This window comes from Homo sapiens, chromosome 9, assembly GCF_000001405.40.
Source record: "Homo sapiens chromosome 9, GRCh38.p14 Primary Assembly".
NCBI lineage: Eukaryota > Metazoa > Chordata > Mammalia > Primates > Hominidae > Homo > Homo sapiens.
Genome location: NC_000009.12, coordinates 120245012 through 120732598, shown reverse-complemented (window position 1 = coordinate 120732598; position 487587 = coordinate 120245012). Strand labels below are relative to the sequence as shown.

General features: G+C 42.7%; 2 protein-coding genes, 1 long non-coding RNA gene, 1 other non-coding gene and 1 pseudogene across 21 annotated transcripts in view, besides 15 other annotated features; 4 read left to right on the top strand and 1 right to left on the bottom strand.

The window, feature by feature from the left end:
• Nucleotides 5950-6039: an enhancer, noted in NCBI's record as "active region_28893". NCBI's record gives its function as "activates an Ori minimal core promoter by ATAC-STARR-seq in GM12878 lymphoblastoid cells {active_cell/tissue: GM12878}" and the evidence as "EXISTENCE:reporter gene assay evidence [ECO:0000049][PMID:35858748]".
• AHCYP2 (adenosylhomocysteinase pseudogene 2) lies at nucleotides 10619-12010 on the bottom strand (annotated as a pseudogene).
• Nucleotides 17592-18441: a silencer, noted in NCBI's record as "silent region_20223". NCBI's record gives its function as "represses an Ori minimal core promoter by ATAC-STARR-seq in GM12878 lymphoblastoid cells {active_cell/tissue: GM12878}" and the evidence as "EXISTENCE:reporter gene assay evidence [ECO:0000049][PMID:35858748]".
• On the top strand, nucleotides 18129-131788 carry MEGF9 (multiple EGF like domains 9). Its single transcript, NM_001080497.3, has 6 exons — nucleotides 18129-18841; nucleotides 73024-73225; nucleotides 109844-109983; nucleotides 120060-120203; nucleotides 124589-124858; nucleotides 126958-131788. The coding sequence occupies exons 1-6, from the start codon at nucleotides 18241-18243 to the stop codon at nucleotides 127407-127409; spliced, it is 1809 nt and encodes a 602-aa protein (NP_001073966.2). The 5' UTR covers nucleotides 18129-18240; the 3' UTR covers nucleotides 127410-131788.
• Nucleotides 39050-39860: an enhancer, noted in NCBI's record as "OCT4-NANOG hESC enhancer chr9:123455017-123455827 (GRCh37/hg19 assembly coordinates)". NCBI's record gives its function as "activates a minimal SCP1, AML or CMV promoter by ChIP-STARR-seq in naive H9 embryonic stem cells {active_cell/tissue: H9 hESC(naive)}" and the evidence as "EXISTENCE:reporter gene assay evidence [ECO:0000049][PMID:30033119]".
• Nucleotides 47910-48054: an enhancer, noted in NCBI's record as "145 bp enhancer 171 fragment used in the MPRA reporter construct; PK_construct_3428". NCBI's record gives its function as "activates an SV40 promoter by MPRA in HepG2 cells {active_cell/tissue: HepG2}" and the evidence as "EXISTENCE:reporter gene assay evidence [ECO:0000049][PMID:23512712]".
• Nucleotides 47977-47987: a transcriptional cis regulatory region, noted in NCBI's record as "NFE2L2 motif; enhancer activity is reduced when this motif is scrambled". NCBI's record gives its function as "necessary for full MPRA enhancer 171 activity {active_cell/tissue: HepG2}" and the evidence as "EXISTENCE:site-directed mutagenesis evidence [ECO:0005528][PMID:23512712]".
• Nucleotides 77304-77363: a silencer, noted in NCBI's record as "silent region_20222". NCBI's record gives its function as "represses an Ori minimal core promoter by ATAC-STARR-seq in GM12878 lymphoblastoid cells {active_cell/tissue: GM12878}" and the evidence as "EXISTENCE:reporter gene assay evidence [ECO:0000049][PMID:35858748]".
• Nucleotides 152198-152760: an enhancer, noted in NCBI's record as "NANOG-H3K27ac-H3K4me1 hESC enhancer chr9:123342117-123342679 (GRCh37/hg19 assembly coordinates)". NCBI's record gives its function as "activates a minimal SCP1, AML or CMV promoter by ChIP-STARR-seq in primed H9 embryonic stem cells {active_cell/tissue: H9 hESC(primed)}" and the evidence as "EXISTENCE:reporter gene assay evidence [ECO:0000049][PMID:30033119]".
• Nucleotides 152215-152344: an enhancer, noted in NCBI's record as "active region_28892". NCBI's record gives its function as "activates an Ori minimal core promoter by ATAC-STARR-seq in GM12878 lymphoblastoid cells {active_cell/tissue: GM12878}" and the evidence as "EXISTENCE:reporter gene assay evidence [ECO:0000049][PMID:35858748]".
• On the top strand, nucleotides 152432-343724 carry CDK5RAP2 (CDK5 regulatory subunit associated protein 2). Of its 18 annotated transcripts, NR_073556.2 has the most exons (39): nucleotides 152432-152679; nucleotides 160558-160622; nucleotides 164211-164278; nucleotides 181697-181807; nucleotides 186809-186885; nucleotides 193435-193558; nucleotides 196073-196227; nucleotides 202459-202621; nucleotides 203802-203855; nucleotides 204674-204793; nucleotides 207521-207613; nucleotides 213954-214172; nucleotides 214713-214842; nucleotides 241122-241292; nucleotides 245162-245305; nucleotides 255149-255249; nucleotides 260721-260851; nucleotides 262379-262488; nucleotides 264602-264739; nucleotides 271852-272027; nucleotides 273977-274149; nucleotides 278726-279143; nucleotides 284473-284704; nucleotides 288857-288979; nucleotides 292627-293200; nucleotides 295072-295304; nucleotides 309858-309906; nucleotides 312639-312811; nucleotides 317440-317559; nucleotides 321125-321241; nucleotides 323283-323472; nucleotides 324131-324252; nucleotides 325351-325587; nucleotides 328486-328563; nucleotides 329528-329793; nucleotides 331714-331857; nucleotides 337961-338087; nucleotides 342812-342858; nucleotides 343307-343724. NR_073556.2 is itself a non-coding variant. In NM_001410994.1 (38 exons), the coding sequence occupies exons 1-38, from the start codon at nucleotides 152621-152623 to the stop codon at nucleotides 343361-343363; spliced, it is 5679 nt and encodes a 1892-aa protein (NP_001397923.1). In that variant the 5' UTR covers nucleotides 152432-152620; the 3' UTR covers nucleotides 343364-343724. The 18 variants fall into 18 exon arrangements, 13 of the variants coding, with proteins under 13 accessions (NP_001397923.1, NP_060719.4, NP_001397921.1 ...); NR_073558.2 differs by lacking the exon at nucleotides 214713-214842; NR_073554.2 differs by lacking the exon at nucleotides 214713-214842 and having other exon boundaries at nucleotides 160558-160625; nucleotides 262382-262488; nucleotides 325353-325587.
• Nucleotides 242021-242520: an enhancer, noted in NCBI's record as "H3K27ac hESC enhancer chr9:123252357-123252856 (GRCh37/hg19 assembly coordinates)". NCBI's record gives its function as "activates a minimal SCP1, AML or CMV promoter by ChIP-STARR-seq in primed H9 embryonic stem cells {active_cell/tissue: H9 hESC(primed)}" and the evidence as "EXISTENCE:reporter gene assay evidence [ECO:0000049][PMID:30033119]".
• Nucleotides 242521-243022: an enhancer, noted in NCBI's record as "H3K27ac hESC enhancer chr9:123251855-123252356 (GRCh37/hg19 assembly coordinates)". NCBI's record gives its function as "activates a minimal SCP1, AML or CMV promoter by ChIP-STARR-seq in primed H9 embryonic stem cells {active_cell/tissue: H9 hESC(primed)}" and the evidence as "EXISTENCE:reporter gene assay evidence [ECO:0000049][PMID:30033119]".
• Nucleotides 319897-320693: an enhancer, noted in NCBI's record as "NANOG-H3K27ac hESC enhancer chr9:123174184-123174980 (GRCh37/hg19 assembly coordinates)". NCBI's record gives its function as "activates a minimal SCP1, AML or CMV promoter by ChIP-STARR-seq in primed H9 embryonic stem cells {active_cell/tissue: H9 hESC(primed)}" and the evidence as "EXISTENCE:reporter gene assay evidence [ECO:0000049][PMID:30033119]".
• Nucleotides 329229-330197: an enhancer, noted in NCBI's record as "H3K27ac-H3K4me1 hESC enhancer chr9:123164680-123165648 (GRCh37/hg19 assembly coordinates)". NCBI's record gives its function as "activates a minimal SCP1, AML or CMV promoter by ChIP-STARR-seq in primed H9 embryonic stem cells {active_cell/tissue: H9 hESC(primed)}" and the evidence as "EXISTENCE:reporter gene assay evidence [ECO:0000049][PMID:30033119]".
• Nucleotides 341994-342494: an enhancer, noted in NCBI's record as "H3K4me1 hESC enhancer chr9:123152383-123152883 (GRCh37/hg19 assembly coordinates)". NCBI's record gives its function as "activates a minimal SCP1, AML or CMV promoter by ChIP-STARR-seq in primed H9 embryonic stem cells {active_cell/tissue: H9 hESC(primed)}" and the evidence as "EXISTENCE:reporter gene assay evidence [ECO:0000049][PMID:30033119]".
• Nucleotides 351882-352090: a silencer, noted in NCBI's record as "fragment chr9:123142787-123142995 (GRCh37/hg19 assembly coordinates)". NCBI's record gives its function as "represses an EF-1alpha promoter that drives an FKBP-Casp9 reporter gene in an ReSE screen in HepG2 liver carcinoma cells {active_cell/tissue: HepG2}" and the evidence as "EXISTENCE:reporter gene assay evidence [ECO:0000049][PMID:32094911]".
• Nucleotides 363542-363742: a silencer, noted in NCBI's record as "peak7326 fragment used in MPRA reporter construct". NCBI's record gives its function as "represses an SCP1 promoter by STARR-seq MPRAs in K562 erythroleukemia cells {active_cell/tissue: K562}" and the evidence as "EXISTENCE:reporter gene assay evidence [ECO:0000049][PMID:32103011]".
• On the top strand, nucleotides 365744-410384 carry LOC105376253 (uncharacterized). The gene is made up of 3 exons (XR_002956934.2): nucleotides 365744-365931; nucleotides 373261-373402; nucleotides 409812-410384. It is a non-coding gene; the product is annotated as an uncharacterized LOC105376253 (long non-coding RNA).
• A 77164-nt stretch (nucleotides 410385-487548) lies between these two features.
• MIR147A (microRNA 147a) overlaps nucleotides 487549-487587 on the top strand; it is a 72-nt gene continuing 33 nt past the window's right edge. Inside the window, exon 1 of the primary transcript NR_029604.1 lies at nucleotides 487549-487587. This exon is cut by the window's right edge and continues 33 nt beyond it. This is a non-coding gene — a primary transcript (microRNA 147a).

Sequence of the window (487587 nt, the reverse complement as noted above, 5' to 3'; positions counted from 1 at the left end):
CCCAGCACTTTGGGTGGCCAAGGTAGGCAGATCACTTGAGGTCAGGAGTTCAAGACCAGCCTGGCCAACATGGTGAAACCCCATCTCTACTAAAAATACAAAAATTAGCCAGGTGTGGTGGCACAAGACTGTAGTCCCAGCTACTCAAGAGGCTGAGGCAGGAGGATCACTTGAACCCAGGAGGCGAAGGCTGCAGTGATCCGAGATCACACCACTGCGTACTCTAGCCTGGGACGCCATGAGAGTTTTTATTAAAAAAGGAAAGAAGAGAGAGAAGAGAAGAGAAGATCAGTTCCTGAAAGCAAGAAAAGGAGGCCCGTGAAGGAGGTGAAGCTCATGGTCTAGCCTTCTATAGTTCACAAAAACTCTTAAGATGTAGGCTTCCTTCTCTAGTTGCCTCTGCCCCAGGGGGCTCCTTGAGAAGAACACTGTGCTTTGGGGGAGCAGCAGACAAGCCCCCCTGAGGTCATCTGGCTTAGAAACAAACCTGGGATGGGTGTTTCCTGTTGGATTGGAGAACTGACTGAGCTGCAGTTACAGTGGAGTTGCCCCAGTGGGCATCTGGCCTTCACAGTTAGCACCATGATGATGCTGTGATTTCTGCTTTGCTGTGGCTCTGTTTCTCTGGAAGCGGAATCATCACCATGATTTAACCTTTAGCCCAGCTCAGCGCACTAGACTGTGGCTCAGACCAAAACTTCCTTTCAGATTTTCTCTCTCTCATTTGCTATATTCTACCCATTCCAGCTTTTTTCTCCCTCTCAAACACATACGAAGCTTGTGTCTGTCTATGAGACTTTGCATTTACCATTCTGTCTCCCTGGTCTTCCCCAGCCTGCCTCCTCGTTCTCATTCAGGCCTCAGCTCAATGTGTACCTTCTCCCAGATGGCTTCCTTGACCATGCTTGTGAAAGTGACATGCCACCCCGGAGTCATTTTCTATCCCATTATTAGTCTGTGTTTTCTTCTTAGCACTGTCATTTTCTGAAATTATCTGATTTATTTAGGTACCCATATACTCTCTGGCTCCCTAACCAGAACATAAACTCCATGAGAACAGCAACAGAGCCTTTCTGTTCTCTGCTAAGAGCTGAGAATAGTGCTGGCACATACAGGGGATCCATCCAAGGATCACAGGCAGAGCCGTCCTTGCTTTTCCTCATTTGGCTTTAGAGTTTTTCTCCTAAGTGGTATACAGATATTGGCTTGGCAGGGAACAGAGCCAGGCAGCCAGTCCTGCATGCAGACCAGGGTTCCCGCCTAATTTAGCAGCTTCACAAGGGGTGTGGCCTGGGCTCCAGGGATCTGAGCTGGACCCAGTAGACAGAAGTTCACAGAGATGGGCTTTAGTGTAATAGCAAAAGGACTTGAGAACAGAGCTGACAGGAGACAGAATGGGAACGCCGATGCTTAACTGCACCAGTTCCATGCCCATCCATCCCCCTGTGGTCCACTCGCCACCCTCTGCTTCTGTGCAGCCTGCCCACACACCTGCAAGCTCACTGAGCTCATTGGTCACTGGAACTGCTTCCCAGCACAGAGGGTGGGGATTCGGCATCACTGGGGGAACTAAATTGGATGGTCTCTGTGGGCCATTTCATCTCCTATTTCAGGGGCTTGGCTGAGAGCAGTTTATTTCTAATCCTGAGGACTGCAGGGCCTCCAGGGAGGAGAGGGTGACAGACTGGGTTAAGCTGTTAATGGTGCTCTGGGGTTAAAGCTCAATGACCCACAGTGCCAGTGCACTGATTAGTGACCACATCCGCCCACCTGCTGTTTGCTTAGCAGGGAGAGCTGCTCTTCTGAATCAGGAATGCAGCACCAAGAAGAAATATGCATTCCAGGCCTGGTTCTGCTGCCAAGTTATCATGTGAGCTTGAATGAGTCCTTTCCTGCTCTGAGCCTTGGTGTGTCTTCCTGGAAGAATGTTTGGATTAGACCTAGATGCTTTTTTTTTTTTTTTTTTTAGATGGAGTTTCGCTCTTGTTGCCCAGGCTGGAGTGCAATGGCACGATCTTGGCTCACTGCAACCTCTGCCTCCTGGGTTCAAGCGATTCTGCTGCCTCAGCCTTCCAAGTAGCTGGGATTACAGGCATGTGCCACCACGCCCAGCTAATTTTGTATTTTTAGTAGAGATGGGGTTTCTCCATGTTGGTCAGGCTGGTCTCGAACTCCTGACCTCAGGTGATCTGCCCGCCTTGGCCTCCCAATGTGCTGGGATTACAGGCGTGAGCCACCATGCGTGGCCTGACCTAGGTGCTTTTTAAGGCCATCTCTTCTAACTCTAACGTTCTAGGATTAACTGGTGAACCTCACACATGAAAAAAGTTCCATCCATGGCAAGAGCTCATGCCCAGGCTCCAATTCTTCAGCAGATCCTCTTTCTTAGCTGACAGCCTGGAATGGAACCAAGACCCCTGACCTCTGTCATCGGCAGCTCAAGTCTTCTCGGAGAGTCTGTGTTTATTCACAGCTCTGGCTGGGCAGCTGAAAAAAGTATGTGATCTGTCAGTGGACAGATCCTGAGCTGTCCATCAGGAGGGAGATGAGCTAAGTCTAGAAGCCACCTGGGGGCTGTCCCACCAGCGCCCCCAACAGGTCTACTCATCCAAAGGGCAGGAAAGGGACTTTGTGCCTCTGCCTTTGATGGTGTAAGGACTCCTTGGGCAACATTTATGCCAAGACCTCGCTGTATTTGGCAGCCTTAGGGAAGCCTCCCTGTGGTCTTAAACCTGGAGCAGGAAGGAAGTGTAATGACAAGAAGCCTTTTCGTGAGGCCCATGACTATTTCATGATGTGATAGTTTCACTGCTGATAGTTTCACTGCACTTTCCTGAAACTCAACTCATCTTTGGCACAGCCATGTAGGAAGATCAGGGAAGCCTGACACTGCATTCTGGGGCCATTCTTTGTCCTGAGCCAGCAATTTCTTTTTCATTCTGTAGGGTTCTTGTAGGAATGAAAGATTCAGAAAGCCCAATAGTTGAGTAAACATTTCTCAAGCATCTTCTCTGAGCTAACCCCAACTTGGGAACTGGGGATTAAAAATGAATTTATTAACTTTTTAATGTTCTGTGCAACATATACACCTACACAGACACAGGGCATAGATTCTCTATTCATAGATGAATAGGCTTTTCACAAAGCATAAATCTTTTAGATCACTGCTAAATGGACTGATACACTGGCTTTAAGGGAATATACTTCTCATGTTTGAAAAAAATATTTTTAAAAAGTCAGACATAGTCCCTGCTCTCAAGCAGTTTGGGTAAAATCCTTTCATCCCTTTGAGCTTCAGTTCTGCAAAATGGGACTGTTGATCCCATCAAGGGCTGCTAGATTTAATGGATCAAATCACAAGATGCCTAGTTAAATTTGAATTTTAAATTTAACTGGACATCTTGCATTTTATCTGGTAATCCTAGCCCTGCCCAAACTAGGACTTTTATAAGGTACAGAAGGAATAATATGTGAATTAATAATGTACAACAGTGCTTTACAGTTTACGGAGTTCTGTGTCAGCGAGAAGGGTTTGGATTGAATGACTTTGATGTAAGGGGATCTCTTGCAGGCTTATGATTGTATTCTCATGATGAAGATCCTGAGACATGAGGAGAAAGACTCAATGCTGCATCCCTTGAGAACACTTTTAATTCCAGGACAGTGAATACAAAACCCTCAATGGCAAAAGATGGAGCCTGGAGCAGCGCATGTGAGAAAGCCCTGGGGTTTTTGGCTCACAGAAAAATCAAAACGGGACCCCTTAGGATGTAAACTCCATCTGCGTCTTCTGGCCACATCCTGGAAAGGATGGTATCCAGAATGCTGTCATTACTCAGACTCCCACTGGAACATTAAAAGGGACAGGAATGGGCCTGGTTCAAGGAGCTTGAAACCAGTGAGTGTCCTGGCAGGGACAGGAGTGATGAGAAGCGTCTGAACTGGAGATCTGTGGACTCAGGGGACATAAGCCATGGGCTTCCCATCCAGCATGGGTCCTGCTTTCTGGAAGGTGCCACTGCCATCCGAGGTTGCCAGCAAGCCTTTGTTTTGGTAAAGGGCCCCAAGGTGACATTCTTTTTCGGTCACTGTCCAGCTCGGAGAAGTGGAACACCAACAGTAGCAGCGATTGTTCAAAATGTGAAGGCTGAAAAAGGCCTTAGAATCCCCACTCTTTTATTTGTTAATTGATTATCTTACAGGTGTGAGCCACCTGTAATCACAGCACTTTGAGAGGCCAAGGCAGTCAGATCACATGAGGTCAGGAGTTCAAGACCAGCCTGGCCAACATGGCAAAACCCCATCTCTACTAAAAACAATACAAAAATTAGCTGGTCATGGTAGCATGTGCCTGTAGTCCCAGCTACTCAGGAGGCTGAGGCAGGAGATTTGCTTGAACCCGGGAGGCAGAGGTTGCAGTGGGCCGTGATCGCACCACCGCACTCCAGCCTGGGTGACAGAGTGAGACTCCGTCTGGAAAAAAAAAAATCCCCACTCTTTCCTCCTTCTATCTTAGCAATGGGGAAACTAAAGACAGGGTGGGGAGGTAACCCACCCAAGACCACATAATAAGTTAGGTGCAGAGCTGGGACCAGAGCCCACATCTGCTGCTTCCCAACTCAGGGTCAGATTCACGTCAGCCCATCCTTTCCCGAGATTCCCTCTGTCTGGGCAGGCCCTCCAAGCAGCCACTTTTTTCCAAGGCCAATAACCCAGAGATACTGCTGAGAAGCCTTCATTTTTCACAGGGAGGAAAGGCAGTTATTTATTATAATAGTAGTGATGATAATCTGCTTGGGGACAGCACTTTATAGTTTGCAAAATACTTTCATGTCATTTACGTGACCTCCCATCAGTTCCTACCTTCCTACACCTTATACCTCCTGCACCTGTTGTCCGCCCCTAAATGTGCGGTGACGTCCCACAGTGAGGCAGTTTCTTGCGGTGTTTGGAGCATAGTTTCCAGCGCCAAAATGCATGCGATTAAAGCCTGGCTCTGTCATTATGAGTGTGATCTGGGGCAAGTTATGTAACTGAGGTTAACTGTGCCTCTGCTTCTTCGTCTGTAAAGTGGGGATGATGGTAATAGGATCTACTTTATAGGATTCTTATGTGAGAATTAAATGATTCATTTATGCTTACAACAGTACCTAGCACATTGTGAGGCCTTAACAAATATCAGCTGCTATTACTACTACTACTACTACTACGATTGTTATTATTTCAGAGCTCTGTTCTATAACCCCAGAGCCCTTCTGCTATTCCTGTTGCTCCTTCAAGGCTTAGCTCAAACTCCCCTCCCCTAGGAAGACTTTTCTTTGATTCTTTCCCCTCAGCAGAGTTCGATGTTCTTTAATATTTACTGCACTTACTTAAATGCATTATATTTGCCTATTTTCTGGTCCATTTCCCTGACAAAGCTGTGATCTTCATCTCCATCTTTATCCCCAACACCATGCCTAGAGACAGGCAGGTATATGTGCTTAATTGATGTTTGTTGAATGCATGAGTGAGTGAGTGATCCTGTGGATTCCAAAATCTAGGAGTAACTTTTTATTTCTGTCTTTCCTTCACCCCACACCAATCCAACAGCAAGTCTTGACAATTCCACTTCTAAAACAGATTCTGAATCTGCCTCTAAGCCAGTCCAGGCCACCATCTTCTCACGCCTGGACAACTCAGCCTTCTGGCTGCTATCTGTGCTTCTGTCCCTGCTGCTCTATAATCTGCCCTCATCTCCCTGCTTAAAACGCTCCCTGACTTCTCTTTGCTCCTAGAATGAAGCCCAGTCTTCTTCCCTGGCTACAGAGTCCTGCCCTCTAGCTTGTACCACTCTCTCCTTCACTTAATATGCTTCACCCATTCTGGTTTCCTTTCTGTTTCTTTCCAACTTCAAAGTCTTGCACTTGCTGTTCCTTCCAGTGTTGGTAGAGTTGACTCCTTTTGCTTTCAGGTTGAATGTCACATCTCAGCAAGGCTTTCCTTCATCACTCTAAGGGGATATTATTCTGTGTCACAGCACCATTTTTATCTCCCTCGTAGCACTTGCTTAATCTGTAAATATCTTGATTATTTACCCATTTATTTGTTAATTGATTATCTTACTATATTGTATGCACCTTTTTTGTTGTCTTGTACACTAGGGTATCTCTATATCAGTGTTTAACACATTTCTGCTGAATGAATGAATGAATGATTCCTCCTAGCAACACAATAGGTAGACCAGGTATTGTATGCTTATTTTACAGCTGACAAAACTGAAGGTTAAAATAGGTGATTCTTGCTCTAAGTAACATAGGCTGGAAGTAGAGCAGCCAGGTATGCTAGATCATGGACTTTTCCCATTAGACCATTTTGCCTTGAAGGGAGATGGATGGAGGGCTGGGAACCCATCTTGGCTGATTCATAGATAGTTCCCCAACATGGGACCGGATGACAGAGATAACAAGTTCCTGCCTCTTAAAGAGGTCATGCTGCCAGTATGTGACAGTTCCAAATTCCAGACTGCACCTGACACATTGCACACACCCAATAAACACTCCATAATCATAAGAAAAGTTCAGTGGCTGTTTGAGAAAGGAAATCACACCCATGGGCCTGACAGGAGGACTGATCTACTAGGACCCTCTGCAGAGGCTGTTCTAATCTGGGCCTGATGAAATGGGAAAGATGTTTCTAATTCCTTTACACAAATGTGACCTAATTTGGAAGATTTTGTAATTCCTAAGGTCCCAACTGCTGCCTGAGAGCAGATCCTGATTATTATCATTTTATTATTATTATTATTATTATTATTATTATTATTATTATTAGAGACGGAGTCTCGCTCTGTCATCCAGGCTGGAGTGCAATGGCATGATCTCGGCTCACTGCAACCTCCGCCTCCTGGGTTCAAATGATTCTTCTGCCTCAGCCTCCTGAGTAGCTGGGATTACAGGCACCTGCCATCATGCCTGGCTAATTTTTGTAGAGATGGGGTTTCACCATGTTGGCCAGGCTGGTCTTGAACTCCTGACCTCAGATGATCCGCCCGCCTCAGTATTGTCATTATTTAAAATCTTGCCATGGCCATTGATAAGAAGCTGGCAGCAGGGTGCCATTTCTGTGATTCTAGGAGGGAAATTCCTGGAGAGGGAGCCTGGGGACATAAAGAGAGCCTTGAACCAGAGTCAGAAGGTGGGAAGGTCCATCGGTGTCCAGCCAGTAGCCTCTAGGCCTCTCACTGGCCCTTAGCTGCCTCCTTTGTACTGACTGATTTGGGTCTGATGGTGGCCTGGGAGTCAGAGGGTTTGAATATGACCCTGGCTCTTGACAGTGTGGGATCTTATCAAGATGCTTTACTTCTGTGGTTCTTGGTTAATTATCTGTACAAGGACATGTTTGAAGGGACTGATGCCAAGTCCCCTTCCAGCTGTGATAGTTGCCATTTTTGTGGTCTTTTCAGGGAAACAGTTGCTCTTCTAGAAGTGGATTTCCTTATTATCGAGCCCCCAGAAGCCAGCAAGAAATCAACATGCCTACCTCAAATAGTTCAACAAAGGGCATCATAGTCCTAAAGGCCTAAGGATTTCTCAGAAGGAGTCAAGTACTCATTCCTGCCAAGTACTCTCTCAGTCCTAGAAGCTACCCTCTGACAGGCACACACTCCAGCAAAGGAGGCTCTTCAAAAGGGCTGAGGCCATGGAAATCAGAGAGTATGACTCTTCTGAAAATCTAGAAGTTCTGGGCATTGAACACAAGGACATTGTACCCTCCTGACCTTGACTGACTATGTGAGAAGGCAAGGTATAGGAAAATCAGACATGTACCAAGGTCTTTTGAGTGTTCATTATGGGGCAGACTTTGGCTCAATGCTTTATATTCATTTGACTTTGAGGCCTATGAGATAAATTTTATGATCCCCATTTTACAGAGGAGGAAATTGAGACACAGAGCTAAAGTGACTTGTCCAAGATTATACAGCTAGAAAGACCAGATTTGAACCCGGCATTCTTTACTGCTAAACTACTGTCTCCTCTAATAACGACAGCAATAAAAAATACTCAAAGTTGAGGAACTATAGTAGGCAGTTGTGGAAATCTGGACCTGAGGTCTAAACAAATGACTACAAGTTCTATGCTTTCGTTTGTTAGCGTGGCGATCTCGGACAAGTCATTTGACTACTTTGAGTGACAACATACTGGCTTGCAAAGTGGGGGTAATCACTCTTTCTACTTCACAGATAAGGCTAAAAAGATTAAAAGGGGAATGCACAGTGGTTCAAGCCTGAAATCCCAACACTTTGGGAGGCTGAGGGGAAGATTGCTTGAGACCAGGAGTTGAAGACCAGCCTGGGCAACATAGCAAGACCCCAACTCTACAAAAAAATTTTAAAAGGTAATGTGCACCTGTAGTCCCAGCTACTCGGGAGTTTGAGGCAGGAGGATCACTTAAGCCTAGGAGTTTGAGGCTGCAGTGAGCTATGATTATGTCACTGCAATTAAGCTTGGGTGACAGAGCAAGTCCCTGTTTTTGTTTTGTTTTGTGTTTGCTTTTTAATTAAGAGGCACAATGTATGTGAAGTGTTTAGAATTGATTCCTGACACATAATAAGTATTCAGTAAATGTTAAGTCTCCATCATTGTTGTTATTGTTGTTGTTACTATCAACGTCTTTCCTCCAGAGTTGTTGCCAAGTTCACATGAGATGATGCCTGGGAAAGCTCTGTGCTGTGCACCTGTCAGTAATCCCCTTTATTACAATGATAGCAACCTAAGGGATAGAGTTATTTGTGAAGGTCTAACCCTATTCCTCCCCCAAATGGTTCAAATTCTTTGTATTGCAGCCAACACTGATGACGAGTGAGGGTTTGACTTGGTGCCCACTGTGAATGACGTCCTTCAGTAGATCTCCAAGAACTGCAGCAAATGCTTTTCTGGGCTTATTTTAGCATCAGAGGGCCTTTGAAGCAGGATTTCAACATTTAGCTTCATTGTTTGGGGATGGTGCCTTGCATTTAATGTAGGTTTACAACTTGAGCCTTCCTTCCTCTCATCATCTTGAGATACCATGAAGGCAGGTCAGGGATGTGGTTGGCAGAGACATATCTTCAGATTCAAATGAATTCTGTTGTTGATTGTTATTGATTTTGAGAGTAATAAGTGCTCACTATTAAAAAAACTGGAAAATGTAGAAAACTATGAAGGAGAAAAAAGTTAAATATCCATAATGCAGTCACTCAGAAAAAAAGAATGTTAACATTTTGGTGTATTTCCTTTTGGTATTTTATTCTCTGCACATATTATCATTTACACAATTTGGGAATCATGGCATAAATAGTTATATTAATGATTTTTTCCACAATTTTATAAGAATTTCCTTCATAAGTATCTTTTTTTTTTTTTTTTTTTTTTTTTTTTGAGACAGGGTCTCACTCTGTCACCCAGGCTGGAGTGCAGTGGCACCATCTCCACTCACTGCAACCTCCACCTCCCGGGTTTAAGTGATTCTTCCACCTCAGCCTCTAGAGTAGCTCAAACTACAGGTGCAACGACGATGCCAGGCAAATTTTTCTGTATTTTTGGTAGAGATGGGGTTTCACCATTTTGCCAGGCTGGTCTCGAACTCCTGAGCTCAAGCAATCCACCCGCCTGGGCCTCCCAAAGTGTCAGGATTATAGGCATGAGCCACTGTGCTTGAGTATCATCTTTTTTTTTTTTTTTTTTTTTCAGGCACCAAGATTTTTATTTACCCACCTTCCTGCTTTCTTTTAACATTAAAACCATATTATTCTCTTTTTGAACCAGGGTTGTGATAGGAACCATCTTGTTACAAAGTAGTAGCAGATCTATGCTTGCTTTTATGTTTTTATAGCCCCTCTGGCTGTCACTTCTCTGTCCTTTCTCAGTTATCCCTTTACAGTCTATTCTGACCCCTGTAAAACAGGGACTAAAAGTACCAACCTCATTGTTATGAGGTTTAAGAGAAGGCCCAGCCCTAAGCCAGGCTCTCAGGAAAATTCAAACAACAGTTCCTCTTTGCCTTTCAATATAGCTCCTTCTCATCTGTCATGGGCTGGGGAACCACTGAACCTGTAAACCACGGGTATAAGTCCACAGACCAGGAACACGGTATAAGTCCACAGACCAGGAACCTTACCTGAATGGTAAGGTACATGGGCTTTGTGACTCCACTACCAACTTCCAAACTAAGGAAGGACTGACTGGGCGCCAGTGGCTCATGCCTGTAATCCCAGCACTTTGGGAGGCCGAGGCATGAGGGCAAGAGATCGAGACCATCCTGGCCCACATGGTGAAACCCCGTCTCTACCAAAAATACCAAAAAAAAAAAAAAAAAAAAGGAAGGACTGACTTAGTGAGCAGTTCCAAGACCACTCAACTCATGGTTCCTTGTGGATGCCTCCCTTGTACCTCCATCATGACCAGGGCTTGAGGAGGGGCCTCTCAATTTCCCCGCCACACTTGATATAGTGTTAGGGATGCAGCAGAGGCCAAAAACTGAGTGACCAGCCCCATCGATGGGGGACACTAACCAACCAATCACAAAGTTGGTGCCATTTGCTCTTAGGGAGAAGAGGCGGGGCCTGAGCAAGGACAGCAGCTGGAAAGTGAAGGGCAGGCCTGACTCTCAGCAGCAGTAGTGATCCGGCTTGAAGGGGCCATCACGGGACGTGCTCAGCTACTGGGCTTGCTTCTCAGTTAGCTTGGTCAATTTCACGTTCATCTTGCCCAGGGGGGCGCCTCAGCCACTGCCTCATCCAGCTTCTTGGGCAGGAAGTGAACCCCAATGGGGTACTTGTCTGGGTGGGTCCACAGCGCAATCTGCACCATCACCTGGTTGAAGGAGTTACTCCCCACAAAGCTGGGGCGGCCCATAGCACAGCCCAGGTTGACCAGCCAACCCTCAGCCAGCACGATGATGTGGCACCCATTCTTCAGCCAGTACCAGTCCGCCTGGGCTTGATGTTTGCCTTCTCCACAGCATTGTTGTTGAGGCACCTGACATCGATCTCCACGTCAAATTGTTCAGTATTACATAAGATGGCATCATCCTTCATCTGCTCAAAGTGCCGGCCAAGGATGATATTGACACAGGTTGTGGTGGTGACAAAGATGTTGCCCTCCTGACAGGCCTCGTCCATGGTGGTCACCTCATAGCCTTCCATGGCAGCCTGCAGTGCACTGATGGGGTCAGTCTCGGTGATGATTATGCAGGCCCCAAAACCCTGCAAGGCCTGGGCACAGCCCTTGCCCACACCACCATAGCCTGCTACCACTGCTACCTTGCTGGCAATCATCACGTCTTGGTCCACTTGGTGCCATCTATAAGGGACTCCTGGCAGCCATAGAGGTTGTCAAATTTTGCTCTTGGTGACGGAGTCATTGACGTTGATGGTAGGCACCTTCAGGATTGCACTGGCCATCATCTTGTGTAGGTTGTGGACCCCGGTTTTGGTCTCCTCAGAGATGCCTCAGATGCCCGACATGAGCTGTGGGTACGTACTTGGTGTGGATGAGGTTGGTAAGGTCACCCCCATCATCCAGAATCATGTTGAGGGGCCCGTCCTTGAAGTACAGTGTCTGTTCAATGCACCACGGGTACCCCTCTTTCATTTTGCCCTTCCAGGTGAACACTGGCATGCCAGCCTCGGCAAAGACAGCCACTGCATGTTCCTGGGTGGAGAAGATGCTGCAGCTAGACCACTGCTCCTGAACACCCAGGGAGAAAAGGGTCTCAATGAGGATGGCCGTCTCCACAGTTATTTGCAGGCAGTCAGCAATGCAGGCACCCTTCAGTGGCCTGGAGGCCGAGTAAAGCTCCTGCATGCCCATCAAACCCGGCATCCATTCTCCACAATGTCTAGGGCCTTGTGTCCCCAGGTGGCCAGGCCGATGTCAGCAACTTTGTAGGGCAGTTTGTCAGACATGCTGGCGGCACCTTTGATGGACAAGGGCAAAGGGGGCTGGGCCATAGTCTGGGGACAGGCACTGGGTGGGCAGTGTTGGGCAGGCAGTGCTAGGCAGGTGAGTATCATTTTTTATAGATGTATAGTGTTTCTACATAGAAACATCATACAGCACAAAGTACTCAACTAATCCTTTGTTAACTGTTTAGATTTTTCTAATTTTTGTAATTATATAACACTCTGGTGAACATTTTTGTACATACATATTTACATCTGATTATTTATTTCCTTTGGATAGATTCTTTTTTTTTTCTCTTTTTGGGACAGGGTCTTACTCTGTTGCCCAGGCTGGAGTACAGTGGCATGATCATGGCTCACTGCAGCCTCGACTTCCCAAGCTCAGGTGATCTCCCACCTCAGCCTCCCAGGTAGCTGGGACTACAGCTGCATACCACCATGCTAATTTTTAGTAATTTTTTTTTTTTTTTTAGTAGAGACGGGGTTTCACCATGTTGCCCAGGCTGGTCTTGAACTCCTGGGCTCAAGTGATCTGCCCACCTAAGCCTCCCAAAGTGTTGGGATCACAGGCATGATCTCCTGTGCCTGGCCTTTGGCTAGATTATTAAAAGTAGAAATAATGAGCCGGGTGCAGTGGCTCACGCCTGTAATCCCAGCACTTTGGGAGCCCGAGGCAGGCAGATCACCTGAGGTCGGGAATTCGAGACCAGCCTGACCAACATGGAGAAACCCCATCTCTACTAAAAATACCAAATTTGCTGGGCATGGTGGCACATGCCTGTAATCTCAGCTAATTGAGAGGCTGAGGCAGGAGAATCGCTTGAACCCGGGAGGTAGAGAGTGCGGTGAGCCAAGATCATGCCATTGCCCTCCAGCCTGGGCAAAAAGAGTGAGACTCCGTCTCAAAAAAAAAAAAAAAAAGTGGAAATAATGGGTCAAAGAGTATAAACACTTTTAAGGCTTTCTGGAAAGGTTGTATCACTTTATATTTCTATCAACAGTGAGAGACCATAACAAGTATTACCAGTTTGTAAAAATTTTTGCCAAATCAATAGGTTAAAAAAATGGCAACTCCTTATCTCAACTTGCAATGCTTTAATTACTCAAGTTGCATATGCAGTATTTCATATTTTTTAGTCATTTGTATTCCTTTCTGTGGCTTGTCTGTTAGTGTCCTTTGCTGGGCCGACTTTGTGAACAGTGGCCCCAGTAATCCTACAGTTGTCTGCAGAAGATGCCAAACCTTGCATTTAGCCACATCTGATAGGAGGCCAGCCTCCAGCAGGATTAGAAATAGTCCATGTCAGCATTGCTGTTTCAATGAAACCAGAAAGGGGAAAGGTGTCTGTGTTTTATTGGAATCTGGGAGATGAAGTTATTTTGCTGAGCCCTATGTATCATATCATTATACCTTCTTTTCTCACTCCCAAAGCTTCTCTTTTCTTAAATGCTTTTCTAGCAGAAGGGTTAAATTTGGTGCATGTGTGTCCTTTCCTTCAGTATGTGTTCACTGACCTCCTAGTATGTGCAACACATAGCGGCCACATTAACGACTGTAGTGTATAGAGAAGAGCCTGGGCTTTTGAGTCACAAGGGCCTTGGGCAAGTCCCTTAAGCTCTTGGAGGCTCAGTTTCTTCTTCTTTGAAGTGCAGATGACAGCCCTGTCTTTGAGGAATAAACGTGTTCCGAATATAAAACTCCCGGAACAGCATCTGCCACATCATAAGACTTCACAGACAATTTTTTAAAAAAATTTTTTCAAGATGGAGTCTTGCTCTGTCGCCCAGGCTGGAGTGCAGTGGCACGATCTCGGCTCACTGCAACCTCTGCTTCCCAGGTTCAAGCAATTCTCCTGCCTCAGCCTCCCAAGTAGCTGGGATTACAGGCGTCCGCCACCACGCCTGGCTAACTTTTTTGTATTTTTAGTAGAAACGGGATTTCACCATGTTGGCCAGGCTAGTCTTGAATTCCTGACCTTGTGATCCACCCACCTCGGCCTCCCAAAGTGCTATGATTACAGGCATAAGCCACCGTGCCTGGCTCACAGACAATTCTTGAGCCATTTCTGTGTATTTGACACTGTGCTCGGTGCTGACTAATAAAGTGAGAAATCAGTTGGGGCCCTTTAGAGCACCTCATTTGCCTAGGAGAAAAGTCAGGCTGCACATTGGCTCCAACAAGGCCCACTCTGACCCCTGCTGTTCTGTGGTCCTTCCCTAAGCCTTTGGCTCCAGGTCTCATGGGCCTTAGCTACAGTTCTGGGGCAAATAGGAAAAGTGCCAGTCAATGTTCTGTTACACAGAGTGTCACAGCTATAATTTTTATTTTTTCTTTTCTTCTTACCATTATGAGGATTTTCCATTTATAGTTAAGGGTGTCAGTGGGAGCCAGCCAGCCTCAGTTTGATTTCTAGCTCTATTATTTACTAAGTGACCATGGGCAAGTTGCTTAACCTGTGACCTAGTTTCCTTAGCTGTAAAATGCAGATAATAATAGACTATAGACTGAATGTTTGTGTCCCCCTAAAATTCACACGTTGAAATCCTAACTCCCCATGTAAAAGTATTTGGAAGCGTTTGGGAGATGATTAGGTTATAAGGGCAGCGCCATCATGAATGGAATTAGTGTCCTTTTAAAGGACACCCAGGGAGCTCACTGAATCTGCTGGTGCCTTGATCTTGGACTTCCCAGGCACCAGAGCTGGGAGAGATATATTTTTTGTTGTCTACAAGCCACAATCTACAGTACTTTGTTGCAGCAGCCCAAATGGACTAAGACATAATAGTACCTATTTCCTGGGGTTTTTAGGATTAAACAAAACAATTCATATGTAGCTCTTGGTATAGTGTCTAGCATAGACTATGAGCTCAATTATTTACTATTAATATTTGCTATACTGTCTTCATAGCTACACTTACAATGACTTTCTAGGATTAAATTTAACAGGTATAATAATACCTTTCTTTGATGACAGATATGTAAGGTATTTCCAATTTTTAAACACAAACATAATTCCTAAGAAAGTCATCTTGTAGTTTAGAGATTAAGGAAGATTTAAGATTAAGGAAATTTAAAAATTAAATGTTGAATGGACATTAACACATTTAAATTACTGGTATCTTTCAAAAAAATTCAATATTTTCTATACATATGACAGGCTAATATCCCATCTTAAAAGCCCCGGCATGGATGATCCTTGCCTAAGGCAGAGAGCTGACCTGAATCACTCGACAAGGTCTCCTAGTCATTTGCTCTGTGGCTCTCCTGGCCAAGAAGCTGCATCAGCTTTTTTCCCCTTGCCAGAGAACCTCTGATACAGCAAAGCTCAGGGCCAACCCAGCATTTTTCAGATATCATTTGGAAATATCAGGTAGGGCAAGTGTCAGGCCATGTCACCTGATGGGGAACTTATGGGGCAGGGGTTTCTGCTCTGGTCCTTCAGCCAACAAGTCTCAAAGTTAGCAATGGTATAACAAAAATATGAACCTACACAGCTTGAGCACCGTCTGTGTGCTAGGCTCTGTAAAAACATTCTCCTCAATCCTAGTCAACAAATGAGAGACTATTTATTGGCCCCATTTAATAGATGAGAAAAGTGGCCTGGCGCGGCGGCTCATGTCTGTAATCCCAGCACTTTGGGAGGTCTAGGCCGGAGGATAACTTGAGCTCAGGAGTTCGAGACCAGCCTGGCCAACATGGTGAAACCCCGTCTGTACTAAAAATACAAGAATTAACTGGGCCTGGTGGCAAGTGCCTGTAATCCCGGCTACTCGGGAGGCTGAGGCAGGAGAATCGATTGAACCTGGGAGGCGGAGGTTGCAGTGAGCCAAGATCACCCCACTGCACTCCAGCCTGGGCGACAAGGGTGAAACACTGTCTCAAAAAAAAAAAAGTGGGGGGGAAAACTGAGGCTCAGAGAGGTGAAAGGTTTCCTCCAAGGTCACAGAGTTGGCAGTCATGACCCAAGTCTGTCTGACTCTAAAGACACAAGCTCCTCCCACAAGCACGACAAGACCTCAATTAATTCAATTTAACCAGCATGGGTTGGCACTTACATGTGTTGCCCCTGCTAGGTTCTCAGAACAGGGAGAACATCTGACGTAAGAGACAGACACATAAATAACAAGTTCTAGTATTAAGGCTGATGCATGCCTATGAGAAGTAATAAAGCCATGTGGGCAATACAATTTATCCTGTTGTATATATTTCTGAAAGCCATCCTTAATCCTTTTAGGAAGAGGCAACGGAGAGGTAGATTGGTAGATCAGGGCTGTAATCAATGCATAAACAAGGGGTGGTGGGGAAATGAGAAGGGAGAGATTAATTCCCACTCAAATCCAGGAATGTCTTTTAGAGAATGTGACATTTTGGTTGGGGTTTGAAGGGCCAGGGAGGGTCAGCAAGGGAATATGGGGGACTGGCATGACCTGTCCACCCTCCCAAAGCAAAGTAAAAATAGAACCTTGGTTAGTGCTTGCTAAATATTGGTCCTGAAGACAGAACACTCACATTCTCCCTCATTCCCGCTGTCTTATATACATAGACCTATCAAGACACACCCATAGATAACCACAAATGCAAAAACACAGAAAATACACAAAAACACACACCAGTACACATGCACAGATTATTAAGACACAATATATGAAAATAGATACTAGCTCCCATACTCATAAACTCACACAGATACATACAACACTCATACACACAGACTCACAAACATGTTTATGCATTCATACACAGCCTCCCCCACCCACTACTCATGCAGGAAAATAAATGCATGCTTTAATTAACATACACGGGTTCACACATAAATCTCATCCTGCTGGTCTGGTTGAAGACCAATGACTAATGGGAAACCATGCACAAAGCCAAACATCACGTAGGGGAGGCCGGGATTGGGTTAGCAGTGGGGCTTGAATTAAGCCCCATCAGATGACAAACCCGCCCTGCCTGGCTTCCTCTGGAAGCTGCTGAGCCGAAGCAGCAGCGCCTGACCTAGCTCTGGATCCTGGGCGGATGATGCGAGGCTGCGTGCCCGAATTCCAGCTTGATTCAGGGTTTAGTGTCATCCAGGGTCAAGCTCGGCTATTAGCCCCACCCCAACCCCTGCAACCAGCCGGAGGCTCTGGGGGCACTGAAGGGCTGTGGCCTGGGGCTGCTTTCTAATCCTGGGCTTGCCCTGGCGCAAATGCTGAGAATAGTTAGCATTAATGAGGGTTACAACAGTGGGCCAGGCTCTGGGCTAAGCCCTTTACGTCCATGACTTAATTCTCACAACAGCTCTGTGAGGGGGGTGGGGGGTGAGGGGTGTCCTATCATCTCCATTTTAGTGGTGAAAAAACCGCGCTCAGGCCACAAAACCATTCAGCAAAAGACATCAAGTTGAGGTTCAACCCTGTCTGATCCTATTCTTCCCGGGGTTTAGGTAAGTGTGCTTGCGAGCCTGTCTCCTCCACGCAGGAAGCTTGCACCTTCTGCCCTCAGGGGTCTCCACCGCCCGGTCCCGCCCCCTTGTCCAGTCTGGCACAACACCTGGCCCACAGCAGGTTTCTGGTGAGGGCGTGGGTCTCGGTTCAGGGAGGCCCTCAGCAAGGGCCTCAGCTTCCCCATCTCTGAAATGGGAATGGCGGCAGAGACCTCGCAAGGCTGCGACCAGGCTCTCTGGAGCAGCAGAGGGCATGCCAAGCTCTACATCGTCGCTGCCGCTGCCCTCTCCCATCGCGGGGTTCCCGCGCGGTCCCCGCCCGAGCTGGGGTGCGGCGCTGGCGCCCCATTGTTCAGGAGGGCGGGGATGCTCCCGAGTGCTGATTCCACCCCCCGCTCGTGCTCGCAGCCCGGTGGAGCAGATGACTAGGCCCGGCGTCTGCCGCGCGGGGCGCATCCTTTGTCTGCTCCGCGGCGCCCGGTGCCCGAGGCCCGCGCCCCACTCTTTGGGCAGACAAAGCCGGGGCCGCCGCGAGCCCGGCGGGCTAGAGCTGGGCTCGCACCACCCTTCTCCCGCCTCACGGACCGCCCCCTCTCCTGGACGTCCTCTGATTGGCCTACGGGGCTACAAAGAGGCCGGGAAGCGGGCGGATCACGTGGGCGACTGTGGCTTCCCATTGGTTAGGCGCGGCTGCCAATCGAGGAGGGCGGGCGGTCCGCGCTCGGTCCGGTCGCTCCCTCCGCGCTGGGGCCCGCCCGCGGGGCCGGCCGCCTGTCAGAGGGAGGTGGCGATGGTGCGCCCGGTGGCGGTGGCGGCGGCGGTTGCGGAGGCTTCCTTGGTCGGATTGCAACGAGGAGAAGATGACTGACCAACCGACTGGCTGAATGAATGAATGGCGGAGCCGAGCGCGCCATGAGGAGCCTGCCGAGCCTGGGCGGCCTCGCCCTGTTGTGCTGCGCCGCCGCCGCCGCCGCCGCCGCCGTCGCCTCAGCCGCCTCGGCGGGGAATGTCACCGGTGGCGGCGGGGCCGCGGGGCAGGTGGACGCGTCGCCGGGCCCCGGGTTGCGGGGCGAGCCCAGCCACCCCTTCCCTAGGGCGACGGCTCCCACGGCCCAGGCCCCGAGGACCGGGCCCCCGCGCGCCACCGTCCACCGACCCCTGGCTGCGACTTCTCCAGCCCAGTCCCCGGAGACCACCCCTCTTTGGGCGACTGCTGGACCCTCTTCCACCACCTTTCAGGCGCCGCTCGGCCCCTCGCCGACCACCCCTCCGGCGGCGGAACGCACTTCGACCACCTCTCAGGCGCCGACCAGACCCGCGCCGACCACCCTTTCGACGACCACTGGCCCGGCGCCGACCACCCCTGTAGCGACCACCGTACCGGCGCCCACGACTCCCCGGACCCCGACCCCCGATCTCCCCAGCAGCAGCAACAGCAGCGTCCTCCCCACCCCACCTGCCACCGAGGCCCCCTCTTCGCCTCCTCCAGGTGAGTCCGGCGCTCCCTCTCGGGCAGGACCCGTCCTCACCTCAGCCCCGGCAATCTAGGGTTGGGCTCTTGCCTATAATTTATCGTTTGTTACCCCAAAGACACCCCAGGTTCCGGCTCCCGAGGGGGGATCCCAGGTCCAGCTAGTCTCCCTCCCGCCCCCGATCAATCTGGAAAGTCTTTTGTCCCCCGTGGGCTGTGCTCCCTCGGGAGGGGGTGGCTGCTGGGTGGAAGGCATCTCATCTTCTTCCCAACAGGGCTTTCTGGCCTTTTTCAGAGACCAGAATGGGCGCAAACTTTTGGGTTGGGTTCGCGCACCCAGCCTCTCTGCCTGGGTTATTTGGGGAAGTTTGAAAGCCCGCATAGTACCTCCTTCAACCACTGGGTCAAAAGCTGAGGGTAAGGAATTCCTCCCAAAGCTCCAGTTTCCCTGTTCATTTCTTCTTGTTTATGTAAATATCAGATGTGTGTGTATGACAGGTGGAAGAGAGGTAGTGAGAGGATTTTGTTTACAAACAGTAGTATGGACCACTTGAGGGCAAAAAATAAAAACAAAAAAGGCATTGTAATCCATGTTGTCCCTGCAAATAAGTGGATTCAGTAGGTCATTTGGGACAGGTGTGTATCTAGGCTGAGCACATTTACAAATTAGGTTAAATCTCTTCCTCGCACCATTTTTTTCTTCCACAATTATAAGGTCAACATGTTTGGCCAAATACACCATTTAAGCAAGGATGCCTATTTTTGTCTCCTTAAGCCAGGATGTTCAACTTTGCTGATGCTGATATATGCCAATTTCTGTTTGAGCCCACGTAGAAAAGGCTTTTCTTGCTGAAGTCTTCAAGCAAAGTTAAAGACAACTCGTATTCTTTCCCCGTTTAAATCTTAAGTGGGCCTAGGACTAAAACAAAACAAAACAAAAGCCTACTTTGTCAGAACGTTTGGACAAAAGTTTCTGAATTGTCTTGCTTTGAGTTGGGGTGGAGGTTTGTCCAAATCCTTTGTCTAGCTGGGTCTCTGACCTAAATCTTAGGCTTAGTGATTTACTGTGGAGTCAGGTATGGACTTTGGACTATAATTGAGTGTGTAGAGAATTTTCCCACATGGTTATGAACCTTAATACAGTCTTGATCCTTGGGTTGGAGCTTGGCAATGACATAAGTAGGATTATTCACCCATAAAAAGCCAAGTGTGCATCTCTTCCAGCTTCAAGGAATGCATTAGCTAGCTGGGTTTTACCTGTAACCCCTTTTGGCTTTCATATAGAGAGATTGACATATTACTGAGAGACAGGAAGCATAGTGGTTGAGAGTATGGACTCTGGAGTTTATTCTTAGGTTTGAATCCTAGCTCTTCCCCTTGTTAGCTGTGTAAGCTTAGGCGGCTCACTGAAGCTCTTTGGACTCAGTTTCTTTGATTGTGAAATGAAGATAATATTATAGTAGTACTTAACTCATAAGGTTGCTGTGAAGACTTTTTTTGTTTTTGTTTTTGTTTTTTGAGACAGGGTCTGGCTCTGTTGCCCAGGCTGAAGTGCAGTGGCACAATCTTGGCTCACTGCAACCTCTGCCTCCCAGGCTCAAGCGATCCTCCCACCTCAGCTTCCTGAGCAGCTGAGACTACAGGCGTGGGTCACCACACCCAGCTAATTTTTTGTATTTTTTGTAGAGATGAGGGCTCACTATATTGCCCAGGCTAGTCTTGAGTTCCTGAACTCAAGCAGTCCTCCTGCCTCGGCCTCCCAAAGTTCTAGGATTTCAGGCATGATTCACTTCACCAGGCCTGCTGGGAAGATTAAATAAGTTAACACTTACTGTGCTTACAACAGTTCCTAGTGTAGAATAAGCACCGTGTGTGTTAGCTATGCTTATGACCAGGCCTGTGGGTGTGTGTGTGTGTGTGTGTGTGTGTGTATGTATGTATGTATAGAAAGCATTTGAGAAAACTAGTAGGGACTTGGGGTGATTTTTATTTGTTTTAGTAAAATATAATAGAAAAAGAATGAATTAGATTCTCTGGAGTTTTAAGCATACAGTAGCATTTAAGTAGAAAGATCACTTACTTTGGTTAGTATCTGATAAATAAATCTGTGTAATTCATGTTATTTTACTTTTACTATTTTTGTGTTGTTATTTTTCAACCCCAAAGGTAACCCCTACTGGCAAAAAAATATAAACAACCAGAAGTCCACAAAGGAAAAAGGGAAAGTCACTCCTTCACTGCCTCCTAGTTTCAGTCAGTCCCTAGAGGTTACTACTGTTAGCAATTTGTCAGATCTTTTTTCAGCTGTTTTTGCTGGGCATATATGAACATACACACAGGGTATTTAAAAATAGATTTTAAAAAATCAAAATGGAATAATTCTATACATGTTTTGCAACTTGTGGTATTCACTTAACTATGTATCATGGACTTTTAAAAAAAATATCGGTATCTAGGGTCTACTTTATTCTTTTTAATAGTTGCATTTTCCAGGGTAAGAATGTATCATAATTTATTTAACCAAGCCCTTATTTATGGACACTTAGATTGCTTCTAGGCTTCACTTTAAAAAGCAGAGAGGAAGCAGCACAGAGTATTTTTGTTAAATCCATCATCTATTTACTATATTCTCTAATACTTTCACTGGAGTTGCTTAGAATCCAATTCAGTATACACTGCAGTAAAGCTGGATTGAGTAATATTTGTCATCTGAACTGTTGTTCAAGGCTTTTAATAATTTTCATGAACTAACATTATACTTACGTCTGTGATGGTCTTTGGGTGAAAAAATCTTGGAAGGATGTCCAATTTCGATAACTTTCCTGTGTTTTAAATATTAGGTAGTTTGTACTTCTCTGTGAATTCACTCTAGATTGCCAATATCTAGTTCTCAGCAGCTAAATTGACTTTACAGTGATCTGATCAAGTATGGAGCATGGGCTCCAGTCTACTTTAAACAGAAAACATATCTCTTTGGCAGAAGGAAAACTTATAATTGAATTTGAGACAACTGGTTTGGCTTGCAAAGTTGGATTCCCTGGCATTTGAGAAGATGGTTGTACAGTATTTTTTAATTTCAACGTTCCTGTAAGAACTAATGCCACTGATAATATATTATTTGATTGAATAGGTCTTATAGATGCTTTTTGAATTAATAATAATTTCTTTCATGGAGATCTAGCTGAGAGCTCTTGCCTGCCCCTCAGTTAGGGCCCTTTTTTGTTTACAAGGACACTGATCTGCAAACTGAAACTAATTGCCCAGCAAGCAGGCACTTTTTCTCCCACAAACCCAGCAAAACATTCACTGATTGGTTGGCTGGGTAGGACTTTTTTTTTTTTTTTTTTTTTTAAGACGGAGTTTCGCTCTTGTTGCCCAGGCTGGAGTGCAATGGTGCTATCTCGGCTCACCACAACCTCCACCTCCCGGGTTCAAGCGATTCTCCTCAGTCTTCCAAGTAGCTGGGATTACAGGCATGTGCCACCATGCCCAGCTAATTTTGTGTTTTTAGTAAAGACAGTGTTTCTCCATGTTGGTCAGGCTGGTCTCGGATTCCCGACCTCAGGTGATCTGTCCACCTTGGCCTCCCAAAGTACTGTAATTACAGGTGTAAGCCACCGTGCCTGGCCCTGGGTAGGACATTTTAAGCAGGGTGAAGAGAGATGCTGTGATACCAGAGGTAATAATAATCAGTAAGACACTAAGGTAATGACAAATGTTTGATTTTTTTTTTTTTTTTTTTTGAGACGGAGTTTCGCTCTTTTTGCCCAGGCTAGATTGGCTCACTGCAACCTCCACCTCCGGGTTCAAGCGATTCTCTTGCCTCAGCTTCCCAAGTAGCTGGGATTACAGGTGCGCACCACCATGCCTGGCTAATTTTTGTATTTTTAGTAGAGATGGGGTTTCACCATGTTGGCCAGGCTGGTCTCGAACTTCTGACCTCAGGTAATCTGCCCACCGCGGCCTCCCAAAGTGCTGGGATTATAGGTGTGAGCTGCCGCACGCTGGCCCAAATGTTTGATTTTAAAAATTATGGACCCTTAGGGGTAGATAGGACTTTAAATGCCACTACCTCCTAATGTGGCTCTACATTTGAAGAAATATTTCCATAGGCTTAGCTGAAATTTCTTACTTTAGTTAACTGATTGATCTGGCTCTGCCCGTTGGGGCCATGCAGAAAAAGTTGGCTGTCTCTGTGCCATGACAGCTCTTACAGGTTAGGGGACAGGGATCATGATCCCTCTCTGTCTTGGCCAAATAATTTCAGCTCCTTCAACTGATCTTTATGTGACATGGTTTCAAATTTTCTTACTGTCTTGGTTACTTCTCTTCTAGTTTTTTTTTGTTTTTTGTTTTTTTTTTTGAGATGGAGTTCCACTCTGTTGCCCAGGCTGGAATGCAGTGGCACCATCTCAGCCCACTGCAACCTCCGCCTCGTGGTTTCAGGCAATTCTGCCTCAGCCTCCTGCCTAGCTGGAATTATGGTGCATGCCACCACACCCTGCTACTTTTTGTATTTTTAGTACAGACAGGGTTTCACCATGTTGGCCAGGCTGGTCTCGAACTCCTGATCTACCCGCTTCAGCCTCCGAAAGTGCTGGGATTACAGGCATGAGCCACTGTGCCTGGCCCTCTTCTAGTCTTTTTCAGTCTTTCTGTGTCTACCAAAATGTGAAACAGAGCTGAACATAATACTCCAGATGTGCTCTAACCAGCTTGTAGCAGAGAGGGCAGTTGCCTCATTCCTTCTGGATGGGGTACTGATGTTGATGTGGTTAGTTCCTAATCACAGTAGCTTTTTGGCAGCCGCATTATGTTGTTGACTCATTGAGCCCATTAAGATTGCTAAGCTCTATTAAAATTTATTTATTTTTAAATATGTGCTAGGTGAGTCTTCTTTCATTCTGGACTTGGAAATTCTTATAATTTTCTAAAGTGTAATCTGAGACATTAACTAAATTTATAAGATTGATTGTGTTAAATTCAGTTATCCTTTTAGATCCCAGGTTTGTCAGTGTACTCCACCCAGTTTATTTGCATTTACCTGCGGTGTGTTCCTATAGACAGAGTCTACGGACAAGTTAGGGCAGATTATTCTTACCTCATAGGGCAGAATAAATTTACAGATGATAAAACAATTTGGAAGATAAAGGATAATAATTTAGATTAGTTTTAAAGGGTCTCTTTCAGCTCTAAAGTTCTGTGATGATTTGGTCTGCATGATTCAAGGCATATTTATGTCCCCCAAAGAACCTTAATTATTTATTTGTTATCTGAGTGATGAGAATAGACTTTGTTTAAGCAAGCCCTAGAATTTAGAACTTGAAAACTCTGACTACCATGACATGTAAACAAAATATTACAGATGGATTATTTATTTTTGTTTGTTTGTTTTGTTTTGTTTTGTTTTTGGAGACGGAGTTTTGCTCTGTTGCCAGGCTGGAGTGCAGTGGTGCCATCTCGGATCACTACAACCTCCACCTCCCCGGTTCAAGTGATTCTCCTGCCTCAGCCTCCCGAGTAACTGGGACTACAGGCGCATGCCGCCACGCCCAGCTAATTTATTTTTCTTTGTATTTTAGAAGAAACAGGGTTTCACCATGTTGCCCAGGCTAGTCTCAAACTCCCAACCTCAGGCAATCCGCCCACCTCGGCCTCCCAAAGTGCTAGGATTACAGGCATGAGCTACCATGCCCAGCCTGTTTTTGTTTGTTTGTTTGTTTGTTTGTTTGAGACAGAGTCTCACTTAGTTGCCCAGGCTGGAGTGCAGTGGCACCGTCTGGGCTCACTGCAACCTCCGCCTCCCAAGTTCAAGCAGTTCTCCTGCTTCAGCCTCCCTAGTAGCTGGGACTACAGGCATGCGCAACCATACCCAGCTAACTTTCTTGTATTTTTAGTAGAGATGGGGTTTCACCATGTTGGTCAGGCTGGTCTTGAACTCCTGACCTCAAATGATCTGCCTGCCTCAGCTTCCCAAAGTGCTGGGATTACAGGTGTGAGCCACCACGCCCAGCCAAGATGGATTATATTTGAAAAGAACATCCTAGGAATATAGGACTCTCTTAACTGTACTGGAAAATGTTTTCATCATCCTAATATTCTCTAATACTAGATTCAGGATCTTACTTACTCGTGTTTCTTTAAGAAGATGCCATTTATTTTAAGGAAATACAAACTGTCTAGGCTTCAAAGTTAATATAGACCCCACAGTCTTTTATCTAAAACCTCTGGGTTGGATGTGTTTCAGAATTTAGATTTTTTCATTTTTTCATAAATACATTCCAGTGAATTGGGAGCAGCATCCTGTAATCAAACACATTAAGATATCTGCAGCAAACTGCACGTATCTTTACAGTGAGTGTGATAAATAAAGACTTTCAGTAGCCTTTGCTCAGGTCAGGTTTTATTTGCATTTGCTCAGGTCAGGTTTTGTTGCCAAATGTATTCGGAGTAGGTCAGATATTTGCCACCAAGTGAGTTACAGGAAAATTTGTAGTTTCATAGCTTCTGGTATTGAGCATCAGATTTGAGGGATTGTGGACTACTATAATAGTAATTACAAGCACACTTACTATGTTCCTGGCACTGTTCTATGTGCCTTATATATATTAAGTCATTTAATCTCCAAAACAGGAACTACTAAGTTAGTTACTATTATTATCCTCATTTTATAGATAAGGAAATTGAGTTCCATAGAAGCCCAGCTCTGGCAGAACCTACATTCAAACCTAGTGGGTCTGGCTCCAGAATCCATATTATTGGCATTTAAAGAAATACAGCTACCTAGAAGAGTAGGAAACCATTTTGCTAAAAATAATTGGTCCTTGGATATTAATCTGGGAAAACTTCTACTCTTCCTTGGCGTTTACTGTCTTCATTCCACTGTGTGCTATTCATTCATCTCCCAGAATTTTCTTTTCTTCTTTCTGTTTTTTTCTTTTGAGACAGGGTCTCACTCTGTGTCCCGGGCTGGAGTGCGGTGGCACAATCATGGCTCACTGCAGCCTCAACCTCCTGGGCTCAAATGATTCTCTCACCTCAATCTCCAGAGTAGCTGGGACTACAGGTGTGCACCACCACGCCTAGCTAGTTTTTGTATTTTTAGTAGAGTTGGGATTTTGCCATGTTGCCCAGGCTAGTCTCGAACTCCTGAACTCAAGTAATCCACCCACCTTGGCCTTCCAAAGTACTGGGATTACAGGTGTGAGACACCGTGCCCAGCCACCTCCCTGAATTTTCTGTTTGACAACGTTTTACAATTGTTATATTAAATTATAGCTCTTATTGTTTCATTAATTAGGTTCTAAGTTTTTCTGTGATGGAGAGATTTGTTCATATTTTTTGGGGGGCCAGGCCCCCCAAATTTATCATACCTTATGCCTGACCTAAGTGCCTAGGTTTTTGTAGAAATTCCTTAGTCTGATTAGTTTCTGGAGCAGCATAAACTCCAGAACATTAGTTTCAAATCTTCTGTATTATGTCCCCAGGAAGCCTCCTGGCTAGTTGAAAATTTACACATTGAAATAATCTAGGTCTTTTTATCTTGATTTTTAAAAAAGACCCCTAAAATTTAAGTGTGCATAATTTCTCATCTTAGCATTTCTAAACATGTGTATTAACTTCCAGACATTCTGGCACCCTTATAAAAAGAATAGAAGAAAAGTATTGCAGTGCTGTTTTTACTGATGAGTAAATTATGGGTGGAGAGAATTCTGCTCTAGGGTACTTAATAGAGCAGAAGAAAATAAAAATGTAAGACCTTGTTTAGCTGAAAGACAGTGTTAGATGATATTTTAAGTTATAAATAGCTTTAATCCTTGCTTTTTCCTTTATCTTGATTTTTGTGTGGTTTTTTTTAGGTGTGATATAAAAATCCTTATTAGTAATGTTGACATTATATTACAGGGACCTCTTCTGTGATCACTTAGGCTTTTTTTCAAGTATACATTTTGATTTATCTGTTTTTCACTAGAAATGACTACCCTGACTGCCCTGGTAACTTTAAAGGAGGATTTCTAAAAATGTGATGAAGAAGATAAAGATTATGTCTGGATACCTAGGTTTGAATCATAGTAAAGGTTTACTAAAAATATTTATCCTTTTAGATGTATCCATGTGAGTACATGTGATAAATTTGTATCAAAATAATCTCTCTAATAATGCCACTGTTCTACAGATAATTATGGTCAGAAAAATCTTTCCCTATTATTTTGTCTTCATTGAAAAAAAAAAAAACCTTTCTTCCATTCTCCTTGCTCATTTTTTTTCAATTTAAAGCCTTCTATGCGTTCCTCTCACTCATATCTTTTATTTTTAGCCCCAACCATTCTTTCCATGATCTTTAAGGAACCAAATTACCCTCTCTGTTTAACAATTTACCACTTTGTCCTCCTTCAGTGCTTCCTCAAAGCTTAATTCTTCCAAGACGTCTTTCTAGATGAACAAAAAGTCCTTAAAGATGTGTTAGTGTCAGCATGCATGGCGTTGAACAGTTTGCACTGAGAACAAAATCTGTCTTTCTCTGTGACTTTCACTTTTTTCCTATTGATTTGTTTTTGGTCTATGTAATTTAGATTATGAAGCCTTCTTAATATGAAAATGTCATCCTTTATACAATATTCAGAATGCGGTATTCTCTCTTTTTGAAAAAAAATGGAGAAAAGATTTTCTTTTTCCACTGGGGTCTTCTTTATTGTCCAACTTATGCCCCACCTACCCCCTGCCACCTTCTTCTGAGGAACAATAAAGAAAAAACTTTCATAATAGAAGTTATCTGGCTCTAAAAAAAAATCAAGAACTTTGAATAAGTAGCAAATTTATTTTCCTATTTATGAATAACATGACCTGTTTTTGTTGGTAGGTGGTTTTGAGATGCATACCAGTATATAATTAATTTCGTTAAGAAACAAATGTTTGATCTTTTGAATGACAGAATTTCCCCATTAGAAATATAATTAAAGTTAATAGTGAACAGAGTGCTTTTAATATTAGCAATTAACAAGTGTGCAGTGCATTATGGCTTACAAGGTGCTCTTAGAATGTCTAAGACCTTGCAATTCACATTTTGTTGATTTCTGCATATTATATGAATGAAAAAGGCTTATGTCCTCTGTACTTTTATTGGTGAATATTGATCAAACCTTTATAGGTTTTGTTGGGTTTCAGATTTGATATTTTGTATTTTAAACCATTGTCTTTTAAGTTTATTTTGTTAAGTGTAAATCTTGTCTTGTTTAGCTGCCCATATTTATATGATGAATAAATGGTATTTGGAGAAGAGGACTGTTTGCTTTATATTTTCTTTCCTAGACACTATACAGGGCTGAATGTTGTGGAAAGAGCCCAGAAGTAACTGAAAGTAAATGGTCATGGAGATAACAAGGTGAATCACAGAACTTGACTGTGAGGGCTCATGTGAATTTCATCTCTTTTTTTTTTTTTTGAGACACAGTCTCGCTCTGTCGCCCAGGCTGGGATGCAGTGGCGGATTCTCAGCTCACTGCAACCTCTGCCTCATAGGTTCTAGCAGTTCTCCTGCCTCAGCCTCCCGAGTAGCTGGGATTACAGGTGCCTGCCACCATGCCCAGCTAATTTTTATATTTTTAGAAGAGGTGGGGTTTTGCCATGTTGGCCAGGTTGGTCTTGAACTTCTGACCTCAAGTGATCCGCCCGCCTTGGCCTCCCAAAGTGCTGGGATTACAGGTGTGAGCCACCGCGCCCAACCTCAATTTCATTTCTTCGTATTGAAATATTTACTTCTTTCCTAGTGTAAGAATCTCTTTGGCATTATCTTTTTTTTTTTTGAGATAGAGTCTCACTCTGTCTCCCAGGCTGGAGTGCAGTGGTGCCATCTTGGCTCACTGCAACCTCTGCCTCTTAGGTTGAAGTGATTCTCCTGCCTCAGCCTCCCAAGTAGCTGGGATTACAGGCACCCACCACCACACCCAGCTAATTTTTGTATTTTCAGTAGAGACAGGGTTTCACCATATTGGTTAGGCTGGTCTCAACCTCCTGACCTTAGGTGATCCACCCGTCTCAGCCTCCCAAAGTGCTGGGATTACAGGCATGAGCCACTGCACCTGGCCCAGAATCTCTTTGGAATTATCTTAACCTGCTATTTCAGTTGTACTACTTCAAATCATTGTTTTAATAGCAAAGAGACTTACACTGTTACCTTTCATTTTTAATCTGATATTTAACACTTTGGCAGGGAAGGTAACTAATATTAACTGAGCACATATTATATGCCTGATTACCTATAAGGATTTTTTTACGTACATCGTGTCATTTAATTCTTAAACAATGCAGTAGTTAAATCTTATTAACCTTACTTTATGACTGGCAAACACTGGGATTCAGAAAGTTAAAGTAGTTTGCTCAAGCCTGTCAGGCTTACAGACTCCATGAGGGCAGGACTTCCATTTGTTTTGTTCACAGTTATACCTCTGCTGTCCAGCCCAGATAGATTCTTAATAAATATTTAGTGATTGAATTAGTGAAAAAGAAGGAACAGTTTGTAGGTATACTAGACATGCATTGTATTCTTGAGGAAAATAATGTAATCATGCCTTTCTTTTTAGTTTAGAAATCAATGTTTCTCTCACTCATAGTAATATGAGGAATAGTTTGAGAACCTGCTTAGGACAAGTGGAACTCCTTGAGATCCAGCTTATTATATTAATGATTCATTTTTTGTTTGTAACATTTTCCCTTGTATTTTTCTTAAAGGAAGAACAACAATGGACAAATGAACATTTGATGACTTTTGTAGAAAGGGTAGCTAAGTTGCAGAAGCTGAGCACTTGTCTGTAAGATGTGGGATCCTAAGTTCTTTCATTAGTTCTTTTACTAGTTATCTGTCTAGTAAAAGCAAGTAGTTTTATCTGTTAAATGAGTTAGACTAGATTTGTGATTTTTAAACAGTATTATTTGGGGACCCAGGGTTCCTCAGATGTGTTTGGGAGCCATTATAGGGACTGGAGAGGCCAACAGGTCTACTTCTGGACCTTTCACACCCAACTCTCACCTCTCACCTCCACATCACCACCCCCACTTACATCAGCTCTTCTTTCATTTGGCTTATATTTTGGATTTGTCCTTTCAGTAAAGATTTTTGAAAGAGGAATTCTCCTACTCTAACATTTTATGATAAAGAAATTTGGTAATTTATGAACTTACATTAAAATGTTTACATTATATTAAGCAGCAATATACATATGAGGAGAGAAATATACCAAAATATTAATTAGTTAAACCTAAGTAATGGGATTATGGGTAATTTTAATTACCTTCTTTGTGTTTTTCTGAATTTTTAAAGTTTTTTCGTGACTATATCCAATTCTAATTTTATAGTCTTAAAAATAAATGAATAACATTTAAAAATGAATAAAAAGTTCTGATAAGCTTGGTAAGTCTTTACTTATATAAGATCAAGTCAGATGATATTACCCAGGGCCACTTAACTATAATTTCTGTCATTGACTAAGCAAGTTTGATCTATATCAGGGTATTTGTTTAGTCTAAGTGAGTCAGGGTTTTGAATAAAGGAGACTATTCATGCAGACTGACAAATCTTGAACATACAGTAGGAATGACATATCTAAGATTTGGTACCTTTAGGCAAAATTTAACTGAGACCTTCAGCAGAGGCTGAAAATTGAGAGCTGGCTCTTTCTCCATTTCATTTTGTCTAGGTAATTTTTTTAATTAATTAATTTTTTATTTTTTTTTTTAGAGACAGAGTCTTGCTCTGTCGCCTAGGCTGGAGAGCAGTGGCGTGATCTCGGCTCACTGCAAGCTCCGCCTCCCGGGTTCACGCTATTCGCCTGCCTCAGCCTCCCAAGTAGCTGGGACTACAGGCGCCGGCCACCACACCTGGCTAATTTTTGTATTTTTAGTAGAGACGGGGTTTCAGCATATTAGCCAGGATGGTCTCGATCTCCTGACCTCGTGATCCGCCCGCCTTGGCCTCCCAAAGTGCTAGGATTACAGGCGTGAGCCACTGCTCCCCACCTTGTCTAGGTAATTTAAAGCATTCACTTGAACATTACTTAAAGTAGCTTATTGAAATAGATCTTGTTTAGATTGTGCAAAATTTGAATTCATGGCATTGTTCATAGTCTTTATCAATATATTTGATTATTTCTTCTTTAAAGTTACTGAGCCTCCAAAAGTTTGGTTTCAGTCTGTCCATATGTTTTCCAATTAGATCAGACGGGATTGCTGTTATACTGGTAATATAACAGCTGTTCTATATGATACCTTGCCAGGGAGACAGCTAAGCATTAAGGGAAGGGAAAATTTATTCATTTGGAAAAAGGAATACATTCTGCCTAGTCATAGGGAAAAAGATAAGGAGTAGGAATGTTGTCAGCCTGGCTGGAGAATGTTAAATAACCTTTATTTACTAAATTTTAGACCCTTTAGATAACTGAGTCTGAAAACTTATTTCAGTCTTACATGCTTCCAAGAAACTGGCATATTATCACAGATCTTATTAGATTTTTATCATTTATTTTTAATAATCTAGTGCTTTTACTTGATACATGTGAGCAAAAAGAAGAGATGAGAAGTAGTAGCATTGTTAACTACAAGGAGGATATCATATTTCCTACTCCTTTTTAATTTTGGAAATTGTTTTTTTTTTTTCTTTTTTTTGAGACAGGGTCACACTCTGTCACCCAGCCTGGAGTGCAGTGGCGTGATTGTGGCTCACGGTAGCCTTGACCTCCCGGGTTCAAATGATCCACTCACCTCAGCCTCCCAAGTAGCTGGGACTACAGGCGTGCACCACCATGCCCGGCTAATTTTTTTTAAACTAATTTTTTAAATTAATTATTATTATTATTATTATTTTTGGTAGAGACAGGGTTTCACCACGTTGTCCAGGCTGGTCTCGAATTCCTGGGCTCAAGCCATCTGCCCACCTCAGCCTCCCAAGTGTTGAGTTTACAGGCGTGAGCCACCGTGCCTGGCCTGGAAACGGTCTTTAAAGATGAAATTTCTTTAAAAATATTCTAGGAAAAGTGTAGATGTTATTCACTCTGAAGGAAATTGGATAACTTGAATAGATTTTTAGATTCTCTTAAGTCCTATTAATCATTATAGGGATTGGGAAGGGTTATTGGAAATAACGGGGGGGGAAGGACTTGCATTCCAATATATTTATCCTGTTGTGTTTGTTTATTGAGTCTTGATGAGAGGAAGGCATTGGGCTTTTTCTGCTGTAGATTTTTCATGTGATTTTATATTTATTGTAATCCTACAGTGTGTTTTATCAGTTCTATATGAATAGCACTAACATTATAGTCCCACCATCTATTGATGTTATGTGAGTTATTGAATAGTTATAAAGTGTACCAAAAACCCAAAGCAATCTAGTTGTTGGGTATTATTATACTGAATTGTTGGTGTATTGCCTGCAAACCTATCCTGTTCAACTGGTTTTAGTTTTTAAGTTAGTTTGTTGCTTCAACTTGTCCGCAAAGGCAGGGCTGGATGGTCCAGCTAATCAGTAGAATCGAAGTCAGAAGAACTAAATTCTAGTCTTTCTATTCACTTTTTGAGTTATTGAGTATATTTTTTGATGACTCTATGACTCAGTTTCCCAGACTATAAAATGAAACTTCCAGTCACCAAAGGTTTTTGAGAAGTAACACATGTAAACTACTTTGGGCTTTCTCAGACATAAAGGCTTTAATATTCTTTCCAAGTTACATGGTTTATATTAGCTTATAATGGAATGTGACCAAGATAGCTTTGATTAAACACAACAAAGAAATAAACACATTCATTTATATATGGCTTCTTTACACAAAATATATTTTTATGCTATTTTGTAGTTGACATATTTGTATAATTTAACAATTATGGTGTTTTCCAAAGGTTTGAGGTCCTTTAGTATTATTTTTCTTCCCCACTACCTTGAGAAAACAAAATAATCTTTATCTCATATTAAACTCACAACATATATAAGTTGTGCTTTATGTAATATTATTTTTGGTTGATCTGTTTAGAATGGGTTCTACTTACTTTTTTTTTTTTTTTTTTTTAAGAAACACGGTCTCACTCTTTCACCCGGGTTAGAGTGCAGTAGTGTGATTGTAGCTCACTGCAGCCTCGAACTCCTGGGCTCAGGTGATCCTCCCATATCAGCCTCCTGAGTAGTTGGGACTACAGGCATGTGCCACCATGCTCAGCTAATTTAAAAAAAAAAAAAATTGTAGACATGCAGTCTCGCTATATTGCCCAGGCTGATACTATACTCCTGGCTTCAAACAATCTTCCTATCGCAGCCTCACAAAGTGTTGGCATTACAGGTGTGAGCCACTGCACCTGGCCAGTTTTTTTACAATTATAAAAATAATCTATGTTCATTTTCTACAATAAACATTGTAGAAAATGAAAAATAGAGAAAAAAGCTGTCCCATAAAGCTTTTTTAAAATCACTGATTGAGTTTAATATTTTATTACTGCATATATTGCTTCATTTCTCATGATAATAAATGAGATCACTTGCTTGTTATGAAAACAGAGGTGCAAGTAGGATTTAACAGTCTTCTGAAGACCAATATAAGACAGATCAAAATGTGAAAAAATTCACCACATTTAAATTATTTATCATGTCACCAAAAAGAAAGTAAATCTATTTTGATCTAAGACCCCATATGATGCTTTACTTGAGACTTGGTACTCCCTGGCAGAATCAAGTCAGTGACTGTTTTTCTTGTGTCTGATCCAGCACAAACATGATTTGTCTTTGGTTCACGTGGCCCCTGAAAGCCCAAAGCAGCCTGGAACAAAGCCAGACATTTGGTATTTTTCAATACTGTGATGAGAGAAGACAAGGTGCCCATCTGCCTGGCTTGTACGTTGCCAAAAGGCCTAGGTGCTACCCTAAAGAATATGCCAGAGAATGACTCTGGCCTTTAGGAAACTGGTAATGATTACTCTTCTCTGAATTTTGAACTTTGAAATCCAAGCAGTAATGAATCATAGTGTTATTGAGAGGGGATTAAATTGATCAATGCATGTAAAACCCTTAATTCAGCAGTGCTTAATAGTCAGCACATACATTAATAATCAGCACATAGTAAACACTCAAAACAGTTTTTGAAAAACAGGGATTTTTCAAAGACAGCAGTGAGAACTTTGTCTGTTAATTCTGGATTAATTAATTTACCAACTTCCGTCATATAATCTGTAGACTGGTAACACATTGGTAATCAGAAAGACTTGCATATTGTCACAGATCAACTCTCTAATAGGTGGTTCTAAGGTGCAGGTTAGTAACAATATGCTTGAGGCAAAGGCTACCTCCTATCCTTCCAGAATGGCCCAGGTCAAGCTAGAATTATCCTGTGTCATGTTGCCAGTTACAGCAGTAATGGTACTGCTCAGAACTGGACTAAATAGAAGACATTTTAAAAAGGCAAATGCAAAGATGGAAATCCCCAAAACAGCCATTGTCCAGTTCTGGTGAGTATATACTCCTTGGGATCTTATGTAGGCCCTAGCTACAAATGACCTAGTAAAGTAAAAATAAAATTGGGCTCGTAGAAAGATGTGACCACTCTATTTTATGTTGGTAGCACATTGATATACACCTATTATAACCTATTATAACTTATACTTTCTAACATTACATAGTTGCATACAGGTGCAAGTCACATAATCTTCCTGGGCTTCTATACTATCTTCTGTAACATGAGTATAATAGTAACCTACCAAATAGGGTTCTTGGGTGTTGGGCCTGGAATTCAAAACTAGCCCTCTGACTCAAATCTGTGCCCCTTTTTTCCTTTGATTAAACTGTGCTGCATTGCCAAAGCAGATGGGAGTAGCAGAAAATGAAATAAAGCATTTAGTAGTTACAGAGCACATTTTGGGTTCTGTTTTTTTTTCACCTCCCCTATCCTCCCCCAGCAAACTCATACATTTTCTGTCTCAGCACTGGTTCTGAGATGTACACAGTGATCCAGGTTCGCTTTCAGTAGCTACTGTGAAAATCAAAATTAGATCAAAGAGTGTTTCTTGAAGGCAGATATGGGTGTGGAGTGGAGGTTGGGAGAGGAGATAATGGTGGAAATTAAATGAGGGTAAGCAGGTAGAAAAGCATGGCAAATGTAAAGCAGAACTGAATAGTAACTATGTGATTGTCTATTCAGCACAAAGAGGATCGGTGCTAACAAGAGACAATGTCATGCTTATTAGCATTTAGCAAGTAATACCACATACTGTGAAATGGTAGTATTGATTGTTTTTGACTTGACTATAAAACCTTTCATCTTTAACTTAATATGGACTCTAGACCAAGATGCTAATGCATAACAATATTTTGTAAAAAAAAAAAAAAATAGCAGATGACGTTTGATTATATAAAAGTCATAGAATAGACTGGGCGCGGTAGCTCACGCCTGTAATCCCAGCACTTTGGGAGGCTGAGAGGGCCAGATCACTTGAGCCCAGGAGTTTGAGACCCGCCTGGGCAACATGATGAAAGTCCTTCTCTACAAAAAATGCAAAAACTAGCTGGGTATAATGGCTTGTGCCTGTATTCCCAGCTACTTGGGAAGCTGAGGTGGGAGGATTGCTTGTGCCCAAGAGGCAGAGGTTGCAGTGAGCCAAGCTCATCCCACTGTACTCCAGCCTGGGCGACAGAGCGAGACCCTGTCTCCAAAAAAAGAAAGAAAGGTCATAGAGTATCAGACTTGCAAATGTGATTCATACTCTGCCAGTCATTTCAGGGTGCATTCCCCTTCCTTATTTTGTAAACTTCTCTCCTTACTCAAAGGTTAGTTATCTCTCAGATCAGACAAAGGAGCAGCTGTTATTCAACTATAGATCCAACTAGATTCGAATATGTTTTCCAACTAGATTACATCCTACAGGTACATAAGTACAGTGGTCAGATCATACTATACAACTATAGATGTGGAGAATACATATATAAAGTAAAACCTCATCATATTTGCCTAGTTAATCATTTAATATACTATTTATGTTTCACTATAATTCTCCTATTACTCACTGTTAAAGTGAGCCCAGCCCATAGAGCTCAAGTTCTTTGGTATGATTTAAAACTCCAAGATGTCTGCCATCCTCATTTCTTGTACTTTTCCCCTTGTGCTTTAAACTCTAGCAGACTGAAATGGCTTATATTTTCCTTCAAATACTATGCTTATTTTCATTATCATTATTAATAAAGCAATCATCTGTGAAGGTTACTCTTTGTCAGATACTAAGAGCGTTAAATGAATTTCCATGACCTCATTTAATTATCAAAAGAACCTAATAAAAAGTTTGTATTATTATCCCCACTCTACCAAGCAGGAATTGAGGTTTTGAGAGTTTGAATACACAAAGCAGGGTTTCATAGCTAGTACAATGTAGAACCTTGATTCAAATTCAGATCTGTTTAGCTTTAGAGCTGCCTCTCCTAATCACTAAGTTAACTAGATTCTCCTTATTTTGCATGTGCTGTTCCCTCTACCTGGGATGCCCTACTCTTCAGTTTCAATAGGGGTCTTAATTCTAAGCAACAGAAATCATTTATTGATTCAATCAGGATTGAAATTTATTAAAAGGATATTGAGGAGTTCACAGAATCTCCAGAGGTACCAAATTCAGGCCACGGAGTTAGAGGTAATAGTCAGTTGTGTCCATTGAATATATGCCACTGACATCACCACTCACACTGCTAACCTTGGGTATTGGATGTAAGAACAAGTGCTACTGCCACTTGTCATACTCCATCCATCTCCCTGTTTGCCACCAGAGAGAGGGCCTCCTGTTCATTCCTTTGAATCATTAGTTTCTAATTCCAAGCCAGGTAAAGGTGCATCTGATTGTTGGAACCTCAATGACTGGCCCATGCCCTGGCTGCAGGGGAGGCCAGAAAAACAAGAATCTGACATTATGAACCTACGTGATGCGGTATCAAGGCTTAAAATATGGAGAATTCCTCCAAATAGGAAGGGATTCTGAGAATGGTGGGAAATTATACTATGATACTAGGCTGACAAAAAGAATGACACGTGTCTACCCACACCCTTTCTTTGGCTACCTGCAAACTTATTTGTCCTTTAAAAACATCCTTACAGCCTCCTATTATACTTCCTAACATTACATAGTTTTTGATTATTTGCTTTTTTTTTTTTTTTTTTTTTTTTTTGAGATGGGGTCTCACACTGTCACCCAGGCTGGAGTGCAGTGGTGTGATCTGGGCTCACTGCAACCTCCGCCTCCCAGATTCAAGCGATTCTCCTGCCTTAGCCTCCCAAGTAGCTGGATTACAGGCACCCACCACCACTCCCAGCTAATTTTTTGTATTTTTAGTAGAGACGGGGTTTCACCATTTTGGCCAGGCTGCTCTTGAACTCCTGACCTTGTGATTTGCCTGCCTTGGCTTCCCAAAGTGTTGGGATTACAGGCGTGAGCTACCGCGCCTGACCTTTTGATTACTTGCTTTTTAAGGACCCTTATTTTAAGTATTACTTGTCTATGTAACTGACTCCTCTTTACCTTTTCTCAAGTAGCCTATAGGCTGTGTCTTATTGATGTTGGCACTCCCTAACATGTACATAGGATAGTGTTCAGCATGTAGTAAATACTAAATAAATCATTGAACAGCATTGGTGCATAAATTGTCCCTATTCACCACCAGCACTAGAATGTAAGGTCCATAAGAGGCAGGGGTTTTTGTCTTTGTCTCTCTCTCTCTCTCTTTTTTTTTTTTTTTAAACCACTATATGGCCAGCACCTAGATTAATTCCTAGCATGTGGTAGGTCTGTGGTAAATATTTGTTAAATAAGTGAATACCCCTAAATAGTAAATTATCTCTGGGAGTGATGCTGTCAAAAAGGCCTTTGAATGTGAATGGGAAATTCAAAGCACCATATTATAATATACAACTAGACCACAAACAGTGAGGACAGAAACTGCCTTATTCATCTTTGGTTACCTCTTCTTCCTATCTAGAAACATAACCAGAAAAGGGCAATTTGAAATTTTTTCCTAGACCTACCATGATAGTCACTAGCCACAAAAATTGCCTGAAGTACCTACCATACCTGCTAAACATGAAACTTTCTTTTTGGCCTCCTTTTGTGTATAACCAGCTGTATCATGAGATTGCATCTACTCTGGGAAGAAAAGGCTGTTGGGCAAACTGTCTTGTACTTATGTTTAAAAAAGTAGAATAACCTAGGGCAGTAGAATCTCACTTTGAAGAAATGAAGAAGTGGAGGCCCATAATTATGAAATGATTCGTATAAATGTAAAACACTTAGAATTCCTGGCATAAATTGGCCTTCTAAATATTAGCTGTACTTTTTATTGCATATTGAAAACTTAGTCCTTCGGACTTTTTACTTCACTGCTTCCAATCCTTTTAAATTCTTCATTACCTCTAATCCTCTCAATTCTGTTGATAAGCAGTGTTACCCAACTTTACAAATAAAGAACCTGAATCTAAGATGAGGTTAAGTTGTTTGCCCAAAGGTCACAGCCAAGTGCTAGTTAGCTGGGATTCAAACCCAGATCTATCTTATTTCTTAAGCTCTTTCTAGGATGGCAAAATGACATGCTAAATGTAGGTTGAGTTTAATGTGTTCTATTATATCCTTCTAACCACTGTTAGTTGTAATGCATCTTTTGCCCCTGCCACCTTTGCTTCTCTTTTCTGATTTGTAGTCATTATTTTACTGTCCATATCATATATCTGTTTACTACTCTCTTCAGTTTTTCTCCTGATTCTTTGGAGTAGAAAGTATGCATTTTACCCAAAAGAAAAAGTACATCCTCACATACTGCTCTGTCCATTTTACTTTTACCTTTATTTTTTTTTTTTTAGCCTAATTGATTTGTACAGTGGATTGGTTTCCAGAGGAGAAGACTTGGATGTCTGTTATGAGTCAGATGAGTAAAGTTATACATTAGCCAGGATGACATTTAAGGGCTAATAGCCTACATCCCCAAACTAACAGTCATTTTAGCCAGTGTAAAACATGAAACACAAGTTGGTCAGAAATAGAGACAATAGCAAATAATGGTATTGAGTTGCTACAAATGCTTTGCAACCTAGTAATGTACTTTTATATGTATCAATTATTTTTAACTTGTGAATAATACTGAAAAATTCCAAATGGATTCCAGACATTTATTGCCAACAAAAATGTTTACTTAAACTTGCTGTTTTAGAGAATTATTTTTCTTAGCATATGGTCTTTCTTGTTAATAGCAAGCCTTTTAACAGTTTATCAGAATGTAAGCATTTCTCTTTGCTATACTTCTTTTAGTTGATGATCTTGTGTAATAGAGCACTCATTTAGAAATACACACACTTAAAATCTGTGATTAAATGGTCTTCAGGGACTAAAGCCACAAGCAGCAGGATGCTGTTGCTTTCTGTTTCCTTATTGCTTAACCAATCTGCAATGGTATCATCCTCTTTTTCCTTTTTCTTCTTCTTCTTCTTCTTCTTTTTTTTTTTTTTTTTTTGGTTAACCAGACAAAATTTCAAATCCTCTTTATTTTTTCTTGCCATGCTCAAATTGGTCTTTAACAGTGCTTCACTAAGATGCTTCTGTTTGACTTTACATTCACTTTTATTTAAGTAACAAAGAAAAGGGTGTGCTTTTGTCAATAAGTTTACACTGGGCTTTCTGTTATACAAAATAAGGTTCTTTTACATTCATCAGATCTTTGTTAATCACCCACTGTGCACCTAGCTGGGCTAGATAGATACTGGAAAGACAAATAAGACCTGGTTTCTGTCATTGAGAACATAGCGAAGGATATGGAAAATTAGACTACAGAATGGTAAGTTCTATCATAGTGGTATGTACTACAGAAGCAAAGAGAGGACTCCTTACCCAGACTTTTAGGGGATGAAGGACAATGTCAGGAAAGGCTTTCTGTGGGATGTTTTCTCTCAGTGGAGTCTTGAGAACAAATAGGAATTATTCAGGTAGAAGAGGGGAAGGACACTCTAGGAAAAGGGAGCAGCAGCCTGTTGAAAAAGTACAGAAGTAAGAGAGCACATACATGGCCCATTTAGGGAACTGAAGTCCTGAGTGGCTCGAGTAGGGGAGGAAAAGGTACATGAAGGTGGAACAGGGAATGAAGAGATTTGTGGCTGGGATGGTCCAAAGTTGTCAAATCATGATGTGCTTTCCATGTCATGCTCAGAAATTGATTCTAAGAGCCATGAAGAAGTATAAGCCAGGAAGTGACATGGTGAGATTTGTGTTTGGAAAGATCAGTCTAGAAACTGCAACATACTTCTATAAGTGTAAATGATCATCAGAGAAGATAATTAGAGGGCACTTACTGTCTCTTTAAATCTTTTCCATCATTAATTTTGGATTAAATGCTAGATAACATAATAATAGAGGGTTTATGAATTAGTTTCCTGTCTTCTGTTATTAAGCAAACATTTGAAACCTATTTTACTTGTTGGTATAACACATAGACTTAGATAATTAAAATTAGAGACTTGACAAAGCTACCAATTGGTGCTGGACCTCTTGATGGATCTGATGTTAGGTTAAACAAACACAAGTGCCTTCTGTATGCCAGGCAGTGTGCTAGGAACTGAAGAGAGAATGGTGAATGACTTAGGCATTCACAATCTAGTGGAGAGACAGATTCATACACAAATGCAAGTGCTCTAGAATACTTATGTATTAGATTCCTTAATGTACATTTTCACTTTCAGTCCTTACCTTAAACTTAAATATGGATGAGGAAACCGAAGATAAGAAGTATTTAACTTACTCAAGATCATGTAATAATGAGTGGTACATAGCCACAATTCAGTATTCGAAGTACCTAACTCAATTTATTCCGTACCATATTATACTGCTTCTCTTGACAAGGCAATGCATATGTACTTTTGAGCCTGAAGTAGTTTTCTTCCTCTCTTTTCTTAATTCTTTCTAATGCTACCCAAACCGGTAATGTTCAGCCTTGAAGTATCCAGTCATTGTTGGTTAAAAGTGCAGGCTCTGAAGTCAGATTGTCTGGATTCCAATCCCAGCTCCATCACTTACTCCCTGTCTGTCAGCCTACATCATAGAATTATGAGATGATGTTGGTAAAGCACTTAAAACAGTGAAAGCACAGGGAAAGAATTCAATTGATGTTACTTAAAATTGTCATTGGAATAGCAATTCATCTACTTTCCAAACATTCAGGAAATTTTGATAAAATGCGTTTAAACTATCCAACTTTATTGAAGTTAATCTTGGTGAAGAGCTTTTGCCTAGTGTGCATATTTGAAATCTGACTTCTTGTTCAGGGCATCAGTGGCCTGTGGCAAAGATGCCCCAAAAGTATCTAGGAAAATATGCCTGTGAGAGTAACGTAAAGATACTTAAAAACTTTTGTATTGTGGAAAATTTTGAATATATACCAAAATTAACAGAGTAGGGTTATGACCTTTCTCATATCTCTCACCCACCTGCACAACCAACTATCACTCCATGGCCAGTCCTGCCTCATCCACACCCCTATCCATTTATGTTGCTAGAGCTAAATCTAGAGACTTGATTGATTGATTGATCATTTTTTGAGACAAGTAATGAAAAATGGTGGCTTTTTTTGTTGTTATTTCTGGCATTGTTAAATACCTAGTAACTCAACTGAGGATGAAAACTGGCAACATAAATACTCCTGGAATTGTTTGGATAGGGTAGGATACAGATTATTACCCAGTTTCTACATGTGAAGAAACTATGACTCAAAGAAATGCTTATCAATGGTCATATTAACTGCAAACAACTTGTGCTAAAATGTGTCATTGGAACCATGCTCATTCCATACATATTTATTGAGTTCAATAAAATATTTATATTTCTTTTTAAATGTCTGTGGCCAACATTATTTTTATAACAAGGGCATTTTTATTTTGATTACCTAATTTCTTCTTTTGTTATGTTAGAATTTAAAGTACTTCCCTCCTCCTCTGTCCTATCCTAATTTTTAGCTAGTGGAGTGACTTTAGGGATAATACAGAGGAAATTTTGGTCTCCAGCAGAGGGTCAGTTGCAACTATGAAAACAACTCAGGCAAATGGTCTATTGATAGTGGAACTTTTCATTATAAAAAGTTCTTTTCAAATTCCAGGATATTGGTTGCTTGGTCACTGAAGAGTCTGTACTACCATTCAGTAGCACCCTGGGTGTCTGAGCAGACCTGGTTAGGAATGTACTGCTCATTTTGAATGAAATAAATAAAAAGGATAGAGAAGCTGCCCCAAGCATTGCCAAACATTCTACATCTGATGTATCATTGATACAAAACATTAGTCTTTTAGAGTATACCCTAAAATACAAATAGTTTTCATTTTGAATGTTGCCATCTTTGACTATAGCCACATATCCTTTAATATATACACACACACACACTGACTCCAGGGCATTGATGAAAGTTCATTGCTTTCTTGGTCTCTGGGTGAGTAAAGTTGTTTTAATATGTCAGGTTTGGTTTTGTCAACAAAATACCCCAGTGTACTTACCTTCTTTATTCCCATTCTTTAATTTTTATGTCCTTGGACCTCGTAATTTCCCCAAAGTTTTGTATGCCATTCCCTCAGCAGCAGAAGTAATAGTGCTTGATGAAGTATGACTTTGATATTAGTTTAGTTATATATCTGGAATGTTTATTCCCCTGGGCTTTCCAACTGAGGGAGCCCAGCGTGAACTCCTTCTTTGGAAAATATCTGAGTGGGCAGACCCATTTGCCACATTACCCTCATTGTCTGTCTTTGTTTATTCAGCTGAAAAGCAAGTACTTGCCTCTTACACAGCCAGTCATGAATCTTAGAGTCTCAGAAGCTGTTAAAACGGGTAGAAAAATTGTTATGGGAAGGGAGAGGATGAAAATTGTTATCAGGTATTGACATAATGTGCAAGTAAAGGTGCTGTCTTAGAGAAGAGCATAATGACTTTAGGTGGTTATAAAGCACAACTCTGGCAACATTTTTATGGGCCCAATTTATTAGGGTCTTTGATTTTTATACAATTTTCCTACCTTCTGAGTAAGAGACAATGATAATTCATTGGCACACATGATTCATTTTTACTACAATAGGGGAAAAACTAGGTTTTTAGGATATGAGCCTACCATCTGGTGCACAGGTAATGATAAATATCCTGTGGTCATAATAACATGCACATGCTCTTGGCATTTATTTTTCTGGCTATCTTCATCTCTCAATTGGATTTTTTTTAGCAGGCTGCTAAAAAGTCTCTTTGCATTCATTCTTTCCCTGGTCCATTTTCACACTGTAGCCAGAATTATGTTTCTAAGATGTAGATCTGATTATTCTTCCTCTCTTGTATAAAATTCTTCCATGGCTATCCAGTTGCTCTTAGGAAAGTCCTTCACCTGTCACCACTTCTTACCCCATTCTGTGTCCCAGCCACAATGCACTTTTTCCAGTTCTCTATAGTACTATGCTCTCTTTTGCCTTGATGTTGTTACACATGCTGCTCCTTGCCTTGGGGATACTCCTCTCCTCTACCCTTAGCTTAGCTATACCTCCTCATTCTTCACGTCCATGCTTAGATATTTCTTCCTCTAGAAAGTCTGAATTAGGTGGTTCTCCATGTGCAAACACATGTACCATAATGTTCTATTCATATTTCTGTTTCAATACTTATCACACGATATTGCTTCTTTGTTTTTCTCTCTGCTATAAGACATTAAGCTGTATAAGAACAATGACCACGTCTGTCTTTCTCATTGTTGTATCTCCAGCACCTAGAAATTGTAGTCTGTATTTCTGGCACAACACTAGTTTGTTGATGATTGAACCAGTGATTAATGTGCTTTGCCAGGAATCTTTTCTCTAGAAACCTCAGAGAAGAATTACAGTTCTCTGGTTTTGTGCTCTGCATATTTTTCTATCTTCTATTCATACTAATTCAATTATCAACAGAACATTGCTTTGAACCTTTTAAACCTCTCTACCTTGCCCAGAAGCACGTGTAAAGAACATGTAAAATGAAAAACTCCTGCATATACTTACCATACGCTTCCTATGTCCATCCTATCTAAAATTGCACTCCCACAACACACATGTAGTTACTCTCCACCTCCATCTCCCCTGTCTCCCTTTCCTGCTGTTTTTCCTCCTTAGGATTTAACTACCTTCTAACATACTAAATACTTAACCTATTTAAGTAACTAATTGTGTGTCCATTTCTAAGATGTAAGGTCCATGAGGGCGTTAATTTTGGCCTGTTTTGTTTACTGCCACATCCCTAGCATCTGAAATAATGTTTAGCAGGTATATATGAGGCAATATATATTTGCTGAATGAATGAATATATTCATGCCCTTGGATGTATGTCTTTTTCTTTTTCACTTGATTTTGGTGCACCTGATACAGCCCTGCTGTTAGCACTACTGTTTCTTTTCCTTCCTTATTTTGCAGACTTTACAGTTAGTCCTATTTGGGTCCATAATCTTGGCTACCCCAGGCAGAGATTCTGTTTTTCCATGTTGATTGGCCCAGGTAACCATATCTTCACTTGAATCTGACCTTCAAATCTCCTAACTTGATCTCTGAAGCCCTAAGAGAAGTTGTGTGTGCGTGCGTGTGTGTGTGTGTGTGTGTGTGTGTGTGTGTGTGTGTGTTGCGGAGAGGAGATGATGCATTCAGAGATAAGTCAGATGCAAAACTTGTTCTTTTAAAACCTAGATAGGACAAATAGATGATTATTTCTATAGTACAAGTTTGAGTACGATGATATTTGTTTATGAGAAATGCTAACCAATGGGGAGAAACTTATTCTTCATTTTAAAAAATATGAAATAAGTTTTCTGAAAAGTATAAAAAGTAATATAGTGAACATCCCCTGTATACCTGCCTCCCAGCTTTGTAATATCTGAATTTTCTCCTGTATTTGCTTTGGATTGTTTTCATTTTTGAGATAAAATATTAAATATGATCATAGCCTCCTGGTGTTCTTTTTTTTTTTTTTTATCTCTTTTTCTTTCTTCCCTACCCAGATGTAACCACTATCCTGAATTTGGTGCCATGCATTTAAAAATGTTTACACACACACACACACACACACACACACACACACACACAGTGTTGTGTTCATGTTTCAAATTTTGTATAATGAACTCTTACCATGCTTTTTTTAAACTCACCATTTTATTGAGATTTTTCTATATTGTTCCATGTAATTCTGCTTTATCAAGTTTGCTGTATAGTTTCCTACTGTATGAATAGTCCACAATATCTCATTTTTCTTATTGATAATCATTTGAGCTGATTCTACATTTTTTGCTTTTTCAAGTAATGCTGCAATGAACAACATTGCACATGTTTTCTTCACTTGTAGGTGAGTTTCTCTAGAGCAATACGTCTCAATTAATGTGCATAGGAATCACCTGAGTACCTTATGATACTGCAGGTTCTGATTCAGGTCCTGATTCAGTTGTTCTCAGGTGGGCCTGAGAATCTATATTTCTCACAAGTTCCCAGGTAATGCAGATCCATAGACCATATTTGGAGTTGCAAGGCACTGCTAGGTTCTAGAATATGCACATTCTTCTCTGAAGAGGTTATACAAGTTTATATTTCAACCAGGAATGTATGAGAGATTTGGCTGTTCTAGGAGTAGCCTCTTTTAGATGATTCTATAAATTTTATGTGTAACCATTCTCTCCTTAAAATTAGATATTTTTTTTGGAGGGAAAGCATTAAAACATATAGCAGAATCACTTCAGTGGGTAGTTGGCTTAATTTCAGCATTTCTCAGGAATTGATCTAAATATATATATATACACATACACACACACACACACAAACTATTTTATTAAAAATTCACCTGTTTCCTTTTTGTTCAAATAGTTACTCTGTTTACCATTGCCAACCAAGACAGGGCTTTGACTACAAAATGAACCATCCCAGAGAGTTGAAAGGGAAGGAAGACTGTGTGCCAAGTACTATGCTATATTGTTTCATTTAATATCCACATTTGTACAGGGGAGGGAGCTGAGGCTCACAGCAAAGTGTTAGAGCCAGTGTTTGGATTCTAGTCCACCTGACTTTAAAGATTGGTGTACTACTCCTAGCTTCAGTTATCTGTAAAAAGGAGGTAGTGGTAGAGCAGATAATCAGATCTCTAACTTCCAGCACTTTAAGATTCACTAGCTTCTAGTTAGGGAAGTAAGGAATGCCTACCAGCATACTGTATCATGATAGCTCCCTCTCTCCTTTTCAAATTATGGGTTAAAAAACATATAAAGCTGACCACTGTAACCATTTTTAAGTGTACAGTTTGTTAAGTATATTCACATTGTTGTGAAACAGATTTCCAGAACTTTTTCATCTTGCAAATTTGAAACTCTGTATCCATTAAATAAGAATTCCCTCGGCCGGGCCTGGTGGCTCACGATTGTAATCCCAGCACTTCGGGAGGCCGAGGCAGGCGGATCACGAGGTTAGGAGATTGAGACCACAGTGAAACCCCGTCTCTACTAAAAATACAAAAAATTATCCAGGCGTGGTGGCGGGCACCTGTAGTCCCAGCTGCTCAGAGAGGCTGAGGCTGGAGAATGGCATGAACCTGGGAGGCGGAGCTTGCAGTGAGCCGAGATCACGCTGCTGCACTCCAGCCTAGGCGACAGAGCAAGACTCCATCTCAAAAAAAAAAAAAAAAAAAATTCCCTCAACTCCCTTTTCCCCTTCCCCCAAGCTCTTGGCAACTATCATTCCAATCTGTTTCTGTGAATTTGACTACTTTAGATACTTCATAAGTGGAATCATGGAGTATTTGTTGTTTTGTGACTAGTTTATTTCACTTAACACAGTGACCTCAAGGTTTCTCCATGTTGTAGCATGTGACAGGATTTCCTTCATTTTTAGGGCTGAATAATATTCCATTGTATATAGATGCCACATTTTCTTTCTTTATCCATCAATAGACATATGGGTTGCTTCCACCTCTTGAGTATTGTGAATAGTGCTGCTATGAATGTGATTGTGCAAGTATCTCTTCGAGGCATTGCTTTTAGTTCTTTTGGATATAAACCCATTAATGAGATTGTTGAATCATATATGGTAAATTAATTTTTTGGGAAACTGCGATACTGTTTTTCATAGTGGCTGTACCATTTTACACTTCCACCAAGACTGTGGTGATAGCTTTTAATGGTACAGAAAGTAGTGAATGGGATGTATGAAATCAGAAGTGAAGTAGAAAGAATTGGCAAATTCTGCTAGTGTGGAAATAGATATCATTTAGCCATAGTCTGTTTCCCTTAGATATTTTATCTAACATTGCCTGTTTCTCCAAGACTATTACTTCAGGAGGGGAGGAGGGAGCCAAATTATTTCTTTTTTGATATATTATTGACCATTGGTCTCTGAGAATATCCGAGATTGTTAACATCTAATAGTGCCTTGGCAATAATTAGAGGAAGTTCGACGGTTGTGTTTTGTATTTTTCTCTGAAGGAGTGTGCAAGAGTATGATGTTGATGTAAACATTGTGATGAGCAGGTTAGGAGTATGTCAGGAACATGGAATGCAATCCTATGTCTGTATTGCTTGCAGCCTTGAACAAAATCTTCAACATCTTGATGCTTCCAAAATCGCATTTAAAAAATGAAGCCTCCCGGCCGGGTGTGGTGGCTTACGCCTGTAATCCCAGCACTTTGGGAGGCCCAGGCGGGTGGATCACAAGGTCAGGAGATCGAGACCATCCTGGCTAACACGGTGAAATCCTGTCTCTACTAAAAATACAAAAAATTAGCTGGGCGTGGTGGTGGGCGCCTGTAGTCCCAACTACTCAGGAAGCTGAGGCAGGAGAATGGCGTGAACCCTGGGAGGTGGAGCTTGCAGTGAGCCGAGATCGTGCCACTGCACTCCAGACTGGGAGAGAGAGCGAGACTCCGTCTCAAAAAAAAAAAAGAAAAAAAAATGAAGCCTCCAATCTGTTTTAGTATTGTGACTTCTCAACATCAGTTTTCTTTTGAGGATCTTAGTGTATACATGGCGTATATGTGTTGGCAGGGAGGTGGCTGAGTTCCACTAATGGCGTGTGCAAGAGCAGGAATGATCAGTGGTGTTGGAAGAGGGATTTCTTCTCTACTGTGCCCTTCTTTTTGAATATAAAATGTTACTCAAATGCTTAGTCACGATGATAAAGCAAAGAATTTCACAGCTTGCAGTGTGGAGCAGTGTTTATACTGTATAAGTGTTTGATAATAGTGAAGTGTGGCAGGAGAGTGGGAAGAATTTGTCAACAAGTTTTGAGGATTAAGAGGATTAGATAGGGAACACAAAGTAAGATAACCCCCTTTGACTTCTGAAAGAAAAAAGTAGTTATTTTAAAATGTCCTTTGGAATGACTCAAGGCTCAGCTATTTTACTTGCTTCTAGAAAACTGCAAATCTATTAAACTTCTAGCACTGTAGACAACTGCAGACAGGTATATTTTCGACCTTGGAGTGTTTATTCAGAAAGCAAGCAGACTTAATTTCAGTGTATAATATACAGATAGACCCTACTTACTGTGCCATCTGTATGTTTGAAGAAGCAGCCTTTACTAGTGACTCTGCCCAAATTCAGGTTCTCCTGTCAAATTGCTACAACAGTTTGTCAATAAACCTGTAGCCCTAGTCTACCTTCTCTAGTCCTTTCTTCACACTGCTCTTAAAGATGGTCATGACCATCTGACCTTGGGAAAATTAATTTCTCTGTGCCTCTATTTTCTTATTTTATACCCTCTATGGTAAAGGTTGTAACTATCTTATAGGTTCCTTGTACATTTTTATTTGTATTTATACCTGGATTTTATTTTATTTTTAAATTTTTTTCCTTGTAAGTTTTTTGTTTGTTTTGGGGTTTTTTTTTGAAGCAGGGTCTCACTCCTGTTGTCCATGTTGGAGTGCAGTGATATGATCATGGCTCACTGCAGCCTCAACTTCCCAGGCTTAGATGATCCTTCTGCCTCAGCCTCCTGAGTAGCTGGGACTGCAGGTGTGTGCCCCCACACCTGGCTAATTTTTTGTATTTTAAGTAGAGACAGAGTTTTACCATGTTGCCCAGGCTTCACACTGCCAGTTTTCAAACTGCTATAAAGAACTACTTGAGACTGGGTAATTTATAAAGAAATGAGGTTTAATTGACTCACAGTTCCACATGCCTGGGGAGGCCTCAGGAAACTTACAATCATGGCAGAAGCCGAAGGAGAAGCAAAGACCTTCTTCACATGGCGGCAGGAAAGAGAGCTAGCAAGAGCAGGGAAAACTGCCTTATAAAACCATCAGATCTTGTGAGAACTCACTCACTATCACTAGAAGAGCATGAGGGAAACTGCCCCTGTGATCCAATCACCTCCCATCTGGTCCCTCCCTCAACACATGGAGATTATGAGGATTACAATTTGAGATGAGATTTGGGTGGGTTCACAGCCAAACCATTTCGTTCCCTTTGGCTTATGGCCAACTTTTTGGGTAAATCAGAATGAATTTTGAACTATGTAAAAATGCATATTCCTTAGTACCCCCACCAGAGATTTCTATTCAGTCGGCCTAGGATGGGACCCAGGAATCAGTGTGTTACTGTACTCTCCAGGTGATTTTGAGGCTGGTGGTACCAGAACCTTCTTTGGGGAATCATTCCATGTTGGATGAAATGCAGACTCTTTAGACTGCAGTTCAGGGCCCTAATATACCTTTCTAATATGTATATTCTCCTATTCCTCCCTATTAGTCTTTGCTGCAACCATAACAAGTACATTTTCTCTACTCACTCTTCTCCATATGCCCCATGTATTTTCCCAAGATAGTATGGCATAACTTTGTAAGCAAATATATATTTATTCCTAGTAATCTACAAAATATTCATTTAATACTATGTGTAAGGGCTGGGTGCGGTGGCTCATGGCTGTAATCCCAGCACTTTGGAAGCTGAGGTGGGAGCATCACTTGGGCCCAGGAGTTTGAGACCAGCCTGGTTAACATAGCAAGATCCTGTCTCTACAAAAAATAAAAACATTAGCTGGGGATGGTGGCTTGCTCCTGTAGTCCCAGCTACTCGGGACGCTGAGGTAGGAGGATGGCCTGAGCCTGGGTGATCTACAGTGGACCATAATCATGCCACTACACTCCAGCTTGGGTGGCAGAGAAGACCCTGTTTCAAATATATGTGTGTGCGTGTGTGTGTGTGTGTGTAAGAATTGGTTGGGGATGAATGTGAAACTACAAAATGTGGAACCAACCTTCCCTTTTTTGAATATTGGCAAATAGTTCCTAGGTTATACCACTGCACACCTTAGGATAGCATTTTTAAACTGACCTTTCCTTTTGTTCTCTTTGTACTACTTTTCTCTGAATGAATTTTCCAGGCATTACAATGAGCAAATAGTTCTAACCTTTAAGTTGCTCATCTGGCCTCTCTGTAAACAGGGACAGTAAGGCAAATCTGGTCCCAACCTCAGAAGCAATTGGCAGTACTTGAAATTGAAGTTATTTTCTTCTTATGCTTTCTGTTATATTACCTATAAGATTAAGCCTTAATCAGGCATTAATGAATTATTTTGGGTATTTTGAATTCATTAATAGGCCTCTGATGATCCCTTTTAGTTTTTAATTTTTGCAATCTGTAGTAACATCTAAGGATGCTACTTTGCCAAACAGATTGCTTATAATAAAAATGTAGGGTAGAGAAAGGCCACTGTCATAGGTGTTTTTTGTTGTTGTTGCTTGTTGTTGTTGTTTTGCCTTGTATCTTCTAATTCTGAAAACATCCTTGTAAGGTTCATTACTCTAATTTTAAGAAAAGTCTTTACAAAGAGGACATGACATTTGAGATTGCAGAGCTATAAACAACGGATTCAGATTTGCACCCAAGTCCCTTTACTTCATAAACTAATCTTCCTCTACTGTGGCCTGGAGCTGGATTTCAAGTTATTCAAATTCAGTTTCCGTGTTTGCTCTCCCTGTCCCTGCCTCCCCTTGGACTTGGGATATTGTGATAATGCTGTAAATCAAAAAGCCCATATAAATTGAAGAATAGTTACCAACATAACAGCTACTCTATATTAATAGGTATATGGTAATTAGGATAGAATACTCTTAAGCCTTCTAGGCAGTACTTGGTTAATTATTTTAGTATTACACATACTAAATTTGATAGTGGCCTGATAGAGTCAAATGCATTCTTTTTTTTTTTCATTAGGCACATAACCCATTTTTATTATAAAAAGAAATGCACATATAAGTAAACTTGTCTTGTGCCATCCCTCCCCCAACCCCAGGCAGTGCATCTCGCAGCAACAAAAGTGACTCCTTCCTTTTGTTTAAGGAGAGGATGCAAAGAGTAAAGCGGACTTTGTCTTGCATCTTGGATACAAGCTCAGCCACAGTAGTATAGGGTATCAAGCAGAGCTGTGAGGCCCCCATTCCAGGACCTAGCTCCCAGACAACATTTCTAGACACACCCTGTGCCAAAAGGGAATCTGCCGCCTTCAAGGGAAGGACCCAGTCCTGGCGGCATTCATCACCTACTGACTAAAGAGCCCTTGGGCCCTGAATAACCAGCAGCAGTAGCCAGGGAGGACACTGTGGGGCCGTGGGCTCTGAGATGTGCTGGCTTCAGAGGCGACCCAGCACATTCCCAGCTGTGGTGGCTATGGTGAAAGACTCCTTCTGTTTGAGAAAAGCAGAGGGAAAGGTAAAGGGGACTTTGGCACCTTAAGTACCAGCTCATCTATGGTAGGATAGAGCAATAAATGGGCTCTTGAGGTCCCTGACTCTAGGGAGCCTAGGCCTAGGCTCTTAGGCAGCATTTCTGGACCTGCCCTTGGCCACAGGGGAGCCTGCTGCCTGGAAAACAGAGTCCCAGGCCTGGCAGCATTCACCACAAGCTGATGGAAGAGCCCTTGGGCCTTAAATGAACATCGACAGTGGCCTGGCAGAACCAGTGGTGGTGGTGGCCACAGGAAGAGGCTCCTGTGCCTGTGGAAAGGGGGGAAGAGTGAGAAGGACTTTGTATTGTGGCGCGAGTGCCAGCTTAGCCACAGTAGAATAGAACATCAGGTAAACTGCTAAGACTTTTTACTTCTATCCCTGGCTCCCAGACAACATCTCTGGATACATCCAGGGTCTAGGGGAGCTTGCCGCCCTGAAGGGAAGGGCCTTGGGAGAGATCCAGTGCTGTGGTGGCTTCAGGTCTGACCCAGTGCAGTCCCAGTGGTGGTGGCCACAGGGGTGCATGCGTTACCACACCCCCAGTTTCAGGTGGCTCAGCACAGGGAGAGAGACTTCATTTATTTGGGAGATGGTAAGGGTAAAGAATAAGAGTTTCTGCTTGGTAATCCACAGAATTCCAGATCTTATCCAGGACCAACAAGGCGGTACCTGTATAAGTCTGCAAAAACCAGTGTTACTGCATTTGGGGCCCAAGTCCCTTCGAATACCTGGAAAGCCTTCCCAAGAAGGAGAGGCACACACAAGCCCAGACTGTGGAGACTACAATAAATACCTAACTCTTCAATGCCTAGACACCAGTGAATATCTACACGTATCAACACCATCCAGGAAAACATGACCTCATCAGATGAACTAAATAAGGCACCAGGGACCAATCCTGGAGAAACAGAAATATATGAACTTTCAAACAGAGAATTCAAAATAGCTGTTTTGAGGAAACTCAAATTCAAGATAAAACAGAGAAGGAAGTCAGAATTCTATTAGAGACGTTTAACAGAAATTGAAATAAGTAAAAATAACAGAAATTCTAGAGTTGGAAGTGCAATTGACATGCTGAAGAATGCATCAGAGTCTCTCTCTTTTTTTTTTTTTTTTTGAGACGGAGTCTCACTCTGTCACCCAGGCTGGAGTGCAGTGGCACAATCTTGGCTCACTGCAACCTCCGCCTCCTGGGTTCAGGTGATTCTCCTGCCTCAGCCTCCTGAGTAGCTGGGATTACAAGTGCTTGCCACCACACCCGGCTAATTTTTGTATTTTTAGTAGAGACGGGGTTTCACTATGTTGGCCAGGCTGGTCTCAAACTCCTGGCCTCAGGTGATCTGCCTGCATCAGCCTCCCATAGTGCTGGGATTACAGACATGAGCCACTGCGCTGGCCAGAGTCTCTCTGTCTCTCTCTCTTTTTTTTTAAATTATACTTTAAGTTCTAGGGTACATGTGCACAACGATCAGGTTTGTCACATATGTATACATGTGCCATGTTGGTGTGGTGCACCCATTAACTCGTCATTTACATTAAGTATGTCTCCTAATGCAATCCCTTCCCCCTCCCCCCACCCCTCAACAGGCCCCGGTGTGTGATGTTCCCCATCCTGTGTCCAAGTGTTCTCATTGTTCAATTCCCACATATGAGTGAGAACATGCGGTGTTTGGTTTTCTGTCCTTGTGATAGTTTGCTCAGAATGATGGTTTCTAGCTTCATCTGTGTCCCTACAAAGGACATGAACTCATCATTTTTTATGGCTGCATAGTATTCCATGGTGTATATGTGCCACATTTTCTTAATCCATTCTATCATTGATGGACATTTAGGTTGGTTCCAAGTCTTTGCTATTGTGAATAGTGCCGCAAAAATAAATGTGTGCATGTGTCTTTATAGCAGCATGATTTATAATCCTTTGGTTATATACCCAGTAATGAGATGGCTGGGTCAAATGATATTTCTAGTTCTAGATCCTTGAGGAATTGCCACACTGTCTTCTAAAATCGTTGAACTAGTTTACAGTCCCACCAACAGTGTAAAAGTGTTCCTATTTCTCCACATCCTCTCCAGCACCTGTTGTTTCCTGACTTTTTAATGATCGCCATTGTAACTGGTGTGAGATGGTATCTCATTGTGGTTTTGATTTGCATTTCTCTGATGGCCAGTGATGATGAGCCTTTTTTCATGTGTCTGTTCAGCCAGAGTCTCTTAATAGTAGAATTGATTAAGCAGAAGAACTAGTGAACATGAAGACAGGCTATTTAAAAATACAAAGTCAGGCTGAATGCAGTGGCTCACACCTGTAATCCCAGCACTTTGGGAGGCCGAGGCAGGTGGATCACTTCAGGCCAGGAGTTCGAGACCAGCATGGCCAACATGGCAAAACCCCATCTCTACTGAAATACAAAAAAATTAGCCAGGTATGGTGGTGCACACCTGTTATCCCAGCTGTTCAGGAGGCTGAGGCATGAGAATTCCTTGAACCCGGGAGGCAGAGGTTGCAGTGAGCCAAGATCATGCTACTGCATTCCACCCTGGGCGACACAGTGAGACTCTGTCTCAGAAAAACAAACAAAAAAATCCCCCACAAGTCAGACAGTAATAAATGCTGGTGAGGATGTGGAGAAAGGGAAATCTTGTATAGTGTTGGTGGGAGGGTAAATTAGTACAACCACTATGGAGAACTGTTTAGAGGTTCCTCAGTAAACTAAAATTAGAGCTACAATACAATCCATCAATCTCACTGCTGGATATATACTCAAAGGAAATCCATATATCGAGGAATATTTGCATTCCCATGTTTGTTGCAGCAACTGTTCATAATAGCCAAGATTTGGAAGCAACCCAAGTATCCATCAACAGACTAATGGATAAAGTAAATGTGGTGCATATACACAATGGAGTACTATTCATCCATAAAACAGAATAAGATCCTGTCATTTGCAACAACATGGATTTGCAACAACAACAACTAGAGGTAATTATGTTAAGTGAAATAAGCCAGGCACAGAAAGTTAAATATTGCATGTTCTCACTTATTTGTGGGACCTAAAAGTTAAAACAATTGAACTCATAGAGATAGAGAATAGAAAGATATTTACTAGAGTCTGGGAAGAGTAGTCGGGGGTTGCATGGAAGGGAGGTGGGGATGGTTAATGGGTACAAAAAATAAAATATACTCTCGAAACATGAACAATTAACTCTTACTAAGTGGCAAAATTAGTTTTTTCAAAACTTTGAAAAATGTATACTAATGGAAAAGTGGTGGCACAAAAAGATAAGTGTTTTGCCTAGGTTCAAATAGAAGTTTGATAGCTTAGTATAGTCCATATCCAGAACTCTTGATCCCAAATTAGCACATTTCTTTTAGAGAGATACTTGTATTGTTTTAGTTATGAGAGTGCATTTGAATAAAATAAATGGATGACAAATACTAACTCATGATTGTGTCTTTGGCTTTGAACAGTATGTTAAGGTGTACCAGCTGAAAACAAATGCAAGGTGTTGCCAATTGATAATTTATTTTGTAGCTTGAGCAACTGCTTCCCTCCTACCCCACACCATTTGGTAATCATTTGATTTGATTTCACTTGCTTACAGAAAAACAGATTGGAAAAAAAATGCCAGACGCAGTGGCTCTGGCCTGTGAACCAGCACTTTGGGGGCTGAGGTGGGCGGATTGCTTGAGCACGAGTTTGAAACCAGCCTGGGCAACATGATGATACCCCATCTCTATAAAAAAAATTTTTTTTTTAATTAGGCTGGCATGGTGGTGCACGCCTGTAGTCCCAACTACTTGGGAAGCTGAGGTGGGAGGATAACCTGAGGCAAGGAGGTTGAGGCTGCGGTGAGCTGTGATCGTGCCACTGCACTCCATCCTGGGCGACCGAGGGAGATCCGGTCACATACACACACACACACACACTCACACACACGAAAAGAAAAGAAAACACAACTGCATTTAATAGTATTAGGTAGAATTTCTTCTTCTTTTTGCTCCTTATCTCCTCCCCTTCTTTTAAAGGAAGAAGTGGTGAAGTGAAGTGAAATGAGGAAGGGTATTGACGTAAGATAAACCTGGATGTGAATGTTGTCTCAACCACTTACCCGCTAACTCTGGTCTTGGGCAAGCACTTAGCTTCTCTAAGTTTTAGTTTTCCTCTTAATAAACTGGGACTTGCAGTCTCTACAGTTGCAAGGTTGTTGTAAAGCTAAGTATTCATGCAAGTAAAATGTGCAACAAAGTCCGAGACATAGTTAGTAGATCATAGTAAATGACAATTATTTTTATTATAATAGTAATAAGGTTTACCTAGGGATTAAGATAAGCAGTTGTATGAAACAGTTTGCTGTATTTTATCACAAGCTGTTGTGGAGGAAACCCAGAATTATATCTGTTGTTAGCCAGATAAGATATGACCTTTAATGGAAGATCTCATAATCATGTAACTTAAAAACAGAAATCTTACTCAAGAAAATCAAGGGGAATACCATTAGAAACAATAAGAGAGTTCATCAAAATGTCTGTATGGATATCTCAAAAAATCTAATTGAATGATTATTACTAATATTGATTAGAAGATACAATGGAAAAAAAAATCACAGTTGTAACCACTACTGCCACCACTACTACTAATGATAAAAAGTTTAAAAGTCATCATAACAAGATATGTATGAAACTCATATACATATTTTTTAAGTTATAAAATTTCACTGATATAAAAGAAGACTGAATAAGTGGAGACACATGTTAGTGCTCATAGATGGGAAAATTGAAGTTTTTTTTGTAGAGATGGAACCGGTTTTGCCATGTTGCCCAGGCTGAACTTGTGGACTCAAGTGATCTGTCTGCCTTGGCCTCCCAAAGTGCTGGGAATGCAGGCCAGAGCCACTGTGCCTGGCTGAAAATTGAATATTGTAAAGCTGCCAGTTATTGATGCATTAATTTTTAGGATAAATGGAATTACTGGGGAAATTACAATGGGAATATTTTTGGAGGGAATGTGGCAATAAAGTTTAGGTGGAAACATTAGTAACTATGAACAACTAAAGAAATGTAAAGAAGGATAATACATTAGTGAAGCACATTATAAAGCTGCAGTTATTAAAACTTTTTTATGTGCTGATATAAGAATAGGTTGTTTTTTTTTTTTTTTTTTTTTTTGAGATGGAGTCTCGCTCTGTCGGCCAGGCTGGAGTGCAATGGCGTGATCTCGGCTCACTGCAGCTTCCGCCTCCCAGGTTCAAGCGATTCTCCTGCCTCAGCCTTCAGAGTAGCTGGGATTACAGGCGCCCGCCACCACACCCGGCTAATTTTTTGTATTTTTAGTAGAGACAGGGTTTTACTATGTTGGCCAGGCTGGTCTTGAACTCCTGACCTTGTGATCCACCCCCCTCGGCCTCCCAAAGTGCTGGGATTACAGGCATGAGCCACTGCGCCTGGCCAGTAATTTTTTTTTGAGACAGGGTCTCACTCTGTTGCCCAGGCTGGAGTACAGTGGCATGATCACAACTCACTGCAACCTTGACCTCCCAGGCTTAAGCCATCCTCTCACTTTAGCCTCCTGTATAGCTGGAACCACAGGTCTGAGCCACCATGCTGGAGTAATTTTTAAAAATTTTTTATATTATAAAGATGGGGTTTCACTATGTTGCCCAGGCTAGTATTGAACTCCTGGGCTCAAGGGATCCTCCTGCCTCAGCCACCCAAGTGCCGGGATTACAGATATGACCCACTGCACCTAGCCAGACTAGGTCCACTTAATAGATCAGACATAGATTCTGACGTGTAAAAATATTCTCATATGTAATATAAAAAGGACCATGGTTTAGCCATTCACCAGTCGAAGGACATTTGGGTTATTTCCAATGTTTGGTGATTATGAATAAAGCTGCTATAAACATTCAGTTACACTTATGTGTGAACTCAGTTTTCATTTCTCTTGGGTAGATACCTGGGAGCAGTTATTGGGTCATATGGTAGGTATATATTTAACTTTATAAAAATTAGCCAGACATGATGGCTGGTGCCTGTGGTCCCAGCTACTCGGGAAGCTGAGGCAGGAAAATGGCGTGAATCCAGAAGGCGGAGCTTGCAGTGAGCCGAGATCGCGCCACTGCACTCCAGCCTGGGTGACAGAGCAAGACTCCGTCTCGAAAAAAAAAAAAAAATAGAAACTGCTGGCCTGATGTGGTAGCTCACACCTGTAATCCTAGCACTTTGAGAGGCTGAAGAGGGAGGATCACTTGAGGCCATGAGTTTGAGACCAGCCTGGCCAACATAGCAAGACCCCTGTCTCTGCACAAAATTTAAAAATTAGGCAAGCATGATGGTGTGTGCTTGTAGCCCTAGCTTCTTAGGAGGCTGAGGCAGGAGAGTCCCTTGAACTCAGGTGTTTGAGGTTACAGTGAGCTATGGTCATGCCACTGCACTCCAGCCTAGGTGACAAAGTGAGATCCTGTCTCAAAAAAAAAAGAGAGAGAGAAGAAAGAAAGAAACTGTCAAATTATTTTTCAAGCATTCCCATCAACATTGTACTAGAGTTCTACTTCCTCAGCATTGTGGTATTTGGTATTGACAGTTTTTTGAAATTTGCCATTCTCTTAGATGTGTAGTAGTATGTCATTTTGGTTTTAATTTGTATTTTCCTAATGAAAGATATTGGGTACCTTTTCAAGTGCTTATTTGTCGTACATATATCTTCTTTGGTAAAGTTTCTAGATCTTTTCTCCATTTTTAAATTGCATTATTTCCTTATTGTTGGGTTTTCAGGGTTCTTTATATATTCTTGATGCAAGTGCTTTGACAGAAATGTGATTTGCAAGTATTTTCTCCCAGTCTATGGCTGTGTTTTTATTTTCTTAGCAGTCTTTTGAAGAACAAAGTATTTCATTTTAATAAAGTCCAACTTATACATTTTTCTTTTATGGATTTTACTTTTGGTGTTTTATTTGTAAGCTCTTTGCCTAATGCAAGGTCAATCATATTTTCTTCTGTGTTTTCTTCTAGAAGTGTTATAGTTTTACATTTTACATTTAGGGCTATGATCCATGTTGAGTTAATTTTTTTTTTTTTTTTTTTTGAGACGGAGTCTCACTCTGTTGCCCAGGCTGGAGTGCAGTGGCACGATCTCGGCTCACTGCAAGCTCCGCCCTCTGAGTTCAAGTGATTCTCCCGTCTCAGCCTCCCCAGTAGCTGGGATTCCAGGTGCCTGCCACCGCGCCCAGCTAATTTTTTGTATTTTTTTTAGTAGAGACGAGACTTCACCATCTTGGCCAGGCTAGTCTTGAACTCCTGACCTCGTGATCCACCCACCTCGGCCTCCCAAAGTGCTGGGATTGCAGGCGTGAGCCACCGTGCCCGGCCTATTGAGTTAATTTTTATACAAGGTGTGGTTTATGTCAAGTTTTAATCTTTTGTTTATGGATGTCCAACTGTACCAACACCATTTATTTAAAAAAAAAAAAGCATCCTTTCTCCATTGAATTGCCTTTTCATCTTGTCAAAAATTAAATTTGTTAGATATTTCTGAGGGTTTATTTCTGGGCTCTCTATTCCATTGGCTTTTGTGTAGGTTTTTTCTTTTTTCTTTTTACCAATAACACCATGTCTTGATTACTATAGCTTTATAGTAAGTCTTGAAATCAATTATTGTGAGTCCTCCAGCTTTGTTGTTATTTGGCTATTGAGGTTTCTTTGCTTTTTCACATATATTTTAGAATCAATTTGTTAATATCTATAAAAAATCCTTCTGGGATTTTGATTGGGATTTATTAAATCTATAGATCTAATTGTTTGCATTATGTCTTCCATATTTTTAGATCTTTTTGTTTCTTTTTTCATGTTTTGTAGTTTTTAGCATAAAGGTCATACACGTTAATTTTGTATGTAAGTATTTCATATTTTTGGAGCTATTCTAAGTGGTATTAAAATTTTAAAAATTCCATCTGTTCATTCATAACACATAGAAATACAGTTGATTTTTGTTTGTTAATTTTGTATCTTGCAACCTTATTTTTTATTTTTTTGAGACGGAGTTTTGCCCTTGTTGCCCAGGCTGGAGTGCAATGGCGCAATCTCGGTTCACCGCAACCTCTGCCTCCTGGATTCAAGCGATTCTCCTGCCTCAGTCTCCCGAGTAGCTGGGATTACAGGCATGCACCACCACACCCGGCTAATTTTGTATTTTTAGTAGAGACAAGGTTTCTCCATGTTGGTCAGGCTGGTCTTGAACTCCTGACCTCAGGTGATCCGCCTGCCTCGGCCTCTCAAAGTGCTGGGATTACAGGCATGAGCCACTGGGCCCAGCCCTTGCAACCTTATTAATGTCATTTATTAGTTCTAGGAATTTTTGTAATAAACATTTTTTTCTACATAAGCTTTCATGTTATCTGTGAATAGAGACAGTATTTATTTGTTTATGTATTTATTGAGACAGGGTCTCATTCTGTTACACAGGCTGGAGTAGAGTGGTGTGATCATGGCTCACTACTGCCTTGACCTCCTGGGCTCAAGTGATCCTTCCATCTCAGCCCCAGGAATAGCCGAGACTACAGGCATGTGCCACCATTCCTGGCTTTTTATTTATTTATTTATTTATTTATTTATTTATTTATTTTTCTGTAGAGATGGGGTCTCACTATGTTGCCTAGGCTGGTCTTGAACTCCTGGATTCATGTAATCCTCCCACCTTGGCCTTCCAAAGAGCTGGGATTTTATACGTGTCGAGCTACTACCCCTGGCCCAGTTTTGTTTCTTTTTTGATCTGAAGACCATTTCTTTCTTTTCCTTGCCTTATTCCACTGTCTAGGACTTCTAATATGATTTTGAATAGGAGTGGCAAGAGAGGACATTCTTGCCTTGTTCCTGATCTTGGGAGAAAGTAATTAGTCTCTCACTATGAAGTATAATGTTAAATGTAGTTTCTTCATAGATACCCTTTATTAGGCTGAGAAAGTTTCCTTCTATTCATAGTTTTCTGGGCACTTCTCCCATGAATGGATGTTAATTTTTTAAAATCTTTTCTTGCATCAGTTGAGATGAGATGGCATTTTTCTTTAGTCTGCTAACAGGATGGATTGCACTGATTAGTTTTCAAGTGTCAAACCAGTATTTCTGGAATAAATCCCACTTAATCTTTTTATATATTGCTGGGTTCAATTTGTTGTTTATATATTACTGGTTATTTTGTTGAGAGGTTTTTGATCCAAGATGTTCACAAGGAATATTGTTCTGTAGTTTTCTTGTAATGTTTTTATCTGGTTTTGATGTCAAAATAATGCTGTCCTTATAGAATTAATTGGAAAGGATTCGTACCTCTTCTGTTATCTGGAAGACATTTTATAGAATTGATGTTATTTCTTATTAAAATGCTTAGTAGAATTCTCCAGTGACGCCATCTGGGCCTGGAGATTTCTCTTTTGGAAGGTTTTAAACTATAAATTCTATTTCTTTAATAGGTATAGGACCATTAAGGTAATCTGAATTAGGTTTTGATAGCTTGGTTTCCAAGAGATTGGTCCATTTCATCAAAGTTGTTGAATTTATGTGCATAGAGTTATGCATAATATTCCCCGTAGTGATGTCTTCTCCTTCATTCTTCATATTAGTGTCTGAAAACAATAACAATGATTTATTTCTCATTCTGATGGTTCTTCTCCTGGTCTCTCTTGGGCTTACTCTGGCTGTATTGGTAGATTGGCTACAGCTGGAGGATCTAAAAATGGCCTCACCCATATGTTTGGGGCCTTGATGGGGATGACTGGAGTAGCTGAGACTTGTCTCTCCCTGGATTCATTGGGAACCAAAATGATCTGCCATGTGGAAGTGGAAGCATAAGGAGAGGACTTGATCATAGTAAAATCCTCAGTAAATGCTCATGGATTTATCCAATGACGTGGAGACCAAAGAAAGAGTTTCAAAGAGGAAGGGGTATCAGTATGTCACATGCTGCAAAATAGTTAAGCAGAATATGGCCTGAGAAGGCTATTGTTTTGTTTTGGGTTAGTAACTTTTGAGAGAGCATTTTTAGTAGAGTTTAGAAAAGATTGCAGAGCATTAAGAAGAAAACGTGGTGAAGAAAAGGAGGCAGTCTGTATTTTTGTTTGAGAAATTTTATTTAGAAAATAAATGCTAGTTAAATGGAACAGGAGACTAAACAGAGAATTGTGAGAGACCCAATGCATATTTGAAGGTAAATTCTGTAAAGAGTGAAAGCTTGAAAAGGCTCAAGTAGGGGGACAATGGGAGTGGGCAGAGTAGAGTCCTGGAAAGAGCTCTGGGAGAGGATGTGATAAAGAGCGCAGTTGGAGGGATTGTTTGGTCTTGGAAGGAGCTGGCTAGCCTGAAACTGGAGGGAAGGTTAAATTGATGGGAAAAAGCAGGAAGAGAGAAAAAGAAGGTCTCAGTTTCCATGAAGTTGCAACCATTTGCTGGTTGTACAGTGGGATGGAAGACTTAAAGAGAAGCTTGGAATAGCCAATGCTGGCAATGGATATTGAAACAGTAAGATAAATCTAAGGATTTAGAAGCAGTTCTAGGGACTTAGTGAAAGTAAAACCTTTAACACACTAGGTCTTTATATTGTAACTTTCTCTAACAATGCTCTAGGAACACGGTAGAGGATACATAGTGGAAGGTACAAAGAACTTTTAGAGGCCGGGCACGGTGGCTCATGCCTGTAATCCCAGCACTTTAGGAGGCTGAGGTGGGCAGATCATTTGAGGTCAGGAGTTTGAGACCAGCCTGACCAACATGGTGAAACCCGGTCTCTACTAAAAATACAAAAATTAGCCAGGCATAGTGGTGTATGCCTGTAGTCCCAGCTACTCGGGAGGCTGAGACAGGAGAATCGCTTGAATCCAGGAAGCGGAGGTTGCAGTGAGCTGGGAGTGTGCCATGGCACTCTAGCCTGGGTGACAGAGTGAGATTTAGAGAATAAGGGTGTTTAGAATGCTAATGAGTAAAGTATTTGAGTACATGATCCTGTATAGTAAATATTTTTCTATAATCTAGACTAGACTTCTCTCTTTCTTCTACCTTTTTTATGACTTCAGGAAACTTGTTGAATTATTCCAATTCTGGATTAAAAGAAGGTCCCTTCTGCCAGAAAATTGTAAAAAGCTGTAGTTTAACCAACTCTAATTCCTAATCTTCCCCAATCCCTTATTTTAGAGCATTTATTGTCATATCTCGTTTCTGATATCAATTTCTGAGAGCATTTTCTACATTTTAAGAAAAGTAGGACATCTGGGGAGATAAAACAGTAAATATCCTATTCTGATACTGTCACATTTTTATCTCATTTCATCCTCAGAAATAACCATATTAAATATATTTGCTGTCATTTTGCCTTATGTATTTTGAGACTATGGTATTAGATATATATCTAATTTAGAACTACATATTTTTAATGAATTGTACATTTTTTTATGTAGTGACCAGACCTCTTATCTGCTTATATTGCTTTTTTTTTTTGCCTAAACATCTATTTTGTCTCATATTAATTAATGTAGCTAGCTGTACTAGTTTTCTTTTGGCTAGTATTTACGTGCTTCATCTTTTTTCCATTCAGTTACTTTTAACCTTTAGGTATAATTCTGTTTTATGTCTTTTGTAAACTGTTTGTAGCTGGATTTTGTGGGTTTTCATTGAATCTTGAAGATCTTTGTCTTTTAAATTGACCAGCTCTAATTTTATTTTATAAAATGGAATCTGATTTGAACAGACATTTATAGCTATTTACTGATCAGTACTGTGCTAAGCCACTATGAGAAATGTGGAGAAATATGAGAAAATTTGCCATCATTGAGCAATTTAAAACCTGTGATTTTCCCTTAAAACATAGTATATACATTCTAAATTTTCAAAGGAAATTGCCTTCTGATTTACTTATTCAGATTATTAGATATACCAGTGGGTCAATTAAAAAAAAGTTTTTGTAAACCAAAAACAATATACATGGCCATATATAATTTGACCTTTAATTATTTTTCATGATAGATGAAAAGAATTAGCCACATTTTGTACATGGAGACACTGAAACTCAGAGCAGTTAGACTCACTAACAGTCCTAGAGCTGGTTAATTAGCAGCAAAGTTTGATTTTAAAGTGTTCTGGGTCTGTCTGATTGTTGGCTTCTTAAAGTGAAAAGACATGGACTTTGGAGTTACTCATTTTGGGCTTCAGTCTCTTCTTTGGTACTGATTAGTTGTATGATTTGTTTCATCTATCTGATACTCAGATTCCTTGCTTAAGGTACCTGCATCACAGGATTATGGTGAACACTAAAGGAGGCCATTTGTGTCCAGTTTCTTGTGTGATGTCTGATATATGTATAGTATATGCTTAATAGCTGGTAATATCATCATTGTTATTAGTAGTAAAAACTAGCCTTTACAACCTTTTCCAGAACTTGTCATCTTGTCTCATTAATTAGATGAATTATCTCTGAATTGTGGAAAACTGGCAGTGAGCCAGGGACAAGCACTAACAACATGATTTTTAAATGTGAGACAGAAAATTTTCTACAAAACCTGGGTTATGTTGCCCCATTTATTTCATATGGCTACCCTAAAGTTGAAGAAATGTTTTGCTCTAGTAAATTGTGACTGGGAATTTTAATTGATACATTTTTATTTTCAAACAAAACTTAAAGCTTTTCTTTAAAAGTAGTGGCTTTAATACTACACATCTCTACAAAGTCTAGTTTAAAGAAATTCATCAGCTTTAATATTAAGTTTCCCAAGTTTTCAAAGATTTGTGGCAATACCTTGGCATAACATAAATGTGAAATGTAAATTGAGTATTAATGTTACTCTAGAGTAAGACTCTCAAAACAAAAACTCTTGTGTTGATAATTCCTTTTCCCTACAATGAGGCTTTTCTGAGATTCCTTTTCTTCAGACCTAAAACATAAAATATGGTCCAATAAAAAGTACATTTTGAAATACACCATATACTTAGGAAATCAGGCCTGTAGTCAAGATAATATAGTTTTGTTGGTTTTTTTGTTTGTTTGTTTATTTTGAGACAGGGTCTTGCTCTGTCACCCAGGCTGGAGTGCAGTGGCACGATCTCGTCTCACTGCAACCTCTGCCTCCCAGGTTTAAGCGATTCTCCTGCCTCAGCCTCCGGAGTAGATGGGATTACAGGCACATGCCACCATGCCTGACTAATTTTTGTATTTTAGTAGAGACGGGGTTTTGCCATATTGGCCAGGCTGGTCTTGAACTCCTGACCTCCGGTGATCTGCCCACCTTGGCCTCCCAAAGTGCTGGGATTACAGGTGTGAGCCACCACACCCAGCCAGTTTGTTGGTTTTTTTAAAGACTCATTCGATGTACATGAAGAGGTTTGAATTGTGTATTCCTACTCTTGATTTTGACAATATTTTTCCTTTTCAATTCAGAAATCAGGAATGATGTAATTTTTGTGGATCCAATCCTAGGCTTGTGAAAATGGGTGAAGTTCTTTGTTGGATAGATTAGATAGATTGAAAGTTATATTTACATGCATTTTCCTGGTCTTTGTTTAAACAGAGTAGGGTTTTTAATGATCAATCTGAAAAAGAAACAAACAATTGCATATGAAAAAAGGATAGTAATCCTATACATCTTTATCTTTCATTTTTTTCCTCTTCTCCCTCATTGTACATGGGAGCAGTTGCAGCCTAAGACTTAAGTTGGAGCCAAAGGGAAAAGAAAAGATTGTACTCCTTTTAGTAAAATAGCATTTTAAATACTAAAATGTTCCACAACTCCTTATGCAATAATCAGCTGAAGCATTAATAACTTCCTGCTATCTTAAATGTAACAGTCACTTTGAAAAAGCCTCAATCATTAGTTGGGTCCCCTGTGGACGTTAGTGCCAAGTTCAGTTGAAATAGTTGCTTGTGGGACACCAAGGCATCCTTCCAGCAAAATTTTAAAAATTGAATCTAGTAAGACCTCATTGCTTAAAAAAATTTTTTTGCATATTTTAAAATTTATATCCAATGAAATTTACTCATTTGATGTGCAATAGTTCTGTCAGTGTTGATACATGTATAATCAAGATGTAAAATGGTTTTATTACCCCCTCAAAATTCCCCTGTATTGCTCCTTTGTAGTCAGCCCTTCCCTCCTGCCCCCAGCTCCTGGCAAACCCCTGATCTGTTCTCTTCCCCTGGCTCCTTTCATTTAGCATAATGCATTTAAGATTCATCCATGTTCTTGGATGTCAGTGGTTTATTCCTTTTTATTGATGAATGGTGTTCCATTATGAGAATGTACCATAGTGTATCCATTCACTAGTTGAAGGACATTTGGGTGATTTCCAGGTTTTGGTGATTATTAATATCACTTATCATAAATATTTCTGTACAAGTTTTTGTGTGACTATAACTTTTCATTTCCCTCAGATAAATACCTAGGAGTGGAATTGCTGGGTCATATAGTAAAGGTATAATTAACTTTATAAGAAACTGTCAAACTGTTTTCCAAAGTGTCTCTACTATTTTGTACTTAACACCAGTAATTTTTGAAAGTCCTGCATGCTTGCCAGCAATTAGTATTGTCAGTTTTTTTGTTTGTGTATTTTAGCCATTCAAATAGAGGGATACTCATTGCCTTTCAAAGTACAGTTTTGCTTTTGACTTCCACTGAGTGGATGTTCCTATAATATTTGCATTGTGTGTGCTGAGAATAGAACTATTTCCATCTACTTTTGCAAGTCAGACTGTAGTTCCAACTGTCTAAAACTATGATATATCTTTTGGACTTAGAACTTGAATGGCCAGTGCTCTGATAAATATTATAAATTTAGGAATAACTTAATACAGGTTTTTTGTATTCTTAATAGATAACAGTATTTGAAGATATTAAAAAGCAAGTGTACTACCTAAAGCAATTTATAGATTTAATGCAATCCCTATCAAAATATCAATGATATTCTTCACAGAAATTTTAAAAAAAACCCTAAAATTCATATGGAATCACAGCAGACAAAGCAATCCTGAACAAAAAGAACAAAGCTGGAGGCATCACACTACCTGACTTCAAAATATACTACAAAACTATAGTAACCAAAACAACATGGCATAGGTATAAAAACAGACACATAAGTCAGTGGAACAGAACAGAGAATCCAGAAATAAATCCATGTATTTACAGCCAATTGATTTTCAATAAAGGTGCCCAGAACACACATTGGGGGAAAGGATATATTCTTCAATAAATGATGCTGGGAAAAATGGATATCTATATGCAGAAGAATAAAACTAGACTTCCTATCTTTCATCTTTTAAAAAAATTAACTCAAAATGGATTAAAGACTTAAAAGTGAGATCTGAAACTATAAAACTGCTAGAAGAAAACACAGGGGAACTGCTTTAGAATATTGGTACTATACAGCCATGAAAAATAATGAAATCCTGCTATTTGTGGAAACATGGATGAAGCTGGAGGTTATGTTAAGTAAAATAAGGCACAGAAAGATAAATACTGCATGTTCTTACTCATATGTGGGAGATAAAAAAAATTCGAGCTCATGAAAGTAAGGAGTAGAATTGGAGCTGGGCGTGGTGGCTCACCCCTGTAATCCCAGCACTTTGGGAGGCTGAGGCAGGCGGATTACGAGGTCAGGAGTTCAAGACTAGCCTTAACAACATGGTGAAACACCATCTCTACTAAAAATACAAAATTAGCCAGGTGTGGTGGTGTGCCCCTGTAATCCCAGCTACTTAGGAGGCTGAGGCAGGAGAATCGCTTGAACCTGGGAGGCAGAGGTTGCAGTGAGCCAAGATTGTGTCACCACACTCCAGCCTAGGCTACAGAGTGAGACTCCATCTCAAAAAAAAAAAAGAGTAGAATTGGAGGTATTAGAAGCCATGAAGGGTAGGTGAGAAGGAAGGATGGGAGGAGATTGGTTAATGGATATAAAATTATAGCTGGATAGTACTAAATGAGTACTGATGTTCTGTAGCACAATAGGGTAAATATAGTTAACTGTAATTTACTCTATATTTTCAAAAAGCTAGAAGAGAGAATTTTGAATGTTCATAGTACAATGAAATGATCAATGTTTGAGGTAATGGATGTGCTATTTAATCTGATCATTACACATTGTATGCATGTATTGAAATATCACTCCGCATTGCATAAATAGGTATTATTATTGTGCATCAACTAACAATAAGAGTGAAATTGTTGTTGAATGAATGAAAAGGACTCAGAAATTGAGTTTTGCAAAGGTATTTATGCAGTTTTGCAAAAGGCTGTAGATTGAATTTCAGGCTGTCTTCCTGAACCAGATTCCGGTGAGTGCTCTGTATTAGTTATAGCCACCAGTAGTCTTCTAGTAATCTATGCTTAAGTGCGATAATTTTGTAGATAGAATTTCAGGCAGTCTTTCTGAACCAGATTCCTGTGAGTGCTCTGTATTAATTATAGCCACAAGTAGTCTTCTAGTATCTATGCTTAAATGCAATAATTTTGTAATCATTTTAGTTTACCAGCAGTATTGTTGTCAGGGTAACATTTCTTTGTTCTAGGAGATTTCCATCATGACTGAGGACATAGTTATTTTATTTTGTTACGCAAATTTTTCATTTACTGTTTTTATGGTTTTTTATCTGCAAAGGGTTAACACACAATTGTTCCAAACTGCTTGAGCATTACAGATAATTTTAGCACTCAGAAATGACTTCAAAAAGAGACACAGAGAGGACACATTCATTAGGACATACAATCACAATTAGTATTTTCCAAAAACTCCCATCATTAATGCAAACAAGCTGAATACCAGAACATACCAAATATTCTCTATGAGATAGATGGTTAAAAATTGAATGAAGAGAGAGCCTACCAGGTATATTAAAGGCCTAGAAAAGGTCTTCAGTATGTTCAAGTAAATAATCTCTTACCAGAGCAAATGTTTGTGCACAAAGGGAGGGCAGGTGGGGGTAGGTGGCAGGGGAACTTATGGGACTTGTAAACAAAATCTTTTTTTTAGGGCTAAAAAATTTTCATCTCTTGGCTTTTGGAATGTTTGAAAAAGTGCAGGATTTGATTTTCTCTGGGACTTTATGTGACTATCTTCAAATACTTAAAGCAGTTTGGCAAAGATTTTAGTTTCTTATTCTTCTTCAGGGTGAAAATCACTATATTTTATTGTTCTTCAGAAGCCAGGCGATAAAAGGAAATAATGTTGCCAAGATTTTGCTCTCTGTGAGAACATTTACATTACCCTTCTCTAATTATTTCTCTATAGAGTTTTCCAAAGAATTAAAGGGCTGAAAGGAAACCTGCTACTCACACGATAAAGAGTTTATTCCATATTTACTTTTAGGCAATTGAATGAGCTGTTCGGCATCTTATTCATACTTGTCTGCAATTAGCTTTAGGTGTCCTCTTCATATTGTTTCATTCCCATTAACATCCACACTGGTGACTTGCCATTAATCATGTTGCAGACTCCTTTGTGCTGCTCTGGTGTCTAAGATTCTAACTCATTAAAAAGTCAGCACTTCCTCTTGTCTTTGGTCCTTCTCATTGCTTCTATCAATTGAAACTTCCTTCCTTCTTTTTCATATTGCCACCTTTTTACTAAGGGGATTGCATTATTTCTGCATTAACTCCTATCTGGTTCCGCACAAATGTCTAGACCTGTGAAGGGTCTGAGATTTTACTTTACTTACAAGCTAACAAATTATCCTGGCACAATTTAGTGAATACCCAGAGTGTTTTACATTTATTACTGTTGCTTATACTATTCATTTAACTTGCATCATTTCATTTAAGGTCAGTCACTGGGACGGGCCTTAAGTTCTGAGTTACACACAGAAAAGATGCCCATGCTCCCTGGCACTTGGTTTACTTTGTATTCTCTTCCTTTCCTTTGGTTTTTTGGGGCAGAAGTATTAACATGATAGTGCCTTTCTGTCTTGATGTGTCAGCCCCCTTCTTATCCCTGGGGTGGTCTCTCTTGCTGAAACATTTGCCATTCACCCTGCTACAGATAAACTGATTAGTACCAAGGATATATAATTAATAAATGCTCATTTTTCATCTTCTCTGAAGCCACATCCTAAATCCTTCTGTTTTTACCAATGTATTTTAAGGCACACATATTGTTAATGAGTGGAGCCTGGTATAAGTAGAATATCGTCTTATTCTCTACCTAGATGAACCACAACATGGATTTCTGCGTAACAGCCCACTAATTCTGTTTCCCAGACGTTATTCAAAGCTGCTATAGTACTAAACCCATTTTCAGGCTTTTAGATCTTATCCGCAGGATATAACGAAGCTATAGCCTGTGAATCTAACATCTGAATTGCATTTATTATTTTATCTGATACCACTTTCTACTTTTTTCCAGCTGTTGTATTAATTATTGCAATACTCCAAAGCACTTCCAGCTTAAGTATTGGGACTGAGTGGTATAGCTACTATTATTATGCCCTGTTTACAGGAGAAAAAATAAAGGCACGCAGAGCTTAATTAACTTGCCTAAGGTTATAAAGTTAGTGAGAGAGCCGGATTTAATCTTAGCCGTCTACGTCTACAATCTGTGCTCATAACTTCATAACTCTTTGCTTTACTGTCTCTTCAAATTATTGTCATTTGAGAGGTTTAGGTAGTAGATATTGTTATGGATTCATAATAGGGGCAGTACAGTTAGAGTTTATGGAGAAGTGAGTTTCAGCTGATTCTTAAAATAGAGAATAGGTTTGAATATGTGAAAAAGAGCATTCCAAGATGTACAGAATAAGCAAAGGTTCAGAGACAGGACTAACCGGAGTATGTTCAGGGAATAATGAAGATATTAGACTGACTATAGAAATAATAAATAACCAGTGAACTTGGTTAGTATTGAAAGTTTATCCATTAGAACTTCACTGGAAAAAATATTAAGTGTTTATATCTGAGTTCTTAAATTCAATTGGATTCTTTTGAAGATACTGCTAATCTTACTCATTGGGAACATTGACTCAGTTTTCAGATGGAAATACATTAGTAAGGAAATAATGAAATAAAATTCATAGTTTTTATTGTAGAAAATTTTTTTTAGTATTTTCATTTTTTCTTGAGCTAGTTCTACTGACACCAACATACTTTGATTAGTTAACTGGTGATAAAATAGGTCCAGCAGGAGAAGTTGGATGTAATTTGAATTTCTGCCCGATTTCAGAAGAAAAATGTTAAGTGTTCTGGTCATTTCTGGTGGAGTGAAGGTCTTGTTATGAAGTTGTCATTGGCAGGTTTACAGACCACTGAACGTGGCTTTGTTATTTACAAAAACCACAACACACATACGCAGAAAGTAGCTATCATGTGAAAACATGTAACTCTGTCAAAGAAATGTCATGTTTATGTAGCCTAGTGAAAATAAGAATCTTGATTGTAATGGGAAGCTGGTTCCTTTCCTAAGCTTGAGGCTGAAGAAATGTGAATTTTCCTTTGGGTTTTGTGAACCACCCAAGTTTGAAATAGACATAAAATAAACAAATAAGCTGCCAATATTTATTTATTTATTTTACGTTAATTATTTTTTATGAGACAGGTCTCACTCTGTCACCCAGGTGGGGGTGCAGTGGCAAGATCTTGGCTCACTGTAACCTCAGCCTCCCAGGCTCAAGCGATCCTCCCACCTCAGCCTCCCGAGTAGCGAGGACTACAGGCCCATGCCAGGATGCCCGCCTAATTTTTGTATTTTTTTTGGTAGAGACGTGGTTTCACTATGTTGCCCAGGCTGGTCTCAAACTCCTGAGCTCAAGTGATCTGCCCACCTTGGCCTCCTAAAGTGCTAGGATTACAGGCATGAGCCACTGCCTGGTCTATTTATTTGTTATTTGTTATCTTTACAAACTAGAAGAGCTGTGAAGAGCAGGGAAATAAAGTGACACCAAAGGTTAGGAACTGCAGAAGTGTGGGAGGTATAGAGTTGGCCAAGTGGGAATTTCTTTGAGGAATCTTTTGTTTTGACTTGTGTGGATAAATAAGCTGCTTGTGATTACATAAAGAATTTTGAAGCTTAATTTCCTTTTCTAGAATGGAGAAGCAAACCCCTTTACAACTCTCTTTTTAAGAGTCTGGATTTGTAGTTGTCTAGTAGCTTTTTGAAGTCATCAAAAATAGTATCAAAGATTATTTTTTCCAAGCTAAACTGTGTTGGTACAGTGCCATTTTATATAGTGCCTTACCTATTTAGAACTGTAATTTGTACCATAGATTTCTCAGGACCCTTTAAGGGTAGGATCATAGCTATTTTGGAATGGGACCTATTCCTAGGATACATATGTTAATACAAAGTCCTCTGTTACTGCTGTGTCAAACTATGTTGAAAACACTTTCCTTTTGATAAAATGAATAGAGGCAGTAGCAAAAAATGAATCCTAACTGACCTTTAAATGAGTCTTTGCATTAGAAGGCTAAAACTAAGGGCTTCTCAATATTTTTATCCAAAGAACTGTCTGACTGCGAAGAATAGTGGACAGGGGTGTGGTGGGGAGGAAGTGGGGATGGTTAATGGGTACAAAAAAAAATAGAAAGAATGAATAAGACCTAGTATTTGATAGCACAGCAGATAGACTGTGGTCAATAATTTAGTAATTTATGGACAGTAATTTAATTGTACATGTTAAAATAACTAAAGGAGTATAATTGGATTGTTTGTAACACAAAGGATAAATGCTTAAGGTGATGGACACACCGTTTATCCTGATATGATTATTACACATTGCATGCCTATGTCAGAATACCTCAGGTACCCCATAAATATATACACCTTATACACCTATGTACTCACAAAAATTAAAAATTAAAGTATTTCTTTCGAAAAGTGAAAAAAGTGAAACCAACAAACAAACAACAAAGAACTGTTTGAAATATACTTAAAAGAAATGTTTATTTTCCAAATATTTTAATTTGGGAAAGACATTCAACTCACAGATCAGGATGAACCTGTAAACTTTCTCCTCTGGTTTTATTGTTCATCATTTCCTTACTTTAAAGTTTCTATTCTTCATTAATTTCTTCCTGGGCAGAACACATTAGCTTATGATTCTAGCTATGGCACAATCTAGTATGACCTTGAATCGGTTGCCAAAGTTAATCATCTGAGCCTTAGGCTTTTGCTGCTATACAGTGGGATTATTTATTATTTAACATGTTGTCATTTCCAACATGTGCCCTTAGTGCCATGTAGATAAGCCTGCCTTTGGTGGCTTCTAATTCAGAAAAACTAATAATACACACACACACACACACACACACACACACACTGTCACACACACACTACATAATTTATGTACTCTATATGTTTCCTGATTTAAGTAAACTAAACGGGATAGAAAGTAAATTTGAACTAGAGTTAATTTTATCTATCCTTACAAAGTTGTCATGAAAATTTATTAAGAAAAATAAAATAGAGTTCATTTTATTAAGAGGGCATTAAATCTTAGTTGGTAATGTCTCTTTCCTTCTTTCCTTTGCAGAGTATGTATGTAACTGCTCTGTGGTTGGAAGCCTGAATGTGAATCGCTGCAACCAGACCACAGGGCAGTGTGAGTGTCGGCCAGGTTATCAGGGGCTTCACTGTGAAACCTGCAAAGAGGGCTTTTACCTAAATTACACTTCTGGGCTCTGTCAGCCATGTGACTGTAGTCCACATGGAGCTCTCAGCATACCGTGCAACAGGTAAGCAACAGAGGGTGGAACTGAAGTTTATTTTATTTTAGCAAGGGGAAAAAAAAGGCTGCTACTCTCAAGGACCATACTGGTTTAAACAAAGGGGGATGAGGGTCATAGATTTACAAAATATTTTATATACTTTTATTCTCTTACTTTATATGTTATATTTAATGTCAGGATTTAAAAACATCTAATTTACTGATTTAGTTCTTCAAAAGCACTAGAGTCGCCAATTTTTCTCTGGGATAATTTCTGTAAATTTCATGGGAAAAAATTATTGAAGAATAAATCTGCTTTCTGGAAGGGCTTTCAGGCATGAAACCTGCTAGGAGGTTTAGAAATGTTCTTATGTTTATTAATATACCATTGGAGTTTGAGGAAATTTGTTGTTTGGTTTATTTTTCTCTCTAATCAAAATTCTACATTTGTTTCTTTGGACATCTAAAGCTTAACCTGGGGGTACCCTAATTTATTTAACTAGTGGTAAGTAGACTGGTTTTACTCTATTTACCAGTACATTTTTGAGACCAAAAGTAGATTAAGCAGGAATTATCTTTAAACTATTATGTTATTTGGAGGTAATTTAATCTAGTGGAATAATGTACTGTTATCTAAGCATTTGCCTTGTACTGCACTGAAAGTAATTATTCTTTGACCTTATGTGAGGCACTTGGCTTTTTGTGGACCCCAAGTCAAAAAACTGAAGAGACAGTATTAAATAATGAAAAAAATAATGACAGGTTATACTCAGTGTAACCTGGGTATAACCCAAGATCTGCTGCCACTTAGGAGCTGTGTTCCTTGGGCAAGTAATTTCCTTTCACTGAGCTTGTTTCTTCTCAAGGTTGTTGTGAAGATTAAATGAGTTGATATATATAAAATGCCTAGCACATGTCACTCAATAAATTCTGGTTTGTTTTAATTTCAAAGGAATATTATGGACTGAAATGAGAGAACATGTTTTAAGAACTTTTAGCTCCTTGACAAAGAAGTGCTTTATACTTTAGCACTAAATATTTTAAATGCTTTATAAATGATATTATACTGTTATGGAATATTGTATCATATTGTAGTTTATTAAAAATGTAGAAGAGGCTGGGCGCGGTGGCTCACGCCTGTAATCCTAGCACTTTGGGAGGCCAAGGCGGGTGGATCACTTGAGGCCAGGAGTTCTAGATGAGCCTGGCCAGCACAGTGAAACCCCGTCTCTACTAAAAATACAAACAAATTAGCTGGGCGTGGTGGCACACACCTGTAGTCCCAGCTACTCGGGAGGCTGAGGCAGGAGAATCGGTTGAACCCGGGAGGTGGAGGTTGCAGTGAGCTGAGATCGCGCCACTGCACTCCAGCCTGGTGAGAGAGGGAGACTCTGTCTTAAAAAAAAAAAAAGTAGAAGAGAACTTCATTAAGAAGTTTATAATTTCAAATGCAGCAATAATCAATGCTTCTGATGCTTAATATTTTAAAATAGTTATTTGTCTTAATTTTCACAGCAACTCCTTATATATAGGTTACTAGGTCACAAAGATAGTAAGTGCCAGAGAAAGAATTCCAAATTAGGTCTTCAATTCCAAGTCCAGTGTCTTCACTACCATAGCATACCGTAGCATGTAGATTCTATAATGAGAAAACTGATAATCACTCTATTCTTTGAGATTGAGAATAGAGTGGTAGCTTAACGCTGTTCCCTCCACTCCCCCTAAAACATGCTCATACAAGTTAGATTCAGAAGTTTCACATTGCTTACCGTTTTAAAAGATAAGCCATTGTTAAGTTTGTTCATTCTGGTGTCTCATGGAGTGTCCACTACTTTCTTTGGAATAATATTCTGCAAACATATTTGTGGAGAAATAGAAAAGTGTTTACTTCTAGGCCCAGTGCTTTATTAGAAGAGAAAGAAATAAAGGAAGGATTAAGAGAGAGTTTTATAATAGAAGCTGTAAAAGAGGAAAAAACAGTAATACTGATATTTATGTACTATCTTACTGTATTCATAATTCTACTGCAAATTATTCCTGATTTATCTTTTCTCTGACAGTTAATGCTACCAAGTTTAATGCTGAAACCCTATCCTGAAAATAGGTGGTAACCATAAAGTAATGGAAAAGTACACTAGACTAGTAATCTAAAGGCCTAGGGCAGGGGTCTGCAGAGTATGGCCTATGAACCTAATCCACCCCACTGCCTGTTTTTGTAAAGTTTTATTGGAACATAGTTCCATGCATTTATTTATGTATTGTCTATGGCTGCTTTTGTGCTATAGTGGCAGCATTGACTAGTTGTGATAGAGACTGTATGGGCTGCAAACATAAAATATTTACTATTTGGCCTTTTTGGAAAAAGTTTACCCACGCCTGGTTTATATGGTGGTTTATATCCAATCATGGTGGGTATTTTTAGGTAATCATGTAACTTTAGGCAGTTCACTTTAACCTTTATTTTATTCATTATTTTATTTTATTTTGAGACAGAGTCGCACCGTATACCCAGGCTGGTCTTGAACTCCTGGGCTCAAGCGATCCTCCTGCGTTGGCCTCCCAAAGTGCTGGGATTATAGGCATGAGCCACCATGCCTGGCTGAATTCTTTTAAGTGTTTGTCTTTTTATTTGTGAAGTGGAGATAATAATCCATGTCCTGTCCCTCTCCTGCATAAAGTTGTTTTGTCTTAAGAAGCAGGATAATGCATGCATAAATCTTCTAAGCTGCAATTGCTAGACAGATAATACAAATAATTATGGGAACCATTATTGAGCATATGCTATATGCTAGGGCACTCTACTAACTACTTGATGTGCATTATCTCATTTAATCTTTTTTTTTTTTTTTTTTTTTGAGACGGAGTCTCGCTCTGTCTCTCAGGCTGGAGTGCAGTGGCACGATCTTGGCTCACTGCAAGCTCTGCCTCCTGGGTTCACGCCATTCTCCTGCCTGAGGCTCCCAAGTAGCTGGGACTACAGGCACCCGCCACCACGCCTGGCTAATTTTTTGTATTTTTAGTAGAGGTGGGGTTTCACCGTGTTAGCCAGGATGGTCTGGATCTCCTGACCTCGTGATCTGCCTGCCTTAGCCTCCCAAAGTGCTGGGATTACAGGTGTGAGCCACCGTGCCCAGCCATCTCATTTAATTTTTACAAAAACTCCCTTGAGGAGAACATTATTATTTTCCCATTTTGACTGAGAATTTTGATGTTTAAAGGGTATAGTTAACTTGACTAATTTTATATACTAAAGCTGCCATTCAACCATTTGAACAAATGTAATATGTAAGCAGAGTCCACCAAATGACTTCACAGTTCGTGTTTTTCCTAGTAGAAAGCCTCTTGGTATTTAACACCCAAATGTCCTAGAATTCATTATCTCTCAATTCAGTGTGTTTTGGCAGATCATTATAAAATACATATTTACATTTATGTCCCAGAAATACAGCCAAATACTGCATTTTAAACAAAATAATGTGTGAGAAGTCTGTGTTAAATTCCAGATATAATTGGTAGACTGTCAGAATCACATGTCAACAATTTGAAAGGTGCACCAAATATCAACAAAGAGGATATGTAGCATGTTACTACTTGTAGCCACTGTTAACCTTAGGAATGGTTTTTGCTCAGGAAGTGATGTTTTCAGCATTTTATATCCTAACATTGGAGTTTGTTACTTTTGTATAGGTGCTTTACTGTGTTTTAGTTACACTTTAGGAACTTGGTTAGTTTTTTGGGGTTGACATGAAATGAATTGTAATTTTTTTCATTTAAAATTGATAAATAGGTTTTTTGTTAGTATCTCATGTGGAATATGTGATATTCAGTGATGGACGATTCATGCAAGAGGTGGAAGAGACCTATAATATTATTACTACGTTACTTAATGGTGGAGATATGTTGTGAGAAATGTGTTATTAGGCAATTTCATTGTCACACAGCATCATAGAATGTACTTACACAAACCTAGATGGTATAGCCTGCTGTATACCTAGACTATATAGTATGGCCTGTTGCTTCTAGGCTACAAACCTGTACAGCATGTTTCTGAACTGAATACTGTAGGCAATTTTAGTACAATGGTAAATATTTTTGTATCTAAACATAGAAAAGATACAGCAAACGTATAAAAGATAAAAACGGCACACCTGTCTAGGGTACTTACTATGAATGGAGTTTGCAGGACTGATGGTTGGTCTGGGTGAGTCAGTGATTGAGTCATGAGTGAAAGTGAAAGCCTAGGATATTATTGTACACTACTGTAGAATTTATAAAGTCTGCACACTTAGGCTACACTAAATTTATTTTTAAAAAGTTTTCTTCAATAGTAAATTAATCTTAGCTTACTCTAGCTTTTTAACATTATGATCTCTGATGTTTTAAACTTTTTGACTCTTTTTGATAACACTTAGCTTAAACATAAGTCCATTGTACAGTTGTACAAAAATATTTTCTTTTTTATATCCTTATTCTATAAGCTTTTTTCTATTTTAAAATTTTATTTTTTACTTATTAAACTTTTGTGTTAAAAACTACGACGTAAATATACACATTAGCCTAGGCCTACACAAAGTCAGGACCAATAGTACTGTCTTCCACCTCCACATTTCATCCCACTAGAAGGTCTTCGGGGGAATAACATGCATGGAGCTGTCATCCATGATAACAGTGCTTTCTTTTGGGATACCTCATGAAGAAACTGCCTGAGGCTGTTCTAGTTAACTTTTTAAAAATCGTAGATGTACACTCTAACATAACAATAAAAACTGTAGTATAGTAAATACATGAACCAGTAAGTCATTTATTTTCATTATTAAGTATTATGTACTGTGTATAATTGTACATGCTATACTTTTATATGATTGGCAGTGCAGTAGGTTTGTTTACACCAACATCACCATGAACACATGAGTAATATGTTGCAGTGTGTTACCACAGCTATGATCTCACTAGGTGATCGGAATTTTTCAGCTTCATTATAATCTTAAGGGACCATCATGATATATTCCATACGTCATTGACGGAAATGTCATCATGTTGCACCTGACTGTATTATTTTTCCCTGTTCTATATGGACTATTTTCTATGTGTGCCTACCTGATAGCTTCTGTTATCCTTAGTAGTTTTCCTTTTTTTAATGAGGTAACACATGGTTTTATATTATCCTCATAGCATCAAAGTGTGTTGATTTCTAAAATCCTTTATCATCTTCTTCTAAGTGAAATCTGGAAGGATCTTCCTTCCCCTGCAGCTCATGCAGGTAATGGTTGTTTTCTGTCTCACACTCTTACTTCTGGACCTGGAGTTGCAATAGATATCTCTCTTACTCTTCATTGCTGCTCTCAGAGTGTTCTTCCCAGCCTCCGTCCTAAAAACTCCTTTGAAGCTCATGGCAGCAGACTATGCTGTCACACCTCCTTGTTGCTGTTTCTACTCCTGGGCACCAGCCTTTATTTCTTACACTTGGCTCACTGTTATCTCTGGCACTACACTTGCCATAATTTTAGATGATTGCAGTATCTATAGATGAGCCTAACAATACTTCAGCCTCTCAGTTTCTTGACCTCTCTTCCAGTAAGTTTTCCTCCATGCTCCTTCCAGTCTTTGTTTCTTTACTTGCTGTATTTCTTGTTTGTCTTTGGCATATTAAACTTCTGAGATAAATTTATACTTCTATTGGTCACAACAGAGTCATTTTTTTAGTTTTAAAAAATATTATTAAAAAATAAAGGCCGGGCGCGGTGGCCCACGCCTGTAATCCCAGCACTTTGGGAAGCTGAGGTGGGTGGATCACCTGAGGTCAGGAGTTCAAGACCAGCCTAGCCAACATGGTGAAACCCTGTCTCTACTAAAAATACAAAAATTAGCTGGATGTGGTGGCATGCGCCTGTAATCCCAGCTGCTTGGGAGGCTGAGGTGGGAGAATTGCTTGAACCTGGGAGGTGGAAGTTGCAGTGAGCTGACATAGCACTATTACACTCCAGCCTGGGCAACAGAGTGAGACCCTGTCTCAAAAAAAAAAATAAATAAAATAAATAAAATATTATTTCAGAATGTCAGGCAATTTGTCAGAACAAGTAGTGTATCACAGAAGTAGTTTAAAAGCCTGTACTTAAAGGAAGTCTTTATAAGGAAGGCTTAGGAGCTCTAAATCCACATAGCCCTAAGCACTGAATTTCTTAGTAGGAAGTTAAATTGACATGAAACTAGAACAGAAATGGAAAGTTGCAGGACTGTGTACTTTGCAAGAAGATGTGGATGAACTCTGAGCAAACAGCTCTGTGTTCTGCTCTGCTAGAAATTATATGTGAGTGGGTTAAGGGAGAAAGGAAATTGTAGACAAGTAGTGTGATGACGTGTAGTAGAAAGGGAGCGGAATTTGAAATTGGTAGACTTGGATTCTGTTCTTGGTTCAGCCACTGGCTAACTATGTGACCTTTATTAAGCTGTTTGACCTCTCTGAACCTCATTGCTTTTATCTGTAAAATAGGATTAATATATCTAACATGAAGGATTTTTCTGATAATTAGTACAAAAATACAGTTAGATAGAAGAATAAAGATCTAGTGCTTGGTAACACAATAAGGTGACTATAGTTAACAATATATTTTGTATATTTCAAAAAGCTAGAAGAGTAGATTTGGAATGTTTCCAACACAAAGGTCATTACCCATTGTATGCTTATATAAAAACCACATGTCCCCTATAAATATATATGACTATTATATATCCATAAAAATTAAAAATTAAAAAAAGTTTAAAAGAAGAAAACTAAATTGTGCACATACGTGTGTGTGTGTGTGTGTGTGTGCCTGTGTCCACTTAGACTGGCACGTAGATTCAGCTCAATAACTCTCTACTAGTTGAATCTCTTTTTGGTTTTTTGGTTTTGTTTCTGTTTTTTTTTTTTTTTTTTTTTTTTTAAGACAAGATCTCGCTCTGTCACCCAGCCTGGAGTGCAATGTGGCTCAATCATGGCTCGCTGCAGCCTCAACCTCCTGGGCTCAATGGATCCTCCCACCTCAGCCTCCCAAGTAGCTGGGACCACAGGCATGCACCACCACGCCTGCCTATTTTTTGTAGAGACAGGGTTTTACCATGTTGCCCAGGTTGGTCTTCAACTCCTGGGCTCAAGTGATCCATCTGCCTTGGCCTCCCAAAGTTCTGGGATTGCAGGCAGGAGCCACCATGCCTGACCTGTTTTTTTTTTTTTTTTTTTTGTGTGTGTGTGTGTGTGTGTGTGTGTGTGTGTGTGTGTGCTTGTTTGTTTGTTTTAACTGAGGAATAGAATTAGTGTTATACCAAAAAGGAGGATTAAATCAACCACCCTTGAGTATGAGTAGATTTTGGGGTATTTGTTTTTTGTTGGTATGCTAGGGAAGAAGTTGTTCATTATAAACAGAAGAAATTCTCTTATTGTCTTCAATTTTTATTTAAAAACCTATTATACAGGCCAGGCGCGATGGCTCATGCCTGTAATCCCAGCACTTTGGGAGGCCGAGGTGGGTGGATCATGAGGTCAGGAGTTCGAGACCAGCCTGACCAACATGGTGAAACCCCATCTCTACTAAAAATACAAAAATTAGCCGGGCATGCTGGCGGGTGCCTGTAATCCCAGCTACACAGGAGGCTGAGACAGGAGAATCGCTTGAACCGGGGAGGCGGAGGTTGCAGTGTGCCGAGATCATGCCATTGCACTCCAGCCTGGGCCACAGAGCAAGACTCTGTCTCAAAAAAAAAAAAAAAATCCTATTATACCTTTTAAAATTGAATGCTATATATTTTAGAATAATAATAGCTTAAACTGAATACTTGCTAGGCATTATCCTAAGCCCTTTGCAGTTATTAATTTATGTAATTTTCATAGCAACCATATAATGTAGACACTATTATTATTATTCTCATTTGTACAGGAAAAAAAATGCAAGTTAGGTAATTTGCCTAATTTGCTGCATAACTGCCAGTAAGTAAAAGAGTTGGAATTAAAACATTTGCAGTCTGGATCTAGAGTATATACTCCTATCCACTATGCTGGTACAGCCTTTCTCAAAATCTCAGATATTGAGCAAAGAGAGTGAGTATTGTAAGAAATTCAATGCTGTGGTGCAGACTTCTTGATATTTTCTAAAAATTTCTTCTAGTTGTCTTTTGGTAATCAGACACTGACCCTGGTGTGATGTAGCTCATGTTATGTAAATAATAACTCTTCTTTGTAAGGACTAATCCTAGTTTTGGCGTAGTAGAAATTAGAGCATGAAAGGACCAGCCCTTTGATGAACAAATACCAATTGCAATATCTGTTATATTGCCCTTCCTTTTTATTAGGCACTTTGGAATATTGCTTTTGCTCTTGTCAAGAAATTTATAATCTAATCTGTGCAAAACTATGAAACACATACAATACAAAATAGTTTATGAATATCTGCTTAATTTGTAAGTATAGTAGTTCAGAGTAGAAAAAGAACAGGAGTAAGTAAATTAAAGTGTAATAGGAAAGGCTTTCCATAGGAGGTGGAGGTCTTACAGGTTATGATTTAGAGTGGCAGAGAGATGAGAAGACCTATCAGGAGAAAAAAAAAAACATGAAAATTCCAGTGAATTTCCTGATTATACAATGACATAAGAAATCTGATATCCTAACACCAAATTCTCTTCTGTTGTGACCTCTCTGTTCTCTTTTAAAAAATGAGAGTAGAAAAGTGGATTCAATTCTATCCTGATTCCCTCATATATTGAAAGTCTATGGAACTAACAATTGGCTTTTAAAAAATTCATTTCCCTATTCTTTATGCCCATATATTTCAGTGGGAGTCACCCCAGTGAGGGTAGATTTTGGCTGCAGGAGCCAGATGTGGGTTGAGCAATGTCTTTGTGTGCAAACACAAAGTTCTTTATGTACTGACGGATGTCCACCCCCTCACATCACCATTGGTGTTCCAACCTGTTTAATTGGAAGGAGTTGGTGTACAGTATCTGAACTTTTCAGTTTTGCTTTTGAAACACATTTCAAATGTTTTTCCTGATTTATATTTTGACATGTGCTTAATAAATGAATAGAGAAATCAGGTAGCATTTTATCTCAAAAAGCAGTATGCTTAGTGAATGCGTGAATCTCAGTATAGTTCTTAAAATGTTATCAGGGATGCCTTTATATGTAGACAATTGCACATTGATTTGAGGCTTTTTTGCCACTACAACCTCCGCCTCCCGTGTTCAAGCAATTCTCTGCCTCAGCCTCCCAAGTAGCTGGGATTACGGGCACCCGCCACCACGCCCGGCTAATATTTTTTTGTATTTTTAGTAGAGACGGGATTTCACCATCTTGGCCAGGCTGGTCTTGAACTCCTGACCTTGTGATCCACCCGACTCAGCCTCCCAAAGTGCTGGAATTACAGGTGTGAGCCACCGTGCCTGGCCTGATTTGAGACTTTTTAATGTATTCACGGTAGGTTAGAGTACAAGGTGCATCATTTTAGACTGTCTTAGATAAAGAAATTCTGTATTGGATAATATCCTTTTCCATAAAATCTGTCGTTGCTGCTACACAGTAAGTCCTCCTCATCATCGTAGGTTCTTGGAAACTGCGACTTTAAGCAAAACAAGGTACAACAAAACCAATTTTACCGTAGGCTAATGGATATAAACAAGAGTTCAAGTTCATATGCATATTTCTGGTCATAGAAACATCACCAAACTATCAAAAAAAGACCAAAAACACTTCTAATAATAAACATTGAAATAAATGTGAACTATACATATATGTAAGAAAAATTAATAACAAGTAAGAAAATTATTTACCTAGTTATTCCAGTTTAGGGTCATGGGTGGTTGGAGCCTGTCCCAGCAGCTCAAGGTGCAAGGCAGAACCAACCCTGGACAGGACACCATTCCATCATAGGGTGCATTCACACACCCCGCCACACTCAATCATCCTGGGATGATCTCAACTTGCCAGTTAGCCTGACATGCACATCTTTTGGATGTGAGAGGAAACCAGAGTACCCAGAGAAAACCTAGACCGACATGGGGAGAACATGCAAACTCCACACAGATAGTAGCTTCCACTGGGAATCATTTGTCTTCAACAATGTTGTACTGAAACTACATTATTTGAGGACTAGCTCTACGGTGTATCTTAAAATTTACAGTCAGCTTTCCTTATCTGTGAGTTCCACATCTGCAGATTCAAGCAATGCAGGTTGAAAATATTTTTTAAAAACCAATTAAAAATAACAGTACAACAATAAAAAATGAAAATTTAAGAAAACAGTATAAAACAACAATTATTTACATAGCATTTACATTGTATTAGGTATTATAAGTAACCTTAAAGTATCTGGGAGGACGTGCATATGCAAATACTGTGCCATTTTATGGAAAGGACTTGAGCATCTGAAGACTTCGGTATGGTGGGAAGGTCCTGGAGCCAAGCCCCATCCCATGCTCAGGGACAACTGTATTTACTATTTTGCATTTTAATTGTGGGAATGTGCCTCAGGTTAAAAGGCAAACTTATGAAGTAAACTGATGCCAAAATAAATTTCAAATGGAAAGATGACAAAACACCTCGGAGGCTTACATTCATATAGGGCTCTGAAGGTCATCTCTTGTGTAATACTGGACAGTAACAGCTGCTTTTGCAAACTCTTATTTACTACTTTGCCTATACTTCTGGAAGATTGAGAAAAAGGTTATTTGATCACTAGAAACAATTAACAATTTAGAAAAACTTTGTCATTTCATTCATGTTTTATTTTTAAAAAGACATTGCATTTGCCAACCATATGTCAAAAGATATTACCTCTATTCTCAAGGAACTTACTGGCTAGTGGACTTGCAAAGATAGACTTGCAAACATTCGGGGAGATCTTAAGAGAGGCAGTTGCATTTGGATTGATATTGAAGAGTGAGTAGAAATTTGTATAAAGAAAAAGACGTCTTCACTGATTGCAAGTGGTTCACTATTTCTTGAAGACAAAGTTTGGTAGTAGTGGGGAAGAAGGGTTGAAAGGAAGTAGGCAATGACAGGATGACATTTTTGTCTATTTGTCTACTGTTATATTTCTGACACCTAGAACAGTGATTGGCACATACTAGATATTCAGTAAATACTTGATGAATGAACAGAATGAATGAATGAAGAATAAACGGGGCCAAACCATGAAGGCCCTGATGTGCCTTGTAAATACGTTTATCCATTGAAGAATATTTAACAAGAGGTGACATCAGACTTGTTTTTTGGAAAAATTAGTCTGCCAGAAGTCTGGTGGTTAGAAAGAGTGGGCTCAGGCAAGGAAACCAGATTGAGAAAGCTGTTGTAACAATCTAAGCAAGAGAACTTAAAGGCCTGACTTAAGATATTAATATTGGCATTGACAATAGTGCTGGAAATGAGAGAATTTAAGAGATATTTGGAAGATAAAATATACAGTACTAAATGGTTGCTTGTCTATGGAGAGAGAGAGAAAGAGAAAGAGAAAGAGAGATGACTCCCATGTTTCTGGCTTGAGCACATAAGTGAAGAGCTATTCTATTATTAATAACTAATTAAAGAGTACAGATAGATAAGCAAGTTGGAGGGACATGATGATGTTAGGTTTCAAAAATGTTGATTTTGAAGTGACTATGGGATATTCAGGTAGAGATGTCTGGCAGACACTTGAAAGTAAGCATTTGTATATTCGTTGTGTGTCAAACTCAAAATCTAATCTAGCATATTCTTATGCTATTTTGTAGGAAAGCAGAACAATACTTCACTTTTTTTTATTTTAAGATAACTTTACTCTGTACCCCAATTATTCCTGCAATTATACCAATCTCTAGTTTAAATTGCCTTTATGGTACACTTGAATATTTTTTTCCGTGAAAGTAGACTTTTTAAAGGTAGCCATCTTGATCAAAAGTAGGTAACTGCTTTTAGCCTTTATCTTATTGTGATTCATTTGATTCAATAAATGCTTGTATAGGACCAAATGGTTTATTTCTTAGAAGATATCAAGTATGTTAAGTTCATGGAAAAACAAATTAAAGTTTGCATGTTAATAAATGGTCAGAGAGGAGCTTGTTCAGAAAAAGGCACTGAGTGCATTGGGATTTAAGTGTAAATAATGCGTATCTAATACATTCTGGAAAGCTCTATGTTTTTTTCAGTGGATTTTTGTCTTAAAGTTTCCATTCAATACAGGGCATAATCTGCCCTCCTAGTCTAATCATTAACTAGATATCAGCTGTAGTCAAATGAATGAAAAAAAAAAAAACTTTTTTCCAGGTCTCGGTGACCTTTGTGAACATTAACATGTCACAGTGTGTTGATATTGCCGTTGATTAAACATGTTACCGTCCCTAAACCATGTTGCAGACTCCTCTACTTATTTCATTTTATTAAGTTAGTTTTAGGCCAGTTTATAATTTTTTAAAGAAATATCTTAAAATTTTGTTATTTATAGTATTAGATCATTTATTTCATTTTTGTGAGAAGCTCCCCTCTAAATCTGTAGTTGAATATATGCTAATAGTATAAATAATTAAGTTTCTATAAATGCAGTATTTGGTATTATGGTTTCTGTTGAATAAAATAAATACCTTATACTAAATACCGCATTTATCTGCAGGTAATTTAATAAGCCTTGTGAGAGATAAAAGATAAATAAGATAATGGGTCTCATTCAAAAGGAGCTTCTAGTCTAATAAGGACACTATTAAATATGTGTAAATAGTTACAATACAAAGTAAAAATTGACCCACATCACAAAATACAGTATAAAGATAAAATGTTAAGAGGATTAAGAAGCTGGGAGACATCACTTATAGCTGGAAAACTCAGAGCTGAATTCATTGAGGAGGTAGCTTTTGATCCCAGCTTTGAAGGAAGGAAAGGATTTAGACATACAGAAGTGAAAAAAGATGAGAAAGGACTTTACAGACAGCAAACAGCAAGATTAACATCTCAGAGATGGGCTTACTGAAGATGTCAAGTGGAAGAGGAGTGGGGACAGGAGATGAGTCTGGTAAGTCCTGTTGGGGTCAGGTCACAGGGAGCCTTTAGGGCCAGACGGATGATTTGGGTTTTATTCACAAAGCAATTTTTAAGCAGGAGAAAGATCAACACTGGATTGTAGCAGTAGGAGAATGAGTAGATGTAAGTAGGGAGAGATTGGAGGCAGAGTAAAAACTAACAAGGGCCAAAATTAGGGTAATATTAGTGAGAATGGGGAGAATATTTAAAATATGGAGAGTAGTCAGAAGAGTCAGAAGGGTGATACGCCATGACAGCCATGTTTCTGTGCATAATTCTGTGGAAATTTTGTAATTTTTGCATTAATACATACAAATCTAAAGGTAGTTTGTATTTCTAAGTTGAACTTATGGAAATGCTTAGGCACAAAGTTCCTTCTCAGGCCCACACCCTCTCCCTGTGCTTACCATTCTTCCTTTGTTGCAGGCTGCAGGAATTGAATCTGCTTTCCTATGCTCCAGCAATTGCTACCACCCACTGTATCCCATGGGATTTTTATTCCTGCATTAGCCTTGCTGCTGAGTGTCAAGCAGTGTCCCCATATCCACATTCTTTCTGCATTACTGAAAAGAAATCCAAAGGCCCTTTACCTTTTAAGAGTTTTTAAAACTGTTAATCTTTATAAGGAGGCCTTTGAGGGTAGCAAACAATAGATATTGGAAAGTTGAAAGCTTATATAATTGACAAACTTTACTTCTTTTATTTTTCCAATTAATTGCTCTGGCCCTCATATGCCTAAATAGCATAAAGTCAAGTACTCTCTCCTCTTGATGCAACACATTATCAACAGGTAACTAATTGTCCTATAACTCTAGGGGTCAGTCCTCCTGTGATGCTAGGTATAAAAGGAATGTGATTCTGATCAGTTCACTAATCCTACTGTTTCTCACTGCTACCTGGAATTGTTGGGGTGAAGCCTGGTCCCTGAACAACCTAATGGATGGATGATGCTTGCTCACAACTGTGATGATGCTTTAACTGGTCCAGATCCTTGCAGAGGCAGCAGTGATTCTTTAAGGGAGGATGAACCCAATCCCTTAATGCCACATTCTTTCAAGGATGCTCTAAATTAGGTCTCCTAGGTTCTAGATCTTAACAATCAGCTCCTTCAGTTTATATATGCAGCCACATCTCATTGTGTAAGCCGGTCCCAAGAGTACTTTTTGAGGACATTTTGTAGAATCTTTTCACTAACAAACCTCAAACTTTCTTCCCTCCCCAGGGCTTAAGCGCCTTTCTTTAGTCACTCAAAATATAAAGAGTCTTGTTAAACCCTTATCTCAGGACAGTAGGGCCTGTTCATGCTATACTTATGTAACTAAAGGAAACCCAACTTAAATGATTTTTCACAGTCAGGAGGATCTGCTTCAGGGTTATTTTCCTACCTCTACCCAAATGGCAAAGCAATTGCACACTTCTCTTGCTAAAGAAGAAAGGAACTACAAATTTAATCTTTATAAACATCTCTCTTATAGGGCATTTTACTATACTTAATGTGTTTTAAAACCTTACGAACATGTAGTGTTTTCCTGTCTGTAGTTTGACTTCCTTCTGAGACAAAAATACCACACAACTTGACAAATGCTTCTGACATTATTACTACCACTATCAACTCCAGAATGAACAGCACTAACATTTACCGACTGTTTACTATGTGCCAGGGTAAGTGCTTTATATTTACTGTCTTGTAAGGATAAAATAACAGTTAATTGAAGGTGATATATTCTATTTTACAGATGAAGAAACTGAGGCTTAATTTGCCCCAAAACAGACAACTAATAAGTGGCAGAAACTGGCTCAAATTAATATCTGTCTGACTATCCTGCCTTCAGTGGGTCCTAGTGTTTGTTAATTGGTTGGCCGAACCACTGCTTATTTTCAGTAAGCCTGATAGCCATCCTTTAAGTTTAGCTATCATACAAACAGATTCCTAGCATTAAAAATTATCCTCTGTGTGATCAAGGTAACATCACTAGCAATATGTCATGAATATTATGTATCCCTAATGTGATGAGATGAGAAAGATACATTACATTTGTGATAGTCTTCCTCAAAATTCATAACCTCATTCTAATTGTGACAAGAGATCAGACAAACCCAAATTGAGGGAAATTTCACAAAATACTTGTCAAGTTCCCTTAAAAGCTTCAAGGTCATAAGAGACAAGAAAAGACTGAGAAACTGTCAGATTGGAAGAGGCTGCGGAGACATGACGAGTAAATGCGAGACAATATCCTAGATTGGATTCTGGAACCGAAAAAATGGATACTGGTAGAAAAATTAGGGAAATCTGAGTAGTTAATAGTATTGTGCCATTGTTAATTTCTCCTTTTTGATAAATATGTCCTGATTACATACGAAGTTAAACAGGCCGAGCCTCATGGTGCCTCACACCTCTTATCCCAGCACTTTGGGAGGCCAAGGCAGGAGGATCGCTTGAGCCCATGAGTTTGAGACTAGCCTGGGCAACATAAGGAGACCCCATCTCTACAACAGATTACACAATTAGTCAAGCATGCTTGTAGTCCCAGCTACTTGGTGGTGCATGCATGTAGTCCCAGCTACTTGGGAGGCTGAAGTAGGAGGATCGCGTGAGCCCAGGAGGTCAAGGCTATAGTGAGCCATGATGGCACCAGTCTGGGCAACAGAGCTAGATCCTGTCTCAAAAAAAAAAAGAAAAAAAAAAGAAACATTAGTGGAAGCTGGATGAATGGTAGATTAGAACTTCCTGTACTATCTTTGCAACTCCTCTTTAAATCTAATATTATTTCAAAATAGAAAGTTAATAAAATTGTTATTTGAAGCAGTCATTCAAGGGAGTATAGACAGTATTATTTATTTGAGGGCAAAGTTGGTCCTTATGGTAATTCTTAGCCTTAAGTACAGAAGAGAAATTAGGATAAGGAAATAAACTTACTTTGTTGACCTGCCATTTTAGATGTATGACATTGTGGTTAGAATGTACAATCAAATTCATAGCCTATTTTAATGTTCTTTTTTCTCTGCAGTTTAAAATGAATAGCTTCTAAGACTCATGTTAGTAGACTTAGGCTAAAATAGAAGGCCTCTTGTTCCCACAGAGAAGGCTTTGTCTTCCTCTCTATTCCCTGAAAGAAAATTAAATCAGCATGACTTTTTCCATCTCAGATTTTTTTTTTTTCATAGCAAGAAATATGTTTCCTAGAGGATGGAGATAAATATGGGACTGTTCAGCTTTTTTTCCTCCCTGGATGTGATTTCTTCTCAAAATACCTAAATTTGTCAATCCTAGAGGGAGACTTGGACTTGAAGTTTCTTTAGATTTTCCATAAAAAGGGACACAAATGCTTCAGCCATGATTATTTTGACATAGTATATAGGACTAGTTTAAAAATTATAAATTCCATTATTATGGCTTTGTGTAGATTAAATGAATATTCTGGTGTGATATATTTTGTGTGTTTCAACAATTTGGGGTTTTCAATTTAGTTTTTCAGTTTGGGGTTTTCTACATACACTACAGAAGGAACATAGGCATGTTTCTCACATTGCCAAAAGCAGTAATGCAAGTATGGCTTATATTGTCAATAACAAAATCTCTTCCTTCTCTTTTGCCAGTTTCCAACACATATACCATGACCATTACTTTAATTAAGTTTTACTTTTGCTGGCCTTGAATTGATTTTCAAAGGGTTCTGCAATTGAATAGAATGTCCATTAAAACAGATATTGTGGATATTTGAAGGAAACATTTTTACAGAGAAATATATTAGCTTTCTTGACTAACATGTTCACCGAAAGAAGCTGCATAATCCAGGAGAGGCAGCAGGAGGAACAGAAGGAAATTAACATTCATTGAACACTTTAAACCTCCATTCTTGATGTTTTACACATAAAACCTCTCTGACTTCTCAGACAACTCATCCATTTTGTTCTTAGCAGCTAAATTACTTAGCGACATGGCATAACTAATAAATGGCAGAACTTAGATTTGAGCCCAGATCTGTCCGGCTCCAAGTCTCTTCCCACTGTACCCTGAAATAGAATAGGCAAAATTAGATATGGCAGTGTGAGCATCTCAATGTAAGTGCAAGGCTAGCTGTGGGTGAGTATGACTCATCAGTTTAGGTACTGGCCTATGGAAATATAAATCTAGAAATCAGACCTGGGCTACAATGAAAATAAATACTGAACAGAAGGCAACAATAAAAATTGTTAAGAGTATACATACAGAATCATTGGAAAGGAAAAGGCAGGAATTAGGGCATTAGAAATATTTAAAGCTAGGTCTGTGGTTTGGGTGTCAGAACATCTGACTTGCTTGGGTTTAAGTTAAAAGGCAGGCATTTGATATGTGAGAAGTCTGAAAGCAAGTGTCATGGACCTAGTCATTGTGGTGGAAAGTGGAGAGGCAGGGCCACTGAGACCAGGAGCCAGGCATTGAGAAACTAGGGACAATAGTTGTAATTAATCATTAGGAATATAGGGGACTGAGGACAAAGGAACCAGTAGCAAATGGGACTTGACAGACCGCTGAGGTTGATTGCCTTAAGTACCCTCTTCTTAGGTTAGAATTGATACCAAATTCAGGGTTCATCACTATGCCTGGAAGTGGAAAGTAAGTAGCTTTACCAGTCAGGGATAGGGATATAAAAAATAGAGTGAAATAAGTACAGTTAATTTAGTAGAGTAGTTCTCTAATTATGGTCCCCAGACCAGCAATATCAGTTTAACCTGGAAATTGCTTAGAAATGCAAATTCCTAGGCCCAACACCAGACCTATTGAATAAAAAAGTCTGGGATAGGGCCCAAGAATCAGCATGCTAAAGTTTCAGAACCACTGATCTATGTTGGTGGCTCTGAGTGTGTTGTCCTCAAAACCTAAGGTCAACTTATGCAGATGCAAACTAGAACTAAGAAAGAAGGGTTTTTTTTGAGGCATTTCAACCTCTATTCTTTGTTTTTATGAGAATTGTATAAGCTAAAGAGGCCCTATTCAGTAGGGTCATGATGGAATATTGGGGTTGAGCAAAATGGATTTTTCTTTGAGGGCTAGGACTTTTTCTTTCTATCTGCTCTTCTTTATCTTACTTTAATGAACAAACCTGAGGGATCACTGTCTTACAAGGTTGATTGGCCTATCATGGGCTAGTCATTGAATGTCTCATTTTGCTCACCTAGAATGAATATTCTATTTCCAAGATTCTAAGAGGTTTATTTAAGTGTGACATAAAGTGTCAAGATTAAGTGCATGCTATTCACAATAGCAAAGACATGGAATTAATCCTGATGTCCATAAATTGTAGAATGGATAAAGAAAATGTGGTACATATACACCATGGAATACTATGCAGCTGTAAAAAAGAACAAAATCATATCTGTTGCAGCAACATGGATACAGATGGAGGCCATTATCCTCGGCAAGTTAATGCAGGAACAGAAAACCAAATACCACATGTTCTCACTTATAAGTGGGATCTAAACATTGAGTACACATGGACATAAAGATGGGAACAGTAGACACTGGGGACTACTAGAAGGGGGAGGGTGGGCGGGGGGTAAAGGGTTGAAAAACTACCTATTGGGTACTACCTGGGTGATGGGATCATTCATACACCAGACCTCAGCAACACAGTTTACTCATGTAACCAACCTGCATATGTAGCCCCTGAAAAAAGTCGATAAAAGTCTAAAGAAGAATAATAAAATTTTAAAAAAGATTAAGTACATGGAAAATATTAAATGGACTGAAATGAAAATAAATATTGCGCTTAGAAGTCATCAAGAGTTAATGAAGAAAGCACACATAGACTTTGGAGCCAGATTATGCAATCATTAAACAAAGTTTGCATGCCTATCACATGCCAGGCACTGTGCTAGGCACTGGGAATATAGCAGAGGAAAAAACACATAAAACCCCCCTGATTCCACAGAACTGACATTCTAGATGGGAAGAGAGATAATAAACAAGAAAATAAAATTTATGGTATATTAAATAGTAAGAAATATTACAATTTCAGATAGTGTGGCTAGGCAAGATATGTTGAGAATATGACATTAGAATAAGGAACAAAAAGAAGTAATAGAGCATGCCATGCGGATCCCCTGTGGAAAAGTATTGCCAATAGAGAGAACAGCAAGTAGAGTCCCTGATGCAGGAAGATGCCTGATGTATTTGAGCAACAGCAAAGTCATTGTGGCTGAAGTGGTATAAATTGGGAACAGGAGTTAGGGGGTAGTATGTAAAGCAAAATATATACACAGATATCCAGAATACCATTCTTTTGATTTATCTATATTTTCCAAAGTTTTTATACAGAAACATTGGAGAGAGGTAAAGCTATAGTAATCTAGACAGGGTGGTATTGGTTCAGGATAAACAAATAGATAAAAAAGAAAGCCCAGAAGTAAATCATATGTATAAAGACATTTGATATATGGCAGAGGAGGTACTAAAGCTTAGGGGCATAAAGGGTGGATTTATCAATGAATCGTACTAGAGTTTTGGCTATCTATTAGGAAGAAAATGAGTTTGAACCTTTCACTTATATGTTATGCAAAAATAAATTTCAGGTAGATCAAAGACCTAAATGTGAAAGACAAAATGTAAAATGATATTGGGGTAGAGAGGGATTTCTTCAACAATAATACTAAAATAATAGCAACACTTAGGTAGTTTTTACTCTGAGTCAGGCACTGTTCTATATATGTGCTTACCACATATTAACTAAGTTAATCTTAACAAACCTGTGAGATAGGTCCTCTGTTAGACAAATGAGGAGCTGAGGCATAAAGAGATTAAGTAATTTATTTAAGGTCATATGACTAGTGGCCAGGATTTTAATCTAGGTATTCTAGCTCCAGAGTTCCTATCTTTTTTTTTTTTTTTTTTTTTTTTTAAAGACGGAGTCTCACTCTGTCACCCAGGCTGGAGTGCAGTGGCACAATCTCGGCTCATTGCAACCTCTGCCTCCCGGATTCAAGTGATTCTCCTACCTCAGCCTCCCGAGTACTGGGATTACAAGCGCATGCCGCCATGCCCGGCTCATTTTGGTATTTTTAGTGGAGACAGGGTCTCACCATGTTGGCCAAGCTAGTCTCAAACTCCTGACCTCAAATTATCCACCCACCTCGGCCTCCCAGAGTGCTGGGATTACAGGCATGAGCACCGTGCCCTGCCCAGGGTTCCTACTCTTAACTATTTCACTAAAATACTCTCCAAAATATAAAAAACATATGGGAAATATTTATACATTCAACTGGATTAAAAGTGAAAACTTCTGTTTGTCAAGAGACTTTATAAATGAAATGAAAAGACAAGCCACAAACTGAGAGAAGATAATTACAGCATATGAAACTGACAGATGATTACTTTTACAGAAGTATATAAAGAATTTTTACAAGTCAATGTCAAAAATACTTGGACAAGCTGGGCATGGTGGTGCACACCTAAGCCCAAGCTACTCAGGATACTGAGGCAGAAGGCTTGCTCGAGCCCAGGAGTTCGAGGCTGCAGAGAGCTATGATTGTGCCACTGTATTCCAGCTTGGGAGACACAGTGAGACCCCATCTCTAAAAACAAACAAAAAATACTTGGGCAGATTCCTCATAAAAGAGGAAACTCAAATGGCCAGTAAGGGTGAAAAGATGTTCCATCTCATTACTAATCAGAAGAATGCAATTTAAAACCATGTTGTGATGCTACTTCAAGGTGCCAGATTGGCAAAAATGTAAAAGCTGATAGCGTCAAGTATTGGCGAGAATATAGAACAGTGAGACCATTATTCCGTTGCTGATGGGAGTATAAATTGTTACCACCCTGTTGGAAAATAGGCATTGCCCAGTAAAATTGATCATGCCCAAATATTGCCTACTGACTACTCTACCCCCTATAGGGTTCAAACCTCAAAGACTTAGAACTTGGGTATAAAGGACTTAGGCTTCAACCCTGTCAGTAATGTTTCAATTTAAGCAGGTTTTTGTTTGCTGATCTGGAAACTAAGCCACCATTTATGCAATCGTTTCTCTGAGAAAATGAGTTCTAAATTATAGGCACTACAAGTTAATTTTTGGAATACAGCAAATACAAAAATTAGGTATTAATAATTACTTTTTCAGCTGGGTGTGGTGGCCCATGCCTGTGATCCTAGCACTTTGGGAGGCCAATGTGGGAGAATCACTTGAAGCCGGGAGTTAAAGACCAACGTGGGTAACATAGTGAGACCCTGTTTCTACAAAATCAAAACATTAGCCACGTGTGGCAGCGTGCACCTATAGTCCTAGCAACTCAGAGGGGCTGAGGCAGGATGATTATTTGAGCTCAGTAGGTCAAGGCTGCAGTGAGCTGTGATCGCATCACTGCACTTCAGTCTGGGTGACAGTGAGACCCTGTCTCAAAAAAAGAAAAAGGTTAAAAAAAAATTTACCCTTTCACTAAACATCTCTTTTACAATGGTTACAAAAGAATACAAATATTAACATATTTGAGAAGCAACTTCTTGGCAAGATACCTAGACCCTATATTTTGTCTCTACATTTTCTTTTTTCAAAATGACTTATGAAGTGCAGAAACTATCAAATAATGTAGTACTTTTTTTTTTTTTTTTTTTTTTTTTTTGAGACAGAGTCTTGCCCTGTTGCCCTGGCTGGAGTGCAATGGTGCGATCTCGGCTCACTGCAACTTCTGCCTCCCGGGTTCAAGCAATTCTCTGCCTCAGCCTCCTGAGTAGCTGGGATTACAGGCACCCACCACCATGCCCAGCTAATTTTTGTATTTTTAGTAGAGATGGGGTAACACCATCTTGGCCAAGCTGGTCTTGAACTCCTGACCTCATAATCTACCCACCTCGGCCTCCCAAAGTGCCGAGATTACAGGCATGAGCCACCACGCCCGGCCTGGAGCACCATTTTTTTTTTTTTTAAAGCAGAATACATACTTTATTCTTTAAAATTTCTTCTCTCTTTTTTTTTAAACTTTTTTTAGTATTTATTGATCATTCTTGGGTGTTTCTCGAGAGGGGGAATTTGGCAGGGTCATAGGACGATAGTGGAGAGAAGGTCAGCAGATAAACATGTGAACAAAGGTCTCTGGTTTTCCTAGGCAGAGGACCCTGCGGCCTTCCACAGTGTTTGTGTCCCTGGGTACTTGACATTAGGGAGTGGTGATGACTCTTAACGAGCATGCTGCCTTCAAGCATCTGTTTAACAAAGCACATCTTGCACCACCCTTAATCCATTTAACCCTGAGTTGACACAGCACATGTTTCAGAGAGCATGGGGTTGGGGGTAAGGTTATAGATTAACAGCATCCCAAGGCAGAATTTTTCTTAGTACAGAAATGGAGTCTCCTATGTCTACTTCTTTCTACACAGACACAATAACAATCTGATCTCTCTTTTCCCCACATTTCACCCTTTTCTATTGGACAAAACCCCCATGGTCATCATGGCCCATTCTCAATGAGCTGTTGGGTACACCTCCCAGACGGGGTGGCGGCCGGGCAGAGGGGCTCCTCACTTCCCAGACGTGGCGGCCGGGCAGAGGGGCCCCCCCACCCCCCAGACGGGGCGGCTGCCGGGCGGGGGCGCCCCCCCACCTCCCAGACGGGGCGGCTGCCGGGCGGACGGGCTCCTCACTTCTCAGATGGGGCGGCCGGGCGGAGGCGCTCCTCAGTTCCCAGACGGGGTCGCGGCTGGGCAGAGGTGTGGAGCACCATTTTTATGCTTGTATTTTTTCTGTTTTAAAAAAAACAGTGAAGGAAGTGAAAAATCACTGTCCTAGTTGAATTAAGTTAACTGTTGCAAGTTGTGGCTCTGGAAATGTGTCACATTTGATTTTTATGCCTTTAAGTTTTACTTCTGAGTTTTTAAATTTTTGAATTTTATTTTGATAAGATCAGTTATCACAAAATATTTTTGCACTTAAGCAGTACTCTTTTTGAGTATTATGAATTTCTGGCCACCACTGTCACAAATGTGTACAGCCTATGCCACTGAGATGCTTACAGTTATTGCTGACATTGAATAAAGATGAAGAATCTTCATGAAGACTATACCACTGCACCCAATTGGAAACAGAGTCACCACCACCTTTTCAACCAGCAAACTAAAACCCAACTGCAGATGAAAGTCCTTATCTATGGAAGCCACTCTAGAAAGTTAGGAAGAGGTAGGCTGGACGCGGTGGCTCAAGCCTGTAATCCCAGCACTTTGGGAGGCCAAGATGGGTGGATTACTTGAGGTCAGGAGTTCAAGACCAGCCTGGCCAATATGACGAAATCCCATCTCTACAAAAATACCAAAAAAATTAGCCAGGTGTGGTGACATACACGTGTTAATTCCAGCTTCTCATGAAGCTGAGGCAAGAGAATCGCTTGAACTTGGGAGACAGAGGTTGCAGTGAGCCAAGATCATGCCACTGTACTCCAGCACAGGTGACAGATGGAGACTTCATCTCAAAAAAAAGGAAGAGATGATTGTTCCACCAGGTGCACAGACATCAACACAGGGACACCAGAAATATGAAAGAGCATGGAAATAGGTTGCCACCAAAGGAACGTCACTTTCTAGTGGCAGACCTGCATGAAAAGGAAATCAACTAATTGCCAGAAAAGGAATTCAAAATTATGATTTTTTAAGAAATTGAATGATATACAAGGAAATACAGATAGTTCAGTCAATCAGAAAAGGATTTATGATGTGAATGACAAATTCAACAGAGATAGAAATCATAAAAAAAAGAACCAACCAGAAATCCTGCAACTGAAGAATTCAGTGAATTAAATTAAAAAATACAACAGAGAGATTCAACAAAAGAAAGAATCCAGCAAAAGAATCCCTGAACTTGAAGATAGGTCATTCGAAATTACCTAGTCAGAGGAAAAAAAAAAGAGAGAGAAATATGAATGAAAAAGAGTAAAGAAAGCTTACAAGACTTATGGGACACCATTAAGTGAACAAGTATTTGTATTGTGAGAGTTCTAGGGAAGGGAAAAGGCATAGAAAACCTATTTAATGAAATAATAGCTAAAAAATTCCCAAGCGTGTGGAGAAATTTGGAAATCCAGTTTCAGGAAGCTCAGTGGTCCCCAAATAGATTTCACACAAAAAGATCCCATCCAAGGTACTTAATAGTCAGATTATTCAAAGTCATATACAAAGAGAGAATTCTAAACACAACAAGAGAAAAGTGTCAAGTCATGTATAAGGGAGTCTTCATTAACCTAACAGCAGATTTCTCTGCAGAAATCTTACAGGCCAGGAAAGAATGGGTTGATATATTCAAGTTGCTAAAAGGAAAAAAAAAGTGAACCAAGAATACTATACCCAGAAAAGCTATCCTTCAGAAATAAGGGAGGAATAAAGTCTTTCCCAGATAAGCAAAAACTGAGGGAATTCATCACCACTAGAACAGCCTTACATGAAATGCTCAAGGGAGTCCTACATCTGTAAGTGAAAGGACAATAATCACTATTATGAAAAAACACAAAAGTGTAACATTCACTGTTAGAAAAGATGGACAAAGGAGAAAGAGAAGAGAATCAAACCTTATCACTTCAAAAAAACCACCAAACATCAATGATAAACAATAAAGGCAGAACAAAGGAAATAAGGATATACAAAGCAACCAGAAAACAATTAACAAAATGTCAGCAGTAAGTCCTTACCTATCAGTAATAACCTTGAGTATAAACAGATTAAATCCCCCACTTAAAAGATATGGACTGGCTGAATGGATAAAAAGATATGGCCTAACTATATGCTGCCTACAAGAAATTGTCTTCACTTGTAAAGACATACACAGACTGAAAGTAAAGTTATGGAAAAAGATATTCCTGAGGCAGGAGAATGGCGTGAACCCCAGGGGGCGGAGCCTGCAGTGAGCCAAGATTGCGCCACTGCACTCCAGCCTGGGCGACAGCGAGACTCCGTCTCAAAAAAAAAAAAAAAAAAAAAAAAAAAAGATATTCCACACATATGGAAACCAAAAGTGAGCAGAAATAGCTATGCCTAAGTCAGATAAAACAAACTTTAAGTCAAAAACTGTAAAAAGAGACAAAAAAGGTCATTATATAGTGATAAAGGAATTAATTTAGCAAAAGGATATAATAATTGTAAATATATATGCACCCAACACTGGAGCACCCACATATGCACATATTATTAGATCTAAAGTGAGAGTTAGACTCCAATACAATAATAGTTGCAGATTTCAACACCCAATATCTAACGTCTCAACATTGGACATATCATCTAGACAGAAAATCAACAAGGAAACATTTGATTTAAACTGCACTTGAGACCAAATGGACCTAACAGACGTTGACAGAACATTTAATCCAAAAGCTACAAAATGTACATCCTTTCTTTTCAATAGCACATAGAACATTCTCCAGGATAGACCACATGTTAGACTACAACACAAGTCTTAACAAATTTAAAAGAATTAATATTATATCAGGTATCTTTTCTGACTGTAATGGAATCAAACTAGAAATCAACAATTAGAGGAACTTTGGAAAGCTATACAAATACACAAAAATTAATATACTCCTGAATGACCACTGGATCAATGAGGAAATTTTAAAATTTCTTGGAGCAAATGAAAATAGAAACGCAACATCCCATACCATGCTATGGGATAGAGCAAACACAGTATCAAAAGGAAACTTTATAGCAATAAACACTTGTATTAAAAAACTAGCAAAATTTCAAATAAACAACCTAATGATCCAGCTTAAGGAACTAGAAAAGCCAGAAAAAACAAAACTCAAAATTAGCAGAAGGAAAGACATAATAAAGATTAGGGCAAAAATTTTAAAATTGAGACTAAAAAGCAATACAAGAAATCAGCTAAATAAAAAGTTGGCTTTGAAAAGATAAACAAAATTGAGAAACCATCAGCTAGACTAACCAAGAAAAAAAGAGAAAAAACCTAAAGAAATAAAATCAGAAATGAAAAAGAGGACATTACAACTGATGCCACAGAAATACAAAGGATCATTAGAGGCTATTACAAACAACTGTATGCCAAGAAATCTGAAAACCTAGTGAAAATGGATAAATTCTGCTTGTATGGAAACATGCAAGCTACCAAGACTGAATCAGGAAGAAATGGAAAACCTGGACAGCCCAGTAACAGGTAATGAGATTGAATCAGCAATAAAAAGCCTCCCAATAAAGAAAAGCCCACTGGTTGCATTCATAGCCAAATTCTACCAAACATATGAAGAAGAACTAATACTAATCCTCCTGAAACTATTCCAAAAAATCAAAGAGAAGGGAATTCTCCCTAACTCATTCTGTAAGGCTAGCATCACCCTGATACCAAAACCAGACAAGGACACAACACAAAAAAGAAAACTACAGGCCCATATCCCTGAATAACATAGGCTCATAAATCCCCAACAGAATACTTGCAAACCAAATCCAACAACACATTAAAAAGAAAATACACCATGATCAAGTGGGATTTATACTAGGGATGCAAGGGTGGTTCAACACATGCAAATCAATAAACGTGATACATCAATCAACAGAATGAAGGACAGTAACCACATGATCATCTCAGTGGATGCAGAAAAAGCATTTGATAAAATTCAACATTCCTTCGTGATAAAAACACTCAAAAAATAGACAGAAGAAACGTACCTCAGAATAATAAAGGCCAATATGACAAACCAACAGCCAGCATCATACAGAGTGGGGAAAAGGTGAATGCCTTTCCCCTAAGAACTGGAAAAAGACAAGGATGCCCACTTTCACCACTCCTATTCAACATAATACCAGAAGTGCTAGCCAGAGCAATTAGGCAAGAGAAAGAAATAAAGGGCATCCAAATTGGAAAGGAGGAAATCAAATTGTCTGTTTGCAGATGACATGATCTTTTATATAGAAAACCCTAAAAGCTCCACCAAAAAGCTCTTAGAACTGATAAATGAATTCAGTAAAGTTGGAGGACACAAAATCAACATAAAAAATCAGTGCTGTTTTTACACAGCAACAGTGAAATAGTGGAAAAAGAAATTTAAAAAACCAATCCTATTTAAAATAGCTCCAAAAAAAAAAAAAAACACTTAGGAATAAATTTATCCAAGAATATGAAAGATTTCTACAAGGAAAACTATAAAACACTGATGAAAGGAAATTGATTAGGACATTTAAAAAATTAAAAGATATTCTATGTTTATGGGTTGAAAGAATTCATATTGTGGTCTGGGTTCTTGGGAGGCCGAGGTGGGTGGATCACCAGGTAAAGAGATCAAGACCATCTTGGCCAATATGGTGAAACCTGTCTCTACTAAAAATACAAAAATTAGCTGGGCGTGGTAGCATGCACCTATAGTCCCAGCTATTCAGGAGGCTGAGGCAGGCAAATCACTTGAACCTGGGAGGTGGAGGTTGCAGTGAGCTGAGATCGCATCACTGCACTCCAGCCTGGCGACAGAGTGAGACTCCATCTCAAAAAAAGAGGAGGAGGAGAAGGAGAAGGAGAAGGTGAGGAAGGAGAAGGAGAAGAAGAATTAATATTGTGAAAATAACCATACTACCAAAAGTGATCTACAGATTTAATGCTATCCCTATCAAAATATCTATGGCATTCTTCACAGAAATAGAAAATACAGGGCCGGGCACAGTGGCTTATACCTGTAATGCCAGCACTTTGGGAGGCTGAGACTGGCAGATCACTTAAGGTCAGGAGTTCAAGACCAGCCTGGCCAACATGGCAAAACCCCATTTCTACTAAAATTACAAAAATTACCCAGGCATGGTGGTGCACACCTGTAATCCCAGCTACTCAGGAGGCTGAGGCAGGAGAATTGCTTGAACCTGGGAGGTGGAGGTTGCAGTGAGTTGAGATTGCACCACTGCACTCCAGCCCGGGTGACAGGGCAAGACTCCATCTCAGAAAAAAAAAAAAATGCAATCAAATTCATATGGAACCACAGGGGACCTCAAATACTCAAATTCTGAGCAAAAAGAACAAAGCTGGAGGCAACACACTGCTGGACTTCAAAATATACTACAAAACTTTAGTAACCAAAACAACATGGTACTGGCATAAAAACAGACACATAGACTAATGGAATGGAATAAAGAATTTAGAAATGAATCCACATACTTACAGCCACTTGATTCTCAGAGGTGCCAAAAACATTCATTGAGAATGGGACAGTCTCTTCAATAAGTGGTGCTGGGGAAACTGGATATCCATATGCAGAAAAATGAAACTAGACCTTTATCTCTCACCATATACAAAAATCGTTTCCAAATTGACTAAAGAACTAAATGCAAGACTGAAAACTATGAAACTACTGGCAGAAAACATAGAAGAAATGTTTCAGGGCAGTGCTCTGGGCAGAGATTTTGTGAAGACCTCATCAGCACAGACAATAAAAGCAAAAATAGACAAATGGGATCGGATCCAGTTAAAAAACGTTTGCACAGCAAAGGCAGCAATCAACAGAGTGAAAAGACAATATGCAGAATGGGAGAAGATATTTGCAAACTATTCATCTGAAAGAGACTAATATCCAGATATCTTCAAACACCTCAACAACCAGTAAACAAATAATTTTAAAAATGGGCAAAGGAGCTGAATTAACATTTCTCAAACAAAAACATACAAATGAAAAGTACTCAACATCACTAATCATCAGAGAAGTACAAATCAAAACTACAATGAGATGTCATCTCACCCCCATTAGAATGTCTGTTATCAAAAAGGCAAAGAATACATGCTGGCAAAGATGCAGAGAAAAGGGGACTCTTATACACTGTTCTAGTGGAAATGTAAATTAGCACAGCCATTATGAAAAACAGTATGGAAGTTCCTCAGAAAACTAAAAATAGAACTATCATATGATCCAACAATCCCTCTACTGGGTGTATATCTATAGGAAAGGAAGTTAGTATGCCAAAGAGATATTTGCATGCCCATGTTTATTGCAGCACTTCACAATAGCCAAGATACAGAATCAACCTCTGTGTCCATCACCAGAAGAGTGGCTAAAGAAAATGTGTGCAATGGAACACTAGTTAGCCATAAAAAAGAATGAAATTCTATCATTCATGGCACAATGGATGAACTTGAAGAACATTATCTTAAGTGAAGTCAGACAGATGCAGAAATACTGCATGTTCCTACTTATGTGGGAACTAAAAATGTTGATCTCATAGAAGTAGAAAGTAGAATAGTGGTTATTAAAGGTAGAAAAGGTGGGAGGGGAAGATAGCCAAAGGTTGGTTAACAGATATGAAAGTATACATATAGGCTTTGTATTGACATACCACACTGTACCCCATAAATATGTACAATTGTTATTTGTCAGTTAAAAATAATAGCAAAAAAGGCTACTCAGCAATGGGCGGATGGTCAAGGTATACTGAACTGTACCATTAAAGAGTGAAAATAGCCATAGACAATACGTAAATTAATGACTGTGTTCCAATAAAACTTTTCTTTTTTTTTTTTTTGAGACGGAGTCTCACTCTGTTGCCCAGGCTGGAGTGCAGTGATGCGATCTCAGCTCACTGCAACCTCCACCTGCCAGGTTCAAGCAATTCGCCTGCCTCAGCCTCCCGAGTAGCTGGGACTACAGGTGCGTGCCACCACGCCTAGCTAATTTTTGTATTTTTAGTAGAGACGGGTTTCACCATATTGTCCAGGATGGTCTTGAACTCCTGACCTCAGGTGGTCCATCCTCCTTGGCCTCCCAAAGTGCTGGGATTACAGATGTGAGCCACTGCACCCAGCCAAAAATTTTTTTGGGGACTGTCTCACTCTGTCACCCAGGCTGGAGTGCAGTGGCACAATCTTGCCTCACTGCAACAACCTCCGCCTCCCAGATTCAAGCAAGTCTCATGCCTCAGCCTCCCGAGTAGCTGGAATTACAGCCGTGTGCCACCATGCCATTAATTTTTGTATTTTTAGTAGAGACGATGTTTTGCCATGTTAGCCAGGCTGGTCTCGAACTCCTGGCTTCAAGTGATCTGCCTTCCTTGGCCTGTCAAAGTGCTGGGATTACAGGCATGAGCCACTGCACCTAGCCTGTGTTCCAATAAAAGTTTATTTAAAATGTGTCTCAGGCAGGATTTGGCTCTGTTGTTCAGATTAATCATCATGACTGGGCCAGGCACAGTGACTCACACCTGTAATCCCAGCACTTTGGGAGAACAAGGCTGAAGGATTGCTTGAGCCCAGGAGTTTGAGACCAGCCTGGACAATATAATGTGAACCTGTCTCTACAAAAAATAAATTTCAAAAAGTTATCCAGGCATGGTGGCACATGCCTGTAGTTCCACACTCAAGAGATTGAGGTGGGAGGATATCTTGAGCCAGGGAGGTTGAGGCTGCAGTGAGCTGTGATCGCACCACTGCACTCCAGCCTGGGCAACACAGTGAGACCCTGTATCAAAAAACAAAAAACAAAACAAAGTCATCATGACTGGAGTGTTGTACTCATGAGAAAAGTTTTCAGAGGCTATGAGATTGTATCATTGAGAGGTGGTTATTGTTTCAAGACAATTCTCTAAAGATCTCTTGTGCTTTTGCAAGCAGAGGCACTGCCTTGTTCTGGACTATTTATTCAAGGATATTTGCATAGCAAACTGCCTTGGAAAATAGAGCTAATATCTTCCTCTGGAGTAAAGAACAGATTTGCCACTGTCCAATATAATAAAAATAAAGTCTCCCTCCTGGGCAAAGATCAGGTAAGCTCACTGTCCATTATAAAAGATTTGGATTCTCTGAGTTTGGGGTTCTTCTTCTGTAACAACCCACCTCATATGCAGGCATCACTGGCCCTCGTTGCATGACCGTTGGGAATTGAGGTTTGGGGACATGGTGTAAATGCTGATACTCTACTCTAGCTACTGCTTTTGTTTGGAGGAATAAACTGTCCTCTGTCTCTGAAAAAAAAAAAAAAAAAAAAAAAAAAACAACGACAAGAATTTCTGTCTGAATATGGATTTCCTCTAAACATATTTTAGACTATTTGCCCTCAAAAATACAAGGAATGTTTAGCATAATAGCCCAATGTTTTCAACAATAAAGCTATCCTTTTTTTCCTCCAGAAGCCTCGCTTATTGCATAATGATCTTTTCCATAACTGTGGAAAGACAGAGGAACACTAAATTCAGATAATCTTTTGCCAGAAAGTCCAATTATTAAGTTTCTTTTAACAAGAGGAGAAACTATTATTTTCTTACCTCTACAAAATCATGACCCAGACATGAAATTAAGAATTTTTAATAACGTTTTATTTTATTTTTCCATATAAAACCTTTTTGTAGTTGGAAAAACTTTTTCTAGCTACCTTTTAAAGTTCGATTTTAATATATTGAGCGAGTTTATAATCAGCAGTTTGGTATTACTGATTTCAGACTTTTAATTACTAGTTTCAGTCTCTTCCCAAAGTAAATTGTTTTTTAGTTATTTAAAAATAGCTTAAAATGTTATTTTTAAGTTCATTTTTAAAAGTGGAGGAAGAAGAAAATTGATACATTTCATTATCTCTTAATTGTGTTTCTTATTGTCTTCATGTCAGAGTGTCAACATGTGTAATGTCTGAGGAAGAAGGAAAGGGGAAAAGCAAAAGTTCCCAAATGACCACAAATGAATTAATTTTCTCTAATTAGAACTATGGGCTGGGCGCAGTGGCTCACACCTGTAATCCCAGCACTTGGGGAAGCCCAGGCGGGTGGATCACTTGAGGTCAGGAGTTCGAGACCAGCCTGGCCAACATGACGAAACTCTGTTTCTGCTAAAAATACAAAAATTAGCCGGGCGTGATAGTGCATGCCTGTAGTCCCAGCTACTTGGGAGGCTGAGGCAGGAGAATCGCTTGAACCCAGGAGGCGGAGGTTGCAGTAAGCCGAGATTGTGCCACTGCACCACTCCAACCTGGGTGACAGAGCAAGACTCCATCTCAAAAAAAAGAAAAAGGAAAGAACTATGTATAATTTTTAATTATTCTGTAACTGCTTGAGTTAAAATTGATAATGTGATACCTAAAAATATACATACACACGTACTTTATATCTTGTAAATCTTAGGAAGAAAATAGACTTTCTTGATAACAAAAAACATGCCAAGACATTTAACAATTTAGAAATAAATCATTAACTAGTTGGTAGAAAAGCAAGTCAGGTCCAGCTGGCTTTGATCCCACCTAATGTAGGATTTTGCAGATCCTTTCTCTTCTCGATTAAAATTTTTTCCCCCAAAACTGTTTCTACCATGTGTTTATAATGTGCTCTCTTTTTCTAGCCATATTTTTGCTACAAACTAGTAATTATCCTTTAATGTTTTGCTTTTTTTTAGTTTTATTAACAGAATTCTAAAATTTTAAATTACTTACAAATTTTAAATTTTAAAAGTAAGTAACTTAGTCTTCCCTGTCTTTGCCAACTGGGAATTCTAACCTACTTTCCTTAGAATTCTCAGAAAATATTTAAGATCTAGGATCACTGTCATCATGTCCATAGTTGCTTTCATTTTTGAGTACTGAGTATGTGCCAGACACTGTGCTAAATGCATTGTGTATGCAATTTTTAATATACTACAAAGGTTGGTATAATTGTCTTCACTTAACAAATGAGAATACAGAGGCCAAGATAGAATGAATACTTTGTGCCAGCTAGTCACTAGTAGAGCTGGAATATGAACCAAACTCTGTTTCCTCGGGCTGGTTTTTTCCATAAACTCTGATACTCCTTTCCTGTATTATACCCATCCCACCTAATCAATGTGACTGTAAAATAATGGAAATTCTGAAGCTTCTCCACCCACTCATCTTAAACAGAGTCTTTAAAAAGGTAATTTGGCTTGTATTCATGTGACATAGATATGTACCATATCTTGAGATGATACACCAGTGAATTTTCTTTTGAAAAAGTAATGACTATTAGTGTTGTAAAATATGTTTTTATTTATATACACTTAAAAAATGCTTTTTTCTAAAGTGTTAAAACCTTGCAGGAGTTGTTCACACCCATGAGTATGTAAGTTCTATAACTGAGCATTACTACCACAAGAAAATCTGAGAATCCCTTTTGGGATAATTTAAGAAATGTGTAGTATATGCATAGTTACACTTAATGCAGCGTAGCTCCACAATGCTTATGCTTCGTTTATGAATAATTCTATATTCTTTTTTTTCTGATATAATTTTTGTGCTATCTTGGTACTTTACTAGCAACATGTCATTAAGACCAGATAAGCAAATTTTATCTTAAATTGTTAGCTGATCTCATAGTACAGATGTCTGATTTCTATTTAAAATCCAGTTCTACACATTTATTCTCCAGTTATGAAGCTGTGGGTTTTGGTTCTTTCATTTCAAATCTATGGATAAGCATAAGTGGTCTGTTCACAGCCTTTTTTTTTTCTTTTTTGGTTTCATTGCATTTATATCATTGACCTTTGCTTCAGAAAGCATTCAAGTCTTTAACAGAGAGAGACCATGAAAGGGAGTGTTGTAAAGTCTTTATTCTACGAAGGAAGTCACACAGGCAAAGCTTTATATTTGCTGAGTGATTTCTTTTCTTTCTTTTTTTTTTTTTTTTTTTTTTTGTGAGACAGAGTCTTGCTGTCACCCAGGCTGGAGTGCAGTGGCGCAATCTTGGCTCACCACAACCTCCACCTCACAGGTTCAAGCGATTCTCCTGCCTCAGCCTCCCGAGTAGCTGGGACTACAGGTGTGTGCCACCATGCCCTGCTAATTTTTGTATTTTTAGTAGAGACGAGGTTTCACTATGTTGGCCAGGCTGGTCTCGAACTCCTGCCCTCGTGATCCACTCGCCTCAGCCTCCGAAAGTGCTAGGATTACAGGCATGAGCCACTGCACCTGGCCGATTTAAATCTTTTTTTTAAGAGACAGAGTCTCCCTGTGTCGCCCAGGCTGGAGTACAGTGGCTATTCACAGGCCCGATCATGGCACACTCAGCTCAAGAGGATGGCTTCAATTCCCTGTGATGTCATTTCCTGCCTAACCAGTCAGCACTTCTGGCTCCCTGGTTTCACCCCACCCACCAAGTTGTCCTTAAAAACCCTAATCCCTGAATACTTAGGGAAACTGATTTGAGTAATAATAAAGCTCTGGTCTCCTGCACAGCTGGCTCTGCATGAATTACTCTTTCTGTATTGCAATTCCCCCATCTTGATAAATCAGCTCTGCCTAGGCAGTGGGCAAGGTGAACCCATTGGGTGGTTGCAGGATTAGTCTCCTGTGTTTCTTGGTCTGTGGGGCTTTATGAGAGACAGGTTTAATTTGAGATAAGTGGACCCAGCTGTTTATTCCTGTTTAACTGCAGTTGGAGTAGTTCAGGCAGCCTAGAACTCCTGGGCTCAAGTGATCTTCCTGCCTCAGCCTCCTGAGTAGCTGGGACTATAGGCATGTGCCACCATGCCTGATAAATTTAATTCTTATACATGCAGAAATTGGCCTTGGGCCATGAATAACATGATGCAAAAGCACTAGTAGTGCAGCCTCACAACCAAAATTCCTCACTTCATTTTTTTTTTTTTTTTTTTTGAGACGGAGTCTCACTCTGTCACCCAAGCTGGAATGCAGTGATATGATCTTGGCTCACTGCACCCTCCGTCTTCTGGGTTCAAGCAGTTCTCCTGCTTCAGCCTCCCAGGTAGCTGGAACTACAGGCACACACCACCACTCTGACTAATTTTTGTATTTTTGGTAGAGACGGGGTTTCACCATGTTGGCCAGGCTGATCACTGGTCTTGAACTTGTGACCTCAAGTGACCCACCCACCTCAGCCTCCCAAAGTGCTGGGATAAAGGTGTGAGCCACCACGCCCGGCCTATATTTTCTTTTAAAAGAGAGAAAAGCACCTTTTTTTTTCTTGTTGTTTTAAAATCTGGCCATGCATGGTGTCTCATACCTGTAATGCTAGCACTTTCGGAGGCCAAGGCAGACGGATTGCTTGAGCTCAGGAGTTTGAGACCAGCCTGGGCAACAGGGGAAAACCCTGTCTCCACAAAAAATACAAAAATTAGCCGGATGTGGTGGCGCATACCTGTAGTCCCAGCTACTTGAGGGGCTGAGGCAGAAGGACCACCTGAACCCAGGAAGTTGAGGCTGCAGTGAGCCGAAATCACGCCACTGCAGCCTAGGGGACTAAATGAGACCCTTTCTCAAAAAACAAAAACGAACAAAAATCACCCAGGAAAAAATAAAGCATGGTATGTACACTCAGACAACTACTTTATCAAGATTCATTAAGTCACTTTAAATCAGCAATTAAGGAGCAGATCCTCCAGATAGAAAGTCTTTTAGTGCCCCAAGAATTATTAAGGGAAAACCCACTTCAGGAATAGCAACTACTTTGGGAACATTGGCTATATTATGGTTACACAATATTATTAAGTGATTTTGTGTTCGAAACTAATACCTTCTTCTTGTAGGTTGTGGGTTAGGCAAACACCATCATTGAAAGTAACTGTTTATCCTTTTGTATATTGAATAACATATTTAGAGGAATGAGGAGTAAGCATATTTTGATTAACATTTTAAAAGCCTTGGAAATAAGCTGATGAAGTGTTGTAAGCCATTCTTTGAAAGGTACATTATGTTCTTTATAATTTTCTGATAGTATAGAGTGGCTTCGATTGACTGGTTCCTTCTTATTGAGTCATAAAATATTCCTGAATTTTATTTTTTATGAATACAGGTTTTCTTTGCTAGATCTTTAAGTACCTTGGGATATTCTTGTGTAAGACCGTATATGTGTGTGGCTTCTTTTCTTTTTTCTTTACTAAATTACTTAAGATTCATAGATTCATGCTTGATAGTATAAATTAGATAATGTAAATTTTTGTTGCATTTTTAAAAACATCTCCTATACTATGATCAGTACAAATTTTATTTAAGCTTTAAACATCAAAATATTTGGGCTTCTATCTCTGAGAACCTTTGACTTTGTTAGGCTGCAGCTTCTCTTCAAGCAATAAGATTTCTCAGCCTTTGTTAAAGACCTGAAATTTACTTGCAGTGAGAAAAGAGAGCAAGATTTATTGTGGACAGGGCATAAACACCATCACTGGAGTCAGGACCTATATAGATGGTGAATTGTAATGCTTTGGATCTACAGAATGAAGCTTGATACCTAAGTGGATATCAAGTTATTTGGCAGACAAATTTCTTGTACCAATTTAGAGTCAATCTTAGGAGTAGATAGTATGGTGGGGAAAAGTCTGGCTTTGTATGAATAGACTTGACTTACTAGCTGAGGACAGTAACTTTATCTGAATTTTCTCAGTAGTAAAATAAGTATTATGACCCTCACCAGGTAGAACTACCTTGAGGATTAGAGAAAAAATATATTTATTGACATAAGCCCTCAATAAATGATAGCTCATTGCATCATCATTATTACTCCTGCTTTCAAATGCCTCCATTTTAAATTTTCTGTAAAATTATTTGTTAGCTAAGAAATTGCATTATGCAATACACTAGACAGCTTTTAATAGCAATACAGAATTTGATAGGTGATTTATTTGGACACAAGGCTTTGAGATATGGTAAGTATATATGATTTACATGAGCTGGGCTTTCTTTCCCTTCTGGGGTGTTACTCAATACAACTTTTAAATTGATTTACTTTTATTCATTGTCTTTGCTTTTATTTGCAGTTCTGGGAAATGCCAGTGCAAAGTGGGTGTCATTGGCTCTATATGTGACCGATGCCAAGATGGATATTATGGCTTTAGTAAGAATGGCTGCTTGCCCTGCCAATGCAATAATCGGTCTGCCAGTTGCGATGCCCTCACAGGTACGTACTTTCCTTAACTTTGTCATGTAATTATTCCACTGTTCTTTTAATTTGGAAATCTTTCAGCTATAGGTTGATTCTTCTGAAATAGTTTGGAAGGGCCTTTATCTTCTAAGTAGGATGTACTAGATCACAGCAAGCCAAACTCCTGCTACAACAAACTTGAAAAAGTACGTAAATTAAAAAAAAAAAAAAAAAGTCATATACCTATGGAGGCAAGGAGAACTATAGGAACTAAAATTCCAGAAAGGTTGGAACTCTTCCTAGGTAAACTGATGATCACCAGCCATTGTCTTTCCAGGGGACATTTGCTGATTCTGAGCATAGGCAAAGAATGAGCTAGACCCAAGCAAAGGAATTCTTTAGGAAAGAGATACAAGAAATGTTTTTGGCAGTCATTTGAGGCTTGCATGATGGTTGGAAACAAGAGGATCCCCAAACACAAGGCCAGCTTTCCCACAGGATATTAGCCGACTATGCAAAAGATGGAAGGCTGGGCCAGAAAGGTAGAAAAAAATCTCTTTCTCTTTCAGTCTTGTGCTGAGGAGACAAAATCCCTTTAGAAAGAGAGGGCCTGCTATGACATTCAATTATCTCCCCCTCAAGATGTCTTCAGACTCTGAGGGTGCATGCAGTGGGACCTAAGCTCAAATTACCAAAGGCCAATACAAATCTCTCACAGTCTTTTAGGGCTAAGGAGACACAGGCTTGCTAGGCTCTGACCAAGAAATAGTAAGGAACCAGAAGTTGATTAACTCATACTAAAATTACAGTCCACCCTCAAGCCGCCTCACCTTCTGATTGGATTGAAGTAATTCTCTCATTATATCTGCCTAACAGATGAAAGGGGAGCCCTCTCTGGTTCTTTTATATACTGTGTCCGGCATACAATAAAAAATACTGGACAATGCAAAGACAGAAAAATGTGACCAATACCAAAGAGAAAAAAAATGAGCAATGGAAGCAGACCTTTAGGTGATCTAGGTGTTAGAGTCAACTTAGAAAGACTTGACTAAAGTTAGTATTTTCATACAATAAAGGGAAAATCAGACAAAATAGGTGAAGAGAGGCAAAATGTCAATAGAAATTGGAATCTCTAAAATATCAAATGAACAAACTGGAACTGAAAAATACAACATGTGAATTAATAACTCATTGCATTAATCTAACAGTAGATTGTACACAGTGAAGACAAAGTTAGAAGACTTGAATACAGTACAATTAAAAATATCCAAACTGAAGCATTTCGAGAAAATATAATGGAAAGAACAGAGCAGGGAAGATGTGGGACACAGCCAAAAGGTTTAGCATAAATGTAATTGGAGATCTAAAAAGAGAGGAAAGTGATACTGGATCCCAGTAATATCTGAAGAGAAAATGGCCATGAATTTTCCAAATGGATTAAAGGTGTCAACCGACAGATTCAGAAAGTTCAGCAAACCCTAAGCAATATAAAACAAAGAAAACCACATTTAGGCAAACTTAGTCAAACCATTAAAAACTAAAGCCAATTAACTTCTGATCTTAGTTTTCCTAAATGTAAGAATTAAGTATCCTTCCTTGGAAACATTTTTTTTCCCAAACAAACAAGCAAAAAAAATCAGGACACACTAGTCTGACAAGTACAAGTGTTTTTATGAGAACAGGGTGGCAAAATACTTGAAGTCAAAAGTACCCTGGAAAAATCGGTTGAAAGTTTTATTCTTCATTCAAATACTCTATAGTAAAACAAATTGATTTAGAAGAAATTGTTTTTTTTTTCTTTTATGCGATCTTGTCTCTGCCTATTTGCCAGTTTTATCTTGTGGCGTTCTTTTTCTTTACATCTGTGATCCAGTCAGACTGGCTTTTATTTCTAAAACAAGGCATGTTCCCTGGTCCCAGGGTTCTCATATATGATCTTTCCTCTGCCAAGAATGGTTTTTCTAATCCACCTCTACCTCCATCCTTGACCCCTCTGCCTTATTAAATCACATTCTTCCCTCGAGTCGTCAATTAAAGGCCACTTCATTAGAAAGCATTTCCTGATGCTCTAGGCTTAATGGTAATTTCCTTATTATATGCTCTCACATATACTTGTATTTTTTCATAGCACTTTTCACAGTTTGTAATTGTATATTTATTTGTGATTCTGAGTCACATATGGCTCACTCATGAGGGCAAGAACTTTTTTTTTTCACCATTGTATACACAATCTCTAGCATGGAGCTTTAGCATATAGTAACTACTCACTAAATTTTTATCAAATAAATGAACAAATGAATGGAAAGGCGTACAGAGGAAAGATTATTTTCAATACTGAGTAACAACAGGAATACTTCATTATACTGAGTCGATTAAAATTACTCCCTAGATCTTTTACAGTACCGAAAAGCAGTCTACATTGCTGATTCTCAGTTTTAATTTTTCTTAAGGCAACGAGGCCACTGTCTTTACTGTCATGTAAGTGCTGACCTGTCCTTTCTCTGGAGATAATTTAAGGCAAAATAATTCTTTTCATGGTTATGGTTTCTAAAAGCAGCTAGTAGTGAGAGAAATAAATGGGTTCTTTGTTTGGAATTATAATAAAAGTGGAATCCAACGTGAAGGAGTGCAAATACTGTATTTAAAATTACAAGCTTTATATAAAACCACTCTCGTCAAGTGACTTTATTTTCAACAGTGCTGTGATAAGGTTGCCCTCTGGTGGCCACTTACTGTGTTTTCACAGTCCTATTTTCACCCCCTCTACTGTTTTGCTATACCTTGTGTTTTAGATTGAAGTAGATTTTCAAAGTACTCTTTTTTTGTGGTAAGATATATTTGGATAAACATTTTGGAAAGCAATTTGACAGTAAGTATTAGAAATCTTAAAAATTGTTCTTTGATCTGGTAGTTCTATTTCCAGGAATCTATTCTAAGGAAAGAATTCTAAATTCTTAAGAAGGTTATATTCAGAGATGCTCACCAAAATGGTAGTTACAATTTTAAAAAGTTAGGCAACCCAATTTCTCACAATAGGGTATTAAGTAAATACTGTTATCTAGGCAGTATATTATTAAAAACACAGAAAACCAAATGTTGACCTTACCTTGAGCAAGTTGCTTAATCTGTTTCTTCATCTATAAATTTGATATAATAGCAGTAACTGCCTAGTGGGTTGTCGTGAAGATTAAATGCAATACACTTGTACAGCCTTTATATAGTGCCTGGTCCATCACAAGTAATCAGTAAATGGTAACTGTTACTATGTTCTCGATAAAATGTTTTGTTTTGTTTTGTTTTTTCTGAAACAGAGTTTCACCCTTGTTGCCCAGGCTGGAGTATGGTGGCGCGATCTCGGCTCACTGCAACCTCCACCTCCTGGGTTCAAGCGATTCTCCTGCCTCAGCCTCCCAAGTAGCTGGGATTACAGGCGCCCACCACCACGCCCGGCTAATTTTTTGTATTTTTAGTAGAGACGGGGTTTTGCCATGTTGGGCAGGCTGGTCTCGAACTCCTGACCTCAGGTGATCCGCCTGCCTCGGCCTCCTAAAGTGGTGGGATTACAGATGTGAGCCACTGTGCCTGGCTGATAAAATGTTTTAAAGAATGATATATAGCAATATGAGAAAGTGAAAGAAGCAAGGTATAAAATAACTTATGCCATATAATTAGACTAGTTAAAAAACAAAAGCCAAACCCCTGTAAATGAGGAAAGATTACAAAGAGAAGTACTAAAAATCTTTTTTTTTTTTTTGAGACCGAGTCTTGCTCTGTCACCAGGCTGGAGTACATGGCACGATCTCGGCTCACTGCAACCTCTGGCTCCCGGGTTCAAGCGATTCTTCTGCTTCAGCCTCCCAAGTAGCTGGGATTACAGGCGCCCACCATCACACGCCCAGCTAATTTTTGTATTTTTAGTAGACACGGGGTTTCACCATGGTGGCCAGGCTGATCTTGAACTCCTGACATTAGGTGATCCACCCATCTCGGCCTCCCAAAGTCCTGGGATTACAGACTTGAGCCACGGAGCCCAGCCTAAAAATCTTAATGAGAGATTTCCTAGGATGATTTTTTACCCCTTTCTACTCCTGTATTTTTCTAGATTTTCTTTATTAAGCACGTTTCCCTTAAAATGGAAGTGGGGGGATATTATTTTTAAAACTGGAACTTCATGTTCATATAATATACTTCCTTTGAAAATCCAGTGTACCTTTATGTATTCATAGTGTCCCATGATGAGTAACTTGACCTGAGCAGCTTGACTGAGTTGACCAATCCTCTACTCCCCAATGATACTTACTTCAGAGTATCATGCTTTCCTAGTTTTTGTGCTACCTAACCAGCTTTTCCTTCTTATTTGTTCTACTACATCTTCCTCAGTTCAGCTCCAAGCACTGGAGTGCCTCAGGGCTCAGAGCTTGTCAAGTTTGTCTTTGCCATTTAAACTTTCTCCCTAAGTGGTCTCATTCAGTCCCCTGGATTTAATTTGTATTTGTTTGTTTGTTTTAGCTCATTTTCCCCCTTAACCCTGGATTTAATTTAAATGCCATCTATATATGTGCTTATTATCAGATTTGCATTTCTCCGTTGATCTCCACACTCAAATATCCAACTGTCAAATATCCACTTGTTTTAATTGGCATTATATACCTAACACATCCAAAACAACTTTTTTTTCAACTTATAAGTTAAGCCTGCTCTATTCATTTCACCAAGTTACTCAGTCCCAAAGCCTAGTAGTCATTTTTGATTTTGCTCCTTTTTATTACTGCAAATATCCAGCTCATCAGTATATTCCATCAGCCCTATCTTCAAAACATACCCTGAATCTGACCACTGTTCATGACTTTTATTGCATCATCCTTGCCCAAGCCACTGTCATCTCTTTGAACTACTTTGGCACAGTCTCATCTGGCCTTTCAGCCTCCTCTCTTCTCTCCCTATTCTCTGATCCCCACCCCACCACAGTTAGTCTCCACATAACAACCAGAGCAATCTTTTTAAAATGTAAAACCAGATCATGTCATTTTCATGCTTAAGCCCTCCAATGGCTTCTCATCCCTTTTGGAATAAATAAAATTCAAACATCTCTCTATGGCCTATCTGGTTTTACATTTTCTGGGCCCTGCCTTTCTCTCTGACCTTATGCCCTGTTACTCTCTCCCTTGTTAACCTGGGCTCCATACTGGCCTTCTTTCAGTTTGACAGGTTAAAGCTTGCCTTTTGTTCTATAAAGAGGGTAAGGCATTTCTTCCTACAACAAAGCACATTACTGTATTTCAGATAGGTTTATATATAAATGATGAAATGGTAAAATAAATAAAGGAATAAGGAAAGGTCTTTTTGCAGGTAACAATGTATGTTTTCAATGTTTTGTCCCTGAATTTGGCTGGAAAGGAGCCCTACATTCCTTTCTTTGACTATTTATTTTCTTGGTTATCTCTACAAAGATTTTTGAGATGCTTAGTCAAGGAGCATGAAAAAATCATCTTCAGGAAACATTCCTTTTTCTTTTGATCCACCCTTTGGCCATCTTTCAGCAATGAGAATGTGAGAATGTGAGTTTTAGGGCAGTATTGTTATATTTTGGGGGGTTCCAGGCAGAGCATAATGAACAATGTTAAACTTCAGCTTATTTTTATGTATCATTTATCATAAAAGAAAGATTCTTAGATTTTAGATTTAAAGGAAACCTTAGATTTCATCTAGTTCAGCTTTTAAAATTTACAGATGAAGAAATTAAGACATAAAGAGAAAACATTATGTCCTATGGAATAGTCTTTCACCCTTTGAAATGCTCACATTATATTAAATCGTTAGCCAAAGAATTATTATCCCATTTTACAGATTAGAAAAGTGAAAATCAGAGAAGCTGTTTGCTTAAGGTAACTTAGTTTGTGAGAATTTCAGCTGGAAATGGAACACAAATTTGACATTAATTCCCATACCACTTTTTTTTTTTTTTTTTTTTTTTGAGACAGAGTCTTGCTCTGTCACCCAGGCTGGAGTGCAGTGGCTGATCTGGGCTCACTGCAAGCTCCGCCTCCCGGATTCACGCCATTCTCCTGCCTCAGCCTCCCGAGTAGCTGGGACTACAGGCACCCACCACCATTCCCGGCTAATTTTTTATATTTTTAGTAGAGACGGGGTTTCACCGTGTTAGCCGGGATGGTCTTGATCTCCTGACCTCGTGATCCGACCGCCTCGGCCTCCCAGAGTGCTGGGATTACAGGTGTGAGCCACCGCACCCAGCCCCATACCATTTTTTAATGCTATGTTGCCTCTCACAGAGGAGTTGTAAGCTATTAAAGAAGCAAATTCACATCATTAGTTTCTACCGTATATAGGTTTTAAACGTTATGGTCTTTATTTTTATTGTAAAAATAAATAATTATTAAATATATATATGAAGTGTTTCAAATTGCTTGAGTTCTTGAAATATTTTACAATGTGTATGTGATATATTTTACAGTGTGTTATTTTACAATAAGAAAAATCAAGGTAATAAAAAATAAAAGTGATGCATGTATACTAGAGATAATTTCTAGACTAGAGGGAGAAAAACTCTGAAAGGGCTATTGCCTCTCACGACTGTTGTTAACACTTTGGTTATTTATGTCTGGCCTATCTTTAATTTATTTGTTTTCTTTCTCTATAGTTGTACTTTAGGTACATGCACCTTAAAGCAATGTAAACAGTGATTAATATTTAAGAATCAATGAATTTTATTCTTTTTTTAATTTATTTATTTTTCTTCTGAGACAGGGTCTCGCTCTATTTCCCGGGCTGGAGTGCAGTGGCATGATCATAGCTCACTACAGCCTCAACCTTCCAGACTCAAGCGATCCTCCCACCTCAGCCTCCTGAGTAGCTGGGACTCAGGCATGCACCACCGCACCCAGCTAATTTTTGTATTTTTTGTAGAGACAGTATTTTGCCCTGTTGCCCAGGCTGGTCTCAAACTCTGGGGCTCAAGCAATCCACCTGCATTGACCTCCCAAAGTGCTGGGATTACAGGTTTGAGCCACTGTGTTGGGCTAAATTTTATACTTATACTTGCTTTCATTTTTACTTTTGAGATAACATTGTTTACCACGTAAGGTTATTTTTTTTTTACTCATTGATTTCTCATTGCAGGGTATGGCCAAAAAACAAACACAAATAAAAAATTCTTCTGGAAAAAATATTCTGGTATAAATGGCTTAAGAGAGTAGAATTATATTGTGGTAGTCACAAACATGTGGAGTCTTATTTAGAATAGTAAAAAGCCCCAAAATAGTAAACATATAAGCCCAGTAGCCCTGTAGGAGTAAAGGATTACAAGTGTGTGTGTGTGCATGTGTGTGTGTGTGTACACACACATGCACACACACACGCTTACATATATGTATTTATTTATTATTATTATTTTTGAAAAGGAGTTTCACTCTTGTTGCCCAGGCTGGATTGCAATTGTGTGATCTCGGCTCACCACAACCTCTGCTTTCCGGATTCAAGTGATTCTCCTGTCTCATCCTTCTGAGTAGCTGGGATTACAGGCATGCACTACCACACCTGACTAATTTTGTATTTTTAATAGAGATAGGGTTTCACCATGTTGGTCAGGCTGGTCTCGAACTCCTGACCTCAGGTGATCCACCTGCCTTGGCCTCCCAAAGTGCTGGGATTACAGGCGTGAGCCACCATGCCTGGCATATACATATATACATATATATATGTATGTATGTATATATGTATATAAAGGGTAGCAACATGACCTTTTCTTGTCACATCAGCTATGCACAAAGGACTTATTATTGGACTGCATCTTACCCTGAACATCCAAATTTTACTATGGAACTGTTAGCTTTTTTTTTTTCAGGTATTTTTTATATTAAAGCTTAGCACTTTATCAGAACTTTTTCTCTTAAAAATTCTTTGTATTGAACATTTTTAATAGGGGGAGAGTAGGTAGACAGATTTCACACATAATGCAGGTTTTGACGTGTCCAACCTGAGGAACAGTTTAACTTTTAAAATTGTTTTATTTTTAGAGCAAAACTCCAGTTTCCTAGTATGTATTTTTCAGCTGTTTTTTATTGTCACAAAGATACATAGCTAAAGAGAGATCATGATACAAGAAGATCTGAAAGAAGCCAGTACCTAAAGTGTCTACCACAGCATGAATATATACTACTTTGTTATGTGGGAAAAATGTCATTAACACTATCAGGCCTTTACAATTACATGATTGAAAATGATGATATTTACATACAAGTTTGATTTAATGTTAAGTGTTCACATAAACTTTTGAAGGTATCTTTCACAATAAATTTATGAAGTTTGGGGGAATTTTGCTGTAGTCAGTTAAGAATTGAGATTTACACTTAGGGAGGCCTACATGGGCGCATCACTTGAGGTCAGAAGTTCGAGACCGGCCTGGCCAACGTAGTGAAACCCTATCTCTACTAAAATACAAAAATTAGCCAGGCGTGGTGACATGCGCCTGTAATCCCAGGTACTTGGGAAGCTGAGGCAGGAGGATCACTTGAACCTGAAGATGGAGGTTGCAGTGAGTGGTGAGCAGAGATCATGCCACTGCACTCTAGCCTGAGCCACAGAGTGATCTCCGTCTCAAAAGAAAAAAAAAAAAAATTGAGCTTTTTAACATGTAGGTTGATGACATTTTCATTCTTTTGTTTTTTTCAAGTTTTGCTTCAGTTGTGAGACCATTTTATTTCACAGCCTTATTCTCTCTCCCCTTTTAAAAATATTTCTGCTAGTAAGGAAAAGAAATCAAGACTTTTACGAATAGTTTTAGCATTGGACTGTAGTTAGCTTACTTTGTAAAATGTCATTATCTTCCTAGATTTCTATGTAGAATTTACTCACTAATTTCCATAATAGTAGTTCTGAGTGTCCCTTTGAATCTTCCTGGCCCCATAAGGAAGGAATGTAAATTATGTTACACTTTCTCATTTTGTATTTTCAAATGTTATGCTGCTTCCATGTCTGTAGAACATCCTTACTAATAGAGTGCCAAGGGAGTATTATTACAAAACCTAACTTTGTTTTGTTTTTTTCTTTTCTTTATTAATTGTTTTTATTTTTACTTTAAATTTTTAAATATATAAAGCTATGGAGAATAATATAACAAATATCCATGCACTCACACCCAGAATTATTAATAATAAAGATTAACATTTTGACATTTTGCTTCATATTTATATATATATGTATATAGTTACATCTTTGAAATAGAAAATTTCAATAAAGTTGAGGTCCTCTTTTCCTCCGTAGTCCTGTTTTACCCCCCTCCCTCCACAGAGACAAGCAGAGTGTAAAATTCCCCTATACCCTCGCAATCCACATTTTAATTTTTACCTCATGTTTATATCCATCTGGTTAGTGTACTCTGTATCCATTTGCTTAGTGCGCTTAGTGTGGTTTTTAAATTTTAATAAGTATTCTCTTTCTGTATGTGTTATTCCCCAATTTGCTTTTCAACCAACATTCTTTTTAAGATTTAGGCTGGGTGGCTAATCTAATGGCTCATGCCTGTAATCCCAAAACTTTGGGAGGCCAACGCAGGAGAATCACTGGAGGCTGAGAGTTCAGTATCAGCCTGGGCAACACAGTGAAATCCTGTCTCATAAAATAATTTAAAAATTAGCCGGGTGTAATGGCATGCTCCTGTAGTCCCAGCCACTTGGGAGGCCCCATCTCTAAAAAAAAAAAAAAAAAAAAGATTTGTGCATGTTCATGCATGTATGATTAGTTCATTTATGAAAATGCCACAATTTATCTATTCTTCTATTAATATGTATTTGGATTGTTTTTGTTTTCTCCTTGGCGTATAGTTGCTACTTTTGGTATGTAATCAGATTAACCAGCAAGGATTTATTGAGCCACTAATCTTGTATCCCACCTTTCCCTAAGGAGCTTACAATCTAGTAGGGGACACAATTCATAGACATGGCAGTATAGAAATCAGGTGGGGTAGAAATTAACTCTATCCAATCCCTATTAGTTTTTCTTTTTCTTATGATCTTTTTGTTGCAGGCATGATTTTTGAAAGTTACTTGGCTTTCAAGGTAAATCTTTAACTTTTAAAAATAATTTGCTTCTTTTAGGTGCTTGTTTAAACTGCCAGGAAAATAGCAAAGGAAATCACTGTGAAGAATGTAAAGAAGGATTTTATCAGAGTCCTGATGCCACTAAAGAATGTCTTCGCTGCCCTTGTTCAGCAGTGACATCTACAGGCAGCTGCTCTATAAGTAAGGCCTTTCTCTAACTTTTCATTTTAGAGGGAAAAAAAAATCAGTTATCAATAGGTATAAGTTGCATTGATGAATAAAGTTCTGGATGCTATAGGTGAAAGGGAGTTATAAAAACAGCAAAAGTTTTCCTTTCCAGGAATTTATAATCTAATCCAAATATATATATATGTGAATGAGACTTAAAGTGTCTAAAAACCTGCATAATGAGTTAATGCAGGAACTTCAAGACTGAGCAACTTTTGCTCACCTATTTCAAGGTAACATTTACTAATTAGTTCCTCCTAGATACCGAATAATGTTGACTAATTGCAATCTAATAAATATAGTTGACTCATTTAATCCTGATATATATATTAGTTATCTATTGCTAAATAACCTATTACCCTAAAATTTAGTGGCTTAAAACAGTAAGCATTCATTATTTCACATATTTTCTACTAGGACTTTCGAAGCAGCTTAGCTGGGTGGTGCTGGTTTGAATTTTTTCCTTTCTTTCTTTCTTTCTTTCTCTCTCTCTCTCTCTCTCTTTCTTCCTTCCTTCCTTCCTTCCTTCCTTCCTTTCTTTCTTTTCTTTTCTTTTCTTTCTTTCTTTCCTTTCTTTTCTCCCTGTCTGTTTAAATAATAGCTTTGTTGAGCTGTAATTCACATTTCATACAATTTAAGATGCAAAATTCAGTTTTTTTAGTACATAGTCTCAAAGTTTTGCAACCATGACCACAATCAATTTTAGAAGTTTTCATCACCTCCCCCAACAAAAGGACCTAAAAAACAATCCTATAATCATTAGCAATTACTCCCTTTTCCTCTGGCCTTAGGCAACCACTAACCTACTTTTTCTGCTCTATGGATTTGCCCATTCTGAACATTTCATACAAATGAAGTCATTCAATACATGGCCTTGTGTGTCTGGCTTTTTTCACTTAGCATAGTATTTTCAGTTCATTCATGTTATAACATGTCTCAGTACTTCATTCCTTTTTGTTACTAAATAATATATTATTGTGTTATACCCCATTTCATTGCTCTCTTCATCAATTGATAGACATTTGTGTTGTTTCCACTTTTTAGCTATTACAAATAATGCTGCTGTGAACATTTGTATACATGTTTTTGTATGTACATATATTTTCATTTATCTTCAGTGTATACCTAGGAGTGGAATTCCTGGGTCCTGTAGTAACTATGTTTATCCTCTTGAGGAGCTGTCAGACTGTTTTCCAAAATGAGTACACCATTTTGCATTCTCATTCTCACCAACCCTGTATGTAGGTTCCAAATTTTCCACAGCTTCACCAACACTTACTATCTGCCTTTGTATAATTATAGCCATCCTAGTAGATATGAAGTGGTATTCCACTGTGGTTTTAAGTTGCATGTTCCTGATGGCTAGTTATGTGCTTATTGTTCATTCATATATTTAGAGAAATGTCTGTTCAGATCCTTTGCACATTTAAAATTTGGATTATTTATCTTGTTATCATTGAGTTGAAATAATTCTTTATATATTCTAGATACAAGTCCCTTAACAGATATATGATTTATAAATATTTTTTCTATTTTGTGGTTTAATTTTTTGCTTTCTTGATGGTGACCTTCTTAGCAAGGCCCAATTCAAATGTTACCTGCTTCATGAAGACTTTTCTATACCTCCCAGTAGGAAATTATCCTGTCCCTCAAGCTCTCGTACTACAGTGCAATATCATGTATTTATGTATAGTGGATGCACCAAGAGGGAATAATTACTTTGCCTGGAGTGGGGGAATATCAGCAATGGCTTCAGAGAGGATGTGACATAAAAGCTGAGTCTCGTGATGGGAGTCTGCATTTAGCAGGTAGACAGGAGAAGGAAGGACATTTCAGATAAAAATATCAGTAGGAACAATGGTACAGAAATCTTAAAACAGCTTATTTGATCAAGAAACTACTTAAGAATGGCAGAAACAAAGTATAAGGCAGAAGGAGTGAAACATCAGGCAGCACATTGAATGTCATATTTGAGGTCCAGTTGGTCTGCCCATGACAGGCATGAAAGGCTTTCACAAACCTTAATTTCAGTCCTTCAGTCTATTTCATCAGGAATTCTTTAGATTATTGTTGCTATAGTTGTTGAAGTACAAAAATGCTGTAAAATATGGTACTGTTGTAAGCTGTAACTTCATTGAGAACAAGGAATATATGCCTTTTCACTAAGAATTTTTTTCCTGCATATTATTGTTTGCATGGGTTATGAATAATTCAGCTGCCACCTTTTATTGCTGAAAGTAACCTAAGTATTTCTGGTTTAATTCCTTTATTTGAAATATGGAAAGCTGAGGCCCAGAGTTTAGTAACTTACTTGAGATCACACTACCCACTAGGATTGTAAGTGGTAAGTTAGAATTCTTTATCAGTTGCACACTCTGGGAATATACTAAAACCATTGAATTGTATACTTTTAATGGTTGAATGTTACGGTATATAAATTATATCTCAAAGCCATTTTAAAAAGTAAAAGTGAAAGATGAAAGGAATTCGTTTTTCTTAAAGAGCATCAGAAATATGATTCATTGCCACAAGTTCCATGACCACTGTAAAGTATTCCTGCTATAATAACATTAGTCTGTGTTTAGATAACAGGGTGATCCTGTTAGTGTAATTATAATAGTAAATTCTAAGGAAAGAACTAATCTATCTAGCAGATTTAAAAGATGACTTGTTGATTATTAAAAATTATTTATTAAATATAATTAAGAATCCAGAATTGAAATCCTATGAAGAATAAAAAAGGAAACAGATAGGTATGAGTTGTTATGTTCCTACTGCCTAAAGTGAAATTACTCAGTAGATACATATTGAACACGTGCTATGTTTTAGGCACTGTGCTAAACATTGGCGATAAAGACAGAAAAATGTCAAATAGCTCATAGTTTAATGGGAGAAACACACAAGTAACTAGGTAATTACAATTTCAAATGACATGTGTTACAGTTAAGCATAGACTAACCCTATCCTAAACTGAGGGAATCAAGGAAAACTTCTGTGCTTCTGAGAAGAAGTAATACCTGAGTTAATTCCTACAGATTGAATTTGCTAACTGAACTAGAAAGAGAGACAAGAGGATGTCCCATGCAGAGAAAGTAGTATGTACAAAACCTCAGACAGAAGAAAGCAGGCAGTATTTGGGTATTTGGGAGTTCTTTTAAGCCATTTAATGTGCCTGAACCTTAGGGGGTGGTGGAGTGTGAAGTGAAGAGAGAAAAGTTGAGAGAAGTAGGCAGAGGTCAGATTATGAAAAGTACTAAAAATTCTATTACGTTTTCACTTAATCCTGAAGGAGTTAGGGAACCATTGAAGAGATTTCTCTAGAGAAGTAACATATTCTTATTTACTTTGAAGTTCAAAGTGAATGTAGGGGTGCATTGTGATAAAAAGAACCATGAGGAAGTAGCTACAATAATCTAGGTGAGAAATGATGAAGGCTTAATCTAAGATCACTCCAGTGGGAATGGAAAGAGACATCCGTGGATTGGAAAGACTTTAATCAGGTACAATTAATATGAATTGATAACTGCTTAGAAGGGACATATGGAGGAAGAGGATTGAGAGATGATTCTCAGTGTTTTGGCTTATGCAAGTGGGTAGATGTTGGTACCATTCACTGAGATCTAGGGAACATTGGAGGAAGACAGGACTCAGGAAGGGAAGATACTGAGGACAGTGTTGTACATGTTAAGTTTGAGATGTTTGTGGATCCAGGTGTACAGGAAGTTAGTATATAGTTTGGAATTTAGGACAGAGATGTAGACTAGAGATACACATACACATATTGGAATTGTTGATGATGTCAGTGGATGAGGCCACCCATGGAAAATGAGCAGAGAAGAGAAAGAAACCAAGAATAGAAGTCTGCAGAGTACCCACATTTAAGTTTGGGAGGGATGGAGGAAGTTTTTGTTAAAACAATATTTTATCCAATCTGTCATCTATAAAAAGAAGGGAATAACACAATTATGAGAGTGCCAACCCATCATAATCATTCAGACTCCTTATGTAAGCCTATTTATTTTGCTCTCTACATGAATAGGTTCTCTGGATGGCCCCATCATTCCTACAATAAGCTGGAAAATTAGTAAATAGATTATAGATTATTAGTTTAATTAATTAATAGAGATTATTATATGTCTCTAGAGAGGAGACAGTAGGGAAGGTTTATAAAAAACAAATTAGAAACAGGGTCTCATCATGTTGCCCAGGCTGGTCTCAAACTCCTGGGCTCAAGCGATCCTTCCACCTTGGCCTCCAAAGTTCTGGGATTATAAATCTTTTTAAGGACTAGTAGTTGTTTTGCATTTTTAATTGTAGCTTCAGACTGTACTAAACTATTTTGGCATTCTCTCTTTTAGAATCGAGTGAATTGGAACCTGAATGTGACCAGTGTAAAGATGGTTACATAGGCCCGAACTGCAATAAATGTGAAAATGGCTATTACAATTTTGACAGCATCTGTAGAAAGTGCCAATGTCACGGCCATGTGGACCCAGTTAAAACTCCAAAGATTTGTAAGCCCGAGAGTGGTGAGTGCATCAACTGCCTCCATAACACCACTGGGTTTTGGTGTGAGAACTGCCTAGAAGGTTATGTTCACGACCTCGAGGGAAATTGCATCAAGAAAGGTAAAACTTCACCTAAGTGATTGTAAATTTAATATCTAAAACTAGCAGTGAAAAATGGAAGGCTTTGTAAAACCTTCTAACCCTACCAGAGGAGTTTCTGGAAATAGATTTTGATAGATATTTGCCTAAAGAGGTTTCCTTCCATTCCTGCTGCTCTTCTGACACTCCACAGTCAACTCCAGAAATTTGAGGACCAAGACAAAGTCATTGCGACAGTGAGACAAAATGTTCTCACATTTTTCTCTTCATCTATTTTTATTTTTATGTTAATAATTTAAGAATCCTATCATTTCTTTTATTCTTTGCTTCCTTTATTCTCATCACTTTGAGGGATCATCAAAGGTCTTTTGAAGTAGGGACATCTAATCTGGTTAGAAGTTCCAGCTGAGAAGCTGGAGTTCATTCTAGCATCTGTCCTAACTTTGGGCCTAAGTTTCCCCATGTACAATGGAGGAAATAATAATATTCCTTTTGAATTTTAAAAGCAAAAGTTATCCACATGGCAAAATATTTCTTATAGGAAAGCTCAGTAATTAAAATTAATGATTATGAATTCAGGATGAGTTAGGATATTGAGGGTTTATTAGGTCACAGAGAGATTGGACCATGCTGTTCTACAAACCACTCTTTGATATTCTTAACATGCTGAACACGAGGCTGATGAACAGTTGGTCTATGGCAACTGTCATCTTTCTGCCATTTTCTTGATATCTTTATACTGTAGTGATCAAGGCAAAAAGATTCAGATTGAACCCTATTACTAGCTAGAGATCCTGCTACTCAGTTCTCTTACCTATTTGGGAGGCACACTTTGTCCATAGTTAGCTGACAGAACTGATGATTTTTCTTATTAGCTAATAGGTAATATATATAAACTTTGCCTCTTTTTAGAATAAATTGATATGGCTTTCATGGTGAAGAATTATAATAATAATAGTAATACTTTTATTGAGTACCTACTATATGCCAAGCACCGTAAGCATTAAATGTGATAATGCTGTGTAGTATATTATTTCATTTAATCCTTCCCAAGAACTCAGCAAAGTTGATGTTATTATTCACATTTTACAGATAAGGAAACCGAGCTTTAAAAAAATTTACTTATCTGTAGCCACACACTTCTATTTGATTCCAAAGCCTTTAGTCCTTCCACCAAACTATGCTGCCATTAGAAATACAAAGTATAATACCTAAATTATAAAGTAGCTGTAATCTACACAAAGGAAGAATTCCTACACATGGAATTAAGGAAAGCTGTTTTCTCTCTTGGCTGATGTCAGCCTCAGACATTTAAAATTTGTTTTTCAGACATAACTAGAGGTATAGTTTTCCCTACACCTCCTTTGCAGATAATTATTTTACCTTTATGAAATGCCATCAGACTTGTTAGACTTATTTTTGTTCAAATGATTGCCATATATCCCTGTTACTTTTAACTATGTGATTTAGAGCTCAGTAGTGACAAATTTACTGCCTTTGCAGGAATTTATATGATTTTATCTAAGAGTAAATAAGAATGGAAAACTCCAACACTGGTATTTTCCCAAAGATTTTTTTTTTTTTTTTTTTTGAGACAGAGTCTCGCTCTGTCACCGAGGCTGGAGTGCAGTGGCATGATCTCAGCTCACTGCAACCTCTGCCTCCCAGCTTCAAACAGTTCTCTGCCTCAGCCTCTCGAGTAGCTGGGATTACAGGCACCCGCCACCACGCCCAGCTAATTTTTTGTATTTTCAGTAGAGACAGGTTTCACCATCTTGGCCAGGCTGGTCTTGAACTCCTGACCTCGTGATCCACCACCCTCGGCCGCCCAAAGTGCTGGGATTACAGGTGTGAGCCACCACGCCCGGCCCAAAGATTTTAATGTAGATATTATACATATTGGAAAACAGCCATAGATGTAATAATCTAGCTTTCTAGACCCTGATTCTTACCCTTATCACTATATTTCTTTAAACATTATTTTTAACTTGCATTACCTTAAAGCAGAATATCATGTTAACATCCTACATCAACATTCACTCCCATGCGTATTTCTTTTATTGTTTCTCAAAACTAGATAATTTTGTCTTTTACATTTCATTCTCTGTTTTTATTTTCAGAAGTTATTCTTCCAACACCTGAAGGTTCTACCATTTTGGTTTCCAATGCCTCTTTGACCACATCAGTGCCCACCCCTGTTATAAATAGTACTTTTACCCCTACAACCCTGCAGACTATCTTTTCAGTAAGCACTTCTGAAAACAGCACTTCAGCTTTAGCTGATGTATCATGGACCCAATTTAACATCATCATTTTGACAGTCATCATCATTGTTGTGGTGCTGCTAATGGGATTTGTGGGGGCTGTATATATGTACCGCGAGTACCAAAACCGGAAACTCAATGCCCCCTTTTGGACCATCGAGCTGAAAGAAGACAATATCAGTTTCAGCAGCTACCATGACAGCATTCCCAATGCAGATGTTTCGGGATTGTTGGAAGATGATGGCAATGAAGTGGCTCCCAATGGGCAGCTGACCCTGACGACGCCCATACATAACTACAAAGCCTAAGGAGCTAGAACTGTTCTGAATTGTTAAACCACAGTGCTTGCTAAGACAGAGTCAGCCCCTGGGCCAGACAAAGCCTGGCTAGAGTTTGCTGAGAAAGCAAAGGCAAATAGTGCATCTGAAATTTTCAGGTACAAATTTGTAATGCGCTTAGCCTATCTATTGCTCTTAGTTTTCCCATGAAGATCTGAAGCGTTCACTGTCATTAGGACTTGAAGTAAAGTATATTTTTGTACCAAACCACATGGGAGTATGGAAAGGCTGAACCCCATAGTGCAGCCCAAAACCACTTTGACCTCCAGATAGACTCCTGGGGAAGCATTCACCAAGCCAGTGGTAACAAGATGATGAATGTGGAGGGGGAAAAGACTGCTGGAAGACTTCATCTCCATTCCTGAAACATTTTTTTTAAAACAGTGTCAGGGATTATATTCGTTTTACTATACAAAAGGACATCATTGAGGAAAAGCTTGTTTCTAGGCTGTATCACAGTAAATAATCTTGATTGTTTCTAGAACAGGGGTAGAAAAGTCCCAAGATCTTCAGAAGGGCTTGGTTTTTTCCTCCCAGGATTCTTGCTCAGTGATGAGTTGAAAGCACAGGATAAGCTTCTAAGGGAGGAAGGCAGCATTGGGGAGCAGGAGGCTGATGGTCCTCCTCAGGGTCTCAGTGTAAATGATAAATTGTCTAAAAATAAGGAATATTCCTGCCTCTAGAGAAATAAGGTGTACATAGTTAATGTAGCATATCTGGTCGACGTTGTATTTGTATCTATTTGTAAAAAAAAAATCATGTCATATTTTATCATCTGGAATTTATTTGTACAGCAGTTAATGGTGTTGTAAAAAGAAAAATATGGGGATTGCTTAAAATACTGTAAAATAGATGGCAATATTGCTAGAGCTGGGACTCTGGTGAGCATCCGTCATTTTTAGTCCTTCTTGAGGACATTGCTGAAATTTATAAGAGGTCGAATGTTTCTTTCTTTCCTTTCTCAGTCTAAAAGTAGAGTTATATGCTCTTTGACTTACTATGATTCAAGCAATAGATTTTGAAGTCAGTAATCGTTAAGCTGGGACATAGGATGCATTCTCCAAAAACATTAATCTAATTAGACATTAGCCACCCTATATATTTTACATAGATTAATATAAAACATATCCTCATTAAAAAATGTTTTTCTTGAATGTAAAAGATAGTCTTCCAAAGGATAGAAATATTTTAGTTCCAAGAGAAAAGCCATCATATTACTTGGGATCTGTAGTTTTCATGCCTATGAAATATTTATAATCCTCCCTCACCCCAAATAAAAAATCTCCTACATGTGAACATAGCCTGTCACTCATTTGCCATGAGGTATGTGCCATCTCCCTGCAGTGCTATAGTTCTCCCATTGTCTTCCTGTCTGGTTAATGAGCAGCTTTGTAGATGGGTGTGTCTAGTTAGTTCTTGCTTTTTGATGGAGTTTTTTCCTAGAGGCCAACTACTGTTGCTCTCGTTTATTATGATATTGACATTTTGGGTTAAGCAAGGTGGGTGGGAAAGGTGGTCAGATGTTAAATATAACTTATTAGGAGGAACAGTGAACTGTGAAGTGGTTAGAAAAAAAATAAAAACTTCTTATTAGATTAGACCTAGGAAATTCAAGCTGACCCCTTTGCCTAACTTCCCTAGAGAAAAACCTAGAACTTGGTCATCCCTTTATAGGAGACCCCTAAGTTGTTCTCAGGGTTTGGAGATGATGTTCTGGAGGGAGTACAAGCAAATAATCTACTTCTGGTAATCTGAGGGTGCTTTGCGTATTTGGCCATTGCTCAGAAGAATAGAGGTTACATTATATTACATTATATGAAAATTATTTAGTTTTTCTATAGCCCTTTGTAGTTTGCAAAGCACTTTTCCATATGTGTGTCCTCTCTTCCACACCATAGCCCCCTGAGGAAGTAATTGTTGTCCCCATTTTATAGATGAAAAGGCTGAGGCACAGAGGAGCTAAATATCTTGTTCAAGGCTATACAATGTGTGTGATTATTAGGCTTGGAATCAGGGCCTCTAACTCTAAAGCACATGTTTTTTCAACTATATGCAGAAATTGCCTAGCCATGGACACAAGAAAGCTGGGAGGAAGAGTTCTACTTGTGGATGTTTTTAATTTTTTTTAAATATCAGGAGCAATCCAGGGCCATACAGCTATGAAGCACTTAGTGAAAAGAACACAAGAAGATTTACTAACTGAAGTTAGTATTAGTGATTAGAAAACAAAACTGCCAGTTTGTGCTTCATTAAGGTGAACTCATCTCTCCAAGCAGGAAGGGAAAATTTGCTTTCCCTAGCAGTTGCTGCATATGTGTGTACAGACTGCACAATTCTAAGAAATTGTGCAAAATGGCATACCTGTCTTTCTCCCAGATACACCGCCCCCTGCCCCCCCCAAAAAAGGTCAGGATTAAAGGTGGTGAGAAGTGAACATTTATTAAACAGAAGTTAAACCAATAGAGAGAAAGGAGGTTTGTTGGAGTCTAAGAGGATTTTGACCATGTAGAAATTCCTTGAAACAGACCTTAAAAGGTATTGAAAAATTGAATCACAAAGAAAGTTTACCTTTAAATACTTGTTAATGGCTCCTAGATCATGGTTATAATTTTTCTCAATGGGAAAAAAAGTCTTAAAATTTGTTTTAAATAAGATCCTCTAATGTCTCGAGCTTTTTGATTCTGGAAATAATTTGCTTTAAAATATAAATCAATCAGAAAGTGATCTACCACTGAAATCATTCTAGGAAACTAGCATGGGATGCACTGCACAATGTTCTTTCCTCTAAAGGCATGGGCCCCATAAACTGTGGCATCTGGCAGCAGGATGCCATCAGTCCTTTAGAAAGCCTAATTTTGGGCCGGGTGCGGTGGCTCACGCCTGTAATCCCAGCACTTTGGGAGGCCGAGGCGGGTGGATCACAAGGTCAGGAGTTCGAGACCAGCCTGGTCAACATGGCGAAATCCCGTCTCTACTAAAAACACAAAAATTAGCCGGGTGTACGTGCCTGTAGTCTCAGCTACTTGGGAGGCTGAGGCAGGAGAATCACTTGAACCTGGGAGGCAGAGGTTACAGTGAGCCGAGATGGCGCCATTTCACTCCAGCCTGGGCGACAGAGCAAGACTCTGTCTCAAAAAAAAGGAAGAAAAAGAAAGCCTAATATTGGGAGAATGTTTGTGTAAGGATTGGAAATCTGTTTATTTTTAAATAAGATAGCACTGATGTGAATCTTATTTGGAAATTACAGATACTGCCATTAAGCGATGCTTTTATCTTCATTAATTCATTTTGGTAAGCGCCTATGCATTTCTGATGGTTAGGTGCCCTAGGTAGTGTTAAGTATGTCCGTGTCCTCCCTTACTCCCCTCTCGCTCCCTCTACCCTCTATCCCCTAGGGTTCTTTTATTAATGGAATTTCTCCAGTTATAGAGAAAAAAATGACATTTGAAAACTAAAGCTCATTTATATTAATACTAAGGTCCTGTGGGCCTAGTGCGTTACTCTTCCCAGTGATACCTAGATTTTAAGAGTAGAGAACAGAGGAAACATGGGATGAGAGGAGAGAGGTTTTTTAGACAACATTTGTAGACACCTCAAATTATATCACTGTTCTCTAGCGCCAATATTCCCAGGTAAATTGACCATTAAAGCAATACTCACTGACCTACTAGTTTATTTTGGTCAGCTGAGTACCATCAGGATATTTAACCCTTTAAGTGCTGTTTTGGGAGTAGAAAACTAAAGCAACAATACTTCCTCTTGACAGCTTTGATTGGAATGGGGTTATTAGATCATTCACCTTGGTCCTACACTTTTTAGGATGCTTGGTGAACATAACACCACTTATAATGAACATCCCTGGTTCCTATATTTTGGGCTATGTGGGTAGGAATTGTTACTTGTTACTGCAGCAGCAGCCCTAGAAAGTAAGCCCAGGGCTTCAGATCTAAGTTAGTCCAAAAGCTAAATGATTTAAAGTCAAGTTGTAATGCTAGGCATAAGCACTCTATAATACATTAAATTATAGGCCGAGCAATTAGGGAATGTTTCTGAAACATTAAACTTGTATTTATGTCACTAAAATTCTAACACAAACTTAAAAAATGTGTCTCATACATATGCTGTACTAGGCTTCATCATGCATTTCTAAATTTGTGTATGATTTGAATATATGAAAGAATTTATACAAGAGTGTTATTTAAAATTATTAAAAATAAATGTATATAATTTGTACCTATTGTAGATTTGTTGTTTACTTTTTTGTGTGGTCAGAGTTGTTTCATGTCTTCAAATACATGCCAAGGATCATTTACTTTCAGCCCACTTCATAAAAATCTTTGAACTCTTCATTTATTGGCCATGTATTTTGTTTAAGTTCATTTAAAGAATGTTTTCTACTTGGGGGGAAAAAAATCCATGAAGAAGATTCCCTCTCTTAGAGGAAAACAAAACCTGAGAAGAAAATATATTAACATATATTTTTGTTTGTGCTTTTGCCTATTCCCTCTGACATCCGTCGGATTTTATAGAGAAAACTTGCTCGCTTTGGATTTCTTTGTCACACATATAAAGAATTTCCTTTCTTTGGTAGAAATCTGAAGAGAAACCATATTCTACCTGTTTATTAAGTAACTTGTAATGAGAGTACATCTTTTTAATATTTTAAGCTACTCTTGAAGAACCTGTATTTTGACAAAGCTAGATGGTGTTTAATGGGATGCCATCTGAGAGATTCCTTTATTTGAAAAAAAAGAAAAAGTCAGGCATTTCTTTGTGCTGAGAGCTTTATAAACTTAAACTGTTTTATTCAACTTCAGTTGGTTAACATTTAAATTTTTAAACTCTATTTTTTCTTTTCTAGCCACACAAGAAAACAGGTTTTATCACTTTATAATAACACCTTATGTTTATACATGTGGTTCTGTGATGTATATGAATTGGGTATTAAGGGAAAAGAATAAGCATGGCAGAAATCTAAACAAATTACAGTTTCAAGAGAAAGTATATATATACAAACAAGTAAGGACATTTGCGAGGTTGCATTATCAAAACTGGTTGTATTCATTTTCCATAGGAGTATAAAACATCTATGTTTTAAAAAAATTCCACATGCTCCATTATAATTAAGTCAGTAACTTCAAAGTAACAGTGTGCTTACTTATATTTTAAAAGTTAAGCTGAATTGGCCGGGCGCGGTGGCTCACGCTTGTAATCCCAGCACTTTGGGAGGCCGATGCGGGTGGATCACGAGGTCAGGAGATCGAGACCATCCTGGCTAACACGGTGAAACCCCGTCTCTACTAAAAATACAAAAAAATTAGCCGGGCGTGGTGGTGGGCGCCTGTAGTCCCAGCTACTCGGGAGGCTGAGGCAGGAGAATGGCGTGAACCCGGGAGGCAGAGCTTGCAGTGAGCCGAGATTGCGCCACTGCACTCCCGCCTCGGCCACAGAGCGAGACTTCGTCTCAAAAAAAAAAAAAAAAGTTAAGCTGAATTAAAAACGTTTTTCATGAGATGATAGCATTAGGAGTGTTGACAGGCTGAAAATCAACATTCTATCTAAATCAATGTTAAAATTGCAGTTTTACCTATAAGTTAGTCTTTCAAGGCAATTTTATGAGGAATTATTGTAGTAATTGTACAGGCTTTCTAGTACTTCCGTGTACAAAATGAAAGCCATCAGACAATGTTAAATTTACAATGTGCTGCTTGTTTGTATTAATAATAAGTAGATTTTAAACCTTGTCTGTTGAATGGAACACTGCACTTCAAACAGTTGCAAAAGAAAACAGGCAAAATGTTTTCTTTGTATGTAATAAGAGTAGGTTTGGGTAATAAAAGAAGTATTTGGGAGGAAATCTTCTTTTGTGGTTTCCTTTGTGTTGTTAGACAAACTGCTGAAATTGTATATGTCAGTATTGGTTCTTTCAATCTTTGACCCAAAGAAGGAAAAGTCTCAGCTCTTGCCACGTTAATTACTATTCCAATTCAACCATGTTAAACTCATACAATTTCCTACATATGCCAGGTTATATGATGTCTTCCTCCTTTGCTGGTACTGTTTCCCCTACCTATAATATCCTTGAGAATGCTCATTCATTCTTTGCAAACCTTTGATAAAGGAAAGTTGATCAATTCTTAAATTTGTACCTCCATTTTGCCTAATGAATACTTCTACTACTGCATATATTTTATTATAAATACTTGTTAGTTTGTGCCTTCCCCAGTGAACTCTGTATTCCTTGAAATTAGGAGCGTTTATTCTTCTGCCTCTGGCATCTGGCATGTTGCTGGTACATTGTGGGTGCTCAGTAAGTGATGGTTTATGTACAAAAGGTAGTTGACAATACAAGAGTTGGTATGTGAACTTATTTGTTGAAGTATGGCAACAAAACTTCTATTCAGTGGATACGATAATATTTCTTATTCAAGAGAGGTGTCAATTTTACATAGGCTTCAGAGGTTCTGAGAAACCCTTGAAATTTCATGCCGTTTTGTTTATTGATGCAATTGTGTTTCTTTTTTTCTGGAGAGAAGACCCATACTTTAATCATTGTCTCAAAAGGATCCATGATCGGCCCGGCACAGTGGCTCATGCCTGTAATCCCAGCATTTTGGGAGACCGAGATGGGTGGATCACCTGAGGTCAGGAGTTCGAGACCAGCCTGGCCAACATGGTGAAACCCCATCTCTACTAAAATACAAAATTAAGCCAGGCATGGTGGCGGGTGCCTGTGATCTCACTTACTCAGGGGGCTGAGGCAGGAAAATTGCTTGAACCTGGGAGGCGGAGTTTGCAGTGAGCCGAGTTTGTGCCAGTGCACTCCAGCCTGGGTGACAGAGCAAGACTCTGTCTCCAAAAAAAAAAAAAAAAAAAAAAAAAAGATACATGATCCCCAAAGGATAAACAACTAATTGAAGGATTATTACTTCATTTTTCAGCAATCAAAATCCTCCCACTGAATGCAAATTGGCACAATTGGTAAATTGGTCTTTATTTCAGGAAGTCCACTTCTAGGAAATCTTCATAAGGAAATGACCTAAAAAGCAGAGGCTCCACAAAATTTTTTTTCAGACTGGTGTATAAAGTTTCAAAACTTGGGAATAAATTCTAGATGTTCAAGAACAGAGATGTAGCCTGGCACGGTGGCTCACACCTGTAATCCCAGTACTTTGGGAGGCTGAGGCAGGTGGATCACTTGAGGTCAGGAGTTCGAGACTAGCCTGACCAACATGGCGAAACCCCGTCTCTACTAAAAATACAAAAATTAGCCAGGTCTGGTGGCGCATGCTTGTAATCCCAGCTACTTGGGAGGCTGAGGCAGAATGGCTTGAACCTGGGAGGTGGAGGTTGCAGTGAGCCGAGATCATGCCATTGCACTCCAGCCTGGGAGACAGAGTGAGACGCCTTCTCAAAAAAAAAAAAAAAAAAGAATAGAGATGTAGTTTAGTGCATATACTTCATGAGATAACATACAGTCACTAAGAGGGATTAGGGAGAATTATTAAAAACTGAATCAAAGTTAAATGAAGAAAAATGGTTTGTTTTGAAGATGTGCATGTAATTTCACTCCTGGTATATAGTTTAGAGAAACTCATATATGTGCACCAGAAGCTGCATTTCAAATTCTTCACTGCAGCATTATTTATTATAGCAAAATAATTGGAAACAGTCCAAATGTCTGTCAGTAGAAGAACTGTGGTCTATCCATATACTTTGAACAGAATTTTATGCAGCCGTGGAAAATGAATGAATTACAGCTATATACATCAATGTGGATGAATCACAAAAACAATGTTGAGCAAAAAAAAGTAAGTCATAGAGGCCAAGTATGTAATCCCAGCACTTTGGGAGGCCGAGGTGGGCAGATCACTTGAGGTAAGGAGTTCGAGACCAGCCTGGCCAACATGGTGAAACCCCATCTCTACTAAAAATACCAAAATTAGCCAGGCGTGGTGGCAGGCACCTGCAATCCCGGCTACTCGGGAGGCTGAGGCAGGAGAATCGCTTGAACCTGGAAGGCAGAGGTTGCAGTGAGCCGAGATCATGCCACTGCACTCCAGCCTGGGTGACAGAGTGAGACTCTGTCTCAAAAAAAAAAGAAAAATTAGCACTTTGAACTGAATGAAAATGAAACAACATTTCAAAATTGTGGAATGCAGCTAAAGCAGTATTTAGAGAAAAGCTCAGAATGTCTATATTACAAAAAAGACTTCAAATTAATGACGTAAGCTTCTATCTTAAAAAGCTAGAAAACGAAGAGCAAAATAAACCCAAAGTATGCAGTTAGGAAATAACAAAGACAAGAGCAAAAATAAAATAGAAAACATAAAATGAAAAACAGAGCTAAAAGCTAGATCTTTGAGAAATTCAATAAAATTTATAGACTTCCAGACAGATAGATAATCAGAAAAATTAAGAAAACACACACACACACACACACACACACACAAAAACAGTACCAGGAATGAGAGAGGGGAAATCACTATACATCCCATAAACATTAAAAGGATAATAAAGGGGCCAGGCATGGTGGCTCATGCCTGTAATCCCAGCACGTTGGGTGACCGAGGTGGGGGGATCACTTGAGGTCAGCAGTTTGAGAGACCAGCCTGGCCAACATGGTGAAACTCCGACTCTCCTAAAAAAATACAAAAATTAGCTAGGCATAGCACCTGTAGTTCCAGCTAAACGAGAGGCTGAGGAATGAGAATTCGCTTGAACCTGGGTGGCCGAGGTTGCAGTGAGCCGAGATTGCTCCACTTCACTCCAGTCTGGGTGACAGAACAGAGCAAGACCCCGTCTAAAAAAAAGGATAATAAAGGAAGTTTATGCCAACAAATTTGATGACTTACGTGAAATGTACATATTCCTTCAAAGACACAAACCATGCTCACTCAAAAAGAAATAGATAACCTAAGTAGTCATGTTACCTTTATTTAATTTAATTTGTAGTTAAAAACTATTTGTTTGTTTATTTATTTATTTTTGAGATGGAGTCTTGCTCTGTCGCCCAGGCTGGAGTGCAATGGTGCGATCTCAGCTCCCTGCAACCTCTGCCTCCTGGGTTCAAGCAATTCTCCTGCCTCAGCCTCCCAAGTAGTAGGATTACAGGTGCGCGCCACAGTGCCTGGCTAATTTTTGTATTTTTTGTAGTAGAGACGGGGTTTCACCACGCTTGCCAGGCTAGTCTCGAACTCCTGACCTCGTAATCTGCCCGCCTTGGCCTACCAAAGTGTTGGGATTACAGTCATGAGCCACACCGTACCTGGCCTGTAGTTAAAAACCTTTCACAGGCTATGTGTAGTGGCTCACACTGTAATACCAGCACACTGAGAGGCCAAGGCAAGAGGACTGCTTGAGCCCAGGAGTTTGAGGCCAGCCTGGGCAACAAAGTGAGACCCCGTCTGTACAAAAAAAAAAAGAAAGAAAGAAAAAAAGAAAAATTAGCCATGTGTGCTGGTATATGCCTGTAGTCCCAGCTATTTGGGAAGTTGAGGTGGGAGGATCACTTGAGCCCAGCATTTTGAGGCTGCAGTGAGCCGAGGCTGCACCACTGCACTCTATCCTGGGCAACACAGTGAGACCCTGTCTCCGAATAAACAAAAAACAAACCTTTCACAAAGAAAACTCCAGGTCCAGATAGCTTCACTGGTGAACTCTAGAAATATTTAAAGAAATATTACCAATTCTACACAAACCCTTCCAGAAAAACTAAAGAAGCAATATTTGTCAACTCATTCTATGAAACCAGCATTACCCAAATAAAAAAAGAAGACATAACAAGAAAACAACAGACCAATGTCTCTCATGAATATAGAGAGAAACATTTCTAAGAAAATTCAAGCAAATTTAAGTACAACAATACACTTTAAAAAACAGTACTTCAAGGCTGGGCGTGGTGGCTTCTGCCTGTAATCTTAGCACTTTGGGAGGCCAAGGCGGGCGGATCACCCGAGGTCAGGACTTCGAGACCAGCCTGGCCAACATGGCAAAACCCCGTCTCTACTACAAAAAATACAAAAATTAGCCAGGCGTGGTGGCGCATGCCTGTAATCCCAGCTATGTGGGAGGCTGAGGCAGGAGAATTGCTTGAACCCAGGGGGTGGAGGTTGCACCACTGCACTCCAGCCTGGGTGACAGAGCAAGACTCTGACTCACACACACACACACACGCACAAATAGTACTTCATTACCAACTGGGGTTTATCACATAAATGTAAGTTTGGTATAACATTTAAAAATCAATCAGTGTAATTCACAAAGGCTGAGAAAGAAAAATAATATGATGATTACTTCAATAGCTGTACAAAAGGCATTTGGCAAAATCCAATATTCATTCATGATAAAAATGATGATGATGATGATACTCTCTTGTGTATTGTGATATAATAAGAAATATAGGCTGGGCACAGTGGCTCACGCCTGTAATCCCAGCACTTTGGGAGGCCGAGGTGGGTGGATCACTTGCGGTCAGGAGTTTGAGACCAGCATGGCCCAACATGGCGAAACCCTGTCTCCACTAAAAATACAAAAAAAATGGCCTGGCATGGTGGTGAATGCCTGTGATCCCAGCTACTTGGGAGGCTGAGGCAGGAGAATCATTTGAACCCAGGAGATGGAGGCTGCAGTGAGCTGAGATTGCGCCACTGCACTCTAGCCTGGGCAACAGAGCGAAACCCTGTCTCAAAAAAAAAAAAAAAAGAAATATATATTTGGGTCTTTGTCTAGCTCCCAGCTTTTGTGCAAGTTTCTAAATGATAAGAGCTGTAGTAGCATCTTAAGTTATATTTGGTTTTTGCCCCTGGCTCTTGTAATAGGTCCAGGGTGATAAAGGTGAAAGGAACAACTTTTGTTACTTATCATAAGTCCCTGTTGACCACACCTGAGTTATTGAAGTGACTTTGGAAAAGCCCCTCAAGATGAGGGTGCTGGTTGCCAGAGGAATCAACTGTATGTTTGGAAGATTGAAACGTTTAGCCCAGGAGGTTTTTTCTTTTGTTTGTTTATAGAGAGGTTCTCACTCTGTTGCCCAGGCAGGAGTGCAATGGTGTGACCTTGGCTCACTGCAGCCTTGACCTCCCAGGCACAAGTGTTCCTCCCGCCTCAGCTTCCTGAGTAGCTGGGATTACAAGTGGATGGACTATAAGTGGACACCAGTACACCCAAATAATTTTTATTTTTTTTTAGAGACAGAGTCTTGCTATGCTGCTAGGGCTGGTCTTGAACTCCTGAGCTCAAGCAATCCTCCTGCCTTGGCCTCCCAAACTGCTGGGATTATAGGCATGAGCCACTGTGCCCAGCTAAGGCCAGAAGGTCCAGGCTGCAGTAAGTCATTATCTTGTCACTGCATTCCAGCCTGGGCAACAGAGTGAGGCCCTGTCTCTCTCTCTCTCACACACACATACACACACAGACACACACACACACCCCTCACTATATGTTAGTAAATGAATAAGTGAATCAGCCGTATCACAGTTTCTACACTCATAAGTACAATAAAGGTGTGTAAGTATACTGCAGTCTGCAGGCTTTGAATTAGTGCAAACTTAAACCAAAATCCCAATAAACTGTTATTTTGGAAAGCATCAAGTCACTTGTAAGTAGGGATGTTTGTGAGTGACCCTGGGAACATACAGCACAAAATTCCCTTCGATGGAATGGTGCTGATGAAGCTCATTCCTTCGGTGTAGAGAGAGATCACGCCCACAGACCTGACTGCATGTCCTCAAACACTGCGGCCTGTGCTGACTGAGTAGGAAGCAAACATAGTCCAATATATGGATGCTTTTGGTGTCCTCCCCTTCCTGCCTTTACTTTTACTCCAGAACCAACAGGCTTCATCTCAGCTTTTTAATTTCCCCAAAACATTTTCTAAATGAGCCATTGTTATCTTTAATCACCATGGCTAGGGGGGATTATCCAGCCTCGTTTGAAGAAGCTATTTTTTGCAAAGAGATGAGATCCTTCCAGACAAGGATAAAGACATTAATGTTGTCTATTAAGATTCTGCTTTACTCAAGATAATAATTTTAGGGTAAATTAAGGAAATTGTATAGACGCCAATGGGCCATTAATCCCCAGTGGAATTGTCTGAAATGGAGAGGCCTTTAAATTTGGAAACAAGGAATTTGGCAACAGTTACATTTTGAATTTCCTTCAGTTAAAATGAAAAGGTTTCAATGTTAACAGGTACTGTCCTGGGTAAAGAATTTTATTTAGTTACAATCTGTATCTCAACTTTTTGTATTAAAAGGTAGAGATCATTAAACCTTTGAATTAAGAGTTAAAGTATCAGTTAAGTATACTAAGGAGGAAGCAGAAACATACCAGAAAACCTAGGCTAAAGGCTAAGTTAGCAAATGGCACCCAGTTGAGCTATGAGCTGCCCAACAAACAGCAACATAGATTATTTACCTGTATTACTGTCTAATTAAAAGGTGCATACTGGAACATCAACATAAAATCTATTTTTCTTGGTTCTAAAAGATAATAGCTTATGGTACAAAAAGCATCAGCTTTGAAAGTGATATGGACAGGAGACAGGGAAATACTGAGTAGAAGAGAGCGGTCCCCGGCAAAGGCCCCACCCTCAAGCCTGGAGACCTGCAGCCCTAAGTGGGAACAGGCATTTCTGTTTTCGTGCCCAAAAAGTTGCCTTTTTGCCCACCACACCCCCTATCTTGTACCCATATAAACCCCGAACTCCAGGCTCCGGAAGCAGACAAGCAGGGGAGGAGATGAGATAGGCAGAGGAACTGCGGAATGATGCAACAGAGAAAGAGAGACGAAGAGGAACATCTGAATGCCCAGAGGAGTTTGGCTGGGGGTGGTCAGAGAGGAGTTCGGCCACTGGATGGGCAGGCTCCAGGGGAATATCATCTTCCTATTCCATTCCCCCTTCCAGCTCCCCATCCATCCCTCTAAAAACCACCTCCACCACTCAATAAAACCCCACATTCATCCTTCAAGCCCATGTGTGACCCGATTCTTCCAGGATGCTAGGCAAGAGCTCACAATACAGAAAGCTATCACACTGGCCCTCTGCCCTTATGAAAAGGCAGAGGGTCCATTGAGCGGTTTAACACTCAAGCCGTCTACAGATAGGAGGGCTAAAAGGGCACACTGTAACACATGCCCACTTGGGTTCCTGCAACTGCCTGTCTGTGTGTTCCCCCTTCCCTCGGGGGTTTGAGCAGTGGCAGTGACAGGCAAGCCACACTTGCCTTCACACGTCCTGTGAGAGGGATTGGGGAACCCTCCCATTTCAAAAGCAGAGAGATATGGGTTCTAGTGCAGGCCTCACAACTGTAGGATCTGGGGCAACTTAACAGATGGCTCTTCGTCTTGTCGCCATTACCTATAAAAGTAATAACTTTTTAGTTATCACTAAACATGGGGTTTCGCCATGTCGCTCAGGCTGGTCTTGATGCTGACCTCTTAGGGTTGCAGCAAGGTTAAGTGAAAACCTTATGTGGAGCATCGCAGCACATGCAAGGTCTATAATGAATAGTTCGCTTCCTCTCTCCCTATTATTTAAGAGGTCTTTAGGCTGGGTGCGGTGGCTCATGCCTGTAATCCCAGCATTTTGGGAGGCCGAGGCAGGTGGATCACAAGGTCAGGAGTTCAAGACCAGCCTGGCCAAGATGGTGAAACCCTGTCTCTACTGAAAATACAAAAATGAGCCGGGTGTGCTGATAATGCGCCTGTAATCCCAGCTACCCGGGAGGCTGAGGCAGGAGAATCGCTTGAACCCGGGAGGCAGAGGTTGCAGTGAGCCGAGATCGTGCCATTGCACTCCAGCCTGAGTGACAAGAGAGAAACTCCGTCTAAAAAAAAAAAAAGAGGTTTTAAATAAAAACTTTACAAAAAATGCAATGTTTTTCTATCTCTAGTGAGTGGATAATTGGATCAGGTACCAGCTAGTTTGCTTCCTGACTAGAAAACCAATCTACAGCCCAGTATTTGAGTAAGGCTACTCTTGGGTTTTGGGTATACTTAAATGAAATGAGACACCTCCCTAAGTTGAATTGCTGCTGTTTCTGTGTTTTCAGTGAGTGGTCTGTGGCCAGGACGGCATCCACAGGAGGCTGAAAGAAGCAAAGTGACATGTTGTTGGCATTCTATGGTTCCACAGGGATCCATGAAGAAACGCCATATTTGCCTATGGGAAATGGGTGGGAAACTGGTATTGTGAAGCGAGGAGAGCACAGGCCTGGAAGTCTGCCCATTTTGGGTCTATTCTTGCTCTGTTATGCACTTGTAGAGTGAACTTGGGCAGGCCGCTGAATCCATCTGGATCTCAGTTTTTCCACTGGTAAATCCAAGAAGTTTCGTTAAATGTTCTCTGTGAGGACCTTTTTAATTCTTGTATTCTATTCAGTGGGAAGATAAGGGTGTTCAGAGTAAGATAATTAATTCTGGTTAAGATTTATTAATTCATTCTTTCCTCAATATTTATTAAACACCTATTATCTGCCAGGCACTATAAGAGACCAGAGGGTATAGAGTTAAAAGTTCTTGCTCTCCAGAGTAGCCAGACACAAGAGTATGCACTGTATGATTCCAGTCCTAAGAAACTGTTGAAAGACAAATCTTGGCTGGGCATGGTGGCTCATGCTCGTAATCCTAGTACTTTGGGAGGCTGAGACTGGAGAGTAGCTTGAGTCCAGGAGTTTGAGACCAGCCTGGGTGACATGGCGAAATACTATCCGTACAAAAAATACTAAAATTGGCTGGGTGTGGTGGCATGTGCCTGTAGTACCAGCCACTCGGGAGGCTGAGGCGGGAAGATCGCTGGAGCCCAGGAGGTCGAGGCTGCAGTGAGCTGTGATTGCACCACTGCACTCTAGCCTGGGCGACAGAGGGAGACCCCGTCTCAAAACAAAAACAAAAAAACAAAAAACAAAGGAAAGAAAGAAAAAACAATTTTTTTTGTTGTTTTGATACAGCATCTCACTCTGTTGCCCAGGCTGGATGGAGTGCAGTGGCGTGATCTCAGCTCACTGCAACCTCTGCCTCCCAGGTTCAAAGGATCCTCCTGCCTCAGCTTCCCCAGTAGCTAGGACTACAGGTATGTGCCATTATGCCCAGCTGATTTTTGTATTTTTAGTAGAGATGGGGTTTCGCCATGTCACCCGGGCTGGTCTTGAATTCCTGACCTCACGTGATCTACCCGCCTTGGCCTCCGAAAGTGCTGGGATTACAGGCATGAGCCATCGCGGCCACCTCATGCCCCACTAATTTTTAATTTTTTCTTTGTGGAGATGAGGACTCCCTATATTGAGTAGGCTGGTCTCGAACTCCTGGGCTTCAGCAATCCTCCTGCTTTGGCCTCCCAAAGTTTTGGTATTATAGGTCAGAGCCACCATGACCAGCCCAAAAAGACAAATCTTTAATGAGGAAAAATAGAACAGTGAGGCCGGGTGTGGTGGCTCATGCCTGTAATCCAAGCACTTTGGGAGGCTGAGGTAGGTGGATCACCTGAGGTCAGGAGTTTGAGACGAGCTTGGCCAACGTGGTGAAACCCTGTCTCTACTAAAAAATACAAAAATCAGCTGGGCGTGGTGGTGCACACTTGTAATTTCAGCTACTCAGGAAGCTGAGGCAGAATTATTGAACCCGGAAGGCGGAGGTTGCAGTGAGTCCAGATCTCACCATTGCGCTCCACCTTGTGTGACAAGAACGAAACTCTGTCTCAAAAAAAAAAAAAAAAAAAAAAAAAAAAAAAAAAAAAAAAAAAAAGCCGGGCACAGTGGCTCACGCCTGTAATCCCAGCACTTTGGGAGGCCGAGGCGGGCAGATCACGAGGTCAGGAGATCGAGACCATCCTGTCTAAAACAGTGAAACCCCATCTCTACTAAAAAATACAAAATATTAGCCGGGTGTGGTGGCAGCGCCTGTAGTCCCAGCTACTTGGGAGGCTGAGGCAGGAGAATGGCGTGAACCCAGGAGGCGGAGCTTGCAGTGAGGGGAGATCGCGCCACTGCACTCCAGCCTGGGCGATAGAGTGAGACTCCGTCTCAAAAAATAAAAAATAAAAGAACAGTGATTTCCTGAGGGGGAAGGGAGATTGACTTGGACTGTAACACCAAGGAACCTTGTGGGGTGATGGAAATGTTTCACATCTATGCTAATACAGTAACCACTAGCCCCATGTGGCTATTTAAATTTTAATTAAGATAAACATTTTAAAAATTCAATTCCTCAGTCACATAGCTACATTTCCAGGGTTCAATAGCCACAAGTGGCTAGTGGCTATTGTATTGGACAGTGCAGATTTAGAATACTGTATTTCCATCATCCAAGAAAGTTCTGTTGGAGAGTCGTGTTCTACCTCTCTCTCTCTCTTTTTTTTTTTTTTTTGAGACTGGATCTTGCTCTGTTGCCCAGGCTGGAGTGCAGTGGTGTGATCTCAGCTCACTGCAACCTCCACCTCCTGGGTTCAAGAAGTGATTCTCCTATCTCAGCCTCTGGAGTAGCTGGGATTACAGGCACACAACACCATGCCCAGCTAATTTTTGTATTTTTAGTAGAGATGGGGTAACACCACTTTGGCCAGGCTGGTCTTGAACTTCTGGCCTCAAGTGATCTGCCCGCCTCAGCCTCCCAAAGTGCTAGGGTTATAGGCATGAGCCACCGCGTCCAGTCTGCTATTCTGTATCTCTTGATTCTGATGATGGCTACATGAGTATGTAAGTTTGCCAAAACTCACCAGAATGTATACTTGAAGTGGGTACACCTATTTTGTGTAAATTCTATCTCAATAAAGTTGATTTAAAATATTAACATTGGCCAGGTGTGGTGGCTCATGCCTGTAATTCCAGCACTTTGGGAGGCCGAGGTGGGCAGAACACCTGGGTTGGGAGTTCAGGACCAGTCTGGCCACTACAGTGAAACGCTGTTTCTACTAAAAATACAAAAATTAGCTGGGCATGGTGGCGCACACCTGTAGTCCCAGCTACTTGGGAGACTGAAGCAGGAGAATGGCTTGAACCTGGGAGGCGGAGGTTGCAGTGAGCCGAGATTGTGCCACTGCACTCCAGCCTGGGCTGCAAGAGTGAAATTCTGTCTCAAAAAATAAAATGAAATGAAAATAAAATATTGACATTGCCTCTCCTGGCCTCAAGGAGTTCACACTGTGGCAGCCAAGTTAACAATTACAGAGCTAAATGTCACAATGATGATAAGCTCAGGGTATGCTGGGAGTCCAGAGGTGGGACATCTACCCAAACTGGGTCCCAAAACTTTCTCTTAAACTGTTGTTCAGAGGACCCTAGGACTCACAGAGAAGGGGAAGGAAGCATATTTTAGACTCTAAGAGTCACTGGCATGTATAGTTCTTTTGTGTGAATTAGAAAAAAGGCATCCCTGCTTTGGGATAAACTCACAGCTTGTCCAGCACAGCACGGACTCAATTTCAGCCTCCACTCCTCCTTTGGGTGGATGTGCTTGTGTAGGGCACAGCCTGTGCAGTGTACTTGGTGGCATGTCACACACACAGGAGGACACATGCAAGGAAAAGGGGACTGTCATTTATCCCTTTAAGGAAGGAGGCACTGCAGCTGCCACAAGTGTTGTGTTCATCCTTCTCTAGTTCCTGCTCTGTGCTCTCAATGTGAATTCACTGCATTTAAGGGAGATGCAAAGTTTACCGTCCCCTCCTGCAAGTCACAAGACATTAAGTACTTCTTTTAATCTGCAAAATGTCCAGACAGTTGATTAATTCAATTACCCTTCTCTGCTTAGAGCTATTGCTGCTTTACATATTCAATGTGCAGCTGGAGAGGGTGCTTGAAAGCACTCTCTGGCATCCTAGGATAATTTTTCCAGCAGCTTTTAGATCTCTGTTAGCCAGACCCTGGATTTAAGTGGGTGGGGATGTGGCCATCGTACTGAGGATGATCAATTTAGGTAGGAGATCTTGCCGTGGGACATATCTCTGGCTCCTGCAAGTTTCAAAAAGCTCAGGAACCACCTTTTGTGAATCAGGAAATGGAGGTCCAAGCTCCTCTCTGTCACTAGCTTGCTGTGTGACTTTGGGAAAATCGGTTCATGTCTCTGAGTCTCAATTTCCTTATCAGTAGAAGAATGATAACAAACTTGTCTTAGAGCTGTTGTGAGGTAGAATCAAGGGATGAAGAATGTGACATGGGCTTTTTAAATAGTTGCATCAAGTAGGGATTTTATTTGATCTCTGTTGGCCTTCAAACATGAGGAGCTAGTGCACATAATAGTATGTACAGGTTTTTATCCTGCTTTTGCAGGGCATAGGTCTTACTTGTAAAACAGCCTTCCCCAACTGCTCAATCAGAATGACTCAATCCCTTCTGTGATCCTAGAATCTCACTGTTCTTTTTCTTTTTCTTTTCTTTTTTTTTTTTTTTTTGAGATGGAGTCCTGCTCTGTCACGAGGCTGGAGTGCAGTGGCACGATCTCTGCTCACTGCAACCTCCACCTCCCAGGTTCAAGCGATTCCCCTACCTCAGCCTCCTGAGTAGCTGGGACTACAGGTGCGTGTCACCACACCCGGCTAATTTTTTTTGTATTTTAGTAGAGACGGGGTTTCTCCACGTTGGCCAGGATGGTCTCGATCTCCTGACCTTGTGATCCACCTGCCTCGGCCTCCCAAAGTGCTGGGATTACAGGCGTGAGCCACCGTGCCCAGCCCTGTTATCTTTCTTATACCAACAAAGTATTTAAAATGTTTTGCTTTGTTTCATAATTATGTATGTGCATTTTCACCAGCTTCTTGAGGACAGGTATTCAGTGAAAGGCACTACGGCCTAGTGGTTAAGAACATGGGCTTTTGGATGAATTCTGGGTTCAAATCCTGTCTTCACAACTGAGCTACTTGGATGGTGTCGGGGCAAAACTTTCCTTTAACCTGTCTGGTTCAGTACCTGAGGGTTCTGTGTATTAAATGGACAAAAGACAGATTAACAGGAGAAAAGGCATATTAATTTTTATTAATAGTTATGTGCACAAGAGTTCATAGAAAAGAAGTGAAACTCAAATAAGTGGTTAGGCTCAAGGGCTTTTATCCCATTATAGCAAAAGAAGGGAGTGTTGAGCTTCAAGGCTGATAAATCATGGGGAAGTGATTAGGGAATATATGGGGGAAACTAATGGTAGACAGGGAGGAGGCACATGTTCACAAAGGGGAATTTATGTCCTGCTTCAGGGTAGAAAAGGAGAAGGCAGAAAATTCTTTCTGCATCTGTTGATTCTCAATTGTCTTCAGCTCAAAATAATCCTTATGCAAAAGGGGCATATGTTGGGATGGCATATTTTGATCCCCTTCAATGGCCAGGCAACTCTTTCTTCTCTTTGTACTTCAGTTTTGTCAACCATAAAGTTGGAGCATAATCAGTTCTTGTTTCATAAGGTTATTGTGAGGATTGAATGCAAAGTATATAACACAGTACCTGGCACATAGAAAGAGCTTAATATATGGTAGCTAATTTTAGTTATTCATGGAACATCACAGCTGAAGGGGCCTCAATGTTGTAGTGTAATGCACTCAGCATACAGATAAGAAAATAGGCCCAGAGAGTTGAACTGGGAGATTGGTATTAACCTTATATTATGTTGATGTGTGTTACCATCCCTAGTCCAATAATCTATATTCTATTCCTTTGATATTTGGTATTTCTCATTCCACTTTCCATCTTGAGAAAAAGTCAGGACTTGGAGTTAATTTGACAAACTGGCATTGAGCATCTACTATGTGCACAGCCTGGGGCTACATGTTGGGCCCAGAAGGCATCACTGACTTGATCACCCTGCTCTTCAGAGAAGGCAGTGGGTACTAATTGAGAACTGGTCCTAATAAGGACTGCTGGTGTTGAGGGTTGGTTGGTAAGAGGTCTTGGGAGCAAGGGGGCAGATGTGTCTGCCAGAAATACTGCCAACTGTGGGACCAGACAGGCATGGGTTTGAATCTCAGCACGGCCATGGTTTAGAAGGGCAGCTTGGGCCAGGCGCAGTGGCTCATGCCTGTAATCCCAGCACTTTGGGAGGCCGAGGTGGGCAGATCACGAGGTCAAGAGATTGAGACCATCCTGGCCAACATGGTGAAACCCTGTCTCTACTAAAATTACAAAAATTAGCTGGGTGTGGTTGTGTGCGCCTGTAGTCCCAGCTACTTGGGAGGCTGAGGCAGGAGAATTGCTTGAACCCGGGAGGCGGAGGTTGCAGTGCCACTGGACCCCAGCCTGGGTGACAGAGTGAGACTGTGTCTCAAAAACAAAAACAAAAACAAAAACAAAGCGTGTCATTGCCATGAAAGACAGAACTGTCAGAGACTGGAGGAGAGTAAGGAGATGTAACAAGTAAATGCAGTGTGGAATATTGGATTGGATCCTGGACCAGCAAAAGGGAATTAATGGGAAAAGATTAAATTTAAATAAGATCTGTAATAAGTCATATTGTATCAATGTAATTTCTTATTTTTGACAATTGTGCTATGGTTGTGGAAGATGTTAATATTTTAGAAATTCTTTGTACTATTTTTGCAACTTTTTTCTAAGTTTGAAATTATTTCTAAATAAAAAACTAAGAAAGAAGGAAAGAAAAAAAAGTGTGACCTTTGGGAAATCTCTTCCCCTCTCTGAGCCTTTAGTTTCTTCTTCTGTAGAGTAGGGCGATCAACCCAATTCACTTCACAGCATCATGAGGATAAAACGGAAGAGTGCAAAGTAGTAGCATTGCGTATATATTGATCCTATAAAAAGTTATTTTTGCTGTTAGTAATGGCAGTGCAAATGTCTTGATCTGTTAAAGCTTCAGGAGGGTTCTACCCAAATGAAAAACATCTGACTGCAAGCTACTTCCTCCCAGCCATTTGATATGACCTTGTCTGAGGAAATAATAATGCCAGCTTTGTGGTTGGGTGGCTGTTGTCAAGGAGATAGCCCCAGATAGCCCAAACAGCTGGTGGTAGTGACGTCACCTCTAGGTTTGGCAGAAAGATCATGGTGAGACAGAGACAGGACAAAGGCCTCTGTCTCTGAACATGAAACCACTACAGTAGCAGGAAAACCAACTTCCAAATAGCCTTTCCTTTGTGCAATTGATTCTATTTTCAGTTTCTAGGTTCACTAAAGGGTTTAGCACGCAACCCAGGGACATGGTCATGCTGAACAAGGCAATGGACTAATCATAATGAGAGATCCTAGGCTGGGCGTGATGGCTCATGTCTATAACCCCAGTACTTTCTGACGCTGAGGTGGGAGGATCATTTGAGCCCAAGAGTTCGAGACCAGCCTGGGCAACATACCAAGACCCCATCTCTACTAAAAATAAACAAATTAGTCCGGCATGGTGGCACCTGCTTGTGGTCCCAGCTACTCGGGAGGCTGAGGTGGGAGGATCACCTGAGCCTGGAAGGTGGAGGCTGCAGTGAGCTATGATCACTCTTATTGTACTCCAGCCTGGTTGACAAAGCAAGACCCTGTGTCCAAAAAAAAAATTAAATAAGTTAAAAAAACAACCCAACTCCTCACAGGTTCTTTCATCTTCAATAATGTCTAAGGTATTCAATTAGATGAGGCAACCATGTGAACTCAGCATTGTCCTCCCCATTTTACACATGAAAATCGAAGTGTAGCAAGGGGAAGGAACCCCAGGTCACAGGATAAATGGGAGGAGTTTCCAGAGTCAGAATCCAGGTGTCCAGACTTCCAGTTCTGTAAACTGCCCACACTAAGATTCACCTCTTAGCCACTTTGAAGCAGTTTCCCAAGGAGTAGAGTCTGGTGAACACAACCCTTAAATACTGTCGTCTGGATGTAGACCTTGCCTCTTAGTACTAAATTCTAAAGCAAAAGAGAAACCCAAATGGGGATGACAGGTTGCCTGAAACAATCAAGGTGTTGGAATTCAAAGGGCCCTGGTCTCAATTCCAGCTCTGGCACTTACCAGCTGTAGGACCTTCAGTAAGTAGTTTTTACCTTTTGCAGCCTCAGTCTTCTCAATTGTAAGTCAGATAGTAGCGCCTCCTGCAGAAGGTTGTTGGGAGGGTTAAATGAGGTGGTGCATGTAATATGCCTGGAACAAGTGACGTATAAGACATGCTCAAAATGTATAAGTTCTCTTCCTTGTTTATATTCTCAAGAGTTTTCATTGGCTGGAGATGCAAAGTTAGTTCTTTCATGTGGGAAGTGTTAGCCTCCCTCCCCAGGAGAGAGTTGGTTGTATGTTAGTAGCTTTGAAATAAACACAGAAGCCAGGCACAGTGGCTCACACCTGTAATCCCAGCACTTTGGGAGGCCGAGGTGGGTGGATCACCTGAGGTCAGGAGTTCGAGGCCAGCCTGGCCAACATGGTGAAACCCCGTCTCTACTAAAAATACGAAAATTAGCTGGGCGTGGTGGCAGGTGCCTGTAATCCCAGCTACTTGGGAGGCTGAGGTGGGAGAATCGCTTGAATCCAGGAGGTTGCAGTGAGCTGAGATCGCGTCACTGTATTCCAGCCTGGGCAACAGAGCAAGACTCCATCTTAAAAAAAAAAAAAAAAAGAAATGTAGAAATCACCTCCAGAGCTGTAACATCCTGAGAGACCCTGAGAGGTTCAGCCCTCTCATTTAACAGATGTAGAAGCTGAGGTCCACAGAGAAGTGATTGGCCAGGCCGGGTGGGGTGGCTCATGCCTGTAATCCCAGCACTTTGGGAGGCTGAGGTGGGTGGATCACCTGAGGTCAGGAGTTCGAGACCAACCTGACCAAGATGGACAAACCCTGCCTCTACTAAAAATACAAAACTAGCCGGACGTGGCAGTGCATGCCTATAATTCCAGCCACTTGGGAGGCTGAGGCAGGAGAATCGCTTGAACCCGGGAGGCAGAGGTTGTGGTGAACCGAGATCGTGCCATTGCACTCCAGCCTGGGCAACAAGAGCAAAACTCCATCTCAAAAAAAAAAAAAAAGGTGATCTGCCAAAGATCACAGAGTTGGTGGCAGAGCCAGGGTGGGAATCCTGACACCCCAACTTCCCTGCTTTTGGACACACCTATCTCATGGGTTGAACTTACTGGCAAGGAGTATTGGTTCCTGGGCTTCAAGGACTGCCCCGTTCCTGAGGCAGTGCACCAGGTGTGCTAAGCTTTCCCTCTTTTTCATGCTTTTATCATTGCTAATTGTGGGTGTGGTTGAAGATCTAGAGAAAGAAGGGGGACAGGCAAATAATCGCGGGCTTTGGAAGCCTAACTAAAGCTGAGAGAGAGACAGAGAGAGAGAGAGAAAGAGAGAGAATGAATATGAATCTGGGATACACAGAATTACTATTGACAGAGGTCCTAAAAGTATCTCTGATTATTCTCACAAAAACCTTGCAGGATAGGTATTGGCCTTATTTCCAGACTGATTGATTGAATCACTCATTCATTTAACATACATTTTCAAATAGCTGCTGAGTGGCAGACATAGTGCTAGGTGTTGAGGATATAGCAGTGAACAATTCAGAATATAGTCCCTGCCCCATGCAGCTTCCAGTCTAGTGCAAGGAAAGACATTTAAAAAATGATTTTACACACACACACACACACACAAATTGCAAAATATGGTAAGTGCCACAAAGGAATAATTTGCATTGCTAGGAATACAAGAAGTGGCTTGATTTAGATTAAATGACTAGGGAAGGCTTCTTTTGAAAAGTATCAATAATTGGTTAATTACTTAACTGAAGAATGAGGGCCTGGTGCAGTGGCTCAGGCCTATAACCCCAGCACTTTGGGAGGCCAAGGTGGGAGGATTGCTTGAGGCCAGGAGTTCAAGACCAGCCTGGGCAACATAGTGAGACCCTGTCTCTATTTAAAAAAAAAAAAAAAAGAATGAGGAAACAGGGTGAAAGGGGAATTGTTCAAGATTACTGGGAAAGTCACTATCTATCCACTCACCAACCATTTCAAGTTATTTTCATCGGGCTCTCTCACAAGGGCCTGCAGAGGAAGGAGCAACACTGAGTTGAGGAGGGGAAGGTTAATTTCATTGCTTAAGCTCTGCCAAGATTATCTAAGTGTTTGGTGATTGCTATGTGCTTTAAGAAAGGCAGCCAAGGGGCCGGTGCTGTGGCTCACGCCTGTAATCCCAGCAGTTTGGAAGGCCGGGGTGGGCAGATCACGAGGTCAGGAGATTGAGACCATCCTGGCCAACATGGTGAAACCCCGTCTCTACTAAACATACAAAAATTACCCGGGTGTGGTGGCGCAAGGCCGAGGCAGAAGAATCGCTTAAACCCAGAAGGTGAAGGTTGCAGTGAGCTGAGATCGGGCCACTGCACTCCAGCCTGGCGACAGAGGCACCATTTCAAAAAAAAAAAAAAAGAAAGGCAGCCAGGGTTATGCAGAGAGCCCTCATCTAGTTGGCAGGAGCTGCAGACCCCCACTCCAGTTGAAAGACATTGTCAATACTTAATTACTTTGGGAGAGTCCTTTCCTCTTGCTGGCCCTCAGTTTTCTGACCACAGGTGCCTTTGAGTCCTAATGGTAATAAAAGACCAATAGGTGAGAGACTGGAGTGGGAGTGCTGTTGACCACTGGCTCATGGGAATGAGTTATTTGCTTCAAACTAAGTCTGCAAATTACTGTTTGCCTTGAGATTCCGCACGTAGTATTTTTCCAAAGCAAGGCAGCACTCAGTTATCTGAGTTTCAACTTAAGGTCAAATCCCAAAGTTTTGGGGTCATTATTCTAGAAAAGCAAACACGAGGTTAGGAACTTTGAGGATTCCTGAGTGGCTGTATTCATTTCCATCTCCCGCGTAAATTAACGGACTAGGGCCCGCTTTGGCCCTCAACAAAGATGGCACCCGCCCTCGCCTCTCCCTAAGTGCCCTCACAAAAAATGGCAGCCGGCCTTTTTTTGTCTCTTATTTTTGCTTGGCTTAAGCACGGATGCTTTGCCCTTAGTTAAGATGGCACCTATCCCCGCTTCCCTGCCCGTCCTCTGGCGCCAGCCGGTCGGCTTCACTGCGTGCGCCTCCGTGACCCCGCCTCGTTTCCGTAGGAAGAAGCGCCGGGAAAGATGGCGGCGTCTGTGGTTTGAATTCCAGCGGCGCCGCCAGAGTCTGAACAAGAGCTGGGGTGGAGGGGGCGGGGACCTGGGGAGCCCGGCGGGTCGCTATCGCGGGGGGTACTAGTGGCGCCGCCGCCACAGACACCAACGCTGTCGCCACCTCTGTAGCCATGATGGACTTGGTGTTGGAAGAGGACGTCACCGTCCCTGGGACGCTCAGCGGCTGCAGGTGCGGCCGGGGCATTGGTGGTCGTGGTAACCGGGCCGGGGTTCCAGCTGGTGGGATTTCGTTCTAACGCGGCCTTGGGGTTTGCTCTTGAGGGTGTCTGGCCAGGGGCAGTGTGTGGGGTGGGTTCCTTCGGAGAGGGTCTCTGGGGGGCCCACCACCTGACACTCTGGAGGGCTGGGAGCCGCGACCTGCACCACAATTGCCAGTAGCATTGCGCCATGTACTTTGTAGAGCGTGTGAAGAACAGGTAAGGAGTTTTCTGAAAGAGTAGGACGAGGGTGGGGCCACTTGGAGTATCCCGTTAGTGGGGATTGGTGGAGAACAGGGACCTTGAGGGCACCTGATGGTTCCTTCTGGTTTGAGAGTTTGTTTTCATTATGGAGAGAGTGTAGCCGGTATGCCCAGACTTTGCTTTTTGGGTCACATAGTGGCCACCCAGGAGGCAATGGAGTGCAATGATTAAGAACCTTGGCTAGAGTTGGACAAAACTGGATTCAAATCCAGCCCTGTAAACTGACTAGCTGTGTGACCTTGGTAAAGTGATTTCACCGGCTTTCCCATCTGTAAAATGGGCTAGTAATATCCACCCAACAGAGTTGGGGTGAGGATTAAAAGAGGTGATGCCTGTCGAGCCATTTGCTTGGCAGGTGTAGTGCCTGCCACATAATCAGTGCTTAAAAAATGATCTTGTGTTGCCATTAGTGTCATTATTACTACTGTCATCAAAGGTGATATGAATCAGGGAATAATGGCCAAGAGTGGCCTCCCATGGACCTGCCCCAAGAGACTGTGGGAGTCCCCATTGCTGGTGGAGCTGGGGTCTGGTAGGAAGGCCTAACAGAGCGCAACTCTGCTCCACGGCTGGCCCCTGTGGTTGTCCTAGACTCCTGGTTGGAGAGTGAGTAGAGGGAAGAGGAGGAGAGCCCTGACGGAGAACCTGCACTGTTTATCCAGCTCTACTATGGACAAGCTGCTGCTTTTAGTCAACAGATCCTAATTGAAAGGGTGACCATGTTATTTATTGTGCTAACTGGGACACTTAAGAGTGAAAAGAGCCAGGTGCGGTGGCTCACCTGTGTAATCCTAGCCCTTGGGGAGGCCGAGGTGGGCCGATTTCTTGAGCTCAGGAGTGTGAGATCAGCCTGGGCAACATGGTGAAATCCTATCTCTACAAAAACTACAAAGATTAGCCAGGCGTGGTGGCATGCACTTGTAGTCCCAGCCGCTCGGGAGGCTGAGGCAGGAGGATTGCATGAGCCCGGAAGGTTGATGCTGCAGTGAGCTGTGTTCATGCCACTGCACTGTAGCCTGGGTGACAAAGTGAGACTCTATCTTTAAAAAAAAAAAAAAGGAAAGTGAAAATAATTAATATTTATGCCCGGGCAGCAGACATAAAGAGGGCCTATCTTGGGTAAACCTGGACAAATGGTTTTTCTGTTTATTGAGAACCTTCATGTATGAGGCACAGACTAAGATGCTTTGCAGTTCCTGTCTAATTGGGTCCTGTGATATTTCATCATGCCCTTTTCTATCTATTTTACATCCACTGCCCCAATATATTGGGAGTATGGCTTCTCTCTTGTATTGTCCTTTGCACCTCTAATAGTTTTTTATACTACAATTTGAAAACTATTTTTTATTTATTTATTTTTTTGAGACGGAGTCTTGCTTTGTGACCAGGCTGGAGTGCAGTGGCGCGATCTCGGCTCACTTCAACCTCCGCCTCCCGGGTTCAAGCAATTCTCCTGCCTGAGCCTCCGGAGTAGCTGGGATTACAGGAGTGCACCACCGTGCGTGGCTAATTTTTGTATTTTAGTAGAGACGGGATTTCACCATGTTGGCCAGGATGGTCTCCATCTCCTGATCTCATGATCTGCTCTCCTTGGCCTCCCAAAGTTCTGGGATTACAGGCGTGAGCCACCGCGCCCGGCGTGAGAACTATTTTTTAAATATAAATCTGCTCTTCACAGTCTGCTGCTTTATACTTTTAATGCTGCTTATTGCTGTTATCATAACTTCCATTATTATTCTCTCAGATAGCCATTCTTATTTCAGTGCTTTTTGGCCAGACACTTGGGTTTTGGGGTCCCAGGCCTAGCTGGGTTTTAATCCCAGTTCTGCTACTTAACAACCCCTTGATCTGGGGCAAGTCACTCATCATCTGTGAGCCTCAGTGTTTATCATCTGTAAAAGGGGTTGGTATAAAGCCTAGGGTTGGCATAAGGATTAAAATGAATCTTAAAAAGTTTAGCTCAGTGTCTGACCCAGAGTAACTACTCAACAGATCAGCAAATATTCTCCTTTCCCTCATCTCCCTGCCTTTGCAGGACGTAGATACTGCATACATTCCATCTTAACCATTTTAAAGCATGGTTCAGTTGTATTAAATATATTTGTATTATTGCTCAACGGTCACCACTATCTATCTTCGTAACTCTCCATCTTGCAAAACAGAAACTGTGTCCCTGTTAAAACAGTAACTCCCTATTCCCCCCTTCTCCCAGCCTCTGACAATCACCATTCTACTTTCTGTCTCTATGATTTTTTTTTTTTTTTTTTGAGACAGGGTCTCGCTTTGTTGCCCAGGCTGGAGTGCAGTGGAGTGATCTTGGCTCACTGCAACCTCCGCCTCCAGAGTTCAAGCAATTCTCATGGTTCAGCCACTTAGTGGCCGGGACTACAGGCATGCCCCACTACGCCTGGCTAATTTTTGTATTTTTGGTAGAGACGGGGTTTCACCAGGTTGACCAGGCTGGTCTTGAACTCCTGGCCTCAAGTGTTGTGCCTGCCTCGGCCTCCCAGAGTGCTGGGATTATAGGTATGTGCCATTGCGCCCAGCCTGTCTCTATGATTTTGACTACTCTAAGTGTCGCGTATAAGTAGAATCATACACTATTTGTCCTTCTGTGACTGGTTTATTTAACTTAGCATTATGTCCTCAAGGTTCATGCGTGTTGTAGTATGTGTCAGAATTTCTTTCCTTTTTAAGGCTTTTGTTTTTAATTTTTTTTAGAGACAGTCTTGCTCTGTTACCCATGCTGGTCTTAAATTCCTGGGCTCAAGTGATCCTCCTGCTTCTGCCTTGCTAAGAGCTGGGATTACAGACACAAGCCACTGTGCCTGCCCTTCACTGATATTTTTATTGTCCTTTTGATTATAGCCATCCTTTGGGTGTGACATGGTAGGTATCTCATTGTGGTCTTTTTTTTTTTGTCGTTGAGACAGAGTCTCACTCCCTTGCCCAGGCTGGAGTGCAGTGGCGCAATTTCGGCTCACCGCAACCTCTGCCTCGTGGGTTCAAGCGGTTCTGGTGCCTCAGCCTCCCAAGTAGCTGGGACTACAGGCACGTGCCACCATGCTCGGCTAATTTTTATATTTTTAGTAGAGACGGGGTTTCACCATGTTGGCCAGGCTGGTGTCGAACTCTTGACCTCAGGTGATCTGCCCGCCTTGGCCTCCCAAAGTGCTGGGTTACAGGAGTGAGCCACCCCGCCTGGCCCTCATTGTGGTATTGATTACATGTTAATGGCTACTGATGTGTTGAGCATCTTTCCATGTGCCTTTTAGCCATTTGTTCACTTTCTTTGGAGAAATGTGTATTCAAATCCATCGTCCATTTAAAAAACGTGAATATATTTTGACCCAGCAATTCCACTTCTTGTCATCTATTCTAGAGAAATCCTCATACTTGTGCATATGGGACCTTATAAGGACATTCATATGACATTGCATGTAAAAGAAAAACTTGGAAACAAATTGAATTATCATCAGTAGGGGATTGGGTAAATACACATCCTTTCAAAAGTATCTTTCAGACTGTGGCCCGTTGGTAGCTCATGAAATTCAATTTAGTAGGTTGCAACCAGGATTTAGAAAAATAGAACAGAATAGAAAACATTTCAAGGATGAAGGGTAATAATATTTCTTCTGTGGCTCATGGTCAGTAAGGTTTGAAGAACACTGCTGTAGAAAGCTTTGTAGGAGTTGAAAACTTTGAGGCATATCTATTTGTACTGTCATGAAAACATCATGAGGGCATATTAAGTAGAAGAAGGATGTTGTAGCATGATGTATACTGTTTGATTGCATGTGTTTTTAAGCAGCAAAATTGAAACTATCTATGTAAAAACACATAAAAAGTTCTGGAAGTTATAGGTCTTTTTGAAAACAGTGATTACCTCCTAGGCGGGTTCTAGATGGGAGCGAGGAGGAGCCAAGGAGAACTTTAGGCTTATCTGTATTTTTTTAAATTTATGTATTTTTCTCTAATTAAGAATAAAATAGAATGAAAAAGGGGTTGTTAAAAGACAAAAGTGAGTTTGTTTGTGTAATCGTTGTCAGAATGTGATATCTGGTCTCATCCATGACTCTCATGAAACAATTTGTCAAGGAGACATAAGACCCCTTGGGTCTTATGGTTTGAGTGGACAATTGTTGCTGGCATATGTAGGCATAGAAAGAGGTCAGTCCTTTTCGGTAGCAATAGAGCAAGATAGGAGGATGAGGTGGTGGAGCTCAGGTGAAGGTCCATTCAGTCACTCAAAAATTATCCACAAACAGTTGCTACAGCTGGGCGCGGTGGCTCACGCCTGTAATCCTAGCACTTTGGGAGGCTGAGGCGGTCAGGTCACCTGAGCTCAGGAGTTCAAGACCAGCCTGGCCAACGTGGTGAATCTCCATCTCTACTAAAAGTACAAAAAATTAGCCGGGCGTGGTGGTGCATGCCTGTAATCCTAGCTACTTGGGAGGCTGAGGCACGAGAATCGCTTGAATATGGAAGGTGGAGGTTGCAATGAGCTGAGATCACGCCACTGCACTCCAGCCTGGGCGATAGAGTGAGAGTCTCCAAAAAACCAAAACAAAACAAAACAGTCGTTATGATGGCTGTGCCCTGTGCTGAGTGATGGAAATTTTATGCCTCAGTCCATTCGGCCCTTAACCACCACCACACCCCTGCCACCCCCAACCTCCGGGAAGGCGTCAGGGGTACCAGGGTGGTGTAGGTTCACAGCAGGGGGTTTAAAGTCAGGCTGGCTTGGAGTTTCCAGCCTATTAACTTTTTGGTCTTTGTTTCCTCATTAAAAAAAAAAAAAAAAAAGGCAACATTAAAAAGTACCACCAGCCGCAGAAAGACTATAGTGAGGATTAAACCTGATTTTAGTTTCAAACATTCAGTTTAGAAAATGGACTTTAATCCTGTGGTGAGGATGAAAGGGAAGGCTGCCTGTCCTGTGCTGAGTGTGGTGCTTGTGCAGCATGGGTGCCCCATACAAGGGCAGGTTTCTTAGATTGTGCTTTATTTTGCACGTGAGGAAACTGGTACTCCACCATGTGTCACATTTATATAGGAGCTTTGGGCAGTCCACACACAGGCTAGCAAGTGGAAAAGACACTGGGATCCTGGATTTTGGGCTTGGCTTTGCCACTAACTTTTGTGATTTTGAGTAAATAAGTTCCTAACCCATTTCTGGGTTTCAGTCTTCTCATCTGTGGAATAAGATCATATCTGAGCCCTTTTGTTTTGCTTACATTGTCATTTCTCGTGAGTATCCCTGAGGCCCCAGCCTTAATTATAAGGCTACAAGTGAATGATTAGAATGGAAAGAGGGAGCTGCTTGTGGCTGGAGGTGTAGTTGGAACTGACTGGAGGGTGCAGATGACAGATTCATAGCATTTTAAAAGTGGGTAGGTAAAGCCCGAGTGGAAATTTGGCAGGATCCAAGCAAAAATTTCTGCATTACATAGTGGTTTTGTCTAAGAGTTGGGATGTCAGATGTCATTTTTCAAACTTCAGTGTTTGCCTGTAGGAAGCTTGTCTAAGACCAGAATCTTTGGCTTTGTTTGCTAGGTACTTTTCAGCTGTGATTGATCTTGGCTTGAGTTATTCATGGGCAGTTTTAGCCAGTGGGAGTTAATGTAATGGCTCTGGTACCCGGAGAGAACCCCAGATTGAGAATGCAGGACCAGACCTTAGGCTGAGCTTGGCCAATAACCTGGTGTATGTGACCTTGGGCTTCTGGACCACCATCTGCAAAAGGTGATGGTTGAACTTGATTTTAGTTTTTAAAATTCAGTTTAGAAAATTGACTTTGTCCTTTTAGTGATGTTTATTGGAGGAAATTGAGAATTATATAACATTAAAAAGGAAGAAAACCTCTCATTTCCCTACTAATGATGATTTTTAATATTTCAGTATATTTCCTTTGTCTTGTTATATATCTGTAGCCCACCTATTTCCAAAATGGACTTGAGGTGACTTCAGTATTTATGTACTGTATATATTTGTTTTCATAATTGAGGACATATTCTGTTTACGTTTTTTCATTTACCTTTACAGGGGACACTTTTTTTTTTAAATTTTTTTTTTTTTTGAGATGGAGTCTCACTCTATCACCCAGGCTTGAGTGCAGTGGCATGATCTCAGCTCACTTCAACCTCTGCCTCCTGGGTTCAAGTGATTCTCCTGCCTCAGCCTCTCAAGTAGCTAGGACTACAGGCACCTGCCACAATGCCCGGCTAATTTTTGTATTTTTATTAGAGATGGGGTTTTACCATGTTGGCCAGGCTGGTCTCGAACTCCTGATCTCAAGTGATGCACCAGCCTTGGCCTCCCAAAATACTGGGATTATAGGCATGAGTCACTGCACCCAGCCCGGACACATTTTTTTGTGATCATTTTCTTAATGTTGGAATTTTATGATATTTCCAATTTTTTGCCTGTTTTTGATCTTGAAGGTACATTCCAACTCCAAAGTTTGGTGGTCAGGCAAAATTATCCTAGGAGCACAATGAATTTGGATTTAGAGGCATGGAAAGAGCAAATTGCCAAGAAGTCAAGCTGTTTCCATCAACTCCTACTTTACAGTGTGGGATAGGGAAGTATTCGTGGGAGTTGGACATAAAAGACCTGGCTTCTGGACCTGGCTCTCCACAGAACCGCCATGTGACCCTGGCTAGGACAGTAAAATTGTCTGGGCCTTGGGGCCTTCCTTTGAAAAATGTGTGCACCCTCAGGGAATTAGGCAATTCTAATGATGGTAAATCTTTTATAAATTGTAAAGCACTGTAGGTTTCAAGGCGACATGATATTTTGCTCCCATTTGTGGAGTACCCACAAGGTACCTTGCAATATCTTGTTTAATTGCCAGTTACTCTGTGAGGTAGCTGCTGTACTCATTTTACAGCTAAAGAAAGTGAGGCTCAGAGAGATACATGGCAGAGCTTAGAATAGATCAGGGTAGTGTCTTTTGTGTCACACCACACCTCCTATTATGGGTTAGTTTTCTGTCAGTGTCTCCAGATCCTCACTGAATTTATTTATGTAATTCAACCAAGACAACTTCTTGGATCAGTGAATTTTGCATTGTTTGACATTCTTAAAACATCTAAATTGGTGTCTGATTCCCAGAGGTGGTGATAGGCATATTAGTAGTCATAATGATAATAGTAACAACAACAATAGTTGCCGTTTACTGAATACTTACTATGTGCTTTGTGTTTATATACATGAACGAATTTAATTTTTACAGGGAGGGCATGGTATCCTCATGTACCAGATTAAGAGGGTGAGACTCAGAAACATAAGTATCTTGTACTTGTCACAGTGCCTCTGCCACTAGCACATATTTGGCACACAGAACATTTGATGTATGACTGAATGAATGATGTTACTGAAGGTCACTCAGCTATCAAGTGTTGGAGCTGGAACTCAGCCCCAAAGCCTGAGTTCTTAACCTCTGTGCTTCATGCCACATAGGTAGCCCAGCTGTGTGCATCCCTCCTGGCCATGGGATGATTGTCATGTGCAGTCCAGACCGTCTTAACAGTCTCTGTTGTTCAAACATTAGCTCATCTCTTATCTCATGTGTTCTCTCCTAGTGGCCTTGTTCCCAGTGTACCAGATGACCTGGATGGCATCAACCCCAATGCTGGGTTGGGAAATGGTCGTAAGTACACAAAACCAGGCATTCTCTTGAGTAAAGAACAAGGAAAGTAGACATTGGACTGTGAGCATCTTGAGCTTTCATATCTCTGGGGCCCAGAGGCTTCCCTGAACTGGCACACCGTAGGTGCTCAGTATTTTTTGTATGTATTGATTTGCTTTCCACCTCCTTTCATAAACACTGGACTAGAGGAATTGTTGTCCTTTTGGCCATACTTCATGAGTTTCATTTGTTGCTACTAAAGCTATAGGGATTCAGTGAGCGTTTGCTGAACTGAACAACTGCACGGAGGCTGGACATTGAATTGGCAGCTAGGCCAGTGGCTGGAGGCCCAGGAGAGCTGCCATCTGGACTGTAGCGTGCCAAGGCCTTCCTGGCAGGCTGCTGGATCCTGTTTGCCGGCTGAGGCCCCGCATTCCTACACGGGCCTGCCCTTTGGAGACAAATAGCTGGTTAGACCACAGGAGACGGCTCTGAGTAAATAAGTAGCGTACTGTGTTTAAGCTGGATTATGAGGAGACTTTGCAGTTTGGGTCTAGCTAAGCATTCTTCATAATTTTTATTTCTGAAAAAAGTGAATGCTTAAGCGTCTCTGTGGGTAGTGCTAGTTTTTGCAAAATATCTCTAAGATATTTTGACTTGTTCTTTTTTTTCTCTTCTCCACAGTGCTGAGATATGTGCAAGAGGAGGGAGATTTTGGAGCAGACAGGAAAAGAGTCCCACGGTTTATTTCTGGAAAATCCCTTAACTTACAGGGCACCTTCATGTTTTCCTGAGGAACCTATTAACTTTTACTTTATTTTTACTTTTTATTTTTTTGAGACATGGTCTTGTCCTGTCACCCAGGCTGGGAGTGCAGAGGTGCGATCACGCACACTGCAGCCTTGACCTCTTGGACTCAAGCAATTCTCCATCTCAGTCTCCCTAGTATCTGGGACTACAGGCGTGTGCCACGACACCTGGCTAATTTTTGTATTTTTTGCAGGACGGTTTTGCCATGTTGCCCAGTCTGGTCTCGAATTCCTGGACTCAAGTGATCCACCTGCCTCAGCTTCCCGAAGTGCTGGGATTACAGGCATGAGCCACTGCACTCATTGGCAACTTTTACTTTAAATGCAAAATCCAACAAGTCTGATTTGAGATGGAGTCTCGCTCTGTTGCCCAGGCTGGAGTGCAGTGGTGTGATCTCGGCTCACTGCAACCTCCGCCTCGTGGGTTCAAGCAATTCTTCTGCCTCAGCCTCCCGAGTAGCTGGGATTACAGGCACGTGCCACCACACCCAGCTAATTTTTGTATTTTTAGTAGAGACAGAGTTCACCATGTTGGCCAGGCTGGTCTCGAACTTCTGACCTCAGGTGATCCACCCGCCGCAGCCTCCCAAAGTGCTGGGTTTACAGGCATGAGCCACTGTGCCTGGCCAGCCTATTTCTTAATTTAGCCGATAGTATACATTTGCTTCATGCCAGACTCTGGGCTCAGTGCTAAAATTCAACCTCAAATGTGGTTACTGTTAAGCTGAGAAGACAGACAAACCCTTATGAGAATTTGTATGGTCAGTGTCAGGAGCAAAGATGTATCAAGTGCTGTGAGAGGGGATTAAAGGGAGATTTCCTCTGGTGTGGAGGTGGGTCAGGCTAGAGTTTCCCAAGAAATTGATATTGGAGCGGAGACCTGAATAAGTCAGATGTAGGTAAGGAAAAAGGAGGGGATGAGCATCCCAGACACAGGTGAGGGCATGGCCCGTTTGAGGAACAGGAAAACAAACTAGCGTGCCCTTCACAGTCTGCCCTGCCCACTCCTTAGCCTCTTTTCTGCTAAGTGGTTTCCGAACACCATGCCCACTCCCACCTCTGTGCTTTTGCCTGGGCTGTCTCTCCTTCCTTTTGTTTCTCATCTGCCCGGTGCCTCCTTGCTCCCTCTTTAAGACTCAGCTCAAAGCTCACCACCCTTTTTGGCTCTCCCCAGGCTGACTAAGGTGTACTTTCCTCTCTCAACATTGTGTATTTCACTTCATCTCATCTCATTTCATTTATTCCTGTTGGCTACTTTTAAAGTATCGGAATCAGACTAGTTCTCACCCACCTATACTCCTTCCATCCTACTCCAACCCACCATGATCTGCGGCCTAGATTATCCCAATATTCTCCTAACTGGTTTCCCTGTTTCTCTCCTAAGCCCCTTACAGTCTGTTCTCAGAAAGGCAGCCAGAGGGAGCCTGTAGAAACCTAAGTCGAATCATCTTACTCCTTAGCTGCAAACCTTCCAGCAGCTCCTCAGAGTCCTTAGAAGAGCCTAAAAACCGTATACAGTCTGTCCCTGTTTACCTCTCTCACCTCCAGTCCTGCTATCCCCCTTTGTTTATTGAGCTCCAGCCTATTGGCCTCTTGACTGTTCCCCAGACCCACAGGGGACCGTGCTTCCACCTCAGGCTTCTCCCTGAATGTGGAGAATTCTCCCCCAGGTAACTGGTCCTTTCTCTTCAAGTCTGCCCAGATGTCACCTTCTCATTGAGACCTTCCTTAACCACCTTACCTAAAATGGCAGTCCTCACCCCATGCCTCCTATTTCCTATCCTTATCTACTTTATTTTTCTCCATAGCATTTATCACCTTTTAACATATTATGCAGTTGTCCTTTTGTTTTGTTTATTGTGTTTCCTCCCTCTAGACTATCGGCTGCATTTGTTTGTTTCCTGATGTTTCCACATCTAGAAAGGGGCCTAGCAGAAAGTGGATTCTCAGTGCATATATTTTGAAAGAATGAACTTATTCACTCAGCACACATTTACTGAACACCTACAAAGTGCCACGGGCTTTATTCAGCCTGATAACAGTTAGTTTAGATCTCCATCCTGCTCACTCGATAGGGAACCTCTTGGATGCAGGATTAGTGTCTCCTTCACCATTGTTTCCTCAGCATGCAGGATGGGGCTTGGCACCGAGTAGGTGTGTAATACATGTTTGTTCAGTTAAAGATGCTGCGGAGAGATTTGGGTATTGCCATAGTCTTTAAAACAGGTCAGCAGTTTCCGGTCCACTGCTTGCTTTTGAAAATAAACTTTTATTGGAACACAACCACTTTGTTTATGGATTGTTTGTGGCTGTTTTTGTGTGACAACAGAGGATTTGAGTAGTTGTGACAGATTTTAGGCTTTGTGTATGGCCCACAAAGCCTAAAATATTGTCTGGCGTTTTAAGAAAAAGTTTGCCAACCCCTGCTGTCAAGTCAGTTAGATGTGCTTTGTTGTAATTACTGACGTGAGAAGATGACACTCTGTTCAGTAAGGTAATTTCATGAAATAAGGAAGTACATATCAGGACAGTCTGCTTTGCAAAATGCCTGATGTGTTTGCTGGGTTCATCCTCTGATGTGCACATTGTTACTTTGGGGTTAGTTTAAGTAATTTGTAAATTAATGGTTTAGAGCTTTCCCTGGAGCAAAATCAGTAAATCACAAAAGACAGCAAGTACCAGCCGCGTGTACTGTGGAAGCAGTTCGTGTTGTTTTCCTCTCTGTGCTCTATTCCCCAATAGGAACACTGGGCAGTTTGCATGCTGTGACGTTTTCCTCTATTTTACCTTTTTACAGTGCTCCCAAATGTGTCAGAAGAAACAGTGTCTCCCACCAGAGCACGGAACATGAAGGACTTTGAAAATGTAAGTGGAAATACCAAATTACTGCCCCCAACAAATTGTGTCTGCTGCCACTGTCCAGCCAGACCCAGGAAAGCTGTGTTTCTTGAGATCTAAGTTCGGTGATGCCAGAGGCAGGGGGGTGCCATGTCTCATGGACATCTTCTGTGAGACTTTTACGTACAAATGCAGTCAGCCCTTTATACAAGGGCCAAATATAGGTTCTGACGGGATCAGCAGTTTTCAACTTTGGGTGAAACTTTTGGTTTTCAACTTTGGTTTTCAGGTTTGGTGTCTTTCTGGTGTCCTAAAGGTGAGGATGTTCGCATGTTGCACAGTTGAGGGGAGCTAACATTTGTCAAAGGCCTTACTGTTACTATAAGGCATGTTATTTATGGTCCCCTATTTGATGCTCACTGCAACCTTTGAGATATTTTGTATCATTCCCATTTTGCAGGTTAGGAATCTTAAGACTAGGAGAGAGTTGTTTATGGTCATATAATACATAAGTGTCAGAGTTGGGATTTGAATCCAGGTTTTTATTAATTCCAAAGCCATTATTCTTTCCACTGCATTGTGCCTCCCCTTGCATTTTGAAGACTTTATCTTTGCTGTTGAATGAAATGTGAGTAGCCTGTACCTAGTACTGTGTAGTTTCTTTCTGAGAATGGATTACTTGGTGATGGATTTGGCTTCAATGCTTGATGTCTTCCAGCATTGTGTCTTTCATTTATTAGCAGAGGGGGTTTGTTGTCAAGTAACAGGAAAATAAGGTTATTTTCCCAATTCCAGTTCTCTTTAACAAGTTACCTGTTCAGTGCTCTCATTTATCATGGGAAGAATTAGACCCTTCTTCATTTGTAAGCAAATGAAATCCATACTATGCAAGACACAAGAGATACTTAACAGAGAGAAGATGGAGGACACAGAGAGAAGGACATTCCACAATTATGTTTCTTTCTCCCCAGTTGTCTTTACAGAACAGAGCAGTGCTGTCTCTGGATTTAATTTAGAATGCTCATTACTGCTAATAGTTATCTGCAAACCACCAGTGACCAATTGAAGAAATGACTTGTCAGATCTCTAATGGAAACAAGTAATTTCTGAGCTTTGGGTTGTTATAATTTCAGCTGTACAACTCGATCTATGCTGTGGGGTCTGGGGCCTCAAACGAATGAGATTTGATTATTCTACATCGTGTATAATTAAAATATGCTCTACTATTAAATGGTTGTTCCTGTTTTATCATAAGAGTAATAACAGCTACTGTTTATTGAGCTCTTGCTCTGAGCTGGGTACTTTAAGTGCTAAGCTCTTTGTATATGTTACTTTAATATTAAAGCGGCTCTGCAAGATAGTTATTTCATTTTTGAAGGGCACTGTTTTACATTTTATTTCTAAATTGGAAAATTTCACAGAATATTAGAATTTTGGTTTCACATCTTTTATCTGCTTATTGAACTGAAAGGAATCCTAGAATTGAACACAACCCTCTTTATTATATATAGGAGAAACTGAGGCCCAGGGATGTGATGTGACAAAATTGTTCTCAGAGGCAGTCTGTGCTGCCTAAGGCCCATTGGCTTCTGGAGCCAGGCTGCTTGTTTGTCCACTTCTCCTGGGTGCCCTGTGGCCGGTCACTTAACCTCTCTGTACTTCCCTCATTTTAACAATGGGCATGATAACAGTACCTACTTCATAGGGTTGTTAGGAGGATTGAATGAGTGAATATTTGCAAAGCACAGAGTACATTCTATGTGTTTGCCATGACTGCTTCTTCCTTTTCTTACTGTTATTGTTATAATTACTGTTATTTTTTTCCACTCTGCCATGTGATTCAAGTTCCCCTTGTTCAGATGTGTTCTTGATGACCTAAATCCTGTTTTACTTGAAGGTGAGGGAGAGCCTTCTATGCCAACATGTTTTAGGATTTATGTTTTTTTCTTTATGACTGTAGTCCTTTGGTTGCTGTTAGGTTTTTATGGCATTAATATTTTTTATTGTAGCATTTTCAAGAGCAAATTCTGCAGCCGGAATTGAAATGGCCACACTGTTCTTGATGTCTCCCTTTCAGGTCTTTATGAATCACTGAAATTTTTCATTTGGCCTGAGTTACAAAATGCATGATCTGTATGTAGTGGTAGTCTGAACTTTCTGTGGGATGCTTATAGGAAATGCTCTTGGCACCTAAAGCTAATTTTAAGAGCATGCATATTAAGGAGGGGGCTGAGATACTTTGGGTTTAAAGTGGAAACTCATGATTCGTCCTATTCTAGTCTCAGATGATTGATACCTAACCATCAGGAGTTGCATTTAGTTGGGAGCTGGCAACACATAGGTCACCTTCTGGTTTTCCTCAGAGTTCATCCATTTAATAAACATTTTTTAATATATGCCACTGTGCCAGGCTCTCTGCCAGGGGGAATCTGCAGTGGATTAAGACCAGGTAAGTCCCCCTGTCCAGAGGCTCACAGTCTGATTGGGAAGATGGATAGGAAAATAGTGCAGGGACAGAGGTAAGTCTAGGGTGCTGTGGGGCCACAGAGGAGGGGCTATGACTCGGGGTTCAGAGAAGCCTCTGGAGGAGATGTTGCCTGAGTTGGGTCATCAGGGACAGGTACGGTTTGGTCAAGTGGGGAGAGCTAGGGAGCATCCCAGGCACAGGGACTCACATGTGCAAATGTAGAGAGAGGCATGACAGGGTTTGATGAGTTCAGAGAGCTGTAAGTTCCCTGAACTTACTGGCTGGAAGGAGGCTGTGTGAGGGGAGTGGAGAGAAGTGAGGCCATTGAAGCAGGCAGGGGCCAGCTCCTGCAGGTTCTTGAATGTTACACTGCTTTGTTTGGTTTTTGTCCTGAAGATGAAAGGGAACCAGCAATGGATTTTAATCTGGGGAGGGAAATGACCAGAATTGTGCTTTCAAAAGCTTACCAGGCTGGTGACTATGAGGAGAAGAGTTTGGAGGGGAGCAAGGCTGGTGGTAAGGTGATGAGTTAAAAGGCTGCTGTGGTGTTGTGGGCCCAAAGGGAGGAATGTGGAGCTAAGGGCATGGAATGAAGGGATATTTAGAATGGAGTTAATTTCAGAGCTGGAGGAGCTCTAAGAATCATCTCTTCCAGTGCTTTCATTTGACATGTGGGGACTCTGAAGCCCAGACAGGGGTAGGGACTTATTCAGCTTTGAACCCAGGTCTTCTATCAAAGCAATTCCTTTCTATTTCATTTGACTGTTCTGTGGGAGTACTCACTCTGGCATGTGAAAACCACATGTCTTCTTTTTGGTCTTTAAACTGGTAATCCATTGTCTAATATCCTCATTAGCTGAGGGTATAATCACCTGTATGGCAGGCCTTATGGTAGGAAGTCGGTAAATCAGTTGCTCTTCTATGGGAGCCTGTCGTATTGGTCTTCCCTCCCTAGACCAGAGGAGGCCTTGCGGAGGCAGCATTTTGTGAAGGCCTGTACCTGTTGTGAGTTGTTCTGGACACTGCTATCTCTCTCTCCCTTTAAAAAACATGTTTTTTGGGTGAGTAGGGAAGACCCAGAATCTGGTACAACATATGCTGTCCAAGTAGCTATCTTTGTGAACATATGGAAGAGTTTAATCTTGGCTTTTGACAGGGAATGACATGGATAACTTTCCATTCTCAATACTCATGGATGGCATTATTACTGGCTGTGTAATATTAAATCAAGGCTTAATAAAAGGGATAGATTGAGCCATAATTTATATAACCTTACTGTGGGACATTTCAGGTTGTTTCTAATTTCTCACTTTTATAAACAAAGCTGTGATGAATCTCCTTGTGCATATATCTTTTTATAGTTGTATGATTTTTTATTTTTTTATTTTTTTGAGACAGAGTCTCACTCTGTTGCCCAGGCTGGAGTGGAGTGGCACGATCTCGGCTCACTGCAGCCGCAGCCTCCCGGGTTCAAGCGATTCTCCTGCTTCAGCCTCCCTAGTAGCTGGGATTACAGGCGTATGCCACCATGCCTGGCTAATTTTTTGTATTTTTAGTACAGGTGGGGTTTCACTTTATTAGCCAGGATGGTCTCACCATGTTAGCCAGGATGGTCTTGATCTCCTGACCTTGTGATCCGCCTGCCTTGGCCTCCCAAAGTGCTGGAACTACAGGCGTGAGCCACCACGCCTCGCCGAGTGTTTCTTTTTTTTAAGGGTAGATTCCTAGAAATGAGATTTCTGGATGTCGGAGATATTAAGCATAACTTACATGCAATAAACAGTAGATACTATGGAATAGGATTTGTTATGTCTAGCAGCTTCCTTTCCAAGGAATTGAAAGAACTCTTAGCCAGGTGTGGCTGAAACAATTGCCTGTATCCTGTCCACACCTGGTCTCCTTATCTTTTGTTGTTCTTATCTTATGCCCACCTGCCCTGAGATGTTGGCATTCTTGCATTGAGGCCCTTATTCCTGTTGTTGAAAATTCTTGGCCTCAGCCGAGGCAGTTGGTCAAATTTGAGTGTTTTGTTTGTGGTTTCACTAGGAGGTTTGCATCTTTAAATTTGCAATAATATGTTTGTGAGTTACTTACTGCCAGATCATAGCTCCCTCACCTTCCACCCCTGCCCCACTTGTATGGCCCCGAAGCTTTCAGAAGCACCATGGTGTGTAGATACGACATGGATTTGAGAATGATGAGGACTGGGTTTCAGGCTTGGCCCTGCCACTTACTGATCTGTGGCCTTAAATGGGTTGCTTCTAAAACCTCATGTGTAAAGTGGGGCTACTACTATCTTTCCTTCAGTTATTAATTAGGTAAGGTATGGAAAGCACCTAGCATGATGCTTGGTGCATAGAGGGTACTCAATGAATGCTGATGTCTGTCTGCTCTAATCCAAAGATTCCGTTGACTACAACCACTGCCCTGGGTTCTGCCCCATCAGTGTTCAGTTTCTGTACATCCTTCTGTGATGTTTCTTTGACCTTGGAATAAAATCCCTAATCTTGGCCCATGAGAACCCGTCCTGTGTGATCGACAGCTTCCTGTCTTTCTGAACTCAGCATATTCCTCTCCCCGTCGTACACTGCTCTAGCCACACAGGCTGCTGTTCCTCAGCCACACCCAGCTTGTCCCTGTGCCAGGGCCTACGTGCATGCTCCACCCTCTGCCTGGACACCCTTTCTCCCTTTCCTTGAATGGCAGGCCCCTGGACCTTCTTGCCTCAACTTGAATGTGGCCTTGTTAGAGAGGCTACCCCAACTCCCTTCTCAACTCATGATTCTGTCTTCTAGCAAGTACTCAGCGCCCTGTCTCTCCCACCATGACTCTTGTGACAGTTTGTGGTTATTTCTTTATTAGTGTACTTGCTTAACATGTGTCTCTATTCAATGTCTGGTACTCAACGCTGAACCTAACAAAATCGTAGGCATCTAATATTTGTTGATTGAATGAATGTGTAACCTTGTATGGAATACTAAAGCTCCAAATTTTGGTTGCTTTATCTGTAAAACTGGGAAAAATGTTTATCTGAGGCTTGTGGTGAGGAGTAAATAACATGCTAGGATAGTGCCTGCTATACCAGATCTTTAGCAAACAGGGCGGCTACTGTGGTTATTGTTACTAAAGTGGCTGGAGAGGAGATATACCTAGAGACATATCTAGAGGCAGACAGCTTATAATGAGGATGGGGGCATGCGGGGCCAGAGTCAGGAAAGCAAGCAGTAATGAGGGCAAGGTGAGGCTAAGAGTGGGAGAATGAGGGTGAACTTAGAACATGGCAGGAGTGTAAGAATTGTGTGGGATGCCGCTCAGTGGAAGTGGCTGAAGACCAGGTCTGTAGCTGGCAGAGCGAGTGTCATAGCCACTTTCCACGGAGCTCTGTGCACAACATATAGCCTGACGGTGCTAGGGGTTTTTGCTGAGTTGAGTACTTGGAATCAAGTAGGGCTCATGGCTGTTGGGGTAAAAGTGTTAAGTACAGGGGTTCATTTGTGTAGTGGGATGGCCTGCTGGATTGAACGCTCTGAGTTCCCGTACCTCGCATGTCCTGGCCATGCCCTCCAAAAACCTGGCCAGATGGAGGGCTGAGTAGTGTAAATTTTTACAATCTTTTTGAAGGCCATTTGGAAAGAGATTTTGATAGCCATAAATATAAAATTACTCTTGAGCCCAATAATCCATTTTGGGGAAATTGATACTAGGGAAACAGCCCAGTAGAAGGAATAAAGCTCTGTTGATGAAGGTGTTTGTTGCCACATTGTGTATAATTGTGAAAAACTGGAAGGAAGGGAAATTATATTTTATATTTGTTATCTCTTTGCTTTTGACAAGCGTGTGTTGAGGATATTTCACAGATGAGGAAGCTGAGGTTGGAGAGATTAAACAACTTGCCCATGAGCTTATTGTGATTGAGAAGCAAAAAGAAGGCAAAATTCAAGCCTGGTCTTTCTGATTGTAAAGCTGGTCACTTTCCATGAGAGCACACTGAGTCTATCAGTGCACAGCAGAGAAATGGTTAAACAGTTGACTGTGAATCACTTCAGCACAAGGTAGTGCAGTTATTTCAACTGATAGTTTTGTGTAATTCTGCCACAATATGAAAAATACTTAAGAAATATTAAATGAAAGCAATGGAATATGCAAATTCACTTATGTTATAATTCTGCAAAAATGTGTATTCATGAGCAAAGGTTGAAAAGAATATGAAAATAGTTGATTTCATAAGGTAGTTAAATTCCAACTGGTGTTTGAGATTCAGTTTTAAATTTCTGTTATTGAGGCTGGGTGTGGTGGCTCACACCTGTAATCCCAGCACTTTGGGAGACCAAGGCAGGGGGATCGCTTGAACCCAGGAGTTGTGACCCAGCTTGGGTCACAAAGTGAGACCCCATTTCTACAAAAAAAAATTAAAAAGTTAGCTGGGCATGGTGATGTGTGCTTGTGGTCCCAGCTACTTGGGAGGCTAAGGTGGAAGGATTGCTTGAGCCTGGGAGGTTGAGGCTGCAGTGAGCCATGAATGCGCCACTGCACTCTAGCCTGAGCGACAGAGAGAGACCCTGTTTAAAAAAAAAATTCTGTTATTTCTCCAGTATTATTTATAAGATACTTACCTAGTAACAGTTTTCTTGATGATTTGAAAACACCAAGGAGAGTATCAGCATCAGAAATTGATTCCAAAGTATCCTCCCCTCTTTACTACCTCACTTAGCTGCTGTAGGCAGTATTATCTTACATGCAGTATTGTTTACTAGAGATGAACTTTGGGTAGCCAAGTTCATGGTTTTTGTTATGCTAGGTGAAGTCTAACAGTGTTTGTACTTTCAAAAAGGTTAAAAAATTCATTGTGGCCCAAAGATCTGCTTATTGAGGGCCTGAGAAGCCAATTTTTTTTTTTCCTTTTTAAAAAAGGCTTTACTGTGTGTGTGTGTATACACATACCATTATTTAAGATAGACAATATCGGCTGGGTGCGGTGGCTCACATCTGTAATCCCAGCACTTTGGGAAGTCAAGGCGGGCATATCACCTGGGGTCAGGAGTTTGAGACCAGCCTGGCCAACATGGTGAAACCCCGTCTCTACTAAAAATAAAAAAATTAGCTGGGCATGGTGGCATGTGCCTGTAATCCCAGCTACTTGGGAGGCTAAGGCAGGAGAATCGCTTGAGCCCGGAAGGCGGAGGTTGCAGTGAGCCGAGATCGCGCCACTGCACTCCAACCTAGGTGACAGAGAGAGACTCTTGTCTCAAAAAAAAAGAGACAATACCACCATCTATGTATGCAGACCAGAATACTTCCCTAGATGTAAAAATTTAAAAATTGATGACTTCATGGAGGAAAGATGCCATACTGTCTTGAGACTGTGAATGGGCTGGCAAGTGGAGCATAATCACAGGGTCAGCAACAGCCAGGATCAGCACAGACCATTCCTGGTCAATAGTGAGTGGAGAACACAGGCCTTGAGACAGCAGTATGGGTGGGTTGGAGAAGATCTCTTCCCTTTAGTGCCTTGGTGTTGCCTTCACTCTACGTGATTTTTAACGCTATCCTGTGTTTCCTGCTTGCTAAGTGCAAGGCTCTGCCAGGTGCTTTAGCTCATTTAGTTGTCACAACACCCCTGTGAGGGAATTGACTTTATCCTCATTTTATAGATGAGCCAACACTGGACAAAGATGTTAAATAATTTTCCCAAGGTCACACACTGCAAAAGTAGCAGCTCTGGTAGTTTAGTCTGTTTCTGCTGGCCCGAGAGCTCTTGCTCTTAGCTCTTGCTGTCTTGGGTGGAAAGATGATTTGGTAGGGTGAGCCTCAGCTTTGGAGGCCCAGGTTCTTGTGAGCCATTGAAGCGGATAGCCAGAGTTAGGTGTACTTTGCTTAGATTTCAGTTGAGGTGGGGCGGGTTGGAGTTGCCCTGATTCCTTTTTATGTTGTTGGTTTTTCTTCCCTTTTAGATGGAACTTCAGGCTAGGCAAGGCTTTTGACAGAGAATGGGAGTAGGAGGAACCCAGAATGACTGACTAGTAGCTCCTGCAAAATTTTTCCTGCCGCTAAGCTGGGGCCCTTTTCCAGTTTCAGAAAGCACCACCCTGTAGTCATGTTGAGATGTTTCCCATTTCAGATGGCTGCACTTCCACAGTAACACATGGCTTCCAAGGGCTGGAATGTGGCAAATACAGCCTTGCATTAGCTTTCTTTTGAGCATTAGGTTTCCAAGTCATATTTTGTGGGTTTTATATTTTGGGTAATTATTCCTACTGTATTGTAAGCTGTTTTCAGTTTTTCCACCTCAAGTTTTTTTTTTTTTTTTTTTCTTGTTTCTCTTAAGGGGAAAAGTACACATGAGAAAAACAATGTTTTAAATTCTTTGTTTTCTTTTTTTTTTTTTTTTTTTTGAGACAGAGTCTTGCTCTGTGTTGCCCAGGCTGGAGTGCAGTGGCCTGATCTCGGCTCACTGCAAGCTCTGCTTCCCAGGTTCATGCCCTTCTCCTGCCTCAGCCTCCCGCTTGGCTAGGACTACAGGCACCCGCCACCATGCTTGGCTGATTTTTTGTATTTTTAGTAGAGACGGGGTTTCATCGTGTTAGCCAGATGGTCTCGATCTCCTGACCTCGTGATCCACCCGCCTCGGCCTCCCAAAGTGCTAGGATTACAGGCGTGAGCCACCGTGCCCGGCCTCAATGTTTTAAATTCTTATGTTTTACTAGCAACTATATTAAACATTCTAATTAATTTCTTTTAATTCTTAGACTAGCTTTTTGAGATGGTTATAATAATCCCTTTTTTATAGATGGAGGAACTGAGGCATGTAGGAAAAGTGAACTTCATTAAGGCCATACAGCTAGTAAAGTGGTCTGGATTGTATTTATTCATTAATTTGTTCACTCATTTAACAATTTGTTGAACGTCTACTGTGTTCTAGATACTTGTTAAAACCTTGGAGGAAACAGCCATGAAAGATTAAGTGGATTATATTCATGTAATAAACATGATAATAATAAACATGCAAAGAGATGAAACATATACAGATTGTGAAAAATTCTAGCAAGAAAGTAAGAGCTATGTATTAGAGAGTGAGCTGGTTGGGTTCATAGAGATGGGGCCCACTTTAGATGGTGTAGTTGGAGAGGCCCTCCCCAAGGCAGTGACATTGGAGCTGAGGTGGAAGGGATGAGATCGAGCCACCCTGGCAGACGCGTCAGAAAGAGCTTTGTAGGCAGACAAGGGCTTGGCTTATTTCAGGACTGGAAAGGAGGCCAGTGAGGCTGGAATATTGTGAACAGGGGAGAAGATGATACCTGATGTGGTTGGAGAGGTGGACAGGGGCCAGATGATACAGCACTTTGTGGCTGTGGCAGGGAGTTTTATTCTAAGAATGATGGAAAAAAGAGCTAATAGAGGGTTTAACCAGGGAGTGATGTATACCAGATCGGTCTGAAGTCTAAGGGGGCTCTTGTTACATCACACTGCCTTAAAGAAATTCTTTTTTTTTTTTTTTTTTTTTTTTTTTTTGAGACGGAGTCTCACTCTGTCGCCAGGCTGGAGTGCAGTGGTGTGATCTCGGCTCACTGCAAGCTCCGCCTCCTGGGTTCAAGCCATTCTCCTGCCTCAGCCTCCGGAGTAGCTGGGACTACAGGTGCACACCAGTACACCCAGCTAAGTTTTGTATTTTTAATGGAGACAGGGTTTCACCATGTTGGCCAGGATGGTCTCGATCTCTTGACCTCATGATCTGCCTGCCTCGGCCTCCCAAAGTGCTGGGATTACAGGCGTGAGTCACCGTGCCCAGCCTAAAAATTTTTTAAAAAAGAATTTCTTGGCTGGGCACGGTGGCTCACGCCTGTAATCCCAGCACTTTGGGAGGCCGAGGTGGGCAAATCACCTGAGGTCAGGAGTTCGAGATCAGCCTGGCCAACATGGTGAAAACTCGTCTCTATTAAAACTACAAAAATTAGCCAGGTGTGGTGGCGGGCACCTGTAATCCCAGCTGCTCGGGAGGCTGAAGCAGGGAGAATCGCTTGAACCCGGAAGGCGGAGGTTGCAGTGAGCCGAGATTGCACCACTGCACTCCAGCCTGGGTGACAGAGCGAGACTGTCTCAAAAAAAAAAAAAAAAGTTTTTTTTTGACAGAGGGTCTCACTCTGTCACCCAGGCTGGAGTGCAGTAGCATGATCATGGCTTACTGTAGCTTCGACCTCCTGGCCTCAAGTGATCCTCCAGCCTCAGCCACTCGAGTAGCTGGGACTACAGGTGTGTGCCACTATACCCAGCTAATTTTTAAAAAATTTTTTGTAGAGAAGTGGTTTCGCCATGTTGTCCAGATTGGTCCTAAACTCCTGGGCTCAAGTGAGCCTTCTGGCTCTGCCTACCAAAGTGTTGGGATTACAGGTGTGAGCCACACTGCCTGGCCAAGAAATTCTTAAATGTGTCTGTCCATCTATTCTGCCAACCATTGGCTATTTAGTAACCATCTGTTGGGTTACAGTCTAGAGTGCACAGGGAGGTTATGGGATGGGGGTGGGTAGAAAGCCGAGTATCCAGCTAGGACAATGCAGTATGGGCATTGCTCTGATAAAGTAGAGAGTGTGTGGAAACATGAAGAAGGATCCCCAGTCCAGCCTGGTAGTGGTATTCAGAGAAAACTGTGAGGAAAGTGGTACTAAGCAGAGAACTGAACTGGCCATGGTGGAAAAGATGGTGCTTGTATTTCATTTTATTCATTTGGGACTGTCTGTTGTTTGCTGTGACCTTCTAAAGGCGTATTTTGCTTTGCCATATACAAAAATTTCTTTACCTATAAATAGGACAAATATTCTTTCAAGTGTTGTTAAGAATTTTAGCATTGTGTACAATGGGGGCATTCTAAGCAACCTACATAAATATTTTATTGGTAGCTGAGTAACAGAATAAGGTTTCTCTTTATAGGAAGCATCTGGCGGGGTAGTCGTTTTTTGTTTGAATGAATGTTTTATGTGCTGTTTCCTTAAAAGGAGGTGCTAATGAACCTACCAGTTGTTTCTTGTGCTGTTCTTATTAACCACAAAATTGAAACCTTAAGTGTTAACAAGAGGGCCAAGGGTAGACAGTTTCAAAATATACTTAATGTGAAATATGCTTATCGTTTTCTTTTATTCAGTCATAAAATTGTATTTATGGGCCGGGTGTGGTGGGTCACACCTGTAATCCCAGCACGTTGGGAGGCTGAGGCGAGTGGATCGCCTGAGGTCAGGAGTTCAAGACCAGCCTGGCCAACATGGTGAAACCCCATCTCTACTAAAAATAAAAAAATTAGATGGGCGTGGTGACACCCACCTGTAATCCCAGCTACTTGGGAGACTGAGGCAGGAGAATCGCTTGAACCCGGGAGGCGGAGGTTGCAGTGAGCTGAGATTGCACCACTGCACTCCAGCCTGGGTGACAGAGCGAGACTCTGTCTCAAAAAAAAAAAAAAGTATTTACTAAAAAGAATATGATATGCTATTAAAAATTATTTTTTAAAACGCTGAAAAAAATACGTGATGAGTGTTTATGTGTGAAGATGTACTAGCGTCCAAGTGTAGCTTTTCACATTTTGCCCTATTTCATTTTAGTTATTTTAAAAATCAGCTTTATTGAGATATAATTTACATAAAATAAAATGCACCAATTTTAGGTGTTGGATGAACTCTGACAGATGTATATTCCCTTGTAATCACTATTGTAATCTATATGTATGTATGTGTGGTTATAGTTTTTTATATGTGTGTGCAGTTCTTGGCACGTGTAATGATCACCACAATCAGAATATAGAACAGTTCCGTAATATCAACAACTTCCCTTTTTTTTGCTTCTTTGTGGTCAAATCCTCTCTTCACCCCAAGCCTGTGGCAACTAATGCCCTGTTCTCTGTCCTTGTAATTTTGCTTTTCCCAGAATGTCGTATAAATGGAATCATACAGTATGTAATCTTTTCAGACTGTCTTCTTTGCCTCAGCATAATGTCTTTGAATTTTATTTACGTTGTGTGTTTCATAGTTGCTGAGCACTATTCTGTCATATGGATGTCTACTGTTTATCCATTCACCCTCTGAGGGACGTAAGAGTTTCTCCCAGCTTTTGGTGATTATTAATAAAGCTGCAGTAAACATTTATGTACAGGTTTTTTGTGTGAACATAGGTTTTCATGTCTCTAGGATAAATACCTAGGAGTGGAATTGTTGAGTCACATGTTAAGTCTAGTTTTTTTTGCAAGAAATTGCCAAACTATATCTAGAGTGTCTGTGCCATTTTGCATTCGCATCAGCAGAGTATGAGAACACCATTTATTCTACATCAGCACTTGGTATTATCGATTAAAAAATTTTATTTTACCAGGCACGGTGGCTCACATATTCCAGCACTTTGGGAGGCCCAGTCCTCTCATTTAACAGATATGGAAGCTGAGGTCCACAGAGAAGTGATCTGCCGGGCCAGGCAGGGTGGCTCACGCCTGTAATCCCAGCACTTTGGGAGGCCAAGGCGGGCGGATCACTTGAGGTCAGGAGTTCGAGACCAGCCTGGCCAACATGGTGAAACCTCGTCTCTATTTAAAAAAAAATACAAAAACTTAGCCGAGCGTGGTAGTGCGTGCCTGTAATCCCAGCTGCTCAGGAGGCTGAAGCAAGAGAATCACTTGAACCGGGGAGACAGAAGTTGCAGTGAGCCAAGATTGTGCCAAGCCTGGGCAATAAAGCGAGACTCCGTCTACCCACCGCCCCCCACCCCCCCCCAAAAAAATTTAGCCATTCTAATAGGTGTGTACGGTATCTCATTTTTTGTAGGGACAGGGTCTTGATTCTTTTTTTATATCTGTTTCTCCACTGAGACTTTCTATCTTTCCATTCATTTCAAGATTGTTGTCTTATGTCTTAGTACATGATTTTGCATGTTGCAAACATTTTAGTCACTTGACTTTAAACGTTTCACATTTTGAGGCTGAGCGTGGTGACTCATGCCTGTAATCCCAGCACTCTGGGAGGCTGAGGTGGGAGAATCACCCGAGGTCAGGAGTTTGAGACCAGCCTGGCCAACATGGTGAACCCTGTCTCTACTAAAAGTACAAAAATTAGCCGGGCATGGTGGCACATGCCTGTAGTCCCAGCTACTCGGGAGGCTGAGGCAGGAGAATGGCTTGAACCCGGGAGGTGGAGGTTGCAGTGTGCCAAGATTACGCCATTGCACTCCAGCCTGGGTGACAGAGTGAGACTCTGTCTCAACAACAACAACAACAAAAAAAACAAAAAGTTTCACATTTTGAAATCGTCAAATTCATTTATTTTCTTCTCTCAAAAACCTATGAGATTGATTTTATTATCCCTGTTTTAAAGTTGAGGAAACTGAGGCTCAAAGAAGTAGCATGTCTAGGTTGCATCATGAAAGAGAGTTAAGATTGAACTTAATATTGTCTCCAAAGCCACTAATCTTTCTGCCTTACCATTGAAAACTGAGCTTGAACAGTGACTTTGAGAATGGAAAGAGAACAACAGATGCATGAACTATAATGTGGACAGACACACTGCATTTAGTAAATATCATCAGCACTCGCTTCACAATTCAGAGTCTCAAAAAAAGATTGCATTTATCTATTATTTAAATTTATTTCATTTATGGGAAATTTATATGGTACAAATATACAGTGTACTTCTTTATGCCTACTGTCATATCAAGTAAATAATTATGTATTCATATCCCCTGCCCTTTTAAAAAATAGTAACCTATCTATATAATGTCCCATACTGTAGTGTTTTTATTTAACAATGTATCTTGGACTTAATTTCCTATGAGTGCACAATGTGGTCTCTCATTCTTCTTTATGGTTCTATCATATTCTATTGAGTTAACATACTATAATTTACTTAACCATGGATGAATTGACTTTTAATAATTCATATTAACTATAGACTAGTAGACTATTTGACTTTAAAAACTTTAAAAAATGAGGCCAAGTGTGATGGCTTGCACCTATAATCCCAGCACTTTGGGAGGCTTAGGTGAGAGGAATCCTTGAGCCTAGGAGTTTGAGGCTGCAGTGAGCTGCGATTATACCACTTCATTCCAACCTGGGTGATAGAGCAAGACATCATCTTTAAAAAATAAAAAAATAAATAAACTTTAAAAGAAATGTAACATACATGCAGGCATACCCACAAATCATATGTGAACAGTTTAATGAATTATCAAAAAAGGAGCATACCCTATAACCATCACCAAAGCCAAGACATGGTACATTATCAGTGCCCTAGAAGTTTGCTTTGTGGCTCATTCCAAGCACTATGCACTTTTCCTCCCCAAAGGTAACCATCATCCTGGACTAATTTAAAGTCCCTTCCTAGCTTGTGTTTCTGTCACTCTCTTTATAACAGGGTAACGAGAGGAATTTTTTTTCCCACAAAGGCAGAGACTTAAAAATGTATGAAACAGAGAGGGAGAAACTGGGGATGTTGGTAGGATTTTGGAGAACATTTAGCTATTTAAACATGGTGATAGAAGCATACTAGGAATTGCTTTACTGTGTAGGCTAATATCTGTTCTTGAAGTTAAGTTAGACTGCACAGAAAAGTTTACTGGATGAACCAAACCAAAAAAAAATCAGGAATTTTCTCTATAGGCAGTGAGGCTGAATTGACAGATCATAGTTACTGGAGTCAGACAGAAGTATAGGAATCCCAGCTCTTCCCCTACTGGCGTGATCTTTGATCATGTATATAGTGGAGGCAGTACTTTTGCAGTGTTACTTTAAGAATTGAGATATTGTATATAAATTATCTAGCTTGGTGCTTGTTTACATGGTAGGTTCTCAGTAAATATACTTTTTCTTAATATACTATTTTTTCCCCCAACTTTTTATTGTGACAGATTTCAAGCGTATGAAAAGTTGCAAAATAGCACAGTGAACAACCATGTATATTCATCTAGATTCACCAGTTAATGTTTTCTGTATTTGCTTTATCTCTTTTTTTCCTGTCTCTACTCATTTGAGTTAATTGCAGATGTCATGACACAGCACTCTTTTTTTTTTTTAAATTAAACTTTAAGTTTTAGGGTACATGTGCACAATGTGCAGGTTCGTTACATACGTATACATGTGCCATGTTGCTGTGCTGCACCCATTAACTCATCATTTAACATTAGGTATATCTCCTAATGCTATCCCTCCCCCCTCCCCCCACCCCACAACAGGCCCTGGTGTGTGATGTTCCCCTTCCTGTGTCCATGTGTTCTCATTGTTCAATTCCCACCTATGAGTGAGAACGTGTGGTGTTTGGTTTTTTATCCTTGCGATAGTTTGCTGAGAATGTTGGTTTCCAGCTTCATCCACGTCCCTACAAAGGACATGAATTCATCCTTTTTTATGGCTGCATAGTATTCCATGGTGTATATGTGCCACATTTTCTTAATCCAGTCTATCGTTGTTGGACATTTGGCTTGGTTCCAAGCCTTTGCTATTGTGAATAGTGCTGCAGTGAACATACGTGTGCGTGTGTCTTTATAGCAGCATGATTTATAATCCTTTGGGTATATACCCAGTAATGGGATTGCTGGGTCAAATGGTATTTCTAGTTCTAGATCCCTGAGGAATCGCCACACTGACTTCCACAATGGTTGAACTAGTTTACAGTCCCACCAACAGTGTAAAAGTGTTCCTATTTCTCCACATCCTCTCCAGCACCTGTTGTTTCCTGACTTTTTAATGATTGCCATTGTAACTGGTGTGAGATGGTATCTCATTGTGGTTTTGATTTGCATTTCTCTGATGGCCAGTGATGATGAGCATTTTTTCATGTGTCTTTTGGCTGCATAAATGTCTTCTTTTGAGAAGTGTCTGTTCATATCCTTTGCCCACTTTTTGATGGGGTTGTTTGTTTTTTTCTTGTAAATTTGTTTGAGTTCATTGTAGATTCTGGATATTAGCCCTTTGTCAGATGAGTAGATTGCAAACATTTTCTTCCATTCTGTAGGTTGCCTGTTCACTCTGATGGTAGTTTATTTTGCACACAGCACTCTTAAGTACATTAGCATGTGTCTCTTTCTTAGGACATTTTCCTGTAAAATCATATTATTACCTAATATAAAATTGTTATTCAAGTTTCCCCGGGTATCATCATATGGTTGTTTCTGTAAAAAATTCAAGATTCTATTGTACTTAGTAGTCATGCCTCTTCAACCTCCTTTTATTTAGAAGAGTTCACCAAACATTTTTGCCTTAGGATTGCCATTAAGATTTTTGAAGAGTTCAGTTCTGTTGTTTTGCAGAATGTTCTTCAACTTAGATTTATCTGGTAGACTCCTCTTGATTAGATACAGGTTAAAGGTTATAGACAGAAGCACTTTGGATGGAATTATTTGCTCTCATTGATTTATTTCAGGAGGAAAATAATGTTAGTTTATCCCTTCAATGGTGATAAGAGATGAATTTTTTTGGTCAAGATGGTGTTCGCAAGTTTCCTAAATTGTAAGGTTACCTTTTCCTTTTGTAATTAATAAGCCATTTGTGGGTGATATGTTATGACTGTCTGAATATTATGTTCTGTAGTGATCTTTCATCTAATGCTTTTAGTGCTGCTGATTCTTACCTTAATCAATCATTACTGTAGAGGTTTTAAAATAGTGATTTTCTGTTCCTTGTATTCTACATTTATTAACTGGATTTCTTTTGAAAAGAAGAAATTCTTCTTTTCCTTTTCTTCTTATTATCAGTGTGGAGTTTTGAATTCTTTCTTTATTCAGTCATTATTCATTCCTGTCATTATTCATTTTAATGCTCAAATTGTACTAACTTTGGCTAGTGGGAACCACTTAATTCTTCTGGGTTAGTAGAATGGTAGCAAAAATAAGCTTTCTCTAGTATTTAACATTTGAATCAGTTTTGTAGCCTCGTAATCCATAGCGACTAATGTATGTACTATCTGTTGGACCCTCTGTCTTTTGTTTGCTTTTGATGACCCTTCTGTGATATTTTTCAGCAAATCACTGAATTGAAGAAAGAAAACTTTAACCTAAAGCTCCGCATCTATTTCCTTGAGGAAAGAATGCAACAGGAATTTCATGGCCCCACTGAACATATCTACAAAACTGTGAGTGGCCCATTTCTCATTACTGTCCCTTGTGTCCTTTCTCATTGTCATTTCAAGCAGAAATTTGATTAATATTTGTTCTTAGAGTTAGTATGAATAGAGATGCTTTCATTTAATCTGAATTGATTATGGGGAGCATAAAGATATTAGGATGACTTTAATATTAAGCAAAGGGGTACATGATTAATTTTAAGAAAGTCTTTCACTGTCTTTTAAAAATCAGAATTCAGATTCACTACTTTTTACCTCAGTTAAGTTTTTATAATTACGTGTTCTTTAGAAACAGGCAGTGGAATGGTGGAATGGTTTTGGAGTTGAATTCTACTGTTACCAGGTAACTTGTGTAACTTAGGCAAGTCAGTTTAGCTTTTGGGGCTTGCTTCCAGAATTAAGTGATAATCCCTTTGTCATAGGGTTATTTGTATGAATTAAAATGAGAAGACAGATGAAAAGCTCCAGCACACAGTCAGTGCTTGACAATTACCGTCTTCTTGAGGCTTCCTTTGGCAGCCCAAAGTTAGGATTGTCAGTTTTTCTGTGATAGGACTCTTCGGTATTCCTGTGTGCTTGCCTGTAACTGTCAGAAGAAAAGCCTATCCTCATTTGAAGTCTTGACCTGCAGGTCTTTGTCTGAAAACAAACCTTGGTTCTGAAAACTGAAAAAAGAACTTGGCTTTCTTGAAAAGACAGGAGTACAAACAATATTTCAGTGCCTGTTTCTTGGCTTTTTCTAGTAGATTAGCCCTTGGCCTGGGAATTATTCTGACTTTTCTCCTCTGAAGTTTGCACCAGTGGAAACTTTTGAAGGAGGAAAAAGAACTCTCCTTGAGTTTCAGCAGATGAACTTAAATTGACTTGTCTTGAAGAGGGATTGTGCTGTACTTCTGAGCCTTTTCAAGAATTGGAAAGCTTCTTTGTCCCTTATGAAAGTTTTTTTCTTCACTCTGGGAGTGGAAAGACAGTGAGGATGTCCCCTTTTCTGGAAGGGAGTAGTGATGCAATCACAATTTTAAAGGAAAACCAATAGCCTAAAGCAGTTTATACGTGAGTATGGTGGTCATGCGTCTAGAACCTCTTGGGTGATAGGAATACAAAACGTGTCTGTTGCCAACTCTATCAGGCACTGTCTTGGGTATCTGTACATTTGCATCTTATTGTAATTCTCATGACAGTCCTGTGCCGTGGAGTTTATCTTCATCTTACAGGGGAAGAAACTGAGGCTTATAGATGAGTAACCCACCTGATGTCATATAGCTACTACGTGAGGTGGATTTTGAGCCCAGGTCTTCCAATCTCATTGTACTATACCACTTCAATTGTCTGACTAGATGACTTGATTTCATTGCCCCTTTCTTCAGTGTAAGTTTTTGGATAGGTGCACATGGTTTAGAATTCAAAAAGCCTAAGAGATATACACTGAAAACACTCTTCCACCCTTGTGTCCTGGTCCTCTAGATCTAATAAATATTGATTGCTTATGCAGAGGAATTTTATGTATATATAGTATAAGCAAGCGTGTGTTTGTGTGTGTGTATGTGTATAAACCCTCTTTTTACATAAGTGCAAGCATGTTCTGTTCTGCACCTTATATTTTTCGCTTAATGATATCTTTCTGTCTCTTTTTTTTTTTTTTTTTGAGACAGAGTCTCCGTCTGTTGCCCAGGCTGGAGTGCAGTGGCACAATCTTGGCTTACTGCAACCTCTGCCTCCCAGGTTCAAGCAATTCCTGTCCTCAGCCTCCTGATTAGCTGGGATTACATGTGCACGCCAGCACGCCTGGCTAATTTTTGTACTTTTGGTAGAGATGGGGTTTCCCCATGTTCTCCAGGCTGGTCTCAAACTCCTGGCCTCAAGTGATCCACCTGCCTTGGCCTCCCAAAGTGCTTGGATTATAGGCGTGAGGCACTGCGCCTCGCCTTACTTAATGATATCTTTCTTTAATAGTAGTTTAAGAATGAATTTCTTTATTCTTTTTGTTTTTGAGACAGTATCTCACTCTGTCACCGAGCTGGAGTGTAGTGGTGTGATCATAGCTCACTGCAACCTTGAACTCTTGGGCTGAAGGTATCCTCCCACCTCAGTCTCCTGAGTAGTTGGGACTACAGGCATGCACCACCACACCTGGCATTTTTAAATTTTTGCTTTTTGTAGAGATGGGGTCTTGCTATGTTGCCCAAGGCTGGTCTTGAACTTCTAGCCTCAAACCATCCTCCTGCCTTGGCTTCCCAAAGTGTTGGGACTTACAGGTGTGAGCCATTGCACTAAGATGCCTTTTTTAATAGTTTCATAATATTCCATTTTACTCTTTGAAGGTGCCCTGACTTTTGGTTTGGAAATTACAATTATGTATATAAGTTTATAACTTGAGATATTGGGCTTGAGAAAAATAACCGAATGGACATGTTAGCATTCATTCTTTTAAATGTATTAAATTGGAGTGCCTGTTGGTTCATCAGAAAGTGAAGCACGTAGAGTATATTATATCAGTTCATAAATAGAAGCTCTCCACCCTTCTGAGAGCTGGAAAAAGAATCCTCTGTTTGAAGGATGTTTCTGCATTTTTCACAAAATTACACTTGAAGATATTATACACTGTCACCCAGTGTCCTTTTTGCAAAGATCACTTTCTTCAAGAAAAAGTTCTGCCTCATAGATGACTTCTTTAATTCTTGTTGTTTGACAGTGAAGAAGATAACCTATTTTGAGCCCTGTCTCCGAGGCTTTTCTCATTTGCTAGCTCATTATAGTCCTTAAGGCCCCCATGTCATGGGAGCTTTTATGTTTTGTTTTTGACACTTGAGGATTAGAAAGGAGAAGCATTGCTTTCTCACCCTGTGGACTTATATGTCTAAGGACAGTTAAAGTATTGTGCTTCTAGTTTTGTATTCCACGTTAGCATGTCTTGTTCACTTCAGTGTCTTCTGTGGTTGGTCCATCACAGGTGCTTGGTAAGTTTCTGTGACGTGAAGGAGTGAGTAAGTGAGGAGCCACTGACTTTGTGGTCTCCTCCTGGTAGGGAGTAGAGACAGAATTTAAACCTATGTCCTTTTGTTCACACACCCATGACCTTACTGTCATGGCTGTACTTCTCAACGTGAAGTACTTGCTTCTCTAGGGCTGCTTGCCAGAAAGGAGGGAGGCATATCCTGTGAGACGGTAAATCTTACTGGAAATGATTTTTTTTTTTTGAGATGGAGTCTCGCTCTGTCGCCTAGGCTGGAGTGCAGTGGTGCAATCTTGGCTCACTGCGACCTCTGCCTCCTGGGTTCGAGCGATTCTTCTGCCTCAGCCTTCCAAATACCTGGGACTACAGGCATGTGCCACCACTCCTGGCTAATTTTTGTATTTTTAGCTGAGACAGTGTTTTGCCATGTTGGCCAGGCTGGTCTCGAACTCCTGACCTCAAGTGATCCGCCCACCTCAGCCTCCCAAACTGCTAGGGTTATAGGTGTGAACCACTGCGCCCGGCCTGGAAATATTTTTGTTTAAATAATACACATATGGCCGGATGCGGTGGCTCACGCCTGTAATCCCAGCACTTTGAGAGGCCAAGGCAGGCGGATCACTTGAGGTCAGGAGTTCAAGACCAGCCTGGCCAACGTGGCGAAACCCCGTCTCAACTAAAAATACAAAAAATTAGCTGGGCGTGGTTGCAGGTGCCTACTATAATCCCAGCTACTCGGAGGCTGAGGCAGGAGGATTGCTTGAACCTGGGAGGTGGAGGTTGCAGTGAGCTGAGATCGCACCACTGCACTCCAGACTGGGTGACAAGAGCAAGATTTCATCTCAAAAAAACAAAAAAAACGAAAAAACAAAAAACACATGTATTATGGAGTAGAATATAAAATTGGCATGGATTATTAAAATAAAAGAGGAGCTGTAAGCCCAGTGCTTTGGGAGGCTGAAGCAGGAGTATCATTTGAAGCCAGAAGTTTAAGACCAGCCTGTGCGATATAGCAAGACCCAATCTGTAAAACAAACAAACAAACGAAAAGACGGGTGTGGCAGTGCACGCCTATAGTCCCAGATACTCAGGAGGTTGAGGTGGGAGGATCCCTTGAGCCCAGGAGTTTGAGGCCTGCAGTGAGCTATGATAGTACCACTGCACTCCAGGCTGGGCAACAGCAGAGCAAGACTCTGCCTCTAAATAAAAAAACAAAAAAACAAAAAAACAAAAGGGAGATTTCCAATAAATTGTAGATTTACAGCAGTCTTCCACAAACGATGCACCCAAACCCCCATCTACTACTTGAGTTCATCTAATATTCTGTCTGGGATACATTTGTAGATAAGTTTGAGAAGTCTGCCACTGTTCAGCTGTCTCATATTGAATTCCATTTGCCCTGGATTCTCACGTGAGTTATAAGCCCAAGGCTGTGTGCAACTCCCTTTGTTCCAGTCAGTTAAGAGGAAGACATTTGGTTGGAGAACATTGCGGTGCTCCTTATAGACAGCTTGCCCCATGTGGTTGTAGCTTTAAGTGAGAACCCTGAAATCTTATATTGAAATGACACATGCCATGATGTGGTCTCCTGTTTTCCATCCACATGTTTTATTTTTTTTTAAGCTGTAACACGTTCCCACTGCTGCATCCACCACATGCATGATTGTAAACAACCACCAGTAATTGCTTTGGAATGGGAAAAACACACCGCAGAATTGCTTGTAAATTTGCTTGGTGGAGGGCATACAATTTTTAAATCAGCCTTCCTTGTATGACATTTATGCCTTGATATTTGAATGCTCTGGCTGTTAGAAGCTTGGAGCATTTACATAATTGTTCCAAGTCTCACAAAATCTAGGTCTTTCTTTTGAGACCACCAGTGTTTAATAATTCCCTTTTCCCTGTGCCCTGAGGCTAATGAGGGTTTTTGGAATCTAACATCTGCCTATTACAAGCATCCTGTAGTCAGTCTGTGCTGGAAGCAGTTTCCCCATTGTTGACATTCATAGGTCCTCTATTTTACATTGTTTCTTTTCTTTCTTAATCTTGTTTTGTAGAACATTGAGCTCAAGGTGGAAGTAGAAAGTCTGAAGCGGGAACTCCAGGAGAGAGAGCAGCTGCTCATCAAAGCCTCGTGAGTACCATCATCCGTTGAAAGCTTGCAAGTCGCCCACACTGGGTTGGTCAGTGAAATAGAGCCGTACACTTTTCTAAGACAGTTGGTTTCCATCTGGACTCTGAGGACTGCAAGGAGGTTTTTGTTTTTACTTAATTATTTACTTTTCAACAAGCTTTTAAGATATACCATGCTTATAGAAAAATGAACAGATCTTAAGTGTACAGCGTGAATGTTCACAAGCAAACACACCTGTGGAGCTACCATCCAGATCAGGAAACAGAACATGCCAGCCCCCCAGAAGCCCTCTTTGTGTTCTCAGAGCTCACCTTTCTCCCCTAAAGATAACTACCATTCTGACCACTGTTAGTTCTGCCTGTTTTTAAACTTTATATAAAAGGAATTATATAGTAGATTCTCTTTTGTGTCTGGCTTCTTTCCTCAACAATATATTTGTGAGATTGATCTATGTTGTTAATTATATCAGTAGTTCAATTCTTACTGTTGTAAAAGCCTGGGGTGACTTGAAGGGGTCCTGATGGGTGAGGCAGGGAGACAGAGGATGGGGCTTCAGCCACAGTAAATGTCTTTTTTTTTTCTTTAAGATCTGTTAAGTGTCCTAGGGACCCTCGTAATATTTTGCTTGAGAGAGGTTCTCCTCCTTAAAAAACATTTGAAAAGTAGTATTTTCATTTATTAAAATATTGAACAACAAGCACAGTTCAGCAAATACAGTCAGTGAATCAATTGATTTTTCACTCATTCGTAAACATTTATTACATAGTAACTTGTGAAATACACAAGTATTTCGAGTCTAACATCTGCCCGAAGATCTGAAAAGAGACAGCCCTCCACCCTTCTACTCCAAGAGCTCATCAGAGACTGGTGAGCTGCCCATCACACCTGTGAAAAATAACATGCCAGGAAGGTACAGTGATGGAGGGTGTTGTGGGTAAAGTGGCAACACCAAAGTGTGCTAAGTTTTGTTCTGTGACAGTGGAATAAGACTTTCCAGGGTTGCCTCACCGAGGATCCTAGCCAGAAGCTTATGTGGAAATGCTTCATTTGTCCTGGCAATAGAGTTCCTGCTGGGTGTGGTAGGCCAGGACCATGGAGTTCTTGGTTTAGGGCATGGCTGCACTGCTCTGGGCCAGGCCAGTATAATTCCCTTCATTGCCACAGGGTCCAGCAGCTGGAAGCTGGCCTGCTGTTGGCTTTCAGCAGACTAGAGGATGCCAGGCCCAGGCTTCTTCTCCAGGTTATGCTGAACTTGCACACTTGGTATTTTCTGAATGAATGAGTGAATGAAGTAATAAATATCACCAGATTAACAAGTTGTTATTGTTGTTGTTGTTTTTTGAAGTAGATTATTTTCTGGGCAGGGAGGCAAATCTGCTTTTTCAAGCTTGAAGATCAGTAATGGAATTTGGTCTATTTCATACTCAGTGCCCTGCCTGCTACAGGTCTTGGCTTGGACTAGTTTTTAGTTAAGCTCGTACACATGGAAACCTCAGCTCACAAAGGCTTGCATACACTCCTCAATAGCAACACATGGGATTGAGTATTTTGGAGGCTTGTGCACATGTTTATATGTGTATATTTCCCAAACTGCTCAGGGTTGTGTGGTCTGACCAGCTTTATTCGTTTATTCAGAAAATATTTATTAAGTGGCTCTTGTGTGCTGCAGTGGACTAGGTTCCTGGGGATATAGTGGTGATGCAAACAGATGTATGAGGCTCACATTCTAGTGGGAGTGATGGTGATAAAATACTTGGAGTAATATATAAACACAAGTTGGGGAAAGAGCTATGAGGAAAAATAAAGTGAGCTATGAGAATTTATAGGTAGGGGAGTAAATATATATTATTATTATTTTTTGAGACAGAGTTTTGCTCTGCCAGGCTGGAGTGCAGTGGCATGATCTCGGCTCACTGCAACCTCCGCCTCCTGGGTCCAGGCGATTCTCCTGCCTCAGCCTCCTGAGTAGCTGGGATTACAGGCATGTGCCGCCATGCTCAGCTAACTTTTGTATTTTTGTAGAGATGGGGTTTCACCATGTTGGCCAGGCTGGTCTCGAACCCCTGGCCTCATGTGATCCGCCCACCTCAGCCTCCCAAAGTACTGGGATTACAGGGGTGAGCCGCTGCACCCAGCCAGGTAGGGGAGTGAATATATAGATATGGCTATGTAGCTGGGAAAGTGTCCCTGAGGAGATGGCATTTGAGATGAGATCTGAAAGATAAGTAGGAATTAACCAGTTGAATGGGTAGAGAAACTGTTCAAGGAGAAGAGAATGTATAGGTCTGAGGGAATATGAGAAGTCTAGACACTAGAGATTTTGATCTTTATCTTAAAATCACATGGAAAGCAGTTGTGGGTTTTAAGCAAGTGACACAATCAGAGTTCTGTATTTGAAAAGGTCATTCTGGATGCTGGGTGGAAAGTGGATTGTGGAGACAGCATGAGTGAAAGCTGGGCGACCAGTCAGGAAGCTAGTCCAGTGGTTGAGGTGAGAGGTGAGTGACAGAGTAGCTGGGTGAATCAGACATTTGGGAAGCAGAATCAACAGGCTTTGGTGATGGATGGGAAGGGGGATGTCATGGATGATTCCTGTTTGGGGTTAAGGTCATGAGCTCTGTTTAAGAATGTTCGCAGTGACCCAACTGCTCCAGCTTCCTCTCCACCAACTCTATTCCAAACACAGTTCATGGATGCTAAAATGTTCTTGCTTTTGCTGCTCTAACTCTGCTCCAGCAGACCTCCTCCCCTCTCACCTCCTCCCAGCCCAAATGCCTTCCATTGCTCAGCCCTTTGTAAAGCTTCAGATCTGGAACCGCGCATGGCTTCCTCTAGCCCGCATCAGTCTCTTAACGGACTTCGCTGGTACAGAATGATAATACTCTATGTTTAACACTTTTTAGTTTATAAAACACTTTCCATTTACATTCCATCATTGTTCTGGGAGCTGGGAAAGTCTTGAGGAATACCCTCATTTCACAGAGGAGAGACTATAGGCCAGGAAAAGGGAAGGGCCATGACTCCCAGCCAGGAAGGTCACATCTGGTATTAGAACTTTAGTCCCTGACTTCTAGTTCAGCACTAGGTTCCATGTTCTTTTTAAATTTTTGTATGTAGATAATTGTATATTTGTATATACACAGTATCTGTGTATCTGTTCAATGACAGTATCTACCATGGAACTGCTAGGTGTACCCATCTCTTTTTTTTTTTTTTTTGAGATGGAGTCTCGCTCTGTTGCTCAGGCTGGAGTGCAATGGCACAATCTTGGCTCAGTACAACCCGGGTTCAAGTGATTCTTCTGCCTCAGCCTCCCGAGTAGCTGGGATTACAGGCATGCGCCACAAGCCTTGGCTAATTTTTGTATTTTTAGTAGAGACAGGGTTTCACCATGTTGGCCAGGCTGGTCTCAAACTCCTGACCTCAGGTGATCCCCCCTGCATTGGCCTCCCAAAGTGCTGGGATTACAAGCATGAGCCACCATGCCTGGCCGTGCTTTTCTCTTTAACCCTAGCTTCCTAGCACCCAGCAGTATGTCTGTGGTGGATACTTGTTGATGGAAAATATCTATGTTAATATGATACCCTCAACTCCCCTTTTCAGTTTTAGGATTTTTGTTGGGGCGTGGGGACAGGATATGACATCTGCCACAGGAAAATCCCCTGCTTTTTCCTGAAGAACCATAATTAGAATGAAAAGAATCCAGGGGAAATGTGGAGAATTAAAAAGGGTAGTGAGGCTGGCATTTATAGAATCTGGCTTTCTTGTATTGGGTGGAAAGCTAGATGAAACCAGTTTCTCTCAGCCTTTTCTCTCCTCAGGTCTTGCTGCCCACCTTGTGTGTTAGCCCAGATTCTGCAAGGAAAGAAAGGGTCGAGGGAGGGAGCTAACACTTACTGAGATCCTTCTTTGTTCCACATCCTGCATCTGGCGCTTGACAGGCTTTATTGCATTTGATCAGTTATGTGGGCAGTCAGTATTCCCATTTGAGTGGAGAGAAAACCAAGGTTCGAGGAGTGGGGAAACGTGTAGCGGCCGCTCTGCCTCCAGAGTGTGCTGTGCCTTGCTGTGAGATAAACATATTTGTTGGCTGGTTTTCCATTGTTATATTTATCAGTTACAATAAGGGGACATAAAAAACGAAAGCAGTCATATTGTTGCAAGTAAATTTTATCTCTGTAGCTTTAAAACACAAACAAAAATAATAATTCCATTAGTAGAGGAAAATTGTACCATACTACTGAGTATAAATTTTATTGCCACAGAAACTGTAAAGCACAAAGATGATAAATGAAAAGTTGGAACATTTATTATTGGGAGTATATTTTACTGGTATAACTAAAACTCAAACAAACTGAATAATAATAGTACTTGTTAAAAATTGTAATCAGCCTCTTGACAATGTATGTGATTTAGACAGCAAAACAGAAAGGTTAGATCTGGGCTGATAGGAGGGAGACGGCCTATTTGCACTCTGGTGGGCAGGGTGGAGGGGTAAGGGAAAGGGTAGCAGAGATGAGCCATTTTATAGAGGAGGCTCTGTGAAGCCCCAGGCCTCAAACCTTGGTGAGTGGGTAGCAGAAATTCATTCCTGGAGAAATCCTGTAGCCAAGGCTCGGGAAGGAAGGGCTTCTCGTCCAGAATTCTTTCGGCCGTGTATAATGCTCCTCAAGGAGTGATAGAAATGATTGTGAATCACTGTGAATTCAAGACAGTGATCCAAAAATGAGCCCCGGGAGTGGGGGGTGATGGCATTCAATGGTATTAATCAGGAAATGGAAATAGGCGCCTTGGCTTTGGCCAGCGGAGACCCCAGCAGAGGGTAGCATGAGGCCTCTCACAGCATGCTGCTCAGCAGGAGCCAGTGCTGTGTGGGCCTCAGAGGCCAAGGGCTAGTGTGCAGAGCACTCTGATCAGAGAGGAACAGGCCGACGTGTGTGAGCACATTAATTCTGAGAGGTAATCATCTCATTTTTCACATGAGGAAACTGAGGTGTGAGAGGTAATTTACTGAGGCTAGGTAATTCACCCAGAGTCCCACTGAGGACATAATAGAGTAAAAATTTAGAAGCAGATCTGTCCAGCTTCAGAGCCCATGTTCTTTCTTTCCAGTTGTTCACATTGAATTCCATTAAAATGATATGACACTGGGGCCTTCTGAAGCTTTATTGGTGAAAAGAAAAAAGATATTAATAAAGTCTTTATTTTCAGGCGACTCATGTTTGAGATTTGGACAACAAGTATGGCCCTCTTGACTTTCCATTGTTCTCAGTAAAAAATTCACATGGCTTGTACATATGAGAGATCACATGGCTCTCAGTTGGAAAAATTTTATGTATCTTTAAAGTAGGGCATGGGAAGCTGGTGGTGAATAGATTTGTTCTGTTGCAGTTTTTCTGAGAAACCAGCCTTAGGTGGAAGCATTTCCTTTATTATTTTGCCTTCTGGAAACCTGCAGTCATTTTAGAAATCTGACGAGGACTGCTCATACAGTCTTACAGAGTCATGTCCGACACTGTTTATCTTCTGGCATCGGTGGTTGTAGTCCTGCGTCTGATTTGGGCGTGCCGTTCCCACCACTGCCGGTCATGTGGAGAGAATATTCCATGGTGCTCTAGCAGTGTGTACTCTGTGTTTTATGTTAGAGTAACACGGAGTATGGGCTGCTTGTGTAACCTCCCCTTTTTATGCCCTAAGTGGTAGCTAGTGCGCAAACAGATTGATCCTGATGCATTTAAAATGCTTTTCTCTTCAGCTGGCAGAAGATGAAGTATATAGACTTCGTTGCATACTGCTCCTTTGCACGTTGGTTTGTCAGACCAGCTCTCTGCCCTCCTTGCACCACTGGTGGAAGTGTACTTTGTTGGAAGCCCCTTGCTGAGAAATTTGGCAATAGCTATCCAGAATCTTAGCAGTGGGCTTACCATGTGACCCAGCTATTCCCTTTCTACAAATCAATTCTCAGGAAGTCACTGGATAGTAGACATACAAGGATGCTTTTATCGTAACATTACTTATTACAGTAAACAGTATCGCCAACATTTATTGAATACTTACTTTGTACCAGGCACTGTTGTCAGAACTTTGAGTATCGTCAGATACAATGTGTTAAATGAGAAACAATTTAAATGTTGTAAAAATAGAGAATTGATTTAGTAAACTATAGTACATTTCATACATTGAATTAATATGCAGCCTTTAAAAATGATGATATAGACTTTTATTTATTGACACAAAAGAATGTTCGTAGTATATTAAGTAATAAGATCACTTCACTGATGTGTACTAAATGATTCTTTTTTGTAGAAAATGTCTGAAAGGCTATATGCTAAAATGTTGACTTAGTTATCCTGAGTGACAAGATTATGGATGATTCTAATTTTTTTCTTATCTGTGTTTTTAAATGATAAATATTAAGCTAAAGAAAAAGAAGCTCAGCACAGGTCTGTGGGAGAAATGACTAGCAAATACTCCTTGTCTCTTTGGGGCTGTGAAATAACCATCAGACCATCACCCTTGCATGTTTTACCCCTGTGCCTCTTTTTGCAGCAAAGCAGTTGAGAGCTTAGCTGAAGCAGGTGGCTCTGAAATCCAGCGGGTGAAAGAAGATGCTCGAAAGAAGGTGCAGCAGGTGGAAGATCTCCTAACTAAAAGAATACTCCTTTTGGAAAAGGCAAGTCTGGAAATCCTGAGGGCAGTGTATTTCTTATAGTGGGTTAATAATAGGCTGGCACAGTTTTGTTTCTTTTTTTATAAACCGTCAGTTTCAGCAGAAACAACAGCTACCCTTATTGAGCATCTCCTGGATTGTAGCCCCATTTCAGGCATTTTATATGTATAATTTATAACCCCTTTACCCACAAACTGGCCATTGTGGTCCTCATTTCTGTGTAAGATCCCTGAGATACAGAGAGAAGTACTAACTCGTTTAATAGGCTTAACCTAATACTAGTAGGTTTAATCCTGGGTTTAACTATGCGGATTTTAAAGCCCATGCTCTTCCTACAGCACCACTCTGCTTGTCTAGTTTAGCCCCATTATTTTAAAGATGTGGAAGCTGACGGCCAGAGAAGGGAAATGACTTACCTAACATTAGTCAAGCCTGGAACCAGACTCTGACCTTTAGGCTACCACGTGTCCTTCCAGCTCTGGTCCCTGGTATCTGGCTTCCCTCCAACCATCCTGCTGGTGCTCATGGAATGTCTTTTCTCTATTAGGCACTGCATGTCACTTCTTCTATTTACTCTCAGTTAGGTATTTCCTGTCACTGTGATGGGAGTCAGGATGTTTCCTGGCTAAAAAATCCTGTCTCCTTATCTATTTTAAGCTAGTATTAAGTAATACTATTTAATTCTTGGTCTTTGAAATCTTTTGTTTTATCACAGTTTCTCTACCTGAAACTCTGGTTCTTTTTAGATATGGAGAGAAATGGCACCAAAAGCACTTCTGGATACAAAGAGCAGGCACTGTATTTTGCAGTTTACAATTTTCCATTTATGATGTTCATATCAGCCCTTAAATTGTCGTCTTGGGGTTATGTAGCTATTAGGCCCAAAATACCTGTGTTTTAAACAGGCTTGGAGGGGTTAGAAACATAGTATAGGTCAGAAGTGGTAGAACTAGAACCACATGAAGGTTCTCCTGATCACAAATTCTGAATTTTAGCGAAAATGTAATTATGAGATCTAACTTACTGGTTCATTTGTTTTTCCCTGTAAGTGCTTTCCCATGTGTTGGAGTGACAGGTCTCTGCTCTGTCACTTACTAGCTTTATCACCTAGGATAAGGTATTTGCCTACCCTGAGCTTCTGCTTTGTCATCTGTAAAATGACAGTGATACCTGGTTTGCAGTGGTAATTGTAATAATAACTGTGGTATTAACAATTTATTGTGGGCTTACCATTTCATTGTGTGAGACATCCTTCTAAGCTCTTTATAGACAGGAAGGTAATCTTTTCAGTAAACCTCTGTGAGGTGAATACTTCTGTCATCCTTTTTCATTCTTTCTTTTTTTTTTTTTTTAAACAGATGATGAAACAGGCACAGTGTGGCTAAGTCACTTGCTCAGGGTCACACAGACAGTAAATATCAGGTAGTCTGGCTTCAGACCTGCATTCTAAACTGCTATACTCTACTGTCTTAGGATATAACTTTTTAGGGTTGGATGCAGATGGGAGATAATACGAATGAAGCTCCTTGCTCAGAGCCTGGCATTTAGTAAATAACAGGCTTTGTTGTTGTCTAAGAGTATGATAAATGATTTTTTTCGGCTTTCATTGAGAGTGACAGGAAGCCCCTTGGGGAGATAGTGGTGGGGGCGGCACTGTGGAGGGCAAGGGCAGGGAGGAGGGAGCCAACATTTTTTTCTGAGCTTCCTGTGATGGAACAAGCATTTGATAGAGACTCATGGTAGCTCTTTGATGGGACGGTGGTTATCCCTATTTTATAGATTGGGAAGTTCAGGCTCAGAGAGGTTTAGCAACTGCCTGAGGTCACACAGCAAGTATGTGGGAGAGCTGGGTTTTGAACCCAATTCTGTTTGATGTTTATCTTTGTGATGTAATTGGAGGCAGTTGGTGTGAGTAGTTGGAGATTCATATCTACTCCCAGGTCACTTTCATGACCACAAGGGCCTTTTTCCCTAACACAGACACTGCCTGCATGATTTAGATAATTTCCTCGTTGGCTTCTCTGACCTCTTGGGAAGAACATACAGTTGTTTTTTTTTTTTTTTTCCCAACTGAATCACCTTGGAGATACAGAAAATGTACTTTAGAATTGTTCAGTCATTATCTTAAAAAAATAGGGCGGTGGGGGTGTGTAGGATGAATTTGTATGGAAATTATGGTGACTCTTTGGAATTTATGTATGTTTATTATTGAGAGGAGCATTTCTTCTTGTTCTTCTTGAAGCTGTAAATATTGATCTGATTTTTCAAAACCAAAAATACAGTTCTTACAGAGTTGAGTCTTTTCCATTGGAAATGCCTGTTATGCTTCAGGATACAAGAGGGAAAAATGGCTGGCAAATGTATTTATTACTGATTCTCTCCATGTATAGTACAATTCAGGGAGGGGAAATGTGCTGGAGAAGAAGTCATAAATATTTATATTTTAATCCAATTTCCTTTCAAAATGTTCCCAATTGTATTGAAAAATTGCATCAAATGCATTTAATTTGACTCTAGGATGTGACAGCCGCCCAGGCAGAACTGGAAAAGGCCTTTGCAGGGACAGAGACGGAGAAGGCTCTTCGGTTGCGTTTGGAAAGCAAGCTTTCAGAGATGAAGAAGATGCACGAGGGGGACTTGGCGATGGCTCTGGTCCTGGATGAGAAAGACAGGTCTGGCTCTTGTCCCTGTCATACCCTGACATCACATTATCTGGCAGCGTGGGGAAAGAATTGTTTCCTTTTATTCTCTTTTATCCCTCCCTTCTCCCCATGTTTCCCATAGGACTTGAGTGACTAATGGGAACAAGTCCAACACAGTTAGATAGAAAACTAGGGATAAAATCAGGAGGAAGAGAAAAGGAATAGCATAGTCATATGAGGTCAGAGATTGTCTACTGATAGACATTCATGCTAAAAAGTTCCACTCAGATACTAAAGTTAGCATTTGATTTTGCCCATGAGCTTCCTGGGAGCCAAAGGAAAAAGGGTAGAGACAAGATTTACATTGCAAATGAGGTAAAACAAGCTAGTAACTCAGGAGAAGCCCAGTTTTACTTGGCACTATCAGAGGAAATTTCTCTTGTGGTTCTTCCCAAAGTGAACAGTGAGTGACTGCCCCCACAAGAAATAACAGTGAATTTCGTGTGACTTATATTCCATTATATCTTTTAATGCAGCCCAAGGCCCAAATGAGTACAGGGCAAGGTGTCAAAAATAAAACAGTGTAGACCAAATACAGAGCTCTTTGATGATCCACGATAAAATGGGTGCCTTCTAGTTTATTGGGTAGTTGATATGTCCTTTAGGCAGTCTTTAGTGCCCATCATATTTTGCAACGAAATTTTTGGTAAAAACTTGTCAGGAGAAAGTTGAGTTTATTCCTTACCATAAACCTTACATTATGATACTCTTGCCTTATTTGGCAGTCACTAAATGGAAGGTTAACTAAATATAAGTCCAACTGCTGGCTAACCTGTGACCTATCTGTTGAAGAGCCGAGCTTGTTTGGAATTTGATAGAAATTGTTCTAAAGCAAATGATCTGTTTCGGAGGATACTGACTGGCTCCTTTTTCTTGGTCATTTGGTGCCTGCCCTCTGCACTGACTAGCACTACTGTGTTGTTTAGGTGCTTGGCCTAACTGCCGGGTTCCTCAACTCTTGTCTGCTTTTACTTCTGCCTTGGTACCACCTGTGGAGATTGGAGTCTGCTGCTTGGAAAATCAGATGAGCAAATCCTAATCTTTGGGATAGGATTATCTGTAAAAGAAAAGTAAATAGACCCAGAGGGAGAGCCCATGCCTCCATGTAAGTGCCCTAGCTTCAGCATTTGGAGGTGCGAGCATTTATTTGGTGCTCTGCAATCTTTTCTTAGCTTTGATCTGGAAAATGAAAGTTTTATGATTAATAATTTCAAGGTGAGTGAGGAAACTGGGTTCCCCATGGACCTCAGTGGAATGAATATATATCATCTCAGTTTACCCATTTGACACCTTGTGTTTTTCTTGACTTCATGGCTAGGAAGAGAAACTTCCCTGGGAAGTGCCCTCCTACTGAGCCTCCCCCCAGAGTACTGGCCTTTCCAGGCATCACCCATGGAGCCACTAGACTGTGAGAATTCCACAGAATCATTTCCGTGTTCCCTTGTATCTCTCCCAACCCATCAGCAGTGAAGCCCTTAGAAGGCTTATGGGCTTGTCTTCCTGGGGGAGCTACAGGTCTGGAGCAGTTAAACTGGGAGTAGGGGACCCAGGGAATAGAGTATGTGAGCAGCCACCAAAGAAGAAAAGACTGGCAGAATTCCTGGCGCCTGTGAAGGGGAAGGAGAGGGTTTGGGATAGGTTTGAAAAGAGGTCCTGGGACAGAATGAATAGAAAAGGCCCTCTGAGGGTCCTGACAGATGCTGAGCAGTCAGTTAATTGGTTCTATTGGATCTTTATGCCTTTTATTCAAAAAATATCACCTGAGCATCTTCTACTCAGCACAGTGGTGATGAGAATGTAAGAAGGAGTGATACAGCCTGGGTTCCTCTCCCCAGGAATCTCATTGTTTGAGTTGAAGCTTATCATCCAGCAGGGTGGGAGGGGTGGAGGGAGGAGCAGGATGATAAGGGCTAAGTAGGATCAATGCTGGGTTAACATATATCTAATTCAGTTTAGAGGGATTAGGAAAAGCTTCCCGGGAGAAGTACTAGGAAGAGGAAGAATTACTTGGACAGAGAAAGGAAAGTAAAGGAACAGTGCGAGTGGAAGTCCAGAGGCAAGAAGGAACATGGCAGGATGCAGGTACAGGAGGGTGCATAGCCTGGCCTGAGTGCTGTGTTCTGGAAAGGAGTGGGGAAGAGGTGAGGAGAGGGAAGCTGGGGAGGTGACATGGACCTTATTGAAGAATTTGAGTTTTATCCTAAAGGCATACAAGAAGCCACTGAAGAGTTAAAGGTGGGGCTTCAGGGAATGACAAGATCAGATTTAAATTTAGAAAGGTCTTTCTGCCTGCCCTTGGGGAATGGATTGACACTGGGGCTGGGTAGAAGACTGGTTCTCAGGCTGATGCAGAAATCCAGGAAAGAGCTGATGGTGACCAAAGTGGAGGTGACAGAGCTGGGAATGGAGGAGAACAGGCTAGAAGGTAGAGTGGATGTGATGGGCTTGAAGGGCTTGGTGACTGACTGGATCTGGGGGATAAGGGGAAAAGCTACAGTGACACACCCTTGCCCAGGCATTTTTTTTTTTTTTTTTTTTTTTTTTAGATGGAGTCTTAACTCTGTCCTCCAGGCTAGAGTGCAGTGGCGTGATCTTGGCTTACTGCAACCTCAGCTTCCCAGGTTCAGGTGATTCTCTTACCTCAGCCTCCTGAGCAGCTGGGATTACAGTTGCCCGCCACCAAAAAAGCCTGGCTAATTTTTGTATTTTTAGTGGAGACAGCGTTTCACCATGTTGGCCAGGCTGGTCTTGAACACCTGACCTCAGGTGATTTGCCGGCCTCTCAAAGTGCTGGGATTACAGACATGAGCCACTGTGCCTGGCCCTTGCCCAGGTTTTGAACATGAGCAGCTGTGGGGTGGTGCAATTTATTGAATTTTGTTGGGGGAAAAGGAAAAAGAGGAAATGTTTTTGGGTGGAGGGAGAGGGAAGATGATACCTTCAGTTGGCACATGTTGGGTTTGAGGGCCTGTGAGCTTCAGTGAGTAGAGTCTAGGATGTGGTTGGGTGTATGAATTAAAGCTTGAATTAGAGGAAGTATAGATTCATTCCTTAACCAACTACTGAGTGTGGCCTTGGGAATGCGTGCTGGGAATGCAGGGCTGAACGTTGTCCTGCTTCTATGGTGCTCTCAGTGTGGGAGGGGATAGATGTTAAAAAAAATATATGTCGTGATTGATGCCGTGATAGAGGTGAGCCCAGGGTTCCGTGCTGTGACAAAAGCAAGGTGTGATCAGCTCTGCCTGGGCGTGGAATGGGGAGGGCTTGTCAGACAAGGAGTCCTGCGAGTTGGGTGAGGACGCTTTGCCTAGCAGAGAGAACAGCACGTAAAGGTACAGAGCCTGGCACATTTTAAGGTGATCCTAGAGGAGAGTGGTCCTGTTAGCATGTGCCACAGAAGCTTAATTGCTCATCTTTTTTTGGAAGGGGGACTTTGGGAAGGGTTAACGTGTATCAAGTACTTACTGTGTTCTAGGTGGTAGAGTCTCCATGGATGTCGGATCAGAGCTTTGCTAAAGGCGGCATCTTCCTGGGATTTCCCATAGGTCTGACTGGAGAGGCACCAAAACCCAACATGTCAGTCCTATGAATGCAGCTGTCTCTCAGGGATAGCTGTGTCCCAGGCGCACTCCCAGAGATCAGTGCAGCAGTCAGATGCCAGCTCTGGATTTTTGCTCAGGGTGTGGCCCTCTTTGTGGTGAAACCTTCCTGGGTGTGTAGGATCAGCGTGTTCCCTCCCTGAAGGCAGGCCTGCCTAGGAAGCTAAGTCAAGGTCAGATGGTTAGCAGAAAACTGGAGCCAGAGTCCTTGGTTTTGCCCTGGTGAGACGGATCCAGATCTGCGACACAGATTGACTCACTGTTGGGCAGGGCAAGGTATTGAATCTTTAGGGCCCAGGGACCCCTCACGTGGATGGACTCTGCCAATATCTTTCTGGGCTCCCACCACCCTTTTTAAAGGTGCATGCTTTAGCTACTTTATTGTCTTCAATCTGGCCTTTGAGCTGCTCTGTGTCTTTAAGGCAGTTAATACTGGGAAGTCCTGCAGATCAAATATGCCAACAGATATGATCTGTTTGGCTTACAGTATTTTTTAAAGTGTGAATTAGTTGCCAGTATGTAAAAAATTGAATTTCATGCAGAAGTCTGGATTTCCACCTTCTGTTTAAAACCTAGGAGATTGGCAGCCCTGGGTATCATCTTGCTGGATTGAGGCTACCCCTCCCCTTAGATGGGCTTGGTGCTCCAGCTTGGCCACAGGAGTCCCCACCAGGCCTGCCTACTTTTTCTTTTCTCTATGTAGAACTTGCTTTAAGGTAACTAAAAAAAAAAAAAAATTCAGTTTTATTGGTGTATAAATTACATACAACACAGTGCTTCAATTTTAAGTGTATATAGTTCGGTGACTACCTCTCCCATTGATTATGTGACGATTTCAAAGTTGAGCCCCTAGAGGGCAATCTTACACCTCTTTCCAGGTTTTCTGGGGCATTGCACTGGTGCTGCCTGGCACCTTGTCTCCTAGTGCATTGCTAGGTGCTTTAGTTACCTTTGTCTCCCTCTTTACCTTCATCCCAGGAAGCTGTGCTTCACTAGGGCAGCTCTGTCTGACTGCAAAATCTTTCTTCTTTCTCCCAAACTAAGTTGCTTTCTTGGTTTAGCTGCAGAAAGGCTATTCTGAGGGTCTTCTGACAAAATGCTAATTGTTACATGTTAAAAAAAAAAAGTAATAATTATAACAACTGTCATTTGTTGAGTTCCACCATATTCCAGGAGCAGTGCAAGATTGTTTTAAATAGCTTGTCTCTGGTCCACAATCACAAGTCACCCCTATTTTGTAGCTGAGGAGGCACAGGCTCAGAGAGATGGAATTACTTGCCATGGCCAAGGGGCAGTTGATATGGGATAATTTGGTAATTATATTGTGTTATTTGATAACACAGCCCAGAGAGGGATGTGTTCAGCTGTTCCTGAGTGGGGCACTAGGGGTGCAGGTAGCAAAGCTTCCTGGAGGGGAGCTTAATTAGCTTTGGCAGGATGAATGGGTGTTTGTCAGGTAGAGGTGGGGGTGAGGCGGGGGTAGGGTGGGGAAGGGCATTTTAGGTAGAAGGAATAGCACGAGCAAAGGTGTAGAGGCATGAAACAGTCTGGCTTCGGGAGAGAACTGAAAGTGAGGCTACTGAGTGGAGATGGAGAGGGTGATGGTTTCCCGTGAGAGATGAGACTGAAGCTGTCGGCAGGGCCCTCTGATCTGGTAGGCCCTAAGACCTAGGACCTGGAATGCCTGGGAAGGAGTTTCACCGTTTTTTATTTTTTTATTTTTTCCTTTTTTTTAAAAATTATACTTTGTTTTAGGGTACATGTGCACAACATGCAGGTTTGTTACATATGTATACATGTGCCATGTTGGTGTGCTGCACCCATTAACTTGTCATTTACATTAGGTATATCTCCTAATGCTATCCCTCCCCCCTCCCCCCACCCCACAACAGGCCCTGGTGTGTGATGTTCCCCTTCCTGTGTCCAAGTGTTCTCATTGTTCAATTCCCACCTATGAGTGAGAACACGCAGTGTTTGGTTTTCTGTCCTTGTGATAGTTTGCTGAGAATGATGGTTTCCAGCTTCATCCATGTCCCTACAAAGGACATGAATTCATCCTTTTTTATGGCTGCATAGTATTCCATGGTGTATATGTGCCACATTTTCTTAATCCAGTGTGTCATTGTTGGATATTTGGGTTGGTTTTATCTTGAAAGTCAGTGTTTTTAAACTTTGCCCTGAGAAGTCTTGGCAAGACATTCCGTTTTTTCCACACTTATCGGAACAGCTCTGCTTCATTGGTTTTGTTTGCTTAGGTTTCAGTGACATATCTTTTGGAGAGAGGATTTCTTGGCCAAAGAAATTAGTAGTCCACTGCTGTTGGTGGGGACCGTTGAAGGTATTTGAACAGGAGCACAGCTTGGCTAGAGTCCAGAAGCTCAGAGTTGAATTGACTGGAGCCAGGCTGGAGGCAGGCAGGGGACCAGTTAATGTCACACGAATTCTGACGCTTAATCTCCTACCTGCAAAATGTGATTCTGTTTGTGTTCAGCCATTGTATATGTCTACTTTGAAGATATCTGGCCCCATTTCCTTCCTCCTCCAGCTCCACTGAGCTAAGAGAACAGCTTAGAATTAATATTTAAATTTTGTTCTCTTTTAGACTGATTGAGGAGTTGAAGCTGTCTTTGAAGAGCAAAGAAGCTTTAATTCAGTGCCTTAAAGAGGAGAAATCTCAGATGGCATGTCCTGATGAGAATGTGTCATCTGGAGAGCTCCGAGGACTTTGTGCTGCTCCAAGGGAAGAAAAGGAGAGAGAAACTGAGGTGAGGTGACAGGACATGAAGAGGGGGCTTTAATTAGCCAACCAGACTCCTCTGTGGGAGATGGAATGCGCATTCGGTCCTCATGGTTCACACACAGCCTGCTTCTAAATATGAGTCCCCTGTCAGCTGAGGAGTGAGCAGAAACTGCCTTTGTCAGGGGCCCTGGCATTCTTTTTCCTTCTTAGTCTCCTGTTCCTATAAAGAGTTGCTTAAAGAAAACCAGTCCCTACCTGCTTACCTCTGTTTTACCATGTGTTGATTTGTTGTTACCTGGGGACTTTATTTTCATCCTTTGGGTTTTCTTAGGATACAGTTGTGGTGCATTGTTTTCCATCTTGCCTTTTTGGTTAGAAGTAGGTGTGAGGCCAACTTTGGTCTGCAACTTGAGAGGTAGGGTGGGAAGAGGACTAACTCGTATCGGGCTTAGCAGTATGGGAGGGGTTCAGTATACCATCTCGTTCAATCCTCCCAGCCACCTGGCAAGGTAGAGCTCATGGTCTCCTTGTCACGTTTAGAAACGGGCTCAGGCTCAGAGGAATTGTTACATTTTTCCAGGTTCCAAGAGATGGGTTGCTAGTAGCTGACCCCAAAGCCTCCCTGGACTCCTGCCCCCGCCCTAGGCGGCCTCCCCAGCAAGCTCTTTTGAAGAGGTTGGGCAGGCCAGGGAAGTGCAGGTAGGTCTTAGTCCAGGCCTTCCATTCTTGTTGGAGTAGCTGCTGCATGTCGTATGTTCACATTGGGGATGTTCTGGTTGTTCACAGAAAGTCTTGGTTTCTTCATGGAGCAGGGCCTGTGCTCCTACCACAGCAGTGGATGCTGTGGCCTTGCCAGTTCGTTTTCATCTGTAATCCACAGTTGTCTCCTGTCCCTCCTCTTAACTCTCTTGCCCACTTCCGCCACACGGCCCTCTAGTAGGCCTTTGTCTTGTTAAGCAGCACTGTGGTTTACTCTCTGTGGGGCTGGTGATCAACCAGGGTAGGTTGTTGTCTTCACATTTTTCTTCATTCAAATCAGGCAGGGCTTTGGGTGGGGTGGAGAGAGGGAGGGGACACTTGTTTTAACGAGTTCCACAGTAGTGGGGGAAGGTGAGTAAGCGACAAGGACGTGCTCATTCTAATTGTTCTGGAGAAGCTGTTGGATTGCACGTCCCTTCTTCACACCAATTAATGCCTTTTCTTAGGCTGCACAAATGGAGCATCAGAAGGAGAGAAACAGCTTTGAAGAGAGGATCCAGGTATGTTGATACAATTTTAAAAAATGTATTGAAGATTTAGCCTATTCTTGCCTCTTGTTTTATTCTGAGTGCAGCAGATAATTCTGTGTCACAGTAGCTGTCACTCATTGAATGCTACTGTATGCCAGTCAAGCATAAGGTACTCTAGAAAGGGTTTCTTAATCTTTGCAATAACTCTGTGAAGTAGGCATTCCCATTTTACAGATGTGGTACCTGAGGCCCAGAGAGGTGAGGTCACTTGCCTAAGAGCACATAGCTAGGAAGAGATAGAGCAAAGATTTGGACCTGCCCATGTGCCATGGTTCCTCTGTCACAGCAGGAGGCATTTGTGTGGTGCCTGCCAGCTTAGAAAGTGCTTTCACATCCATTATCCTGTTTGATCCTCACAACAGCCCGGAAGAGAGGTGGTGATGATTATCTTTAGAATGAACTCAGACTATAAATGTATAGTTCAGTCTCCATGAGAAGGAATGAAATTAATGATCTGTTATTTCTCCCAAATAACCTGGTATGGTTTCAAAGACTCTGACTGACTGTATTCAAATTCCATAAGGCATTGGAATCCTTCCCATAGGAATAGCTGTCATCGTCTCAACTGATTTGATCCCCTTCCCCTTCACCCAGCCCTGTTGCCGGGAGCGGTAACACAGTAACTTGGAGCTGATGGCACTATGTTCAGCTCCACTTGGAAACATTAATCACAGGTTGACAGGAATAAGATAGAATAACTGCATTTGAGTGTGCTCTTAAAGATATATTTATGGTGCATTTTGGTTGGAACGCATCAACTTAGTGAATCTTTTTCTAATCTAATTTAGGCACTTGAAGAGGACCTGAGAGAGAAGGAAAGAGAAATTGCTACAGAGAAGAAAAATAGTCTAAAGAGGGATAAAGCCATTCAGGGTTTAACCATGGCATTAAAATCAAAGGAAAAAAAGGTATGTCTGATACACTTGAAGTAAGATTTTTCTTTATTAGCTTCTATGACTGGCCTGTCCTACCCTGAATTTTTAGCTTCAGATAAAAAGTTTATAAGAGAGCTGAGGTAGTATAGAAAGTGGGGAAATGATCCTCTAGTCAACCGGAAATTCTTTTGGAGTGTCTAATCCAGTGCTGTCCAATAGAAATATCATATGGGTTACCTATGTGATTTAAAACTTTCTAGTGGCCACATTAAAAGAAGTAAAAAGAAACAAGTGAAATTAATTTTAATTATATATATATCCCCCCCCAAAACATAATCATTTCATCATATAATCAGTAAAAATATTGAGATAGTCAACACTTTTTTTTTTCAGAACTAAGCATTTGAAGTTCAGATGTGTTTACAGCACACCTCAATTCAGGCTAACCACATTTCACATGCCAAGAGCCACATGTGGGTAGTGACTGCCGCATTGGACAATGCAGGTCTAATCTTTTGAAGGATAACAGAAAATTGAGATAAAGGAGTTTTGGGAAGCAAGGCCATGACTGTGAGCCAGTTAAAGAGCTGCCTGAGTGTTGCGTTTGTAATCCAAGGTGGTAGCTGATGGTTGCCTTTGTGATCCAAGGTGGTAGCTGATGGTTCTGTGCTGTTTTCTTGTCCTTACTATGGCAACCTATTGTGTCCTAGTAGCTATGCAAGGAACAGACAGAGAAGAAAACCCAGCTCTGCTTGCAAGTCTATTGGGGAAGAAAGAGTGTTGAGGGTTGTGATTGAGGGAAGTGTAGGGAGCTGGGGAGGCAGAGGGAAGGGGACCTGATCCAGATTAGGTGTGGATATTGCATGTGGGGTGCAGTGCTTAGAGGAGAAGGTGCCTGAGCTGCATCTGAAAGGATAAGTAGGAGTTAGTTGGGAAGGAAGGCAGGGACGGGGATGCCATTATGGACAAAGGGAGAACATTGGTCAAGGTGTTTAGTTAGGAGAGACCCCATATGCACCACAGACAGTTTGGAGTTGTCAGAGCACAAAGTGTAAAACTTAAAGGAGGCGAGAGAAGAAGGTGAAGCTTCTTCAAGTGGCCAGCCGGTGGGGGTTGGGGAAACTAATCATATTGAGCTGCTTAAGTGGCACTTAAGGACACTGAAAACTCTTAAGCATATTTTCATTTTGGAGAGGTCTCTGGCTCTATCTGGAGAGTGAATTGCAGGAGGGAGAGAATGGAGGCTGGGAGACCAGTAGCCTCAGTGAGAGCCAAGAAAGGGTGAATTAGAGCAGTGGGCACAGCAAGTAGGAATGGAGGGGGAGGGGCTTATTTAAGAAATAAGGTTCAAAGTAATTAGAAATAAGGTTGGGAAAATTTGAGGATTAGATGTAGGACTTCAGAGAAGCATAGTGAAGGAAGACTTCTAGGTGTCTGGCTTGCATGACTAGAGGTATGGTGGTGCCACTGACTCAGTTCAAAGCGTGGATAGTGGAGGTTGATGGCAAGATCTGGGACAGTGGTAGATGTGATGAATCTGTTTAAAAAGTGGTGACTTTGAGGAGCCCGTGGACCATCCAGATGAGATGTCCAGGAGGCAGATGACATGCATGCCTAAAGTTTGGAGAGAGCTCAGTCCTGAAGAGGTCAATCTAGGACTCCCTGTTTATAGGTGTGAGTTAAGAGTCTGAGAGTTGACCTACTTATCTAAGGAGAGTATAGAATGGGAAAGAAGAAGGTTGATGATGGGACTGCAGAGGACATCAGAATTTCAGGGATAAGGAGAGGAATGCACAAAGGGGACAGAAGGAATAGTTGCAGAAGTAGGACACTAACGAGGAAACTGGGGGTGTTGCTAAGGAGTTTGAATGATCACCACTGTCAGATGCAGCAGAGATTTGCCTCCTAGTGATAGTAGTCACTTTGGGCATGGTGGCTTACGCCTTTTATCCCAACACTTTGGGAGGCTGAGGTCGGAGGATCGCTTGAGGCCAGGAATTTGAGACCAGCCTGGGCAACAAGGTGAGAGTGTGTCTCTAATAAAAATACAAAAAAGTAGCTGGATATGGTGGCGTGCGCCTGTGGTCCCAGCTACTTGGGAGGCTGAGGTGGGAGGCTTGCTTGAGCGTGGGGAGTTGAGGCTGCAGTGAGCTGTTATCAGCCACTGCACTCTAGCCTGGGTGACAGAGCAAGACCCCGTCTCAAAGGAAAAAAAAAAAGTCAACATTGTATCACATGTGGGGGAGTTCTAGGTCCAACCGAGATCGGAGCCCTTCAGTGTGTCAGGACACTGGTGTCAGAGCTGCTCTGGGTGCTGGCAAAGTCCAGGGTGTGGCCATGGTTGTTCATGGCCAACTCCGGGGTATAGGAGAAAGTCACTGGAGGCTGAGGAATTTGGGGAATACCCAGGCTAGGTGTTGGGTAGGTCATCTATATGGACAGTAATAATTGTAACAGTATGACCAAGGCATTATTTTAGCACTGATGCACATTACCTCATTTAACCTTAACAACACAATAGCTGGGTGAGCGGTGGTATCCTCATTTTACAGTTGAGGAAATGGAGTCTCAAAGATGTTAAGTACCTTGCCTGAAGTCATCCAGCTAGTAAACGGCTAAACTGGAAATCCCACTCGAATCTCTTCTGACTACAAAGCCCTTGATTATAAGCACGACACAATTGAGCAGGAAAAGCATGTGGGCTGTGCAGAGAGGAGAGCCCAGTTACATACTTGGCTGGTATTCATTATTTTTCCCCAGGTTGAAGAACTTAACTCTGAAATTGAAAAGCTCAGTGCTGCCTTTGCTAAAGCCAGAGAGGCCCTACAGAAAGCACAGACCCAGGAATTTCAGGTAAGTGTACACTTGGCTTAAGTGGCTGTCTCTTTGATCCTGACCCCTGGTGAGGTGAGGACTTTGCAGCTGAAAGAACTTGGGTGATTTTAATAAGGAAAACTGTGGGTGGTCTTCAGTGATAGAATTTGCTAGTCTAATTAAAGGGAAATTCTCTACCAGATTTGGGAGCTTTTCCAGCCCCCTCCTCAATATGATAATGATAAATACCTCCACAGTTAGGAGTGCTGAGTGTGCTCTGTGCTAAGTAATAATGCAAGATATGTGGATTATCTCATTTAATCTTCACCAGCCTGTGGGAAAGGTAGTCATCATCCCTCTTGTGTTTTTAAATTTTTTTTTTTTTTTAAGACAGAGTCCCCCTCTGTCGCTGAGGCTTGAGTGCAGTGATGCAATCTCTGCTCACTGCAACCTCCGCCTCCTGGGTTCAGGCAATTTTCCTGCATCAGCATCCTGAGTAGCTGGCATTACAGCCCACCACCACGCCTGGCTAATTTTTGTATTTTTACTTGAGCCGGGGTTTCACCATGTTGGCCAGGCTGGTCTCGAACTCCTAACCTCAAGTGATTCACCCACCTTGGCCTTCCAAAGTGCTGGAATTACAGGAGTTAACCACTGCGCCCGGCCGTATTTGTGAGGTTTTGAGGCTCAGGAGCATGTGTAGCTTATTCACTGTCACACAGTTAGCAAGTGGCAGAGCCAAAATTTTAGTGTGGTAATTGCTAATAATAGCAAGAGACATTTATTGAACACATACTATGTGCCAAGGCCTGCTAAGTGCTCCCCATAGATTATCTCAGTTAACTGAACAGCAGCTCTATGAAGTAAGTACTATTAATATCCTTTTTTTTAAACTGCTGAGGAAATCCAAGTTAAGTTTCTAGTAGCTTGCACAGGTTCCCAAAACTGGTAAGTAATAGAGCTAAGATTTGACTCCAGAGCCAATCTGACTCCAAAGACTGTGCTTTTACTGTCATCCCGTATCTCCCTTACCTGGCTGCTTTGGTCCCAGCTGCTCCTCTCCAGGTTTCTTTTCCAGACCTTGATGTTTTTGACCTGCCTTCTCCTCCCTCCGTCCCCCAATGTTGTACTACAAGGACTCCTGATGGTCAGCCCCTCTTTCTTCCTCATTTTAATTTCGTGTTTTAAATTATTTTAACATGTTTCTTATCATGTTTCTAGTTTTCTTATACAGCTTATACCTATCACTAAATAACTTAATAAATCAATACAGTTTTATCATCAAAGTAAGTCCATACTGCCTAAAGCTTCCTCCTCCCACCTCTTGCACTGATGTTGCTTTTGGTTGTAACGTAGAAGTTAGAAGTTAAATCTGATTTAAGACTGTTTGATTCCCAAGATTCATATCCCATGACTTATCTTTTGCAGAGCCTTTAGTTAACAATAAGAATAATTGAAGTAATTTGGTTTAAATCATGGTACGCTAGGAACATAGACAAATCTTTGCTTTTGGAATCTCAGACTTGCCTTCTCTTACTGTTTTGACAGTGGTTGATGAAATGGAGCTAAGATTACACTTTAGACTGTTTCTCTTTTTCCTTGCCTAGAAAATAACAAGCTTCAGAAGCTGAATTCTTAGGAAAATTATGTTTTCCATTGCTTGGGTAAAAATCTGTTGGCTGCTGATAGCCAGAGAGACCGGCATAAACATTGTGATATTTTACTTGTTATGACGGGTCTTAAAGGAAAGAAAGGAATCTTATACATTTAAATGTTACCCAGATGTATTATATACATTTAACTTAATAACCCCAGTCTTAGTCAAAAGACTTTAAGAATGAGTTTTGAGGTCTTACAATGTACAGTGTTGGTCAAGTTTCTTATCTTGCAGCACACAGAGATCAGGAACTGTTGTAACTCTTCAGGTTATACATGTCAGGTTGGCTTTTCAGAGGACCCTCATTTAATCCTTGCCCGAGGAGGTAGCAGATTTACAAACCAGCGAGTTTTTGCAGGACTTGAACTCAAGTCTGTCTTCAAAGCCTATGCTCTTTCCACTCCTCTGATTGTGTGTGAGTAAATGCACACAATACACCTATATCGGCTATCTCACTGTGAGGTATACATAGTTTGAATGGTGCACAGATACTTGTAAATGCATTTTTTCCCCATGTATTGGGGTCTTTTTGCCAATTGCAGCATGAGTTAAATAGCCAGTGTTCACAGGGTTGGCATCAAGCCTGACACTGAAGCAACAGCAGGTGATATTTAAACTCTTGAAGTGATTGCCAAAGTTCAGAAGCACAGAGGTGTGAATTCTAATCACTGGTTTCACTGTGAAGGTGATAGTGTGGGCTGGCTGCTGCTACCTCCATACTCATTTTAAAAAAAACTTTCAAATTGGAAATGGCATCCTCCCAGCTATTAAAGTAAAAATGCACATTGTAGGAAATTTATAAAGTACTTAAAGTAGTAGTGAGAGGTTGATAGAAATCATCAGTAAACTCACCTCTTGCCTTGACTCTGTACCTTGACTGTAATGCATATTTATGCATATATACATATATACTTTAAAAAATTAAATAGGATCATAATATGTATTTTGTTCCATGACCATTTTTTAAGATTTAACATTCTTGCCATGGCAGTATATGTAGACCTACCAAGTCTTTTATATTTTAATTTTTATTTTGAGATAATTGTGGATTTACATATACATCCTTTATATTCTTTACCCAGTTGTCCCAAAGGTAACATCTTGCATAATTGTGATGTAATATCACTGCCAGGTCATTGACATCAGTGCAGTCCTTTGACCTTATTCAGATTTTTAGCAGTTGACATGCATTTATTTGTTTATGTATGGGGGTGTGTGCATATTTAGCTCTGTGCTGCTCAATCTTTTTAAACAACTGAGTATAGTCCATTATATGGAGGTAACATATTATTTTTACTGGGAAGAACATGGAGTGGGACATGGATTTGAATCTTGACTCTGCTCTTGTTAACTGTATTAGTACATTCTCATGCTGCTAATAAAGACATACCCGAGACTGGGAATTTACAAAGAAAAAGGTTTAGGCCAGGTGCGGTGGCTCGTGCCTGTAATCCCAGCACTTTGGGAGGCCGAGGCAGGTGGATCACGAGGTCAGGAGATCGAGACCATTCTGGCTAACATGGCGAAACCCAGTATCTACTAAAAATACAAAAAATTAGCCAGGTGTGGTGGTGGGCGCCTGTAGTCCCAGCTACTCGGGAGGCTGAGGCAGGAGAATGGTGTGAACCCGGGAGGCGGAGCTTGCAGTGAGCCGAGATCGCGCCACTGCACTCCAGCCTGGGCAACAGAGCGAGACTGTCTCAAAAAAAAAAAAAAAAAAAAAGAAAAAGAGGTTTAATGGACTCACAATTCTTTATGGCTGGGGAGGCCTCACAATCATGGCGGAAGGCAAAGGAGGAGCAAAGACGCATGTTACATGACACAGGCAAGAGAGCATGTGCAGGGGAACTGCCCTTTATAAGACCATCAGAACTTGTGAGACTTATTCACTGTCATGAGAACAGCATGGGAAAAACCTGCCCCCATGATTCAGTTACCTCCCACCCGGTCCCTCCCATGACATGTGGGGATTTTGGGAGCTACAATTCAGGATGAGATTGGGGTGGGGACACAGCCAAACCATATCACTAACTGTAACCTTGGGCAAGATATTTGAGCTCTTCCAGCCTGTTTGTGCGTTGCAAAATCTAGATAATCACCCAAGGTTTAAATAAGAAAGTGTACCTGGGCACAGTAAGTGTTGTTAGCTCACCCTTAAATTAGGTGGTATTTGGACAAAAACAGAGTACTTTGGTCTGTTTTTCAAATTCTTGGTTAATAGTGTTATTGTATATAGCTTTTGGTTTGTGGAACCTCTGTTATTTTTTGATTGGGAATGAAAGATAATGGAGTAGGTAAAGGAAAAGTAGAGCTAGATTTATTTATGTTGTACCCACTGAAATGGCACTTTATGTATCATATGATATATATGAGATACATCTCATGATATATCTCATATGATACATGAGATACAGCTCATATGAGATATATGATATATGAGATACAGCTCATATGAGATATATGATATATGAGATACAGTTCATATGAGATATATATGAGATATAGCTCATATGAGATATATATGAGATACAGCTCATATGAGATATATATGAGATATATCTCATGAGATATATGAGATATATCTCATGAGATATCTGAGATATATCTCATGAGATATGAGATATCACATGATACATATATGATATATCATGATATATGAGATGTATCGTGTGATATATCTCATATGATATGTGATATATGAGAGAGAGATATATATATATTTTTTGAGACAGAGTCTTGCTCTGTCGTCCAGACTGGAGTGCAGTGGCGCAATCTTGGCTTACTGCAACCTCTGCCTCCTGGGTTCAAGCAATTCTCCTGTCTCAGGCTCCTGGGTAGCTGGGACTACAGGCACATGCCACCATGCCCGGATAATTTTTGTATTTTTGGTAGAGATGGGGGTTTCACCATATTGGTCAGCCTGGTCTTGAACTCCTGACTTCAGGTGATCCACCCACTTCAGCCTCCCAAAGTGCTGGGATTACAGGAGTGAGCCATCACGCCCAGCCTGAGTATCATATTTAATCTTCACAATGACCATATGAAAATAGAGACCATTCCTCCCAAAGTGTTGGGATTACAGGCAGCGAGCCACTGTGCCTGACGAAGGATGTGTTTCTTGATATGAGTGTATTCAGTTTGTGAACATTTGTTGAGCTATACACTGATGATTTGTGTACCTTTCTGTATATATGCTATTTTTAGTAGAATGCTGGTAAACCAGCTTTCAGAAAAAAAGAAGGAAAAAATAATAATTTAAAAAATAGAGGCCATTACTTCCCATTTCACAGATGTGTATATATTTGATAATCATATGTATTTTCTTTAGTTAACTGTGTATTAACGAAATACCACATATTCTTGACTTATTTTGCCCATGGACTTTGCTGAAATTACAGTCTCTCAGGCTGGCCATTGAACTAGCATGCTGACCACCTTTTTTTTTTTTCTCCAAATGAATCTGGGTTTGAGCCATTCTGATGTGGATGAACATTGTAAGTGCTTAGATATATCTCTACTTTTTGTCAACCTAAATAACAGAGAGAATCTCTCAAAAAGAAAATGATACTTATTCAGGACTAGGACATGGCAGTGGGAATACATGTGCCATAGCTATGTGCATATTCAGGGAGGTTAAGGAAGACAAAGATTTTTAAAGAAAAATGAGAATTACATAACAGTATTGAGATACTTGTCCTTGGCTGCAAGTATCAATAACAAGGATGACACCAGTCGTAGGTTGGATGGGCAGTTGCTGGGCAGATGTCCTTGTGGAAGTATTTTTTGTGTAGGATTGCGGTGGCCTTTGTGCAAGGTTGTGGTTTTTACAGAGTCTTTTGTGATAGTTTTTGTTCTGAGGCATTTATGCCTGAGTAATCTGTCTTCATATACCCGAATCTATTTGTCAAGGTTGTTTTGTTTTGGTTTTATTTTTATTTTTTTAAAGACAAATGAGTCCATTCTGATTCTGACAACTTTCACATTTTCAAATGAAGGTCTTCATTTTCTACCATTCAAAAATGACTTAAATTGTTTTTTAAACCATTATTAAAGTAACATGCTCACTTACCTTAGAACATTTGAAAATACAGAGTTATGACAAAAAAAAGTAACTATAGTCCCACCCAACTAAAGACAGTTACTGTGAAAATTTGTGCTTTTCTTTCTTTTTTCTTTTTTTCTTTTTTTTTTTTTGAGACGGAGTCTCGCTCTGTCACCCAGGCTGGAGTGCAGTGGTACGATCTCGGCTCACTGCAACCTCCGCCTCCGGGTTCATGCAGTTCTCTGCCTCAGCCTTCCCGAGTAGCTGGGACTACAGGCACCCACCTCCACGCCTGGCTAATTTTTGTATTTTTAGTAGAGACGGGGTTTCACCGTGTTGGCCAGGCTAGTCTTGAACTCCTGACCTCATGATCCATCTGCCTCAGCCTCCCAAAGTGCTGGGATTACAGGTGTGAGCCACTGTGCCCAGCTGAGAATTTGTGCTTTTTTTCTGGTCCTTTAAGAAAATACTTCTTTCATACAACCATCCACATCATAAGAAACATTATCTTATGTTATTCCAAAATCTTCCTATTATTTTTGCTTTGGTTTCTGAATGTTGTCTATGTTAATCTTTTTCTTTTCTTTTTTTCCCCCACGGCGAAAAAGAGCCCAGGTTTCTTGGTTTGTTTCATGAGGTATGAAAATTAGCTCATCTTGCTTCTCTGCCTTCTCTTCTAGGGGTCTGAAGACTATGAGACTGCTCTATCAGGAAAGGAAGCCCTTTCGGCTGCGCTGCGCTCACAAAACCTCACCAAGAGTACAGAGAACCACAGACTGCGTAGAAGCATTAAGAAGATCACCCAGGAGCTGAGTGACTTGCAGCAGGAGAGGGAGAGACTGGAGAAGGACCTGGAGGAAGCCCATCGAGAGAAGAGCAAAGGAGACTGCACCATCCGTGTGAGTACCGCCCTGCCCTTCTGACACAGTGGACAGTGCTTTTGGGGCTATGTGGCTGTGTCTGGTTGTAGGGTGATATTCAGTACAGAAGACTTAAGAAAATATTTCACTTATTATCTCAGTACCTAGAAATGACCAGCTTCATTTGATCTATTTGGTATTTCAGTCCTTTTATTCTCCTCGCTCTCTCTCTCTCTCTCTCTCTCTCTCTCTCTCACACACACACACACACACACACACACACACACACACACACACACAGAGTTGTTATCGAGTTGAAAATACAGTTTTGTATCGTGCTTTTTTAAGTTTAATGTTCTCTCTCTGGTTTGTTGCCATGTCATGAATGTTCTTCAAAAACAATTTTTTTTGTGCCAGCATAATATTTCATCACTTGGATGTATTACAGTTTATTTAACTAGTTCTTTTTTGAACGGCATTTAGATTATTTTACTTTTTTTTTGCCTTATGACTTCTGCAGCAAACATCCTTGTACATAAATATTTATCCACTGATTCTTTGTTGTTTTTTTTGAGACAGGGTCTCACTCTGTTTCCTGGGCTGTTCCTGAACTCCTGGGCTCAAGTGATCCTCCCACCTCAGTTTCTTGAGTAGCTGGGATTATAGGCACATGCCACCATGCCCACCTCACTGATTGTTCCTGATAGAGGTATAATAACTGGGCCAAAGAGTATGAATATTTTAAGGACTGTTGTATAGATATATTCAAATTGTTCTGCAGAAAGATTATATCAGGTTTCTCTAGGTGATCTTTTTTATGACTGTACTCTATTTAGCATTGGGTATTAGCATTTAAAAATCCTCTCTGAATTTGGTAGACTTATTAAATTTCAATTATACTTAAATATTCAGTGTCTTTTAATTTAATCCCTCCTGAGAGTCACATCCAGATACGTAGCCTTGTTGCAATCAGGTAGGATTGGGGTCTGGGTCTGAGTGATCATTGCCATGAAGGTTAATTGAATTGTCTGCCTGAGATCCTGGGCCAGGCAGTCATTAGAGTAGAGGACTCAAAAGAGTACCAGTGGTTAGTTCTCTGGTGGCTGCTGCTGATAGGGACACCAGGATCCGGAAGGTGAAATCCCAGTGTTAACACTGAAGAAAGAATTGAAATGCAAATGTTTGTATATTTTAATAAAATTTTAACAAACATTAATGGATCAATAAAGAAAACCTAGAAAAACTAGAAAATGGTAGCTATAATTCCACTACCCTAGCAAAGTAACTCTTACTGATTTTCTGTACTATCGTTCAGTCCTGATGCCCCTGGGCTCCTGGTCTAATCAGAGGCTAAATACTGTTCTGTCTTTGATCACTTAGTCTGTCATAGGCACCATCTCATGGTGTAGGCTCCAGAACGATCATGTTGAATTATGATGCATACCCTTTCACTGAATAGATTTCACATGATTTACTTAATAATCTCCTTTGTTGGACATTTTGGCTATTTAAATAATGACACAATGAACATCTTTTGACATAAGGATATTTTCTCTTGAAATCCCTAGGATAGATCCTGAGGAGTGAGATTACTGGGTCAGATAGTGCCTATGTATATATGTACATACATATTTTTTGGGACAGAGTTTCACAGTGTTGCCTAGACTGGAGTGCGGTGGCATGCTCATAACTCACTGCAGCCTCAAATTCCTGGGCTCAAGGGATCCTACTGCCTCACCCTCCTGTGTAGCTGGGACTTTGGGTGGATGCCAACATGCCCAGCTAATTTAATTTTTATTTTTTGTGGAGACAGGGTCTGGCTGTGTTGCCCAGGCTGGTCTCAAATTCCTGGTCTCCAGTGATCTTCACATCTTGGCCTCTGAAAGTGCTGGGATTACAGGTGTGAGACACTGCACCTAGCCAAAATTTTTTATTTTTTATTTTTTATTATTATACTTTAAGTTTTAGGGTACATGTGCACAATGTGCAGGTTTGTTACATATGTATACATGTGCCATGTTGGTGTACTGTACCCATTAACTTGTCATTTAGCATTAGGTATATCTCCTAATGCTGTCCCTCCCCCCTCCCCCCACCCCACAACAGTCCCCGGAGTGTGATGTTCCCCTTCCTGTGTCCATGTGTTCTCGCTATTCAATTCCCACCTATCAGTGAGAACATCTGGTGTTTGGTTTTTTGTCCTTGCAATAGTTTGCTGAGAATGATGATTTCCAGTTTCATCCATGTATCTACAAAGCACATGAACTCATCCTTTTTTATGGCTGCATAGTATTCCATGGTGTATATGTGCCACATTTTCTTAATCCAGTCTATCATTGTTGGACATTTGGGTTGGTTCCAAGTCTTTGCTGTTGTGAATAGTGCCGAAATAAACATACGTGTGCATGTGTCTTTATAGCAGCATGATTTATAGTCCTTTGGGTATATACCCAGTAATGGGATTGCTGGGTCAAATGGTATTTCTAGTTCTAGATCCCTGAGGAATCGCCACACTGACTGCCACAATGGTTGAACTAGTTTACAGTCCCAACAGTGTAAAAGTGTTCCTATTTCTCCACATCCTCTCCAGCACCTGTTGTTTCCTGACTTTTTAATGATCGCCATTCTAACTGGTGTGAGGTGGTATCTCATTGTGGTTTTGATTTGCATTTATCTGATGGCCAGTGATGATGAGCATTTTTTCATGTGTTTTTTGGCTGCATAAATGTCTTCTTTTGAGAAGTGTCTGTTCATATCCTTCGCCCACTTTTTGATGGGGTTGGCACCTGGCCAATATTTTATACTGGTTAATTATGTTGCCAAATTGTTTGTCCAAAAGGCTGGCCCATTTTATGCTGCCACCAGCAATGTTAGAGTGCACTAGTTTATTGCATGTTATTAAAAGACCTGTTTCTCATCTTTATTCAGTGTTATTGAACACAAAATGTATCTGGTTTAGATACTGATGGAATTACAATACGTAACTCCTGAAAGTTTTATTTTTCTAAGGGAGATGAAAATGTTATACAAGACAAAATGCAAAACAATTTAAAATCCACAGTTAATTAATATAACCTGTACTCAATGCAAAAGATCCTGTGTGATGTGGTAGTCAGGGAAATCTTCTAAGAGGGGCTGACACTTGAGAATGAAAGGGGTGAGATTTGAGTAGTGTGACTTTATATAGATGAGGTAAAGAAAAGGCTGGCCAGAGGGTCCATTTATAGAGCTGCATGTTTCATAGTCAATTCTTGTATCTTTCACTATTAGATGACCTTTTTTTTTAGTTTAAAACAATTATCCCTCATCCCTTACTGCCATTATAATGTTTGTTTGGTAAAATTTGGATGGCCGAGGATGAGGGGGTGATACACACACACACTCTGTCTCTCTCTCTCTCTCTCTGTCTCTCTCGATAATATATAATATGTAGTTTTTTTATATCATAACTTAGTCTTTGTAATCATTTGAAATTGCTGTATAACATTACATCAAGCGTATATACTGTAATTTTCTTAGGTATACCTCTGTTGTTAGACATTATTTGTTGGTTTCATAATTTACTTATTCATGTAAACTCTGGTGCTTCTAGAAGAATTTTGGGCTGCTGTGGATAAAAAGATGTATTGCTACATAACATGTATACGTCTTCATATGGAGGTATTTGGGAAGGAGTGGAAGGGGACTATGATGGCAATAGGGCAGGGATTGGGGTGAGTATACTATGGGTAGGACTTTCTTGTGAGTGGTAGAAACCTAGCTTGAACTAAGTTTGGCAGAAAGGGAACTTGATTGCCTTGTGTAACTAAACTGCTGGAAGGACGGGGCACTGGAACACTACCAGGAGCAGACTCTCTCTCTGAGAGCTGGCTTCTTTTTCTTGCATCCATACTACAGTTCCAAGTGGCTGGACTCATTGCCAGCCACGCTGGGATCACATCTTCCCGATTTACTGCAGAAGAGGAAGAAGAACTCCCACACTTTGCTGCCCTGGCTGGTTTCTTGTCAGGATGGCCAGACGGGTGATGTACTGAGAATCCCAATTTGGGTCACATGCTTATTGTGCCTTGGCAGAAGGGTGTGTGTGTGTGTGCGTGTGTATAACATCATTGGCAGCCTCCCTAGAACCACATGTTTGGAAGGGGATGAGCGGGTACCCAGAAAAAGTGGTATTTTGTTTCAGGGCACTGGGCAGACCAAAAGCAGCTGTATACTCTAAGTGCTGTCCTCAGGTGAACATGCCAGTGACTCAGGCTTCCTGGCATCTCATCGTGACTACCTTTACACATCAAGTTACATACATGTTTCCAACAAGATGATTTGGCCGTGGTTTCCTTTTTTTGCACAGATGTTGCATCACAGTTGTATCTCTAGTTAACTTTTGCTTATAGTCTATGAATTTGATGTGTCCATCTCACATGACTGTTTTATACCAGGTCTTGGAAGTACTGGCTTACTCAGAGCCTGAGGAAACATGGTGGGGTGGTGTCTTTGCATTATGGTGCTAGGATAAATGTACAGGTGGAGCATAACACACTAGCCTTGCATAGCTTACCAGCTTGTTTCTGGTAACTAGGCTCCTTATTTAACTGGAGTGCCTCCTACTCACCAGCTGCTACAGGTGTTGCTTTTGGATTGAAACAGACAGAAAAACCTAGACCTTTTAGTGGTCTCTGTTTCTGTCCTGGCAAAAGAAAGGAATCCATTCATACATTCAGCAACATTGAACACTTTGTGCAAGCCCTCTACTAGACAAGGAGAAAATTCCATAATAGAGACATGAAGAAACAACCACAGGAGCACAGAGAAAGGAAGTGGCTTGCAGGACCAGAGCAGGCTCCTGGGGAAAGTAACTTTTGAACTGGTTCTGAAGTTTGAGCTAGAGGTTAATAGATAGGCAAGGGAGAGGAAGGTTTTGTATAGAAGGCTAAGGTTTAGAGGTGGGAGAGGGTATGGTGATTTTGGGGAAGAAGAGTTTGGGGCTGCAGTAAAGGGTGGTTCCTCTAGGGATGTGTCAGGAGATTAACCCGAGAGAAGTTGGCTTGTGGAGAGCCTTGGATGCAGTTTGGGAGCCTGGACTTGAGGTGTAGGCAGGGGGCCCCTGGTGGGGTAGGGTTGGCTATGCCAGTCAGAGGATTGACAGGATCAGATTTGCAGTTTAGAAAGACTAGTCTGATGGATGTCTAGAGGATGGATTGCTGAGGGAAAGCCAGGAAACAAGATGGGAAAAGGCTTTTCCTTAACATGTAAGTCAGGCTCTGAGAGGTCAGGGTTATAGGGGAAAAAGAAAAGGAACCTGTTTCTCTGTAATGGGGATGCTCAGGTGTAGCTTCTGGGGCTTGACTTGGTGCGTATTCAATGCTTCATCCACGAGGACTCTAGGATGTTCAGCTTTGGGTCCCTCTCATGTTTACTCAAATTTTGCTGCATCCCACAGGTAGGATAAAGAAAACGTTGGTAAGAACAATGTCCAAAATACAGGTCTTGTTCTCAATTCACATTCAGCTCAATCCTCATTGTCCTCTTTGGTAATGAAAACTGCTATTCAGAGTGGTAGAAATAAAGCAGGTATGATCCTCAGGTGTAGATTGTACTTTACAGTTTACAAAGATTGCCTGTGTGCCCGCGTGATGCTCCCAGCCCTGGGTTTGGGCATAGAAAATGTTTTTCCCATTTTACAGATTAATCTGTGCCTCAGAATTTACACTGCTCAGCCGTCGTTACATAGAAGGTGATATATATGTGACATGGATTCAGGTCTATGGACTCTATCTAATTTCAGGACTTTGCTAAGATACTACGCTGTTGCTATGCCAAACCGTCAGTAATTATGTTGAGAATACTGTGCTTTTGGCAGAAAGGAAGATTGGTATATTTTCAGCTTTTCAACAGACCAGAATAATACATTCTCAAGAACACCCAACTTGAAGTATTCTGGCTAATTGAAGCTGTAAACATTGTAATTTGTTCCTTTTTGTGTTTCAGAAATACTTGCAGAGGTTTATAGAAAGTCATAAGATTAAATGAAATTAAAAATAAAGGCTTTAGGGTTCAGGAAAAATAAAAGTGACTAGCAAAATGGAAGTAGAGTGAGTATTTTAATTAATTAATTCATTTGAGACAGGGTCTCACTCTGTCACTCAGGCTGTTGTGTAGTGGCACGATCCTAGCTCACTGCAGCCTTAAACCTTCAGGCTCAAGTAATCCTCCTGACTCAGCCTCCTGAGTAGCTGGGACTATAGACATGCACTACCACACCTGGCTAATTTGTTAAATTTTTGTAGAGAAAGGGTTTTGCTATGTTGCCCAGACTGGTCTTGAATTCCTGGCCTCAGGCAATCCTTCTACCTTGGCCTCCCAAAGTGTTAGGATTATAGGTGTGAGCCACTGCCCGTGGCCCAGAGTGAGTATATAAAAATGCACATTGTGGCCGGGCGCGGTGGCTCACGCCTGTAATCCCAGCACTTTGGGAGGCCGAGGTGGGTGGATCACCTGAGGTGAGGAGTTGAAGACCAGCCTGGTCGACATGGTGAAATCCTGTATCGACTAAAAATACAAAAATTAGCTGGGTGTGGTGGCAGACACCTGTAGTCCCAGCTACTTGGGAGGCTGAGGCAGGAGAATCACGTGAACCTGGGAGGCAGAGGTTTCAGTGAGCTGAGATCGTGCCACTACACTCCAGCCTGGGCGACAGAGCGAGACTGTCTCAAAAAAAAAAAAAAAAAAAAAAGCATGTTGTGATATCCTTCACAGTGCTAAAGAGGGGGACTTACAATTCAACTGGTAGCTCCTGGCAGGGAAAGCAAAAAGAGAAAATCAGTTACAAGGTCTGCAGTGTCTGTAAGATGAACATGTCAAGTAAAAGGACAGCTTTTGCTGGCACTGAGGCCCAAGGAAAGAATTGCCTCTGGTGAGCTTTTATAAAGAGTACTTTGAGCAGTTTATAGCATCTTCAACAATACCCCATTCAACAAAAGCAATTCTGCATGGGGCCAGATCAATGTTATCCAAGTCAGTAAGCTTGAAAGTAGAAGCTTTTCAGTCCCTGGGACTATATCTAGCTGTTTCCCATTATTCTCTTTTCTTGGACAAGAACTACAAAATCAGTTAGAAATGCTGCAGCCCTGTTTTACAGATGAGCCCTGACCTAAATCCTATGTACAGGATCCAGATCAAGCAGTCCTGGTTTTTGTAGCGTTCTTGAATTTTGATGGTAAGCCAACCATTACTCTTGGATATGATCAAACCATCCTTTGCTCATGCCAACAACATTTATTGCCAGTCTCATTGTGCCTCTTCTTTAGCATTTTGTAGGGAGGCAATTCTTCTGCTGAAAATTGAGCTTGGATCAGAGGCTTATGAATTCACTGTGTCTCATTGTGCACGAACACTGAGAAGTTGAGCCCCGAGAGTCAGTTCTCCATGTTTGTTTGTTTTAATTGCCTGTGATTGCAGTGACCTAGTGCCGGTTGACTCAGCATGTGTTGTAATTTGCAGTTTTTTATTTATTCAACACATTTATTGAGTACTTGTAATGATATTGTTAGGCTCTGATGAATACAAGCTTTGGTTTTTACTTTGGTAGTCTTATTTACAGTGAAGAAGGTGAAAAAGTGAGGATCACAGATAGGTCCCCTGTATTGTAGTATACCTCCCTGCTGCCAAAGGGGCCCATATCCCTTGAAGGAAACTCAGGAGACCTTTGCAAAAACAAACAAAAAACCCAGTGTTCCCAAGTCTATGCCCTAACTGGGATGTTTAAAGTGTCCTACTCTTGAGGTTGGTAACAGGGATGCTGCTTGGATCCTCACATCTCTGCCTTCATACATCTGAGTTTGATACATTGTCAGAGCCCAGAAACCTGGGCTCTCCTTTTAGTGTGTGTGAGTGTGCACATGTGCATGAATGTGTGTGTTTGGTGAAGGGTGAGGGAAATCTTTATTTTAGGTGCACTCTCTCTGGTTCAGGCGCTTGGTATTCTACTCAGGGTGGGTGTGGGAGAGAAGCAAGCTAAGGTTTTTTTGTTCTCCTTTATAAGCAACATATATTAGACATTGCCTTGGCCATATTCCCCAGACTATTTCAGAATGCTTTCATCTGTTATGAGACCCGTCATCCGCTACCCTGACAAGTGTGTGCTTCAGTACCTGGGCCCTTAGCTCTGTGGGGATGCATTTGCTGGCTAAAGCCCAAAAATCTAATTAAAGTCGTACCGGTCACCCAGCTGGCTAATCCCATGTGCTTTGACAGGAGTGGGTTTAATTTCAGGGTAGTTCAGCCTGAACCTCCCAGTTCTCACATGTACTCATTGATGGATATCTCCAAATGAGATTGTGACAGCATTTAGAACATCTCTTGGTAAATCAGAATCAAAACATGGCATTTGGAGACAGTGTCTCTACAGGCTGGTTGGTTAGGGCTAAGACCACAGATCTGAGGTACTATATTTTTTACTAATGGCCAAAGCTCCTCTTGCCCTAAAAAAAAATGTATATATATGTGTGTGTGTGTGTGTGTATTAGGTGTGAAAGTTTTGAGTTGGTCTCTTTATAGAATAATGTGCAGTTTAAATGACCTATGTTGGAAGAAGCCTGAAGCCAGAAACACGAGTCAAACTGGTTTGGAGTCCTGGCTCCATTACTTACTAGTTGTTGAACTGTGAACCAGCAAGTTTGCCTCTTCGAACCATAGTATGCCCATTTCTTATCAGAATAATAGCGATTAGTTGTTAGGTTTATCTGAGAGAGGGAGTGACACTTAGCATAATACTTGACACATCATAAATGAGCAATAATTGGTAGCTATTTTGATGATGATGCCTTGGCCTCGGGCACTAGAAACGTAGCAATTTCAGTGGCCATCTTTGGAATAGTGGAAAATAGTTCTCAACTTGGGTTGCAATCTCAGCTTCACTTACAAGTGCTTAACTTCTAAGCCAACAGCTTAAACTCATTAAACTTATGTTCACTCCCCTAAAGTGGGGTTGATGATATCTATTTTAGGATTAAACAAATGAATAGTAAAATGTAATGTGTGAGAAAATGCCTACCGTGGTTCCTGGCACAGAGAAGTTGATGCTCAGTGTATCCGATTCCTTCTTTTCTTTCCTGTTTTCCTGCTTTTAATTGTGTGGCAGGTGCTGGCTCAGGACTTTGAATGACAAACCATCACCTGCTAGAATCTACCAGACGGTGTTGATTAATAAATGTTGTCTGCCCTTTTACCAGCCAAGTCACCAAAGCTATAAATTTCTTCCTTGATCAATAGTAACCTCTCCTCTGAAGAAAGTGCTTGTCTGTTCCTTTCCAGCTGATTGATCCCTATAAGAAGGGAGTCGGAGCGCTCTGCTATTGAGAAACTCTGGAGAATCTCAGTGGCTCATACCTGGGGCTGCTGTTAAAGCTGTTTTAAAAGGCTGTCCCCAACAGTTTTTATATGGAATTGCTGTAATCTCCATGGGGCACAAACAGGGAGACTTTCCCTTATGTCACCCTCTCATTTTATCATTTCTGTGCCAGGCTCTGTCCTGGGCACTAGGAGTACAGGACCGAATAAAATCATACACAGTCTCTGAAGGAATCTAGTGAAGAAATAGCATAGAAATACAAAGAGCTAATTAAAATATAGCATGATAAGTCCTGATAGTGGAATGGACCGAATGCTTTGGAAGCACAAAGAATGGAACTGTGCTAATAGACCAGAGAGGGAGGGAGGGAAGGCTTCACAGAGGAAGTGGATTTGAGCTGAGACTTGAAGGATAGGTAGCTGTTTGCCTGGGGGAATGGGAGGTGGGAATGCATTCCTGGTAGCAGGAAGGCCTGTGCCAAGGTTTGGGGTCCATGAATGAGCCTGGCTCATGGGGAACAGTGAGTGGGGCTGGAGAAGGGGGCAACTGGTGAAAGCTACATCAAGCCCTTTGCTCAGAACTTGTGCAGTCATCACAGCTAGCACCATACTGTTAGGTGAGGCACATGTTTGTTAGTTCTGTATGCCAAGGACTGTTTCATTCTGGTGGCCTCTAAGTTTTTTTCCCCCAGCATATGAATTATTTGTTTGAATGAACTGTTATGGAGAGAAAACACAGAAGTGGAGCTGCTCAGGGTGAAGTGAGGTAGGAGGCCTGGCACCCACCTCCACACATCATCTGTTTCCGCCACAGCCTGCAGGAGCAATGAGGCTCCACAAAACGTGGCTTGAACAGTGCTCTCACCTACTAATTCTGGAAATTCTCCTTACATCACAGAGTATCTCTTCCTCATTAAGATTGTGGAGAAATTTCCTTTGTATATTTAAAGGTAACCACTGAGCACTTTGACAAGCTTTCTCGCAGTGAAACCTGATAAGGTGGAAATTTGATGGATGAGAACCTTCTCATTCTCCATCTGGCCAGAGATAAAACAAAACTAGCTGGCTGGAGGAGGAAGTGTGAGGGCTTGGCTTTTCATTTCTAATGTGATTCTAAGATTTTAGAACATGTTATTTTTCAAACAATCCACTATATATATATATATATATATATATATTTTTTTTTTTTTTTTTTTTTTTTTTTTTTTTTAATCAGCCAGTCTGCTCTAAGAGAACCCTGCCATGCAGAGGCAGCTCTCAGCCCAGTGCTGGTCCAGAGTGCACCTGTGAATCTTAAGGGAAAATTGCCCATTAGTGTAGAAATTGAGGCCATTAGTTGACATCATCATACAGGTCTTGCTGTGGCAGCACTAACTTTAAATCAAGGCAGTAGTCTGGTGTAGGATAGGGTTCTTTTTTTTCCTGTGTAAACCCTTTGTTCAGAAGCAAATAAAACAGATGCACCCGGGGGGCTCTGCAGATTCCTTAGGATGGTGGCTTTTTTTATTGAAATAAAATATAATTTTCTGTGGTCTTCCCTAAGCTACTGAGTCAATTTCTAGAGGAAGGCCCAAGAACATGTAGTTAGAGGGTACTGATATCCAACCAGGTTTGGGTATTCCTAATCCTAGAGCTTCTTGGATTTGGCTTGTAAAACCACTGGTAGAGTAAAAAGAATGCAGGTAGACCTGGTTTCAAATCCTGCTTCTACTATTTTTTACCTATGTTGCTTTGGTTAAGTTGCTTGAAGTCTTTGAACTTCAGTTTTCTGATTGGTAAAATGGGTATAATTAAGGTACAGACGTCCCTCAGGAGATATTAGGGATTGGAATAAAGCGAGTCTTACGAATTTTTTGGTTTTCCAGTGAATATAAAAGTTATGTTAACACTATACTGTGGCCTATTATGTGTGCAACAGCATTACATCTAAAATAACAACATACATACCTGAATTAAAAATACTGCCAGAAATACTAATGATCATCAGAACCTTCAGCTAGTTGTAATCTTTCTTGGTGGAAGGTCTTGCCTCAATGTTAATGGCTGCTGACTGATCAGGGTGGTGGTTGCTGCAAGAATGAAGTTTGCCACGTTGATTAACTCTTCCTTTCACAAAATATTTCTCTATGGCATGTAATGCTGTTTGTAGCATTTTACCCACAGTAGAACTTCTTTCAAAACTGGAGTCAGTCCTCTCAAACCCTGCTACTGCTTTATCAACTAAGTTTACATAATATTCTAAGTCTTTTGTTGTCATTTCAACAATGTTCACAGCATCTTGAGATGGAGAAGTTTCCATCTCAACAAACTACTTTCTTTGCCCATTCATAAGAAGTAATTCCGTATCTGTTCAAGCTTTATCATGAGATTGCAGCAATTCAGTCACATCTTTAGACCCCACTTCTAGTTCTCTTGCTATTTCCACCACATTAGCAGTGAAGTAAAGTCTTGAATCCCTCAAAGTCATCCATGAGGGTTGGAATCAAATTCTTCCAAACTCCTGTAATGTTGGTATTTTGACCCTTCTCATGAATCACAAATGTTCTTAAGGGCATTTAGAATGATGAATCCTTTCCAAAAGGTTTTCCATTTACTTTGCCCAGATCCATCAGAGGAATCACTCTTTACAGATGTATTTTTTAAAGACTTGAAAAGTTAAAATTACTCCTTGATCTGTGGGTTGCGGAATGGATGTTGTGTTAGCAGGCATGAAAACAACATTCATCTTCTTGTACATCTCCATCAGAGCTCTTGGATGACCAGGTGCATTGTCAATGAGCAGTAATATTTTTAAAGGAATCTTTGTTTCTGAACAGTAGGTCTCAACAGTAGGCTTGAAATATTCAGTAAACCATGCCGTAAACAGATGTGCTGTCATTTAGGCTTTGTTGTTCCATTGTAGAGCACAGATAGAGTAGATTTTGCATAATTTTTAAGGAGTTCTGGAATCATAAGTGAGCACTGGCTTCCAGTTAAAGTTACCAGCTGCATTAGCCCCTAATAAGGAAGTCACCCTGTCCTTTGAAGTTTTGAAGCCAGACATTGACTGCTCCTCTTTAGCTATGAAACTCCTAGATGGCATCTTCTTCCAATGTAAGGCTGTTTCATCTGCATTGAAAACCTGTTTAGTGTAGCTACCTCCATCAGTTATCTTAGATCTCTTGGATGACTTACTGCAGCTTCTACATCAGCACTTGTAACTTTACCTTACACTTTTATGTTACTTAGATGACTTATTTCCTTAAACCTCAGGAACCAACCTCTGCTAGCTTCAATTTTTGTTTTTTCTTTTTGCAGCTTCTTCACCTCTCTTAGCTTTCATAGAATTGAAGAGAGTTAAGGCTTTGCTCTGGATTAGACTTTGGCTTAAGGGAATATTGTGACTGGTTTGATCTATTCAGACCACAACTTTCTCCATATCAGCAAGGCTGTTTAGCTTTCTTACCATTCATGTGTTCACTGGAGTAGCACTTTTAATTTCCTTCAAGAATTTTTTCTTTGCATTCACAGTTTGGCTAACTGGTGCAAGAGGCCTAGCTTTTGGCTCTATTGACTTTTGACATGCCTTCCTCACTAAGCTTAATCATTTCTAGCTTTTGATTTAAAAAGTGAGAGACATGTGACTCTTCCTTTCACTTGAATACTTAGAAGCCATTATAGGGTTATTCACTGGCCTAATTTCAATTTTGTTGTATCATAGGGCATAGGGAGGCATGAGGAGAGGGAAGGAGACAGGGAATGGCCAGTTGGTGGAGCTCTTGGAATACACTTTTATCCGTTAAGTTTGCCGTCTTATATGGGTGTGATTTGAGGCACTGCCAAACAACTGGAATAGGAATATCAAAGATCACTGATCACCATAACAGATACTAATAGTGAAAAAGTTTGACATATTGCAAGAATTACCAAAAGGCGACACAGAGACACGAAATGAACACATGCTGTTGGAAAAGTGATGCTGACAGACTTGGTTGATGCAGGGTTGCTGCAGACCTTGAATTTGTAAAATACAAAATCTCTGTGAAGTGCAGTAGAGCAGAGCACAATGAAATGAGCTATGCCTGTACCTGCTTCATAGGGTTGTGAGAGTTGAGTGAGGTGATGGGTAAAGTGCCCAGCACTCTCCTAAATGTCATAGAGTTTATAGAAGAAAATGTTGGGTGGTATTTTATGAGGATGATTGGTGATGGCCTGAGTAATCAAATTGGGCCTTGTGGAAGAGATGGCACTTGAATTGGGCCTTGAAGGATAGCATGCTTTCTCTAGGTGGAACTGGAGGGAATTTGTACTTTTTCCAGGTGGAGGGGACTGGTAGATACAGGCAGAGAGCCTGAAAGTATGTTAATGAAGTGGTTGGATGAAGGGGACTGGTTGCAGATAAAGCTGAAACGTAAGCTGAAGCCCACTAGTAGGAGCCTTGAGTAGACTCCTCGTAGGGTAGCTTCATTCTGCAGTTAACTTGGAGTCAATGAAGGATGCCGAGCAGAGACGTAATGATCAGAGGTCTACATGTGGTTTAGTGGGGTGAACCCAGAAGCAGCAAGACCAGTTAGGAAGCTGTTGCAGCTGACTGGCTGGGAGCTGAGTTCTGAAGAAGGCAGAGGCAGTGGGATGCGGGGTAGGGAGCTGTCTGGCGGGAGGAATACCTTTCTTAGTACTGCAGCTTCTACCCTTCTTCCTTTATAATTAAGGAGGGAGGAGTTACTAATCTGAGTGATGAGAGTTCAGGATATTTTGGGGGCCATTCTTGTTAATGGGTGAGTTATAAGAACCCAAGTTCCAGATTCTTTTGCTTTCCTGCTCCAGATGTAGCCAGGCCTAGTCTTTGCTGGGCAGGCCAACTCCCTCATTTCCTCATCAGTCATCTTTGTGCACTTCTACTTCTACTTGAATAAGAGAACCTGGGCAGCTCCCTAAGCTGCACACACCCTCCCTTTTCCCAAACAGTAACAACATCAACTACCCCAAACCCTTAATTTTATCAGAAAGCACTTATCTGGATATGAAATTGTCACAGAATTGTACTTTGATTCCCCATTCTGCTATTGTTGTGTATAACTCCTTTGAGAACTCTGGGGATAGCAGGAGTGATTGACAGGGTAGGATTTGGACACTCTTGGCCATGAAAAGCACCAAATCCTCGCTTTTCATCTCCCAGGTGCTCTGTGTTGAGGGCGTGCCACACCTTAAGGCCTGGGTTAACTGTTGGATGACAAGATGCCTGTGAGAGGGAGGGGCAAGAGCTGAACCTTGTTGTGGGGTGGTGGTGGTGGTGGTGATGCCATGGCCATGTGAGGAAACCGGGTAGTGAGGATCAGTCTGGGGGTTGTATGTGGGGACAGAGAGAGGTGACACGGCTTCATTTGCTCTGCATTAGCTTCTGTGCTGGGCTCCCATTGTGCATTCTCTCCTCCAGACCTCCAAGGACCCTGGGAGTTTGCATTATTGTCTTCATTTACCGGAAAGGAAACACTCAGAAAGATTTAAGTTATCCATCTCTGGTCACACTGCCAGTTAGCAGTAGAGGCAGGATTCAAGACTAGGGCTGTCTGTTTTCACAGTCCAGGAATATCGAAGGAGGTTTGGAAAAACCACCCAAGATGATCAATTTTCAGTTCTGATTGTTGTACTCAGGCAAGACATGCCATCTCCATGCCTCCCCAAAACATTTATTAGAACCCCACTGGTGGCAAGTGCATGAGCCTGTCTGCTGTCTTTGTGTTGCCATGGCAGCACTCTTCTTCAGGGCCATCTCTGCACACAAACCTGCCCTCCCCCTATGGTCATTTTGCTTTAAACTTTCTTTGACTGCTCTTCATATGAGGTTGAAGGTGCTTGGTTCTGCCCCATTCATTAGAAGGAGGGCCTCAGTCTCAGGCTAGAGAGTCCATCAATCCAAGTCCTTAAGAAATGATAAATTAATTTCAGGTATTGAAATTATTGGCTAGTGGAAGCCTATGTCACAGAGTGGTTTTATGTTTTCTTTAGCCTTAACAATAGCACATTTGGGTGGAAAAAGCACAGAATTTGGGGTCACACTGACTGGGGTTTGGATTTCAGCACTAGAACTTACTAGAGCTTTTGTAAAGCTTTGTGAAAATATCTCAACCTCTGTGGGCCTTAGTTCTCTTTCTGTAAAAACAGGACTAATAATACTTACCATGTAGGCAGTCATTAGGGTTTGAGATGTTTTGTGTAAAAATGCCTTGGCCTGTGTTTGGTTCATAGCTGGTGCTCAGTAAATGGTGGTTTCCATAACTAATGAGTAAAATAAGAGAAGCGGTCTATACTCTTTGGTATCCTAACTTTCCCCAAGGTTCTGTTGATGCTGTGGGCCTTCTACCTGACCCCCGACCGCAAATGTACACGCATACAAATTTGCATAGGATCCCTGGCCCAGTCAATGGACCTTAGGTTAAGAACTCCTAATCTTGGGGAATGACAAAACTACAAATCTTGGGGAATGACAAAACTACATGTCCTTTGTGGAATTCTGTAACAGGTCATTTTCACGTTGTCAACTCTGTTAGGGGATTTGTGGGAGAAATGTGGCACGTTAGTAGCCCTTATTGCTTAAGCCGTGTAAGACGTTCTTAACCTAGGTAGCTGAATTAAAAATTAAAAGGAAATTAAAAGGAGCATGGAATAAATGGTTGCTGAATACACATACATACACTGGAACTTGAACCAGACATCAAAATATGGTTCTGATAGTCGTTTGTATAGAGGAGGAAACTGAATCTCGGAAATGAGGTAAGTGGACCTGTAATTACTGTGCACAGGAAAAGTGCACACTCTTTACTCAGCATGATACGTGAACATTTTTAGAATTAACGGGTGTGCACGATCTTTCTAGGATGACATACACATTTATTGTGAATTTAAAGGTGTACCTAAATGGCTGGCTTAACACAGGTTTTATAGTTATTCTTCACAGCATTTTTCAGGGGAAGATTTCTAAAAGTGAGTATTAGATATACGTTAAGTGGACTGGGATCATTGTGTTAGTGAGTCATGCAAAAGAGATCTAAACCATGGTGTGGAGGCGAACTGAGAAGATTTGGAATGAGAGAGACCTGGAATAAGGCAGGTGCTGTCCCTTGGTGACTGTGATCTTAGGCAAATTACCTGTCTCAGCCTGTTTCCTCATTCATAAAATGGGAGCAGTCCCATCCATCTCATTCCTTAATTTATTCAGTCATCCAACAGATGCTTATTGAGTGCTTTCCTTGATATCTATTGCTGCATAACAAATTACCCCAAAACAACAATCATTTCATTATACCTAATGAGTTTGCGAGCCAAGGACTTGGGCAGGGCATAGCTGGGTATTCTGCTCCATGTGGCCCAGGTTACTCATGGTCTTCAGCTGGTGGATGGGGTGGACTGGAGGGTCCATGATTCTTCACTCATATGTCTGGTACCTTGTCGGGGATGGCTGGAAAGAACAGAAACTGACATAGTGTCACTTCTGCCGTATTCTCATGGTCACAGCAGGTGCTATGCTGCCCAGATTCAATAGGAGGGGACATAGACTCCACACCTCTTGATGGAAGGGAAGTCAAATAATTTATGGCTATGTTTAATCTGCCACAGTGTCTGCTATGTGCCAGGTACCATTCTAGGTGCTGGAGATATAGCAGCAAACAAAATACACAAAATTCCCTGCCCTCATGGAACTTGCATTCTGGTGGGAAAACTGCAAGCAAAATACACATATAAATTAAATACTATATTAGGAGGTTCCATGGGGCAAGTGGTGAAGGGAAGGAATATGGAGAGTAAGGTGGATGGTCAGGGAAGACTGGTCTGAGAAGATGATGGCTGAGCACACACTTGAAGAAAGTAAGGGAGCAACCTGGAGAACTTTCCAGGTAGAGCAGCAGGCTTAAGGGCTCTGACCTGGTGTGTAAGAGGAACGGCAAGACAGCCAGGGTTGCTGGAGCAGAACTGGCTGCGGAGAGCCACAGGAGAAGAGGGCAGCGAGGTCAGGGGGGTCTAGCTGATGGGGGCCTTGTGGGCCATCGTATGTTGTGAAGAGTAAATGCCTCATTATGAAAGTGTCTAGCACCTTGCCTGGAACAATGGTAGGTGCTTGACACACAGTAGCATCTATTATTAATAGAACCCGGATGTGGGAGCTCCCAGGTGTAGGAATTTTCAGGTATGGGAGTTCCCAGGCCCCCCCTTACTCCACTCAGTACCCGTTCTTTAGCCACAGCCGCTCTTCTGGCCCTGGTTGTATTGACTGTTTCTGAGCAGTCACCGGCCAGCAAAACACAATCAGGAAGGCAAAAACATGATGATATCCATTTGAAAGGTGAACCCTCATAATCAGCCTCTTCTCTAATGGCATTAGTATGGTAGCTAGACCTTGCCCTGGTAGATTTTGTAATGTAGGGGGAAAATGAGCTTATGTGTGTATGTTTGTGTATGTACACCTTGGGTGATTCTTGAGAGATCAGCTTTTCATTATGACTCTCCTTGAAACTATTTTCATTCATGGCCCACAAGGACAATTTGCACAAGGAGAAATTCAAACAATAGTCAAATATATAGAAGCATGATTGGCAATCAAAGAATGCAAATTCAAACACTTGTGAAGAACCTTTTTATACCAATTAAATTAGCAAACATTTAAGAAAATATCAGTGCTGGTGAGGATGTGGTGCAACAAAAAACTCCCACTTGGTGATTGCATTTTTGCCACTGTGTTTTTGGAAGGAAGTTTGTCACATTGTAGAAAGAATTCTGAAAACATGCTTACCCTTAGGCCTAGTAATTCTACTTTTGGGGATTTAGCCTAAGAAAACAAATCAGAAGTTAGAAAAAAAAAACTTGTTTTATGCTCACAGCTCTTCCTTTTTGTATTTTCTGTACTAGCAAACAGTTGGTGACAGTGGGAAAGTAGTTAAGTGACCTAAGAGATATGCATTAAAATTGGTCAGCATAACGATCATGTGGTATCTTTCACTTTAGGCACTGCCTCGCCACCTGTCCCGCCTTTCCTTTAGACTAAAAGGATGAGCAGAGCCAAGTTGGAAGCTCCGTATTATAGCAGCTCTCTAGACCATTCTCATCTCTGTACTTTAAATGAAACAAAACAAAAAACTTTTCTTGACTTTATTCTCTTAAACTTTTCTTTTTGTTTAATTGTTCTTTTATGTTATCATTAATTAATTGCTCTATGCTCTTTGTAGGCCATATAGTATAATGGAGTAAAGTGAAATGGGGTAAAGTCCATACCAAACTTAAAAACTGTATAAAAATTAGGGCTGCAGATGGACAAGAACTGAAAGGAGCACCTACTGTTTGAAAATGGTTTAATATATTGCCATGACTGTATTTTGGGGGAATGTTTTTGTTCTTTAGCTTTAGAATTCTGTTAATGTTGCTTTAGTATCATTTGTATAATAATATAAAAAACCCTTTCTTTCCTTCTCCAGAATTGAATTTCTATTTACTGCCATTTATAATTCATGATAGGTTCTTGGTCTGGCTGTTTGGAGTAAAGGTTTAGGGCAATCTCATCATCATCTTTTTGCCCAAGAAAAAAATTAACAATTTTTAAAGCATTTAAAAAAATGTTACTTTACCAATTATGAATGTAGTGTCTGCTTAGTGTGAAATATTTTAAAATTAAGAAAAGAATAACACAATTAAAAAAATCATCTATAATCATGTGTTCTGATACTTCTTGCAGGTTTCTAATAAGTACCTTTAAAAAAAAAACCCCTGCTCATTATGGAAAATTCAAATACCCACAAAAGGAGAGAGAATAGTACATTGAACCCCTATGTGTTTGTCTCCCAGCATTAGCCATCACAAACTGAGAGCTAATCTTGTGTCATCTCTGCCCTCCCCCTCACTCCCTCCTTTTCAACACTGAATTATTTTAAGCAATTCCCAGACATACTACTTTATCAGTATTTCAGTATGCTTTAAAAAGTACCATTTTCACATTAAAAAGGGTAGTAATCTCTTAAAATTACCAAATAACCAATAAATGTTTAGATTTCCCTGATTGTCTCATTAAAAACAATTGTTTGAAATAATTTGTTTAAATCATGATCCAAGGATGGGAGTGGTGGCTCATGCCTGTAATCCCAGCACTTTGGGAGACTGAGATGGGAGGATTGCTTAAGCCCAGGAATTTGAGATAAACTTGGACAACTTAGTAAGACCTTGTCTCTAAAAAAAGATAAATCATGATCCAAACAAGGTATATACATTGCATTTTATTTACTTATTTATTTATTTATTTTAGAGATGGGGTGTTGCCATGTTGCCCAGGCTGGTGTCAAATTCCTGGGCTCAAGTGATCCTCCTGCCTTGGGCTTCCAAAGTGTTGGTATTACAGGCGTGAGTCACCACACCCGTTGATATATATATATATATATATTTAAAGCCTTTTTATTTTGAAATAATTTTAAACATACAGGAAAGGTGCAAAAACAATATAGCGAGTTCCCATATATCCCCTAGTGTTAACATTTTGCATTACTGTGGCATACTTACCAGTATCAGGAAATTAACATTGATGCAACATTATGAACTAATCTACAGACTCTATTTGAATTCTGCCAGTTTTCCCATGAGTGACCCTTTTCGGGTTCAGGATCTCATGAAGGATCCACATTGAATTGTCATGTCTGCTTAGTCTTGGCTAATCTGGAACAGTTGCTCAGCTTTTGTCTTTTATGACCTTGACTGGTTTGAAGAGGACTGGTCAGTTATTTTGTGAAATGTTCTTAAATTTGGGCTTGTCTGGTGTTTCTCTTATGTTGGGGTGATCAGACCCAACACCAGGTCGTGGGGGCAATGAAGTCCGTCGGAGTCAAAGGAATGAGAAAAGACAGTTTGAGAGAGAAAGTGGCACTAGGGGGCCATCGCTAAGTATGGAGGCTGGGAAGGCCTGGAGCTCTGGAAGCCCAGACTATTTATTGGTGATCAAACAAAGAAACAGGTGGTGAGAATATGGGAAAGGGCAAGCACGTGATCCACAGCTGTGACAGTTTAGCATTTCCTTTGCGGCATATGGAACATGTTCTGCTACTTGAGATAACGGAGAGCAGGTTCTTTTAACTCAAGATACAATCCATCCTGGGAGAGCAAGGAGCCAGCAAGACTAGACACATCCTAGAGCTACAAGGGATTTTATGCCTTGAGCCCTGGATTCTATCCAAGCCACGAGGGGTTTTATGCCCTGGGCTTAGATTATGGTGCATCAGGGTAGCCTTCCACCCTTTAGCACAGAGCTTGGTGTTCCAAAGGCCACAGGGGTTTTAGACCCTGAACCCCGGACATGTTCCAAGACTCTTTTACATTATGTCAGATATCAAGCCCTGCCTCAGCTTCTCCCAACACTCAGCTTTTCTCCCAACACTCTCATGATTAGATTGAGGTTATGTGTTTTTGGCAAGAATAGCATGGAAGTGATGTGCTCTTCTTAGTGTATTGTATTTGGAGGTGCGTAATGTCAGTCTGTCATTATTGATGAGGTTAGTGCTAGTCACTTGGTTAAAGTGGAATCTTCTGGGTTTCTTCACTATAAAGTCACTATTTTATTCCCTTTATAATTAATTTTGTGGGGAGATCTTTTGAGACTATATGAATATCCTGCTTCTCGTCATACTTTGAAGAATTCTAGCATCCATTGATGATTCTTTTTTTTTTTTTTTTTTTTTTTTTTTTTTTTTAAATTTATTTTTTTATTGATAATTCTTGGGTGTTTCTCACAGAGGGGGATTTGGCAGGGTCATGGGACAATAGTGGAGGGAAGGTCAGCAGATAAACAAGTGAACAAAGGTCTCTGGTTTTCCTAGGCAGAGGACCCTGCGGCCTTCCACAGTGTTTGTGTCCCTGATTACTTGAGATTAGGGAGTGGTGGTGACTCTTAACGAGCATGCTGCCTTCAAGCATCTGTTTAACAAAGCACATCTTGCACCGCCCTTAATCCATTCAACCCTGAGTGGACACAGCACATGTTTCAGAGAGCACAGGGTTGGGGGTAAGGTCACAGATCAACAGGATCCCAAGGCAGAGGAATTTTTCTTAGTGCAGAACAAAATGAAAAGTCTCCCATGTCTACTTCTTTCTACACAGACACGGCAACCATCCGATTTCTCAATCTTTTCCCCACCTTTCCCGCCTTTCCATTCCACAAAGCCGCCATTGTCATCCTGGCCCGTTCTCAATGAGCTGTTGGGCACACCTCCCAGACAGGGTGGTGGCCGGGCAGAGGGGCTCCCCACCTCCCAGTAGGGGCGGCCGGGCAGAGGCGCCCCTCACCTCCCGGACGGGGCGGCTGGCCGGGCAGGGGGGCTGACCCCCCCCACCTCCCTCCTGGACGGGGCGGCTGGCCGGGCGGGGGGCTGACCCCCCAACCTCCCTCCCGAACGGGGCGGCTGGCCGGGCAGGGGGCTGACCCCCCCACCTCCCTCCCGGACGGGGCGGCTGGCCGGGCAGAGGGGCTCCTCACTTCCCAGTAGGGGCGGCCGGGCAGAGGCGCCCCTCACCTCCCGGACGGGGCGGCTGGCCGGACGGGGGGCCGACCCCCCCACCTCCCTCCCGGACGGGGCGGCTGGCCGGGCGGGGGGCCGACCCCCCCACCTCCCTCCCGGACGGGGCGGCTGGCCGGGCAGAGGGGCTCCTCACTTCCCAGTAGGGGCGGCCGGGCAGAGGCGCCCCTCACCTCCCGGACAGGGCGGCTGGCTGGGCGGGGGGGCTGACCCCCCCCCCACCTCCCTCCCGGACGGGGCGGCTGGCCGGGCGGGGGGCTGACCCCCCCACCTCCCTCCCGGACGGGGCGGCTGGCCGGGCAGAGGGGCTCCTCACTTCCCAGTAGGGGCGGCCGGGCAGAGGCGCCCCTCACCTCCCAGACGGGGCGGCTGGCCGGGCGGAGGGCTGACCCCCCCACCTCCCTCCCGGACAGGGCGGCTGGCCGGGCGGGGGGCTGACCCCCCCACCTCCCTCCCGGACGGGGCGGCTGGCCGGGCAGAGGGGCTCCTCACTTCCCAGTAGGGGCGGCTGGGCAGAGGCGCCCCTCACCTCCCAGACGGGGCGGCTGGCCGGGCGGAGGGCTGACCCCCCCACCTCCCTCCCGGACGGGGCGGCTGGCCAGGCGGGGGGCTGACCCCCCTACCTCCCTACCGGACGGGGCGGCTGGCCGGGTGGGGGGGCTGACCCCCCCATCTCCCTCCCGGACGGGGTGGCTGGCCGGGCTGAGGGGCTCCTCACTTCCCAGTAGGGGCGGCCGGGCAGAGGCGCCCCTCACCTCCCGGACGGGGCGGCTGGCCGGGCGGGGGGCTGACCCCCCCACCTCCCTCCCGGATGGCACGGCTGGCCAGGCGGGGGGCTGACCCCCCCACCTCCCTCCCGGATGGCACGGCTGGCCGGGCGGGGGGGCTGACCCCCCACCTCCCTCCCGGATGGGGCGGCTGGCCGGGCGGGGGGCTGACCCCCCCCCACCTCCCTCCCGGACGGGGTGGCTGCCGGGCGGAGACGCTCCTCACTTCCCAGATGGGGTGGCTGCCGGGCGGAGAGGCTCCTCACTTCTCAGATGGGGCAGCTGCCGGGCGGAGGGGCTCCTCACTTCTCAGACGGGGTGGTTGCCAGGCAGAGGGTCTCCTCACTTCTCAGACGGGGCGGCCGGGCAGAGACGCTCCTCACCTCCCAGACGGGGTCTCGGCCGGGCAGAGGCGCTCCTCACATCCCAGATGGGGCGGCGGGGCAGAGGCGCTCCCCACATCTCAGACGATGGGCGGCCGGGCAGAGACGCTCCTCACTTCCTAGATGTGATGGCGGCTGGGAAGAGGCGCTCCTCACTTCCTAGATGGGATGGCGGCCGGGCGGAGACGCTCCTCACTTTCCAGACTGGGCAGCCAGGCAGAGGGGCTCCTCACATCCCAGACGATGGGCGGCCAGGCAGAGACACTCCTCACTTCCCAGACGGGGTGGCAGCCGGGCAGAGGCTGCAATCTCGGCACTTTGGGAGGCCAAGGCAGGCGGCTGCTCCTTGCCCTCGGGCCCCGCGGGGCCCGTCCGCTCCTCCAGCCGCTGCCTCCCGGGCGGCGCTCGCCGGCGCGGCGGCAAAGACTGAGACAGCTCCGCTGCCCGCTGAACTCCATCCTCCCGGCGGTCGGGCGGCGGCGGCTGCGGTCGGTCGCGGCAGCGGCTCCGCTTCATATCTGCAGCTGGGGCCCGCGGGCGTCAGCGCCGCGACTGTCCTGGCTCCGCACTGCCCCGGGCCGCAGCGCAGCCGCGCCAACCACCAGCCGCGGCCACCATGGCCAGACGGGCTCCCTAAGCCACCGACCCCAGCCCGCGGCGCCTTCGACCCTTCTGGGGCCTCCGGCGCCGCCTGATGATTCTTACCTGCAACAGTTATTACTGTGGTGTTTACCTAGTTGTTATTTTCTTTTTCTATCTTTCCTTCTATTCTTATTAGTTGTATTATGTCTACCATGAGGAAGAGCTGTCCTCTTCCTCCTCCTGCATTTGTTTATTAGTTATTTGTTTCTATCAGTATGGACTTGCAGATACTGTTTTACTCTATAAGTTATAAGCCATTACTATCATTATTTATTTTATTGTTCAGATTGACCCAGACTTGGCCATTGGGAGCTCCTTCAAATTGATTCCTGTGCCTTTTCAACATGACTCCTCATTTTTTGAGCAATTCCTTGCTTTCTAGGAGCACAAGATCTCCTAGGCTCATTTCGTATTATGTTTTCCCTGCTCCAGGTCTGGAATCAAGTATTTGCCCAAGAAACACTGGTTTCTTTTATTGGAAAATGATATTTAGAAACCAAGATGTGAATGATAGGTATCCTCATTACTACTGGAGTGTTATTGCCTCTAGGATTTGTCAGTGTACAGAGCTGAAATATGTGTATTGACACATGCATACAAACATGTATATTTATATTTCTATGTCTTTCCAATTCTCTGTGTGTGTGTGTGATCATGAATTCAGACTGATAGCAGAGTTCATTCTCCCCTTCCTTTACTTTTTTTTTTTTTTTTTTTAAACTGAGTCTTGCTGTACTGCCCAGGCTGGAGTGCAGTGGTGCCATCTTGGCTCACTGCAACCTCTGCCTCTCGGATTCAAGTGATTCTCCTGCCTCAGCCTCCTTAGTAGCTGGGATTATTGGCATGTGCCACCATGCCCTGCTCATTTTTGTATTTTTCATGGAGACAGAGTTTCGCCATGTTGGCCAAGCTGGTCTCAAACTCCTGACCTCAAGCGATCTGCCTGCCTCGGTCTCCCAAAGTGCTGAGATGACAGGCTAACTTTTAAACTTATTGTTTAATAAGTAAGCAGGTTCTCCCTCCTTTTTTTACCCCATGTAATTTGTTTGTTGAATATGTTGGGTTGTTTGTTCTTTAGAGTTTTTCACATTATGGATTTTGCTGACTGTTTCTGTAATGTCATTTGACTTATTTCTCTGTTGACTGTTTCTGGTAAACAGTCTAACTACCATCTAAAGTGGTAGTTTAGATAAGATGCATGGTCAAATTCAGGTTAAATTTTTTGGCAATGTTACATCATAAATGGTCATTTGTACTTTCAAATATTTGATAGTCCCTCTTTTTGTGATGTTACTAGCTATTGATCATTTGCAAATGGTGATAATTTGATTTCATTATTCCTTCTTTTATAGCTGAATACGTCTATAAAGAGAAACTTGGTTTTTCATCACCTATTTAGTTACCCTGAGGTGCAGCTCATACAGGAAAGTGAAAACAAGTTCCCTAGAATCCTCCAATGGTGGCTGTATTATTAGCTTCTATTGCTGCTGCAACAAATTACCACAAACTTGGTGGCTTAACAATACAAATCTATTATCTTGCAATTCTAGAAGTCAGAAGTCTCAAATGGGTCCCACTGGACTAAAATCAAGGTGTCGGCAGGGCTGCATTCCTCCTGAAGGCTCTAGAGGAGAGTCAGTTCCTTGCCTTTTCCAGCTCCTAGAGCCTACCTGATTTCTTGGTCTGAGTCCCCTTTCCATCCTCAGAACCAGTGATATATTTGCATATATGCAGGTGATACTGATTATGCTGTTCTAGGGACTATACTTTAGAACCACTGCTTTGAAGAACCCTGATCTTTTTTATAGGAAAAGGCGTTTAGAGACTATAGTCTGGATACCAGGGAGGACACCAATTCTAGGCTTTTTTAGTGAAAGAAAGGAAACGACAGAAAATAGAAGTTCATATTGATATTTCAAATTCAAATTTAGAGTGACAAGTTTTAACTTCTTCTATGTTTGTATTTCTTTTCTACTTAAAGTTTTGGGTTTTATGACAATAATTGTTTAATAAATATATATGTTATATATACTCACACAGTTTCAGAATAACATTACCAATATCATTACTTATAACATGATTACTAAAAACAGTTTAAGATTTTTTTACAACCTCTTTTGTACTTAGAGAAATATCCCACTAGGGATGTACAAATTATTCTGCTTCAAAGTTATTGGAACAATTTCTGTCTGTTTGGTTAACCAGTTAACTGGTTACAAAGTTAGATTCATTTGTTTGCTTGCTCTTTTTTCAGTTTTATGGGATTTTTATTTTATTTTTAAGATAATTGTATAAACGTTTAAATGATTGCAACGTCACATCTGTAAAATGAGTTTTAGTTTCTATCTTTGTCCCTTCTACCTTGTTCTCTCTTATACCTTATAGGCAGTCATTTAATTTGTTTTATGGTTAAATAAATGGCAGTATGCTATCCATACTTATTTCTCTTGGGTCTCTGCTGCTGCCACACACACTTAACAAAATATTCTGAAGATTACTTTAGGGCAGTATATTTATAGAGAGAAAGAGTCCTCATTCCTTTTCCTTTATAGCTTAAGAGTGCTCCATTGTGAGAATGTACCATAGTTTATTCCTCTGTTGGTGGACATTTGGATTGTTCACAGCCTTTTGCTATTATGAATAGTGCTTCAGTATTGCAAATAGTACATATTTAAAGGTAGTCACAATCATTCTGTATACGGTTTTTTTTTCCTTTTTCTGTAACATGGGAATAACATGAACTTTTTTTATGTTATTATAAATTCTTTGTAAATGGTATTAAGACAGTTTTTTTCCTGATTATGAAGATAATACAGGATTATTTAGAAATTGTGGAAACTTAGAAAAATAAGTAAAAAAAATGGAAAATTACCCACAATTCCTCTACTTAGATATACTGTTGTTGTTTTGATGTGTTACCTCAGCCTTATGACATTTGTATTAACATTTAGAAAATAATGAGCATCTTATTATCTGTACAGTTTGATACTCTGGTTTGTTTTGACTCATAATTGTGGGTGTGTGTTTTTTAAATACCGTACTCTTTATAATTATTTCTCTGTTGTTGACTGTCTAGTTTCTTTCTGGTTTTCCAGCATTTTAAATAATGTTGTGATAAATATCTGTTCATAAATCTTTTGCCAAATTTCAGATTATTCTTATAGTGGTTTTTGTAAGATTTTAAGTGAGAAGGATTTAAATATACACTTGTATACTCCCTTAAATACATCTATTATCTTGCTCTCTTGTAGCAGTAATTTAGCAAGTCAAACACATAAGAGATTGAAATTTTTGTCAAGTAAATTCCATTTTTTCATTTTCTTCTGGTAGGATCTTAGAAATGAAGTTGAAAAATTACGCAATGAAGTGAATGAAAGAGAGAAAGCAATGGAAAATCGTTACAAGAGTCTTCTGAGTGAAAGCAATAAAAAATTGCACAATCAAGAGCAAGTGATCAAACATCTAACAGAAAGTACCAATCAGAAGGACGTGTTGCTTCAGGTACTGTAACTTTTGTATTTAAATTTTTTAATTTGGCATGGGTTGATTTTTTTAAAAAATAATTCTTTTGCAGAAATATTTATGATTACAGTAATCATTGCTATGTTTCAGAATACTTTAGAGCTTTAATTATGTCATTTGGGCTTCAGCCACCAGGGAGGTAAGTGTGGTGAAACAGAAACTCAGAGAAGGGAAGAAACATATCCTGGGTCATATGACGACTAAATAGCAGAGCCTGGATTCACACTCTGGCTTGTTTTGCCCTAGTGCTCAGGCCACTTCACTGAGGTTCTTCTACTGCAAATACTTCCTGTTACTTATTTATACCATGCTCTTTCATTCCCCTGTACTTTTTCTCTAACTGTTCCTTTTTCTTTAGGAGTACCCTTCTTGTTTGATCATGTCGTGAGTTTTTGAAATTCACCTCAGACTTACAGATAACCATGATGGAGTAAACATAGGCATTTAACTCTGCTTCCTACAGAAACCTCATTAAAATAACAATGAAAGAATAAAAAGGTATAAACCCACAGGGACTAACTAGGAGAATAGAAGCAGGTATAATAGCAAGTGTGAGTTGTCAACAGAATTTTGGATAAGTGTGGCTTGTAGACGAAAGAGGTAAAAAGAAAAAAACAAAGAAAAAAAAATTTGGCTAAGTGGATGGGCAAGTGTTAAGGGCATAGGATTCAGCTTTCTCCACACAGCTACATGCCTTTGGGACAAAAAGCCAACAAGAAGCAAGCTGGTTTATGCTGCAGAACCCCAGAAAGGCATAGCATGCATTGGCTATACCTGGTAACTTTAAAAATGGGAGACTGGCTGTAATTCTAAGCAGTTAGAGGTGACACTCTCCTCACCAGCAGGAGATCTCTGGAGACCTTAAACCAGAGAATCTCTGGCCATGGGGTCACCAGATGTAACTGAAAGCAGGAGTGACCACTTAAGTGAAAACAGGGAGGGAGTGGAAGTGTGCATGCCCAGCAGTGAGATGCCTCAGAGAGGAGAAACAACTGAAAAATGCTGACAATTGGGGGTCCTCCAGCAAAATACCTGGGCCTCTACCTGCGCACCTCACTGTGAGGCCACCTTTGACAGGTCCTTTCCACACTCTCAGAGCTGCTGAGCACTTCTAACCCCTAAAAGTAGGTGGATGGCCTGAGTTTATCAAATAGGAGAAAAGAATTTAGGAGGAAAGATGGCCTGGCGTGGTGGCTCACGCCTGAAATTCCAGCACTTTGGGAGGCTGAGGTGGGCGGATAACCCGAGGTCGGGAGTTTGAGACCAGCCTGACCAACATGGAGAAACTCCGTCTCTACTAAAAATACAGAATTAGCCAGGTGTGGTGGTGCATGCCTGTAATCCCAGCTACTCGGGAGGCTGAGGCAGGAGAATCGCTTGAACCCGGGAGGCAGAGGTTGCGGTGAGCCGAGATTGTGCCACTGCACTCCAGCTTGGGCAACAAGAGTGAAACTCCTTCTCAAAAAAAAAAAAAAAGGAAAGACAAAGACAAAGGCCAAACAGAACAGAGGTACATAGAGGAAATAGAAACATGCAAGGAGGAGAAAACAAGACAGCTTTTAAAAATCCAAACATTTCAGGGCTATAACTCCTTTGGATAAGGCTCTGACAAAAAAGATATTTGGAAAAGAAGACCTATTGGAATTTGAAAGTAGGACTGCAAATATAAAAAAGTTTAAAAGAAGAGTAAGAAAAGTTGGAAGATAAAGTTGAGTAAGTCTTTCAGAAAATAGAACTAAACAAATAAAAAGATGAGAAAATGGGAGAGAAAATTAAGAAAACTAGAGGCTTGATACAAGAGGTCCAAAATATGACTAATAGGAGTTCCAGAAAGACAGGCAAAACAGAGGAAAGGAAGTTTTCAAAGTAATAGGAGAAAATTCCCCAGAATGGAAGGACAACTATTTCTACATTGAAAGGGCCTGCTATGTTTCTAGCACAAAGAATGAGAAAAGACCCATACCCCATGGTGTGTCATTTTGAAATTTTAGAACAGAGGGATAAAGAGAGGACCTGAAAGGCTTCCACAGAGAGGAGAATACAGGTCACATACAAAGAACCCACACTTGGAATGACATCGGAATTCTCAGCAGCAACATTGGAAACCAGAAGATGGAAGAGCAATGCTTTCAGATTTGGAGGAAAAGTGATTTCCAATTCAGCGTTCTGTACTCAGCCAAGCTGTCAGCAAGTGTGAGGGCAGAATAAAGGCATTTTCAGACATTTGGTGCCTACAGTCATTTGCCTCCTATGTACTCTTGCTGGAAGCTCTCGTAGGATGATTCCATATGTATAAAGGAATCACCAAATGGGAGAGAATAACCGAAAGAGAGAGACATGGGTTCCACAAAGTAGGGAATTCACATGGCATGTGGTGAAGGGAAGTCCTGGGATGAGAGCTGAGCTGCTTAGGTAGAAAGCCCAGATTTGAACTCTTGAGGAGGACTTCAGTTGGGATTTCTCTAAGAAACTAAAATGCAGATGGTCAATTTTTTGATGTGTGATCACGGAACACCATATGGCTAAGTTATGAGCAGTATCTGCGTGGCTATAATGTAAATGCAGAATATTGATTTAACTGAAATTGGGATATTATTAGGAAAAGGGTTGAGGGACAGAGGATGTAAGAGCTGAATCCTTAAACTTCTATGGCAGGAGCCAGTAGGTAGAATCTAAACTTAAGAAACCAAGCCATGTAAGAATAGGAATGTAATATAGAAACATGGAGGTATATAGCAGAAGAAATAGCTAAAGAGTTGCAAGTTGTTTTTCTCTGGGAGTGGGATTTGAGAGGTGAGAAGAGAGGAGAGGGAGAGGACACCATTTTCCATTTAAGCCTGTAGTACTATTTGACTGTTAAACTATGTATATCTATAATTGGACTTTAGAAAAATGAAAATGAATAGTGTAATTTAAGCACAACTGTATTGTGACAATTCTAGAAAGTCAGTATTGGTTATTTGATTCCTAGTTCTTTCTATTACAGTTCAATGGGTTTTTATAAAGAATTGCCTTAATTTTTTTGTTTGTGTTCACCTAATTTCTTATAAAAATTTGAAAGGATAAATTAATTCTGCTAGGTGCTTAGGAATAAGATGTGGTTCTTACCCTTAATATTTGACAAGAGTGGACAGAATCCTAGTTCAGGAGTTACTAGGATTTTAAATAGTTAGGAATAGATTCCATGCAGAAGACTAGAGATATGGTCTCCGGTCCTGTTGTGTTGTTGAATGTTCGATCTTCTGAAGGGTTCAGCCAGTGGAATCATATCATGTGTGATCATGAAGGAGCCTTTCACATGTGACCAGACCCTAAAGCAGTATTTGCAGTCTTGGCTTTTTTTCCTGGAAGTCAGATCTCCTTTTGGATATGGACAGTTCAAGTTTTATCAAATTTGTAACATTTCAAGAGAGACTAAGACTTCGTTGGGTTTTGATGTGCAAGTCTTGTAATCATCCCCATAAGCCTGCAGGACTGGAAGCAGATCGCACCCTGAGCAGGATGAACCTAGGTTTGGAACCAGGTCTGTTGGGTCAGAGCCTGGCTTTGTCCTCCACACCCACTGGAAGGTAGTCACAGTGGTGGTGAGCGAGGACGGTTTGTAGCGACTGCGACCATCCTTGGCTCTGCTTTGCTGGCATTCAGCTATTCTGCAAGTTGTAATAGCATAGAAATGGAGTTGCATGACAGTTTTGTAATTGCCTAGTATTTTGGAATGATGAAAATTATGTAGGGGATATAGGAGTATTATGAAAAAATAAAATATTTTTCCTTAAGGAGTTTGGGACAGTTTCTTAATATTTTTTTTCTTGATGACAATTTCCTTAGAATTTGTTTTATTTCATTAGAAATTCAATGAAAAAGATTTGGAAGTAATACAGCAGAACTGCTATTTAATGGCTGCAGAGGATCTTGAGCTCAGGAGTGAAGGCTTAATAACAGAAAAGTGCTCTTCTCAACAGCCACCAGGCAGCAAAACCATCTTCTCTAAGGTAAGCTTGACTGAAATTGGACATTCACATGCGAATGGATTCATACACTTTTTTGAAACATATTTGATAACTCCTTTGATCTAGAGATCCTCAAATGCCTTCTTGTTGGTAACTGAGCCTACAACAGGTAGGAGGAGGAGTTCTTAGCCTACCACGTTACAGATTAATATCCTTCAATGAATATTAGTCTTTGCACTGCACACGAAACTGAGAAAGCATAGCTTGTTAAACCAGAAGCCTCATTTGCTCTATCAGGGCTCACCTCTTAAGAACTATGTAATCCCAAGTGTTTCGTAAGTGTTCCTATTTAAATTCACGCAGAAAATGGCACAGCAGGCCCTTCCTTATCTGGCCCCAAATCAAGTTTCCAATCTCATTTTCTTTCGTCGCCAGCAATAGCAAATTTCTTATAGATTCCTGAAAACACCATGTTTGTACCTCTCTGTGCCTTTGTGTATGTAGTTCCATCTGCCTGGACTGATTTTTCCCTCCTTGTTTACATGCTAACTCCTGAACATCTCTGCAGGTGCCATCTTAGTGTCACCTTCTCTCTGGAGTCTTTCCTGATCCTGCTTAGTAGTGTGGTCCCCCGTTTTCCTCTGGTTCACAGCACTTTACACACCCCTCTATCATGGCACTTACTCTGTTTGTTGGAGTTACACGATCCACCTTTCCGCTTCCTCTCACCTGGGCTCCTGTACAGCACCATGGGCAGGCACTTCTGGGGTAGGGAACTGGCACATGTTCCGAATCCCAGTGTTCAGCCTGTTGCCTGGCTGTGTAAATATTTGTTGAGTGAATGAATGAATAATGCAACCAGGCAGCCAGATGTGGGAAAGGAAAAGAATTAACTGTAGGCCAGGTTTTTTTTTTTTTTTTTTTTTAAAAGAAAAACCTGGCTTAAATTAAGTTCATACATTTGGAAGATAGAGAACTCTTATGCAAATTAGTTTTCTGATGAATGGCTCTGATTGTGACTTGCAGGTTTGTGAAGGGTGATTCTCAAAATAATTAACAACTGGTACAACATGGGCATCAGCCTTCAGAAAAGACTCGGGCACTAGAGCTGGAGTGGGGACCTGGAGGCCTGCTCCTGTGCCAGGCACCAACCCTGTAGTTTAAAAACTACTAGGGACCTCATGGGGAGGTCCCTAGGGAGGGACCAGGGCAGCTAGGGTGGTTGGAGTGGATGGACCAGGGTTTATTTTCCAACTGGTGTGGAAGTATTTCAGTATATTAGCAACCAATGCTAGCCACTGTGCTGTGTATCTGCTCAGTATCAGAGCTTGTCCTGGGGGTATCATTGGCTGAACAGTTGGAGCTGTTTCTTAATTCTGACTGTTTGTGTATTTGCATTTTGCTGTTTCTCTTGAGAGCGTCAGCATGGACTTATGGAGCCCTTGGGCTGGGCCAGCAATCTGGAGACCTGGATTTCTCTCTGTCGACTCTGTCATTTCACTTACGTAACCTGGGGCAAGTCTTATAACTAAATCTCAGAGGGCTAATATTTTGTGATTCTAACTAGCATTTAGTTAGATTTTGACCAACTTTAGTTGGCTAAGATTCACATTAACCTGTAATATAAGGCATAGTCTTTTTCACACCAAGATAGCAGCTCATCAGGTTATTTTAGTTGGAAATATCTTCATTACTTTGAATATATTAAGTTAGTTAAACTAAAATGCTATTTTGAATCACATTTTAGTCATGTAAAAAGTATCTCCTGTAATCCCAGCACTTTGGGAGGCCGAGGCAGGTGGATCACAAGGTCAAGAGATCGAGACCACCCTGGCCAATATGGTGAAACCCCGTCTCTACTAAAAATACAAAAATTAGCTGGGTGTGGTGGCACATGCCTGTAATCCCAGCTACTTAGGAGCCTGAGGCAGGAGAATTGCTTGAACCCCGGAGGCGGAGGTTGCAGTGAGCTGAGATCGTGCCACTGCACTCCAGCCTGGCAACAGAGCAAGACTCCTCTCAAAAAAAAAAAAAAAAAAAAAGTATCTAAATGTTGAACAAAATGTTTATAGATTTATTGGACAGGTTGGGTATTTTAAAATCTAATTTCAGTTTTATCATTTTGTTTTTAGTTTTTTTGTGCTGGGTGATGTACTTCACATGACCACAAATGTAAAGTTACTAGCTGGGCATTTTGGTAATATTCAGATCCCGGTGATATTTAAATAACTGTGTCAGATACCTAAGTATTTTAGCAAAGGCTTTAATAGTGTTCTACAAGATGAATTGCAAATTGTAGATAGAGATTTACTGGCCAGGCATCATAGCTCACACCTGTAATCCTAGCATTGTGGGAGGCTGAGACAGGAGGATTGCTTGAGGCCAGGAGTTGGAGACCAGTCTGAGCAACATACTGAGACCCCAGTATCTACAAAAAAAAAAAAAATATTAAAATTAGGTTGGCACAGTGGTGCACGCCTATAGTCCCAGCTACTCAAGAGGATTGCTTGAGCCCAGGAATTTGAGGCTGGAGTGAACTATGATTGTGCCACTGCACTCCAGCCTGGGTCACAGAGTGAGCCCCAGTCTCTTTATTTATTTATTTATTTTTTGAGACAGAGTCTTGCTCTGTTACCCAGGCTGGAGTGCAGTGCCATGACCTTGGCACACTGCAACCTCCGCCTCCTGGGTTCAAGTGATTCTCCCACCCCAGCCTCCCAAGTATCTAGGATTCTACGCATGTGCCACCATGCCTGGCTAATTTTTTTGTAGTTTTGGTAGAGACAGGGTTTCACCACGTTGGCCAGGCTGGTCTCAAACTTCTGACCTCAAATGATCCAACTGCCTCATCCTCCCAAATTGCTGGGATTACAGGCATGAGCCACTGCACCTGGCTGAGACCCAGTCTCTTTAAAAAAACAAAACAACAGCAACAAAGGAATTTTAAGTGATCACTTAAGAATTGTAAATTTCTGGTGTCACTTTAAGGAATCCCAACTGTTGCAGCCTTACAGTCGTACCCCCGACTCCCCCGGCCCCAAGAAAGGTGTGCTTTTCAGATCGTAGTTCTTTCTTTGTAGAAAATGTGAATTTATTCTGCTGTGCCCTTGGCTATTTTGTGTTGGTTTAGAATTTATCCTCTGCCCATTTCTAGAAAGAACTTGAGGCTATGATCATGTCTCCATAGACTCTGGGCAGTCTGTTTTCCTTCTAATCATTGTGTGATCCTGAGAATCAATGCTAGATGACTAGGGAATTGAAGAATAGAGAGTGAAACACACTGACCATATTTAACTAACTACAGCCGGAGATTCATGGCTTGGTTATTGGCATGGTTGGGACATCGCTGCTGAATTTTCAGGGTATTAAAATTAATGTCTTTGTTGCAGGGCTGTGACATAGCTACTGAAATAGACACCATCTATCTACCAGGCCTCTAAATTGCCTTGATTACCAAGAAGTGATCCATTAAGCTTTCTCCTTACATGTCTGCTGTCTCTTTAGATGTGGTCTGCACATTACATGTGTTTCCTTCAAGTCATTAAGGAAACTATGGTAAAGTAGAAAATGCCCGGCTTTGGTGTCAGAATGCCAGTCCTACTACTCACTAGCTCTGTGATCTTGGGCAACTCACTTAATGCCTCTGAAACTCACTTTCCTAATCTGTGAAGTGGGCAATTACATGCCTGCCTTTTGAGAGGATTAGAAATAATGGAAGTGGATTAGTTAAGATTCTTTTGGTTGCAAGCCATAGAACCCCACATTGGGTAGTTTGAGCACAACCACCATGAAAGGGAATATTGACTGGGAGCAGACTTGAGGCTGTCACAAATGCCAGGCAAGACTTGAACAGCCACACTTTGGGGAGGGTGAAGCTGGGGCAGCACCATGGACCTCATCTGAGTCCCAGACTCTAGGGCTCTGTCGTTGACATGACACAGACCCAGAGACTTCCAGCTGTCTGGTGTCTTGGTTTAAATCTCTCAGTTCCTGGGAGAGAACTGTACTAGTTTAGCAAGTGGGCCGAGGGCCTGGCTCACAAAGGAGAGGAGTCTTCCTGGGACTCACCCCTGTGTTTTAGGGACAGTTCTCAGGTGAGGCAGGGGAATGCGGTGAGCGGGGTGGTCACTCCAAGGGCTGTGGAGAACACGTCGCAGAGCCAGACACACAGCAGATCTGTGGCAGTGATGAGTCTTCTCTGCACTGAGAGGCCTCCTGTCTGGGTTGCTTTTTGTTTGGAGGGGCTGGGTGGAGAGGGGAGAGTGGGGGTTGGTTGCTGTTGCTGAGCAGGTGCTTCTCATGACTCCCCTTTGGGCAGCCTGGCCGCCTGCCTGTGTGCCGAGGAGATCTACTGGTTTGTCAGCTCTGCTGAGGGAGCCAAATGACTTCATTCTAATGGGGCATGATTCAACGCAGGGGAATAGGTGATTGATGAAATGGGACCCAAATGGCTTCAAAGAGTTCATTTATTTAACATGGGTAAGCAATTTGCTTCTAGGAAGACTTTGACTCAGTCTGACTTCCATTATGCAAAATATCCCCAGGAATCTCTTCTCTTAAGATTCATATCGGTCTCTGAGTTCCCCTCTTACCTACTTAATCATCAGTTTAGCAAGTATTTGTGGCAGCGTTTGATTTGTGCCAGACACTGTGCCTGGCTCAGGACACTGCTGCTTGCCAGGAGCCCTCAGCCTTGTAAACAGGTGGCTGACACGCCAGCTCTGGGGGCTGGAGGAGGGCATCTTTATCAGTCAAAGAAGGGCTTGCTGATGAGGTTTGGCCGGAGCAGATCCTGTGAAGTGCCCTGGAGTGTGCCAGTGGATAGTGGTAAATGACAGCACTGGGTCTCAGGGGATAGGCATTCCCCCTGGGACTCTGATGGAGGGATTTCCCAGTTCCACTGAGTTGGAAGGGTAGGAGGAAGGGAGGAGGGCAGGAGCTGAGGAGAATGGTGGCCTGAAAATTCCGAGGAATCTTTGGAATAGCTGCCAGAAAGAAGAAAAGAGCCTGAACTGATATCCAGGCCCTGGTGTGGCAGGCAGTGGGCTGTCCTCCTCTAGGACTAAGAGCCAGCCTGCAGAGGTCCTGTTAAGATACTGGGTCCCACATACATACATTCCTGGAGTCTCTGTGCCATCCATCAGAAATCCATATTTATTGTTTTTTTTCCCCAACCTTTCTTGGTTGGCTTTGAAGTTACATACTTAAGCACAAATTCTGACTGTAGCAGTTACTAGCTTAGTGGACTCAAACAAGTTACTTCTGCTCTCAGAGAGTCAGTTTCATCATCTGAAAAATGGGAAGTTCCCTGGAATGCTGTGGCAACTAGAGATGATATGTTGGTAGCTAGTATAGCACTTGGAGCATAAGAATAATAGTAACAGCTGACATATATCAAGTGTTTGCCTCAAGCCGGGCATCATTCTGAGAACTTTGTCTGGATTAACTCATTTAATCTCTTTAACGCTCCAGGACATATGTAGAATTACTACCACTACTTAGAGGTAAGAATATTGACATACAGGCCCGGCACGGTGGCTCACGCCTGTAATCCCAGCACTTTGGGAGGCCCAGGTGGGCGGATTGCCTGAGCTCAGGAGTTCGCAACCATCCTGGGCAACACGGTGAAACCCCGTCTCTACTAAAATACAAAAAATTAGCCGAGTGTGGCGGTGTGCGCCTGTGGTCCCAACTACTTGGGAGGCTAAGGCAGGAGAATTGCTTGAACCTGGGAGGTGGAGGTTGCATTGAGCAGAGAGTGCGTCACTGCACTCTAGCCTGGGAGACAGAGAGAGACTCCATCTCAAAAAAAAAAAAAGAAAAAAAAAAAAAAGAAAACAATATTGACATACAGAGAAGTTGAGTAACTTGTTCAAGGTCACATGGTTCATAAAGTCACACACTCTTAATCATCACTGCCTCTCATGTTAGGTGCTCAAGAAACAATAGATTTTCTTATTTTGTCACTGGCTTTTCTTATTTTATTTGGCTGACCTTTATGTGGCTGACAGTGATGATGTTACCCTTGCCAAGCACCCAGATGCATTATATTTAAGGCATCTATTATGGGGCAGTGATGGGTGGGCTGAAGAGCATGGGCCTTGAAGCCCACACCTGGCCTCACCATCCTGACCTTGACCATGAACAGCCTTGTGTGTCACAGTTTCCTCATCTCTAAAATGGGGAGTGTAGTAACACGTAAGCACATTGGGTCATTGTGAAGATTAAATGAGAAAATGCCTGGAAAGCACTTAGCATGGTGGCTGACACACTGGCCCTGGAGAGCCTCCTTGGTTTTCATGTCCTCTTTAAATCCTCCCCACTCTTCTCTGAGGTCCTCTGGCTGCACACGTGGTTGTGTGCAGGTGGGAGCTGAGAGAATCCCACATGATACTGTTGTTGTGTACAAAAGGCATTTGGGAACTCCTTGTGCCAGTGACATGTGGCATGATTTACAAAAGGGCCTGACATTTCCAGCAGTCTGGATGACTAACTTATCATGACCAGACTGGTGGTTTAGCATTTAAAAGCTTTAATTGGCAGGTGGTGCCTTGGCCTTGTTTTGTCAGGATTGGAAGCACAACAGTATTCTCCTGGATCAGGGCTTCTTCACCTTTCTTGCCCTCTGCATCCTTTTGGCAATCTACTGAAGCCAGAGACCCCTATCTTGAAAAAATGTTTAAATGCATACAATATATGTGTAGGATACTAAAGGAAACCAAATATTTTGAAATTAGGTTATCAAAATATAAAAAAATTATGCTATGGAAATGATGCTTCTTTATTAATATGTTAAATAGTAAGATATGGTGGTGAGTATAAGTAACTGCCGTAGCTATGAAGTAGTGATAAGAATGAATATTTTGAGATATCTGCAACATATACAAAATAACTATTTCTTTTGATGACAAAGTCAAGGTAATACTACTAGTATTACTATGGTTTGTAGCAATAGCAGTATTCCTTCAATTCATAATTGAAGGTAATGCTAAATTTCAGTTAGAGGTTAGTGGAAATAGGGATGTAATTTTTTTCCCTTGCTCATATTCCTACAGCCTGTAAATTTTAATCAAGTTGAAAACCCCTGTCGTAGGTGGTATGTCTTAGCTTTAGGAGAAAACACAAGTCAATATAAACTACAAAGGCTGTTTGCAGCCCCAATTTCTTGACGGACTGAACATCCGCCTCCAGCATTTAGAGAGCATTTAGTTGGTGCTAGGCATCATGCTGGATATTCTGTATGCATTAACTTTATTTTAACATTTTTTCTTATTTTGAAATAGTTTTAAATTTGTAGAAAAATACAAAAATAAAGGATTGTATTTTTTTCTGAGCCTTTTGAGAGAAAGTTGCCAATGTGAAGCCTTGTCCCCTCTGAATGTGCTAGTGTATATTTCTTGTAAACAGGAACATTCTCCTGTATAACCTCAGCCCAGCCACTACAACCAGGAAATTAGCCTGGACTGATTTCCTTCATTGCTACCTTCTAATCCTCAGACTCATTTGAATTTCATCAGTTGTCTCAATAACACCCTTTGTAGTGAAAGGATCCTATTCAGGATCATGCCTTGCATTTAATAGTCTTGATTCTTTAGTCTTTAGTTTGGAACAGTTCTAAAATCTTTCCTTGACTTTCATAACCTTGACACTTTTGAAGTGCCTGGGCCAGTTATACCATAGAATGTCCCTTCAGTTTGGGTTGTTTGTCTGGTGTTTTCTTGCTGATTAGATTCAGTTTATGCATCTTTGGCAGGAATATCACAGTAGCGATGCTATGTTCTTCTCATTGTGTCCTGTCTGATGGTACACAGTTGGATTTGCCCCATTACTGGCCATGCTAACTTTGATAACTTTATCAAGATAGTGTCTGCCAGGTGTCTTGACTGTCTAGTTATGCTTTTTTCCCTTTGTATTTAATAAGTATTTTGGGGGAGGTGTTTTGAGTCTATGTAAACATCTTGACTTTTACCTACTAGTTTTAGCATCCTTTTGTGTTTCTTGGCTGAATTATTTATTACTGTGATGGTTGGCGAAGGGTGATTTTTCTAATTCCATTATTCTTTTTACATTTATTAGTCATCATCATTTTTCTATAAAGAAAAACCTACTCTTTTTCCCTCCTATTCATATCAATATGGATTTATGAATTCCTGTTTTATTTGGTGGGTTATAATCTGTTACTATCAGTTATTATCAGTGGGTTATAAACCATTACTCATTATTTCAATGCTCAAATCATCCCAGATTTGGCTTGTGGGAGCCTTTCCAAACTGGGTCTGTGTGTCCTTTTGACAACATTCCATCATTATTTAAGCATTTCTTTAAAAATTTTTTCAGCTTTGAGTTATAATTGACAAATTAAAATTGCATGTATTTAAGGTACACTAGATATTTGGATATATATATACATTGTGAAATGATCACCATAATCAAATTAATTGGCATATCGATCATCTCACATTGTTACCTTTTTTTGTGTGATGAAAAAACCTAAAATCTACCCTCCTGGCACATTTCAAGTGTAAAATACAGTATTTTTTGTTTGTTTGTTTGTTATTTCAGGGTCTTGCTCTGTTGCCCAGGCTTCAGTGCAGTGGTATGATCCTAGCTCATTGCAGTCTCAAACTTCTGGGCTCAAGGGATCCTCCTGTCTTAGCCTCCCAAATAGCTGGGACTATAGGTGCATGCCACCATATCCAGCGAATGTTTTTATCTTTTACTTTTTTGTAGAGGCGGGGGTCTCACTATGTTGCCCAGGCTGGTCTTGAACTCCGGGCCTCAAGTGATTTTCCCGCCTTGGCCTCCCACAGAGCTGGGATTATAGGTGTGAGCCGCTGTGCCTGGCCAGGGTATTGTTACATATAGTCATCATGCTGTATATTACATCTCTGGAATTTATTCATCTTGCGTAACTAAAACTTTGTTCCCTTTCACCAACATCTCCCATATCCTCATCCCTCCAGCCCCTGGCAACCACTGTTCTATAAGCACTTCCTCATTTTTTGGCACAATAAAATGCTATACACATATCTTTTATTGTTCCTGATTTTCCTTGTCCTAATACGGGAATCAGCCATTTCTCCAGGTATCCCTGGTTCCTTACAGTATGCAATTTATCTTTCATCTGCTCTGTAACTCCATAAGGCAGTGGTAATTGTCCACCAGTTTTACAGGTGAGAATACCAAGGCTCCTAGTAAGTAACTTCCCAGAGTCTCAGAACTGGTAGGTGGCAGAACCAAATTTTGAACATTAAAAAATTTCACATTTGTGAATGTGAATTCATAAAATGACATCCACATTTCATAAATGAGGAGACTGAAGCTCATAGAGTTTTGTTAAGCTACTTACCCAAGATCATACCTCCAGTAAGTGGCAGAGATCCAACTCAGATTTCTTCATCATCACTGTGTTCTGGATGCCTCCCAAGAATACCTCAGTTGACCTCTTCTACTTGACTGTAACTAAATCCCTAGTCCCCAGTACTTGCCAGGTTTTGGTTTGTGAATTTCTCTTCTTTGGAGCAACAGTGAATATGGAAAGATATTTTTTTTGTAGTGTTTTAAAAACGATGAACAGCAGCTCTGAGGGATGACAGACTCATGATGGGCTAATCCCATAGCTGGTGCGTCTTCCTAGCAGCTGTTGGAAGCAGTATTGGAAGCTCAGCTCTCTGCTTTGTTCTGGGATGAGTGATGGGCAGTCATTCCCCACTCCTCCTGAAGGTGGTGCTCTCTGACTGTGGCCTGAGCCAGAGCCAGGCACAGGGCCTCTCTCACCTTCGTTTGATTTTAAAAACTGGGACTAGCTACATATGTTTGCATAATATAAGGATGTACTCTTTCAAAATTCTTTCCTTAATGTCAAATGCCCATTGTCATTTCCAGGAAAAGAAACAATCATCAGACTATGAAGAGCTGATTCAGGTCTTAAAGAAAGAGCAGGACATCTATACCCATCTGGTCAAATCTCTGCAGGAATCAGACAGGTAAGCGTTTCTGTCTGGACATCACACATGTGAATGCGAACACACACACATGCACGCGCATACACGCACACACCCTTTCAATCAGTGCTGATCTCTAAGGCAGCAAAGCCCTGCCAGTTTGCTTATGGAGCTTATAAAGCTTGGGTGGCGACTGCCCTATTTGATAGTCACATATACCTGTTTTCTATCAAGAATTGTCTGATTTTTGGCAACAAAATTGATTACTCAGGTTTTAAAATCATGATTACTCAGGTTTTAAAAATACTTTATTATATATTTAGAAAGTGCTTCTATGTGTATTATCTCATATGATCCTCACAGCCTTTCTGTGAAGTAATAATAATGCTATCCCTGTGTTTTCTATAAGGTCATGAAAACTAAGATAGGGTAAGTGACTTGCTCAAAGTCACACAGATGTCAAGTGACAGAACCCTGGGACTCAAGCAAGTCTCCCTATCTCTGCAGAATTGCTGAAATGAGTTGCTGCCAGCAAGGTGTGGTGGGGAGAGCCAACTCTAGGATAGAGGCCTTGTTCTAGCCCTGACTCTCCCACTTTCTAGCTCTGTGTCCACAGGCAAGTGCTGCTCTGGGCCTCTGTCCATGTGTCTGTACACACAGGGTTGGCCTCAGGGACTTCTCAGAATTGAGAAGTCCTTTTTTTTTTTTTTTTTGAGATGGAGTCTTGCTCTGTTGCCCAGGCTGGAGTGCAGTGGCAGGATCTCGGCTCACTGCAACCTCCGCCTCCCGGGTTCAAGCGATTCTCCTGCCTCAGCCTCCCAAGTAGTTGGGACTACAGGCACATACCACCACGCCCGGCTAATTTTTTGCATTTTTAGTAGAGATGGTGTTTCACCATGTTAGCCAGGATGGTCTTGATCTCCTGACCTCAGGATCCACCCACCTCCGCCTCCCAAAGTGCTGGGATTACAAGTGTTGGTCACCTCTCTCTACACAGTGGGATGGGTACAGCTGAAAGGATATGATGTCTGGGATTCATTTCCAAACAGTGCAGAAGCTGAGGACGTGGGTGGGAATATCAAAAGAACAAGATTGGCCCTGGCTCTCTGATTGTTGGGGCTGGGGTATGTGTAGATGGGGGAGAGGTTCATTACAGTAGTTTTTTTTTTTTCCTTTTGTATATGTCTAAAATTTTCTATAATGAAAAGTTAAAAAAGAATCACCCCTCATTTCTCCCTCTCATATGTCCTCTGCTCTTACCATAGTGAGCTCTTTATCGTTCCCTGGGCTGTGTGTTCCTGCCTGTACCTTCACCTGTGTTTCCTACCCTTCTATTCCCAACCTTTCCCCTACTTTGTCTCCTCCCAGTCCTTTAGAATTTAGCTTGAATGTTACATTTGTCAGGCAGCCCAGCTAATCCCCAAAACAGTTGCCTCTCTGTGTTTCTGCCCTGCGTGGGGAGGTCACCTTCTGTAGCCGTCTGTGCCTGCTCTGCCTCCTCACCTGTGTTGGAGCTCCCTCAGGGCAGGGGTCCCACCTTACTGTCTCTGCTCCCCAGGGCCTGGTACAGAGTAGGCATTTGGGAAATGTTCTGTGCAGGAATGCCCCTCCCTGCCATGTTGATCTTCTAAATTATGAGATAATTTCCAGATTTTTTCATAGGAAATGAGTTTAGGGAAAATGAAAACATGCTGCTGAAATTCTGGGAGTAGGCGTCACTCTCTGAAAGTGAGTTTTTTCAAGAAACCTCAGCTGCTGGTCATTTTCACTTGGCAAGTGGTGTTGGGGGAGGTGGGCGGTGGGAGCGAGCAGTGGGGGGCACTGGGGGTTGAGTCGTGTGGAAACTCACAGAGGGAGTGGACACATTTCATTTCAATTGCGCAGCTTCTCTGGGTAGGAGCCAGGTTGATTCTGGGTACTGAGAGGCCTTGTGGGTGGATATGGTTGCTCCTGAGTCTTCTCAGCTTCATGAGGGGCTCCCAAGTTTCACAGGCTCTTTCTTAATGAATGAAAACTTGGATGGGACTGAGGCGGGTCAGGGCTAACTCGGACTAACAAAGACTAACCGGGACTAACAAGGTTTCTTAAAAGGCTTCCTGTTCATCTTCAGACTTGTAATACATTCAGTGGGAGACAGACCTAGGTCCACATCTCAGCTCTGCCACTCAGCAGCCCTGAGCTCTTGGGTAAGTAATTTCTCACCCTGAGCCTCAGTGTGTTTGTGAAATTGAGATTGGCTGGTCTGCCTACTTACCTACCTACTTAGATGTCTACCTGCTTTACAGGGTTGTGTTGAAACTAGAGAGGACACTGTGTAAAGACCTAATACTTCCTGGCATGTAGTAAGCACTCAGTAAATGGTAAGATTTCTTAAGAATAATGACAGCATGAAAAGCTTACATATGTCTCAATATTTCATCATGCATAAACTTAGTTTACAGGAGGTTTTTGAATCCTCAGACCTTGGCATATCCAGAGGGCAGAATGTGGGCTAAGGAAGGTAGAGCTCTCTTCTGTAACTCCAGCACTGTTCACTCTGGAAATTGACAGGAAAGGTGGATGACCCTGAAGACAGATGATGTACTGTGATTAAAACTGGAAAGGGAAGTCAAGAAGGGAGGAAACTCATTGTGAGCAAGAATGTGGCTGATCCTTTCACTTTTACTATTTATTCTTCACAGCAGCACTTAGAAGTTGGTGGATGATCCCCAAATTACAGAAGTGGAAATGTGCATTCTAAGACACCCGGTGTTCCGCAGTGAAGGATTATCAGTGCTTAGGTCGTCTTGGCTCCCAACCCAGGTTCTTGCTGATACACTCCCCATCTTGAGGACTAGCACAGTTTCCCTGTAACTCAGGATTTCTCAGCCTCAGCAGTATGAGGCTTTGAGGCTGGATAATTTTTTTGTCATGAGGGCATGTCCTGTGCTTTGTAAGATGTTTAACAATCCCCGGCCTCTACCATGGGAGGGTCGGCACACCTGATCCTCCCATGGCAGTTGTAACAACCAAAAATGTCTCCAGACATGGCCAAATGTCCCCTGGCGGGTGGGGGCAAAATCATCTCCAGATGATTATCATTGCTGTAACTCATGAAAATCAGCAATCTTGGCTCATAAATATTGTCTTCTGTATGGGAGTTGTTAGAGTATGTGGAAGGAAGGAAATGATGTTTGTTGAGCATCTCATATGTGTTAGCCCCTGTCCTAACGTCTTTCCCATGTAATATCTCATTTATTCCTCAACACAATCGCAAAGCAAAGGTATTATTATTCCCATTTTGCGTGAGGAAATCAGGACTCAGTTAGTTGAACTGGCTTGCCCAGTAGTGGTGGCGTGCTATTTTGAGCTTCGATCTCTCTAACTCCTTGTTTCTGCTCCTGTCTGCCCTGCCCCAGTTCCAGGAAGAGGAAGGTTTTTGTTTTTTTCTGAGTGAAGCACCTTTTGTTCTCCCAACTCCTCACACCTTGAAAAGATTCTCAAGTTGGGAAAACATAAATGACAGACACAGGAGCAGCAGCTGTGTACTTTTCACCCTGTCAGAAAATGGAAGAGGGAGTGAAGCAGTTAGCTTTCCCCAGCCCTAATCGCAGGAGCTTCTCTAAAACAGTCTCTTTTTTTCTCCCTGGTTAAATGCCTCTGCAGCATGACTGCATCCAAGCGAGTGCTGTGCTGTGACACCTCTGTGAGGTTTTTCATCAGCCTTACAAATTGATCATTATGATTGTCTTAAAATGGAACTAGATACAAGTTGCTAGTAGGGCCCTTTCCCTTGCGTGAAGACTGCTTCACAATGAACTGTCCTCAAAGCAGCAAGCATAGAAGATTAGACATAATGGTTTATTTTCCTTCCAATGTGTGTTGATTTATGTGTGCAGTCCGATGGATGGAGCTGGAAGTCTCTGAAGGAGAAGCGGGGCTTCTTTGAGGAGTCTGGCACACATATTTGGAGTAATTGCCTCTAACCATTCGGGGGCTATTGATCCCTTTTGAAAAATCTGATGAAAGCTTATAGGCCCTCTCCCTAGAAAAATCCACAAATTCATTCATTTTTTGCAGATAATTTCATGGCATTGATGGACATTTTTAGGGAACCATAGATGCTAGATGGAGAATGATAGATCTCTTGGTATCTAAAAAAGAAGGCTTTCTGATTTGTTAATGTGTTTCAGTAGTCTTAAAGATGTTCATATACTTTGACCCAGTAATTGCATTGCTGGGAATCTTTCTTAAGAAAATAACCTGGATGTCAAACAAGGCTTTAAGCACAGAGATGGACAGTGAAGCATTATTTATGCCATTCAGATGTCAGCTGGGGTCTCCATGTTCTTCTGAGAGCTGGATTTAACTGGTTCTGATCTCTGCCATTTCCACATCAGTAGGAGTCCAAAGCTGTTCTTACGGATCTGCACTGTCCAGTTCAGTAGCCACTAGCCATGTGGCTGTTCACATTTAAACTTACTGTAAATTTAACAAAATTAAACGTTCAGTTCCTTGGTACATTAGCTACATTTCAAGTGCTCAATAGACACATTTAGCTAGTGGCTACTGTAGTTGACAGTGAAGATATAGAACATTTCCATCACTGGAGAAAGTTCTATTGGACAGGTTTCCCCAAGATTAATGCACATTCTGGGAGGTGTGCATTTTCTTGGTCTCCTCTGGGTTTTGGGCTTCTAGTCCATGCAAGCTCTCTGTACAGCTTAGCACTACATCTCCTCTCCCAGAATAAAAATCCACTCATACTATGCGTTTCTGAGTGGTTCACCCACCACAGTGGAGTTTTTTTGGCCCCTAATAGATTAGTCCTTTTCTCCTTCTTATTGTTGGCTCACTCTTCCTTTATTTTTTTCTCTTCCCACCTGTCCCCCACCCTTAACTTCCAGTATGACTTTTTTGAGGAGTAACACAGCAGGAGTCCTCTGTCTCCCTTTCTTCTGAAGCCCGGGTGCCCAAGTGACACTCAGGCCCTGGGGAGCCTCCCTTTCTATACCCAAGCCCTCTTGGGGCATTGTTCAGAACAGAGACACATTCTGGAATGGAGAATTACGTTATTTTCACCTAGTTAACGCCTATAGCAAAAATTTGGAAATGACCCAAGTATCCACTAATAGGGGATGAGTTAAAGTAAGTGGTGGGACATTCACCTGGTTTAATATTATATAGTCATTAAAAATGATTTTGCAAATAATTTCTAAAATATAGGGAATTATGAAGTGAGGAATGCATATCAGCATTGTATGTCTAGTATTATTTCAGCCATGTAAATTACGCATAGGGGAAAAGATTGGAAGGAAATACAGTCTGCCGTGTGTTAGTTGGTAGTAGGAGCATGATAATTTTTGTTTTCTTTATACTGTTGTATTTAAAATTCTCTATAGTAAACCTGTATATACTTTTATAACCAGAAAAAAACACAAATGACATAAAAATCACAGGAAGGCTTTCTGGGCTTTGCATCTAAAAGTACAAATAGGTCTGTTTTAAAACTTCTGGTGTCTTGTTTTACCAAGTATCAACAACCTGCAGGCTGAGTTAAACAAGATTTTTGCCCTGCGGAAGCAACTGGAGCAGGATGTGCTTTCATATCAGAATTTGCGGAAGACCTTGGAGGAGCAGATCAGCGAAATTCGGAGGCGGGAAGGTACACACTTTATTCTATGTGCTTCTCTTTGGTTTTTCCACTTGGAGGGCATGGACTGAACTTCAGGAGAGTCCTAAATATTTGTTAAGGGATGAAGCATACACGGGGTTTCGTTTGGAGATCCTTTTTGTGGTGACCATGCTGATGTTAGCCTTCCTAGTAGAAGAGCCCAGTAAGTTGTACTAAATTCTGCAGAAGGTCAGGTGCAGGATTGCTTCCTTGCTGCCTCTACTGTTTTCTGCATCATTTGATACTTCTAGTTCCAAATATCCCTGGGCACTTGCAATCCCCTTTTTTGGGGAATTGCAGCCCTCACTGCCCGGAACATCTGAGTACTGCCTACCACAGCACCTATTGCAGAGAGCCCAAGACTGCACACATATATGGGTGAGATGCTGTTTCAGGTTGAAGCACTGTTTTTAGTGCTGTATATGCATTAAGGGAGGGCTACAAGATGAGGGTCCTGTGGGACTTATGTTTTCTGTATTCATCACAGTAATATTAAGATTTGACCCTCTCCCCTGGTAGAACTTAAGCCCTTTAAAGTTTGGGTTGGTATCTGATTCCCTTCTGTATCTCTAGCCCGGTGCCTGACACATATGGTAAAAATTGGTAATAACAGTGGTAGGTTTGACATCTCTTGAGCATCTGCTGTGTACAAGGCACAGTGCTAGGCACCTAACTTTTCACCTGTGATCCTCACAGTCATCTCATTAGGTAGAGTAAGTATTAAGTTCATTTTACAGATGAAGAAACCAAGACTCAGCTGGGGTTTGACGTGCCCAGATTTCAGCCAGGGCATCTTCCTTTAAGTCTAGCTCTTTCCAGTATTCTGCACTGTATTTTAGATGTATCAGCTCTTACACGTGTGTGTTAAATGAGATACTGTTTGTGGATATGCCTTGCTGAGTACACATATACACACATCTTCCCCCCGCCCCCCACTTCTCCCCTTCCTATTAGAATTGACCTTTGCTGCAAAGGAAACAGATCCTTACATTGGTGACCAGAGATTCTTCTAGCTTAGCACTAGCAGGCACTTTCTGCACTTAGTGTGCTTGTTTCCCATGAGGGTTCTGGGGCCAGTAAAAAAAAAAAAAAATGATCAGACACTTTTATCTCCCTTGAGTTCTACCCTTGAGGGTCACATCTAATTTTTCTGCATTTTCCCCTAAACAGAATCAGTCCCTCATTTAAACTGAAATCACCATTTTCTTGTGCCATTCAGAATGGTCTCCAGGCACAATACTTGATATGCAAATTATAATTCACAGTTGGCCACAGTGAAAACCTACGGCCTAAGATGAAACCATACATTGAAATATCAGCCTGTTGAGAAAGGGAAAATTAATTTTGCTCCAAAGGTGGTGCCTTAAGCCCCCTCTGTGTACTATGCTCCCTTCCGCCCCACCTCCCCCATTCACATTGCTTTGGATGGATTGCACTGGGGTCAGTCTTGGGAGGATCTGTTTCTGATATTCTTTTTCTCCTCCCCCTCCCCACCTTTTTTTTTTCTTTTTTGGGCAGAAGAATCATTTTCACTTTATAGTGATCAAACATCTTATCTAAGTATTTGCCTTGAAGAAAACAATCGGTTTCAAGTGGAACATTTTTCTCAAGAAGAACTTAAGAAAAAGGTATTGACCTATTAATTTTTAGTGCTTTTCTTTTCTTTTTGTTAGATTGTTTGTTGTATCTTGGGTTCCTCATGAGAGGTTAAGATTCTGAAGGCCTCTCTCCTTCCTTCCTGTCCCCTCTGCCTTGTTGTGTGTGCCCCTCCTGTGTCCGTTAACTGGAGTACCTTCCCTCGTGTCTGATAAACTCCCCAGGCCTGAGAACCCAGCCAGGCTCGATCTCCTTGAGGAAAAGCTCTCTGGCCCCTCAGTTTAGAGTTAGCCACTTTTCCGTCAGGCTGTTCACCTCTTTTTTTTGTACCTAATCCAAATCGATGTCCTTATTTTACTGATCTATAATTATCTGGTTATTTGTCTATATTTCCTTGCTAGGCTGTGAACATCTTAAACTTAGTGATTATGTCTTATTTCTGATTTCCCATTGCCTGGCACACATATAGGAACTAATAATAGATGCATTTTGAATGAATAACGTTCCAGGTTTGATCAATAAATCTTTTTTTAAACTGGAAAGATTCTTCAATGTGTTGATCAGTGTCATGGTTAGAGTGGTTTAGTGTTTCAAGGTTCTGAAAAACATTCTTAGAAATAGGAGGTTTGAGACCGCATAGTTTATTATAAAATTATCATGTATGTGTGACTAAGATTCAGTTTCTATCTGGGAATAATTTACATTCTGATAGAAGAGACAGGCATGTAAACAAGTAATTGCAGTATGAGGTGCAAGGTTGCTGTATGGGCAGCTGTACAAGGTGTAGAAATAGCAGAGGAGAGGCTAATTGCCTGTATGGGAGATGGGGGGGTGAGCTCACCTGATCAGGGGAGGCTTCTCAGCAGAAGTGAGACTTGAAGTGGGTTTCGAAGGACGAATTCGGAGTTTGCCCAGGTCTCCACTTTCTCAGCAGAGAAAGAGAAAACAGCCTGTTTAAGGCACAGAACTAAGAAATAGCAAGGAGAATAAAAATTTGGGTATTTTGGGAGGAATAGGGCAAGGAGTATGGAGGCAGCTGTTAGTTTTTAAAGATGAAGAAAATAGAGATGATAATAGCTGCTGCTAGTGCCTACTGGGGCTGTGGTAAGGCCAGGAGGTAGTTCACTTGGTTGGCACTTAGTAAATCAGAATGTCTTGTTCTTCCTACTAGAACCTCCTTGAGGATTCGATCCAATTTTTTTCATATTTTGATATATTGGATATCTACTATGTGTACTCAGGGTGGGAATTTCCATGTTATTTGAAGAGCTAATAATCGCTTCCATCAAGAAGCCTTGGAAAATTACTGGCCATTGGGATTTGAAGCCTGCAGGAAACCAAGGTGGTGTCTGCTTGTTCCTTCTGTGTGTGGCCTCGCAAGACCCAGGCCCAACTCTGCCTGTGTAGAGGCAGCTGCTCTTTCGCACATGGTTAGGCACTTCGGCCATTGTTCTGTCTCATTTAATTCTCCAGACACCCCAGCTGTGGGACTCTGGACAGTTAAATTTCTTTGTATTTCATGTCCTCATTGTAAAATGGAGAGAGACACACTAGTCTGTTCCCCTCCTCAGGATTTTTGCAAGGAATAATAGACTAAAGCTTGTAGGAGTATTTTAGTAGCTGTAAATTGCTTCATAATTGACAACTGTTAATATTACTGGCATTGCCAGATAGGTGTACAAAGGAGGAGGTCACTAGTGAAAAGTAAGACTCTGATACAGTTTCAGAAACTTTCGCCTTGGGAGACTTTTCCTCCAGAGGGTCTCAAGTGCAAGAGAGAGATAGTATTAGCTGTCATTGACTGAGCACTTAGACCGTGCCAGGGACTTTAGTGCACTGTGACCACAATCCTGTTCAGTTCTCGTAGTAACGCTACAGATGAGGAAACTGGGGCTTAGACTGTGCAGTTTGCCCAGGATCTTTTTGCCTTGAAGTGATGGCTCTGGGATTAAAATACTGTTATGCCAGATGTTAAAGCCAGTGTTTTTGTCACTGTGCACAGGGTATCCTGAGGGCTAGAATCAGCCTGATTCCCCGTAACTGTGGTGCCAAAGAGTCGCTTGATAGGGCTGTCTGGGGCTGCGGCCCTGGGAAGCTGAAGTCTCTTGCTGGGTAGACAGCCTTTTCCCTGTTCTTACCTCCTAGGTCAGTGACCTTATACAGCTAGTGAAGGAGCTGTATACAGACAACCAGCACCTGAAGAAAACCATTTTTGATCTCTCCTGCATGGGTTTCCAGGGAAATGGGTTTCCAGATAGACTTGCGTCTACAGAACAAACAGAGGTAAGAAACATTTTTGTTGTCATGTGCTGATTACAAAAATATAACAACCGGCTTGGTATGGTGGCTCACGCCTGTAATCCCAGCACTTTGGGAGGCTGAGGTGGGAGGATCACTTGGGCCCAGGACGTTGAGGCTGCAGTGAGCTGTGATTACACCACTACACTCCAGCCCGGGGGATAGAGCGAGACCCTGTCTCAAAAAAAACCATCAAAACCATATATTCATATATATGTATGTATGTATACAAACCATATGTTTATATATATGTATGTATGTATACAAACCATATATTTATATATATGTATGTATGTATAACAACCCGAAAGGTTTTTCAAGACTGCATCTGTTCCTGGGGAGGTCTCTAACTGAAATTCCCTTTGTTGTGGACTGGGTATTGAGAGCCCCACTAGGCTGGCAGGTCTGTCCACAGGCTTCCTCAGGTTCCAGTCATGTCTCCACGGACACATTGGATATACTGTGATGCTTTGACTCTGGTCCAGCCCTGGGACCTGTGCTGCAGATGGCACACATCTGGATGAGCGATGTGGTCTCAGACGGATCTGGAGAGTTTCCAAACCACCCAGATAATTTGAATAGTGTGGATGCAGCCTTAATGAATACATTAACATTGAAAAACTGACATACACACAACCCACCTGGGAAAAGAGGAAAGAAGCCTTATTCACCTTGATGACTTCTGGGTCTCAGTGCTGATCTTTGTGATTTGTTGGCTCTGATTTTCTGTTTGGGACCTGGGCTGCACAATGGGAGGACCCTGAAGTTGTGATGTTGTTTCCCTCTTCATTCCCTACTGTGGCCTGACTCTCTCGTAGGAAGCACCTTGCTTCATGCGCATGTTAGCATTGTTTCGGAAGACCAGAACTGCTCTCCCATGAAGTGCAGTAGTAGGGCCTTTTTGTACTTGGGTCCCTCACGTATGAAACTGGAATCTTCCTGGTTGGGGTTGTCTTCTGCTCTACCTGGCGTGCCAGGTAAATGGAGAACTCACATTCATTGCAACATCATTTCTTGGGAAAGATTTGTCAGCCTTAAGCTGTCTCCTCCTACCTTCAAAGTGGGAAATGCTCAAAGGTATTTATGCTGCACTCTGGCCATCTTCTTTCTTTGTGAGAGGGAACATTATTGATCTTAGCCTCCAGGACTCTAGATAATTTTGAAAACCAAGAATATCTGCGATCCATTTAGGGAGAAACAAGTATGATTTGCTTCCTCCAAGGCAGCATTCTTCACCAACTTCATTTGAGACACAAATGGTGTGTTTTGTTTGTTCATTTGCCCTTTAAAAAAAAAATCTGTTAAATGTCTCATTATGTCCTTTGGAGAAAAAGGATTTTTCCTTTTCCCACCCTAAGATCTTAATATCAGCCAACTGAGATTTGTTGAGTCTTTTATCATATTGTACTTTGATTTGATGTTCCCCATGAATAGCCTTGTTCTTCATAGCACAGCTCCCCATCATCCCCCAGAATGGGATGGGAAAGGTGGTGTGCCCATTGTAATCTTGGGCTGAGGGAGTAGATGGAGTTAGGGTGAGGGTGAGATGGGAAAGAGTGGAGCCTGCGGTTCTCTGGGAGTATGCGTGGTTCTCCTTTGATGAGAAACAAAGCAGAAACAAACCAGAAATGCATATATTGTCCACAGCATTTCCCAAGCAGCATGACTTGCAAAGTGAGGTCTGGGTATGATTCCTGTTCTGTAGGAGACTATAAATCAGAAAAGGAGGGGGGAAAAGCAAGTATATTTTTATTTTTAAAATTCAGTATTTTTTCTCCAATATTTAATTAACCCATAGCATTACCCCAACATTTGGAAAAGAGAGAGAATAAATTACCCCTAATTCTGTCACTTTAAAACAAGCACACAGTTAATTAACGTTTGGAAGTGTTCCTTCTGTATTTGTGTGTATGAACATGTGGATGCACACATCTCTCCTGGAATGCAGCTTTGTCTCCTGTTCTTGCTAATTGCCATTATGTCATAGCATCTCATTCCTTCTTATGAATGTGCTGAAACTTAACTGCCTCACTGCTGTTGGACATGTAGGTTATTTCTAGTGATTTGCCATTTTTAATTTCCTAATGAATGTCTTTGGACACAAATCTTTTTCTGTGTTTAGAGGTTTTTTTTTTTTTCCTTAGAGTTGATTCCCAGATATGTGTCATTAGTAGGCCAAAGGACAGATAGAAATATGCAATAGGCATAAAATTTATTTTCATTTATTTATTTATTTTCCCCCTCCCCCCAACAACTTTTAATGTGTAAAAGACTGTAAGTAGTTTGAAGGCCCTGATAGAGTTTGTCAGATTTCTTTCTAAGATGCTGGCCCTGGTGTAGAGCCTCACCAGCTGGGTACCACGGTGCTCAGTTCCTGCCTGTTGGTAGTTCACGTAGACACCACCAAACAAACAGAACACCAAGAACAGGTATCCTGTTGTTGCTGTGTACATTTAAAAAAATCTCTAATGAGGTTGCACCTATTTTCTCATATTTATTTGCTGGTTTTTCATGCATTATAGGAGAATTAGGTTGAAAATCGATATAGAGGAGTGATTTCAGCAGAGTGTAGTCAGGACGGTGAGCATAGAAAGCCAGGAACTGTATAACTTGTGGACCTGCCCTCTGATTATAGGCTCTGTGTAAAGAAAGCATGTGGCACAGGTCCTGGCACACTGCAAAGGCTCGAAAGGGTTAGTCACTATTATTATTTACTTATATTGTCATTATTAAGAATGGTTAGAAAACTCACTTTTTTTTGACGTAGAGAGGAAACCTGGACAAAGGGGCATAGTTTAATTGAACTCAAATATTTGTAGGGCTGTCATGTTGACAAGAAATAGACCTTATGTGACTCTAAAGGACAGAAATGGTTGTCAGAAGTAGAAGGTGCTTGTTAAATATTCTGTTAATAGTAAGAACAAACCTGGTTTGTCAGAGCAGATTTCATTTAAAGGAGGAACTTTCTAACAATTTGACTTCATACGTTATTATGAGATTTACATGATTTATAAAGCCCTTGGCATAGTTCTGGCATATGGTATGCACTCAGTAAAACAGCTATTTTAATTTTTTTTTTTGGTATGCTAGTGGCGGAGATGGGACTATAACCCTCTTCTGACTCTGTGTAGAATTGTTTAGCAACACCATAGGGCAGTGCTTCTGAAGTTTAATGTGCACATATATTTCCTGAGAGTCTTGTTAAAATGCAGATTCTTGTCCAGTAAGCCTGGAATGGGGCCAGAGAGTCTGTATTTCTAACAAATTTGGGTGATGATGCTTCTGCTGCCCTAAGGAATACACTTTGAGTAGCAAGACCAGAGGTAATCCTGAAAACGACTTGTTTCTAGGTCTCGTTTTGAAAAAAGTCTTTATTCATTTGTTTATTTGTTCAGCAGTGTTATTGAGCGTCAGGCATTGATGTTAAAACTATGAGCACACATGTCCCCGCCCTGTCTAGGATGTAATCCAGAGAAGCAGAGGGGCAATTGGGGCAGAGTGTGGTGAGGGCTGTGATGGAGTGAATGCAGAGTCTCAAGGGAGTTGTAGACAGGTGCCCAGCCCTCACTTTGGGGATTAAGGGAAGTTCTCCCTGGAGGAGGAAGAGGAGCTGCCAAGCAGATGAAGAAAGAATAGCTCAAGAGGCAGGGGGAGAGGCAGTAGAGTGCAGAGTAACAGCGTGGGGTTTCAAGGAGGGAGTGTTTCATAGTGTCGAACACTCTGAGAAGCAAGAAAGAAAAAAGTACTGAGAACTTCCTATGAGTCCCATGACCTGAGCAGTTTCATTAGAGTGAGGGGGACAGAAGCCAGCTTGCAGGGGATAGAGAAGTGATGAGAAGTGATGAAATGAGGATAGAGCCAGTTGACACTTGGAGGTTGCTTCTTTAGTGGTGGTAGGGCTGGAAGCCGAGCCAGGTATAGTGACTCAGTTCTTTCTGACATCTTAGTTCTGGATCTTTGAAAATGAGTAAATAGCATGCAGCATGAAGTATGTTTCTCTATGTCCATAACATTTAATTTCTTGACCATTCCTGGAAACCGAGAGTTTACTTTTAATCTTGACCACGTCAGCAGAGGTAAAGAGAAATGAAAGTTAATTTTTATTTAACTGTGTCAAGCATTGGCATGGTTGTGGTTCTGGAAATGCAGAATAACTTTGACGCTTTTCATATTTCAACTTGGAATGATGTGTTAACAATACTTTCTTTGCTCAGCTAAGCTTAGAGGAAACCCTTCTCAGATCCGCAGGAGTCTGGGAGGAGCTTCTCCGTGCCTCTTTCCTAACCCCATGTGGATTTCATCTCTCATTAATACAACAAGGTCTTTGGGGACCTTTCCTGGGCAGTAAAGCCACATTGCAGAAGGTGAGAATAGACCCCTTGCAGAAGCTTGGAGAGAGGCAGAGAATACTGAGTGGCCAGAGCTGTTGGGGAATCAGGGGGAGACTTTCGTTGTTGTTGTTGTTTTGTTTTTTGAGATGGAGTCTCCCTCTGTCACCCAGGCTGGAGTGCAGTGGCGCGATCTCAGCTCACTGCAAGCTCCGCCTCCCGGGTTCATGCCAGTCTCCTGTCTCAGCTTCCCAAGTAGCTGGGACTACAGGCGCCCGCCACCATGCCCAGCTAATTTTTTTAATTTTTAGTAGAGACAAGATTTCACCATGTTAGCCAGGATGGTCTCGATCTCCTGACTTCGTGATCTGCCCACCTCAGCCTCCCAAAGTGCTGGGATTACAGGTGTGAGCCACCGTGCCTGGCCCTGTTTTGTTTTGTTTTTTAAAAGATGGGAAAGACTTTCTCCTAATATTTTATTATGAAAAAATTCAGACACAGTGAATACCCATATACTCACCACCTAGGTTCTATTCACATTTCCCACCTGCCCATCATCACTCTGTCTCATCTTTCTAATAAATTTTAATTGAAACTGCAAACATCAGTATACTTCCCCCAAGTACTTCAATGTGCATATCTTCAATAAATGCTTATAGTCAAATGAACTATAGAAATTGTAAGCCTGCGTTCACTAAGTTTTACAAGTGTATGTGCCTGTGTAAGGCAAACCCCTATCAAGAGCCTGCATGTCCTCTGTTGTCCATACCCAGTCCCACCCCAGCTGCTCTTCTGATTTTGTCCCACTATGGGTTAATTTTGCCTAGACCTTCATATAAATGGAGTCATACAGTATATTCTCTTTTGTATATATTCTTTTACTCAGCATTATGTTTTTGAGATTCATCCATGTGGTTAGTGCATCAAGTTTGTTCCTTTTTATTGCCAGGTAGTATTCCATTGCATGAGTGTATTACAGTTGTTTATTCATTCTGCTATTAATGGACACTTGGGTAAAAGGTGATATGGGCATTCATGTACAATTCTTTGTTGGGACACACTTTTTTTTTTTTTTTAATTTGATGAGTACCTATGAGTAGAATTCCTGAGTCATAGGATTACTCGTTTTATAAGAAATTGCCAATACTTTTTCCAAACATTTTATATTCCCACCAACAAGTTTGATAGTTCCAGTTAGTCTTTATCACTCGAGAATGTTATGGTAATGAGGGAAGAAGCCAAAAGACAAAGAGGGTTCCTTACCCATATTTATAGACTTTTATGCTTCAGTAGGTATATTTATGCACGTCTAGTCTGTTTCATGCTGGATAATATAGTAGGATGTGGTTTTTGATCATCACTTCTGTTTGATCCTGATTGCAGATTTGGATATGGTCAGATTGAACATGTTCTGACCCTGGGAAGTTTCTATAAAAACTGAACTCAGTTGCCTTTGTTTTGTTTTTCTTCCACAACAAGGTTGTTCCTCTGAAAGGAAAAACAGAGAGTTGGGCTGGAGAGCTATGGGGATAATTGACTAAATGTAGGGATTCAGAAATAAAACTTGAGCTAGAACCGTAGGTATCTCACACGTACAACATGCCCAACAAATGACCCAATACTCTGTGGTTTCAGCACCTTCGGTGCAGACTCTTTTGTTTTGTTTTTGCTTTCGAGACAGGGTCTTACTCTGTTGCCCAGGCTGGAGTGCAGTGGTGTGATCACGGCTCACTGCAGCCTCGACCTCCCTGGGCTCAGGTGATCCTCCTGCCTCAGTCTCCCGAGTAGCTGGGACTACAGGCATGTACCACCACACCCGGCGAATTTTTGTGTTTTTTGTAGAGACAGGTGTCTCACTCTGTTGCCCTGACTGGTCTTGAACTGCTGGACTCAAGCAATCTGCCTGCCTAGGGCTCCCAAAGTGCTAGGATTACAGGTGTGAGCCACCGCACCTGGCCAGACTCTTTTATTGGTCAGATAAGGTTTGGTATAATTTTGACATAGCTTTGATTGATTCCTTATCCGGGAGTGGCTGGCCACCTTTTCTCTCATTTTTAATTTGGTTAATTCAGGTGCCCCATGACTAGAATTTTTGCTTTTGCGGAGAGCTGAGAACTGGCTTTCTTGAGAACTTTGTACCGTCCATTTTGTAGAACTCAGAAGCTTTGGGATTTACACTTCTTTGAAGCATTAGGGATTTATGCAGTCTTTATAAATAACTGTCCTTCATTTCCAAAAGCATAAAGTTATCGTCACGCAAGCGTGATACTCTTCTCATTAGAGATGAGGAATTTCTGTCAGCAAAATGACAGTGTTGCCAGGACTGTCCATCTCAGATGTGTGACAGTCCAACAAGAAGAGGTTTATGCCTTGCGCTAAATAGAAGTGATGCATAAATTGGGCACACCATAAATTTCATTTATTACTTTCTTGCTGTTTGATATTTTCAATTCCATCAATAGCTATTTTCCAAAATCTTGTTACTTTTATATAATCTGAAAGTGAATTTAGTAAAGGCAGGAGTGGCAGTGGCATAATAGACGGCATTTTTAATTTACGGCAGCTCAGGAAAGGCCATGCAAGGGCAAGGGGCAATGCCTTTAGTTATTTTCTTGGGGAATTTGTCCTTAAATTATGCTTGATCCAGGCAGCTGTGTCTGATTCGCCACAACTAGCAACTCTAACCTTGGTTAATTTTTATTTCATGGCTTTGGCATTTGTTTCTTCCTCTTTTTTGTTTGCTTTTTGTTTTGCATTAAAAAAAAAAAGACATCACTGACTTATTCATACATATTCATGCTGCACACTTTTTTGGGTTGCATTTTCACACCATTCCATGCTCCATGTAGCTTCTGGCTAGCAAGGAGGACGAGGACACGATCAAAATTGGGGAGGATGACGAGATTAATTTCCTGAGTGACCAGCATTTGCAGCAGAGTAATGAGGTAGGAACCTTTCAGTTAACTCCTTATTTCATCTACTCCACTCTATGTCCAAATCAGTCTTCGAGTCTGGAATGAGTCCAGTGGGTTTTCTGTTCATTCTGCCTATATCCTGTACCTTTCATGTGCCAGTGGAAAGCAAAGACTAGGTCTTTTCCTTCTTATAAGTTATAAACTGGGTGACAGAGCCAGTCATGAAACATGAAAACGAGCATAAACTTGCAAATAAAAATGGGCTTGTTATAGTAGAATAGCAGGCATTGGATGTTTGACCTGGACAAATCTTTAGTGATGTAATCCAACCCATTTTATGAATTAGAAACTGAAGGCTTTGAGGACTGATGATTTATTTGGGGCACAGAGTAAGTTAGTGATAGAGTTGGGATAAGAACCCTTGTTTCTGGACTGTGTAAACTACCAGATCATTTAGTTGAGGTGTAAAGACCTACTGATGGAACTTAGCTCCCCTTCCTAGGGGCCCTCTGCAATCTCCTCATCTGGAACCCACGTTACTGTCATTTGGGCATTGTGAGAATCTCACCCCCGTACACATAGAGCACTCTTCCAATCACATTGATACTGAACATGTGGAGCAAGCAGTCTCCAACCCTCTAATTCATAAAATAAGTAGGAGACTCCAAGCAGTCTCCAAGGTTGAAAGAACCCTAGAGACTGGGATGTGGTGGGGGTAAGATGCTACAGATTTGGCATTTTTGGCCTTCAGGGTGTTCAAGTTTGTGGAGTCACAAATGGGAGATCTTAAAATGTAGATAGTTTTAGAAAGCAAAGTAATTAAAAGTGGGGGCTTTGCAACCAGATCAACCTCATTCAAAGTCTTAGCTTTGGCACTACTATCTCTGTGACCTTGGTTAATTAGTGCTTAACCTCTAAGCCTGAGTTTCCTTGTCAATGAGGATAGTAATACTTCCTTTTAGGATTATGATATTTAAATAGAAAGGCATGTAATAAGTGCTCAGTAAATAATAATTATTTTTATTATTCTAGACATTTCCTTCTTTGGAGGTTGCTTATTAGTTGGATTTAATAACTAGATTGGTGGCAAAGAAGACCCTATAAGTAACAACTCATTTGTGTAGGTCTTGTCTTCCATTTAAAAATCTTAATCATTTCACCAGTATGGAGAGATGGGGGTGATGGCTAGTGTGTATATCACCAGCAGTAATGAAGTCAAGAGGAGTTATTTATAGACTGGTAGAAGAAATTTACAGCTTTGGATAGGGGAGAAAGAATGTTAATTGCAGCACCTCAAAGACATGCCCAGTACAGGCTTTAACTAGATGCATCTTTGATACCACTCCTCTGGGACCCTCAGTGATCCAAGAAGGTGGATCGGTAAATAACATCTCCATGGGAATTAGGAACTCTCTATCTTCCTAATGTGAAAGATCAAAGCCATGTTAAATAATATGTGTCTGAAAAGAGTAAGTCAGCTTTGTGATATATAATAAGGAGGATACATTGCAAGAAGAATATAATAAGCACTCAAATCACAACATGGGTTCCATACTCTTCTTAGGAAGAACTTTCAAGGATTGGGCTGTAAGGGTGGGAGAACACATTTCCATTGTGCACCTGTAGTGAGTAAGACATGTCACCTGAGGTGGTCTCATTTCATTCTCCTAACCACCTCGGGAGGTACCATTACTACCCCCATTTTATAGGTGAGGAAACAGGGTGAGGAGAAGTGATGTAAACATCTCTATCCTGTTTCTAGAACATCTCCCTGTGTTAAAGTGAGTATGTATGCACCTGCATGCCTGTGTCTCTCTCTCTTCCTCCTTCTCCTCCCCCTTTTCTTTTCTGTTTCTCTCTGGCTCAGTGTGTCTGGCTTATTTTCACTTACTCACTTACCCTGCATCTCCATCCTCTCTCCACACACCCCATTCCCTTCCTCCTTATTCCATTATTTGACCAAATACTTTTATTTGCAGATTATGAAAGACCTTTCCAAAGGAGGCTGCAAAAATGGATACTTAAGGCACACGGAGTCTAAGATTTCAGATTGTGATGGGGCCCACGCACCTGGCTGCCTAGAAGAAGGTGCATTCATAAACCTGCTTGCCCCTTTGTTCAATGAGAAGGCCACATTATTACTGGAATCCAGGTATACATGGGGCCCAGGCATTCCTTTGTTTCTCTAGTTCTAGGGGAGAACAAACTCATTTTGCTAAATGGGTTTAGATGATCGTGCTGTGTAATTTACCTGAGAGAGCTCCTGAAATGGCTTGGAAGGAATCTTGCCAGTCATGAAATTAAGTAATTAGGCTGCATGCTAGTGGCTGTGAGGGGACGTCAGCAAAGCCTCATGTAAGCCCATTATAAAGAGGAGAAAGAAAGCTTTCTTTGGGAATTATTCCTGGGAGCCCCCAGAAAGGACTGCCTTGCTGTCAGCGAGAGGAATCAGCCCTACCGAAATATCTTCCAGTTTCGACAACAGCTTAAAAAATACCATTGTAGTTGTGATTCTGCTGTTTTTGCTGAGCTTGAATTAAAGTTCTCTTCTCATTATATCTGTTGGGAGCCATTCCTATGTGAGGAGATACTACAGGTTGTTTTCCTTAAAACAAAAAAGGAGAAACATTCAGTACATTTGTATTTTTTCAATTAATCCTTTAGGAGTAATTTTTGCCCCTTTCATATTCTTCCTAGTCCATCCATAACAGCTGCTTGGGCTTTGGAACCAAAAAGAGCTGTGGTTTTATCTCTCAGTGCCTCAGTTTCTCTGATTACTTCTTAGGGTTGCTGTGATGAATAAGAAAAAAACGTTTAAGAAAAATGGCTGGCATTTGGTGTGATGCGTGTTCAATAACAGTTTTTAGTTCTCCTCCTGAATGGATAGAGAAATGGAACGGTAATGATTGCCCATGACTCTTGATAAGAGCCAGGAACCCTAGTATTTCTTCTATCATTGATGGACTAAGCCTTACAGGCATTTCTTCAGCTAAAAAACGGGATTGAAGCATTCTGTTTTTGTGAGCTCAGCAAAGCTAACTCCTCCCCAATCCCTGACATCTGTCCAATATTTTTCTAGCTTGAGTCTTCTTGGAAGACATGGTCAGTGGCAATTCTGGCTTATTATCAGAAGTAGTTAGGTGACCGTAGTAGTTGGTGCTTGAGAAATGGAGGATTTCCTAAACATCAGGGTCCCAAATTTTACTTCAGAGTTAAAAGACACTTTTTGTCTGAGGGCCATGTGGGAATGTACTTGGGTGATGTGAACCAGGGAGAGTGCAGTGGGCTGTGGTAGGAGCGTGGTGAACTGGGCGGTCAGGGGGAATGCTCCCTTCTGGCAACGGAAGCATTTCAGCCCCAGCCAATGGTTGGGAGTCAGAAAGGTCTGGAATCTCATCTTTGCTCTGACACTTGGTTGGGGGATCCTGAACCTTTATGAGCCCATTTCTTCATCTGTAAAATGGGTTTTTAAAAAATCCCCCTCTCACAGTCTTATTGTGAGGATTCAGTGTATTTAGAGGATTTGGCACATGGTAAGTGCTTAGGAAATGTGAGTTCCTCTCCCCTTATACCTTCTTCATGGCACAGATGCCCAGGAAGGGGATATAAACGATATTTGGGCTCTGAGAAGTCTCTTGGACTGAACCGTAGAAAAGGTTCTGCTTATAGTGATAGCTTAATGAATCTGCTGTTCAGATTTCTAGCAAAATAACACTTGAAGTATTTTATTTAGTAGCACCACCACTTTAGTATATTATAATGGCCTCTTTCACCACCTTTTACTACCCATTTGTAAAGTATTTTTCCTCAGTTTTATTGTGTTGTTTGGTGGTGAGTAATGGTCCTCCTTTGGCTAGCCAAATAACAATTGTCATTACTTTTTAATCTATGTTAAAGAGGCGGAGGGAAGGAAAATTTAGTTTAACATCTCCTGAAGCTTGAAATGCCAGAAATATTTTAAAAGTCTGGGTTTACTATAGTTTGAGATTGTTTCTGTTGTCTAGGTAATTTCACATTAGAGGTGAAAAATGTACCATACATGTAAATTTTGTTGTTAACCCCATTTTGGTGTGCTATAGCTATTTAAATGGAGTTGACTCTGCCCCCATCTAGATAATAGAAATCTGGATATGCAGAGGGCCTTCTCTCTCCCCTCAGAGGGCTCAGTGGGAAAGACAACACAGGGGTGCCTGTCATTGCCAGTGGCAGCAAAGATCGGAGGGAGGGAAGTTCGGAGTATGTTAAAGGAGTTGTAGAGTACAGCCTGACTGTTTCACCAGGTTTCTAGAAATAGAGCAGGTAGTAGAAACCGAAGTGAGAAGGAAAAAGAACTAACACCAATGAGGACCTTCTGTCCCCTGCTCTTTGCTGACTGCCACCACCTCACCCAGACCTGCATTTTCTTTCTCCCAGGAGTTAGCCACAGCTTTCCAGCTGGTCTCTCCTCTCTACTTCCCCCATTTATTTTCCCATAATTTTCTGTCCCAGTTTCATAACTCCCTCTTATGAATTTTTTTCCCTTTATTTTTTAGATGATTTAAACATACTTATTTAAAAATCTTCTTCAGATTGCTTTATTGTTTCTATTTCCTCAATTGTGAATTCTCTCATTTGTTAAGTTGTTGTCTTTTTAACAGCCCTTTTCTTGCAGCTGTGGGTTTTCTCCTGTTTTTGATCTTTGGATACTTTTATCTTGATTTTGAGCCCTATAGTGTACCTTACACTATTTTTTAGGTGTGCATATTTTGCAGTCATTCCTCTGTGATTAGACCAGCATGAGGGGAGCTCCTTGTGTGCAAGGCCTCTCCGTCCATTCTCTATGCAGCAGCAGCCAGAGTCACCTTTCTTGATTTTTTTTTTTTTTTGACACAAGGTTTGGCTCTGTTGCCCAGGCTGTAGTGCAGTGGTGTGATCTCAGTTCACTGCAGCCTCCTGGGTTCAAGCCGTCCTCCCACCTCAGCCTCCCGAGTAGCTGGGACTACAGTCACATGCCATCATCCCTGGCTAATTTTTTGTATTTTTTTGTAGAGATAGGGTTTCACCATGTTGCCCAGTCTGGTCTCGAATTTGTGAGCTCAAACTATCTGCCTGCCCTGGCCTCCCAAAGTGCTAGGATTATAGGCATGAACCATGATGCCTGGCCTGGAGTCACCTTTCTGAAGCACGTGTGTGCCTGGCCCAGTCCATCGCAGGGCCTTTCAGTGGCCTTCGTTTTTTTTTTTTTTTTTTTTAACGTGTTGTACAGGACTCTTCGTTTCTTCCCTGCTCATCTTTCCAGCCTCACCCCTTCTTGGCTACTTGACTCTGTTCACGTTGTTTTCCATGCTTAGACTGTTCCATTTCCTCTCCTCGAGGCTTGCCTCTCACTGATGTTAGAAGCCCTCCGCTGTTGTTCTCCCTGCCACCCCCAGTCTGGGGCACTCTGGGATGGTTGCCCTGTAACCCTCATAGTTTGTTTACGTATGTTTCTCTAAAACCAGTCCATGTCCTCCTGGGACAGTTTTGTATCCCCAGTGCCCACTGCAGTGCCCAGCACAAGAAACACACAAGGGGCTCTTCTTGAGTTACTCCACCCGAGCACCATTCCAGGTGTTTTACATGCTGGCTTAGTTTTGCTTCCCTGGAAAGCAGAGCCTGAGATATGGATTAGAGTGTAAGGGATTTATTTGGGATTTGACATCAGGGAGCAGGAATGAGGGCTCAGGGAGAGTAAGACAGGAATGAAAGCAAAGTCAATAAGGGTGCAATAATGATCTGGTTACTGCTGGGGACCCTCTGAGGGACTGTATATACTGTGCCTGTGTGGTCCGTCTGAAGGATGGGAGACTGGGACATTTACCCAACAGCTGTCTTCTCTCACTGGTTGAGAGTTTCCCCAGAAATGGAAACTGTTTCACACTTCCACACTGCTTTACTGGCTTGCTCACAGAGCTTTGGAAAAAGCCCCAAGGCAGCAGAGACGTAGAGGGTGTTTGAGGTGGGACTATGTCTATGGGAACTGTCCACACAGCCGCAGCTGAAGTCAGAGGTGGGCCAAGGGTATGTGGCAAGGACATGAAAAGCATCTGCTGCCTATACACTATCTTGTTTAATCCTCATAGCTGTCTTGTGGAGGAATACTTATCTTCTTTTCAGAGAATTGTAGAGTTAGAATATGAAGGGATTTGTATCCATCTTCAGAGCCAATGCGCTTTCTACTCTGCCTGTGTACAAATATCCCTTCATTAACACCTCTTTATTAAGCACCCATTGTGTACCAAGATGGATTAGGTCATCGATGGACCAGCCAGGTTGGCCAGATTCATCTAAAGCCATACTTGCCCCTGGATGTAGAAATGGGGCCAGGGCCAGGAGGTTGGCTGGCGGGGTAGAGTCAGGGAGGACCCTGTAATTGTCATGGTCACCTTATAATCCCGTTTGTTTCTACCTGGGCCCAGCCTGCATTCACATATTTATGTGGCCCACTCACTTGCTGTGTACCTTGTGTTAAATTAATTCTATTCTTCTTATCCATGAAATGACATGGTAGTACCTGCTTTGTTTGGGTGCCGTGAGGTTACACAGGATAAAATACTGGATGTGGGCCCTGGCACGTTGTGGGTACACACTGTATTTAGTTTTGATGGAATCTGGGCAACAGTAGGTGGGGATAACTTGGGATACTGGCTAGGGGACAAGGCCTAGCAGAAAGCTTGGTTCTCCCACTTCCTTCCCTTTTGGAAAAACAGGCCAGACCTTCTGAAAGTGGTACGGGAACTGCTTCTGGGACAACTATTCTTGACAGAGCAGGAAGTTTCTGGAGAACACCTTGATGGTAAAACTGAGAAGACACCTAAGCAAAAAGGTGAACTTGTACATTTTGTCCAAACCAACTCATTTTCCAAGCCACATGATGAACTGAAGTTGTCTTGTGAGGCCCAGCTAGTAAAGGCAGGCGAAGTGCCCAAGGTAGGACTGAAAGATGCCTCAGTGCAGACTGTGGCCACGGAGGGCGACCTGCTGAGATTCAAGCATGAAGCAACAAGAGAGGCTTGGGAAGAGAAACCGATCAACACTGCACTCAGCGCAGAGCATCGGCCAGAGAACCTGCACGGGGTGCCTGGGTGGCAGGCTGCCCTCCTTTCCCTCCCTGGTATTACCAACAGAGTAAGTTTTTCCATGTAATAATTATGTACTTACTTTATCCAAACAAAAAACTTTAAAAATCACCTTTAATCTCACCACTTTTTTCCCATTTATATGACAAGAATGTCCAGTGTCTCCCTCTGCTTGCACTTACCCTGGCCTCCACCCAGAGCTGCATGTCCTCACTGACCTTCCCCTGCCTCTCCTTCCCCTCACTCCCTCTGTCTCTCTTCCTCCATCTCAGCCCTATCTAATTTATCTATATATTGTGACATTTATGTGTTTTCCTTAGAAAAAACACACGTGAGGTCTTGTTTATACATCTGTCTATCTGTCTGTAGCTGTCTCTTTCATGTTATGAGGAACATCTTTCCTTGTAATGGCTACATAAGGTTGCATTGTGGAGATGTCCCAAAATTTATACAGTTTTCATTGTATTGATGAACATTTGCTTTTGCAGGTTGCAGTCAAATTGTCATAACCTGACTTTAGGGGTAGGGATGAGAACCTAGGTTTTATCTTGTGCAGACTTTGTGTAGGAGAGGTATTATTCTGAGGGCTTCATCTATATTCTTTTATCCTGACAACACTCATCAAAGATCTGGAAGCCACACCCCATGTTCCCGTTGTTAACCGGTGGTTAAGGGGCTGAGCTGGGACTCCCACTGTACCTGACTGCACAGCCACACCCTTTCCCTGGATCAGGCTACCTTCCAACCCGGGTTTGTTGAGTGAATGTTTGCATGTTGATTTTCCTTCAGCTTAGATACTGTCTCTAAGCTCTGCACATCCTATCAAGTATGCCAGATTGTTAAAACCAGATTCTTTTGGCAATGTTTCATTGGACCCTTATGAAAATCCTCTTGAGGTCACGGCTTGACCCCCCCACGGCCAAGAATCCCTATAGAAGGGAGATGTGTTCTGGGAGAGAAGGAAATAGGTCGTGTTTCTAATAGTGGTTCAGTGAAGGCTGTTGATATTCTTGTTTCTGATGGGTGTTTTGTATTTGAGAAATCAACTGTACACACTGCTTTATAGCATCAGAATGGAGAATTAAGTTTATTTTCTGACCACTAAATTACTGCTTTTGCGCATACAAAAGAGAGTTAGATATATCATTAGCAAAATTGCTTTTGATTGTTTTAAATTATGCACCAAAACTGTAATTTCTAGAAAAGAGTTTTCTAAAGATATCAGTAGAGACCAGAGAGAGAGAGAGAGAGAGAGAGAGAGAGAGACTGCCATTATATTAACGGTACTAGAAATGCAAATTTGTGCAATTTGGCTATAATAGAAATGCTCTCATCTGCCCCAGCTCCTTCAATTTGTACCTGTATATCAGGAAAACTAGGTGTCTTTTGTTTGTTTGTTTTTTTTGTTTGAATTTTTCATTGTGTGAGAGATGTTATTCTGTGTTCAGGAAAACTGGAGAATTGAATGGACTTAATTTCCCCAAATATATTAAAATATGTATTTTTTTAGTTTGAAATTATTCCTCTTGCTATGTCTTCAAAAGGAAGGAAACCGTATTTGTTTATTATTATTTTTAGTATCTATTAGGGATTGTGCTAGATACTCTCTGTTTGTCTGTATATATATTATATATATAATATATAATATATATAATCTCATTTAATATTCTCAACAAGAGTATGAATTTGGTAGGTATTACCTACATTTTACTTATGAAGAAATATAGGCTCTTAAAAGGCTCAGAAAACTGTCCAGAGTGATTTAGCTGGTAAGTGGAGTGACAGGGATATAAACTAAAGTCTGGTTTTAAATGCAGACAGGGATATTATAAACCTGCCTTTCTCTGGGAGAGAAGAGCCCTCCAATCACCACCATGGCCTCCAGTCTATGCAAAGTAGAAGGAAATTTAATGATATTTTTTGTGGTCTTTGGTAGTTAAGGAGTTGATAATCCTATGGCTTACCTCTTTTAATAGGATACTCTGATATCCTGTTAAAAGGAACATCACTGCAGCCCGAGGGTGAGACAAGGAGACCAGATATCCTTACAGTTGTTTAGTTATAGAAACACGGAGACCAAGTATCCTTTCAATTGTTTAGTTACAGACAAGAGGATGGACTTTACTGATATACATGTGTTTGCATCCGGCCTGGCCACTTACCTGCTTTGAGCCTTTGGCAAGTGTCTAGTACAGTACCTTGTACATGGTAGGAGCTCAGACTGTGTGAGTTCCTGTTTCCCTTCCATTCCCAAGGAAGAAATTCCAATGTGACATCTTCAATAATGTGGTAGGTGGGACTCTGTTTAGAGTCCATAAGGTAGCATTTTGTGTGGTGTTATTTTAGAACAAGCATTAGGTTGACTGACGGCAGTCTTCCAGCTTGAAATTGGCTTTGGCATTTGTGCACTTGCAGATATGTTTTCTGCTGCCATATGACACACAGATTTGGATCCAGGAATAAAGATTGGTGGAGACTGAGGACGAAGCAAATGATTGTTATTTTCCAGCCCTCTTTGCTGAGGCATCCACCTCCTCCCACGTGGTCTCCTTTTGCCACCTCAAACTGTTCTTATCCTTGAACCTGCTCTCTCCTCTTACCTGGAATTTCAGAGCAGAAAGCATCTCACTTTTCCGAACTGAGCAGTGGACCCTGAAGAGCTAGTCTGAGGTCTGACTCTTGAACCTTCTTGCACTGTGACATTGGACTAGTTGTTTGACATCTCGGTTCTTCATCTGGAAAGTAAGAATGATAATGTCTCTTATCCTGTGAGTTCTGGGAATGCAGAGTTTACTTCTGGATTATGGGAAAGTGTGCTTGAAAGCATTTTATATCCTAGAATGTTCAAGAAGGGGCCCTTACTCTTCTTTCCTTCTTAAGAGACCTCAGTGATCTCATTTCTTGGGTCCCAAATATTTTCTGTTTTCCTCTTGGGTTCCTTCTCCTCTGCTATTTAAAAACTTTAAAAAAAACACAGCCTTATTGAGATTTAATTCACATGTCATACAGTGCATCCCTTTAAGGTATACAATTCAGTGGGTTTTTTTTTAGTCTATTCACAGAGTTGGACAACAATTTTAAACATTTTCATCATCCCAAAAGAAACCTTGTACTCATTAACAGTCATTTCCCATTTCCCCTGAACTTGCCCACCCCAGCCCTAGGCAACCACGAATCTACTTTGTGTCTCTTTCAATTTGCCTATTCTGGATTATTTCATATAAATGGAATCATGTCATATGTGGTTTTTGGTGACTGGCTTCTTCCACTTAGCATACTGTTTTTGAGGTTCATTCACGTTGTAGCATGTATCAGTACTTCATTTATTTTTATTGCCAAACAGTATTCCATAGTATATCCATGTGGATATGCCACATTCATTAGTTGATGCACATTTGAGCTGTTTCCACTTTTGGTTATTAGAAATAATGTTGCTATTCATGTACAAATTTTGGGGGTGATAATGTTTTTATTTCTCTTGAGTATATACCTAGGAGTAGAATTGATGGGTAAGATGGTAACTCTATGTTTAATCTTTTTGAGGAACTGCCAGACTGTTTTCTAAAGTGCCTGTACCCTCTTTACATTCTCACCAGCAGTGTGTGAGGGTTCCAATTTCTCCGCTTCATCAACACTTGTTGTTGTCCTTTGATTATAGCCATTCTAATAGGTATGAAGTAGTGGTATTTTATTGTGATTTGATTTACATTTTCCTTGGTGACTAATGATGTTGAGCATCTTTTCACATGCTTATTGGCCATACACATATCTCCTTTGGAGAAGTGACTATCAGAGTTTTTGCTCATCTTTTAATTGGATTATTTGTTTTTATTATTGAGTCGTAGTATTTCTTTAAATATAGCCTGGATTTAAGTCCCTCTTCCCAGCTTTTGAATGTTTAAAATTCCCCAGTTGGAAGAGACCCCCATTTGGCCTCTTAAGTTATTGTTTATATGTTCATTCCACAAATAGTTGTTGAGTACCTACTGTGTACTAGTTCTTATGCTAGAAGCTATACAGAGAGTATGGCCAAGATATGCAAAGCCTCTTAACCCTGGAGCTTACAGGTTGGTGCAGAAGATAGACAAGGAACAGATAATTGCACAGGCATTTAATTAAAATGATACTAAGGTTCTCTGAGGGGATATGTAGGGGACAGTGAGTGTCTAATAGGGAGCCCTGCCTTGGTCTTGGAAATCAAGTCCCATTTTCCTGAGGAAGGCCCATTTGAGTTGAGTTTTAATGAATGCTATTTAGAGTTAGTCGGGGAAGTAGGAAGGAGTAAGTGTTCTGGGCAAAGGAGTCGGCATATGCTAAGGTCCTGAGGTAGAAGGAAGGCATTTTGAGGAACCAAGGTCATTGTTGCTGAAGAGCAGGGTGAAGTGGAAGGGGGTATAACTCAGGCTGTAGGTCCTGCAGGACTTTGTAGGCTGTGGTATGGATGTTGACCTTTGTCTTGATAGAACTGGAAAGCAATTAAAATAGTTTTAGGCAGAAGAGAGGAGTAGTAGGTTTGTCTTTTTGCTGTAGCGTGGACAGTGGCTTAGAGAGGGCAAAAGTAAATGTGTGGAGACCACCCAGGAGACTGTTGCCATGACTTAGGTGAGAACTAACAGCATCTTGGAGTTGAGTGGTAGCAGTGGAGGATGAGAAGAGTTGAAAGAATGGAGAGACAGCCTGGGAGTTATAATTAATGGACCCTGATGAGTAGTGAAAGTGGGTGGCAAGAATAAAGGGAAACTTAAAAATCATTGCCATGGTTCTAGATTGTGTAGTAAATGGATAGTCATGTGATTCACCAAGACAGAGATTGTTGAAGTGGCGTAGATTTGCAGCGGAGACACGGGGTGATGGAGCTGAAGAGTAGAATTTTCAGTTGACTCTGTAGTGCCCGTAAGTCACTACAAATGAAGATGTCTGGGAGTTCTGAGCCTGGGAAATATCCGCTGGGTTGGCAACTTAGTAGCCACCAAAGTAAGGGGTGGTTCTGGGGGACTAGCAGGGGTTGATAGGCCAGACCAGATTAGACTGAGGAATGTTTGGGAAACAAGGAAATAGATAAGGAGCAAAATAACATTTCCCAGAAGATCAGGTTGGAAGAAGAACTGCCATTTATGGAGTGTCTGGATTGTCCAGAGAGACGATAGGCCAGGGCCAGGAGGGTGGCGAGGAGAAGCTTGGCTCTTGATGATCAGAGGAGGGACCTGCCAAGATACAAGCTCCTTGGCTGGTGGATAAGCATAGCTGCCATTATGGGAACGAGAAGTCTGGGCAGCCAGTTCGAATTCCGTTTTATAAGGCTGGCATGAGAATGTTGACTGTGCAACCAAAGGAAGTGTGTTCAAAGTGTATTCATTGTTGCATATGTGTGTTTTCAGGAGGCTAAGAAGTCCCGCTTGCCAATCCTAATAAAACCATCCCGGTCATTAGGAAATATGTATCGTCTCCCTGCCACCCAGGAGGTGGTGACGCAGCTGCAGAGCCAGATCTTGGAGCTGCAGGGGGAGCTGAAGGAGTTTAAAACTTGTAATAAGCAACTTCACCAAAAGTTAATTCTGGCTGAAGCAGTGATGGAGGGGAGGCCAACGCCCGACAAAACGTTGCTGAATGGTAAGCACCAAGAAAAATGTATTCCCTGTGAGCTAGACAAACGGCTCGATAGAACTGCTTGAAATGTCAACCTTGTTGTTTAGAATTGCAATAAGTTTGAGTATAAATTTCATGAATTGCAGTGATTAATCTTGACTCTTGACAAATGCACAACAGAGGGAACACAATAAGGAGAATGAATCTATTGCTTTCATTTTATTCTGGAGTCTGGATAAAGGGAACTTGCAGTGCTCATAGGTCTGAGGGGGCACTGCTGCCTTCACTAAGGATTGTCCGCAGATGCCCCAGTTGTGTTTGGCTTTGTCTGTGGATGCCTCTGGCGTGTGGCATCAGAGGTATGCAAGTGAGGGTCCACTTTGCAGGGTTCTCTGTAATGTCCAGGCCAACTTGGGGCTAATTCCAAACCTTACTAACCTTGCGTCTTCCTCTAGAAGTAACCCACTTCCCCACCCTCTTTGAACCTGCTGGCTCTGCTCTCCTGGGAGGCAAGACAACAGCCCCTGTGTTAAAATGTACCTGAATAGTTAGGATCCAGAGACTTGGAGGAAGTGTGTCTAGTGGCGTCCTCTAGTCTAGGACAGTGGTGCTTAGAGATTTTGGACCACTAACCCTTTGAGAATCTGAAGAAAGCAGAGGGCCCTCCCACAGAATGATGCAGCTGAGCATATAAGTAGCATTTTACATCATTTTCTCAGGGCTCATGATCCACAAAAGTGCATATGTTGACTCCTAATTTTGAACTTCTGTGAGCAGATGGCAGCAGCACCATAACAAGAACAACAAAAGTAATCTTTTATTTATTTATTCATTTCTTCTGTGTGCCAAGCACTATTCTAGGCACTGAGGAGAGAGGAGTGACCAAAGCAGATGAAGTCTTTGTCTAGCTTACATTCTTGTGTGTGTGTGTAGGGTCGGGGCGAAGACAGAAAGCTGATAAGCATATGTACAACGTGAGAAAATAAATGCCGTGGAAAAGAATGAAGCAGGATTCAAGTGTGGGGAATGTGGAGGAGGGGCAGGATTTGCTTATGTCATGAATGCTAGAGAGCCTCCATGGTGAAGTGGCATTTGAAGGGAGACAGGGGAAATGAGTGCACTAGTCATCTTGGGAAGAAGGAAGAAGGCAAAGGCCCTGGTGCTGCTGTGAACAGGGGAAGATGGATGAATAGTAAGGAGGCTAATTGTGTGACTGGAGTGGAGTGAGGAAGAGGGAGAGTTGTATGTAGAAGATGAGGTCCAGGAGGCAGCAGATCAGGCAGGCTCTCAAAGGCCATTCTAGGACTCTTTTACTTGGTAAGATTGGAAACTTTTGGAGGGTTTTGAGCAGCAGAGTCGTGATTTGACTTAAGCCTTAAAGTGGGAGTTGACAGGCCGAGTGCGGTGTCTCACACATGTAATCCCAGCACTTTGGGAGGCCAAGGCGGGCAGATCACCTGAGGTCAGGAGTTCGAGACCAGCTTGGCCAACGTGGCGAAACCCCATCTCTACTAAAAATACAAAATTAGCCAGGCATGGTGGCGCGTGCCTGTAATCCCAGCTCCTCAGTAGGCTGAAGCAGGGGAATTGCTTGAACCCACGAGGTGGAGGTTGCAGTGAGCAGACACAAGAGCGAAACTCCATCTCAAAAAAAAAAAGTAGGAGTTGACAAACCACAGCCTGTGGGCCAAATCCAGTTCACTTCCTGTTTTTGGAAATAAAATTTTATTGAAACACAGCCACACCCATTTGTTTGCATATTGTCTCTGTTTGCTTTTGTGCTTTGATGGCAGAATTGAGTAGTTACCATAGAGACTCTATGGCCTGCAAAGCCTAAAGTATTTATTATTTGACTTTAAGAAAGGTAGTCCAACCTCTGCTTTAAAGGATCACTTTGGATATGAACCTTTGGAAGGATGGAGTTGTCATTCACTGAGATGAGAAAGACTGAAGACTGCATGAGAGGCAAGCATGAGGGAGACATTAGGGGTCTGGTTTGGACATACTCGAGATGCCTGTTGACCATTCCGGTGGAGATAATTAGATAGGCAATTAAAGACAGATGAGTCTGGAGTCAAGGGTAGAGGTCTGGATTAGAGATACAAAGTTAGGAAATAGCAATATTTTGGTAATATTTGAAGCTATATGACTTGGAGCCATAGCAACCAGGTCCAGGAATTGAAACTGAGGCTCTCTAGTGGTTAAAGGTTGGACCAAGAAGACCAGCCAGTGAGGTAGGAGGGATCCAAGAGAGGGTGACTCCCCAGAAGCTGAGTAAGGAGGGGATTAGCAGTGTCAGATATTGCTATCTGGTAAGACAAGGACTGAGGATTGGCTTTGGGATTTAACAATGTGGAAGTCATTGGTGTACTTGAAGGGAGCTGTTTCCGTGGAGTGGGTGCAGCGTGATTGGCATGGGTTGCAGAGAGAGAATGGAGGAGAGAGATTGGAGACAGCAAGCATGGACAGCCCTGAGGAATTATACCGTAAAGCAATGTAGAGAAGGAAGGCAGTTAGGAGCCACATTGTCACCGAACCTCAAGGGATTCAGTGAATCAGGGGACCATGGATGATTACAGTAAAGTGGGGTCGTTGGTGGTATCTTCTGGAAGCATGAGCTGCAAAAGTGGAATTTTCAGGTAAGAGAGAGAATGATGTAGAAGTGGCAGCGAGGAGCAAAGACACTTACACACTTTGGGCCCATGATATGAGAGCTATGGGAAAGAAATGACCACAACTTTGAAGGCTGCGGGAGAAGCAGTGTCCTTGGGGTCATCCCAAGTTCACTTAGAGTGATGGGGAGAGATGAATGTTCAGAGAGGATATTGATGCTCTTTGGGACTTGCCAACGAAGGAAATGAGTACCAGGGCAGGAGGTTGCATCAGATTAGAGGATTTCCAGAGTGGGTCAGGGATTGGAGATGACTCTGGAGTCTTGGACATACTGTGGTATTAATAAAACAAGCACCTATTATTTACTGAGTCTTGCTATACACTCTAAGTACATGATCTAATTGGGTTCTCTCAACAGTCCTTTGAGGCAGATACAGAAATTACTACCATCTTATAGTTAAGGCAGCAGTTTCAGAGATAAAGTGACTTGGCTACAGTCACACTGTGACTAACTTTTCTAGCTAGGTGGGAATCAGCCTGCCTAATTTCAAAGTCCATGTTCTTTACTGTTTCACAAAGCCTAGTATGTGATACTTCTTGTATGGATTTTATGAAGATCCATAGCCAAAGGTATGTTCCATTTAATTTTAAGTTTTCTTTTGGGTTTACCATAGTTGAGGTTTCCAGATAAGAAGACCTTTGGCAGAATTGCTCTTCCCTTACCACCTCCTTATCTACCTTCTTCTAATCCATTCAACCATCATCCAGACATCTTTTCATTCATTCAGTGAACATTCCCTGAGCACCTGCTATGTTTCCAGCCTCATGCACTGGGGGTAGGAGAGAAATAAATCAGATGCAGTCTCTGCCTTCTGAGAACTCCCCATCTGGTGTGGGCTTGGGGAGGTGGCAGTTAACTAAATCAATACAGGGTTGTGGGGACCTTCATGGAGGAAAGATTTTATGGCAAAGGTAACTCAGCTCAACAGAGGCCCTGGCACTTTGCCCATAGCTTGCCATTTTTTAAAATTCAAATTTAAATTTTTTATATTTTGTAGAGATGGGGGTCTTGCTATATTGCCCAGGCTGGTCTTGAACTCCTGGCCTCAAGTGGCCCCCCTGCCTCGGCCTCCCGAAGTGCTGGGATTATAGGCATGAGCCACCATGCTGGCTCCTAGCTTGCCATTTGCACTCAATACTGTTTTTATTTTTTGCTGAGACACCAGAGTGCCTCAACTCCAGGTGCTACCTCAAACAGTTGCCCAGGAGACCCTAGGGCCTCTCTCTTCTTGGGAAAAATGGGCACGAATTGATAGAATTCATTTTCTCACTCAGCTTTTTGAGAGCCTGGACTTAAACCATTTCAGACAAGCTGCAGTATATTTATGCTTTTTATGTCCTGTTATGGCAGCTCGATAGATTAATTTTATCTTATAAATTGCATTTTGCCTCCCCAGTGTTTTTATTTTCCCTGTTGTATCTTTGTGTTCTTCTCAGTTGCTTGGCTAAGTTTCAGGTCTTACGGTTTTATTTATTTTTCTTTCTCTTTGTGATTGCCTGTAGCTCAGCCCCCTGTGGGAGCAGCCTACCAGGACAGCCCAGGAGAGCAGAAAGGAATTAAAACCACATCTTCTGTCTGGAGAGACAAGGAAATGGACAGTGATCAGCAAAGAAGCTACGAGATTGGTCAGAATTCAGCCCCTGTGTGTATTGAACAGCTTCCATGTGCCAGGCACCATTTGGATGTTTTATCTAAAAATTATTACTAAGCCCATAGCAGCCCTCTCAGGGCATTATTATCATTCCAGTCTAACACATGGGAAGCTGAGGTTTTAAGAAATAATTGACCCAGGGTCACCCAGCTGGTAAGTAGGAGAAGAGTCAAGGTACAGTAGGATGTCAGAACCCACCCGTCCATGTGTCAGCATGCTTCTCTACCAGGCAGTGGGCTGGGTTCTGGTGGTTCAACATGAAAAGACACAGCCTGCTCTTAGGGACCCCACAGCTCGGAGGAGACAATCATCCCAACAGCCTGTTAGTATTCAGCGCGGGGCTGCCTGTTGCTGAGGTGTGCTTGGTGTTGGTCCGTGTGCCCAGGAGGAGTGGGTCAGAAGAGAGCCTGAGGCTGAGACTGGGTTTGTGGGGTTTGCCAGGCAGATCAGTGGAAAAGGTGCAGAGATACGGGTGAGGGCAGAGGCAAGTTGTATTCCTTTCTTTTTAAAATTATGAAGTATTAGAAGCATACATAAGCACAAAAGATAATATAACAAATACTCATGTTCTCATTCAACCAGAATGAACAAATGCCTACATTCTTTTTATGTTAGATATTTTTCCCCCTTCATTAAAAAAAATCACTATTAATCCAGATCTAATTCACTCTGTTAGAAATAATTGTCCTCAAGAATCCTAAATTTGTCATGGGATGGCCATGGGGACACCAGTCTCTGGAAAAATACTGAGTTGTGGTATATACACTGTTGTATACTTTTGCAAGGTCCAGAGTCACTGCAGTGAACACATGGTCACATGCTTCTGCGTGTTCTGGGCTTTGAGGAGAAAGCTACTCTACCAGGCAATAAAGTCCCCCTTAGCTGAATTGTGGAAAGTTGTAGAACTATAGTATTTCTTATAATGCAAATATTCATAAATGGTCTTGGGGACATCTTTTGATTTCTTCTTGATAGTTATTAATACAGACTTCTTAACTAATCGACAGCTTCCCTTTCCCTGTCAGTACTTCCCTTCATTACTGAATGTCTTTCATTTTTCTGAATGTGCTTCCAGAACTTTGTATGTGAATTGCATCTGCCTGAACTTCCACCTTTTAATTGTTGCGCAGCTGAGGCTGGGTGCTGCGTGTGACATCTTCATTGCTGTTTCTTTTTCACAAGGCCCTTGACAGATACTTGGGATGTGAATAAAGGATTTTACAGGCATCTTGGCCTTCACATTGAGGGTTAAGAACTCTCTCTCTCTTTGCTCATGCACCGCGGTACAGGAGATTGGATTGCAGGAGTGTTACTTCGGGAAGCATCATTCAGAGTGTTAGAGGCAGACTGCCAGGCTTTGAGGAGGGGCTCTACTGCTTACCTACCCTGAACCCTAAGCAAATTCTTAAGCTCCCTAAGCCTCAACTTCCTCTTCTGTAAAATGGGGGTACTAGTGATGCCTCATAATTACTTAAGGAAAGTCCTGGGAACTAATCTTTATTTCCATGAGTGAACACGCTTCTTGCCATGAAGTACAGACCAAATTCTATTATCATGAGGTTATTACAGCAAAGATATTTTCTTGTCTTGGAGGGTGATTCACTGGAAAAAAAGCCTTATGGAGAGATATCTCCCTCCCCAGTTCCTCTTTCTCTTTCTTGTTCAGCCAGAAATACTTGGTGAGTACATTCTCTGTCGCAGACCCTGTGCTAGATACTGGAGAAACAGACATGGATGACACGGTCTGCACCCTCAAGGCTCTTATTGAGTAATTATCATAACATTGTGTATAATAAAAATACTGTATTAGGAATGCTTCCTTTAGGTCAGGTAGCAGCTGCTTTCTGAAATGAAATGCCATACTTTATGGTATTTGCATCATGAACAGATACAAGAGTGTACCTCAAGTCACAAGGAGCAGATTGCAGAACCAGAAATTGGGACATGCAGTCTGATGAGGATTTGTGTGTGAATTTCTTTCTGAGAGATCTCCTAGGTCACCCAGTCCAACCCACGTTGTTGCTTTTGTAGCATTTTTCCAGGCTGGCCTTCGCACGCACGCCTCCGGTGAAGGGCATCTCCTTCTATCTTGGAATGGTTAGAGGATGTTTGTGTTACTTGGATTCCTTCACTACTATGTGCCAGACACTGTGCTAGCCTTTTTTTTCTTTTTGCAGATTTTGTTCCATATAATCCCTAAAAACAAACACACACACACAACTTTTCAGTGATGTTCTTTCCATTTTACAGATAAAGCTACTAAAGCTCAGAGAGGTCAAGTAACTTGCCTATGTGACAGAGCCAGAGTTTGAAACCATGTCTGTTGAATTTCAAAGACAGGTTTTTCTACTACATTCCGCTGCCCCTTAAGTATTCAGACAGCTCTCTATATTGAACGGAACTTTCCCTGGGCAGCCAGCAGTGTGGCACAGTGGTTAAGAACAGAAGCTGCACTACAACCATATGAGACATCTCTTTCTACATTTTAGACACAGGGGAAACTGAGGCTCTTGGATAGTAAAGTCACTTGCCTCAGGCTGTGTGGCCTTCAAACTTCATATTCTTTCTGCTGTACTACTCCACTTCTGAAACAAGTTTGACTGCATCTCTAAGGGTTTAGCTATTACTAGCTATAAGGAAATATTTCCTGGCAGTGTTGTGAGTGAGTGAAACACCTCACTAAAGGGGATGTCAGGGCATCTCCTGGAAGCCATTAGACATGGAAATGAGAAGACTGTCACGTGTTGTGGATATTCAGAATTACCACTCTTTACTGTTGCTTCACAGAATCTCTCAATATTTCTCACACTGGCACTGACTTCTGGTCTGGGTTAGGTTCTGTACTAGACGCCGAGAATGTGAAAATGAAAGGCCACATCTCTGCTGTGAAGAAACGTGCAGTCTGGTGAGGGAGAGCTACATTCAGATGACGAATTGCTATGTGAATCAATAAATAAGCCACTTAAAATTTTTACTTTAGCACCCAGCACATAGTATATTTGTCTTGAGTAATATGCATAAGGTGCTACAGAACCACAGCGAGTTGTGACTTTTGCATAGTTTGGCAGTGGGCTTGCAGAGGAAGGAAAATTAGATCTGGGTATGGAAAGAGTTCATTAGGTAGGAGTAGAATAGAGGGCTGAAGGTGTTCCAGGCAGAGGGCACGGCCCATGCAAAAGCATGGAGGCATGACACAGCACGCAATGTGCAGGGAATCATGGTTAATTTTGTAGGAAATCTCCAGAGTGGTGCCAGAGATATTCCTGGAAAGGTTGCCTGGAACTAGATCATGGAAGGTCTCATGTAGATACTGGGAATGTCGATGAATTTTAGGGGGTGTGTGTGTGGGTTTATCATGGTTAAAATTACTTTTTAGAACAGTCACTCTGAGGAAGAGGACAACTGAGGGGTAAAGAGGGAAAGACTAGGGCTTTTTGAGGGAGGCTTGTTAGGAAAGACTGGAGGCTTTTTGAGGGAAGTGTGTTAGGAAATACTAGGGCCTTTTTGAGGGAGGCTTGTTAGGTCACTGCAGTGGTCTTGGCTTGGCTAGGGCTGTGAGGAAGGAGAGAGGGTTTGGATTTTAGTAAAAGAGATACTGACATAAGTGTATTTGATTTTCAGACTCTGAGATTTGCCCACCTGATGACCTTGCCAGCTTGCCATCATGCAAAGAAAATCCTGAAGATGTTCTGAGCCCAACTTCAGTAGCTACTTACCTGAGTTCCAAGAGTCAGCCTTCTGCTAAAGTCAGTGTGATGGGGACTGATCAGTCAGAGAGCATTAATACCTCAAATGAGACAGAATACTTAAAACAGAAAATCCATGACTTGGAAACTGAGCTGGAAGGCTACCAGAATTTCATATTTCAGCTTCAAAAGCACTCCCAGTGCAGTGAGGCCATAATTACAGTTTTGTGTGGGACAGAAGGGGCCCAGGATGGCTTGAGCAAGCCCAAGAATGGTTCTGATGGGGAAGAAATGACCTTTTCAAGTTTGCACCAAGTGCGATACGTGAAACACGTGAAAATCCTCGGTCCGCTGGCCCCAGAGATGATTGACAGCAGGGTGCTGGAGAACCTCAAACAGCAGCTGGAGGAACAGGAATACAAGCTGCAGAAGGAGCAGAATTTGAACATGCAACTTTTCAGTGAGATCCATAATCTGCAGAATAAGTTCAGAGATCTCTCACCTCCCAGGTACGTTCCACCTCTGCCGTCTCCCCGTTTAAGCCTGTAGTCCCCCAGTATTGCCACTAGGTGGGAGCCCATGAGCTAAAAGAGAACACTACTCTGTGATGGGTAGAGTGTGTTCTGGGGAAGGCTTGATGGTGGGGTTCAGGCAGCCAGGTCCTGTGGAGAAGGGAGAGGTGAGGCCACAAAGAAGAGGAACAGCGACCACGCACTTGAACGTCAGTTACGAGTCTTGGGTCCTCTGGAAATCTGCAGGGCAGATTTCGCCCTCCTCAAGTTGGGGGCTCAGGGTAAAGGTTTCATACCAGTCACTTGGTGAGTGATAGTGCCTTTGCTGAACTGCAGTGTGTACTCCTGGACTCTGTTACTGGCTTTTGCTGTGCTGTGAAACTAAAACTGATGTCTAGGCAAGGTAGGAGGAATATAAATATTTTCCATATCTTTACCCTTTAAGGTCATCTTAGAGAAATAAGCTTGTGTTGAAAGAGAAGAATTCTTAGGTCATGAAGATAATGCTTTATGGGCATAGATATATACGGTTTTGCTTCATGAGATATGGCAAAAATGGGATCATTAGTAAAGTTGACCTTCATTTGTCACTAATTTGAGTCAAACACATTGTTCTGAATTGTCAGGAGCCAGGATGAATTTTTCAAGACTTCCCAAGCAGTGAGATTGAAGGAAGCTTGTAATTATTGAAAGGCTGTTGTCTCAGGCCCCTGGTTAGGCACTTTTCTTATCTAATCCTCAAAATCACCTGAGAAGGAGGTATTCTTAAACTAGTTATTACAGGTAGGGAAACTGAGCCTCAAAGTAGCTGCAGTGACTTGGCAGAGAACATTCACAGAGCTGGTCAGAGCCATTGCCAGGGTTCAAGCCCACATCATCCCACTCCAGTACCCATGTTTACTCATGTTACTCATGAGTTACCCATGTTTACCCATGTTACTCCAGTACTCACATGATACTGGCCCCCACCTTTAATGCTGGTATCATGTAATCTGCATGTGCACACTCTATGTTGAAGGTGACTGCCAGCCCATGTAGTGTTGTCATTTCCAGGAAGGAGAAAATTATGTTGAACTGAAGTGTCAACATCTTTGCCAAGCTACTCTCTGGAGCAAGGTTATTGTGGCCAGTTTACATGAGTCACATTTCCCTTAACCTGTTTACTTCTCAGTGTCTTTCTCTTATGGGCTCACGTAGGAAAAGGTGGCACATGACGGTAAAAAGGTAATATTGCATAATGATCTTCAAAGTGAGAATTGTGTTTGAATCCAAAATCTTTACCACTTAATTAGCTTTGCAGTCAGTTTATTCTTCTGTAAAAGGGGACATTTATACATTTGTTGGAAGACTGAGAGGATCAGATAACATATAAAGCACTGAATTCAGTTACTGACAGGTCCTAGACCCTCAGTAAATGGTAGTTAGCATCATGATTATTCAGTGACGTTTTGTTCGGGAGGAGAGAGTCCTGTCTTTTTTTCTTTGTGGTACACTTTCTTTATCACACTTCATGAGAATTTTTGGTAGATCCTCTGACCCTTGGGGCACTTGTTTCTACAATTCAGAATAGTATTTTTGAAGAGTGTATGGAAACTTATTGTTTGCCTGAGTTCTTGCCAATCTGTACTTTAATTGGGGGCTTTATAAGGTTAAAAATGTTGCAGAAGAATCTTTGTTCCAGCCTTTGTTGGCTGTGTGAAATCAAAGAAGAGCTGACCTTGTACAGTTTCAATTTTTCTAAAAGTATATATACTTGTACAGCTGCAGGCTTTTAAAAATTGTACTCTGTCATTTTTCCAATTAGTGTTAAGGTCACAAAAATTCAATTCTAAAATGGTCCAAGTATTTTCTTTCCCCTCTTTTATCAGATACGATTCATTAGTTCAGTCCCAAGCCAGGGAGCTCTCCCTTCAACGGCAGCAGATTAAGGATGGCCATGGCATCTGTGTCATCTCCCGTCAACACATGAACACCATGATTAAGGCATTTGAGGAGTTGCTGCAGGCCAGTGATGTGGATTACTGTGTGGCCGAGGGTTTCCAGGAACAGCTGAATCAATGTGCTGAGCTGCTGGAGAAATTGGAAAAGCTATTTCTCAACGGTAGGTAGGGTGAGGTACGCGAGTCTTAAGACATCAGTAATTGACCCAGGACTTCTTGGAGGGGCACAGGAGGAGCTAACTCCTTGGCCTTAGTTATCTTTCACCCCTCTGCCTTGATGAGGTGACAGCAGAACCACACTGGCTGCTGCTTCCTCCCAGTGACCACTTCCACATGGCTTGTGGTCGGCACTGTTACAAACCAGGAGTCCAGTTTAGACGCCTCAGGGGCCGGGCTGGTGAGGTACATGAGTGAAGCCAGCCAGAAGGCACTGCCTCTCACTCAGCAGTGGTCACGTAGTTGCCAGTTCTTGCATCTTACAAATTTTCCAGAAAAGATGGGATTTTTTATTTATTTATTTTTTTTTGTGAAAACTCATGTGTTTTAAATGTTGGCAAGCAAAAAATCCAGTCAACCAAGCAAAATTTTTATCAGTTAAAAAGTATATCGAAGAGTTAAGGATGGCCAGAGGAAGGGTGAAAGAAACCTTTGCTATGTGCTAGGTAAAATTTTTAAAATAATTTTTTTTTGAGACTACAGCAAAGAACTCCCATTTACTGTGCACCCAGCTTCATCAGTTGTTAGCATTTGCCACATTTGTTTTATCTTTCCCTGTCTGTACACACACGCGCTCTATTATTATCTTTCTGAGCTCTATGAGAGTGGATTGATGCTATGATGTTCCTTTCTCCCTAGATAATTCAGGGTGTGGTTCCTCAGACCAAGGAAATTCTCGTGCATAACCATGGTATTGTTATCACAATCAGAAAAGGTGTTGTCTAATATACTATTATCTAATATACAGCCTATATTTGAATTTTTATAATTAATTCAATAATGTCTTTTATGACAGTTTATTCTGGATCCTGATCCTGGTCCGGGATCCAGTCTCCACGTTACATTTAGTTGTCATGTGTCTCTCGTCTCCTTTAATCCGGAGTAGTTCCTCACCCTTTCTTCTTTTCGTGATGTGAACATACTTCAATAGTTCAGGCTAGCCCCTCGCTTTGGGATTATCTGTTCTTTCCGCAAGACTCAATTCATGATTAGATTAAATTGGTTAGATTAGATTGGCTATGCAGTTTTGGCAGGAATGCTGCATAAGAGATTATTTTGTTCTTATGGTGTTTTCTTAAGGAGGCACACAATATTAATCCCGTTTTTGGTGATATTAACTTTGATCACTTCCTTAAGGTAATGTCTGTCAGTTTTCTCCAGTGTAAATTATATTAACCTGTGTAATGAATAATTTGTAGAAGATACTTTGTTATTCTGTAAGTATTCTCTTCCTCTTCAAACTTCTACCATGAGTTTTACCATATATTGATGATTCTTGTCTGAGTCAAATGTTCCTATGACAGTTTTTTTCTAACACTAACATTTTTTAATCACATTCCTTCTTCATTTATATTAGGTGGCATGTACTAGAAGAATGCATTCTCTATTAATTCCTTTTATTACTATATTTCTTGTTTGTTTATGATCAGTGTGGGCTTAAAGATTCTTATTTTATTCAATGGACTATTATCCATTCTGACATTCATATTATATTGTCCCAGATTTGGTAAGTGGCAGTTTCTTTTGACATGTCTCCATCTTTTTGGGAGTACGTCCTTACTTTCTGGGACAAAATAGATTTTCCATGCTCATCCTGTACTGCTTCTGCCCTGAATGAGCCATTTCTCCAAGAGCCTTGATTCCTTTTAGTGAGGAATGATATTTAACCACCAAGATTTGGTGCTAGGTGTGTTCATTGCTACGAGGGTATCATTGTGTCTAGGCCCTTTAGCAGGCGTGTGTGTGTGTGTGTGTGTGTGTGTGTGTGTAAATGTGTAATTTATTTTTTAAAAAAATCATTACTTCACAATGGTGCCTTTAATTCCAGTCCAGACTCACTGGGTTCTTTCCTGTTTTTCCCGCTTCCACATTTTTACTTCCCTTCTCCAACACTAAGAACCCTGGCTCTGACAACATCACCATATCTGCTGATTTACTCAGTTCTGTAATATATACACATAGTTCCAGAATTACTCCACCCTTTCCACTGTGAAAAACAAACCCACTGGAAGAGTTTAAGATTTGTTTATTAAAGTAGTTCTCTTTGTTTTTAGGCTAAAAATACATTATAGTATGTTCTTGAATTTAAAAGTTGTTTGGTTTCATTCTTTGTACAGCTGTTGTTGGGTTAGTCATTTGAAACACAATTAGATTCATTTGTTTTTATTTGTATTCAATTTTAGAGTTTTCTACCCTATTTTTATTGATTTAATTTTTTGAATATGTATAACATTAGCATGATTCCAGAGTCAAAACTGTATCCTTTTAAATTGCTGTGTGAAGTCATTATTTTTCTCCTTTTCCCTTATCTCCAGTAGTATTGCTTTCCATTCCCCTTTCTCTCTTAAACCCATTGGGACTGGACTCTGAGTTATCTCAACCCCTCCACTGAAACAGTTTGCCTGACACTAACAACTTCCACTTTGCCAAATCCAAGGATCAGTTTTCAGTCTTCATCTTGCTCAGACTGCAGCAGTATTTGACGTGTTGATCCCTCCCTCCTTGGCTGACTTGGCTTCCAGACGATGCCACTGAGAGTTCAGTTCTCCTCTCCCTCCCTGGCTGCCTCTGTGCAGCCCCGCCTTCTGCACGTCTTCCATCCCTGACCAGTCCTCACCACCAATTATTGCTGCCACCGCTTCAGCTCGCCTCTCTTCTCTCACCTGGATGCTGCAGGCCTCTCCTGTTTGGCCTCTGGGCTTCCATCCTTGTCTCACTGTAGTGCATTTTCCACACAATAATCAGTGATCTTTTAAAAATGTAAGTCAGATCATGTCCCATCTCTGCCCCCAAATCAAAGCCTTTCCTTTTCATTCAGTGTAAAAGTCCAGATAAGGGCCTGCAAAGCCCTGTACCATCGCCCTGGCTGCACTCTCTCCTTACTTCTGCCGCCCCACCCTCTCCTGCTTCCCCTCCCCAGCTACTGACCCTGCAGTTTTTCTAGCATGCCCAGGCCAGCTCCTCCTTCAGGGGCTTTGCACTTTCTCTTCTGTCTGGTGTCCCTGATCCCTTCAGGCCTTGTCTCAAATGTCATCATATTAACGAGGTGCTCTTTGACAGCTCTTTATGAAATAGCAAGGCACCCCTGCCTATCACTGACATTCCCTTTTTCCCTTACCCTGTGTTATTTTCCTCGGTTCTACCCACAACCATCTCGCATGTTATGTGTTTACTACCCGTAACCATCTTAACCATCTTGCATGTTATATGTTTTTTATTCTGCCTTCCCTGTAGAAAGTAAGCCCTACAAGGGTGCATGGATCTTGTCTGTTGTGTTTGTTGCTGTAGTGCTAGGATATAGATAACGTTTGATGTATGGTGGACACGTAACACATATTTTGAGAGAATGAATAAATGAGTGAGTGAGTCAGTGAATCTAGTGTTACAGCTGTGGAGAGTGTGGCCCAGTGAGAGTAAGCAACTCATCTGTGACCATTTGTGGAGTGAATGGCAGAGCTGGGATTTTAAATCAGGTCTCTGGACAAAAAACTTTTCCTACTAGAGCTACTTGTATTATAGTTGGTATCATATAGGTTATTTGATTTAAACTTCACAATGACCTTGGAAGCACAATGTATTAGTTCAGTTTTATAGATGATGAACTGAGGCATAGAGAAATAACCTTACATATTTAAATAAATGGGCCTAGTAGTGAAGAATGCAGTCATTGGAGCTGGGCTGGCCAGATTAGAGCTCTGGTTTCCCACTCGTAAGCTGTGTACCTTGGGAAATTTACTTAATTCCTTGCCTCAGTTTCTTCTTTCACCTGTAAACTTAGCATTCTAATACCTAATTGGTGGAGCCTTTGTAAGAATTAAATTATGGATGTGAAGCCTTGCTTGGCTCAGTGCTGGGTGCATGGTTCTTACGTACTGAGTGCTTATTAGTATTTGTACTTGCTGTGAGTTGGGGCTTAATCCTCAGAACAGCCTGTTTTTCAGGTGAGGAACTTAGACTTAACAAATAAGAGTTTGTTGTTCAAAGTCACAACTGACTTGGCGGAACCAGGATTTAACTCTGTTCCTCTTGTCTTCATATGTACAAAATAGATGGTTTATGATGGCCCACATAGTTCATTTAATTCCAGGATAGAACATGGGATAGTTTACCCATCTGGGCCTAGTGAATGTTTTCCCCCAGCTTTTGCGAAGGGCCCAGCAGCTTAGACCTGCTGTAGACTGGTTTTGCTAATACCGGTTCCCAGGACTTTTGAGGACCAGGGTATATAGGAGTACCTGACTTTTCCCAGCTTTATGAAAACCTACTTCCTTGTAGCTAAGGGTATTCTAAATAAGCTAGTTTTCATTTTATTAGTGGAGAACTATCTGGGTCCTCATGATAAAGCCGTATCTTCCAGGCCCAAGTCATTTTCTGTCGGCCTCTTCTTGAAGGCTCTCACTCTAGGCCCTAGGAAGTGGAGAGCTGAGAGTGGGTGCCTCTGGCACCAGCTGCCCTCCTTCCTTCATCTAGCCACTCCCCTTGGTTTATTTTTTAGTTATTTACCTTGACACACCCAAGGAGAGCCTACTTATTCTTTGTGGGTTCTGCAGGCAGACGAAGCATTTTAGACTTAGCAGATAACACAAACATAGAACTTGATTTTCTCCTACAAAAAGCATAAAAGTCCCAGAAACCTCACCACAGCTCCTTTTCTTGGGGACTAAAATGTAACACAGAGGTAGCTCTTTCTTGGATTCATATAAGGGGTCTGGCTCTTGAATTATGAAACAAGCTTATCATAAAACAGTTTTATATTCGAGGCAGTCATATAGCATGAGTTCTTAAAAATTTAAATATAGCCTTTAAAAAAATTAATACAAAGCAATACATGTTTACTGTGGAATAAAAGATAAGCAAATACTCCTATAGTTGCATCACACAACAAAGTGTGAATACCCTGGAGTATATATGCCCAGACCTTTTTTATTCATATGTGTATTTTTTATGGAAATGGGACTGTTTGCATCCTCTCCCTTTGTTCAGTTATAGATAATAAGTATACATTGTAAGTTTTAGTGGCTGCAGGGCATTCTTTTGTATAAATGTACCATAATTTATTTAATAATTCCCCATTAGATGAACATTCAGATTGTTCCCATTTTGGGGCTATTATAAAGAACACTGTACTGGAATCTTTGTGCATATCCTTGCTATTTCTTTAATAATGTTTGGTTGGTAGGCTCCAAGAAGTAGGATGGTAGCGTTGTTTCTTAATGCTTATAAGGGGACTCTCCCTTGGCTCCATTAAACTAGGGATTCCACTAGGGATCTGGAAACCTGCAATGTACATTTTTCTGGGGTGAGGGTCTATAACTTAGATTCCCAAGAGGGCTGGGATCAAAATAGATCAGGAACTGGTGTTGCAGCCAGAGTTTCCACTGTATCCTTGTTCTTGGTGCCTCCCAAGAGCAGTTGTATGAATAAGGCAGGTGGTATTTTGTCTGTAGGTATTTTTGAGTAAGCTGTGTTTGACACTGGGAAAGGTACAAAGAAGACAGTTTGATCAGTGAGCTCACCACATGAACAAAGATAGCTCCTGGAATCCTTTGCCTTAGTTCTCTGCTGAAAGAAGTGAACCTGAAACATTGGTTTCTTCTCAAGGCCTTCCACAGTCTGGAGGGGGCCTTTGCCAGGGGCCTTTGCCAGCCCACCACCCTCTGATGATGATGATGATATGAAGAAGTTGAAGGAGAAACAATGAGGAAGTGAGAAAGACTGATCTTTATTGGGTGCTTGCAATATGCCAGGCATTGTTCTCAGCCTAAGAGGAAGTATTATTTATTATCCTCATTTATTAACAAGTGAGGAACGGAGAGGTTCATTCACTTGGTCTAAGTCAGACAGGAAGTGACAGAGTCTGAATTTGAGTCCATGTAGTTCACTTTCACAGTCTACCCTCCTAACCACCATGATATCGTGCTTTTCACACTCCTATCAAATTGGATTAACTGGTCAAACATTTCTTCTTCTTCTTATTATTATACTTTAAGTTTTAGGGTACATGTGCGCAATGTGCAGGTTAGTTACATATGTATACATGTGCCATGCTGGTGTGCTGCACCCATTAACTCGTCATTTAGCATTAGGTGTATCTCCTAATGCTATCCCTCCCCCTTCCCCTCACCCCACAACAGTCCCCAGAGTGTGATGTTCCCTTTCCTGTGTCCACGTGTTCTCATTGTTCAATTCCCATCTATGAGTGAGAACATGCGGTGTTTGGTTTTTTGTCCTTGTGATACTTTACTGAGAATGATGATTTCCAATTTCATCCATGTCCCTACAAAGGACATGAACTCATCATTTTTTATGGCTGCCTAGTATTCCATGGTGTATATGTGCCACATTTTCTTACTCCAGTCTATCATTGTTGGACATTTGGGTTGGTTCCAAGTCTTTGCTATTGTGAATAGTGCCGCAGTAAACATATGTGTGCATGTGTCTTTATAGCAGCATGATTTATAGTCCTTTGGGTATATACCCAGTAATGGGATGGCTGGGTCAAATGGTATTTCTAGTTCTAGATCCCTGAGGAATCGCCACACTGACTTCCACAATGGTTGAACTAGTTTACAGTCCCACCAACAGTGTAAAAGTGTTCCTATTTCTCCACATCCTCTCTAGCACCTGTTGTTTCCTGACTTTTTAATGATTGCCATTGTAACTGGTGTGAGATGGTATCTCATTGTGGTTTTGATTTGCATTTCTCTGATGGCCAGTGATGATGAGCATTTTTTCATGTGTCTTTTGGCTGCATAAATGTCTTCTTTTGAGAAGTGTCTGTTCATATCCTTCGCCCACTTTTTGATGGGGTTGTTTGTTTTTTTCTTGTAAATTTGTTTGAGTTCATTGTAGATTCTGGATATTAGCCCTTTGTCAGATGAGTAGGTTGCAAAAATTTTCTCCCATTTTGTAGGTTGCCTGTTCACTCTGATGGTAGTTTCTTTAGCTGTGCAGAAGCTCTTGAGTTTAATTAGATCCCATTTGTCAATTTTGGCTTTTGTTGCCATTGCTTTTGGTGTTTTAGACATGAAGTCCTTGCCCATGCCTATGTCCTGAATAGTAATGCCTAGGTTTTCTTCTAGGGTTTTTATGGTTTTAGGTCTAACATTTAAGTCTTTAATCCATCTTGAATTAATTTTTGTATAAGGTGTAAGGAAGGGATCCAGTTTCAGCTTTCTACATATGGCTAGCCAGTTTTGCCAACACCATTTATTAAATAGGGAATCCTTTCCCCATTGCTTGTTTTTCTCAGGTTTGTCAAAGATCAGATAGTTGTAGATATGCGGCATTATTTCTGAGGGCTCTGTTCTGTTCCCATTGATCTGTATCTCTCTTTTGGTGCCAGTACCATGCTGTTTTGGTTACTGTAGCCTTGTAGTATAGTTTGAAGTCAGGTAGTGTGATGCCTCCAGCTTTGTTCTTTTGGCTTAGGATTGACTTGGCGATGCGGGCTCTTTTTTGGTTCCATATGAACTTTAAAATCATTTTTTCCAGTTCTGTGAAGAAAGTCATTGGTAGCTTGATGGGGATGGCATTGAATCTATAAATTACCTTGAGCAGTATGGCCATTTTCACAATATTGATTCTTCCTACCCATGAGCATGGAATGTTCTTCCATTTGTTTGTATCCTCTTTTATTTCATTGAGCAGTGGTTTGTAGTTCTCCTTGAAGAGGTCCTTCACGTCCCTTGTAAGTTGAATTCCTAAGTATTTTATTCTCTTTGAAGCAGTTGTGAATGGGAGTTCACTCATGATTTGGCTCTCTGTTTGTCTGTTATTGGTGTATAAGAATGCTTGTGATTTTTGTACATCGATTTTGTATCCTGAGACTTTGCTGAAGTTGCTTATCAGCTTAAGGAAATTTTGGGCTGAGACAATGGGGTTTTCTAGATATACAATCATGTCATCTGCAAACAGGGACAATTTGACTTCCTCTTTTCCTAATTGAATACCCTTTATTTCCTTCTCCTGCCTAATTGCCCTGGCCAGAACTTCCAACACTATGTTGAATAGGAGTGGTGAGAGAGGGCATCCCTGTCTTGTGCCAGTTTTCAAAGGGAATGCTTCCAGTTTTTGCCCATTCAGTATGATATTGGCTGTGGGTTTGTCATAGATAGCTCTTATTATTTTGAGATAACGTTCGATCAATACCTAATTTATTAAGAGTTTTTAGCATGAAGGGTTGTTGAATTTTGTCAAAGGCCTTTTCTGCATCTATTGAGATAATCATGTGGTTTTTGTCTTTGGTTCTGTTTATATGCTGGATTACATTTATTGATTTGCGTATATTGAACCAGCTTTGCATCCCAGGGATGAAGCCCACTTGATCGTGGTGGATAAGCTTTTTGATGTGCTGCTGGATTCGGTTTGCCAGTATTTTATTGAGGATTTTTGCATCAATGTTCATCAAGGATTTTGGTCTAAAATTCTCTTTTTTGGCTGTGTCTCTGCCCGGCTTTGGTATCAGGATGATGCTGGCCTCATAAAATGAGTTAGGGAGGATTCCCTCTTTTTCTATTGATTGGAATAGTTTCAGAAGGAATGGTACCAGTTCCTCCTTGTACCTCTGGTAGAATTTGGCTGTGAATCCGTCTGGTCCTGGACTCTTTTTGGTTGGTAAGCTATTGATTATTGCCACAATTTCAGATCCTGTTATTGGTCTATTCAGAGATTCAGCTTCTTCCTAGTTTAGTCTGGGGATAGTGTATGTGTCGAGGAATTTATCCATTTCTTCTAGATTTTCTAGTTTATTTGCGTAGAGGTGTTTGTAGTATTCTCTGATGGTAGTTTGTATTTCTTTGGGATCGGTGGTGATATCCCCTTTATCATTCTTTATTGCATCTATTTGATTCTTCTCTCTTTTTTTCTTTATTAGTCTTGCTAGCGGTCTATCAATTTTGTTGATCCTTTCACAAAACCAGCTCCTGGATTCATTAATTTTTTGAAGGGTTTTTTTGGTCTCTATTTCCTTCAGTTCTTCTCTGATTTTAGTTATTTCTTGCCTTCTGCTAGCTTTTAAATGTGTTTGCTCTTGCTTTCCTAGTTCTTTTAATTGTGATGTTAGGGTGTCAATTTTGGATCTTTCCTGCTTTCTCTTGTGGGCATTTAGTGCTATAAATTTCCCTCTACACACTCCTTTGAATGTGTCCCAGAGATTCTGGTATGTTGTGTCTTTGTTCTCGTTGGCTTCAAAGAACATTTTTATTTCTGCCTTCATTTCGTTATGTACCCAGTAGTCATTCAGGAGCAGGTTGTTCAGTTTCCATGTAGTTGAGCGGTTTTGAGTGAGTTTCTTAATCCTGAGTTCTAGTTTGATTTCACTGTGGTCTGAGAGACAGTTTGTTATAATTTCTGTTCTTTTACATTTGCTGAGGAGAGCTTTACTTCCAACTATGTGGTCAATTTTGGAATAGGTATGGTGTGGTGCTGAAAAAAATGTATATTCTGTTGATCAAACATTTCTGTGGGCCAGGCCTTGCATTTCCCCTCTTCCATGATTCCGTTCAAACCATTATTTTTTTCTGTAAGACTTCTACTCCCTTTCCACTTAGAGAAATTAGAGAAATTCTGCCTATCCTCCAGGAATCTTTCTTTGTTCACCTGAAGTGGAAGCAAAATTTATTCTTTCCACCCCCTCCCACCCCCGGTTTGTTTATAGCTTGCACTTGATATTCACATCTGAGTTTGTGATAGAGGCTGTTGCAAGGGTGTTGGGTTAGAAAGAACAAGACCTTTGGAGTCAGACAGACTGGAGTTCAGATCCCAGCTTTGTGGGTCATTTATCCTTTGAAGGGCCAGATTTCCTCTATGGGGGAGAGCAGTACCTGTCTTATAGAGATGTTTGTGAGAATGAAATGACATTATTTAAGCTTGTCCAATCCGTGGCCCATGGGCTGCATGCAGCCCAGGACGGCATTGAATGTGGCACAATGCAAATTTGTAAACTTTCTTAAAACATTATGGATTTTTTTGTTTTTTAAGCTCATTGGCTATTGTTAGTGTATTTTATGTGTGGTCCAAGACACAGAGTGGCCCAGGGAAGCCAAAAGATTGGACACCCCTGATTTCTCTCATTTTTAAATTTCTGGCCAAACAAAAAACCCAATAGACACTCCTGATTTGAAGGGTGTCCTGCCTTGACAAATAGGGGGAGCTCAGGAAGATACATCAACCAAAATTAAAATTGTAAATCCTACAGCTAGGTGAGGGGACCCTTCCCTCAGCTAAGGGAACCCAACAAAACCTTAAAAACTAGTTCAGACCATGATGGGAAAGTGGGGGGCGGTCAGACATGCCTCATTATACTCTCCTCCCTTTGGAGCTGGCACACAGCTGACCAGTATTAACACTAAAATAGAGATCCTTAGGCTGACTGAACAGACTCTGTAGCAATAAGAAACCAAATTCTAACCTGACTCCATTATAGCATCACATGACAGATTGCAGGGCTCTGAAAGAAATCAAAGTATTGTACCCCAAAATATATTTCTTTGACATGTTTTGAAATGGCCCTGAAATGCTGTCTCTTGTAGGGAACACTTACATTCTATAGAGAATCCCCTTCCCTTTCTCCTTTTCTGATCCTGAAGAGATTGGCTGAGAGTCCAGCACCTTTTAACGATCTGAATAGGAAATATTTGCCTCTGAGGATGGCCACCTCTGGGACTTCATCCACATAAGAAAAGCCTTGGTCTCTGTAACCCCTTAGCTTAACTCAGACACTCCTTTCTATTAATTCCAGGTCTTTAGATAATAACTCTTTCAACCAAGTGCCAATCAGAAAAATGTTTGAATCCACCAATGACCTGGAAGCCCGCCACCCACTTTGAGTTGTCCTGCCTTTCCGGACCAGACCAGTGTATACCTCACATATGTTGATTGATATCTTTTGTCTCCCTAAAACATATAAAACCAAGCTGTAACCCAGTCACTTTGGGCACATGTTCTCAGGACCTCCTGGGGCTGTGTCACCTGTCATGATCCATAACCTTGGCAAAATAAACTCCAAAACTGGTTGAGATCTGTCTCATATACTTTTTGGCTTACAGTGGCAACAATAATAATGGGGCATGCATGTCATGGTTAACAGAGTGATGCAGGCTTTCAGAGAAAATGGAGGGTTTTTCCTCCTAAGAATCCCTGGAACTGCCCTCCCCAGAGTCCCTTAAGTGTCTTCCCATCTTTATAAAGCAGTTCTTCCCTCCATCAAAGATATGGCTCCATTGCCACCTCCCCGAAATGTTCCTTGATGGTCCAGGCCAGATTCTGTTTGTCTCCTCTGTGTGCCTTCCCACAGCATCTGTTGCGGCCCCTTATCACAGTGTGTAGTGCAGTTGTCTTTTGGGTCCACCCTTTCCACTCAGGTGAACTCACTGAGGATAGGGTGGCTCCTCATTCATCTCTGTATCCTCAGTGTCTGGCACAGGAACCTGAGTGGAGCACTGTAAATATTAAAATAGAATTAGTTTCTACCAATTACTAGAGAGGTGGAAAGGAAGAAACATCTGGGTCATGTAGGAGATGCCAGGCTGTGACATTTGAAGTTAACTCTGTAGGACTGATGGATTTTGAGCTCGGAAGTACTGTTTCAAAAGTGGCTTCTTAAGCACTGTACAGAATGGATCAGTGCAGAGAGGAAAGTGAAGTTGGGTCAACCAGTTGTAAGTTTGTCTGGCATAATAGTCTTCTCTTGCTTGTTCAGTTATGGATGGGATAACTAGATGTTTTTTATTTGAAAAGATGAAGTCCTCCTATTGTCTCACACTACACATCTCTTAGGTGTAGCAACAAGATTTGCCTGAGAGATGGGAGCAGCATTTTCATGACATGCATCCTAAGCTTTTGAATAGCCAGACAGATGGTACCCTGTTACCTGTGTGAGGGCAGTTTCCACCCAGAAATTCAATGCATTAGTTGTTGTGATCTCCCTGTGAATCCTACAGTAACTATTTGTCACTTGGTTTTAAAGAATTCTGTTATAATAATAGGGGAACGGGTGGAATACAGTTGTTGTTGAGTTGTTGCAAGCTCCTCGAGGGTCTGTTATTTGATGGGGAAACTCATGCTGCTGGTGGCATCAGGGCACATCCTGGTGTGGTCATGAGTTTGGTTAGGAATGGAGGAGAGGTTTTTGATGGGTCTAAGATCTGGAGACCCGGAATGCTTAAAGCCTGCCCCAAACCAAGGGTCCCCACCCTGTGAAGTTCCTGAGGAAGATATACAACTAAAGAACAATGTGAATGTGGCCAGGTGCAGTGGCTCACGCCTGTAATCCTAGCACTTTGGGAGGTCAAGGCAGGTGGATCACTTGAGGCCAGGAGTTTGAAACAAGCCTGGCCAGCACAGTGAATACTCTACTAAAAATACAAAAAAATTAGCTGATGGTGGTGGTGTGTGCTTGTAGTCCCAGCTCCTCAGGAGGCTGAGGCATGAGAATTGCTTGAACCCAGGAGGCAGAGGTTGCAGTAAGTCGAGATCGTGTCACTGTACTCCAGCCTGGGCAACAGAGCAAGACTCCATTAAAAAAAAAAAAAAAAAAGAGCTGTGAGAATGTGAAGCAGAATGTCATGTTACTTTGTTTGCCTGGCTAGTACCTGAATAAGTCCTAAGCTTTTTGGAAGGCTGGGCTGGCACTGATGGTCCATTCTCAGGGTCTGCAGGGTTAGTCTTATCTGCTGAATGTTGGTAAGCAGCCCAGTGCAGGTATGAGATGAAAAATGTTGACTAAGCTGTTCTTTTAACACACAGTTGTCCCTGCCCATTAGGGATGGTCTTACAAGCTGGTTCTTCCAGTAAAGGTCTGGAACTCTGACTCAGTCAGGTTTGGATTTCCCCCTTGAAGAGGATTGTAGAGGACAGAAATGTGGAGTCTTGAGAGCATCCACTGATGAAGGCCTGTCAACCTCTATCTACCTTTCAAGAAGCCAAAATACCATGCCATTTTTGGCCAGGATGTAACCAAGAGGCATAGGTTTGTGATTGAAGTAGCTATAAGGATATCTCCATCTGTCTTGCTTAACTATAAAATGTAGTAAAGTAAGGGAGAGTGTGATCAGACAAAGGGAGAGTTGAAACATTAAACCTCCTGGATTTCCACTTCTTTGCTTTAAAACAGAGGTACTAACACCGTGCTCATAGGATCATTGTGAGGCCTGAAGGAGATAGTAGATATTAAAGAGCCATACTCAGGCCCTGGTGCCTGGTCACTCAGGCCTGTGTGACTCATTTCTGATGGTGACAGTGCCCTGCCATAGTAGGTGACTTTCTACCACTTAGCATGTTGCACTGACTCTTGGTGCCCAGGTGGCTGGCCTGGTGGGCGATAGGGAACCTGGATGGCCATACCAGCCAGCCGTGTGAGTTTGTAGGTGGGAACTTCTAGACTTAAAGCAAATGTGCAAGGATTCAGTGATCTTTTCCTCTATACTGTGGTGTTTGAGAACTTTTCCTTTTAGGAATAGTTTTGAAAATTGCATGTGTGGGTGCAGTTTAATTATAGTCTCATTTTTCAAGTACAACTGTAGAAGAGTTTGTTTTTTTCTTTAGCCACGCATCAGTGTCTTCAAAGAGCTCATCCCAGCCTGCAATTTCCAGGGTTCTGAAGTATTTTTAAAATAAAGTTGTTAGTCTCTTTGAAATCTAGGCTCATGTGCTTCCTTTCAAACAGCAAATGATAACATGCAGGAAGAGAGCAGAGCGTCTTTTGCCCAGCTACATTCTGAGCTTTATTTTGTTTTCTTTTGTCATTTTTTTAAATCATTTCCCCTGCTGTAGACAGTGGGTTTTTCAGCTGTACTCATGTACTCCTTTTCCTAGTTTTAATCCTGCTTCTGAGACCCTTCCTAAAGAAATAATTAAAATGCAGATAAAGCTGTATGCACAAAGATGCTTATTTTATTTGTTTATAAAAGTGAAAATTTGCAAATGACCTAAGTGTCAAATAGAGAACTGGCAAAATTGTGGTAATGCATGCCTACAGTGGAATATTAGCGCAGACATTAAAAATGATGTTTCGGAAGCAAATTTAGTAAGAGAAATGGCTATAATAATAATATACTAAGTGAAAAAATTATGTTGTAATATGGTATCTTCCATGCCAAAATGCATGAAAAAAAGAATGGAAAGAAATCCAGTAACTTGGCTGTGGGAGTGCCAGGATATTGATCTTTTTTTGATTCCGTTACCCATTTTCTGTAATGAGCATATATTCTGTTAGTATCAGAGTTTGAGAGAAAGAAAAAGACACCTGCACCAGCAATACCTTGTGATTGCTTTTTAGATTCAGTGCTGTCACCTAGCACTAGTGTCAATGCAGTGATAAAGGAGAAGTCTATAGTCTGAATTGTACTCTTGGTAATCCTACTTTAAATATCCAGGATTGTTACAGAGTGTTTAAACAAGTGGAATAGTGCTTCTGCAAATGTATGAGCAGGAAATTATTAGGGAACACTTAAAAACATTTTTTTCTCCTCCTTTCTTGATGTTATTTCTGCTTCCAGGAAAATCAGTTGGAGTGGAAATGAACACCCAGAATGAACTGATGGAGAGGTGAGTGTGTAACATTTGTTAAGAAGACTTCCCAGGACTTTCTAGGTCTGATTTACCTGCCAGCTTTTAAAATATTTTGGCTCCTTCCCATTCTGTTTGTTTCCTGCTTCTTGTAAATAAGGTATAAACATCTATGGAACTGACAATGGCCATACAAAACCAAGAGCTCATGCCATATGTCCTGTTGCTTTCATTCATTCATTTCAGGTTACTTGTGTCATCTCTATCAGGTGATTTGAACCAGATGACATATTCATTTGTTGGCTCCCAGATACCTGCAAGATAAACTCCAGACTCCTTAGCCTGGCATTTGAGGCCTTTCTCATTCTGACCCCAATTCTCTTCTCCCCTGCCCATTCTCCTCGCTTCCCTTCCCCTGATGTACCCCATGTTTTAGTCCTATTTGGCTTTGTATTATTCTCCACACCATAGCTGTGCACTCTGCCTTCCTCCTCTTGAAGTTCGAAAATCATTCTTCAGAGTCCATTCAAATGTAAATGAACCTGGTTCTCCCCAATACCCTCCCTCTCCACCACATCCCAGCGTCAGTGATTCTTGCTGTAGCACTTGGACATAATTACATTACAGCATTTACCACATGGTATTGTAATGCTTTCTACATTTATCTTTCTATTCCCAGAGTTCCTTGGAAGAGGAAAGGAGCTAGCTAGTGTTCACTAGGTATTGGTGTGTGTCAGCTGCTGTTGTAGGCATTTCACATTTACTAGTTCTCACCATATAAAGTTTGAAGTAACTATTTTAGGATGAGGAAGCTGTGGGTCAGAGTTGCATATTTGCCATTACAAGGCAGAGCTAGGATTTGAACTTGAATCTGTCACACTCCATCCAATGCATGTCCTCTTCCTGTTATTCCACATTGTCTTTTGAGGGCAAAGCCTATGTCTTGAATATCTCTACCTGCTCCAGCTCCAAGTTGCTGGCATGTAGTTGGAGATCAGAAAATAATCATGGAATACATGAATTGTATAATTTCTTAGCTTGTGTCTATGGCCAACTGAAAATGCCAAGGTCTTGCCCTCCTTTATTTAGTTGTTAAAGATTCTGAATGCTATTATTGTTGCTGTGTACTTTCCTCTTCTTTAAAGATGTGGTCCTTTGGGCTTCTGGGAATAAAATAGAGACCAGTCTAGGGTGCAGACTTGTAGATTTTATTGGCATCACGAAGGGCACTTGCATCGTTAGAGCGAGTGGGCAGAGAGGTATCACAGCTCACAGGAGGAGTTTTAATCAGGGCTTTTGCAAATTTAAAAGAAATACTCTTCTCCCATTGCAGCATTGTCAAAGATCCCTCCCAATTCAATCCTCCACTTCCATTCTTATAATAATAGATCACATCCCACTGGCATGCTTTAGAGAGGGCAAGGAAGGCTTCCCAGAGTGGGGCCATTCTTAGCTGAGATCTAAAGGGTGAGAGTTGAAGGGGCTGGGGGCTGTCAGGAGAATGTCCAAGCCTGAGGCAAAGGAGACACGGTCCCTTTGAGCATGTAGCTGGCACATAGAGGGTCAAAGCTGGAGAGGCAGGCTGGTTCTTGTTGGGCTGGTCCTCAAATGTGTTAAAAGTCCAAACACTATTCTATAGGAAGTAGGGAGTCTTCGAAGGAAGGTAAGCTGGGACTAGACATGATCACATTTGCCATTTAGGAAGACTGCTGGGGTTGCTTGCAGAAGGAGTTGGAGTGAGGGATGGAACCTCTTTAGCCTCCTCAACCAATGTGCCACTCCTTTTCATTTCTGACAGATTTGTTTTTTTCCTTCTGTTCTGCCTCTCTCAACTGTAGTTTAACTTGGGCCACTTCTAAGTCAATTAAGTGGGTGCCCTTGGCCCATGCTGCACTTCTGCAAGCCAGCAGCAAGCCTGTGCATCCATCACACTGTCTGGGCAAAGTTGCATCAGGTGTTTACCTGTTAATGAATGCATTGCAGCCTTAGAGTCTTTGCTGTTGTCTGAGCTCATGAATAATGAGACTGTGGCTGTTGACAAGAAGTAATAGGAAGACGTGGGAGAAAAAAAGAGCATCAATTAAGGAGTTTATCTCTAATGGAGATTCATGTGGGCTTTTCACAGCATTTTTTTTTTTTCTCATGGCTTAGGTGGTCCTTGGGAAATACAGGTTAATAACCAGATGATTGCTAGAATAACGATATTGAAACCTGCTTGGGAACCATGAGAGTTTTGAGATTTTTAAATCCATAGGCCATCTCATGGTTTTGGGCTGGGCTCTCACATTCTCCTGGGGCCTTGGAGCCAGGCAGGCCTGGTTGAAATCTAAACTGTGCCTCTGACCAAGCCGTGAGACAGTGGGCCAGTTTATGATGAGCCCCAGTTCCCCCAGTCTAAATGAGGATAGTAATCCCTACCTCAAAGGGTTTCTGTGAGGCCCAACTAAAATCTCAAATGCTTGGTATAGAGAGGTTATTTGGTAAACAGCTGCCGTCGACCCAAGTCCTCTTGGGTCCCTCCCCTGTAAGCCATGCTGTGGGACAGGCACAATCCCCTGCTTCCCCTTGTTGGCTTCAAACTCAAGCGCACTGAGCCTTTCTTGCTTTTAGAATGTCATTGCTTAATGCTGTAGGGAAATAAAAGGTCTGACTGAAGTTGCAAACATTGGGGAGTTACTAAGAGTAAAGTAATCGTAAGTATTCGTAAGTCATAGTCCTGGCTTGGGATTTTAGCATGGGAGATGATTTATCTTTCAATCTCAATGGTTAAGGATTGAGGAAGACAACTTAACCTACCAACATCTTCTGCCTGAATCTCCTGAGCCTTCAGCCTCTCATGCGCTCTCTGATTATGAAACATCTGAAAAGTCCTTCTTCTCACGAGACCAGAAGCAAGATAATGAGACAGAGAAGACTTCAGTTATGGTGAACAGTTTTTCTCAAGGTAAGCTAAGCCTCATTAAGTGTTTTAAACATGGCCTGATTAAAACAATAATTTGCCATCTTAACCTTAGTAAGCAGAGTGTGGTGACATTTGAGTATTTCTCTGATGAAAGGAGATCCCATTAGGGCCAATGCTGGTCATTCAGAGTATCCTTTATCACTAGAGAAAGCTATGGTTGTTGAAAGTGTTGGCGATTGGGGAAAAGCCATTTTTATTTTTTAAATGACGACTTAATATGTGACTTGCCATTTCCTGCAGGCTGTGTGTCATTGAACTTGTATGTCAGTGCAGATTTGGTTAATTTCCTATTGTTTATTTCAAACTCATCCTAAGGCAGGGTCATTTCAGAGACTCTTCTGCTTTGAGTTGCCCAAGAGTATCTAGCCCCCTGTTCTGATATTTTTATATAAATACAACATTTGTGATTGTAGGAATCTACTTTGTTTTCCTTTAGTGTGACCCATGGCCCATTGGGTCAGGCCTTTTGTCTTAGTCTATTTGGATTGTTGTAACAGAACGCCATAGAATGGGTGACTTATAAACAGCAGAAATTTATTTCTTACAGTTCTAAAGGCTAGGAAGTCCAAGATCAGGGTAGAGCCAGCATGGTGAGGGCCTTCTTCCAGGTTGCAGACTGCCATTTTCTGGTTGTATCCTCACATGCAAGAAGGAAGGCGAGAGAGCTGGGGTCTGTTTTATGAGGGCACTGATCTCACTGTGAGGGCTCTACCCTCATGGTCCTATCATCTCCCAAAGCCCCCACTTCCTAATACCATTACATTGGACTTAGAGCTTCAACATAGGAATTTTGGAGACACAAGCATTCAGTCCATAACACCTTTGCTCTGCCTCCGACCATGGACTGAGTTAGCAGGTGAAAATTTTCACAGCGGCCCCATGCAGTGTGTAAAAGAGATAAGTATGGTGCCTTTGTCCCATGGTGGCCTCTGAGTCTTCTTGAGGACACTCAGGACTCAGAGGAGCCCAGTTTGAAGACAGAAGACATACCTAGAGTGTGAAGTCCACATTGTTGGCGTAACTGAGGTATCAGCTGGGGTCCTCCAGCAGCGTTATCTAGCCCTAGTTTCTTTGGATTTCTGGCTGTATCTCTTTGCAGTTTTTGTGAGTTTCTGAGTACTTGGTTTTTCTTGGTCATTTCTGGCTCTGCATTCTGCCTTTCCCAAATTTAGGTCACACCACGAATTGTTTCCCTGTCCCTAGTGCCACTTCTTCTGTATTGTATCCATTCAGTGTGTAACTCAGTGACTTTCCAGGAATCCCCAGAGACCACTCCCACGAGGACTTTGTGCAGACTTGATTGAGGAACCAGAAGGAAAGTGGTGTTTACAATGCAGCAACCCAAATTATTTAAACGGGAACTCTTGAGATCCCTATTCTTTTCACTAGGCAGTTCCCTCTGCTCCCTCTTGGCTGCCCCTCTTTTTCCACCCTTCGCCCTGTCCACCACCCCAACCTTGTTCTATTTCTAATGTAGAACCTTTTAGGCATTTCTTCTATTTCTTGCTCCTCTGTGGACCCATGACCTTGGGCTTATGATGCCCTCTTAGTGGGTTACCTGAACTGGGGCAGTGCTCCCTGGAGTCATCCCAGTAAGCCCACCATCATCTTTTTTGGTGTGTCTTCAGCCTTTTGCTCTCTGCATCTAGTTTTTCTTTTGTCTTTTGTCATATTTATGATTCGGTAGAGAGATAATTTAGTATTTTTCTCACTTAACGTTCTGTCCTAAGCTTTCCGACATGTTATTACATAACATCATTTTTAGTGGCTTTAGAATAGTCCATTGAGTGGCTGAATTGCAGTTTTCCTTCTGTTCCTCTGTCGCTGAACATTTAAGTCATTTCCAGATTTCACAATTGTAAACAATGCTGCAGGGGATATCTGTGAACGTGAAGCTTTTCCCTTATTTGGGGGCTTTTCTTAATACAGATTCTATAAATTGGAACTGCTAGGCAAGAGATACACACTTTTTTTTTTTGTGGTTGCTTATTGGATTTATGTTTTTAAAAAGTCAGCATTTGTCAAAAGGGCATTATTCTAAGAGAGAGAGATTTTTCTCCCATTTTGTAAAGGCTAGTATAGTGTTTCCTTCTCTTCAGTTTGGCTGTATAATTAATAAGTGGTGTCCAGTTCAACTGGGAATGTTTCCTTAAGCCCAAGTGATGATTCCGCCTCCTGGCCAAAGACTCAGTGGAAGATGGCATGTTTCGATTGCTGCTAAGCATTTATGTCCCCTTCTCACAGTCATGAGTGTGTGACTTGGATAAACCAGCAAGGAAGGTTGCAGTCAAACAGAAAAGTTCCTGACTGACTCCTACCTGACTAGCTGCTGGAGGAAGATTTGCAGGGCACCAAGGCAGGAGCAAGGAGGTACAGTGCCATGGGTGCCAGAAGTTTAAGGAGTGTGGAGGTGCAGTGCCGTGGGCGCCAGAAGTTTAAGGAGTGGGGAGGTGCAGTGCTGTGGGCGCCCGGAGTTTAAGGAGCGTGGAGGTGCAATGCCTGGGCACCTAGAGTTTAAGGAGCGCAGAGGTGCAGTGCCGTGGGCGCCAGGAATTTAAGGAGCACGGAGGTGCAGTGCCGTGGGCGCCAGCAGTTTAAGGCGTGGGGAGGTGCAGTGCCGTGGGCGCCAGCAGTTTAAGGAGCGGGGAGGTGCAGTGCTGTGGGTGCCAGGAGTTTAAGGAGCGTGGAGATGCAGTGCCGTGGGTGCCAGTAGCTTTTTGCAGACAAGAGTCCTTCTGTGCTGTGCTGCAGCGAGAGCTACGACATTCCACCAAATTACTTGCCACATTTCTGGCATTAGCAGGAGATAGCTGAAGGTCTGGGAATTAAGTCATCTCATAAACATTCAAATTCATGGTAAAATTACTATTTAATTAGGAAAAGATCTGTAACACTGTGCTACTTTTAAATGAAAGTCATTTTGGAGGAATTAAAACTGGGTCATAACATTAGTGTAATGTTTTAAAACAAACATTACTAAGATATACTGAGTATACCCTAATTGATAAATTAAAGACATTAGTTTTGCCTTTGGATACTTAATGTGATGATGCTTTAAACACTGATTCTAGAAACCTACCCCTGGATTGGAATTGTGCTTTCTTCTTTCTTTGTTAAAGTGAGATGTGGCAGAGGCTGAACAAATACATGCTCATTTTGGAAAATTTAAAATGTTGTGTATTATTAAGTATTATGTTAAAATGTAATATAGAATTTTTGAAAAATCTAAAATCTGCCACCTAAAGGCAACTGCTATTAATATTTAGATATATTTCCTTCTTTCACATATTTGTGTCTTTCCTTGTCTGTACAAATTTTTAAGTAGAGTTCTGTGATATTGTGAAGTATATATTTAGTCTTCCTTGCAGTATCCTTCATAATGAACCAGTAAACATAAGCAAATGTTTCCCTGAGTTTTTGAGCTGGTCTAGCAAATTAATCCAACCCCAGGAGGCGGGTGAGGGAACCGAATTTTTAGTCAGTTGGTCAGAGGCACAGGTGAAACAACTGGGGGCTTGCGATTGGCCTCAGAAGTTGTTGGAGGGGCAGTCTTGGGACTGAGCCTCAACCTGTGGATCTAACGCTATCTTCAGGTCCAACTGAATTAGAGGACGCCCGGCCGGTGTCTGCTGCAGAACTGTTTGCTTAGTCTGTGGGGGAAAAAACCCTCACATGTGGTCACAGAAGTCTTCTGTGTTGATTGTTGAGTGAGTGTATGGGAGAAACTGAATTTTTTTTTTCTATAAGTTGTGATTATGTTATCAATCTTGGATCTAAGATTTAGTATATTTTTTATGATATATAGTCTTCATAACATAATTTTAATAGCTATGTAATACTGCATCATCATGAATGTACTACAGTTACATTTGGAGTTACTTCAGTTCTTATGGTTACATCCAGTGCTAAGGTGAACCTTTTCCTCCATTCTGGCAAACGCTTGTCAGCATCTCTGGTGGTCTCTTTAAATAGAGTCCTAAGAGTTGAATTATTTGGTAAAAGACATTGGAAAATAACTTTTCTAAGGCTAAGTATAGAAGTAGCCCCAAAAGGTCATACACATTTATACTCATGCTAATAAGATGTTCTGTTGAGATCACTTTTCTTATTACCATTCTCACTAGCATTGTTTTGCTTTATTTAAGTCTTAAATTAGTAAATGATAAATGGATAACATATTCCTTTCAAAAAATTAGTCTCGAAAATATCTGGATTCATTATGAAGGTAGTTTAATCAACTCTCAGGCAATTCAAGCAGACTTGAAAGTGATCTGTTAGTTTCACCATAAGGAAGATTTTAAATTAATATTTGATATTTGGAAGAATAAAAGGCTACATTAGAGTTAGCATTAAAATTGTATGGAATATAATTTTTTCTATGTGATGTAAAATATCTTCCTCATGGAGGGCTGCAGAGAATCATTACAGAAGTGTGTCTGTGGGCTGTGGGAAATAGCTCACCCTCCCCATGCCTAGGAAAGAATTGCCAGTTGCTAACCATCTTAACACATCCAATACTGTTTGGAATTTCAGGATCCCTGCATAATCCATAAATTATTCAATTTGTTGGGGGTTCAGACTTTAAATTAAAAATGGCTTCCTTCCTGTAGACTTACTAATGGAACACATACAGGAAATTCGAACTTTGAGAAAGCGTTTAGAAGAATCTATTAAAACAAATGAGAAGCTACGGAAACAGTTGGAACGGCAAGGATCTGAATTTGTTCAAGGTAAGGAAAGACCTTCCTGGAGGACTGTACATGTCTGTGAGTGCTTCACTGTGACGCATTTGCCTGAGTAAGCATCTGTGTACAAAGCAGGTGCTTGATAAATGTTCATTTTTCCATCTTGGAGAAGTCTGCCAGCCTCTGGCATCCTGAATTGTGACTGGCATCTCATTTAACTTTGGAAGCTGGAGAGAAATAGATAGGAATTTTAAGATAAAACAAAGCAATATATTGTCTTTTCATCTATAATGGATTATAAAAATATCAGCATTTTAGCAATCTGGTAAATTTCACATGCCAGTCTAAAGATCACACATATTCCTGCATAAACACAGTTAGCTCCGAATAGAGTGATCGTCCATGAAGAACTTAAAAACATTACCGCCCACTCCCCGCCACCCCGCTGGCATAGGTAAGACATTCATGTGCTTCAAAAAATTTAAACCTCCATTCTTTACCCATTAACCCTGTTTTCCCTTCCTTCTTCTCCACTTTTTTCTTTTCTTCTGTATCCTTAACAGTGTTTTTTTAAATGCAAATACCAGCATATATTCTTACTCTTCTCTTCATCCCAGAGGTAACGTACTCTATATCCATGATTCTGTCCATTTGTCATGGAGCAGTAAATCTTGGACATCTTTCCTTATTGCTCTAGAGAGAGTTCCTCATTCCGTAAAGCATGTATCTTGAAAGCAGCTTGGCGCACTCAGAAAAGCCCGAGTTTGTCTGGTTGAACTGGCCGGAGTGTGGACCCTGCTGTCCCATTTATTAGCTTTGTGACGTTGAGCAATATACTCATTTCTCCCAGTCTTAATTGTTTCATAGAACAGGGTCATTGCGAGATTAAATGAGGCAATGTTATGAGTAGGGCCTTGCTCAGTGCCTCACTCAGTAAATGGTTGCCTTTATCATCATTATCAATTTTATTTTACTATTTTATTCTGTATAACGTTGCAAAGCTCTGCAATGGGCAGGGACTCTAATGTCATTCCCATTTTTAGAGATGGTAGAATTGAGTTCTGGAAAGATAGTGCCCCATGGCAGCAGCACCCGAGTCCTTGGACCCTTGTCCAGGTCTCATTCTTCTCTAGCCATCATAGCTACCAGCCGGGAGGGACATCTTTCCCAAGTACCGTGCATGCTGCAGCTTGCAAGGGAAACCGAATGGCTCCATCTCGCCCTCTCCCTCCCTCCTCCTTCCCTCCTCCCTCCTCCCTCCTCCCTCCTCCCTCCTCGCTCACTGCGCCCATTTCCTGCATATACCCCCCTCACCCTCAGGGAAATTGATTGATCTGAGTTATTAGTTGTATCAAACACAGGAAAGAAATACACGCCTGGGCCCTTCACATTCACTCTTGGTAATGCCTGAATTAGATTCATTCTGTTTTACATTTTCCCTGGCAAATCCAATTATAGAATTATTTGGGGGCTCAAATGGCCACCAGCTACAATGGAGCAGACAATTGCTCTGGAGAGTAATTCACTCTGACGGGAAGGTTTACAAAAGCATTCATAAAGTATTTACACTGGTGGAAAGACGTGCTGTTCTCACCATGTTGTCACAATGTCTGAAAAGACAAAGGAATACAAAGGAATAAAAGTGGCTCCGCCTCCCCCTGCTGTGAAATGTTTACCTTGGGGAGCAGGCCTGAGAAAGGTATGGCTTCTTACAATATCGAGGTGGAATATTGTTAAAAACCGGCCTCTCATGTGTTAGAGCTTCCAGCTTGTCACTACTTGTACAGGCTGATAGTGATGACCCTCAGAGGAAAGAATGGCCTCCTAGCATCGGAAGTGGATCTCACTAGCTCAGGTTTAGGTCGGTCAGGAACTGTTCTTTGGCCTATTTCTTTGCCAAGAAATACTGCCTCCAAAGCTACCACCTTAGCTTTGGTTGTGGTAGACTTCTGTAGATTTTTTCCTGCTGTTCACATTACTTTTTGGTGCTATTTTGGGTCCAGTCTATCATTAATTGTTTTAGTAATACAAATGGTAATAGCAGTAACTTTTTATTGAGTTAATGGAGACTTAGGGAAGTGATGCGATTTGCCTGAGGTCATGCAGCTATTAAGCCAGAGCCATGGTTCAAACCCAGGTGTCTCTGAAAAGATACCAGAGTTCGCAGGGGAGAGTGGAGGAAGATGGTGGGGTGAGACATAGTGAGTAAAACAATTAGATAACCTTGCGGTAAGTGAATCATTAACATGAGAAAAAGGTAGTGCTGTAGAGTGGAAGGACTGTCAGCTCCTTGGAGAACTGATGCCGTACCTTCCCTACAAGGAGTTTGAATAGGATAGGTATTCAGTTGTGTGCCAGGATGCTTTCAGCTGCAGACAACAGAATGGGAGTAGCAACTGATGGTAACAACAGGGATTTGTGTTTTCTCATGTAACAAGAAACCCAGAGGCAGGGAGTTCCAAGGCAGGTTTATGGCTCAGTGACAGCAAAGTTTGGATTAGTATCTGTGATGACTGCAGTAGTACAAGCATTCCAGTCTCTCAGACAGCGTCCAGAGCATGGGAAAGAAGAAGGTGGGGCTTTTTCCTGTCCTCTTTTCATCCTGGTGGAAAATCTTTCCCAGAAGCTCCCAGCAGACTTCCTGTCAGGCCCAATTGGCCAGAGGTGGCACGTGACCATGTCCTCACTGCAGGGTGGCTAGGAAAGCAGGAATCTGGCATTTTGGCTCTGTGGTGTAGTAAGTGGACTCAGTGAGTGTGGAGGACAGGGAGGGAAGCATCTGTCTGCCACATAGAGAAGGCACCTTGCACACAGTAGGCACTTTCCTGAGGGTGGCCGTGAATGTGAATGTTACCTGTGAAATAGAGGTATCTAGACAGAGAAGTTGGCCCTTGTGTTTTGTTGTGTGATTGTCTTTTGCCATGATGGGCCATCAGATGTTTTTGAGTAGAGAGTAACTTAAATGGAATTTGTTTAGGATAATAACCCCATTGGCAGAACAGCCGGGAGGCAAGGTTAGAGAGTAAAGTGATAAGGCCTGAACTTTAGGACGGAAAAGAGTAGGCCAGTGTTGGAAGCATTTTGGAGGAAGCAGCAGCAGTCATGATTGCTTGACTGGGCAGTGGAAGAGAAAGGGGTTTAGAATGGCTCCCAGCTTTCTAGCTTAGGTTAGGGATTGTGGCGATACCATCTCCTGAGGCAGGAAACAGGTGAGAGAGAGCAGGTTTGGAAGGATAAGGAGTTCAGCTTTGGCTCTGAGGACTGAGTGACAGAGCTGCCTCAGTGGTGAGGCGCGGCAGGCAGCTGGATATGAATTTTGACCTCGGGAAAGACATCTGTGAAGGTGAAGACTCTCACTCACTCATCCCACTCCTGGCCCAGGTCTTCTGCTTTGTTCTCCCTTAGGTAAGATGTGGGGGAGCCCTTCCTGCCCCCTCTTTCAAGCTTACTCTCATTTCTCTTTGGCTTCTGGTAATTCCTAACATAGTTAACAGGAGGGATTTTCATTGTATGTTGTGTTAACTCTTTGTTTAAAACTGCTTTCTAGAAAGTTCTGTCTATACTGATCTGGAGACTGTTTATAAATCAGTTTTTATGTGTGTTTTTATAGGTTCTACAAGCATTTTTGCTTCTGGTTCAGAGCTTCATAGTTCTCTAACATCAGAAATTCATTTCTTGAGGAAGCAGAACCAGGCCCTCAATGCAATGCTCATTAAAGGATCCAGAGGTAAGAGTTAAAGGAGTCACTGGAAGTCTGGAACGCCAAAGCCTTCTGTGTCATGGAAAGAATGCAGGCATTGGAGTCTGACCAACCTAAGTATGAATCCTGTGGCTCTGTGATGGCTTTACACCATTTAATTGTCACAGCAGCCCTGTGAGGTGTTTCTGTTTTATAGCTGAGAATACTGGAATCAGAGAGGTTCAGGAATATCTCATAGGGCTGTTGTGACAGTTGAACGGTGTAAAGCTCTCAGCACAGTGTCTCTAATAGGGGCTCAGTAAATGTTACTTTATTTGCTTGTCACTCATCTCCCCTGTAGCCACGTGTCTCTCATCCTAGTTCACAGTGGAAGAAAGAAGGGCTGGAAATATAATACTGCCAAAATCTCAATTAGTGATTTCCTACTATCAGCAAAGTTTATCCTGTACTTCTTATAAAGATCGCTTGTCTTAATTCCTTCTATTTGGAGCTTGGCTCCCAAAGAGCTTTCACTTACATTATCTTTCACTACTGAAAACAGTTCTGGGATGAGGTATCATTAGCCCTATTTGACAGGTGAGAAACTGAGGCCTAGGGAATTGCCTGGCCTGTGGTCACAGAGCTAGAATGTGGTAGAGCTAGAACTTGGGCCAGCTTATCCCACTTTTCCTAAAAGGATATTGATGCTCCTTTTGGCTTAAGAGATGAAATTGGGGCCTCTGTCAGTCACTCATTCACTCAGCAACATTTCCTATCTCCTGTGTTACTTCAGGGCCGTGTAGACTGTGATACAGAAACGGATGAGATTTCATCCCTTCCCTCAGGGAGCTCATAGTCTGATGGGAGAGACAGCCAAACAATCTTGGCAGACCAGTGTGAACCTCAGCCACGATAAAGTTAGGCTCTGGGAACTGCAGGACCCTGGAGAAGGCATCCTGACTCAGGAAAAGCTTGCCTTCAAGAACGGAGGATGAGGAGGGCTTAGCGAAGGTGCTGAAGATTGAGAGGAGCCAGGGCCTTTTAAATAGAAGGAAGAGAGCAGACAAAGTCCCAGGGGTTAGCAATGAGGAGAGTCTAGGCCGTTCAGGAAGGGTAGGCAGCATGATGTGTCTGGCGCTTGAGGGAGGAGGTGAATGCTTGCTTAGAAATTATCTTGTTGTGTTTAAGAATGGAATCAGACTGAGTCCGAATTCTGGTTCTGCCACCTACTGGCTGTGTGACCTTAGGGAAGTCTCTTATCTGGAAAACGGAGAATAATAGTGCCTGCCTTGGAAGTCGGCCCTGGAGATTAAATAGGGCGATGCATGAGAAGGCCCTAATGTCACACCTGCACAGGTAGTGCTGGTGCAGGTCAACTGTTACCACCACCAGCACTGCTGGGAACTCGTCCTTATGAAGCTTCCAGCCCCCAGAGTGCTCCTGACTCCCTGTGATAAACCCTTTATAGATGGCATCTCAGTGAATCCACACAATAACACATGTAAGGAAACAGGCGTGGAGAAGTGAAGAGCCTCACTCAAGGTTATGAAGTCAGTAAATGGAGAAGCTGCTCTTGAATGTGGCCTCTCTGTCCCCAGCCCCCTGCTTTTGACCACAGTGTCTCTTGTGCCTCTGGGTGTATTTTATTCCTCAGGAGAGGTGCTGTCCTCAGCCTGAGGAGTGAATGGGCCTCAAGGTGCCATCTGCACAGCCCTGCCGGCCTCCTGGTGCTAGGCTGGTAGAAGGCCTGCGGCCAGGCCAGCACCCATTCCCAGAGTTCTGGGCCCTGTGTTTTCCTCTGTACTTCCTACCCACTGTTTGCTCTGTGAAGGCAAAGTAACTAGGTTTGCATGGCCTGTTCTTTAATAGAAAATTAAACAGGCCCATTTTATCCCAGTGACGTTTAATCTGCAGCCTTGATGTTGACAAATTTATCTGCCCAAAGTGTGTAAGATAATTGGAATGCCAAAATCATAAATGCCAGATCGAATCTCATTCTTTTTTGTATTCTTGAAGTGCTGTATTTATATAATAAGGTTGGAAAAAACAAATGGTGGCCCTTCTCAGTGGCACCTTTTTATGTTTGCAGATAAACAGAAGGAGAATGACAAATTACGAGAGTCCCTCTCCAGGAAGACCGTGAGCCTGGAGCACCTTCAGCGGGAGTATGCCAGCGTGAAGGAAGAAAATGAAAGGCTGCAGAAAGAAGGCAGCGAGAAGGAGAGACACAACCAGCAGCTGATCCAGGAGGTCCGCTGCAGCGGCCAGGAGCTGAGCAGGTAGTGGCTGTGCTTCCCTGGTGGCCTGCTGGCCGTACCACGCATGCAGGCACTGGGCTGCAGTCGTGGAATCAGCACGCAGGCCTCTGCCTTAGTGCACAGTGGCAGGCAGTAGACACAAACACATTGTACGTCTGGTGCGCCTACAACATATGGAGAAAGATCCTGTAAGGAGGAGAGGGCTTGGCAGTGGGTTGCTGTTTTTTGTCAAGGGTGAGTCAGGGAAGGCCTTTGTGAAAAGATGCCATTTGCTCAGAGAGCTGAATGCAGTGAGGAGGTGAGTGCTGCAGCTACCTGGGAAAGATCATTTCAGGCAGAATGGGCGCAGGCCCTGAGGCAAAGTGGCTTAGGCCTGTGCCGGACAGAGCAGGGCAGTGTATCTGGAGAGGGGGCTGGCAGGATACCAAATCACATCGGGCTGCAGAGTCAGTGTGAGGACTTTGGGTTTTCCTCTGAGTGGCATGGGAAGCCACTGGGAGATTCTGAGCAGAGGAGTGGAATTAGGATTAGAGAGCACATGGAATTCTTAACCATGCTTGTCACTTCTTGGTCCACACTCTTGTGACTGAGGGTGGAATTGGCCTGCTCTGTGGGGTTTGAATAAGTTACCCTGAGGTAGAATTAACCTGTCCTTCTCATGCCTGTGGGGCCTTCTCAGGGTGCAGGAGGAGGTGAAGTTGAGGCAGCAGCTGCTCTCACAGAATGACAAGCTATTGCAGTCTCTCCGAGTGGAGCTGAAGGCGTATGAGAAGCTGGATGAAGAGCACAGGAGACTGAGAGGTACTGAGGCCCTTCTCACCTTGAGGCTACTGTGCTTTGGGCTGTAAGACCACCCGACAGCTGGCTGTAGGCACAGGAGGGCAGAGCTCAGCCCTCTCCACTCTGGCCTTGTGGGTAGAGTGGATGGGTGTTGAAGCTAGCTCTTTGACCCACTCTTCTTCTGAAGGAACAGCAGGAAACATAGAAGGACTGAGGCTCAGCACCCAGGCCAGCCGAGGTCCGGGTTCCCACTCACTTGTTCCCAGCTATGTGACCCTCAGTAGGCCACTTCACCCTTTGAGCCCATACCTATCTCTGTAAAACATGTCTCTCAGCACCTGTTGTGTGGAGAATTGTGTTGAAAATTGAATGAGACCATTTATTAAAAGCATCCTAGCAAGATACCTGACACATAGTAGGCACCCAGGAAATGACCTTTATTATAATCGTCCTGCTAGTATATGTTACTTTTTGCCCACTCATTCAGCAAACATTTATGGACACCTCTCACGTGCTGGGCATTGCTCTGGGGATGGTTGTTGGCCTCGTTGCTCTCTGTATCCCAGGAGAGATACCAGCTCAGAGTGCTTCAACTATAACGTCTAATGTTTCAGAATCAATTTTGAGGTGTGGTGAGGTGTTTTTTTTTTTTTTTTATTTTACTAATTTTCCAGATGGTTTCTCTCTATTGAAAGTTTATCTAGAAAGGGGTCATCTCACAGCTTTTATTTTCTCCTCAACTTGCTTTTTTTATTCTTGCTGTTGTGTCTTTTTAATATAGTGTGGCTCTTAAAATCATCCCCTTTCATTCTATAATTCTAGCCCAAATAGATTTTATTACTACTAGACATAATTTCGGGGTTTGGTGTGCAATTTGCTAGGCTTTTATGGCCAGAAGCGAAAATTAATTTCCAGCTCTTATTTAGCGTGTGGAATAGCAGCAATTAAGTCTGCCAATATTTTTGTTTCTAAAGTCAAGTTGTTATTTTAAACTGTACCTAGTTCTTAGGAAGGGGGAGGGCGATGGTGGTGGTGAGTGTAAAATGCGATTGAGTTCCTTCGATGGCTGACCCTTTGGTTGTGGAAGATGTCAGGGCTTCTCTTTGCACATGTCCTCAGAGGCGTCGGGAGAAGGCTGGAAGGGGCAGGATCCTTTCAGGGACCTGCACAGCCTCCTGATGGAGATCCAGGCTCTGCGCTTGCAACTAGAAAGGAGCATCGAAACCAGCAGCACTCTGCAGAGCAGGCTCAAGGAACAGCTGGCAAGGGGGGCAGAGAAGGCACAGGAAGGAGCCCTCACTCTGGCTGTCCAAGCCGTGTCCATCCCTGAGGTGCCCCTTCAGCCTGACAAACACGGTACTGCCCCTGCCTCTCCCCACTTGCTGAGAATGCAGCTCTGAGCATCTGTGTGTGACATGTGAACTTCTGAATGATGCCTTTGCCCCACAGAGGTGTCTTTCCATTGATAGCTGACATGCTGTACCCTAGGAGCCAGGGGACCTGACTGCTAATTAATTAGCGGTCACCTTGGGCAAAGTGGCGTAATCTCCATCTGAGGCATCTTGATTCTCAGGGAAGTGGAATTTGGACTTCCAGACACCCTCAGTGCCTCTGGCCTTGCTCCCTCCTATCCATTTAGTCCTGCCTGCATCACTTTGATGCTGAAATTTCTTTTAGTTTCTCTTACTGCCTTTAGAAGGGAACCTAAACATCTTAATCTGGCTTTCAGTGTCTTTCAGGATCTGAAAATCATCCTGATAGGTTTAAAAAGTGGATCTGTTTTGCATTTGTGTGCAGGTTAATTGCCTAGCCCTGGAGAGGCTGTGGGGGGTACGAGAAAGAGGACCAGACACCTCTACCACCCGCCCACCCAGGGTGTGGAGCAAACCAGTAAATGGTTAGACTCCAAGCAATCAGGCAGCCTGTCCTCTTTGCTCTAGAGATGAAAAACAAAGGCCCAGAGAGTGGATGGGGCTTGCCCAAAGTGGCACAGCAAGTAGGCAGCAGAGCTGGAGCTAGAAACCATTTCCAGCTTCGAGTCCAGGGCTGTTCCTAAACCCCACTGGACTCTCTGGAGCGTTGGGTATCCTGGGATTATCATCCTGACACCCATAGGGTAAATGTGTGTATCCAGTGGGATGAGGAATGCCAGCCTGCTTTACAAGCAAGTATTGTACTAAAGTTTGGACTGACTTTTACTTGGATACCTCTAGTTAAAAAAATAAAAATAAATCTCTTAAGGAGCACCTGGTCAGTCCGCTCGTAGTGATTAGTTCATTGATTTCTCATTGACAAGGATCTTAAAATTTAATCAAAAAGATGATGTAATAATATGAAAAAAGTGAACAGAGAAAAAAAGTTCATGATTCTACACATTGATCATTTTTTAAAATTTGCATATTTTTTCATTTATTAAATATGAGCATGAATTTATATTTTTCAAATTGGATTTTGTGTCATTGTGTGTCCTTTCTTTGTTTTTGCCCAATATTACATCATACATGTTCCCTGTGCTTTCACATGGGCTTCCTAATGATTGTTTGCAGGCTATTCTCAGTCACCAATCCATGACCCCGTTGATTTATTAAAGTGGTCTCTGATTTGGAGCCATAATAGACATCAATGTTAATATGCTTTTTGCTGTTAAATAATATTCTTAGGAGAAAACCCTACAAGGGGAACCTCATAAGTTTGGAAAGGTGCCATATTGCCACCTTCTAAATAGTCTGTACATCAGCAGTGTACAAAGGTAGTGGTTTTTGTGTGACCTCAGCATTGGGCATTACTATTTTCAACACGGGTCTGCACCTGGCCCTTTTTAAGGCTTTGAGGAGATGGGATTCAGGAACTTGTGGGGTAGGCTAGGGGAGTTTGAAGCAGGGAGAACAGTTCTGTGCTTGGGGTACCCAGGAAGGAGAGTTGGGTAGCTGAAGTGAGGAGGCCATCAAACAGCCTTTACCTGCTTTTGAAATTTGCCGAAAGCAGCCCTCATCATGCCTGGCAAGAGGCATCCAGGAGAGCATTCAGAATTCACAGTGCTGCCTCAGCAGAAAAGTTTTATAATTTCCTTGAGTCAAGATCAGAATTATAGGCAGCAGCATTTCTTCCTTTGCAAAAGACTTCTCAGGTCTGTATTTAAGTGCATCTGTTTTAAAAATTCTGTTCTAAAGGCTGATGTCTTTCACTGAGAGTGATTCCTCTTGGGGCCAGCTCTATGGAGCTGACCTCCTGGCTCCTTGGCCTTAGGAACTGTAGCACACCCCTGGGAAATGCTGGAGTGCAGTCAGCCCACCGCCCAGTGGTGCAGGAGCTCGGAAGGGGGATCCTAAGCCCTAGGCTTCCTTGCTCTGTGCCACTGACATGCTGGGTTATGCTGGACAGATCACTTTCTATCTCTGCCCCTTGGTCTCCCCTTCCATGAAATCTGAATTACAGTGTGTTTTGCCCACTGAGCTATTGAGTCCAATAGCTTTTCATATGTGAAAGTGCTTTCCAAATTATAACGTGTTGCACAGGTCATCTGTACAGCATCTATTGGTTTTGCCTCCTTACAGTGTTGCAAATACATCACCCCCCAGATCCTATTGTGGGTTACTCTCATCTCTAGCTTAGGTTAGTGTGGCAGCCTCCAGACTTACTCTTTCAGTACAAAATACAGACCTCAGCTTGACATTGCCTTGCCCAAAGCCCTTGAGTGGGCCCCTCAGTCCTCTTGGTTCTGGCCTTGCATTCTACTTTGTCCTTCCCTGCACCCGGGCCTTGGGTCTATGAACTGCTTATTTCTCCCTGAGCGATGATTCCACTCTTTGTCCCACTGTCTGCCTCTCACCTGCCCATTGTGCTGCCTGGCATTTCTTTCCCTCCTTCTTACCATAGGTCAGTCACAATCAGTCTTAAAACATAAGGTTTTAAAACGGGTATTAGCCTTTGGGAAGCCAAGTTGGGGGTAGTGCCCCTCACCTGAGCCCCAACAGCCTGTGTTTCCCTCCCTTGTCCTTGATCACACTAAAATAAAATTGCTTATTTACTTTTCTGCTGAGAGTTTTTCTAGGGAATGGACTGGGCCTGGTCACTCTGTCTCCCTGGTGTCCCACAAAGGTGGGCTTGGCAGGACAGAGGCCCAGTGAAGATTTGAAGGAATGCTGTGTGTGTATGGATAAGTGAATGTGAGGGGCTTGACTGTATTCTCTTTCAGTTCTCTCTTGAATGCTGACAACAGTGAAACTAACAGTTCTCGTGTTTTGCATTTTGTAGATGGTGACAAATATCCCATGGAAAGTGATAATTCATTTGATCTGTTTGATTCCTCCCAGGCAGTGACACCAAAATCAGGTACAAAGCTGAAGTCCAGGTAACTGTGGGAGCATTGGATGTGACAGTAAGACTTTTTAACTTGCAGAAAAGGGGGGTCCCTGGTCCCAACTCAGGAGGGTATTTGGTAAGGATTTGGGATTTCAAGTTCTCAGCATCCCCAGCTGGTGATCTTCTCCTTCAAGCCAGTTAATCCACTCCTAGGTGTTACCAAGGTTAGAACATCATTGGGTCCCTCTTGCCTTAGATTAAAATTGTGACCACCTTTGTGAGGCTTTCAAGGCCCTCCAGGATCCAGCTCCAGTGGGTCCGTCCAGCCTTATCCCTTAACCTGGTGTAGCCACACAGGGGTCACCATCCTGCAGACAGGCCCACACTTTCCTCTCACTGTGACTTTTAGACCCCCTTTGTCCCACTCTTTGCCGGTAGAAGTCCCGTTTCCTCAAGACTCATCATGAATACACATTTCTCTGTGACATGCCTTTGCTGCTGTCCTTGGTCAGAATGACTCATCATTCGTGTAATTCTTGCTACTTGCTCAATCCAGTTCAAATGCTGCTCCTTCTCAGAAGCCTTCCCTGTTCTCTCCCTCCCTGCACAGATAATTGTTTTTTCTGGCTCTGGCCCTTCATCACTCTGCTGTTGCACCTTCTGCAGTGTCTGTGTTCTGATCAGACTGTGGGCTACTGGAATGCAGGCACCAGCTTGAGTCATCCTTGTGAATCTGGGGTCTTCTGCCGAGTGGGTGGTTGATAAGTGTTGGTTGAGTTGACTTGAGCCTCTCCTACAAGATGACTCATAAGCCCAGTGTGGGGTAATATACAGAGGTCCAGGAGCGTGCCTCTTTTCCCCTCTGGGCTTGTGTTGGGTGGCATTTGGGCACGAGGGCCTCTTCTAGCCCTCCTAGCTAGCTTCAACATCATAAGCGTCTTGAACGCAGAGTGTTACCTGAAACAGATTTTACATCCTACTTCTCATTTTACAGTTTCAGAGACTCCTCCACTCTCTGGGAATGACACGGACTCCCTCTCCTGCGACAGTGGCAGTTCGGCAACTAGCACTCCGTGTGTGTCCCGCCTGGTCACTGGCCACCACCTGTGGGCCAGCAAGAATGGCCGCCATGTCCTGGGCCTGATTGAGGACTATGAGGCCCTGCTCAAACAGATCAGCCAGGGACAGAGGCTCCTTGCTGAAATGGACATTCAAACCCAAGAGGCTCCCAGCTCCACAAGTCAAGAGCTGGGAACAAAGGTAACCTGACCACAGAGCTGGGGGGCACAAGCTGCTCCCTGGGAGTGTCGGTGGAAGGGGGAGGGGAGTCAAATGGCGCAGTTGTCCTCATTAGGACCCTGAGAAGAGGGACCAGGAAGTGTGGCCTCAGAGAGCTCAGAGGTCAGGTCCAGTGTGGGGAACTATTGGTGGTGGCTGTGTTTGGTGGGGTTTGTGCCTTGTGTTCCTGCAACTGCTCCATGGGCTCTGCTGTCTTGTTCCCATGACGGCCTCTGTACATCTGGTCTCTCATCCATTCTTCTCTCCATCTGCACCCTGGTGTGTCTGTCCATTCATCTGCCCATCCACCTGGCTGTCGCCCATTATGAAGTGGAATTACTAGTTCAAAGGTTGTGAACTTTTTAGGGCTCTTGATGATAACTGTTGCTCCATTACTTTGCAAAACAATTCTATCTCTGTTCATGAACGTTTGTCTCACTACATTTTTGTTTTTGTTGAGGTTTTGTTGTTGTTGTGTTTTTTTTATTTTGAGACAGGATCTAGCTCTGTCACCCAGGCTGGAGTGCAGTGGCGCGATCATGGCTCACTGTAGCTTCGACCCCACCTCCTAGGCTCAAGCAATCCTCCTGCCTCAGCCTCCCAAGTAGCTGTGACCACAGGCGTGTGCCATCACACCTGGCTTTTAAAAAAAATTTTTTTTAGAGACAGGGTCTCACTCTGTTGCCCAGGCTGGCCTCGAACTCCTGGGCTCAAATGATCCTCCCACCTTGGCCTCCTAAAGTGTTGGGATTACAGGCGTCAGCTATCATGCCTGGCAGTATATATATAAAATTTTTTTTTTTTGAGATGGAGTCTCATTCTGTTGCTCAGGCTGGAGTTCAGTGGTGCGATCTTGGCTCACTGCAGCCTCCTCCTCTTGGGCTCAAGTGATTCTCCTCCCTCAGCCTCTTTAGTAGCTGGGATTACAGGCGCCTGCCACCATGCCCGGCTGATTTTTGTATTTTTAGTAGAGACGGGGTTTCACCATGCTGGGCAGGCTGGTCTTGAACTCCTGACTTCAGGTGATCCAACTGCCTCGGCCTCCCAAAGTGCTGGGATAAAGGCGTGAGCCACTGCACCCAGCCCAGATATTTTCATTTATAATGATTTTTTTGTTACTTTGATATCTAAAAAGGATGTGTCTTTTTTCTCTCTTTTTTTTTTTTTTTTTTTTTTTGAGACAGGGTCTGGCCATGTTGTCCAGGCTGGGGTACATGGCATGATTATGGCACACTGCAGCCTTGACCTCCTGGACTTAAGCAATCCTCCCATCCCAGCTTCCTGAGTAGCCAGGACTACAGGTGTGCACTGCCACACCTAGCTAATTTTTTATTTTTTTGTAGAGATGGGGGTCTCACTATGTTGCCTAGGGTGGTCTCGAATTTCTGGGCTTGTATTTCCCCTTTTCTGAGTCACATACATAATTTTCTTGTGCCCTTGATACCGCCCAATTTGAGTTTGCTCTGCCAGCAGTACAAGACCCTGATATCATATTCACTACAGCAGGGCCATTTAACAGGGACCAGTAAAGGCAAACCATTTATTGCTTGCTGTTGGTGTCATTTTCTCTGGGCGAGTCTCTGTGGGTCGCCAAACAGTAAGAATGGCCCTCCCACAGACCCTTTACTTGGAGTAGTAACTGTAGTTAATGCTGGTGGTTATTAACCATGGTGGTTATTAATCATGGTTATTGATTGGGCTAAGATCACCACTGAAATTCTCTCATAATCTACAATTCACCAGTCTTTAAGAACAATAAATTGGTGTTATGTGGTACCAGGCTTTCGCTCAGCGTGTGAAACAGAAGCCCTACAGTCTGGAGATTTATACTGCATGTTAAGGCTTGCTTGTCTAAAATCTTTTTCAAGACTGCACGTAACAGCCTTCATATCCCCCGTGTAGGGTCCACACCCAGCACCACTGAGCAAGTTTGTGAGCAGTGTGAGCACGGCCAAGCTGACCCTGGAAGAGGCCTACAGGCGGCTGAAGCTTCTCTGGAGAGTCTCACTCCCCGAGGATGGCCAGTGCCCCCTTCACTGTGAGCAGGTAGGTGGTGACACATGTTTCAGAGGCTCAAGGATGCCACTGGGGCCTGTGTCTCAGTTTCCTCCATGCCAAGCAGGGGCCCACAGCAGATGTGCCCACCATTTGGGGTATGTATTAGGGAGGAGATGGCACCGTTTGCCATGGCTTCACTGTGTTCTTACTTGATCCGTCCCACACTCCTGTAGCCATGACCCGTCTGAGCGTGTCTTTGTTGAGTAGAATCCCGTCCGCATTCTACACATGAGGGAACCAGGACTCAGGGAGCTGAGGCACTTAGTCAAGGTTAGAACTTGTTTGAAAGGATAAATATTGGAACCCAATGTTTATTCTTTTATTTTATAGGCTCTAAGTCCTAATTTGTCCTCATGGACTAGCTCATTCTTTTCTACTCATCATCTCTTTTATTTTAGGTGCCTTTTTCTGGACCTTCTGATTCCTATCGACAGCTTTCATCATCATATTTGAGTGGACCTTGTTCAAAATCTGTTTTAAGTACTTAGGAATGACAGGCTCCAAACCAGGAGTCAGGCAGAGTAGAAGCTGTCCTCTGATTTCTGTGTGTGGGATGCATGTGGTGTCATGACAAGGTGAACGCCCACTCTGGCTAATCAGAGAAACCTCCCTGGAGGAAGGGACCTGCAGGTTAAGGAAGAGTTAGAACTCTCTGCTTGGTGGTGTGATAGATATTTCACCCTTTGTTTATCTAACCTATCTGTTCTTGCCAAAGGCCAGTAGGAAGGCAGAAGGGAAATTTACATTTTTTGTCATTATCTCATTTAGTTAACCCCCTTTTGACAGCTCTCAGGTCTCTCAAACATGACCATGAAGTAGCAGGTGGGGCAGCTCTCTCTGCTCTGAAGGTTCTAATGAGCCTGTTCTAAGATTTCACTTTTGGGATCCTGGGGACAAAGTTTGGATACACTAAGCTCAGGGAAGTTGATAACTATTCATTCCATAGAAAAATCTTTTTTTGGCCCACGTTTAGCTGGTGGCAGTATCAGGTGGGAGACAGAGTATCAGGGAGGAAGGCTGAGACTCACTGGGGTCCAGCCCCACATTGGTCTTTCCCTTCTTCTAATCCACCAGGTCCTGTTCCATCTTAGGCTTAGGTGACACAGATGGCCTGACTGCCTGGAGTGTCCCATGTCCTGCTTCTGGCTGGCTCCTTCTCACCTTTCAAGTCTTAGCTTAAATATTACCCCAGAGTCAGAGAGGGCTCCCTGATTCCTCCATCATAGCATCCTCTTCTGTTTCATCATAGCCTTTCAACAAGTTATAATTGTATATTTGTTTAATGCCTGTCTTCCTCTATTTTCCTTCAGAGGATGGTGTCTGTTTTATTTATATTTTTTGAATGAACCAGTGATTTTTTTTCTATACACCCAAAGTAGTGCCTGCCTCATATGATTTTAACATAAACATGTCTGAACTGAACAGTTGACCCTTAATGCAATGTTTTTATCCTTAGCACATTGTAGTAACTGTTACATAGACAGAAATACAGCTCATACACTTACATATAAAATATATATACACACAAAAAAAGTTATAGCCACATTGATTCTTCCCTACTTGCAAATCATTCCAGGAGTGGTTGGTGCTCCTGAGTACCCCTTTCCTTCCAAAGGTTTCTTGAGTAATTGATTATGCTCACTCTGATGTCATGGAATTGTGCCAGAAAAAGGACCTTTGAGATGCTCCGATGTGGTTGCTGGGGTACATACCCCCTGTGTAGTGTTAAATTGCCTCTAGCCACTTTTCTGTCACTGCTGTGTTTCATACAGTGCCTTTGCTTGGTGTGAAATGTGTGTAATGCTGATTTCCATTTCCAAGTTTTCACCAACAACCCAGGGGTTTTTGAACTATCTGGTTTTCTCTTGAGTGTTATTAATTGCCTTTTACATTTAGTATACCATCCCATGTAGTCTGGACTGCTCTGGAAAGTGTGTATCATGTGCACCAGTTGTGTGGAGGGGTACAAATGTACACACATACTTGTTTATAATAATTTTTTTAAATGGAGGATAAACAATAACAAACCAGGCTACATATAGTAATGGAAGGGGAGAGATTGGAGTAACAGATAGAAGGTAGATTTCTCTGAATAGACCTTGTTTTGTAGATTTGACTTAGCAAGTATATAAATGCATTACATGATTATAAAAAATCAAAATGAGAAAACAATTCCTAAAAATTCTTGGCAAGATGAAACAAACCTTACTGTATATGGCAATGTAGGCATAACAACACAAAAAGGAAGCATTTCAGTGACTAAAGCATAGTAATTTGACCACACATTTCTAGTAGAAGTATTCTAAGGGCAAGAAAAAAATTTAAACTCTTGTTAATGGTTATATTTTTAGTAGTAATATTGATATTCATATTCTGAATTATTATATTTCTATTATAAGATAAAGCAAATACTTTTATTGGGAACTGATTTTTTACTGTAAGGAAAAAGAGATAAGAAATCAAAGAAATAACCCTGTAATCCTAAATTTGAATAGCACATATCAGAATGAACTTGTGATGTATTATCATCCATTAAAAGAATTTTATGAACTTTGTCAACATACAAGGCTTTAGAAACAATGTCTGTTCTAGCACCAGTGAGTGCCCTTGATGCCCAAATTATGGTTTCTAGATACCTTTGCCCGCTAAAGGGAACTAGGGTTCCCTTGGAGAAATGGGTTGTTGCTAGGTCTGGGGCAGGAGATGTACAGTATGAGCCTAGAACGTATTTCATCCTAGTAAGAAAGGATCCAGCGTGGGGAAAGAGGGAGAGAACCCTATGGATTTACAGTGGTTCCCATAAGTGTGGGCCCTGGACCTGCAGCATCTGCATCACCTGGAAACTTGTCAAAAATTCACCTTCTCAGGCCTCACACCAAACCTGCTGAATCAGGAACTCTGAGAGTGCACCCCAGCAGTCTGTTTTTGTAGCCCTCTAGGTAGGTTTGAGAACCACTGGATTTAAAGAAACTCAAGAGATAATCAAATGCAAAACATGGATCTTATTTGCATCCTGAATTGAACCAATTGTTTAGAAAAGAAAATTATGAAGCAATCAGGGAAGTGTGCTCACTGACTGGATGTGGTGATACTAAGGAATTACTGCCTTTTTTTTTAAGGTGTCATAATGATACTGTGTTGGGCTTTTTTTTTTTTCTTTTTTCTTTTTTTTTTTTTTTTTTTTTAAGAATGTTTTTATGGCCGGGATGGTGGCTCATGCCTGTAATCCCAGCACTTTCAGAGGCCAAGGTGGGAGGATCACCTGAGGCCAGAAGTTTGAGAGCAGCCTGAGCAACATAGTAAGATGCTGTCTTTATTTAAAAAAAAAAAATCTTCTAGAGAGATCTAGTAAAATATTTTATAGATGATACAATTGGATTCTAAGGTTGGTTTCAGAATCATCTTGGGGAGAAGATGGGCAGGAATGTAGTAGAGGTAAGTATGGCCATGAATTGATCATTGCTGAAGCTGGATGGGCACTTGGGCGTTCATTATCCAGTTCTTTCTGCTTTCGTAAATGTTTGAGATTTTTTTCACCATAAAAAGAAAACAAGCAAAAATTCCTGTCCCCGAAGTCAGGCAGAACACTGACGAGGAAGCCTGAGGCCTCCTGGGAGGGAGTGGCTTCAGCACTGCAGCTCTGTGGCCCTCAGGAAGGGTTCTTCTGGTGACCTCCTGCGGACACTGGGCATGCTGCTTACACCCAGCATCTCATTTGATCCCTTGCGGAAATCTTGAGGGAGTTAGCTGTGATTCTTCCCTTTTTCCAGAGGTAGGAATGGAAACTCCAAGAGATTAAGTGACTTGCTTCAGCGTCATATAGCTGGGGAGTGGTGGAGCTGTACTTTGAGCCCCTGCTGTTGCTACCATGGAATATTCATCCTATAAAATGAAGATTTGAATCCAGGGGAACAACAGACATGTAAACAATTAAAATTCCCTGTTGTAAGTACTGGATAGAATATATACAGGATGTTAGGAGAGCACTAGTGAAAATTAATCCACCATGAGTGGGTAAATGGTGTCACAGCACCTACTCTGCGCCAGACACTGGTGGTTAGAGGGAGGAAATGAGTGTGTGGTCAGTACAGGAAGCAAACAAGTAAAGGACCAGTCACTCCAGTGTGCCATGGGCGGTGATGGGGAGACACTGAGCCCCGGGGCACCCAGAGGAGCAGTAGCCATCCTAAAAGAAGTGCCAGGTCAACTTCCTGGAAGAGGTGAAACCTGAGCTGACTTTAGAACAAGGAATGGGTCAGCCAGGCCAAGTTGGAAATGATCATTCCCACTGTCTTCCATTATCTCATTTGAGTCTCACTCTACTGCAATGTGATAGCTGGATCAGGGATGATTATTCCGATTTTACAGATGTGGGACTAAGGCGTTGACTGTAGAGAGACTTTGTCCTGGAATGTGTGGCCTCTGGAGCCATGACCAGAACCTAAGTCTTTGTGAGCTCTTAGCCCCAAGGAAAAGAATCAAAGCAAACCTAATGTTTAAAATTAGGATCTGTTTGGGAAGAACTGTCAAAGTCCTTGTACCTGACATGACTGGTTAATCTTAAAAGTAGGTTAAGTCAGGGAATCAAAAATGATATGTACCTTAAACATTTTAGTTTAACTTAAAACAGATAAATGTACATTCATTTGCCATTCTTTTGATGTAGGGCCAGGGCCTTTTCTTTTGAATATGGGTCTGCTGATTGGAGTTTCACATCTTCTTTCTTTCATAAACTGCATCCATAATGTATGTCTGTCACTTCCAATTTCTGTTTCTTTAAGATGAAGAGAAAACTTAGACACTTGCAAAGCAATTTGAATATAGAATTCTTCTAGACTGTGTTCCTCCCACATCTTTTATAGTTGTCTCACCCACACCTAATTTGCCAGAAATGTGTTTTTTAGTGACTTGCTTTTATCAAGTCTTTCCTGAAGCATATGTTAGTTTTCATACAACCAGTTCTCTCTTTTAATACACATATTTCATGGGCTTACTTAATATTTAATTAAATTATGCAATTTGATTACAAGTACAGCTACCATAAACAAGTTTGGGAACAAACTAAAGTGACTCTTCGTGAGCTGACAACTCACCAGCTCTCCTGTTGGAAGCAGAAGTGTTTCGGCGCAGCAGAGAGCGGCCTGTGCCACGGTGCTTTTCTGACAGAAAGGGAGTGTCCTTCCCCCTGGGAGCTGGTTTGGTGGAGACTGGCTCAGAGGGCTCCGCCGTGCATGTATGTCACCTCAGAGCACTGGGGACTCTGGTTTTGCCACCCATCCAGAGTTTACTCTGGAAAACCAGAAGAGTTTCTTCTAATGGAGCATACTTTCCTAGTAATACTTTTATATGATCTTTTGAAGATTTAAACATTGAAAAGTTTTTAAAATCAGCATTATAGTTTTTGTAAAAGAAAAAGATCACGCAATTTGAAATCATAGCTCATGGAGAGAATTGCTGTTAACATTTTGATGACATCTCAATATACACATCTATGGATGTGGGCGTTTATATTCAGTTTTGTGGAACAGGAATGCCTTTTATACAGGACGTGTTGTTCTGGGCTCTTTTGTCACTAACTGTGATCATTTTTTGATATCAATGCATAGAGCTCTACAACGTCATTTTTAATAGTTGCTAAATTATTGTATTATATGTAAGTACCATAATTTATCCAGATCTATACTGAAATCAGGTTATTTTTTCCTACCATGAACAATGCTGAGACGAACATCCTTGTACATAGGCATCTTCTTGTGCTTATGTTATTATTCCTTGGGGGAAATGCCAGCGTGTAGAATTGCTGGGGCAAAGAGTTAAGCGCATCTCAGTTTGGTAGATCTTGCCAGGGCGTTCTCACTGGGCCATGCCATCCCGCACTTCCACCAGAGGTCACGAGGTGCTTTCCCCTTACCCTCAATGAGTTTTGTCCAATTTTGCCTTTTCCTGGTTGTCAGGAAAAGGCTTCTAGTTTCCATTCAAATATTTTTGCTAGTGAGGTTGAGCATCATCTTTTTATATGGCTTTGTAATTCTTCCTGTGTAACATGATGTTTATGTTCTTTGTTCATTTTTCTAATTTCTCTTCTCTTTAGATTGGAGAAATGAAGGCAGAGGTCACCAAACTACATAAAAAATTGTTTGAACAAGAAAAGAAGTTGCAAAACACCATGAAGCTTTTGCAGCTGAGCAAGCGCCAGGAAAAAGTCATCTTTGATCAATGTGAGTGAGTGTGGGGGTGGCCGCTATGCCTGACCACTTCCTGCCTCCGAGGGCTCCCAGTTCTGCCCTGGATTACCCACTTTGGAGCCCAGATGGTTTGTAATCATGCCTCCTATCTGTGGGCTTCTTTTCATACTCCATCCTTTCTGACTCACATAGACAAATGTATTCACTTAACACACCTTTGTAGAGCGGCCTTTTGGTGTCAGGGACTGTCGTCTCACTGGGAGACAGTCGTGTGGCATGTGCAGTGATGGGAACATGCAGAGCACTGGGGTGGGAGTTGGGTGGCCGTCACTCTGTCCCGGCAAGGTGGGCGTCTTAGACAAAGTGACCACCTCGCTGAGTGTGAAATGAAAGCAGACGTCGTCACATGGAGCGGGGAGTGGCAGTCCCTCAGGGAAGAGCATGGACAGAGGCACAAAGGCAGGAAATAAGTTTTTGTATGTGAGAAACCAAAACCAGTCCCTGTGGGGTAAAGGCTGCAAACAGTGAATTAAGGTGGGAGGGATTGGGGGTCAGGGAGTACTTCATGAAAGACTGTAGGTGGCAGGCTCAGGGCAGAGGATTGGCCTGTCACATCTGTGTGCAAGAATGGCTCGCTGGTGGCTGCTCCACCAGTGAGGGGGAGGCTGACTCACTAGTCAGACAGGAAAGGTGGCTAGGACGCTGGGGATCCAGAGGAGGGCATGGATTTGAGAAATACTTCTCAAGGCAGATGCCGAGACTCAGGGTTGGTGAGGTTAAGTAACTTTTGTAAGGTCAGTCCCAGTTCTGATCTAGCCACTTTGGAGATTGTTTGGGAGCAGCTCTGTCTCCTGGTTTAAACCCTCAGCACTCCCTCCCGCTGCATTTAGAGGAGCAGGCGGTAGCTGAGTTTCCATTAGTGCCTGTTGGCAACATGGCCCTGGCCAAGCCTGCGCTGTCTGTGTGTCAGTTTCCCTGTCTTAAGAGAACTGCTGACTGCAGCACTTTTTCTCTGGAGGTGCCAGCCTGCCTTGTGCGGCTCTCCTGTCAAAGTCCAACATTTCTGGGGCATTTCTGAGAAGCACAGGACAGAGATTATTGCCAAGTAGGAGTTCTCCTTAGCCACCCCTGGGAACCTTCTGAAAATAGACTCTGTGAGACTGCCAGTGTTTGGACTGCAAAAGAGAGGAGCGCAGCCACTGAGCAGGCACTGAGTTCCTGTTCTTTGCCCCTTACGCCAGGTCCTGGGGACAGAGATGAACGAGACAGTCTTTGCCAGTGAGGGTCGTGGGCTTAATAGGGGAGACACAGAGCTTAGCTGCAGGACGATGTGCTGAGTGCATCCTAGGAGGCCTGAGAGGTGGTTCAAGACTGACTGGGTCTTGAAGAATGACTAGGAATTTGTCAGCGAAGGGGCAGGAATAGGATTCTGGCAGATGGCCCTGTGGACTTGCTGGTGTGCTCCCAGGGGTGAGAGAGAACTGAGTGCTCAGGGACATGCTTAGGACGTGCAAAGGGTTTTCCTCTGAGAGATGAGTGAGAGGGAGAAGCAGGAACCAGGTTGCAAGGAGCCTTGTGGACAGGACTCCAGGACGAGCAGCAGGGACCGGCGGGGTCCATGCGTGTATTACAAGATCCCATGGCTGAGCTTGGAGGGGCCAGGAGGCCGGGAAGACCTCTTTGGGGGCTGCAGCAGTCCCCCAGGTGGGCAGTGGGTCAGGACTGTGGGGGAGAAGGGATGGTTTTGAAAGATTGTAAGGAGGTCAACCTGGCAGAGTGGTGGATGTCTGTGGGGTTCTGGTTGAGGGTTTCGTGTCACTCGTAGAGAAAAAGAGCACTGAGGGGAACCTGGAGAGAGACAGTGCCAGCTGTGGTCCTGTTAAGGCAGCTGTGGAATATTTAGGTTAGACTCTTGGAGCAGCAGTGGGGTGGGGAGCAATGCTCTGCATAGGTCTAGAGAAAGGCAGAACTCTCTGCATTGGCATCTCTCCTCCTCAGCAGCCTTTGGCCCTGAACAGTCACAGGGCAGGTAGCTAACCCTATTGACAGGTGAGAAAATTGCAGAAGTAGGTTTCGATGGGTTGAGTACTGTGGTCGGTCAAAAGGACAGAACTAGAACCCAGATCCCCTGTGTCCTAGGTCAGAGAACATGGAATTATTGATTGAGCACAGTTCAGATCTCCATTCTCCTATGTGACCTGCATTAGACTAGAACCCTAAGCTTTCGATTCCTCATCTCTAACTGGAGACGTGAGTTCCAAAGGACTCAGACTAACTAGTTGGTCCCGGGTTCAATAGCAACTTTATAAAAAGCACCCCAGTTTTCTCATCTGTAAAATAAGGATGATAACGCTACCTAAACTGTATTGTACTTAGCACAGTCTCGGGGGCAGAGGAGATGCTCAACCAGTCCCTCCTCTTTCTTTCCATTAGGCCAGACCAAATCCTATGCATGGAGGTGGCAAATCATTCATAGTAAGAAGAGCCGCAAATGTCTCATAGCACTTCCCCTCCTGAGCTGGTATTGTCCATCTCCATATCTCCTAGGCCTGGCACAGAGCAGGCTCCGCCAGAGCAGGGTGAGGGGCTTGCTCCAGGCAGCATAGCTGGTGGCTGACCCGGGCCTGCAACTCCTCCTTTGCCAGGCTCTGCAGCTCATCCCAAGGAGTCAGGTCCTTGGAAATTCTCCAAGCCCTGCGGACTTCACAGACCTGCTCTGGGTCTAAAGGGACTAGGAGAAAGTTGGCATAGCACCTCCTCTTCCTCCGTCCCCTCATGGTGATGGGGAAGAGCAAAGGCCAGGGCTGATTGCTACCTGGTCAAACTGACACCATACCTTCTCAGAGTCTACAGGGGAAAGTAAGGAAAAGGCATCCCAGTGGGACCCTAAGAGTCCTGATGCCCTGGGGCCACTCACTGGCCATGTGACCTGGAACCAGCTGCCTCAGGTCCTCATTTGCAAAGCGAGGACAGTAGTTCTGCCCCATAGGGTGGGGGAGTATTCAGTGAGGCCACCGTTGGAAACCACCTGTCACCAGGTCAACACTGCTCAGCTCAGGTCGGTACCTTCTTCCCAGCACTCTGCTGAGGTGGGAAGAACCATGGACTGAGTTGGGCAGGCCCACATGTGAGTCCCAGCTCTGTGCTGGGGCCAGTCTAGATTTGGGACGAGTCCTTTGTCGCTGTGTTCCTCGGTCTTCTCCTTGCAGTGGGGATTTCTGTGCTTTGGAACGTGGCAGTGCTGTTGAGGTGTAGGGGTCCCCTCAAAGCTTGAGCCAAGTGATCCTTAGTTCTTCTGCCATGAGCTTTGTTCTCTAGGGACATGGAGTGCTCTTTCACAATCATCTTCAACCTCCACAGCTGTGATACTTAATCTTTTCTGGGTCTCAGGCCCCTTGGTGAATCTGGAGAAAGCTGTGGTCTCTCTGTGGAAAAATGCGGACGTCCAGATACATACCCCCATTTGCACACAGTGTCGGAGGGTTTAGGACTGACCCCCCAAACATATCCAGGGCCCCATGTCAGGAACTTTGCCCTGCAGCAGGAGGTCAGGTTGGGGTAGAGGGGCAGTGGCCACCTCTGAAAGTCGTTTTGCTTGGCTAAAAACAAAGTCCACACCGTCTGTCCCGTCCCCAGTGTCACAGATTGCAAATAAACTCCATTACCTCCAGATGGAAATTTTCGTGAGGCAAGAAATCAATATTTTCTCAAGGCCACCACACGACAGACACCTATTCTGAAGAAGCCACTGGGGAGTCAGGCTATGTGTGTTGGGCGTTGAGTCTGTTACAGCCTCTGGCACTGTTGGCTAAAGGCGCGGCTCCAGAAGCCTTTGGTATTTCCAACGTGGGGAGTAAGCTGATCTTACTCTCACCAAGCCCTGTTGAGAACAGATTCCCTATCAGGCTCAGAACTCTGATCAAGAGGGGCATTCTTGCCACTGCTGGAGTTTGTGTTGGACAAGAAAAAGCCTGAAGGAAGACCCACCTTTACAGTTGCTCCTGAAAGCCAGGGCTCGCCTGCCCCTCCTGGGAATTCTCATGCACGGGGGATCTTTCTAGTACAGTGCTCCGGGCGTCAGTGTCAGCAGGGACCTCTGAAACCATCCCACCCAACCAGCTCTTGTCCAGGCAGAATGTGACTTGCCCAGAGGAATCAGGCTGGGCTATTCCACCAGCTAAAGGGCAGGCAAAGGAGAAGCAGCATGCCCACGGTTTTTTCTTCCAGGCCATTTGGAGCTGGCTCTAAGAGCTGCTGGGTAAAAACCTGGCTTCGTAGAACTTGGACCCTCATATGTGGGTCTGCCTGATCGGGGCACAGTCCCTTCCCACAGCTGCTTCCCAGAGGGCCTAGGAAACTAAAGAGTGCTGGGCAGGCCCAGGCCTCTACCCTCCCTGCGCCATTGCCCTCCCTGGCCCACAGAAGTGAGCCTGAGGGATACCTGGACAGCCAGGTGGCCGTGCACAGCTGTAGGGTGTTCTCTGAACCGGCATAGCATGCTGTAGCCTCTGCATCACTGTCAGGTGGTGGCTTAGCGGGGCCTCAAAGAGGTGTTGTTGATGCGTTATTTGGCCCTGGGGTTTGTGATGGGTCAGGTGGGCCCTTTGTACCTCCCTCTGGTCTGGATGCTTCAGACCTCGTGTTGTCTACATGTCCGAGCCCTTTGGGGTGGGGTTCATCCTCCCTGCACTTGGCTTTCACACAGCTCTCCTGGATATCCATGGCCCTAATCATTGCATTCTTTGCTCTCTCCTCAGTGGTCGTAACCCACAAAATCCTTCGGAAGGCCAGAGGAAACCTGGAGGTATGCCCTTTGAGTCTTTTCACTGCAGGCCAGTGGAAGGTCAGGAGGAGTGCAGGGCCAGAAAGGACCTCTTGAAAAATGAAGGTGCAGGTGGAACCAGGGGACATGTCCTCCTCAGAGAGTTGTTTCTGCCAGCAGTGCATGAAAAGTTGTGTTTTATCATGCCCTGTCGCCAGTAGGGGTTCTAAGTTTTAAATTTGTATGCTATTTTTACCAGTAAGAAATACAGCAAACAATGCTTGACACATAGTAGGCATTTGATGAATATTTCTTGAATGAATGAATACAGTATGATCTCATCGTTGTTTATTAGGTAAATATTTACTGACCAAACTATGTTTTTGAAAGCACTTTGAGAATAACAGTCTCGCTTTCACCTCTGTCGGGGTCTTACTTCAGAAACCTCCTTTGGACTTAAAATTCTCCTTTTTTTTCTTCCTTTTCCTAGCTTAGGCCTGGGGGAGCCCATCCAGGAACATGCAGTCCCAGCAGACCAGGCTCCTGAGAAGAACTTTCAGCCAATAAAGCTTGTGCTTCCCCCACCGAGCTCACGCTGTCTCTTTGTTCCAAGTGTGGTTCCTATTTATTGAGGAAGAAAGAGCTGTCTGGCCAAAGGAAATCTATTTTTTCCCTTCATGTTTTCTCTCTGAAAGTTGGCTTGAGAGTTGTTGTCAGAAAGGTGCAGGTGCTCCACAAACGGGTGGTAAAAAGGCCTCGAGCTCTTGGATGTTGTATTTCAGATCAGGGGCAGGCACCGGAGTTGAGGCTGTGCGCCTTGGTGGGCTTCACGTCTTCCCCTGGATTTGCTTAGTACTCAGCCAGTGCCACAGTTTGAAGATTCTCATTAAATGATTCATTTCATTTCACCTTGACGATTCTGTTGTTTTGTGTGGCGCCTCAAAGCCCAGGTCCCAAAATCCCAAGTGGGACAGGCCAGGGTTCCACGAGTCGCATGGCTCACTGCTGAGCTCGTTCAAGTGTCCAGAGAAGAGCACCTCCGTGCAGCGTGGCCATGGGCACTGGTGTGTGCTCAGCATCTCACAGTCTGCTGGACAGCAGCCCTTGCAGTGGTGCCATTCCCGATTTAGCAAAGAGCAGAGTGAGGCCCAGAGCTGGAATGTGGCATTTGCATTGTTCCCGTGATGACAGGGGTGTGTCATCAGCCATCCACATCGCTGCCTCTGACCAAGATGCCCCCAGCCAAAACACTTTAGCGGCTTCCCACTACCCTCTGATCCAAGCCCGAGCCCCTAACAAGGTTTACAAGCCTTGCTGGCACCTCCAGCTCCTTGCCCATCTCGCCTCCTCCCGCTCCACTCTGTGTTCCAGGCAAACGGAACAGTGTTCTCCCCAGTCTAACCCAGGCTGCGCCCTCTTGGACATGCTCCTCCCACCCTTTCTTTTTCTAGTTAGCTTTGAATGGTCCTTTAGAAATATTTTTTCTGCCCTTGGGGAAGCCTCTCCTGACCCGATACTAGGTGAAATGCCCCACCTCTGCTCCCGCAGCCCCCACACCACTGTGCAAATCCTCTGAGCCCCTGGAGAGCAGAGGCTTGTGTTGACCATGGAATTGCCAGCACCTGACCTGGCGCCCAGCTCCCCAGACACGATGGTGAGGGGAGGAGACGGGATTGCACTTGCTGGAAGCGTAGGGTGCAGCAGCCCCGGCTGGGAGTCCGGGGAGTGGCCTCATGCCACTTTGCCTGTCTCCCCATCCATTAAGAGAGGGGCGGAGGAAGTGGGCAGTACAGACCCTTTCTGCTTCGGTTCCTGCCATCTGTGCTCTTCCTGAGAAATATTTGCACAGGTGTACCTCGGTAGAATACGTACCAGTGTGTGAAAACTCAGATTGAGCCATAATGTCACTGGAGTGCCTTTCGCAAGCAGTCACAACAGTTGACTTCCTAAATGGAAGCTGGGTCGGTGTGGCGCTGTGGAGCAGGAGGCCTGGTTCCCGTCCCGAGTCTTGTGCTTCTGTAAATGAGAGTTACTCTTGTCCAGTACTGTTACAGAGTTCGGAGCCTCAGATTTTGAAAGCAGCTGAACAACAAGGCCCTTTCCACAAATCGGTGACTCTTCTTCACTGTCTCAGTGGCTGGTCTTAAGCAAGTTTTAAAGTACTGTTTTAAGTTCTATGGCTGTGTTGTGCCAAACCCCTATTAACCTCAGTAGGGGAGGCACCAGGTTCAAGGGGCCTGAGAAGAGACCCACAGAGCCAGCAAACAGGATGTGGGCTTTATTAGGGGCTTACATACAGGGGAACAGTCCAGAGGCGGCAGGCTGGACAGGAGAACTGCTTTTCGTACAGAAACAGATGGTTCAGTGGCAGCGGCTGAACAACACAGCCCACGGCCCAGGTGGGGCAGGAAAACCATCACCACTTATAAACAGCATGCAGTTTATATAGCATTTTCACTTAACCTTCCCCCAAGGACCTCTACCTGGGAACCTTTTTTTAACCCAAAACTCAGGGCCTCAGTTCCCTGTACAGCCCATGTCCCATGAGACGGGCTTGGGGGCTCAGATACTCCTCACAAACAAGGAACAAATCTCCGGGTTGGCCACTCCTAGATTCTCTAGCTCAGAACAACATTAAGACGCGTCTGCCATACAGGGTCGTTCTAAGGTTGTGCTTAAGCTATTGCTGTCAGGGTGTTTACCCTCCAGGCAGGTGTGCGCAAATGTAAGCATGTGTGGTTGCGGGGGCAGTGGGGAGGAGGGGAGGAGGTTGTACAGTGTAGTAGATGCAGCTCAGGCAAGGCCTGGAAGTCAGACCTGGGCTCAGATGTCCCCACAGGGGAAGAGTCCTACCTTGCCTGGCACATGGTCAGTGCACAGCCCATGGGAGCTGAACTTGGTCATTGGCAAGGGCTTGAGGTGCAGGGATTGGAGGAGAGATCCACATTGGATTCTGGTACATCCCAGGCCCGTCTGGTTGGTGAACCCAGGCACGCCTGGAGCAGGAGCTGCAGAGGAGGGGCTCCAGGAGCCCAGCTGGCCATTTGCTTCAGGTCACCCACAGCTTTTCAGGAACACAATAATCTAAAACGAAGTGCATTTTTATCCGCCAGTTTAGAGTCACGTAAAATACTTTCAACCTTGGGCTAGTGAAGGCCCTCCCTCTTCTGGGAGGTGGAGGAGCAGCCTGGTTTGTTTGGGCTGGATTAATGCCAAGAACAAACTGCAAATAAGACAATTTGGACCTTGGAAAAAGCTCCATTGTCCCTGGTGAGTTAATTTTACCAGCAGCTGAATTCGGGAGGCTTTGAAGCAGTAATCAGAAAATGCGTCAATTTCCCTTCAGTGAAATTAATCACCACGTGTGCTGGAGGAGCTGCACCTGAGAGAAACAGCTGCAGGGACTAAATATATAGTGAGAGGATTGGGAGACAGGCCCAGGGCCCCCTGCTTGCCCTACCTTGGAAATGGTGCTTTTATCTCACTTCCGAGGCCCACATCCCAACGTCCCTATCGGGGTCCTGGAGAGTAAAATCCTCGCGCCTCAGGCCGGCGCTCACCTGGGATGGCAGTAGCCACACTGTGCATCTCAGTAATCTGCACCACCTCACCCATTTTACAAATGAGAAGACTGAGGGATGTAGCCAGAATTTGAACCTGAGTCTGTTAAAACCTGATGTCCCTTGGATTATCAGTATTCCCCCAAAATGCCATCTCTTCGAGAAACTGCAGCATTTCCCTGTTACAAATCGAAGTATTCTCAGTCTACCCTTTCCAACAAAATGTCTCTGGATGACCAGAGCAGGAGCCCAGAGACCCACAATTGAATTCCTCAACACAGCAGCCCCGAGAACTGCTTGTAAGTGGGTGGTGGAAGGGAGAAAGAGTGATCTTGTTAATAAGTTCTCGGCATTGTGGAAACCGAGAAACCTGCCTGGGGGATCCGGCCCTGCCAAATTGCCTCTTCAATCTTGGCCATATTTTAAGGCTAACTCAAAAATGCAATTATCAAAATCACTCATCCCATCTCCTGAGAAGCCCCGGACTCTGCCTCAGGGGCTAGACCTGTTTACCTCTTGCCACAGATGGGTGCCAGGTAGGATGGGGGTGAGCAGATCCAGAGACCCGGCTCCCCAGGTGGGGCCTTCTAGTGGAACCAAGCCTCGGTTTCCTTATTCACAAAAATTATGAGATGTGGAAAGATATACAGTGGCTAACTGTGAGGCCCAGACATGGCCAAATTGCAGGGGTTCATCTATTCACCTCAGTGAAGGGTCTGCCTTTGGCCAGCAGCACATGCTAGAGACATCCTTGCACCTCCTCCCTCACCCTCCATATCCCATCCATGATCAGGGCCACTCTCTCCACTTGTATCTCCCAAGGCCATCGCTTCATTCATCTCCAGTGCCACCTCAGTCCAAGTGACCATTAACTCTCACCTGGACAGCTTACTGTCCAGTTGGCCTCCCACATCCACCCACCCCTCCAAATGTCTGCCAGACCACAGCTAGAGTGATTCTTTAAAAGGGAAAGCAAATCATACTATCCCCCTTGTTTAAAATATGGGATGCCTCTCACCACACCTAGTGTGGTCAGCAAGCCCTCAGTTCCCTGAGCCCCCCTGTCTGCCTTCTTGGCTCCCTGTGCTCTAGTCTCTTAGGGCTTTTGTCTCTGTCCACAGGACCTTTGCACATGCTGCAGCCTGCCTAGCATGCTCTCACCGTGGCTTCTCCTGCTAGTCAGAGATGGCTTCCCGATCAGGAGCCCCTATTCTGCATGATCAGAGCGTGATGATCCCCCCTCACTGGCACTTGGCCGCTGTGTGACTTTGGGTTCTTCCTCTCCCTGTCATTGACCTGAAGCTCCGTGAGAACACAGACCTCATGTGATTTGCTCACACCAGCCCCGCTGCCTGGGACAGGGCCAGCAAATATATTCACTCAGCAAACATTGCCAAAGCTTCGCCAGCCTCCTTCTGGAGGAACTCAGGTTGGTCGGGAGAACAGACAAGTAATATAGTGAATAGGGAACATTTGCTTAGACCTGGGGTCCTGGGAGCCTGGCTGTCTTTGGAACATCATCATAGGCAGTCATTGTGACAGCCCTGGGTGGGAGGGACTGCTTTTTTCATATGAAGGACTGGGGCACAGAGTGACCCGCCCAAGATCACACAGCTTCAGATGGAGGCCCGTAGGCTACAGAGCCCAGCTCCCTGCCGCTGCGTGTGAGTGCAGTTTAGTTTGGCGAGTGCCCAGGCAGCTGGTCAGGCTGGAGTGCAGCCCACACTGGCAGCGTCTGCTTCCACTTGCGGCCCACTCAGGCAGTTCCTGCCAGTGGTCCAAAGTCCAGCCCTGCTCCTGGTGAGGCCCAGAGGGGCCTCATCCTCGCTGGGAGGCAGGCAGTTGGAGTTGCTTCTGACTCAACCTTTTAGACCTCTTTGTCCTCAGGGTTGCCCAAGTCCCCTCTTTTCCCATTGACCCCATTCCCTGGGAAGCCGCCGGCCTTGCCTGACCCGAGAGGGCAGCACTGGGCAGGGCTCACCCCTCCAGCTGGATCACAATGGGACTAAGTGCATGGTGGCTACCAAGCGCCCTCCCACACGTGCTTCTCTCAAATGCGAAAGCACCTCCTTGTTAACAGGCATTCACGGGAGAGCTTAATTACATGGTTTCAGGTCTAAAACGACCCTCTGTTTGTATTAATGCCACTTTCTCGTTCCAAACAGAACAGCATGTGGTCCCAGCTCGTGTGTGACACTGGCCGACGGTGTGGGCAGACACAGGGAAATAAGAGAACAAGGTCGCCCTGGCCTCGCCCTCTTCTTTAGCCAAAACAATGGTGGGGTCGGGGGCCACAGACAGAGAGTGACCAGGCCCAGGGCTCCTTTGTGGTGGAAGCCAGTGGCTGGGAGCCCACCTGGAGAGTGTGGAGTGGGTGTGGGAGGGAGAGACAGGTGGGCGAGGTGTGGACACTCAACATAGGAAAGTATTTGGAGACAGTCACAGTTACACACTCAACATCTGCTGGCACCTACCCAAGCCCAGAGCTCCCAGAGCCCCGCGGGCCCCCGAGGCACTCCCAGTCAAGCATGGGAGACAGGCCAGCACACAGGTGATCCGTGGTCGTGATAAATGGTCACAAGGGGCCGTGGGCACCCAGAAAATGAGCTCCTACTCGGCCTTGGAGGTGAGCAGGGAAGGTGTCCTCGGGTGACCCTGGATGAACAGTAAAGGCCAACTGGGAATTGTGGGGTGGAGAAGGGGTGGGGGTGGGGCTCCTAGGCAGAGGAAACAGCAGGGACTAGGGTCTGTGAGTGGTGCATTGGTCTGGCTAGAGCTTAGAATTCAGTCAGCGGCATAGGCAGTGCCTCCAGTGGCAGCTTGAGGCGGGTGGGTGTCATCGGGAGCAGCAGGGGAGGCACGGGTAAGTTTTTGTCTGGGAAGGGGTTGGGGGATGTTGCCGAGTGTCCAGGGTGCAGGCTGGAGTGTCCTCACCTGGTCAGGGGCCGGCAACAGAGAGGCAGGGTGGATTTGGGACACTTATGAGGACCTGAGGACCCGTGTGTGTGTGTGTGTGTGTGTGTGTGTGTGTGTGTGTGTGTGTGTGTGTGTGTGTGCGCGCCCTGGCGGCGGGGGTGAGGAGGAGAGGGTCCATGCTGCAGGTTTCTGGCCCAGCCAGTGGTGTGGGCACCTCCACAGAGAAAGAGCAGTACGGAAAGTATGGAACAGTATGGAATGCCAACTGCATCTTTCAAGGTGGGCAGAATCTACAGGGTTGTGGTAGGGGAGGAAACAGCCTGTGCAAAGGCATGGAGGCCACTGAGGGACCCATGGTAGTGGAGTGTGGCCGGGGCATGAAACACGAGGTTGGACACAAGGTACTGGAGATTTGGGCCTTTTTTGTGTGTGTGGCATTGGGAAAACAATGGTGATTATTCCAGCGATGAAGGAGAAAGCCCTGGGAGGAGGCAGAAAGAAAACTCTAGACGAGAGGCCAGTCAGGGGAGGGGGTGAGGGACTCGGTCATTGCCCAGGCAGTGAGCCCCATGGCTGTGAGGACACAGAAGCCCACTCTCTTCTCGCTGCTGTTGCAGGAAGGCTGATGGCAAGAAAGGAACCCGGCCTCCTACTCAGATGAGGCCAGGGGGTGGCCTCCCCGGGGACTACCTGGGACTCCTGTTTTACCTGCAGTCTCCTGGCCCCACCTCTAGTGAGCCAGTGACCCAGCCGCAGGCAGCTCCTCTGTCTGGAGACAGGACAGTGGTCCAAGCAACTGCCTAGCAAGGGGCTGTGTCACAGAAACAGAGGTGATTTGAACTCTCCCAGCCTCAGTTTCCAGCCTCACCTTTAAGGTGGGGGTAACGACTTTTTTCTACCCAAGCCTCCTCCTCCCTGGAGAGTTCCCTGTCTTTGAGTTCAGAGCTCCTCCAGGCTCTGCAACAGGCCATCCTGTCCTCCCCCCAGCCCAGCGGATTCTGCTTCCTTCTTCTTTCCACTCTGTCGTATCCTCTCCTCTCCTCTCCTCTCCATGTCCACCTCCTACTTAAACACCGCTTGCCTGCAGCCAGCCTGGGCGCCTCCGGCCTGGGTGAAGGAAGCAGTCTTCTCACGGGTCTCCCTGTCTCCTGCGCATGCACCCACCCCTCACTGTCTCTGCCCACATCCAGGATGATCTTGTCAATTGCAAGACAATCATGTCACTTCTCTGCTTGCAAACCCTCCCAAGACCAAGTCCCCACTCCTCCACTGCATCCAAGCCTTCCCATCTGGCCTTGGCCTTCATCTCCCATAGATCGGGGCTTGTCCTTGATGATCTCCCCGGCCCCCATCCATGAAGTTGCTATTCTTGCCACACTTCTTGCAGGCCCCTGAGACCATCTCCTCGGCATCCTGCAGCTCTGGGCTTTGCACCTGCGTCTACTGTTCTGAAATGTCCGTCACCCACATCCTGGGCCTGACTCACTCCCACTCATCTTTACCTCAGGCATCACCTCTGGGCCTTCATCCTTTATGCCTCAATTCGTCTCCCTATAACAGGGGTATGATCCCTTGTAACTGGAGATGGTCTTAGGGTCTTAATTGACTACAAGCAACTAAGTTAACTGAGACCAAAGAAGAAGTCTAAAATGCTAACGATGCCTTGGCTGCATTAATAGAGATACAGAGTCCAAACAAGAGAGGTGAATTATTTGGCTCTTGTCAGACCTCCATGACTTGTCCAACTGTTCTGTGGGCCTTGTGATCATTTCCTGTGCCTTGCTTTAGGAAGGATATTGACAAAGTGGATCATATCATTGATACTTTCACCTCAGTTCACTGAATTTGCTTGCCATTCGTCAAACATGTATATGCCAGGCACTACAGGTGTATAGTCACATTTAATGCCATAAAGCATTATGATCTCCTTTGTACAGATGAAGAGGAAGTCACAATAAGTCAGGTATTGTAATGATAAAATAGCGCCTGTGGTAGGCAGAACAACAGCCCCTAAAGATGTCCATACTCTAATCCCGGAACCTGTGAATATGTTACTTTATATGACAAAAGGGAATTTACAGAGGTGATTAAAGTTAAAGACCTTGAGATGGGAGATCTTTCTGGATTATCCAGGTAGGCCCACTCTAATTCCATGGTTCCTTAAGGGAGAAGAACCTTTCCCAGCTGTGGCCAGAGAGAGATGTGACACCAGGGAAAGGATCAGAGAGTGGCTGAAGACAGAGGGAGGGGCCAAGAGTCAAGGAACATAAGTGACTTCGGGAAGATGGAAAATGCAGGAAACAGAATCTCCCCTAAAGGCCCCAGAAAAACAGCATAGTCCTGCCTACTCCTTGATTTTAACCCAGTGAGACCCATGTCAGACTTCTGCCTATGGAACTGTAAGATGATAATAAATGTGTGTTGTTTTAAGCCACAAGGTTTGTGCTGATTTGTTATGACAGCGGTAGCAAATGAATCTCGTGCCTCAGTCAGTACAAGTTTGATCATATAAATTTAGAGATGATATGTATATGCTTGTAGTGTGTAATTTCCTAATGACAGGGGCCACTGAATAGATAACCTGTGAGGTAGTGAGCTCCCCATCCCTGGAGATATGTTACAGAGGCTGTCTGCTAGCTGTTGATGATGTTGTAGAAGGGATTTCTTCTCAGTGGGCAGGTGCTTGGACCAAGGACTTCCTCCAGAGAGTCTTCAGAGATTAGAGTGAGAAGCCACGTGGCCCAGGATTGGAGGAGGTTTTGCTTCTCCCTGCCGGCTGGGAGGCCTGTCACCACCCATAGGGTCTCCCTTTAGGCACGTTATTATATATGGTTCCAGGACTCCATTACTTCAGAATGCTTGTATGTAATGTATTGAAGGAATTATTGAAATGTGTAATTACAGTGTGCATTGTATTCTATTATATTCATTTGATGGAACTGTGCTCCATAATATCTATTCTCATATAAAAGACTCCACCATTAGAGTGTTATATTGTGTGATGATAGTTGTCCTTCAGCAGACACTGTCTCCTGTCTTCACCCAGTTCCCTTTCTTCTTCCCAACACTCCTGCTACCATGAAACTGGAATACCCCAACTTCCCAGGTGAGAAGGCACTTTGGGGTGATTGGGTCCACCCCACATTAGACAGATGGAGAAGGTGAAGCCCTGAGGCCAGAGCTGGTAACGCCAGCATCTCCCAAGTCCCAGCCAGTGTCCAGCCTGTGGTTCCCAAACACCTGTGAATTGGAACCGTTTGTTCAAAAAGAAATCTTGTGTGGAACCCCAATATACAAAGCAGATGGGTCAGCTCTAGGGCAAGCCAAGATGGGCCCCCCAGGGTCCTGAGTGCTTGGGAGCACACTAAGCCTCACCCCCACTCTGAGGTCCCTCTACCAAACATTAGGGCTTCAAGGGACATCCCGTGAAAACCAGTGCCTCAACCCCTTCCTGGTCCAGATGGGAAAAATGAGTCCCTGAGTGTGGCGAGTGCTTGCCCGAGATCACACCCCGAGCTGGAGGCAGAGCTGGGATCAGCACTCGTGTCTTCTCAGCCTGTGTCTCTCCATCTCAGCTGCATCGAGAACCCTGGCTGTTCTCAGCTCTGGCTGCGTTGGAATTACCAGGGACTCTTCAGCATGAGGATCAGAATCCTGGTCCCACAGACTGCGGTGTGATGAGTCTGTGGCAAGGTGCAGGGCTTCTTGTTTTTGAAAAGAGCCCCTGAGGCTCCTGCTGCACAGAGCAAGTTAAGAATATCTTCCTCCTAAACATTGCTTTGGTTTGTGCTCCTCACTGCATCTCCCCGCTCTGCCATAAGTCAGGCCCCATCACCTGCAGTTGTCATCTTTCCACAAATATTTACAGAGTAGGCACTGTCCTGGGCCCTTGGGATAAAACAAAGGCCCCTGCTTAGATTTTAGCAGTGGACGCCTGTAATAAGCCCATGGTCTCCTCTGTTAGAGGGGAAATGTGTTATGGCAAAAGGGGCTGGAGTGCGGGGTAGGGGAGGGTGGTAGAGGGGAGCTGGTGTTAGGATCTAACTGGGCGGGGACAGGACAGGGGATCCTAGTGGAAAGGGGATGTGAGCAGAGAAAAGTCATCCCAATACCTCCATTGCCTGGATCTGTGCAGTAGCATATTGAGAACAGAAAATGAGAAAATACTGCTCTCCCAGGTTGCCTGCCTTGTCATTGGGTTCTGAAGCCACCCTGCTTGGGCTGGGTTATCACAGTTCCTCTGCCTTCTGCCTGCAGCCTTGAAGTGAACGGCGGTCAGATCTAGGCCTGGGCTGGGCTGGAGACAGTCTCCTCCTATCTCCACCCCAGAGCCATGGAGCCTCAGCTTCATGAGTCTTTTTCTCCAAAGTCCTGCTGGCTGTGACATTAACCCATGTAAGCAAATGCCTCTGGTTCATTGGAGGAGTCAGACATGGAAGCTCGGATTGCAAAGCTCTACACACAGTCTCAGTTCTTACAACATCACTGTGTGGCTGGGTTTAATTCTCCCATTTTTCAGAAGAATAAATAAAGCTCAGTGAGGTTAATCCACTTGCTTAGAGTCATGTACCCAGTAAATCGAGGAGCTGATAGTGCAGCCAGATCTGTTTGACTGTTTCTACTACGTCGTGTCACCTCACTAAATGTTTGCTGAACTGCTGAGTGGAGGTGTGGAGTATTAGGCTGTCTGAGTTAAAATCCTCAGAGTGGCAATTTAGAGCGTGTTATTCAAATCCAGCCGACTCCTGTTTTACAGTAACCATCATCAAAGGCTGCTGTTAACGGGAGCCCACATCTTCCTTTGTGCATTTGAAAAAAATCCATCTTAAAGCCATCACGCCCGTGCGGTGACCACGGAGGAGTCAGTAGGAATTAAATCTGAAGCCAGAAACAGGAAGAAGCCAGAGGAAGGTCATCTTTTGAAATGACAAAGAGGTGCTGTTTTCTCAGTCGGGTAGGCCCAGCTACTGTAGCACCAACTGGGCCGCGAATTTTAATTCCAATCTCTGCAGCTGCTAATGTGCTTGTCGCTTGGAGAATAGACACTAATTGACAAGCAACTAAATAAATAACGTGTAACATGAAAGCAAACACAAGCTTTAAAAGAGAAAAAAAAATAGCAAAAAGGATGAAATTAAAAATGCGGGGGGTTGAACGGTGTTTTCCACACTCCATTAAAGTGACATCAAAAGGCTTTTCAAAATATTTGTTTTATGGTGAAGATAGAGTTAGGAATCATCTGAGCTCCTGTCCCCACGCTGCTGCGCTGGAGATCAGAGGTGGCGCAGTGAGAAGAGGAGAGAAGATTCTTCAAAAGGAGCTGGAGAGACGCAAGCTGCGTGCCTGAGGGATGACGTGTCAGCCTCTTGGTCTTACAAGGGGACAGACCGAGGTCCAGAGAGGCTCAGTGGAGCACCAGAGTCACCCACTGGGTCCCTGGGAGGTTAAGCCTCTGGTATGGATTGAATTGTGTCACCCCAAAAGATATGTTGAAGTCCTAACCCCTAGTACCTCAGAATGTGACCTTGTTTGGAAATGGGGTCGTTGCCGATGTAATTAGTTAAGATGAGGTCATACTGGAGCAGGGTGGACCCTTGGTCCAGTATGGCCGGTGTCCTTGTAAGAAACGGGAGAGAGGGGAGAAGAGCACCATGTGAAGATGCAGACACAGCAAGAAGATGGCCACGTGACCACAAGCCACGAGGCAGGGACAGATTCCACCCCGAGCCTCAGACGGAGCACGGCCCTGCTGACACCTGGGTTTCAGACCTCTGCCCTCCAGAACTGCAAGAGAATAGACTTCCGTTATTCCAAGCTGCTGAGTGTGTGGCGCTTTGTTCCAGCAGCCCTAGGAAACAAATCCAGCCTCTGCCGCCTGTGCTCCTGCTCCCCACTCTGCCCCCAAGGTGGACACAAGTCCCGCATCCTGGCTGGAGGCACTGCTTCTCAGACCTCCCCTGACGTCCTCCCGCCAGTTGTGCTCTGATCATATAGCCATGAAATTTCACTGACATTCCCCCATTTTCATTATTCATGTAGTTCTTGCTACCTAGACTACAAGAATCTTTTCAAATTTCAATTCGATTTGTTCAACAAGAACTTCTTGAGCTTCTTAGCCAAATATGCCTGCCTTTCCCAGGAGCCACCAGCCCTTCTCCCCTCCTTCTCCACTCCCTCCAGACTGGCCGTGGGGCTCCCTTGCTTTTCCCTAAGCACGCCCGACATCCTCTGCTTCAAAGACTGGCCGCTTTCTCTGCTGGAATCCCCTTTCCGCAGACATCCGTGTGGCCTAGCCTCTCACCTCCTTGAAGTCACCGTCTCAATCAGGACTACACTGACCACCCATCCCTATTCATAATCCCAACCTGCCCCTGTGTACCTGGTGCCACTTAGCTGGCTTCGTGCTGTGTGATTTTTGTATGTGTTATGCTTATCCTTGGTCATGTTTTCCCGCCATAGACTATAAACTCCATGAGGGCAGGGACTCCTCTGTGTTGCTCACCTAGAATGGTGTCCGCTGCTCAGTAGATACTTGTTGATGAGTGACACTCTCCCTATGGTAGGCCCAGGGCTGGGCACTGGGGAGGCTGATATGTGGTCCTTAAATAGCTCACAGCATCCTAGGGGACTAGCATGTGCTGACAATTCCAGCTCAGGTGCTACGAGCAGCAATAGGCTGACTGCCATGGCAGACTGAGGAGTGGTGAGTCCAGAGGGGTCTTCCAGAGGAGGTGTTGTCTATAACAAGTAGGCAGGTGGTGGTAGGAGGGGCTGGCCTAGGGGCACAGTATGCAAAAGCGTGGAGGCAAGGAGAATGGTGAGGTCCCATCCCCACGAGACATGACGGGGTGCTGTGGTGAGGCTGTGCGTGAAAGATGGCAGGGTGGGAGATGAGCCCGGATGGGCAGTGGGGCCTGAGCCTGACTGAGGGCTTCGTATACCCATGGCTTCATCCTGGGGTGAGGCAGGGACAAGTCATCTCCAGGTTGCAGAACATCCACTTCTAGCCCCTTCCCCCACCGGGCTTAGTATCAATCCACTGGAGACAGTTCCCGCCACATCAGGCTGAGCTCCTCCTTTCTCCCAGCTCTATGAGCCCAATCATACCACTTGGAACTCTTGGGTGACAAGTGACAGAAACCCCATTCAAAGGAAGTTAGACCTGGAAGGGGTTTAAGTGTCTTGTGTAACCAACTGGGAGGGGCAAGGGTGGGGCAGCCTCAGAAGGGGCTGGAAGCAGGACCTCTCCATGCTACTCAGTGCTCCGTACCTCTACAGGCGACTCACATCTCTCCTAGGTGGGCTGGGAGTGGGGGCCACATAGTGGAGCAGCATCCATGCTCACACTGTCTTCTTCTTTTTTATTTTTATTTTTTTGAGACAGGGTCTCCCTCTATCACTCAGGCTGGAGTGCAGTGGCACAATCTCGGCTCACTGCAACCTTCACCTCCTGGGCTCAAGCGATCCTCCCACCTCAGCCTCCCAAGTAGCAGGGACTACAGGTGTGCCCCACCGTGCCCAGCTATTTTTTTTTTTTTTGGTATTTTTTTTGAAGAGACAGGGTTTCACCATGTTGCCCAGGCTGGTCTAGAACTCCTGAGCTCAAGGAATTCACTCACCTCCCAAAAGTGTTGGGATTCCAGGTGTAAGCCTCGGCCCATGCTCACACATTCTCAGCTTCATAACCAGAGAGGAAAATGCTCTCTGCCTGCAGCTGTGAGAACAATCCCAGGGAAGGAACCAAGTGGCTCCAACCGAGTCGTGAGTCTACCCAGCAAACACCCCCGTGGCTGAGAGTAGGGTCCTGGGTGAAGCAAGCACCTCTCATTTGGACTCCTCACAAGGGCAGGGTGTGGGGAGCTGAGTTAAGGGGAGCAGATCCCCACACAAGGGTGGGAGGGGGGAGACATTTACCAGAGCACTGGGCAGACTCAAATGGTGTCATGTAGGACCTGTCCAGGCAGCATCTAGGTCTAATCAGAGACCTCCAAGTCACCATTTGCAACAGACCCCATCTAGGTACCAGGGTGAAGATCTGGAGTCAGAGCCTGGGTTGGGAGCATTTTTTCCAACATGTCCTAGCAATTTCTTCTCTGTGAGGCTCAGTTTCCTCACCTGTAAAGTGGGGAAGACAGGCTTGGCTTTAAAAGGGTTTTTGTGGGGGGGTCCGTGCTATGAAGAGTGCAGAAGCCCTTGATAAATGCTCGAGGGCTGTGCATTCATGAGGCCACAGGCCTCACGTAGATCCTGCGATGGAGGGAGGGATAAGCTCGTGGAACCGCGTTAGTGCCACGCATTCATTTCTCATCGGGGAGACTGAGGCCCAGGAGGGGGAACAGCTCATCTGAGGCCTCTGGTGCTTGCTCTGGGAGGTCTGCCACAGCCCCTCGAAGTGAGAGCTGACGTGACAAAGTGGTGCCGAGGAGGGCGCCTGGCATAAAATGAAATTGCTTATCAGAGAAATAACGCTAAAAGTAAAATAAATTAGACTTTGCACTGACATCGTAATTTTAAAAATTAATTAAGAATAAAAAGAAGATGCATCTCGAAGGAAGGGAGAAGTCTAATTTTGACAGACAGTAATTAATTCCTTTGTTCAGGGATTCATTAGCGAGCCTGAAGTACAAATTACTCCTTTGCAGGGCCTGAAATCCCCAGGGGCCTTTGCAAGGCAGTGCCAGGTCTAAGGGCCCATGGCAGGGAGGCTACTTCTGGGGACTTGTGTCCGGGGCCCCCCAACACTGACTCCAGGCTGGACTGCTCTGAGTTTTGGAGTGGGTGGTCCCCATGGAGTGTGACTATGGGCCTCCCATCCCTAACCATGCCTTGGTCAGGCTGTGGGCTCTTAAAACTGAGCACCTACTGTGTGCTATGCTGGGGCTGGCTGGGTGCTGAGTGCCTATGGGGAACTGGATAGGGCTTTGGCCCTTGCTGGGCTCACAGTCAGATGGAGGAGATGGACCCTCCTTACAACATGTGCTACTTGCTGTGCTGTCATTGGGGAAGGAGAGGGGGTTGGTGATACATGGGATGTGGAGGAGGTGGCTCTTAAGGTGAGTCTCAGAAGTTGGTTAGGGATTGTCCAGGAAAGAAGGGGAGTGGGGCATTCAAGGCAGAGCAAAACACAAAGGGGAGAAACAGCATGGCCTCCGGGAGCTGCTTGCATGGGCACTGTCTGGAGTGTGAAATGTTAAAGGGAATGCACGAGGCAGGCTGGATGCCGTCCATAGGGAGGGTCTGGTGGCCTTGAATGCCAGGCTCAGGAAGTTGGGCTTTATCCTGAGGACAGCAGGAGTCATTGAAGGGTCTAAGGCAGGAGGGTGGTTTGTATTTCAGAAAGAGACCACAGTGTCTGAAGTCCCACCACTACGTCTACTCCTCTGTACCCTGAGTGCTGACCTTCCAGAACAGAGTTCCTTTCCTTCATGTTCCTAGGGCACATTGCTGCTTTTTACAATAGATGTCTTAATTTTGAAACAATCCTAGACATACAGAAAAGTTGCAGATATGGTACAAAGAACTTTCTATTCCTGAACCATTTGAGAATTATGTGCCATCTGATACCTCAGTACACCTGAATAGTGTGTCTTTCATACAAATATGGACATTCTCCTACATAATCATATAATAATGGGTAACTGTATTAGTTACCTATTGCTGTGTAACAAATGACCCCCAAAGTTAGCAGCTCAAAACAAAAAGCATTGATTGTTTCACAGGCACAACTTAACCAGTGGCTAGAAGTCTCCCATGAGATGCAGTCACACTGTCGGCCAGGGCTGCAGTTGTTCTGACCTGACTGGGTCTGAAGGACCCACGTCCAAGTTCACTGAACTGGTCGTTAGGAGGCTTCAGTTCCTCCTGGGCTGTTGGGCTGAGGGCCTGTGTTCATCACCGTGATGGGAAAACCTCTTAGGGCTTTCCACAGTATAGCAGTCAAAAAGACCACAGTCTTTTTGGAACCTGCTCTTGGAAGTGACTCCCCATCTCTTCTGCGATATTCTCAGTCAAGGGAGTGAATACAGGGGGTGAGGTTCACTGGGGGCCATCTCAAAGGCTCCCTACCACAGCAACCATTGCCATCGGAGCATTCACATTGATACATTACTACTGTCTAATTCAGACTCCACCCAGGTTTCCCCAAACATCCCAATAATTGTCCTTCACAGCCAAAGGATCTGGGATCAGTATCGTGTGTTGCACCCAGCTGTCATGTCTCTAGTCTCCTTTAGCCTGGAAACAGTTCCTCGTTCTTTCTGGGATCAGTATCACAAGTGTTGCATGTAGCCATCTCTATTCTCCTTCAGCCTGGATCAGTTCCTCACTCTTCCCGGGGTCAGTATCACGAGTGTTGCATCCAGCCATCATGTCTCTAGTCTCCTTCAGCCTGGATCAGTTCCTCACTCTTCCCGGGGTGAGTATCACATCTGTTGCATGTAGCCATCTCTAAGCTCCTTCAGCCTGGAACAGTTGTTCCTCACTCTTTTCTAAACTTTCATGACCTTGGCATTTTTGCCATTATTTCCCAGAATGTCCGTTCATCGAGGTTTGCCTGATGGTTCCTCGCAATCAGATCCAGATCATGCTTCTTAGGAAGCATATCCCAGAAGCGATACGTCGTCTCAGTACCTTCTACCAGGTTGTGTGAGTTTGGATATGTTGCATTACTACTGGTGTTCATTTTGATCACTTGATGTACATGGTGTCTGTTCCTTCTTTTATCTTTGTAATTAGTAATTATTTTGTGGAGGTGCTTTGAAACTATGACAATATCCCCTTCTTGCATCAAACTTTCAATTTAACTTTTCAATTAATTCACTTATTTCCATCTGTACAGACTTACAGTTTTATTTGAGTCTGTGAGTTATAATCCATTACTATCATTCCTTATGTTGATGCCCACCTTGTCTAAGGTTGGCCAGCAGGAGACCCTTTGAGCTGGCTCCTGGGTCTTCCTGACAAGAAGCATTCACTCTTTGAAACTTTTACCTCTTCCATCATTTCATGCAAGTCCCCCAGCGGCCCTGTGACCACTATTCCCATTGTTTGTGGGAGGATGTGGAGATAGCTGTCTCCACCTCACCTTTTGGCCTCAAGCCTACTGCTTTCCAAGGTGCTTTGTGAGCCTCATGCCCCAGGGCCCTTAATGGAAAGGCTGAGGAGGAGGAAGTGGGTGTATCCCTCAGCACAGCCCCTGCCTCAGCTAGACCCTGGGAAGCAGGCTGCCTCCCTTCACCACGTGTTCTTGCAGGTAGAATATTCTTTGTGGGGCTCAAGCTCAGCCATCAGACCCTGGAGGGCCTTTGAGAATCATTTGGTCACCCTTCCCTTCCTGACAGCTCAGAGAGGGAAAGGTACTTTCCCAGTGTCACAAAGCACACTAGTGGCAGAGCTGCAGTTAGAGCCCATGTTCCCTCTTTCCTAGCCTGGACCCTGGAATAATGGAATGTGGTGGATATGTTCTGCGGACAGGGGCACAGATCATGAGAAAAGGCGTGAATGTGGAGCCATGCCACCCTTCCCTCAATGTGAGCTCCATCTCCTGACCTGTAGGGTGGGACACTCGCTCCAGGATCTTTCTGGCTGGTCTTCCCTGGCCCTCTAACCTCCTCCACTGCCCTCTTCCCTTGTGGGGAAGACAGATGGAGTGGCTCACTTATGCAGAATCAGTAGGCACCTATTACTCGGGTTAGAGTGGAAGACCTGGTTTGAGGTGATTTAGAAAACTACACATTTATCTTCTGGAACTGGGAGCTGAGAGGGAGGGGACTTATTTGCATAAGCAACCCAGAGCCTTTTAGGAGAACAGAGCAGAGACCACAGCTTCTGCTGCCAGCGACACACAACTTGGGGGAGATCTATCAGGGAGGACTGGCATGGCCTTCAGTGAGGTTTGGAAGCAAGGAGGCCAAGGAGGTCTGGAAAATACCTTGCCTTTGGGGAAGGGGGACTGTTTCATGTGTGGGTGGTGATGGCACCCTTGGGACTGGCCACCTGGCATCCTGGATGTGTTACTGTGAACGAAGAGAGCAGCAAGGCTAAATGTGCCAGCTATGACAATGCATACAAATGGTTAAAGCCTCTTATTGAACTGATGAAAACATTTATGCTGAGTGATCAGTAGTGAAAAACTAGAAGTACCTAAAATATTCAATAATAGGAGCTTGATTAAATAGATTTTGGTACTCTGGAGTATGATACTGGCCAAAAAAAATCTTTGAGAATTGTTAATGAAATGGAGATATGCTCATAATATAATGTTGAATGGAGAAAGCAGGATGCAATATGTGATATGATTTCAGGGGTGTTAGTAAAACTGAATGGAACAGAGTCCGCCAAAATGTTAACAGGGTTTAAATCTGGATTGTGGGATTGTGGGTGACTTTTATTTCCTTCTTTATCTTTCTGTGTTTGCTGCAATAAACAATATTACTTATATTACTTGCAATAAAAATATTATAAAAACAATATTACTTTTACAATAAGAAAAAAAAACCCATAAAAATTTACAAAAGGAGGCTGACACCACTTAATTCACAAGTGACACTATCTTAGTGGAGAGCCATTACTATTCCTTCCACAGTGATTTTTCTTACCATATCCAGAGGCACAGATCACCTGAATCATACCCTGCTCCCTCAAATATCCCATTTCTGCATGAGGATGGCATTTATTTATTTTTTTAAATTTTCTTTTTTTTTTTTTTGAGACGGAGTCTCTCGCTGTTGCCCGGGCCGGTGTGCAGTGGTGCAATCTCAGCTCACTGAAACCTCCACCTCCCAGATTCAAGCAATTCTCCTGCCTCAGCCTCCCGAGTAGCTGGGATTACAGGTGCCCGCCACCATACCTGGCTAATTTTTTTGTTGTTGTGTTTTTATTGGAGATGGAGTTTCACTATGTTGGCCAGGCTGGTCTCGAACTCCTGACCTCGCGATCCGCCTACCTCGGCCTCCCAAAGTGCTGGGATTACAGGTGTCAGCCACAGCGCCTGGCTGAGGGTGGCATTTATAAATGCAAAATAGAGTTAAAGGAAGAAAGGACCGGACGATCAAATACCTAGTAGGAAGAAGAAGGAGAAGCAGGAGGAGAAAATGAAGACAATTGTAGCTGAGTGACCCATGATTACTGGGGGAGCTATTTTCATTCCAGTGATTGGAAGGGGCTGCAGTGAGTCATTCACACTCCCTCACCCTCACCACTTGGGAATTATGGCATATATATATTTGTGGGGTGGTTGGGCAGAATTAGGTAGGATGCAATCTGTGGTCAGAGAACAGAAGCAGTTTGACTGACCAAGGAACTGAACTAATCATCATAAAAAATGAAACCCCAGAGTGTTTATAAAGTACGTTTTCCTGTTTTATTTCACCATCTCAACAACCCCATGGGGTAGATAGTATTATCTCTATTTTGGTAACAAGGAGGCTAAGGTCAGAGATGCTAAGAATTTTGTCCAAGTTGCATAGCTCCTAGCAGGATTTGGACTTTTGGCTGGCCGTCCAAATGTCGAGTTTTGATCACACCCCTTGTGACCATCACTGTACCAGATGGTGTTCTGGCCACTGAAAAACACTGGTGGCCTGATCCTGAAAGCCTTAGGGTCACCATTTGGGCTGTGGTTCTAACACCTTTTCCTGGAATTCCTTGCTGGTGAACTCCTCTTCTTTCTAGAAGATTCCCTGGGTTAGCACCACACATTAGCAGAACATATGAGCCAAATGGCTTTCCCAGCCTTTTTTTTTTAAGCAAAAGGGGAATTCAAGCTCGGCATGGTGCCTCATGCCTACAATCCCAGCACTTTGGGAGGCTGAGATGGGTGGACTGCTTGAGCCTGGGAGATCAAGACCAGCTTGGGCAACATGATGAAACCCTGCCTCTACAAAAAATACAGAAATTAGCCAGGCCTGGTGGCATGTGCCTGTAGTTCCAACTACTTGGGAGGCTGAGGTGGGAGGATCACTCGAGCCCAGGAGGTTGAGGCGGCAAATGAGCTGAGATCATGCCACTGCTCTCCAGCCTGCGTGACAGAGTGAGAGTCTGTCTCAAAAAAAGAGGTAGGAGAGAATTCAATGGGTAAGATAACAGAAATCTGAAGAATAATATATGCTTCAGGCACATCCAGGGATTCAATAATGTCATCAGCTCTGATGTTGCTTCAGTCTATATGCAGATTCGTGTCCAGTAGCAGGCAGATGGATACAGAAAGCCCCAGGGTACCATTCTCCTGACTTGACAGTGCTGGCCTAAAATCAGCATCTTCCCCAACAGTGCTGGTGAAAAAGTCCCAGGGAAGGTTCTGATTGGCCAGGATGGGTCATGTGACCACTCCTGTGGCCACAAGGGCAGGTCTGCCCTACCTCACACATGCAAATGGGTATCCCCAGGGAAAGAGGGGTGTTCTCACCAAACAAAAACAGATGTCTATCAACAATTGAAGCTTTAAATATAGTTCTATTTCTTGACTCATCTTCTTTGGACATATTTGTTGCCTCTCTGCTGAGAAAGTTGAGGAATTGAGCACACTTTATTGCCTTCCAACTCTCCTGTCCCTTGCTGAATTTTGCAGTTACAGACATTATTCTTATTTCTTCTACAGATTGCCTTTTTAAGTTTTAATAACCTACTATCTATTTCTTGATTTATTTCTTTTGGATTGTAAGTATTGATCTCTGCTATGAAAAATAAAGAAGTCCATGTACTTACACTTTCTTCTGTGTTTCCCATCTGCACCCAATTCTTGTTAAATAATTATTCTTACATTGTCAAGGTTCATAACATTTATATTCACTCTGTTACCATAATGGTCTTTCATGATTTCTCCATAGGTTATTTCTAAAATTTTAAGCCCAATAAAAATATCATTTATATATTTTAGATTGTGGAAATACTCACTGCAGAACCAAGTGATGTGATTAGGCCTGTAGAGATGAGAATGTAATCAATTCTATGTCTGGAAACCCTTACTGCTCAAAGGGAATGTTCTAAACATCAGGGTCAGCAGATTCTCTTATAATTTGGTTTGCACTTTCCTTGATCTTAACTTATCCTTAGATATCATTATTTCCTGTGTCTACTCTTTTTCTCTTTAATGCCAAACTTACCATTTTAATGATTTTAAAGTGTATAAATCAGTGGTGTTAAGCGCATTCATAATATCATGCACTCATCGCTGCTGTCTAGTTCCAGAATTTTTTCCTTACCCTAAAAGGAAACCTTCCATCTATTAAGCAGTCACCCCTCATTCCTCCCTCTCACCACCCCCAGCAACTACTAATCTGCTTTCTATCTCTGTGGATTTGCTTGTTGTGGACATTTAATATAAAGGGAATCATATAACATGTGGCCTTTTGTGTCTGGCTTCTTCATGTAACAAAATGTTTTTAAGGTTCATCCATGTTGTAGCATGTATGGGTGCGTCATTCCTTGTTCACAGCTGAATGATATTCCATTGTATGGATGCACCATATTTTATTTATCCTGTCATCAATTGATGGATATTTGGGTTGTTTCCACCTTTTGGCTATGGTGAATAGTGTTGCTGTGAACATTTGTGTATCAATATTTGTTTGAGTTTCTGCTTTCAATTCTTTTTACTTTTTTTTTTTTTGAGACAGGGTCTTACCCTGTCACCCAGGCTGGAATGCAGTGGTGCAATCACAGCTCACTACAGCCTCGACCTCCTGGACTCAGGTGATTCTCCCACTTCAGCCTCCCAGGTAGCTGGGACTACAGGCCATGCCCAACTATTTTTTTGTATTTTTTTTTTTTTTTTTTTGAGACGGAGTCTCGCTCTGTCGCCCAGGCCGGACTGCGGACTGCAGTGGCGCAATCTCGGCTCACTGCAAGCTCCGCTTCCCGGGTTCACGCCATTCTCCTGCCTCAGCCTCCCGAGTAGCTGGGACTACAGGCGCCCGCCACCATGCCCGGCTAATTTTTTTTTTGTATTTTTAGTAGAGACGGGGTTTCACCTTGTTAGCCAGGATGGTCTCGATCTCCTGACCTCATGATCCACCCGCCTTGGCCTCCCAAAGTGCTGGGATTACAGGCGTGAGCCACTGTGCCCAGCCTGCTTTCAGTTATTTTGGGTAGATGCTTAGGAGTGAAATTGTTAGATCGTATGGTAATTCTATGCTTAATTTGTTGATGAACCACCGAACTGTTTTCCAAACTGTGGAACTATAGAACCCTGGGTAAAACTGCTTTTCTTTGGAATTTAGAAGCTGTGGGAGGCTCAATGGTTCCCCTAAAATATCCAGGTCCTAATTCCTGGAATCTGTGAACATTATATGGCAAAGGGGACTTTGTAGATGTGATTATGGAACTTGAGAGGGAGAGATTATCCTGGACTATTCAGGAGGGCCCTAAATGTAATCCCAAGAGTCCTTCCTAGAGGGAGGTAGAGGGAGATTCATCTAGAGAGGAAGAAGATGATGTGACTACTGAAGCAATGTTCTGTGCTCCTGCTGGCTTTGAAGCAGGAAGAGGCCGGGAGCCAAGGAATGTAAGGAATGCAGCTCTAGAAGCTGGAAAAGGCCAGGAAACCAAGCGGAGTGTCCTTTGGAGCCTCTGGACGGTGTGCAGTCGGACAGCTTGGTTTCTGTCTAATGAAACTCATTTCAGGCTTCTCACCTCCAGAACTGTAAGAGAGTAAATCTGTGTTGTTTTAAGCCATTAAGTCTGTGGTCATTGATTACAGCAGCGCTAGGCATTTAAGATAGAGGCCTTGCTATTTCCTACAGCATTCGGTAGGGTGGATAACTTTGGTAGGCAGTGTTTTTGCTCTCCAGAAGCGTTTAAAATTTTCTCTCTTTTTTTTTTTTTTTGAGGTGGAGTCTCGCTCTTGTTGCCCAGGCTGGAGTGCAGTGGCGTGATCTCAGCTCACTGCAATTCCCACCTCCCAGGTTCAAACAATTATCCTGCCTCGCCTCCCAAGTGGCTGGGATTACAGGCACCTGCCACCACGCCTGGCTAATTTTTCTTTTTTGTAGTAGAGACGGGGTTTCACCATGTTGGCCAGGCTGATCTGAAACTCCTGACCTCAAGTCATCCGCCTGCCTTGGCCTCCCAAAGTGTTGGGATTACAGGCATGAGCCCAGTGTGCCTGGTACAAAATTTCTTGCTTATCTTTGGAATGCCAAAAATCTCACCTAGAGCTGCATCTTTCTCATTCATCCTGCTTGGCGTTAGTGCCTTCTGTTCTCTAAGGCTGCAGGTATCCCCAGCATCCCAAATGCAGCCCCTTGACAAATCTCCTGATGACATCCCCATCCCTGAGGCCAGCACAGCTGTTGGCATTAGTGACTTGGAGCCTGGACCTTCTTTTAGCCTCTCTGGAAGTCGCAGGGTAAGTTCTGCTGTCTTGGATCGTGGTTTGCTCAGCTTTCCCCTGTCAATTCGTTGGTGCGTTTTTACTTATTTTTTTACTTCAAACATTTTAAAACAGATACAAAAGCAGAGACTAGCATGGTGAAATCCCAGATGCCCATGATCCAGTTTCAACAGTGATATGGTTTGGATCTGTGTCCCCACCCAAATCTCATGTTGAATTGTAATCCCCAGTGTTGGAGATGGGGCCTGCTGGGAGGTGATTGAATCATGGGGACAGATTTCCCTGTTGGTGCTGTTCTTGTGATAGTGAGAGTGAGTTCTCATGAGATGTGGTCATTTAAAAGTGTGTGAACCTCCCCCTCTTCTCTCTCTCCTTTCTGCTCAGGCCCTGTGAGATGAGCCTGCTTCCCCTTTGCCTTCCACCACAATTGTAAGTTTCCTGAGGCCTCCCCAGAAGCAGAAGTCGCTATGATTCCCTATACAGCTTGAAGAACCATGAGCCAATTCAACCTCTTTTCTTTTCTTTTTTATTATTTTAAATTCTGGGGTACAAGTGCAGAATGTGCAGGTTTGTTACATAGGTAAATGTGTGCCACGGTGGTTTGCTGCACCTATTGACCTGTCACCTAAGTGTTAAGCCCAACACACGTTAGCTATTTTTCCTGAACTTCGCCCTCTCCCCACTTCTCCCCTCTTCTGACAGGCCCCAGTATGTGTTGTTCCTCTCCCTGTGTCCATGTGTTCTCATCGTTCAGCTCCCACTTATGAGTGAGAACATGTGGTGTTTGGTTTTCTGTTCCTGTGTTAGTTTGCTAAGGATAGTGGCTTCCAGCTCCATCCATGTCTCTGCAAAGGACATGATCTCATTCTTTTTTATGGCTGCATAGTATTCCATGGTGTTTATGTACCACATTCTCTTTATCCAATCTATCACTGATGGATATTTAGGTTGACTCCACATCTTTGCTATTGTGGATAGTGGTGCAATAAACATACACATACATGCATATATATATATATATATTTTTTTTTTTTTTTTTTTTTTTTTCTTTTTTGAGATGGAGTCTCGCTCTGTCACCCAGGCTGGAGTGCAGTGGCGTGGTCTTGACTCACTGCCAGCTCCGCCTCCCGGGTTCACGCCATTCTCCTGCCTCAGTCTCCCGAGTAGCAGGGACTACAGGCGCCCACCACCACGCCCGGCTAATTTTTTGTAATTTCAGTAGAGACGGGGATTCACCATGTTAGCCAGGATGGTCTTGATCTCCTGACCTCGTGATCCGCTCGCCTTAGCCTCCCAAAATTCTAGGATTAAAGGCGTGAGCCGCTGTGCCTGGCCACATATATCTTTATAATAGAATGATATATATACTTTTGGGTATATAACAGCTATCAATATTCCTCTCTACTTGCCTTACTTCCCCTGATTTCTTTTCCTTTTTCTCTTTGTGAAATTAGTGCTCTCCCCACCACCATTAAATATTGAGAAGTGATTCTACATGTTAGAACATGTAGAATATTGAGAAGTGATTCTCAATATTTAATGTGCTAACGAATCACCTGAGGATCTCATTAAATTCCAAATTCTGATTTGGTAATTCTGGGGTAAAATCTGAGCATTTGCATTTCTAACAAGCTCCCAGGTGAAATTGTTTCTGCTAGTCCCCAGGGATGCACTTGAGTAACAAATTCTAGACCCCATGTAATTTCACCCCATACAGCCCAGCCTGTGCTGCTATAAAACATGTAGAATTGGTGCACCTTTAAAATAATCAAATATGCATGCATACATTTTCTTTGTTTATGTGTTGTTCTGTTTTTTTTTTCTTCTGTTAAATTATATACGTTCCTCAAAGGCAGGAACTTTGCTGGTTCTTGTCCCTCTGTATCCTAACCATCTGGTATGGATCACCTTCCTCACTCTGAGAAGATTAAGAATTGCTTCTCTTACTGACCACAAATCAATCTCTCTCTCTCTTTCTCTCTCTCTCTCCCTCTCTCCCCCCTAATCATTGCCTTGCCCAAGCCTCTGCTAGTTCTGTTCTGATAAGATCTCAAGCACTAGAGCAAAGTAGGGAGGTCACAGTGCAGTGCAGGGAGCTTTGGTGTAGGAGGCAGAGGCCTGGGATCTGGCTGTCAGCAGTCGCCTCTCTTAGCTGCTATTGGTGGTGCTTCAAATGTGCTTGACTTTGGAGTCGGCTACTCTCAGTTTCCTCTCCTCACTGCAGGATCCAGGCTGACCACACTTTCTTTGGTCTTTGCCTCAACAGCTAAGGAGAGGGAGGGCTCAAGAAGAGAGCTGCCTCTGTCCCCAGGGAGATGAGAACTATCTCCTAGGAATTAGCTGTGCAAATCCAGACCTGAAAAAGGACAGCAAATGTCACCTTTTCATTCCCCTGCATGATTAGAGCATTCAGTTAGGTCCCATCTAGGACTCAATGGCCCATCTATAAGGCTGTAGTAGGTCTGTGGAAGGTGCAGAAGACAGATCCGGTCCCTGCCCTTGAAGCACTTCCACCTAGACTGTCTTAGTCAGAGGGCTGCTATAACACACTACCAACTGTGAGGCTTAAACAACAGATGTTTAGATGTTTATTTCTCACAGTTCTGCAGGCTGAGGAATCCAAGATCAAGGTGCTGGCCAATTCAGTTCCTGGTAAGTGCTCTCTTCCTAGCTTATAGATAGCTGTCTTCTCGCCATATCATCACATGGCAGAGAGAGAGAGGGGCATGGGTCTCTTCCTCTTCTTATAAAAACATGAATTTGGCCAGGTGCAATGGCTCATGCCTGTAATCCCAGCACTTTGGGAGGCCAAGGTGGGAGGACTGCTTGAACCCCAGAATTCGAGAACCAGCCTGGGCAACATAGCAAAACTCCATTTCTACAAAAAGAAAAAAAAAAAAAGCCAGGTATAGTGGCATGCCTGTAATCCCAGCTGCTTGGGAGGTTGAGGTATGATATGGTTTGACTCTGTATCCCCACCCAAATCTCACCTTGAATTGCAATCCCCATAATCCCCATAATCAAGGGCAGGACCAGGTGGAAGTAATTGGATCATGGGGATGGTTTCCCCCATGCTGTTGTGATAATGAGTGAGTTCTCATAAGATCTGATGGTTTTATAAGTGTCTGGCATTTCCCCTGCTGGGACTCACTCGGTCCTGCTGCCCTATGAAGAAGGTGCCTGTTTCTCCTTTGCCTCTGCCATGATTGTAAGTTTCTTGAGACCTCCCCAGCAGTGCAGAACTGTGAGTCAATTAAACCTCTTTCCTTTATAAATTACCCAGTCTCGGGTGTTTCTTCACAGCAGTGTGAGAACCAACATAAGATGGGAGGAGGGCTTGAGACAGGGAGGTCAAGGCTGCAGTGAGTCACGATTGAGCCACTGCACTCCAGCCTGGTCAACAGAGCAAGACCTTGTCTCAAAACAAAGCATGAAAACCCCACAAATCTCATCATGGGGACCCCACCCTTAGTACCTCATCTATACCTATTAATAATTACATCCTAAAGACTGTACCTGCAAATACCACTTGTTTAGAATGAGAGCTTCAGCATGTGAATTTGAGGGAGGTACATTCATTCAGTCAATAGCACAGATCAACAAGAAACAGATTTCATATTTCTCCAGGCCAGTGAGTAGCCAGACCTCTTGATAGTGGACACCCAGAATCAGGTAAGGGCATTCTGGGGATTGTAGTTTGGATGAGTTCAAGATTTCAAAGAGGGTCAAGAGCCAGGAAAAGATTCTTTCTGGAAGAGCTGTATCAAATGGAAGCCTCTGGGCCTCTGTAAACTAGCCTGGGAGCCGGCACCTCGGAGGCTCTCAGGAGGACAGAGTCAGAGAAGATCTGTGACGGTGGGGCAGGTGTGGTGGGCCTCTTTGGCACTCTGTGCAGTGCTTGGGACATCATGATGCTTAGTAAATATTGGATGAGTAAGTCAGTGTTGTTTTGTATTCTTCTTGAAGAAATGGTTTGGGATCCATGAAAAAACATTGCTGGATGAATGAATGAAAGAATATTGCTCAAAACTCAGAATATGGCTAGACCTCTGAAAAGTGTTTTCTCCAGATCCAGAAGAAAATGTTAGAATTGTGTGTGGACCTTCACTCGAAGCTGGGCTCTTAAGAAATTGGAGCAGAAAATCATAAGGAGGGTAAAGCCGAGATGAACAGATACTTCGATGAAATATAAAGAGAGATGGATGAGATAAGGAAGGATTACAAGGATTTAAAAGGCTATAGAATCATTACAACATCCCTGGAAACATTGATGTTGAAATCAACTTTATGGAAAATCAAATCAGTGTTGTAGAGGATGATCTTAAGTTCTCTTTGAAGGCAGAATAAAAGGATAAAGACAGAAACTTTGGGGGCGATAATAGATATTATGGTGGTTCTTGAGGAAGAACAGGACTATAAGCCCCAAAGCAGAAATTTTAAAATGTTGTTTATTTATTTATTAGGATCAGAGTCTCGCTCTGATGCCAGGCTGGAGTGCAGTGGCGCTATCTTGGCTCACTGCAACCTCCGCCTCCCGAGTTCAAGCGATTCTCCTGCATCAGCTTCCTGAGTAGCTGGGATTACAGGCATGTGCCACCACGCCTGGCTAACTTTATATTTTTAGTAGAGACGGGGTTTTGCCATGTTGGTCAGGCTGGTCTCAAACTCCTGATCTCAGGTGATCCACCCACCTGGGACTCCCAAAGTGCTTTGATTACAGGCACGAGCCACTGCACCCAGCCTTAAAATTTTGTTTTGAGACAGGATCTTGGTTTGTTGCTCAGGCTGGAGTGCAGTAGTGTGATCAAGGCTCACTGCATCCTTGAACTCCTGGGCTCACGTGATCCTCTCACCTCAGCCTCTCAAGTAGCTAGGGCTACAGGTGCATGCCACCACTCCTGACTAATTCTTTTTAATTATTGTTTTTAATAGAGACAAGGTCTTGATATATTGCCTAGGCTGGTCTTGAACCCTTGGGCTTAAGTGATTCTCCTGCATCTGCCTCCCAAAGTGCTGGGATTACAGGGAAAAGCCACTGCACCCCCCCAAAGCAGAAATTAAAGATCAGCTGTACAGGTTAAAAAAGCCCCCTTCTTCCTGATGAAGCCAGTGGAAGGAGACTCAGGCTTGGATAAATCCTGGACTATGTGTTGAAATACAAGGAAAAAAGTAAAAACAAGTAGCTTGCAAGGATCTGGACAGGAAAAAGCAAAATATTGAAGAGGCAACTCAGCAAGAAACAAGTCGGGCTGGTTTCAGATTTCCTTTGAAGCAACAGGCCAGCATCTATGGAGTGGGGAAGAAATGGTTGTGGCCCGCTGACTTTCTCTTCTTCCAAAGAATCTTATATATAGAAAGGCTGACCAGGTGTCATGGCTTATGCCTGTAATCCCAGCACATTGGGAGGCCGAGGCAGGTGGATCACTTGAGCCCAGGAGTTCGAGAACAGCCTGGCTAACATGGTGAAACTTTGTCTATACCAAAAATGCAAAAATTAGCCAGGCATGGTGGTGCATGCCTGTAATCCCAGCTACTCAGAAGGCTGAGGTGGGAGAATCGTTTGAACCCGGAAGACGGAGGTTGCAGTGAGCTGAGATTGTGCCACTGCGATCCAGCATGAGCAGTAGAGTAGGACTCCATCTCATAAAAAAAGAGAGGCAGACTGTTTCCTCATCTGCAAGAGGGGGATAAGAACAGTGCTTCCTTATAGGATTCTTTTTGCATAAGGTCCTTGGAACAGTGCCCAGCATATTATCAGCTCCCAATAAATAAAAATGCTGACTTCCTTTGGGCTATGTTCAGTTGGAGGCATCTTGGTTATCCAAGTGGAGATGCCCAGAGGCCTGGCTTCCTGCATTTGGAGCTCAAGAGAGAGGTCCAGGGTGAAGACCACCTAGAGGTCTAGATGGTCATCAAAGCTAAGGGTGCAGATGAAGCCACCAGCAAAGTGTTTGGTGAGATCATTGAAGTTGCAGGAGCACCAGTGTTAGGAGCTGGGCAGATGAGGACGTGCAGTGGGTCCAGGCACAATCTGGGGTTTAACTTGGGTTCTTTTCTTGGCTGTGGTGCTCACCTGGCAATCTACAGTCAAGTAGTTGCCTGACCCAAGACAAATATCTCCTTGTGGATGTGCCTCTGCCAGGCTTGAAGGCCTAGCCCCAGGAACCTGCCCCAGATCGTGGGAGCACCAAATTGCCCACTGCAGCCAGAGCCCCTCTGGCACACCCCTGCCCAGGAGGCTCTCCTCCTGGTACCCGGGAAGGCCCTGGATTTTCATTTCAGAACAGCGGGTCAATCACTGAGCACTCCAGGCTCTGAGTTTTTATTCCCCTCTTGTCAATAAGGACATCTCCCCCTCCTTCTAGATCGGGGCAGGCTAATTGGGACTAGGACATTGAGTGTCTGAAGATTGTATGATTGCGGAAATGCACAAATTTAATTTCACCTGGCCAGATTCAATTCTGCTGTAATCAGATAAATAGAAAACTCCAGTGTAATAATGACGGGGAAGATGAGTTTGTAAACACTTCCCAGGAGCCGAGGCCTCTGGACTTGCCTTGATGGGGCTGGGGAAAGTGAGTAGGTTTGGTGGAGCTTTGTTATCTAATCTCAATAGGTCAATATCCTCTTTTCCTGTAGAGCCTGAGAGTGAGGCCTTTGAATGATGCCCTGGACAGAGCTTGGAACATGAAGGTGAATACTGTTGTGGGGAGAATGCATCCCTTTGCCTGGCTCTGAGCCAGGGCCAGCTTTGGATCCTGCTAGCCCCATGGATATAGAGGTAAGGCTGAGGACCTGGTGGCAGTGCTCTGGGCTAAGGGGAGCCTGGGGCCGGAAACCTTCACATAAAGAGTGACTCAGGTGCTGGCGGGAGGCTGTCCCTTAACCCCTGCGCTTGTTCTATGCACCTTCCTCTCTGTTCCCGCTGCTTCCTCCGCTGGAGTGCCCTTCCTCCCTGGCTCCACCAGGGTACCTCACTCATCCTTCAAAACCAGGGCAGAATGTCCCTTTTGAAAGCCTAGCTGCACCCAGGAAAAGCAGGTCGCTGTGCTCTGCAGCGGCATGGCTACATGAAAGCATCATTATTGTTTTCTTGCCTTTCTCTCCCTGCATCTGCTTTTTTTGTGGAAGCACTAGTTAGATCCAAACTCAGGCCATCTCTATCCCCCGTAACTCAGTCTTAGAAAGAAACAGAGGCAGGTACCATCCTACAGTGTTGGTGGTACAGGGGACAGGGTAGATCCTCAGGCCAGCACTTTTGTGTCACAAGGGCAAGCGCCCCTGGAGCTGCAGGCCTGGCCAGCGGAGACTCTGGGGCATATGCCATGGTGGACTGGTAGACATAAAGGCCTTTGCTTTTGGAGAGGGGTGAGTTCCTATCTTTGTGTCCACTGAGAGAGGAAGGGGAGGCCAGGACCATGGTGGCAGTGGTATGTGGCTTGGCCTTGGCCTGGCCTCTTGGACTGTGCAGATGGCAGTCCTACATGTGGGTGTGGGGCCTGAGCCCTGGTGCTGCCAGGTCAGGGGTTTCTGTAACCTCTCTGGGTCTGTTTCCTCATCTGTGAAATGGGGATAATAGCAGTCTTTCCTTATACATTGTTAGAGAGGATTCAGTGAAATATCCATGCAAAGCTCTTAGAACAGTGCACAGGCTAGCACTCAAGTGTTAGTTGTTAGTAGCAGTGTTTTTTTAGTCATTAGCAGCAGTGACGTCTTTCTGGAGAGGGGTTAGCACCAGAAGCTGCAGGAACAGTCTTTTGGAGGGATCGTGTCTTTCTAGACCCAAGCAGTGCTGTTTCAGGCTTCAGAGATGCTGTATGTTTTGAAATTGGGAAGGGGACCGAGGCACCACAGTTATTCTTTGTTTGGGAGTGCAGAGAAGCAGCTTAGCACCTGCTCTCTGCCAGCATCTTGTGAGCTCTTATTTCATCTTCACAAGAACCTCAGGATAGCTTGACAGTGCCACAGACCCATTTTACAGATCGGAAAACTTAGGAAGCCTGATCATCAGTGCGATAACCAGAATGCAAACACAAGTTTGTCCAACTCTGAAGACTGTGCCACAGGCATTAGCATTCAAAACCTTGATCTCATTTCATATTCCCATGGGTCATGACCACTGGTCTGATTCTCCTCCTTAACTGCCCAGGAAACCCAGCCCAGAGATGCCCAGCATCCTTCAGGTTATGAGCTGTAGGACTGGGGTTTGGTCCTAGGCCTCTGCTTTTTCTTCCATACCAAATGGCCAAAATGGAAGGGTGGTGGGGCTGATGCAGGTTTTTCCTTCCCACCCTGCCCAGGGACCCAAGGATCTGGCTCAGAGGTGACAGAAGGACTGTTCTAACAGTGGTGAGTCATTCACCTCAACAAGCCTTAGCCCCATTTAATGCTAGCCCTGGGATCATGGCTGTAGGAAAAGAGCCTTCATTGCTTACTATCTTTTGAAATTTAATGACCTGTGAATGATAACAGATAATTTGCAAATTTGACATAATCAGTCCTGGCCAATTTTCATTCAATTATTTGTTAATAAACATCAGGACCCCTGGCTGGAGTTTTATGCTTCCAAATTTGAAATAAAAAGCTGGGAGGCTGAATAGAGTAGAATACCTGTCTCTTCGCTTGCTGAATTTTTATAAAGAATTTTATTTCAGCAGCGCTGGGTAACACCCAAGGTTTACTCGGTGTTCATTTGCATTGTGAATTTTTTAAAATAGTAATTATCTGCAAAAGGTCAAATATTTGCTTTATCTATGTAATTCAATTTCCCAAAGGCCTTTGGGATTCAAATTAATGCCCTTGTAATATCTTCATTGAAAAAGAAGATTAATTATGCTTACATGGAACCTAATTTGGCTTATCAGACCTTTAATGTGGCTGTGATCATGGGTGCATTGAAATTTAGGATTACGCGGGTGATCTCGGTCCCATATTTGGGAGACTTTGAATATTTGTCATTATTTTTATGCATATCATTTTTCCCGCCTGCTTGGGAAAATTAAAATGTCGGTTCTGAAAGAAATAAACATTATGTATTGACATTGGTAATTATGTTTTGGTATTTAAGGATGCATAAAAAACTGCACACAGGGCCTCAAATATAAATTTGCAGTTAATGTCCCTAGATGGAAACTGGAGGTCTTCTACCAGACTCAGTAAATTGGGAAAAAGCTCTCTCTGGGGCTGCTGTTCTGTGTAGCCAGGGATAGGGATGTGGGCACATAACTTTTAGCAGTGCTCAAAGATGTTGAAGGTTTGAGTGGTCCCAGGAACTCTGGATTTAGTAGGGTCAGGAGGCCTGGGTTTCCTTCTCGTCACTAAGGTGCTATGTGATTATGATCAATTGGAGGCCCTTTCTGAGTTCCAGGTTCCTGTCTGTGAACAGTAATCATTTGTTTAGGTTCTTTCTCTCTGGACGGTCAGTCGCTCGTGGCAGGGCCGTATCTTATTTCATCTTGAGCTTCCAGGTCTGTCAGCACAGTGTCTGTTACATGTGGACTATATGTAGGATTTTTAAAAATAGCACTCTCTGATAAGGAGATATGTATAAGGTTTTGATTCTTAACAAAGGCAGTGGGATCTTGGAGATAATAGGGATTGTGAGTCAGAGTTCAGCTTTGTATCAGTTAGTTATTGCTGCATAACAAATTATACCAAAACTCAGTGAATTTATATAAGAACTATTGATTATTTTTCAAGAGTCTACAGGTCACCTGTGTGGTTCTGATGATCTGGGATGGATTGGCTAATCTTGGATGAACTTGTTCATGTGTCTTAGATCAGCTGGCAGGTGGGCTGGGGGCTGGCTGGTCTAGGATGGCCTGGGATGAGATGTTCTCCATATTTTCTTATTCTTTGACAGACTAGTCTGGGCTTGTTCTCATGGCTGAACAGGGGTCAGAGGGAGGGAGCCCAAACATGCTTTTTCAAACTTCTGCTTGCATCTGCTTTGCTACTTCCTGATTAGCTGAAGTAAGTGATATGGCCTCACTAAGAGTCCACAGAGGAGGGTCTACCAAAGAGCAGGGAAGTGGAGAGACAGCCAGACTGGGGGCTACCAATGCAATCAACCAACCACAGGCTTTACTGTGGCCCTACCCTTTACTAGCTATGTGAACAGAAGCATGTGACTTAAAACCCCGAGTCTCAGTCTCTTCATCTGTCAAGTCTGGCAGAGATGTGATGAGGTTTAAATGAGATAAATACATTTTAAGTATTAGGCACCTGGTACCTGATGAATATCCAGGAATGCTTACCCAAGGGTGTGAAGATGAATGTTGAAGGATGGGCATTGGAGCTTTGTTTTTAAGAGTGAAAAATCAGAAACTACCTAAATGCTGATCAGAAGGGGCCTGGTTAAATAAATCCTGGTACACTTGTTTAATGGAATACTTTTTAGCCTGTAGGTCAACAGATCAATATGCTGGCACGAAAGGGTGTCCATGATAGATTAAGTGGAAAAAAGGAGTAAGTTTCAGCATAAACCGTAATGTACAATGTAATTGTATGTGTGTGTGTGTGTGTGTGTGTGTGTGTGCGTGTGTGTATGAAATGAAAGCAATGTTTATTCCTGTTTATAGAGAAATGTCTGCAAGATTATGCACGGAACTATGAGTAGTGGGATTCAATGCTTCCAGATTGTTTGAATTTTTACACTGAACATATATTGCTTTTGGGATGAAAAAAAAGACTAAGGAAAAATTTTAGGTAAAGGACAACAAAAATGATGATGTTTATGTTCTGAGTAAGCTGAACTTAAACTAACGGTCTATAATAGTAATAAAATTATCAGCCAACATAAAACTAATAACAGCAAGCTGGTCAGGGTGGCTGAGCAGTCTGAGGGGCTGCGTTCAGGTCGCAGTCTGCCCTGGAGGCGTGGGTTCGAATCCCACTCCTGAAAGTTACCATTGGCCGGGAGTGGTGGCTCACTGAGCGCCTGTAATCCCAGCACTTTGGGAGGCCGAGGTGGGTGGATCACAAGGTCAGGAGTTCAAGACTAGCCTGGCCAACATGGTGAAACCCTGTCTCTACTAAAAATACAAAAATTAGCTGGGTGTGGTGGTAGGCACCTGTAACCCCAGCTACTTGGGAGGCTGAGGCGGAGAATCACTTCAACCCGGGAGGCAGAGATTGCAGTGAGCCAAGATCGTGCCACTGCGCTCCAGCCTGGGAGACAGAGCAAGACTCCATCTCGGAAAACAAACAAAACACAAAAACAACAACAACAAACTGATAACAGCTACCATTTGTTGAAGACCCATGATGTGCTAAGCATTTCATGTCCTTAATCTATGAAACCTGAAAAAGAGGTGAGAGCCCCCACTTTCTGGGTGAGGAAACTGAGGCTCAGAGTCAGAAAGTAACTTGGTCCAGTTGAGAGCTGCTCACCAGGATCAGACAGCACTGTCTTTGATGGCAGATCTCTGCCTCTTAGACTGAGAGGCCACATCTGTTGGTTTGTAAAGTAGAGGTCCCCCATGCTTGGCCACCCACCAAAAGTGCTAGAAAAGCTTTTTCCTCCCAAGTACAGATTCCTGGGTCCCACTCCATTTCCTGTGAACCATTCTTCTTTGGGGTGGGGGCCCAGGAATCTGTATTTTAGTATGTATCCACAGGGATTCTGGAGCAGTCAGTCTGGTGTTCAGGGACTCGTCTGGTGGCTCATTTGATCTTCATAATGCACAGGGAAATAAACAAGATGAAGATTGTGGCCATCACTCCCATTTTATAGGTGAGAAAACTGAGGCTTAGAGAGGGAAAGTTACTTGCTCAGGGTCCTGGAGCTAGGAAATGGGATTGGAGGCCCTCCTGACTCTAAACCCAGGTGCTATTCTAACCCACTGAGTGGGCTGACTGTGGGGAAGGCTCTTGGGAGGGTGACAGAAAAGAGGGGAGCATGGGGGCTACCTGGCGTCTTGTGGCTACCAACTGCCCTCTGCCCTGTGCTCTCAGCTGTTGGAGTGCAGATGGTAGAATCTGCCAGGCACTTGGAGGCAGATACCAGTGTGAAGCTGCGGGTGGAATTATTGGCTATACCCACTTTCCACTAGGAGCACCCCCCCGGGTGATCCCCAAAATTCAGCCCAATCCTCTTCCATTTTCTCCTCCCACCCTTCCCAGCCACTGGGACTTAAAGAGCTCTTTTCCCTCCTCTTCTTTTCTGTTTGTTGCTGCCTGGCTTTTATTAGTGACTTTCAGGGAAATGATCAAAGGCGGCTGTAATCAGAGAGCTTCGTCATCTACCACATGAGTGCCAGAGAAGGCTCTGCCTGTGTCACAGCCTTCAGAGCTGGTGGGAGCCAATTGCTTGGGAAAGTGGGCCTGGGAACAGCCATCTGGGTTGGTGGGAGGCCCTGCAGATGTCTCCTGGGCCCCCCTCAACATCAGAGGGACTCTCCTGACACCGTTGCTCCCACCTTGGCGTGTGGGGCCGAGATGCTGCCTCCTGGTTTTTTCCCAGGATGAGGAACCCTGCGATGCCAATCCCTCTCCCTCCCTGTCCCCCCGCAGGCCTCTTGTCTCCTTTCAGGCTCCTGGAGATTTGTTTACAGTTTATTTTTCTTTATTTTTATAACAGCTTCATTGAGATACAAGTCACATACTGTTCAAATAACCCATTTAAGCTGTACAATTCCGTGGTACGATTGAATGGGATTCACAGAATTGTGCAACCACCCCTCCATCAATTTTCAAATATTTTCATCTCCCCAAAAGAAAACCTGATACCCTTTAGCCATCATCCCCAAACCTTCCATTCTACTGTAGCCCTCGATTTGCCTATTCTGAGCATGTCATATAAATGTAGTCATACAATATATGGTCTTTGGTGACTGGCTTCTTTCACTTAGTATGTTTTCAAGGTTTATCCATGTTGTAGCACGTATCGGTACTTCATCCCTTTTTTATGGTGAAATAATATTCTATTATTTTGATAAATGGACAAAAATATCATTTTATTTTATAAATATTTCTCTTACAAAATGCAAACAGTACTGTCGGATTAAAAACATGAGACTATTTCTAAGAATTTTTTGTAAGAAGAATATCACACAAATGGGAGAAATAATCACACTGGGAATTCCATGGCTGCTTGCTCTATAATGACCAAAAATGAGAAAGAGCCTACAGTACATAGAAACAGGAATCTGGCTAAATAAATGATGGCAATCCATATTATAGAATACTGTGCAGTCATGTGGATTTATATTCATTGAAATGAAAAGCTATGACATATAGTTGAGTCAATTATATGATGTTGTTTTTATAAAATTATACTTTCATTTTATGCCCATCTAGAAGGATGTCTACCAAAATGTTGACATGAACATTCACCTTTGAGGGGGTGGAATTTCAAATGGCATGTGTGTATTTTTATTTTGGGGGAATAAAAGCATAAGGTCATTGGGGCTAGGAGTAAACAAGTATAGCAACATAAGATGTACCCAAGGGAGTATATGTTCCCCAAAATGTATGCTGGGAAGCCATCTGCACTGGTAGAAAAGACCTCCACATTGTTTCCTTTCAGTGGGTACTGGGAAACTGGTAGGGCTGGATGATCACAGTGTATACATGGCTCTGAGCTCCCTAGTAGGTAAAGCAAAGAGTAAAAGGAGCATCTACAACTTGTTTGCTGTTGCCCAAAGGAGCCACAGCTGTTCCTGGGAGAGGCTGAGAGGCACTCCTGGATCTCTGAGAGGGGCGTCTCCCAGCTGTGATGAACAATGTCCTCCACAACACGCTTTCACTTCACACAACGAGACCCCAGGGCGATTCCTAAATGCTGGCCATGGTGTCCTCCATGGTAAGGGCAGTGAATGAGGCTGTGAGGCAGGAAACGCGGCAGGGGAGGGGAGTTGCTCTTGACTGCCAGCTCCTGATATTTGGTTGTGTGCCCATGGGGCTCAGCAAGCTGCCTGCAGGGGAGGGAAGTGAAGGAGCCCTCGTGGGTCCCTACTCTGGGCTGGGCATTCCTTCTCCTGTTCATCCTCATGAGAGGTCTGGCTGATGAGGCTCATCATGCCCATTTTGCAGCTGAGAAAACTGAGAGGAGACATTCATTGCCAGAGCTCATCTAGCTGCAGAATGGCAGAGCAGGAAACTCTGGCTGGGTCCTGTTTTCCAGCTCAGCCTCACAAGGTAGAGCCGCCTACCCCTCAAGCAGCCCCATCCCTGGGGCTCTGACATGCTCTGGCTCTGTTCCTTGAGGCTGGCCTGGCTCTTGTCCACTCACTCTGCATACCTACTCTTGGGTAGCCTTGGGCAAGTTCCTTAAACTCTCTGGGCCTCAGCTTCCTCATCTGGAAAATGGGGATTATAGAAGTACCTGCTTCATTGGCTTCTGGTGAGGAGGAAGTGAGCTAATAAACGTGCAACGTGTTGAGGGCATGGCCTGGTACACAGTAAATACTCCCTGGTGTCATACAGCTGGTTTATTTCCTCCCACTCATCCTCCTCCTCACATCGGAAGGACTTTTCTGAAACTCACCTTTGAGGATGCTGATGCCACCTCCCCTTTCCGGAAGCTCATTCTCATCGACAGGATTCTGTGTCCTCCGGCCCAACTCACCTGTGAGTGCCATGGCCATTGGCCTGGGGCCTCATGCTGGCGGGTTTTATTCTTCCTTCCCACTGACATCTCATGCCTGCAGGTCTCAGGGGAATGTGGCATAACCAGGCAGAATGGGGCAGAGGTCGAGTGAGGGACATGCGCTCACCATTCTGGGCTCTGCGCACTAATGACTCCCACGTGTCTTGGCTCATGGTTCAGAGAATGCCTTTTTTTTCAGCACGTCTCCATCATCCCCATATGCTTTGGGGCACATTTCTCCTTGGGAAATGCTTTGTTTGGGCAGGTAACAAGTTCCCTGATCGGGGATGACGGCACGCAGAGGCTGAAGGATGAAGACAGAAGTCAGGTGCTGGGAGCTGGATTTGGAAGGGACCATGTTTAAGGTCCTCTTGGGTCCTGTGAATCTGAGTGTATTTGTGGTTCCCTTATTTCTACAGGCCTTTCCCCTTGCAGCATTAAGTGGGGCTTTCCTTTGCTGATCGGAGCCCAAAGATGGGGAATTTGTTGGCTGGAATGACTGCCTCACACTCTCTCTGGCTCCCCCCTGTCCCCAGTCACACATTTGCTCTGCATCTTGAAGTCAGAGGAATGCTTCTCAGATAATAATCTGGCCATGTCATTTTCTTCTTCAGAAGCTGGCAGAGGGCCCACTGTGCTCATGTTTGGAGTCTTTTGCATGATCAGGCCCCCACTGCGTTGCTGGCCACACTGCACTCTTAAGGTGTCCCCGCATTGGGGTCATTGCACGCAGAGACCTGTAGCTCTCCTGCCCATCCTCATGCTCTTCTCTTGGCTAACACACCCTGGTCCTTCAGGTCCCAGTTCAGATATCACCTCCTCCAGAAGCCTTTCCTAACACCAGAGACCGGGTCCAGGGCCCTGCTAGGTGCCTGTCTACCTCTGTCCCAGCCCTTATCAACCTGAATTGTAATCCTCATGAATCTGTCTCCTTCACTGATGGAGGGCTCTTTGCGGACATCTTGGTGTCTCCAGCATCTAACACAGAGTTGGACCTCAGGGTCCCAGGCCTGACCCTGCCGTTCACTGGCTCCAGTGGCCACTCTCAGTTATCTGAGGTTAGTGTGTGAAACAAAATCCCTACCTGATGCAAGGCAAAATGAGGTACAAGGCCGGGCATGGTGGCTCATGCCTATAATCCCAGCACTTTGGGAGGCCGAGGGTGGTGGATCACCTAAAGTCAGGAGTTTGAGACCAGCCTGGCCAACATCGTGAAACCCCATCTCTACTAAAAATACAAAAATTAGCTGGGTGTGGCAGCACGTGCCTGTAGCCCCAGCTACTTGGGAGGCTGAGGCAGGAGAATTGCTTGAACTCAGGAGGCAGATGTTGCAGTGAGCCAAGAGTGCACCACTGCACTCCAGCCTGGGTGACAGAGCAAACTCCATCTCAAAAAACAAAAAAAAAAAACACAAAAAACCAAAAAAAAAAACCAAAAAAAACCCCAAAACCCACCATGGTACAAACCATTGTAACATAAGGTAATGTAGGCATATACTTAACCATTTTCAGAGCTCTCCATTATCTTGTGACATCTCAGTACCCGTCCCCTGAGCTAGGCTGGGCTGGGGTTATTATTTCCATCTCCGTCTGAGAGAACTGATGCTCTGAGAGTGGAAGTGACTTGTAGCACATCTGGCAAGAGGCAGGAGGAGCTGGTGCAAAGCTGGCCTCTGACCTCCTGCTACTGTAAAGAGCTTGAGTGACCAGGGAAGGTGTCTCCGGGAGGCAGCATTTCTGCTGTGCTTCGAAGTCTGGGAGGGACTGGAAAGAGGAGACAGGGGCAGGCAGGGAGGTGTCAGGAGGGAGAGGGGCAGCCTGAGGTGGGAAACTGGGATGAGAGAAGAACTGGGTGCTCCTGGCCTCTCAGAGCCTGGGCAAGGAGGCTCAAGAGTTAGGTTGGGACTAGATCCTGGTGACCTCTGGAAGCCAGACCGAGGATTGAACTTAATCCCTAGGCTACAGAAAGCTGTCGAAGGCATTTGAGCAGGAAAGAGGCCTCGCCCCAAAGGAGGATGAATGAGGGGGCTGGGAGGCCACTGAGAAGGTGGTAGCGACGTCCATGCAGGAGACGGTGCGCTGGTGGGTGGCAGCGAGCTGGAATGGAGGACATACCTACCACCTCTCTTTGTCCTCTGTCTGACTTTGGCGGGGGTTCCCCAGGATGCATTCGCATTCGGCCAGTGGTCTCTGCCTCAGAGGCGGCAGCTGGTGGGTGGCCCTCCTTCAGAGGGTCGGGGGCTGCTGTCAGGGGTGCTCGGTTGGGAGAATGGGGGGAGGGGAGAGGGGCTGCTGGAGGTGCGAGCAGCGGCTGCTGCCTCTGACTTCCACAGGGGGTCAGTGTAACATTAAAGTTCCTCCCGACTGCTCTGCCCTATGCAACTCCAATGGAGGCCCTTTGGCTCAGGAATCTGGGTCAGCTGGTTATATTTGGAATCCTTGGTGGGCAAGCACAAGGCCAGGTGGGCTGGGGGATTCTGAGCCACTTGAGAATCAATTTTGTTTGTTTTCCTTTTGGTTTTGTTTTTAGAGTTTCAGAAGAATCCAAGAATGCCAGGGACTGATTTGTAAACACATGTCTGTAACATGCAGCGGACAGAGCCCCTTCTTCCTAAAGCCCCCCAGTAGGCTTGAAGCCATTCTTGTCAGAGACCCCTCTGCCTCTGTCTTCATCTGGGAAGATGGTTTCCACCTAGAGGGCAAATGACAGATTCCAGGGCCCTAGGAGGTCTCAAAGTTTGGTTAGATTATCCTGCACATTTTACAACTTTATTGCTTGGTGGTGAGAAAGTTGAGAAACTGAGACCAGACAGGGTAGTCTAATTTGCTGAAGGCCTTGTAGTAAGTTGGTGGTGAATTCAGGTTAGAATCTTGGTCTACTAACCCCCCAAATGGCTCTCCTAACCCCCAATGTCTCTCTGATTTCAGTGGAACCAGCCTGGGATGACAATGTCACCTTCAGCAAAGAACACTCAGATTTACATAATCAGCTGTCATTTACACAGCAGTTCCCATCCACTTTCTCAGTGGACACTCAGTAAGCTTCCTAGAATGGGTGCTTTTCTCTTGTGGAAACTGAGGCCGAGAAGAAGTTGAGGGACTCCCCAGCCAGTCAGGCTTCCTGACCTCAAGCAGGGAGTTTCTTGGAAGATGTCAGTTGTCCCAAACTCTAGTGCATACCAGAATCTCTTGGGAGATCTTGTATGAAATATGGGTCCCTGAGCCCCACCTCCAGGGGTTCTGTTTCACTAGGCTTGGGGTAGGGCCTGGAGATCTGCTTTCTAGACAACGCCCCAAGGACTTCTGAAGCAGGTTGTTGGCAGATCATACTTGGAGATGACTGTGACCTCGCCCGGGGCTTCTCAGACTTTAGCGTGTATAGCCAACACCTGGGCATCAAGTTCAAAAAAACAGAGGCTGGTGAGGTTCCAGAGAAAAAGGAACACTTATACACTGTTGGTGGGAGTGTAAATTAGTTCAACCATTGTGGATAGCAGTGTGGCGATTCCTCAAAGAGCTAAAAACAGAATTACCATTTGACACAGCAATCCCATTACTGGGTGTATTAGTCTGTTCTTGCATTGCTATAAAGAAATACCTGAGGCTGGGTAGTTTATAAGGAAAAGAGGTTTAACTGGCTTATGGTTCTGCAGCCTGTACAGGAAGCATGGTGCTGGCATCTGCTCAGCTTCTGAAGAGGACTCAGGAAACTTATAGTCATGGTGGAAGGTAAAGTGGGAGTGAGGCATCTCACATAGAGGGAAACAAGGGCAAGAGAGAGTGAGGGGGGAGGTGCCACACACTTTTAAATAACCAGATCTCACAAGAACCCAGTCACGATCGTGAGAATAGCACAAAGGGGATGGTGGTAAACCATTCATGAGAAATCCACCTCCATGATCCAATCACCTCCCACCAGGCCCTATCTCCAACACTGGAAATTATAATTTGACATGAGATTTGGGTGGGGACACAGAACCAAACCATATATATCACTGGGCATATACCCAAAGGAATATAAATTGTTCTACCATAAAGACACATGCATGCGTATGTTCATTGCAGCACTGTTCACAATAGCAAAGAGATGAAATCAATCTAAATGCCCATTAATGATAGATTGGATTAAAAAAATGTGGTACATATACACCATGGAATACTATGTAGACATAAAAAGGAATGAGATCATGTCCTTTGTGGGAACATAGTTGGAGCTGGAGACCATTATCCTTAGCAAACTAATGCAGGAACAGAAAACCAAATACCGTATGTTCTCACTTACAGGTGAGAGCTAAATGATGAGAACACATGGATACATAGAGGGGAACAACACGCACTGGGGCCTATGGGAGGGTGGAGGGTAGGAGGAAGGAGAGGATCAGGAAAAATAACCAATGGGTACTGGGCTTAATACCTGGGTGATGAAATGATCTGTACAAAAAACCACTGTGACACGAGTTGATCCATATAACAAACCTGCACATGTACCCCTGAACTTAAAAGTTAAAAAATATCCTCCCAAACAAATAACAAATGCCTGTTCAGACTCAGTGGATCTAGGGCAAGGCCCAAGAATCAGTGTTGTATTTCTTTTCTTTTCTTTTTTTTTTTGAGATGGAGTCTCGCTCTGTCACCAGGCTGGAGTGCAGTGGCGCGATCTCAGCTCACTGCAACCTCCGCTTCCTAGGTTCAAGCGATTCTCCTGCCTCAGCCTCCCGAGTAGCTGGGACTACAGGCGTGTGCCACCACGCCCAGCTAATTTTTGTATTCTTAGTAGAGACGGGGTTTCATGATGTTGGCTAGGATGGTCTCCATCTCTTGACCTCGTGATCTGCCCGCCTTGGCCTCCCAAAGTGCTGAGATTATAGGCGTGAGCCACCGCGTCCGGCCCTCAGTGTTGTATTTCTGAAGAGCTCCCTGGTGATTCTGCTGGAGCGTGGACCACTGTGGTTGAGATCATGCTGTTATCCCCTGGGCACACGTTAGGAGTAGGTAAGTTGCAAAGTAAGCAGACTCTCCCCTGCTGTCCCCTCTGAGGAGGGGCTAATTTATAGTGTCATTTCACTTTCTGAAATTTCCTCTGACCCTCAAATCTAATCCCCCTCCCCGCCCCATATTCCCTACATCAGAGATGGGTGCGTCCTGAACACAGAAGAAAGAAAAGGCAGGACTCTCATCACATCCCATTGCTTACAGGAATCCACAGAGCAACTGTTGGCAAAAACTTTCCTTGGCGTTCCAAGAGCTTAGGGAGGGACAGGAACTATTGAATGCTTTGGGAAACTTAGGTGACCCTAACTCCCTAAAGGCATCTTTTCTATGTCTCTTTTCCATACCTTCCCAATATTATTTCTGCCCCCTCCTGAATCTTGTGTGATGTTAATAGTTCCATATTTTTAATTAGATTTTCTAAGCAAAAGAAAGTTTCCAAAGTTAATTAAAAGTTGCCTCAGTGTAATTGTATAAAAGCAGCTTTTGCTTCTGAAATTAAATTATTATAATTAAACTCCTCTATCCGTTTAAAGATTTTAGTAGAATGTTTATTATTCGTTTATTATGAAGAGACCCTGGGAGGGATGCTGCTTGCACAGCCATGGTCCAGCTGATGCCATGTCATGGACTCAACTTTTCCCTCCCTTTGATGATTTCATGCCTCCGGGAACCAAAAAAATCAAATCCTGTGTGAGCTTTGGTGGTTACATGAAGTGCAGACTTTCAGTGCATCCCCAAATTCTGGCTCACTGTGGTAGGTGCCATCGTAACCCATGCATATTTGCTGCTCCTCCCTGCTCTGCCCTGGTTTTAATCAGACTTGGTCACATGACTTCCTCTCACCAAAGAAAAATGGAGAGAAGTGACATGCCCCACTTCTAAGCAGAAACTGTAGGAGCCAGCATGTGGTTTGGTCTTCCCTCATCTTTGCTATTGTGACTGACAATGTCCCAAATAGACAGAGGCTGCTCCATCAGCCTGGGACCTGGAGGGGAGACAAGGTGGAGCAGAGCTACAGCCAACCGGTAGCAAACACGTAGTGCATGGGAGAAATGAACCCTTGTTTGTTACTGCAGCCAAACTCAGGCTTTCCTTGACTCTCATACACTGTTGCTTGTGAGTGACATAGAGTGTTCTTGTGTTTTGTTGTCTGAAAAATGGAGATTGTTTTGTTTGAATCTGGACAATTGAAAAATTATAGCCCCCAGTTCTCCATACTCTCCAGACTCACCCATTCCTGGTGGTTTCTCATGTACTCTGTGATTTCTCTTAAATATTTGCCTTTGTCCAAGCTGTTTCCTCTCCTTGGAATGACTTTATTAACCTCTTTACCTGGATAATTTCTGTCTAATCTAATGATTCAGTTTAGATGTCCATTTCTATGGAAAACCTTCCTGGCTAACAAGGCAGGGTTTGTTGTTATTACCAGGCTTTCTGATCTGTAAACACCTATGCTGCTATATCTAATTGTCTGAATACATGCCAGTGTCTCCTTTAAATTGAAGTCATATAAAAACATTTAGAGTCTTATAATCCAATATAAAGGCAGACCCATAGTAAACATTTAAATACTTGTTGAATAAACAACAAAGCTTTCGGGCGGGGTGGGGGCGGGGAGGTCAGATGGACCTGAATTCAAATTTTATTTTTCTCAGCTTACTAGACAGCTGATTGTGAACAAGTTACTTAATCTCTCTGTGCTTTAGATTCTTCATCTTTAGAAAGGGTCTAGCAATTAAACCTACTGTTGACTCCTGGTCCACTCCCCATCTCTGGATGGGCCCAACCCTCTGGAAAGACAGCAAGGGCAGGGGAATAATCTAAGCAGCGGGTTTCCCTACTTTTTCCCTACATGGAGTCCTGGGAGGATGAGTATTTGTCTTTTTCCAGACTTGACTGAGAAGGATTTGGGATTTGCTTCCGGCAGTGATGGTGATGAGTCACCTGCTTAGGCAACCTGGATGTACAACCACATAACTTATGATTCAAAACAGACTCTGACTACAGCTAGGGGGAGGGACAATAGATTGACAGGATTTGGAAGGGAAACCTTTCCCTAGTCTGGAGGCTCAAGTTGGCCACAAGTCATAGTCTTTCTTTGTATATCATTTTTTTCTGTGGCACAGTCCCTCCCAAACTTCTCTCCAGACCTTTATATAGATGGTGGTAACTACACCATGAGTGGTTCCTCTTGTGGGAAGCAGAATAATAACCCTCTCCCAAAGACACCCATATCTAAATCCCCAGAACCTGCAACTACGTTACATTACCTGGCAGAGGAGATTTATTTTTTTTTGAGATAGAGTTTGCTCTGTCACCCAGGCTGGAGTGCAGTGGTGCACTCTCAGCTCACTGGAACCTCGGCCTCTCAGGTGCAAGCTATTCTTCTGCCTCAGCCTCTGGCGTAGCTGGGACTACAGGCATGTGCCACCAAGCCTGGCTAATTTTTGTATTTTTAGTAGAGCCAGGGTTTTACCGTGTTGGCCAGGCTGCTCTCAAACTCCTGACCTCAAGTGAGCTGCCTGCCTCAGCCTCCCAAAGTGCTGGGATTACAGGTGTGAACCACTGTGCCTGGTGACACAGGAGAATTATGGTTGCAGATGGGATTAACATTGTTAATCATATGACCTTAGAGTAGGAGATTATCCTGAATGCTCTGGATGGGCTCAATGTAGTCACAGCATCCTTAAAAGTGAAGACGGAGGCGGAAGAGAAGTCAGAGTTAGAGAGATTGAAAATGCTGTCCTACTGGCTCTGAAGATGGAAGAAGGGGCAAGGAGCCAAGGAATGCAGATGGCCTCTAGCAGGGGGAGAACACAAGGCCAGGGATTCTTCCCTAGAGCTTTTCCTTTTTGCAGGAAAGTGGCCCTGCAAGCACCTCAGTTTTGGCCTAGTGAGGACAATTTCAGACTTCTGACCTCCACAACTGTAAGATAATAAGTTTGTGTTGTTTTAAGCCATGCAGTTTGTGGTGATTTGTTACAGTGGCAAAAGGAAATGAATATACCTCACATGCACAGTGTCTTCATTTCTATATGTCTTTTACCCATTATAATGTCATTACCATAAAGTAGGTTTTCTATTTTTAGGGCACTAGGGAGTGATATATTAGTACTTGGCTTTGATGGAGATTTCTGTCTCTCCCAAGTGGGCTTCCCTCTTGAGACTTAAAAAATGTAACGATTCCACAGTTCTGCTTGCTTTTTCTCCTTGTTTCATCTTTCTCCCTTCCAAGATCTGACTGATCTGCAGATTTTCTCCTGAATTTACCAACTACTGTTTGTTTCTAGCCACCTTAATACTTTTCCACTCTCCTAAATCATAGATTCCTGTTGATCAATATTTTACATTCAGTATTCCCCACACTTTCCCTAAGTGTCCTTTTACATATTTTATCTCCCTATTAAAATAACTTGGTTGTAACTTTTTTCATCTATCCTTGTTTTTTCTTTTCCTTCCCACCCCCACCCCGAACGTTGCATTTTTTCCTTCTTTCTTACTACTTTTCTACCATCATGGGTGAATAACATTAGGATAATGATCCTCTGAACTGCTGTAGTTCTGTATACAAAGCAACAGAAAGTGTAAATTATCCCAATACCAGCTCCCTCTTTGCCAGTCCCGGGAGCAGCATCCTTTGACCACTGTGAATGGTCTCATTGTTCTAGGTATTGCCATCCTTCAACTTGTTTTTAACTATCATACCATGTCTTCTAATTTTTATTTTTATTTATTTTTATTTTTTATTTATTTGTGTTTTTGAGACAGAGTCTCATTCTATCGCCCAGGCTGCAGTGCAGTGGCACGATCTTGGCTCACTGCAAGCTCCGCCTCCCGGGTTCACGCCATTCTCCTGCCTCAGCCTCCCGAGTAGCTGGGACTGCAGGTGTCCGCCACCATGCCCGGCTAATTTTTTTGTAGTTTTAGTAGAGACAGGGTTTCACCGTGTTAGCCAGGATGGTCTCAATCTCCTGACCTCGTGATCCACCCACCTCGGCCTCCCAAAGTGCTGGGATTACAGGCTTGAGCCACCGCGCCCAGCCCCATGTCTTCTAAATTTAAATTTTCTCACCACTTGGCTACCTGAGGGAGACAAACTCCTTTGTTTCCATTGTATTTTGGTGTACTCTGGAGGATCAAGAGCAAAGTTCTGACCAGAACAATAAATAGGGGTTTGTATGCTGGGAGGGAAGAGAAACCACCTGCCCTAATTCCTTGAATTCTAAATTTCAACTCCTCTACTGAGCACCCCTATAGTGCTAATTTTCACAAAGGCCACATTCCGTGGGGCAGGCAATTGCTACCGTTTGCCCTTGGGCTAAAGTCCAGATGTGGAGTGTACATTTTCAATACCACAGATGGAATCTCCAAATGCCTAATAAAGATGACAATCAATGGTTGGATATAGATAAATACTCATGCTCAGGAATCTCCAAATGCCTAATAAAGATGACAGTCAATGGTTGAATATAGATAAATACTGATGCTCAAGGTTTTGTTCCAAAGTCTCCCCTAGTTTTCTCCACAGGAACCTCATTACCTTTCCCCTCTCACCCCTCCTCCTCCTTCTTCTGAGCTGGAAAGAAAGTCTTTAGTGCTTTAATGGGACAGAAATTGATACTCTATAATCACTAATGTTATTTATATTCTATGAACATATTACAAAGCATGAGCAGTTTAACTGTGAAATAAATCAAGAATCCCAAACCTTTTCCAGTCAGCCCACAGATATATATTTGGGTTTCTTTAGTTCTGTTCTCTGTTCCCAAATTTTATTTTAAATTGTGGTAAAATATACATAACACGAAATTTGCCATTTAAACAATTTTCAGTGTACAATTCAGTGGCATTAGTTACATTTGCAATGTTGTACAGCCATCACCATTATCTGTTTCCCAAATGTTTTTATCCACCCAAACAGAAACTATGTACCATTAAGCAATAACTTCCTATTCCTCCCTTCCCTCAGCCCCTGGTAACCTCTCATCTACTTTCTGTCTCTATGAATTTGCCTATTCTAGCTATTTCATGTAAGTGGATTTATATGTTTGTCTTTTTTATAGCGGAATAATATTCCATTATATAAGTGTATCACATTATATACCTATATACATTTATGTGTATATCACATGTTGTTTGTCCATTTATTTGTTGATGGACACTTGGATTGTTTCTATCATTTGTCTACTGTGAATAATGCTGCAATGAATGTTGGCATACAAGTATCTGTTTGAGTGTCTATTTTCCATTCCTTTGGTATATACCTAGGAATGGAACTACTGGGTAATATGGTAATTCTAAGTTTAGCGTCCATCAAACTGATGTCCATAGGTGCAGCACCATTTTACATTCCCACCAGCAATGTACAAGGTAGAAACTCATTGTTTTAATCAATTTCCTTTTGCGTTATATTTTCCTTTTTACCGGAGCCATCGTTGACTATATTACCCTCCAGTTTCTTAGAGGCCATCAGGTACATACCTCAAAAAATAAGGGGTCTACTTTCTCATTTTTACTATTCACAAGATTGGCCCAAGACATGAAACATGCAAACTTCCACTCCGAAAAAGTAATGCCCATGACACTACAGCAATCCTATGCTGTGACTGAGCTGGGCTCCACATGAACTAGCCATAAAAGACCAAAATACAATGGAATTACAGCACATTTCAGGTGCAATTTCATTTTTTCACATTACATTTAGGTATCCCTGAAGACCAAGTAATTTATAGATATTTTTTGCCCATTCCCAGATTTTTTTATTCCAACATAAAATGCAAGGATTCAGTAAGTAATAGTCATAGGAAATTTTAGTGCAAACTATCCAAAGTTTGGCATGAATTAACACATGGACAGGCCTGCCCCCACAATTTTGCATTGTAAGATACTTGCAAAACCATCACAGAGATAAAACAGTCACACTTGAAAATAATTCAAGCTTATACAAAGCAAACAAAAAACAATTGATCTCAAAGAGGTTTCCCTTCCAGGTAGAAGGAATCCTGCAATCTTGTGTGGGAATCAGTGAGTCGAAGTATAAAAAGCACGTGGTACATTTAGGCACACAGTACATGCTCAATATGTTGATTAAACAAAGACTATCTGGATATGTTACTTAAGACTGAGTCCAAACACAGATTTGGAATCCATGAAACAGAGAGAATAAGTGTTCAGCTAAAACTCAAAGCTAGTTAGTGGATAGTACTGCATGTGACTTAGGTCTTCCAGTTCCCAGTCCAAGGCCCTCTACTTTCATCTCCTAGCCAACAATGGGAGTTCACTTAGCATTTGTCATGTGCAAGACACTATGCTGGGCACAGATGCCAAAAGGCAATCTGAGATAAAATCCTTGACTAGCCAGAGATAAAGACCACGTGCTCTAGATAGGATTTGTTTTATGCTGAGTTAGACACACAGGACTTAATGTTGGAAATTTAAGTGCTTTTAGGAGCTCATGGTATTGGTAAAATACGGGAGAACTCTGGCGACCTGGGTTCCAGTTCTGGCCCTGTCACCACTGGCTGTGTGATCCCAGCTTCCCAGATCCTTGATTTCTTCATGAGATGATTGAAACACTGTCTGCCAAGAGCAGGTGCTTTGTAGATATTTGTTCTCTCCATAACTCAAGTGATGGATGTTTTCTAGGAGCCCAGAACAAAGTAACACCATTGCCATGCCGAAGGTTATATGAGAAGGCCAACATAAAATGCAAGGATTCAATAAGTAATAGTCATAGGAAATTTTATTGCAAACTATCCAAAGTTTAGCACACATTAACACATGACAGGCCTGCCCCCATAATTTTGCATTGTAAGATACTTGCAAAACCATCATATAGCTTCAGTTTCCAAGATGGTGGATGATGCTGTCTGCACTGTGAATGCTTTTGGGCTCATATTGATAGAATGTAAGAACAAAGAAGTCTGTACAATTGTAAAATGAAGTCTTGTACAATTTCCAGTCTTCAAAACCTGTGCTTATTTGAATTTATATAATCTCCAGAACGTATTTTATTTGGTCTTCTGGAGATGGATCTCTTTGGGAAAACTGAGGAAGCAAGTAGGATTTCCTGACCCATTCTACTGAAAGCACTCATTTCTTCAGCAGTAAGTCTGGGAAACCAAATGAGCAGATAAAACTCTTCTGTACATCTATTCATGCATTTCCTTTCCCCCTTTTTTCCCTTATTTTCTTTCCTTCCTCCCTCCTTCCCTCCCTTCCTCTTTTTTCTTCCCTCCTTCCTTTTTCTCTTTTCCTCTCTCCTTTCCTCTCTCTGTCTCTCTCTTCCTTCCAACAAATACTTAGTGTTGCCTACCCTATTCTTGGGCACATTCTTAAGCATGTGAGCACTCAGAGTTTGAATTCAAGGCATTTATCTTCTAATGGGTGAGACAAATACTGTAAATGGATAATTCTGGTGCATTGTGATGTGGCTCCTAACAAATGCTTTTTACATTCTACTGTGAGAGAATAGAGGAAGAAGCAGCTACCTCTGCCTGTGACATTGAAAAAGCCATCACAGGAGCTGATATTTGAATAGATTTTTTTAGGGTGAAGAAAAATTTATTAGATAGAGATGAGGAAAAGGTATTCTAAGCAGAAGACAATGTGCATGCAAAGGGATGGAAGAGGATGGTTCACGTGGGGAGAAACTGGTAGATCATTAGTAGGCAGTGTGATTGGAGGGAAGAGACTAGGCTGCAAGAGAGGGGGAAGGCAGCCTAGAAGGGTGGGTTGGTACCAGGTGGTGGAGGGCTGGGGACATTGGGCTTTGTCCTGGAGGAGAAGGATGTTGCCCCAGTCAGACCATCGTGCTGGAGAACTTGCTCTGGCTATATAGTGTGGTGGGCTGTAGGGGGAGCAAGCTTTAGGGTTGGAAGACCTGTTAATGTGGTTCTAGAGAAAGAGATGGTAGTGAGTTGAACATGGAAGGAGACGGAGAGAAGTTATCATGACCTGGATACAGTGATTGATTGATGATGGGAATGGGAGAGGGAACCACTGCAGGTGACCTCAGGACCTGGGAAAACTGAGAGATGCAGCTGAGAACACAGGATCAGGAGCAGCTTTGTGGGGGCAGGACATGTGCTGGCCTCCTGTGCCCAGGTCCCTGGAGGAGCACTAGGTGGAGATGCCTAGAAGACAGAGGCATTACAAAAGAGACCCGAGGTCAGGTGTGTAACAGTGAGAGAAATCTAACACAGCTGACTCCATCTTGCTCCTAACCTCACAAACTAACTGTCTTTGCTCATTGTGCATGTAGGCCAAGCTAACTATGGGAGGAATTTAGTTTATAGTTTAACTTTAAAGTAAGGATGATAATAGTCCCTTCCCAAAAGTAACCCCTGAGGAAATAAGGAGGACATACACACAAGTAACAATGTTATGTTAAAAATTGATAGGATGGGGGAGAGCCTCAGGAAAAATAACTAATGGGTACCAGGCTTCATACCTGGGTGATGAAATAATCTGTACAGCAACCCTCCATGACACATGTTTACCTATGTAACAAGCCTGCACATGTACCCCGGAGTTTAAAATAAAAGTATAAAAATTTATGGGCGCATTGTGACCCGAGCAAGGACAAAGAAGTCTCAGACTTCCTGAGACTCCTGCTGGTGCCCAAATGTCAATGTTCACCAGGTATCTCCTGACCTCAACCTCCACTTTCCCCCCTCCTCAATATAAAAGAAGCTTGAACATTGTGACTTTTAAGATGGTTCTTTAGCACGTTAGTCTGCCATCGTCTTGGTTTGCTGCCTTTCCAGAATAAAGTTGCCTTCCTTGCTCCAACTCCTTGTTTCTTGACTTACTGGCTGTCATGCAGACATAATGAGCAGAACGAGTCTGGAGTTGGTTACAGGCACAGAGGAAGCAGCGTGGAGTGAGGGGAAGGCTTCCCAGGAAAGTCTGGAGCTGAGGCATGGGCTGTTGAGGAGTGAGTCAAGGTCCTCCCTGGAATCCACAGATTCCGACTCTACCTCTGGGGCACATGGTGGGGGGTGAAGGTTATTGTTGGACAAGGGTTCTTCATCTCAGGGGAACTTCTGGAGACCCAGGAGAGTGTGTGGTCACTGGGGTGGGGGCGCTGTTGGAGGAGGGAGATGGAGTGTCTGATGTGTCTGATGTAGCAAATCAGGTTCATGAACTTGGAGATGGCAAAATGACACCAGGAACGGACCTTTCTGCCCTCCTGCTTCTTGAAGGCTCTCAGCACATCATGGCCTTAGCTCCCCTTGGTGGAGAGGAGTCAGGTCCCTGGGTCACCTGGGAGCCAGGCCTGGGATGAGTGGAACCCAAGATCACATGAATTATTTCTAATCATGCCATCTGCTTCCTATCAAATGCCGTCCTTCTTTTCTTTCTTCCACCTTCTCTTCCTTCCTCGGACTTTAGTTGAGCATTTCTTCTGTTGCAGGCCCTGTTCTGGTCACCAGGGGTCCAAGATAGAATGAGACACTGTCCCTGCACTCCAGGGCCTCCCAGTGCGGAGTGGCAGACAGGTGAAAAAGCAAACACCTCCATGTCCTGTGGGAGGCACTGGGGTCAAGGAGACCCAGGACCACATGGAACCCCACTGAGGCCCCAGAGGAGGCAGGGCCCTGGCTGCGGCCCCAGGGAGGCATTAATAGAGTCTGCTCATGTTCCTCGTGTAGTCGCACCCCTCATCTTTCTGACTCCCCACCTTGAGGCAAAATCTGGGAAACAGTTTCCCTTTTAGAGAACAAAGGATGGAGCGTGAGGCCAGCCTGATGCATTTACAAAGCCTTCACAGAAAGTGCTGGCAAGGGGCCCAGAACACAGGAATAAACTTCATACCTGGCCAGTCTCAGACACACAGCAGTTGGTTCTTTGGATTGATATTCTGCTCAGAGCTTTGGTTTCATTTATATCCTCCTGAAATTGGGGCCATTTTCTTCCTTCTGTCTTTGGCAAACTTGACTTAATCTTATGTCATACTTAGGACAACTCCAGGCCCATGGTCTCTCAGTGCCCCGGGCTTTACCCTGGGTGAAGAGGCATAGAGACCTTGTACTGTGGCTCGGGGGAGGGGGAAGAATGGGAATCTCAGAGAAGCCCCTTTCTTTCTAACCTGTTTTTATTGAGGTGAAGTTCACATATCATACAATTAACCATGTACAGCTTATGATTCATCATGCTGTGTAACCATTAGCTCTTTCTAGTTTCAGAACATTTTCATCACCCCCAAAGGAAACCCTGATTCATTTGGTGCTCACTCTCCTCCTCTGCCCCGGTGATCACTAGTCTGCTTTCTGTCTCTATGGATTTGCCTATTCTGCACATTTCATGGAAAAGAAATCATATAATATATGACTGTTATGGGCATATGTTGAAGTCCTAACTTCCAGTACCCCAGAAGTTTTCTGTGTTTGGAGGCAGAGTCTTTAGTAATTAAATTGAGGTCATTAGGGTGATCCCTAATCCGACCTGATTGATGGCTCTTGTAAGAAGAGGAGATTAGGACACAGACACACACAGTGGGAAGACCCCGTGAGGACACAGGGAGAAAGTGGCCATCCGCAAGCCAAGGGGAAAGACCTCAGAAGAAACCAACACTGCCAACACTTTGCTTTGGATGTCTAGTCTCCAGAATCACGAAGAAATGAATTTGTTGTTTAAGCCACCCAGCCTGTGGTACTTTGTTATGGCAGCCCTAGCAAACTCATACAGCAACTTGAAAAAAATAGACTTTATTTTTTTAGAGCAGTTTTCTGTTCAGAGCAAAATTGAGCAAAAGGTACAGAGGTTTCCCATATATCCCCCAGCCCCACATATGCACAGCTTCCCTGATCAACATCCTATAGTGACAGGGCCATTGTAGGATGCTTTCAAGGTTCATTCATGCTGTAGTATCTATCGTTACTTAATTCCTTTTGATAGCTGGATAGTATTCCATTGTCTGACTATTCCCCAATTTGTTTCTCCATTCCTCTGTTGATGGACATTTGTGTTGTTACCACCTTTTGGCTATTGTGAATAATGTTGCTATGAACACTAGCGTACACATTTCTATGTGGACAGGTGCTTTCATTTCTCTTGGATATATACCCAGGAGTGGAATTGCTGGGTCATACGGTAATTCTATGCTTAACTTTTTGAGGTGTTTATAGCCTTTTTCCTTGACAACAATTGTTTACAGTGTACCAATCGACTGTCCAGAACCCCATATAGTGTTGTAAAGAAGAACGTGATTCTGATGATGAACTGCCCAGTTCATACTATGGATTCAGTCCTTCCTAGGTGGGGGACGTTGGGCAAGTTAGTAAACTCTGTCACTCATTTTCCTGAGGTGGACCTTAGACGATGGTTGTGTAGATTAAACGGAAATGGATGCAAAGGACTTAATATATATGTCATTCAGTAAGTGTTTGCTGCTTCAAAATCTCTGAACGTATACTTAGGCACATAGCAAGTGCTCGAATTACTGGCTGTTTTTATTATTGTAGTTCACCTTGAAGGATCTGGACATGTGACAATGTCAGGGAAATCTAGGAAGAAGAAAGAGTGAGTCAAGGAATGGTTTAGGGACATATTGGGAAGGTGCATTTGGCTGGAGTGAGGCATAGGAGAGGAAGTAAGTAGGGGCCAGACTTCAGAAGCCTTGAGGACAACCTACTCTTAGTAGCGCCTTGAATGCCAACCTTGGTCTCAGTCCTGGAAGTTCCAGAGCAGAGGGTCAGATGTCACTGAGATCAGCGGAATGAGGGTGGGGTCAGTTTGCCCTCTCACGTGTGAATGGGTAGGAAGCCCTTAGTAACTGCAGCTTTGCTTGCCATGGTTTATGATACTGTAGCTAAATGGCTATACTCGAAATTTTCAAAATTTGTGGGCAAGTAGAGATTTGTTTAATGCAGAATTTTCTTACACCAGAGCCAGAAAAATGTGCCCTTAACATCATGATAACTGATGGAAAGTCCATTCCATAACCATTTTGCCATGCCTTGCAAAAATAATATAGGGAAGAATGCAAGAATAAAAAAGACATCTCATTGTAAACCAGGGTGGCTGGCATAAAAACTTAAAAACAAATATAGTTGGCATAAGATAAAATGTGTTTTTGCATTCTGAAGAAGATAATTCAGGAGTGAAGTTACCTGCCATAGCAGGCATTTAAAAAAATCAGTTTTTCATAAAGCCAAATTTACTCAACTTATGTAACTGCCATTTCTCATGACATTAGGACTTTCCAAATATGTGTATATATATACACATACATCCATAAAAAACATATATGTCATATATCTCTAAATATATATTTTATGTACTATATAGAACCATTTACATATGTATAAGTTACTATTTTAATAATTAAATGTTGTTTATTAAAAATAATGTGTACATGCTTTAAAAATTAAATAATATGATTTTTTAAAAAAGCAAAGAAAAAGCTGCCTCCCACAATTATGCTCACTTTTCATACTCACAGAGATGGTTTTTAATATTGATAAATCTGGTTAGTGCATGCATCTTTTGGAACTTATACTTACAGTATTTAAGCAATATGTCAGACTTTTATTGCCTTCTCCAAAAATGTCCTATTTTTGGTCCAGCCAAATGTGGGGCTTTTCAGGTAGGTAACATAGGGTCTGCCGAGGATTATAGTGAGGAAAGAAAGGCTTCAGGCTAATATCTTCCTTGGAATACTCAGTGCCAACTTACACAACTTTCTAAATTAAGAAAGGATGTCTCCAGACCAATAGAATCATTGTCTGAAACAAGCCCGGAAATCAGGGTTCCTGGGTTCTTGTCACAACATTCCCTGGCTTTTCTCCTTCTCTCTGTTACTGAAGGTGGAGTGGAAAGAGCACAGGCTTGGAATACGAAGGTCTGGGACACACCGGTTCTCAGGCAATTGTGGCTAAGCCCCTTGCTTTCTCTGGATCTTGGTTTTGACATGTGGAAGTAAAGGAGTTGGGAGAGATGTTTGTATCTGTATTGGTTGGGGTTCAGGTACAAAATCACCCAGGGTCTTACAGACTATTACAGTGCTTACAGAATCACTGGGAGCATTGAAAAAACAGATTTTAGGTTGAAATTTTAGGAGCATCTCCCAAAGCCACACACAGAACTGGGACACCAAGGGAGTTGCTGTTGCTGCTATGATGCCGGGTCAGCAGGTGCCTGCCAGGTTGAGAGGCCCCCCTGCTGCTGCAGGTTAGGGCCATGCCACCTCTCCATGATTCAGAGAGGCTGAATGGATGCCCAAGCCCTGCCTTTCTTCAAAGTGAGGGATCAAGCTCTGGGACTTCTGCTACAGCTGCATCAGAGACACCTGTGACTGGGCTTGTCTGCAGAAGGGGCAGCTGAGGCATTTTCTCTCCCTGTGATGCTCCTCTTCTGCCTTCCAAAGCTTGCATGGCAGCATTTGGTTGGCAGAACCTAATCACAGTTAAACCCCAGGTGCAAAGGAGTCCAGGAAGTATAGCTTGTAAATCCCCACACTGCATTCCAGACACATGTTCAAAGAAGAAACCTCCAAGTGGAAGTTGAAGGAGCCGGGATTCCAATTTTTAGGTTTAGCAACTCAAAATCTTAGATTTGAACCCTGGCTCCTTCTCTTGCTCTTTTTCTTTGTTTCTTTTCTTTTCTTTTTTTTTTGAGATGGAGTTTTGCTCTTGTCGCCCAGGCTGGAGTGCAGTGGCACAATCCCAGCTCACTGCAACATCCGCCTCCTGGGGGCAAGCGATTCTCCTGCCTCAGCCTCCTGAGTAGCTGGGATTACAGGTGCGTGCCACCATGCCTGGCTAATTTATGTATTTTTAGTAGAGATGGGTTTCGTCATGTTGGCCAGGCTAATCTTGAACTCCTGACCTCAGGTGATCCACCCACCTTGGCCTCCCAAATTGCCGGGATTACAGGTGTAAGCCACCGCACCTGGCCATGTATCCTTCTCTTGCTGACTGTGTGACCTTGGATGAGTCATGCTGCCTCCTTGAGTCTCAGTTTCCTAGGTTGTAAAATGTGAATAATAAAATCAGCTACCTCCCCAAATTTTATAAAGGCATAAGAAAGTGCCTGGCATGAGGTAAGTGTTCTATAAATACAAGCTTGCCTGGCCACATTCTATGTATTTAACAGATATGAAACTGAGGTTTAATGAGGGGACATCAGGGCTGGAACTCAGGTATCCTGATGCTGAGGCTCTTGCTAGTTGGGAAGAAATATTTTTAGGATTAGTGTCTCCCTAGAGAGACTGCGGGTGGGGCGTGCTGCTGGGCGCTTGGGAGACAGTAGGGAAGGCAAGAGAAGGATGGGACCCATGATATGAGTCAGTTAACCATATACCATTGTGGTATAACACACAAGCTCAAAACTCAGTGGCTTAAAACAAAAATGATTCATTCTCATGGATTTGTGACTTGGCTGGGATGAGGTGATCCAGGCCAGGCTTGGCTGAGAGTGGGCTTGTTCCATATGTTTCTTGCCTTCCTCCTGGGGGACAGTGGCCTAGCTTGGGCATGTCTTTCTCATGGCGTTGAGAGAGGTAGCTTTGTAAGACTTAGGTCAGTCACATCATGCCTGCTAACATCTCATTGGTTAAAGTAAGTCATAGACCCAAGCCTAGAGTCATGGGATGGGGAATTTGCCCTTACCCCTTACCCCTTCCCTCCTTGGAATAGGCAGATCCCACAAAGTTACATGTCCAAGGGTCGTAATATAGGGAGAGATGAAGAATTGGGGCCATTAATACAACCTTCTTCAGTAGGGTTACTGGTTGCTCAAGCCTACTGTTTACAGACCTGGCAGTAAGTAGATTTTGAATTCCCCTATTCTGTATTCTTCCTCCTGTATCTTGGGGCCAGGAGATAACTCTGCCCCTACCTCCACTCACAAGTTTCCCCAAGCTGGTTGATTCCATGACAGGCAGTGAGAGGCTGCCCAAGTCTCCTGGTCTTTCTCTTTTTTTGTGCACTGAAAGCCATGTTAGAGTGAAGGTTAAGAAAAGTTAAGCAGAGACTAAGGATTCGAGAGTATGGGAAGAGGAGATAATACTAATACTAGTGATAAAAATGGTAATACTACTGCTACTACTAATAGTCCAAAAACAAATAAAACCACCAACAATGAAGGAAGAGCATTATTCTAGGAAAAAAAGATCAATTTGCTTTAAGAAAGAACATCTGACCACTTTCCTCCTATGACCATTTTGTCCCAGACCCATACAGTTCTGCTGCTGGACATTCAGATGCTACTGCATTATGTTGTGTTGGGAGGGAAGATGGAGTGTTTGAAGGGCTAGGGGCAGTGCTTGAAGGCTCAGAGAGAAAGGATCATGAACTAGGAAGTGCCAAAGGAAAGAGAAGCCTGGCCTGGAAGAGGGGAATCGTGAGTGGATTTACCACTAATATGCTATGCACACTGAATATCTCACCTGGTACTCAACATCCATCCTCATCCTTTTCTATGTAGTTTCCAGGAAATCTAATAATGGCATTTCCTTGGCTCCTTTGCAGCTAGGTCTGAATGTAAGTTGTGTGTTCCACTGATGAGATGCACTCATGTGAAACTTTGGAAGGCAAAAGGGAGGAGAAGGAGACAATTTTCATCCTGCTATTGCTGCCCATAAGCAAAGTTATAGAGACTCGCATGTTTGTAGCAGGTAGAGTTAGTATTCCAGGTTCTACTCACCAGCTCAGAGGGGTAAGAGCAGATGTGTCAGCAGCAGTGGCAGTGACTTTCTGCTTTTTGGATGTCAGCTCCTTGTTGTGTCTAGTGAATCCCCTGTATTAAATTCCTTCCTGCATGTGAAACACCGAGGATGGTTTCTACTTCCTGTCCTGGACTCGTGAGATCTTTGCCAAGTCTCCATACCTCTGGAGCTCATGTAATGAGTGGTGTGGGTGAGAGGTTAACAATGCACTTTCCCGTTTTGCATGAGATTTGACCTTTCATTAACTTGGTAGCTCTGTTCCTCTGGTAACTGGATAAAAAGGATATGTCAACCTTGTTACTAGGCAGTATTGCTTGTGGCAGAAATGATCCCTTATTGGTAAGCTACTTGTGACTGGGGAGAGTTACCTGATAGGAGGCCATATTTTTGAGCTTCTCTGAGTGCCATGACCCTGGCCCCAGAAGTAGTTACAAGGGATATTAGCTCATGTGGGGCGGGCAGGTTCTCAAGCCGGCCTGATGTGGGTCTTGTCTCCCTGCACTTGAGCTATATTGCTTTGTGGGCTTCTTCAAGGGCTCCTGTAGTTTAGGAACCCTTGATGCCATCCTGTTGGTGAACAGTGTCCCTATACCCTTCTGAGTAGACTGAGCTGAAGATGACCTATGATAGTCTTGTAAGTCACTAAAGTTGGACCTGAGAAGACTCCATGGTGGGCCTTGCAAGGGAAATTCAATGAGATGGAGTCTCTTATTGCCATTCTAGAATTTCCTCTTTCTAGGGATGAAAAACTCACCAGCCACATTGTAACCCATCAACTCAAGTTCTCAAGGAAACAGAACCATAGGCAGCAATTTATATATAGTCATTTCTTGATATCAGTGGAGAATTGATTCCAGGACCCTGACAAATACAAAAATCTGTGGATGTTCAAGTCCCTGATATAAAGTGGCATGGTATTTGCATATAACCTATGTACATCCTCCCACTTACTTGAAATCATCTCTAGATTATTTATAATACCTAATACTATGTAAATGCTATGCAAATAGTTGTTACAGTCTACTTTTTATTTGTATTATTTTTTATTGTATTGTAATTTTTTATTGTCTGTTTTTTCCAAATGTTTTTGATCCATAGTTGTTTGAATCCGGGATGCAGAACTAGTGGATTTGGAGGGCTGGCTGTATTATCATTACAGGGGAAAGCTATCCCAAGGAAGTAAGAATGGGGTAAGCCAGGCACGGTGGCTCATGCCTGTAATCTCAGCACTTTAGGAGACTGAAGTGGGTGGGTCGCTTGAGCTCACAAATTTGAGACCAGCCTGTGCAACATGGTGAAACCCTGTCTCTACAAAAAATACAAAAATTAGCTGAGTGTGGTGGCTCATGCCTGTAGTCCCAGCTACTCGGGAGGCTGAGATGGGAGGACGGCTTGAGCCCGGAATGTGGAGGTTACAGTGAGCTGAGATGGCACCACTGCTCTCCAGCCTGGGTGACAGAGCTAGACCTTGTCAGACCTTGTCTTAAAAAAAAGAAAGGGGTAAAGGGCAGTGAGGCAAGAGAGAAGTTCTGCCAATCCAAGGGAGTGTGTTACTGAGTTGACTAGTTTTGTGCAGTTCATAATAGCTTTGCAAGATATCTTCAGAGGGTCTATTGTAGCTTCAAACAGTTTGCCCAAGGGAAGAAGGCAGAAGCATTTTTCTACTGGCTTCCTTCTCCTATGGGCCAAACTTTTCTCCCATGAGGTAGCAACTTTACCCCTCAGCAGCCACTGGGGGATCTAAATTCTAAGATGGCAGCAAGTGGGCATGAGTCAGAAGCACATACACCTGTCTGCCTGCCTTCTGCCACCTGGGGTCCTGGTTGGGGGAGCCAGTACTCATGTGTGGTCACTGAGCTTTTCCCATGGCATCTAGTACATCCATGGCCAAAGGGAAGGGGCAGGAGGTAGGAGAAGCTGTCAGGTCAAACCCACAAGCATCTTCCAGAGTAGCTCAGTCCAGCTATGTAGGTGGAATACCACAAGCTCAGGACCCCATTGTGGGGATGAAAATGAAGCCCAACAAAACTCCTTCCTATAAAGATCTTGAATTATTCTCTGTGACTTAAAGAAGGGCAGTCATGGCCAAGCAGTCTTCCCGGAGGTTACTGGTAACACTGAGCAGAAAACTATGGCTAGAAGCACAAGAGAGTTGCATTAGCTGAGTCTGATAGGATTGATTAGCTTTTGCATAATGTTGAAATCTGGGCTCTCACCTTCCATTCTCTTGGCGTCAAGCAACTTGCATACGACCACACTGATGGGATAGTCGGGGAACAGTTTAGGGGCAAAGAGGGAGGGGCTGGAAGGACTGGGTTAAAGGGGATGTGTGGCTCCAGAATGCTTGTAGCTACAGGAATGTGGGCAAATGTAGCTGAGACTGTTTGAGGTGATATGCTGAAATGCTAGGTAGAACTTTCTGGACCTTGGGGATCAGATGCAATAATGGATACCCAAAAAAAAAACATTGCATGTGAATTGTAAAGACTTAGAATCCAAGGGAGAGAAGGGGCCCCAAGAGTCACCTTAGTCTACCTCTTCTTCAAGATTTGGATTCTCTCTATAGCAGGATATCCTTCACTCACTGCAACAGGGAGCTCTCTACTGTCACCCCCCACCTTCTGCCCCTCACATTTCCTCTCCTGGCCCTGGGAAGCCTCTTGGGATTTCTGACTTCCTCTTCTCAGCCTCAGCACACTAGTTCTGTTCTTGTCCCTCATGAAACATAGATTCTAACCTTCGCTAGTGAAAACTCCACTGGCCAGTGTCCCTCTGAAGGGCCAGCACCTGGGAAGAAAGTCCTCACTGCAGACCAGTCACATGCCACTGAAGATGCATCAGGCTCAAACCTTTACCAGGTTTGGAGAGGGTTGGGGGCAGAGCCAGTGGCCTTTGGCAGCCCAGCCCAATCCCGTGAGCCCCTGATTCCAGGCTGCCAGGCTGCAGGCAGGCCTTTTCATTAGTGCCAGCAATCAGATGCCCATCTGAGTGATGCCTGGTGCAAGGAGATGGAGGATAATAAGCCCCTTCCATCTCTCTGCTCCCTCCGGCTCCTCTGTCTGGATCGGAGAGCATGAACTCCACTCCTCCCCTTCCCCTCTCAAACCAAGCTTCCAGTGCTCATAAAATCAATGATTGTTGGGTCTGGAAGGAGCTAGGGAGCCCTATCCCTCTGGATATCTTTCCTGTCCACTCACCCATGACCTTGGCTCCACCTGCCGCCTTCAAGCTGGCTTCCCAGACTGGCATTTCTGGCCTAGGTACCTCCCTGGTGCTCCTGATCCATAGATCCTATGGCCTCATGGACATCTCCATTGGGATGACTATGGGCACCTTCCACTCAACATGTCCCAAAACAGGTCATCTATCTCCTCCAGCAAGTCTGTCTTCCTCCTGGGTGAACCCTTACCCCAGTGCACACACCCTGGTCTCCCAATTACCCACTACCTTGCCATTGCAACAGCCATCCGATGGTGGTCCCCAGCCCAGCCCTCCCTGGCCACTTCCCCTCCCCAGTGGAACCAGGTCTCTAATCCCATCACTGTCCTGCTCACAATCCCTCAATGGCTCCCCATTGCCTCATTGTCTGGTTATTAAGTTCTAACTTTATCTCCTGCCCATCTTTCCAGCTTCACCTCATCCTCTTTTCTCTTGCATTTAACTCCTCTGTCAGACCACACCATGTGTGGTTCCCTCAAACACCCATTCTGTTCTGTGGCTTCAAGCTCTTCTCTTTCTGAAGAACGAAGAGTGTCAGCACCTGCTCTCTGATCTGAGCCCTCCAGTGAGTACTTTTTGTACCTCAAAACCCTACTTAGGCATTGGCTTCTTCCTGAAGCCTCCTTCAATGTGTTAGAGATCCTTATCACTCCTCTTAAATTACTTATATATCCTACACACACCATTCATTCATTCAACACATTTTGTTGAGCGTCTACTAGACATGTGAACCCCACCATCACGAAGCCTGCAGTCTGGTGTGGGAGACAGACTTTACATACACAGACACACACACACACACACACACACACACAGAGTAATACATGCAATAAAGCAAAAGAATAATGAAGGAATAGAACACACTGGTGGATAGGGGATGGGAAATATTATTTAGCTTGGGGAGTTATGGAATCCTTCACTGAGTAAGTGACATTTGTGCTGAGACCTGAGTAGTTCTTCAGGGGAAGAATAGAGAAAGGGCATTGCAGACAGAGCAAACATCTTGTGCAAAGGTCCTGAGGCAGGAAGGAGTGTGGCACATTCAAGATAATGGAGAATATATGAGAGTGGCTAGATCTCAGAGTGCAAAAGAGTGGATGGGCTGTGATGAGGCTGGAGACAGAGGTTGGGACCAGACCACACAGGAAGAGAGGAGGCCTAGGGCAGTGTTTTAGATGAACATGTGTGTGCAGGAAGGGACTGGGAATTCTGCCAGTTGCCAGCAAAGTCTGCCTCCCTATCTCCTTTCCAGCCTCTTGGGGCAGGGACGCTGGTTGGGGAGGGAGAGGAGGTTAGGGTGTGTCTAGTGTGGGTGAGGCTGCATGGAAAAGGGACCATGTGTGTAGCTCTTGAGCAGAGTCATTGCAGCAGAAACACACACAAGGAGCCGGAGCAGACCAGGCGAAATCTAAATCCTACACCCAGAAGGCTCAGGGGGAGGCGGGAGGTGACTTTGGGTTTCTGACCTGCCCGGTGAGTTGGGAGTCAGAACTAATGTCATTTGATTCTCAAAGCTGCAAGGTGATCCTGGCAGCCACTCGTGTGACCTTGATGTCAAGGTAGATTCTCAATAAATGTGGATGTGGATATGAATGGAACTTGATTGGTCCCTTAGACCTGGAATCCCTCTGAGACATCTTAGTCCCAAGCAAAAAGGGGCTTTGGCTTTCTTCCACAATCCCCATTCTGCTCTCTACTCCAATTCCTGTTTGTTCCATTAACCAGACCCCCTTCCCTTCCCTGGCCATCCCTCTCTCCATTTGTGGCTTGCAAAGATTGTCTGATGTGATGCCTTTTAAAAGTGCATTTAAACATGACTCCCCCAACCCTGAATCCTTTCCAGAAGCTCTTGCTTTTTAAATATGGGGGGCTCTGGGCTCCATGGGGGGAGGGCTGCAGTCCACTCTTGAGCTGATCCTCCCTCTTGCCAGGCCCCTTCCCCCGCTCTTGAGCACTTAGAGCAGGCCTTGCAGAGTCAGCGATAAGCGATCCTATAGCAGGAAACACACACTTCAGCATTTAGCTGGTGGCCACTAATGTGCCTGGATGTAATTGCTTAGAGAGCCCAGGACAGGAGTTGGGGGTGGGGATGGCACTGGGGCTGCAAGCCCAGGATTCAGAGTGATCTGCTTCCTTTTGGTTAATTCAGCAGTAAGTGTGTCTTGCCCAGGACTCCTACCTAGAGCCTGGTTTGAGACCTGCACACGGTAGGTGTTCAGGAAGGACCCATGGAAGGCAGGTGTGAGGGAACAAATATCCCTGTCAGTTCTTGGTTTTCAGGTGGGCACTAGGGGGAGTCATGGGTCACTGAGGGGGCTGACCTGGGAGGGAACAGAGAAGCAGCTTTAATTTGCTGCTTCACGGAAGGGACCTTCCCCCAGGGCATGCCCTTTGTACTTCCCCATTTGTTCAATGGGGACAATTATGCCTGCCTCACAGGGTGAAGACTAGAGAGAAAATACATTACAGACCTGGCACAGTAGGTTCTCAAGAAATGGGAGTGCTTCAAAATCATAATAACCAACATCCCTGCTGCCATGTTCTTCCACCCTAATCCATTGTCCCCAAAGCCTCCCAAACTGCTCACTTAGGCACGAATCTGAACCCATCTACCCCTCTGATGGCTTCCCATTGCCTGAAGGATAAAGCCATAACTCCTTAGCTTGGTGTTCAATGTCTTTCCAGTTCTAACCCAGCTTCTCTCTGACCTCATTTCCTACCACACTCCTACCCACACTGCAGACATTCTGAATGTCCTGCACTTGACTGTCTCTGGGTAATGTCAAGTACATGGGATGCTCATTCACTTTCCTAGAGGTGAGTGCTGTGCCCCAGCAAGGATGGGTACCCACCTCTAGTCTGGCTAGTGCCTGCTCACCCATCATTCTCAGCCTCCTGCCCCTCACAGCTAGGCTGAGTGCGAGGTGGTACCATGAATCGGGAATCCTGTGGCCTCCAGTCAGACTGCATGGGTGTGAATCTATGCCCTTCTGCTCAGAAGCTGACTCACCTTAGGAAATTTTATGTAACCTCTATGAGCCTCAGTTTCCTTATCTATAAACTGGTGACGCTAAACGCAGCACCTTGCGGGGTTTTTGTGAAAGTGAAAGGAGTTACTACTCCACGGTTGTACCTACACGCCCTCCATTGCTGCGGTGCACATTTGCCTTTAAGACCAGAAATGCTTCCTGGAGGATGTGTGAGTAAATATTCTCTCCTTAAATATTTGATTTAAAGAGCTTGACTTGGAGGACAAAATAAAATAAAGCGGCAGCTTTTTGCCATGTATTATTAATGTCTGTAAATGGGTGAAGGTGCAGGCTCTCTGTCCGATGATGTCATTTCTCGGAGCAGCGGCCTTCAAATAAGTTTCCCTCATTGAGAAGTGGGCTGTAAGAGGGGGAAAAGGAAATCTCTCTCCACAAAGATGAGGCAGCAGGTATCCTGCATGTGGGCCGAAAGGAGGCTGGCTGTGGGACCTGGAGATGGCAGGGAGAAACATGGTTCATTATTTCACCCATCCATTCATCCACTCGTTCCTATCTCAGAGCGCATTGGTCTTCACACTTCCCTTTTTTCTTCCCTTCTAGTCCCTACCTCCTTTCCTCCTTCCCTATGTACCCTTCCTTTCCTTTCCTCACTCCCTTCCTGCCTGCCAGCTTTTTTCCACACTCAATACCACCGATGATGGTAAGGAATATTGTCTCCATTGTATCAGTGAGAAATCTGAGCCTCTGGAGAGTGAACTTCACACAGTGAAGAAGTGGTGGGTAGGGGCTTTGAACTCTGCTTAGGACCATACGTAACTTGCTTGGAGGCGGGAGTTGTGTGTGTGTCATCTTTGTCTCCCCATCTCCTGGCCCGGCAAATGGCTCAGTGAAAGTGCCAATTCCTTGTCAGATGACCAGGACAGGAATTATCCAAGAAGGCTTCCAGGAAGAGAAGGACTTGAAACAGTCTTTCAAGGACTGGAAGGACTTAGAATTCAAAACAGAAAGATGATTGTGATCATCAGTAAAATCATAGTTATCACTTACCAAATATCTACTATGTTTCTGCCACTGGACCAAGTACTTGTACATATCTAATTGCACTTAATTCTCACAACAGCCCTATGAGGTAGGACTGTCTTACTGGTGAAGAAACTGAAGCTCAGAGAGATAAAATGACTGGCCTGAGGTTACACAGTGAGTAAGCAGTGGAACTGGTGTTTGACCAAAAATCTATCTGACTCCAAACCTGTGTACGTTCTTAACCTCAATGCTCAGCTGGTCTCAACCCTGATTAGGTGAGCATCCAGTCACAGGCTTCCCTTGTGAAAAAAAGGGAGAGGTTTAGGAGGGAGTGGTCTCTCTGGGGGCCTCTTGCCTCTGACCACAATGTGCTGATGCTGAAATTGTCCAAACAATGTCCTGTGGGGCTGCTCTCCCTCCCTCTCTCTGGTCCCTTCCCAGGGTTAACTTTTGGGTTTCTACAATTGGGTAAAGGAGAGCAGAGCCTCAAGTTCTGTCTCTGGACGCCATATGGGAGACAGGGAGCACACGAGGCTCCAAGGAATTCCCTCCTTGGACTTGGCCTTAGGGAGCAGAGGAAAGCTCTGCAGCCTTTCTCAAAGTCAAAGATCGTCTAGTATGGAGTTTCTCCATCTACAGATAAATACATCTGTAGAGCTAGCTTGGGAAACACTCATTTGGTTCAACCTTTTTTCTTTTCTAGAGACTGGATGGAGTCAGCTCTTCATCCTTGCAAAGTCCACTCTGTCAACATACAGGGAAAAAAATTCTCAGGAATACGAGCTCTGAGGAGCATCCTAGCCAGGACTCACACCACTCAAGCAAGAGTCTAACTTCTTGCTAGAGTCCACTCATCATGGCTGTCATGTCAGGTGTGGGGGCGTCAAGGATGCTTGCTGGGCTTCTGGCTTGAGCAGCTGGGGCAGTGACAATGTCATTGATTGATATCAATGTCAAAGATGTGGGAAGAAGAGATGCAGGGTGCTGAGCTCCACTTTGGATAGGCTGAGTTTGATATGCAGATGGAGAGATCCTCAAGAAAACTGGACATATGGGTTTAGAGCCCAGGAGAAGGCTCTCAGCTGCCGATAGAGATTTGGAATCTGTTACTTCAGTGGTTAGATGGGAAGCTCCAGAAAGGAAACTTTTCAGAAGGGAAACTTGCCTGATGACAGTGAATAGAACGAGAAGAAATGAACCCTGCATGTTGAAGATGTACTCAGAGGTCATGGACCTCATCACAGAGACCCAGAAAAATAAACCCTGTGTTCTTGGAGCTGTTATTCAGGTGTTTCTTCTACTGCTGGTGGAGGTTAGATTTCAGGCTTGGCCTTCTTGTTCATTTCAAATGAACAAACAATGGTAACCCCTGCACTAAAGATGGGAGCACAGAGGCATCACACATGGATCTGCCCTCAAGGTGTTTACACCCTAGTGGGCAAGCCAGACAGTATCTTGTGTGAAGTGTAGAAATTGAAAGCTGCACACCAGTTCATCCAGACACACAACAGATGGGAGAAAACGGCGCCTACAAATGCTTCGGTAAAGGAAGGACCCGTTCAATTCAGTAACAATATTGCCTGAGTACAGGAAGATGTTTTTCCCCCAAGATCAAATTGATAACAACAGGTCCCTTCACTGTGCCTGATTTATCTGCCAAGCAGATATCTCCCCCGTGTGACCACGTTGCTATACCTGTCACCCCCGATACAGGGACTAGACAAATGCCCTCTCTAGATTTCAGGTACCAGTAGGAGAATGAAATCATAACTCACTTTAGAAGCCAGTGATACATATTTATACACTGACTGGCACAGGGCTGAAAGAGCTTTTCACTTTGATTGTGCATTTCTTGGTGTCGGATGGACATCAATCTTCTCTCCAGTTTGTTAACACGGCTGCCACTCAATCCAGATTTACTGTCACATGACTGACTGTGCAGAGACAGTTAATCATGGGAACAGTTACTTAATTTGCCCCATCCGAATTTTTCCCTGCAACGCTGATGCCTGATAGTGCTCTGTAAACGACATTTATTTTCTGTTTAAAAAAATTCTTTCTGCACCCAGCCGCCCATCCTGCCCCACTTGTGTTTTCCCCAACTTCTTGTTTAACAGAAGCTGCAAATGTCAAAACTATCTATAACTCTGCTGAAGGGATGCCAACATCCAAGGCCAAACAAAACCCATGTAAACTGTCCTTGGCCCATGTCGAATGGGCCTGATTTAATGAACTGGGCTAATTATTTTTTGGAGACTTAACTTAGTTTAGCTATATTGAAAGTTGAAAGTTTACATTGAAAATTTAGCCATATTGAAAAGAACAATCTATTTAATACTTTATATTCTCTCTCGGGATTACGTGCTCCCTCTTAGCACTTTTTCCCATAGAGCTTTCAAAGTTCTTTCTACTGTCTTTTCAAGCTGATTGAAATTTCAGCTGTAAGCACCTACTCTTTGCCAGACATTGAGATAGGCACTTTTCATTTATTATCTACTTTAACTATGGGAGGTAAGCATAATTAGAGATATCAAAACTTGTGAGGTAGATTGAATTCACTTGAATTTTTCTGATTCCAAACCCATGAGCATTCCTTACACGTTCAAGATTAAATTCCAGATTTCCCAAGGTCAAGGGAGTCTTTAAATTGTCTCTGTGAAGTGAGGGAATGTGCTGTAAAGACTGAAGCCCAACCTTTTAGGGATAGAACAAAGAAGTTACCTAGGGCTTATTAATTACCTAGGGTTTATTATTGTATGCTGAGTAATATGGTTATTTTATTTAATCTTCATAATAATCCTAAGTGGAATGTTCTACTTTTATTCCCATTTTACAGATGAAGTTCAGGTCTGGAGAGGGGAGGCACTATGATTTGAATGTTTGTGTCACTTCCAAATTCATGTTGAAACTTAATCTCCAATGCAGCAATATTAAGGGGTGCAACTTTTTAGGAAGGAATTAGGGGATGAGCAACCTTATAAAGGAGTCTGTGGCCAATAAGATAGGTTTTATTTGCCCTTTGTACCTTCCACGATGTGAGAACACAGCATTTGTCCCCTCTGGAAGACACAGAAGTCAAGGTGCCATCTTGGAAGCTGTGACTGAGCCCTCACCAGATACTAAACCTGCTGGTGCCTTGATCTTGGACTTCCCAGCCTCCAAAATGGTGAGAAATAAATTTCTGTTGTTTATAAATTACCCTGGTCCTTGGGTATTTTGTTATGGCAGCACAGATTAAGACAGGAGGTAATTTGCTTGAAGTTGCACAGCTGATAAATGACAGCAGTGGGATAAAACTCAGATCTTCCCAACACCCAGGTCTGTACCCATAATCACTCTGCTGGGCTCCCTATCACTTGGCTCCATGAATTCAGATTCTATGGCTGCAACCATTGGCGTGCTCAGTCAAGAGCTATCCAGGCTGGAGTCATGAATTCATGACTGAAGGGGTGGGGAAAGGGGTCGGGGAGGAGATCAAGATTTAAAATGAAAATAAGGGACTGGATTCGTCTTTGAGGGAGGAGATTTTTCAGTGTTTGTAATGGTATTGTCAGTTACCTTCAGCGTTTCTGGCTGGAGAAAGGTTTTGTTGTTGTTTTACTTTAATGGGGATTTGTGGGAAACGTATGAAAGAGAGATGGGTCAGTACTTGGGGGTAGGTATTCGGGAAATGGACACAAATGTGATGGAGGCCTTGGTATTGAGCTTGCTATAGTCCAGGGGTCCCTAACTCCCAGACCACAGACCCTCTTAGGAACTGGGCTGCACAGCAGGAGGTGAGTTGTGGGCAAGTGAGCGAAGCATTATCTGTATTTACAGCCACTCCCCATCACTCACATTACCTCCTGAGTTCTGCTTCCAGTCAGATTAGCAGTGGCATTAGATTCTCATATGAGTACAAACCTTACTGTAAACTGCATATGCGAGGGATCTAGGTTGTATGCTTTTTATGAGGATCTAATGCCTGATGATCTGTCACTGTCTCCCATCACCCCCAGATAGGACTGTCTAGTTGAAGGAAAACAAGCTTAGGGCTCCCACTGCTTCTATATTATGGTGAGTTGTATAATTATTTCGTTATATATTACAATGTAATAATAATAGAAATAAAGTTCACAATAAATGTAACGCACTTGAATCATCCCCAAACTATTCACCATCCACCCCAGTCCACAGAAAAATTGTCTTCCACAAAACCAGTCTCTGGTACCTAAAAGGTTGAGGACCACTACTACAGACAACAGTTGAAGAGAACAAATAGAAGAGAGGGATGCTGCAGGCTGACTTGGGCAACAAGGACAAACCTTTCAACTCTTTACAGAGAAACTGGAAACAGTTGTGATTACAATGCTTGCTTCCTCAAGTCCTATTAAATAAGGAAGTATCTCCAGGATGTATTCTGCTAGGGTGAGCCCTTTAGGGAGTCCCTGGGTGCTGGTGGTCTTCAGGACTCTGTCTGTCTTTTCCCTCTTGTCACTTCATATCCTTTCCGTGAGGAGCTTCATTCACTCCCATGGAGTCAACTCTCCTGCTTATGTCTCCAGCCCAGCTCTCCCCTCAGTTTTCCTTCTGGAATGCTCCACCATGTCCCACAGGTCTTTCAGCATGAGCATGCCTGGAACTGACCTTATCATCTTGTCTTCAAGCCTGCTTCTCCTCTGTGTTTCATGTCTTTCTGAATGGCATCGTCCTCCATTGAGTCACCCACTGAGAGAGGTTCTAGGGCCTTTCTTGCCCTCAACCAGCTGGTCACTAACTACACATTTCCTACATTAAACTGGTCATGTTCCATACACATTTCCTACATTATCTCATTTAGTCCTCACTGATGACCTACAAAGGATGATCACCCCCATATTACAGATGAAGAAACTGAGTTACAGAGAATGTAAATGACTTAGACAAGTCATTTAGTGCTGGTATATGGTAGATTTTGGACTTGAACCCAGCTCAGTCAACTCTACCTACTTTCTAAATGGTTTTTATGGATCAGGAAGAGATGTTGAAAAGTTACCACCATTGTATTAATTTGCTGGGGCTGCTATAACAAAGTACCCTAGACTGGGTACTTTGAACAACAAACATTTATTGTCTCATGGTTTGGGAGGCTAGAAGAAGTTCTAGACCTTGGTGTTGGCAGGGTTGGTTTCTTCTGAGGACCATGAGGGAAATATTTGTTCCAAGCCTCTCTGCTTGGCTTGCGGATGGCCATCTTCTCTTAAATGTCTTCACTCTAATTATCTCTGTAAAGACCCCATCTCCAAATATAGTCATAATCTGAGGTACTGTGGGTTAGGACTTAAATATATAATTTTGGTGGTGGGGGTGGGGGGGACAAAATTGAGTTCATAATAACTGTAAACTAGAAAAAAAAACTTTAAATGGAAAGGCACCCCTTGTTTGGAATAAGAAGTGTTAACATTGTACAATTGGTAATTTTCCTTAAATTTACTTACAAATTCAATATGATATCAATAAAATAATAATAAGTAATGACAACATAATTCTAAGATTCATATGGAAATTAGAACATGTGAGGTGAGAAAAGACAGGAATAATCTGAACATTGGGGGTGAGGACTAACCCTATGAGATATCAGAACATATTTTACAATGATAATGATGAAAATACTATGATACAGGGCATAGATAGAAAGTCCAGGAAGATTCAAAAACATGAAGGAACTTGACTTTTAATAAGTTAGCATTTGAAAGAGTATGGAAAAGATGGATAAATGGTATTGGGTCTGCTGGCTGTTCATTGGTAGTAGAGGATGGGCAAGCTGTATTCCTACTTGTTTGAATTGCAAAATAGACTGCAATTTAATAAAGATTTAAATGTAAATTATGAAACCATGGAGTACTAGATGTAGACATCACTGAAATTAAAAGAATATTGGAGTGGCAATGGTTCTTCTAGGCATTGCATATAACTATGAAGCCAAAAAAAAAAAAAAAACAGAAGATAGACTAATGCATTAAATATAATTAAAAACACTTGTGCATGGCAAAATGCCATATGTAAGTCAAAAGCAAACACTAAACTGGTGAAAATATTTGCAAAAAAACTGACAGAACCATTTTTTATTAAGAGAAGTTTTTAAAAGTTATAAAGGAAGAGCAAAAGAGAAAAATGGGCAGAGGGTATAAACAGGATATTTCCAGAAAAAGGAATACAAATGCACAATAAATGTTTGAAAAGATGGACAACCTTACTCATAACTAAACAAATGAAATTTAAAATAAAAATAAAATTGCATTTTATCTATTATAGATTAATATATATCAAAAAAGCATAGAGAAACTGAAAAACTTAAGTGTCATTGGTATTGTAATGGCACATTCATTTGGGTAGGAAATTTGGCAATATGTAATACATTCGAGCAATTCTATTTCCAGGTATACCTTAGAAATTATCTTAGTTTTGCATGCAAGGGACCATGAACAAACACAGCAGAATTGCTGGGGTGCAGGGTATGAACATTTTTGAATTTACAAGATAGTGTCACATTATTCTCCAAAGAGTTGTACCAATTTAATATTCCATAAGAAATGTATGAGAGTTGTTTCTCTACTCCTCACCAATATCCAGTATTGTCTAATGTTTTCATTTTTGCTAGTCTGATGGGTGAAAGGGGATCTTATTGTAATGTGCATTTTCTGATTAACAATGAGGTTGATTATCTTTTCTTATGTTTATGTTAGCCATCAGGCTTCCTCTTTACAGAACTGTTTGAACATCTTTTGCCAATATTTTTATTGGGCTGTTTGACTTGTGGGAGTTCTTAACATATTCTGCATGCTAACCTTTTGTCAGTTACATACATTACAATATTTCTTCCCAGTCTGTGGCACATCTTTTATCTTTATTTAAGACAGTCTTTGTCATATATTAGTTTAAAAAATTAATGTAGTCAAATTTATCATTTTTTTCTTCGTGAATTGTGCCTTTAATGTCTTATTTAAGAAATTGTTTGCTACCCACGGTCAAAAATATTTTATGTGTTCTCTTCTAAAACTTAAAAAAAACCCATCATTACAATAATTTTCAAAGACACTCAAAAGTAGAAAGAATTAAGCAAGGTATTCCCACGTCCCTTTCCCTTAGTTTTAACAACCATCAACTTAATGCCACTTTGCTTCATCTGTTTTTCTCCTGCCTCTCCCACTTTTTTCTAGGGTATTTCAAACAAGTCTCAGACATTGTTTCATCAATAGCAATGTTAGGGCTGATTCCATGCCGCTCCCTTGCCAAGAAGAGTGAGTACAGATAGAGACGTGAAGGGCAGGTCTGGGCTGGGCATTGAGGAGAGTATTATGCTATGAAGTATACCTCACCTTTGCTCAAATCTGGCTGGTTGTCCTCACCCCATTGCCCCTGTCGAGCTCGGTTTCCTCTCTCTCCTGCACCCAGGGGTCTTTCCAGAGTATTGCGTCTTCTCCAGCCGAGGGATCTGCCTTCTTTCCTAAACTACTATGGAAACGGTCCTGATGTCGAAGACACTGTCCACTGTGCCGCAGCCCACCCTCTGCTTTCTCTAGCCAGAGCACACGCTCAGCCTGTGCCAACTTCAGATCTCTGCAGGTGGTTTTGTGGAAACGTCATGCGCACTGGTGCCTTTTCCACAAATGTGAAAGTTGAAGCATCAGGAAGCTTAATTATTGGGCTGCACAGGATTTGCTAAAAGCAAAGGAGAGAACCCCATTTCCTAGGCATGTGTCTTGTGAGCCATTTTCATTAGTCCATTTAAGTGGACAAGCTCCAAAATGCAACCTGAAGCTGCTGATGATTTAGGCATTTTACACTTGAGATCATTAGGCTCATCTCAAGTTGGGCCTGACTCATCAGTGTCTCAGAGACACAGGTGGGACCTGATCCCTCTGGAACAGATAGTGTTCCAGCTTTGTGGGACTACTTTTAAGATGTGGAGCACTTGGAGTCATTTGAAACCCGTTATCTTCAGTAGGGACTTTCCCTTCTAGAGAGCATGTGCATTTTGATTTTCCCTGTCCTCAAACTGACCTTTTGCTCATTTTAATAGTAAAAAACACACCCCCGGGTGGAGATTTAAGATGCTAATGAGACATGCAACATATGAATATCATGTACAGCTACTGCACATGTGTACCCAGAAGAGCACCCAGAACATGTTTACTAGTAACACCTCTTTCCACCTCCTTATGAATAATCATGTAAAACTCCCAGAAAGGGGATTTCTCCAGCAGCAATCAATGCTGCATCACCCTTACGAGCAGGCAGCCCTGGAATCTCTCAGGGTGTACTGTCTATTGTGCACTTAATTTTCAAAATAGTCTTCTTATTTTGCAATAAATTACTCTATGCTGTAAAAAAAAAACAAAGTTGTAGGTAACAGATAGACTGTTTAAAAAAAGTTTAAAATGTTGCTTTTCACATATAATCATTTCCCTTTTACTGACTGAAAATGTCAACTAAATCATATATATATATATGCTATATATATGTTATCTGCTATATATATGATGTGTGTGTATGTGGGTATACATGCACATATATATATATATGGCTCTCTATTCCAGTCCATTGATTTATTCATTTACCCATGGGAAAATAGTATGCTGTTTAAAATACTTTAGCTTTATTGGAAATGTTGATATCTGAGCCAAGTCTTTCTCATTATTCTCTTTCAAAATTATCTACACCACTCTTGACTCTTTATTGATTCATGTGAATATTATAGTCAGACTATCAAGTTCTAAAAAATAAGATTGTGAAGTTCTGTGAAAAATTTCAATGTTCATCTTCACCGGAATTTCCTTGAATTTGTAGATTTATTTGGGGTCAGTCCTGGTATTGAGTCTCCACCTGTACAGAATGCTGCATTTCTTCATTAATTTATGTATTTTTTGTTATCGATAATGTTTTATCATTTTTTCTTAAAACTCTAGGAACCTTATAGTTTCTATCACTATTATGAGTGGGAATTTTTAAAAATTACATTTCTAATTTGTTGCTAGTGTATATGAAGTTGTTGACATTTATATGTTGATCTTGTGTTTAGTGTCCTTATTTAACTTTCTTATTAATTTTCATATTTATTTGTAGATTATTTTGAATTTTCTGTGTAGGCAAACATATCAATTGTGAATAAAGACAATGTTGTTTCTTTTTCAAGCTTTATGCGTTTTACTATGTAACACATTTTTCTTGCCTTATTGCATTGGCTAGGAATTCCAGTACAATGTTAAACGGAAGGTGTGATAGTGGATGTCCTTGTTTTGCCCCAACTTTAAAGAGGCTGCTCCTAATATTTAATTATTATGTGAGATACTTGCTGTTGGTTTTTTAGAGACACACACTTAAGCAGATTGCCAAAGTTTTTTTATGTCTTGCCTGCTGAATTTTTCTTCATCTTGATGTGCATTAATCTTATTAAATACTTTTCTCTGCATTTATGGAGTCACCACATAGCTATTCTTCAGCCTACTGATGATGTGGATTACCTTTGTAGAATTTTAAAGGTTAAACCATCCTTAAATAATGGGGATAAATACTACCTGATGAAATTGTATTAGAAAAAAATTGCTAGCTTTAGTTAATAAAGCTTCTAGTTTTTAAAGATTTTAGTTGTTTAATTTTTAAAACAGCTTTTAGTTATTTAGCTTTTTAGTTAAGCTAGTTAACTTTTAAAGTTATTTAGTTTTCCAAGCTTTTAACATTAATGTAAATGATACTAGCTTAAGTTTTCTTTTCTGATGTGGTCATGTTTTCCACTTTTGTGGAGTGAATTTTTGTAGTGTGTTCATTTTTTTTTTCCAGAACACTGTCCAGTTTGTTTTCACATTTATTAATATAAAATGTTCACTATTATCTAAGGTTTTTATTAAATTTCTAGTGTATAGAGTTATCCTCCCTTTCCATTCCTAATTTGTTTAAATCTTAATACTTTCTAGCTTTTTGTCTGGTTGAATGATCAGTTTCTGAGAAAAGTGTATCAACATTTGTGACCCAGACTGAGGATTTATTAATTTATTCTTACAATTCTGTAAATGTATGCATCATAGATTGAGGCTTTTTGTTATGTATGTACATGTTCAGGATTGCTGAATCTTCAAGGTTAATTGTTGTTTTTTCTTAATTCCTAATAATACTTTGTTTTAATTCCTGTTTTGCCAGAAACTAAAATTGCTATGGAAGTTTTGTTTTCCTGGTGTTTTCCTGATATGTCTTTTCTGACCTCTTTATTTTCCATTATTTTGTATTTTCATATTTTAGATAGGCTGGTAAAGTATATCTAAGTAAGCTAAAGTAAGTCTAATTTGAGAATATCTGTTTTTTAAAACAGTGGAGCATAATCTATTTCTATTATGTGGTTACTAATATTTACACTTACTGTTACCCATGTTTCCTATTTACCAGTATTTTTCTTTGCTTATGTTGTTCTCTCTCCTTAGTATCTTCCAACTGAATGATAAAATTTTTCTTATGCCCTTATTTTCCTCTGTTGGTTTGGAAGTTGCTTACTGTATTGCCATTATTTTAGCGGGTACCCATAAACTTCTGACATGTACCCACCAGCGGTCTGTCCATAGGATGGGGAAACAGGCCCCAGCACCACTAGCTCACAGGGGCTGGTCTCCAAACTAAGGTTGTCCGTAGCAACCTTTTTTTCTAAGTTGCGATGCTTATTGCCAATTCTGGGAAAAACAGGAAAGATTTTTCCTGTACCACCTGCTCTGTAAGTAATTATTATGAATAAATTGGTTTCCTGATCAAATCAGGTGAGGCCATACATAAAGCAAATGGGTAGAGAGTTTAATATGATTGTATTAGTTTTTTCTTGCTGTGTAACAAATTACTACAAACTTAGTAACTTAAGATGATATCCATTTATTACCTCACAGCTCTACAAGTCAAAAGTCTGGTTAGGCTTGACTGGGTTCTCTGCTTAGGGTCTCCCAGGACTGAAATCAAGATGTCTGAAGGATGGGCTCGTATCTGGAGGCTCTGGGGAAGAACCCACTTCCCAGCTTATCCAGGTTGTTGGCAGAATTTAATTTCTGTGGTTGTAGGATCAAAGTCCCTGTTTTCTTGCTGCTGTCAGCTGGGGGTCACTCTCAGTTCCTGCACATGGTCCCCTCCATCTGCAAGCCTGTAGCATGCATACAATCCCTGCATGCGTTGGGTCTCTGACTTTCCCTTCTGCTACCAGCCAAAGAAAACTCTTTACTTTTAAGTGGCTCATGTGGTTTTGTTAGACCCATCTAGATAATCTCTACTTGAAGATCAGCTGATTAGCAACCTTAAGTACATCTGCAAAAACCCTTCACAGCGGTATCTGGATTAGTGTTTGATTGAAGAACCAGGGGCTGAGAATCTTGGGTGGCCAGATCTTAGAATCCTTCTTGACACAATGATGAAAAGAGTTAACATGTGACCTGATCTGGAGAAAGGGTGTTGGAGGCATTTTGGCTGTTTCTGAGAAAGAAAAGAACGCTTCCCTGGGAGTCCAAATTTCTATATTATTCTGACAATCGTTTCATAATTTAACGTCTTAATTCTTCTAATAATCGATTGAGCACAGCAGGAAGGGGGGTGCGGCGGCTAGGCAGAGTGCTAGGCACTGGGAACATGGCTTTTACTGCTAATGGAAAAATGACTTGCTTTGGTGCCATACCCAGCTTGCCCACACCCCAAATCTGCCCCTAATTTGGTGGTGACTATGGTCTTGCCACTTGGCCTATTAGATGTTTTCTTCATCTGTAAAGTGGGGATGCTACAGCCTGATCAGCTATCACATGACAACTTCATTCCTAAGAAACTCACATTCGCAAAAATTGTCTTTCAGAAACATTTCTAAAACGAGGGTAAACGGGTAAAAAGGGGTAAAAAGAAGGCTGAAGACTTCTTTTAAACTCGCAAACTGTAGTTTAAATCATGAGGGAGTTTTAAACATTAGCACTAGAGATTATTTTGTCATTGCACTTCAAAATAATAATTTGGTTGATTAAAACTGATAAAACAAAATCCGAGCAACACAGTGTGTTCTACCAAAATTAATGTGTTAACTACCAAAATAAATGGCAGCCACCAACTTGAGCAGAACAGCAGGTGAAACTATTTCAGCAACCCCTCCCTGCTCCTGACAATATGTGTCCTTCTAACTTGGCTAATTTGTCCTGGGGATATAATTGGCAAAGTGGGGCAGGGGGTTAATTGTGTCCCTTAACTAAACTCTGGCTCTCAATTTCATCTATGTTGGGAGCATTCGTGCAAGGGAAGAAATGTCTTCAATACAGAGCCTCAGCGTTTCCATCTGTAGCAAAAGGGTGGCTTTAGAAAGCACTGCCAAAGGTGAAGCACTTGGCTCAGTGCCCAGGATGTTGGAATTATTTAACAATGTTAGTTATTATTTTTCTTATTATTCATTGCCTCCACCCCAGTTCCTCCTACTGTTCTTTATGGGCTGCCACTATTCCCGCTCTCCTTTGGACATTCTCCAGTTTAAAAAAATGCCTTTTTCCCTGCTACCTTCAAGGAATCTGTAGTCTGGGGATTGAGGGGGAGGTGAGCATGTGTATGGCTTATCATCATGCTGTGTGGTAAGTACTGTAAAGGATGTGGGTGGTGGGAGATGAGAAAAGGGGGTGATTTTTGCTGGACTTGGGGTTTGTCACATTTAGCTGTCATGGAAAGATGATGTTCAGGGCAGAGATACAGGGGAATGACATCCCAGTTAGAGGGAGCAGAGGGCTCAGAAGCCTGGAGTTTCTGTTCTGACTTTAGGGGCTCCCAGGAGAGAGGCACACATGAAGACCACCTACTCCTGGTAAATCAAGTGAAAGAATGTAATTAACAGATCTGGAGTATGGTAGGTGCTCAAAGATGTCAGTCCTTGGACTTTAAGGCCTACTTCTGATACCAGCCTTTCCCTGGTGCAAACAGTGAATTAAGTTGACTTCCCTGAGGTAGTGGCTAACATTTTTTTATCCTATGAATCTGGCTTGGTTTTCAGCTTCACTGGATTTTAATCAAAAACCGTGTTGAGAATTGTTTGTGACCCTGGGGACCATATGACAGGTAAAATGACCAAAGGGAGAAAAGGGCAGAGCAGCCCCTAGAGGATGCTGGAAACCGACTTAATTATAATCACACCAGCAGGCTGGCTGCTGCCCATGGATGGCTGCACTGTGTCGCCGGGGGACTGTGTGGGTTGGCATGGGGTCCTAGGGAGTGGGGAGGAGCTGCCATCTAGGGGATTTCATATGTGGATGCCACCCTCCTGCCTTGGCTTTCTGATAGGGAGGCTGAGCTTGGGAGAGGTTTATAGGGGCAGACTTGGCCTTGGCCTGAGGGTCATCCTAGGGCTGGAATCCTGGTCTGGAGAGACTTTAAGTCTGAGCTCTCAGTGAGCTCCCCTTGGAATTCAGGTTCTTCTTTGAGACTCCCCCAGAGAGGCCATCCCTGGGGCTGCCAGGTCAGTGAGAAGATGTGGGTTCCAGGAGGGACTCCGTCCAGACAAGGACTGGTCTCATAGCCCTTGCCATTTATTGAGTACCTACCCTATGCCAGGCACTTTACCATGGAGTATTGTCATGCCCATTTTATAGATGAGGAAACTGAGACTTAAAGAGTGGAAGTGGCTTGCCAGAGGTCACGCAGCATGCAAATAATAAAGGTATATATTAAAAAAAAAATTGGCCGGGCGCAGTGGCTCACGCCTGTAATCCCAGCACTTTGGGAGGCCGAGGCAGGTGGATCACGAGGTCAGGAGATCGAGACCATCCTGGCTAACATGGTGAAGCCCCCGTCTCTACTAAAAATACAAAAAATTAGCTGGGCATGGTGGGGGTCGCCTGTAGTCCCACCTGCTTAGGAGGCTGAGGCAGGAGAATGGCGGGAACCCAGGAGGCGGAGCTTGCAGTGAGCTGAGATCGTGCCACTGCACTCCAGCCTGGGCGATAGAGCGAGATTCTGTCTCAAAAAAAAAAAAAAAAAAATCATTTCATCTGTAAATATTTCAAATGGAATTTCTAAAAGATAAGGACCTCAAATAGCATTACCACACCTAAATGAAACTAACAATAATTCCTTAATATGTCCAATACCCTGTCAAGGTCCACATTTCCTTACCTCTTTCTGGTTTGATATTTGAGTTGGGATCAAACATTGTGATAGATTGGTAACTTAGCTTTATTTCAATCTGTAGTTTCCCTCTCCATCTCTGTTTTCTCTCATTACCTTATTTTGTGAATGAATCCAGGTAATTCATCCTGCCAAATTTCCCACAGTCTGGATTTTGCTGATTTGAAGCAGAAATGTGAACCCAAATGTGTTTCCAGAGCTTACATGCTTTTCAGAATATTAGTGTGACCCTTTCCAGTCTCTTTCTACCCAGCAGCCAGTCATTCTCTTACAATGTAACCGGATCATAACATTCATCTACTCAAAATCCTCCATCTCACTCTGTAGTATCCAAAGTCTCCACAGAGCCAAAGCCCCCTGTAACCTGGCACCTGGCATCGGACTACTTCTCTGATCTTGGAAATTCCTCCTATCATTTTTTTTTTTTTCTGGCCACACAGGCTTCCTCTCTGTGCTTAGAATACACTGAGCATATCCTGCCCCCAGCACACTTGGAGCCACCCCCCACCCCCAGGAAGTCAGGCACCTACTCTGTTCACCCAGGCTGCAGTTCCCACCTGCACTCACAGGCAGCACTGTGACTACCTGGCTGGGAATTGCTTATCTACCGCTGTGGCCCCAGCTGCTTGCATACGTGATTGCGTCAACATCAGGAGGCCTAGAGGGAACCAGGGGTCCAGGAAGCTTCCCCACCCTCAGAGCTCCTCCTTCCTCCCTCAAGAGGCACAGCCCTGCCCACCCAGCCAGTCCAGGCTGTGGGCATCATATCCATGCTCCAGTGGGTGGAGTCTGGGTTGGTCTTTGCTTTGAGCTCACCCTTCAGGGTGTCTGCTTCCTGGGTGCTCACCAGGCTGCAACTCTGCCCTAAACATCACTTACCCAGCTCAATCTGTAGGGCTTGGATTTGGTTTCTGTGCTTGGCATGAAAGGATTTCCCCCTCAGCTAGCCTCTAGGTGGCTTTTGATCTGAAGGTACCCTCTCCACCTCTCTTTTCTTTCATCGTAATATTTTGTTGATAAAACCATGGACTGAGTCTTGTTAAATTTCCCACAGTCTGGATTTTGTGATTTGAAGCTGGAATTTGAATCCTGATGGAGCCCTTCTTGCTTGGGGGGATCCTGCTCCAGCCGTCATACCCAGCTCTCAGCAGTCCCCACCCTTCATGAGTTGGCTCCTGCCCACCCCCACCAAACAACAAAAACTCCAAACCATTTTGCACAATTCTCCACAGAATACCCTGATCCAGGCTGGGGTGAGCCTGATTGAACAGGGCTCCCCTCAGCCTGCTGGGAGCTTTCAGACCTGCCCCCGGTTCAAACTGAGCTCTCCACACTTTTGGGAACACTGAGTATTTTGAGTTTCTGGTTGCTTCTTTTTGAATACATTATCTTAGCCCTGGCTGTTATTAGCCTCTACTCATTCATTCATTCATGTAATAGTCACATATTGAGCCTTTCTCAGTCCTGGGCAGCAAACTGGGCTCTGGAACACAGTGGTTGGCAGACAGATGAAGCCCGGCGCTCATGGTGCTCAGGACTGGCTGAGGAGAGAAACAAGCATACAAGCAAAGCCCAGGCAGTGGGATGGGTACTACCATACCAGGGAGGACAGGATGCTTTTGGAATGCAGAGCTCAGGCATTAACACACTCTGGGGGTGAGGGGAGTCAGGGAAGATTTCCAGGAGGAAGGACTCTAAGCTGAGCTCAGATGGGTGATTAGGAGTAAATGGGATATATTAGTTTGCTAATTAGGCTGCTGTAACAAAGTACCACAAATTGCATGGCTTAAACTACAGAGATGTATAGTCTCATAGTTTTGGAGGCCAGTGTCCAAAATCAAGGTGTCAGCAGGGCTGGTTCCTTCTGAGGGACTGTGAGGAAGACTTTGTTCCAAACATCTTTTCTCTTTTGGTGGTTTGTCTGCAATTTTTGGCACTCTTTGGCTTGTAGACTCATCACGCTGGTCTCTGCCCTGATGTTCACATGACATTCTCCCTGTTTGTGTACCTTTCTCCAAATTTCCCCTTTCATGAGGACACCAGTTATATTGGATTAGGGACCCCACAAATGACCCCATTTTAATGTATCTTTTTAAAGTTTCTATCCCCAAACAATGTCATCTTCACAAATACTGGGGGCTAGGACTTTAATGTATGCATTTTGAGGGGACACAAACCTATCACACTGGGTGAAGATAAATGTTATGGGGTAAGAATTAAGAGGGAGGGAAAGGAATTCCAGGTGTGGGGAAAAACATACACAAAGTCTGGAGGTGAGAGAGGATACAGCGGCTTCCAAGAACTCAAGATTGTCCAATCTGGCTGGGTGGGAATGGGGGTGGTCTGGGGAATAGCAGGAGTGAGGCTGCAGACTTCAGCAGGTGCCGGATCTGGGAGCATCTTAAAGTCCATGCACAGGAGTCTGCAGTTTGTCCTTGGACAATGGGAGCCAGTGAAGGTTTCACACAGGGTGTGTTACAATCCAGAGGTTTTGGATAGAACCCTTTGGCTGGGAAGGTGGGGGCCTGAGCTAGCAGGGAGGCAGTGATGCAGAAGCTGATGGGTTTCAGAGATGTTTAAGAGGGAAGCTCAGCTGGTGAAGGGCAGTTTCTGTTTTGTCTGGTTGCTGTTGTGGCCGTCAGTGACTGGGGCCTCACGAGAGTCTGACACTGAGTTGTGAGCAAGCCCGTGGCCCACACCACCTCCCAGACTTGGTCCCCTTATGTGGGTGACACATTGTTGAGAATGAGTTTCCCCCTGGGAAACAGAGGAGTCAGAAGTCTGTGGAGGCTGGGAATGATGGTGGGTTAATGATATGCCGTGACGGTGGGGCGCATGGAATACCTCCCGGCACTTTGGTCCTTACAGCGTCTATCCAAAGAGAAGGAGAAGGGAAGGCATGGCCTCAAACATTACCTTAGTAGCAGATCCTAAGTGACCTCATTGTCCATGTTTAATGTCATCATTTACCCAGACGTGGCCAAAACTTCCAACTTGGCATTCAGGGCCCTACAGGGTCGTTGCAGACTTCCAGCTTCATCTCCACTGCACTTCTTCATTGAGACCCTCCACCATACAGACCACACACTGCTCCACCCTGGTTCATGCCCTGGGCCTTCCTGCTTCCACAGTTTTGCTGCAGTGAATTGTCCACACTGTCTGCCCAAGTGCTACCCCCATCCTGTCTCTGAATGGCAAAATTCATGTTCCCCCTCCCCCTGAGAAACCTTGGGACCAGTTCAAATGCCAGGCACTCTGAGGATTCGTTCTGGGCATCTCAGCTCTTCCTTTTCTTCTCTACACCCTCATAGTATTTAGGTACATTTACATGAAACTGCACTGTCTTTCATCCAGGCATTTTAATTTCTCATGTATATTTTTGTCATCTTTATTATATTATGAGCTTCTTGTCAGGCAAAAACATCTGATTCACCTTTGTAGTCCCACAGTCTGCACATAGGGAGGAGAGAAATGAACATTTCTTAAACTGATAAAATGCCAGTCACTGCATTATAAGCTTTATGAGTAAGTTCACAGTTAATCCTTACTACCTTTTTTTTTTTTAATTTAATTTTTTTTTTATTGATCATTCTTGGGTGTTTCTCACAGAGGGGGATTTGGCAGGGTCATAGGACAATAGTGGAGGGAAGGTCAGCAGATAAACAAGTGAACAAAGGTCTCTGGTTTTCCTAGGCAGAGGACCCTGCGGCCTTCCGCAGTGTTTGTGTCCCTGGGTACTTGAGATTAGGGAGTGGTGATGACTCTTAACGAGCATGCTGCCTTCAAGCATCTGTTTAACAAAGCACATCTTGCACCACCCCTAATCCATTTAACCCTGAGTGGACACAGCACATGTTTCAGAGAGCACAGGGTTGGGGGTAAGGTCATAGATCAACAGGATCCCAAGGAAGAAGAATTTTTCTTAGTACAGAACAAAATGAAAAGTCTCCCATGTCTACTTCTTTCTACACAGACACAGCAACCATCCGATTTCTCAATCTTTTCCCCACCTTTCCCCCTTTTCTATTCCACAAAACCGCCATTGTCATCATGGCCCGTTCTCAATGAGCTGTTGGGTACACCTCCCAGACGGGGTGGTGGCTGGGCAGAGGGGCTCCTCACTTCCCAGTAGGGGCGGCCGGGCAGAGGCGCCCCCCACCTCCCGGACGGGGCGGCTGGCCTGGCGGGGGCTGACCCCCACCTCCCTCCCGGACGGGGTGGCTGCTGGGCGGAGATGCTCCTCACTTCCCAGATGGGGTGGCTGCCGGGCGGAGGGGCTCCTCATTTCTCAGACGGGGCAGCTGCCGGGCGGAGGGTCTCCTCACTTCTCAGACAGGGCGGCCGGGCAGAGAGGCTCCTCACCTCCCAGACGGGGTTGTGGCGGGGCAGAGGCGCTCCTCACATCCCAGACGGGGCGGCGGGGCAGAGGCGCTCCCCACATCTCAGACGATGGGCAGCCGGGAAGAGGCGCTCCTCACTTCCTAGATGGGATGGCGGCCGGGCAGAGACACTCCTCACTTTCCAGACTGGGCAGCCAGGCAGAGGGGCTCCTCACATCCCAGACGATGGGTGGCCAGGCAGAGATGCTCCTCACTTCCCAGATGGGGTGGCAGCCGGGCAGAGGCTGCAATCTCGGCACTTTGGGAGGCCAAGGCAGGTGGCTGGGAGGTGGAGGTTGTAGCGAGCCGAGATCAGGCCACTGCACTCCAGCCTGGGCACCATTGAGCACTGAGTGAACGAGACTCCGTCTGCAATCCCGGCACCTCGGGAGGCTGAGGCTGGCAGATCACTCGCGGCTAGGAGCTGGAGACCAGCCCGGCCAACACAGCGAAACCCCGTCTCCACCAAAAAAATACGAAAACCAGTCAGGTGTGGTGGCGCGTGCCTGCAATCACAGGCACTCGGCAGGCTGAGGCAGGAGAATCAGGCAGGGATGGCAGCAGTACAGTCCAGCTTTGGCTCGGCATCAGAGGGAGACCGTGGAGAGGGAGACCGTGGAGATGGAGAGGGAGAGGGAGACCATGGAGAGGGAGAGGGAGAGGGAGAGGGAGAGGGAGAGGGAGAGGGAGAGGGAGAGGGAGAGGGAGAGGGAGAGGGAGGGGGGAGTGGTTGTTTTAATGACTGGCAAAAGAATCTAATCCTTACTACCTTTCAGGCTTAGTCTTTCAAGTTGTTAGCCCCATTTACAGGTGTAAATGCTGAGGCTCAGAGGAAGGGAAGTGACTCACTTAAATGACTTAATCATAAATAGCACAATTCTAAAGCTTGTGCCCTTTCCACTTCGACCAGCTGGGTAAGTGTTTGTTGAACGAGTGAATGAATGACTGGAAAGTTGGAGAATAGGGGAGGCTCAGAAGAGCACTTATGACTTCATATGACCTAATTCATTTCAGGATTGGAAAGGAGGTGAGGAGTTCAGGTAGAAAACCTGTTCAATAAATAAAGTCAGTGATGAACTGAGCTCTGCCCATATTCCACCCAACACAGCCCAGTTGAGAGTGGCAGGGGGAGAGAAGGCCTTTTGTTGCTTGGTAACCTTGGGCCCATCACTCCCATGGGGAAAGAGAAGGCTGGAGTCTCCATCTTCGAAGCTCCCCTTCCACTGGCTTTCTCTCCATTATGCTGACTGTTTCTGTGAACTCCCACGGTGATGGTGACTGACCTCATGTCAGTCTCCCTGAGAGCTCAGAGCAGAGGTGGGATGTGGATCAGCCTCTGTCCCCCTGCTTCTTTCCAGCAGATCCCTGATCATCTCAGCAGCTGACCCAACTCAAAGGCGATGAGACCATTTCACTCCAATCGGGAATGAGCACACTGTGGTACAGTCATCTCAAGTGAATCTCTGCTCTTGAATCTGCTGTGCTAAGAGGCACTTTTACTTGTTCAGTGGAGAGAATAGAGGTGGGAGGGAGTGTAGGGTATAAGATTCAGTCATAAACCAAATGCTCTTAAAGTCCATTATCTGATATGGAAATGCTGAGTCCCAAAGTCTCTTTCCTCCTCCTTTCCCCTGCTCCTCACCCTTTTAAGACACAATGATGTTAAGGCTCCCAGAAAGCCTGTACGATCAGCTTCTCTCTGCCCTTCCCAGGCGTGCTGGGCTCTACTCTAAGGTGGAATTTGTATAATTGTGGATGATTTTGCCTGCAACGTCTTCCCTCTATTTTCTTTTCCCCATACAATTGCAGTGTGTTTCTCTGTTCATTCATTCTACTTCTTTCCTTCTTCATTTACTCAAAAATATTAGTGATGGCATCTTTGACCCTCTAGGATCCTTAGCTTCCTGGTAGAAAAAGTGGACCTTGGCTGGGCGCGGTGGCTCACGCCTGTAATCCCAGCACTTTAGGAGGCTGAGGCTGGTGGATCACGAGGTCAGGAGTTTGAGACCAGCCTGGCCAATATAGTGAAACCCTGTCTCTACTAAAAATACAAAAATTAGCCGGGCGTGGTGGCGCACGCCTGTAGTCCCAGCTACTTGGGAGGCTGAGGCAGGAGAATTGCTTGAACCCAGGAGGTGGAGGTTGCAGTGAGCTGAGATCGTGCCACTGCACTCCAGCCTGGGTGACAGAGTGAGACTCCATCTCAAAACAAAACAAAAAACAAAAAACAAACAAAAAAAAAAAAAGGAAAAAGAGGACCTCAGTTTATCCCAATTTAGGGTAAGTTTAGGATTCCATGAGCATCTTTACTTAATAAGCTGTCTTGAATTAGAGAAATGGATCAACTCTTTAAATTTTTTGTTAATATTTTGTTGAGAATTTTTGCATCTGGATTCATGAGAGAAATTGGTCTGTAATTTTCTTTTCTTATAATTTGTTTGTCAGGTTTTGGCATCGAGAGTATGTTGCCCTTATAAAATAAAATGAATTGGGAAGAGTTTACATTCTCTGGAAGGGTTGGTATAAGACTGGCATTATTCCTTAAGTATTCAGTGGCATTTACTAGTGAAACCACTTGTGTGGCTCTGAGGTTTTTCTTTGTGGGAAGGTTTCCATTATGGATTCAAGTTCAGTAACAGATAAATTATTTGTTCCCTCTTGTGTCAATTTTGTTAGACTGTGTTTTCTTAGGGATTTGTTAATTTCAATTATAGTTTCAAATCTGTCTGCACAAAGTTGTTTATAACATTCTGTTATTAGATTTTAAATTTTGATAGGATCCTGCAATAATGTCCTTTGTCATTACTGATGTTGGATATTGGTTATTAATGCTTTTTCTCTCTTTTTCCTCTGATGACTTTTGCCAGAGATTATCAAAATTATTAGTCTTCAGAGAATAAGCTTTTGACTTTGTTTATCAACTCTATTGTTCTTTGTTTCCTTTTTCATTAATTTCTGTTTTTTATTTCCTGTCTCCTACTTCTTTTGGCTTTATTTTGCTGTCTTTTTTCAAAGTTTTTGAGATGGAAGCTTAGGTCACCGAGGTTCAGACTTTTCCTTGCTTTGTAAAAAATTTGTTTTCAAGAACGAAGAGATGAAAGCAAGAGTATTTTCCCCTAATATATGCAATTAAGTCTGTAATTTTCCCACTGTGCACAGTTTTAGCTGCATCCCATAAGTTTTGATACGTACTATTTTCATTATCATTCAGTTAAAGTATTTTCTACTTTTCATTTTTTTTTTTTTACTTTATTATTTTCTTTTAGAAGCAGGGTCTCACTTTGTTGCCCAGGCTGGAGTACAGTGGTGCAATCATAGCTCATTGCAGCCTCAATCAAACTCTTGAGCTCAAGCAATCCTTTCATCTCAGTTTTCCAAAGTGCTGGAATAACAGGTGTGCACCACCATACCCAGCTGATTTTTTTAAATTATTAATTTTTTTTAAGTGGAGATGAGGTCTATCTATGTTGCCCAGGCTGTTCTTGAACTCTTGGCCCTAAGCACTCCTTCTGCTTCAGCCTCCCAAAGTGCTGGGATTATAGGCATGAGCCACCAAGCCTGGCTAATTTTAAATATTATTTATTCTTTGACCAAAGCATTGTTTTAAAATATATTTCTTTACTACGAAATGTGGAGACTTTTCTAGTAATTTTTTTTGGAATTTCTATTGGAATACCCTGGGTTTGAGAAGGGTTCTGAGTTCAGTGTAAGGTGTGCCATAATTGATTGGATGAGGTAGGGGAGTAAGGGCACAAATGGTGTGTATGTATGTCCCTGTTCTAAGCCCAGGGCCACCTCTTCCAGGAGATATCCTTAGCTGCTCACCACACAGTGAGCTCTCCTTTCTTTGAGGCCTTTTAAATATTGACATCACCACTGAACTTGGAGGAAGGTGAATCCACACAGCAATACTCCGAGTGAGGAGGAAATGGCAGGTGCTACATCTCAGCCAGGACATCTAATAGTTTGAGTTTATGGGTCATATCTCCTAGAGATTCCTATACAAGGGGAGATTTTGAGCCGGACTGGAGCTCTTGTCTTATAGCCATCTGTGCCTGGTCTAGGGATATTGTTACCCCTCTCCTGAGCTGAGGAATCATGGATACATAAACTTCTTAATTGTCTGAATATATATCAGTTCTTTCTCTACAAAAACTTGAAGGCTTGAAAACTTTTCTCTGTGACCTCTCTAGATCTTAGCATTAACCTAGATACTTAATAAATGCTATTGAATTGACCTGACACTTATTTTGATGGACACAATATGAGAAGACATTGTCCCAGAATATGCAGGTGAGTCCATCACACACAAACATCTGAAGCCAGTGTGAAACTGGTACCTCCATGTCAAGACTTAGGTGACAATAGCCATGCTTTAGACTTCCTTTCATGGGAGGAGAAGAGAAGGTAACATTTAATTAACAATTACTGTGGTGGCAGGAATTTGGCAAAATCTTTTTATACAGTATATATTATCTCCTCTCATTTAACTGTCAAAACACTTTTGAGGTGTTATGACCACAATTTTACAAGAAAATTACCCGAGGCTCAGAAAAGTTGAGTTGTTTACTTGAGGTTATGCAGCTGACAAGTGGCAGTGCTGGGATTTGGCCCCAGGTCAACCCATGGTCTAAACTCCATGGCTTTTTCATTATACCATTCTGCCTCAGGTTGTCCATCCATCCATCATCCATCCACTGACTCATTCACCCATCCTCCCACCCATCCATCCATTTATCGTCTACCCACTCATCCACCCATCCATCCATCCATCCTTCCTTCCATCTGTCCGTCCGTTCATGTCCATCTATCTATTATCCATTCATCCATCCATTTTTCCATTCAATAAATATTTATTGAGCACCTACCATGTACTTCGTAGACAAGGTCCATGCACTCATGGGAAATACAGACTATAAACAAAAGAAATAAGCTGAGTATCACCGAGTGAGTTGATGCCAGTCAGGCCCAGAAGAAGGCAGCACTGAGTGGTGCAGCAACAGTCGGGAGATCTGGGTTTTAGTTCCAGCTCTGCACTGACTCATTGGCTGAGCTTGCGCAAAGCCCCTCACCTATTTGAGCTTGTGTTTCTCATGAGTAAAACAGAAATTTGGACTAGAAATATGATTCTGAAAGTCTCCCGTAGCCCCCAAATTCTATAATTCTACGTACTAGAGGAGTTCTGCTTTCCCATTCATTTCTTCATAAATAACATCGTATGAAGTTGCCACAAAAACAGGTGCCCAGGGAGCCACAGAAGCAATTCCTGGCGTCTGAAATTCAAAGACTTTGTCATTTTGAGTCTAAGGACAATTTACCTGGATTCTGACCTATTTTCATTTGCCTCAGTGGTTTTAAGTTTCTCAGTCCCAAACGAGTCTCATATGGTGAGCCCAGAACTACATCCTGGGAGTGAGGGGTGTTTACTTATCAAATCAAACCCTGAAGTGGAGGCAGAGTCTGTGTTTGCACCATTCATGCACTCAGCAAATATTGTTCCTATCATAGACAGGGATAAAAGTAAACTTCACCCTGAGAGGTCTGTATTACCACAGGTTTTCAATCCCAGAGACTCTTAAAAATCTCCCGATACCTTCTAACTTGGACATAAGATTTACCACTGTTGACAATCCATTTTCTTGCTAAAAGAAAAAGAAAACACTTCAAATTGCAGAAATAATGCATCCCCAATGTTGAAAATACAGCAAAGAATAAATAAGAAAAACAACCACCCATAATTCCACCTCCCACAGATAAACACTATTAACATTTTATCGTATTTCCTTCCAGTCTTTTTATGCTTTTCAAAGTAGTTGAAATCATACTTTATAACCTTTTTCTGTCTTGCTCTTTTACTTAATGTTATATCATTAAGCATTTTTCCATGTCGTTAAGAACACTTCATAAGCATCATTTATAATGGCGGCACAATATTCCATCTTGTGGAGGCAGTTCAATTTACTTAGCCATTCCCTGAAATCCAACACTTAAGTATTTTTTAACCATCATATTTTACTATTATGAATGACACTGTGATGAACACATTTTCTGCATAAATCTTTGTCCACATGTCAGATTATTTTTCTAGGAGAGATATTCAGATCTAAAATTTACCAGTCAATTTGTTTTCCAGAAATATTGTACCCACTTTTACTCCCTTTGGCTGTCTCTGAGTGTACTCAGTGCTCCACTTCCTTCCACCAGCATAGACAATTATCATTTAAAAAAAAGTTTGCTAATTTTACAGCTGAAAGAACATTCATTCTTGTTTCAAATTGCGTTTCTTTCATTGTAGTTTGGTCAAATAAATACTATAATATTTATTAGCTATTTTCATTACCACTTTTTATTTTATTTTAATTTTTTATTATTTTCTTTTTCTTGAGATGGAGTCTCACGCTGTCACCCAGGCTGGAGTGCAGTGGTGGAATCTCAGCTCACTTCAACCTCTGCCTCCTGGGTTCAAGCGATTCTCCTGCCTCAGCCTCCTGAGTAGCTGGGCACAGTTAATTTTTTGGGATTTTTTTTTTTTAGTAGAGACGGGGTTTCACCATGCTGGCCAGGCTGGTCTTGAACTCCTGACCTCAGGTGATCCACCCACCTCAGCCTCCCAAAGTGCTGAGATTGTAGGTGTGAGCCACCACGCCCAGCTACTCATTACCTCTTTTTAAAACGGCCTGTTTGTGTTTGATCTTCCCTTTCTTTCTAGGTGCTGTCTTCTCTCTGGATTTTTGTTTACAAACGTGAATTCCCCAAATGAACAACAAACAAGAAGAACTCAACAGCAAACACACCTTTAGATTCAATCACAATGTGCTCTGATGCTCTCTGTAGAAAAGATGTTTTGGTCATCTACTGCTGTTTAGTAAGTTGCTCCATAACTTAGTGGCTTGAAGCTGCCATTTTATTTTGATCATAATTTTTGGGTCAGGAATTTGGAAATGGCTCAACTGGGCAGTTAATTGCTGACCAATGAGGCTTCTGCTGGGACAGCAGGGCCTGGAGAATCCACCCACATGGTGTCTTCTTCACTCACATGTCTGGTGCCCTGGTTGGGAGAGTGGCTGGAAAGCTAGGCTTGTGGAGACTATTGACAAGAGCACTTATATGTGTCCTCTCCAACACCGTAGGCTCAGGGAAGCTGAACTTCTTTTAAGGACATTCAGAATTCCCAGAGAGTGGTCCCAAATACAAGAAGTAGAAGCTTCTGGTTTCTTAAATCCTTGGCCTAGAAACTGGCACAGCATCATTGCTGCTGTGTTCTGTTGGTCCAAGCAGCCACAGAGCATGCCCAGATTCAAAGAGAGAGCACATGCAGCCAACCTCTTGACTGGAAGGTGGTCAAAGATTTAGAAGCCATCTTTAATCTGCCACAAAAGAGTACGTCTATGTTTCAGTATTAAATTAGCAGGATTAAGAGAGGGGAAGAAGGCAGGGAGTAAATGAATGAATGAATGAATGAACATTGAGAATTTATACAATTTGCAGAAAGTCACAGATCACTAGGAGAGTCAGACTCAAACTTAAGGGTATCATTGTTCATGTTTAGCTCCAGAAACATTCCTTCCTGCAGGGAAGGGGCTTATCTTGGCAATGTGTGTGGAAACTGGCTCTATGTGGAATGACATAAAAGTTCCAGAATGAAACCATATAGCAATGATCCCTCTCCATTTACATGTCCTGAAATAACTGTGTTCTCAGAACGCAAGCAGGAGGGAAGTGAATTGAAATATCTAGGACTCAGAGTCAACAACATTGGGTGGTAGATTGTATGTGTTAATATGCAAAATTTTCAAATCTTTATCTCTGTTTCCTAAACAAGTGACCTGGAGTTATTAGCAGAGCTTATAGTGTTAAGTATTAGAGGCTGAGATTATGTGGCATAGCACACTGCTCGTCTCCTGAGAATTTAGGCATTTTCCCGACAGTGAGGTTGGCCCAGTAAATTCCTGGATGAGAACTGTCTTGGATTTGGTAATATGACAGAAAGGATTGCTTTGCTCCATTTCAGTGACTTATTTTACACTAACAAAGGCCATCATACAACCTAACACCTCCCATTAATTCCCAGCCTAATCAGAATGGAAAACTTCTCATTCACTCATTAATCTACTCATTTATTCATACTCATCCTCTCAGTCAGCAAATATCTATGGAGCACCTCCTATATCTCCAATACTGTGTGGAGGTACAAGGATGAGCAACAGAGACATGACCCTTGTGCTCACTAAATTCCTTGCCACACTGAGCCACAGGAAGAAAGCAGATGGGGAAAGTAGATTTATTGGGTGCCTACTGTGCACCATGGATGGTGCTAAGTACTTTATGCACATGATCTGCTTTCATCCTCACACCTGGGACTCAGGAATTAATATCCACCTTTTAGAGGGGAGGAAGCTGAGGCTCAGAGAGAGATGTGATTGTGGAAGGGCACCCAGCTAGCCAGTGTCAGAGCTGGGGTGGAACCCTGATCTGTCTGACTCCAGAGCTAATACTACAGGAGTGACAGGAAGAGGATAGCAGTGACTTTACAAGTATCTGTGTTCCATCATTTCCTCAAATCTAGAGCTAAAAAGTGACCCACTTTGGAAAACTTGCATTCATGGGTGTCCTCTGAGTTCAATGTAAAGTGGGACAGAACATCCTGTTTTGAGAATCAGGAGGTCTAGGGTTCTCATCCTGGTGCTGTGTGACCATGAGAATCTCCTCCTTTCTAAATCCAATACTGGGACCGAGCAGGCAGGCAAAGGGGACAAAGAGATGGCATGGGGAAGAGTGGATTCCCGTGTTGGACCTTTGGTTTGATTCTGTTAGACCCCAACCTGTGACTGGCATGGGGCAGCAGGGGAGGCTGGATCCAGTCCTTTGGGTTGGGGGAGGTGGCTGGCCATCATTAGGCAGGATGTCAGCATCCCAGCCAAGCAGGCCATGTCCCCATGGTGGGACACTGGGGCACAAGGAATGGTCACTGGGCAATGACATACTTAGATTGGAATATGAATTAATCCATCCAACAAATAGCTATTTAGTGGTAACTCTGCGTGTTCCATATATGCCTGGGAGCAAAGAGATGCAGCCACTGCCCTCATGATGCTTGCAGTAGAGGAGGAAACATGAATCTAACAATGACACTAAGAAATCAGCCTGACAGGGCTGGGTGTGGTGGCTCACGCCTGTAATCCCAGCACTTTGGGAGGCCGAGGCAGGCAGATCACGATGTCAGGAGATCAAGACCATCCTGGCTAACACCGTGAAACCCTGTCTCTACTAAAAATACAAAAAATTAGCCAGGTGTGGTGGTGGGCACCTGTAGTCCCAGCTACTCGGGAGGCTGAGGCAGGAGAATGGCGTGAACCCGGGAGGTGGAGCTTGCAGTGAGCTGAGATCATGCCATTGCACTCCTGGGCGACAGAGCAAGACTCCGTCTCAAAAGAAAAAAAAAAAATCAGCCTGACAAACTGCAACTGCAACTTGAAGGAAAACCACAGGGGAAATGAGATAATTGAATGGGATCAGGGTGGTGATCTCTAGTCTGGGAACTGGAGCCTCAGATCAGGTTCAGGTTTAGGACCTAAAGTTTTTACCTCCTCTCCCTCCAACTCATGTTGGCTTCATCCTGTTACCTCCTGTGTCTTGAACATGTCTCATGTTTCCCCATGAGATCTCTGGGTGTAGCTTTTCCTTATGTCTTCTCTTCACTCTCTCAGTCCTTTCCATTTTTGCAGGACATTTTTCTCCATTATTATCTCAAATATTTTTTCATCTCCATTTTGATTTCTTTCTGAATCTCCTATCTGGATGTTAGCACTTTTGCTTCTGCATCCATCTCATGTAGCTTTTCTTTTACTTAACTAGTTCATTCGTTTACTGATTCCTCCTTCAGAGGGGTTTCCTTGATCTGTTTTTCCCATTGATTAATTCATTCTTCAGCAATTCATTCCAATTGTTCTGTTCATTGTGTAATGATTCCACTTCCCATATGCAGTATTTCTCCTGGGTCTTTTTGTTTTTCCTGCTTCATATTGCTACGATCTTCCTTTATCTTCTTTCATACGTTGATTAGGTTAATTTAAAATTCTTGTTGCCTCTGGTCTAATATTTCTGCTTCGGATGGAATTTCTGTTCCAGAATGCTGCTGCTGTTGATGTTTTGTTGTTGTTTTCTTTTGCCATAGCTGTGCTGCTTAAATGTCTAGTCATGTTTTCCTATAAACTTATCTTTCCCCCAAGGATGTGGGCTACTGTCAGGCAATGTGTATGCAAGGAGGCCAGCTTGAGGAAGTGGAGAAGCCGTGGCATCATAAAACCATAGCCAGTTACTCCTCACCTCACTAAACAGGTCCTCAGGTTGGGGTTGGGAGTACCCACTGCCTCAGTAAAAAGCAGCATTTGGGTGAGCCCCTTCTTAGACTGCTTGAGAGTGTGGACGGGAAGAAATGGGGAAGGGGCTTCCTGAAGTTAGTTGGCCCGACCTGTCTTATTAGCCTTTCTCAAGTGCAGAGCTCCTGTACCTCTCTGATTTTATTCCTGAGGTTTCCTAGGCCACAGATGTGAACAGTGTTCCAAGACGGTGGTGGCTGAGAAGGAACTGTAGGACTTCACCTGTTCCTCTCCTCCTTTGACTGCCCACAATCTAGCTGGGCTGACTCCTTACTCAGGTCAAAGACACTCATCCAAGCCTGTTCAAAAAAGACCCCTCCCCACGGGGTTTCTCACCATTCTCTTGTTTCTTAGTGTCTTCCCTGTCCAGCTCCTTCCGTGCTGACCTTGGGAGAGTGAGCCAGAATGGTGCTAGCTCAGCATTTTAGTTTGTCATCCTTTCCACTTAGCCTCATCTCCATCTATCCCAAACCTCTTCTAGTTTTCTAAACACTTGTCCTTTCCCACCCTTCTGCTCTTGCCCACGCTCTTTCTACTGTCTCTCCAAATGTCCTTCTCAGGCCCTTCCTGGAAACACCTACTTATACTTTGCAGCCCTTCCCATCGAGTCTCTTCTGACTTTCTTTATAATAACTGTAATGACATTTCATGAGCTCTTGCTCTTGATCAGGCCCTATGCTAAACATTTTCCATTTATTTCTCATTTAATTTTCATCATAACCCTGGCAGAGAGAGGTTGAGTGACTTGCAGAAGTCTATCCAGCAAGTCAGTGGTGGCATAAATATTCCAACAGGCATTGGCCAGAGCCCATGTGCCTAAGCACTTGATCTACTGCTTCCTTTTCACAAGTCTTTTCCATCTCTGTCCTAGCATTTACTTCTCTGGGTCATTGTTATTTGTTTCCCTCACTGTCTCTCCTGTTCATCTGGGACTGAGTTTTTTTTTTCTCTCTCTCTCTCTACAGAGCCTAGCATAGATTCTGGCTTGAAGTAGGTGAAGGAATGGATGGAGCAGTCTTCCTGTCCCACTCACATCAGATGCCTTTTGAGGATCAGTACTGAGCAAAGTGCTTTACACATAGTAGGAACCAACCATCCAGCCAACCTACCACCCCACCCATCCACCCACCCACCAACTAACTCACCAACTAACCAACTCACCAACCAACCAACCAACCAACCAACCAACCAACCAACCAGCCTACTAACCAACCAACCAACAAATCATCCAACCAAACAACCAACCAACCAACCCACCAAGCAAACCATCAACCAGCTATGTAACCCAGTCCAGGAGAGAGCTGAGCAAGATGTCATATTTTTGCCATAGTTTACTTATTTCACTTGAGAATTAGTTAATTCAACAAACATTTATTGAGCATCTGCTATGAGCAGTGTCCTTTTGACTCAGTCTTACAGATTTCTGCCAGAGAATTTTACCTCTATTCTGTGATACTACTTCCCCAGGGGCAAACAGGTGCCAGACTCCCCCAGGGGCAAACAGGAAACAGGTATCAGGTGCTCGACAGGGGATGATTTAAGAGTCTGGCAATGTAGCTGTAAGAATGTGGATCTTTGATTCAGAAACAAGGGAAACAAGAACTCCAGATTCTCCAAGTTTATGAACAAAAGATAAACTAATCATGAGCAAATAGCAAAACTAAGTAAGCATAATACAAAATTAATAAGACATACCTTTTAGAACAAAGTAAAGGAATTAATAATAAACTACTATTTACTACTGAGAATTCAACCCTCCTAAACCCTGTTTGGTGATCGCATAATGTTAGTTTATATTATTGCTTAAGAGGGGGCTGAGGTTGCTAAAATGAGATTCTCTTCAGTTTATGCTACCTTCATTCCTACTGATGTTTTTTGAGACTCTCTTGGCTTAAAATAGAGGGATAGTTCTTAAATAAAAAATGGTCTGTCTCTTCTAGGGATAAATTTTTCTTTGCTTCAATTCCTCTTTACTTTCAGAGCCATGTTAATACTACTTTAAACTGACTTACTGCTCTTTTTTTTTGAAACAGGGTGCGACTCTGTCACCCAAGCTGGAGTGCAGTAGTACCATTATGGTTCACTAAAACCTTTGCCTCCTGGGCTCAAGTGATCTTCCCACCTCAGCCTCCTAAGTAGCTGGGACACAGTCGTACGCCAACACACCTGCTAATTTTTGATATTTTATAGAGGCGAGGTTTTGCCATGTTGCCCAAGCTAATCTTGAACTCATGAGATCAGGTGATCTGCCCATCTTGGCCTCCCAAAGTGCTGGAATTACAGGTGTGAGCCATTGCACCTGGCTCTGACCTACTACTCTTGATTGATAAGCCCTTGTAGAAAGCAATGGTGGATGGTGTTGGTCGCCCATCCAATTATTTTCTTTTTGATTGAATATTGATTTTGATTGGGGCCAATGTGCCCAGAACTAGGGAATAAATCAGGATTTATTTACCAAGACAGTCATGGTGATACTATTCTTCTTAGCAAAGGTCATGTGAATGAGATGTAAGGGAAAGTCGGCTGGGGGAGTCCCGGAAAGTTTGTCTGTTCTTAAGAGAATGAGATAAAGAATGAGAAAGCCCTTTCCCTAATCCTTCCCTCCTTTCCAGTGGGGACGACTGTCCTGTGAGGAATGTGAGCTACTTTAGCCTGAGACCCTGACAAAAAGGCCAGGAGAACCTGGGAGGGCCTGACCCAGGGCTCTGACAACATTGATTTGCTGAATAAATCAATTCTGCCCTAAATCCAGGATTCTTCTCATGTGAGATGATTGTTTATCTTTATTGTTCAAGGAATTGTTTTTTGGTTTATTCTGTTACTTGCAGCTGAATGCATGCCAACAGGTACAACTGGTACAGGGGCCATGCCCTGATTTCTCCTGCACACATATGTGACCTGCAGTACACTACTCACACACACATGCACAACATTCTTCTTTTTAACCCCCTGCAGTGTCTTGTTAATACTGAAGGTGCTATTGTCTCCTTTTAACAGAGTGAGAAAGAGGCTCAGTGAGTGATTTCTTTTATGACAAATGATTGTGGTGCCGTGCCTCCTGGGTTTTAGTTGCTGTAATTCTCCCAGTAATGTTGGAAATAGAAAGAATTCAAATTTGTGTTTCCACACAAGATGTGACACTGTCCTCTTTGAAGATCTTAGCATTGGCCGGAAGTCTTAGGCATTGCGTTGGTTAATTTTATGTGTCAACTTGACTAGACCATGGGATGCCCAGATATTTGGTCAAATGTTATCTTGAATGTTTCCATGATGGTGTTTTTGGATGACCTTAACATTTAAATCAATAGACTGAGTAAAGCAGATTGCACTCCTCAATGTGGGTGGGCCTCATCCAATCAGTTGAAGGCCTAGATAGGACAAAAGGCTGACCTCTCCTACTGCCCCCCAAATTAAAATAAATTACTCCTGCCTGACTGTCTTTGAGCTGAGACATCAGTTTTTTTTCCTTGCCTTCAGACTCAAACTGAAACATCGGCAATTCCTGAGTCTCACATGTGCTGGCCTTCAGACTGGAACAACACAATCAACTCTTCTAGGTCTCCAGCCAACTGCAGATCTTGGGACTTGTCAGCCTCTATAATTGCATGAGCCAATTTGTTACAATAAATCTGTTTCTATACATATTTGCATCCCATTGGTTCTGTTTTTCTGGAGAACCCCGACTAATATAGGAATCATCTAACTTTGAAGCCAGCAGGGTTTCCTTCTCGATGCAGGAAGGGAACTGGAACTGACAGGTTCTCTGTGGCCACTCTGTGCCAGGCACAGACACAGTATCTCATTTAATCTTCTAACAACCCCGAGAGGCTGGTCCTGCTGCTGCCTCTTATCAGTGGAGGGACTGACACTCAGAAGCAGAGTGGCTTGCCCAAGGCTGCACAGATGGCAAAAGCAGACCTGGGATTTGTGGGTTTTCTGTTATATCGAACTGTCTGGGCGATGCTGGAGAAATTTGTGGGAGAGCAAATTTTTTGTTTGTTTTCTCGTCCATCCTTAAGAGAACTGTCTGCTTTCTTGTTTGGTCCTGACACCTAAATCACCCTTCCAGCTCAGGGTCCCCCCTGCCCTCTTCCAGAGTTCTTGTCATTCACTCAAAAAGCTGAGTAATTTACAAAGACAATTCCTTGGCAGAGTCAGAAGACGTTTGCAGCGTTTCCAGCCAAATGCAGATGATTCATTTTTAGCCTCATGTGAGAATTTTCTTCTGCCCCTACAACCTATATTTTTCTTTCTCCTCTCTTCTTTTTTTGGTTTTAGTCTTAACCTCCCCCACCTTATTCCTTCCACCCATGAAAGCAATTTTAACTTCATGAAACTAATTAAAGTTTTATATGCCTATGTTCCTTCACTGGACTGATTGTAGATTTCTTAGATTGAAATGGAACCAGGCCAAGAGGGAAATGTCTCTAGGACTTTCTAACAAATGTGGGGTTGTGTGTGTATTGGTGTGGCTGACTCAGGATGTCAGCCAACTCTTGGTTTGGGAATCATAGGACTTATTAATGGAACCCACGCTCCTCAGGACTAAGATGCTGTGATGAAAATTCAGGCAGATGCCTGACTGAGAAAATGCAGAGAAAATGTTTGTTGAATAAATGAATGAATAAATGGACACAAGAGTGAAGGGGAAATTATCACTAGCCATAATTAAAAAAATACTATTAGCACTTTAGGAGGCCGAGGCAGGCGGATCACGAGGTCAGGTGATCGAGACTATCCTGGCTATCATGATGAAACCCCGTTTCTACTAAAAATAGAAAAAAATTAGCTGGGTGTGGTGACATGTGCCTGTAGTCCCAGCTACTCAGGAGGCTGAAGCGGGAGAATCGCTTGAACCCAGGAGGCGGAGGTTACAGTGAGCCGAGATTGTGTCACTGCACTCCATCCTGGATGACAGAGCAAGACTCCATCTCAAAAAAAAAAAATACTATTGACAAAAATATTATTTATGAGTAATTCTCATGTGCCAGGGGCTGTGCCACACACTTTACAGACATTACCTTACTGAATACCTCCTAGGTACCTTAAAAATAAGTACTCTAACTCTGTTATTCCAGATAATGAAATTGAGGCACAGAAGGTTTAAGAGCTTACCTGTACATACTCAACAAATAATTGAAGTAACTGGGATCCAAAACAGAGTATTTGACCTCAATGCACTCTCTGAATGCTGAATATGTTGTGTTATTTGTTAACAATTGCTCATTCCCTTCCCTTGCTATGTTTTCCTGTAGGTGGCATGTCCTTCCCCACCCCTACAGCTTTGCATATTGAGCAGGGGCTTTAAAGGCTCATGTGGTTTGGCTCTGTTTCTCATGAGTTCCTTTTCTCTGCCATGAGAATAACACACCCCTGGCAAGTGCTGCTCCTTCACCCTGGGTCCCAGGATGAGAAAACACATGTAGCAAAATTAAGCAGAGCTGAGCAGATAGACACATAGAACTGACCCAAAGTCAGCAAGCAGCTCCCCAGTAATGTGAACAAAAGACAAATGTTTGTACTATAAGGCATTGAGGATTTTTTTTTTTTTTGTCCTGAAACCGAGTTTCACCCTGTCGCCCAGGCTGGAGTGCAGTGGCATGATTTCGGCTCACTGCAACCTCCCACACTGGGTTCAAGTGATTCTCCTGTCTCAGCCTCCAGAGTAGCTGGGATTACAGGTGTCCACCACCATGCCTGGCTAATTTTTGTGTTTTTAGTGTAGATGGGGTTTCACCATGTTGGCTGGGCTGGTGTCGAGCTCCTGACCTCAGGTGATCTGCTCACCTCGGCCTCCCAAAGTGGTGGGATTACAGGCGTGAGCCACCACGCCCAGCTGGCATTGAGATTTTGAAAATGCTCATTACTGCCTCAGAAGCTAATTAATACAGTCTCCCTGTCATGGAGACTATTTTGCATTGCCTCCTAGAAGAAACTGAATGTAAATTCAGATTGGAAATTGTTTTAATAGGCTGAGAAATGGGAAAAGTACATTCTAGGGGGCAGAAGCTGAGAGAACAAAGGCATAGAGGTGGAAAGATGCATTGTAATTTAGGGGAGTCAATGAGAAAGCAGCTTTACTGAAGCCCGTAGTAGGGTACAAGGGAAGATAGTTAGAAAATTAAGAGGTCATTGAACAACTTTATAGGGGTAATAGACATTCTCTTAAAGGTTTTGGACAGGGAACCACTGATAGTTTGTGAACAAGGAACATGGTGCTTTCAGGAACCTTCTCATGGTTTCTTCCCATGTGTGGAAAAACATCACTGGTCACGTATTTCCTCTTATAATTCCTGGCTTATCCTGTAAACCTGTTACTCTCGCTATAGCATTCGCCAGCAGCCAGAAAGTTGATTTCTTTCTTCCTTTATCTGGTGTCTATCAGGATGAGTGACTCAGTTCTCTTCAGGGAGGAAAAATGAAGCTGCTTTAGGAATAATAATAGTGATTTGCTTTAAAAAAATCCAAATTCTATTTATATATGCTGAGCAAGGCAAGGTCTAAGGTAGAGGAGAGAGAAGGGCCCAACATACCTCAGCAGCTACGTGTGACCTGTAGATGTACACAGGGCCCTGCACTGAGAGGGACCCTGGACTTGGATGCAATGCTCTGCTATTGCATCTTAATATTTTGAATAAATTTTATTTATTTATTTATTTTCTGTCTTTTTTTTTTTTTTTTGAGATGGAGTCTCACTCTTGTTGCCCAGGCTGGGGTGCAGTTGTGCAATTTCGGCTCACTGCAACCTCCACCTTCCTGGTTCATATGATTCTCCTGTCTCAACCCTACAAGTAGCTGGGCTTACAGGCACCTGCCACCATGCCTGGCAAATTGTTTTTGTATTTTTAGTAGAGACAGGGTTTCATTATGTTGGCCAGGCTGGTCTTGAACTCCTGACCTCAGGTGATCTGCCTGCCTCAGTCTCCCAAAGTGTTGGGATTACAGGCGTGAGCCACTGTGCTTGGCCTATATTCCTAATAAATTTTAAACAAGAGACCCTGTATTTTCATGTTGCACTGGGTCTTACAAATTAGATAGCCAGTGCTGTGGTGCTAGGCATTATAGTACTAGGCACTTTACAGACCTTATTTCACTTAATTTTTCCTGAAAACCCAGTGAGGAAGGAATGATCATTTCAGCCTTATTGCTGTGGAAAGTGAAGCTGAGAGAGGTTAAGTGATTTGTCCAAAGCCACACAGCTGGCACGTGGTGGAGCTGGGATTTGAAGCCTGATTACATTGTCTTCAAAGCCAATGTTCACCTGACATGTTCACAGAATATTTTAGTTTTAAAGCACCTTTCTTTCCATCATTTCAGCTTCAGCTTCCCAGCAGTCCTGTTAGGTCAAAGTCATTATTCTCTTTGACATTGTCAGCTGAATCCCATAGAAAAGTGACTGTCCCATAGCAAGTCAGCACTAAAGTGAGATGGGAATGAAGGTTTTTCAGGCCAGGGCTCCATGAAACCTGGGTCAGCAGGGCCTGTGTCTTGAAGAGTAGGCCCACGGAGTCAGGTGAGACCCAGGGCTAAGAGCCCCCCAGTCTCTCCACCTACTCTCTCATCTCTCAGAGTCTCTTAGCATTCAGGGACCATACTCAGAGTTAACTGATGACCTGGATAATGGAAGTTCCATGACAACACTCAGTCCAAACCCTCTTCTATATGTATGGTGGAACTAGAGACTGAGAGAAATAAGAAACTTGTCCAAAATCACATGCAGAGCCGTGGTAGATCCTCTGGGTACCAGGCACTATGCTGGGTGCTGGGAATGCAGAAGTGAACAGGGCAGTTACAGACCTGCCCTCAAGGAGCTCAAGTCTTGTGGGGGAGATGGACAAGGCACGCAAGTCCCCTGACTTCAGGGGCCCTCTGCCAGGCAGGCCCTCACTAGGCACGGTTACAAGCTGGCTAAGTGCCCTTCAGCAGGAAAGTCTTGGACAGTTCTGCCTGGGAGAGGTCTGAACTGTTCTCTTAGAGCTGATGCTGGCTTTCAAATCAATTTGCATAAGATAGGTCCTATCCTGTTAGAACAGCAAATTAATAGCTCATTTTATAGATTGAGCAATCAACACCTACAGCCCATTAAATTTAACAACAAATTCAGCTGATGATCAGGCTTTCAGCTTGGTCCCACCGTCAACTCATGTGCTTCCTTTTCCTTCCTCCTGACCTTTTTATTTCCTTTCATCTCCCTTCTCATGAACTGTCCTCCTAGATCCTCATTTTCTCATTGGCAAACATGATGTTAGTTTAACTCTCCAGTATTTTTTCCATGCTGGGGCTAGAAGGTCTTCCTAGTCCCCCAAGTGGGTTCTGTCATCAGCAAAGTGCCCCAAACTCCAGACATCAGCACACAAGCTCATTTTGGGGCCCTTGGCTTGGCCATGGGAATGAGCAATCAATATTTTATAAAGGTGTTAAGGTGGTGATAAAAGATGCATGAAGTGGTGTGCAGGGAGGAGCTCACTGACAAAGGAGTGGGTGACATTATAGCTAACCTTGGTGGCTATGACTTACGTGGATGGAATTTGCTAAGGAAGTCTCCACTCTAATCTTCCCGAGAAGATGGGAGGAAGATTTTTCATAAGGATATTGTTAGATTTCTTAGACCCTTCAACTTAACCTTCCTTAAAAGACTTCTAATTACTCTAGACTCATGGGTTGTATGAATAAGGGGGTGAGGGCCCCAGATGATACGGTTAACTAGAACTCCATTAGCTGTGGCTTTCCATGAATTTTGCATGCTCCTGTAGGTGGAAACATTTTGCATTATAATTGTGCCTTACTGGCAGGGTCTGAGGGAGCCTGCAGATTCTGGATAAATAAGATGGTGCATGATAGCTTGGATTATTGGTCCCAATCACTCCACTGGAATAAGATAGCACAGTCTCACCTTCTGCCACTGCTTTGCTCTTTGCAGAGTATGTGTTGGGTTTGTCCATGTGTGTTGCTTTGGCCAATGGAATGATAGTACGTAAGACTTGATCAGAGGCCTTCAATATATTGTGCAATTTGGTCTGGGCTCTTGTCATTCTGCTGTTTGCCATGAGAAGAATGTGCCTCTGGTCCAAGGGGGTTGAGAGACATGTGGAGTGGCCCTGAGGCAAAGCTGCAGCCTGAAGCCAAGCCCAGCCAAGCTCAGCCAAACTCAGCAAAGCTCAGCCAAGCTCAGCCAATGTGCAGGCTGAAGTAGAGCTGCCCTACCAAGTCCAGCTGAGTCCAGCCTTGATCCACCAAACCACAGTGACCTGCAGACCCATGAGCATGAGAATAAATGCCTGATGTTGTAAGCCATTGAGTTTTGGGGAGATTTGTTTTACAGCATTAACTTCCTCATACATGGTACAGAGGACATATTGCCTGAAGTTTATCTCCTGCTTGGTTCTTCAAGGCCTTTTTCTGCTACATGATAGTAGATCTCTGAGAATCATTCACCAGCTGAGCCCTGAACTTCCTGCTCTGCCCTGATCTATGCTTGGCTTCCCTTGCATCCCATTCTCAGGTTGCTCATCTTGTGACCCATTTCCCAATTAACGGTCTTACATTTCTTCTTAGAAATAAATCTCTGGCTGTGATCTCCACTTCCCTCTTCACCTCTGAGCAAGGCTACACAGCTTTCCTGGCACTCTCATTCATTAGTCAGCTCTCATTTGTTTATACAGGTGTGCAGCAATGAACACCTACCTCATGTGAGATCCTGTGCTGGGAATTCACAGAACAGTCATAGACCCATTGTCAAGGAGTTCATGCTCTAAAGGAAGACGTAATTTTCCTCCCTCCCTGTCTCCTTCCATATTCAAGTGGCCACCAAGCTCTGCAATGTGCATCCATGTCTTCTCAATCCCATTAGAGCACCATCATTTTCAGCCTGAATCATTGCAACAGCTTCCTGACCTCCTCTCCCCTCAATTCTACCCCTTTTCCATCAGCCTTCCAATTTCTCCTCCAAACTGGTGACCTCCTCCAAACTGGCCTGATCTTTTTAAACAAAATCTGGCTATCTAGCTGTCCTGCTAAAATCTGTTAATGGCTTCCTTTCACCTGCTGGATGGAATCCATCTGCTCACTGGCCTCAAGACCCTCCATGACTGGGTTCCTGCCAACCTCACCTGAGTCACTTCCTCAGCCCTTCCTTCCTCACCATTTGTCCTCCATACTCTCCTCAAGCTGCTCCCCACATCGACTAGGACCCCTCTGGTCTCTGCATTTTAGTATATGCTCTTCCTTCTGCTGGTCATGACCTTCCTCTCTTCTCTACTTGTCAAAAACTTCCCCATGCTTCACAATCAGCACACGTATCACCTCCATGGGGAAGCCTTCCTAAAGCCCCCTTGGGCAGAGTTCACGGATCCCCTCCCTGTCCCTTCCATATACCCTGTACATCTTTCTCTAGTGAAGTATTTACTGCATAGTGTTATAATGTTTTTTATATTTAGTAAAATATTATTTTCCTATTTACCAAGTTTGCTTCTAAAGAGAGTGGATTAAGTTAACAGGCAAGATTTTGTTCTGCCAAGCACCTTGGTGTATTTGTATATAAACAACTTTGGGGTGAGAGCTAGAGTGGAGTCACTGTGCATAATGGAGGTAGAGGAGTTTAAAGATCTAGGAGTAGAGCTGGGGGATAGGAAAGGAACTTGGGATGTCTCTTCTCTTCCAGGGATAGAAGACCCAGTCAAAAGTCTTCTTCCTGCCCTCCATCAGAAGGGCAGCTGAGAAAGCACTTAGGGAGTACAGGGAATGCCTGAGATGGGGGTTCTGTGCTGATCACTGTAGGAGGTGCACTATGCCTCCCCTATGTGTCATTCAGGAAAGTGTGCATCACTCATGAATGCTTTTGAGTATATGGATAAGTTGACAAAATTCGGGGTTCTGCTTTTGAGTGGATTTAGAGTGAAAACAAAGGGAGCAGCCTCAGACCCAGGTGTGGGGCAAATGGGCCCAGGAAGCTGCACATCTCTGGGAATAAGAAGCCATGGGAAGTGCTTTGTCCTCTTGGAATGAGGATGTCTGAGCCAGGCACCTGCATCTCCCAGGGTCAGGAGGGCCCAGCTGGCATCTTGGTTATATTCCTTTCTATGTTTGTCTCCCACATTAGATTAGCTCGAGGGTGGAACTTGCACAGAATTTATCAGGATTCCTTCTCCTGCAAGGAATAGAAACCCATCTTGAGTTGACTTAAGTGAAAAAAGAAACTATTGTGTCACATAATTGAAAGGTTCCAGGGATACTTAGTGTCAGATAGGGCTTGATCTAGGTGCTCAAATGATGTCACCAGGATTTAGTGCTTAATTTTCTTTTTTCCTTCACATTGGTTTCATTCCCAGGGAGTTCTCTATATTGGGTGGGCCTGGCAGTGCTATGGCTCTCTCACAGCCAGGTAGTGGAAAGAGAGATTCTCCTCTTAAATGTGGGGATTGGGACTCATTGGAAAAATTTGGATTGTATGTGCATTTCTGAATGGATCACTGGGAACTGAAGGATTGGCCAGACCTGAGTCATGTCCCATCTTTGATTAAGGGTGTGGAGGAGATTGGAATCAGTTCTTCCTGGGTCACCTGGACTGTGAGTCAGGGAGGGATATTTTCCTAAAGGAATATGAAGGAGCTGATCTAAGAAATAGGGGAAACATGTGCTGGGGCAGCAAAACCCACAGGCAATCCCATCCCATGCCCTAGTCATCTCTGTATCATGGTGCTTGAAATGGGAGAGAGGCTGACACATTTTACAACATTTGGTTTGGAAGAAAATATCAGAATTTTGTCATACTCTCAAAATCATTCCATCTGTAAGTATCACTAATATAACCTGTTATTGAATGTACTGGCCTCTTAGGGTATAAACAAGAAACAGCTTTACTTTTCTCCCTCCACTGCCTTCAAACATGTTCTGTTGGCTCTCACTTCTTCACCCCTTCAAGGCATCTCAGACAGATCTCAGAGATTTTCAATCACTTTTAAGGGGGAGGGATAGCATTAGGAGATATACCTAATGTAAATGATGAGTTAATGGGTGCAGCATACCAACATGGCACATGTATACATATGTAACAAACCTGCACGTTGTGCACGTGTACCCTAGAACTTAAAGTATAATAATAATTAAAAGACTGTCAAAAAAATTTAATAAATAAATAAATAAATAAAATGTTTTAAACTTGACTTTATTTCTTAGAATACTTTTACAGAAAAATTGAGAAGATAGTACAGAGAGTTTCCATAGTCCCAGGTTTCTGAGATTATCAACATCCTACCTTAGTATGGTACATTAATTACAATTAATGAAGCAATGTTAATACATTATTATTCAATTACTTTTAGGTATTAAACATAGTCCTACTTTAAGGAATTAAAAAGTCCAGGTCCAAATCAAAACTTCAATCTCCCATCTGATTCAGGGCTTCTCTTTGCCCCCAGCTCAGAGCTCACCTATAGTTTAAGGACCTGTGGTTGGGAAGGCAGCTTGGTTTTGGTCTCCTCATCACTTGGCCATCGTCACTTTGTTTTTCCACCCCACTCGCCTCCGTTGATGGTTTCTCCAGGGTCAGGGCCCAGGAGTGGAGAGATTAGGGGAGAAGCAGTGACATCTTATGGGCTTACAGGACCAGTACTGTTGTAATTTGATGGCTGGTGACCTCCTGTGGGATGCATTTGTGGTTGAATAGAAACCCACTATGGGACCTTGATGACTACACTCTCTGAAAATGCACCCACAATTTTGGTCCTTGGCAATTCACCTTCAACCATTCTCTCTTAGGGCCTCCTCCACTCAGCACGCAACCTTCTAGGGCAGAGTCCTTTCAGGAACCCTCTAGGGGATCCATTCGGTCCACAGAAACTCATGCACCCCACTGACTTTCATAGCCCCAGCTGCTCCCTCACTGCCTCCCCTTGGCCACCATCACAGGCAGCCTCAGCTACCTCTCTGCTCACATTGCCCCAAACTCCTGGGACTCCTCAGAACTCCTCTTCAATGCTCCACATAGTCCCTGGCACTGGGATCAAGAATTAACAGCTCAGTGGGCACCCATGCTGGGTGGAGGATGCCAGGCTCTGCTTCTTCCCAGCACCCCAAACCCATAATCTCAAGAAGCAGTTCACTCTTAGTGTTTTCTCTCCCACAGAGAGGGCAGGGGAAGCCCCACAGCTCTCTCCCCCTACAAGTCCCCCCAAAGAATTCCCCTTATTGTTCCTTATAGACTTCTGGGGCAGATTGTGTTTTCCAAAGACGACTGCAACAGTATCTTCTGTCCCACATATTATTCTAGACTCTAGAATCTTGCCATTCCTCCCTCAAGAGGTAGAGTCTAATTCCCCTATTCCCCTCCCCTTGACTCTGTGAGGGTTTGTGATGGGCTTATTATTATTATTATTATCATTTTTTGAGACAGAGTCTCACTCTGTTGCCCAGGCTGGAGTGCAGTGGCATGATCTTGGCTCACTGCAACCTCCGTCTCCTGGGTTCAAGTAATTCTCCCTACCCCAGCCTCCTGAGTAACTGGGATTACAGGCACCCACCACCATGCCCAGCTGATTTTTGTATTTTTAGTAGAGATGGGGTTTCGCCATGTTGGCCAGGCTGGTCTTGAACTCCTGACCTCAGGTGATTCACCCCCCTCGGTCTCCCAAAGTGCTGGGATTACAGGTGTGAGCCACCACAGCCTGCCTGTGATGGGCTCATAATCAATAGAACGTGCCAGAGTGATGCAGTGTGGCTTGTGTGGTGAGGCAGGAAAGGCAGTAACATCCTCTTAGCCTGTTAAACATTCAAATTGGGGCCCTGAGCCTCTACTGAAGCCTGCTGGCCCTGGCCCACCTAAACTAGCCAATGTGGAGAGACCACAGGTAGAACCCCCAAGACTAGAGGAAGAGAGATCAATGTCCAGTTGCTCCAGTTTCAGTCATCGACTAACTACTGAGCATGAGACTCCAAAGCCAGAGCCACCCAGCTGAGTCCTTTCTGGATTCCTGATCCAGAGAAACCAGGAGAGATAATAATATGATGTTTTAGGCCACTAACTTTTGGGGTGATGTGTTACAAAGCAGTAATAACTGGAGCACCTCTAGGTTACAGGTGGTAAAGTGGGAGAGTGGTGAGAGGGTGCGTCTTGGAACCTTCTGGCTCTCTTTATTAAGTCCTATGTGGGATGGTAGCACCTCTTACAGAATGAGGGGTCAGGTCACTCTTTGTTCTTGGCTTTGCAGCCCTAGCTGGAATTCCTAGACAGTGTTCTTCCTGTCGGATGGTGCTCCTTAAGCGTTGATGGACTACTGCCAGTCTATAACTGCTCATTACTTGTCTGTGACAAGAACAGAAATTGGCATAAGCGTTTATTCCCAAAAGAAATTGGAATAAAATAACTTTTCTAGCAATTTGATAGATCTGTTGACTCTAATGATAAACATTTGGGGTTAGCAATTTGTGTTTTTTTTATTTTTGTTTCATTTTTTCTAGCAATTCATTTTTACTGTGTTTTACAAAAGCACTGGTCTGCAATGAGATGGGAATGAGAAAAACAAAACAAAATAAAACACTGATCATTCATAAAAAATAATTTAAGAAGCACTGGTCTAGGAAACCTCCGTTTCACAGCAGCCACTGGGAATGGAATAAACAAGGACCTATTAGTTATATCCCAGGAGCTGTACTAGGGTCTTTTATCATCATGATCTCATTTAACTCTTACCATGACTTTGCAAGGGAGAAATTATTATTTCCATTATGTAGGTGAGAAAACTGAGACTCTGAGAGGTTAAATAATTTATTTATAGTCACATAGAAAGTGGCTATAATCAATTTTATTACTCTTGCAACTATTCATCACTATCTCTTTCCCCACCAGATTATAGATTTACATCCTTTATCATGTAACTTGCCTGCCTCTGGTGGGTGGAGTATATGTCCCCACATCTTTGATTTTGGGCTTAGCTGTATGATCTGCATTGGCCAGTGAAATCTGAGTGGAAGGGCAATGTATCAGTGCTGAGCAGATGCTTTAAGAAGCACTATATATTTCCATCACTTCTCTGAACATCCTGCCCTCTGTCATGGGAATGTCACACACCTGGTGGAGGCTATTCTTCCAGCCTCACAGAATGTGTCACAGAAAGAGAAGAGAGATGGAGTGGACTCAAGTCCATATGCAGCTGGGAACAGAGTTAAAGAGCTACAGCTGAACTGCAGATGACACGTAAACTGCAGATGACATGTGACAGGAGTGACTAATCTTTGTTACTCTAGGCCTCTGAGATAGTGGGGTTATTTGTTATGCAGCATTGCTTCCAGAGAAGCTGACTGATACAATGGTAGAGTTGGGATTTTATACCAACCAAGTGGCTCTGAGATAAGTGTCCTCTCATCCTGTCACATCTGATTTTCATCAATATTATTATTTACTGTTTTCATTGTACTTCTTTTAACTCATGTATAAGAAATACCATCTTGAGTCAAATTCATGGACCAGCCAGCCAGGATAGGCTTGTCTTGTTCTTTAAGCAAATGTCCTGAAATCTCCCTTAACTTGACACAATGTCTGAAACAACATCATTCTGGTGCCTCGTAGTCTTTTCTGTTAAGAAGTCCCTATTAAAGGGGAAAGACACTTGGCAGAGAAACAGTATGAGACTTGTTGAAACTTTTTTCTTTTTTTTTTCTTGAGACAGGGTCTCACTCTGTCATGCAGGCTAGAGTGCAGTGGGGCAATCATGGCTCACTGCAGCCTTGACCTCCCAGGCTTAGGTGATCCTCCCACCTCAGCCTCCCTGGTAGCTGGGATTACAGGCACACGCCACCATGCCCAGCTAATTTTTTGTAGAGCCAGGATTTCACCATGTTGCCCAGGCTGGTCTCAAACTCCTAAGTTCAAGCAATCCTCCTGCTTCAGCCTCCCAAAGTGTTGGGATTGTGGGCATTGGCCACTGCACTCTGCCTGAAGCTTGATATAGTTAAGGGAACAGTGAGGATAACTTGATGGCTTATGGGTTAGGTTCTGGGATTAGGAGGGACTCACAGGAGAGGGCGTCTGAAAGGGAAGCAGAAGTCTGCCAATAACAAGCTTCCCAATGTCACAATTTTACTTAAAACCAGCAATAGTTAGCCCTTGATTCTGTCTCTGCTTTGAGGTTCCATAAATGGATTCATTCATTCATTCATTCATTCAGCAAATATTTCCTGAGATCTTGAGTCATGAAATCTTAGGGACAGACCTACATCTGACCATGTCACTTCCCTGCTTAAAATCCTTCTAGCTTCCCATTGCCCACAGTGCTGCCAAAATCTCCTGGGATCTGTCCTGGGCTTACTCTCCAGCCTTATCTCGCACCACTCCCCCAGGCCCAATTCAAATGCTGGATTGGTTAGAAGTTCAGGCTCTGTATGCGGGTTCAAATTCTGGTTCTTCTACACACTGCCCTTGAGACCATGGACAAATTACTTAACCTCTGTGTGCCTCAGTTTATTCACCTATAAAATAGAACATCAGATACTAGAGATAAAAGTGTTTAGCATCTTCTCAGATTCCAGCCCTACTGAACTACTCAGAATTTCCAGCAGACATTGCGCTGAATCACCCTCTTGCATTTTCACATTGGCCTCCCTCTTCACCTGGGAACTCCTACTCATCTTCTAATACCTGTTTAATAGACACCTTCTCCAGGAAGCCTTCTTTGGGGGACCCTCTTGCTGCTTCCACAGCCAGCTGGGTTTACCTTCATTGTAGTCCTCATTGTCTGTTATTGTCTGACTGTCTTTTAAGTTACCTGCCCCTCCAGGGATTGTCATCTTTGTATATCCAGAAACTATTACACAGTAGCTGCTTCATGGATGCCATTTTTTTAAGCTTGGAAGGTAAAATGTTACTTGAACAAAGGTAGATTCAATTACAATGTACGAAATTGGATTATTTGGTAACATATGGTTTGGCTAATAGAAAGCTGTTTTAGAATCTGACTATAACTTGGTTCTCTTGTTCAAAGTAGTTTTTAAAAAACTTGACAATGTATATATACCTAGTAAAAAAATTCCAACTAAGACATCAGACCATAAAATGAAAACTAAAGTTTCTCTTCTTTATCTTCTTCCTTGCTTCCTTGTGTTCCATGAGTTATGTATGTACAAAAATTTTTTCATTACCTCTAACACACACACGTTGTGCATACACAAACACACAGAGGCTCATACTATACATAATATCATGGACCTTGCTTTTTTCCCATATATTTAATCTTACAGGCATCCATATCAGCATGCTTGGGGTTCTGCCATTCTTTTAAATGACTGCATACTATTTCATTTTATGGGTGTTTTATAATTTGCATAATCAGTGAATTAGTCCGTTTTCGTGCTGCTGATAAAGACTTACCTGAGACTGGGCAATTTACAAAAGAAAGAGGTTTATTGGACTTACAATTCCTTGTGGCTGGGGAGGCCTCACAATCATGGTGGAAGGTGAAAGGTACATCTCACATAGTGGCAGACAAGAGAAGAGAGCTTGTGCAGGGAAACTCCCCTTTATAAAACCATCAAATCTCATGAGACTTATTCACTATAATGAGAGCAGCATTGTAAAGACCTGCCCCCATGATTCAATTACCTCCCACCGGGTACCTCCCACGACACGTGGGAATTCAAGATGAGATTTGGGTGGGAACACAGCTAAATCATATCAATCGGTAACCAATGAATGAATTTTTAGGTTGCTTCCAGGCTTGTGCTATTACAATGCTACAATAAAAATATTTGTTTGTGAATATATGCAAAAAAAATCTGTCAGCTAAATTTTTAAAAGTAGAGTTGCTAGGTCATGATTATAATCTCTCATGCTCATTATTTTTCAATTCTGAAACATTTCAAAAATATTAAAAATAAAGAATTAGGGCAGCAGACAGCTTCTGCAGACTTAAACATCTCTGTGTGACAGCTCTGAAGAGAGCAATGGTTCTCTCAGCATGGCATTCGAGCTCCAAAAATGGACAGATGGCCTCCTTAAGCGGGTCCCTGACCCACGTGTAGCCTGACTGGGAAACACCTCCCAGTAGGGGCTGACAGACACCTCAAACAGGCAGGTGCCCCTCTGGGACGAAGCTTCCAGAGGAAGGATCAGGCAGCAATATTTGCTGTTCTGCAGCCTCCTCTGGTGATACTCAGGCAAACAGGGTCTGGTGTGGACCTCCAGCAAACTCCAACAGACCTGCAGCTGAGGGACCTGACTGTTAGAAGGAAAACTAACAAACAGAAAGGAATACCATCAACATCAACAAAAAGGACATCCACACCAAAACCCTATCTGTAGGTCACCAACATCAAAGACCAAAGGTGGATAAAACCACAAAGATGGGGAGAAACCAGAGCAGAAAAGCTGAAAATTCCAAAAAACAGAGCACCTCTTCTCCAAAGAGTCACAGCTCCTTGCCAGAAAGGGAACAAAACTGGACTGAGAATGAGTTTGACGAGTTGACAGAAGTAGGCTTCAGAAGGTTGGTAATAACAAACTCCTCTGAGCTAAAGGAGCATGTTCTAACCCATCGCAAGGAAGCTAAAAACCTTGAAAAAAGGTTAGACGAATGGCTAACTAGAATAAACAGTATAGAGAAGAACCTAAATGACCCGATGGAGCTGAAAACCATGGCATGAGAACTTTGTGATGCATGCACAAGCTTCAATAGCCAATTTGATCAAGTGGAAGAAAGGATATCAGTGATTGAACATAAATTAATGAAATAAAGTGAGAAGACAAGATTAGAGAAAAAAGAGTGAAAAGAAATGAACAAAGCCTCCAAGAAATATGAGACTTTGTGAAAAGACCACAGTTTGATGTACTGGAAAGTGATGGGGAGAATGGAACCAAGTTAGAAAACACTCTCCAGGATATTATACAGGAGAACTTCCCTAACCAAGCAAGGCAGGCCAACATTCAAATTCAGGAAATACAGAGAACACAAAGATGCTCCTTGAGAAAAGAAACCCCAAGACACATAATTGTCAGATTCACCAAGGTTGAAATGAAGAAAAAAATGTTAAGAGCAGCCAGAGAGAAAGATCTAGCTACCCACAAAGGGAAGCCCATCAGACTGACAACGGATCTCTCAGCAGAAACCCTACAAGCCAGAAGAGAGTGGGGGACAATGTTCAACATTCTTAAAGAAAAGAATTTTCAATCCAGAATCTCATATCTAGTCAAACTAAGCTTCATGAGTGAAGGAGAAATAAAATCCTTTACAGACGAGCAAATGCTGAGAGATTTTGTCACCACCAGGCCTGCCTTACAAAAGGTCCTGAAGGAAGGACTAAACATGGAAAGCAACAACCAGTACCAGCCACTGCAAAAACATGCCAAATGGTAAAGACCATTGATGCTATGAAGAAACTATATCAATTAACGGGCAAAATAACCAGCTAGCATCATAATGACAGAATCAAATTCAAACATAACAATATTAACCTTAAATGTAAATGGGCTAAATGCCCCAATTAAAAGACACAGACTGGCAAATTGGATAAAGAGTCAAAACCCATTGGTGTGCTGTATTCAGGAGACCCAACTCACATGCAAAGACACACATAGGCTCAAAATAAAGGGATAGAGGGAGACCTACCAAGCAAATGGAAAGCAAAAAAAAAAAAAAAAAAAAAAAAAAAGCAGGGATGGCAATCCTAGTCTCTGATAAAACAGACTTTATTTTATTTATTTATTTATTTTTTAGTCATTATACTTTAAGATCTAGGGAACATGTGTGCAATGTGCAGGTTTGTTACATATGTATACATGTGCCATGTTGGTGTGCTGCACCCATAAACTCATCATTTACATTAGGCATATCTCCTAATGCTATCCCTCCCACCTCCCCCCACCCCACAACAGGCCCTGGTGTGTGATGTTCCCTTCCTGTGTCCAACTGTTCTCACTGTTCAATTCCCACCTATGACTGAGAACATGCGGTGTTTGGTTTTTTGTCCTTGCCATAGTTTGCTGAGAATGATGGTTTCCAGCTTCATCCATGTCCTTACGAAGGACAAGAATTCATCATTTTTTGTGGCTGCATAGTATTCCGTGGTGTATATGTGCCACATTTTCTTAATCCAGTCTACCATTGATGGACATTTGAGTTGGTTCCAAGTCTTTGCTATTGTGAATAGTGCCGCAATAAACATATGTGTGCATGTGTCTTTATAGCAGCATGATTTATAATCCTTTGGGTATATACCCAGTAATGGGATTGCTGGGTCAAATGGTATTTCTAGTTCTAGATCCCTGAGGAATCGCCACACTGACTTCCACAATGGTTGAACTAGTTTACAGTCCCACCAACAGTGTAAAAGTGTTCCTATTTCTCCACATCCTCTCCAGCACCTGTTGTTTCCTGACTTTTTAATGATTGTCAGTCTAACCAGTATGAGATGGTATCTCACTGTGGTTTTGATTTGCATTTATCTGATGGCCAGTGATGATGAGCATTTTTTCATGTGTCTTTTGGCTGCATAAATGTCTTCTTTTGAGAAGTGTCTGTTCATATCCTTGGCCCACTTGTTGATGGGGTTGTTTGTTTTTTTTCTTGTCAATTTGTTTGCGTTCTTTGTAGATTCTGGATATTAGCCGTTTGTCAGATGAGTAGATTGCAAAAATTTTCTCCTATTCTGTAGGTTGCCTGTTCACTCTGATGGTAGTTTCTTTTGCTGTGCAGAAGCTCTTTAGTTTAGTTAGATCCCATTTGCCAATTTTGGCTTTTGTTGCCATTGCTTTTGGTGGATAAAACAGACTTTAAACCAACAAAGATAAAAAAAGACAAAGAAGGTCACTACATAATGGTAAAGGGATCAATTCAAGAAGAGCTAACTATCCTGAATATATATACACCAAATATGGAAGCACCCAGATTCATAAAGCAAGTCCTTAGAGACCTACAAAGAGACCTAGACTCCCACACAATAATTATGAGAGACTTTAACATCCCATTGTCAATATTAGACAGATCAATGAGACAGAAGGTTAACAAGGATATCCAGGACTTGAACTCAGCTCTGCACCAAGCAGACCCAATAGTCATCTGCAGAACTCTCCACCCCAAATCAACAGAATGTGGATTCTTCTCAGCACCACATTGCACTTATTCTAAAATTGACCACATAATTGGTAGTAAAACACTCCTCAGCAAATGTAAAAGAACAGAAATCACAACAAACTGTCTCTCAGACCACAGTGAAATCAAATTAGAACTCAGGATTAAGAAACTCACTCAAAACTGCACAACTACATGGAAACTGAACAACCTGCTCCTGAATGACTACTGGGTAAATAACAAAATGGAGGCAGAAGTAAAGATGTTCTTTGAAACATCTTTGAGAAGAGAATAAAGACACTAGATAAATGTACTAGAATCTATGCGACACATTTAAAGTGTGTGTAGAGGGAAATTTATAGCAGTAAATGCCCACAAGAGAAAGCACGGAAGATCTAAAATCAACACTCTAACACCACAATAAAAAGGACTAGAGAAGCAAGAGCAAACAAATTCAAAAGCTTGCAGAAGGCAAGAAATAACTAAGATCAGAGCAGAACTGAAGGAGATAGAGACATAGAAACACTTCAAAAAATCAATGAATCCAGGAGCTGGTTTTTTGAAAAGATCAACAAAATTGATAGACCACTAGCAAGACTAATAAAGAAGAAAAGAGAGAAGAATCAAATAGATGCAATAAAAAATGATAAAGGAGATATTACCACCGATCCCACAGAAATACAAACTACTATCAGAGAATGCTATAAACACCTCTATGCAAATAAACTAGAAAATCTAGAAGAAATGGATAAATTCCTGGACACATACACCCTCCCAAGACTAGACCAGGAAGAAGTTGAATCTCTGAATAGACCAATAACAGTTCTGAAATTGAGGCAATAATCAATAGCCTACCACCAAAAAAAGTCCAGGACCAGAAGGATTCAACAGTCAAATTCTACCAGAGGTACAAAGAGGAGCTGGTACCATTCCTTCTGAAACGATTTCAATCAATAGAAAAAGAGGGAATCCTCCCTAACGCATTTTATGAGCATCATCCTGATACCAAAGCCTGGTAGAGACACAACAAAAAAAGAGAATTTTAGGCCAGTATCCCTGATGAGCATCAATGTGAAAATCCTCAATAAAATACTGGCAAACCGAATCCAGCAGCACATCAAAAAGCTTATCCACCACGATCAAGACAGCTTCATCCCTGGGATGCAAGGCTGGTTCAACATATGCAAATCAATAAACGTAATCCATCACATAAACAGAAACAATGACAAAAACCACATGATTATCTCAATAGATGCAGAAAAGGCCTTCAACAAAATTCAACAGCACTTCATGCTAAAAACTCTCAATAAACTAGGTACTGATGGAACGTATCTCAAAATAATAAGAGCTATTTATGACAAACCCACAGCCAATATCATACTGAATGGGCAAAAACTGGAAGCATTCCTTTTGAAAACTGGCACAAGACAAGGAGGCCCTCTCTCACCACTCCTATTCAACATAGTGTTGGAAGGTCTGGCTAGGGCAATCAGGCAAGAGAGAGAAGTATAGGGTATTCAATTAGGAAAAGAGGAAGTAGAATTGTCTCTGTTTGCAGATGACATGATTGAATATTTAGAAAACCCCAGCTGGGCATGTTGGCTCATACCTGTAATCCCAGCACTTTGGGAGGCTGAGGCAGGCAGATCACAAGGTCAGGAGATAGAGACCATCTTGGCTAACACAGTGAAACCCCATCTCTACTAAAAATAAAAAAAAATTTGCCAGGCATGATGGTGGGCACCTGTAGTCCCAGCTACTTGGGAGGCTGAGGCAGGAGAATGGCATGAACCCGGGAGGTGGAGCTTGCAGTGAGCCAAGATCATGCCATTGCACTCCAGCCTGGGCAACAGAGTGAGATTCCATCTCAAAAAAAAAAAAAAAAAAAAGAAATAAAGGAAAATCCCCTCATCTCAGCCCAAAATCTCCTTAAGCTGATAGGCAACTTCAGCAAAGTCTCAGGATACAAAATCAATGTGCAAAAATCACAAGCATTCCTCTACACCAATAATAGACACACAGCCAAATCATGAGCGAACTTCCATTCACAATTACTACAAAGAGAATAAAATACCTAGGAATCCAACTTACAGGGGATGTGAAGGACCTCTTCAAGAAGAACTACAAACCACTGCTCAACAAAATAAAAGAGGACACAAACAAATGGAAGAACATTCCATGCTCATGGATAGGAAGAATCAATATTGTGAAAATGGCCATACTGCCCAAAGTAATTTATAGATTCAATACTATCCCCATCAAGCTACAACTGACTTTCTTCACATAATTGGAAAAACTACTTTAAAGTTCATATGGAACCAAAAAAGAGCCTGCATAGCAAGACAATCCTAAGCCAAAAGAACAAAGCTGGAGGCATCATGCTACCTGACTTCAAACTATACTACAAGGCTACAGTAACCAAAACAGCATGGTACTGGTACCAAAACAGTTATATAGACAAATGGAACAGAACAGAGGCCTCAGAAATAACACCACACATCTAAAACCATCTGATCTTTGACAAACCTGACAAAAACAAGCAATGGGGAAAGGATTCCCTATTTAATAAATGGTGCTGGGAAAACTGACTAGCCGTATGTAGAAAGCTGAAACTGGATCCCTTCCTTACACCATATACGAAAATTAACTCAAGATGGATTAAAGACTTAAATGTAAGCCCTAACACCACAAAAACCCTAGCAGAAAACCTAGACAATACCATTCAGGACATAGGCATGGGCAAAGACTTCATGACTAAAACACCAAAAGCAATGGCAACAAAAGCCAAAAAAGACAACGGGATCTAATTAAACTAAAGAGCTTCTGCACAGCAAAAGAAACTACCATCAGAGTGAACAGGCAACCTACAGAATGGGAGAAAATTTTTGCAATCTACCCATCTGACGAGGGCTAATATCCAGAATCTACAAAGAACTTAAATAAATTTACAAGAAAAAAACAACCCCATCAAAATGTGGGCGAAGGGTATGAACAGATACTTCGCAAAAAAAGACATTTATGCGGCCAACAGACACATGAAAAAATGCTCATCATGACTGGTCATCAGAGAAATGCAAATCAAAATCTCAATGAGATACCATCTCGCACCAGTTAGAATGGTGATCATTAAAAAGTCAGGAAACAACAGATGCTGGAGAGGTTGTGGAGAAATAGGAACACTTTTACACTGTTGGTGGGAGTGTAAGTTAGTTCAACCATTGTGGAAGACAGTGTGGCAATTCCTCAAGGATCTAGAACTAGAAATACCATTTGACCCAGCCATCCCATTACTGGGTATATACCCAAAGGATTATAAATCATGCTGCTATAAAGACACATGCACACATATGTTTATTGCGGCACCATTCACAATAGCAAAGACTTGGAACCAACCCAAATGTCCATCAATGATAGACTGGACTAAGAAAATGTGGCACATATACACCATGGAATACTATGCAGCCATAAAAAAGGATGAATTCATGTCCTTTGCAGGGACATGGATGAAGCTGGAAACCATCATTCTAAGCAAACTATCACAAGGACAAAAAACCAAATACCACGTGTTCTCACTCATAGGTGGGAGCTGAACAATGAGAAAGCGTGGACAGAGGGTGGGGAACATCACACACCGGGGCCTGTCATGGGGTGGGGGCTGGGGGAGGGATAGCATTAGGAGAAATACTTAATGTAAATGATGAGTTTATGGGTGCAGCAAACCAACATGGCACATGTATACCTGTGTAACAAAAGTGCACGTTGTGCACATGTACCCTAGAACTTAAAGTATAATAAAAAAAAAGAAGTAACTGCTATCACATATATATTCCCAAAATTATGCATATATAATTTAAAAATATTATATATACGTATAGTATATATAAATATATAATTTTAAAATGTTAAAAATAAATATCACATATTCTCAAAATTATATACATATGTACACACACACACATATAATACGTTTTACCATATTTGCTTCAAATCTCTTTTAAAGAAGTACAATATCACAGCAATATGTCAGGTTCATCTTGGTCCTTTTTCTCAGTTTATTGCCAGAAGCATCCATTCCCCTAATGTGTATCATTTCCATACACATTTTCATATATATATTCAAACTTTTATTACATATATATGTTTCCATTAGCAACATATAGTATATGTGTTAGGTCTATTTTTTTGAAATAAATATTATTAAAATATATTATTTTGCAACTGTTTTCCATTTAACATTTTGTTGTTGAGTTTATCTCTGTCGATGTATAAAGATCAGCTACTTTAACTTCTACATTGCATTTCATTGTACTAACAAATCATTATTTATTTAGTCTGCTATTGAAGTTGGGTTATTCTGCTATATAAAGAGTGCTGCAATAAACCTCTTTGTACATATCTCTGTGTATGTGTGTGTATATATATAATACATTATATATGTTGTATTAATATGTTTCTAAGGTAGATAACTAGAAGCAGAGTTGCTGTCTCTGTGTATGTGTATATATTATGTATATAGTTTTCTACTGTAGAAATACATTACTATAGCATATGTAGAACCATGTACCATATATATATTTCTAAGGTAGAAAACTAGGAGCAGAGTTGATGAGAGAAGAATTTGCACATCTGCAGCTTACTAGATAGTGCCAAATTTCTCTCCCTAGTGCTTGTAAAAATTTATATTCTCAACAGCAGTGAACGAACACCTTTTTCCTTAGGTCCTTGCTAATACTTCATGTTATCAGATTTGTAAAAACAAATTGGCAAACTTGGTGTGAGATGATACCTCACTGTTTCAATTTGATTGTCTCTATGTGTGTTTATTGGCAATTTCTGTTTTCTCGTCCAGGAATTGCCTGTTCCTATACTTTGCCCACCTTTCTATTGGAATTTTCTTTTCTTATTGACTTGTTTTGTTGAAATTTTTCTAGTTGAAAAATTTCCTGGCATAACTGTTGATTCATATGAAGTTATAAGAAATAACACAGAAAGATCATTGTCCAGTTTCCCCCAATGGCAGCATTTTGTTAAATAATGGTGTAAGATTGCAACCAGGCTATATCAACATTGATATAATCCATCTTATTCTGATTTTTATATATATGTAATATAAATATAATAAATATGATATAATAAATATTAGATTTCTGCAGTTTAACTGGTACTTGTGTGTGCGTGTGTGTGTGTGTGCACGCCCATGCTTTTTGGTAGGTAGACATTCAATTACGGATTCGGTTTCTGCAGTTTCTTTAATGGTTAGACATCTCTTCAGGTTCTAAATGTCTTTTTAAGTCTACTTTGATAAGTTATGTGTCTAGAAAATTGACAATTTTAGTTATTGTCATTACCATCTGAGCCCTCCCCTTGTAGTTTCTCTCAGGCTAAGGTTCTGCAATTCCTAAATTGCAGAGTCACTGGGATCCAAACATCCCAGCACAGCTCCCCTCATCCATGCTAGTGTGAGTCACCCTTTAGTGCAGAGTGATCTGAATGCATCAGAATCAGACAGACCTTATTCCAAATTGCTTCCTCCATTCAGGTCTTTAATTCATTTCCAGTGGATTTGTATGTGTGGTGTGGGGGACCAGTTTCATTCTTTTGCATATGTATATGCAGTTTCCCCAACACTGTTTATTGAAGATACTGTCCTTTCCTCAGTGTATATTCTTGGCACCTTTTCAAATATTAATTGATCACATAGATGTGGTTTTATTTCTGCGCTCTCAGTTCTGTTCCATTTGTCTATGTGTCTGTTTTTATGCCAGTATCATACATGTTGATCATCATAGTTTTGAAATAAAGTTTGAAATCAGAAAACAAACAAACAAAAAACCAAAAAAAAACCCCACCAGATTTATTTCTCACTATGCAACCTTTTTTAAAAAAGTTTTATTTTTCCATAAGTTATTGGGGTACAGGTGCTATTGGTTAGATAAGAAAATTCTTTAGTGGAGATTCGTGAGAACCTGGTGCACCCATCACCTGAATAGTATATACTGCACCATATTTGTTGTCTTTTATCCTTTGCCTCCTTGCATTCTTCCACCCAAGTCCCCAAAGTCCATTGTATCATTCTTATGCCTTTGTGTCCTCATAGCTTAGCTTCCATATATCAGCACACGCATATTTATAGCAGCACAATTCACAATAGCAAAATTGTGGAACCAAACCAGCCCATCAATCAATGAGTGGATAAAGAAACTCTGGTATGTAGATACAATGGAATACTACTTAGCCATAAAAAGGAATGAATTAACAGCATTTCCAATGACTCAGATGAGATTAGAGACTATTATTCTAAGTGAAGTAACTCAGGAATGGAAACCCTTACTATGCAACCTTGAGAAGGCAATTTAACCTCTCTGGGCAGCAGTTCCCACATCTATAAAATGGGGGTGATAACACTGCCTCACAGAGTTAGATGGAAATGAGGAAGATCTTGGCCCAGCACATGGCAGGTACCCAATCAAAGCAACTCCCTTTCTACTTTGTACCTTAATACTTATATGCAGGTCTTTCTACCATAGGCAGTAGCAGTCTGAAGGTGGAGACTGCGTCTGATCCATTTACGCATCCTTCTGATGCTGGTATGCCACAATCATTCTGAGAATATTTACTGAATGGAAGAGCTGAACCTAGAGGAACAAGATTCAGCATTTTGGTGGTGCAGAGATGTGATTTCACCTGAGGTGAAATCACATATCCAGGGCATTGGAGCTAGGCAATGCCTGATGGTTAGAAATGTGGGCTTTGACTAAACAGACGGGTTTAGATCCTAACTTTGCTGCTTGGTTACTATGCAACTTATCTGAGCCTCAGTTTCTTCATTTGTTAAATGGAGTTAATAATAATGATAATAGCTAACAACTAATGAATGCTTCTATGTGCATAGACTGTGTTTTAAGCATTTAAATGTCTTATATTGATTCATTTTATCCTCATAACTCCATGAAACAGGCAATAGCATCATGCTCACTTTATGGATAAGAAACAGAGTGTGTGGTGTGGTGGCTCACACCTGTAATCTCAGCACTTTGGGAGGCCGAGGTGGATGTATCACCTGAGGTCAGGAGTTTGAGACCAGCCTGGCCAACATGGCGAAACCCCATCTCTACTAAAAATACAAAAATTAGCTGGGCGTGGTGGCAGGCGCTTGTAATCTCAGTTACTCGGGAAGCTGAGGCAGGAGAATTACTTGAACCAGGAAGGTGGAGGTTGCAGTGAGCTGAGATTGTGCCACTGCACTCCAGACTGGGTGACAAGAGTGAAACTCCGTCTCAAAAAAAAAAAACAAAAAAAAAAAGAGGGTGTGGCTCCTACAGCCTAGATTTGGTGAGGATTAAAGGAGATACCCTGCATAAAGTTCTCAGCAAGGTGCCTCCCACGTAGTGAATGCTCAGCAGGAATGTAGCTATTGTTACTGCTGTTATCCTGGGTTCCACATAGCTCTCCTTGAGCCTTTGCCAGGTCCAGCCAGAGTTATTGGAGTAGACTGACAACCCTTCTCTCGGCTTGGCGTCCCATGTCTGATGATGAAACGTGCTTAATAATAGAGCTATCGTTGACCTTCTCCCTGGGTGTTGATGCCGTTTCCCCAGGCAGCTGAGGGAGAGTGTGTAAGCCTACACAGCTGCTATTCTTGGCATCAGTGCTGCCTCTTAGGGAAATGGCTTTTCTGACACACCTTTTTCTGTTCTCTCCAGAAGCTTGTGTTTCCTTTGAGCAGAAACCCCTGTTCAAATGGCAAAACAGCTCCTTTTTTAAAAGGACAAAGTCATGTAGGAACACAGCCATGACATTTTTCAATTTTGTGAGCTTTTAGCATGTCTGGTGGAAATAGTGGGAGATAAATCTGGAGAGGTCAGCAGGGCCAAGATTCATCTAGCATCCATCCTTCATCTAATCTTCTATTTATTCAGTGAAACATCTAATTGTCCATCCATCCACCCATCTATCCATCCATACATGAATCCATGCATCCATGCCTCCATTCATCCATCTGTTCATTCATCCTTTCCTCCATTTTCCATCCATCCATCCATCCATCCATCAGTTCATTCATCCTTCTCTCCATTTTCCTTCCTTCCTTCCATCCATCCATGCATCCATCCATCCAAGATATTTTTTGAGCATACACTATATGCCAGACATTGCCACATATGCTCAGTGTTCATCACATATGCCTGATGAAGGTGATAAGTCTGGGGTACCGGAATGTAGAGATCCCTGAAGGCTTCCTGAAAGAAGCAGCATTTGATCTGGGCTAGGACGATTGTCGATACAGTGGGGCTATTGGAGCTTATGGCTTAATAAGTGAGGTAGAATGCATGTAAATGCTGATACATTTGAGTGTGTAATTACCAATGAGATACGTGCTCTTAAGGAAAGGAGCCTGTCTTTATGAGACTCTGAACTAGAGGGTGAGTGGCAGAGGAGTGGTGGCTAGGGGAGGCCTAAGAGATCTGTATTTTCAAAAAAGTCCCTGACAATTTTTGTGGTCACACATGTTTAGGATCCATGGCTGTAGGTCTATGCTTACCAGTTAGTAAGTTGTGAATGGCTTGTCACGGTGCTGAGATTCCACACCCCTCCAGCATGGGGTTGACCAATGGGACCTTCAGGGTTGGCTACTTGTAGCAGTGAGGAGCTCAACTGTTTTCTCCAGTGTGCTGGACAAATGCTGCCATTTTCAATGTGAAAATGTGAAGTGATGCAGCTGGAAGCATGGCTATGGCAGCATGAAGCCATCAGAGGTTGTTAAGCAGGGCCATGTCTTGGTCATTTGTGCCTTCTATTAATAGAAAGTTCTGAGGCCACAATGTGCAACAGGTGCTGGTGGAAGAGGGACCAGTAGGAAAGGAGGGCTGTGAGGAGGCCAGGGTATAATCCCTGGGATACATGGGGAGGCCTGAGCTCCATCCACTGTGGCCATGGTAGGGGCTGGATAGAAGAGGATGAGTCAAGACACATGTGATGTTCTCACTTCTAAGTGGGAGCTAAGCTATGGGCATGCAAAGGCATACAGAATGGTATAATGGACATTGGACACTCAGAATAGGGGAGGATACGAGGTGGGCAAGGGATAAAAAAATCACCTCTTGGGTACAATGTACACTCTTTGGGTGACAGGTATACTAAAAGCCCGGATTTCAACATTGTACAATTTATCCATGGAACCAAGAACCACTTATACCCCTAAAGCTATGGAAAAAAAAAACACACGTGGGAGGAAGAATACACAGGGTGAGTGGGGAGAGTGAGGGCTGCTGCCCAACTTTCTGGCTGGGCTGATGGGGGATTCATTTACTGAGATGGGGACGCAGGAGAAGCTGGGCTGGGGGTGGGGATAGGAAAAAATTTCAGTTTTGGATGCAATAAGGACTTTTAAATAGTCCAGATTGCATGTCTGTGATGGTCCTTTGATTACAGTCAGGGGCCCCTGAGCGTGGGCCATTCAAATGGACATTATTCCTGAATCAAAACTTTTGCCATCTGCTCGTCCCCAAAATGTGAAAGCGGAGGGAACTTATTTCCTGATGAGACTGGTGAGGAGGAAGAGAAATGCTCTTTAAATGCACGCAGGACATATGTTCTTCATTCAATATCACATTTGTCTGGAGTGCTCTGCTTATTCCTGGGGGACATGGGGAAGCAGGGAAGAGGAAGGAAGAAATTAGAAGGGGAGGCTGTGTTCCAGAAGAGGGGAGCAGACTTCAGGGCCTAGGAGAGGTCCTCCTGGTCGCCTCTGCCTCTCCAGATTTAGTTTGTCTTCATAGCCCAAATCAAGTGTTGCTTCTTCCGGGAAGATTTTATGGTTTTCTTCTTCATCTGGGCACTGAGCACAAATAGCCAAATAGTGATTTAACTTTTCACCAGTGTCTCAAATTGTGGTCTGCCTGCTAAGAAATTGGGTCTGGAGTAGTGGTTCTCAAACTTGGCTCCATGTTGGAATTGCCTAGGGAGCTTTAAAAAATAGTGATACCTCTTCCACCCCGAAGATTCTGATGTAATTTGTTCGGGGTGCTGCCTGGGCATCAGGAATTTTCACAGCTCCCCAGATGACACTAATGTGTAGCCAGGTAAAACTTAATAGCTGATTAATTCCCTTCCACCCAGATATGTGGATGTGCTTTTCTTTTAAGCATTTTTAGAAGGCAAAAGCGGCAATTCCACCCAACTATCATTCAAATAAAAGGGAGCTTACTGCTGTTAGCCAAGAAGATGCCTGTTGTGGCAGGAATATTAAATGGCCAGCAGAGATGGATTCCAGGATAAGGAGGTTTTGGCCGCTGTTTGTGTCTCACCTTGCATAAGCCTGCACCTTGCTTTTGCTGTGCCATTTTTGAAGGGCAGCTTCCTTCTCTCAGAGCACAGCTGGCAGGGCACACTGGGGCTGGTGTTCAGATGGAGTCAAGACCTATACGCATGGGTTCTGAGAAGCAGCACAACATGTTGGTGAATTCAAACTGCCTGGGAAGCGTCCTGCTTCTGCTACTTAGCAGCTGTGTGACGTTGGGCAAATGATTTAACCTCTCTGTGCCTTAGTCTCACTATCAATAAAATGAGAAAGATAATAGCAGCTATCCCCCAATAGTGACTGTTATGAGGAAGAAATGACTTATATGAAAGTTGCTTAGAACAGCGCTAGGCAAAGATGAACTCTTTGCTCTCATCAGTGTGGCTGGAGATGTGAGTACTTACTTCCACCAGTTTCTTCTTCTTCTTCTTCCTCTTCCTCTTCCTTTTTTTTCTTTTTGAGACAGGGTCTCACTCTGTCACCTAGGCTGGAGTGCAGTGGCATGATCTTGGCTCACTGCAAGCTCCGCCTACTGGGTTCACGCCATTCTCCTGCCTTAGCCTCCCGAGTAGCTGGGACTACAGGCGCCCGCCACCATGCCCAGCTAATTTTTTGTATTTTTTAGTAGAGACTGGGTTTCACCATGTTAGCTAGGATGGTCTCAATCTCCTGCCTGACCTCATGATCCGCCTGCCTCAGCCTCCCAAAGTGCTGGGATTACAGACGTGAGCCACCGTGCCTGGCCAATTTTTGTATTTTTAGTAAAGATGGGGTTTCACCATGTTGGCCAGGCTGATCCTGAACTCCTAACATCAAGTAATCCGCCCACCTCAGCCTCTCAAATGTTGGAATTACAGGCATAAGCCACCGTGTCCAGCACTTCTATCAGCTTCTTTATCTCTGGTTTATAGTTTTCTGCAGGACCGAGGCCTTAACTCAACATGGCCTCTGGCCATCTGGGCATTGGTCAGTCCAAGGATGGCTTAAATGGCCAGCAGGGATGGATTCCAGGATAGTCAGACTGGCTGGACCACAGGTAGCTACATTCTGAGACTGGCAACTTCCCAGAATGGATGATGTCAAAGGCAGGAGTGGGAGTGAAGATTACCCAATTGTAGTGGACTTAGGACAGGGATTTGCCACCTTGGATGCTCATCAGAATCACCTGGGGTGCTTTTAAAAATCAGACCCAGGCCACACCCCAGATCAATGAGAGCAGACTTGCCATGGGTGGACCCAGCCATCGGTATTTTTTAAGGCATCTGAGATGACTGCAATGTGGATCCATGCCTGAGAACACTTAATTTTGCTAAAACATTTCCTCAATATCTTTTGGGGCATAGAGCTTTGTGAATGAATGCATTTATGTTTTTTTTTTTCCTCCTCAAGAAAACTTCTTAATGGCAGGGTCTTCATCATAGACTCCTAGTAAAAAGGAATATTAGAGATCATTGGGCAGCTTTCATTTTATAAATGAGGACTTAGGACTTAGAGGTGAGAAGGACTTTGCCCGGGGTCAAACAGCAAGCTGGGAGCACACAGCGTCCCTAGTCTCCATTTGGGGCCTTTCTATCCCCGTCCACCCCCAGAGGGCAAGCATACTGCTCTGTAAATACTCACCTAGGAGACAAGATGACAAAGCAGTCCCGCTGATGACAAGGCTTCCCCTGACTCTGCTGCTGTTTTGTTATTGGTTCCACTGCCCTCTGCCTTCTCCCTCTCCAGGGGAGCCCTGGGAGTCGGAGTGGCAGAGTAGAGAAGACATAGGGCCTAGGTCTCTTAGACAAGGAAACTGCAGCCCAGTGAGGGGGATAGACCTTGTCATGGGCACAGAGCGGCTCTGTGGGCCAGCCTCGAACACCTACACCCTAGGTTCCCACACCAGGGCTCCTCTGTCCCATGCTGCCGCCTTATCCCTGGCCCCTCTGCTGTCTCTCATTTTCATTCCTGCCACCTCTCTTTGTCCTTGGACTAGGATCTATTTCTGCTTCTTTGTCCTTGGACTAGGATCTCTTTCAGCATCTTTGTCCTTGGACTAGGATCTATTTCTGCTTCTTTGTCCTTGGACTAGGATCTCTTTCAGCTTCTTTGTCCTTGGACTAGGATCTGTTTCAGCTTCTTTGTCCTTGGACTAAGATCTATTTCTGCTTCTTTGTCCTTGGACTAGGATCTGTTTCAGTTTCTTTGTCCTTGGACTAGGATCTGTTTCAGCTTCTTTGTCCTTGGACTAGGATCTATTTCTGCTTCTTTGTCCTTGGACTAGGATCTCTTTCAGCTTCTTTGTCCTTGGACTAGGATCTGTTTCAGCTTCTTTGTCCTTGGACTAAGATCTCTTTCTGCTTCTTTGTCCTTGGACTAGGATCTCTTTCAGCTTCTTTGTCCTTGGACTAGGATCTGTTTCAGCTTCTTTGTCCTTGGACTAGGATCTGTTTCAGCTTCTTTGTCCTTGGACTAGGATCTGTTTCAGCTTCTTTGTCCTTGGACTAGGAGCTGTTTCAGCTTCTTTGTCCTTGGACTAGGATCTCTTTCAGCTTCTTTGTCCTTGGACTAGGATCTGTTTCAGCTTCTTTGTCCTTGGACTAGGATCTCTTTCAGCTTCTTTGTCCTTGGACTAAGATCTATTTCTACTTCTTTGTCCTTGGACTAGGATCTATTTCAGCTTCTTTGTCCTTGGACTAGGATCTCTTTCAGCTTCTTTGTCCTTGGACTAAGATCTATTTCTGCTTCTTCCAAGGTCAGATCTCAGGCCCAGGGTTCCTGGTACTGAAGGTGGAGCATGGAATAGGCTGTGGGTCCTTTCTGAGACCACTCCCAGGGCCAAGCTAGGACAAACCTGGTCTCAGGCTGGCTGGTATCTACTTGCAAGGCCACTTTATGAATTTAACTCCATATACATCCTCTTGTTAGGCCCTGGGGTTGGACACTGGGACTAGACATTATTGATTAATTGATCTATGACTTACCTTAATCTAGAAAGAAGGTAAAGTATCTCACAGCGATGTGTAACATATGCCAAACATTAATATCAATAAGAAAGAGGATGAGCAAAGAAAAAAAATGTGTGTGTGTTTTGGGGGGTATTGGGGGGGACAGAGGGCAGAGCCACCATCATGGGTGGGCCATGATTTAGCCTTCTTGTTCATTCATTCCTTTATTCATTTAGTTATTATTACCTGATCACTTAGTTATTAAACAAGTACTTCTTCTTCATTCATTCAACCTTGTCTTTTTATTCTGGGGCACTTTTGTTTTATCTCAGTGGGAGCCAAGTCAATGAGATATTTTCCCCATAGCAATTCAGAAGATGTGTGGCTCTGCCTTTCTGATCAAACTAGGGCCTGGGGAGAGAAGGAGATGGAGGGAGATAGGGCAGGGAATTGCAGGGTCTGATTGCCCAGATAAGTTAAAAATAAATCTACAAAAGAGGAAATTGTTCTGGCATCATCCACGAGAGGACTGTAAGCCCATCCCCTTCCCGTCTTCCATCTACAGGGGGCATTTAAGTATGCGAGCTTCATTTGTTGGAAAAGGACAAAGAAATTCAGCAATCGAAGATCCTAATTAAGCCACCCTTGTTGCTGAGGTGTCCTGGAAACCCAGCACCCTGCTGGGAACCTGAACTCCATTCTCAGTTCCACGGCTAGTCAGAGCTGTAGATGGGATGTACACAGTGTCTGCTCCAGGATTCCTTCTCTCCCATCTCACAGATGTTAGGACTGAGATCCAGGGAGGCCCTGGCGAGTGTCTCACAGCTGAAAACAGTGGGAATGCTGAGGCTTGGACCCTGGCTGTTGCATACCTAACCTCCATGTACTGCAAGCTGGGATGGCCATTCTACCTCCTCTCTCTGTAACCAACCACTGCAGCCTTGCAGTTGGTGAGAGCTCTCTGTTAGCATACCTACCTCAGACTGTCACTTACTGGCTTGTGTGGTCATCTCCCCCATCAGACTCTGATGCTTAGCATGAAGTGACCTAGTCTGACTCATGTCTGTATTCCCTCACAGGCAGCACAAGAGCTGTCCTTTAGCAGACACCTGGTAAACATTTGATGACTGAACACCAAATTCCTAGCACCACCATGCTTCTAGCACACAGACAAGAAGACTAATGTTAATATCGAAATAGTACCAGTTGACATTTACTAGGGGCTTGCTATGTGGCAGGCATAATTTTAGTTACCCTTTACAACCACTCTGTGAAACAGATTCTCCAGTGCTTCTTATTGTACAGATGAGGTCAAAGAGGTGGAGTCAGGACTGGATTCAGGTCTGTCTGATGCCCCTGGTCTTGGGTACCACACTCTCCGCCTCCAGTGGAGGCTGAAGAAGCCCTGGATCTGGACAACACTTTCAGTTCTGCTAAACAGAAGTTGAACTTCTGCTAGTACTTTGCTTTGAGATGTTGGGTAAATCCTCAGCCTTCTCTGCTTCGGTTTTCACAGGAGAGGGTTCTAGGAGATGAGCTGGAGGATCTCTTCCATGTCCAGCCTTCTATGAGCCCATGAAATGTGTAAATGTGTCCTAGTAGAAGCCTTGAACTTGAGCCTTCCAATCTGTTGTGGAATGGAGTTACATTCCAGGGAAGCAAGTTGGTCTGTTTATGAAAGGTTGTGTGTTTTTGTGTATCTGTGCATGTGCATGTGGTGTGTGTGTGTGTGTGTGTGTGTTTGTGCATATATGCATCATGGGTCTGCATGTGGGAGGATGAGTTCCTCACAAATCACAAAGACAAAGTCACAGGAAATAGCTCACCAGACATGCCCTTATCAAATGGATTTTCACTCTCTAGTTTACTAAAAATGGGTCCTGATCTCAAATCGTGTATATTGAAGCCATGGTGAAGCCAGGAGCTCAGAAGAAAATGCATTTTTCTTGCTCTTAGAGCACAATAACTTACCATCCCCAACTCATCTATATTAAAACCTTAAACTTTCCTTCTTAGTAATAAAAAAAGCCCCATAATCCCCAGGGACCCCAGTTATACGCATTGAGAGGCTCATCTTTCATCTAGTCATTGAAATTTCTTTACCCTAATGGGGGTATTAATGGAGGACTTTTTAACATCACATTAAAATATGGAATGTGGAATTCAGAGCTGCCCCCAAACATCTTTCTGGTTTTTCCGCTTCCTACTGCCTCCTGCTTTATGCCAAAGTTTATGAGTCTGTAATTTCCTGGAAGTTTATATAGCATGAAAGAAGGAGACATAATAAAATATGCAATTTAATTGCAAAAACCACGTACTAATCTTGCTAATGTGCTAGATTAAGACTGTAATGCGAGAAGCTGCAAGGTGGTTAAACTGATTTAGAGCAAATTGTACCCCTAAGTCTCTTTGTCTGTGCCCATATTTTATGCCACCCAGACCTAACAATTTTCTTTATTTTGGCTGTTGATTTATAGTCTAAGAATAATAATGTCACGTCAGACTGTACATGATTTAGAATAATCTCCTCTCTTGTTGCGCTGGATGAGTACCTCTAACACAAACCCTGCTCGTGGCACTGTGCCTGCCAGAGGGCTGAACTCTGCTCCTAGACCACAAGCCTCTAATTTCTGAGTCACAGCTCAGCCACCCGGGCTGGCTCCTGGAGGCAAGTACCTCTGATGATGTCCAGAAAAAGAACTTCAACTGGAAGTAGCCACTCTGACTTTCATTCCACATCCTCATAGATACAGTGGGAGAGCCGGGGCTCGGAGATCACATGGACTGGCTTTAAGCTTGCTATGCACAGTTCACTCCACATCTCTGAGCCAAAGCTTTGTCATGTAAAATTAGGCTCTTCATGCCCATCTCCTGCCCATCTCATAGAATTGGGGTGAGGACCCTTGAGTTGACATGCCAAGTGTAGCACTCCCAATTGTTGGGAATTCCTTCTCCTTTATTTCAGATTATCAGAGAAGGTGAGGAGCTTCTAAGCCATCTTAATAAGATCATCATTTTTGAGCTTCAAAGCATGTAAAGCCATTTATGGGGAAAGAAGAAACCCAATTCACTTAAAAGTAACTGTTCATCCTTTATGTGTCAGATTCTACCTCACACATATGAACCTAATAAGGAAAAGTCCTGGAGAGGAAAGAGAAAGCCAACAGTGCAATAAATGTGCATAAGTCATGAGTGTGTGGTGGGTGGGGCAGGGGACACTGGTGTGGAAATTTCACTGCACAGGAAGTACCAAACTGGGACTGTGGCCCCAGATCGGTCACTCACCTGGTTGGGTTGTCTTGAGCAGCTTCCTTTGCCTCTGCGGGTCTCAGTTTTCTCTGATAAAGTCAAGGGTCAAACTGGGTAACATCTAAGGTCTTTCTTCCCCTAGGGATTCCAGGACCCATCTTTGGGGATGGTCACTCTGTGCTGGAGGCAGGTGCAGCTCCATCCTGAAGGTGGCCAACAATGGATCCCAAAGGCAGATAGTCTAGGCAGATGGGTGGAGACCAAGCAGGGCCAGAACTAGGAGGAGGAATTAACATCAGGCCTGGAAGCCACAGGCAGCCATGTGATTGCCTGGAAATGCACAGAAAACCAAAGACCGTGTATCTCATTGTATTTCTTTCTGACACTTTCTTTTCAGCCCCCCTCTTTTTTTCCATCCTTTTGAGACCCCACAGATCACATGATCATATGGTCATTTCATGGTCTTCAACTCTTACGACCCCTTCATAGTACGGACTTCACCATTTCCTTTTAATTTCCTAGTGAGTTAAAAAAAGCATGAAATGGAGCCTTTTCTGATCTCCTCAAAAATATTGAATTTAATTTTGCAGATATTTGCATAGGGTCTACTATGTGCCCTCATCATATTTCATCACATCTTACATCTCTTTCTAAATCTGTCTCTCCTTCCCCCACTAAATTTTGAAACCTTAGATGGCAGAGATTCTGTCTTTTTGTACCTAAAACCATCTGCCAGGTTCCATACTGTGCCTTCCACATGGTGGGGACCACACAAACACCTGCACCAAGCAACATGAGAGAGAACTACACCAGAAAGAAGAAATAATAAAATGTTGTCATACAAATTTGAGAACCAATCCCACAACCCACAAACCACTGAGTGTCTTCTAGGTGCCAGGCACTGGGCTGGGTTCTTTGGAGAATGTAGACATTATAGTGGGAGCTATGGCATGCCATGCAGAAGCTGCTGGAAGTACTGACTGCTGTTGATTCACAGTTGAGTCCCTCTAAGCAATTGTCCCTGGCTGAAGGGAGCCACCTCACCCAAGGTTGCACCCCCTCCCTGGGGCAACACTTGGGACAACTGTGCAGTGTTATCTCTGTGTAATTTAGAGCTTTTTTTTTTTTTTTTTTGAATTTGCTGAGAGCTCTGTTGCAACTGCATCACAGTTTAATTTCTGCATCTGCCCAACCTTGCTTCCTTCACTCCCTGACACCTGTTAATTCTGACAGCACCCCCCCCAGTAAACAACTTGAATGCAGACATCTATCTTAGAGTTTGTATCTCAAGAACCTGATCTATGACAAGATGAATTAGAATACACATTTATGCTGAGAACCTAAGAACTGGGAACATGGTGTGGGAAGAGGAAGAGCTGAAAAGGGAAAACTATGGGAAGGAGATCACTGGGGATGATGTGGAAGGCTCTGCTGCATCAGATAATGACAGCAACAAGGAGGAAAGCCTGCTTTGGTTACCACTGGAGAGGGACACCATTATGGGAGAACATAAGCTCCCTGGCATAGTCATCTATTCTGCTCATTGGTGGATTCACATTGCCTGGCACTTAGTGCTCAGTAAACATTTGGTGAATGCTCCAGTGAAGGCAGGAGAGGAAGAAACAAGCCACTCTTCAGGGCCATAGGAGCTGAGGTGTTAGAATTAGAGAGGGGAAGGAGGAATAAGAATGTATGTCAAGTCACTTTATCTTTCAGAATCTTCCCCAGCAAACACTTTATATGCATTTCACATGGGTGATTACAATGGTGCCTGGTTGATAAATTTGGCTCTGTGTCTCCACCCAAATCTCAACTCAAATTGTAATCCCCACATGTTGAGGGAGGGAGGTGATTTGATCATGGGGGTGGCTTCCCTCATGCTGTTCTCATGATAGTGAGTGAACTCTCATGAGATGGTTTTATAAATGTCTGACAGAAATGTCTCCTTCTCTCTCCTGCTGCCTTGTGAAGAAGGTGCCTGCTTCCTCTTCTACCACGATTGTGTTTCCTAAGGCTTCCCCAGCCATGCAGAACTGTGAATCAATTAAACCTCTTTCCTTTATAAATTACCCAGTCTCAGGGAAGTTCTGTTTGGTGGTGTGAAAATGGACTAATACACCGGTGGAAACTTCTTCCTCTTTTCTTCTCCTCTGTAGACTCTCTTATCCTTTGTTCTTTCTTCCACATTTTATTTCCTATCAGCGTGGCTTGGAAGTGGCTACAGGAATAAGTGGATGACTTTTTCCCCCCTTCTCGAATCACTATTTTTTTCTTCTTCAAAAGTTTACATATAGCATCTTGACATTATGTAAATTCAAAATCACCACTGCATTACCTGGGATAAACTATGCCATCATTTCATTCAACCGTTTCTAGTTAAGATACCACCAGCATTTTTTTAGAGCTTAAAGCTCAGTAAGGGACAGAAAAAGGATCAGTCAAATGCAAACTTACTCCACCAAGGGAATTTCTTAGCAGCAGCAGTAGCAGCAGCCTTGTTTTGATTCCTTCTGTCTCCCCAGCTTCTGCCCTGGGCTGGCATGGGCTCCTCTGTAGGTTGAGGCTGGCGAGGTCAGATAGGCAAACTGAACCCCTTGAGAAAGTTGAGAAGATTCCTAGATGCATAGAATGAATTAGAGACTCTTTGTGAGTTAACCTGGGTCCCTGGGGGGCAAACATGGCTATGAGGAGCCCCAGGAATTCAGATATTGAGGGAGCGGCTGGGGGTGGGAGGATTCTTTGCCCCCTTCCAGCTTAAATCAAGCCCCCCATTTTGTTTTGTTTCTTTCCCTGACACATGTGGGACTTTTGCATAAGATTTGAAAGAATTCCATGTCTAAACCATTTGGCCAGCCTTCCCACCCATTTTACAGATGAGGAGGCTGAGGCCCAGATAGAAGAAACAAGTTACCTATGTTGACAGGGCATGTCAGGAGTCCACCCATAGTTTCCATAGTCCTTGCTGAGCTCTGTAGATTAAATGAAATATTACAAACTCACAGACATTGCTATTGAATGTAGGATCTGCAGTGTCTATGAAAGCTGAACATGAGCAACTCCCTCCATCCCTGGGTATCTATCTTCCAAAGGCACAAGTACAGAAATATTCCCAGCAACTTTATTCATGATAGTCCCAAACTGGGAACAATCCAAATGCCCATCAGTGGTAGAATAGATAAATAGATTGTGATATATTCGCATAATGAAATACTACATAGCAATACGAAAAGAACAAGTAGGCACTACACACAATAATACAGAGAATGCCACAGATGCAATATTGAAGAACAGAAGCCAGACACTAAAGAGTGCTTATGGTGTAATCCCATTTATATGAAGCTTAGGAACAGGCAAAAGTATTCTATGGAGATAGTGCTCAGAATAGTGGTTTCCTTTGAGAAGAACAGATTGGAAGGGAGCATAAATATGTTCTATGGGGTGGGAAATATTGTACATCTTAATTTGGGTGATGGTTTTGCAGGTATATGAAAATGGAAAAATTCATCAATCTGTACCCTTAAGAGCATTGCATGTCATTGTGTGTAAGTTATTGACAACGTGAATAAGGAAACTACAAATATTACCACAAAATTAGATAGTAGTAGACTCTGGAGTGTTTGTGCATATTAGTAACTGAGGTTCAAATGGAAGATGTCAGCTACTCTCAGGGCTGGGGACCCATCGTAAGGCACTCTACAACATGCATGGGAATCACCTGGAGAGTGTGTTAGTGCTCAGGTTCCTGGATTCCATCCCCAGGGTCCTGGAATCACTGAGCCTGAGGTGGGACTTGAGAGTCTTGCTTTACTTAAAAGTTCCCAGTTGATGCTGATGCTGCTTATCCACAGGCAGTACTTTGAGTAACACTGGTCTAGTGGTCCTCAGAAGCAAGTCAAAAACAATCCATGTAGCATCCCACAGTCCAGTGAGTCTCTCCCCCATGGCCCCACTCCATGCCACCTTCTCCATGAAATGTGCCTCTATCATCCCCTTCACTGCTGTTGGGCTTTCTCTCTAGAGAAGTCTCTTTTTTCTCCCTCCTCAAACTTGCTGCATTACATTAGAAGTTATAGTGTTAATTTATTTGCTAACCTTGAGCAAGTCACTTCACATCTATCAGCCCAAGTTTCTGCACCTAGAGAGTGGGAGAGGTAACCCAGCATCAAGTATTTCCTTGTAGGTACTGAGAAGAAAGTCCATATTCCTTCCATGGTCCAGGAGATCCCTCTTTGGGCTGCTCAGCCACCTCTTTAGCTCCTCTCCTACCACCCTTTTGCCCTTGCTTACTCCCTTCCAGCCACACTGGCATTCTGTTGGCCTCATTGGGAAGCTTGTTCCTACCTCAGGACCTTTGCACAATCTGTTCCTCTCCTTGGAGTGCCCGCTCCCAGTCTTCACACAATTGTTTCTTTCTCATTATCTTAGTTCATGGATTGTGTCTTCACAGAGGGCTTCTCCATCTAAAGTAGGCTTCTTGTTATTCTCTGTCAGTGCACACTGTTGTGCTTCCTCATGGCACTCCTACCACAGCTTTTAATCATATATTTATTGAATGGTTTATTGTCTCTCTTCCCTTCTGCATTGCAAGCTCCATGAGCCCAGAGATGGAGTCTGTCTTGTTCACACGACGTCCAGCACCTTGGAGAGTGCCTGGCAAGTGCCCCCTAGCACATTAAGTATTTGTTGAATGAATAAATGAAGCAGTAAGAGTCTGTTTATCATTCTCCTTTGGAAGCAGCAAAGCACTGTGAAAATATGGGATTTCTTAATGTTGTGTTTTTCATCTTTGGTCTCAGGTCCTTGAGGGTAGTGATTGTGACCTTGCTTCTTTCTCTCGGCATTTGCTCCCCTTCACCCCCCACATAATTGTGTCCACTTCTGCTTCTAGCCAGGGATTTAGCATCTCTCAGTCAGATTCTTGCAAGAGTTGCCCAACTGGCTGTATTACACAGAGCACTGTGGGCTCCAAGGGACAGACACCCAGGTTGGCCTGACATAGGCAGAAAATGGAATTTACTGGAAGGATACTCAGTGCCTCCTGGAATCCAAGAGCAGGAGTGTGGCTGGGTCTCAGGAATGGCTGGTACCAGGACTTCAAGTGCTTCCAGTCCTTTCCATAAGGATGTCTTCTTTGCTTATGTTATTTTTCTTTCTCTGCCTCCTAATCCCCATTCCTGCCATAGCATCTATCTTTGCATCTCACCTCCACACATGCCTTGCCTAAAGCCTCACACCTTATAGGACTAAGCACCGAAGTGGGGCTTCCTGGCTTTCTTTAAGTGCCATGTGCTAAAGCTGACTCACTCCGGTGATTTTCTCAGTGCAAGCAGTTGTGGCCAAGACACTGGGGGCACATAGGAGCTTTTCAGGACATGGATAGAGTGAGGGGAATTCCTAGAAGAAAGGGAGAAAGGGAGTTACTAGGAAAACAAAACAAAAGATACCTACCATTCCCCTAACCCTGGTCTTTTCCCTCCAAACCCAGTCACATAGAGTCATTTCTTTCATCAAAACACTATTGGAAGAAAAATGTTGTCAGGGCAGTGATGCTTTTAATCACTACCGTATCCCTGATGCACAGCACAATGGCTGGTGCACAGTATGTATTTGACAGATGTTTGTTGAGTGAATAAAGAAAGGAAATGTGACTATAGAATGAAATCTATCTCATGAGTGTGGCAGTCAAGGCCTTTGTGGTTGGTTCTTCCCTGCTGTCATCTCCATCTCTGCCTCTGTCATATGCACCTTGCTATAGCCTCACTGGTCTGCTGGCTGAACTCACTATGATCTACTCATACAGGTCCCATTTTCTTCCAAGTAAAACCCTTCCCAGCATTTGAGGTCTGCCCCTATGCTACCTCTTCTGTGACATTTTCCTTGATTCTCCTGGTCAGATTCAGCACTTATGGCATGTGGCATCTTCCTCCATTTGGTACTTCCAGACTCTGGCATCATAGTAGGTATGCAGTAAAAAAAATTTTAACTTGTCATTGGGTTTTATCTTAGAGTCAGCTTGGTACATGTCTGCCTCCTCTTTAGATGAGAAGGTTCCTGTTTTCCAAAATCATGCCTTTGTAGCACCCTACTGTTTAGTTTGGTGCATTCTTTCCTTCTGCCTCACATTTTGGCTAGTTTGGGCTGCCTCTTATAATGAACACCAATAATTATGTTCTATTCATCACTGTGTTTCCCTGCATTGGAGGAAGGCTGCAGCCTGGCTGTTTCAAGGGGAAAATAATGGGCCTGTCTCAGACTTTGCTGGTCGCAAAAATATGCAGTTGCTGGATTCAAAAGAGAGTAGTGGTGACGTGTCAGAAACTAAGTTTCTACTTGGGAAACGAAGTTTCCACTAAGATTCCACTTGGACTCTCCTGCAAAGCCTGGATAAGGTGAACCAATACTCATATTATTAGTTTTGATATCAGGATGAAGTGTAGTAACAGAATCCAAAGGATTTGAAGCAAAAAAATAATATTGGGCATCAGGCCTTCCAAATGGTTGAAAGAATTGGGATGAGGAAGTCATGGAGCTACCAATGGTCTATTGATTGAAAGGGCACGCAATTGTAGCTGTGGTCCAGAGGTTAGGAAGCTGCTGCTGATGCCTCACCTTCTCCCCTCATTCATGAAGCTGGTGGCTAGACCGTGGAATACTGAGCCTAGCTGAGGCGACATCCGTGTCTCTACAGCCTTGCTTTCCAGTGGCAATGGAGGTAGGAAGATGGCCTGTGCCTTCCTCTGCCATCTGAATCTCACATGAATGCATCTCATTGGTGGAATCAGATTTGCTTCCAAAACCTTAGCTGCAAGTGCATCTGGGCAGTGTAGTTAGTGTCTCCACATTGCAGTACTAGAGGAGGGTACGTAGAAGGAGGATGGATTTCAAGTGCCATTCAATCACAATCTCCAGTGCCCACCCAGCTGTCACTGCTGATGCTCCATGTGTTCAGGGCTCTGATGTGAACACAGGTGTTCTGCCGGGTGACTTGAGCTACTGACAGCTGTTGTCTTCTGGGGATTTTTGACACAGTTTCCAGTCTAGGAAGTCAAGTTTCAGACTGGGAAAATCTGATAAGAATTGTTAACGGAGACAATAGTTTCCTTGTTTAGCTCAATGATCCAAAAATAAAACCAAGATTTAGTTCATGGATGGCTAGAGCTAGAAGAAGCAACACTGTTTGCAGCTGCCCAAGCCCCTGCCATTTCTCAGATGAGGAAACTGAGCCTCCAAAAGGGGCAAAGGTCATCCGAGCAGGGCTGAGACTTAACCCCATGCCTGCATTTCTGCATTTTGTCTGGTATAGCCTGGAGACAGAGACCTGCCTTCTAGTCTTGGTTCCTCTGCCTGCTAGCTGTGTGACCATGAATAAATGACCTAACCTCTCTGTGCCTCAGTTTCCTTTTCTGTGAAATGGATTTACTGATAACAATCTCAAAAGGTCTGGTCAAGAAAGCATGAGATCATAGATTGAAAGTGCTTAGCACGGTGCCTGAAACATCATAAGTCTTGAACAAATGTTAGCCATTGCTATTTTTCTAAGGTTTTTCCAAGAAAGTTTCTAAGAGCTTATTCAGGCACTATCACATTGCCCCTAGAAAGGCTGGTTTCCATAAAATAATAAAATAAAACAATACAAACTAAAACAAAGCAGCAGTTTGGGGAGGGAGGAGGTTATCTCCTAGAGGACAAATTGATCTCACCTGTAGCTGCAATGAATGACTACCTTGATGGGATCCTTTGTGGTGAACCACCAAATGACCTTTCTCTAGCATTTCTCTGGCTCTGTTACAGATAGACGCTGGAGAATGCATTACCATTTTGATGATTACTTCTTTGGGCCTCAAATGCATTTTTCCTGAGGTTTAAGATAGAAATACTTAAATAAGCACCCATTAATGCTGGAGCTCCTACTTTTCCACAAGCTCTACTCTGGGCCAGTTCTGTGCCAGAAGTTTCACATATGCTATGTCCAATTTTCACTGCAAGTCCCCTTGGTGGAAACTACCTGGCAGCCAGCTGAGCTCCAGATTTTAAGAGAATGAGAGATGGTGGCACTGAGGCAGGCATGGGGACAGCAGGATAGAAGCCTACTAGATGCTAGGCACTGCGCCAGGCACCTTGTTTTTGTTATTTCAATGAACTCTCCCAGTGTTTCTGAGAGGTGGAACGTGATTCCCATTTTGCAGATGAAGAAACTGAAGCTTAGAGAAATAACATGCCTGGATCCTAAAGCTGGTAATTATTGGCTCCAGGATTTGAACTACAAAACGACTTCATTTTTCATGTCTCCTTCTGTCTTATAGAAAGGAAAATGGTAAGGGTGAAGTGGATGACCCCAAAAATATATTTGTGACTTCAACATTCCATGGAGATAATGAAAAGGAGAGGTAAAACAGTCCTGGAGGAGTAATTAGTGTCCAGCTTCTGCTTATCAAAGCTTTGCCAGGAGGCTTGGTCCACATGATTCCAGGATTCATTTGTTCACTTACACAGTCAGCTCTTCACTATCCATCAGCACCAAATGTTGGAGAGTTTGCTAGTTTCCATCTAATGTCCATCCTTTCTTTCTTTGCAACAGAATCTCAGTCTTATTTGTAATGACAAAATGCCCAGCTGAAAGATTATATTTCCCAGCCTCCTTTTTAGATGTGTCCAAGTGACTGAGTTCTGCCCAATGAGATCTAAACAGATTGTGTGAAGTTTTCACGAAGGCATCTTCTTGAGGTGCCTTAAGAAGATGATCCAAATGATTGACCTTCTTTGTACCCTCCTTCTTCCTGCACCCCCTGCCCCGGGCAGGATGGCCAGAATGCCAGCAGCCACTCTGGATAGTGAGGAGGATTTGCAAATGGAAGCCACATTACATATGATGGGAAAAACAATAGAAGTTTGGATCCCCAATGTCTGCTTCTTTTACTTGAGAGTAGTTTCTTGTTGAAACTACAGTTATACTGGGTTTTCAGTGATAAGTAGTCAAACCTGAGCTTAATGGCTATATCTACTGTGTAGAGAGAATGGTTGTAGGCACCATGGGGGATACAGGATGAATCTGTCATGGAAAGTCCATGCTCAGAAAGCTCCTTGTCTAGAAGAGATGAAACAAGGATGCAAGACAGGATAAGAGCAGAGAGAAGTCAGTGAGTGCTGAGAGAGCTGTGAGTGTCTGGAGGTCGGGGGCAACATTTGACTAGGGATGTCTCCTAGAGAAGGATATTTTGGGTCTTAACAAGCAATGGGCTAGCAACCTCCATGCAGAAGGAATGACATGGGCAGACCCGTGTGCAGAGCACAGGGCATAATTGTGAAATGGTGAGTTTGTCTGTATTCATGAAGAATGAGTGATATGACCTGAAAGAAGCTTTGGGGAGTCAGGGAAGGTCAGAGCAGGAGGCACCTTCATCACCTCATTGTATCTGATCATCGACATCTCCCTCCCACTAGCTCCATCCACCATGCTTGCAGCGAGGCCAGCCTCAGCCTCCTCCCAACTCCAGATTCCGACCAAGAAGAAGAAACTTGATTCCATGTCTTTGCTCTTGTGAATAGTGCTGCGATGAACATACGTATGCATGTGTTTTTAATTTTTTTTTTTTTGAGATGGAGTCTCACTCTGTCACCCAGGCTGGAGTGCAGTGGTGCGATCTCAGCTCACTGCAACCTCTGCCTCCCACGTTCAAGTGATTCTCCTGCCCCAGCCTCCCGAGTAGCTGGGACTACAGGCGCATGTCACCATGCCCAGCTAATTTTTGTATTTTTAGTAGAGACGGGGTTTCACCATGTTGGCCAGGCTGGTCTTGAACTCCTGACCTCAGGTGATCCACCCACCTTGGCCTCCCAAAGTGCTGGGATTACAGGCGAGAGCCACTGCACCTAGCTGTATGTGTTTTTACGGTAGAATGGTTTATATTCCTTTGGGTATATATCCAGTAGTGGGATTGCTGGGTTGACTGATAGTTCTGTTTTTGGTTCTTTGAGGAATCACCACATTGCTTTCTACAATGGTTGAACTAATTTACACTCCCGCCAGCAGTGAGTAAGCATTCCCTTTTCTTTACAATCTTGCCAGCATGTTATTTTTTAACTTTTTTTTTTGTTTTTTACAAAAATCCCCTTTAATATGGGAATCTTCAAGCGTATACAATATTAGAGAGAATGGCATAATAAAACCCCATGGTCCCATTGTCTGGCTTTAACAATGGTCAACTCCTGACTAATCTTGATTTATCTACACTCTTATTTCCAGAATGTTTCAAAATGTTATATGTTGATTGATCCATAATAGCCATTCTGACTGGTGTGGGATGGTATCTCACTGAGGTTTTGATTTGCATTTCTGTAATGATGATTAATACTGAGTGTGTTTTTATATGTATTTTGGCCACATGTATGTCTTCTTTTGAAAAGTATCTGCTTATGTCCTTTGCCCACTTTTTCATGGGGTTGTCTGTTTTTTTGCTTGTACATTTGTTTAAGTTCCTTGTAGATTCTGGATATTAGATCTTTGTCAGATGTATAGTTTGCAAATGCTCATCAATGGTAGACTGGATAAAGAAAATGTGGTACATATACACCATGGAATACTATGCAGCCATTAAAAAGAATGACATCATGTCCTTTGCAGGAACATAGATGGAGATGGAGGCCATTATTCTCAGCAAACTAACACAGGAACAGAAAACCAGATACTACATGTTTGCCCTTATAAGTGGGAGCTAAATGATGAGAACAGATGAACCAAAAGGGAGAACAACACACACTGGGGCCTACTTGAGGGAGGAAGATAGGAGAGGGAGCTTCTGAAAAAACAAAAACAAAAACAAAAACAAACAAACAAACAAAAACAAACCTGTTGGGTACTATGCTTAATACCCAGGTGACAAAATAATCTGTATGCCAAATCCCCAAGTCATGAGTTTACCTGTATAACAAACTGGCACATGTGCCCCTGAACCTAAAATAAAAGTTAAAATATTTTAAAAAATACAAAAAAGAAGGAACTTATTTCACTAGTGGTTCTTGTAAACTTTGTAGTGGCTGGAGCCACATCTTTCACTGTCCATTCCTTTTTTAAAAAATACATTTAAAGTTTAAAAAAAATTATGGCAAAATACACATAACATAAAACTTACCATCTTAATCATTTTTAAGTGTGCAGTTCAGTGTCTTTAAGTACATTCACATTGTGCAACCATTACCACCATCCATCTCCAGAATGCTTTTCATTTTCCCGAACTGAAACTGTACACGTTAAACAATCACTCCACATTCCTCCCTCTCCCTACCCACTGGCAACTAGCATCTTACTTTCTGTTTCTATGAGTTTGACTACCTTAGGTACCTTATATAAGTGGAAACATTTAGTGTTTGCCATATTATAACATGCCTATTTCACCTAACATAATGCCCTTAAGATTCCTCTTGCATTGTAACATGCATCACAATTTCCTTCGTTTTCCAAACAATATCCCATTGAAGGTATAAACCCTATTTTGCTTATCTGCTCATCCATTGATGGACACTGGGCACTTGGGTTGCTTCTACCTCTTGGTTATTGTGAATAATGCTGTTATGTACGTGGATTTACATGTCCAGGTCTGTGCTTTCAATTCTTTTGGGCATATACCTAGAAGTGCAATTGCTGGATCATATTTTAATTCTATGTTTAATTTTTTGAGGAATGGCTGTACTGTTTTCCATAGTGGCTGCACCATTTTCTATTCCCATCAAAAGTGGGCAAGGGTTCTGATTCACTATTTTTTTCTGTGTGTGTGTGTGTGTGTGTGTTTTAATAGTAGCCATCCTAATAGTTATGAGGTGGTTGCTGTTCATTCTGTTAGAAAAAGTGATGTAACCATTGATTGGAAAAACAAAAACAAACCCTGCATCTTGAGAGACTGTGGATTCCAATGAGCCTCAGAAGCTCCTGAGAATCAACCGATAACAGCAGCCCACCAAAAAGCAGCAGAAAACCCCAAAGGGCAGCCAAATGAAATGTCTTCACTCCTTTCCTTCCAAAGAGCAAACACTCCCTGAATCTAAAGACAACATTTCTGCACACACACCAGACTATG

Bases quoted from the DNA above. Each gene is read 5' to 3' on its own strand.
- CDK5RAP2 (NM_018249.6), top strand. From the start codon at position 152,621: ATGATGGACTTGGTGTTGGAAGAGGACGTCACCGTCCCTGGGACGCTC. The intron at 152,680-160,557 runs GTGCGGCCGGGG...GTTCTCTCCTAG, and splicing joins GGGACGCTCAGCGGCTGCAG to TGGCCTTGTTCCCAGTGTAC. The intron at 202,622-203,801 runs GTGAGGTGACAG...GCCTTTTCTTAG, and splicing joins AAAAGGAGAGAGAAACTGAG to GCTGCACAAATGGAGCATCA.
- MEGF9 (NM_001080497.3), top strand. From the start codon at position 18,241: ATGAATGGCGGAGCCGAGCGCGCCATGAGGAGCCTGCCGAGCCTGGGC. The intron at 109,984-120,059 runs GTACGTACTTTC...TGCTTCTTTTAG, and splicing joins CAGTTGCGATGCCCTCACAG to GTGCTTGTTTAAACTGCCAG. The intron at 120,204-124,588 runs GTAAGGCCTTTC...TCTCTCTTTTAG, and splicing joins TACAGGCAGCTGCTCTATAA to AATCGAGTGAATTGGAACCT.